Below are 576,716 nucleotides of genomic sequence, written 5' to 3'. Positions count from 1 at the left end.
ATGCTGTAATCCCAAAGCTATAACCATCTTAACACCCCATAATAAAGATATATTAGAGTGCTTATGCCAAGAATTGAAACTGGCAGGTCACATAAATCAGTAGAAAGACGGAACTGACAAGAACAGCTTCATCCATGAAGAACATGACATGTAGTTCTGCATGAAGCATTTCATTGTGGGAACCCTCTACAGTATCCCACAATAGCTGCTAGCACACTAGTAGGGCCTTGTGTGTAATATCATCTTAATTGTGGTTTTAGCTCGTATTCCTTCTTTAATGGCATTGACCAATGACTTTAAGTGTAGATCTGCTACTTAGCACAATAAATCTAATCAGTCTGTGTGTGGTCTACACTTTAATTACAGTCCTTAAATGAATTACTGTTCTGCTGCATAAACCAGATGTCCGACATAGGTCTCAGCAGAAATGGTTCATTTATGTTCATTCTTTGTAAAATTATGAAGGGTCTTTGCGGAACGAGCTTTCACTTTCCTGCTCTGATCATCACCGAGTTCATGGTCCTTAGAGAACAAGGCGTATTACACAATGAAGACACCAGGTCACGTACATTGACCAAAAAAAAAAAAAAAAAAAAAAAAATAAATAAATAAAACAAAAAATTACCCCCTTGGAATTTCTCATTTTTTACTGTAGAACATTGGATTTAAAGTTTACAACTATACCCTTTTATCTTTACATCAAAATGCCTTATGAAGGATGAGAGCTAGGGGCAAAGAAAAAATAAATCCTATTTTGTATTCATTTTTACTATTGGAAGAAAAGCTAAAAGCTGTATACTCATTATTTTAGGTTAATGGCCTACTCTAATCTTGACCATTTACAGCATATTCACAGACATGGGCTAAGAACACAATCTTAGGCCCCTTCACGTGTCCGCAATTCCGGTACTGATATCAGTTTTCATTCGTACCAGAGACACGGACATACGCAGACCCATTGACATAAATGTGTTTTTATCACGGACGCGTGACACACACACACACACACACACACGTCTGGTGTTTCTCTGGCACCACTGATGTCACACAGACCACACACTGATGTGATCCGTGTGACACATACCAGAAAAGGAAAAAAAAAAAAAAAAAATTTCTATACTTCCCTGACTTTACCGCTGATGGCATTTGCTTCCAGGCCTGCTCATTATGCTCATGAATATTCACTGCACCGTGGACCAGGAAGCAGCAGCAGCACCGGAAATAGACGAGTAAAAAGTTTGATTTGTATGCCATCAAGGATAGCAGACAGAACATGTGTGGAAAAGTCACGGCACACGAATAGCCATACGAACCTTCAACATATCCGTGAAAAAAGTACGTTATCATGGATGTGGAAAGGGGGGGTCCTATGTAAGGTCGTCTCTTCTAGGACCCACATCTATAGGATAGCCTGTGGTTAGGCTATAAATTCTGTGCAGGATTAATACATTGCTTTATTACAAGTAATATACAGCCCTATGAAAAGCTTTATTTCCAAGACCCACTTAGAGACATTCATACATCACTAAGTCTTTAAGATATTAACAGCTACAGCACTTCTTTACAGGCTATTTCACAGGACTTCTTTGGGGACCGCAAAATAAATTCATGAACCATAGATATTGCAACGCCAGATTAACAGACACTAAGGATTTAAAACAGATATCCGTGAGCAGTCATACCCATCAGTCTTAAAAACCTGGATAGCGCTCCAAGAAAAAAAAAAAAAAAAAAAAAAAAAGATTGAGACCTTTCAGGATTATTCAGATGTCAATCAGCTTTCGTTAGTGATAACCTCAGCAGAGCTACTGTATACAAAAGATCTATAGACCAGATCTACTCTTCATGGTTAAAAGGGAATCTCAGAAGGTTTTTGGTATGTAATCTGAGGTAGAGGTTAAAGGTGGTGTCACACAAAGCGACGACAACAACGACGTCGCTGCTACGTTACCATTTTCTGGGACGTTGCAGCGACGTCCTGTCGCTGTGTGTGACATCCCGCAACGAGCTGGCCCCTGCTGTGAGGTCGTTGCTCGTTGCTGAATGTTGTGCTTCATTTTTTCGTCGTCGCTCTCCCGCTGTGAAGCACACATCACTGTGTGTGACAGCGAGAGAGCGACGAAATGAAGCGAGCAGGGGCCGGCGTCTGGCAGCTGCGGAAAGCTGTAACCAAGGTAAACATCGGGTAACCAAGGGAAAACCTTTCCCTGGTTACCCGATATTTACCTTCGTTACCAGCCTCCACCGCTCTTGCTGCTAGTGCCGGCTCCTGCTCTGTGCACATGTAGCTGCAGTACACATCGGGTTAATTAGCCCGATGTGTACTGTAGCTAGGAGAGCAAGGAGCCAGCGCTAAGCAGTGTGCGCAGCTCCCTGCACTGGGACATGTAGCTGCAGTACACATCGAGTTAATTAACCCGATGTGTACTGTAGCTAGGAGAGCAAGGAGCCAGCGCTAAGCAGTGTGCGCGGCTCTCTGCACTGTGACATGTAGCTGCAGTACACATCGGGTTAATTAACCCGATGTGTACTGTAGCTAGGAGAGTAGGGAGCCAGCGCTAAGCAGTGTGCGCGGCTCTCTGCACATGTAGCGACGTTATGATCTCTGCTGCGTCGCGGTGTTTGACAGCTAAGCAGCGATCATAACAGCGACTTACAAGGTCGCTGTTACGTCACAGAAAATGGTGACGTAACAGCGACGTCGTTGTCGCTGTCGTTTAGTGTGACCCCAGCTTAAAACACAGAATTCAACAATGTGTCACATGTCAAGCTGTGTGCCGTTTATGTAAGCTGGAGGCTTTATCACCTGGTAATCATTGCTCCCTCCTTTGATTAGCAGCTCACTGTCTAAAGACCGTGTACATACAGAACCTGGTTTGGGAGGGGTCAGCTTTCACAGCTCTGCTGCATTGCTAAGTCTAAAGACTGTCAGAACTGCTGCACGCAGTAAGCTAAGTTAATCATCGCTAGATTCAGTATCTGTCTGCATAATGCTGCTCTGGCGAAGTAGCAAATCCTTCTGACAGATTCCTTTTAATCCATAATAGAGACATAACCAAATTGGATCTTAATCCTGTGCAATAAACATTTTATGCATTAATTTTTCACCCCAGACTTATTTATTCATCAGTATTGACTTACAGCTTGCCAAACCAAAAAGGTTCAGTTAGAGGGAACGCTACCTAAATTATTAAATATCTTAATTCTATAATTTTCTAATTACATTCCATAAGCAATTATAGAAAACGTCATCTTTCCTGAGCAGCTGCTACTCAGTTCAGCAGAGAATTTCTGGGCAGTCAGAATAGTGTCAATCATAATGCAATGAAAACTGCAAGATTTCAGGAGTGTATGCTAACAGATTATGACACTGAACACAAAACTGAATTCACACAGTGTACTAGTCCTTTCTTAGCACAATTGCGAGCTTTGGTTTGACTAAGCAAAACATAAAGTAAAAAAAAAAAAAAAAATGAAAACAATGGCATGGTGTGAGCCCAGCATTACAGAAAAGAAGCCAATTTTCAATTTTCTCAAGAGACAATTTTGTGATAACCTCTCCAGTTGAAGTTGAGTTGTGGTTTTACAGACTACTACATCTTAAGTTCTTATCAGCATTTTCCTTTCCAATTATACTAGCACATTTACCCCCCATCCCCTCTACATAGAGCATTTTATAAAAAAAATAAAAAAATAAAAATTGGGTCGTAAGGATAGGATTAAGACAACTAAAAAATGGTTCAATTTTTTTTGATGAGTTAACCCACACACAAACCAATCCCCCACCCTCCAGTGACCAGCAGGTAGCACTTGAGTAACCGCAGAATGGAAAAGGACATTATAGCTTTTTTTTTTTTTTTTTTAACGTTTCAAAGAAATATGGAAGTGGAAAAAAAAAAAAATTAAAAAATGATGTCAACGGCAAAAGCTGCTTAGCCCAGTGATAGGCTGCAGCGGTCAGATGGGGTGAAGTCAATACGGCAACTTGTCAATTAAGGATATGTTCACATGCCAAGAAAACATCCAATATAACGTATCCAGCTGCAATCCATCAGCAAAAGAAAAAAACATAAAAAAAAAATTTTGCAATATCTTTTTTTCCCCCAACCTTTAGGCTACGTGCCCACGGGACAAAGTGCCTGTGGATATATCTGCAGGTTTCCTGCAGCTGATCCCTGGAATCCGCAGCTATCCAGTGCTGCTGTATTTCAGCTAAATGTCTGCGATAAACCTGCGGACATTCGTGCGACTTACCTGTGGAATTCCCGGTCTATCTCCATAGTGGAGATGTGGGATTTCCGCAGGAATAATTGACATTAAGTTACGTGCGGCTGCGGGACATCCACCGCAGCATATTCCGCAGCCACACATACCATACCGCAGCAATGATACAGCACTCTCCAAATCCCATAGGATAACATGGGAAGTCTCTCTACTTGCTTAAACCTGCGGATTTATATGGAAAATCCAGATAAATCCACGGGTTTTCCGTGGCAAAATCCGCAGGTACATAGCCTTACACTGGATTCTATAGAAAACAGATTTGTTGACAGATTGCTATTTAGCGTTCAGTTTCTTCCATTTTTACATAGTTACATAGTTACTTAGGTTGAAAAAAGACCTAGGTCCATCTAGTTCAACCTTCCTCCACCAGTTCTACATTTGGTCACTAAGTCATTTATAAACAACAATGTTTTGTGTACTGAGGAAATCATCCAGCCCTTTTTTAAAAGCTGTTATAGTATCTGCCATTACTACCTCTTGTGGTAGGGCATTCAACAGTCTGACTGCTCTAACTGTAAAGAACCCTTTCCTATTTAGGTGTCGGAATCGCTTTTCTTCCACTCGCAGTGAATGACCCCTGGTCCTTAGTATTGTCTTTGGAAGAAATAAGTCATGTGCCAGTCCTTTATATTGACCACACATGTATTTATACATATAAATGAGATCTCCTCTGAGACGTCTTTTTTCTAAGCTAAACATATCTAACTTTTTCAACCTGCCATCATATGGGAGGCCTTCCATTCCTTGTAATAGTCTAGTTGCCCGCCTTTGAACTGACTAACTTCTGAACGTCCTTTTTAAAATGTGGAGCCCAAAACTGGATCCCGTATTCCAGATGTGGCCTTACAAGTGATTTATAGAGGGGTAACAATACGTTGGGATCACAGGATCTAATCTCTCTTTTTATACACCCTAAAATCTTGTTTGCTTTAGCAGCTGCTGCTTGACATTGAGTGCTGCTGCTCAGCTTATTTGTAATGAGAATACCCAAGTCCTTCTCCTGTTCTGTAGTCCCGAGTTTACTTCCATTTAATGTATACGCAGATATAGGATTACTCTGTCCTAGGTGCATTACTTTACATTTATCAACATTAAATCTCATTTGCCAAGTATCTGCCCATTCTGACATCTTATCCAGATCTTTTTGTAATATTGTACTATCCAGGTCAGTTTTTAATATCCTACATAGTTTGGTGTCATCAGCAAAGACTGACACTGTACTATCAATCCCATCCACAAGGTCATTAATAAAGAGAGTAAAAAGAATCGGTCCAAGCACAGATCCCTGTGGCACCCCACTGCTGACTATAGCCCATTTAGAGAATGTACCATTTATGACTACCCTTTGTTTCCTATCTTTTAGCCAATTCCTTACCCAGTTGCATATTGTGTCCCCTAGTCCTTGCTTCTGGAGCTTTAGTATAAGGCTATTATGTGGTACAGTATCAAATGCCTTTGCAAAGTCCAAATAAATCACATCAGCTGCATTACCAATATCCAGGTTTGAACTTACCCCCTCATAGAACCCCAACAGGTTGGTTAGACACGACTTATCTTTCATGAATCCATGCTGTCTGTCAGTTATCATATTATTTTCTGCAATATATTTTTGCATGTCATCCCTTAAAATGCCCTCAAAAACTTTGCATACTACTGATGTCAGGCTTACTGGACGGTAGTTGCCTGGATCTACCCTCTTACCTTTCTTAAATATCGGTACCACATCAGCAACCCTCCAATCCTGAGGCACCAACCCTGTTACAAGTGAGTCTAAAAAGATGAGATACAGCGGTCTGTCGATTACGGAGCTCAATTCCCTCAATATTCGTGGATGAATGCCATCTGGCCCTGGGGATTTGTCAATGTTTAATTTACTCAGACGTAGGCGTACTTCATCTTGTGTTAAATTAATTATATCGGGTGGTGAACATTGATTTTTCACTTGTTGAATGATCCCTGGTACAGTCAGTTCCTTGGTGAATACAGATGAGAAATGCCTATTTAATATCTCAGTCTTTTGTTTGTCCTCTATAACTAACTTGTTATTATATTTTAAGGGTCCGATACTATCCTTTGTTTTCCTTTTGGCATTAATGTATTTATAAAAGATTTTGGGATTTATTTTAATGTCATTGGCGATTTTTGTTTCAGTAGCTAGTTTTGCTTGTTTGATTTCTTTTTTGCATTGCCTATTGATATCTTTATACTCCTGCAATGCTATTTCTGTATTCTCAGCCTTCAAGATTTTAAACGCCCTTTGTTTTTGTTTTATTATACGTTGTACAGTCTTATTTATCCATAGTGGTTTCTTTTTATTCCTGGACATTTTATTAACAGAGGGTATACGTTTTTTACAGGACTCTAGTAGTATATCCTTAAACTTACCCCATTTATGTTCGGTATCCCCAGTTACCATGACTCTGTCCCAATCTACACATTTAAGCTCTTCCCTTAATTTGTTGAAATCAGCTTTCCTAAAATTCCAGGTTTTAGCATTCCCCCTTTGAAATGTTCTATTGAATATTATGTCGAAGCTTACCATATTATGATCGCTGGTGCCCAAGTGCTCCCGGACCTGTAGATCTGAAATTGTATCCGGTCTATTTGACAGGACCAGATCTAGCAAATTATCTCCCCTGGTCGGTTCACCTACCATCTGAGAGAGGAAATGGTCTTGAATAGTAGATAAGAACTTACAGCTTTTAGCAGAACCAGAAGATTCTATGTCCCACTGAATGTCTGGATAGTTGAAATCCCCCATAATAAGAACCCGATTATTATTATTAGCTGCCTTTTCAATTTGTTCCAGCATTTCACCCTCTATTTGTTCAGGTATGTTAGGAGGCTTATAGCAAACTCCAATTAGCATTTTTCCATTATTCCCCTCCCCATTTACATTTACCCATACTGACTCTACATTGTTGCTGTTCCCCTCAATGTCATCATACAACCAGGGCTGTGGAGTCGGTAAGCCAAACCTTCGACTCCGACTCCTCAAATTCTCTTGCTCCGACTCCGACTCCTCAAATTCTCTTGCTCCGACTCCGACTCCTCAAATATTGCTTAGTTAGGTGAAAAATTTATTGTAGTACATGAATATGTGTATGTGAACATCAGACATTTAATAATTTTTATGATACGATAATCAAGATATTTGGATAGAACATAAAATATATTTATTGGAATACAACTTTAGAACACAAAAAACTGTAATAAATTGTAAATATGTAATACACTATGTAATATACAGTAGATTACATATATATCTTGTGTGTGTATATACACTGTGTGTATATATATATATATATATATATATATATATATATATATATATATATATATATATATATATATATATATATATATATATATTACATATTTACAATTTATTAGTTTGTGTTCTAAAGTTGTATTCCAATAAATATTTTATGTTCTATCCAAATATCTTGATTATTGTATCATAAAAACAATTAAATGTCTGATGTTCACATTGTACTACAATAAATTTTTCACTTAAATATAAGCATTATACTAAATGTTATTATTTAGTAAAATATTCAGCACATTCTGCATTGCACTCCTGTCCCCAATTTATTATATATTTTAAGAGTCGGAGTCGGTGCATTTTATACCGACTCCGACTCCACCAAAATGAGCTCCGACTCCGACTCCGACTCCACGACTCCGACTCCGACTCCACAGCCCTGCATACAACACAGGTTTTAGGTTAGATTTGATAAATATACACACCCCACCACCTTTTTGGCCTTTCCTGTCCTTCCTAAATGTACTATACCCCGGTATGTTTGTCACCCAGTCATGGCTTTCATCCAGCCAGGTTTCCGTAATGCCCACCACATCATAATCCATGGTTGACATAAGAGTCTCCAATTCATTCATTTTGTTTGCAAGACGGATTTTTAACGGATGTTCTTTGCTTACTTCAGTTTCAAAGAGAAATAGCAATATGTTAATGGATTCATTTTCCATAGATGTTTGGAAAAAAAACTATTTTTTTTCCAAACTTCCAAAAAAAGTTGTGTTAGCACTTTTTTTGCCAACAGAATGCGGCTATATCTGTTCTAATGGCAGTTACTGGACATGTGAACTGAGCCTTAAGACCCTGTCACACACAAATCTTTGGCAGATCTGTGGTTGCAGTGACATTGTGGACAATCAGTGGCAGGTTTGTGGCTGTGTACAAATGGAACAATATGTCCATGATTTCACTACAACCACAGATCTGCCAAAGATTTATCTCTGTGTGTGACGGGGCCTTTACTCCAGAGAAGCAGTGGAGGACGGGGAGGCAAGTTTAGCAGAGTTGACCATTTTGCTCAGCAGAGAGGGCAGAGCAGACTCAGGCTGGAAACACATTTATGCGTGTAAAATCGGTCCGAGTTGCATGATATAAAGTCGGACAATTTTAGTTCGCGTTGAGATCAGTGTGCAATGCAACTGCACTGCGATCCTGGGATTTTTCTCATGATTGCATTCCGTGTGCAATGCGTGTTGGATGCGTATGGGATCTGTTTTTACTATGTCATCTGCCTTTCAGCTCAGCTACATGGCCGCTGACAGCAGACAGACTGAGCCATGTAGCTGAATGGCCGCTGACAGCAGACAGCCATGTAGCTGAATGGCCGCTGACAGCAGACAGAGAGCCGCGCGATCAGAATGAAGTCTGATGAACTTCACCCGACTTCATTGTCATCCTGCGGCTCTGTGTGTGGCATGGCCAGATTTTCGGTCACCGGTGAAAGTCTCACCGGTGACCGCAAATCCCCTGAGTGACCACAGTGGGCCGCGCTATCAGCGGTGCCGTCACTGAGATTACCCGCGGCCACAGCAGAAGTCCTCCCGCTGAGATCTGTGGCCGCGGGTAACCTGAGTGACATCATCGCTGATGGCGCGACTCACTTCAGTCGCTGCGGGGAGCTCAGAGCGGTCGTGGTCGCTCTGTCAGCTTCCGATGTAGCAGAGCTGAAAGCGTCGTGGGACCGCTGTGGATTATGTCGAACCTGGAGGGGCATTTTGCTGACTTTATTAAAATGGTGAAAGGAGGTTGCTGTTTGGGGGGGGGGGGGGGGGGGGGGAGGGGCCTTGAAGACATGGACAGAGAGAGAGACCGACTGACAGATTGACTGACATTGTGTGAGACCTCACTTATTTCCAGTGTTTTCTGAAACATGCGATAAATGTATTTAGAGAAACGAATGTCGCTAGAAATAAAAAAAAAAAAAAAATATATATATATATATACATATATATATATATACATATATACATATATACATATATACATATATACATATATACATATATACATATATATATATATAAATAATAGATGGGAGCTGCCTCATTGATTAACATGTGTCCGAGTGCAATGCGAGATAATCGCAAGTGAGAAGCCGGCCTTACACCGTAAAGATCCACACAGGTCACTCAATACTTCTGAAGTCCTGGTGATGGGAATGTCTTCATCCCACCACTACCAGATACCTAGCAATATAGCACTGACTGCCAGGCAAGTCATAACACCAGCACTGGAATAGTGGAGTCAAGTCTGCTCAGGAACACATCAAAAATTCTGCATTGTCCAAATGTTGGGAAACTGGGGGGGGGGGGGCGGGGGGTGTTCTCTTTTCTCCTACAGAACACATCCCATTAGGATGGTCAATCATTTTAGAGACTGTTGGTGCCCACTATCTATAGGGGTCATGGATATTGAGACACGCCTTTGTAGCACTGATGCTGGTAGTGAAAGGGTCAGATCAACATCTGTATCTCACCACCTCTGGGGATAAGCTCACAGGAGGAGCCAGGTGCTGACCCTTTTACTGCAATCAGCTGTACTCCACATGAGTAACTATGTTCTGATATTAGTGCAGCTGAAGGTAGGAAAATAGACCAGGGAAAGGCAACATTTGGAGCCATGCGGTTTACAGAAAAAAAAAGCCAAATTCTCTTATAAAAGTGGTTCGCAAAGCTTCAGAACTTTCCAGGTTGGCCAAAGAAAAAAAATAAAGAAAGAAATGCATAGCTGATGTGGCAAATCTATGCCATGTGAACCTTTGTATTATGTTCATAGTGCTTTCTGCATTCCCCTACAAGGAAAATTCAGTGTTAAACCAAAATACTGCATAAATTAACATTTGTTTCTATGCATTCAACTGAGTGGGTGAGTGACAACACTCAGCAATAACATTGAAAAAAAATAGTGTAGCAAAAGCTTCTCCAGAACCCTCAGTATAGTTGCCTAGCTGATATCGATAAGACACTACCACCAGATAATATTTTATTACACCTGAATAGCAGCGTTTCTCATGCAATGTGTCGCAACACAGCTTAAAATACTGGTGGGAGCGGAATGTAGGGTGCTAGGAGGACGGCCGCTCAGCACCTCCTGCAAAGTCACTACTGCCCTTAGGCCATGTGCCCACGGGAGAACGTACCTGCGGACTTTTCTGTAAGCTCACGCAGCAACTTCCCGGAATCCGCAGCTATCCACTGATGCGGTATTTCTACGGAATTGTTGTGGTAAACCTGCGGAATCAGTGCGGATATCCCAACCTGTGTCTCCATAGTGGAAAGGCAGGAATTCCGCATCAATAAATGACATGGTTACGTGCGGCTGCGGGAAATCTGCAGCATTTACCACAGCCGCAAAAATTTCAGCATTGATACAGCACCCCCCAAATCCCATAGGATCACATGGGGAGTGTCCGTACTTGCATAAACCTGCGGATTTATCTGGAAAATCTAGAAAATCTGCGTGTCTTCAGCTATGTGCGTACGTTGCGTATTTGCATGCAGTTACGCTGCGATGAATCTATGGAGATTGTGCAGGAGACGTGCGCATGTGGCGTATTAGAGTGCAGCGCTTCGGGTGCTGCCAGAAGCGCGCGTTCTAAGTAGTGACATGTCACTTCTTTCCTGCGCTCTGCATGCAGCCCCCGCTCTGTCTATGGGAGGGGCTGCACTCAGAGCGCATGAAATCGGCTTTTTTTTTTCATTACGGACTGTTTCTGCAGCGATGTGAAGCGCACGTGTGCTGTTCAAATCGCTGCAGAAATTTCTGCAGGGACAAATGCTACGTGCGCACATAGACTTCCACAGCAAAATACGCAAGTACATTCTCCCATGGGCACATAGCCTTAGGTATGTGCGCACGCTGCAGTTTTGTCTGCATACAAACTGCACCTTGTCAGAGCCTGGAAATGATAAAAGAAAAAAAAAAAAAAAAACAAAAAAAAAAAAACACGCTTGTAATGATGATGCATTTTTGGTGCGTTTGTCAATTCTGACTTCATGTGTTTATCAGTATAGAAAGTGTGACAAAACTGCAATAAAGAAGCAGGAATGAACATGTTGAATTTTTTGTCAGAAGTTTGTGAGAAACTGCAGACCGAAAAAAAAAAAAAAAAAAAAAATGCAATGTGAACACAGCAGATCTGATTTCTCAGACTTTGCTGGGAAGTCAAAAGTCAGAACTTGATGACAACAAAACTGCACCAAAATAAGGGAGAAAAAAAAAGGGACAAAAACTGCAGCGTGCGCATGTAGCCTTACATTTTCTGTAAAAAGCACTGGAGGCGCAATGATGTCAGGAGAGTGGGCATAACATGGCCATCTTGTAATATACAGTTATATTCAGGGGGACACAGTGGATATATTTACTATATATCATGACCTTGAATATGATTTATATACTCAGTGGTCACAATACTTGTTCAAAATTAAAAAAGGTGCCCCAACCAAGGTTAAACATTATTTCTCTCCCTCCCCAGGTCAAAGGAAAAAAAAAAAAAAAAAAAAAAAAGTTTGGAAATGCAGCTTTATAGATTGCAATTTTTCATGTCCCATTACATATCAGCAGTCAGTAGTGGCCATGCTTCCTCCCCACCCTGCATCAAAAAACAAAAACACCCCAAAACATCTTATAAAATCAGGTATTTTTCAATGTTGGCCTTCAAAACGAGTTGATGGGTCATTGCTAAAAAAAAACACCACAATGGTAACACATTTACTTTGGACTTACACAATTTTTTTTTTTAGAGCAAAACAGAGACAACCATATTTCATGTACAACATTCGCGATGTGACAAGTTTTCTTAGAAAGCCACGGGCTGTGCCAAACACAATGCGCAGCATGTGCCGTACGGATTCAGCTGGAGCAGCTTGTACCCAACATCCCGTCTCCTCGTAGGGGGATCTTTTTTGGGATCCTATTGATAAGTCAACCCAATGCATATTCGGTGATTCTATGTAGAAATTCAGGGAGTATATAGCAGGAATACCCCAAAAGAAAAAAAAAAATGAAGAAAAAAAAATAAATTTTAACACCTTGCAATCTTTATATCAGTTGAGGCATACACTTAACACCAGGCTTGTCAATCTTACTGAGGGGCACAAAACATTCCAACAGGTAAGCTACAACGTACCAGACTGATATGCAGAGCGATACCGGAAAATGCCAGCTGGCATCACACTAAAACAAGGAAGCTGACAGAGCCAGGTATGTAATGTGCACCTTGGTACCCAGGGCATAGCTTGATGCAGCAGAGTGGGCACCAGCATGTGTATCTGGCACACCACCTCCACAAAGCCCATGGACAGATACAAAAGTACCAGACTGTGATATGCAGACTGATATCTATACATGTAGCCACATTTTCAGAATTTGGTACTTTACCAAGCCAGAATAAGGACATAAAGCATCACTCTAAAACAAGGAAGCAGGCAGAGTCAGGTATGCAATGTGCACCTTGGTACCCAGGATGTAGGTGCAGAGGAGCAGGATGCAATGTGCACCTTGGTACCCATCATGTGGAGGAGCAGGCAGAGTCAGGTATGCAATGTGCACCTTGGTACCCTGGATGTAGGTGCAGAGGAGCAGGATGCAATGTGCACCTTGGTACCCATCATGTGGAGGAGCAGGCAGAGTCAGGTATGCAATGTGCACCTTGGTACCCTGGATGTAGGTGCAGAGGAGCAGGATGCAATGTGCACCTTGGTACCCATCATGTGGAGGAGCAGGCAGAGTCAGGTATGCAATGTGCACCTTGGTACCCTGGATGTAGGTGCAGAGGAGCAGGATGCAATGTGCACCTTGATACCCAGGGTGTAGTGGAGCAGGCAGAGTCAGATATGCAATGTGCACCTTGGTACCCAGGGTGTAGGAGCAGAGAAGCAGGATGCAATGTGCACCTTGGTACCCAGGGTGTAGGAGCAGAGAAGCAGGATGCAATGTGCACCTTGGTACCCAGGGTGTAGTAGCAGAGGAGCAGGCAGAGTCAGGTATGCAATGTGCACCTTGGTACCCAGGATGTAGTGGAGCTGGCAGAGACAGGTATGCAATGTGCACCTTGGTACCCAGGGTGTAGGAGCAGAGGAGCAGGATGCAGTGGAGCGGGCACCAGCATGTGCATCTGGCACACCCCCTCCACAAAGCCCATGCCTGAGAGAAGCCTCTTACTTTAATAAACTCATGGCAGCAGCTCCAGTGCCACTCTCCAGAGCCTCAGGTGTCCTGGCATCTTCTAAGGAGATGCTCACCCACCTATGTGCCTGGCATTAGAGGGCAGATGTGGCTTTCCCAGCGCACAGACATTAAACTTGGGCCTCTGTCACTTTTCTGCCAGCAGCAGCAGCTCCTCCCCGACTCCCAGAAAAGCTCCAGCTGCAGCCCCACAGCAGCTCGGTGCCTGGGCACTGCCAGCGCCCCCCGGCCAGGGCAGGAGGGATAGTGCTGCTGCTGTGACTTGCTCTTGTGCAGAGGAGATGGTAGGGTCTTACCTCCCCCTGCAGGGTCTGCACACAGGCTCCGTGTCTGGGACCAGCACTCTCCTCCTGCTCTGTCTGCAGCCAGGCTCACTCTGACAGCCGGAGAGAGGAGACAAGTTCTGGAGGGAGGTGTGAGGGGGGAAGGGAAATGCTTCCTGCCCAGCCCTGACTGGCTGATCCACAGCCTACACTGACACCTACTGGCTGGATGTGCAAATGCAGCGCTGCAATCCTTTCCACCAGGACGTGTGTACCCTTTGGAGGGAGGGATGGGGCAGTTTCTTTTTTATCCCAAATTATCCCTGATTTAATCTGCAATCATTACTGCGGGATTAATATGTGTTTTAGAGTTGAAGCAACTGTGAGGTCCAGAAATTAGCAACCACCAGCACTCCAACTATTGTGAAACTACAACTCCCAGCAATCCTTGACACCTGAATGGCCTTTCAGGAATGCTGGGAGTTGTAGTTTCAAAAAACACTGAAATACTAAAGGTTTCTGGCCAAAACTGATACACCGTGCTTTAACTAAAGGAAGACAGTAAGGGGCAGAATTTGGCCCAGGCATCCAAAGACTACATAGACCCCTTATGCCATGCACCACGTCATAGGCAATGTGTTACAGAAAAAGTAGAATCCAAATGGTCATGAAATGTGAAGCATGTGGACCCCAATGCAAAAGCTCCTACTATCACAGGTCTTTCATAGATCTTAGGTCATCGGTGTCTTAGATAAGGCTTCAGAGCTTGGATGTGACTGTAAGGGCAGAGTCACACTTGCGTACCACTTCTGATGTGAGAGCATCGGATGTGATATGCTAATGACCCTCAGCTCCTGCTCTGCTGCAAGCGTGGTCCGAGTGTCATGCAACTGTAATCCGTTCCTGAGATCAGATCACAGCTGTGGAGGAGAGGGATGGTTTCATCCCACCATCTCCTCCATTGTTAGCCTGTGAGTATATTGCACTGCACTTGGATGACATCCGAGTGCAGTCCGATGTTTCTCTCACACCCATAGACTTGTATGGGTACGAGTGGCACTGCTCTCGCAGACAATCGCTGCATGCTGTGTTTGTTTTCCTCAGTCCATTTAGGGCTGAGGAAAAACTCACAGATCTGAGGTATAGCATTGTCTTAAATGGGGCCGATTGGAATGCGAAATTTTCTTGTATTACACTCATGCGAGCCATACGCAGGTGTGACTCTCCCCTAAACTTTGTACTCCTATAGTTAGGCCCTTGGCTAGTGCTATTTAGCCATGACAAATTGTGTGAGTGTGGCGCCCCTGCGGCTTCAGGCACCACAGAGTACTGCACCTAACTCGAGGTTCAGTATTCATCTCGGATACGCAGGAGGTCGTCACCGGTAATCACCACCAAAAACACACTCAACCGACACATAACACGGGAGCTCTTCCACTGGGACTGGGCTAGGGTAGGTGCTGGGGTGGCCATCACGAGGTATGGGACCCCTTGCCCACTAGTTCAGGAACCCGGGAGGCGCACCAACAGGGGTAGTTAGAAGCCATCTCACACAATAGTCAGTCTGGTCCGGACGCAGCCAGCGCCAGGTCACACACAGAAGGAGATAAGCTTAGACACGGACGGTACGGGACCCGTGGTCTGGAGCTGGAAGCTCGACCCGGGGTTTTAGGAAAGAAGGGGGATCCCAGAGTTAGCGGGGAGTACAGAAGGCACCCGTGACACATTCCAGAGCGCAGGAGCTGGGGTGGAGGTAAACCGTCTAAAGGTGATGCACAGAAGGAAACACCAGCCTCGACCTCCGAAGTATCCGTGATTGGCTGAAGCCCATCACAGTGCAGCCTGGTACTCCAACGACGGTGTGCTTCCAGTGAGTAAGAACTTGAACTGAACCCCCTCTGTGTCGTCCTTCTGTACCGGCGCCGACGCCCCTGTGCTCTGGCGCCATAGACTATCACTACTCCCAACATCTCTGGGGCCTAGCTCGGTATTAGGCCAGAGTCACACTTGTGAGAGACTCGTGCAAGTCTTGCATCACATCACCCGACATGGCCTGCAGCTCTCCTGACAGGAGCATCTCAGCTGCATAGAAATACATGCAGCTGACTCGCTCCTGTCAGGAGAGTGTGTGGCCATGCCGGGTTATGCGATATGAGACTCGCGTGAGTCTCTCGCAAGTGTGACTCAAGCCTTAGTGTAGCATGTGTCCACCTCTGCCAAATAAAACAAACAAAATGTATCCACCATTACAAAATGAAACAAGCAAAGTAAATAAACAGTTAAAATGCATAGGATCTCAGTCAGTTGATGTATTGTGTCAAACAAAGTAAATAAACAGTAAAAATGCATAGGACCTCAGTCAGTCGGAAAACTACCAGAAATGGTGATTATATCAGCGGAATTTGCGCAGCTATTTCGTCTACGATGGCATTGAATGGTGCTTCGTTGTGTATCTTTTTCCACCAATATTCAGCCAAGTGACCAGGCAATAAATTCGGCGATGTCCCTTTCATTTTTCACAATATTTTGGTTGTAATATGACCCCAGTGACACTCGATCCTATGCGTGTTTGCACCTGTGATAGGGTCAATGAAATTTTGTTGATGATTCACCGTTTCGTGCATGTAACTGAAACCTTGCCATGTAGAAATGTTCCGATAAGCGGCCCATTTGTCTGATTTGATCAATGTGCCGGGTGCTATATGGCGTTGAATTATTGGTCGCAACATTTGTTCGTTCCGGCGAAGCACGTGGAACATACCTAAGTCTTGTTTCCCATCCGATTTTTTCCACACCATTCCGAAAATCCACGGACCAACGACCTCATTATCATAATTCTGTCGCGCTGGCGGCACACGATTTCCCTGCAGAAGACGTCCCCTGTTGTATTTTCTACGACCACGCATCAAACTTTCATCGTTCTGAACGATTTCTCCCAGACCTCCCATGGCTGGAGCATCATTTAGGAAACGTTGACATACTTCCCGGATATAATTTCACCAATCAACGTATGTCTGATTTTGCATTATCAACTCTAGTAGCAAATGTTTTGTTTATATCATGGACAGATCTTTCACCCAAAAATATATTACGGCTAACGCGGCCTTGACTGACACTTTTGTGTGAGATTTTTCGTCCACAGCTAACGTAGCAAAGAACGATCGCAACTCGTACCCCTGTGCGGCGCCACGTATTTCTCCTTGAAACTTTACTCTTTATTTACTTTGTTTGTTTCATTTTATAGAAGTGGACACAGTTTGTTTGTAGAGGTGGACACCATATTGTAGAGGTGGACACATGCTACACTAATACCGCCTAGCTCTGCTTGTGGAGAGCTGTAACAACCAAGCTGCGTCAACATCCGCCCCATCAAGGAACCCCTGCAGCGGCGGCTAATACTGGCCGCACACCACAGGTGGTGTCACAAATAACTATTCCCATCATCCCCATCCTTTATTGACACTTCCGGGGTTACAGTACCGGGCAAGACCACTGCGGAGACCCAGGAGAAGAACAGCGGCCCGGTGACGGTTAACCTACGACCCCGTGGGCACATCATGGGCAATGATCACTGTATCCCTGACAGATTAGGGCAAGCGAATTAGGCTCCATTGCCACCAGTAAATTACCATGACAAGCAAGTCGGATACAATCCCAAGGATTTCGATTTTTCACAACTTGCTTGTCGTACTTTCAGCACCTGAGACTTGCTTGTTTGGGTCGCAATCAAACCGCGTTCACTTGCTCTATCCTGTATTGTAGCAGTGGCATACAGTGATCTTTAGACACCATCTGTGTTGTCACAAATGTCGCCATGTAGCCGCCATGTACACAGATAGGGGGTTTCAGACCTGAGCCGTTACATCAGTCCCCTTGATTGATTTAATTGTTAATAGCAGCTGACTGTGCCCTGTGATACACACAAGCCGCAGAATACAAAGTTTAATGAAACCTTACTACTGCAAAAACACTTTTCAATAAAATAAATGTGGCGCCCCTGACCTGGTCAGGCACCACTGAGTACTGCACCCATGCTGGGGACAGTGCAACACAGGTAATCCAGAAGGCTGACCGAGGTGTGACTACACAGGCGCATAGTGATCAGGTCTCACACATGTACCTTTGAGAGGACCCCTGGGGATCCCAGGAGGGGGCGAAGCCTTCACCTCCACCCGAGGGGTGGAGGGGGCGAAGCCTCCATCTCCACTCAAGGGGTGTGGTAGAGAGCCTGGTTGCTAGGTGGCGTAGGCAGGCACAAAAGGGAAAAGAGGAAGGAGGAGGAGAAGAGCAGTCTGAAGCAGAGTGTGGAGGAGTGAGGAGCATGGAAGTGGAGCTCAGACAGGAGTAGCAGTGCAGGTCCCACGAGTGAGCCGGTTTAGTGTGCAGCTCAGGGAAAGCAGACGTGAGGAGCAGACCCTGGAGCTGTGGCAGTCTAACAGCGTCCGCGCAGTGACTACCGACGGGGGAGAACGGTCACCTAGTAGTGCTACCCGAAATCCACACACAGCTAAAGAGAGAGCAACGGAGTGGGAAGTAAGGAGACTGCCAGGGAGTTACCAGGCCCAAACGGGTAGCAGGTCCCAGTGCAGGGATAGATTCACCTTTCCTTTGCCAAACCTGCTTGAGGGGGCACTTCACACCCCCAAGACCACACTACAGAGTCCGCAGCCACGTAGCCACAGTTAGGGCCCATAGTTCACAGGAGGCAAGCTGCCGGAGTGTCCTGGTCCAGGCTACAAGCAAACGGGCCAAAACGAAGGGGAGAGAGGCACCAGCAACTTCCCTGGGTGACCCCCATAGGGACTAAAAGTCGGGGTTACCCCAAAACGTAAAGGGCTAAGGAAGGCGAGTCGGTAGCCACCCTCATCAGTCAGCCTGAAGGATACCTGGTTCCAGCCTGGTTCATCCCAGCTACGCCCGGGTTACTCACCCTGCCATCAACAGTGAGTAAAACCCCTGAAAGACATTCTGCTTGTGTTGAGTTATTCTGCGCCTTGTGGTTCCACACACCTACACAGGGCCCTGGGGCTTGCCTCACTCTCAGGAGGCTATTACAACTGACTGCACCCACCATCAGCCCCAGGCCTCCCTTAATCTGCAGTGGCGGTCTCCACTGACCGCAATTCTGAGAGTGGCGTCACGACAATCCAAAAAGAAGGTTTCCTACCTGTGACAGGATCCAGCTGCGTGGAGTCCCTGAAGGTAATGCACCGACACAACACTGGAGGGGCTTCACATCTGGCGTCACGAACAGGATAAGGACTAGACCTGTTCAGACAGGTGACCATGTGCCTGGGCGGTCCGCTTGAAAAATTGGAAGCGCCGCCATATTGCCACCATGAAAAGCGCGCTGAAAAACAACAGCAGCCCGCGCTGGGAGAAGTTACCGCCCACGAAGAGGTGTGGCTACCCAGAGATCCCCTGCAGAGTCCTGACCTCGCAAGTGATGAGAGCGGAGGCGTTCAGAGACGTCGGGACAGAAAGGGAGCCATAAGCCTGCTGCTGGGAGAGGAGTTGCAGAAAGTGAAGGAATTGGCACTTCGGCTGCAAGAAGAAGTCATAAGCCTGCTGCTGAGAGAAGACCTGGAAAGCAGCGACGACGCGGTGAAGATGGCGTCTGAAGATAGGAGCCCAGAGCCGGGTTCCGCTGCCTGGTGGGCCCGGGAGCTTGCCCAGTTCAGTGACCGGCTGGAGGCGAGACTCGTGCAACAGATCAGAGAGGGACGTGCGGAGCTTCTGGAGATGGCTGCGGCGGTTCAGGCCTACGAGGGGAGAGCCACGCGACGAGTGCCAGACCAAGCGACGACGACTCAGACCCCGATGGTGCCACCGATGGGTGAGTCCAGTGTTGCCCTTGCCAGCGCAAGTGCCCCGACCCCTGCTGCCACGCCCGCGGTCCCTGAAGAGGCACCCGGCGCGGCGACGCTGAGCCAGGCCGCAGCCACGCCAGGTGCGGCCCGCCAGGCCCAGGCCGCCGCAACGATGCCCTGCCCGGCCCGCAAAGATCCGGCTGCCACCGCAATCCTCCTCCACGCCGCAGGTGCGACGCTGACCCAGGCCGCCGCCATGCTAGGCCCGGCCCGCCAAGACCCCACCGCAGCAGCGACGCTCGTCCGCGCCGCAAGTGAGGTGCTGAACCAGGCCGCAGCCACGTCAGGTGCGGCCCGCCAAGCCCAGATCGCTGCGGCGACGCCCAGCTCAGCTCGCCAAGAACCGGCCACAGTAGCGATGCCCGCTAAGACTCCAGCTGCGACCCTGATTGAGACTGCAACAGCGACGCTGATCCAGGCCGCCGCTATGCCAGGCGCGGCCCGCCAAGACCAGGCCGCCGCCATGCAGGGCTCGGCCCACAAAGACAAGACTGTACAATCATTTACCCCGGCCTGCAAGGCCAGAGCAGACACCGCTCCCCAGTCCAAGGAAGTCCCTGCTAGGAAGTCCCTGCTGGGAGAGGACCCCGAATACTGGAAGCTGAAGGCTGACCTAGAGGCCCAGTTCCCACAGGAGATGGTGGACCGGTATCTGCTCCCTTCGCACACCCCCAGGAAGACTCCGGCAATATCCACGCCAAAAAGTCCACTGCCCTGGCCGGCTGATGAACACCCATCCCCAGCGCTGCCACAACAGGAGTGCTCAGAAGAACTAAGGGGGAGAGGAGGACAGAAGGCTGAGGAGCTGACCCCGGAGCCATCAGCAGTGGATCCATGCCCAGAGCCAGAGATGTTGCCATATTCCCGCTGGGATGAAGAGAGCCCGACACCCTCCGCTGAGGAAGATTTGTCCAGAAACCTCACCTGGGAGCCTGCAAGCAGTGAAGTAGCAACCCAGCAGAATCCAGCCCGCAAGACACGGCGCCGCAGCAGAACAAAATTTTCCCCTGCACAGCAATCTCTGAATAGGAAGGATGAAGTAACAGCCAGAGACTTGGAAGAGAAACGGTCTTTAAGAAGAGCCAAATCACAGGTCAGAGGCCCACTTTGTCGTGGAGTTGTGGAAGACTTCAGCTTGAAGAGTGGATATGGTTTCATAGTTGCACCTGGCATGAAAGAAGGTATCTTTGTAAACAGAAGGGACGTTAGAGCCCATTTGTCTAGAGGACATCCAGGAAGAAACTTACAGATGGGAGACTCAGTGGAATTCACCATGCACCAAGGAGAACGCGGATGGTACGCACTAGATGTTACACCATGTCCCAGAAGTCCCTACAGAAATCCCTACAGTAATCCTGTAAAAGAAACAGACACAGAAGAAGAGGAAAGAAAAGACAAAGAACCCATTGATGAGACCACAACAGATGATGACAGAGATGGAGAAAGCAACAGGTGCCGCAGCCCTACAGGCCCAAGCCCTGGTGGAATGGAGTAAAGAAAAGTAAGAAGTACAGCAAGTTAAAGTTTTGACAAGTTTTGCAACGTTAATGTTTAAGAAATGTGCCCACATGAACTAATGTGAGAAACCCATGAACCTTAAGGCTATGAACTGGCTATAGCCACAAACTCTCGCAGTGTAAATAGTTACCCCAGAGGTACCACCACCAGAGCCAGCCTGTTTAGGGGCTTGGCTCGCCTGCAACCAGGGAGCACGCCTGTTTATGGGGCCTGGCTCACCTGCAACCAGGGAGCACGCCTGTTTATGGGGCCTGGCTCTCCACCACAAAGAGGGTACCTGGTCAGCACCAACTGTGGAGGCCGCCTCTACATCCTGCCAGAAGAGGCTGAAGGCGCGGATCTACCAGGCCAGGTATACCCTGAAACCACCAGCCCATGAAAGCCGCCTCTACATCCTGCCAGAAGTGGCTAAAGGCGCGGCCAACGTGAGAGGGTTTAGGGTGGGTTAACGGACTTGTGGGTGGAGGGTGGTGATGTATGGTACCTGGTGGTTTTAAAATGTTTTACCATGTTTTATTGTTTTACGCATTTTAAAATGTTGTCTTGCAGCCCGAGGACGTGCTGGTGATAACTAAGGGGGAATGTGGCGCCCCTGACCTGGTCAGGCACCACTGAGTACTGCACCCATGCTGGGGACAGTGCAACACAGGTAATCCAGAAGGCTGACCGAGGTGTGACTACACAGGCGCATAGTGATCAGGTCTCACACATGTACCTTTGAGAGGACCCCTGGGGATCCCAGGAGGGGGCGAAGCCTTCACCTCCACCCGAGGGGTGGAGGGGGCGAAGCCTCCATCTCCACTCAAGGGGTGTGGTAGAGAGCCTGGTTGCTAGGTGGCGTAGGCAGGCACAAAAGGGAAAAGAGGAAGGAGAAGGAGAAGAGCAGTCTGAAGCAGAGTGTGGAGGAGTGAGGAGCATGGAAGTGGAGCTCAGACAGGAGTAGCAGTGCAGGTCCCACGAGTGAGCCGGTTTAGTGTGCAGCTCAGGGAAAGCAGACGTGAGGAGCAGACCCTGGAGCTGTGGCAGTCTAACAGCGTCCGCGCAGTGACTACCGACGGGGGAGAACGGTCACCTAGTAGTGCTACCCGAAATCCACACACAGCTAAAGAGAGAGCAACGGAGTGGGAAGTAAGGAGACTGCCAGGGAGTTACCAGGCCCAAACGGGTAGCAGGTCCCAGTGCAGGGATAGATTCACCTTTCCTTTGCCAAACCTGCTTGAGGGGGCACTTCACACCCCCAAGACCACACTACAGAGTCCGCAGCCACGTAGCCACAGTTAGGGCCCATAGTTCACAGGAGGCAAGCTGCCGGAGTGTCCTGGTCCAGGCTACAAGCAAACGGGCCAAAACGAAGGGGAGAGAGGCACCAGCAACTTCCCTGGGTGACCCCCATAGGGACTAAAAGTCGGGGTTACCCCAAAACGTAAAGGGCTAAGGAAGGCGAGTCGGTAGCCACCCTCATCAGTCAGCCTGAAGGATACCTGGTTCCAGCCTGGTTCATCCCAGCTACGCCCGGGTTACTCACCCTGCCATCAACAGTGAGTAAAACCCCTGAAAGACATTCTGCTTGTGTTGAGTTATTCTGCGCCTTGTGGTTCCACACACCTACACAGGGCCCTGGGGCTTGCCTCACTCTCAGGAGGCTATTACAACTGACTGCACCCACCATCAGCCCCAGGCGTCCCTTAATCTGCAGTGGCGGTCTCCACTGACCGCAATTCTGAGAGTGGCGTCACGACAATCCAAAAAGAAGGTTTCCTACCTGTGACAGGATCCAGCTGCGTGGAGTCCCTGAAGGTAATGCACCGACACAACACTGGAGGGGCTTCACATAAACAAAAGCATTTAAGTAAAGAAAAAAGAAAAAAAAAAGTTCCCCAAAGCTGTCCATAGCCTATAACGAACATGCAGCTTGGTGGCCTCTTCAGTCTCAAAATCAGTAGGGGCCATTAATGTTGTGGCCACGAAATATAAAATACAGATCACATGGATGAAATCCCAGTCTTCCACTATACTTTATTAGATTTATAGAATTAGTAGGTATTTTTTTATTCTCTTTCTAATGTATTGGCATCAATTGTCTCTTTAATGGCTTTCAGCATATTTACTGACATTCTGCAAACATCTCATTGACTTTGTTCTTTTGTGGCTGCCATGAAGACATTGGCACCTCTCCTGTGCTGGCAGCTCCTCTCCATAAAACCACATGTGATGTCAGTAAAAGCCTGTCATGAATCGGAGACTATTTCCTGGAATTCAATGATGTCTCATGTCGTTTGCAGCTCAATGAGTAAACCTCTGCCTGCACATTACAGTAATATTCCTAGTTATATATGTCTGGAAGAAGGGTGATTTTGCCAGCACTTCTGGTTAAAATGAGGCATAATTCACATTACTCTTTCTCTTACTGTGTTCTGTCAGCCATTAACCCTTCTTAGATATCTATCAGAGAACACAAATATACTCAGTAAATGGCTTTTAAAATTTGCAACTGGAGATGCAATATATAGATCCCCACACGGCAGTGAGGAGACTCCAGAAAAAGGTTTAAACTGGGTTCTGGCGCTGATTAGCCCTATCATTGCCCCATGTTTAAGGGTATGTGCGCACGTTGCTCTTTACCTGCTTTTTACCTGCTTTTTTGCTGCTTTTTCTTCTGCGCTGTTTAATGCCAAAATGGATGTGTTCTTCTATTCAAGCAAAGTCTATGGGAATTTGGGTTTCTTGTTCACACTATTGTTGTTCAAAATGCTGCCTTTTTGTGGCAGAACTTTGGACAAAAACTCAGCTTTTCAAAGAAGCAACATGTCAATTGTTTTTGCCATTTGGGTTTTGCACTGCAAAGCTGAGTTTTTGACCAAAGTTCTGCCACAAAAAGGCAGCATTTTGAACAACATAGTGTGAACAAGAAACCCAAATTCCCATAGACTTTGCTTGAATAGAAGAACACATCCATTTTGGCATTAAACAGCGCAGAAGAAAAAGCAGCAAAAAAGCAGGTAAAAAGCAGGTAAAAAGCAACGTGCGCACATACCCTAAAGCCGCCTTAACAGCTGCATGTGCTGCCATTATTTTAGTCCACACCCCTGACATGTTTTAGCTTAATTTTTTTTGTAAGGCCACGTTCACACGCTCAGTACTTTACATCAGTATTTGTAAGTCACAGCTAGGAGTGTAATAATCTGTGGAAAATTATAAGGATGGGTCGCACGATGATTCTCTCATGCGGAAGAATCGGATCGATTATGCAAATGACACTCCGATCAATCTCTGATCTGAGTTTGATCAGCGTCAGCTTAGTGTGAACTGATTCTGTGGCGCCCTGGAGGCTCCAGTCGCCACATAGGTACTGCACCTCAGCCAGAGTTGTGGTATTCCATCCTGAGTATGCAGGAGGTCATCATCGGTTCACACAAAAACACAACACTCTCACTCAGCAACACCTCATCAGACATGGTAAGGGCGTGATTATACCCGAAGCCAGACCGGGGGGTGGAGTCTTATGAGTGGGAATAGACAGAAAGTCGTGGAGTGTGGAGAGAGAAGGAAAGAGAAAGGAGCAGTGGAGGAGTGAAGACCTGTGGCCTGGAGCTGGTGCAGCTCGGCCCAGGCACAAGACAGAAGGGGTCCTAGAGACCACAGGAAGTGCGCCTTACTCCCGTGGCCTCGTTCCATATACAACCCTGGAGTGAAAGGACTTAGCCGCAACACAGGGACTGGTCCCTAAGCTAGAGAAGAAGAACCTACGTACTCCACTAGTAAAACCAGCGGCTGAGGTGACTGTGTTGCACCCACGAGGCAAGGGGATAAATATATTCGTCGTTGGGTCGGTGATGTCGGGTCAGGGGGATGTCACGGGTGGCCCTGCCCGCCTCCGTGGCCCCGAGATGTACAATAAAAGGGAGGATGATGGAATAGTAGTTTGTCTCGTGGCGCCACCTGTGGAACGCGGCCAAGGATTAGCGGCCCTTGCGGGTGATGTCCTCCGGGGCTGGTGGTGTCGCAGCAAGGATGGTTCTGCTCCCCATAGGTGGAGTGGGCCCAGAGGAGGATGATGAGGGACTGTAATGGCCGTTGGCGTCGATGTGCTGGACACAAGCGCCAGCAATAGGAGGCTGAGTCAGCTCCTGCGGTTCCAGGTCTTTTTACTCACAGTTCAAGTGCTGCCTTAGGGTACCGGTCTCTGCCGTGATGGGCCCCAGCCGATCTCGGATCCTTCGTAGGTCAGAACCAGTCCGGTAGTCTGTGGGCCCTCCCTTCTTGCGCTTTTAAAGATGAATCCCCGTGGCCTGAAGCTACTTGGGGACCCTGGTTCTTGTAGTTTTAACTCTCATCCCGTGTGCAGGTGACGCAGGTCCACGGTGGGTCTGACTTTTGATCACGACTCCGGACCCTATGTACCACTGTGCTCCGGGAACTTGTGGCGGCCAGAGGGACATACAATCCTCCTGTCCTGCAGATTCTGATGATACAACGTGAAGTCTGTTCCACCTTAGGGCTCTGCACCCTGCACTGTGCCGGTCCCGAGGGAGCAATGAAGCTCTCCTCTCAGCGACCGTATTGTCTTCTCTGTCCCACAAGAGCTACCAAATAACTCGTCTGCTCCTTTCCTCTCCTGCTGGAGAACTCCTCCCTGTTGTGTCAGCTCCTAACTCTCCCTGTTGGCTGCTTCTCCTCCGGTTCCCTGTCACTAGTGGCTGGCAGCCCCCCATGTTTCGTGACTACCTTAAGACCCGACCCTAGCCCTGTCCCCAATGGGGAGGGCAACCTAACTGTATGTAAGAATTTGTGTGTTGTGAAACCGGTACCGACCTCCTGTGGACCCAGGATGAGTATCGCACTTTAAGTGAGGTGCAGTACCCTGTGGCGACCGAAGCCTCAGGGGCGCCCCAACTGCAAGCACCAAAGCCACATCCGCACATGAATTCGCTGGAAGGTGACCCTAAAGGCCGAAGGGATAGAGCTTCACACCACCTAACAGGGTCCACAAGCACTGGCACAGGGTTTAGCGAGCGAGGGCACAAGGCAGGAGGGAGAAGCAAGCACAGGAAGACCACCAGGGAAGGTATGTGCCGCTCCAGCAGCGGATCGAACCGCTCGGATCCGTGGGCAATGTCCGTTCGTGGCTCGAGGGTCTCCGGACCCGGGGGCTCGGGGCCACTCTCTAAAGTGAAAGGGGATATTTACAGGGGAATGATAGTTTGTGACGCCACCCGTGGTGTGCGGTAATTGGGAGTACCGCCGCTGCTGTTGTTGGGAGTACCCGGGGTGATGGATTGGGGCAGCAAGGTGTTATTACCCTCCACGGGTAGGGGTAGGCCCCGGGGCTCTGGAAGCTTATACTGGGTGCCGTGACGGGGAGATCACTCATGTATTCACTCAGCAAATAAGCAGACGCTGATGTTGCGGGCGGGGGCTGCTGCCGCTTCTCTCGGGGGCCTGCTTGGATCTGGGTTCGCTGCTGCGGCTCGAGTGGTGACAGGACCCGGGCTCGCACGGCCGCCCGTCCTCACAACTGTCGGAAAGAGGGTATTTACAGGGGATTTTGTCTGTGATGCCACCCATGGGTTGTGGTGAGAGAGATGGTGACAGCGCCGCTGCCTGGTGATGGGATGTCTGGGGCTGATGGAGCGGGGCAGCGAGATGGGATCCCCTCCACGGGTAGGGGAGGTGTAGTCCCGGGGCCCTGTGTCGGTACACGGGAGTGATGGCTGCTGGAGGTGGCGCGCCGGGCTGGACCGGGGGACAATGGTGTACTCCAGTTCAGTAATTTCACACAACTCCAGTAGTAAACCAAGTTGCCAGTGGCCGGCTGCCTTAGTAGGGTGCATTCGGGTCCCGCACCCAGGTTGATGAACTGGTAATCCTTCCTCCTGCACTTTGTGTTTTTCTTAACTTCTGGACGACTTCGCATGGAACGGAGAAGTCCACTCCCGGTTCTGTGTGTGTTGGGAGCTGTGGCCCGCAAAAGCTGACCCTTGGGATTTCAGTGGGTTCTGACGGACACCCTATCCCCCGCGTTGGGCTTCCGTTTCGCTCTATCTGGGCAGTTAATGGGACAAAGTCTGGAACCTTGCCCCCGGCTGGTTAATTGAAGAGGGGCTTGCAATCTTCCTCGCTCTAGGGTCCAGGAACCTCGTCTGTGCATGGCCTCCGGACCGGATTCCCGCTGTAGGCACCGGCGGGCTACAACCCTGCCCGGTCCACTTTAGGTCTCCCGCGAACGGATCTCCGTCGCCTTTGGCTCTGTTCACTGTCTGCCACCTAGCCGGGTAGTCCAAGGGCAGTACCCTACTACCCCTAACTACACTGCACACTTCGCTCCTTTCACTTCAACTGTCAGGACTCAACTCCAACAAACTGACGTGTTCCCGCCCCTGACACCTCAGGACCCCTAGGTGGGCATTCTCATCCGCCTGATCCCGCCCACTGGTGTTGTCCTTATTATCATGAGGGGGTGACTAGGGTTTTAATGGCTGTGTGTTATGCCTAAGTGTGGGTTTTTGTGGTAACAAGGAGGATGTACAACTTTTGTGACTACCTGGTTTTGCCAGGGCGTCACACTGACAACCGGGTAAACCAAGTCTCTAGGTGCCACTGCCTTTCTCGGGGAGCTCATCCGGGTCCCGTCCCCTACAGTGCTGCCTGGTGTTCTGTGATCTGCCTCCTGGCACAAAGTTGAGATTTACTGAAGTGGCCCGGTAGTTTGGAACTTGCCGGGCCCCGCTCCCTACTGTGGCTAAGTGTGTGAGTCTGCTTTCAGGGCTCACGCTTGGGATCTTGTGGGCTGTGTATGTGGCAGGCCCTATTCCCCTAATTGCGCCAGTGCCTCGATTCTGGAGCTTGTCGGAACAGTCCATAAAGTCGACGCTCTCTGCAGGTTAATTGCCGGGTTGCCTGAAGCTTCTCCCCGACCTAGGGTCCATGTACCCCGCCGTGCCTTCGGTCCCGGACCAGAGATAGGACCAGGCTGCTGACCGTCCTCTTGACAGGTCCTAGGCACATCGCCTCAATCCCCTGCGACCGGGGGTCCGACTCCTCTAGGCCCAGACACCGCCTGCAACCTAGACAGCTACTATCGGGAGCCACCGCTCCCTCCTTCCTCCACTTCACTCCTCACTTCACTTCTCTTCAGTTCACTCTGCTGACCCTCCCTTCCTAACCCCTAGGTGGGTGTCCCTATTCCGCTCAAGCCGCTCACTGGTGAGTCTGGTGGGTGTGGTGCAGGGTGTTCATAGGATTTGATTTGCTGTTGGAGGCAGCACTGTAAGATGGGGACCCAGAACCATGAGGGATTTGAATACTGCACTAAGGGAAAAGACCGTGCAGTACCCTGTGATGACCTGATAGTCAAGGGGCGTCCCAGGTACACTTAAGAAAAGTGCACCGGACTCGACCTCTGAACTACCCGGGATTGCCTGGAGCCCATCACGGTGAAACCACAGCACTCCAAAGGCGGTCACTGGCATGTTGTGTTACCTTGAAACCTGCTACAGTGAGTAAAAACTTTGAGACTGCATCCCTGTGTCGCTCCACCTCCTAAAACTACTACCCCCATCCACCCTGGGGCCCAGCTCTACCTGTGGAGAGCTGCACCATCTAAGCTGTGTGACCATCTGCTCCAGAGGTCCCCATTCCGGAGCGGCGGCACCCAAACTTGCCGCATACCACAGGTGGCGTCATGAATAAACTGTCATCATCCCCTTCCTATTCCCTAAATGACACCGCTGGGGTCAAGGAACCGGGCCTCGCCACCGCGGCGCCCCAGGAACAAAACCGCTGCCTGGTAACGAGTCACCCCAGGCCCCGGGCGTGTCAATTCTCTCACCGATGAGGGTGAAGATGATCCCAATTTTTCCATCTTCTAAATACTGAGTTCTCGAAATTGAGTACATTTACATAGTTACATAGTTACTTAGGTTGAAAAAAGACCTAGGTCCATCTAGTTCAACCTTCCTCCACCAGTTCTACATTTAGTCAATAAGTCATTTATAACCAACAATGTTTTGTGTACTGAGGAAATCATCCTGCCCTTTCTTAAAAGCTGTTATAGTATCTGACATTACTACTTCTTGTGGTAGGGCATTCCATAGTCTGACTGCTCTAACTGTAAAGAACCCTTTCCTATTTAGCTGTCGGAATCGCTTTTCTTCCACTCGCAGTGAGTGCCCCCTGGTCCTTAGTATTGTCTTTAGAAGAAATAAGTCATGTGCTAGTCCTTTATATTGACCACACATGTATTTATACATATAAATGAGATCTCCTCTGAGATGTCTTTTTTCTAAGCTAAACATATCTAACTTTTTCAACCTGTCATCATATGTGAGGCCTTCCATTCCTTGTAGTAGTCTAGTTAGCCGCCTTTGAACTGACTCTAACTTCAGAATGACCTTTTTAAAATGTGGAGCCCAGAACTGGATCCCATATTCCAGATGTGGCCTTACAAGTGATTTATAGAGGGGTAACAATACGTTGGGATCACGGGATCTAATCTCTCTTTTTATACACCCTAGAATCTTGTTTGCTTTTGCAGCTGCTGCTTGACATTGTGTACTGCTGCTCAGCTTATTTGAAATGAGAATACCCATGTCCTTCCCCTGTTCTGTAATCCCGAGTTTACTTCCATTTAATGTATACGCAGTTATAGGGTTACTCCGTCCTAGGTGCATTACTTTACATTTATCAAAATTAAATCTCATTTGCCAAGTATCTGCCCATTCTGACATCTTATCCAGATCTTCTTGTAATATTGTACTATAAGGGTGGCTTTGCACGTTGCGACATCGCAAGCCGATGCTGCGATGTCGCACGCGATAGTCCCCGCCCCCGTCGCAGGTACGATATCGTGTGATAGCTGGCGTAGCGAACATTATCACTATGCCAGCTTCACATGCACTCACCTGCCCTGCGACCGTCGCTCTGGCCGGCGACCCGCCTCCTTCCTAAGGGTGCGGGTCGTGCGGCGTCATAGTGACATAGTGACTCCTTGAGGGTTTCTTGAGAGATGCTATATTGGAGTATCTCAAGAAAAATAACCTTATGACAGAGTATCAACATGGGTTTATGAGGGATCGATCCTGTCAAACTAATTTGATCAGCTTCTATGAAGAGGTAAGTTCAAGTCTGGACCAGGGAAATGCAGTGGATGTTGTGTATATGGACTTTTCAAAAGCTTTTGATACGGTGCCACACAAAAGGTTGGTACATAAAATGAGAATAATGGGGATAGGGGAAAATATGTGTAACTGGGTTAAAAACTGGCTAAGTGATAGGAAACAAAGGGTGGTTATTAATGGTACGTACTCGGACTGGGTCTCAGTTCATAGTGGGGTACCACAGGGGTCAGTATTGGGCCCACTTCTTTTCAACATATTTATAAATGACCTTGTTGGGGGCATGCGGAGTAGAATTTCAATATTTGCAGATGATACTAAACTCTGCAGGGTAATCAATACAGAGGAGGATAATTTTATATTACAGGGAGATTTATGTAAATTGGAGGATTGGGCTGAGAAGTGGCAATTGAAGTTTAATGTAGATAAATGTAAGGTCATGCACTTGGGTAGAGGAAATAACATTTATGATTATGTACTTAATCGTAGAACACTGGGTAAAACAGACACAGAAAAAGACTTGGGTGTATTGGTGGATGGTAAACTTCACTTTAGTGGACAGTGTCAGGCAGCTGCTGCCAGGGCTAATAAAATAATGGGATGTATTAAAAGAGGTATAAGTGTTCATGAAAAAAATATAGTTCTACCTCTGTACAAGTCACTAGTGCGACCACACTTAGAATACTGTGTACAATTCTGGTCACCGATATATAAGAAGGACATAGCTGAACTAGAGAGGGTGCAGAGAAGAGCCACCAAGATTATTAGAGGAATGGGTGGGCTGCAATACCAAGACAGGTTATTAAACTTGGGGTTATTTAGTTTGGAAAAACGAAGGCTTAGGGGGGATCTAATCACAATGTATAAATATATGAGGGGACAGTACAGAGACCTTTCCAAAGATCTTTTTACACCAAGGCCTGCGACTGGAACACGGGGGCATCCACTACGTCTTGAGGAAAGAAGGTTTAATCATAATCACAGACGAGGATTCTTTACTGTACGAGCAGTGAGACTATGGAACTCTCTGCCACATGATGTTGTAATGAGTGATTCACTACTAACATTTAAGCAGAGCCTGGACGCCTTTCTTGAAAAATGTAATATTACCAGTTATGTATATTAGATTTTATGACAGGGTATTGATCCAGGGAACTAGTCTGATTGCCGGATGTGGAGTCAGGAAGGAAATTTTTTCCCCATTGGAACTTGTTTGCCACATTGGGGTTTTTTTGCCTTCCTCTGGATCAACATGTTAGGCTACAGGTTGAACTAGATGGACTTAGAGTCTCCCTTCAACCTTAAAAACTATGATACTATGAAACTATGATACTATGACGTCACACGGCAGGCGGCCAATAGTGGCGGAGGGGCGGAGATGAGCAGGATGTAAACATCCCGCCCACCTCCTTCCTTCCGCATATCCTACGGAAGCCGCGGTGACACCGGTAGGAGATCTTCCTCGCTCCTGCGACTTCACACACAGCGATGTGTGCTGCCGCAGGAGTGAGGAACAACATCGCACCGTCGCGTCAGCGTAATTATGGATTACGCCGACGCTGCACCGATGATACGATTACGACGATTTTGCGCTCGTTAATCGTATCATCTAGGCTTTACACACTACGATGTCGCATGCGATGCCGGATGTGCGTCACTTTCAATTTGACCCCACCGACATCGCACCTGCGATGTCGTAGTGCGCAAAGCCCGCCTAAAGGTCAGTTTTTAATATCCTACATAGTCTTTGCTGATGACACCAAACTGACACTTTACTATCAATCCCATCCACAAGGTCATTAATAAATAGATTAAAAAGAATTGATCCTAGCACAGATCCCTGTGGCACCCCACTGCTGACTTTAGTCCATTTAGAGAATGTACCATTTATGACCACTCTTTGTTTCCTATCTTTTAGCCAATTCCTTACCCAGTTGCATATAGCTTCCCCTAGTCCTTGCTTCTGGAGCTTTAGTATAAGGCTATTATGTGGTACAGTATCAAATGATTTTGCAAAGTGCAAATAAATCACATCAGCTGCATTACCAATATCCATCCAGGTTTGCACTTACCCCCTCATAGAACCCCAACAGGTTGGTTAGACACGACTTATCTTTCATGAATCTATGCTGTCTGTCACTTATTATATTATGTTCTGCAATATATTTTTGCATGTCATCCCTTAAAATGCCCTCAAAAACTTTGCATACTACTGATTTCAGGCTTACTGGACGGTAGTTGCCTGGATCTACCCTCTTACCTTTCTTAAATATTGGTACCACATCAGCAATCCTCCAATACTGAGGCACCAACCCTGTTACAAGTGAGTCTAAAAAGATGAGATACAGTGGTCTGTCGATTACGAAGCTCAATTCCCTCAATATTCGTGGATGAATGCCATCTGGCCCTGGTGATTTGTCAATGTTTAATTTACTCAGACGTAGGTGTACTTCTTCTTGTGTTAAATTAATTATATCGGGTGGTGAACATTGATTTTTCACTTGTTGAATTATCCCTGGTACAGTCAGTTCCTTGGTGAACACAGATGAGAAATGCCTATTTAATATCTCAGTCTTTTGTTTGTCCTTTATAACTAACTTGTTATTATATTTGAAAGGGGCCAATACTATCCTTTGTTTTCCTTTTGGCATTAATGTATTTATAAAAGATTTTGGGATTTATTTTAATGTCATTGGCGATTTTTGTTTCAGTAGCTAGTTTTGCTTGTTTGATTTCTGTTTTGCATTTCCTATTGATATCTTTATACTTCTGAAATGCTATTTCTGTATTTTCAGCCTTTCAGATTTTAAACGCCCTTTGTTTTTGTTTTATTGTACTCTGTACAGTCTTATTTATCCATAATGGTTTCTTTTTATTCCTGGACATTTTATTACCAGAGGATATAAGTTTTTTTTACAGGACTCTAGCAGTATATCCTTAAACTTTCCCTATTTATGTTCAGTATCCCCAGTTACCATGACTTTGTCCCAATCTACACATTTAAGCTCTTCCCTTAATTTGTTGAAATCAGCTTTCCTAAAATTCCAGGTTTTAGCATTTCCCCTTTGAAATGTTCTATTGAATATTACTTTGAAGCTTACCATATTATGATCGCTGGTGCCCAAGTGCTCACGGACCTGTAGATCTGAAATTATATCCAAGCTATTTGACAGGACCAGATCTAGCAAATTATCTCCCCTTGTCCGTTCATCTACCATCTGAGAGAGGAAATTGTCTTGAATAGTAGATAAGAATTTACAGCTTTTAGCACAACCAGAAGATTCTATCTCCCACTGAATGTCTGGATAGTTGAAATCCCCCATAATAAGACAACTATTATTATTATTAGCTGCCTTTTCAATTTGTTCCAGCAATTCACCCTCTATTTGTTCAGGTATGTTAGGAGGCTCATAGCAAACTCCAATTAGCATTTTTACATTATTCCCCTCCCCATGTAAATTTACCCATACATTTAACCATACTGACTCTACATTGTTGCAGTTCCCATGTCATCATTCAACACAGGTTTTAGGTTAGATTTGATAAATATACATGCCCCACCACCTTTTTTGTCTTTCCTGTCCCTCCTAAATGTACTATAACTATATGTATATACTGTATGTTTGTCACCCAGTCATGGCTTTCATCCAGCCAGGTTTCCGTAATGCCCACCACATCATAATCCATGGTTGACATAAGAGTCTCCAATTCATTCATTTTCTTTGCAAGACTTCTTGCATTTGCCAGTAGACATTTAATACCATTAATACCTTTATTACTCCTAGCCTCCCTACATTCCTTGCATGTCCCATCCCCCCCTAATCCTTCATTGACCCCTACCGTCTCACTGTCTCTATGTGCTCTATCTATCCCCTTTTTTGCTCCACTACCCTCCCTCCCCTTAGATCCTAGTTTAAAAGCTCCTCCATCCATCTGAGCATTTTTTCCCCCAGCACAGCTGCACCTTCCCCATCGAGGTGCAGCCCGTCCCTACCGTAGAGCCTGTAGCCGACTGAGAAGTCGGCCCACTTCTCCATGAACCCGAACCCTTCCTTCCTGCACCAATTTCTAAGCCACGTATGTATCTCCCTAAGCTCCCGCTGTCTTTCTAGTGACGCTCGTAGCACCGGTAGTATTTCTGAAAACACCACCTTGGAGGTCCTCGACTTCAGCTTCTCTCCTAGTTCCCTGTAATCATTTTTAAGGACCTTCCACCTGTCTCTAATTTTGTCATTAGTACCAATGTGCACCATGACCGCTGGGTTTTCCCCAACCCCACCCAGAAATCTGTCTATCCGATCCGCAATATGCCGAACCCGAGCACCCGGCTGTTGTGAATGTTAGTTATGTTTTGGCTGCTGGGAGGCTCCCTCTGGTGGCCAGGAATGGTTTGGACTTGGACCAGGTGTGTTGTGCAGTGGGTGTTTCCTTTGCTAACTCTCTGCTTATTTAAATCCTGGTCTGATTGCAGGCTGTTGCCGGATGTCAGTTGTTCTTTGTATCTCCAGCCTGCTTAATCCTGCTCTACACCACATCTTCCCCAGATAAGTGCTTGCTCTTTATTTATTGTCTGGTTCTTTTGTTTATCTGGGTTTGTCATTTGCTGTGGTTGGTTTCAGTTTATTTGCTTGAAGGGATTTTCCCCCTTAGTGGATTGTTGAGGAACTCCCTGCAGTTCTGTGTGGAGTATAGCTCCTTTTGGTCCATGTGTTTGTGGCTTGTTGACTTTCTATGATTCTTGTTTTCTGTTCATTGGTATGACAAGGGCACCTGGTATAGGACGGAGTTCAGATCGTGCGATCTTAGGGCCTTTTTGTACTATCAGGAAGTTGGTATTTTGCAGGGTTTTTCTCTGGCCACCATCAGTCCCTTTCCTGTCCTTTCCTATTTTAGTCAGCGGGGGCCTCACCTTTTGCTAATCCTGTCATCTACCTGTGTATTGTGTTTTTACTATATCACCGTAGTCTTTGAATGTGGGGGGGGCTAGCTATTCTTGTCTATTTTCTGAGGCAGAGAGTTATTCATCTTTCCTACCTTTAGGATAGTTAGTTCTCCGGCTGGGTTCGCGGTGCACAGGATGTTAGTTCACCCCTCGGCTACTTCTAGTTGTGATGGTTAGTAAGGGGATGGCGGCCAGATTAGTTGCCAATGCACTTGTCACCTTTTGCCAATGATTTGTGGTGGTCTTCCATGGTTCCGAATCATAACAGTACATCCGGCCAACAAATTTAAAGGGTACTCTTAAGAAATAAAAAAAAAAAAAAAAAGCTGCTGAGAAAACATTTTTTTTTTTTGTATTTTTCCTCTTCTTTTTTGGGTTTTGTGGAAGATTTCTTTTTCTAGCATGGATGAATTGGGTGAGCGTGTTGCTCATCTTGATGCTAAGGTTCGTCGTATAGAGTCTTATCTTGCACAGACTCCCATTTCAGAGCCTAAGATTCCTGCTCCTGAATTTTTTTCGGGAGATAGGTCAAGATTTTTGAGCTTCAAAAATAATTGTAAATTATTTTTTGACCTGCGCCCTAAGTCCTCAGGGAATCCTGTACAGCAGGTTAAGATTGTCATCTCCTTGCTGCGTGGTGACCCTCAGGACTGGGCCTTCTCTTTAGCGTCTGATGATCCGATTCTCAGTGATGTGGACTCCTTTTTTCACGCCTTGGGTTTATTATATGACGAGCCCAATATTGTGGACCAAGCAGAAAAGGTCTTGTTGTCCTTAACTCAGGGTTTGGATTCTGCAGAAACGTTTTGTCAGAAATTTCGAAAGTGGGCGGTCCTTACCAAATGGAATGATGATGCACTTGCGGCTCTTTTTCGGAAGGGTATTGCTGATGCTGTGAAGGATGTAATGGTAGGATTTCCCGTCCCTTCTGGTCTTGATGCCTCTATGACCTTGGCCATTCAGATTGATAGGCGTTTACGTGAGCTCAGGAAGATACCTGCTGGTTTTGTGCCTGCGGAACAGCCTTTGGAGCCTATGGAGTATGATAGGGTCCTTTCTAATGCTAGTCGGCAGGGGTTCAGACGGAAGAATAGACTGTGCTTCTATTGTGGAGACGCTTCTCATAACATCTCTGTCTGCCCTAAACGTGAAAGGAGATTGGCTACTTCTGTTACTGTGGGTTCTTTGCAACCAAAGTTTATTTTGTCTGTCACATTGATTTGCTCATTGTCTTCCTTTTCTGCATTTGCCTTTGTGGACTCAGGGGCAGCGCTCAATTTGATGGATTTTGGGTTTGCTAGGGATTGTGGTTTTCCCATGGTTCTTTTGCAAACTCCTATTCCTTTAAGGGGCATTGATGCTACCCCTTTGGCAGAACATAAACCACAATTTTGGACCCAGGTGCCTATGAGATTTGCACCAGCGCATCAGGAAACTTGTACATTTTTAGTATTGCATAATCTACAGGATACCTTGGTACTGGGATTTCCGTGGTTGCAGACCCATAATCCGGTTCTTGACTGGAGATCCTTGTCGGTAGCTAGTTGGGGTTGTCAAGGTGTGCATCAGGACCTTTCCGTGTCCTTCACGTCTGCTCAGGCAGTTGATGTTCCGGCCTTCCTGTCTGATTTCCGTGATGTATTTAATGACCAGGAATCTGATTCTCTGCCCCCACACCGGGACTGTGACTGTGCCATTGAGTTGGTGCCCGGTTGTAAATTTCCCAAGGGGCGAATTTTCAACTTGTCTGTGCCCGAACATGATGCCATGCAGTCATACATCAGGGAATCATTGGAGAAGGGGCACATTCGGCCCTCATCTTCTCCTTTGGGTGCCGGCTTCTTCTTTGTTGCTAAGAAAGATGGTTCGTTGAGGCCTTGTATTGATTATCGTCTTCTTAATAAAATTACGGTCAAATATCAGTACCCTTTGCCTCTGATGTCTGATCTGTTCTCTAGAGTGAAGAGTGCCAAATGGTTTACGAAACTGGATCTCAAGGGTGCATATAATCTCATCCGTATTAAGGAGGGTGATGAATGGAAGATGGCTTTTAATACTCCTGAGGGGCATTTTGAGTACCTAGTGATGCCTTTTGGGCTCACTAATGCACCCTCCGTCTTCCAGGCCTTCATGAATGATATTTTTCGGGACCTTATTGGTAAATTTTTGATTGTGTATTTGGATGACATCTTGATTCTTTCTGATGATTGGGACTCTCATGTTGGGCAAGTACGGGATGTTTTTCAGATACTTAAGGATAATGCACTGTACGTTAAGGGGTCAAAGTGCCTCTTTGGGGTGAAAAGGATTTCCTTTTTGGGCTTCATCCTGTCTCCCTCTGCTATCGAAATGGACCCGGTTAAGGTTCAGGCTATTTACGACTGGGTGCAACCGACTTCTCTAAAATCCCTGCAGCGGTTTTTGGGGTTTGCTAATTTTTACCGTAAATTTATAGCCAATTTTTCTGCCATTGTCAAACCTCTGACAGATTTGACAAAGAGGAGAGCTGATGCTGAGCATTGGACCCCTGAGGCTATTGTGGCCTTCCAGGAGCTTAAAAGGCGATTCACTTCTGCCCCAGTTCTGCAGCAGCCTGATGTGTCTCGCCCATTTCAAGTTGAGATCGATGCCTCGGAGATCGGAGCAGGTACTGTTCTGTCTCAACGAGACGCTACTTCGGGTAAACTTAAGCCCTGTGCCTTTTTCTCTCGGAAGTTTGCTCCTTCTGAACGGAATTATGATGTGGGGAACTGGGAATTATTGGCTATGAAGTGGGCATTTGAAGAGTGGAGGCATTGGTTGGAAGGGGCTAGGCATCAAGTTGTGGTGCTTACGGACCACAAGAATCTCATCTATCTGGAATCAGCCAAGAGGTTGAATCCTCGGCAGGCCAGGTGGGCTTTGTTTTTTACCCGGTTTAATTTTGTGGTCTCTTTTTTGCCGGGCACCAAGAATGTTAAGGCCGATGCCCTTTCCAGGAGTTTCTGTGCTGACTCTTTGGAGGTTGTCGAACCATCTACTATCCTAAATGATGGTGTAGTTTTCTCGGCTATTTCGCCTGATCTGCAGTTGGCACTGGCGGAATTTCAGGGGGATAAACCTGAGAGATGTCCTACAGGGAAACTGTTTGTCCCAGACCAATGGAGAGACCGAGTTGTCTCTGAGGTTCCTTGCTTTGTTTTGGTGGGTCATCCTGGCATTTTTGGTACTCGAGGTCTTGTGAGACGCTCTTTTTGGTGGTCTTCCCTGTCCCGAGATGTCCGTCGTTTTGTGCAGTCGTGTGGAGTTTGTTCTAGGTCCAAGCCCTGTTGTTCACGTTCTAGTGGGCTATTACTGCCTTTGCCTGTACCTAAGAAACCTTGGACACACATCTCTATGGATTTTATTTCAGAGCTTCCCGTCTCTCAGAAAATGACTGTGATTTGGGTGATCTGTGACAGATTCTCCAAGATGGTCCACTTGGTTCCCCTATCTAAGTTGCCGTCTTCATCACAGTTGGTGCCTTTGTTTTTCCAACATGTTGTTCGTTTGCATGGTATTCCCGAAAACATTGTTTCTGACAGAGGGGTGCAGTTTGTATCCAGGTGTTGGAGGATTTTTTGCTCCAAATTGGGTGTTCAGCTGTCTTTCTCCTCGGCGTTTCATCCTCAGACCAACGGTCAGACTGAAAGGGCTAATCAGACCCTGGAGACCTATTTACGGTGTTTTGTTTCTGCGGATCAGGATGATTGGGTTTCATTTTTGCCTTTGGCTGAATTTGCCCTTAACAATAGAGCTAGCTCTACCACGTTGGTGTCCCCCTTTTTCTGAAATTTTGGGTATCACCCTAGGTTCCTCTCAGGGCAGATTGAGGAGTCTGACTGTCCGGGGGTGGATTCGGTGGTCAACAGAATGCAGCAGATTTGGGGGCAGGTAGTGGATAAATTGTTTCAGTCCCAAGAAACTGCCCAAAAGTTTTCCAACCGGCGTCGGACTGTTGGTCCCCAGTTTAAAGTAGGGGACATGGTGTGGTTGTCCTCTAAACATATTCCTATGAGAGTTCCGTCTCCTAAATTTAAGCCCAGATTTATTGGACCTTATAAGATTTCGGAGATTATTAACCCTGTATCTTTACGTTTGATTCTGCCTGCGTCCTTTAAGATTCACAATGTCTTCCATAAGTCCTTGTTGAAGAAACATGTGGAGCCAGCAGTTCCTGCAGCAGCGCCTCCTGACCCTGTTTTGGTACAAGGGGATCTGGAGTATGAGGTTGAAAAAATTCTGGATTCCCGTTGCAGTAGGTGTCAGCTTCAGTACCTTGTGAAATGGAAGGGTTATGGGCAGGAGGATAACTCTTGGGTTCTGGCTTCTGACATTCATGCGGACAGGTTGGTTCGCATCATGCTCATCCCGAGTGACCCGATGGCGTGGGTGAGGGTTCGGTGACCCCTCCTCAAGGGGGGGGGGTACTGTTGTGAATGTTAGTTATGTTTTGGCTGCTGGGAGGCTCCCTCTGGTGGCCAGAAATGGTTTGGACTTGGACCAGGTGTGTTGTGCAGTGGGTGTTTCCTTTGCTAACTCTCTGCTTATTTAAATCCTGGTCTGATTGCAGGCTGTTGCCGGATGTCAGTTGTTCTTTGTATCTCCAGCCTGCTTAATCCTGCTCTACACACATCTTCCCCAGATAAGTGCTTGCTCTTTATTTATTGTCTGGTTCTTTTGTTTATCTGGGTTTGTCATTTGCTGTGGTTGGTTTCAGTTTATTTGCTTGCAGGGATTTTCCCCCTTAGTGGATTGTTGAGGAACTCCCTGCAGTTCTGTGTGGAGTATAGCTCCTTTGTGTCCATGTGTTTGTGGCTTGTTGACTTTGTTATGATTCTTGTTTTCTGTTCATTGGTATGACAAGGGCACCTGTATAGGATGGAGTTCAGATCGTGCGATCTGAGGGCCTTTTTGTACTATCAGGAAGTTGGTATTTTGCAGGGTTTTTCTCTGGCCACCATCAGTCCCTTTCCTGTCCTTTCCTATTTTAGTCAGCGGGGGCCTCACCTTTTGCTAATCCTCTCATCTACCTGTGTATTGTGTTTTTCCTATATCACCGCAGTCTTTGAATGTGGGGGGCTAGCTATTCTTGTCTATTTTCTGAGGCAGAGAGTTATTCATCTTTCCTACCTTTAGGGTAGTTAGTTCTCCGGCTGGGTTCGCGGTGTACAGGATGTTAGTTCACCCCTCGGCTACTTTTAGTTGTGATGGTTAGTAAGGGGATGGCGGCCAGATTAGTTGCCAATGCTCTTGTCACCTTTTGCCAATGATTTGTGGTGGTCTTCCATGGTTCCGGATCATAACACCCGGCAGACAACACACTGTTCGGCATTCACGGTCTCAGCGACGGAAGACCCTGTCTGTTCACTTAATTATAGAGTCCCCTACCACCAACATCTTTCTGGGCTTTGCTGCACTCCTATTTCCCTCCTTCCTACAGCAGTCATTTTCCTGGTTGCTAGGAGCAACATCCTGCTGTATTGACCTAGTCCTGGCCCTTCATTCCTAATATCAGCCATACAGGCATATTTACTACGTTGTGCAAGGTCAGGACTAGGCTTCCTGACACTTTTCCCCCTACCTCTTCTTCTAACTGTTACCAAGCTACCTACGTCTGGGTCCTGTTCTTCCCCACCTCCTCCCTCCTCCATATCACTGGCCCCAGCCAGAGAAAGCTCAGTGAGCTCTAAACTCCTCTCCAGGTTTGCAATGCCCCTGAGTGTTGCAAGCTGCTTATTTAGATCAGTTACCTTGGCATCCAAATACGCAACATGCTTGCATCGAGTGCAGACATATTCACCCTCGAACGGCTGCTCAAGGCATGCATACATCTGACAAGATACTCACCTGGTAGCATTGTCCATGGAACACCTATTAAATGGGGATAAACAGTAAAGTAGAAAAACAAAGAAAGAAAAAAAAACAATGGGAAACGTATAAGGATAAATTCAAACTATGTTCTTGTGTCAAACTTGTCAAACTATGAAATTGTGTTTAAACTATGCCGCACTTATCTGCAATCCCCGCACTTTGCTGCAGCACCTCGCATAGATGTTATCCGAATGCAGTCCGATGATTTTGATGCACCCATAGACTTGAATGGGTGCACACCGCTGCAAATCATATGTTGTGCTTCTTTTCTCATGCCGAATCGGCATAAGAAAAAAAATGCTAAATGGCACTGACCCATAGAATAACATTGGTCTGAGCGCTATCTGATAAAACATCGGATAGCACTTGGCCGAGTTATACAGGGGTGTGAGTGAGCCCTAATAGAAACACATGCACTATTTTTGCATTTTCCACCCACTCCTGGTTTTGGCTTACAAATAGGCCACATGCACACTGAGTATTTGGGCAGTTTTTTACCTCAGTATTTGAAAGCCAAACCCAGGAGTGGATAAAAGATTCAGAAATGGTGCCTGTGTTTTTACCATACATTTCTTCTGATACTGGTTTTGGCTTACAAATACTGAGATAAAAAACTCAAAGTGTGTGACGCACCCCAGGGCCTTGGGGTACTCGGTTCCGGGCCTTGTATCACGGGGTTGTATCACGGGTGGCCGGTGCCCGGTTGCCCCAAAGTGGTGGTCACTTAAAAAAGGGGGTTATAAAGGGAAAAATATAAATAAAATGTTTTTCGTGACGCCACTTGCGGTATGCGGCTATATGGGGGGAGCCGCCGCTGCAAAGTCTCTCACTGCTGGGGCTGGTGGTATTGAGCAGCTTGGATGTTATGGCTCTCCGCAAGTAGAGCTATGCCCCAGGGGAGGATGAGAGTGGTTGTAGTATGGTGATGCAGAGGTGTCGGAAGAATTCAGACAGCACAGGGGCTGCGGTTTAACTTGTGCTTTACTCACTGGTTTGCAGTAGCTGCAACCTGGCTAGTGCTGGTCTCTACCAATCTGGGCCTCAGGTTGATCCCAGTGGCGGTGTGGTGACCTGGTGAGCTATACTTCCATGCACCCATCTGCAGTTGGTGGGTCCCAAGGGCCTGAAGCGTTTTGGGGTCCTCTCCTGTCGTCACAGTCCTGGCCCGTATGGAAGGCAGCTTGAACCTCTCTTGAGTCGGACCTCTGTCCCCGTTCCCGGGTTTCCTCTTTGCTGCTGTGTCCCAGACACAACGTTGGTAATTCCAACGTTGATTCCCTCACCGGGCAGATTTATCAAGTGAGCTTGAAGCGTCTTCCTGAACTAGGGCTCTGCACCCCACCAGTGCTCGTTCCAGTGAATACTCACACCGTACTCTCCCTGGCAACCGTACTCCTTTAGCCAAATAAGTCACTTTACACTCTCTGTCTGAGCGTCAACTTCTGACTGATCGTGTGACTGACTGAATGTCTGTCTGACAAGATGTCCGTCTCCTGTCCACTACACTGACAAGCCCCTCCACCTCCCAGGTGTCTAACTAGTGGATTGGATAAGTCCCGAACAATAGGTGGCCATCCATCAGATCCATCTCTAGCCTGTTACCCAGTCTGGAAAAAAGGGCATGGATGTGTGTGTTTGAATGGTATTTACCGGCACTGGTCTTCCAGGAATCCCGGGGTTAGATGCAGTACCCTGTGGCACCTGATGCCTCAGGGGCGTCATATGTGCACGTGACCATACTGAGGTAAAAAACCCTAATCATATATTGGGGGTATGAATGTGGCCTAAACATAGACTTAAGGCCCCATTACACGTGTCGATTTATCTGACGATATGTCGTCGGGGTCACAGATTCCGTCACGCACATCCGGCATCGTTTGCGACGTCGTTGCGTGTGACACCTACGAGCGACTCTGAACGATCGCAAATAGGATAAAAATCGTGGATCGTTGACACGTCGTTCATTTTTAAAAAATTGTTAGTTTTGGTGAAGCAGCTGACATAGTGCTCCGTTTGACACCCTGCCAACATCGAACAACATTCAAACGACTGCCTGGGTCCAACAATATATCATTGATCGCTGATGCTGTGATTTTGAGATCATTACATTTGACAGCAAATAAACGACCTATGTGCGATACCGGCAAATCTTTAATATGATCTGGGTGTGTCACGTCGCACATGTGATCGCACGATAAATCGACGAGTGTAAAGCGGCCTTTAGGCCACGTGCACATGTCGATTATTTGGTGAGTTTTTTACCTCAGTATTTGTAAGACAAAACCAGGAGTGGGACAATCAGAGGAAAAGTATAACAGAAACACATGCTCCGCTTCTGTATTTTTATTTTACCCACTCCTGGTTTTGGCTTATAAATACTGAGGTTAAAAACTCACCAAATATTCAACGTGTGTACGTGGCTTTAGAGTTGCAATAAAAATTATTCAACCGCCCATTGTTAATTAGGTTTATTAGCAAAATTTACTAACTTTTTACGTGTGTTTTTGTTCCAGATTTTTCCCCATTCATTAGTATGAGTAAAAGATGCTGCAAAAATGCTGATAGAATTGACATGCTGCAGATCTGAATCTGCTGCAAATTTGCAAGGAAAAAATAGACATTGTGCACATGAGATTTCACTCCCTTTGCTTGTACTGTAAAATGCTGTGTATTTTCCCGTAATAAGAACCCAATGTGTGCACATAGCCTTAAAGTTAATTAAGTGGTAAGTCACAGAGACTGGCTAATTTATATTTATTGGTAGGTAGGAATTATAATGAACCACGTAATGATATTTCACATATATTTCCATCATATTTCGTGGCTGTGTGATCCCGCATCTTTCTCTGCACATGTCAGCTGATTTAATCAGGCGACATGGGCCTTTAACACCCATGAGAAGATCGGAGATCGGCCGGAGGCTGTTAACCAGTTAAATCTCGTTGGCATGTGTGGCGCCCCTGAGGCTTCAGTCGCCACAGAGGTACTGCATCTCAGCCAAAGGTGTGGTGCCCCATCCCTGGGTAAGGAAGAGGTCATCCACCGGTGTACACACAAACTCACAACACCCTCAATTAGCAGCTCCCTACCAGGTCAGGGTTAGGGCTTGGTGCCACTAAGCTATGTATAGCTAGCCACTGGTGGTGGTACCTCACTCCCCCTAATCCGACCCAGCCTGGGGGTGGAGTCTAGTTAGTCGGAGCAGCCTGTAGTAAGTGAGGGAGAGTCAGAAAGTAGCAGTGGAGGAGTGAAGACCCGTGGTCTGGAGCTGGTGCAGCTCGACCCAGGTACAAGAGAGAAGGGGTCCTAGAGCCCACTGGAAGTGCGCCATACACCCTTGGTCTTGTTCCACATATGACATATCAGAGTGGAGGGACTTGGCCACAGATGGGGATCCAGTCCCTAGACTAGAGAAGAAGAACCAACGTGCTCATCTAGTAAGGCTAAGGATACAGCTAGTACCAAAGCCAACTCTGCACACGAATCCGCTGGAAGGTGACCATAGAGGGCCAAGGGACAGAGTTTCTAGCCACCCTGTAGGGTCCGTGGACACCGGCTCAGGGCACTGTATGCATAGGCGCAGGACAGGCAGGTGAGAACACAGCGCAGGAAGACGACCAGGGAAGGAACAGAAGAAGGGTGCACCGGTCTTGACCTCCGAACTACCTGGGATAGACTGGAGCCCATCTCAGTGAAACCCAGCACTCCAAAGGCGGTCACTGACTAGTCGTGTTACCTTGGAACCTGCTACAGTGAGTAAAACCCTTGAGACTGCATCTCTGTCGCTACGTTATTTGCTTGCGCCTCCAGCCCTGCACCCCCACCATCACCGACTAATTCTCTCATCGGCCCTGGGGCCCAGCTCTACCTGTGGAGAGCTATACCAACTCAGCTGCATCACCATCTGTCCCAGAAGTACCATCCCGCAGAATCGGTTATCTCTGGCTGACTACCACAAGTGGTGCCACAAATAACTATCAAAATTCCTTGTTAATTTCCCCTTTTCATAACGACACCACCGGGGTCACGGAACCAGGCCTTGCCGCTGTGACATCCCTCCCCCCAGATAAGGACCGGCCTGGTAACGAGTGCCCCACGGCCCCGGTGTGGGCGTGTCATATGCCTGTGACAGCCAGGGGTCGGCTGTGACAGCCAGGGGTCGGCTGTGAATGCAGGTGACGAGTCAGTATTTATATGAGATTGTGATTTCTGCTATACAGAACAGTTCTGATGTAGTGTTCTGTACAGCACAAGTAATCCAATGATCGCAGCTTCACGTCCCCTAGTGAAAACAGTAAAAAGTAAAAAAGAAAAAAAGGTTTGAAATATGAAAAATAAATAAAATCAACCCCCTTTTGCCAGGTCTGTCTGTTTCCCAAGTCTGTCTTTTTCTTCATCTCTCTCTTTCCCTGTCTCTCTCTCTCTTTCCCCGTCTGCCTGTCTGTCTCTTTGCCTATCTGTCTCTTTGCCTATCTGTCTCTTTGCCGTCTGTCTCTTTGCCCGTCTGTCTCTTTGCCCGTCTGTCTCTTTGCACGTCTGTCTCTTTCCCAGGTCTGTCTCTTTCCCAGGTCTGTCTCTTTCCCAGGTCTGTCTCTTTTCCATGTCTGTCTCTTTTCCAGGTCTATCTCTTTTCTAAGTCTGTCTCTTTCCCCATTTGTCTTTGTTTGTCTCTTTTTCTGCCCATCTCTTTCCCTGTCTGCCTGTCTCTGTCTGTCTCTATCTCTGTGTCTCTTTCCAGGTCTGTCTCTTTACAGGTCTGTCTCTTTCCCTGTCTCTGTCTGTCTCTTTCCCTGTCTGCATGTCTCTGTCTGTCTCTTTGCCCATCTGTCTCTGTCTATCTCTGTCTGTCTCTCTATCTGTTACTGTCTATCTCTCTCCTTCCCTGTCTGTCTGTGCCTGTCTCTTTCCCTGTGTGTGTGTCTGTCTGTCTCTTTCAGTCTGTCTCTATCCGTCTCCTTACCGATATCATATTACCTTACACATAAACTTCTTATACTATGAATGTCTTTCATTCCTATACCAACCAATCAGAGCTGCTAATAATAACCTGTGGCTTCCAGCTCCATTGACTCTAATGGAGGCAGGATTTTTGGAGAGTAACTGTAAAGGACGGGGTTAATATTTCCGGTCAAAACATAGTCTATGACGTTCCCTAAGTCACATGAGGCGTCTGTGCAAAATTTCGTGATTGTAAATGTGATGGTGTAGATTCCTTTAGCAGACACACACACACACACACACACACACACACACACACACACACACACACACACACACACACACACACACACACTCTCTCATCTTTATATATTAGATTAATCTGATCAGTAAGCAGAGTAAAGAAAAAAATAACAAAAAAACACAAGAATTACTTTTTTTTGTGCAGCCGCAACATTGCAATAAAATACAATAAGAGTTGAACAAAACATCGCATCTATCAGTAAAAATGACAGCTCACAGTGCAAAAAAATAAGCCCCAGATCCTCAAAAATAAAAGCAAAGCAGGTCTTGGAAAATGGTGCCAAAAGTGATTTTGTTTTGTTTTTTTTTATAAAATTCAGATTTTTTTTCACTATTTAAATAAAAAAAAATAAAAATACATATTTGGTATCTACAAGAATCATATTGCCAGGTCAGTTTTACCATATAGTTAACATCGTAAAAACAAAGAAACAAATACATTGTGAAATGGCACTTTTTTTGCAATTTCACCGCACTTGTAATTTTTTATCCTGTTTTCTTGTAGATTAGGTCTCCTTCACACATCCATGTCTCCATGTGATGTCCTTTTTCGCAAGTACTGGAGACACATAGACCCATTAAAATCAATGGGTTTGGTCACACACCCATGTTTTCACACTGAACATGTGTCCGTGTGGCGCACACGCATGTCCGTGTGCTCCACACAGCAACATGTCAATTTTCTGCCGACAGCACAGGTGTCACACGGACCACACACTAATGTGATATCACTGTGAGACGTACCAGAGAAAACAAAGTTCACATAAAAATAAAGAATTTTTATACCTGCCTGTCTCCATGCTCATTGCATATTCACTGCGCTCAGCGTGCAGACAGCAAGGCCAGTTAAGTATGTTAAGGCAGTTCGTCTGCTATCTGGATGTGTGGTGCCCCTGACCTGGTCAGGCACCGCTGAGTACTGCACTCATGCTGGGTCAGCACAAACAGGTAATTCCAAAGGCTGACTAGGGTGTGGACACACAGACACGTAGTAACCAGAACACGCACACAACTTAGAGGGGACCCGTGGGCGGACCGAGGGAGGGGGACGTGGCCCTTGCATCTCAGCTAGTGGTGGGTAGTGGGACTGGAGACGAGGAGTTGTGCAGTGGCAGTCAAAGGAGTAGGAGTGGAGTAGCCGCGTCTGAGGTGTAGAGCAGAAGAGCAGGACACAGTCAGACCCTGCACCTGTAGTGGCTGCTGGCGGGGGAGAGCGGCAACACATTGGTGCTGCCTGAATACCACCTAGTGAAGAGGTGGCTGAGTAAGAAGACTACCGGTAAGCCAGGCCCGCACGGGGACACAGGTCACCAGAGCAGGAACCCATCTACTCGGCCTGCTAAACCTGCTGGTGAGGGTGCTGGATGTACCTCACCGAACCACACAGAGTCCGCAGCATCAACAGCAACGAGGAGGCCCATAAGTAAAAGAAGGCAAGCAGCCAGCATTACTTGGTCAACGCTGTCAGCAAACGGGCCAGAAAGGGGAGAACGGCAGTTGCGACTTCCCTGGGTGATTCCCGCAGTACTACAAGTCAGGGGTCACCCCAAACAAGAAGGGCTAGGAAGGCGAGTCAGCAGTCACCCCTATATCAGCCGGAGGGATACCTGGTTCCACCTGGTTCATCATAGCATCGCTCGGGTTGTCTCATGTTACCATCAGAAAAGTGAGTAAAAACCCTGAAAGACATTGCTGCCTGTGTGTGAGTTTTTCTGCGACCTGTGGTACTACACACTTACACTGGGCCCTAGGGCCAGCCTCACTCTCGGGAGGCCACAACAACTGACTGCATCTACTATCAGCCCCAGTCGCTCCTTAAACTGCAGTAGCGGTCACCCCCTGACCGCAATTACCAAGAGTGGTGTCACGATTCCCATTGAAGTTAACCTGACCTGCCTGTTGTCGGAAGAATCCCAGCACGTGAAGTCCCTGGAGACCCTGAGGCGACCTGAAGGTGAGCGGGGCTTCACAGATGTCACACGGATAGCACAGGGATAGCCCATGTTGGACACATATACATACCTTCACCAGGGACCGTGCAAAACATTTGTGTTTTGTATGGATGTGTGAAGGAGGCCTTAGGCGGGCTTTGCACACTACGACATCGCAGGTGCGATGTTGGTGGGGTCAAATTGAAAGTGACGCACATCCAGCGTCGCAGGCGATATTGTAGTGTGTAAATCCTAGATCATACAATTAGCGAGCGCAAACGTGTCATAATCGTATAATCAGTGTAGCGTCGGCGAATTCCATAATTACGCTGACGCGACGGTCCGATGTTGTTCCTCGCTCCTGCGGCAGCACACTGTGTGTGAAGTCGCAGGATCGAGGAACATCTCCTACCTGCGTCACCGCGGCTCCCGTCGGCTATGCATAAGGAAGGAGGTGGGCGGGATGTTTACATCCCGCTCATCTCCGCCCCTCCGCTCCTATTGACCGCCTGCCGTGTGACATCGCAGTGACGCCGCACGACCCAATGCCTTAATAAGGAGGTGGGTCGCCGGCCAGAGCGACGTCGCAGGTCAGGTGAGTGCATGTGAAGCTGCCGTAGCGATAATGTTCGCTACGGCAGCTAGCACAATGATATCGCAGCTGCGACGGGGGCGGGGACTATCGCGCTCGGCATCGCAGCATCGGCTTGCGATGTCGCAGCGTGCAAAGTACCCCTTACAGTCATATGAAAAAGTTTGGGCACCCCTATTAATGTTAACCTTTTTTCTTTATAACAATTTGGGTTTTTGCAACAGCTATTTCAGTTTCATATATCTAATAACTGATGGACTGAGTAATATTTCTGGATTGAAATGAGGTTTATTGTACTAACAGAAAATGTGCAATCCGCATTTAAACAAAATTTGACCGCTGCAAAAGTGTGGGCACCTCAACATAAAAGTGACATTAATATTTTGTAGATCCTTCTTTTGCAAAAATAACAGCCTCTAGTCACTTCCTGTAGCTTTTAATGAGTTCCTGGATCCTGGATGAAGGTATATTTGACCATTCCTGTTTACAAAACAATTCCAGTTCAGTTAAGTTTGATGGTCGCCGAGCATGGACAGCCCGCTTCAAATCATCCCACAGATGTTCAATGATATTCAGGTCTGGGGACTGGGATGGCCATTCCAGAACATTGCAATTGTTCCTCTGCATGAATGCCTGAGTAGATTTGGAGCGGTGTTTTGGATTATTGTCTTGCTGAAATATCCATCCCCTGCGTAACTTCAACTTCGTCACTGATTCTTGCACATTTCCAAGATTCCCGGTGCCAGCATTGGCCACACAGCCCCAAAGCATGATGGAACCTCCACCAAATTTTACTGTGGGTAGCAAGTGCTTTTCTTGGAATGCCGTGTTTTTTTGCCTCCATTCATAATGCCTTTTTGTATGACCAAACAACTCAATCTTTGTTTCATCAGTCCAGAGGACCTTCTTCCAAAATGTAACTGGCTTGTCCAAATGTGCTTTTGCATACCTCAGGCGACTCTGTTTGTGGTGTGCTTGCAGAAACGGCTTCTTTCGCATCACTCTCCCATACAGCTTCTCCTTGTGCAACGTGCGCTGTATTGTTGACCAATGCACATTGACATCATCTGCAGCAAGATGATGCTGCAGGTCTTTGGAGGTGGTCTGTGGATTGTCCATGACTGTTCTCACCATTCTTCTTCTCTGCCTTTCTGATATTTTTCTTGGCCTGCCACTTCTGGGCTTAACAAGAACTGTACCTGTGTTCTTACATTTCCTTACTATGTTCCTCACAGTGGAAACTGACAGTTTAAATCTTTGAGACAATTTTTTGTATCCTTCCCCTGAACAACTATGGTGAATAATCTTTGTTTTCAGATCATTTGAGAGTTGTTTTGAGGAGCCCATGATGCCACTCTTCATAGGAGATTCAAATAGGAGAACAACTTGCAAGTGGCCACCTTAAATACCTTTTCTCATGATTAGATACACCTGCCTATGAAGTTCAAAGCTCAATGAGGTTACAAAACTAATTTATTTTTTTAGTAAGTCAGGAAAAAGTAGTTAGGAGTGTTCAAATCAAGAAATTGATAAGGGTGCCCATACTTTTGCACTGGTCAAATTTTGTTTAAATGCGGATTGCACATTTTCTGTTAGTACAATAAACCTCATTTCAATCCAGAAATATTACTCAGTCCATCAGTTATTAGATATATGAAACTGAAATAGCTGTTGCAAAAACCTAAATTGTTATAAAGAAAAAAGGTTAACATTAATAGGGGTGTCCAAACTTTTTCATATGACTGTATATCGTCAAATAAATGGTGTCATTCAAATCAGTCAACTCATATAACTCGTCCTGCAAAAAATAAGCACTGCACAACTCATAGCATTTCATAGATACATTCACATATCTATAAGAATCACGGATCTGAGAATGAGATCTGTGAGACTCAGAGCAGCACACCAACACTCCACATGGATATAAGATTGTAGCCTTATTATGTATAGTGTGTCGCCCTGGGCAAGCCAGGGGACACAGGTCACACACCACCACACCCTACATCCCAGGTAGGAACATCTAAGCTAGCCAAAAATCCTTGTTGCCTTCCTCCAGAGGCTGATGATGCACACCAGGGGGTGGGCCAGGCGGTTGGCTCCGCCCATCGAGGAGTTCACAGCTCTGGAGGCGGGAGAAACCAGGCAGTCTAGTCAGGGAGGAGGAAGTGGAAGGAGTGGAGGAGTAGCCTAGACAGGGCTAAAGTAAACAGCTAAGTGAAAGCGAAGGAAGAAAAGTAGTAAAGGAGGAAAGCAAGTGAGGTGACAGGAAAGAAAGGAAGCCTGAAGGGTCCAGCTGTGTGTAGGGCCAGGTCAGCAAGGTCAGCAACGGCGGTGACTGTCTGGAGGGGGACCGTTTGGAAGTTCCTGGAAGGACCCCGTTGGCTGTGTGCCCGGCGGTCTGGAGCAGTGTTCCGAAGGACAGTCAGCACCAGGGCAGGGGCCTCTCGGACCCCGGCAAGGCTTGGAGTCGCCATAATTTGCCGAATCCGTCAGTGAAGGGGACGTAGATCCCCCAACAACCAAGTCCCGATTGAAGGCAACAGCCCAGCCAGTGTAAAAAAAGAAAAAAAGGGAAAAAAAGGGGAACCAGCACGATCTGAAATTGGCATGCATCATATAAAAAGTGAAAATTCACAAATTTATTCCAACTGTACTATAATAAAAAAATGAGATTTTTAGCAAATAATTGATCAATTTTACTTTAATTTAACTTTATCTAGGAGGCCGCATGGCGCATGAAATACAGAATGTAGAGTAGGACCCCCCTATTGAGATTTGCCGTGACGTTGGCAGGGGTGGCTCAAAAAATTGATCAATTATTTGCTAAAAATCTCTTTTTTTATTGTAGTACAGTTGGAATAAATCTGTGAATTATCACTTTTTATATGATGCATGCCAATTTCAGATCGTGCTGGCTCCCCTCTCTCAGCCCAGCTGACAAGGGCACCTGTATAGGACGGAGTTCAGATCGTGCGATCTGAGGGCCTTTTTGTACTATCAGGAAGTTGGTATTTTGCAGGGTTTTTCTCTGGCCACCATCAGTCCCTTTCCTGTCCTTTCCTATTTTAGTCAGCGGGGGCCTCACCTTTTGCTAATCCTCTCATCTACCTGTGTATTGTGTTTTTCCTATATCACCGCAGTCTTTGAATGTGGGGGGCTAGCTATTCTTGTCTATTTTCTGAGGCAGAGAGTTATTCATCTTTCCTACCTTTAGGGTAGTTAGTTCTCCGGCTGGGTTCGCGGTGTACAGGATGTTAGTTCACCCCTCGGCTACTTTTAGTTGTGATGGTTAGTAAGGGGATGGCGGCCAGATTAGTTGCCAATGCTCTTGTCACCTTTTGCCAATGATTTGTGGTGGTCTTCCATGGTTCCGGATCATAACACCCGGCAGACAACACACTGTTCGGCATTCACGGTCTCAGCGACGGAAGACCCTGTCTGTTCACTTAATTATAGAGTCCCCTACCACCAACATCTTTCTGGGCTTTGCTGCACTCCTATTTCCCTCCTTCCTACAGCAGTCATTTTCCTGGTTGCTAGGAGCAACATCCTGCTGTATTGACCTAGTCCTGGCCCTTCATTCCTAATATCAGCTATACAGGCATATTTACTACGTTGTGCAAGGTCAGGACTAGGCTTCCTGACACTTTTCCCCCTACCTCTTCTTCTAACTGTTACCAAGCTACCTACGTCTGGGTCCTGTTCTTCCCCACCTCCTCCCTCCTCCATATCACTGGCCCCAGCCAGAGAAAGCTCAGTGAGCTCTAAACTCCTCTCCAGGTTTGCAATGCCCCTGAGTGTTGCAAGCTGCTTATTTAGATCAGTTACCTTGGCATCCAAATACGCAACATGCTTGCATCGAGTGCAGACATATTCACCCTCGAACGGCTGCTCAAGGCATGCATACATCTGACAAGATACTCACCTGGTAGCATTGTCCATGGAACACCTATTAAATGGGGATAAACAGTAAAGTAGAAAAACAAAGAAAGAAAAAAAAACAATGGGAAACGTATAAGGATAAATTCAAACTATGTTCTTGTGTCAAACTTGTCAAACTATGAAATTGTGTTTAAACTATGCCGCACTTATCTGCAATCCCCGCACTTTGCTGCAGCACCTCGCATAGATGTTATCCGAATGCAGTCCGATGATTTTGATGCACCCATAGACTTGAATGGGTGCACACCGCTGCAAATCATATGTTGTGCTTCTTTTCTCATGCCGAATCGGCATAAGAAAAAAAATGCTAAATGGCACTGACCCATAGAATAACATTGGTCTGAGCGCTATCTGATAAAACATCGGATAGCACTTGGCCGAGTTATACAGGGGTGTGAGTGAGCCCTAATAGAAACACATGCACTATTTTTGCATTTTCCACCCACTCCTGGTTTTGGCTTACAAATAGGCCACATGCACACTGAGTATTTGGGCAGTTTTTTACCTCAGTATTTGAAAGCCAAACCCAGGAGTGGATAAAAGATTCAGAAATGGTGCCTGTGTTTTTACCATACATTTCTTCTGATACTGGTTTTGGCTTACAAATACTGAGATAAAAAACTCAAAGTGTGTGACGCACCCCAGGGCCTTGGGTACTCGGTTCCGGGCCTTGTATCACGGGGTTGTATCACGGGTGGCCGGTGCCCGGTTGCCCCAAAGTGGTGGTCACTTAAAAAAGGGGGTTATAAAGGGAAAAATATAAATAAAATGTTTTTCGTGACGCCACTTGCGGTATGCGGCTATATGGGGGGAGCCGCCGCTGCAAAGTCTCTCACTGCTGGGGCTGGTGTATTGAGCAGCTTGGATGTTATGGCTCTCCGCAAGTAGAGCTATGCCCCAGGGGAGGATGAGAGTGGTTGTAGTATGGTGATGCAGAGGTGTCGGAAGAATTCAGACAGCACAGGGGCTGCGGTTTAACTTGTGCTTTACTCACTGGTTTGCAGTAGCTGCAACCTGGCTAGTGCTGGTCTCTACCAATCTGGGCCTCAGGTTGATCCCAGTGGCGGTGTGGTGACCTGGTGAGCTATACTTCCATGCACCCATCTGCAGTTGGTGGGTCCCAAGGGCCTGAAGCGTTTTGGGGTCCTCTCCTGTCGTCACAGTCCTGGCCCGTATGGAAGGCAGCTTGAACCTCTCTTGAGTCGGACCTCTGTCCCCGTTCCCGGGTTTCCTCTTTGCTGCTGTGTCCCAGACACAACGTTGGTAATTCCAACGTTGATTCCCTCACCGGGCAGATTTATCAAGTGAGCTTGAAGCGTCTTCCTGAACTAGGGCTCTGCACCCCACCAGTGCTCGTTCCAGTGAATACTCACACCATACTCTCCCTGGCAACCGTACTCCTTTAGCCAAATAAGTCACTTTACACTCTCTGTCTGAGCGTCAACTTCTGACTGATCGTGTGACTGACTGAATGTCTGTCTGACAAGATGTCCGTCTCCTGTCCACTACACTGACAAGCCCCTCCACCTCCCAGGTGTCTAACTAGTGGATTGGATAAGTCCCGAACAATAGGTGGCCATCCATCAGATCCATCTCTAGCCTGTTACCCAGTCTGGAAAAAAGGGCATGGATGTGTGTGTTTGAATGGTATTTACCGGCACTGGTCTTCCAGGAATCCCGGGGTTAGATGCAGTACCCTGTGGCACCTGATGCCTCAGGGGCGTCATATGTGCACGTGACCATACTGAGGTAAAAAACCCTAATCATATATTGGGGGTATGAACGTGGCCTAAACATAGACTTAAGGCCCCATTACACGTGTCGATTTATCTGACGATATGTCGTCGGGGTCACAGATTCCGTGACGCACATCCGGCATCGTTTGCGACGTCGTTGCGTGTGACACCTACGAGCGACTCTGAACGATCGCAAATAGGATAAAAATCGTGGATCGTTGACACGTCGTTCATTTTTAAAAAATTGTTAGTTTTGGTGAAGCAGCTGACATAGTGCTCCGTTTGACACCCTGCCAACATCGAACAACATTCAAACGACTGCCTGGGTCCAACAATATATCATTGATCGCTGATGCTGTGATTTTGAGATCATTACATTTGACAGCAAATAAACGACCTATGTGCGATACCGGCAAATCTTTAATATGATCTGGGTGTGTCACGTCGCACATGTAATCGCACGATAAATCGACGAGTGTAAAGCGGCCTTTAGGCCACGTGCACATGTCGATTATTTGGTGAGTTTTTTACCTCAGTATTTGTAAGACAAAACCAGGAGTGGGACAATCAGAGGAAAAGTACAATAGAAACACATGCTCCGCTTCTGTATTTTTATTTTACCCACTCCTGGTTTTGGCTTATAAATACTGAGGTTAAAAACTCACCAAATATTCAACGTGTGTACGTGGCTTTAGAGTTGCAATAAAAATTATTCAACCGCCCATTGTTAATTAGGTTTATTAGCAAAATTTACTAACTTTTTACGTGTGTTTTTGTTCCAGATTTTTCCCCATTCATTAGTATGAGTAAAAGATGCTGCAAAAATGCTGATAGAATTGACATGCTGCAGATCTGAATCTGCTGCAAATTTGCAAGGAAAAAATAGACATTGTGCACATGAGATTTCACTCCCTTTGCTTGTACTGTAAAATGCTGTGTATTTTCCCGTAATAAGAACCCAATGTGTGCACATAGCCTTAAAGTTAATTAAGTGGTAAGTCACAGAGACTGGCTAATTTATATTTATTGGTAGGTAGGAATTATAATGAACCACGTAATGATATTTCACATATATTTCCATCATATTTCGTGGCTGTGTGATCCCGCATCTTTCTCTGCACATGTCAGCTGATTTAATCAGGCGACATGGGCCTTTAACACCCATGAGAAGATCGGAGATCGGCCGGAGGCTGTTAACCAGTTAAATCTCGTTGGCATGTGTGGCGCCCCTGAGGCTTCAGTCGCCACAGAGGTACTGCATCTCAGCCAAAGGTGTGGTGCCCCATCCCTGGGTAAGGAAGAGGTCATCCACCGGTGTACACACAAACTCACAACACCCTCAATTAGCAGCTCCCTACCAGGTCAGGGTTAGGGCTTGGTGCCACTAAGCTATGTATAGCTAGCCACTGGTGGTGGTACCTCACTCCCCCTAATCCGACCCAGCCTGGGGGTGGAGTCTAGTTAGTCGGAGCAGCCTGTAGTAAGTGAGGGAGAGTCAGAAAGTAGCAGTGGAGGAGTGAAGACCCGTGGTCTGGAGCTGGTGCAGCTCGACCCAGGTACAAGAGAGAAGGGGTCCTAGAGCCCACTGGAAGTGCGCCATACACCCTTGGTCTTGTTCCACATATGACATATCAGAGTGGAGGGACTTGGCCACAGATGGGGATCCAGTCCCTAGACTAGAGAAGAAGAACCAACGTGCTCATCTAGTAAGGCTAAGGATACAGCTAGTACCAAAGCCAACTCTGCACACGAATCCGCTGGAAGGTGACCATAGAGGGCCAAGGGACAGAGTTTCTAGCCACCCTGTAGGGTCCGTGGACACCGGCTCAGGGCACTGTATGCATAGGCGCAGGACAGGCAGGTGAGAACACAGCGCAGGAAGACGACCAGGGAAGGAACAGAAGAAGGGTGCACCGGTCTTGACCTCCGAACTACCTGGGATAGACTGGAGCCCATCTCAGTGAAACCCAGCACTCCAAAGGCGGTCACTGACTAGTCGTGTTACCTTGGAACCTGCTACAGTGAGTAAAACCCTTGAGACTGCATCTCTGTCGCTACGTTATTTGCTTGCGCCTCCAGCCCTGCACCCCCACCATCACCGACTAATTCTCTCATCGGCCCTGGGGCCCAGCTCTACCTGTGGAGAGCTATACCAACTCAGCTGCATCACCATCTGTCCCAGAAGTACCATCCCGCAGAATCGGTTATCTCTGGCTGACTACCACAAGTGGTGCCACAAATAACTATCAAAATTCCTTGTTAATTTCCCCTTTTCATAACGACACCACCGGGGTCACGGAACCAGGCCTTGCCGCTGTGACATCCCTCCCCCCAGATAAGGACCGGCCTGGTAACGAGTGCCCCACGGCCCCGGTGTGGGCGTGTCATATGCCTGTGACAGCCAGGGGTCGGCTGTGACAGCCAGGGGTCGGCTGTGAATGCAGGTGACGAGTCAGTATTTATATGAGATTGTGATTTCTGCTATACAGAACAGTTCTGATGTAGTGTTCTGTACAGCACAAGTAATCCAATGATCGCAGCTTCACGTCCCCTAGTGACAACAGTAAAAAGTAAAAAAGAAAAAAAGGTTTGAAATATGAAAAATAAATAAAATCAACCCCCTTTTGCCAGGTCTGTCTGTTTCCCAAGTCTGTCTTTTTCCTCATCTCTCTCTTTCCCTGTCTCTCTCTCTCTTTCCCCGTCTGCCTGTCTGTCTCTTTGCCTATCTGTCTCTTTGCCTATCTGTCTCTTTGCCGTCTGTCTCTTTGCCCGTCTGTCTCTTTGCCCGTCTGTCTCTTTGCACGTCTGTCTCTTTCCCAGGTCTGTCTCTTTCCCAGGTCTGTCTCTTTCCCAGGTCTGTCTCTTTTCCATGTCTGTCTCTTTTCCAGGTCTATCTCTTTTCTAAGTCTGTCTCTTTCCCCATTTGTCTTTGTTTGTCTCTTTTTCTGCCCATCTCTTTCCCTGTCTGCCTGTCTCTGTCTGTCTCTATCTCTGTGTCTCTTTCCAGGTCTGTCTCTTTACAGGTCTGTCTCTTTCCCTGTCTCTGTCTGTCTCTTTCCCTGTCTGCATGTCTCTGTCTGTCTCTTTGCCCATCTGTCTCTGTCTATCTCTGTCTGTCTCTCTATCTGTTACTGTCTATCTCTCTCCTTCCCTGTCTGTCTGTGCCTGTCTCTTTACCTGTGTGTGTGTCTGTCTGTCTCTTTCAGTCTGTCTCTATCCGTCTCCTTACCGATATCATATTACCTTACACATAAACTTCTTATACTATGAATGTCTTTCATTCCTATACCAACCAATCAGAGCTGCTAATAATAACCTGTGGCTTCCAGCTCCATTGACTCTAATGGAGGCAGGATTTTTGGAGAGTAACTGTAAAGGACGGGGTTAATATTTCCGGTCAAAACATAGTCTATGACGTTCCCTAAGTCACATGAGGCGTCTGTGCAAAATTTCGTGATTGTAAATGTGATGGTGTAGATTCCTTTAGCAGACACACACACACACACACACACACACTCTCTCATCTTTATATATTAGATTAATCTGATCAGTAAGCAGAGTAAAGAAAAAAATAACAAAAAAACACAAGAATTACTTTTTTTTGTGCAGCCGCAACATTGCAATAAAATACAATAAGAGTTGAACAAAACATCGCATCTATCAGTAAAAATGACAGCTCACAGTGCAAAAAAATAAGCCCCAGATCCTCAAAAATAAAAGCAAAGCAGGTCTTGGAAAATGGTGCCAAAAGTGATTTTGTTTTGTTTTTTTTTATAAAATTCAGATTTTTTTTCACTATTTAAATAAAAAAAAATAAAAATACATATTTGGTATCTACAAGAATCATATTGCCAGGTCAGTTTTACCATATAGTTAACATCGTAAAAACAAAGAAACAAATACATTGTGAAATGGCACTTTTTTTGCAATTTCACCGCACTTGTAATTTTTTATCCTGTTTTCTTGTAGATTAGGTCTCCTTCACACATCCATGTCTCCATGTGATGTCCTTTTTCGCAAGTACTGGAGACACATAGACCCATTAAAATCAATGGGTTTGGTCACACACCCATGTTTTCACACTGAACATGTGTCCGTGTGGCGCACACGCATGTCCGTGTGCTCCACACAGCAACATGTCAATTTTCTGCCGACAGCACAGGTGTCACACGGACCACACACTAATGTGATATCACTGTGAGACGTACCAGAGAAAACAAAGTTCACATAAAAATAAAGAATTTTTATACCTGCCTGTCTCCATGCTCATTGCATATTCACTGCGCTCAGCGTGCAGACAGCAAGGCCAGTTAAGTATGTTAAGGCAGTTCGTCTGCTATCTGGATGTGTGGTGCCCCTGACCTGGTCAGGCACCGCTGAGTACTGCACTCATGCTGGGTCAGCACAAACAGGTAATTCCAAAGGCTGACTAGGGTGTGGACACACAGACACGTAGTAACCAGAACACGCACACAACTTAGAGGGGACCCGTGGGCGGACCGAGGGAAGGGGACGTGGCCCTTGCATCTCAGCTAGTGGTGGGTAGTGGGACTGGAGACGAGGAGTTGTGCAGTGGCAGTCAAAGGAGTAGGAGTGGAGTAGCCGCGTCTGAGGTGTAGAGCAGAAGAGCAGGACACAGTCAGACCCTGCACCTGTAGTGGCTGCTGGCGGGGGAGAGCGGCAACACATTGGTGCTGCCTGAATACCACCTAGTGAAGAGGTGGCTGAGTAAGAAGACTACCGGTAAGCCAGGCCCGCACGGGGACACAGGTCACCAGAGCAGGAACCCATCTACTCGGCCTGCTAAACCTGCTGGTGAGGGTGCTGGATGTACCTCACCGAACCACACAGAGTCCGCAGCATCAACAGCAACGAGGAGGCCCATAAGTAAAAGAAGGCAAGCAGCCAGCATTACTTGGTCCACGCTGTCAGCAAACGGGCCAGAAAGGGGAGAACGGCAGTTGCGACTTCCCTGGGTGATTCCCGCAGTACTACAAGTCAGGGGTCACCCCAAACAAGAAGGGCTAGGAAGGCGAGTCAGCAGTCACCCCTATATCAGCCGGAGGGATACCTGGTTCCACCTGGTTCATCATAGCATCGCTCGGGTTGTCTCATGTTACCATCAGAAAAGTGAGTAAAAACCCTGAAAGACATTGCTGCCTGTGTGTGAGTTTTTCTGCGACCTGTGGTACTACACACTTACACTGGGCCCTAGGGCCAGCCTCACTCTCGGGAGGCCACAACAACTGACTGCATCTACTATCAGCCCCAGTCGCTCCTTAAACTGCAGTAGCGGTCACCCCCTGACCGCAATTACCAAGAGTGGTGTCACGATTCCCATTGAAGTTAACCTGACCTGCCTGTTGTCGGAAGAATCCCAGCACGTGAAGTCCCTGGAGACCCTGAGGCGACCTGAAGGTGAGCGGGGCTTCACAGATGTCACACGGATAGCACAGGGATAGCCCATGTTGGACACATATACATACCTTCACCAGGGACCGTGCAAAACATTTGTGTTTTGTATGGATGTGTGAAGGAGGCCTTAGGCGGGCTTTGCACACTACGACATCGCAGGTGCGATGTTGGTGGGGTCAAATTGAAAGTGACGCACATCCAGCGTCGCAGGCGATATTGTAGTGTGTAAATCCTAGATCATACAATTAGCGAGCGCAAACGTGTCATAATCGTATAATCAGTGTAGCGTCGGCGAATTCCATAATTACGCTGACGCGACGGTCCGATGTTGTTCCTCGCTCCTGCGGCAGCACACTGTGTGTGAAGTCGCAGGATCGAGGAACATCTCCTACCTGCGTCACCGCGGCTCCCGTCGGCTATGCATAAGGAAGGAGGTGGGCGGGATGTTTACATCCCGCTCATCTCCGCCCCTCCGCTCCTATTGACCGCCTGCCGTGTGACATCGCAGTGACGCCGCACGACCCAATGCCTTAATAAGGAGGTGGGTCGCCGGCCAGAGCGACGTCGCAGGTCAGGTGAGTGCATGTGAAGCTGCCGTAGCGATAATGTTCGCTACGGCAGCTAGCACAATGATATCGCAGCTGCGACGGGGGCGGGGACTATCGCGCTCGGCATCGCAGCATCGGCTTGCGATGTCGCAGCGTGCAAAGTACCCCTTACAGTCATATGAAAAAGTTTGGGCACCCCTATTAATGTTAACCTTTTTTCTTTATAACAATTTGGGTTTTTGCAACAGCTATTTCAGTTTCATATATCTAATAACTGATGGACTGAGTAATATTTCTGGATTGAAATGAGGTTTATTGTACTAACAGAAAATGTGCAATCCGCATTTAAACAAAATTTGACCGCTGCAAAAGTGTGGGCACCTCAACATAAAAGTGACATTAATATTTTGTAGATCCTTCTTTTGCAAAAATAACAGCCTCTAGTCACTTCCTGTAGCTTTTAATGAGTTCCTGGATCCTGGATGAAGGTATATTTGACCATTCCTGTTTACAAAACAATTCCAGTTCAGTTAAGTTTGATGGTCGCCGAGCATGGACAGCCCGCTTCAAATCATCCCACAGATGTTCAATGATATTCAGGTCTGGGGACTGGGATGGCCATTCCAGAACATTGCAATTGTTCCTCTGCATGAATGCCTGAGTAGATTTGGAGCGGTGTTTTGGATTATTGTCTTGCTGAAATATCCATCCCCTGCGTAACTTCAACTTCGTCACTGATTCTTGCACATTTCCAAGATTCCCGGTGCCAGCATTGGCCACACAGCCCCAAAGCATGATGGAACCTCCACCAAATTTTACTGTGGGTAGCAAGTGCTTTTCTTGGAATGCCGTGTTTTTTTGCCTCCATTCATAATGCCTTTTTGTATGACCAAACAACTCAATCTTTGTTTCATCAGTCCAGAGGACCTTCTTCCAAAATGTAACTGGCTTGTCCAAATGTGCTTTTGCATACCTCAGGCGACTCTGTTTGTGGTGTGCTTGCAGAAACGGCTTCTTTCGCATCACTCTCCCATACAGCTTCTCCTTGTGCAACGTGCGCTGTATTGTTGACCAATGCACATTGACATCATCTGCAGCAAGATGATGCTGCAGGTCTTTGGAGGTGGTCTGTGGATTGTCCATGACTGTTCTCACCATTCTTCTTCTCTGCCTTTCTGATATTTTTCTTGGCCTGCCACTTCTGGGCTTAACAAGAACTGTACCTGTGTTCTTACATTTCCTTACTATGTTCCTCACAGTGGAAACTGACAGTTTAAATCTTTGAGACAATTTTTTGTATCCTTCCCCTGAACAACTATGGTGAATAATCTTTGTTTTCAGATCATTTGAGAGTTGTTTTGAGGAGCCCATGATGCCACTCTTCATAGGAGATTCAAATAGGAGAACAACTTGCAAGTGGCCACCTTAAATACCTTTTCTCATGATTAGATACACCTGCCTATGAAGTTCAAAGCTCAATGAGGTTACAAAACTAATTTATTTTTTTAGTAAGTCAGGAAAAAGTAGTTAGGAGTGTTCAAATCAAGAAATTGATAAGGGTGCCCATACTTTTGCACTGGTCAAATTTTGTTTAAATGCGGATTGCACATTTTCTGTTAGTACAATAAACCTCATTTCAATCCAGAAATATTACTCAGTCCATCAGTTATTAGATATATGAAACTGAAATAGCTGTTGCAAAAACCTAAATTGTTATAAAGAAAAAAGGTTAACATTAATAGGGGTGTCCAAACTTTTTCATATGACTGTATATCGTCAAATAAATGGTGTCATTCAAATCAGTCAACTCATATAACTCGTCCTGCAAAAAATAAGCACTGCACAACTCATAGAATTTCATAGATACATTCACATATCTATAAGAATCACGGATCTGAGAATGAGATCTGTGAGACTCAGAGCAGCACACCAACACTCCACATGGATATAAGATTGTAGCCTTATTATGTATAGTGTGTCGCCCTGGGCAAGCCAGGGGACACAGGTCACACACCACCACACCCTACATCCCAGGTAGGAACATCTAAGCTAGCCAAAAATCCTTGTTGCCTTCCTCCAGAGGCTGATGATGCACACCAGGGGGTGGGCCAGGCGGTTGGCTCCGCCCATCGAGGAGTTCACAGCTCTGGAGGCGGGAGAAACCAGGCAGTCTAGTCAGGGAGGAGGAAGTGGAAGGAGTGGAGGAGTAGCCTAGACAGGGCTAAAGTAAACAGCTAAGTGAAAGCGAAGGAAGAAAAGTAGTAAAGGAGGAAAGCAAGTGAGGTGACAGGAAAGAAAGGAAGCCTGAAGGGTCCAGCTGTGTGTAGGGCCAGGTCAGCAAGGTCAGCAACGGCGGTGACTGTCTGGAGGGGGACCGTTTGGAAGTTCCTGGAAGGACCCCGTTGGCTGTGTGCCCGGCGGTCTGGAGCAGTGTTCCGAAGGACAGTCAGCACCAGGGCAGGGGCCTCTCGGACCCCGGCAAGGCTTGGAGTCGCCATAATTTGCCGAATCCGTCAGTGAAGGGGACGTAGATCCCCCAACAACCAAGTCCCGATTGAAGGCAACAGCCCAGCCAGTGTAAAAAAAGAAAAAAAGGGAAAAAAAGGGGAACCAGCACGATCTGAAATTGGCATGCATCATATAAAAAGTGAAAATTCACAAATTTATTCCAACTGTACTATAATAAAAAAATGAGATTTTTAGCAAATAATTGATCAATTTTACTTTAATTTAACTTTATCTAGGAGGCCGCATGGCACATGAAATACAGAATGTAGAGTAGGACCCCCCTATTGAGATTTGCCGTGACGTTGGCAGGGGTGGCTCAAAAAATTGATCAATTATTTGCTAAAAATCTCTTTTTTTATTGTAGTACAGTTGGAATAAATCTGTGAATTATCACTTTTTATATGATGCATGCCAATTTCAGATCGTGCTGGCTCCCCTCTCTCAGCCCAGCCAGTGTAGAAGAGACACCGCCACCGCCAAGGCACCCGTTTCTTAGGGCCAGCGCCTGCGGGCAAAGAGTAGAGCTCCCCCGGTCCAGCTTGAAGCCGGGGAGCGGGTTACCGGTGGGGACCCATCGCAACCAACAAGTACAACAAGGTGCAAGGAAGAGGGACATCACCGTCACCTACCGGCAGAGCAAGTGCAGCCGTCCGTGGGACCGTCTTACCAGCCGTTTGGTTTACCGTAAAAACTGTGTCCACGTCTCAGGCTGAGTGAGTACCACAGTACCGCAAGGCACAGCGCTGCCCCCGCTTCCCTGCGCCCACCAGGCCCTGCACCTCCCTCACCATCACCGGGCCCCGGGATCACCAACCCCTACCCACGGAGGGGCAACACAACACCTAGCTGCTCCGCATCACCATCCCCGGGAGCCCCATATAGAGCAGCAGTGGTGAAATTACCACAACCGTGGGTGGCGTCACGGACAATAAACAATCTCCCCAACCAAAATCCCCTTTTCACTCACGGGCGAGGAGTGCCGCTCGAAAAGCCCCCGGGATCCGGCTCACCGCTCGAGCCACCACTGAGCAGAAGCCGCCGGACCCGAGCAGAAGGGGTGAGCGTAGTGTGCTGACACCCTCCTCCCCGCCCGCGACAACTTGGCGTCACGAACAGGATCTTACCGCTCTGCCGTCTGGTAGAGGTGCGCCTTGTTACCGCCGGAGGTATCCGGCAGAAAAATTTCAGAAGCCGCCATCTTTGGCGCGAAAAGTTCCCGCTCGAGCGTCTTCTCGAGCAGTAGAGGCGCGAAGGCCAAAACCCCGCCCCGAGAGAGGAGGGGCCGGAAAGAGCTAAGGGGGACGCGATGGCGGCTGGACGCATGTAGCTGCAGCTATAAAAGCAGGGACGCCAGGACTCTGCGAATATACCGTTCCTGGAAGTAGAGAAGAAGCCATCATGTGGATGCCGTCCCGCGACACCGTAGCCCCCGCGCCTGGAACCGCGGCGTGGGTGGAAATCCGAACCGCGCAGCTCTACCAACGGCTGCAGGTCAGGATGCAGCTCCTCATGGAGGAGTGGGAGGCCGACATGGCGGACGTTATAGCCACCGTGCGGAGACGCGAGGAGGAAGAGGAGAAAGGGAGGGTGAGTGACCCACGTCCCGATGCCCTTGAAGGGCCGGTCATCGCGGCTGTGGTGCCCGGTCCAAGCCCTCTCCCCTCGCTGCCTCCCTCGCCACCCGTCCCGGAGGCCGTGACCCCGCCACTAGGCCTGCTACCACCGCAACCGGTAGCAGTACCCAGCGTCCCCGCCCAGGCGGGCCGACCTGTAGTCGGGGCCTGCGGCACACCGGAGGTGTTACCGTGGAAGACTCCGAAAGTGGAACCGGAGGCATCCCCCGAAAAATCCCCCGAGCCGGAGCCGATGACCCGCTCCGAGCCGAAGGCCCAGCAGCGGAAAGCCCCTATGCCCATCCCCCACACCTCGGCTGAGGTAGCGCCGGGTTGTTGTTGCAAGGCAGCGCCCAAGGCCAAGACACCGCGGGACATGCCGCCCAGAGTCCTGACAGTGGGCAACGTCCAGGATGTCCCGCAGGGCCCGACCCGTGCGCCGGCGCTGGCGGCAGCGCCGTATTGGGATAGGGAGCCGGTACCGCTGGGCCTGGAGATCGCCGAGAGGGAGCGGAAGAAGGCCGAGCTGGTGGCCCGAGCTATCCGGGAAAAGGAAAATCTCCGCCAGGCCACGTTCCGTGTTCGGGGCCCGTTGTACGTGGGGCAGGTGAGGCGGTTTGATGTCCGCCGGGGCTATGGGTTCATCTACGAACCGGGCCTGGAGGCCGAAGTGTTTGTAGCCCGGGGGGATGTGAATGCCCACCTGCCCGAAGAGCATCCCGGCCGCAATCTGATGCCGGGTGACATCGTGCAATACACCCGGTTCTTTGGGGAGCGGGGGTGGTTCGCGCTGGACGCTAAACTAAAGGGCAGCCCAGAGGCCCGAGCGAGCGCTGCGCCCCCTCCATTGGAAGGAGCACTGGAGCCTGAAGGCCTGGAGTAGGGCAGCGGATGCCCGCTGCACCGTCCCCGTTGGGACCACCACTGTTGTTGTTGAAAATTTTGAAAAAGAATGATAAGAAACAAATGATTACCGAAGTTTCACCTGATTTACCGTGATTTGCAACCGGCTGGAGCCGGCACCGTTGTCCCCGTAGGGACCGTTTAAAAGTTGTTTTGCATGGGAACTATCCATGGACAAGCCCGTAAACTTGCAGGGCAACCACAAACGTTAAGTGGCTTGTAAATAAGTTGTTTACCGTTACCGTTTTCCGCAATGTCGCCTCCGGAGAGGCAGGTTGGAGGGAGGGCCCTGAGCAGAACAGGCTAGGGCCCAGCCACCAAAGGAACCGGTGGCTACCCTCTGGAGGGAAGGACAGATCCCGCTCGGGTACCGTGTGCTGGACTGTGGGTCAAGGGGTGCTGCCTGGGTTTTAGGGGCAGCATCAGGGCCAGGTTGCTTGGGTGGGAGAGAGCGGAAACCGTAACCGTTAACCGTTATGCAACGTTAAAAGAAATGTGCCTCCCGTCTTGGGAAGAGTTATTATTAAAAATGTAAATATGTTATATTATTATGTTATCTTTTACAGAAAAATAAACCCGGTGTTGGACGGCAGCCCGCGGACGGTCTGCATTTTGCTAAGGGGGAATATGTCGCCCTGGGCAAGCCAGGGGACACAGGTCACACACCACCACACCCTACATCCCAGGTAGGAACATCTAAGCTAACCAAAAATCCTTGTTGCCTTCCTCCAGAGGCTGATGATGCACACCAGGGGGTGGGCCAGGTGGTTGGCTCCGCCCACCGAGGAGTTCACAGCTCTGGAGGCGGGAGAAACCAGGCAGTCTAGTCAGGGAGGAGGAAGTGGAAGGAGTGGAGGAGTAGCCTAGACAGGGCTAAAGTAAACAGCTAAGTGAAAGCGAAGGAAGAAAAGTAGTAAAGGAGGAAAGCAAGTGAGGTGACAGGAAAGAAAGGAAGCCTGAAGGGTCCAGCTGTGTGTAGGGCCAGGTCAGCAAGGTCAGCAACGGCGGTGACTGTCTGGAGGGGGACCGGTTGGAAGTTCCTGGAAGGACCCCGTTGGCTGTGTGCCCGGCGGTCTGGAGCAGTGTCCGGAAGGACAGTCAGCACCAGGGCAGGGGCCTCTCGGACCCCGGCAAGGCTTGGAGTCGCCATAATTTGCCGAATCCGTCAGTGAAGGGGACGTAGATCCCCCAACAACCAAGTCCCGATTGAAGGCAACAGCCCAGCCAGTGTAGAAGAGACACCGCCACCGCCAAGGCACCCGTTTCTTAGGGCCAGCGCCTGCGGGCAAAGAGTAGAGCTCCCCCGGTCCAGCTTGAAGCCGGGGAGCGGGTTACCGGTGGGGACCCATCGCAACCAACAAGTACAACAAGGTGCAAGGAAGAGGGACATCACCGTCACCTACCGGGAGAGCAAGTGCAGCCGTCCGTGGGACCGTCTTACCAGCCGTTTGGTTTACCGTAAAAACTGTGTCCACGTCTCAGGCTGAGTGAGTACCACAGTACCGCAAGGCACAGCGCTGCCCCCGCGTCCCTGCGCCCACCAGGCCCTGCACCTCCCTCACCATCACCGGGCCCCGAGATCACCAACCCCTACCCACGGAGGGGCAACACAACACCTGGCTGCTCCGCATCACCATCCCCGGGAGCCCCGTATAGAGCAGCGGTGGTGAAATCACCACAACCGTGGGTGGCGTCACGGACAATAAACAATCTCCCCAACCAAAATCCCCTTTTCACTCACGGGCGAGGAGTGCCGCTCGAAAAGCCCCCGGGATCCGGCTCACCGCTCGAGCCACCACTGAGCAGAAGCCGCCGGACCCGAGCAGAAGGGGTGAGCGTAGTGTGCTGACACCCTCCTCCCCGCCCGCGACAACTGCGCCGTCCATTAGTACTTCGTGTACTCACTATGTAAAGCGTCATCCTTGATTTCATAGTTTCCTTTTGTTATTACGTATAACACTGCCGCTTATTAGCATTCATTTTTGTTATGTATGATGTCATCCCTTAATATTTAGCATCCTTTCTTGTTATGTATAGCATTGTCCCTTAGGCCTCATTCACACTTCAGTATTTTTGCATGTGTTTGTATGCCAAAGCAAGGAATGCAACTGTTAAGGCCACTTTAAACGCTGCGATATCGGTACCGATATCGCCAGCATGCGTACCCGCCCCCATCAGTTGTGCGACATGGGAAATCGCTGCCCGTGGCGCACAACATCGCTTAGACCCGTCACACTACTTACCTGCCCTGCGACATCGCTGTGACCGGCGAACAGCCTCCTTTCTAAGGGAGCGGTTCGTTCAGTGTCACAGTGACGTCACAGCTGCGTCACTGAACCGCCGCCTAATAGAAGCGGAGGGGCGGAGATGAGTGGCCGGAACATGCTGCCCACCTCCTTCCTTCCTCATTGCGGGCGGGAGGCAGGTAAGGAGAGGTTCCTCGTTCCTGCAGTGTCACACATAGCGATGTGTGCTGCCGCAGGAATGAGGAACAACTTCGTTACTGCTGCAGCAACGATATTAGAGAATGGACCCCCATGTCACGATGAGCGATTTCGCACGTTTTTGCAACGATGCAAAATCGCTTATAGGTGTCACACACAACGGCATCGCTAAAGCGACCGGATGTGCGTCACAAATTCCGTGACCCCAACGAGATCGCTTGAACAATGTCGCAGTGTGTAAAGCGGCCTTTAGGCTATTTACCCACGTTGCGTCGAGGTAGTTGCAATTCTAAATGCACCCTTTGGCAGAAATGGTATTTGCCAAAGTTTCTTTTTTACCGCGTTTTGGCCGCGTTTTTACTGCGATTTATAGGCTTTTTCATTGCTTAAAGTCAGATGCATTTTGATGACAAATACACTACTAAATAAAGTTTTAACATTCAAGCACTATGAAAAAATGGAAAAAAAAGATAACATATCAAGATTAAAATCATAAACAAAATAGCTGATTTTATTAAAATGATAAATGTTTGTTAATATTTATGTATAAAATAACGTTAAATTAATGTTTTTCTTAATTTTGATTGTCGGACTATGTGTGTGTGTAAAGGGACATATCATGCCTTTAATATAATGTCAAAAACGCAGGCAATTAAATTGTCAAAAACGCTTGTTTTCTGCATCAAAAAAGGATGTAAAACACTAGGATTTTGATGTAGAATGCGTTTTGCATCTTCTCATTGACTCTAATGTTATCAAAATGCAGCTCACATGGCAAAAACAATTGACATGTTGCTTCTTTAAACGCTGAGATTTTGCCCAAAAATTTGCAAATTAAAAGCAGCGTTTTGAACAGCATGGTAGGTGTCAGGGCCGGGAAGACTGGTAGGCCCAGGAGGTGGATCCACTGGACCATGCACCCCACCGGAGGGCAGGGTACACGGCAGCCGGAGCACTGGCGTGGCAGGGACAAGTATAAGCAGGTCACCAGAGTCACAGAGTTCTTTAGGACAGTACAGCAAACAGACACAGGTACCAGGGAGCAAGGACAAGAAGTCAGCAGGCCACGGTACCAGGGGACCTGAGCATCTAGCTCATAAGACTATGCTACAAGACACGTTGATCAGGCCCCGCCCATATGGCGAGACCAGTCTTATATACCCAGCACAGCCTCATGTCATTTCCTGCTGCAGGTATACTGGGCCTATAAGACCAGGAGAGTGGGCGCGGACCGGTCCTATACAGAACCATGTGGCTAAGACTCAGAGTCAGACTCCTGAGACCAGGAACAGGACTCAGGGGAACAAGAGCGGGAGCGGCAGCCATGACTGGTGGACACGTGGACTGGATCAGTGGGTAAGGAGTGGTGCTGGGACACGGGGAGCGTGACAGTAGGCACAAGAAATCCCTATTTCTCATAGACTTTGCTTGGAAATCAAAATGCATGCATTTTGGCATGAAAACGCTGCGGAAACGCATGTAAAAACGCAACGTGGGCACATAGCCTTACGATCGGATGCCGGTCGTGGTGGATATAACGATACGGTGGTGCTATGGAAGAACCCAATCACACAAAGATGATAAACCAACTGTTTTCTTTATTTTCTTTCCACACACCAGCGGTGGTTACCGTGTGCTTTCCTGTTCTTCTGACACCCGACACTGGCGCGCTGTGGACCCCTTCACCTCCTGGCGATTTTTCGTTTTTCCCTTTTTCCCTCCCCTTCTTCCAAGAGCTATAACAGATCTGTCGCGGGTGGAGTAGGGGACGCTGCGCTCTCCCACTGCTCGGGTCCGGCTGCCGCTGCTGCTGCGGCCGCTGCTGCTCGGTGGCTCGAGCGATGGGCCGGATCCCGGGGACTTGAGCGGTGCTCCTCGCCCGTGAGTGAAAAGGGGGTTAGATTTGGGGATTTATTGTCCGTGACGCCACCCACGGTTGTGGTGATTTTTGGTAACACCACCGCTGCTCTGTATGGGGATCACGGGAGCGGTGACAGGGAGCAGCAGAGTTGTTAGTTCTCCCCTCCGTGGGTAGGGGTTGGTTGTCCCGGGGCCCAGTGATGGGGTGGAGGATGAGGGATGGCAGGCCAGGTGCAGGGCCTGGTGAGGTGCAGGGTCGCGGGGGGGACAGCGCTGTGCTTCACCGCACGGTGGTACTCACTTAGCCTGAGACGGTGACACAGTTCTCGGTAAAACACACGGCTGGAAAGACGGTTCCCATGGACAGCTGCTGTTGCTTTTCCCCGGTAGTTAACGGTGACTGTCTCTTTTCCTGCACCTAAGTTCAGTGTTGGTAGCGTTGGATTCCCACCGGTTACCCACTCCCCGACTTGGATATGGGCTGGAGGAGCCCCTCTTTGCCCGCAGGCGCTGGCCCTTAGAAACTGGTGCCTTGGTGGTGGCTGTGTCTCTCTCATACGGTTGGACTGTTGCCTTCAATCGGGACTTAGTTGTTTGGAGACCTGGAAGTCCCCTTCACTGACGGATTTGGCAAATTCACGGCGACTCCTAGCCTTGCCAAGATCCGAAAGGCCCCTGCCAATGGTTCTGGCTTTTCCTTGTGTACCGGTCCGGTACCGCCGGGCCACCACCCGTCCGCGGTCCTCACGGTAACTCCGATAGGCCACTCCTGCAGACTGTCACCGCCGTCTGCTAACCTTGCTGTCTTTGTCCGGGGCACACACCCGGACTCACTTCAGGCTCTCTTGCTGTCACTTTTCTCCTCACACTTCAACTACTCACCTGCACTCAAGCTCCGCCTGAGCTGAACTCTCCTCTTTCACTCTCCCTAACTGCCTGTGTTTTCCCTCCTCCAGGACTGTGAACTCCTTGGTGGGTGGAGACGAACCACCTGGCTCCACCCCCTGGTGTGGAGATCAGCCCCTGGGGAAGGCAACAAGGATTTCTGGTTTAGCTTTGATGTACCTAACCGGGGTGTAGGGTGTGGTGATGTCATTACCTGTGACCCCTGGCTTGTCCAGGGCGTCACATTCCCCCTTAGCAAAATGCAGACCGTCCGCGGGCTGCCCGTCCAACACCGGTTTTATTTTTCTGAAAAAAGATAAGAAAACACAATACAAGTAAAATAACGTTGCAAACGGTTAACGGTTACGACTTCCGCTCTCACCCACCCAAGTAACCTGGCCCTGATGCTGCCCCTAAGAAAACAGGCAGCACCCCTTGACCCCAGTCCTGCACCAAGTTACCCGAGCGGGATCTGTCCTTTCCAGGGGACCCACGTCCATGGGGAGCCCCTGGAACCCCCAGAGGGTAGCCACCGGTTCTGGTGGTGGCTGGGTCCAAGCCTGCTCCACTGCGGGCCCTCCCTCCAATCTGCCTCTCCGGAGGCGGTAACGGTGGAAGCTGCAACAATTTTTTTTATTTACATACCACAAGTTTGTGGTTGCCCTGCAAGTTCACGGGCTTGTCCGTAAGGAGTCCCTTACGCAACTTCAGACGGTCCCCACGGGGACTACGGTGCCGGCAACGGCCGGTTAAATCAAGCGGATAATCAGGTTAACTTCGGTTAATCACTTTCATTTTCATTTTTCAAAAACTTTCAAACTTTTAACACACACTGATGGTCCCAACGGGGACTGTGCAATGGTGCTCCGCTGCCTTACTCAGAGTCCTCGGCATCACTTTGGGAAAGGGGCGCGGCGCTCACATGGGCCTCCTGGCTGCCCCTCAGCTTTGCATCAAGCGCAAACCACCTCCTCTCCCCACAGTGCCGGGTGTACTGAACCAAGTCGCCCGGCATCAGGTTACGACCTGGGTGCTCTTCTGGGAGATGGGCATTCACATCCCGTCGGGCTATGAACACTTCGACCTCCAGGCCCGGTTCATAAATGAATCCATAGCCCCGGCGGACATCAAACCGCCTCACCTGCCCTTCATACAACGGGCCCCGGACATGGAAGGTCGCTTGCCTCAGGCTCTCCTTCTCCCGGATTGTACGGGCCACCATCTCTGCCTTCTTTCTTTCCCTCTCCTCAATTTCCGGGCCCAGCGGTACAGGCTCCCTGTCCCAGTACGGCGCTGCTGCGAGCTCTGGCGCACGGGTCGGGCCCCGCGAGACCTTTTGGACACTGCCCACTACTGGTGATCTGGGCTGCAGGTCCCGCGGTGACTTGGCTTGGACGCCGCCTTGCAGCGACAACCCGGCATAACCTCAGCCGAGGTGTGGGGGATGGGCACAGGGGCTTTCCGCTGCTAGGCCTTTTTCACGGAGCTGTCCACCGGCTCCGGCTCAGGGGATTTCTCGGGGGACGCCTCCGGTTCGGGCTTCGGGGCTTTCCACGGCAGCACCTCCGGTCGGCTACCGGCTCCGGCTGCAGGTCGGCCCGCCAGGGCGGGCATGCGGGGTATTGCTACCGGTGGGGGTGGCAGCGGGCCTAGTGGCGGGGTCACAGCTTCCGGGACGGGTGGCGAGGGAGGCACCAGGGTGAGAGTGTTTAGACCGGGTCCCGCAGCCGCGATGACCGGCCCTTCAAGGGCATCGGGGCGTGGGTCACTCACCCTCCCTTCCGCAGCTTCCTCCTCGCATCTCCGCACGGTCGCTATGACATCCGCCATGTCGGTCTCCCACTCCTCCATGAGGAGCTGCATTTTGACCTGAAGCCTCTGGTAGAGCTGCGCGGTCCAGATCTCCACCCACGCCGCGGTTCCCGGCGCGGGGGCTACGGTGCTTCGGGACGGCATCCACATGTTGCTGGCGGCCTCTCCCAGGAACAAGATGGCTGCAGAGTCCTGGCGTCCCTGCTTTTATAGCCGCGGCTACATGCGACCAGTCGCCATTTCGTCCCCCTTAGCCTCTTTCCGGCTCCTCCTCTATCGGGGCGGGGTTTTGACCTTCGCGCCTCCACTACTCGAGGAGACGCTCGAGCGGGAACTTTTCACGCCAAAGATGGCGGCTTCTGAAATTTTCTGGCCGGACACCTCCGGCGGTAACAAGGCGCACCTCTACCCAACGGCAGAGCGGTAAGATCCTGTTCGTGACGCCAAGTTGTCGCGGGCGGAGAAGGGGACGCTGCGCTCTCCCACTGCTCGGGTCCGGCTGCCGCTGCTGCTGCGGCCGCTGCTGCTCGGTGGCTCGAGCGATGGGCCGGATCCCGGGGACTCGAGCGGCGCTCCTCGCCCATGAGTGAAAAGGGGGTTAGTTTTGGGGATTTATTGTCCGTGACGCCACCCACGGTTGTGGTGATTTTTGGTAACACCACCGCTGCTCTGTATGGGGATCCCGGGAGCGGTGACATGGAGCAGCAGAGTTGTTAGTTCTCTCCTCCATGGGTAGGGGTTGGTTGTCCCGGGGCCCAGTGATGGGGTGGAGGATGAGGGATGGCAGGCCAGGTGCAGGGCCTGGTGAGGTGCAGGGTCGCGGGGGGGCAGCGCTGTGCCTCACGGCACGGTGGTACTCACTCAGCCTGAGACGGTAACACAGTTCTCGGTAAAACACACGGCTGGAAAGACGGTTCCCACGGACGGCTGCTGTTGCTTTTCCCCGGTAGTTAACGGTGACTGTCTCTTTTCCTGCACCTAAGTTCAGTGTTGGTAGCGTTGGATTCCCACCGGTTACCCGCTCCCCGACTTGGATATTGGCCGGAGGAGCCCCTCTTTGCCCGCAGGCGCTGGCCCTTAGAAACTGGTGCCTTGGCGGTGGCGGTGTCTCTCTCATACGGTCGGACTGTTGCCTTCAATCGGGACTTAGTTGTTTGGAGACCCGGAGGTCCCCTTCACTGACGGATTTGGCAAATTCACGGCGACTCCTAGCCTTGCCGGGATCCGAAAGGCCCCTGCCAATGGTGCTGGCTTCTCCTTGTGTACCGGTCCGGTACCGCCGGGCCACCACCCATCCGCGGTCCTCACGGTAAGTCCGATAGGCCACTCCTGCAGACGGTAACCGCCGTCTGCTAACCTTGCTGTCTTTGCCCGGGGCACACACCCGGACTCACTTCAGGCTCTCTTGCTGTCACTTTTCTCCTAACACTTCAACTACTCTCCTGCAATCAAGCTCCGCCTGAGCTGAACTCTCCTCTCTCACTCTCCCTAACTGCCTGTGTTTTCCCTCCTCCAGGACTGTGAACTTCTTGGTGGGTGGAGACGAACCACCTGGCTCCACCCCCTGGTGTGGAGATCAGCCCCTGGGGAAGGCAACAAGGATTTCTGGTTTAGCTTTGATGTACCTAACCGGGGTGTAGGGTGTGGTGATGTCATTACCTGTGACCCCTGGCTTGTCCAGGGCGTCACAGATCAGCAGACATGTACGGGGATTACCGCGAGCCTGCAAGGGGAGGCGACCTAGGACGTACATATACGTCCTCGGTCGTGAAGGGATTAACCCCTTCACGACCATGGACGGATCTTTCCATCATGGATCGTGTCCCGGTAAGCCCCGCCCCCTGCCGCGGGCAGGCAGCGTGGATCGGCACACATATCAGCTGTTTTCAACAGCTGATATGTGTGCCTACATGTTCCGAGTGGAATTCCACCCGGAACATTAACCCCTTAGATCTCGCTGCCAAAGTCTGTCAGCGAGATCTATATGTGCGCGCCCATGTTTTTTACTTACCGCCGCCCCCTCCGGACGTCACGTGAGTGATCACGTGACGTTCGGTGGTTGCCATCGTAGCACAGGGTCATGTAATGACGCCTGATGCTATGAAGTTTCACTTTCATTCTTCCTCGGCACGGAGCAGAGGAAAAAAGAAAGTGACTATTTCTGCTGTTCACAGCTATACCGCTGTAATCAGCAGATAGCGATCAGCAATCGGATTGCTGATCGCTATAGCCCCCTAGGGGGACTAGTAATATAAAACAAAAAAAGTAAAAAAAAAGTTTTAAAAAATTAAAAAAAAACAAAAAACCTAAAAGTTCAAATCACCCCCCTTTCCCCCCATTGAAAATTAAAGGGTTAAAAAAATAAATAAATATACACATATTTGGTATCGCCGCATTCAGAAATGCCCGATCTATCAAAATATAAAATCAATTAATCTGATTGGTAAACGGCGTAGTGGGAAAAAAATTCCAAACGCCAAAATTACGTTTTTTGGTCGCCGCAAGTTTTACGCAAAATGCAATAACAGGTGATCAAAATGTAGCATCTGCGCAAAAATGCTACCAATAGAAACATCAGCTCGAGACGCAAAAAATAAGCTGTCACTGAGCCATAGATCCCAAAAAATAAGAACGATACGTGTTTCGGAAAATGGCGCAAAATGTGCGCCACTTTTATTGGACAAACTTGTGAATTTTTTTTTAACCCCTTAGATACAAGTAAGTCTATACATGTTTGGTGTCTACAAACTCGCACCGACCTCAGGCATCATACCTACACATCAGTTTTACCATATAGTGAACACCGTGAATAAAACATCCCAAAAACTATTGTGCCATCACACTTTTTTTGCAATTTTTACAGACTTGGAATTTTTTTTGCTGCTTTCCAGTACACCATATGGTAAAACTTATGGTTTCATTTAAAAGTACAACTTGTCCCGCAAAAAACAAGCGCTCATATGGCAAGATTGATGGAAAAATAAAAAAGTTATGGCTCTCGGAAGAAGGGGAGCAAAAAACAAAAACGGAAAGTGCCCCGGGGCTGAAGGGGTTAAAAGAAAAAAGGGCTATTTACATTCTTACATGATTTATTTTTCTAAACATTTTTTTTAATTTCGCGTGTGTTGATACAAAAAAGTTTAGTGTTACAAAGGGACAAAAAGAGAATCACACATCATCTGTCTCCTGTATTTGTAACCTGTCACCTTCGCCCCCCCCCTCCCATCCCTCCCCTCTGCTCATTCACACTGAATTCAAGAGGGAGGAAAAATTTACAGGCTTCATCTCAGCCAGGACTGTAGTTGCAGCAACAATTTAGGTCTACTTTTAAGGCTTAGGTCACACAAGTGTATAAAAATAAATTGGTCCGATTTTCATCCAAAATAGTGGTACAATTTTTTTCTCACTTGTCAAACGTGAGCTGATCGTATTGTAATGTGATCACTGGTAAAATACAAGAGGGGAGATATGCATCAAAGAGGTTATTAGCCTCAGTGATGTGAACCTGGGTTTGTTCTCCAGTATACTAGGTACTGAGAAAGTTTAACGGCTATTAACAGGGCATGGTTTTTGTAACAGCTAAAGAGATGGGTGGGATAGCTGTTCACCATATCTCCACCTCAGGGTTTGGTCCGGGAGGTAAAAGTAAGGCTTTTGGACTCTCTCTTGGTTCTGTGCATGGAGGCAGCACAGATCTCCATAGCTGTACTCTGTTAGGCCCCCTTCACACGTGCGTGTAAATCACGTACGTGTTATGTGTACCGTATTTCATGTCTGTGTTGTGTTTTTAACGTCCGATTTTTGCCTCCGTGTGTGATGCATGTGTCATCCGTATGTCCGTATGAGATGTGCGTGTGTCCGTGTTTGTAGTCCGTATGTAATCCGTATGCCATCCGTTTTGCTACCGTGTTTCCCCGATAGTAAGACACCCCCGATAGTAAGACGTAGTGGGGGTTTTGAAGGGGTCGGCTAATGTAAGACGTACCCCGAAAGTAAGACGTGGTAAAAATTTATTTATTTATTTTTTTTCCTCTTTACAGTACAGTTACAGTGGCCGAGCGCTCAACTGAGCGCCCTAAAATGCCGGCGGCCGAGCGTTCAGCTGAGCACCCTGACATGCCGCCGGCATGTGACAGCTCTCAGCTGAGAGCCCTGACATGCCGGCGGCAAAGCGCTCAGCTGAGCGCCCTGACATGCCGGCGGCAAAGCGCTCAGCTGAGCGCCCTAACATGCCGGCGGCCGAGTACTCAGCTGAGCACCCTGACATGCCGCCGGCATGTGACAGCTCTCAGCTGAGAGCCCTGACATGCCGGCGGCAAAGCGCTCAGCTGAGCGCCCTGACATGCCGCCGGCAAAGCGCTCAGCTGAGCGCCCTAACATTCCGGCGGCCGAGCGCTCAGCTGAGCACCCTGACATGCCGCCGGCATGTGACAGCTCTCAGCTGAGAGCCCTGATATGCCGGCGGCAAAGCGCTCAGCTGAGCGCCCTGACATGCCGCCGGCAAAGCGCTCAGCTGAGCGCCCTAACATGCCGGCGGCCGAGCGCTCAGCTGAGCACCCTGACATGCCGCCGGCATGTGACAGCTCTCAGCTGAGAGCCCTGACATGCCGGCGGCAAAGCGTTCAGCTGAGCGCACTGACATGCCGCCGGCATGTGACAGCTCTCAGCTGAGAGCCCTGACATGCTGCTGGCAAAGCGCTCAGCTGAGAGCTGACACATGCCGGCGGTCTGGCGCTCAGCTGAACGCCCTGACATGCCGGCGGCTTAGCGCTCAGCTGAGAGCTGACACATGCCGGCGGTCGGGCGCTCAGCTGAGCGCTTGGCTACCAAGAAATGTTGAAATGTTGCAGTAATGTTGTCCGTGGTCCATCAGGACCATGGACAACATACAAAATCACACAGCCTCAGTGCCCTCATGTGCAGCCGCTGGTGGTTAAGTTTCCTTACATTGCATGGAGACTTGCTGCGATTGCTGTGGGATTTTTTCCAATATAAGACATACCCCGAAAGTAAGACATAGTGGCACTTTTGGGGGTAAAAAGAAAGTAAGACACTGTCTTACTTTCGGGGAAACACGGTAGTACGTGTAGCTGGAAAAAGTCATGTAATGAATGGGATAATATGTTGCTGGTGTGTTCAATTCACTCACCCTCACTGTGTCCTGCCAGATAAATGCGATTTCCTAGGGACCTTTTCTAATCACATGCACCTGTTCCAAAATGATACAATCATTGCCATATTTGCAAAAAAACAGACACGGACCATACAGAGATGCATCCGTGTCATGTACATGTGCTCACGGAACCATTGAGTTTAATGGTTGCGTGTGTGCGTGTTCCGTGAGAAAAACGGACATGCTTCCGTATTTAACGCACAAACAAACGTATCACGCACACGGACACACGCTCCGTATGGAAAAACTAACGTGTCACTCACTACATTGACTAACATTGGAGTACGTGTGCCCGTGTATCCAGTACATGCAGGAACGGACCTAACATGTACCGGAGGCACGTGCGTGTGAAGGGGCCTTAAATAGTGGAAGGAACCCACAGGTATATTGATGGTGCTTATGCTCTTCTATTTTCCTTGTACCAGAAAGGTTTTTCTTGTTTGTTTGTTTTTTTTTCTACTGGTTATGAAGTTTAATAAACTAATTGAAAATTTAAACATGACGCGTTCCTGTGACTGCCTCGAACGGCCACTGAGTGAATTGATCTACCCCAGTATGCGATTTGGGTTTTTTTTCTCAATAACTATTAATAATTTACAGGACCATTTAGGTTCCTATTCTACAGAATTGTAATGTATCTGTAAAAAGACGCTATGCTGTGGCTCTGTATGGCGTTCGATTTTAGTTTTTTCATGCTTGCCTCAGATTTCATAGTGAAATCGTAGTACACTGTGACATTTTTTTACAGACAGATTCTGCCAGTGAAAAAATCCGTCGTCGGCACTGCCCAATTGAATAATATCGGTCTGAGTGATATCCGATAAAAAATTGGAGAGCATTTGTCTGATTTATATGGTAGTGTGAGCAAGCCCCAAGCCTATGTACACACTTTGTGTTTTTGCTGCGTTTTTTTGCATGTTTTTTTTTCATTGTTTTTTTTTGCAAATACATGCCAATAGAAAACTGCTTTTTACACTATCATCAAAACCTACAAAATTACAGAAACCAATATTTGTAATCCAAAAGCAGGAGTGGGTAAGACATGCAGAAGTGATGCACGTACTTCTATTATACTTTTCCTCGATTGTTCCAGTCCTGATTTTGGCTTGCAAATACTGCTGTAAAATACTGGCTAAATACTGAACGTGTGAATGTGGCCTTACTCTCAATATCTCTAGCTGGGTATCGATTGAAATCTAAAATTTAAAATGAACCCTGAATCGCTGCTGTAGCTGCCATCCAGACTGCTATATGGCCATTTGTAATGGTGTGTTACGCTCTCCATAGCTCAGTAATCCGGGGTTGTCATGGTGACGACCCAGGGTTGCCATGTGATCGTATTGCAGGGACTCATCGTCAGGGAGAGGTAAGCGATTGCATTGATCACAGAATTAAGGGGGTTAAACTGCTTGGATCGGTGCAGGTGTGACGCCCTGGTCTAGCCAGGTAGTCACAGATAGACCCTCGCACTACACCTGTCCCCCAAAAAGGTGTTATCAGCCAACCATTAAAACCTAGTCACCTCTCTCAGTGCTTGATGGACACACCAGGGGGCGGAGCCAGGTGGTTGTCCACGCCCACCAAGGAGTTCAGAGGGCCTGAGGCAGGAAACACAGTCAGTCAGTGAGTAGTTGCCAGTAGTGAGAGGAGTCTGACAGGTGCCGGGGTTGGAGCCTGGGCACCTTTGGCTAGGAGGCAAACGGTGGCCTTAGCCTGCAGGAGCCGGGAAGATGGCTTGGGGGAACTATGGTGGACCGGGACAGGGTAGTGGCCCGCCGGTACCGACCCAGGGAACCGACTCGGAAACTGGAGCACACAGGGGGTACTCAGACCCTGAAACGAGGTCCAGAATACACTGGACTGAGTTAATTAACTGATTGCGGTCTGGACTATAGGTCCTTTCCCACCCAAGTCCCGACTGAAGACAACAGCCCAACGAGGGGGATAGAAAGCCACCGCACAGGCAGAGAGATCCCACGGGCCAGCCTCTGCGGGCAAAAGGGCTCTCCCGAAATCCATAAAGCCGGGGAGCGGACTCCCGTCGCTGAAGCGCAGGCAGCCCAAGTACACAACACGGTGCAGAAGAAAGGCCAAGACCACCGAACTGGGTGGGGGACCAGAAGCAGCCAGCTGCGGGCACCGACCACCATCAACTTGGTTTACCAGAGACTTGTGTGTGTCAATAACAGTGAGCACAACAGTGCCATCCGGCCGCGCACCAACCTGCACCGCCCAGCTATCCCCAACAAGCCTCGGGGCCACCATCCCTGCCCATGGAGGGGTTAAGAACTTGCTGCATAACATCTCCCCCGGGTGCCTCGTAACTGCAGCGGTGGTGTCTACCTTCACCACATCCCATGGGTGGCGTCACAAACTCAAGCGCGGCTCCGGCAGTGCACCTACCTAACCCCCACCAAAAGCGTTAGCATCCCCTTTCAGAGCGAAGTGACCCCGGGTCCGGAGGCGCTCGAGCCACCCACCAACGAGCCTGGATCTGAGCGGCTCGGCTGCAGCCAAGCGCAGGGCGGGACACAGGCACTGCTCAGAGCAGTGAGAGCCGGGTCTCAGCTCTAAGATCAGCCGGAGACCGGGTGGCAAGTGAGGGAAAACAGCGCTTGAGCCCCTGCAATCGCCATAATTTAAAAAAAGCACAAAAAAGCAGGAAAAAATGCATGTGAAAAAAAGCACAAACGCAATAAAAAATACACATTTTTTCAACTGCTTTTTTCCTGCCAAAACATGCTTTTTATGGGCAGAAAAGGGCTACAGAAGGAGGACGAAGATGGCCGAAAGAGGCGGCGCCAGCATTGGACAAAGGAGACCCCCATATGGGCCAATTCCACTGCAGCACGACCGTTAGGTGAGTATTATAAAGTGTTTTTTATGTTCTACACAGCGTCCTGGGCTCTTATATACAGCATGTTAGAATGCTATATATAAGCGCCCGGTAGTGGTGGCCGCAGCTTATAGGCCGAAAAAGTGGAGACAGGTTCCCTTTAATGAGTGAACTCGGCAGCAGTATGACAGTCATGAGGAAACTTGGAAAGTATAATTGTCCCGATTTAATCCACATTTTGCTTCCTTTTGCAGCTCCCTAGCCCTTACTAACACAATTTTATAAATAACACTTAAAGGAGTTATCCAGCTTATTTTACTTATTTTTTGTTATTTCATTATTGGGCTACATTGGGGCAGGTAAGTAGATAGTAACTACCTCTCTGCCCTGCTGTCAGCCTCTGTCTCCCGGCTCAGAGTGGTCATGTGACTTCTCCTGCCGTGATTTTGCTGCTTCCTGTGATGATACGTTAACAGGGGCTGGACCTTGTTGACGGGCATCACAGCTGACGTCATGTTGCTGCCCTGCAGCCGACCAGGTACAGTGCGATGAGCCCCCGCTTCTCATCCTTGCCCGCCCCTTCCCCACATTCCATACTCTCTCCTGCTACCTGTGCGCTGCTATCTGTGCCATGTTTGTGCCCGGGTCCTGGACAAACAGGGTTGCCCTCTCTGTCTAGGACACCGTCTGCTTGCCACAGCTCATTGTGATGTATGGGGCCCAGGTAACTGTGTCCCCCCTCCCCCATGCGCTGTCTCTCTTCTTACACTGTGATGAATGCAGCCAGGAGCAGAGAGCAGGGATGTCACCTGACACCAGCAAACAACAGCACTGAGCTCTGCATCACCTAGCTGTAAGCAGGCTGCACTCCTCACAGCAAGGAGGAGAAGATAAAGCATGGGTGAGAGAGGGGGGGGCAGAGAAGAAAGTGTACCGCCCTCTGTATTAGCGGCCGAGCCACTCGGATCCGGAACCACAGTGGCTCGAGGGGTCTCCGGACCCAGGGGTTCATGCGGACACTCGAGGTTGAAAAAGGGAGTATGTACAGGGGAGTTAGAAGTTTGTGACGCCACCCACCATGCGTGGTAAGGTGAGATACTACCGCTGCTGTTAGGGAAAGGGGGAGCCCGGTGGCGATGGTGTGGCAGCAAGGTGTTTAACCCCTCCGTGGGTAGGGGGTTTGTGCCCCTTAAACTTTTAAACTTGCAGGTTCCGGTCCCCTTTCTAGTGCTGGTTACCGCCTGGGCACACTCTTGCAAAGTGCCCTGGTAAAACACAGCGACGGCATATAGGCACCACTTCCATTGCATCCACTGAGATCTCCTCATCTGCAGTGGACTTTGCTTCCATTTCAATGATCTCTAATGCCAACTGTGCCCATGATGATAGGGTCATCCTGCGGCCGTTCCCTCCATAGCGTGGCACCCACGCAGCTTCTGGGGTACTGGAACCCGAATCCCCTTCCTCCATCGCCTCCGCTTGCGATTCAACGGCAACCGGGTCAATTTGGTCGGATGTTTCAGACTGGTCATCTTCTTCAAAAGTTGCGGGCTCCACTGCTGGTGGTGCGGGCATTGCCTCAGGGTCAGTCGCGGCGGAGGGTGGAGGCGACGGTGACTGAGTGCTGGCTTGGAGCGGGGGCGGCTCGGATTCACTTATCCCCTCCTCCCGTGGAACTTCGGTGTCACTGGCTTGCACTGCCACGGCCATCCTCCGCGTTTCCATTTGCGGAGCTGCTCTGGGTATCTCGGTTGAACAGCTGCGCCTCTCCGCCATCTTGACACTGCGTCTTCCAGGAATGTTGTCGCAGAGTCCTGGCATCCCTGCTCCACTTCCGCTGTGGTTACATTCCAGCGTCTGGTGCCGACATCATCACGCGCCCCCTTGGTCTTTTCTCAGCACCCTTTCGCGCGCTGTGGCCCTCTGGGAACTTCCGGTTCCGGCCTCACATGCAAGACGAAGGGCAGGCTTAGGCTTCGCGTGCTTTCTCAGGGAAGACAGCGTTTTGGCGCGAAAAGATGGCAGACAATGGCGGAATTGGCTGGAAAAGGACTCTTGACTCGCGGTTTTCCATTTTCAAGGTGCACGTCACCCAGGTAAGTGGGTCCTGCTCGTATCCTGTTCGTGACGCCAGGTGTTTCGAGATGTACCGCCCCCATGCCAGCGGCCGAGCCGCTCGGATCCAAAACCAAAATGGCTCAAGGGGTCTCCGGACCCGGGGGTTCGTGTGGACACTCGAGGTTGAAAAGGGGAGTATGTACAGGGGTGTTAGAAGTTCGTGACGCCACCCACGGTGTGTAGTAAGGTGAGATACCACCGCTGCTGTTGGGGAATGGGGGCGATGGTGCGGCAGCAAGGTGTTGAACCCCTCAATGGGTAGGGGGTTTGTTCCCCTTGATACGATCCCCTGTGACCGGGGTTCCAGCTCCTACCAGGCCCAGACCAATGGCTGCCACCTAGTACTCAAGGAGCCCTGCTTCTCACCGGTGACCTCTCTCTCTAAGAGAGTCACCACTCTAGCTCATACTCCTTCCACTCCTTTTTCGGTTCTCCTTCACTTTCTCACGTTCTTCTACCAACCCCCCTAAGTGGGCGGCCCTATTCCCTTCAGGCCCCTGAATGGTGTGTCTGGTGGGTATGGTGTAAAGTGTTTCTAGGATTTTGACTGGCTAATCTCTTAGCAACACCAAAGGACCAGGACCCGTAACCAAGGAGGATTGAATACTGTGCAGAAGGGCAGATTGCACAATACCCTGTGACGATCTGATAAGCCAGGCCGTCACAAGAGTGCAGGGGGAGAAAGAGTGCACAGGTGAGAGACAGAGCGGGGGGAGGGGCGGTGGCAGAGAAGAGAGTGCAGAGGGGGAGAAGATAGTGTGTGTCGTCCAGGGTTATGGGGTACTCGGTCTCGGGCGGTGTATATCTGGAGAATGTCACTTTGGGGGCCGTTGCTTGGTTCCGTGCCCTGGGCCCTTTTTGCAAAGGGGAAATATTTACGGGGGAATAGAATAGTGTTCCACGTGACACCACATGCGGTATTGTGGCTATGTGGATGGAGCCGCCACTGCACAATGTCCACTACTTGGGCTGGTGTTAATGGCAGCCTGGATGGTAGGCCCTCCGCAAGCAGGGCCAGACCCCAGAGGGTAGGTGAAATGACGGGTGTCGGAAGAAGGTAGTCCACACAAGGGGTTCATTGCAACTGGTTCTTTACTCACTTTTTCTGGTGGTAACTGGTTATCCGAAGCTGGCTGGTTTCACCTTCAGGTCTCTTTCGTCCCAGTGCCAGTTTAGTAATCTGGTGCCTTCTTCCCCTGCAACTGTCTCTGGTGGGTCCCCGTGGTGTAGAGCAACTGGGGGTCCCCGTCCGGTGGTTTTCCACTGCAGTCTGTATGACAGTAGCGTGAACCCTGTGGGGTTGTAGTCTCTGGTCCTGCCCCTGGTTCTCCCTTTGCTACTGAGTCTTGGATTTTTAAAGTCAGCGAGGTCCTTGATGGTCCCCTTGCTGTGCAGGTGTTGACAGGCCTAACTGGAGCTTTTGCCTGTCCTAGGGTTCTGTACCCCATTGGTTCATAGTTCCGGGAGTACTCCACTATACTCCACCGGCAACTACGCTCCTGTGCACCAGGCTACTGTTCACTCCTAGTCAGTGTGTCTCCTAACTTCCTCTGTCACTGTTAGACTCCTATTGTCTTCCTCACTGTCCACAGTCTGCCCCTCCCACCTGGTCAACTAGTGGACTGGACTGGCTCTACCTCAAGGTGGCCATCCATTGGTCCGACCCTAGCCTTGTACCATTCTATGGGGGATTGTTGGGGAAAAACTGGGATTTTCTGGAGTGTTTGTGTGTTACCGGCACTGGTCTTAGGGGGCACTAGAGCAGGGGTGGGGAACCTTTTTTCAGCCGGGGGCAATCTGAAAATTTCTACCAACCTTCGGGGGTCGCACAGAATTATCAATGTGAAAATGACCCGGCTATATTTGGTCAAACAATTAACTCATCCCTGCTGTGGTGAACGGAGTGGCTTCTCTTTGGTGCGGCTGTGATGTTTGATGAGCTGCTTTTTCAGGTTTGTCTCAGTCTGGAACGCAGTCAACGCTTTGTGATAAGATTGGTAAATCATATACATGACATAACAGACGCTGTATATACATCACAGGAGACACTGGGGTCACATACATCACTGGAGGGGCTGGGGGCATGTACATCACATAGGAGACGCTGGGACTGCTGTATATATGTGACGCCCTGGCCTATCAGCTTGTCACAGGGTATTGTGCAATCTGCCCTTCTGTACAATATCCATCTCCTCCTTGGTTACGGGTCCCTGACCTTTGGTGTTGTCAAGAACAAGCTAATCAAAATCTTAGAAACACTTTGCACCACACCCACCAGACACACCAGTGGCTAGCCTGAAGGGAATAGGGGTGACCACTTGGGGGGTTGGTTGAAGGGGAGGTCAGGAGTGTCAGGAGACAGTGAGTTGAGAAGTGACTCTCGTGATGAGAGGTCTGGAGCTGGGATCCTTGAGTCTACTAGGTGGCCGACGTTAGTCTGGGCCTGGTAGGAGCTGGACCCTGGTGGCAGGGGATCGTGACAAGGGGCACGGACTATCGAGGAGGACAACCAGCGACCTTGTGCCATCATCGGGCAGGGGCCAGGGCACGACGAGGTATGTGGACCCTTGGTCAGGAAGAAGCTTCAGGCATCCTGACAATTTACCCGATGAGGACGGAGTCTTCAAGATCCGTTCTCCACCCACTCCAAAATCGGGGTACTAGTGCAACGAGGGGGATAGGACTTTCCCACTACATAGTCCAGAAAATCCCAAGCATGAACCCTGAGAGCAAGCTCACCCAGTTAGCCATACTGGTGAGCGGGACCCGACTAGTTTTATGCTAAAGGTACCAGTTAGAAGAAAAGGTGCCGAGGAAAAGGTCACAGACTAACAGGCAACACCAACGGGCACGGGATCCAAGCGTGCTCCCTCCAGGCGGCAGCGGTGTCAAGAACTTTGGTTTAACGCAGTTGTCGGTGTCAGCGTTATTGGACTGAGTGAGTACCCAGTGACACCTACTGTCCCAACAGCACCTCCCCGTCACCATCACTGAGTCTCGGGGCATTCCCCCTACCCGTGGAGGGATTAAACACCTGGCTGCCCACACCATCGCCACTGGGTACTCCCAATCACAGCGGTGGTACTCCATCTTACCACGCACCACGGGTGGCGTCACAAACTTTCCACATCATCCCCTGTAAATACCCCCCCTTATTCCGAGTGGCCGTGCGACCCCGTCCCTCGGGTCCGGAGACTCCTCGAGCCACCGGATCTGGATCCGAGCAGCCTGGCTGCTGACGCGGGGGCGGCACATATACAATCATATGAAAATGTTTGGGCACTCCTATTAATGTTAACCTTTTTTCTTTATAACAATTTGGGTTTTTGCAACAGCTATTTCAGTTTCATATATCTAATAACTGATGGACTCAGTAATATTTCTGGATTGAAATGAGGTTTATTGAACTAACAGAAAATGTGCAATTCACATTTAAACAAAATTTGACCGGTGCAAAAGTATGGGCACCCTTTATCAATTTCTTGATTTGAACACTCCTAACTACTTTTTACTGACTTACTAAAGCACTAAATTGGTTTTGTAACCTCATTGATCTTTGAACTTCATAGGCAGGTGTATCCAATCATGAAAAAAGGTATTTAAGGTGGCCCTTGCAAGTTGTTCTCCTATTTGAATCTCCTATGAAGAGTGGCATCATGGGCTCCTCAAAACAACTCTCAAATGATCTGAAAACAAAGATTATTCAACATAGTTGTTCAGGGGAAGGATACAAAATGTTGTCTCAGAGATTTCAACTGTCAGTTTCCACTGTGAGGAACATAGTAAGGAAATGGAAGAACACAGGTACAGTTCTTGTTAAGCCCAGAAGTGGCAGGCCAAGAAAAATATCAGAAAGGCAGAGAAGAAGAATGGTGAGAACAGTCAAGGACAATCCACAGACCACCTCCAAAGACCTGCAGCTTCATCTTGCTGCAGATGGTATCAATGTGCATCGGTCAACAATACAGCGCACGTTGCACAAGGAGAAGCTGTATAGGAGAGTGATGCGAAAGGAGACGTTTCTGCAAGCACGCCACAAACAGTCGCCTGAGGTATGCAAAAGCACATTTGGACAAGCCAGTTACATTTTGGAAGAAGGTCCTGTGGACTGATTAAACAAAGATTGAGTTATTTGGTCATACAAAAAGGTGTTATGCATGGAGGCAAAAAAACACGGCATTCCAAGAAAAGCACTTGCTACCCACAGTAAAATTTGGTGGAGGTTCCATCATGCTTTGGGGCTGTGTGGCCAATGCCGACACCGGGAATCTTGTTAAAGTTGAGGGTCGCATGGATTCAACTCAGTATCAGCAGATTCTTGACAATAATGTGCAAGAATCAGTGACGAAGTTGAAGTTATGCAGGGGATGGATATTTCAGCAAGACAATGATCCAAAACACCGCTCCAAATCTACTCAGGCATTCATGCAGAGGAACAATTGCAATGCTCTGGAATGGCCATCCCAGTCCCCAGACCTGAATATCATTGAAAATCTGTGGGATGATTTGAACGTGCTGTCCATGCTCGGCGACCATCAAACTTAACTGAACTGGAATTGTTTTGTAAACAGGAATGGTCAAATATACCTTCATCCAGGATCCAGGAACTCATTAAAAGCTACAGGAAGCGACTAGAGGCTGTTATTTTTGGAAAAGGAAGATCTACAAAATATTAATGACACTTTTATGTTGAGGTGCCCATACTTTTGCACCGGTCAAATTTTGTTTAAATGCGGATTGAACATTTTCTGTTAGTACCATAAACCTCATTTCAATCCAGAAATACTACTGAGTCCATTAGTTATTAGATATATGAAACTGAAATAGCTGTTGCAAAAACCCAAATTGTTATAAAGAAAAAAGGTTAACATTAATAGGGGTGCCCAAACTTTTTCATATGACTGAACATCACATAGGAGACGTTGGGACTGCTGTATATACATCACAGGAGGACACTGGGAGGACATACATTACACAAGGGGCTGGGGACATGTGTGCCGCCCCTGCAGCGGTCGAACCGCTCGGATCCGGGGGTAATTACTCGTGGCTTGAGGGTCTCCGGATCCGGGGGCTAATGGCCACACTCAAATGAAGAAGATGCTATTTACAGGGGAGGTATAGTTTGTGACGCCACCCATGGTGTACGGTAACAGAGAGTACCGCCGCTGCTGATGGGAGTACCGGGGTTGATGGAATGGGGACGGCTAGATGACGTTTTCCCTCCACGGGCAGGGACGGCTCCGGGACTCTTGATGGTGGGGTGCAGGGGAGCGCAGGCTGGCTGAAAGCAGGGGATGACCAGGTACTCACTCAGGCCGGTTATCGTGGTGCTGGATGATGTTTTGTAAAGTCATTACACACACATGCTGCAGGTGAACCAAAAGTCCCAGTGCACCACTGCTGCTTGGGAAGGAGAGCACGTGCAGGTATCCGCTCCCAATAGTATTGCTTTTGCTGTGCCCCAATTTTGTCCGACCTCTCGGGAGCTTCAACTCCTCAGCCCCTCACACTATGAGGGCCACTACTTTCACTTTTCCAACAGCATTGGTGGGCACACAGCACCAAGGTTTGCACGCAACTCTGGGGTGAGGGGGACACAAAGCACTGGAAGGGCCACACAGCAGCAGAGGGCGGGCGCTGGACACATAGCAGCGCCGGACTAACAGCACCGGAGAGCAGACGTCAGACACACCACTCCTGAGAGCAGAGGGGCGGGTACAACGCTCCAGATGGAAGAGGGGCGGGCACACCGCTCCTGGGGGCAGAGGGGCGGGCACACACTACTAGAAGCTGTGAACCTGCTGTGGGACGGAAGCGCAGAGCGCTAAACCCGCCCTTAAAGTAAGGCCTCAGGACGCTGACACTGGCCACAAGCACGGCATGTGGGGATTTAAAGAACCAGCAGCCCGCAAAACCACGGTGGCGGCTCGAGCACTGCCGCCCCCGGGAATGTGCCCAGAGGCCACAGAAAAGGACATGGTGGGCCGCATGCGGCCCGCGGGCCGGAGGTTCCCACCCCTGCCCTAGAGGGTAGGCCCTGCATCCTCGTGAGGATGAAGAACCTTGTATCTCCCTGATGGCTTCATGGGCGCTTCAAATGCACGGGTGAGAGACAGAGTGGGGGAGGAGAGTGCTGGGGGGGCAGAGGAGATAGCGTGCATGAGGGGGGATTATATAACTCTAGGTGTGTTTGGGTGGGTGGGTGGGTGGGTGTGAGTATATGAGTATGTGTGTATATATATCCTATAGACTCACATTAGTGGCTATATATAATTTTCATTACATAGTATTCATTTATCTATCAGGTGCTGGGGCAGAATACTGACAGGAAATGTGTGTGCAGAGGGTGGGTCTGGACTGTGAGGCTGTGCGGTGCCAGCTCTGACTGTGAGGTTTGGCACAGGAAGATGTCATGTTTGGTTGAACTGCAGGTAAATAAAGAGCTGCAGAGAATAAAGTAATAATTCAAGAGGATTAAAAGTTAGAAAACAACAAAAAAAATTAGGGGTGTTTTATATGACAATACAGCACATATTAGCTTAAAAATGTTTTGGTAGTTTATGTCGGACAACTTTAAGTTTTGGTCCCTTAGACTTTTATGGAGTTCGACGTCTGGGGACAAGTTCAGGTCAAGTCCGGTCCTAAACCGGATTTTATTGGTTTTTAAGTCCAGTCAGACCCGCCAAACATCTGCGGGTTTGGCCATCTCTATTCTCTACCCGTGTGTTTAGCTATCACAGTACCGTGTCTCTCTGAGTAGCACCTGGTGACTACCTAATAGCACAAGCCTAGCCTTACCATTAGAGGCTCCAGTGAAGACAAGGTATTTGCCTTTCTCTGCCCCTCCAGGGTGACCCGGTGCTGTGGCACAGTATGTCCACACCCACCAGCGTAACAGCCATTTATTTCCCTTGGTGGCAACTATATGATACTGGTCATTAAAGTTGAGTTTGCTGTCCATCCAAACATCTTCTGTGTTAGTTTGAACCAGTGTTTACATACTTTGCTTCCCTGACTCAAGTGCATGACCTTACTTGAACTTTAAAAGAACAATCTAGTAGTTTTGCTTTATTTTCTTGTGTGCCCACTATCATGTACAGTTAGGTCCAGAAATATTTGGACAGTGACACAAGTTTTGTTATTTTAGCTGTTTACAAAAACATGTTCAGAAATACAATTATATATATAATATGGGCTGAAAGTGCACACTCCCAGCTGCAATATGAGAGTTTTCACATCCAAATCGGAGAAAGGGTTTAGGAATCATAGCTCTGTAATGCATAGCCTCCTCTTTTTCAAGGGACCAAAAGTAATTGGACATGGGACTCTAAGGGCTGCAATTAACTCTGAAGGCGTCTCCCTCGTTAACCTGTAATCAATGAAGTAGTTAAAAGGTCTGGGGTTGATTACAGTTGTGTGGTTTTGCATTTGGAAGCTGTTGCTGTGACCAGACAACATGCGGTCTAAGGAACTCTCAATTGAGGTGAAGCAGAACATCCTGAGGCTGAAAAAAAAGAAAAAATCCATCAGAGAGATAGCAGACATGCTTGGAGTAGCAAAATCAACAGTCGGGTACATTCTGAGAAAAAAGGAATTGACTGGTGAGCTTGGGAACTCAAAAAGGCCTTGGCGTCCACAGATGACAACAGTGGTGGATGATCGCCGCATACTTTCTTTGGTGAAGAAGAACCCGTTCACAACATCAACTGAAGTCCAGAACACTCTCAGTGAAGTAGGTGTATCTGTCTCTAAGTCAACAGTAAAGAGAAGACTCCATGAAAGTAAATACAAAGGGTTCACATCTAGATGCAAACCATTCATCAATTCCAAAAATAGACAGGCCAGAGTTAAATTTGCTGAAAAACACCTCATGAAGCCAGCTCAGTTCTGGAAAAGTATTCTATGGACAGATGAGACAAAGATCAACCTGTACCAGAATGATTGGAAGAAAAAAGTTTGGAGAAGAAAGGGAACGGCACATGATCCAAGGCACACCACATCCTCTGTAAAACATGGTGGAGGCAACGTGATGGCATGGGCATGCATGGCTTTCAATGGCACTGGGTCACTTGTGTTTATTGATGACATAACAGCAGACAAGAGTAGCCGGATGAATTCTGAAGTGTACCGGGATATACTTTCAGCCCAGATTCAGCCAAATGCCGCAAAGTTGATCGGACGGCGCTTCATAGTACAGATGGACAATGACCCCAAGCATACAGCCAAAGCTACCCAGGAGTTCATGAGTGCAAAAAAGTGGAACATTCTGCAATGGCCAAGTCAATCACCAGATCTTAACCCAATTGAGCATGCATTTCACTTGCTCAAATCCAGACTTAAGACGGAAAGACCCACAAACAAGCAAGACCTGAAGGCTGCGGCTGTAAAGGCCTGGCAAAGCATTAAGAAGGAGGAAACCCAGCGTTTGGTGATGTCTGGGTTCCAGACTTAAGGCAGTGATTGCCTCCAAAGGATTCGCAACAAAATATTGAAAATAAAAATATTTTGTTTGGGTTTGGTTTATTTGTCCAATTACTTTTGACCTCCTAAAATGTGGAGTGTTTGTAAAGAAATGTGTACAATTCCTACAATTTCTATCAGATATTTTTGTTCAAACCTTCAAATTAAACGTTACAATCTGCACTTGAATTCTGTTGTAGAGGTTTCATTTCAAATCCAATGTGGTGGCATGCAGAGCCCAACTCGCGAAAATTGTGTCACTGTCCAAATATTTCTGGACCTAACTGTATGTACAATTAGGGTAGTAACAAACTCACCAGCCGAGGGTACCTGATGGCTCACTGTATGGAGGGGTTTGTAATCACAACTTAAGAGTACACTCACACTAGCATATAACTCGGACTAGTGCAATGCAAGAAAATAGGAATTACTACCTACCGGTAATGATGTTTCCAGGATCCATCATGACAGCACCACAGGAGTTGCTTCCTCCGCCCTCTACAGGGACAGGAACACAAGAGGTTAAAAACCTCTCCCCCTCCCAACCTCTCCAGTGGCTTTTCAAGTACCACACCAGGATGGGTATAACACCAAGTTTATTTATGCTTAAGCTACATACAATGTAAATGACACGCAGTAGAAACAAAGGGAGGGAAATAAGGGTGCTGTCATGATAGATCCTGGAAACATCATTACCGGTAGGTAGTAATTCGTATTTTCCTGGACCACATGACAGCACCACAGGAGAATACCAAATTAATTCATCCTTAGGGGGGGGACTACTGCCTGGAGCACCTTCCTACCGAATGAGGTCTGGTGGGAGGACAGAATATCCAACTTGTAGTGTCTACAAAAAGTGTTGGGACCTGACCAAGTGGCAGTTTTGCAAATCTGGTCTAAAGAAACTCCCGCTCTTTCTGCCCATGTGGTAGATATTGATCTAGTGGAGTGGGCTCTAAGGTGATCTGGCGGGGTCTTACCCGCCAATTGATAGGTTGAGGATATTGTGGCCCGAACCCATCGAGACAGGACGGCCTTAGATGCCGATTTGCCTCGACATTTTCCCCTAAACTGAAGGAATAAGGTGGAGTCCAATCTCCAGTTCCGGGTGGCCTCCAAATAGCTCAGTACTGTCCGCCTCACATCCAAGGAATGCAGCCGCTGTTCCTTCTGGTTCGTGTAGTTGTGGCAAAAGGATGGCAAAACAACTTCTTGTTCTAGGGTAGCAGAGGAGACCACCTTGGGGCGAAATGTCGGATCAAGTTTCAGCACAATCCTGTCATCCAGGACCTGAAGATACGGCTCCTACAGAAATTGTTGCTACATGTGAAGCAGACAAGGGGAGCGCCAATAAGGGGCTAGCATCCAATGTGAAGGGGCTCACACGGTAGGTTGGGGTACAAGATGATTGCAATAAGACACTGTCATATATGGTCATATCACCATGCCGCTTTAGGTATTCCCCTGGTGCTCTCACCTTTATCCTAGTGCTTTTAGTACCACTGAGGTCATCCTGGCAATCTTTTTACCATACCACATATGATCAATAATTCTAGTACATATATGACAGTGTCTTATTGCAATCATCTTGTACCCCAACCTACCGTGTGAGCCCCTTCACATTGTATGCTAGCCCCTTATTGGCGCTCCCCTTGTCTGCTTCACATGTAGCAACAATTTCTTCCTACCGGAGTAATCCTTAAGCTCACTCTTCTAAATTTTCCCTCCTGTTTTCAGGTCCTGATGCACCTATAAGATCTCTTATCACAACCATTTACCTCGGTACTCTTGGCCCCTGGTGAAGGCTCCTGTGTGAGCCGCAACGTTGGGCGGGCAGTACATTATTTTTGGTGAAAAATAAAGAAACCTTGTTCAAGCATATCATACCTGGACTTGTCCTAATTTTTTCATACACTGTGTGCCGGGACTACCTCCTTGATTAACTACTTTTTTTCTCCCGAGCACCAGGATTATAGCAGCTGAGCACAACTTATCCTCCCCTGTGTATGTCAAGAATGGCACAATAGGGGACCAGGATGGGACATTGCTATAAGAAGAGGACCAGTAAAGGGGACATTACCTCAAAAAGAGGCCCTGTATGAGCACATTACTAAAAGAAGACAAGGATGGGGCACATTACTACAGGATGGGCACATTAGTACAGGAAGGGCACATTACCACAGGATGGGCACATTACTACAGGAAGGGCATATTACTACAGGATGTGTACATTACTACAGGATGGGCACATTACTACAGGATGGACACATTACTACAGGATGGGCACAAAGATGGGCACATTAATACAGGATGTGGACAAGGATGGGCACATTACTACAGAATGGGCATAATGATGGGCATAATACTACACATGGGGATAAGGATGGGCACACTACTACAGGATAGGGACAAGTATGGGCACATTATTACACGATGGGGACCAGGAGGGGCACATAACTACAGAAAGGGGACAAATATGGGCACATTACTACAGGATGGAGACAAGGATGGGAACATTACTACAGAATGGGCACAAATATGTGCACATTACTACAGGATGGGGACAAGGATGGGCACATTACTACAGGATAAGCACATTTCTACAAGAAGGGGACAACGATGGGCACATTTCTACAGGATAGGGACAAGGATGGGCATATTACTACAGGATGGGGACCAGGATGGTGCACATTTCTATATCAAGGGGAGCAGGATGGGGGACATTACGAAAGGATCAGAACCTGGATGGGAACATTACTACAAGAGGTTGACCAAAATTACTATATGGTGCTAATTGTAAAACTATATTACTTACAAAAAGTGAATAAAATGTAAAAAGAAATCTAAATAAAGCATGATTTTTTTTACCATCAAACAAGTTTTTGTTTTTTTTATATACAGTATACTGTGTGTGTGTGTGTGTATATATATATATATATATATATATATATATATATATATATATATTGTAGCGGGGTGGGGGTCCCCCAGGACTACAAAGACGCAGTGACTCAAATAGTCCATTCCCAACAGCTTTATTGTCCTCACTGTACAGGTAAAGCCACCCGGAACACAGCCGGGGTATGCACCGTCCATATGGGTCCCCGTCACACAGGCACCCCTTGCCGTAGGAGACGGTCTTACGATGCCCCGTTCGGCTGTTCCAGGAGGGTCCACAGACTTTTATAATTGCTCCACGCAGGCCTGGAGCTTTTCCAGCCTTCCTGCACTGCAGCTTACAGAGCAGACTCTATTACCCGTTCATAGTGGAAGTTCAACCACTTCCTTACTCTCTGGCACCTGGTAGCAGACACCTCTAGCTGAGGTTCCTTCTCGGCCCCAGGGCCCTCTGCAGACCACTGGGTCTGTGTCTCCTCCAGGGGAGGTTCGGCCCTACAGCCCTGGTCTGGCTGCACTCACCTCAGTCTTGACTCAGACTTAATATCGGAGCCCTGTGCTCAGCCTCCACACAGGTTGCTCCATCCAGAGCTCTCGGCTCTGCTCTCACTCTATCCCAGCACACACGCTGGAAGTCTAGAGCTAGTCTAACTAGACTGCCCTAGACACACCCCCCCAGGTTCTGAGACTGGATTGCTTTAACCCCTCGAGCCACACCCACAGGTGGAGGTCTGTGAATCTTGGCCCTGCACAGCACCTTGGGATTATTAAAGGGAACCTGACCCCTTATGTGCAGCAAGAATCTTTTGTGGACTACAAGTCCCATAGCAACCTCTTCCGTTTAGATACCGCAGGTACCTTCTCCACTGTGACATATAGCGACCATTTACCACATTGGTGGTCGCTACCTCACAATATATATATATATATAATATATATATATATATTATACTGTATATAAACAAAAAAGTGCACATTTGTTATAATAAACAAGAGAAAAATGTTCAAAAAAAGAAAATGTATAGAGAAAAAAAAATATGGTACCAGTAAAAATATCACCTTGTCCTGAAAAGAATGCGGCCCCCCGATTTATTTTTTTCTATGTGCGGCAGATATATTTTATACACTTGGGTGAGGGTGCCCTAACAGTGTAAGGCCCGTTTCACACATCAGTGAAAAACACAGACGTTTTTCACTGGCGTGTAAAACACGCACATGTCCCTGTGTGTGCCGAAAATCACGGCACACGTGGGTTGTCTAAGTGCAATCCGGGCTCCGTTCTCCGTGGCCCGTGATTGCACTTATAGATTCACTCACCTGCGCCCGCTCCCGCTGTCCATGGTGCTGATCGCTCCCGCGACGAAGCATCCGGCCGGCGGTGACCCCTGCAGGAGCTACTTCCGGGCCGGCTGTGTCGCGCATCATGAATATGCGCGACAGTAATCAGCCGGCTTAGAAGGAGCAAGCTGCACGGGCTGCAGAAGACATCGCTGGACGCCGGGTGAGTTAAAATGTTTATTTTAAATGCACGTTTTTTTCTGGCACTTGTTTCACGGACCACACCACTGCGTGGTCCGTGGAACATCAGTGATGCCAGAAAAAAATGGACATGTCTCCATGCAGCAATCACGCACACGCGGGTACGCTGCACGGAGACACGTGCAGTGAAAAATCACTGACGTGTGAGCAGACCCATTCATTATAATGGGTCTGCGTATGTCAGTGATTCTGGTACGTTAAAAAAAAAAAGCACAAACGTACCAGAATCACTGACATGTGAAAGGGGCCTAAGGAAGTATAAGGAAAAGGGAAAACAAATTGAACTCACAACTTTAGATTGACTGCAATTAAAGATGATAGTTAAAATCCTAATAAACGGTATACAAACTATGAAATTCCTGTTTCTCTCAACCATAGGAAGACTCTTCTTTTGAACTTTATTTTATAATACTGCATCAATTGTATTTACATTAAAAAATTGGAAATAGTCAGATTTCGTTATGTGTACTAAATGGCATTTTCAAATAGCCCTTATAACCAAAATTACTGAGCTCAGATTACAATAATAACTAAGTTGTCTGATAGTTGAAAGATACTAAATGTCTGCTAGTCCAAACAAAGCCCGTAGAATTGATAAGTATTGAACATAACTATGTGTATGAATGGGGGAACAGCATGAAATAACCAGAGTGATATGAAAACAATAAAACTAAGTTTTTGTACAGCGTGTCTATCTGCTGATGGGTATGAAAGACAAGTGCAGTGTTTGGGGATGAGCAGGTTGTTATCTGATCGTTCCTTCTATTTCAGCAAATGGACAAAAATTCAAATAAAGCAAGTTGGCAAACAGTCTTATTAAGGCACTGTTCACACTGCGCTTCTGTTGAGTTATGTGGTTGCGCCTCAATACTCCTAAGGCCCTGTGCGCACGCTGCGGATTTTACTGCGAAATTGCCGCTTTCGCTGAAGGAATGCTGCAGGAAAAGTTTAGAACATTTCTGCAGTCCTTCTCCAGCAAAACCTATGGGGATAAAAAAAAATGCTATGTGCACACTGCGTTTTTTTGTCCCTGCGAATTTCCGCTGTGGAATTAATGTGTATGTCATTTCTTTTCCACAAGTACCTGCGGTTTTGGCATTAATTATTGGTTCAAAACCACAGGGACCAACCTGCGGAAAAACCGCACCCAAACCGCAGCAATTCCGCACATAAACCGCAACAAACTGCAGCAAATCTGCATGCAGATGTCGGGTGTGGTTTTTTTGCGTGTTTTTGCCGCGGGTGCGGAATTCTTTCAGAGGGTCCAGAATTTTCTTAAGAAAATTCCACTTTCTAGTGCGCACAGGGCCTAAAGCAGGATTTAGACGAACCCTCTACGGGCCATAGAATGCAATCTACAGTTCTGTGCCCATCTGAAAAGGCAGACACTTTCACAAAAACAATACACCAATGGAGTTCACTTGAACTCTGTTCCTATTATTACCCTCCATGGCCCCATCAGAGATTCATCTGAATCATGTTTTTAGGGGGATTCAGTCAGAACTGCTAAACAAGGGGCCCAAGAGGTAAGGTGGCCACGTATGATGACCTACTGGATTGCAAAAAGGCCCATACCCATATACCATATGTCTTTTCCGCCAAGGGCTAAACACACTGGAGAAATTCAATATGAACAGAGTTTAATAAATTTCCTTCTCTTTTTGAAGAAGCACTGCTCTGTAAATAAGCTGTAGACAAAAAAAGTTAGAATTTTTTCATGCAGACTAATTGCAGAAATTCTTTATTCTCCCCTGATTCCACTGATTTTTTTTGTAGGATAGGTTGTATCTTTAAATTTCACCAATTTGGAGTTCTTATTATTTATTGAACATTTTTCATAATTTTAGGCAAAATAAGAAAATTCAAGTACGGTAAATACAACTCAAACTTTTTCCAGAAATCATTAAAAACACAGAAACACCAAACGTATAATTTTGATATTTTAATATTTTGCATGTTACAAAAAAATATATTTGCCCCTTACAGCATAGCAATGAAATGGGGATTTTTCAGTCCTGCAAGTGATAGAAAAGGTGAGACTTTTAATCAGGCCTAAAACACACTTCCGCAAAAAAAAGGTCCATATGACACGGTCCGTTTTTCGGGTACGCGTTCCATTTTTTTGGGGCGTTTCTCCGGTACGTATGGCATCCGTGTGATGGCGTAAGCGAGCCGTGTGTACGTGTAAAATGTCCGTGTTTGTGTGTAAAATGCCCGTGTATGTGTACGTGGAATGTCCGTGTGGAATGTCCATTTGTGTGTTGCACAATGTCGTTGATACATGTCGGCTGACAGCAGACAGAGTTGCGCGATGAGAATGAACTGGGGTGAACTTCACCCGACTTCATTGTCATGCCGCGGCTCTGTCTGTGTGCCGTGTACTGATTAGCGGTCACCTGTGAAGGATTCACCAGTGACCGCTAATCCCCCAAGTGACTGAAGTTAGTAGCCCTCTCTCATACTTACCGCTCCCAGATCACCTGCGCAGCGAGGAACAGCTGTGCAGAGAATACGCGGCAACAATTACTTTGAATATGCCAGCCGCTCATTAATCAATCTCGTATTCCCTGCTTTCCCCGCCCACCGGCGCCTATGATTGGTTGCAGTCACACGCCCCCCATGCTGAGTGACAGCTGTCTCACTGCACCCGTGCGGTCCCCCCCTATTTTAATACCAGCCAGATAAAGCCATACGGCTGAAGGCTGGTATTCTCAGGATGGGGAGCTCCACGTTATGGGGAGCCCCCCAGCCTAACAATATCAGTCAGCAGCCGCCCAGAATTGCCGCATACATTATATGCGACAGTTCTGGGACTGTACCCGGCTCTTCCCGATTTGCCCTGGTGCGTTGGCAAATCGCGGTAATAAGGAGTTATTGGCAGCCCATAGCTGCCAATAAGTCCTAGATTAATCATGTCAGGCGTCTCCCCGAGATTCCTTCCATGATTAATCTGTAAATTACAGTAAATAAACACACACACCCGAAAAAATCCTTTATTAGAAATAAAAAACACAAACATATACCCTGGTTTACCACTTCAATAAGCCCGAAAAAGCCCTCCATGTCCGGCGTAATCCAGGATGATCCAGCGTCGCTTCCAGCTCTGCTGCATGGAGGTGACCAGAGCTGCAGAGGACACCGCCACTCCTGTCAGCTCCACGCAGCTAATGAAGGCAATAGCGCGATCAGCTGTATTCAGCGTTGGCCGCGAGTAACCTCAGTGACAGCTCAGCTGATCGCGCTATTGCCTTCATTAGCTGCGTGGAGGTGACAGGAGCGGCGGTGTCTGCTGCAGCTCCATTCACCTCCATGCAGCAGAGCTGGATGTGACGCTGGAGGTCCGTGGATTACGCCGGACATGGAGGGCTTTTCCGGGCTTATTAAAGTGGTAAACCAGGGTATATGTTTGTGTTTTTTATTTCTAATAAAGGATTTTTTCGGGTGTGTGTGTTTATTTACTGTAATTTCCAGATTAATCATGGAAGGAATCTCGGGGAGACGTCTGACATCATTAATCTAGGACTTATTGGCAGCTATGGGCTGCCAATAACTCCTTATTACCCCGATTTGCCAACGCACCAGAGCAAATTGGGAAGAGCCAGGTACAGTCCCAGAACTGTCGCATATAATGTATGCGGCAATTCTGGGCGGCTGCTGACTGATATTGTTAGGCTGGGGGGCTCCCCATAACGTGGAGCTCCCCATCCTGAGAATACCAGCCTTCAGCCGTATGGCTTTATCTGGCTGGTATTAAAATAGGAGGGGGACCGCACGGGTGCAGTGAGACAGCTGTCACTCAGCATGGGGGGCGTGTCTGACTGCAACCAATCATAGGCGCCGGTGGGCGGGGAAAGCAGGGAATACGAGATTGATTAATGAGCGGCCGGCATATTCAAAGTAATTGTTGCCGCGTATTCTCTGCACAGCTGTTCCTCGCCGCGCTGGTGATCGGGGAGCGGTATGAGCCGGGGGAAGAAAAAAACCGAGCGCCAATGTAAGTATGACTGAGAACAGCAGAAAAAAAGGTAAGTATACTGAATTTAATGAAAAAAAAAAAAAGATCGCTAGTGTAAAAACGCACACGCACGAAACGTGCTGAACACGGACATACTCCGTGTGCGGTACGTGCAGGCATGGACCCATAGACTAAAGCGGGTCCGTGCCTGCGTGCTGCCGGCCAAAAACGGACATGTTGTCCGTGTAGAAAAGCGCACATACGTACTTACCTCACGGACACACGTTCTGTGCGATTTTACGTGTGTGTGCCATCTACCATTGACTAACATGGGTCTCCGTGTGTACGTGTCTCCGGTACGTGCAAATACGTACCGCACACGTACAAATTAAACTGATGTGTGTTGCGGGTCTCAAGCATAGTCCTATATAAGACCCCAAAGCTCCAGCCACTTTGTCTTTTTTTCTGTACTTCCTTAGGCTGCTTTCACACATCCGTTTTTTCCTGTGTGGCACAATCCGGCACTTTGCAGAAAAAACGCAACCGGTTTTTTTTGCCGCCGGTTGTGTTTTTTTTGCATAGACTTACATTAGTGCCGTATTGTGCCGCATGGGCTTGGTGTTCCGTCCGTTTTTTGCCGCATGCGGCAGATTTAGCCGATGCGGCGGCCGGATGGAAGGTTGCCTGGCACGTTTTTTTGTCCGGCAAAAAAAAACCGCATTGCGGCACATCCAGCCGATGCGGCGCGATTTGCAATGGATGCCTATGGACGCCGCATGCGGCGTCCTGCGGCAAACACCGAATCCGGCCACCACATGCGTTTTTTTCCACTGCGCATGCTCAGTAGCCTTCCGCAAGCGTCAAAAACCGGACGGGCCGCATGTCAAAAACTTATGCAAAGCATGTAGTTTTGTCGCCGCATCCGTTGCATAGGTTTTAGAGCCGGATTGGCCGGCTCTGCTAAAACCGGAGGTGTGAAAGCAGCCTTATTGGTCGCATTGGGTGCTCTATAGCATTCTGACTTTATTTCAATGTGACTCTAACCTTTTCAACCCTGGGCAATTTTTCTATTTTGTATTTTCGTTTTTTTTCCAAGAGCCACATTTAACTTATTTTTTCTTGCCATATAGCTGTATGATGGCTTGGTTTTGGCGGGACTAGTTGAACTGTCATATATGCGATAGCACACTGAGATTAACCCCTTCAGCCCCCGAGCACTTTCCATTTTTGCGTTTTTGTTTTTTGCTCCCCTTCTCCTGAGAGTCGTAACTTGCCGTAACTTATGAGGGCTTGTTTTTTGCAGGACGAGTTGTACTTTTAAATGAAAACATAAGTTTTACCATATAGTGTACTGGAAAACGGCAAAAAAATTCCAAGTGCGGAAAAATTGCAAAAAAAGTGTGATCGTACAATAGTTTTTGGGATATTTTATTCACCGTGTTCACTATATGGTAAAACTGATGGATGTATGTGATGCCTCAGTTCAGTGCGAGTTTGTAGACACCAAACATGAATAGGTTTACTTGTATTTAAGGGGTTAAAAAAAATTCACAAGCTTGTCCAAAAAAAGTGGCGCACGTTTTGCGCCATTTTCCAAAACCCATAGCGTTCTCATTTTGCAGGATCTATGGCTCAGTGACAGCTTATTTTTTGAGTCTCGACCTGATGTTTTTAACGGTACCATTTTGTGCAGATGCTACTTTTTGATCGCCAGTTATTGCATTTTGCGGCGACCAAAAAACGTAATTTTGGCGTTTGGAATTTTTTTACTGCTACGCCGTTTACTGATCAGATTAATTGATTTTATATTTTGATAGATCGGGCATTTCTGAACCCGGCGATACCAAATATGTGTATATTTTTTATTTTTTTAACCCTTTAATTTTCAATGGGGCGAAAGGGCGGTGACTTGAATTTTTAGGTTTTTTTATTTTTTTTTAAATTTTTTCTTTGTTTTCGTTTAATATTTCTTTATTATTTCAAACGTTTTCATATAACAGAAGATAAGAAATGTATAAGGGTCTTTCATGTTACCCAATGTTACAGCATATGAAGATTATAAAATAACCTATGTCTTTAAGTCTCGTAAAACGTATGGTACTATGAAATGTATCGCAAATCATGTGGAAGGTAAAATCTGTATAACCTCCTATAGAACATCTTAATTTTAACATGTAATAATCTTCTATCTTTATATTTATTCCGTGTAAAGTGTTAAAGGCAACTTCCTTCTGTATAGTCTGGTTCAATAGGTATGAAAACATGACCCTATGTATATCAATTAGGTGAGAAAGAGATATAGAGAGAGGGAGAGAAAGATAGGTAGAGAAAAAGGGAAGGAGGGGAAGACATGAGGAAATGGGGGGGAGGAGGAGAAGGTCTGTATTGTGATGCCGCCCAACTTCTGTGTCCGGGAGCCCATCCCGGCTTCTTGAATATTTATTGTGATAGAGCGCCTGTGAGTAACCAGGTTTGAAATTGCTGTGTTTCTCTATACTGAAGCCACGGGTACCAAACCGAGAAACACAAGGAGTCTTTCCCTTCGTCAAACGCTCTCAACTCCTCCAGACGCCGCAGGCCATCCATAGCCTCTACCCAGTCTGCTCTCCTCAATGTACAGGGGGATCTCCAATGCCTCGGTATGATTTGCCTCATTGAAATCATAAAGTACGAGAGCAAGCCTTTCTTCGCCTTGGAGACTGCCCCTGTATACATTGATAAGAGGGCCACTTCCGGTGAGGGTGTCACTTCCGTGTGATGTAAATGGTTATAGAGAGCAAAGACATCTTTCCAAAGACCCTGTATCCCTGGGCAGGTCCACCAGATATGTAGCATTGTGCCCACTGAGGTCTTGCACCTCCAACAGGCGTCAGATACCTCTGGGAACATTTTATGTAGTCTGGCGGGTGTCCTATACCACCGTGAGAGGATTTTATAATTGAGTTCCTGCATTCTACAAGAAATGGTGGATTTATGTGTTAGGTTAAATGACTTACACCATTGTGCCTTGGGAAAAGTCTGGCACAATTCTGTTTGCCAATGTCTAACGTAGTCAGGCAAGTCGTCTCCTCCATCCCCCTCGGGCACTGCTATGTTGTAGATTATTGAGACTATGTGAGGGGGTGTTTCTCTAAGGAAGCATAGTTTTTCAAATGGAGTCAGATCCTTATGTATCTCAGATCCCGGAGCCAGAGAATCTATGAAACTACGTAGTTGTAGATATTGGAACCAGTAGCCTGGTTCCCGTGGCCGGTCTCCAAGCAGGGATATCAGTGGTTTGCATCCCTGTTGGGTAATTACGTCTTTAACTCGTGGAATCCTTCCCATTGGCGTTGAAATCAGTCTGGGATGAGGTTCGTGAAACCAGCATTGAAACGCGGGGTTGCCCACCAGAGGCGTCATAGGACCCGGTTCTCCTGTCAATCTATATCGTCTATTGGCTGTCCTCCACGCTGTAGCCAGGGACAAGAGGATCGGGGAAACTCCCAGGGTCCCAAGGTTAGTTCTAGATGACAACCAGAAGATTCCGTGTGCCATATTCGGGCATAGGTCACATTCAATCTCCACCCACAATTTTCTGTCTTTACTGTGCAGGAGATCCAATATGCAACCACCCACCGCTGCTGCGTGATAAGCTTTAAGATCCGGGAGCCCCGCCCCTCCGTCCCAGCGAGATTTAATCAGCATTGAGTATTTCAGTCGGGGTTTGGTGCCACGCCATATAAAATTGCTGATCATCTTCTTTAACTTGAGGAAGACATTTTCTCCTAGGTTCAGTGGGATAGTTTGAAACACGTATAGTATTTTAGGTAGGACATCCATTTTAATTGTATTGACCCTGCCGAACCAGGAAATGGGGAGGTTATGCCATGCTATGAGGTCTTTGTGGATATTTTTTAAAAGGTCTGGGAAATTGTAATTATATAGATCTTGGTGGTTGGGAGAAACCCTGATCCCCAGATATTTAATGTAATTGCTGGCCCACTTAAAGGGGAAGGCGGGTTTGAGAGTATTCTCTTCTATGGATGGTAGCGATACATTTAAGAGCTCTGTTTTTTGTAGGTTTACTTTAAAATTGGAGAGTCTGCCAAAGATCTCAAACTCCTGCAGTATGTTGGGCAAACTAGTCTTCGGCTGTGTCACATATATCAAGAGATCGTCCGCAAATAGTGCTAATTTATGAGATGTTTGTCCTATCTGTATCCCTTTTATCGAAGGGTTTTCCCTGAGTGCATTTGCTAGGGATTCCATTACCAGGATGTATAGGTATGGCGATAGGGGGCATCCCTGTCTGGTACCGTTTCTAATATTAAATGGAGCTGACAGGCGTCCGTTCACGCCCACTTGTGCCATTGGTTCGTGATATAATGCTTTTATCCATTGTAGTAAGCGTGAACGGACGCCGATTGCCTGCATCGTGGCTTCTAAAAAAAACCAATGGACTCTGTCAAATGCCTTTTCAGCATCTACTGTCAAGAGGCACATTGGGATTTGACGCTGACGTGTCTGGGCCACTAGGGACAGGGTTCTAATAGTGTTGTCCCGTGCCTCCCTCCCTGGGACAAATCCCACCTGGTCTTTGTGGATTAGTTTGGGTATGAGGGGGCCTAGTCTCAGGGCTATCATTTTAGAGTACAATTTAATATCCACATTTATTAGTGAGATAGGTCTGTAATTAGAGCAGGTCAGTGGGTCCCTGCCAGGCTTGGGGATTACAGTTATTCGGGCTTGGAGTGTCTGTTTAGGGAACTGGCATGTGTTGGCTATGGAATTGAAGGCTTTCAGCATTATAGGGCTGCAGGCCCCTCCACATATTTTGTAAAACCGGGGGGTGAACCCATCAGGACCAGGGCTTTTACCCACTTTAAGGGTTTTAATGGCATCGCTTAGCTCTGTGTCTGAGAAATCCTCGTCTATGTCTTCAGCTACCGCATCTTCAAGGGGGTCTGGGGCATATTTGTTTAAGTATTCCCAAATGTCGCGATGTCTCGCATCAGGTGATGGGGTATGTGGGGATGGGATGTTATAAAGTTTTGTATAGTAGTTTCTGAATTCTTCTAATATGTCAGGGGTGGAATGTATGGGTACCTGTCTGTGAGTTTAACGCTAATATTGGGGTTTGTGCCTGTCTGGGGTGAAGGGTCCTGGCTAACAATCGTCCACTTTTATCTCCAAACTCAAAGATATTCCTACGAAATTTATCTCTGATACACAGTGATTTTCGGTCAAGGATAGATAATATTTGGTGGCGGATAGTAGAAATTTCCGTTTTAATGGTGTCACTGGATTTGGTTTTGTTTATCGTTTCTTTATGGCCTAGTTGTGCTAACAGTTCTTTTAGTTCCCTTGCACTTTCTTTTTTAATTCTGGATCCATGGGATATGCAGACCCCCCTGATCATACATTTCAACGCTTCCCATTTGACTGGGGCAGGTGTGGGATCTGCCATATGATCTATTTTGAAGTTTGCAATGGTTTTATGAATATCCTCCAGGCATTGCTCATTCTTGAGCAGGTTGTCGTTCAGTCTCCATGTGTGTCCCACCCCCCCCATATCTCTCACCCCAATTTCCCCATATACTGGTGCGTGGTCCGACCAGAGAAAAACATCCATTGAACAACCCGGGGATTTGTCTAGCAGGTCGTGGGATATGAAAATGTGGTCTAGTCTGGTGTAGCTATTATGAACTGTGGAATGAAAACTGTAGTCTCTGACTCCGGGATGTAAGACCCTCCAAAGATCGACTAGTTTAAGGGATGTTAGTTCTCGTTTTAATCTGCGTATTGCCGAGGAAGGGATTGCAGACCTACCAGAGGACGAATCCATGGCTGGATCCAGCACAAGGTTGAAGTCTCCTCCCAAGATGATACAGGTGCCACCCGCAAACTCTGCCAGCTTCTCCAGAGTCTCCACTCCAAAGGATACCTGGTCCTGATTTGGGAAATAGATGTTAGCGATTGTATAAGTATTATTCAGGAAAGATATTTTAAGAAATAGCCAGCGTCCCTCCGGGCTAGTGAGCGTGTCGAGAACTGTTGGCTGGAATGTCTTGTGAAAAGCAATGGAAACCCCACATGCCTTCTTGTTGGGGTGTGGGCCATGGAACCATGTCGGGTAATTCTTGGTTTTACAGTTGGGAGTGTTGGAGGCTATGAAGTGTGTCTCTTGAAATAGGGCTATTTTAACTCCCTTTCTGTGCAGGCGATATAGGATCTGACTTCTCTTTTCGGGTTTATTTAAGCCTTTAGTATTGTAAGTGCAAAAGGTGAGGTGCGACATCACAGAAAAGGGTAGGCAGGGTATAGGGAAAACCAAGGGGAGAAGAGAAAGAGCAGAGATAAGATAGTGGTGAAAGGTAAAATTAGATAAGCTAAGTAGGACTAGGGTGCCTACTGATCTTAGGTATCTACTGGTAGACTATTGTCTAATGTGGCACTCTGCCACATCCCTAATAGAGGTGCGGGAAAGCCTACGGTCTTTCAGGAACTCCCCTCTGCGGCGAACGCCCACAAGTAATATGAATAACAATCAACGTATACAGTCTAGTAGTGATTAATCACTTTTCCATTCCCCTCCCCCACACCCCCAATTACTTGGTGTGTTTTGGGTATGGATCGCACATCGGCAGGAGAACACGAGGCTATCAACTCAATATAAAATGCCATTAAACCAGAGCTCAGTATCAGATCCAGATGTAAAGAATGAAAGGGGGAGCAACAGATTGAGTGAGACAATACAAAAAAAAAAATATGAAGTGGTGTAGGGCAAAGGACCAGGGGGGAGGACGTGGGGAGAAGTGGGAGGACTGAGTGTAGGAGGCGTATGGAGGGGTGTATGTAGAGAGCATGTCTAAGAGGGGAGGAGAGGAAGGGGGTAGAAATTAGTGTAGGGCATGTGTCCTTTGTAAGTATGTGTGCTGGGGAGGGAAGATGGGTTGAGTAGAGTTAGTTTGTAGGAAGTAGTGCGCTCATAGAAGGTGTGTGAAGAGGAAGACGCAAGGTGGGAATGATACGAAGGAAGAGGTATAAGGGGAGGGGAGAGGGGGCGAGTGGAGGGGAGTAGGGAGAGAGAGAAGGAAAGAGAAGAAAAGAAGAAAAAAAAAAAAAAAGGGGGGGACTAGGAAAGTAAGCATGAGGAGAGAAGATACTGATACATAACGCTCTATGAACAGGTAAGCAGTCCAATACAATCAATTTATATCTCGCCTCCTGGTTTTCCAAGAAGTTTTTGTCCTTTTCTTTGGATGGTCAGCGATATTCAGCGGTGTATATCACGGGGGGATCCTCCACCCCTTCTCTTCTGGACTTGTCGCCAGTGCTCTCTTGGTGGTAAGGGTGCAGGACCTCCCGGGGTTGGCCAATCTGGCAGGCTGATCATAGGCAGTTCAAAAGTCCCTAGGAAGTTGGGGAGGTCTCCCAAGGACCGGAAGACCGCCGACTTCCCATTTTTCTTTGCTGTGAGTTGGAACGGATATCCCCAGCGATATGGAACATCCTTATCTTTGAGGGATTGGAGTAGTGGTCTTAAGGCCTTGCGTAGTTGCAGTGTCCTCCGTGCTAGGTCTGGTAGGACAATCAGAGGTGTCCCTTTGTATGTACCCGCTCCTTTCTCTCTGCATCTTTGTAGTATGGCCTCCTTTTCTTTATAGAAGTGGACCCGACATATCACATCTCTTGGTCTGGCCGGATCAGGAGATTTGGGGCCTAGGGATCTGTGGATGCGGTCCAGTTCTATGCGTTGTTCTGGGTCACGTTGGAGGAGACGGGTAAAGAATTTTTGTGCCCATTCATCCAGCTGTGGTGGTGCCACTGCTTCTGTGAGGCCTCTAATCCTTAAGTTATTACGGCGATGTCTGTTTTCAATATCGTCTAAGTGGGTCAGAATGTCCTGTATCTGGGCTGTGTGCTCTGATAGGACTTGTTGATGTGATTCTATATGGGAAAATACCTGTTCCTGCACCTCTTCTGTAGCTGCTACACGCTGGCCAATTTGTTTGATCTCTGACTGTATAGCAGCCATGTCTTGCTTATGGGATTCCCTCAATTTCCCCAGCAAAGAGTCCATTTCCTGCCTGGTTGGAATTGATCTGATATGTACTTTCCAATCCCAATCTTCTTCTTGCTCCTGTGTCTGGTCTGATTTATTCTTCTCTCCCTTGTTTCTGCGGGTGGAGGTGGGGGATCTTTGTTCTTTAGGTGATGTGTGCTGTTGTTGTGGTATTACAGGCTCCTCTCCGGGTGTCACAGATCTGCTTCCCATGGCTGCTGGGGTCTGCTGTATCACAGAGCTGGGGCCCTGCTCTGCCTGCAGTTCATCTGGCAGTCGCTTTTGTGGCTGGGACAGGGGGTTTTCAACACTCCCTTCTGTAGTGTCCTGCTGTGCCTTATCTATGTTTATAGCTGAGCTGGCTGCTGTTATGTGAGGAGACAGTGAGGTCGCTCCACTGCATGTTTGCTGAGCCTTACCTCCTGCCTCAGTGTCTGCCAGCGCCATGTTGGAGAGAGCAGAGGTATCAGGCTGGGAGGCTGAGGTCCCGAAAAAGCGGGTGATATCTGTACCTTCCCCCTCTGGAGTCTGTACACTCGTCGCCCGTCCTTTCCTGCGTGCCATTACTGATCCTGGACCCGGTGAGTGCCTTTGAAGTGTGAGAATTCACCACTGGTGTGTGGGAGCTCCTTCTTACAGCATCTCAGTGTGCCATCGGCTAGCTCCGCCCCCTAAATTTTTTCTTTGTTTTAATGTTTTATTTATTGATACAATTTTAGCATAACATATTCAACAATACATACAATCAAGTTTAAGATCAATTCGAATAATCGAATAACATTTGGCTCATCTCACTATAATGGAGTCCCATCGATACAAATACACTTGGCGCTGAACATAGTGTTAAAACATTCAATAGGTCGGTGGGTTAATCAGAGCAACATCATTAACTTGTTTTCTAAATTGTAATGTATCTATTTTATAAAATGAATACAAAAGAAATTGTGAGGTAAGGGTTGATGGCTGAGATCAAAGAAAGCAACTATTTAACTCAGGAGATTCAGCCCTTAGAAAAAATAAAATTAGTGAATCAAGGAATTAGGGCTGCTTCTCACTTGCAAATTTCTCGCAGTAGAGCAATGCGAGAAAATCTCGCATTGGAATCGGACACATGTTAGTGAATGATTCAGCTCTCATCTGCGATTTTTTTCTCAGTCCAAATCGGACTGAGAAAAAAATCGCAGCATGCTGCTTTTTTGCGAGTTTCTACTGCGAGTCTCACCAATGCAAGTCTATGGGAGCGTGTAAAAAATCGCATGTCACGGGACGGCACTCACACCATCCTAGTGACATCCGATTTTCTAAATACATTTCTCGCATGTTTCCTAAAACACTGGAAACGAGCGATGTCTCACAATGTCTGTCAATCACTATTCTCTGTCAGTCGGTCTCTCCCTCTAGGTCTCTATTCTCTCTCTGTCGGTCGGTCACTATCTCTGTCCCTCTCTCACAGTCTGTTGGTCATTTTCCCCTCCTCTCTCATACTCACACACATGAAAAAATCATTTATTAGAAATAAAAAACACAAACAAATTCCCTCATTACCAATTTAATAAGCCCCAAAAAGCCCTCCATGTCCGGTGTAATCCACGGACCTCCAGCGTCGTTTCCAGCTTTGCTGCATGGAGGTGACCGGAGCTGCAGCAGACACCGCCGCTCCTGTCACCTCCACGTAGCAACTGAGGTGAGTAGCGCGATCTGCTGAGGTGTCACTGAGGTTAATCGCGGCCACCGCTGGATCCAGTGGCGGCCACCGGGTAACCTCAGTGACAGCTCAACTGATCGCGCTACTCACCTCAGTTGCTGCGTGGAGGTGACAGGAGCGGCGGTGTCTGCTGTAGCTCCTGTCACCTTCATGCTGGAAGCGATGCTGGAGGTCCGTGGATTACGCCGGATATGGAGGGCTTTTTGGGGCTTATTAAATTGGTAATGAGGGAATTTGTTTGTGTTTTTTATTTCTAATAAATTATTTTTTCATGTGTGTGTGTGTGTGTTTATTTACTGTAACTTACAGATTAATCATGGAGGGTGTTTCATAGACGCCTGACATGATTAATCTAGGATTTAGTGGCAGCTATGGGCTGCCATTAACTCCTTATTACCCCGATTTGCCAACGCACCAGGGCAAATCGGGAAGAGCCAGGTACAGTCCCAGAACTGTCGCATATAATGTATGCGGCAATTCTGGGCGGCTGCTGACTGATATTGTTAGGCTGGGGGGCTCCCCATAACGTGGAGCTCCCCATCCTGAGAATACCAGCCTTCAGCCGTATGGCTTTATCTTGCTGGTATTAAAATTGGGGGGGACCGCACGCCATTTTTTTAAATTATTTATTTATTTATTTCACTGCACAGTATAGACCCGCCCACCGGCTGCTGTGATTGGGTGCAGTGAGACACCTGTCACTCAGCGTGGAGACGTGTCTCACTGCATCCAATCATAGGCGCCTGTGGGCGGGGAAAGCAGGAAATACGAAATTGTTTAATGAGCGGCCGGCTTTTTCACAATAGTAAAAGCCGCCGCAGCAGTGAGAAAGCCGTGCAGCGCCGCGCCGGGGATCGGGGAACGGTGAGTATATGAGAGAGGACTGCTAACTTCAGTCACTCCGGGGATTAGCGGTCACCGGTGAGTTTTTCACAGGTGACCGCTAATCAGGACGCGACACAGACATAGCCGCAGCATGACAATGAAGTCGGGTGAAGTTCACCCGAGTTCATTCTGATTGTGCGGCTCTGTCTGTGTCTGCTGTCATCTGCCATTAAGCTCTGCTGCATGGCTGTCTGTGTCTGCTGTCAGCGGCCATGTAGCAGCGCTGCATGGCAGATGACATAGTAAAAAATACGCATTACACACGCATTACACACGCATTACACACGCTAGTAAAATCATTAATTTATTCAGAAAAAGCAGCGCACTTGCGTTGCACTCGGACCTAACGTGAACTAAAATCAGCCGAGTTTTTTTCAGCCCAGTGGGACCGATTTTACTCGCATAGATGTGTTTCCAGCCTTAGATAGAAAGTAGGAGAAGAAAGAAGAGGATAGAGGGTTGGGAGTGGGTGGTCTGGGATCCATTCATCTGATTTTTTTAATTTTTTTTTAACTTTTTTTTTAACTTTTTTTTTTATTTTACTAGTCCCCCTAGGGGGCTATAGCGATCAGCAATCCGATCGCTCTGCCCTATCTGCAGATCTCAGCTACAGAGCTGAGAACTGTAGATTTGGTGCTTTACTTTCAATGCCGGCTGTATTCCGGCATTGAGAGGAAGTGACTTATGTTAGCTACAGGCGTCATCACATGACCCTGTGCTACCATGGCAACCACTGAAAGTCACGTGATCACTCACGTGACTTCTGGTGGGGGGGTGGCGGTAAGTAAAAATCAAGACCGCGCGTATATACATCTCACTGCCAGACTTTGGCAGCGAGATGTAAGGGGTTAATGTTACGGGTGGAATGCAAATCCACTCGTAACATGCAGGCACACATGTCAGCTGTTGAAAACAGCTGATATGTGCGCCGATCGCCGCATCCTGCCCACGGCAGGGGGCGGGGCTTAGCGGCACATGCTTTATGATGGAAAGATCTGTCAAAGGTCGTTAAGGGTTTAAAGGAAAGTGTAATCAAAAAAATAAACTTCAATAACTGAAAAACTGTAAAGTATTAATGGCTTCATGTTTTGTTTAAATCTTATTATTTGTTTTAAATTCAGCAAAATATAAAAAAAAAAAATTAAAAGTTTGATATTTTCCACTCTTGAACACTAGGGGGAGCAGCTGCTGAAATCCTAGTGTGCAACTAGTCTGGATTAGGGATGGGCGAACCCGAACTGTAAAGTTCGGGGTCTGTACTGAACACATGGTGTTCGTGCACACGGTCCAAAACACGAGCTTTCTGGGACGTTCGTGTTACAGTTTGTGTTACAGTTCGGGTCCAGGGGCTGTTAAAAAAAAATGCATATTATTAAAAAAAACATTATTATCATACTTACAGGTCCCACGACGCGTCCTGCGGACTCCCAGCGCTTCTGCTTCCGTGTCTGTCCGATCATTGCTGTTCTCCCCGGTTACAACCTCTGGCTAAAAGGACCTGCCGTGACCGTGATGTCATACCCATGTGACCAGTCACATGTGAATGTTGTATTACCTCATTGGCTACAGACTGGTCACGTGAGTATGACGTCATCAAAGGTCCTGGTGCCCCGTGATGCAAGTGTCATTGCATCACGGTGCACAATCTCCCAACTGCAGCGGGTCAGCTGCATGTATTTCCATGCAGCTGAGGCGCTCCTGTCCTGAGAGTGGGGTGGTGCAATGCGAGATGCAAGTGAAATCATCCCCTCACTGTCAGCCTCTGCTTCATCGCTCTGTCCAGAGCAATGTAGCCGACCTGACGTGGATCTCTGTGCTTCTCACTATGTATAGACACTGTCTGTGCACAGTGATGAAGCTTAGTTGACATTGCGCTTTGCTTCTCACTGTGTATAGACTGTATCTGTGCGCAGTGATGAAGCAGAGTTGACATTGCTCTTTGTTTCTCACATATATAGACACTGTCTGTGCACAGTGATGAAGCAGAGTTGACATTGCGCTTTGCTTCTCACTGTGTATAGACTGTGTCTGTGCACAGTGATGAAGCTGACATTGCTGTCCCTGTGGATTACGTTGGACTAAGGATTTTTTTATAATAAAGATGGAGTTTCTAAATGTTTTTTTGGTTATATTTCTAATAAAAAAAAATTCTCTGTGTTGTGTTTTTTTTATTGTTTCCTAGAAATTCATGATTGCCATGTCTAATTTGGCGTCACACCATGCATTTCGGGCTTAGTACCATCTGAGAATACAAAGCTGGTATTAACCCCTTTATTACCCAGCGAGCCACCGCCTTCATGGCTGCTGGACGAGCCTGGTAAAGCACCTGGAAATGGCGCTAAGAAACAATGCGCCATTTCCAGGGGAGGCTGCGGGCTGACGAGAATGCCAGCCCCCAGCTGCCTGGCTTTACCTAACTGGCGATCAAAATACAGTGGGAGCCCAAGCATTTTTTTTTTAAATTATTTTTTAAAATAAAAAAAAATGAATGGGCTTCCCTGTATTTTGATTGCCAGCCAAGGTAAATCAGGCAGATGGGGGTGGCAGCCTATAGCCGTCTGCTTTATCTGTGCTGAGAATCAAAAATACCGTGGAGCAATACGGTACGTCATTTTTTTTAATTTATTTTTACAGTACTGTGATGTCAGGCAATCAAAATACAGGGAAGGCCATTTTTTTTTAGTTATTTAAATAAATAATTAAAAAAAATGCGTGGGCTCCTACTGCATTTTCTATTGCTAGCTAAGGCTGCTAACCCCCACTGCTTGGTGTTACCTTCACTGGCAATGGAAAATACAGGGAAGCCCTTTTTTTTTCTTTTAATTTTTTTGTCAAAAAACAAAAAAAAATGACGTGGGCTTCGTCATATTTTTGTATGCTAGCCAGGTACAGCAGGCAGGTACGGGCTGCCCCCAACCCCCAGATGCCTATTTGTCCCCGTCTGGCAACCAAAAACTTAGGGAAGCCCCTTTTTTAATTATTTCATGAATTTCATGAAATAATTAAAAAAAAAAACGACATGGGCTTCGCCCCAGTTTTGTGTCCTGCCAGGTACAACTAGGCAGCTGGGGATTGGAATCCCCAGCGCAGGTTGGCCCAAGCTTTCTGCCCCCCCTGCTGCAAATTGCAGTTCGCAGCCACCCCAGAAAATGGCACGTTCATAGAAGCGCCATCTTCTGGTGCTATATCCATCTCTTCCAGCGGCCCTGGTGCCGAGTGACACGCTGGGTAATAAGGGGTTAATACCAGCTTTGTTTTACTAGCTAGTATTAAGGCAGAGATTCTTAATGTCAGGCAAGTTTGACCCGGCTATTAAGTGTTACATCTCGTGGCTCTCCTCTTGCAAGGAATGAGGTGGTCCCCCATTCCTTGTCTGCCGCGAGCCTTCCTGCTCAGCAGCGCCAAAGGCCTGGGAGACTGCAGGAGTTTCCTCCTCCTAGATGCAGCAGAAGGGTGACACCTAGTGGTTTACTCCTTGTAAGGAATGGAGTGGTCTCCCATCCCTTGCCTGCCACGTGTCCTCCTGCTAAGCATCGCAGAGGGTCGGAGTGGTTGCACAGTGTGCAAAGGATAGATGCTCAGGGAAGCAGCAAGACTTCCCTTAGCTCTGCACATTGTGAAACCGAAGATCCCGCCTTTATGACCCAGAGGCAGGAGGTTGAGCATGTGCCCCACGTGACATCTTCTGATTCGCTCACTGGTATCACACGGCCAGATAACGAGGCCGGTGATGTGCTGAATCCTGACTGGCCGGGCCAGGACGTCACAGATCATGATTGGGTCACATCCGTCTCACGCCCGCCCTTGGCTGGAGCTACATCTCCTTAAAAACCCCTCCTGCCATCATGGCGGCGCGCGACCGTCCTTCTATGTTTGGATGTCTGGCAGCGTGCTGCCACGCCACTGTACAGACATTGTATTTTGCAGGTCTCGCCCCTGCCTTGCTGCTCCGGCAGTATTCCGTTTAACAGGCTGTGTTCCTGTCCCAGGTGAGCTCCTTGAATCTCTGTCGGACTCACCTGGTTTCTGAAGCACACGTGCGTGGGCACCTCTGTGCTACCCTCGTGCCATATTCCTGTGACTCCCGCTGGCACACGTGCGTATGCACCTCTGTGCGTCCCCGTGCAACAGGTACACCGAGTTGTGAGCCCCGTGCCATACAACCCTCACGGGTTAGGGCGGACAGGTGTACGCAGATCGTCTGTGACATTCCAGACGATCGCTAGCAGCAACCCGCTCACTCTTCTCCCACCATAGCAGCGGTCCCTTACACCGCACAGTGGACCTTGACCGGCGGAAGCTGTCCATATACCATCTTGGCACGCTTCCCCGGGTCCCCCTCGTAACAATTAAGAATCTCCAATAAAGGGTTAAAAAAAGACACCACACAGAGAAAAAATACTTTATTATAAATAAATACACAGACACACTCAGGGACTCCATGTTTATTACTCCCTCTTACCCCTCCAGGATCCTAGTCTACTGTTTTCTTTCTCCTTCAACCCATGCAGCTCTGCTAAATCGGACAGCACAGGGGAGGGAGTAACAAATAAACGGTCAAATTAGGAGCGCTAGACAGCAGAAATCACAGTGATTCCTGCTGCCTAGCGCTCCTATTTTGACCGTTTCTTTGTTACTCCCACTCATCTTATCCCGTTGAGGGATTTGCGGCAGGAGCAGCTCTCTTGGGAGCAGTGAATCCCCTTTAATCCCCTCTAATCACTAGCAGCTCCTCTCTCCCTGGCTGTTGCATTACCAGGCTGTCCCTACTGCGGAGACCTGTGTTCATACACACTGGGGCACCCGCGGTCACGTGATCTTTTCGGAAGGTGTCAGTTCACGCTACTCCCTGTGATCCCACACAGCTCCAGGATCCAGCGGAACTCCATTCACCTCTGACCGCATTAACCGGGGTTGTGCAGGGATGCGCAACCCTCAAAGGTAAGCAGCCTCAGGACGTTACTTAATCCCCCTTACCACCGGGTATCACCCAGCGCGTCTCCCCTCTTATTTTTCTTGCAGACAGCACAGGGGAGGAAGACGCTTCTCCTCCCCCGTGCTGTATAATCACTCAATGAGTGAGCAGAAGCTGTGGGTTGGTAAGCGGTGACATAACCGCTGCCACCATTGCCATAGTAACTTGACGGGCTGGTTACTATAGCAACGGTGATCTCCGATCACCTGATTCCCGGTGCCACTATTCATCACCAACTGTGGCAGCCAATCCCTGCATGTGGGCTGACTCTGTAAAGAGCACCAACATGCAGAAACCGGGAGCCGAGCATGTGCCCAGCATCTCGCCGGTACACGGTACTCGCCGAGTATACCGCGTACTGAGATACTTGGGCGAGCATCGCATACCGGTGAAATGCACTGACAGGACCTAACATGACGTCATAGCCATGTGACCAGTCTGTTGCCAATGAGATAATACAACATTCACACGTGACTGGTCACATGCTATGACGTCATGGAAGGTCCTTTGGTTACCGGGTGGCACAGCGATGATCGTACTTGGAAGGAGAAGCAGCTGGAGACAGAGTCTGCAGGACGCATCGCGAGACCTGTAAGTATATTGACAATGTTTATTATTAACTGTATTCTTTATTTTACAGCCCCCCCGCACCATCACATAACTGTAAATTCCAAGTTCGGGGTTCGGACGCAAGTTCACATTATATCAGAACCCGAACGCTAACTTTACAAAATGTTCGGGCGGGTTCGCGCATCCCTAGTCTGGATTACAACTGCAGTAAAAGTGGATAGAGTCTGCTCTCGCGTGTGATGTCACGCCTCGCCTCCACTTCAGGGTGTTTCCAAAAGGATAAGGGAGGATGAAGTTTAGGATCACAGTGTGGACCCATTTTTGTTGGTGACTGCAAAGGGATCCTAATATGTCGAAAGTGTCACCAAGGATAGCTGACATAGTGCTCCACTCTATATTGTGCCCCACTGTATACTCTGCCCCCATATTCATGTGCCCCCATATTTCTGTGCCGCCATGTACTGTGCTCTGAGCGCTGACTGGAGGAACTACCAAGACACCAGGCTGACAAGAGAAGCAGAGGTCTGAGGTGACATGTGGAGAGGAAGGGTGATCTGCAGCCTGAGCCTGGCACTGCACAACAGATGTCACGCCACGATCACCGCTCACAGCTGCATGCATTCACCTCAGACCTCTGCCCCCGGCAGCTTCTCCTGTCAGCCTGGTGTCTTGGCTGTTCCTCCTGTCAGCGATCAGAGCACAAAGCAGTGAGAAGGAGCTGCCGGGAGAGGAGGCCCAAGGCGAGCACACGCAGTGGGAGCAGAGGCCCGAGGCGAGCACAAGCGCAGGGGGGTGCAGTGATCACACCAGCATCAGCCATAGATCACCGCCACCATGCTCAGCGGGTCAGTAGAGCACGCAGCCACACAGTAAATGCTGTGGACTCCACAGAAATGGCAGCGGTCTCCTCCCATGTACAGGTCACAGCAGGAAGCAGACACAGTGCAGGAGATAAGGTCGGAGAGCGACTACTATCTCTTATCACATATTTGAGGTGAGTAACTTTCATTACACATTTCATTTTTTTTCATTTCATTTTTTGCTCTCTGAGCTGATGTTTTTACGGAGTTCATTTTGTTGTAGATAGGAAACTTTAGTCGCCTCTTATTGTGTTTTATTGCAATGTTGGTGCATTCAAAAAAGTAATTCTGGTGTTTTGATTTTTTTTTATCATTACGCCATTTACTGATCAAATTCATTTATTTTATATTTTGCCAAAAATCGTGAAGGGGATCAACGGTATATACAGACGACAATTTTTTCAGATGGATGAACCCACTGAGTTTGACAAAAAGGAAGATGTTTCAGAAGATGCCAACATTTTTTTTTTCCTCGTGCATCTTTTTCAGTCTTTGCTTTGCTTTTTTAGGTTTCTTGAGCACTTTTTTGACCGCTGGCGTTTTCTTTTAACCTTTTTTTCAGTATTTTGGGGGGACATTTTCTGGTCTGTTTTCAACTCCATGAAAAGATTATAAACCTGCTAGTGGTTTTTTTCAAGCAAAAATGCTGTCAAAACACTCTTAGGGCTCGTGCGCACACTGCGTCCTGACCAGTGCAGAAAAAAGCGCACCCGCTGGCAGACTTGACACTGCATTTTGACAAAAAGAATGCATCCAAAACGCATGTATTTTGGATGCATTTTGCATGCATTTGACATGAGTTTTGGATGCATTTTTGGCAGTGCGGCCCCCGACAATTCAGAGCTGCTACATGCCCGCTGACAGCAGACACAGACAGAGTTGGGCGATGAGAATGAACTCGGATAAACTTCACCCGACTTCATTGTCATCCCGCGGCTCTGTCTGTATGTCGCGTCCTGATTTGCGGTCTCCCGTGAAGAACTCACCAATGACCAGAAATCCCCTGAGTGACTGAAGTGAGCAGCGTGATCAGCGGGGACGTCACTCAGGTTACTCGCAGCCACAGCTGGAGTCCTCCACCTGATAGTGGTGGCCGCGGATAACCTGAGTGACACCATTGCTGATCGCGTGGCTCACTTCAGTTGCTGCGTGGAGCTGACAGAGAGAGGTCGTGGTCTGTGACCGCTCGCGATCAGCTTCATGTAGCAGAGCTGAAAGCGTCATGGGACCTCATGTGGATTACGTCGGACTTGGATGGGTATTTGGGGTTTAATAAAGTGGTGAAAGAGGGTGTTTTTTTGTCTTTAATTCCAAATAAAGGATTTTTTGGATGTGTGTGTTTATTTTCTTTAACTTACAGGTTAATCATGGAAGGTATCTCAGTGAGACGCCTGCCATTATTAATCTAGGACTTAGTGGCAGCTATGGGCTGCTGCTATTAACTCCTTATTACCCCGATTGCCACCGCACCAGGGCAATTCAGGATGAGCCGGGTAGAGTCCCGGGACTGTCGCATCTAATGGATGCGGCAATTCCGGGCAGCTGCTGCTGGCTGATATTGTTAGGCTGGGGGGCTCCTCATATCATGGAGCTCCCCATCCTGAGAATATCAGCCTTCAGCCGTGTGGCTTTACCCTGGCTTCGGAGGGACCTCACGTTGTTTTTTTAAAATAATTTTTTTACTACACAATATAGACACGCCCACTGGCGGCTGTGGTTGGTTGCAGTGAGACAGCTGTCACTCAGCGTGGGGGCATGTCTGACTGCAATCAATCATAGGCGCCGGTGGGCGGGAGAAGCAGGGAATATGAGATGGAATAATGAGCGGCCGGCATATTCAAAAGAGGAGAAGCCGTGTGACACCTGTGCAGTACTGCGCCGGGGATCGGAGATTGGTGAGTATGAGAGAGGGGGTGGGAGGGAGAGACCGACATCGACAGAGAGAGAGAGATCGACAGACCTGTGTTTGTTATGTCAAAAAAAGATGCGGATCGCAACAAAAATGCAGTGCAAATGCACTGCTTAGCATTTTGGTAGCGTTTTTCGAAACTCATTGATTTCAATGGGTGTAGAACGCTGCCAAAACGGACAAAAGAATTGACATGCTGCTTTTTTAAATGCAGAGATTTTGTAAAAAAAACCCCGCAACGTGCGCATGAGCCCTTATAGTCATGTATTTTTAAGTTAGCACCTAATTCACACACATAGGTGTTCCAGTCAGTCTTTTTTCTGATTGACATACACAAGTTCAGTCTGCTAAAGTAGAGTAGAGCCTAGTCTTCCATCACCCAGCTCCCCCCACAACTTTATGGATAATTGCTTAACTCCTTCACTCCCCATATTCGTTCACTTGCTCGTTCTTGTCAATTCCACCTCAAAGACATCTCTAGAATTCGACCTTTTCTTACCGTTGATGCTGCAAAAACTCTTACTGTCGCTCTCATTGATTCTCGCCTGGATTATTGTAATTCTTTACTAATTGGTCTCCCTGTTACTAAACTCTCCCCTCTCCAATCCATTCTAAATGCCGCAGTCAAATAATTTTCCTCTGCAACCGTTTCACTGATGCCTCTGCTCTTTGCCAGTCATTGCACTGGTTGCCCATCCGCTACAGAATCCAACATAAACGTATCACTTTCACTCACAATGCTCTCCACGGTTCTGCACCACCCTACATCTCCTCCCTCATCTCTGTCTATCACCCCACCCATGCCCTCCGCTCTGCTAATGACCTAAGACTGACATCCTCAACAATTCGAACCTCCCACTCCTGTCTTCAAGATTACTCACGAGCTGCGCCTATGCTCTGCAACACACTACCAAGAGCAATCCCATTAATTCCCAACATCAGCACCTTTAAGCGGGCCCTTAAAACGCATTTCTTTAGACTAGCCTATCACCTCACTGCCCTGATCTAATCTAGTCCCTTTCTGTCCTTCATAAAAAATTTACTTCCAATTTTTGTCCCCTATACCTGTATAAATTCTGGCCGATGATGGGTTAATGCAGCTGGTTTTAAATACCCTATTAAATCGATGCCTGGACCATATATAACAAGCTCTTCTCCCCCCCATTCACCTTTTGTTCCTCCCCTATTTCCTCATAGACTGTAAGCTTACGAGCAGAGCCCTCACTCCTCCTGGTATCTTAATTTTGTTATTTTGTATTGTCTCATATTGTCTGTTCATGTCCCCCCTGAATTGTAAAGCGCTGCGGAATATGTTGGCGCTATAGAAATAAAACTTATTATTATTACAGTTATTATTATTAATGCTTTGTAGGAAGATCGATGGTCTTCTCTGCCATTATTTTGATTGTACCAATCCATTGAGTTGCTAGTCTTCCTCTCTCCTCGTTCCTTCTATTCTTCCAACCATTATGTTCTTCTCTTCTGTTGAGGTGTTGATATCAGAGATGGCTGGGTTTGTTTTTTTTGAGGCTTTGGGCCTGGAGTCTAATATGGGAAAAACTGTCTTCAAATTGCTGTACATTGTCCTCAGTCGCTTGTTCTCTTTCTTCCTTTCCTTTTTTTTCTTTCCTTTTCTTTCTTTGAACAATACTTCTCTCACTACTTCATACAGTATATCAAGGTAAATTTTACTACTCATGATCGACATAGAGAAGACTCAGTTACGAGAAAGTCTATCCTACAATCAGCAGTGCTTGCGGTCAGTGGCTGGAACATCCAGAGCCTGAGCACCTCGGTCAGGCAGATGACCCTGACTTTATGCAAAGACTTTATACGAGGACTGAGGTATGTGGACATTTGATTCCTCCTGGAGGCATTGACCGCGACTGGGGACGGGTCCCTGATGCCCATCGGATGCAGAGAGGTCTTTGTCCCTGTCCTGAGGAGTGGAGTGATGGCATCAGGAGAAATGTTGGTCCGCTGTAGAGAGGAGCATATACTGCTCACCATGAGTAAGGAGTCCTGGGGCTTAGAGGATCCACTTCACCTGGAGTGTATGTAATTGTGAGGCCCCTGGACTATTAGGTCATCACAGGGTACTGCAGGCTCTTTCCCCTTAGTGCGCGGCTTAAGAGGAATAGGGTCGTCCACCGAGGGGTTAGGAAGGGGAGGTGAGGAGTGTCAGTGAACAAAGAGTAACAGAGAGTAACAGGGAGTGAAGTGGACGAGGCAGGGAGTGAAGTGGACGAGGCAGGGAGTGGTGGCTCCCAGGGGTAGCTGTCTGGGTTGCGGACGGTGGTCTGGATCTGGAAGAGTCGGACCCCCGGTCGCAGGGGATTGAGGCAAGGTGCCTGCACCTGTTAAAGAGAGCGGTCGGCAGCCTGGTCCTCTCGCCGGTCTGGGATCGAGGGCACGGCGGGGTGCACGACCCCTTGGTCGGGGAGAGGCTTCGGACGATCCGGCAATTAACCTGCGTAGAGCGGAGCCTTAGTGGACTGTTCCCACTGGCTCCAGAATCGGGGCACTGGCGAGACGAGGGGGATAGGGCCTTTCTTGCAGGCAGCCCGCTGGGGTCCCGGGCGTGGCCTCTAGGAGCGGGGTCCCGCACTTGGCCGTGGTGGGGAGCGGGGCCTGGCGGGTTCCGGACTACCGGGCCACTACGGTGAATTTAAACTTTGTGCCAGGAGGCAGGTCACGGACCATCGGGCAGCGCTGCAGGGGATGGGGCCAGGACGGGCTCCCCTTGAACGGCAGTGGCACCCGGAGAATGGCTTGCCCGGTTGCCAGCGTCTGCTTACTGGGTGAGTACATGAGTGATCTCCCCGTCACGGCACCCCGTATCATCTTCCAGAGTCCTGGGGTATACCCCTACCAGTGGAGGGTAACGACACCTTACTGCCCATTCAATCACCCCGGGTACTCCCAACGGCAGCGGCGGTGCTCCCAGTTATCGCACACCACGGGTGGCTTCACAAACTATAACTCCCCTGCAAATGTTCCCCTTTTACTTTAGAGTGTGGCCCCTGAGCCCCCGGGTCCAGAGACCCTCGGGCCACGAACGGACACTGCCCACGGATCCGATTGGTTCGATCCGCTGCTTGGGCGGCACACCCTCTAAAAACTTGGCATCACAAACTATAACCCCCCCCTGTAAATATTCCCCTTTTACTTTAGAGTGTGGCCCCTGAGCCCCCGGGTCCGGAAACCCTCGAGCCATGAACAGACACTGCCCACGGATCCGAGCGGTTCGATCCGCTGCTGGGGCGGCACATAATCGGTTGTGGATATGTTTGTAGTGATGAAAGCATGATTTTGCCATGTTTTTTTTCTTTTTTATTTATTGGTATCCGCTACTGAACCCTGAACCATCAGATGGGTAAAAACATTCCTTTTTTTTACGAATTTTAATATTGCTACTACTGAGATACTTGTAAGTCATTATTATTGGGTATAGTATATTTGTATTATATAGTTGGTATTATTTTGCTGGTATTATTTGAGCACTGTATGCATTATTTGGTTTGTAATACTTGGGCACAGTATATTGGTATTATTTGGGGACTGTATAATAGTATTAATTGGGCATTCTATGTTGGTAGTTGTATTCAGGGGTGGACATATCATTGGTGCCGAAGAGGTTGGGGGCCCATTACCCCCTCCAAAGCAGGTGGAATTGTGCATTTTAATGAGATTTTGTGCTGCAAAATGCCCATATTTTATTCTTACACAGGGGCCCTTTTCTGCCTGTGTCTGTATTGTTGGTATTATATGGACACTGTACATTACTATTTGGTTTGTAATATTTGGGCACGGTACATTATTATTTGGTTGATTGTGCTATATTTTAGGATAATTTTGTGTCCATTGTTCTGCAGTGTGCAGCAACGTGGACAAACATATTGCTACAATATACGATCAATGATCAGTGGAAGCGTGACACCATGCGGTTGTGTGCTTCATACACAACCGCATGTAGCCACATGGTGTCGCGCTTCCACTGCAAATAAATGAACTGTACTGCATCTGTGCTGGATTCCGTTTCCATCAAAATTACGTAAATGTGAAACCAGCCTTAAGGGGGAATGGCAGTCTAAGTAGGGCTTTGGACAAATTGATGTGATTTTTTTTTTTGACACATACAGGTGCATCTCAATAAATTAGAATATAATAAAAAAGTTAATTTATTTCAGTAATTCAATACAAAAAGGGAAATTCATATATTATATATAGTCGATACACACAGAGTGATCTATTTCAGGTGTTTATTTCTGTTAATGTTAATGATTATGGCTTACAGCCAATGAAAACCCAAAAGTCATTATCTCTGGAGTCAGTGCAATCAAGAGCCACCACACACAGACGTACAGTGCTGGCCAAAAGTATTGGCACCCCTGCAATTCTATCAGATAATACTCAGTTTCTACTTGAAAATGATTGCAATCACAAATTCTTTGGTATTATTATCTTTATTTTGCTTGCAATGAAAAAACACAAAAGAGAATGAAACAAAAATCAAATCATTGATCATTTCACACAAAACTCCAAAAATGGGCCAGACAAAAGTATTGGCACCCTTAAGCAGGCTTTACACGCTACGATATATATAATGAAATGTCGGCGGGGTCACGTCGTAAGTGACGCACATCCAGCATCAATAGTGATATCGTAGCGTGTGACAGCTATGAACGAGTAGAAATACTCACCTTCTCGTTCATCGTTGACACGTCGCTCATTTTCTATAAATCGAACGTCCAGTTGTTCATTGTTCCCGAGGCAGCACACATCGCTCCGTGTGACACCCCGAGAACGATGAACTGCAGCTTACCTGCGGCCGCCGCCAATGCGGAAGGAAGGAGGTGGGTGGGATGTTTACGTCCCGCTCATCTCCACCCCTCCGCTTCTATTGGCCGGCCGCTGTGTGACGTCACTGTGACGCCGAGTGTCCCTCCCCCTTCAGTAAGTGGATGTTCGCCGCCCACAGCAAGGTCGTTTGGAAGGTAAGTGCGTGTGACGTTGGGTTACAGCATTGTGCGACACGGGCAACAAATTGCCCGTGCCGCACAAACGATGGGGGTGGCTGCGATCGCACGATGAATTGTAACGTGTAAAGCAGGCTTTAGCCTAATACTTGGTTGCACATCCTTTAACCAAAATAACTGCGAACAACCGCTTCCGGTAACCATCAATGAGTATCTTACAATGCTCTGCTGGAATTTTAGACCATTCTTTTTTGGTAACCTGCTCCAGGTCCCTGAGATTTGAAGGGTGCCTTCTCTAAACTGCCATTTTGAGATCTCTCCACAGGTGTTCTATGGGATTCAGGTCTGGACTCATTGCTGGCCACTTTAGTAGTCTCCAGTGCTTTCTATCAAACCATTTTCTAGTGCTTTTTGAAGTGTATTTTGGGTCATTGTCCTGCTGGAAGACCCATGACCTCTGAGGAAGACCCAGCTTTCTCACACTAGGCCCTACATTATGCTGCAAAATTTGTTGGTAGTCTTCAGACTTCATAATGCCATGCACACGGTCAAGCAGTCCAGTGCCAGAGGCAGCAAAGCAACCCCAATACATCAGGGAACCTCCGCCATGTTTGACTGTAGGGACCGTGTTCTTTTCTTTGAATGCCTCTTTTTTTTTCTCCTGTAAACTCTATGTTGATGGCTTTTCCCAAAAAGCTCTACTTTTGTCTCATCTGACCAGAGAACATTCTTCCAAAACCTTTTAGGCTTTCTCAGGTATGTTTTGGCAAACTGCAGCCTGGCTTTTTTATGTCTCGGGGTAAGAAGTGGGGTCTTCCTGGGTATCCTACCATACAGTCCCTTTTCATTCAGACCCCGACGGATCTCCCTTGTTGCGCTAATGCCCCGGTTTTGGAGTGGGTTGGAATGGATCGTGCAGGCACCGTTCTCCTCAAGTGAATTGTGGCGTTGCTGAAGCTACTCCCCGACCTAGGGTCCATGTACCCCGTCATGCCTTTGACCCAGATCGGTGATAGGGCCAGGCTGCCGGCCGTCCTCCTCGACAAGCCCGAGCACCTTGCCACGATCCCATGCGACCGGGGGTCCGACTCCTTCTAGGCCCAGACCACCGTCTGAAACCTAGGCCGTTACTTTGGGAGTCCCACTCCCTACCTCCTCTGAGCTCCTCTCAGCTCGAGGGCTACTCTCCTTCTTCTTTTCCACTCACTGACTCTCCTCAACTCTACTCAACTGACTACACTTCCTCACCTCCCCTCCCCAACCCCCCAGGTGGGCGACTCTATTCCTGTAAAGCCGTCCACTGGTGTGTTAGGTGGGTGTGGTGCAGGGTGTCTCTAGGGTTTTGATTCGCTGATGGAGGCAACACCACTTAAGTAGGGACCCAGAACCAAGAGGGATGCGGAATACTACATGGGAGGGCAGTTTGTGCAGTACCCTGTGACGACCTGATAGTCCAGGGGCGTCACAGATGCTTGATATGCTCATCTGAACTAGCCCTACACGTCCTTTTATTTGGGCAATAACAATTATTCGTGTATGGGGCCCCCAAGGTTGCCCTAACAACAGCAATGGAAAGGTCTGCTAGCCGGGGCTGTCAGCATTAAATCATCAACCCCCATCAATATGCCAGGGCTGCCACTAGAAGCCCCAAACTTTACCTACAACAAGCCCCAATTGTGGACAGGATTAGAGTTTTCTCTGATCACAAGGAGAATAGAGAATGTGAGGGAGCATGCGCCGCCCTCGCATAGAGCATACGACGGTCCGATGAAGGAAGACAGCATGTTCACAAAGATGGCACCGGAGATAGTGCTATGCGCAGGCGCCGACTCGATCCAAGTGAACAGTGTTCTGCAATACTTAGAAATGATACTGCTCAGACGTCTGAATTAACGTATATGATGGCAACTAGGGGAGGAAGGCCAGGCAGGCAGACAGGGCCAGGAATTAATAGCAAAATCCGACGTACACATTCCCGCCCCTGTTGCACCTGTCAATCAGATAGCAGTGTATTGCTGGAACCTTACTTGCACATATTTCTGAAATAAAACATCCAATCTCTGAACTGAAGATATAGTTACATTCAGCATCATAGTGCCAGTATAGCACTGGCTTTACTTTATGGAAATCCTGCTGGTTGGTTTCCTTTAACTTTATTTGTCCAGTAAAAGTAATGCTTCTTACAGCTGTGTCATAAACATATAAAGTTATGCAATAGCAAGGGAAAAAACCCCCAAAACATTCTTTATTATCATTCTTCACTCTTCAAGCTATGTCACTGCCATGTAATTTTAGGCTGTTTGGATAACAAAATTTTAGTATTGTGAAAATATACGTACATGTTATAGAAGATGGCGATTGGTTTTCTTTTGCATGTTGCTGATTTGGTCTCTTTGGAATTCCAGAATTATCTTGGGGCCTCTTAAGAGGGGAGGAGAAGCTTGTCAATCAAACATTCGCTCAATCTCTAGCACACCACGTTCTTGTTTAAATGGCCAATGCAGAGAGGAAAGGGAATAAAGGAGGATTAGACTGTGCAAAATCCTGTCCAGCACATAGGGATATTGCACAAAGGGCAGACGCTAGGGAGAATTTGATTCTTCACAATTCTTAGTGCACATGTCAATTACACTACTAATAAATCTAAATATTATTGTGTTTTAACCTCTTCATCTAGATTAAAGGGCTTCCCATGATTGTAACGGACCTATATAGAAGATGCCAATGTATTTCTGCTACACAAAGACACAGTCAGCAGTTTAATGAGTCTGGAGATGCAGACTTCAATGATGAAATGTTTGTTTTGCTGGGAGTCCCATACGTGCTGAGCTGTGTACGTCAATGTGAGATACTGCGCAATGGAATTCTGATTCACAACACTTGTGGGGATCCTTGCCTTTGATTTACTGATGCGAGTTTTCTTCACCAATAGCTATCAATCTATATTTCACTGTGATGCAAGACCAGCAGTTTGTCAGAAGTCTCCAATCGGCCTTGTATTTTTATAGTTTTAATTACACAATATTGTTAATTATATTGAATATATCAATTGGCTAAATACTGCAAAGTTCATTCATATAAAAGTTAGTGATATTCATCAATAACAGTAAAGTTTGACATTGAGAAAGTTTATGATTATTTCATAAAGGAAAATGAGAAAAAAAAACTTTACAAACCTCAAAACCCTAAATCACTGGAGGAAACTGTCACAGGCCATGTGCGCACGCTGCAGATTTACCGCGGATTTTACTGCGGATTTGCTGCAGAAAATGTGTCTAAGGCTATGTGAGCACATTGCGTTCTATTATGCAGCGTAAAATAGTCACTGCATGTGCGTCTCAGAACGCAGCCGAAAAGCTGCGTTCTGAGACACTTTCGGCAGAACGCAACATGCGCACATTCATGCATAATTCATGCGTTCTGGATGCTTGCTCTGCCATGGGAAAAGCATCCACAGCGCACATTTTTGACAGTGCGGTCCCACTTGGCTCTGCTGCATCCCCATAGACTTGCAGCAGAGCCGACTGGGACCGGAATGTCAAAAAGAGCACATGGCTGGCTGCGGGAGAATCCCGCAGCAAAACATGCAGCTGTCAAATTCCGCCTAGTGCGCACAGGATTTTTTTTGCCCATAGGTTTTGCTGGTGATTCACTGCAGAGATGTTATGAACATTTTCTGCAGCGAAACATGCAGCAAAACCGCAAGAAATCCACGGCAAAATCCGGTAAGTGCGCACATAGCCTTAACCCTAAATGATGGAGCCAATTTTGACCTCAATGAACAGGCCAAATTTTACAAATCTGACCAGTGTCACTATATATGAGGCTATAACTCTGAAACGCTTCAATGAATCTCGGTAATTCTAAGAATGTTTTTTCATGACACACAAGGTGGCCATAAAATAACCTAAGATGTTTGGAGCTGTGCGCAGACTGACCCAGTGGACAGAATTGACTGAAAATTGGTTTGTTTGCCTATCAAGGCATGGGGAAACAGAAGGCATCTTAAAAAATTTTTTATACCAAAACTCCCCACCAGGGGAAAAAGTGGCATTGCAAAATTTTCAGTTTCTCTGATTTTTCTCTTAATAGGTATACTAGCTGTACTACCCGGCTTCGCCCGGGTTAATAACTGCTGTTAACAAAATAGAATGTATTAACAAAAATGTATTCTGCACACAAAAACCACAAAACAAATAGATATAAATGTAATTATAATGTCTGTCTCCCCCTCTGTATATATCTCTCTGTCTCTCTCTCTCTCTATCTCTTTCCCTGTCTGTCTCTTTCCCTGTCTGTTTCTGACTGTCTCTGTCTCCATCTGTCTCAATCTGTCTCAATCTCTTTCCCTGTCTGTCTATCTATCTCTGTCTCTTACCCTGTCTGTCTCTTTCCCTCTCTTACCCTGTCTGTCTGTTTCCCTGTGTCTGTCTCTGTCTCTTTGTCTGTGTCTGTCTCTTTACCTGTCTCTCTCTTTCCCTCTCTTTCCCTGTCTGTCTCTTTCCCTATCAGTCTGTCTCTTTGTCTGTCTCTTTGCGTCTGTCTCTTACCCTGTCTATGCCTGTTTCTTACCCTGTCTGGGTCTGCCTCTTTCCCTGTCTGAGTCTGTCTCTTTCCCTGGCTGCATTGTGACACGCCAACATTCCATTTAAGGGCGTGGCTGCGCATTCTTCTGAAGTTCTGGCTGCACTGTGGCTCCCAGCTCCATTCGCTTTAATGGAGGGAGTTTTTTTGGTGAATAACTGTAAAGCGCAGGGTTAAAATTTCCCCTCAAAACATAGCCTATGACGCTCTCGGGGTCCAGAAGTGTGAGTGTGCAAAATTTTGTGGCTGTATCTGCAACGGTGCAGATGCCAATCCCGGACACACACACACACACACACACACACACACACACACACATTCAACTTTATATATTAGATTTTGAGTAAACTGTAAATTGTTGTTTTATTCTATAAACTACTGACACGCCCCACCAGGGCCGTAGGGCACTCAGAACCGGGATGGCTCTGTTGGGATGGATGTCACAGCGGCAGGTCCTGACTCCGTGGCCCTGGCAGTGCCTTTTGTAAATGAGGTGGGGGATATTTACAAGGGATAATGAATTGTGACACCACCTGTGGTCTTCGGCCAGGTATGGCCGACACTGCTTAGACGGGGCTGCTGGGGCAGATGGTGACTCAGCTGAGATGGTACAGCTCCCCACAGGTGCAGCTCGGACCCCAGGGCAACCGTAGGCAATTGTTAGCCAGTGAAGTGTTGGGATAGGGCAGGGCTGGCGGCACAGGTAATGAGTCCAGGGACACAGCGAGATGCAGTCACAAGTTCTTTACTCACAGTTGTCAGTTTCAGATTATCATGGCTGGTCAAATGCTGCCCTTGGAGTGTTGAGTTCGGCGGTGATGGACTCCAGTCGATCCCTAGGTAATTCAGAGGCACAAGACCGGTTTACCTTTCTGTGTTCCTTTCCTGGTGGTCTTCCTACGCTGGCTTCACCCTCCTGCCCTGCGTCTCACACACAGTGCCCTGAGCCAGTGTCCGCGGACCCTATTTTGGGAGGCTCTTCTGCCTAATCCCTCGGCCCTCTGTGGTCACCTTTTCATTGGATTTGCATGTGGTTGTGGTTTCGGCACTGGAAGTTACCTCAACCTCCGGTTTTTCTAGTTGAGTCTTGTAGTTCTCCACTAGTCTAGGGGACGGTTCCCTTTGCGGCCAAGTCCAGATGTGGATGCAAGTCCATGGTGGATCACTCACTTCCTGTGACTCTAGGACCCCTTCCTCCTTTCTTTCTTCCCTGTCCTAGGACAAGCTCCTCTTGCTCCTGTCCTCATGACCTCTCCCCTCCACTTCCTCCATCGTTCTCCTCCTAACTCCAACTGTCTAGCTTCACTTTCCTTCTCCACACTCCGTTCTAAGTGTCCACCCACTAACTAACCCCACCTCCAGACTGCCTCCGGGACTGTGCTCTCGCTAAGGAACAATCTCGCCCTAACCAAGGCCTGATGGAGTGTAGCTATACTAAGTGTGTGTGTGTGTACTGCGATCTGTGTGCTCCTTCTTACCAGGAATGGGATATCACAACTCTGCCTGAGGTGCAGTACCTCTGTGGCGACTAGACCCTCAGGGGCACCACACTGCTATTTTCAGAAAATAAATACAAAATGTATTACTTGGAAATTTTCGAGACATGTCAGTAGTTTATAGAATAAAAGAATAAGGTACAGTTTACAAAAAAATATACCTACATAGAGAAAAATCAGAAAAACTGACAATTTTGCAGTGGTCTCTTAATTTTTGCCAGAGCTGTACACACACACACACACACACACATATATGTGTATATATATATATATATATATATATATATATATATATATATATATATATATATATATATATAGCTGAATGTGTGTGTGTGTGTGTGTGTGTATGTCCGGGATTGGCAACTGCACCGTCGCAGTTACAGCCACAAAATTTTGCACACTCACACTTCTGGACCCCAAGAGCGTCATAGGCTATGTTTTGAGGGGAAATTTTAACCCTGCGCTTTACAGTTATTCACCAAAAAACCTGCCTCCATTAAAGCGAATGGAGCTGGGAGCCACAGTGCAGCCAGAACTTCAGAAGAATGCGCAGCCACGCCCTTAAATGGAATGTTGGCGTGTCACAATGCAGCCAGGGAAAGAGACAGACACAGACAGGGAAAGAGGCAGAAACAGACAGGGTAAGAAACAGACATAGACAGGGTAAGAGACAGACACAAAGAGACAGACACAGACAAAGAGACAGACATAGGGAAACAGACAGGGAAAGAGAGGGAAAGAGAGAGACATGTTAAGAGACAGAGACAGACAGGTAAAGAGACAGACACAGACAAAGAGACAGACACAGGGAAACAGACAGACAGGTAGAGAGAGGGAAAGTGACAGACAGGGTAAGAGACAGACAAGGACAGGTAAAGAGACAGAGGGAAAGAGGGAAAGAGAGGGAAAGAGACAGACAGGGAAAGAGAGGGAAAGAGACAGACAGGGAAAGAGACAGACAGGGAAAGTGACAGAGATAGATAGACAGACAGGGAAAGAGATAGATAGACAGACAGGGAAAGAGATTGAGACAGACAGGGAAAGAGACAGACAGACAAAGAGATAGAGAGAGAGACAGACAGATATATACAGAGGGGGAGACAGACATTATAATTACATTTATATCTATTTGTTTTGTCGTTTTTGTGTGCAGAATACATTTTTGCTAATACATTCTATTTTGTTAACAGCAGTTATTAACCCGGGCGAAGTCGGGCAGTACAGCTAGTATATATATATATATATATATATATATATATATATATATATATATATATATAAAAAGTACACAATATATAGCTGTATAAAAAGAAATCATTAAAAAAAAATGACGTAGCGCTTGAATGACCAAGAATAAAAGCTCTACTACAGAGGATAAACTCAAGGAATTCACCAGGAGGGACCAGCTGGACAACACCTGAACATTAAGGGGTGGTGTCTCACAAATAACCCTGAGAACCAGATAGGACAAATGGTGGATGAGATGGAGAAAGAGTAGGAAGACCTAACAAAGCGCCAGGTCTCAAAGAAGTTGCTACAGGCCATTTCAGTTTGTAACCACTTTCTGACAGAGAAAATTAAGGCGGTACTGTCGGACATGGGACTTTTACATCAAGAAATGCATTCTTCAAGGTGCCGTTTCTCTGAAGTGGAATCCAGAGAATCCTATTTAGATAACAAACTTTCCCCTATGGCTACCAAAGTAAACAAGGTGTCTGGACCAGCTGATGCATGGCTTAAAAAAAAATAGATGATCTTGAAAACCAACTTCGCCATAATAATATTAGTGTTATACAGTAGGCCTACCTGAAAGAGCTGAAGGTCGACACTCTGAACAATTTATTAAGACATGGCTTAAATCTATTTTGGGAGATGAATACTCCACAATGTTCCTGAAAGAGATGGCCCATAGAATCCCAGCTAAACACCCATCTCAAGGAGCCCCTCCTAGGCCATTCCTAGTGCAGCTTTTGAATTGCAAGGACAGAGATGTCGCATTGTGCCTGGCCAGGCAAAGAAGCCCTCTCAAGTAGTGATGGGCGATCCCAAACTGTAAAGATCGGGGATTGTACTGATCAGATAGTGATCGTGTACACGATCCCGATCACGACCTTTTCTGGGAAGCTCGTGTTACAGATCGGGTCCAGGGACTGTAAAAAAAAAAGCACATTATTAAAAAACATTATGATCATACTTACAGGTTCCGCGTGACGCGTCCTGCAGACTCTGGCTCCCAGCTGCTTCTGCTTCCGTGTCCGATCATTGCTGTGCCCCCCAGTAAGCACCACTGCCTAAAGGACCATGCAGGACATCATAGCCATGTGACCAGTCTGGTGTGAGTGTTGTACAGACATTATCTTACAGACTGGTCACATGACTATGACGTAATCGAAGGTCCTGTTAACTGAACTTTGACTGTCACTGTGTGTATTTCCATGCAGCTGAGGCGCTCCTGTCCTGAGAGCATCAGCCCGTGCGGGGTGATGCAATGAGAGACACAAGTGCAATCATACCCTCACTATCAGCCTGCTTCTCACTCTGTACAGAGCGATGCAGCAGAGCTGACAATGATCTCTCTGCTTCTCTCTCTGTAGGGCTGCTTGTCTTTACAGAGTGATGAAGCAGAGCTGACATGGCTCTCCCTGTGGACTACGTCAGACAAAGGCGTTTTTTATAATAAAGATGGAGTCTCTAAATGTTTTGTTTTATTTCTGATGAAAAAATTCTCTGTGTTCTGGTTTTTTTTTTACTGTTTACCAGAAATTCATGGTTGCCATGTCTAATTTGGCGTGACACCATGAATTTTGGGGGCTTAGTACCATCTGAGAATACAAAGCTGGTATTAACTCCCCCACTGCCACCAGGGCCACTGGACAGGTTTTTGATTCTCAGCGCAGATAAAGTTGACGACAATGGGCTGCCACCCCCATCTGCCTGGCTTTACCTTGGCTGGCAATCAACATACAGGAAGCCCATTAAGTTGTTTTTTTTAAATATTTAAAAAATAATAAAAAATAAAATGCATGGGTTCCCGTAGTAAAACCAGGCAGCTGGGGGCTGGGATTCTCAGAAGCCCACAGTTGCCCCTGGAAATGGCACATTGTTTCTTAGCGTCATTTCCTGGCTCACCCAGCGGCCCTGATGGCGGTGGCACGCTGGGTAATAAAGGGGTAATACCAGCTTTGTATTCTTAGATGGTACTAAGCCCGAAATTCATGGTGTCACGCCAAATTAGACATGGCCACCATGAATTTCTAGTAAACAGTAAAAAAAAAACACAACACAGAGAAGAAATTTTTTTATTAGAAATAAAACAAAAAAAACATTTAGAGACTCCATCTTTATTATAAAAAAATCCTTACTTCGACATAGTCCACAGGGACAGTAATGTCAGCTTCATCACTCTGTACAGACAGCGTCTATACAGAGTGAGAAGCAGAGAGAGCCATGTCAGCTCTGCTACATTGATCTGTACAGAACAAGAAGCAGGCTGACCATGAGGGGATGATTCCACTTGCGTCTCACATCGGTATCAGCCAGTACAGCCTGACGCTCTCTGGACAGGAGCGCCTCAGCTGCATGGAAATACATGCAGCCAACCGCTCCTGTCAGGAGAGTATGCAGCCGTATCCGGGGATGCCGATGTGACACTCGCACAGTGACAGTCAAAGTTCAGTTAACAGAATCTTCGATGATGTCATAGTCATGTGACCAGTCTGTAAGCCAATGTCAGTACAATATTCACACCAGACTGGTCACATGGAGATGACATCATGAAAGGTCCTTTAGGCAGTGCGGGTTACCGGGTGGCACAGCAATGATCGGACGCGGAAGCAGAAGTGGCCGGGAGACAGAGTCTGCAGGACGCGTCCTGGGACCTGTAAGTATAAGGACAATGTTTATTATTAACTATATTCTTTATTTTACAGCCCTCCGCCCCATCCCATAACTGTAAAGCTCGAGTTCGGTGATCGGACGCAAGTTCGTGTTATCTCGATGTTTACAAAACGATTGAGCGAAGCTCCCGATCCCAAACATCGGGGGGATCGCCCGTCACTAATTATAATCTATCGGCCGCTAGATGGCGCAGACTGCTGCGCTGCTCTGGCTCTGCTACATCGCCGGCAGCCCCACTAACATACATTCAACATTAAATACATTTATATCGCAATACTATACAATAGGGGAAACACTGCTTAGTAGGAGTGGGAGCAAATTCACCACCCACCCATAACTTTACTGTCTAACATTTTTAATTAAAGAGAACCTGTCAGGTAATTTATGTGTTCTAACCTTGTAGCAGTTTTTGTTTGGAAGCTTGCCGGGTGTGATTCTTTTTAGCCTGCTGCCATTGTTCCCTACCTTCACCATCCGTTGCAGAGCAGCTGCATGCAGGACATGAAAACCATCACTGAAAGTTGCATTGCAACTTCACAAGAAGGACATTTAAGGACAGTGGTATTGTGGTGCCCCTGAGTGTTAGGTGCCACAGGGTAAGACATCTAACCCTGGATTCCTGGAAGACCAGTGCAAGTAAAACACCACAAACACACACATCCACACCCTTTTCCCCAGACTGGGTAACAGGCTAGAGACGGATCTGATTGATGGCCACCTATTGGTCGGGACTCATTCAATTCACTAGTCAGAAACATGGGAGGAGGAGTGATGGAAGAAGGACATTTAGTCAGATAGAATTCAGTTAGACGTGAAGTCAGTAGGACGATAAGTCAGAAGTCAGTACACAGACGGAGAGTGTAAAGTGGCTGATGTAGTTAAAGGAGTACAGTTGCCTGGGAGACTACGGTGTGAGTACTCACTGGACTGAGCACCGGCGGAGTGCAGAGCCCTAGTTCAGGAGGACGCTACAAGTTCACCTGATAAAATCTGCCCGGTGACGGGACCATCAAGGACCTCACCGACATTAGTGTCCGGGGCACAGCAGCATAGAGGGAACCTGGGAACAGGGACAGAGGTTTGACCCAAGAGAGGTTCAAGCTGCCTGCCACGGGCCAAGACAGTGATAACAGGAGGGGACCCCCAAAACGCTCCAGGCCATGGGGAACCACCAACTACAGACGTGTGGAAGGAAGTAAAGCTCACCAGCTTACTATACTGGCACTGGAACAAAGGGAATACCAGATTGGTAGAGACCAGCACCAGCCGGGTTGCAGCTACTCTAAACCAGTGAGTAAAGCACAAGTTAAACCGCAGCCCCTGTGTTGTCTGAGTTCTTCTTATACGTCTGCAGCACCACACTACAACCACTATCATCCTCTCCTGGGGCCTAGCTCTACTTGCAGAGAGCCGTAATATCCAAGCTGCCCAATACCATCAGACCCAGCAGTCAGAGACTTTGCAGCGGCAGGTTTATCCATATAGCCGCATACCGCAAGTGGCATCAGAAAAAACACTTTATTTTTATTTTTCCCTTGTACAAAAATCCCTTTTTAAGCGACCTCCAGGGTCACGGAACCGGGCAACGGACACCCGTGAAACGTCCCAGGGAAACAAGCACCCCCAAGCCCTGTGGTGCATCAATATTTTCAACATGAGGGATTTGGGCCAAAGACTCAGAAAGAAATTGAGTCACAAGAAATTTACCAGGAAATTCAGGGTTTGGATTGTTATGATGATGTTGCAGAAGATGATGACATGACTGTCATTGAATAGATCTTGCTTTGAGTTCATGAATATTGGGATAGGTAAATGTTCCATAGATTGTTGTACATGGAAATAATGGTAGTAACAAGAAATTCTTGATAGGATTCACAGTTTGTCTGTTTATGTTGGATTGTGATGACAACTATTATACAGTATGTAATTAATGTTCATTTTTTTTGTTCAATAGTAAATGTGAATTCTTCTTCATGGAAAAATAAGACATCCCCTGAAATTAAGGCTTAGCACAAATTGCACACACTGTCTTATTTTTGATGAAACAGGGAAGTAAATATGGCCTGACAGCATAATTCTCTAGGTAAGAACAATTATAGAGGTACGAAACTGTGACGCCCTGGGCTAGCCAGGTAGTCACAGATAGCGCCCCGCACAACACCTGTCCCCTAATAAGGTGTCACCAGCCAACCAGTAAAACCCTAGTCACCCCTCTCAGGGCTTAATGTTCACATCAGGGGCGGAGCCAGGCGGTTGACATGCCCCCCGAGTAGTTCAGAGAGCCCGAAGCGAGAAAAACGTTAGTTCAGATTTAGGAGGTGTAGTGAGTGGAGAGCAGGCCTGTGCCCAGGTCTGCAGAAATCTGACAGGTGCCGGGGTTGGAGCCCAGGCACCTTTGGCTAGGAGGCAAGCGGTGGCCTCAGCCTGCAGGAGCCGGGAAGACGGCTCGGTGGAACCGTGGTGGACCGGGACAGGGTAGTGGCCCGCCGGTACCGACCTGGGGAACCGACTCGGAAACCAGAGCACAAAGGGGGGTACTCAGACCCTGAAAAGAGGTCCAAAAGCCACTGGACCGACTTAATTAACTGATTGCGGTCTGGACTATAGGTCCTTTCCCACCCAAAGTGGCGACTGAAGACAACAGCCCAACGAGGGGGATAGAAAGCCACCGCACAGGCAGAGAGATCCCACGGGCCAGCGTCTGGGGGGCAAAAGGGCTCTTCCGACATCCACAAAGCCGGGGAGCGGACTCCCGTCGCTGAAGCGCAGGCAGTCCACAGATACACAACACGGTGCAGGAAAAAGGCAGAGACCACCAACCGGGTGGGGGACCTGATGCAGCCGGCTACGGGCACCGACCACCATCAACTTGTTTTACCAGAGACTTGTGTGTGTTACTAATCTTGAGTACAACAGTGCCCTCCGGCCGCGCACCTCCCTGCACCGCCCAACCAAACAACACCCAATGGGTCCTGGGGCCATCATCCCTGCCCACAGAGGGCTTAAAATCTTGCTGCGCAACATCTCCCCCGGGTGCCCAGTAAACGCAGCGGTGGTGTCCACCCGTGGGTGGCGTCACAAACTCAAACACAGCTCCAGCCGTACACCTACGTCCCCCTAAAGCGCCAGCCCCCCTTTCAGATCGGAATGGACCACGGGGCCCCTGGGTCCGGAGACGCTCGAGCCATCACTCGGCGAGTCCGGAGCCGAGCGGCTCGGTTGCCGCCGAGCACGGGGCGGTACAAAACTAGCACACATACACTTTCTTTTTACGTAATAAAAAAATGTGAAAAAAAAAAGAATTCTGGATTGTGTTGCCATTTACCGAGACCTGTGATATACTGTATATATATTTTTTTTGTCTATGGAGCTATGTGAGGGCTCTTTTTTTTTTACTTTGCGCAGCAAGCTGATGGTTTTATTGACATTAATTTCTCAGAAATGAGCTCCTCCAAAGCCTCAGAAACCAGATCATCAAGGGGGGCACAGAGGTTTATTAATCTTTTCCTCCAGATTGGCGGGGGCAAGCTCTGCAAATTGACCCTTGATATTGTATAGATTGTCATAGCATGACCAAAAGACCTCAAGGATCTCCACTCGATTTTTTTTTTTTTTTTTCAGTAAATAATTTTATTAAGTTTAAGGCAAAGTGAACAAAGTATCGCTCATACCACATATAAGATGTAAATGTACATCGGTTAAAGTTAATTCAAACATGTGGATCAGGCAAATAACACTGTATTGTGAATACTTTTACCAAGATAGGAATGGTAAGAAAAGAAAACAGAAAAAACAGAGAAAGCAAATCAATTCAGATTATACCGTGTCATGGTAAGACTTCTCAAAACAGTATTATGGAAACTATTTTAACTATAAATGTGTCGCCCTGGGCAAGCCAGGGGACACAGGTCACACACCACCACACCCTACATCCCAGCTAGGAACACCACAGCTAACCAAAAATCCTTGTTGCCTTCCTCCAGAGGCTGATGATTCACACCAGGGGGTGGGCCAGGCGGTTGGCTCCGCCCACCGAGGAGGACACAGCTCTGGAGGCGGGAAAAACCAGGCAGTTCAGCTCAGGGGGAGCTTGAGTGAGAAGTTAAGGGGAGGAGTAAACAAGTAGTGAAAGTAGAAAAGTGGTAAAGGAGGAAAGCAAGAGTGGTGACAGAGAGAAAAGCCTGAAGTAGTCCAGCTGTGTGCAGGACAGGTCAGCAAGGTCAGCAACGGCGGTGACTGTCTGGAGGGGGACCGTTTGGAAGTTCCTGGAAGGACCCCGGAGGCTGTGTGCCCGGCGGTCTGGAGCAGTGTTCCGAAGGACAGTCAGCACCAGGGCAGGGGCCTCTCGGACCCCGGCAAGGCTAGGAGTCGCCATAATTTGCCAAATCCGTCAGTGACGGGGACGTAGATCCCCCAACAACCAAGTCCCGATTGAAGGCAACAGCCCAACCAGAGTAGAAGAGACACCGCCACCGCCAAGGCACCAGTTTCTTAGGGCCAGCGCCTGCGGGCAAAGAGTAGAGCTCCTCCGGTCCAGCTTGCAGCCGGGGAGCGGGTTACCGGTGGGGACCCATCGCAACCAACAAGTACACAAAGGTGCAAGGAAGAGGGACATCACCGTCACCTACTGGGAGAGCAAGTGCAGCCGTCTGTGGGACCGTCTAGCCAGCCGTTTGGTTTACCGTAAAAACTGTGTCAACGTCTCAGGCTGAGTGAGTACCACAGTGCCGCAAGGCACAGCGCTGCCCCCGCGTCCCTGCGCCCACCAGGCCCTGCACCTCCCTCACCATCACCGGGCCCCGGGATCACCAACCCCTACCCACGGAGGGGCAACGCAACACCTGGCTGCTCCGCATCACCATCCCCGGGACCCCCATATTGAGCAGCGGTGGTGAAATCACCACAACCGTGGGTGGCGTCACGGACAATAAATACTTCCCACACCCAACAAACCCCTTTCACTCACGGGCGAGGAGTGCCGCTCGAGAAACCCCCGGGATCCGGCCCACCGCTCGAGCCACCACTGAGCAGCAGCCGCCGGACCCGAGCAGAAGGGGTGAGCGTAGTGTGCTGACACCCTCCTCCCCGCCCGCGACAACTTGGCGTCACGAACAGGATCTTACCGCTCTGCCGTCTGGTAGAGGTGCGCCTTGTTACCGCCAGAGGTATCCGGCAGAAAAATTTCAGAAGCCGCCATCTTTGGCGCGAAAAGTTCCCGCTCGAGCATCTTCTCGAGTAGTAGAGGCGCGAAGGCCAAAACCCCGCCCCGAGAGAGGAGGGGCCGAAAGGAGCTAAGGGGGATGCGATGGCGGCTGGACGCATGTAGCCGCGGCTATAGAAGCAGGGACGCCAGGACCCTGCGGCTATTGACTGGTTCCTGGAAGGGGCTGCTGCTAAAGATGCTGAGTCTGACCAACAACACCCTGGTCCCCACGCCTGGCCCCGCAGCGTGGGTGGAAGTCCGGACCTTCCAGCTAAGCAGCCGTCTGCAGGTCCGCATGCAGCTCCTCCTGGAGGAGTGGGAGGCCGACATGGCGGAAGTGGTGGCGGCCAGACAGAGACGCGAGGTGGAGGGAGTCTTGGAAGGGAGGGTAAGTGACCCACGCCCCTGTGCCCCTAGTGGGTCGGTCATCGCGGCTGAGGGACCCGGTCCATACCCGCTCGCCCTGCTACCTTCCCCGCTACCCGTGTTGGCTGCTGCTGCCCCGCCACTAGGCCCGCTACCATCACCACCGGTAGCGGTACCCTGCCAATCCGCCCCGGCGGACAGACCTGCAGCAGAAGATCGTGACCACCCTGATCCGCTTCAATGGAATAAGCCGAAGGCTGAAGCCGTCAGCAAAGATGCACCGGAGGCACGGCGGGGATGCAGCTGCCAGGAGGCAGAGCAGGCCATGTCACAGCGGGGTCCCTCATTACTGAAGGTGCCGGTCGTAGCCGACGCGGTGGGACTCTGGCTGGGCCCGTCCCCCGCACACGCTGAACCGGAGCAAACAGAAAGTGCTCCCGGCTGGGAACGACGGCAACAGCAGCTGCGCAGGGAGATTGACGCCCGAGAGAGGTGTAGAGCGGATGTGCATGCCCGCATGAATATGGAGGAAGATGACCCGCAGCTAGCTACCCTCGGGGTCCACGGCGGTGCACCATGTGAAGGTGGCACTAGAGCCCCGCGATTGAGGATGGACTGCTAAGCCGGCGGTCCTCCGCCTAAAAGTTGTCCCCGTTGGGACCAGAAGTCAGTGTGTTTGTTTGAAAGTTAAAAAGTTTGAAAGAATGATGAAAAATGATTACCGAACAGTAACCTGATTTGCTTTGTGATTGCAACCGGCCGGAGCCGGCACCGTTGTCCCCGTGGGGACCGTTTAAAAGTTTTGCATGGAGGACTATCCATGGACAAGCCCGTGAACTTGCAGGGCAACCACAAACGTTAGTGGCTTGTAAATATGTTGTTTACCGTTACCGTTTTCCGCAATGCCGCCTCCGGAGAGGCAGGTTGGAGGGAGGGGCCTGAGCAGAGCAGGCTGGGGCCCAGCCACCAAAGGAACCGGTGGCTACCCTCTGGAGGGGAAGGACAGATCCCGCTCGGGTACCGTGTGCTGGACTGTGGGTCAAGGGGTGCTGCCTGGGTTTTAGGGGCAGCATCAGGGCCAGGTTGCTTGGGTGGGAGAGAGCGGAAAACCGTAACCGTAAACCGTTATGCAACGTTTAAGAAATGTGCCTCCCGTAAGGGAAGAGTTATTAAAAATGTACATATGTTATTATTTCACCATGTTATCTTTTTCAGAAAAATAAAACCGGTGTTGGACGGCAGCCCGCGGACGGTCTGCATTTTGCTAAGGGGGAATGTGTCGCCCTGGGCAAGCCAGGGGACACAGGTCACACACCACCACACCCTACATCCCAGCTAGGAACACCACAGCTAACCAAAAATCCTTGTTGCCTTCCTCCAGAGGCTGATGATTCACACCAGGGGGTGGGCCAGGCGGTTGGCTTCGCCCACCGAGGAGGACACAGCTCTGGAGGCGGGAAAAACCAGGCAGTTCAGCTCAGGGGGAGCTTGAGTGAGGAGTTAAGTGGAGGAGTAAACAAGTAGTGAAAGTAGAAAAGTGGTAAAGGAGGAAAGCAAGAGTGGTGACAGAGAGAAAAGCCTGAAGTAGTCCAGCTGCGTGCAGGACAGGTCAGCAAGGTCAGCAACGGCGGTGACTGTCTGGAGGGGGACCGTTTGGAAGTTCCTGGAAGGACCCCGGAGGCTGTGTGCCCGGCGGTCTGGAGCAGTGTTCCGAAGGACAGTCAGCACCAGGGCAGGGGCCTCTCGGACCCCGGCAAGGCTTGGAGTCGCCATAATTTGCCAAATCCGTCAGTGACGGGGACGTAGATCCCCCAACAACCAAGTCCCGATTGAAGGCAACAGCCCAACCAGAGTAGAAGAGACACCGCCACCGCCAAGGCACCAGTTTCTTAGGGCCAGCGCCTGCGGGTAAAGAGTAGAGCTCCTCCGGTCCAGCTTGAAGCCGGGGAGCGGGTTACCGGTGGGGACCCATCGCAACCAACAAGTACACAAAGGTGCAAGGAAGAGGGACATCACCGTCACCTACTGGGAGAGCAAGTGCAGCCGTCCGTGGGACCGTCTATCCAGCCGTTTGGTTTACCGTAAAAACTGTGTCAACGTCTCAGGCTGAGTGAGTACCACAGTGCCGCAAGGCACAGCGCTGCCCCCGCGTCCCTGCGCCCACCAGGCCCTGCACCTCCCTCACCATCACCGGGCCCCGGGATCACCAACCCCTACCCACGGAGGGGCAACGCAACACCTGGCTGCTCCGCATCACCATCCCCGGGACCCCCATATTGAGCAGCGGTGGTGAAATCACCACAACCGTGGGTGGCGTCACGGACAATAAATACTTCCCACACCCAACAAACCCCTTTCACTCACGGGCGAGGAGTGCCGCTCGAGAAACCCCCGGGATCCGGCCCACCGCTCGAGCCACCACTGAGCAGCAGCCGCCGGACCTGAGCAGAAGGGGTGAGCGTAGTGTGCTGACACCCTCCTCCCCGCCCGCGACATAAAGACTGAGTGAAGATCAGAAAGAGAGAAGAAGGAAGAAAGAGATAGGTATAGGAAAGAGAAGAGGGTATGGGGGGGGGGAATAGATAGATAGATAGGAGTAAGTCGGGCATCCAGAGAGCTCATACGCACAAATATACGAATCTTCGTAAAGATTACAAATATCAGTTAAAGGAACCTGGGGGATAAACGACCACAGTATAGCCCCTTATCTGTGCCAAGACGAATATTCCGGAGTCTCTCGGAAAATGAGCCAGGAAGTCCACGTGCCAGCATGTGCATCCCATTTGTCATTTGTCACTATCATCTGCCATCAGGGATTCCATACGCTCCAATCTATTTATCTCCTCCAAAAATTCCCTCATAGAGGGGTGGTAGTTGTCTTCCAATGTCTTGGAATAATCATACGAGCAGCGATGAGAAAAAACGCAAGATACCTCTTTTGGTCACAGAGAGAGATCCAAGAATTAGGGACAGTAAGGCTATTTGAGGAGTGGGGATTACTCGAATACCCGATAGTTGAAAGTACACTTCAAAGATTGAATCCCAGAATGACCTTATCAAGGAGCAATCCCACCATATATGTTTCATAGTACCAATTTCGACTCCGCATCTCCAGCAGGTATCTGGTACTGTGGGGAAGATCTTATGCAGTACGTCAGGGCATCTGTACCAGCGTGTAAGAATTTTAAAATTTTTCTCCTGTGCACTGCAAGAAATGGACATTTTATGAGAGAGTGTAAAGATTTTGAGATGATCTTGTTCCGACAACGTAATCTGGAGCTCTCTTTGCCAGGCCTCCAGATACGTTGGGGTCCCTTTATACTGGGCTGTACATAAGAGGTTGTAGATCAATGCGATGGCATGCTGCGGCTCGGCTTTTAATGAAATTAGGGTCTCAAAGTGTGTAGGTTTGGATAATAGAGCGTTTCCTGGGAATTTCTTTTTTAGAAATGTGGTCAATTGAGTATATTCCAGCCAGGATAATCTCCTCTCCGGGCATGACTCCTGCAAAGCCCCAAAAGACGCCGTTCCAGATAATTTCTTAGCCACCTGTCCCAGTGTAGCTCCGTCTGCGGAGTCCCAACATAAGAAGGTAGATCTCTTCAACGCAGGGGGAAAGTCTAAATTATTAAAAAGTGGGCTCATACTCCCCGGTCTGTGGGATAAGTTTAATGTCTCCAGATGTCTGTCCCAGAAAAGCATGAGCGCCTGAGTCAGAGGTTGAAACCCCGAGACCGCCGGTCTCTGTTGAAGGGGGGCCCATAGAAGCTGTGCCAAAGGGAACGGGGAGAGATGTGACTCAACGCCCACCCATTGTTTATTGAGATCGTTAAATCTCCAATCTAAGACCCTCGTGAGGAGGACACTCTGGTAATATTTTTCGAAGTCAGGTAAACCAGCGCCTCCCCTGGATTTGTGTCTCACCAGTGTGGCGTATCGAATCCGCGGTCTCCCCGTCCCCCAGACAAATCTGCTACACGCCCTCTGGAGCTGTCTAAAATACTGTTTAGCAACTTTTACCGGGACTGTTTGGAATAAATAAAGGAACCTTGGGAGTATGTCCATCTTGAGGGCATTGATCCGGCCAAACCAGGAAAGTCGGCCCCGGTTATATCTATTAAGATCTGCAAGAGTTCTAGTAAGCAGTTGGGAGTAATTAGCCTTAAACAACTCATCCGGATTGGCCGAAACAAATATTCCAAGATACTTGATAGATTGGGTCTCCCACTTAAATGGGAAGGCGGATTTTAGTCTATTGACTTGTGTGGTAGGAAGAGTAATATTAAGGGCCTCTGTCTTTGAGTAGTTTACTTTGAAGTTAGAAACCATGCCAAAGCATTGAAATTCCTGGATGAGAACTGGAAAGGCGATTTCCGGGTTTGTTACATATAGAAGGAGGTCATCAGCGTATAAGGCAAGTTTATAATATTTCTGACCTATATCAAAGCCCTTTATATCGGGGGAGTTTCGAAGGGATATAGCCAAATGCTCCATGGCTATCACATATAGAAGGGGTGAAAGAGGGCACCCCTGTCTAGTGCCATTAGATATTTGCAGGGGAGAAGATAGAGTATTATTGGCTCGAACTCGTGCCGAGGGCTTATGATACAGGGCAAAGATTCTCTCCAACATAGTTTGACCGATTCCCAGCTGTCTGAGGGATGAGTGTAGGAAGGTCCAGTTAAGACGATCGAATGCCTTCTCGGCATCGATCAATAGCAGGCAGGCTGGAGTACCTTTTCTGTACATGTGGGAGGTCAAAAGTAGAGTTTTAATAGTGTGATCGCGCGCCTCTCTACCCCGGACAAACCCTGTTTGGTCAGTATGGATTGAGGCAGGCAACAGCGGGGACAACCGGTTAGCTATTAGTTTGGCGAAGATCTTGACATCTACCCCTATAAGAGAGATAGGGCAGTAGTTGGAGCATAGCGATGGGTCCTTCCCAGGCTTGGGAATCACCGTTATGGTAGCCGCAAGAGTTTGCGCGGCAAAGGGGCAAGCTGAGGATATAGCGTTAAAGGTCCTGGTCAGGAAGGGCGTCAGTTCCAAGGCGAATTGCTTATAGAAATTGGCCAGGAAGCCATCCGGACCAGGACTCCTACCATTGGCTAGACCCCTAATAACCTCAGTGACCTCCTGTTCGCTAAAAGGGTCATCTAGCATGAGAGAGTCCACATGGTTCAGTGGGGGGAGAGGGGTACCATCGACATACTCATCCACTTTCGCTTGGAAATTTGTTGGGGACATGTCCGCCACTGGGCCGCCTAGGTTGTACAACCCGTCATAATAGTCTTGGAATACATCTGCAATTTCATGAGGTTTATATGCTGAATGGCCAGATGGTGATTTAATGGTGGGGATAAATGTAGAGGGCAGGCGAGGATTAAGAAACCTAGCCAGAGCTCTGCCTGGCTTGTTAGAGAATTTGTACATAAATCTCCTACCTCTGTCTCGGTGACGGGCAGACGCTGCATCCAAGAGGGACTCCAGATCTAGTCTAGCCTTGAGCAAGTCTGTTAAAATCTGAGGGTCATGGGTCCGTTTATGGGCCTGTTCTAGGTGATGGATGGAAGTCAGTAAGCTATCTATTTTGCAAGCTCTATCCCTCTTAAGTCTGGTTCCCTGTTGAATAAAAGTCCCCCGGATCATCCCCTTCAGGGCCTCCCATTGTAGCGGTAAGGGTGTTGGGTCATTGGCGTGAAATTCGAAGAAGTCCGTGATGGTCTTCCTGATGGCTGACTGACATGTCTGATCTTTTAATAAGTGCGGGTTCAATGACCATACCCACTCCCCAGGGCGCAAGTCAGTCAAGAGGAAAGAAAGTGACACCGAAGCATGATCGGACCACACCATAGGGTCTATAGACAGGCCGGGTCATGTGAGAGTAGGTGGTGGCTAATGAAAAAAAGGTCTATTCTACTGTACATATCATGGACAGGAGAATAGAAAGTGTAGTCCCGTGTTTTAGGGTGTAGGGTACGCCAGATGTCAATAAGCCTCAAGTCCAGTAATTTACTCCTAAGACCCCGCAGTTTTACTGCAGGAACAGAGGACCTACCCGAGGAGGAGTCAACAGCTCGATCAAGGATAAGATTGAAATCTCCTCCAAGAATCAAGGAGCCTTCAGCGAAGTCAGAGAGGGTGTTCAGGTACTTTTGGCAAGTCCTGGCCGGGTCCTGGTTGGGGAGATAGAAATTGGCAATGGTAAATAATTTGGTACAGATCTTAAGTTTGATAAAAATAAATCGCCCCTCTGGGTCGGACTTAACTGCTAAGACCTGGGCTGGGAGAGATTTATGTAGAGCGATGCTAACTCCCTTGGATTTTGCAACTGAATTGGTACTATGAAACCAGGAAGTATAATATCTATGCTTAAATGTGGGAGTGTGGTCCGTTTTAAAATGAGTCTCCTGAAGCAATAGAATATGGATTCTTTTTTTATGCACGTTATAGAGGATCTTGGATCTCTTCTCTGGTACATTAAATCCTCTAACATTTAACGAGCATAGGTTGAGGTTCGCCATCTTAGAAGCCCTATCTTCTGGGCACCCGAGAGAAGAGTAGGGAGAAGGGGAGGGAGAAGAAAGAAATTGAGATTAAAGGAAAGGGAGGAGAGAAAGTAGTAGAATGGAGAGAGAAACCAGAATAATAAAGACAAGTATCAAAACCTGTCTTTAGTAAAGGCCCCGTCACACTAAGCAACATCGCTAGCAACATCGCTGGTAACGAACAACTTTTGTGACGTTGCTAGCGATGTTGCTGTGTGTGACATCCAGCAACAACCTGGCCCCTGCTGTGAGGTCGTTGGTTGTTGCTGAATGTCCTGGGCCATTTTTTAGTTGTTGCTCTCCCGCTGTGAAGCACAGATCACTGTGTGTGACAGCGAGACAGCAACAACTAATGTGCAGGCAGCAGGAGCCGGCTTCTGCTGAGGCTGGTAACTAATGTAAACATCGGGTAACCAAGAAGCCCTGTCCTTGGTTACCCGATATTTACCTTTGATACCAGCCTCCTCCACTCTCACTGTCAGTGCCGGCTCCTGCTCTGTGCACATGTAGCTGCAGCACACATCAGGTAATTAACCCGATGTGTGCTGTAACTAGGAGAGCAAGGAGCCAGCACTAAGCAGTGTGCGCTGCTCCCTGCTCTGTGCACATTTAGCTGCAGGACACATCAGGCAATTAACCCGATGTGTGCTGTAACTAGGAGAGCAAGGAGCCAGCGCTCAGTGTGCGCTGCTCCCTGCTCTGTGCACATTTAGCTGCAGCACACATCGGGTTAATTAACCTGATGTGTGCTGTAACTAGGAGACTGGGGGCTGGTTGCTGGTGAGCTCACCAGCAACTCGTGTAGCCACGCTCCAGCGATCCCTGCCAGGTCAGGTTGCTGGTGGGATCGCTGGAGCGTCGCAGTGTGACAGCTCACCAGCAACCTCCTAGCAACTTACCAGCGATCCCTATCGTTGTTGGGATCGCTGGTAAGTTGCTTAGTGTGACTGGACCTTTAGCCTCCTGAGTCCTAGCTCAGAAGGCAATTAAACTGAGAAAATACTCGTAACTAGTGTTCTAGGAACACACCCTAATGTGGGAGGTGACTGAAAACTATGTCGCCTGAAGGACGGCTGCTACACCACCTAACTAGTTAATACCAAAAAGGGGTAGAAGAAAAGGAAGCCACAGGTGGTCAGTCACCCGACCAAAATGAAAGTAACATATATAACAGCTAACAGCTCAAGTTCAATATAATTAATCACAGCAACAAGGTGAGGAATGCAGCAAGAGAGATAAACTCTCGTCTCCTGGCTCACAACTCGTGAGGCTTTTAGGAGAAGCATAGATACCCATGGGGGTTCAGGCGTCCCAAGTCAGCATTGGAGCATGCTGGGAGGGGAGGCAGAGAATCCCAACATTATTAGAATTAGTGATGCCCAGGGGAGGGGAAAAAAAAACAAAACAGACGGACAAAGGGCAATATTGGTAAGGCATCAGAGTAGGCCGTAACAGCCCTCATTCCTCCTTCAAACTACATGTATAACCCAGTAGTCCCGAGAGTTCAGGTCTCCGCCGATGAGGATCTCGGCGACTTCTGGGATCTTGGTCGCTGAGTACAGTGTTGATCAGGTGGGAAGGGACCTCCATTCTCTGGGGTGGAGGTGTAGTATACGGCCAGTCCAGTAATTTTATCCCAGGGAGATCCAGAGCCAAAAGAAAATCTGGCAGGTCAGCCGGAGACCTCAAGATGATCAGGTTGGGACCTTTCCTGACTTGTAGTTGAAAAGGATAGCCCCAGGAATAAGCAATATTGTTGTTACGTAGAACCTCCAGTAGGGGTCTCAGGGCTCTCCTTTTTGCAAGTGTTGATCGGGAAAGATCCGCTAGAAGTTGTATGGGAGTTCCTTTAAAATCCAGGGTACCTTTATCTCTTGCTTTTCTCATAATATTCTCCTTGACCTGGAAGAAGTGTACCCTGCAAATAATGTCCCTTGGCCTCTCTGGGTCCGGGTTTCTAGGCCCCAGTGCACGGTGTGCTCTGTCCATCTCAATGCGTGTTTCAAGGGGACGTTCCAACAAGGAGTTAAACATCCTCTGCAGTGTAGAGGTCAGATCCTGAGGCCCGACTGACTCCAGCAAACCACGAATGCGCACATTATTTCGCCTGTTGCGGTTTTCAGCATCTTCAATCATGTCAAACAAGAGGTGGATCTGTTGAGCCTGCTGATCTATAAGCTGTTGTTGTGAACTTTGCTGAGAGTATAAATCCTGGGTGGACGATTCAAGGGCCCGCACGGAGTTAGTTAGTGATGATATATCCTCCTTCAAGGAGCAAATTTCAGTTTTACACACAGCCTCCAGGCGGGCAATGTATCCCTCCATATCCATTTTGGTTGGCATAGCATTGATTTGAAGCCTTAAAGCTGACATTTCTGAGCCTTGGTCTTCCCCATAGTGTTGCAAGGGAGTAGCTGTGTTCTCCCCTCCATGGCAGGGGAGGGCGAGCAAGCTCTGCTCCATAGCCTCTCCTGAGCCAGCTGCTGGGGTATTTGAGTGCTGTGGGGCAGGGGACGACCGCAGGGTACCTGGTGAGTTGGAGCAGCCAGGAAGAGAGGCAGGAGATCCTCTGCTCTGTGAAGCCCCAGGGGGAGAAGCACGCCCTGCAGCCAACTTCCCACTGCTCACCCCTCCCCTATCAGTCACCACAGGCCGGTCTCCAGTGTTTTCCCCAGGAGCCATCCATCCAGGAGCCTGCGATGCCGGGTCAGTCTGCAGCCCCTCTCCGGGTTGCTGTGCAGAGTGGGCGGGGGAAGCAGGACAACGCTCAGGCTGTGACAGCCGGGTCGCAGCAGCACGTGTCCCGGTCGCCATTACAGGCCTGAGAGGACGCTGGGCCTCAGTCAGGTATGGCAATACCTTGCCCCCCACGGCTGGGAGTCCCTCTCTCAGGCGTCTGTGACCGGAGACCTGCTTTCCCTCTCATCTGAGCTCGGTGTTTGCTCTTGATAGCTGGTGGGTGGTGGTGTTTGCAGCCGTTACTGAGGAGCTCCTACAGTGTGTGTCTTGCCGGCTCCATGTCCAGGCCACGCCCCCCTCTCCACTCGATTTTGAGTATTCCTATCCCCACATGTTTTGATGTATGGAATATAAGAAATGGCAGCTCTGGGATATATCATGCGTGCCAAGGGACGCCCACATATGTCTGCCGCTTCATAATAAAAACGTTTCATTCACTCCCTTTGACAAAGATTCTTCCGGTCCAATAGGTCTCCGAGTGCTGTCCGTTTGTTTACAACTTCAGCTAGAACAGTGGGGGCGAGTGTCTGTTTGTGTTTAGTTTCCAATAGGTAAATCTGCTGCAACAAACTATCCACCTCCTCTACTCTTTCTTTTTCTTAAGCCTAGAGCCGTGTTTAATCAGCACTCCCCTTAGAACACACTTCAGAGTTTACCACTGGACCAGCAGTGATGTTGGGTCTGAGCTGTGCACCAAAATAAAGGATTCGATGGAGTATTGTAACTCCCTAAGGCACACATTGTCTTTAAGAAGGTTATTAGTCAACCTCCATGTCCAGGGTCATTGGGCGATGGGGGGAATCTGTAAGGAGAGGAAACCAAAATTATTTATATTTGCCAAATGCCAGAATAATGAAAGAGAGAGAGTTTTAAGGCATTTTATTACTTTCTGCAAAGTCAAAAGTTTACATCCATTTCATTAGTATTAGGTAGGATTGCCCTTAAACTGTATGACTTGGGTCAAATATTTTGGATCGCCTTCCTCGGCAGCACGGTGGCTCAGTGGTTAGCACTGCAGTCTTGCAGCACTGGGGTTCTGGGTTCAAATCCCACCAAGGACAACATCTGCAAAGATGTTCTCCCTGTGTTTGCGTGGGTTTCCTCCCACACGCCAAAGACATACTGATAGGGAATTTAGATTGTGAGCCCCAATGGGGACAGTGTTCCTGATGTATGTAAAGCGCTGCGGAATATGTTAGCGCTATATAAAAATAAAGATTTATTATTATTTATTCCACAAGCTTCTCACAATAGTTGGTAGGAATTTGGGCCCATTCCTCCTGACAGAACTGATGTAACTGAGCCATGCTTGCTCACACCTGCCTTTTCAGTTTTGCCCATACATTTTCAATGAGATTGAGATAAGGGTTTTATGATGGCCACTCTAAAGGTGGCTTTACACACTGCAACATCGCAAACGACATCGCTATAACATCACCGGTTTTGTGACGTTATAGCGACCTCCCCAGCGACATTGCAGTGTGTGAAACACATCAGCGACCTGGCCCCTGCTGTGAAGTTGTGATCGCTACAAATCGTTCAGGACCATTCTTTGGTCCTTTGTTTCCCGCTGTGCAGCAAAGTTTTAGTGTGTAAAGGGGACTTTACAGCGACTTCGTTAGCGACTTCCCTTTGAAAAAGCTGCTTTACAACGTCCCCAATGACTAGCCAGGTCGTTCTGCAGGTCCGGATCGCTGTTGCGTCGTTGGCCAGGTTTGCCTGTTTGACAGCTCACCAGAGACTTTGTAGCGATCCCGGCCAGGTTGGGATCGCTGGTGGGATCGCTAGAAAGTTTCAGTGTGTAAAGGGGCCTTAAAGGCCCAGTCACACTAAACAACTTACCAGCGATCCCAACAACGATACAACCTGATAGGGATCGCTGGTAAGTTGCTAGGAGGTCGCTGGTGAGATGTCACACTAAGCGACGCTCCAGCGATCCCACCAGCAACCTGACCTGGCAGGGATCGCTGGAACGTCGCTACATGTGGAAGCATGCTGCACTTGGTAACTAAGGTAAATATCGGGTAACCAACCCGATATTTACCTTGGTTACCAGCGCACACCGCTTAGCGCTGGCTCCCTGCACACCTAGCCACAGTACACATCGGGTTAATTACCCGATGTGTACTCTGCTATGTGTGCAGGCAGCAGGGAGCCGGCTTCTGTGGACGCTGGTAACCACGGTAAACATCGGGTAACCAAGAAGACCTTCCCTTGGTTACCCGATATTTACCTTCGTTACCAGCGTCCGCCGCTCTCACACTGCCAGTGCCGGCTCCCTGTTCCCTGCACTCCTAGCCACAGTACACATCGGGTTAATTACCCGATGTGTACTCCAGCTACGTGTGCAGAGAGCCGGGAGCCGGCACTGACAGCTGAGAGCGGCAGACGCTGGTATTGATCAAGAAAAGTAGTAGATTTAATATTATAATGACTCTGAATTAATCTATCACGTAGATTTGTTGACCTCCTAAAGGTGATACTTGGTCTAGCATCAAGATATTTGGAAAAAACTGGGTCTGAAGTGAGTATTGGCCAAAATCTCTCGAGACAAGAATACAAATAAGAGTATTGTGAATTAAATTTAGTAATAAATCTTACTTGATTGGTTGTAGTTTTTTTAGGTTCTGAATTGTATAGTAGATTCTGTCTAGAGGTATGTTTTGCTCTATTGAAAGCCTTTTTTACCGATCTACGACTATAGCCTCTCTCAAAGAACCTATCACTAAGTTCAGCAGCCCGTTTTTCATAGTCAGAGTCATTGGAACAAATCCTGCGTAATCGCAGAAATTGTCCTGTGGGAATAGCTCTAATCAAGGCCGGGGGGTGGGAAGAACTGGCATGAAGAAGTGAGTTAGTTGCTGTAGTTTTACGAAAGAGATCAGTGTGAAGGTAATTTGACTCATCCCGTTTCACCACAACATCCAAAAAATCAACAGAACTTTTATCAGCTCGGTAGGTTAAGTGAATATTATATTCATTTTTGTTTAGAATATCCATAAATTGATATAATTCATCCTCAGTGTCCTGCCAGATCATGAAGATGTCATCAATGTACCGCGTCCAGAAAAGGACGCGGTCCATTGATGGCTCATGATCTGACAGGAAGAGGTCCCTCTCCCACAGACCCAGGAACAAATTAGCATACAGTTAGGTCCAGAAATATTTGGACAGTGACACAAGTTTTGTTATTTTAGCTGTTTACAAAAACATGTTCAGAAATACAATTATATATATAATATGGGCTGAAAGTGCACACTCCCAGCTGCAATATGAGAGTTTTCACATCCAAATTGGAGAAAGGGTTTAGGAATCATAGCTCTGTAATGCATAGCCTCCTCTTTTTCAAGGGACCAAAAGTAATTGGACAAGGGACTCTAAGGGCTGCAATTAACTCTGAAGGCGTCTCCCTCGTTAACCTGTAATCAATGAAGTAGTTAAAAGGTCTGGGGTTGATTACAGGTGTGTGGTTTTGCATTTGGAAGCTGTTGCTGTGACCAGACAACATGCGGTCTAAGGAACTCTCAATTGAGGTGAAGCAGAACATCCTGAGGCTGAAAAAAAAGAAAAAATCCATCAGAGAGATAGCAGACATGCTTGGAGTAGCAAAATCAACAGTCGGGTACATTCTGAGAAAAAAGGAATTGACTGGTGAGCTTGGGAACTCAAAAAGGCCTGGGCGTCCACGGATGACAACAGTGGTGGATGATCGCCGCATACTTTCTTTGGTGAAGAAGAACCCGTTCACAACATCAACTGAAGTCCAGAACACTCTCAGTGAAGTAGGTGTATCAGTCTCTAAGTCAACAGAAAAGAGAAGACTCCATGAAAGTAAATACAAAGGGTTCACATCTAGATGCAAACCATTCATCAATTCCAAAAATAGACAGGCCAGAGTTAAATTTGCTGAAAAACACCTCATGAAGCCAGCTCAGTTCTGGAAAAGTATTCTATGGACAGATGAGACAAAGATCAACCTGTACCAGAATGATGGGAAGAAAAAAGTTTGGAGAAGAAAGGGAACGGCACATGATCCAAGGCACACCACATCCTCTGTAAAACATGGTGGAGGCAACGTGATGGCATGGGCATGCATGGCTTTCAATGGCACTGGATCACTTGTGTTTATTGATGACATAACAGCAGACAAGAGTAGCCGGATGAATTCTGAAGTGTACCGGGATATACTTTCAGCCCAGATTCAGCCAAATGCCGCAAAGTTGATCGGACGGCGCTTCATAGTACAGATGGACAATGACCACAAGCATACAGCCAAAGCTACCGAGGAGTTCATGAGTGCAAAAAAGTGGAACGTTCTGCAATGGCCAAGTCAATCACCAGATCTTAACCCAATTGAGCATGCATTTCACTTGCTCAAATCCAGACTTAAGACGGAAAGACCCACAAACAAGCAAGACCTGAAGGCTGCGGCTGTAAAGGCCTGGCAAAGCATTAAGAAGGAGGAAACCCAGCGTTTGGCGATGTCCATGGGTTCCAGACTTAAGGCAGTGATTGCCTCCAAAGGATTCGCAACAAAATATTGAAAATAAAAAAAATTTGTTTGGGTTTGGTTTATTTGTCCAATTACTTTTGACCTCCTAAAATGTGGAGTGTTTGTAAAGAAATGTGTACAATTCCTACAATTTCTATCAGATATTTTTGTTCAAACCTTCAAATTAAACGTTACAATCTGCACTTGAATTCTGTTGTCGAGATTTCATTTCAAATCCAATGTGGTGGCATGCAGAGCCCAACTCGCGAAAATTGTGTCACTGTCCAAATATTTCTGGACCTAACTGTACGTTTATCATCAGGATATCCACCTGATGAAGATATTGTGTATATCAAAACGCGTTGTGGCTGATAGAAAACAATAAATTCTAAAAAAAATTAATCTAATACTGTGGCCTCCTTAGCGCTCTATCAGACCGTGCTTCTATATTTTACTGATTATCCATTTGATTGATCCATTTCAAGCTTTAAGTTCCTAGCTGATGACTTAAGATATATCATACAAAATCTCATAATATTCTTATGTCACTATATTGAAATACCAAAACAAAAATTTCTCTGATATAATCAAGGAAACCATGACAACTTTTTCACCATTATTAAAATGTATTTTTTATTGTTTAACTGCAACATATAAAGAAATAAACACAAAGCATTAGCTTTTTCTAAACAAATTATTCAAGATGCTCATGGGGTATTTCTCCATGCAAATGTGAGGTAGCTGGAATGTGTGAAATTATTGCACTGTCCCTTTAACACCATAGACATCCGATATTCTACTTCAAGCATTCACTATATGGCCAAAAAATAGATTTATTGAATTGCTTCATTCAAGCAAAGTGCATATTTTATTAATAACTAGCTGTACTACCCGGCTTCGCCCGGGTTAATAACTGCTGTTAACAAAATAGAATGTATTAACAAACATGTATTCTGCACACAAAAACCACAAAACAAATAGATATAAATGTAATTAAAATGTCTGTCTCCCCCTCTGTATATATCTCTCTGTCTCTCTCTCTATCTCTTTGTCTGTCTGTCTCTTTCCCTGTCTGTCTCTGACTGTCTCTGTCTCTTACTCCGTCTGTCTCAATCTCTTTCCCTGTCTGTCTCTCTCTCTGTCTCTTTCCCTCTCTTTCCCTGTCTGTCTATTTCCCTGTGTCTGTCTCTTTGTCTGTCTCTTTACCTGTCTTTGTCTGTCTCTTACCCTGTCTGTCCCTTTCCCTCTCTTTCCCTGTCTGTTTCCCTATGTCTGTCTCTTTGTGTCTGTCTCTTACCCTGTCTATGTCTGTTTCTTACCCTGTCTGTGTCTGCCTCTTTCCCTGTCTGTGTCTGTCTCTTTCCCTGGCTGCATTGTGACACACCAACATTCCATTTAAGGGCGTGGCTGTGCATTCTTCTGAAGTTCTAGCTGCACTGTGGCTCCCAGCTCCATTCGCTTTAATGGAGGCAGGTTTTTTGGTGAATAACTGTAAAGCGCGAGGTTAAAATTTCCCCTCAAAACATAGCCTATGACTCTCTCGGGGTCCAGAAGTGTGAGTGTGCAAAATTTTGTGGCTGTAGCTGCGATGGTGCAGATGCCAATCCCGGACATATACACACACACACACAAACACACACACATACACACACACACACACACACATACATACACACACACATTCAGCTTTATATATTAGATAGTATATTTATTAATGACAGTATATTACAACATAGCAAATGGACTAAGTGCATATTTTAATAACAAGAGTAGATTTGTAAGTGACAGAGCATTACATCCACCCAAATAGCCAGTTTAAAAATGTGGCCAGTTTAAAAGTGGCCGCCACAAGTCAGCTGATGGTGGGTAATGTGATTAAAGGGTACTTTACATGCTGCGACATCGCTAGTGATCTCATTAGCGATGTGAAATTCTAGATCACAAGTGCGATCTTTCGAGATCGCACATGCGTAAAATGATCTATGTGCGATCTCGAAAGATCGCACTTGCGATCTAGAATTTCACATCGCTAATGAGATTGCTAGAGATGTCGCAGCATGTAAAGTACCCTTTAGAGGGCAGTTCTGAGCTATACCGCTGTGCTCATGTGCCCGCCACAACTCCACTAGTGCCGGGTCACGTGATTGAGGTACGGTTCCAAAACAGTGGCGATGTGCTCATTTGATGGGCCTCCATTCAACATGACCCACAGCTCGAATCCTAGGACAAGTCGAAAATTGGTATCTACTTAAATGGTTACTTACCTGTTGAGAATAATTTGGAGAAATCTTCACCATAATCTGCAAAAAAAAAAGCAATGTGGGCATGGCACTTCAGAAATCTCAGACTGTGCTGGCATCAGGATAGGCATGCAGATTATGGGGCAGATTTCTCAAAAAACACATCAAAATCTGCATAAAAAAACATGTGAATATAGCCCTAGACTATTATGAGGCTCAGTGTCTAGTGTGAGAATTGTAAGATTTAAGGGTTACTTTTATATTAACCTTTTCACGACCGTGGGACATAATGGTACATCCTATTTTAACGTGACAAGGGAAGTACCGTCACATCCCAAAAATCGTGGGGGCACAGGGGTCTGTGCATCTGCGATTATGGCCCGTGACATGGCTTACCCGACAGCTGAGCCTCTGCCCCTACAGCCAGAAACAGTGCGTGCGCCGTCCCTGGCTGTTTAACCCCCTTATTGCTGCAATCAATACCAATCACAATACTTAGGGGATTTGGAGAAGGCCCAATCGTTGTCATGTGCAGTGCAGACAGCTGAGATGTCCTGTAGTGATCAAGCACCCATAAAGGGACTAAGTAAAAAAAAAAGTTGTAAAAGTATTAAAAAAACACCACAAAATAAAGAACAAAAATATATATAAAAAATATTCCAATAACTAGTTATATGTGTGTACAAAAATAAAATAAAACAAAACAGTACCCATATTTAGTATTGCTGCGTCCGTAACAACCCGAGCTATAAAACTGTCACACTATTTAACTCCTACAGTGAGCATGGTAAAAAAAAAAATAAAAAAAAAATAGCAAAAACGTTGTCGTTTCAAAATACAGCTGACAAAAAAGTAGAATATAACGTTATCAAAAAGTCATATATAAAAAATGGTAACGCTGTAAATGTCATTTTGTCCCACAAAAAACAAGCTACCATACAGCTTCGTCAGGCAAAAAATAAAAAAAGTTATAGCTCTAATAGTGCAGAATGCTTCTTGTTTCTGCCTCACAACAAGTGGAATAAAAAGTGATCAGAAATTATGTGATCAAAAATGGTACCAATAAAAACTCCAACTCATCCCTCAAAAAAAACAAACCCTCACATGACTCTTTCAGCAGAAAAGTAAAAAAACGATATCCTTCAAAATGCTGTGAAGCAAAAAACCTTTATTTTATAAAAAGCGTTTTTTAGTGTGATAATCACCAAACCTACAAAACTATATAAACCTGGTATCACTGTAATCATACTGACCAGAATAATAAAACCGTCTAATCACCTATACTGCAAGGTGAATGGCATAAAGAATAAATAAATGAAGCCAATTCTTCATCTGCTATTGATTTGTTCATTCTGTCTCTAAAAGATTGCGGTACAGCACGGCTCACATTTATCCTGCGCTCTACTCTGAGTGCTTGCACCGATCAAGAATAGCAGCATATTGGATGCAGCGTCTTTTCGCTGCATCCGAACCGCAGCATTGTGCAGTACAAGCATAGTGGATGGATTGTTAGAAATCCCATGCCCACTGTGCTTCTTTTATCCTCAGCATAAACTGACATGTAGCGCGGCTTCCCTAGATATGCAGCATGTCAATTTATGCAATGGAGATGCAAGTGTCCTCAGCTGGGAAAACAGATTCTGTTGCCTCATTAGTGAATAGATTCGTTGTGGGTTTCACCTGAATCACGAATTTCGGAGATGTATTTGAAAAATCTGATGTAAGTGCATAGCATAGAGCACAAGATAAATGTGAATAGATCCAAAATGTTCTGTACCAAAATTGTCACCAAATAGCCTTCAGATCAACCTACAAAAACACAAGTCCCCACTCAGGTCCGTCATCGGCTAACGGAATTATAGGGCGCTTCCACGTTACTAGTAGCAAAAAAGCTCTCGAAAAACACTATGGCTCACCCCCTCAAAAAAAGAAATTCAGCAAAATCTGTGCCTCCAATCCAACTGCCCCCCCTCTCTTCTGAGCCCCAGAATGTGCCTAAACCACAGTTAGCGTCTACATGTTTGGCAGTGTTGTAGTGAGGAGAGCCCACTTAAATGTACGGGCTGCAGGCTTACAGAAGCACGAGCTGGGCACAATGTATGGGAACTACAATGTACTGGGCACAAGGGCTTATTTTCAATTTTTAATTCTGCAACATTCACTGTGTTTGACACCATGGGTGTTTTCCAGAGACTAAATAATCACTACACCCGTAGATGAATTCCCAAAGGGGTATAATTTCCAAAATTTGGTCACTCGAGGGGGAGTTCATCGATTCTGGCATTAGGGGCTCGGAAGATGGAGTCCGCAAACTATTTTGGGAAAATCTGTGCTCCAAATATCAAATGGCGCTCCTTCCCTTCCAAGCATTGTGGTGCGGCCAAAAAGTACTGTACGGTCACATGTGGAGTATTGCCATGTACAGGAGAAACTGTGTAGTACATTATTGGGCCCTTTTTTACCTATCCCATTTGTGAAAATTGGAAATTTGGGGTTAAACTAACATTTTTATGATAAAGGCTACTTTACACACTGCGATATCGGTCCCGATATCGCTAGTGTGGGTACCCGCCCCCATCTGTTGCGCGACACGGGCATATCGCTGCCCGTGCCGCACAACATCGCCCACAGCCGTCACACATACCTGTCCGGCGACGTCGCTGTGACCGGCGAACCGCCTCCTTTCTAAGGGGGCGGTCCGTGCGGCGTCACAGCGACGTCACTGAAACGTCACTGAACCGCCGCCCAATAGCAGCGGAGGGGCGGAGATGAGCGGGACGTAACATCCCGCCCACCTCCTTCCTTCCGCATAGCGGCCGGGAGGCAAGGGGAGCTTCCTCGTTCCTGCGGCGTCACACGCAGCGATGTGTGCTGCCGCAGGAGCGACGAACAACCTCGTTACTGCTGCAGTAACGAGATTTGAGAATGGACCCCCGTGTCGCCGATTAGCGATTTTGCACGTTTTTGCAACGATGCAAAATCGCTTATCGATGTCACACGCAACGGCATCGCTAATGCGGCCGGATGTGCGTCACGAATTCCGTGACCCCAACGACTCCGTGATATCGTAGCGTGTAAAGCCCGCTTAAGAATGTAATTATTTTTTGTTCACCGCCCAATAGTATAAAATTGTGTGACACAACTGTAATGTCAATATGCTCACTCCACTTCTGGACGAATTCATTGAGGGGTGTAGTTTGTAAAATGGGGACACTTGTGGGGTTTTTTGCTGTTCTGGCACCTCAGGGGCTCTACCAAAGTAACATGGCGTGCCCACACCATTCTAACTAAATCTGCACTCCAATATGGCGCTCCTTCCCTTCTTCATTTTGTACTGTGCCTCAAAAGTAGTTTTCAACCACATATGGGGTATTGTCTTGCTCAGGAGAACTTGCACAACAAATTGTATAGTTCATTATCTCGTTACCCTAGTGAATTTGAAAAAATTGGTGTTAACGCAACATTTTGTGGTTAAAAGTGTATTTTTTTCTTTTCACAGCTCAACGTTATAAAATTCTGTGAAGCCCCCAACTATCTAGATAAATTTCTTGATGGTTCTAGTTTCCAAAATTGGGTCACTTGTGAGTGAGCTCCACTATTTAGGCACCAAACAAGACATGGCGTCCGCTAATGATTCCAGCTAATTTTGCTTTCAAAAATTAAAAAAATTCACTCCTTCCCTTCTGAGCCCTGCTGTGTGCCCAAACAATTGATTTCCACCACATATGAGATATCTGCATACTCAGGAGAAATTGCACAATAAATGTAATGCTGCATTTTTTCCTGATACCATTGTGGAAAAAAAAGCTACTTGGTTAAAGCAACATTTTGTGGTAAAAAAAATATATATATTTTCACAGGTCAAAGTTATAAACTTCTGTGAAGCCCCCGGGGGCTCAACAGGCCAACCAAAGATCTAGAGAAAATCCTAGAGGTGCCTAGTTTTGAAAATGGGGTCACTTGTGGGAGAGATCTATTGTTTAGGCACCTCAGGGAGACTCCAAATGCGGCATGGTGTCCGCTAATGATTACAGTTAATTTTGCTTTCAAAAATTCGAATGGCGCTCCTTTCCCTCTGAGCTCTGCCGTGCGCCCAAACAATTGATTTCCACCACATATGAGGTATCGGGTTACTCAGGATAAATTGCACAATAAATGTTATGGTCAATTTTTCCCGATTCCCTTGTGAATATGCAAAATGCTAATGTAACATTTTTGTGTAAAAAAAAAATATTTTTATTTTTTCCTTCCACATTGCTTTCATTCCTGTGAAGAACCTAAACGGTTAATAAACTTTTTGGATCTGGTTTGAGCAGTGGGAGGTGTGTAGTTTTCAAAATGGTGTCACTTTTGGATATTTTCTGTCACCTAGGCCTCTCAAAGTCACTTCAAATGTGATGTGGTTCCTAAAAAAAAAATGGTTTTGTAAATTTTGTTGGAAAAATGAGAAATTGCTGATAAACTTTGAACCCTTCTAACTTCCTAACAAAGAAAAATGTTTTAAAAATTATGTTGATCTAAAGTAGACAAGTGGGAAATGTTATTTATTAACTATGAGTGCCCCCTTGTCCTTAGTATTGTCATTGGAAGAAATAAGTCATGTGCCAATCCTTTGTATTGACCACACATGTATTTGTGACGCCCTGGACTATCAGGTCGTCATAGGGTATTGTGAAATCTGCCCTTCTGAGCAATATCCACCTCCTCCTTGGTTATGGGTCCTCAACTACATGGTGTGGCCTACATCAGCTAATTAAAGTCCTAAGTACACTCTGCACCACACCCACCAGACACACCAGTGGATGGCCTGAGTGGAATAGGGTCGCCCACTTGAGGGGTTGGTAAGGGGAGGTTAGGAGTGTCAGGAGTCAGTCAGAGAAAGAGAGAGTCAAGTGTAGGAGGTGATGGAGAGAGGAGGTCAGGAGCCGGGGTCCTTGGAAGCAGCTAGGTAGCAGAAGGTGGTCTGGGCCTAGTTGGAGCTGGACCCCCAGTCGCAGGGGATCGTGAAAAGGGGCACGGAACTGTCGAGGAGGACAGCTGGCTGCCTCGTACCATCACCGGGCTGGGACCAGGGAGTAGCTTCAGGCAACCTGACAATTTACCTAATGAGAACGGAGCCTTCAAGATCTGCTCTCCACCCACTTCAGAATCGGGGTACTAGCGGAACGAGGGGGATAGGACTTTCCACAAAAACGGTACAGAAAATCCCAAGTGTGAACCCCGAGAGCAAACTCCCACAGTTAGCCATACTGGGGAGCGGGACCCGACTAGTTCCATACTACGGGACCAACTGACAAGTGAACTTAGTGCCAGGAGGAAGGTCACGGATCACCAGGCAACATCAGTGGGGACAGGACTCGAACTAGCTCCCCTCAGTGGCAGCGGTGTCTAGAATTTTGGTTTATCCAGTTGTTGGTGTCAGCTTTATGGACTTAGTGAGTACGCAAGTGACCCCTTCACTCCCAACGGCACTCTCCAAACACCATCACCGAGTCCCGGGGCATCCCCCCTACCCGTGAAGGGTTCCAACACCTAGCTGCCTCACTCCATCGCCCCCGGGTACTCCCAACTGCAGCGGTGGTACTCCATATTACCACACACCGTGGGTGGCGTCACGAACTCTAAATATATAGTCCCCTGTAAATACCCCCTTCATTTGAGTGGCCGCACGACCCCCGGGTCCGGACGCCCCTCGAGCCACCGCGGATCCAGATCCAAGCAGCCCGGCTGCTGACATATTTATGAATGAGATAACCTTCAAAAGGAACCTCAAGACCCACCTTTTCCGATAAGCCTACAACCTGCATTAACCCTCAGTCTACTATACCACTCTGCAAAGAGCTCTGCCCCTATCTACTGTGTCCTCACCCATTCCCTGTAGTCTGTGAGCCCTCGAGGGTAGGGTCCTCTCTCCTCCTGTAGCAGTCTGTTTTGTATTGTTCATGATTATTGTACTTGTTTTTATATATACCCTTTTCACTTGTAAAGCGCCATGGACTAAATGGCGCTATAATAAACTTTGAACCCTTCTAACTTCCTAACAAAAAAATTTGTTTCAAAAATTGCACTGATGTAAAGTAGAAAAATAGCAACAAAAAGAGGAATAAATTTCCTCCAAAAATTAAGCATTACTTACAGCAAAGATAGGGCTACAGTTGTACATTGCCTAGTACTCTAGCAGGATACAGCTAAGCCCCCACTAAGTGGAGGCATCACAGGTGCAGTAGGAGTAAATCACACACACTTCCAAAAAAATGGAGGGGGCGATTGCTGGATGATAAAACTGCACACTGATGCCTTGCATAGATCGCTGTTCACACATGCAGATGCACAGTCACAAGTCCACAGCCTATTACGTGATGCCTATACTATTAGATCAGGCGGGCTGCCAAGCCGTACTCAATCTGTGCAACATACAGGGACAGGAACTCAAGCAAGGCCTAACAGAAAGGGGCCTGGCTGTATCCTGTACAAAAAAATATGCGGTTTTAGTTGTTCGTATTATGGCCAGAATACGGAAGCCTACAACCCTCGTCACGAGAACCTCATGCTTGTAGGTCCCTACACTAAATATATAAATAGCAAAAAAAAATCAGTGTGCAGTTTTATCATCCAGCAATCGCCCCCTGGGCGATGGACAACTGTAGCCCTATCTTTGCTGTAAGTGATTTAAAGTAGAGATGTGGGAATGTCATTAAGTACCGTAACTATTTTGTGTGATATAACTCTCGGATTTATGTGCATAAAATTTCATAGTTTGAAAATTGCTAAATTTTCATCAAATTTCCGAAATTTTCGCAAATAAACGCAAAAAAAATCCTAAATTTACAACTATAATTAAGTACAATATGTCACAAAAAACAGTGTCAGAATAACCAGCCATCCGTTGGATAAGCCAGGATCCGTTGAAGCAGCGTTCCAGAGTTATAACCTGTCAAAGTGACACTGGTCAGAATTGTAAAAAATTGTCTAGTCAATAGGGTGTTTTCAGGCCCGGGGGTAAAGGAGTTAATACTTAACCCTTTTGCCACCAAGACTGTTTTTATCTTCATGACCGGTCCAATTTTTTAAATTCTGACCAGTGTCAATTTATGAGGTTATAACTCTGGAACGATTCAATTGTTTCCAGTGATTCTGCGATTGTTTACTTGTGACACGTTGTACTTTATGATAGTGGTATATATAAGACAACATTTTTTTATTGTATTTGTAACGATATTGTATATTTGTTAAAAATTTTGCAATTTTCAAACTTAATTTTTTTACCCCTGAAAGAGAACATGACACCAGATTTGCTCCTTATAAACTGTGGCCACCAGCACTAAGCTCTTATACGCAGCATTCTAAAATGCTGTATATGTATGCCCAGGCCGCTCTGTATAACATAAAAAAACAGCTTTTATTATACTCTTCTTAAGAGCGATCAGATATGATGGGTGTTGCTGATCTCAGTCCGGCGCCTACTCTCTTCCTTCCATTGCCATCCTCCTTCCCAGCTCCATGTGGATGACGCGTCTTATGTCATTCACACAGAAGCCTCCATTGCGCTCCTGTGCATATGCACTTCTCTCTGCTCTGCTGACGGCAGAACAAAGTACTGTAATGAGCAAGAGCAGGGAATGGTCAAAAACTGCTTGCGCATGAGCAGTGCAATACTTTGTTCGTGCGCAGAAGCGCAATGAAAGCCTCTGTGTGGATGACATAGGACGTATCCTATAATGCTGTATGTAAGAGCGTACTGGTGGCAGCCGCAGCTCATAGAGTTCAAATCTGGTGACAGGTTCCCTTTAAACCAGAGAGATATGATATCACACAGAATAAGGAACAAATTATTTTTACCACATGTCTACTTTACATCAGCACCATTTTTGAAACATATTTTAATTGTTAGGAAGTTAGAAGGGTTAAAAAATTATCAATTTCTAATTTTTCCAACAAAATTTACAAAACCAATTTTTTTAGGGAACCCCATCACTTTTCAAATGACTTTGTGGGTGCATATATGACAGAACATACCCAAAAGTGACACCATTTTAAAAACTGCACCCCTTAAAGTGCTAAAAAAACAAAACAGTATAATTTTATTGACTCTATTAGGTGCATCACTGGAATTAAAGTATCTGGAAGGAAAAGATGAAAAAAACATTTTCCTTGCTTGAGCTTCAATTTTTTTCTTTTTACAAAGGATCACCGGAGAAAATACACCACAAAATCTGTTGTGCAATTTCTCCTGAGTACAGGGATAACCCATGTGTGGTGGAAAACTACTGTTTTGGCGCACAACAGGACTTGTAAGAGAAGGAGGAATTTGGAGGAATAGACTACTGCAGGCGCCATGTTGCATATGAAGAGCCGCTATGGTGCCAAAACAGCAGAAACCATCCATATGTGACTCCATTTTGGAAAGTACACCTGTTGAGGAATTCATCTAGGGGTGTAAGGAGCATTTTAAATTCCCAGATGATTCACAGAATTGTGTAACATTGGGCTGCAGGAATTAAAAATTATATTTTTTCCACTAAAATGTTTTAGCCCCTTTTTTAATTTTTAAAAGGGCTATTAGGAGGAAACGGACCACATAATTTGTTACACAATTTCTCGGTTTTGACACTACAGTTGTGCCACATAATTTTATACCATTCTGTGGTGAAGAGCTAATAATTGCACTTATCACTAAAAATCTGTTTTACCCCCAGATTTCTTATTTTAACAAGGGGAAATGGCTAATAAATGCCTGTGGATGCTAACTGTGGATTAGGCACATTGTGGGGCACAGAAGGGAGGGTGGCATTTGAATTTTGGAGAGCAAATTTCACAACATTTCTTTTGCTGGGAGCCATGTCGCTATTCCAGAGCCTTTGTGCTAACAGTAACTTGGACAGCCCTATATTTCTATTTCTGTTAACACGTGACAGACCCAAATGGGGACTTGTTTTTTTGTGGGTTGAGTTAAAGTTTCTATTGGTGGCATTTTGGGGTACAGAACATTTTGGATGAGTTCACATGTATCCGGTGCTGAACACTTACATCGGAGTTTTCATCTAAATATCTGAAAAACATGATTGAGATGAAGCCCCCGATGGATCCATTCACTAATGACATGTCACACAGTGTTCAGCTATAATCTCACCGAGTGTCATGGCAACTTCTAACCCTGTTTCCACTACAGAGTCTGACACACACTATGGTTTCCCTAGTGCTTTTGAGTTGCACAGTCAGACTCGGGCGTCGACCAGTTGTGTGCTTACTAGAGCGAACCTGAGGTTCGAGGTTCGGGTTCAAAAACCGACTTCCAAAAAAACAAAGTTTGGGTTTGGAAGTTTGAGTGAGTTATGAGTGCAAAACAGTCAAGCGAGTAGCGCTGTGCTTGGGTATGACTGATGCTCAGCCCTGTGCAAGCCACATGCAGTGTTTGATCATCTTGCACTGGGGGTAAAATCAGCATGACCTTATGTATTGTGCACACACAAAATTTTTATTTAAAAAAAAACCCCAAAAACTCTGCTGACCCTCCCCTGGAAGTGTTCCGCTTATGGCTGCCTGCATGAGGGCACAGGCACAAACTGACCAATTACTGACTTCCATTGAGGTTCAGGTCAAGTCAGGGTCACAAACTGAACCTTATCTAAGGTTTGAATGTGCCCTGTGAACCTCACCTCCAAAGGTTCGCTCATCTCTAGTGCCTACTAGTGATGAGTCTAGCAGGAGTTCATTTCTGTGGATATGCTCACAGGTTACAGGAGACATATCACAGCCTCCTCTGCCTTTTAAAAAATGGTGGAGCCTATTTCTCCAGGCCGATTATAGCGTCATTGGTGATACCGGTCTTTGTGCTGTGGTAATCTTGTTCTGGTGATTGCTTGTGTGTTATTTGGTGTGTTTGGTATGGAAATATCCTCGTTGTGCATTTATTTCCTCCCTGATTCTTTGAGTTTGAGTTTTATTTTTTTCATATTTGTGTGGGATAAACCACTCCTGTCCTGGCCCTCCCCAGGGGTGGTGGAGAGGGGTATAGACCAGGGCTATTCAGGAACTAGGGTTAGTAAGGTGGCCCAAACATCAACATTAGATGTACCTTTGGGAACAGGGACAGCTAGGGCCACCCTAGTCATAGGGCTAGTGCAGGTGCCCCTGTTTCAAGCTACCTCATCAAACCCCGTGACATTATAATCGGCTCATTTAAATATCTCTATTGACCACGTACCTTCCCTTGCCTGGTAGTTGCAGGCGCTTTCACTCCAGGTGGCGGCATTAAAAGGGGCGGATCAGCAACAGGCTGAGTCTTCTACCTTGGCGCAGTCCGGGTGGATTGTCGGATCACCTGAACTTAAACTGCCACTCCCTGTTCAGTTTGCTAAGGAGTGCAGCCGCTATATTACCTTCCGGGAAGTATGTCAGTTATATTTTTGCCTTTGTCATCTTTCGTCCGGGAGTGAGGAACAAAGCGTGGGTATTGTAGTTTCACTTCTTAGTGGTGACCTACAAGCTTGGGCATTTTCTTTGCCTCCTGATTCCCTTGTATTTGGGTCTGTGGATGAATTTTTTTCTGCTCTTGGTCTCATATACAAAGATCCTGATAATGTGCCATTGGCCAAGTCTAAGATCAGTTCCCTTCAACAGGGGAGTCAACTGGCTATTCAGGAGAGCTAGGGTTAGGAAGGTAGCCTAAAAATCATCACCATTAGATGTATCTTTGGGAAAAGAGACAACTAGAGCCATCCTAGCCCTAGGACCAGTGTAGGTGTCCCTGTTCCAAGTTACTGTCACGCTATGTATAGTGAAGTACCCAGCATGTGGCAAAAGGGAAGAGACGCTGTGTCTATGGAAGGGGGAGATGGTGACCCCTGATGAAGCCTATAGCTGGGCCCTGGGTTCCCTCACCACCCTAGATAGGTTCTGCACCTATGCGCCGAGCTGGATACCTGACCCTAGGCTGACCCTATTCTGGGCAGTAGGTAGGGAGCGGATGCGATGAATGCTTAGTCAACCCCACTAAGCTATAAAGAAGAGACAGGGATCACAAACAAGGGAAACAACAACTTATCTCCAGATGCCTCAGGAAGAGGACCTGCAAACAACAACCAGGTTACACCAGAAGAATGCAAGCCAACTGCTTGCGTTGAAGACTTGTTAAGGATAGAGGACTTATCACCAGCACTGAGTATGGGGAAAATAGAGTGAGGTGGGAGAGTCTGTCCATAGGACAACAATCAGTCATACACTGCACAAATCTGGCTTTTATGGAAGAGTGGCAAGAAGAAAGCCATTTCTCAAAGATATCCATAAAAAGTGTTGTTTAAAGTTTGCCACAAGCCACCTGGGAGACACACCAATCATGTAACAAGAAAGTGCTCTGGTCAGATAAAACCAAAATCAAACTTTTTGGGCACAATGCCAAACGATATGATTGGCGTAAAAGCAACACCGCTCATCACCCTGAACACACCATCCCCACTGTCAAACATGGTGGTGGCAGCATCAGGGTTTGGGCCTGCTTTTCTTCAGCAAGGACAGGGAAAATGGTTAAAATTGATGCGAAGATGGATGGAGCCAAATACAGGACCATTCTTGAAGAAAACCTGTTGGAGTCTGCAAAAAACCTGAGACTGGGACAGAGATTTGTCTTCAAAGAAGACAATGATCCAAAACATAAAGCAAAATCTACAATGGAATGGTTCACAAATAAACGTATCCAGGTGTTAGAACGACCAAGTCAAAGTCCAGACCTGAATCCAATCGAGAATCTGTGGAAAGAGCTGAAAACTGCTGTTCACAAATGCTCTCCATCCAACCTCACTCAGCTCCAGCTGTTTGCAAAGGAAGAATGGGCAAGATTTTCAGTATCTCAATGTGCAAAACTGATAGACACATACCCCAAGCGACTTGCAGCTGTAATCGCAGCAAAAGGTGGCACTACAAAGTATTAACTTAAAGGGGCCAAATAATATTGCACGCCCCACTTTTCAGTTTATTATTTTTTACAAAAGTTTAAATTAAGCAATAAATTTTGTTCAACTTCACAATTATGTCCCACTTGTTGATTCTTCACCATAAAATTAAAATTTTTTATCTTTATATTTGAAGCCTGAAATATGGGGAAAGGTTGAAAAATTCAAAGGCGCCGAATACTTTCGCAAGGCACTGTATGTGTGGTCATAAAGGGCATAGAAAATTAGTTGAGCATGACCCTGCTTGATAGAAAATCTGCAATAGGCATCCTTTATAGTGCGGAAATTGGAATAACTTCTACTAAAGTGTACAGGTAGATAAATTGTGTATAAGGAGTTTAAAGGAGTTTGCCACTACTAATATGACCCCCTTTCATTTGTCCTAACTATTCCTAATAAACACTTTCCCAATATACTCCTGCTTTCTACCCTGCCCCTGTAAACCTGTCTCTCTGCTGTGCGTATATAACTTTTTTTGTAAAAAAGAAAGTTTTCTTCGTGTGTGATAGCAGCCAAACATAAAAAAACCCCTTACTGTATATAAATATGGTATAGCTGTAATCGCACCAACCTAAAGGACAAAGCCGTCTAACCACTTATACCACACGGTAAACAGAGTAAAAAAAAGAAAAAAACAATTATTGAAACACTGTTATTTTGTTAATTTTTCAGCCCAAAGATCACATTTATCTTGCCCTCTACGCTGAGCACTTACACCAGGGTTGGCGTATAAATTTCTGAATTACATGATTCGGACAGAACACCTGACAGAAAATTCCCTATAATGAGGCAGAGGTAGTAAAATAAGCAATACATTTTGTTCAACTTCACAATTGTGTCCCACTTGTTATTGATTCTTCACCATAACATTAAAATTTTTATCTTTATGTTTGAAGCCTGAAATGTGGGAAAAGGTTGAAAAATTCAAGGGGGCCGAATACTTTCGCAAAGCACTGTAAATAAGAGCAAACAAGGACAGCATCACAAATGTATCCTACGTGTTGCATAGACAGAAAATTGAAATGCAGGAGATCATCTTTTGTCTGGGAGATTGAGACGCTTCAGCTAAATGTAAACTAACTTGTTATCATATGACAGTTTTAATTGTATTCAGTTTGTGCAGCTAAAATCCATTTTTTTAACCATCATGTGGACACAAGCTTACCCTAACATGCTGGTGTGCCGCCCCCGTGTCAGCAGCCGAGCTGCTCGGATCCGCGGTGGCTCGAGGGGCGTCCGGAACCGGAGGTCTCGCGGCCACTCGAATGAAGGGGGGTATTTACAGGAGTTGGTTAGTATATTGAGAGTTCGTGACGCCACCCGTGGTGTGTGGTAAGGTGGAGTACCACCGCTGCAGCTGGGGAGTACCCGGTGGCGATGTAGCGGGCAGCCAGGTGTTTAACCCCTCCCCGGGTAGGGGGAATGCCCCGGGACTCAGTGATGGGGACAGGGATGTGCCATTGGGGAGGTAAGGGTCACTTGCGTACTCACTCAGTCCCATAACGCTGACACCGACAACTTTAGTAAACCAAAGTTCTAAACACCGCTGCCGCTGGGGGGAAGCACGTTTGGGTCCTATTTCTGTTGGTGTTGCCTGTTGATCTGTGACCTTTACCTTGGCACCTTGTTTCCTTCTAGTTGGTCCCTGTAGCTTGAAACTAGTCGGGTCCCGCTCCCCAGTGTGGCTGAGGGAGCTTGCTCTCAGGGTTCACGCTTGGGATTTCTTGGACCATATTTGTGGAAAGTCCTATCCCTCTCGTTGCACTAGTACCCCAATTTTGGAGTGGGTGGAGAGCTGATCTTGAAGGCTCCGTTCTCGTCGGGTGAATTGTCAGGTTGCCTGAAGCTACTCCCTGACCTACGGTCCACGTACCCCGTCGTGCCCTGGTCCCAGCTCAGTGATGGTACAAGGCCGCTGGCTGTCCTCCACGACAATACCATGCCCCTTGTCACTATCCCCTGCGACCGGGGGTCCAGCTCCTACCAGGCTAAGACCAACATCTGCTACCTAGTAGTTCCAAGGAGCCCAGCTCCTAACCTCTTCTCACTTTCACCTCCAACACTCCACTCTCCCTTTCTCTGACTGACTCCTGACACTCCTGACCTCCCCTTAACCAACCCCCCAAGTGGGCGACCCTATTCCACTCAGGCCATCCACTGGTGTGTCTGGTGGGTGTGGTGCAGAGTGTTCCTAGGATTTTGATTAGCTTGTTTTGGCAACACCAATGGTTAGGGACCCGTAACCTGTCAAAGTTTTATTGACTTCTGATTAGGGTCTGGTCCAGGGCTGTGACCAGTCCCTAATCAGAGGGCAATAAAACTTTCACACTGAACTGCTGCAATATTTATGGCCACAACAGTTTGTCCTCTTGCCATAGTGATAGTTCTGCTTCACATAACTTGTTTTATTTACTGTCCCATTATATGTCCTGTTGTGTACAAATATGTGACTCTTCAGATTTTGTGTTATATTGAGCCTGAAGAAGAGACCTGAGTAGTCTCGAAAGCTTGCTATTATTACCATCTTTTCAGTTAGCCATTAAAAGGTATCAACCACTGAGAACTTCAGTTCTTTTAAACATTTTTTTATCTCTGCTGGCTAACAGAGTACAAAGATATATTTTACCTCGTAAAACTGGTAATTTTCACTCTTTCATTCAGACCTGGTTGATTAGGTGCTTAGCTTCTAACATTTTCTATATGAAAAATAACAAACTTAGAAAAACAATAAACGAAGGCACAGATACCTAACACTTTCTATTTAAACATTAAACTACTGGTCATTAGCACTCTTCTCTATACCTTCGCGGGGCCTGACCAAAGTTAGCACGGGTTGACCTTCTCAACTCTGGACCCTCATTCCCCTCTGGTGGCATGGAAATACTATCTACAGGTTCCTTGCCCTCAGTGTTGGGTGTAGCTGGTAGAACCCTACGTGTACGTGGCAAGGGTACAGGTGCTACTCTAGGTGCTGGAGTGGGTGCAGTGTCAGTAAGCCTTTCCTGTTCTGGTTCTTCCACGGGTTATGGGAATGTTAACAAAGGGACTATTACTGCTCCATTCTGCATAGGCCAATCTTCCGGAAAGTCACCTAGGATAGTACGGAATTATTCTCTTCTTTCCTTCTACCACTGGAGGCTGGGGCTGAGGTTCATCTTCCACCCTTAAGGGTCCTGGGCACTTCCTCAAATGGTCTCTGGATACCGTAGCCGTGATCCTTCCTTGACCCTTGCTAATCAGGCAGGTCTTCTGGTTATCAAAGTTGGTTAGCTGTACCACCTATGGCTCCTTTTCCCACTGAACATCTATTTTGTGCAGCTTTCTCTTCCTTTTGAGTACAATCTCGCCGGGGGCGAAGGGGGTTGCTTTTGCTTGCTTGTTAAAGTTTCTTTCTTGCCAATCCCGTGTTTGATTCAAACTCTCTTCCACGCACTTCTGGATCTGTTTGTACTGGATCTGGTGACACGAGTCCCAATCCGATCTGGGCACGAAGGTTTCGGGCAACTCAACCTCCATCTCCAAGTCCACAGGAAGTCTTCCAGGCCTATCTCTCATCAGATAAGCTGGAGTACACTTGGTGGATCCCACCGGGATGTTGTTATAGATGTCCACAAGGTCTGGCAGTTTTTCAGGCCACTGGATCCGCTCCTCAATAGGAAGGGTTTTCAACAGATTGATCACTTGGTGATTCATCTTCTCACACATCCCATTCGTCTGCGCATGATAGAGTGTGGTGCGTATCATTTTGCACCCGTACAGACTGCAGAACTCCTGAAAGATTTCAGCTTCAAATGCAGGGCCTTGATCTGTAAGGACCCAATCGGGGTACCCATGCAGCCTACAGAAGTGTGGCTGGAACGCCTTTGCCACGGTGCTAGCAGTCAGATCTTTGACGGGTACCACCACAAAGAACCGTGAGTAATGGTCGACCATCGTGAGTGCATATGTATACCCACTCCTGTTGGGGGTCAATTTAACATGGTACAGAGCCACAATCTCCAGGGGCTGCGCGGTGACAATCAGCTGGAGTGGTGCTCGCTGACTGGTGCCATCCTGCCTTCTCAAGGCGCAAGGTCCGCGATTCTTACACCACACTTCTAAGGAATCCCTCATTCCTATCCAGTAGAAGCGACTTCTCAGCAGCATCTCTAGCTTCTTCCAACCAAAGTGCCCGGCTCCATCATGGTACGTCTCCAGCACTACCGGGACATACGCCCGAGGTATCACAATCTGGCAGATCCTCTCATGGGTCTTGGGGTTGGTCAAGCTCCTACATAGCTTGCCTTGATGAAGATAAAGCCGACTCCGGTCTTGCCACAATTTTCTGGCTTCCTCGGGGGTGCCTGGTTCAAGACGGGCATCAGCTCTGGCCAACAATGCCTTGACTAATCTGATCGCAGGGTCCTTATCCTGGGCTTCCTGCCAGTCATGGTGAGGCAACGGGTCACAGGTCATTTCCTGCTGATGGGTACATGGTCGAGGCCGCTCCACAGGAGTGTGTTGATGGAACGCAGGCAATTAAGTCTCTTCCAGGTCATCTTCATCCCTCTCATCATCGAACAGATGGGGGTCCTGGACTATGCATCAGCGTTGGTGTTCTTGCGACCAGCCCTGTACTTTATAACAAAATCATAATTTGCTAACCTTGTGACCCAGATCTGTTCCAAGGCTCCCAGCTTTGCCGTATCCAGATGAGTCAACGGATTATTGTCCGTGTATACAGTAAACTTGGCAGCAGCAAGGTAGTGCTTGAACCTTTCAGTCACGGCCCATACGAGTGCCAGGAACTCCAGCTTGAAAGTGCTCTCCATGGGCCTCAGCTTCCGACTAGCGTAGGCTATCACCTTCTCCTTGCCCTTCTGCACCTGGGACAGGACAGCTCCAAGCCCCACGTTACTGGCATCCGAATACAGTATAAATGGGAGAATGTAGTCGAGATATGCCAGGATTTCGTCCCCGGTTAGGACAGACTTTATCCACTCATAGGAATCTTCTTCCTTACCCCACCGGAGCGGAGGTCCTGAGGACTTGCCATGCGCAGGTTAACCCACCAGAAGATCCTGTAAGGGGGCCGCCATCTGTGTGTACCCCTTGACGAACCTTCGGTAGTATCCCATCAGGTCCAGGAACTGCCGCACTTCCCTGATGGTGGTGGGCCGTGGACAGTTCTTTATAGCTGTGATTTTCTCAAGGTCCGGTGCCACACCTTCGGCACTAACCACATGCCCCAAGTACTGTACTTTTGGCTTCAGAAGGTGGCACTTGGACGGCTTGAGCTTCATCCCGTATTTGGACAGGGCGTCCAACACCTCTGCCAGGTGTTCAAGATGTGCCTCATACGTCTTGGAGTAGACGATGACGTCATCCAGGTATAGCAAGACCATTTCGAAGTTGCAGTGACCCAAGCAGCACTCCATCAGCCTGTGGAATGTCCACAGTGTGTTGCACATCCCGAATGGCATACTGTTGAATTCACACGGTCCCATCGGGATGGCGAATGCAGTTTTATCCCAGTCTTCCTCGGCAACAGCCACCTGCCAGTATTGGTGAGATCAAGAGTAGAAAAGTAAGTAGCAGACTTCAGGGCAGCTAACGACTCCTCAATACGGGGCAAGGGGTAGGTGTCCTTGTGTGTGATTTTATTAATTTGTCGGTAGTCTACACACATTCTCATGGTGCCATCTTTTTTTCTCACAAGTATCAGCGGAGCGGCCCAGGGACTGCAACTGTCACGGATTACTCCCGCTTCCTTCATGCTTCAGAGCATATCTTTGTAATCACAAGAAAAGCGCTTTACCAAAGGCACTCACTCCAAATTTAAAGTAATATAATACGATTCTTTATTTATGTATCAAAAAGTTTAAAACCACACATACAAAATACAACACAGTGCAGACATATTAAAAAACACCAAGGATAATGGTAATGAAACCCAATCCAAAAAATCTTCTCCAAGAAATATATATTGTACCAGAATCACCATAGATAGTTCAAAATGCAAGACAATACAGATAAAGAGTCAGAAAAATAACCATCTTATAAATAGGTATATACTGAGACAGACATTCTATCTTTCAAGCAGCATTATGACCAAATGGTCAAAACAGCAGCTGCAATGCCTCATAGGCAAAGAGTTCCTATCATGGTGATTCCCTATCTAAAAATGGAAGTGGAGAACCTGGCCCAACGCGTGTCGCTATCTTAGCTTCATCAGGGGCAGTGGGTATCACCACTTCCATTTTTAGATAGGGAATCACCATGATAGGAAATTTGGAGTGAGTGCCTTTGGTCAAGCGCTTTTCTTGTGATTACTATGGTTGGTTTTGCTTGACAGGTGCACCCCCTTATTCCTGATAAATTTACCATATAAATTATGGCTGTGCACTTCTAATTGTTTTTTCTTGTCAGAGCATATCTTTGGCACATTGGTAATGGGCAGGTGGTATAGGCCTATACCTCTCCTTGATAGGTGGATGAGTGCCTGTGGGTATGTGATGTTGTACCCTTTTTATCCGCCTAAAATCCAATGGGCGTTTACTGAAAACCTGCTCATACTCCTGGACAACCCTGTACACCCCTTGTTTATGATGTGCAGGTGTGAAGTCGGTGCCCATGTGTAATTCCTGACACCACTTCTCTACCGGTCCCTGAGGGCTGTCACCGGGGAGCTGACCAGGCTTGTCTGAGGAACCCGCTGAATGGATGTCATCTGCATTGACTACGAACAGCTTGACTATGGTGGCATATCAGGGTAGTGTGACTTCTTCCCCAGAATTCAACACTTGCATGGGCACTCTCCCCTTCTGGACGTCAACTACCCCCTTGGCCTTAAACACTGTGGGCCAATGCTCTGAGGGCAGGGGTTCTACCACTGCCTGGTAATCCCGTCCACGGGAGCCTACAGCTGCCCTGCACCATATCATTTCACTTCGTTGGGGCACTATAAGAGGGGCCACATCCATCACCCGTACACCACCTATCTCACCTCCAGAGAGGTTTATCTGTTGCCGCTGCAGGAGGGCTCGGATCTCACGTTGCTGGACACTCTGCCGCCCTGCTCCTGCAGTCTCAGAAGCTGTTGAAGTAAAAACAATACTTCTCCCATACAATTTTTGAATGACATTCGTGCCTAAAATGATCTTACGGTTCCGATCACTAGGGTCATTCTGTACCACTATGAGGCCTTGCCTCGTCAATTCCACCCGGCCCACCTTAATGGTCACCTCCTTGATCCCGATTTGAGTTACTGGTAGCCCATTGACGGCGTAGATGGTAATGCTGTCATCTGGTGGGGTAAGTTCTTCGTCAAGCCAAAACGTTTTATACAGTAGATAAGGAATAGTTGTTACCTGGGAGCCGGTATCAAGGAGTGCAGAGGTCGGGATCCCATCCAGGGTGATGGAAACGATGGGTCGTCCCCTACATACCACTCTTGCCAGTCTGTTGGGCCTTGGGAATTTATTCCTGGGGATTGGCCCTTGGTCCCAGGGGTTGCCCGTTTAAATGACAGCTTCGTGCGTAGTTATATAGAAGAAAATGGCACTTCCTTCATATAGATTTAAAGGATGTTGGGGTGCACTTCAGGTTCCAAGGCCATATAAACAAGAAGTAACAAGGCACTCCCAGAGTACGATGAAAGTTATATTTATTAATGTGCGTGACAGAGAATGTTTTCGGCCCAAATTGGACCTTCCTCAGTAGCACTAAATATAAGAATAATACATATTGAGGATTTGGAAAGTAGTTATACCTGTCACCCCTCAGGCCTGTTTGTTTCACTGTATAGAAGCCCCTACGGAAACTGACAGAGCAAGTGCTCACATTCCAGGTGTAATACACATAGTATTGCTTGCAGTCAAGAAATGCCTACTTAGGAGTTGGCTGATAAGACAGACACCGAGAAATACAGAAATAGTTGATACCCTAAAAACAATAATGATGTACGACAAACTGGATTCGGAGAACCATAAGGAGAAGTCCACTAAAAGTTTCTTAAAAAAGTGGAGAACATTTATTGAGCAAAGCTTCACACAAACGGAAATCACCCAGTTAATTAAAGCATTTGAACACACGTCTTGGTATTGTGTGGAAGACATTGCAGGGACACTGAAGGTAGGGAGCATCCAAAGGACCAATTGAATTGAACAAATAAGTTAGTTTGTTAAGTTAAAGATAATTATTGTTAAGATAATTCTATGGAGATGAAATTGTTGTGACAATGAAAAAGAAAATGATGTAACAGAAGCATTGTATGATCCGGAGAAATTTTATGGAATGTAACAACATGTTCTCTTGTTGATGATATGTGCTTGCTGACATCAAATAAAATATGTTTAAAAAAAATAATATAAGAATAAGGTACAAAAATAAATAAAATGCATATAACACAGAGGATAAACAAAAAAATGCTTGAGGAATAAAGATTTCATATATGTAACAATTGTACATTATACATAATATTCAAATTCATATTGTTTGGAAAAATGAGAATACAATTGGAAATATAGATTTCATACATGTAGCAATATCATATATGTAACAATTGTACATTATTTGCAATATTCAATTCATATTGACTCAAGGAAAAAAAAAATTTCAAATAAAATACATGAAAATGAAAAGGAAAAGAGGACAAAGGAAAAGAAAAGGAAAAAGAAGAATCGTAGGAAATGATGGTTTGTACAAGATTTGTGTGTGTGAAAGAAAGAGAAAAAGAGAAAAAAGGAAAAAAAAGGGGGAAAAAGGGGGGGGGGAATGGAAAAAAAGGTGCTACGCGATGTCCATGTTGGTAAATGGGAATGATTAAATGGAGATTAGTCCAATAGATATCATGTGCTTGTAGACATCAAGGATGTAGGATGTGATAATGTGGTTGAATGGAGTATTGCAGAGTGAGGTAAGTATTATGTGAATGTAGGTGCAATATATAGAAATGTTATAGGAAAATATGTGTTGTGTGAATGAATGTGAAGGACTTGATCAAAGGATAGTGTGTAGAAGTGTTGAAAAGGGAGAGAGAGGGATATAATGAAAAGTCTATAGAAGTGTGAATTGAGAAAGAGAGAAACGTGAAAAGAGTAAAAGGCTAAGAGGAAAAGAGATCAATAAAACAAGACATGATTCGAGTAGGTGAAGATGCCAGTGTGCTTACCATTTGTGAGGAGAAACGCTGTATGGGCTACAGGCGCGGAATCCACCGCTGCATTGGGGCTGCCATGACCGCGGCCGGAGAGGCCGAACTAAATAGGGGTGGTAATTGATCTGGGCGGTGCTTTGTATTAACGTGGGACCGCGCGTGCGCAGTAGATACGGTATGCTGAGTGAATTCATTGAACAGCGCATGCGTGCAGTCATTCATGAGGTTGACGCTTGTAAGTGCCTGGAACAGATCTAGAGCTGCGCATGCATTAGGAAATAGACGGTGGAGGTGAACTATGTAGGCACAGAGCATGCGTGGAACTCTCAATTCTGGCTGATGCTGTTAACCAGGGGTGGATCTGCTGTGCTGATTGTGCGCACAGTGCTTCATATAGTTGGGGGTAGATGCCTGGGAAGGTGCTGGACTGCGCCTGTGTTAGTGTATCATAGTGAGCATTTTAAGGGCACTGTATGCGGGTTCTCCGTGCTGGCAGGAAAGGCTGGTATAATTAAGACACTGTGATGGTGATCATAGAAGAGCAATAGGAGAGCGACAGGGGCCACAGGATGAGATCAATATTTTTTCTAAAAGAAAGAAGAATGAGTTAGAAGATGATCATACAAAATTAATTCCAAATGACATAAACATTAACTGTATAGAGATTCACAGGAAGGATTGGAGTTCGTACTCCCGATTTAAACCTCTAGGGGGGCTAGGGTGCTGAGTTCGTGAATCCAATAGGCTTCTCTTTTTTTGAGAAATTTAATCATATCGCCACCTCTCCTGGGGGTGTCTATATGATCAATGACTTGGAACTTAAGTTGTGAAATAGTATGTCTGGCAATTTTGAAATGATGAGGAATAGGTAAAAGAAGATTTTCGCATCTAATGGTGGATTTGTGTTTCGATATGCGATCCCCTATATGTTTGGTGGTTTCACCCACATATAGGAGGCCACATGGGCACTTAATAATATAGACTACGTTAGTCGATTTACATGTGTAGAAATTGCGTATGGGATATTTCGTACCTTTGTGTGGGTTGTAGAAGCTGTCACCCTTTTGAACGTTATTGCACTGAGGGCAGCAGAGGCAAGGAAAAGTGCCAAATCTAGGTGTGCCTAGAAATCTTTGCTGAGGTACGTATACATTTTGGACTATATAACATATGTATTTTGCAGTAAAGCTTATGGTGTCATACCTTGAGAGATACATATAGCTGACCCTTGATTGTATATATAGACTGCCCTGCAATAGTTGGTTGCACTATATTGGCTATATATATATATAAAATCAAAACCCCTCATTTAATGCATATGAATGGTTGCAACTATTGATTTTAGGTTATGCATTCATGTATTCTATATGGACCACATCTTCAAAACATTTATGTATTGTTCTATAATCATATTGATATATGTACCTCTACGATGTATTTAATTATCTTTGTGGATACAGCTTCACTTATCTATCCGGGGGTCGCTCTGAGACCATGCGCTGTGCAGTTCCCGTGGGTGAAGCGCCATCAGAGCGAGTTACAGGGGGGCGGGACCTCGGTCCGATCTCCATGGACACTCTACGTCACAGGGATGCATACCGCGTGACACGCGATCATGTGACCTGATGACATGCTCACAGTGCGACTCACCCACTGGACGCACATCATGATGCTCAATGCGCCCGATACCGGCATTGTGTTACCAGCTGTTATGGATTCCACACACTATATTAAGGCTCACACTACATTCCCATTATGCCTCCTGACGAAACCGGAAGCGGTGAAACGCGCGTCGAGGTGGGAGTGGCTGTCTGAGTAGGTGCTGATCGCTATACACATGGCTGCAGGTAAAATTTATTATTAAAGTTTCTGGTTCATATTGCTGGCATGTCATAAATTAGGTAATTGTGGGATTGTCTGCTGCATGGGTGTATACTGCCACTACAATTTATTTGGCATACAAATACATGCACAAGTGCTGGTATTTCCCAGTACCCTGCTGGCAGCTGCGCCCTAGCAGCATATATATCCCTCACTTGTGATCACAGCCCATATGCTCTATGAACTAGATACATGTATAAATCATACATAGCTATATCCGCCTTAATATTTGTGATTGTAGATCGTACTGATCTCAGACAGCTACTCTAAGTAGTGTGATTTTTTCCCCCCAATTACTCACTGGTGTTGCCTATATTTAAAGTATTTTTAACACTTTGTATGTGTTTTTTGTAACACTCAATAAATTTTGCATGATTAAATCAATATCTGCTCTGTGTACCTGAAACTGTTTTCTATAGGATCTCCCATTCCCAGGGACACGGTTTTTTCTAATATTTGAGGCTAATTATAGGTTATATTTCACAACTTAACTTCCAAGTCATTGATCATATAGACACCCCCAGGAGAGGTGGCGATATGATTAAATTTCTCAAAAAAAGAGAAGCCTATTGGATTCACAAACTCAGCACCCTAGCCCCTAGAGGTTTAAATCGGGAGTACGAACTCCAATCCTTCCTGTGAATCTCTATACAGTTAATGTTTATGTCATTTGGAATTAATTTTGTATGATCATCTTCTAACTCATTCTTCTTTCTTTTAGAAAAAATATTGATCTCATCCTGTGGCCCCTGTCGCTCTCCTATTGCTCTTCTATGATCACCATCACAGTGTCTTAATTATACAGCCGTTCCTGCCAGCACGGAGAACCCGCATACAGTGCCCTTAAAATGCTCACTATGATTCACTAACACAGGCGCAGTCCAGCACCTTCCCAGGCATCTACCCCCAACTATATGAAGCACTGTGCGCACAATCAGCACAGCGGATCCACCCGTGGTTAACAGCATCAGCCAGAATTGAGAGTTCCACACATGCTCTGTGCCTACATAGTTCACCTCCACCGTCTATTTCCTAACGCATGCGCAGCTCTAGATCTGTTCCAGGGACTTACAAGCGTCAACCTCATGAATGACTGCTCGCATGCGCTGTTCAATGAATTCACTCAGCATACCGTCTCTATTGCGCACGCACGGTCCCACGTTAATACAAAGCACCGCCCAGATCAATTACCACCCCTATTTAGTTCAGCGTCTCCGGCCGCTGTCATAGCAGCCCCCATGAAGCGGTGGATTCCGCGCCTGTAGCCCATACAGCGTTTCTCCTCACAAATGGTAAGCACACTGGCATCTTCACCTACTCGAATCATGTCTTGTTTTATTGATCTCTTTTCCTCTTAGCCTTTTACTCTTTTCACGTTTCTCTCTTTCTCAATTCACACTTCTAAAGACTTTTCATTATATCCCTCTCTCCCTTTTCAACACTTCTACACACTATCCTTTGATCAAGTCCTTCACATTCATTCACACAACACATATTTTCCTATAACATTTCTATATATTGCACCTACATTCACACAATACTTACCTCACTCTGCAATATTCCATTCAACCACATTATCACATCCTACATCCTTGATGTCTACAAGCACATGATATCTATTGGACTAATCTCCATTTAATCATTCCCATTTACCAACATGGACATCGCGTAGCACATTTTTCCCCTGCCCCCCTTTTTTTTCCCCTTTTTTTTCTTTCCTTTTTTCTCTTTTTCTCTTTCTTACACACACACAAATCTTGTACAAACCATCATTTCCCTCATTTCTACGATTCTTCTTTTTCCTTTTCTTTTCCTTTGTCCTATTTTCCTTTTCATTTTCATGTATTTTATTTGAAATTTTTTTTTTCCTTGAGTCAATATGAATTGAATATTGTAAATAATGTACAATTGTTACATATATGATATTGCTACATGTATGAAATCTATATTCCCAATTGTATTCTCATTTTTCCAAACAATATGAATTTGAATATTATGTATAATGTACAATTGTTACATATATGAAATCTTTATTCCTCAAGCCTTTTTTGTTTATCCTCTGTGTTATATGCATTTTATTTATTTTTGTACCTTATTCTTATATTTAGTGCTACTGAGGAAGGTCCAATTTGGGCCGAAAACATTCTCTGTCACGCACATTAATAAATATAACTTTCATCGTACTCTGGGAGTGCCTTGTTACTTCTTGTTAGCTCTGTGCGTAGTGGCTGGTCTTGTTACACTTATAACAAACTGGTGGTCCATACCGGTCACTGTTCCATCCTTTATATGCCGGGGTCCTCTTCCTCATCCAGGGGACGTGTTCCGGGCAGTCGGCCAGCTGGATCTCTCTCAATGGGACGGTCTTTGACTTCAGCTGTATCACCTCCAGAATCCTTGCGACGTCGTTACTCAGTTGCTGTACTTGGGCAGACAAATCACTTGTTTCGCTCCCGGGTGTCATTAGAGGAGCCGGCTCTGGAAGTGCCAAGGCAGGGGGCTTCACCTGTAGCGGGGATGTGCCAGCTTGCCAGGATCGGAGTGGAGAGTCAGGAGCCTCCGAGGGCTGCAGGGCTTTGATGGCCCGCTCCTTTAGGGTAGCAAAGTCCAAAGCAGGATGTTCCAGGGCCCACAGCCGGAGCTGCTTGTGTTCCTCCACTGACCCAAAGCCTTGCAGGAACTGCTCCACCAGCATCTTGTTTCCCTCTAGCTCTCCAATATCATTGGTCAGTCTCAGGGTTTGCAGCGCCACTTGAAACTTTAAGGCGTAATCCCTTTACAACTGTAGTAGTTTACAACTGTAGAACCTCATCCTCAGCTCAGCTTCAGTGTGGATCTTAAATGCAGCTCCCAATCTCTTAAAGGGAACCAATCATCAGGATTTTCGTGTATAAGCTGCAGCCAGTGCAGTACTGGCACTATCATGCACAGTGTGTACATACCATCAGGGGGCAGCTCGGGTGTTTAGGCAGTGAAATTCATCTTTATAAAGTTTGAAATTTCGTGCACTTTTTGATTGACGTGTGCACCTTTCTGTTAATGTCCGGGCGTGTTATGCAGGAGTTCCCCGCCCCCCCACCAGCCTGTTCCTCCCTCTCTCCTGATGTCCGGGCGGGTTATGCACGTGTTCCCCGCCCCCCCGCGCCGCCTGTTCCTCCCTCCCTCCCTCTGGCTGTATGTAAATATCTAATCTTCAGAAACATGGCGCCGGAGTGGGCCTCTGCGCATAGCGCTTATCTCCGGCGCCATGTTTCTGAACCCCTATCACACAGCTTGGTGTTAGAGGGCGGCGCATGCGCCCTCGCTCCTTCAGATCCCGTTGTGACCGCAGGAGCGAGCGCGATCACAACAGGACTGCAGAACAGGTGATCGGAGGACGCGATTACCTGCTGCTCCTGTATCGTGCCGCCCCAGGACATCGGGCCAACACACCAGCCGGTGGGACATCGCTGTGGCGCCGCCCTCTCAGACACCAAGTTGTGTAATGCGGGGGCTTCAGAAACATGGCGCCGGAGATAAGCGCTATGCGCAGAGGCCCACTCCGGCGCCATGTTTCTGAAGATTAGATATTTACATACAGCCAGAGGGAGGGAGGGAGGAACAGGTGGCGCGGGGGGGCGGGGAACACGTGCATAACCCGCCCGGACATCAGGAGAGAGGGAGGAACAGGCTGGTGGGGGGGCGAGGAACTCTTGCATAACCCGCCCGGACATTATCTGCAGAGGTGCACACGTCAATCAAAAAGTGCACGAAATTTCAAACTTTATAAAGATGAATTTCACTGCCTAAACACCCGAGCTACCCCCTGATGGTATGTACACACTGTGCATGATAGTGCCAGTACTGCACTGGCTGCAGCTTATACACGAAAATCCTGATGATTGCTTCCCTTTAAAGATGGCGGGTACCGAGACCCGATCCTCCTCAGTCCATGTCTCAACTTTCAATTCGGCAGTGCCAGTCAGCTGTCCCAGTACCACGGATGCCCGCTGCCTTCAGGTCAAGGCATACATATCGAGAAGTTACATATCTTCCTCCTGAACCCCTGCAGCGCATCTGGTCGGCCATCATACTGTGTGAGCCAGGCAGCGACCGGCTCGTAGGGCAGGGTTATCGCCATTATTGGTGCAACCGCTGAGGGTCCTGGTGCAACCGCTCCTGAAGCCGGAGCAGCGTCCACCGCACCATCGTTACCCTGGTCGGTTGGAGGCAGCGCCACCACACTTCCATCGTCTGGCGCCGATATTCTCGCACGCCCCCTCGGTTTTCACTCAGCACTCCTGTCGATGCTGTGGCCCTCTGGGAACTTCAAGTTCCGGCCTCACACGCAGGACTAAGGGGGGTGCTTATGCTTCGCGCGCTTTCACGGGGAAGATGGCGTTTTTGGTGCTAAAATTTGCCGGAAGACGGCGGAATTGGCGGTAACGGGACCTTGACTCGCTGCTTTCGGTCTTCAAGGCGCACGTCACCCAGGTAAGTTGGTCCTGCTCATATCCTGTTTGTGACGCCAGGTTTTTCGAGGTGTGCCGCCCCCGTGTCAGCAGCCGAGCTGCTCGGATCCGGATCCGCGGTGGCTCGAGGGGCGTCCGGACTTACTACCGCAGCAAAAAATAGCGACGGATTCCGGGGAACAGCTGCGGGAAACTTGCGGCCGTATCTGCGGATATATGCGCAGGTACAAACTCCCATGGGCACATAGCCTTATAGTCAAAAAATACAGTACTCTCTTTCACGAATAGCAAACCAATGAAAGGGTATGTTCACACTGAGCTTTTTGAAAAATTCAAAAATTATAAGATTTTCAAGCAGAAACCAGTTCAGGAAATTCACTTTTTCTGTTTTTTTACAGTTTTCTTTTCTGGATCTAGTTTTGAAGAGTTTTGGAAGCATTTTTTTTCTTCCTGAAGCATTTTTTGCAGTCTTTCGATTAGATGATGAATAATGGAGAGGTTTCCTTCGGGATCTACTTAAAAAAAGTGTCATGTATTTTTTGCTTCAGTCATGTGAACGGCAAAGTGGATTTCCTATAGAAATGAAGTGAAAGTCTTTGAAGAGGATTTTGTAGTGTAGTGTTCCCCAACTTCAGTCTTAAAGAACTACAAACAGATCATTTTATCATCAGTTCCTTAGGTGAAAATTCACTCATCTGTGCAATACTAGGGAAATAATGAAAACATGCACTGTTGGTGGCTCTTGAGGATTGGATTTGGGGGGGGGGGCAATGTTGTAGCGGATCTGTTTCTAAAAACACCTCCAAAACTCTGTGTAAATAATCCCTAATGTTACATTCCCTAAGGGTATTTTGACACTAATTTTTTTTCACGTGGTAAAAGCATGAGTTTTCCAAGCAAAAACCATTTAAAGCAAACTCTCCTGTTTTGGGGGGTAGGGTAGAGTGTTGGACAAGCTGTTATTTGCCTGAATCAGTTTTGAAGTGTTTTGGATTGATTGGACAGGGCCATGTTAGGAAAGGTTTCTTTCAGGATCATTTTCAACAACTGATATGCACTTTCTTTTCTTCACCAGAATTTTTTAGAAAATCTATTAAACAATAAATAATAATAAAAAAACCTTCATATGAACAGTAAAATTAATTTCTCATAGAAATGAATTGGAGACGTTTTTGAGAAGGATTTTAGAGATGATTTGCTCCTAAAGTCTCAAAAATTCCAGTGTGAACACACGTATAATGGGGAGAAACAGAAACATACTACTGATGTAGCAAGTAATAAATGAGTGTTCTGTGCCGCTCACATTTACAGTGGGAGGTGAGCAGGGCCAGTGATTTCACAACTACATACATTTGCCGAGATGGGTGACCATCGGCAGGTATCCTGTAACTGTCCTTTCTTAATTAATAGCATCCTAGTCCAATAGATCTGCTTTAACCTACTCACACTTTAGTGGTCTAAGAATTTTATAATATAATTGTCACGAACAGCTGGGGGCGTTCACGCAGACGTTCACCTGCTGTCCATCAACCCGAGACAAAATTGCACCTCCCAGCCCCACCCTGATGTCTCTAATACCTTGGAGCCACGCAATATGACCTCATCACTTCTGCCAACATATGACGTTCTGCGCCCCCCCAAGGGGTACGTGAGGTCTACTTTGCGCAGTGTTCCAGTGACAACCCCTGTCCACACGGGCACAGGAAGGCATGTGGAGGGAGACAGAGTGGGCTGGGCACAACTTCTGGTGCAACACCCCACTCGCTCACAACCCTGAAAGGCAAACAGACCCTTTTTACTAGTCCCAGTATCTTGACTTCAGGGAACCTCAGTGAACTCAGTGACCTCACCTCAGGTGAAGTCACTGAATTTAATGAAGTCACCTGAGGTCAAGTGACCTGCGGTCACAGCTGAAGCACCGTGGGAAGTTCCATCTGTGCCCACAACTTAACTTGTGTGACGTCACCGCTGATCGCTGCTCAGTATCTTCCTGAAGTCCACATAGGGCAGTCATGTACCATAATTGTGTACTGTGCCTTCAGTAATATAGCAGAGCTGGAATTGTCGTGGGACCTCGTGTGGATTATGTCGTGTTTTGGCAGTTAATAAAGTGGAAAAAAGAGGGTGTTTTTTTGTCTTTTATTACAAATAAAGGATTTTTTCGGTGTTGGTGTTTATTTCTTTTCACTTACAGATTAGTAATAGTGGGGTCTCAGACACCTCCCATTACTATTCTAGGGCTTAGTGGCAGCTGTGAGCTGTTATTAACCCCTTATTACCCGATTGCCACCGCACCAGGGCAATTCTTGGGCAACTGCAGACTGCTATTTTCAGGCTGGGCGGCAATAACCATGGGTCTCCCCAGCCTAAGAAAACCAGCCCCCAGCTGTCGGGCTTCATAATTGCTAGGTATCAAAATGGGGGAACCGCACAGAGTTTTTAATTTTTTTTTATTTCAATAATGATAATTAAAAAAGCAAGCGTTTAAATTATTTTGATACACAGCCAAGATAAGTGAATGACTGGGGGCTGCGGCCTGTAGCCGTATGCTTTATCTGTGCTGGGTATCATAATATAGGGGGACCCTACTCCAATTTATTTTTTTATTCATTTATTTTTACTGTACAATATAGACCCACAGACAGGGTCTGTGATTGGAAGCGTCAGACACGCTGTCACTCAGTGTGGGGGCACATCTGACTTCAACCAACCAGACACCGGTGGGCTGGGAAACCAGTGCATATTCAATGAAGGTAATGAGCGCCCCCGGAAGTGAATGAGCGGCCACGGGAGCAGTTACAGCTGCACCTCTGACTCGTTAAGTAAAGCCCACTTGCTTTATTATTTTTCTCTTTACTCTTCCTTTATTTTTTTTGCATTTCCCAAGTGCTGGATCTAGATCATTAGCCGAAATTTCCGGAGAATTTCGGGCCTGGGTCCGGAACTCAGATATGTTTGAAACCACGTGGATCCAGACTTTTCCAGTCCGGGTCCACCCACCACTACTCTTCTGTCATCAAACTTGAAGTACAAGCTTAGAATTTAAACTGTTCACATCTAACAATAACAATAAAACTATAAAACCCCTTGCTGCCCACTGTAGCCTACATCTTCAAACTATAAGTAGGCTTTAAAGGGAACCTGTCACCAGGTTTTTGCCACATAATCTGAGAGCAGCATAATGTAAGGGCAGAGATCCTGATTCCAGCGATGTGTCACTTACTGGGCTACTTAGTGGAGTTTTGATAAAATCACTGTTTAATCAGTAGTAGATTATCATTAGAGAACTACTTGGCATGTTGCCAGGTAGTCCAGCATATTCATGAGCTCTGTATAACTGCTAGATCTGCAACAAAGAAAACATTGATTTTATCAAAATGACAGCAAACAGCTCCGTAAGTGACACATTGCTGGAATAGGATCTCTGTCTTTACATTATGTTACTCTCAGATGGGGAAACAAAAACCTGGTGACAGATTCCCTTTAATTGGTAGTATAAATTATACCTCAATTATGAAAGACCGTTGGTGCAGATGAGTTCCATATGCCCCATACCTTATCGAATTTCTCAAGACTTCCTATATTATGGTACACTATTTTCTCATATGTGATTATTATGTTTACGTAATCAACCCAGGCCCTTAATGTTGGAGCGTTACCCATCCATCTTGTGGCCATCAATTCCCCAATCGAAGAGGTACATTAAATAGAAAAGAGACTTTCTGGATATACAAATTGAACACTTAGAGACCTTTGGGTCTCAACAAAGTGACTGATTAATTTTATTAATTTATTCTTAAACATTTTATTGCCAGAATTATCACATCATTATTTTTCAAATTTACTATATAATTATGTATACCTATGACTTCTTATTATATCTATGGTTGGTATTGTATTTATGCTTAATATTCCTATGGTATTATATGCATCTAATTTATTCATCAGATGGTTAATTTTTAATTTTATTTTTAAATTTATATTTTTATCTAATACCGAGGTGTATTGTTTTTAATGATATATGCTAATATTATATGTATATGTTTTGATATTTCTATTGTAATCTCCTCTTGGTGAAAGCCTACTTAATATTTGTAGGGCTTTATTCACTCAGGTGTTTTTTTTTAGATTATACCTTCCCTTGCTGACAGTAGCTGGATCTTTTGAAAATTCGTTCTCTCTTCATTCTTCCTTTTTTTCTAATTGTCTTCTCGGCGCACTATTCATAGCATGTAATCCAGTGTACTTGGGTTACCTCTGGAGCATGCGTGTTGTTTGTTTCCCCACATTATTTAACTACTATACTTCTCCCTGGCATGCAAATGCACTGGGGTTTTTTCTCACGGTCTGGACTCATTTCACTCCTGACCGCAGATGCATTGGTTCCTTCCTTTTCACTTGAACGCTGATTAGTTTTCCTCTTACTGTAATTTCAATATCACACAGACTTTTGTTAACTTTTCTACTATATATCAACACTTCTTCATGTAGATCGTAAATGCATATAAGAAAATTCTAATTCTAAGTCACGATTAGTATTTTAGGAAGCTTCACTTCATGGTGGCGTATGTATGTTGCATACTGACAGTTGTCACTTGTTGGTCTGCTCTGGCTCCTTCATTTTCAATGTTCGTTTACCACATATCACCGATAAATGAACGTATAATTATACTCTATTACAGAGGTCTAAAACATTCGGGCCGCATGCGGCCCCTGAGGCTGCTGGTTGCGGCCCGAGTGCCCGCAGACCCCGTGATGATCGCGCTATTATGCAGGGGGCCAGCAGGGCTTTACTATAGTTGATGCGTTTGCGGCACAGCGCGCACTAGGATCTCTCTGCACTATACCAATGTCAAGCAGGTAACATCGCTGTATGAAGTCACCTGCTTGCCTGTGATTGGCAGACAGCTCCTAGCGCGCTGTGCCGCAAATGAATCAACTGTAGTAAAGCCCTGCCAGCCCCCTGCATAGTAACGCAATCGTCACGGGGTCTACAGGCCACAACAAGCAGTTAAGAGAAAACAGAGGGAACGGAGGAAAGGTGAGAAGAATCTGTGTTTTTGTGTGTGTCAAGAACGGCATAATAGGTAAATAGGATGAGGAGTGGAGACATTATTACTTGGGCACAATGCTACAAGGATGGGCACAATGCTACAAGGATGGGCACAATGCTACAAGGATGGGTACAATGCTACAAGGATGGGCACAATGCTGCAGGATGGGCACAATGCTACAAGGATGGGCACAATGCTACAGGATGGGCACAATGCTACAAGGATGGGCACAATGCAATTGGGCACAAGAATGGTGGACATTACTACAGGGGACAAGGATGGGCACAATGCTACAAGGATGGGCACAATGCTACAAGGATGGGCACAATGCTACTGGGCAGAAGGATGGTGGACATTACTACAGGGGACAAGAATGGGCACAATGCTACAAGGATGGGCACAATACTACAAGGATGGGCACAATGCTACAAGGATGAGCACAATACTACAAGGATGGGTACAATGCTACAAGGATGGGCACAATACTACAAGGATGGGCACAATGCTACAAGGATGGGAACAATGTTACAAGGATTGACACAATGCTACAAGGATGCGCACAATGCTACTGGGCAGAAGGATGGTGGACATTACTACAGGTGACAAGAATGGGCACAATGCTACAAGGATGGACACAATACTACAAGAATGGGCACAATGCTACAAGGATGGGTACAATGCTGGTGGGCACAAGGATGGGTACATTACTACTGGGTACAAGGATGGGTACATTACTACTGGGCACAAGGATGGGTACATTACTACTGGGCACAAGAAAGAGATAAAAAATGTTTTTATCATTAAAAATGCTTTTTTACATAAAAACAAAAAAGTGAAGGTTATTTTAATAAACAAGCAAAAAATGTTCACAAAAAGTGATCCAAAGGTGTATAGAAGAAAATTCATGGAATCACTAAAATGTCACTTGGCCCTGCAAAGAATGTGGCCCCCCAAATATTTTTTTTTCTATGTGCGGCCCATACACCCAGCCTAGTTTGAGACCCCTGCTCTATTTAGATTGGTTTTGCACACTCAATGTGTTCACAATTGACATATGTTTCCAGAAAATTAATAACTAATTTTGTTTATTAGAGTTCATTCCTGCTGGGAGGTCCTATTGATGAAGCGGTAGCGAAACACGTCTAGATGCAGGGTGGTGTGTCTGTGTGGGGTCTGAGTAGGCACCCGGGTGGGTCATTGCACCTTTACTGTTTGCCCAAGATTAACTCCCTACTTACCATGGAGTCTTCACTCCTGTAATATTTATCAGTGGTGTCAGTGACACATAGAGGTCTAGTGGTTTGTTTAATTCCTTTGCTGTTGTCTCATGTAATTGTATTCTCTTAAGATGTATTATTATCAATTGAAACAGTAGAGATCACATAGGTATGACTGTGTTTGATGTACTCGGTTTAAACATACTGTTGGCACTAACAGAATTCTGACTGAATATCATGATGTCTTTTGGCTGATTATTATTATTTCCATATACTGTTGGTGCCTACCCGTATATAGACGTTTATTGCTGGTACTCCTTTACACATATGCACTGACCTGTTTACATCATTTTTGAGATCTCAGAAGTTGTTTTGTCTATAATTGTGGATTTAATCATCTGACTACCTTGGTCTGACCCTATTTAACACACTGCACTGTTTTTTAATTTGTTTTTATATGCATGTTGCACTTTATGCTACACCTGTTTGTGTCCCTTGAAATTGTATAAAATATTTTTTTTTAATTTATATAAAGAAAGATTTTGTTCTGTGTCTATTTGAGATATAACTATTTAATAATTGATTATGGAGGTCTTTTGTAGGCTGTTGTATCCAAAATGCTAACTCTTCATACATATCTTGAAAATATGGACCAGGGTATTCATGTTTATTTGACCTATGTGTCACAGCCTGCTCCCCTGTGTCACAGCCTGCACCCATTTGTCACAACCTTCAACCCTGTCACAGCCTGCACCCCTCTGTCACAGTTTGCACCCCTGTCACAATCTGTACCCGTCTGTCACAGCCTGCACCCATGATTTACGAAACTACAGATAAAAGCGCAGAATAGGGTCTTACCAGACAAAATGAGCGAAAAAGTATAGATGAATAAGCTCACCTATTAGGGTTTGGGCAGTCATAACTAGAGTTGAGCGCGGTTCTCGGTTCGAGGTCCTCCAGTTCGCGGCTCGAGTGATTTTGGGGGCTGTTCTAGATCGAACTAGAACTCGAGCTTTTTGCTAAAGCTCGATAGTTCTAGATACGTTTGAGAACAGTTCTAGCAGCAAAAAGACAAGCTAATTACTAGCTGGCTTTCCGCTGTAATAGTGTAAGTCACTCTGTGACTCACACTATTATGAAATTTTAGCGTATAGTATGCGGGAACAGCGCATTCAGATCATTGCTGTTTGGATAATGGCTATCGCCATTTTTTTTTTTTTTCCTTGTCTTCCTTCCCTAAGCGCGTGCGTGTAGTGGGGCGGGCCAGCATGTCAGCCAATCCCAGACACACACACAGCTAAGTGGACTTTTAGCCAGAGAAGCAACGGCATGTGTGATAGGATGTCCATGTCACATGTCCATGCATTATAAAAACGGACATTTTCCTCCAGCACGCCATTATCTGCCTTCTGCGTCTTGGTGTCAGTCACCGCTGGCGCAGCTCCTATCTCCGATACTGCTGTGTACGCTCTATACACAGCGCTATACAGAATAGGGATAGAAGTTTCTATTAGTCCTTGTAAGGGCTAATACCGGCAGGGTCAGAGCCATAGGTCACAGTCAGGTCCGTGAAAACAGATTTTAACAGCTACACAAGATGACAGCGTCTGTGTAGCTAAGGTCAGGGATTTCCTCGCTGCATTTCCCCATTAGGAGGGATAGAAAGGGAGGCTTCCTTTCCTCTACCCAGACCCACAACCCTGCCACTGTACCCTCCTGCCCTTTGCACACTCAAACTCATTGTTACTAAGCCATTATACTAGCAAACACTGAGGAAACTTAGTGGTATCCTAAAAGTGGCTGTTGGACTTCCATTAGTGTCCCACTGGTGCAAATCTATGTGCAGCACCTCTGCATTGCACACTCAAACTCATTGTTACTAAGCCATTATACTAGCAAACACTGAGTAAACTTAGTGGCGTCCTAAAAGTGGCTGTTGGACTTCCATTAGTGTCCCACTGGTGCAAATCTATGTGCAGCACCTCTGCATTGCACACTCAAACTCATTGTTACTAAGCCATTATACTAGCAAACACCGAGGAAACTTAGTGGCATCCTAAAAGTGGCTGTTGGACTTCCATTAGTGTCCCACTGGTGCAAACCTATGTGCAGCACCTCTGCATTGCACACTCAAACTCATTGTTACTAAGCTATTATACTAGCAAACACTGAGTAAACTTAGTAGCATCCTAAAAGTGGCTGTTGGACTTCCATTAATGTCCCACTGGTGCAAAGCTATTTGCAGCACCACTGCATTGCACACTCAAACTCATTGTTACTAAGCCATTATACTAGCAAACACTGAGTAAACTTAGTGGCATCCTAAAAGTGGCTGTTGGACTTCCATTAGTGTCCCACTGGTGCAAATCTATGTGCAGCACCACTGCATTGCACACTCAAACTCATTGTTACTAAGCCATTATACTAGCAAACACTGAGTAAACTTAGTGGCATCCTAAAAGTGGCTGTTGGACTTCCATTAGTGTCCCACTGGTGCAAATCTATGTGCAGCACCACTGCATTGCACACTCAAACTCATTGTTACTAAGCCATTATACTAGCAAACACTGAATAAACTTAGTGGCATCCTAAAAGTGGCTGTTGGACTTCCATTAGTGTCCCACTGGTGCAAACCTATGTGCAGCACCTCTGCATTGCACACTCAAACTCATTGTTACTAAACCATTATACTAGCAAACACTGAGTAAACGTAGTGGCATCCTAAAAGTGGCTGTTGGACTTCCATTAGTGTCCCACTGGTGCAAATCTATGTGCAGCACCTCTGCATTGCACACTCAAACTCATTGTTACTAAACCATTATACTAGCAAACACTGAGTAAACTTAGTGGCATCCTAAAAGTGGCTGTTGGACTTCCATTAGCGTCCCACTGGTGCAAAGCTATTTGCAGCACCACTGCATTGCACACTCAAACTCATTGTTACTAAGCCATTATACTAGCAAACACTGAGGAAACTTAGTGGCATCCTAAAAGTGGCTGTTGGACTTCCATTAGTGTCCCACTGGTGCAAAGCTATTTGCAGCACCACTGCATTGCACACTCAAACTCATTGTTACTAAGCCATTATACTAGCAAACACTGAGGAAACTTAGTGGCATCCTAAAAGTGGCTGTTGGACTTCCATTAGTGTCCCACTGGTGCAAAGCTATTTGCAGCACCACTGCATTGCACACTCAAACTCATTGTTACTAAGCCATTATACTAGCAAACACTGAGGAAACTTAGTGGCATCCTAAAAGTGGCTGTTGGACTTCCATTAGTGTCCCACTGGTGCAAAGCTATTTCTAGCACCTCTGCATGACACCCTCCTGCTCTGTGTTTAATAAGCTATAATAATAGCAAAAAATGCTGCCATTTAGTGGCATACAAGAAGTGGCTGTTGTACTCCATTAGTGTCCCACTGGTGCCAAGCTAAGCACCTCTGCATGACACCCTCCTGCTCTGTTTTTAATAAGCTATAATAATAGCAAAAAATGCTGCCATTTAGTGGCATACAAGAAGTGGCAGTTGGACTTCCATTAGTGCCCCACTGGTGACAAGCTATTTCTAGCACCTCTGCATGACACCCTCCTGCTCTGTTTTTAATAAGCTATAATAATAGCAAAAAATGCTGCCATTTAGTGGCATACAAGAAGTGGCTGTTGGACTTCCATTAGTGCCCCACTGGTGCCAAGCTATTTCTAGCACCTCTGCATGACACCCTACTGCTCTGTTTTTAATAAGCTATAATAATAGCAAAAAAATGCTGCCATTTAGTGGCATACAAGAAGTGGCTGTTGTACTCCATTAGTGTCCCACTGGTGCCAAGCTATTTCTAGCATCTCTGCATGACACCCTCCTGCTCTGTTTTTAATAAGCTATAATAATAGCAAAAAATGCTGCCATTTAGTGGCATACAAGAAGTGGCTGTTGGACTTCCATTAGTGTCCCACTATTGCAAATCTATTTCCAGCACCTCTGCATTGCACACTCAGACTCATTGTTACTAAGCCATTATACTAGCAAACACTGAGTAAACTTAGTGGCATCCTAAAAGTGGCTGTTGGACTTCCATTAGTGTCCCACTGGTGCAAACCTATGTGCAGCACCTCTGCATTGCACACTCAAACTCATTGTTACTAAGCCATTATACTAGCAAACACTCAGTAAACTTAGTGGCATCCTAAAAGTGGCTGTTGGACTTCCATTAGTGTCCCACTGGTGCAAACCTATGTGCAGCACCTCTGCATTGCACACTCAAACTGATTGTTACTAAGCCATTATACTAGCAAACACTGAGGAAACTTAGTGGCATCCTAAAAGTGGCTGTTGGACTTCATTATTGTCCCACTGGTGAAAAGCTATTTGCAGCACCTCTGCATGACACCCTCTAGTCAGTTGGGTTGACTAGAGGGTCAACCCATACATGCTATGAATAGTGCGCCGAGAAGGACTCTAGTCAGTTGGGTTGATAAATGATTGTTTAACTTTACCAAAACAAACAATAAGAACCATGCATACAATTTAAATAATTGAACAATCTATTCTGTTGCCTACTACCTGCTAATCCCTCTGCGTAGCAGTAATTGTGTGTTTGTGCGTGTGTGTGTGTGTGTGTGTGTGTGTGTGTGCGAACACGACTTACCAGTGGCGCATCACAAGAGCTTCCCAGTTATCTACCTAAACATAGACAAAACACATTACCCCCCCTGAAAACCCTTGTTAGCTGAAGCCTCACAGATAAGGCAGATGATAACAGTGTGAATGCAAACCACACAGCTCTGCAACACAGTCATGGAAATCTTGAAAATCAACAGTCAATGCAAACATGTGTCGCTGTCACTCTATGATTTAAACTGTACGTGACAATTTGACAGTGCAGAGGCAGCAAGTCTTATTGTCTATAAATAGTCGGCCTACCCAGAACAGATATGTGTTTTGCTAATAAAACAAAGTGTTGCGTGCCCGCATTATTGTCTGGGCACAGCCTACCGTACCCGGGTACTGTGATGTCCAGTTGCCAGAAATACAGACTTTACGCTCCTCTCACGGTAAGCAGTATAGACAGCACCGTAAGAATGTTGGTCTGTGGAACTGTCGTTACGGAACTCCTCACCAAACTCCAAAATGACTCCCCTCACAATTGAACGAACTGTTTCCGCGGTGGCTCCTTGCTGTAACACACACCTTTAGCTTTTCCTTCTGTTCATAGACAGCATCTCCAAGTCCACACCCGAAGAGCAATTTCTCCTCCACGTCTAAGTGTGGAGAGGCAGCTAGAGCGCATGTGTGTGCCGATTTACCCCAGCCGCAGCCTAACTACAGTGTTTCACCGAGTGAGTATGCTCAGCATGACTGTGCCATTCCTGAGGCTAAGTCTTCATTTCGGGATACAGCGCATGCTCCCACACTCTTTGCACAGGTACTTGCACTCCGTGCCGGGTCTAAGTCCTGTTTTGTGCCTAGACACCATACTAAAGCTGATAGTCTTTTTTCAGAGACTGTATTTCATGCTACTGAGCATGCTCAGGCACTTACTGCATCAGAGACTAGGTCCGGTAATGAACTCTTTGGCCCTGCCCCTGATGTGGGGGGCCCATATAGACCACAGGGCATCAGGTGTCCTGACGATGTGGCCAGGCCACTCCCAAATGGCTTGCAGAGGCCCGCCCCTATGACTTGTCACCTCATTATTGATGGTCAGACGATGACTGGTGAGGTGTTTGTGTCGTGGCAGCCATGAGGTCATTATTGAAGTTGTGGTTCCAAATAGGACGCTAGTTATGCCACTCATGACGTGTCACTCTGCTTTTGTCTCCAGGAGGTGCATTGTGGTCCACCCTGGTTTTGGGCGGACCCAGGTTATAAAACGGGCTGGAGCCAAAAAGGAGGTGCGCAGTCTTCTATTATGCTCCGAAAGAGCACACCTCCATGTGTTGAACCCATTGCGGCTTTAGGCCAGAGGTAGGCAGGGATAGGGCGTCGATGCAGGCCGCCACCACAGTTGGTAACGCAGAACGGTTAAGACCAGCTCCTGTCCTACCAATTCTGCTTGTGCAGCCCAGTGGCATTAACAGGCCTGCTGCTGCTGATGCGCCTGATGTCCACAGGTGTGGCCCCAATGCACACGGTCAGCGTACTCAATGGCCCCTGTGATGTTAACAGCGAGTTCCTGGGCTGGGTGGGCGTGTGGACCCTGTGACGCTAACAGGGCTCCCAGTCTCCAGATCCGAGTGGCGTCTAACTCGGTACAGGCTACTATTAGTTTCATAGCCACACAGCTCTGTATCCTCCACCTAACCTTCCAGTTGCCAACCTCTCCTTTTCCATCTGGGAGCACGGTGGACACTGACTGCTGATGGGGATATATACCTTTCTCTTTCTTTTCGTTATATAGCGGTAACATAGTATATACCACCTTATCCAAATCTGCCAGTCCCACCGTAACAGATGGTGTTTCTTCAGCAAATGTTACTTTTGCTTAACCACCAAACCCACAGACAAAAACTTTTTCCCCTTTCCAACACACCTGTTCCCCTTTCCACCAGCATCTGTCCTTTTTCAACTCATTTTGTATATGACCAAAAGTGCAACTCTGCATGGACACCGTACTCAATGCCATCTCAGCACAGCAGCCAGCCCTCGGTCCCTCAGATGTGGACAAGTAAAAGACCATTTCCTCCTATCCATGACAAAGCGTTGAGATTCACTCTGTGCAGCACTGGTGTTTAGTGGAAAAGCAGATCTAAGATTGCGTACCACCTTCTGCAGATACTCCTGCATACGTGCGTCCCTTTCTATGGCAGGAATTATTTCACCAAATTTTGTCTTGTACCGGGGATCTAACAGTGTGGCAACCCAGTAGTTAGTATTACTTCGAATTCGTACAATCCGAGGGTCATGTTGTAGGTAGTGCAGCAAGAAGGCGCTCATGTGTCTTGTGCATCCAGGAGGACCAAGTCCTTGGTGTGTTGGTGGCAGAGAGGTGAGAATCGTGCCTCCTTCCTCTGCCCTCTCCCCCCAACCTCGCACAACCGAAATGTGAGCAAGCTCTCACTCATCTGCTGAGTCTTCCATGCCCATCGCCAGTTCGTCCTCCATTTCTTCATGGGCTCCTGCACCTTCCTCAACACTTTTTGCTGATACTATGCGCCCTTGTTAATCCCTCTCCCCCATCATGACTGCCGCCTAGGTGCCGCTGACCATCTGGACCTCGTAGATCTTGTTATCCCTTCCGCATATGACTCCTCCTGTACTTCCTCCCCTTCCTCTTGTCCCAACACCTGACTCCGAATAATGCTTACAGTGTGCTCCATCATGTAGATGACCAGAATTGTCACGCTGAGAATGGCATTGCCAGTGCTAAACATCTTCTTCGACATTTGTAAACTGTGTAGAAGGGTGCATAGGTCCTTGATCTGACACCACTCCAGCAGCGTGATCTGCACCACCTCTGGATCAAGTTAGGCCAGGCTATATGTCATAACGTATTGCAGCAGGGTTCGGCGGTGCTGCCACAAACGCTGCAACATGTGCAGATTCAAATTTCTGCGTGTAGGCACATCACATTTCAGGCGTTTAACCACCAGACCTAAAGACTTCTGGAGCGACGAAAGTTGTTGAGCTGCTGTGTGCGAATGATGGAAGTGAGCACATAGCGAGCGTACCTGCTGCACAAGGCCATGTAGGCCGGGATGGTGTTTTAAAAATTGCTGTAGAATTAGATTCAACACGTGAGCCACACAAGGCACGTGTAAAGTATAGAAGCACGGTCTGATATCCACCCGATGAAGATATTGTGTATATCGAAACGCGTTGTGGCTGATAGAAAACAATAAATTCTAAAAAAATTAATCTAATACTGTGGCCTCCTTAGCGCTCTATCAGACCGTGCTTCTATACTTTACTGCTGATCTTCCCCTCTGTGGGTTCACGGCAAGAGCTGCTTGATACGGAGGTCAGATTACCAGAGACGCCCAGTGATCTGTCATGTGACCAGCTCTTCAGGAATTTGCTTCCCTGGATGGACATCGTGGGCTAAAAGGTTAGAAGAGATCTGACACCACACTCAAGTCTTATACCGTGGTTGTGCGAGGGCTGCACAACCTCATCAGGTGAGCAGATTCTTTTTCTCCTCCTCACCGCTATCTCCCAGACCCTTCACATGCGCTCCCTTGTTTAATTTTTTATCCAGACACAAGGCACGTGTGTCACATTGTCACGGCGAAGGGCCGCACCCATGTTTGCATCATTGTCACACCCGGACTTCCCTGGCTGCTGGTTGAGTGGAGACAACCATTGATGAAACTTGGTCTCCAGAGCTAACCGTCCACAACTTCTCAGCGGTGTGACTCACATTTCCCATACATTTCAAAGTAAACATTTGACCGCATGATGGCATTGAGCTCTGCTGCCAGCATAGTAAGGAGGTGTGTGGTTTTCCTTGTGCGCAGTTACAAGGAAGGGTGCCCTGACCACACAGGGTTTGGGCCGAGGTGAAGGACTCACACGAGGTTGAGGAGGCAGAAGCAGTGTATTAACTTTTACATACAGAGGAAGGATTTATACAACTCGTGGGGACAGCAAGACTTGTACAGCAGACCTTTCTCCATCTCTCCCCATAGTAACCCATTGCCCAGTCAGCGAAATGTAACGCCCCTGTCCATGCTTACTGGGCCAAGTATCTGTGGTGAAATGCACCCTGTCACACAGTTTCTCAAAGAAGCGGTGATGTTTGGTGCGACATGCTGGTGTAGCGCGTGCACACCTTTGTTGGAGAAGAAGTGGCGCCTGGGCATCGGCTCTTGGGGCACTGCGATGGGCATAAGGTCTCGAAAATCCTCGGTTAAAAAGGTTGGAAAGGAAGCATTTTGGTAGCCAACAGTTTCCAGATGCTGAAAGTCAAGCTCTAAGCCATGTCATGCCCTTCTAAAAGCATGTAAAACACAGCAAGGGGACTCCAACCACAGTCTCCCTCGTTTCCACTAATTGGGCCACACACACCCCACTTGACTGGCATCAGTTGACCCCATTTTCAAGATGAAAAAGATCCTTTGCATGAAGCACTCTCAAAAATATGCGTGCCTTTCACCTCCCCTGGCTGAGCCAGGGGAAGAAAAGTCCTCTGAGAGCCATGACTTGTTCATCTTGGTTCTTTTTTCAAAAGCGAGGGGACTCCAACCACAGTCTCCTTCGTTTCCACTAATTGGGCCACATACACCCCACTTAACTGGCATCAGTTGACCCCCATTTTCAAGATGAAAAAGATGCTTTGCATGAAGCACTCTCAAAAATACGCGTGCCTTTCACCTCCCCTGGATGACCAGGGGAAGAAAAGTCCTCTGAGAGCCATGACTTGTTCCTCTTGGTTCTTTTTTCAAAAGCGAGGGCACTCCAACCACAGTCTCCCTCGTTTACACTAATTGGGCCACACACACAACAATTGACTGGCATCAGTTGACCCCATTTTCAAGATGAAAAAGAAGGATTTTTGTGTACTCACCGTAAAATCTCTTTCTCTGAGTCTTCATTGGGGGACACAGGACCATGGGTTATGCTGCTGTCACTAGGAGGCTGACACTAAGTAAACAGAAAAAGTTAGCTCCTCCCCAGCAGTATAACCCCTGAGCCGGAGGCGGGCTCAATCAGTTTAGTGCACAAGCAGTAGGAGGAGAACCAAACAATCCTGGACAAAACAAGGTAAAAACTATGACCATTAGTCGTGTGACCAGTGGCCTGGGAATATGGCCACTGGAGTAACAGGCAGGTAATATATAACAAAAAACACAAGCAGGGTGGGTGCTGTGTCCCCCAATGAAGACTCAGAGAAAGAGATTTTACGGTGAGTACACAAAAATCCTTCTTTCTCTATCGTTTCATTGGGGGACACAGGACCATGGGACGTCCAAAAGCAGTCCCTGGGTGGGAAGAGAACCATCACCGGAGATAGGAAGTAGCCCCTTCCCCCTGTCAGGCTTGACTCAGACCTACAAGCATCTACCTTGATACAGGTGTGCCACTGCCGCCCGCAAACCTTATGGCAAGACTGGGCTCTGCCGAAGCTTGGGTGTGACCCTGGTAGAAACTAGTAAAGGTATGCCGACTAGATCAGGTGGCGGCCCAGGGGACCTGGTCGGTCAACGTCTGAAGTCCAATCGTCCAAGGGGTACCCCTTGCTCGGTAGACCGCGGCGGAAGTCCGTCCTTCATTCGATAGTCTAAACATATGGAGGAATGGATCCATGTGAAATTCTGGCCCTTGGCGCCGGCATGCGCCTCTTGGGAACGGGTGGAAGGATGGACTGACTGTCGGTGTAACCGAAAAGTGGTGTCCTACAGACATAAAAGACTGAGGGCTCGTACCAGCTCTGGAACGAACTAGGCCCCTGTGAGGTAAATCCGGAGATATGACGATAAATCATGACATTCAAGTCATGTCAGGAAGCCCTCTCCTGGTGTCACTACCCCCTTCCCTTCACACAACTGGTTTAGCAACAAATCCATGGCCATGTCCTGTGATATGGAAATTAGGTGGCTTTAGGACAATGGACACAGGATGACTCCCTGCCGTCACCCTGTAGTAGGAGCTGCTAGCTAGTTAGCAAGGCTATGGAAATAGCCAGACAGAACGACTCCAGTAAAAAATGGTTCATATCTCGCAAGCCATATTTCCGATAAATATGGCAACCATAAAAATGGTGTCTCCGCATGTGGACGATGCCGGCACCCCCTTTTTATGGGAACAGGACATTGGGAAATGCCCCAGGCGTGATATCAGCCAATGGGGAACTGGCAGACAGGTCATGAGTCCCCTCGTTCTGTAGCTAAATTCATAACTGTCACAATGAGAGCGTTGGCGTCTGCCTACGACGCTCCCAGGCAAAGTTATGGCCAAAATCCCCTTTGCTGGATAATTCTGATCCATGCAGGGGGAGTGGCAGTGCTTCCCTGTGAGGTCACTAAGGTAGGAGGGGACCTGGATCTGCCCAGGTTGATAACCCTACTTCGGCCATTTTCCAGCGTTCTTCTGCTCGGGGGCCTGGTTGGGAAAGACCTGTGAGGAAGAATCCTAGAAACCTGGTCTACAGCGCCCCCCTGTGGCCAGACACACAAGGTAACTGATTGAATTGCATATCTGTTTGTAAACCATGCTTTATCTGTAACTGTACTCTGACATATGTATATTCTGTAGATTCCCTATTGTATATATTGTAGTTCTAGTGTGCTTTAGGCGATTAAATTATATAATTAATCTTGGGCTGTTCTGTTATCTCGATCTTGAATCCCACGTCTGTGTGTTCGGCTAATAGTTACCGTAAATCGGTTGGTGGCAGCGAGTTGTGCCAAGGATTATTGTGGGGAGGCCAGTGAGATTCGGGGAGAGTTTATATATTCCGCCCGCGGAGGTCGGGGGAATATATACCTTACTCTCACCGGGGACCCTTCAATAATCGGCATAAGTAGTATAGCGGCCTCCTTGCTTATTGTCGGGCAATTCCATAATTGGCCTGACTATAAGAGGGGCGCTAGAGAGCGCGTCACGTGCTCTGTCTGTCGGTCGGGAGGTATAAAGTAGGGGTGACCCCCACTTGTTACCCCCCGATTGTGACGTACTGGTAGCCAGCGCGGGGGATTTCTGAGTGACCCCCCGGTGGTTTGTGACATATTGGTGGCAAGCGGTGGGATCGAGATAATAGTGTGTGTGAGTGTGAGACCCATACTCCCAGACACTAAAGACTGCCTGCAGCAGCTGTGGCTGCTGGGGTCTTCAGACTAGCTCAACACTAGAGTGTCAGAGTGCAGATACTGTAAGGTGTGCGGAGGCATCAGGTGTCAGTTCTGTGTCAGTGACCAAAAGTCTGCAAGAATGGCTGATGGCACCAGGAGCAGAGCTATGCAACTGGCCAATGCTAAGGCAGGAGCCGAAGAGAGGGAGGACGGTGCTGTGGACAGCAATGAGGAGGTTGCCCACGAGTCCTCCAGGAGCTCGACGCCAGAAAACAGCTCTGCAGAGGACATTGCACAACCGGGCACTGCTGGACAAGATGAGGAGCAGCTCGCCCAAGGGTCCTCAACGAGCCAGATGCCAGCCCTCCGCTCTGCAATGGACAGTGAATCACCAGGCTCCGCAGCGGGCCGCAGATCACCACGTGCCATTCCACCGAGCCTGGGAGGCTCGGATAGCCTTCTTCAAATGGCTATGGCCCTACGCCAGGCTGGAGACTGGGAGGGCTACAAGGAACTCATGGCCGAGCGTGAGCGGCAAGCAGCGCGTGAAGAGCGCCAGGCAGAGCGTAACTACCAGCTGCAGCTAGCTCAGCTCCGGCCCTCATCAGCCACCCGTGACCTTCCAGACACCAAACTTCCAAAGGTCCGTGTTGAGGACTTCCCAGTGCTGGAGAAGGATGGAGACTTGGACTCTTTCTTGACTGCTTTTGAACGGACTTGCTTGCAGCATCATCTGAACAAGGACCAGTGGGCCAAATACCTGACCCCCCGTTTAAGGGGTAAGGCCCTGGATATCCTTGGGGACTTGCCTGCTGAGGCGGATCAGGGCTACGACACCATCAAGCGGGCCCTGATCCAACAGTACAACCTCACCCCGGAGTCCTACCGCAAGAAGTTCCGGACGCTGCAGAAGGGACCAAAGGACTCCTGGGCTGACCACCGGCGGGCACTTGCCCGAGCTGCCGACCACTGGACCCAAGGCCTGCAGCTTTCCACCGGACCGGAGATCCTGGACTTGTTCATCACGGAGCAACTCTTGTGGAACTGCCCTGAGGATCTCCGCCAGTTCATCCGAGACCAGAAGCCAAAGGGATCCACGGCTACAGCTGCCCTGGCAGATGACTACACCAACAATCGGGCTCCTGAAGCCAGGAGAGCAGCCACCAGCAGCACCTGGAGAGGGGGTAAGATGAACTCTGCGACTGCCCCACCTGCCCCTAGACTGCAGGGGGTGTCCCCCTCAACTCCCCTCTCCAGGCCCGTGGCAGAACCAAGACGGTGCCACCAGTGCAACCTACCTGGACACTTCAAGGCCATGTGCCCTCAGCGTCCCAAGGCCCCGGCTCCGTCCCCGTCCCAAGGGCCGCCCAAGGTGTATTGTGTGGGTGCGGGTGGTGGTAGGTCCCTGGACAGCTTCCAACCTGTCACCGTCGGCCGGTCTGTGACCATAGGACTGCGAGACAGCGCCTCGGAGGTGACTCTGGTGCGGCCTGAGATGGTGTCCCCCCAAGACTTGATCCCTGGAAAAACCCTCGCTGTCTCCGGGATTGGAGGCACTGACCCGGCGCTGCCTGTTGCTGACATTTATGTGGACTGGGGCGCAGGGCGAGGGGTGAGGGAGGTGGGGGTAACTGATCGGATCCCTGCAAACGTGCTACTTGGGACAGATTTGGGGCAGATAACCTCCCAGTTTGGGCCCCAACCAAGGGCTGAACCTTCAGCCCGTACTGACATGACTCCTGACAATGTTAATGTGTTATCTATGAATGATGTAAGGGAGGAGGGAGTGAACTCTGATATTTCTGCTTGCATAGACACCATAGACACACACACAGCTGCAGCTGTGACAGGGGAGGGGGTCAGAGAAAGGTGTGACAATGCCTCTACAAGTAACCAGCCTGTGAGCTGGGATCTGTTGCCCTCTGCAGGGATAAGCAGAGAGCAGGGTGCTGCAGGGGGAGGACCAGTGTGTGGGGTGGGGGCTACCACAGCAAATGTGGGGTCCCCAGAGATTTCACAGCGGGGTTCTGTTGCTGCAGGAGGGGAACAGGCAGGTGAGATTGGGGCCGGTCCAGGAGCGGAAGTGCTCCCAGGTAAGATCTCGGTGCATCGTTCCCCCACAACCGGGGTGTCAGGAAGCCAGGTAGGTCTGCCTGAACCGGCGACTTGGTCAGGAACGGAGGAGGAGCAGGCACGACCCACGGTCGCAGCGGCTGTGGCCGCTGTCACCCGCAGTGGGAGTGCTGGAAGCCAAGGGGCCTCCCGGAGGTCCGATAGCTCTTCCCCTTCTGACCAAGTGGCAGCCGAGTCAGGTGGAGGCCAGGACACAGGTCCCGGGGTACTGACTGAAGATGTGACAGTCTCGTCGATTCTGGCCACATCTAGTCAGGGGTTTCAGGCAGCGTTAGAAGCTGACGACAGCCTGAAAGCTCTTAAGGAGCAGGCGGCACAGCCTCCCTCGGACTCGGACCCGGAGCGAGTGGTCTGGGACCAAGGACGGCTGTACCGGGCCACGGTCCAGCAGGGTTCACCGGAGGCGTGGCCCAGGGACCGACAGTTGGTGGTACCCTATCCGTTCCGGACGGAGTTGTTGCGGATCGCACATGAGATTCCGATGGCCGGACACCTAGGGATCGCTAAGACCAAGGCCAGGTTAAACCAGCATTTCTACTGGCCAAAAATGGGGGCCGATGTGGCTGCCTACTGCCGTTCGTGTGAAACCTGTCAGAGAGTGGGGAAGGCGGGGCCACGCCCCAAAGCCCCACTGGTATCTCTGCCAATCATCGATGAGCCTTTCAGGAGGGTGGCTGTGGATCTGGTCGGCCCGCTGGCCATCCCCAGCAGCTCCGGGAAACGCTTCATACTGACGGTAGTGGACTATGCCACCCGGTACCCAGAAGCAGTGGCCTTGTCGTCCATTCGGGCTGACAAGGTGGCCACCGCATTGCTGGAGATTTTCTCCCGAGTGGGTTTTCCCCAGGAAATGCTCACCGACCGGGGGACCCAATTCATGTCCCAGCTGATGGAGACCCTCTGTAAGCAAGTCCAGGTGCGACATCTGGTGGCCAGCCCGTACCATCCACAGACTAATGGCCTGTGCGAGCGGTTCAATGGCACCTTAAAGCAGATGCTTAAGATGTTGGTCGACTCCCATGGGCGTGACTGGGAGCGGTATCTCCCACACCTGTTATTTGCTTACCGGGAGGTTCCACAGGCCTCAACAGGATTCTCACCGTTTGAGCTCCTGTACGGGCGACGTGTGCGGGGCCCCCTGGCTCTGGTGAAAGAGGCTTGGGAAGGGGATTTGGCCACCCCTGGAGTGTCGGTTATCGAGTATGTCATGCGCTTCCGGGACAAAATGCAGGCCTTGACGCAACTGGTACACGACAATATGGCTCAAGCCCAGGCCGATCAGAAGCGTTGGTACGACCAGAACGCTTGTGAGAGGACCTACCAAGTGGGTCAAAAGGTGTGGGTACTGGTCCCCGTACCACAGGACAAGCTTCAGGCAGCCTGGGAAGGCCCATACCTCGTGTACCAGCAGCTCAACCCTGTGACGTACCTGGTCACCCTGGACCCTGCCCGTGGAAGGCGGAAGCCCTTCCATGTGAACATGATGAAGGCACATCATGAGCGGGAGGCATGTGCACTCCCTGTGTGCAACCTGCCCGAGGAGGGAGAAGCGGAAACCCTCTTGGATATGCTAGCCCAGGTTAGGGCAGGCGGATCCATTGAGGATGTGGAGGTTGGCCACCAGCTCTTGGAGGACCAACGGTCCCAGCTGTGGGCCACCCTACACCCCTTCCGGGGGTTGTTTACCAACCAGCCCGGAAGGACTGACTTGGCTGTCCATCACGTGGACACTGGGGATCATCCCCCGATCCGGCGTTCAGCATATCGGGTCTCCCTGGAGGTGCAGCAACACATGCGCCAGGAGATTGACGAGATGCTGAACCTGGGGGTGATCCAGGCATCCAACAGCGCTTGGGCCTCGCCTGTAGTCCTCGTCCCTAAGAAGGACCGAACCACTCGGTTCTGCGTGGACTACAGGGGGCTCAATGCTGTCACGGTCGCCGATGCGTACCCAATGCCACGCATCGATGACCTGCTCGATCAGTTGGCCGGGGCTCAGTACCTGACCATCATGGACCTGAGCCGGGGATATTGGCAGATCCCCCTGACTCGCAAGGCCAGGGAACGCTCTGCCTTTATTACCCCATTTGGACTGTACGAGTCCACGGTGATGCCATTCGGGATGAGGAATGCCCCTGCCACTTTCCAGCGGATGGTCAACACCCTGCTCAAGGGACTTGAAGGGTACGCGGCCGCGTACCTGGATGACATTGCCGTCTTCAGTCCCACCTGGGAGGACCACCTAGAGCATCTAGCACAGGTGCTCAGGCGGATCCACCGGGCAGGTTTGACCATCAAGCCGGGAAAGTGTCAGCTGGCCATGAGCGAGGTCCAGTACCTCGGTCACCGGGTAGGTGGGGGAACGCTGAAGCCCGAGCCTGAGAAAGTGGAGGCCATCGCATCCTGGCCCACCCCCAGGACCAAGAAGCAGGTGATGTCCTTCTTGGGGACCGCTGGGTACTATAGGAGGTTTGTTCCATGCTATAGTAGCCTGGCAAAGCCCTTGACGGACCTCACCAAGAAGAAGCTGCCCTCTGCAGTCGATTGGACAATGGACTGCGAGACAGCCTTCCGGGCCCTAAAGGACGCCCTGTCCAGCCCGCCCGTGCTACAGGCAGCCGACTTCACGCGGCCGTTTGTAGTACAGACCGACGCCAGTGACTTCGGCCTCGGTGCGGTGCTCAGCCAGGTGGACTCTGCGAGCCAAGAGCACCCAGCCTTGTACCTGAGCAGGAAGCTGTTACCAAGGGAAGTGGCCTATTCTACAATGGAGAAGGAGTGCCTGGCCATAGTGTGGGCCCTGCAGCGTCTGCAACCCTATCTATACGGGCGCCACTTCATCGTGGAGACGGACCACAATCCCCTCAGCTGGTTGCACACCGTCTCTGGGACGAATGGGCGATTGTTGCGATGGAGCCTTGCGCTCCAGCAATACAACTTCACCATTCGCCACAAAAGGGGCCGTGACCACGGTAACGCAGACGGGCTGTCCCGACAAGGAGAGGTCGCGGACGGGCGCACGGGGGAACACCGGAGTGTGCTGCCCCCTAGCGCCCTCAAAAGGGGGGAGGTGTGAGGTAAATCCGGAGATATGACGATAAATCATGACATTCAAGTCATGTCAGGAAGCCCTCTCCTGGTGTCACTACCCCCTTCCCTTCACACAACTGGTTTAGCAACAAATCCATGGCCATGTCCTGTGATATGGAAATTAGGTGGCTTTAGGACAATGGACACAGGATGACTCCCTGCCGTCACCCTGTAGTAGGAGCTGCTAGCTAGTTAGCAAGGCTATGGAAATAGCCAGACAGAACGACTCCAGTAAAAAATGGTTCATATCTCGCAAGCCATATTTCCGATAAATATGGCAACCATAAAAATGGTGTCTCCGCATGTGGACGATGCCGGCACCCCCTTTTTATGGGAACAGGACATTGGGAAATGCCCCAGGCGTGATATCAGCCAATGGGGAACTGGCAGACAGGTCATGAGTCCCCTCGTTCTGTAGCTAAATTCATAACTGTCACAATGAGAGCGTTGGCGTCTGCCTACGACGCTCCCAGGCAAAGTTATGGCCAAAATCCCCTTTGCTGGATAATTCTGATCCATGCAGGGGGAGTGGCAGTGCTTCCCTGTGAGGTCACTAAGGTAGGAGGGGACCTGGATCTGCCCAGGTTGATAACCCTACTTCGGCCATTTTCCAGCGTTCTTCTGCTCGGGGGCCTGGTTGGGAAAGACCTGTGAGGAAGAATCCTAGAAACCTGGTCTACAGCGCCCCCCTGTGGCCAGACACACAAGGTAACTGATTGAATTGCATATCTGTTTGTAAACCATGCTTTATCTGTAACTGTACTCTGACATATGTATATTCTGTAGATTCCCTATTGTATATATTGTAGTTCTAGTGTGCTTTAGGCGATTAAATTATATAATTAATCTTGGGCTGTTCTGTTATCTCGATCTTGAATCCCACGTCTGTGTGTTCGGCTAATAGTTACCGTAAATCGGTTGGTGGCAGCGAGTTGTGCCAAGGATTATTGTGGGGAGGCCAGTGAGATTCGGGGAGAGTTTATATATTCCGCCCGCGGAGGTCGGGGGAATATATACCTTACTCTCACCGGGGACCCTTCAATAATCGGCATAAGTAGTATAGCGGCCTCCTTGCTTATTGTCGGGCAATTCCATAATTGGCCTGACTATAAGAGGGGCGCTAGAGAGCGCGTCACGTGCTCTGTCTGTCGGTCGGGAGGTATAAAGTAGGGGTGACCCCCACTTGTTACCCCCCGATTGTGACGTACTGGTAGCCAGCGCGGGGGATTTCTGAGTGACCCCCCGGTGGTTTGTGACAGCCCCCTTTCAGGCTGAGAGAGGAGACTAGAACCGAACACCGAAACCTAAACTCCTCTTCTGGAAGGAACAGCGAGCTGCCTTGGACAGAAACGAAGGGTTCTGGCCGGAGCCCCCCCTTGACCTGCTAGAAGAGCCGGAAAAGGGAAGAGGGCTGTCCGCCCTGATGCCGTCTGTAACCAAAAGATGGCCACGAGGAGCCCACCTATCAAAACAGGTGGGAGCAGGGAAAAAGGGGTACCTTGAAGCGAACCCATCACTGGATAAAGGTCCCACGTTTCTAGTGAACGAAGATACCGCCGAGCCAGATGGCCGCTTCTCTGAGTGAAGGCCGTGATCGAAGGACGGGAAGTGAGAGGACTCCGAAAACCCGAAACAAATCGAGCAGACACCTGGTCGATACAGGGACGCACGAGAGGGCCGCATCCAGATCTGACTGGAAGAATGCCAGCAAGAAGGAGGGGAGGGAGAGAGAGGAGAAGGGAAGATGTGCTCCTCAGACCACCGGGGGAGCTCTTTACGAGTGGAAATAAATTCTCGAGGAAACTGGATTCCCAGCCCTCATCATTGTCTGCAATCTTCTTGTCAACAGACCTGACCGAGCCAGCACCCGGGATCCACTGGTGAGGCCGTTGAACTTGGGACTTCTGAGTCTTGGTAGAAGAGAGGGGCCCCGACACGGAAGAACTGGGCGGTCTGGAAGGAGCCACGGGGCATCTGCGAGGAGTTGAGTAAGTTATGTGAACTATGCTCGCCTGGGCCACTTCAGAGCCATCTTCTGCCTTGGTCCATCTTGAGAACCCTCGAGATCATGGGAAGCCGCAGGAAGATGCACGAGAGCCTGAACAGGCTTCACGACCGGTCGAGGGCGTCGTCACCTAGTCCAGAGCAGGTGGCACCCTCGATGCACCATTGACTTGAAAGTTGGATCGGAAGACTTGAAAGTTGGATCGGAAGACCAATAGGTCCACGATTGGAGATCTTCCTTCGCTGGAGATCTGGCTGGTGACTTCCCTGTTGAGGAGCCATTTGCCTAAGCGAGGTCCTTCTTGCTGTGAAAATCGGCCATCGAAACGTCCACGCTAGGGATGTGGTGCCGAGATTAGCAAGTGAAGAGACCCGTCCCAGAGCAAGATCTACTAGGCCTCTTCCCTTGCCATGACACTCCCTGCGTCTCCCTGGAGGATGATGCACGTCACCGCTGTGGCATGGTCCGACTGGAACCTGAATGGGCCACCCCGACCCAGAGAAGAAATTGAAAACCGGGCTAACCGGAGGGCTCTGATTTCCGGAATGTTGAAGAGGAGAGAATGCCCTAGGGGTGTCCCTCGGGACCGTGCCGAGGAATGGTGGAGTAGGATACCCTAGCATGGGAGACTGGTGATGGTTGATAACATCCACCGGAGGAGGAAAGGGGAGCTTCCCAAGGGACGGTTGTGAAAACTGGTCCGCTAGGAGGGGATTGGCGGGTCACCCGCGAAGACGGAACCTTCCTGACTCCGTTCTTCAGTGTGGTCCGCTGGAGAGTCAAGGATGAAATCTGGTAAGTGCACCGCCGCTATTACCGCCACAGACTGCCGAGGACTCGCATAGCAAAAACTGATGGAAAAACGGGCGCGGATGGCAAAGGGTACGCGGGACTCTGTGCCAGGAAGAAAACTACTCCTGCGTGAGGAGTAGCTACCCTTGGACGGGCTCGAATACCGTGCCTAAGGGATGATCTACCGGGTCGGGGTCTGAGAGGACTCCCTCCGGTAGCTCAGCTACCCTAGTAGCGAAAAAGTGATGATGACGGTCTAAACCTCAAGGCGAGGGCCCTTGAAGGGAGAACTCTGGTCCTCCAGGTCGTTTCTGGGCGGAGTAAACCTAGCAGCCCTGTAGAGTAGGATGCGCAGGGATAGTGATCCCTGCAAGCGCTCTTAAAAAAAACTGGAACAGTTCACTGTCACGCGAGGCGGAGGGACTGTTGGAGGGATAGAGGCGCCCTGACGGGTGCGGCGTGAACGGACTGGGACCTAGCGGTGAGGGGATGATCCTGATGCGTCTGGGCCGATGCCGGGAAAGAGATGTACTCTTCCCTTACGTAGCCTAGGGGAGAGATATACTCTACCCTGACGTAGCCTAGGGGAGCAACTGGATCCACCCCTCTCCGAAGGGGCGGTCACCTAAAGTCAGAAGGGAAGTCAGCGACTCCTTAGATGTCGATTCCACGTTCCTAATCCTGAGTCCGAGGTCTCGACGGGTGTACACAGTGATGCTAGAGGCTCAGGCCGAGCAGCAGTCAGACACCAGGTCTGTGAAGAGAGGGTACTCACCGAAGATGATAAGCAGTCCAGGGTCGGCATAGGTGGAACGTGTTCCGCCGCGTAGGGTGTCCGCGGAGTCCCTGCGGAGCGTCACGTTAGGGACGAGAAGCCAGAAGCAACACAGGCGGGTCGATTACAGGGTAGCGTGCCCCTTCCTTTCGGAGCCCCCTTCGAGAAGGGGTAATGACAAATAAAGGGACTTACCACTGGTAAACGTCGTGTCCTGGAAATATCCATGTTCACGTAGTCAGCACGGCGAACTCTGGATGTCCCCTGTAAACCGCAGGGGCCCGCCACATTCGTCTCTCCAAAGTGGCATGCCCCCTCTCTCCGGAGCCCTTTGGGGGAATGATAATGACAATAACACGACTTACCGCTGGTAAACGGCGTGTCTGGTTGTTGTTTGTGATCAATCAGCGACTCCAGTGTAGCATGCCCATTCTCTCCGAAACCACTTTGGAGAAAGGAATAATGATAATGACAAGACTTACCGCTGGTAAACGTCGTATCTGGTTGTTGTCAGTGATCACGCGGTAACTCGGCGAACTCTGGATGTCCCCTGATACATCAAGGGTCCGCTCCAAATGTCTTAAAGGAGACCTACGTGCACGGAGAGAAGAGGGCTGTCCGTAGCCTTACGGCTTGACTCACCATTTCTAGCAGGCTATTCGTCATGCGTCAAAACATCCAGGTCCTGCTCGGAGTCCAGCAGAGGTGGAACGCCTGGGCCATCACCCGAGAGGTCGAAAGGCTACCGGAAGAAAGGCAGTCTGGACCTGGGGATTAAGGTGAAACCTGGGGGGCCGCAGAAGACGAGACCTTGCAGGTCCGCTTCCGGCAGAGGAAAATGTCCCTGGTATGGGACTCACCTCCCCGAGGGGATTGCGCCAGTCCTGTGGATGATCTGACAGAGCGTTGGCCAGGGACGCAGCGCCTGCGCACCAACCCGAGGAACGCCAGCGAGGGGATTTATGGCCAGAGACAGGCGCTAACCATCCGGCAGGGGGTGCAGTGCCAGTGGTTGCGGTAGTTGTAAAACACCTAAAATACAATACTTTATTATTAATAAGTTAAAAATGGGGGAAACCCCAACATTCCATTCACAAGATTACAAAGTGCACAAATGAAAAAAGCAAAAAAGCAAAGGAGGGGCCTGGCCCTTAGGTAGCCCTCAATCTCCCCCTACCTTGCTGCGGAGGTCGGCACCCTAAGGCCTACGCAGTTTGGCGCCCCCGCTCACCGAAGACTTTCCCTCCGGGCCCTAATCTGGCCCTAACGGTCCGGGAGGTGAAAATCTACTAGCGGAAAGAATTTTTTTCAAATTGAACCAACAATAGATTTAAAAGATGTAGATCAAATACACTATGACCAATATAATAAAGCTGGAAACATAGTAGGGTACAATCACCCAATGAGGAATCACCCGTCAAAGCCTGATGATTCCAACCAGAAACACCCGACGCGTTTCCCCTCATATATTTGAGGTTCTTCAGGGGTAAATACAGTAGTAGTTAGTTCAAAAGACATATAGATATACACAGTGCTGGTGGTCCCAAACAGTACTGCAAGTGAGTAGACCCCCACTATCCCCCACACACGGGTAACAAGTCCCAACAGAACTCCGTGTTACACTCAACACCCAAAATGGTCCCCGGGACTAGACTCCCACAGGGTAACCAGCTTCAGTCAGGGTGTATTATAAAGTTAGGGGGCAGATCCCGTTTGTTCAAAATAGCGGGTATTGACTACTTATCTTAAACCGCAGTGCTCAGCGATAAAGGGACATGCTTCACCGGACTCCCTGGATGTGGCGTGAGTCAAGACCCCACTACAGCAAGATATACGCTCCTTAGTTCACCATCCTCCCATCTAGAGGTGGCCAAAGTGTTTGCATGCAGAGTACAGGGGCAAGGAAGTGCCCACGCACGTAACAGCCCATTTATGAACAGGTTCCAAATAATCTCACCTGTGATGAAGTACGATTAACCCCAAGCAGTCCGTTCCTGAAAGAATCCACGTGTGCTTGCATCGTACGCGTGTCTAATCACACACTTCCGCCTCACCGGGTATCTCCATCACGTGACCGGGGATTCCCCGATGACGAGGGCCGCACGCACACTCAGTGGGCGGTGACGCGGTCCGCACCTGCGCACTGTGTGCGTCCCAAGCTTGGACGCAAACAGGAAGGTACTCGCAGGGAGGCGGACCCGGCCCGCGTCACGTGTCTCGGGCTGCCCCGATCACATGATCCATTTTTGGATGTTCTCAGCCTGTACCTATTTTTACCATCTGTTTGAGTGGCTGGATGATTCTCCAGTTGATACATATTCTTTGATTTTGGCCCTATGTCCACATATATTGAAGTGTAAATCATTGGCTCCATCTCCCTGCATTTTTGAAGAAGGGGGAGGGGGGCATGTCCGAACGCTGTGCACTGTTTCCGCCTCTCAGTAAATCTCCCCTCAGTGTGTTTAGGCTGGGTATGCGCATAACGCGCGGGCGCAGCCAGCATCATTGGGAAATACGGCTCATGTGATCGGGGCAGCCCGAGACACGTGACGCGGGCCGGGTCCGCCTCCCTGCGAGTACCTTCCTGTTTGCGTCCAAGCTTGGGACGCACACAGTGCGCAGGTGCGGACCGCGTCACCGCCCACTGAGTGTGCGTGCGGCCCTCGTCATCGGGGAATCCCCGGTCACGTGATAGAGATACCCGGTGAGGCGGAAGTGTGTGATTAGACACGCGTACGATGCAAGCACACGTGGATTCTTTCAGGAACGGACTGCTTGGGGTTAATCGTACTTCATCACAGGTGAGATTATTTGGAACCTGTTCATAAATGGGCTGTTACGTGCGTGGGCACTTCCTTGCCCCTGTACTCTGCATGCAAACACTTTGGCCACCTCTAGATGGGAGGATGGTGAACTAAGGAGCGTATATCTTGCTGTAGTGGGGTCTTGACTCACGCCACATCCAGGGAGTCCGGTGAAGCATGTCCCTTTATCGCTGAGCACTGCGGTTTAAGATAAGTAGTCAATACCCGCTATTTTGAACAAACGGGATCTGCCCCCTAACTTTATAATACACCCTGACTGAAGCTGGTTACCCTGTGGGAGTCTAGTCCCGGGGACCATTTTGGGTGTTGAGTGTAACACGGAGTTCTGTTGGGACTTGTTACCCGTGTGTGGGGGATAGTGGGGGTCTACTCACTTGCAGTACTGTTTGGGACCACCAGCATTGTGTATATCTATATGTCTTTTGAACTAACTACTACGGTATTTACCCCTGAAGAACCTCAAATATATGAGGAAACGCGTTGGGTGTTTCTGGTTGGAATCATCAGGCTTTGACGGGTGATTCCTCATTGGGTGATTGTACCCTACTATGTTTCCAGTTTTATTATATTGGTCATAGTGTATTTGATCTACATCTTTTAAATCTATTGTTGGTTCAATTTGAAAAAAAATTCTTTCCGCTAGTAGATTTTCACCTCCCGGACCGTCAGGGCCAGATTAGGGCCCGGAGGGAAAGTCTTCGGTGAGCGGGGGCGCCAAACTGCGTAGGCCTTAGGGTGCCGACCTCCGCAGCAAGGTAGGGGGAGATTGAGGGCTACCTAAGGGCCAGGCCCCTCCTTTGCTTTTTTGCTTTTTTCATTTGTGCACTTTGTAATCTTGTGAATGGAATGTTGGGGTTTCCCCCATTTTTAACTTATTAATAATAAAGTATTGTATTTTAGAAGTTTTTTCTTAGCTTTATACCGTTGCACTTCTAAGTTATTCCTTTGAGTAATATAGTTGTAAAACACCCATCTGACATCATTTGGGGTAAGACACAATTGAGGGAAACGTAGACCTGAGCTTACTGGTCCAAAATAACAAATATCTCAAGCTGAGACCTGTAGGAGTTAATAAACTCAATCTACATATATTGTAATAACTGAACCCATGATAAATAAAAACCCACTATCGTTAAATGATTGTGGCTATTTTGGGTCTATTTTTCCTGATAAGGGTTGCTGCAGCCTCAGCAATCCGCAGACCAGGAGTCTGCCATAATTCCTTTTTTTTTTTTATCTAAAATGGACGCTGAGGGGGCTGGAGGCGGACCGAAGAGAGCGGGAAAAACTATCCACCACCCCCCTAGTGATGCCTGGGGCAGAGCGGAGGGCGGAGACGGAGAGGCCGGCGGCCAATAGCGCTGCGCGGGAGGCGGGCCTGGGACGCCGAAGACAGGGCCGAAGCCGGGGACTAAATTTTGAAGCTGCCGCCGCGGGCAGAGGCAGCGCCGGCGGACCCACCCACAAAGCGGCGGCGCAGCAGCGATGTGGATCCACCCGACCTCGGATGTCGGCAGGGAGCTCCGCGGACGTGGCCGGGGTGCCAGGCGACTAGGCCCAGACCGGGGCCTAAATTTTTGCAGGCGCCCGAGGGGGAGAAGGTAGGAGAGGGTGTCCTACCTGATCCGTGGCGCGCTGTCCAGTGTGCAGGGGTGAGACTCTGCACATGTTCCTGTGTGCTCCGCTCACCGAAGGGATGGCTGCGGACACCAGGAAGCAGGCTGAAGAAGGCAGGGAGGTGGACGCCGGTGGGGGGTGGAAGCCCCTCTGTAACTGTAGCAGCGCTGCGGGCCCCATTCTAAGATCCAGACGCGCTGCGGCAGGTCCAGTCCCTATTGCCGAGCCCCTTGCGCCCTTTGGGGTGGTACCGCAGGGTGGATAGGGGGTGCCCAGGAAGGTTCTGCCCAACGCGAACAAACCCGGGAGTGGTACCGCGGGCATGGACGGGGGAGAGGGCCCGAAAACTCAAACCTCTGCGACCCTGGGGAGTGGTACCCACATGGGCTGCGAAAGGCTGAGGTAGAGAAGTAACGATACCTGCAGAAACAGAGAAATACCACAGATGAGAGTCGCCGAGAAAAAAATGAAAAAAATACGCAAAAAATCAAGTGGCTGAAGGGGGCCCAGTCGGCCCACATCAGCCTCCTACGACACTAAGCAAAAAACTGATTGAGCCCGCCTCCGGCTCAGGGGTTATACTGCTGGGGAGGAGCTAACTTTTTCTGTTTACTTAGTGCCAGCCTCCTAGTGACAGCAGCATAACCCATGGTCCTGTGTCCCCCAATGAAACGATAGAGAAAGATCCTTTGCATGAAGCACTCTCAAAAATACACGTGCCTTTCGCCTCCCCTGGCTGAGCCAGGGGAAGAAAAGTCCTCTGAGAGCCATGACTTGTTCATCTTGGTGAATGTTAGTCTGTCCACATTGTCAGTGGACAGATGCGTGTGCTTAGCTGTCAGCACACCCCCAGCAGCACTGAGGACACGTTCCGAGAAAACGCTGGCTGCGGGACACAACAAGATCCCCAAGGCGTAAGTGGTGAGCTCAGGCAATTTATCCAGATTGGAAGCCTAAAATGAGCAGGGCTCAAGTTGCACAGTAATGGCATCGACGTTCCCTTGCATATACTCATATCTGTGTCTACTCCTCTTTTTCCTTGTCCAGATCCTTTGTTTTCGCATGAGTATATGTCCTTGTCACTTTCCCATGTGTTTGTGTTGTGAGTTGTTTGTCACCTTTTGGACACCTTTGAGGGTGTTTTCTAGGTGTTTTTATGTGTTTGTGATTGCCTGCCATTGTTTCCTATGCAGTTCGAGTGGTTCGTCGAACGTTCGCCGAACCGAACTCGAACGGGACCTCCGTTCGACGAACCGAACTCGAGCCGAACCGCGACCGGTTCGCTCATCTCTAGTCATAACTCCTAATCACGCTTTAGAAATGGCAGCTGCCGCAGCCCCAGGTATGTGTTGATCTATGCCAGAGTAGAAAAATGGTTGTATTTCACACTGTCATCAGAAAGTCCAGATGTTGATTAATTTTAATTTCTTTTATTCAGGTCAATGCGTTTGAGAGAACTCAGTCTCCATCAGAACATTCAAGAAAAAATCAACAGTCAGAGGAGAACTATATATATATTGTGATAACACGTTAAGGGATCGCCTTTGCTGGGTTCAAAGGGCACGTATTTACCTCAGGCAGACAGCCGAATTCAAGGTGTAACTGACGCTTGGTCAGGTTTATTGCAGTGAAGCATAAACAAAAGAAAAGCACCAACACAATAAATCCTTGCCTGTCCGGCGCTAACTATACAGGATAATATCCTAACTACCAACTGGAGGGCTTTTCCCTTCCAGCTAAACCATACACACATCAGGCACTGCTCCTCACAAGTGTCTCCTACACAGACAGGCTTACTGTGTTGCCCAGATGGAGACCCTCCCCCAACTTCTCAGACTCCTTTTACATCAGTCCTTCACCTCCCATTAATCCATTAGCAGCCAGGTGATCCTGACCAGGCTAAGTCACATAGGACCGATACCGGGTGAGATATACCTGCCCTCATCCACTAATCCCACATGAGTCTCACATATCTCCCCCCCTCTGCTCAGACCACCTCGGCTGAGCAACGGCACCCACAAAACAGTGCACACGAGACAGGGCATCAGCATTCCCCATCTGCACCCCAGGGCGGTATTCCACTGTAAAACGGTAGGCCTGAAGTGCAAGGAACTACCGGGTCACTCGGCCATTCCGTTCCCTATTCAAGTGCATCCACTTGAGAGGGGAATGGTCAGTGATCAGCCGGAACTTCCTTCCAACCAAGTAATATTTGAGGGACTCCAGAGCCCACTTAATGGCTAAGCATTCCTTTTCCACTACCGCATATTTCTGTTCATGCTTATTCAGTTTCCGACTAAGATAAAAGGACCGGGTGTTCCTCTCCGTCCTTCAGTTGCGACAATACGGCCCCTATACCGGCGTCAGAAGCGTCCGTTTGGACCACAAACTCGCTGCGAAAGTCAGGAGTCACTAGCACAGGTTGAGAGCAAAGAGCTAGTTTCAAGTTATGGAAGGCTTCTTCGGCTGCCGCGGTCCATTTGATTATGACCGAGTCTTTCCTTTTGGTAAGATCGGTCAGGGGAACAGCGGTGGCCGCACAATTGGGAATGAACCGTCGGTAATAGACGGCTATTCCCAAAAAAGCTCTCACCTGCTTCTTGTTGACTGGTTGTGGCCAGCTCTGAATGGCTTGTATCTTGTCAATCTGGGGCTTAACGATTCCCCTCCCAATTACGTATCCCAAATACCGGGCTTCTTCCAGCCCGATATGACATTTCTTGGGGTTTACTATTAGACCCGCCTCCCGCAGGTCCTCAATCACGGCCTGTAGTTTCTGGAGGTGTGTCTCCCAGTCCAGGCTGTATATGACTATGTCATCCAAATACGCAGAAGCATACTGCCTATGGGGCCTCAGGACTCGGTCCATCAACCCTTGAAAGGTTGCCGGTGCCCCGTGAAGTCCAAACGGCATATACACATACTGGTATAAACCGTCCGGCGTAGAAAAAGCAGTTTTTTCTTTAGCGGCCTCCGTTAGCGGGATCTGCTAACTTCGTTAAGTCTAGGGTTGTGATATACCGGGCTTTTCCAAGCCGATCTATTAATTCGTCGACCCGCGGCATAGGGTAGGCATCAAATTTGGAGACCGCATTTAGTCTCCTGAAGTCATTGCAGAATCGAATGGAGCCGTCTGGTTTCGGTATTAACACAATTGGACTCGACCAGGCACTATGCGATTCCTCGATTACACCTAACTCTAACATGGTCTTCACTTCTCGGGAGACAGCTTCCCGCCGAGCTTCCGGTATTCTGTAGGGCTTTACCTGAACTGTTACCCCGGGCTCTGTTATGATATCATGTTTAATGAGAGGGGTCTGCCCGGGCTTCTTTGAGAAAAACTCGTGATTGCTGATTACAAACTGCTTGACATCTGTCTTTTGCCGCTCCGACAGCGTCTCCGCAATTCCAACCTCCGGTATGGTCTGCGTGCAGACCGGAAGGGCCAGACCTGCTGACAGAGCTGGACGGTCCTTCCAGGGTTTTATCAGATTCACGTGATAAATCTGTTCAGGCTTCCTTTTACCAGCCTGGTACACTTTGTAGTTTACCTCACCCACCCGTTCCATAATTTCAAAGGGGCTTTGCCACTTTGCCAGGAATTTGCTCTCTGCCGTGGGGACCAGTATCAACACCCTATCTCCAGGTGCAAAAGTACGGATCTTGGCCCCCCTATCATAAATCCTTTTCTGTGCACCTTGAGCCTGTATCATATGCTCTTTAACGATGGGCATCACCGCGGCAATACGGTCCTGCATTTGGGTTACATGGTCTATTACACTTTTGAACGGGGTGACCTGTCCCTCCCAGGTTTCTTTAGCGATATCTAACAGTCCACGGGGACGTCGGGCGTACAGAAGCTCGAAAGGAGAGAACCCGGTGGAAGACTGGGGCACTTCCCGGATGGCAAAAAGCAAATACGGGAGTAAGTAGTCCCAGTTCTTCCCGTCCTTGTCTATCGCCTTACGGAGGATCTGTTTCAAGGTTTTGTTAAACCGTTCGACCAGTCCGTCCGTTTGAGGGTGATACACGGAGGTGCGTAACTGTGCTATTTGTAACAGCCTGCAGAGCTCTTTCATTGGACATAAAGGGGGTCCCTTGGTCTGTGAGTATTTGTTTTGGGACACCGACCCGACTAAACAGATGGACCAGCTCCTTGGCAATGGTCTTGGTGGCCGTGTTACGCAAAGGGATAGCCACGGGGTAACGTGTGGCATAATCCACGATGACAAGGATGTGCTGGTGTCCTCGTGCAGACTTGGGGAGGGGTCCCACTAGATACATCCCAATCCTCTCAAATGGGATCTCGATGATGGGCACAGGTACTAAGGGGTTAGAGAAATGGGGCCTAGGTGCAGAGATTTGGCAGTCGGGACAAGACTCGCAATAGGTGCGAATATCGTGATGCATGCCGGGCCAAACAAAACAGTGTAATATCCTTTCAGTGTTTTTTTGGACCCCCAGGTGACTTCCCATCACGTGTCCGTGTGCCAGGTCCAGCACTCTCCGCCTGTAGGGTTTCGGCACAACCAATCGTTGCACTGTGTCGTCCCCCTTCTTCTCTATCTGATAGAGAAAGTCATTCTCCAGGGCCATGTAGGGGTAAGCCAGCCTAGTACCTGCATCCACCTGCACCCCGTTTATCATTTTAACATTTTTTATAGCCCGAGACAGGGTAGGATCTCTCATTTGCTCACTTTGGAAGTCATCTTTCTGGACTTCCGAATTCAGCCAACCAGAAGGTTGACAGCCGCCCACGTCTACCTCTGCCCTGGGTTCATCGGTATCGCCCGCCAGAACTGAAAATGGGAACTCGAGGTTGGTCTCAGAGAATTCCATCTCTGACTCCTCTTGTGTGGCATCCTCTAGTGGCTCCGGGTCCACACAAGGTGTGGGAGAAGGACCATCTGTTTGGCTACCCTGTGGTACTAATTGGTTCTCCCACAACTGCCAGAAGTGGGGAAAATCCCTGCCCAAAATGATATCATGCAATAATGCTGGTACTAGTCCCACCTTATGATGCACAGACCCATAGGGCGTAGTAATGCAGGAGACCGTTGTGAGGTACGAGCAGGTGTCTCCATGCACACATGTCACAGAAAATTTATCTGACGGTCCCATCGGGACTGCTACCAGACTGGCCTTTACCAGAGTCACCACACTTCCTGAGTCTAATAGTTCAACAACAGTATTGCCATCAATGGACACTTCACACAGGTGTTTTTTCATATCGCCTTGACATGCCGCAATACACACTACCGGTGCAACCATAGCCATGCGTTTTTCAAAGTCTGTGACATCGCACTGCATCAGTTCTGCAGTTACTGGACAGTTTGCAGCAATGTGGCCTACCTCCTGGTAGCGGAAACACCTCACGGGCCCCTTGCTAAGACCATAGTTTGGCAGCTTAGGCCTCACAGGGCCTGCAGTTCTATTTTCCTCCTCCACTGCCTTAGTACTTTTTCCTCCTCCTCCCCTAGACCCTGGAACAGTCTTACCAGATCCTCGTCGAGAAGGGGATGAGGGAGGATGTGTAGCATCGTCCATAAGTCCTTCTGTCAAAGAATAACGCTCCACTAGATCCACTAGCTGATCTGCTGTCGTGGGGTTTCCATGGCTCACCCATTTTCTCAGAGCTGGCGGTAGAGCCCTTAGGTATTTATCAAGGACGATTCTTTGTACCATCTCTGGCGCCGTCAAAACCTCGGGCTGTAGCCATTTCTTGGTCAAGTGAATGAGGTCAAACATCTGTGACCGCGGTGGTTTATCGGGCTGATAGGTCCATTGATGAACTCTCTGTGCTCGCACGGCCGTCGTCACTCCCAGCCGGGCCAGGATCTCGGCTTTTAGTTTATCAAAGTCGTGCGCGGCTTCAGGCTCAAGATCAAAGTAGGCTTTTTGGGCCTCACCTGCCAGAAACGGTGCAAGCAAGTCGGCCCATCGCTCCTTTGGCCACTTTTCCCGCTCCGCCGTCCGTTCAAAGGTGGTTAGGTAAGCTTCAACATCATCCTCTGTGGTTAGTTTCTGCCAATACCGATTCACATGAATCACCCTCTGGTCAGCCTCCGCATTATTCTCAGGTACGGTCGCCAGATGCTGCGCCACCTGCTGCAAAAGTTGGCGGTCTCTAACCGTCGATTCCACCAGTTCCTTCAACTGTACCGACATCAAGCGATTAGCCTCTTGCTGCACAGCTGCGGATTTTACCAGCGCTTTCACCACGTCATCCATTATGATGCGCTTTAAAGTGCTGCCCGCGTTCTCCACCACAATGTGATAACACGTTAAGGGATCGCCTTTGCTGGGTTCAAAGGGCACGTATTTACCTCAGGCAGACAGCCGAATTCAAGGTGTAACTGACGCTTGGTCAGGTTTACTGCAGTGAAGCATAAACAAAAGAAAAACACCAACAAAATAAATCCTTGCCTGTCCGGCACTAACTATACAGGATAATATCCTAACTACCAACTGGAGGGCTTTTCCCTTCCAGCTAAACCATACACACATCAGGCACCACTCCTCACAAGTGTCTCCTACACAGACAGGTTTTGGCTAGGTTCGCACACTGCGTCTTTTTGACGCTGTGTTTTTGTGCGTTTTTGGATGCGTTTTGCTGCGTTTTTGATCTCTGCGTTTTGCTGCGTTTTTCAAATGCATTGCATGGGCGGAAAACGCAGAAAAACGCAGGAAAGAACTGACATGTCTATTTTTTTTTTTTTAACTCAAAAACGCAGGTAAAAAAAACAGATGTGTGCGGACAGCAAAAATGAAAACTCAGACTTTGCTGGGGAAGCAAAGTCCTGCAGTTTTGAGGCCAAAAACGCACCCGAAAATCGCGCAAAAACGCCGCGAAAAACGCACTGTGCGCACATAGCCTTACTGTGTTGCCCAGATGGAGACCCTCCCCCAACTTCTCAGACTCCTTTTACATCAGTCCTTCACCTCCCATTAATCCATTAGCAGCCAGGTGATCCTGACCAGGCTAAGTCACATAGGACCGATACCGGGGTGAGATATACCTGCCCTCATCCACTAATCCCACATGAGTCTCACAATATATATATATATATATATATATATATATATATATAACAGTACAGACTAAAGGCCCCGTCACACACAGAGATAAATCTTTGGCAGATCTGTGGTTGCAGTGAAATCATGGACATATTGTTCCATTTGTACACAGCCACAAACCTGGCACTGATTGTCCACAATTTCACTGCAACCACAGATCTGCCGCAGATTTATCTCTGTGTGTGACAGGGCCTTAAAGGTTTGGACACACCTTCTCATTCAAAGAGTTTTCTTTATTTTCAAGACTCTGAAAATTGTAGATTCACACTGAAGGCATCAAAACTATGAATTAACACATATGGAATGAAATACTTAACAAAAAAAGTGTGAAACAACTGAAAATATCTTATACTAGAAGGTGGCCCGATTCGAACGCATCGGGTATTCTAGAATTTATTGTGTAGTTAATGTATGTTGTTGTTTGCAGTTGCCAAGTGTTTGTGTAGGGCGCTGTAAATGTTCTGGGTGTTGTCTGGGTGTGGGGGGATGTGAGAGCGGTGTTTGTGTGTTGCGTTGTGTGTGTTGCGTTGTTTGTGGAGCGCTGTATGTCTGCAGTGTTGTCTGTGTGTGGTGCTGTGTGTGTTGCGCGGTTTGTGTGGGTGTGGGGTGCGTGTGTGTGTTTTGGGGGGAGGTATGTTTTGTGCAATGTGTGTGTGTTGCGCAGTATGTGCGTATATTTGTGTATGCTGCGGTGTTGGGTGTTGTGTGTGTGCGGCATTGTCTGTGTGTGTGGGTGTCTGTGTAGGGCGGTGTTTGTGGTTCCCAGTGTGTGTGGTGTGTTGTGCGGTGTGCGTGTGGCGGTGTGTGTGTGTGTTTTGGGGGGAGGTGTGCACCCCCATCGTGCTCCATCCCCCATGCTGCGCACCCCCATCGTGCTCCATCCTCCATGCTGCGCACCCCCCATCGTGCTCCATCCCCCATGCTGCGCACCTCCCATCGTGCTCCATCCCCCATGCTGCGCACCCCCCATCGTGCTCCATCCCCCATGCTGCGCACCCCCATCAAGCTCCATCCCCCATGCTGCGCACCCCCCATCGTGCTCCATCCCCCATGCTGCGCACCCCCATCGTGCTCCATCCCCCATCGTGCTCCATCCCCCATGCTGCGCACACCCCATCGTACTCCATCCCCCATGCTGCGCACCCCCCATCGTGCTCCATCCCCCATGCTATAATAGTCCTCCTATTATACTCAGAGAGGAGTATAATAGGAGAATTATAATAAGAGGAGTAGTCCTGGGGAAAGAGGAGTATAATGGGAGGAGTAGTCCTGGTGAAAGAGGAGTATAATGGGAGGAGTAGTCCTGGGGAAAGAGGAGTATAATGGGAGGAGTAGTCCTGGGGAAAGAGGAGTAAAATGGGAGGAGTAGTCCTGGGGGGAGGTGTATAGGTGCCCAACGTGTGCCGAGGTGGGGCCAAGCGGGTAACGCGTGCCGAAGGCGGGGCCGAGCGGGCCGCCGGGGGCGGGGCCGAGCGGGCCAACGTGTGCTGATGGTGGGACCGAGCAGGCCAACGTGTGCCGGGGGCGAGGCCAAGCGGGCCGCCGGGGGCAGGCCGAGCATGCCGACGTGTGCCGGGGGCGGGGCCAAGTGTGCCGACATGTGCAGGGGGCGGGGTCGAGCGGGCAAACGTGTGCAGGGGGCGGGGCTGAGCGGGCGAGGCGTCAGCGTATGCCGGCTCCCTGCACATGTGTACCGGGAGCCGGTGTACGCTGGTAACCATGATACACATTGGGTAACTAAGGGAAGTGCTTCCTAAAGTTACCCGATGTGTATCATAGTTACCAGTGTACACCGGCTCCGTCACGATCCCAGCATGGCAAGGTTATGTCTGGGCTGGGTTGCCGGTGTGGACTCCTGGGAGTGCACTGCAGCAGTCACCTGGGAGTCGGGCCAATCCATTCGGGGGGCGGGGCCAGGCAGAGCCCAGCGGCCAATCCGACGGTTGTCACTGTAATGACACTGTCACTGTAACGACACAATTTTGGAGCAAGACAGACAGACAGACAGACAGAATAAGACAATTATATATATAGATTTTCGGTTCTTCAAAGTAGCCCCCTTTTGCTTTGATTACTGCTTTGCACACTCTTCGCATTCTCTTGATGAGCTTCAAGAGGTAGTCACCGGAAATGGTTTTCACTTCCCAGTTGTGCCCTGTCAGGTTTAATAAGTGGGATTTCTTGCCTTATAAACGGGGTTGGGACCATCAGTTGTGTTGTGCAGAGGTCTGGTGGTTACACAGCTGATAGTCCTACTAAATAGACTGTTAGATACGTTTTTCTTTTCTTGCCATAATACAAATTCTAAGTAAAGAAAAAGGAGTGGCCATCATTACTTAAAGAAATGAAGGTCAGTCAGTCCGAAAAATTGGGAAAACTTTGAAAGTGTCCCCAAGTGCAGTGTCAAAAACCATCAAACGCTACAAAGAAACTGGCTCACATGAGGACCGCCCCAGGAAAGGAAGACAAAGAGTCACCTCTGCTGTGGAAGTTAAGTTTATCCGAGTCACCAGCCTCAGAAATCGCAGGTTAACATCAGCTAAGATTAGAGACCAGGTCATTGCCACACAGAGTTCTAGCAGCAGACACATCTCTAGAACAACTGTTAAGAGGAGACTTTTTGCAGCAGGCCTTCATGGTAAAATAGCTGCTAGGAAACCACTGCTAAGGACAGGCAACAAGCAGAAGAGACTTGTTTGGGCTAAAGAACACAAGGAATGGACGTTAGACCAGTGGAAATCTGTGCTTTGGTCTGAGGATTCCAAATTTGAGATCCAACTACCGTGTCTTTGTGCGACGCAGAAAAGGTGAATGGTTGGACTCTACATGCTTGGTTCCCACCGTGAAGCATGGAGGAGGAGGTGTGATGGTGTGGGGGGGCTTTGCTGGTGATACTGGTGGGGATTTATTCAAATTGAAGGCATACTGAACCAGCATGGCTACCACAGCATCTTGCAGCGGCATGCTATTCCATCTGGTTTGTATTTAGTTGGACCATCATTTATTTTTCAACAGGACAATGACCCCCAAACACACCTCCAGGCTGTTTAAGGGCTATTTGACTAAAAAGGAGAGTGATGGGGTGCTACGCTAGATGACCTGGCCTCCACAGTCACCAGACCTGAACACAATCGAGATGGTTTGGGGTAAGCTGGACTGCAGTGTGAAGGCAAAAGGGCCAACAAGTGCTAAACATCTCTGGGAACTCCTTCAAGACTGTAGGAAGACCATTTCCGGACCATAACCTAGAATATAAGACATATTTTCAGTTGTTTCATACTTTTTTGTTAATTATTTCATTCCACATGTGTTAATTCATAGTTTTGATGCCTTGAATGTGATTGTACAATTTTCAGAGTCATGAAATATATATATATATATACACACACACACACACACACACACACACACACAAGTATGTCTGAGCCCGCCTACTGTATATCAAAAAAAGGCAGGCAATTACCCGACTTTGTAAAGGAGAAAGAAACATTGCTACATATAAAAAAACACATAATCAGATCCTAAATAATACATAATATTCAAATATCATAACTATTCCAGAATAAGAAATGAAAAAAAAGGGAAGAAGAAAAAAAGAAGAAAAAGGAAAAAAGAAGAAAGGCGGATTTGAAGTCTATAGGCTGCCGGGAGTCAAATGAAATGGAGCGGCAGGAATATATCGATGACGCTAAGGAGAGAATCGGGATGAAAAAGGAAGAATAAGTCGATGTTGTGATGTTAATGGTGTTTGAAACAGGAGTGAGATAATTAAACAATAAAACCATTGAACAGAAGTTATATGGTGGAAGAAAGAGAAAAAAATGATAATTAAAAAATGAATTAAAAAAATAATAAATATTGTTTTAATCAAAAAGGAGAAAGATGAATAACAAAGTAGTGTGTGTTATCGTATTTAAATATGCAGTGCTGTAAACCTAATACAGAAACCTCATATACCGCTAATGTCAGATGTGGTATGTAAAGCGCATGCTTCAGACACTGTGTTCAAGCAGGGGGTATATTGGGGAAAATGGCTTTAGTAGCATAAAGCTAGTGGGTGCGACTAAAAAATCATTAAGAAAATAAATCACCAAAAAATATTTATCTAAACATGTATAAAGTGTGTGAGCAAATTATTTGAATTAATTATAAGAAATATAGAGTTGGAACCCGCGAATACTGTAATGAAGTACACCAATGTGTTTAGCAATTTGTTTAACCTATGGAACTGCAAGACACACTTGCGTGAAAGGAGAAAAAAGATGTGGAGGAGCATAATTCCTATACTGCAAGAGCAAAAAGAAAAAAAAAGAGAAAAAAAAGTCCATTATTGGCATAATATACAAAGAATTATATAAAGACATGTTTCACTACACATGCGCAGGGGTCAAGATAGTTCAGACAGTGGGAAAAAGTCTCACCATGCCTGCGCAAGTGTTAGAGAAGTTCAAAAGGGGTGAAATGAATCACAAAAAAAGCCCTCTTGTACGCACATAGTGCTCTAATCTGCTCTTACTTGAGCACCATCCTCCCTGATCAGATTAGGCGTGGTGAGACTTCTGGGGATATGGAGACTGTTGCAGTGTTATAATTGAGAGTAGTGATGGGCGATCTTCCCGATGGTCGGGATCGGGAGCCTCGCCCGATCGTTTTGTAAAGATCGAGATCAGGATCGAGATAACGTGAACTTGCGTTCGATCACCGAACTCGGGCTTTACAGTTATTGGATGGGGCGGGGGGGGGGCTGTAAAATAAAGAATATAGTTAATAATAGAGGTAAGATAAACCTGGCTCACTCTTTAAGTGGGTGCACGGAGAAAAACGAATCGTCAAATAAAGTACAAAAAGCTCCGGCACACTCCAAGAATAAGAGAAAAAATCGTGTTTTTTGAAATATATTTTATTTAACTTGTGTATAGAAAAGTCCAACGTTTCAACCTTAGTTTAGGTTTTTTTCAAGGACATTCTAAAACACAGTCACTAATTGAAGTTTTTGCTAGGCAACGGAGGTTGCATCAAACTACAGGCAGCATATGAGGTGGTATACCTTGCAATACTGTATGTTGGAAAAAAGGACAAAAAGGTCCAAGGAAGGAATAAATTGGCTCTTTTTCTATCTTATATCAAGATTGGAGGATGAAAAATCCAGCAAAGGGAAAGTAGGTGAGAGCGCTATGTATGCTTACTGAACCACTCCCCAGGCTCATAAAAAAGTTTCAGTTAGATCAAAGTGGGATGAAAGCGCTATGTCTGCAGAGAATTTATATAGGACAATGCAAGAGTGCAACTACATGTTCCACCTTATATCAGGGTTTAAGATGAAAAATCCAGCAAAGGGAAAGTAAGTAAGAGCGCTATGTATGCTTACTAAACCACTCCCCAGGCTCTTCAAGAGTTTTAGTTAGATCAAAGTGGGATGAAAAGTACTCTGGCTGCAGGGAATTTAAATAGAACAATGCAAGAGTGCAACTACATGTTCCACCTTCAGTGGTGATTCAGGGTGTGACATCACCACTCTAACTAAAACTCTTGAAGAGCCTGGGGAGTGGTTTAGTAAGCATACATAGCGCTCTTACTTACTTTCCCTTTGCTGGATTTTTCATCTTAAACCCTGATATAAGGTGGAACATGTAGTTGCACTCTTGCATTGTCCTATATAAATTCTCTGCAGACATAGCGTTTTCATCCCACTTTGATCTAACTGAAACTTTTTTATGAGCCTGGGGAGTGGTTCAGTAAGCATACATAGCGCTCTCACCTACTTTCCCTTTGCTGGATTTTTCATCCTCCAATCTTGATATAAGATAGAAAAAGAGCCAATTTATTCCTTCCTTGGACCTTTTTGTCCTTTTTTCCAACATACAGTATTGCAAGGTATACCACCTCATATGCTGCCTGTAGTTTGATGCAACCTCCGTTGCCTAGCAAAAACTTCAATTAGTGACTGTGTTTTAGAATGTCCTTGATAAAAACCTAAACTAAGGTTGAAACGTTGGACTTTTCTATACACAAGTTAAATAAAATATATTTCAAAAAACACGATTTTTTCTCTTATTCTTGGAGTGTGCCGGAGCTTTTTGTACTATAGTTAATAATAGACATTTTCATTATACTTACAGGCCCCGTGACGAATCCTGCAGACTCTGTCTCCCAGCTGCTTCTGCTTCCGGGTCCAATCATTGCTGTGCCCCCGGGTTACAAGGACCTTCTGTGATGTCATAGCTATGTGACCAGTCTGGTGTGAATGTTGTACAGACATTGGCTTACAGACTGGTCACATGGCTATGACGTCATCGAAGGTCCTGTTAACTGAATCATTCCCTCACTGTCAGCCTGCTTCTCGCTCTGTACAGAGTGATGAAGCAGAGATGACATTGCTCTACCTGTGGACTACATCAGACTATGGAGTTTTACATAATAAAGATGGAGTCTCCAAATGTTTCTTTTGTTTTATTTCTAATAAAAAAAAAAATTCTATGTGTTGTCGATTTTTTACTCTTTATTAGAAATTCATGGTGGCTATATCTAATTTGACATGACACCATGAATTTCGGGCTGAGTACCATCTAAGAATACAAAGCTGATATTAACCCCTTTATTACCCAGTGTGCTATTGCCACCACGGCCTCTGGACGAGCCGGGTATAGCGCCTGGAAATGGCGCTAAGAAACAATGCGCTATTTCCAGGGGCGGCTGTAGGCTGCCGAGAATCCCATCCCTCAGCAGCTTTATTGTACCTTATTCACCTACAAGAACCATTCAGGAATCCAACACATATTCTCCATAAGTGAAAAAATATTTTTTTATTATTATTTTTTTGACTTAGCACATAGCATTATCATATAAATACAAAATAGGACAACAAGTTGGTGTAACAAGGGGGAAAAAAGGATAGTATAGCCGCACAAATAAAAAGGAACGATCACCGTCCAGTTGGTAACCAGCTATATATATGCTCCATCATGACTCAGGTATTATGTTCCCAAAAAAAGGGGAGAATTTTACAATGGAGTTGAAGTCAGATGATAGGCATTCATGTGTTTATCTGCGACCAGAGGTGGGTATGCAATAGAGTTCATGCATCCTCAAGACAAGAACATGAAATGTGAAATGGTACTGTGTAAACCCCAGATCACAGACTCACAAACGAATGCCTTTTAACACATTGTATCCAACACTTAGGAAATCTCCATACTCTCCACAATAAACCAGTTTCTATTCAGTAATTACCCAAAGTCATTGTTGCAAATAGCAAGATTGGTCACCTGTGGCGCCCCTGACCTGGTCAGGCACCACTGAGTACTGCACCCATGCTGGGGACAGTACAAAACAGGTAATCCAGAAGGCTGACCGAGGTGTGACTACACAGGCGCATAGTGATCAGGTCTCACACATTTACCTTTGAGAGGACCCCTGGGGATCCCAGGAGGGGGCGAAGCCTCCATCTCCACTCGAGGGGTGTGGTAGAGAGCCTGGTTGCTAGGTGACGTAGGCAAGAACAGGAGAGGAGGGAAGAGTGAGCCGAGGACAGTTGAGTGGTGAAGTTCAGGGAGGGCAGAAGCAGACCCTGTAGCTCTACACAATTCTGACAACGTACGCGCAGTGACTACCGACGGGGGAGAACGGTCACCTGGTAGTGCTGCCCGAAATCCACACACGGCTAAAGAGAGAGCAACGGAGTGGAAAGTAAGGAGACTGTCAGGGAGATACCAGGCCCAAACGGGTAACAGGTCCCAGTGCAGGGACAGATCCACCTGTCCTTTGCCAAACCTGCATGAGGGGGCACTTTACACCCCCAAGACAACACCACAGAGTCCGCAGCCACGTAGCCAAAGTGAGGGCCCATAGCTCACAGGAGGCAAGCAGCCGGAGTGACCTGGTCCAGGCTACAAGCAAACGGGCCAAAAAGAAGGGGAGAGAGGCACCAGCAACTTCCCTGGGCGACCCCAGCAGGGCTTCAAGCAGGGGTTACCCCAAAACACAACGGGCTAAGGAAGGCGAGTTGGTAGCCACCCTCATAAGTCAGCCTGAAGGACACCTGGTTCCAGCCTGGTTCATCCCAGTTACGCCCGGGTTACTCACCCTGCCACCATCAGTGAGTAAAATCCCTGAAAGACATCCTGCTTGTGCGTGTGAGTCATTCTGCGACTTGTAGTTCCACACACCTACACGGGACCCTGGGGCATGCCTCACTCTCAGGAGGCAATTACAACTGACTGCACCTACTATCAGCCCCAGGCACCCCTAACCTGCAGTGGCGGTCCCCACTGACCGCAATTCTGAGAGTGGCGTCACGACAATCAAAATAGAGGATTTCCTACCTGTGACAAGATCCAGCCGCGTGGAGTCCCTGAAGGTAATGCACCGCTGCACCGACACCGAGCCTCGGGGCCCCACACTTCTGGCGTCACGAACAGGATAAGGACTAGACCTGTTCAGACAGGTGACCATGTGCCTGGGCGGTCCGCTTGGAAAATTGGAAGCGCCGCCATATTGCCACCATGAAAAGCGCGCTGAAAAACAACAGCAGCCCGCGCTGGGAGAAGTTACCGCCCACGAAGAGGTGTGGCTACCCAGAGATCCCCTGAAGGGTCCTGGCCTCGCAAGTGATGAGAGCGGAGGCGGAGGCGTTCAGAGACGTCGGAAAAGAAAGGGAGCCAGAAGCCTGCTACTAGAAGAAGGAGACGCAGAGGAAATGGCGTCTGAACGCAGAGACCCAGAGCCAGGCTCCGCTGCCTGGTGGTATCGGGAACTTGCCCAGTTTTGCGACCAACTGGAGGCCAGGGTCGTATGGCAGATTAGCGAGGGACGCACGGAGCTTCTGGAGATGGCTGCAGCGGTTCAGGCCTATGAGAGGGGAACCGCACGACGAGTGCCAGACCGAGCGGCGACGACTCAGACCCCGATGATGTTACCGATGGGTGAGTCCTGTGTTGCCCCTGTCAGCGCGAGTGCCCCGACCCCTGCTGCCATGCCCGCGGTCCCTGGAGAGATGCCCGGCGCGGCGACGCTGAATCAGGCCGCAGCCACGCCAGGTGCGGCCCGCCGAGCCCAGGCCGCTGCAACGATGCCCAGCCCGGCCCGCAAAGATCCGGCTGCCACCGCGACCCTCCGCCACGCCGCAGGTGCGGCCCGCCAAGGACCGGCTGCAGCTGTGACGCCAATTCAGGCCGCAGAAGCGCCCAGCCCGGCCCGCACAGATCCCGTCGCAGCTGCGACGCCAATCCAGGCCGCCGCAGCGATGCCCTGCTCGGCCCGCCAAGACCAGGTCGCTGCCATGCCAGGCTCGGCCCGCCAAGACAAGACTGTACAATTATTTACCCCGGCCTGCCAGGTCAGAGCAGACACCGCTCCCCAGCCCAAGGAAGTCCCTGCTAGGAAGTCCCTGCTGGGGGAGGACCCCGAATACTGGAAGCTGAAGGCTGATCTAGAGGCCCACTTCCCAAAGGAGATGGTGGACCGGTATCTGCTCCCTCCGCATACTCACAGGAAGACTCCTGCAACATTCATGCCAAAGAGTCCCCCGCCCTGGCCTGCTGATGAACATCCATCCCTAGCGCTGCCACAAGAGAAGTGCCCAGAAGAACTAAGGGGGAGGGGAGGCCAGGAAGCTGAGAAGCTGACCCCAGAGCCATCAGCAGTGGATGCAGCACCAGTCCAAGAGCCAGAGATGCTGCCGTACTCCCGCTGGGATGAAGAGAGCCCGACATCCTCCGCTGAGGAAGATTTGTCCAGATACCTCACCTGGGAGCCTGCAAGCGGTGAGGTGGCAGCCAGGCAGGACCCAGCCCGCAGGACACGGCGCCGCAGCAGGACAAGGGATCCACCTGCACAGCAGTCTCCCGAGGAGAAGGACGAGGTCACGGCCAGAGACTTAGAGGAAAAGCGGTCCTTGAGAAGGGCCAAATCGCAGGTCAGAGGCCCACTTTGTCGAGGAGTTGTAGAAGACTTCAGTCTAAGGTCTGGATATGGCTTTATAGTAGCACCTGGTGTAAAAGAGGGCATATTTGTGAACAGAAGGGATGTTAGAGCACATTTACCTAGAGGACATCCAGGAAGAAACCTACAGATAGGAGACCCAGTAGAATTTACAAAGCACCAAGGAGAACGCGGATGGTACGCACTAGATGTCACACCCTGCCCCAGAAATCCCTACAGTAAACCTGCTATCTCAACAACAGAAGATGAGGATACAGAAAAAGAAACAGACGACAGAAACATAGAGAATGTCAGGTGCCAAAGCCCAATAGGCAAGAGCCCTGGTAAACAAAAGTAAAGTTAAATATGAAAGTACAGCAAGTTAAAGTTTGAAGTTTGCAACGTTATAGAAAAGTTTAAGCACGTGCCCACATGAACTTGTGTGAGAAACCCTTTTGCACTTTAACCCATGAACCTTAAGGCTATGAACTGGCTATAGCCACAAACTCTCGCAGTGTTTATAGTTACCCCAGAGGTACAACCACTACCAGGGAGCACGCCTGTTTATGGGGCCTGGCTCTCCACCACAAAGAGGGCACCTGGTCGGCACCAACTGTGGAGGCCGCCTCTACATCCTGCCAGAAGTGGCTGAAGGCGCGGCTCCACCAGGCCAGGTATACCCTGAAACCACCAGACCATGAAAGCCGCCTCTACATCCTGCCAGAAGTGGCTGAAGGCGCGGCCAACGGGAGAGGCAGATGGGAAGAAAGGTCTGGGGAAGCTGATGGCCCAGACCTGGTTACCAAAAGAAACCGGTGACCTGCCGCCTGAGAGGGTTTAGGGTGGGTTAACGGACTTGTGGGTGGAGGGTGGTGATGTATGGTACCTGATGGTTTCAAAACGTTTTACCATGTTTTACTGTTTTACGCATTTTAAAATGTTGTCTTGCAGCCCGAGGACGTGCTGGTGATAACTAAGGGGGAATGTGGCGCCCCTGACCTGGTCAGGCACCACTGAGTACTGCACCCATGCTGGGGACAGTACAAAACAGGTAATCCAGAAGGCTGACCGAGGTGTGACTACACAGGCGCATAGTGATCAGGTCTCACACATTTACCTTTGAGAGGACCCCTGGGGATCCCAGGAGGGGGCGAAGCCTCCATCTCCACTCGAGGGGTGTGGTAGAGAGCCTGGTTGCTAGGTGACGTAGGCAAAAACAGGAGAGGAGGGAAGAGTGAGCCGAGGACAGTTGAGTGGTGAAGTTCAGGGAGGGCAGAAGCAGACCCTGTAGCTCTGCACAATTCTGACAACGTACGCGCAGTGACTACCGACGGGGGAGAACGGTCACCTGGTAGTGCTGCCCGAAATCCACACACGGCTAAAGAGAGAGCAACGGAGTGGAAAGTAAGGAGACTGTCAGGGAGATACCAGGCCCAAACGGGTAACAGGTCCCAGTGCAGGGACAGATCCACCTGTCCTTTGCCAAACCTGCATGAGGGGGCACTTTACACCCCCAAGACAACACCACAGAGTCCGCAGCCACGTAGCCAAAGTGAGGGCCCATAGCTCACAGGAGGCAAGCAGCCAGAGTGACCTGGTCCAGGCTACAAGCAAACGGGCCAAAAAGAAGGGGAGAGAGGCACCAGCAACTTCCCTGGGCGACCCCAGCAGGGCTTCAAGCAGGGGTTACCCCAAAACACAACGGGCTAAGAAAGGCGAGTTGGTAGCCACCCTCATAAGTCAGCCTGAAGGACACCTGGTTCCAGCCTGGTTCATCCCAGTTACGCCCGGGTTACTCACCCTGCCACCATCAGTGAGTAAAATCCCTGAAAGACATCCTGCTTGTGCGTGTGAGTCATTCTGCGACTTGTAGTTCCACACACCTACACGGGACCCTGGGGCATGCCTCACTCTCAGGAGGCAATTACAACTGACTGCACCTACTATCAGCCCCAGGCACCCCTAACCTGCAGTGGCGGTCCCCACTGACCGCAATTCTGAGAGTGGCGTCACGACAATCAAAATAGAGGATTTCCTACCTGTGACAAGATCCAGCCGCGTGGAGTCCCTGAAGGTAATGCACCGCTGCACCGACACCGAGCCTCGGGGCCCCACACACCCAGTGGACGGGGGTCGCAGCCAAGAACCTCTACGCGCGTTTCACCGCTCTGGTTTCATCAGGAGGCATGATGTTGTTGTACCTGACTGTCGTTCAAAATATGGCGGGAGCCCACACATTTTCTTTATTATTTTTTTAAATAATGAAAAAAAAATGGGCTTCCCTGTATTTTGATTGCCAGCCAAGGTAAAGCCAGGCAGATGGGGGTGGCAGCCCACTGTCGTCAGCTTTATCTGCGCTGAGAATCAAAAACCTGTCCAGTGGCCTGGTGGCAGTGGGGGGTTTAATACCAGCTTTGTATTCTCAGATGGTACTAAGCCCCCAAAATTCATGGTGTCACGCCAAATTAGACATGGCAACCATGAATTTCTGGTAAACAGTAAAAAAAAAAAACAGAACACAGAGAATTTTTTTTATCAGAAATAAAACAAAACAAAACATTTAGAGACTCCATCTTTATTATAAAAAACGCCTTTGTCTGACGTAGTCCACAGGGAGAGCCATGTCAGCTCTGCTTCATCACTCTGTAAAGACAAGTGGCCCTACAGAGAGAGAAGCAGAGAGATCATTGTCAGCTCTGCTGCATCCCTTTGTACAGAGTGAGAAGCAGGCTGATAGTGAGGGTATGATTGCACTTGTGTCTCTCATTGCATCACCCCGCACGGGCTGATGCTTGCTCTCAGGACAGGAGCGCCTCAGCTGCATGGAAATACATGCAGCTGACTTGCTCCTGTCAGGAGATTGTGCGCCTTGATGCGATGCTACACAGTGACAAAGTTCAGTTAACAGGACCTTCGATTACGTCACAGTCATGTGACCAGTCTGTAAGATAATGTCTGTACAACACACACCAGACTGGTCACATGGCTATGATGTCCGGCATGGTCCTTCAGGCAGTGGTGCTTACTGGGGGGCACAGCAATGATCGGACGCGGAAGCAGAAGTAGCTGGGAGCCAGAGTCTGCAGGACGCGTCACGCGGAACCTGTAAGTATGATCATAATGCTTTTTAATAATGTGCTTTTTTTTTTACAGCCCCTGGACCCGATCTGTAACACGAGCTTCCCAGGAAAGGTCGTGATCGGGATCGTGTACACGATCACTATGTGATCAGTACAATCCCCGATCTTTACAGTTTGGGATCGCCCATCACTACTTGAGAGGGCTTCTTTGCCTGGCCAGGCAAAATGCGACATCTCTGTCCTTGCAATTCAAAAGCTGCACTAGGAATGGCCTAGGAGGGGCTCCTTGAGATGGGTGTTTAGCTGGGATTCTATGGGCCATCTCTTTCAGGAACATTGTGGAGTATTTATCTCCCAAAATAGATTTAAGCCATGTCTTAATAAATTGTTCAGAGTGTCGACCTTCAGCTCTTTCAGGTAGGCCTACTGTATAACACTAATATTATTATGGCGAAGTTGGTTTTCAAGATCATCTATTTTTTTTTAAGCCATGCATCAGCTGGTCCAGCCACCTTGTTTACTTTGGTAGCCATAGGGGAAAGTTTGTAATCTAAATAGGATTCTCTGGATTCCACTTCAGAGAAACGGAACCTTGAAGCCTGCATATCTTGATGTAAAAGTCCCATGTCCGACAGTACCGCCTTAAGTTTCTCTGTCAGAAAGTGGTTACAAACTTAAATGGCCTGTAGCAACTTCTTTGAGACCTGGCGCTTTGTTAGGTCTTCCTACCCTTTCTCCATCTCATCCTCCATTTGTCCTATCTGGTTCTCAGGGTTATTTGTGAGACACCACCCCTTAATGTTCAGGTGTTGTCCAGCTGGTCCCTCCTGGTGAATTCCTTGAGTTTATCCTCTGTAGTAGAGCTTTTATTTTTGGTCATTCAAGCAGATACATAAGTGTAACTTGTAGGAGAATATATGGTAGAGTCCTTCCAGACTACACCACTCCAAAGTGTTTCTTCTACTGTCTACGTAGGGTTTGTGGCTAAGGTGTGTGTACTTCAGCACTCCAAGTGTGAAAAAGATGATTGCTTTGGTGTATTAGGCGCAATTGCTCAGAGTCAATGTCCCTGTGTCCAGAAAATGGCGTCTGTTCATTTAGAGGGATGGGCCTCCAGAGTTCCAAACTCCTTCACCCATGGCTACTACCCTTTAAAAGTGTCAGAGAGACCCACTTTTGGTCCATAAAGCAGTGTCACTTGACCCTGTCTGCTTATTATACAGAGGACTCACGTTTCAGGAAGTAGAAAGACAGTGGCTTCAGCTAAAGCAATGATGGCACTATGGCCCAGCGGCAGCCTCTCAACCCAGCTGGTCTTCAACCAGGGTTAATGGATACACCGATGCCTGCACTTTATTTTGAGGCCACCTCCAGGTCATGTGGGTGTAATTAGCCAGGAGACAGTAGCTTGGAGGAGGCTTACCAGTAATCCCCTCTGCAACAAACACTCCTTTTCTCCCCTCCACTCCGGAACGAGGCACTAATAAGGCGGCAGTGTTCTCTCCTACACGGGTCGAAAGTGATTTCTTCAGTGTCTAATGGGTCAGTGCCTGAAAATTGATGACCCGCGATCACCCAACTGTGTCCACCTTTCTTTAAGGAGTGTTTTGGTCCACAGGAGGTCAGGAAAGGGATAAAACCCTTAGGATTCAGGATAGCAGGAGCTTCACTTCAACATATCTGCTCAGTGCATGAGCAAAACCACACCCCATCGTTTTACATTCTTAACACATTTTTAGCTAGCAGATTAAAACTTGTGAAAGACATTAAATCCATTGCTATGACTTAAAAAAATAAAAAACTGAGCTAACAGCTCAATTCCTAGGTTAACAAGAGTCAAAAAGTATAGTAGTAAAAAAAATAACAAACTTCCACAGAATGAAATATAACTATCAACCCTTTTGCCAACAATGCATGTAAGGATGTAAGGTGAACAAATCCTTACAAGATGCGTGATCACTTTAGAAGGATGAAAACAGATTCCATCAAGCCTGTATAGAGGTCTTTACTCATTGCTGACGTTAAAGTTTATATATTTTCTAAAACCTTTATCTCTTTCTGTTTTGTAATCTTCATGAAACAGTTTAATGTGTATGTCATACAAACAAATGTAAAGTAGATTACAAGAAAGCCCTGTCAGGTATCAATGATTCAGATTGAGGTCCACACTCTGATGGAATGACTCATGCAGTGCAGCGGCTGTATCCTACTGAATGATAATGAGTGTAACTTCCCCAATGCATACAAATCTCATGCCGTGTAGCCTGATCCGTGACTAATTCCACCCCTGTCCTTTGACCCTCCAATACCATCCCGAGATCATGACTTACATATTAAAATCCATTCAAAAGACATTTGCAATTATTATGTAAATTAGAAAAAGTCTTCTACATTCCATAAATTATATGTTAGCTTTTGTGTTCTACCACATTGCACAATAAGGGTTCATCTACCAGTTCTCTAATAGACTAAAAGTCGTTTATGCTCAGAGAAATCTAAATGGCTTTAACATACGAAAATAAAAAAAAACAAAAACCTCAACAAGCTTCATTTGCTATCACATTAAGAATATAAAGAGGAATAAGACAACTAGGCGCAAAGGTTATAGGTTCAACAAAAATGATAAAAATTGCAAAGTGCTTGTAAAAATGTACTTGTTATTAAAAACTGAGAAGAGAGATTTTTAATTTTATTGTTTTATTCTTGTCTAGTTTACCAGCCACCGCTGCCATATACATATCAGCGGTGGCTGGTTTCCTAAGCAAGAGCACATGGTTTACAACTTTATTTTTCCCCATAGAGCTTGAAAGCGCTCCTCTAAAACTGGCCCATTTCAGTGCCTCTACTAGCAGCATCAGAAAGAACACAGTTCAGGACAACAGCGTCAGGATGCTTCTAACTCGAACAGTCAATCATGAGCACACTGCTCACTTGCACCCTGCCATTACCCCACGACAAGCAGGAAGGCTCGGGAACAGTGAATTTCTGAAGATTGTTTGAAGAAAACTCTTTTTATATAGAAAAGTAAATTATCCTTAAAAGGAAGGCGTTAGTTGTGAAGATCATTAACTTTATAGCATAATCAGATGAGGGGTACTTCACAAAAAAACAAAAAAACAAATAGCACCTGTTTTGAAAAAGTGTATTCCTGACCATCCTGCCATCACGTTCTGAAAAGCGAGATCCCTTAGAGACAAGTTGGTACATAGCCATTTTAGGGAAAATAGACCAACATGGCTGAGGAGTAGTATCAAAGGATGTTTCAGGTGCCAAGACTGTGTGAATTGCCAATTTATTGAGGAGGGTAAGGAATTCAGTAATTCCATGAATAACAGGAATTTTGAGATCAGATCCTATATAACATGTAAAACGAAAGGTGTAATATTTAGGGTAATGTGTTGTTGTGGCAAACAATGTGTAGGAAAAATCATCAGAGAACTGAGAAGGAGAGTAGGAGAACACAAGAATGACATTAGGAAAAATAATGATACACCTGTAGCCAGGCATGTGAATAGTTATCATGAGGGTAATGAAAATTGTATCAAGAGCATGGGTATTGACCACATTAGACCCCCTTTAAGGGGGGGAAACTGGGATAAACTAATTTTACAAAAGGAGTGTTTTTGGATTTATAACCTAAACAGTCTGGTACCGACTGGCCTGAATGAACACCTCTCTTTCACCCCTTTTTTAGATGCACCTTAGTTTGTAAAGTGTTTCTAGGAGGGACAGCCGACGTTGAGTGGGGGGCTTAGGAAGTACTAGGTTAGGTTTCAGGTTAGTGGGCACTTGGTGTTTTTCATCTCTTTCCTGACCAATGATCCTAGGAGAGTTAATATACTTGCTCTTTTTTCATAATGTGGCTGACTTCTTTTTCCTTAATGTGGCTGACCTTTTTCTGAATATGGCTGACTTTTGGTAGCTAGTCCAGGGGTAATTATGCTTATTTGTTATGGCTCTGACTTGCCACCCATTCTGCTCATGACTGATATATAGAAAAAAAAAAGAGGCAAAAAAGGGAGCCAGCACAATCTGAAATTGGCATGCATCATATAAAAGGGGCAAATTCACAGATTCATTCCAACTGTACTACAATAAAAAATGAGATTTCTAGCAAATAATTGATCAGTTCTTTGAGCCACCCTTGCCAACGTCATGGCAAATCTCAATAGGGGGGTCCTATACTATATTATTTATTTCATGTGCCATGCGGCCTCCTAGATGAAGTTAAAAGCAGAACCATAATGGAGCACACATACCTGTAACCTATATATAACTGCTTCTATGTTACAAAAGAGGCAATTATGGATAGAGGCCAGCCCAGGTCCCAGCATGTGGAGCAAGCTCTACACATACCAGGACTATATCAGAACTGACCTAGTGCCAGACAGCAACTATTGATAAAGGCAGACCAGATCCAAGTATGGTGCTTAATTAGCATTGCCTGTGGAAAGGGGTGAGGCAACTGAATGTGAACAGCTACCAACAGGAGGAATACATTGCAAACCAAAATCAGGCGTGCATAGCATGGTGGTGGTTGGCCACCAGAAAATTGTAGCATAACTACAGTCATAACAGAGAAAAAAAGGGAGCCAGCACGATCTGAAATACATAATATAGTGTAGGACCCCCCTATTGAGATTTGCCGTGACGTTGGCAGGGGTGGCTCAAAGAATTGATCAATTATTTGCTAAAAATCTCAATTTATATTATAGTACAGTTGGAATAAATCTGTGAATTTGCACTTTTTATATGATGTATGCCATTTTCAGATAGTGCTGGCTCCCCTCTCTCCATGACTGATATATGTACTGACTTTTATGCATGAATCCTTCTTCTATGGTTCCTTAAAATCAGAGTTATGGTCATTATTTTGCTCATGCCTGTGTGTATATTTCTGCTACCATTCATTTGTTGAGGAAGATTTTTCTATCAGGGTGGTTACCTCTATGGCATGGCTGCCTTATGAGTGCATGTTTATGAAGAGATAGGCCCGCTATGGTGTAGGCTTCGTTATATACCGGTCACTAGAGGTTTTATACCCTGATGCTATTATTAGCCCTGTAGCGCTATAACGCTATCAAAACTTTTGAAAATGGGGATGTACCTTGTTTAAAATCCCTAGTTCTTAGCTTGCATTCCAGACACCTGTGATGATGCAGGCGGCACATCTTGGATGACACGGCCGCCGTCACTATGGTGACGCGATTACGTCCGGTACTGAGAAGGCTGGGAAAAAGCGTCATCAGCATAAGTGGACTGACTGCGCATGCGCGTATGGTATAAATGGGCGCTGTTTTGAAGCTGATAGCGCGGCACAATCTGTTTGGCGTCCGTCTATGCTGGACATCTTTGGTAAGTGGGCTTTTCTTCATCACCTACGTTTTTGGTGTGTGAGATTGTGTAATCTGACTCTGGGTTTAATTCATTATTGTTTTGTTACAGTCCGTTTGGGGCAATCTATTTTTGGATGGCCAGTTTTTGAGACTGACGGGATGCAGATCATCTTTTATGAAGACTCCCCTGATGATTAATATATGAAACGCGTTGGGGGGATGCGATTTCTACAGTTATATTGGATCTTGAGCTATTCTTTGGTATTGATTATGTCCACTTGATGGTCACCATTATAGAGCTCTTGACCTGCATGGTTTAGATATGCCCACAGAGTCACAGTAAGATCATTCCTTTTCTTTTTAAAGCGGGATCCATTATTATTACTGAAGGGTGGTATCCTGGGTGTTTGAAAAGGTCTGGTCTAAACTGCTACAGAGTCCCATTACTTTGAACCCATACACCACTTATCAGGGCGGTTCCTTCTTTTGGGTGTTGTGGGGTCCTGTAAACCACTTTGTTTAAATTCTGTCTCAGTGTGTTTATTATGGGATGTTTTGGTTTGATGTGCCTGATGTACCAGATAGGCCCATTTTGAGCTTGGAGGCCTATTGGTTCATTTTTAGTTTTTATTTCACGATTAATTAATTAATACACACTTAATTAAGTTATGTTTTAGGTCTTTTTGTCCTTTTCTGTGAAGTACCCCTTGTTGCTATTTGATTATTATTCCTTGTAGGGGTGTTTGAGGTATTATTGCTATATTGACATAATCAGATGAGGCATAACCTCTAAAAACAATTTTGAAATGTTTGCCCTGTATGCAAGTTGCATTACAGAGTCATCTGAGCAGAGCTGCAATGCAGAAGCCAGGCATTCCAATTCTTAAACACTTCCATTCTGGCTTGATTGACTGGCACTCGACTTTGCTCTGACATTTCCTGCTAGTGCCTTGCTTATTAAAGTGTGAAGACCCTAAAGGCACAAAATTAGCAGACGGTTATGAGGAAAACTAAACAATAAAGCCCTCTTGGTCCACGAATATATGGACAGCCATATTAGCAGGTTACATTTAAAAAGTAAAAGATCATGATACATTTCCTTTTTTTTTTTTTTTTTTTTCAAAACAATTTTTATTGATTTTACAAATTCTATACAATATTGTATCAAAAGTAGTATGATTTGCGAAAGACAAGAATTCAACTGTCAATATGTACCAAAGAAAAGGGTAGAACCCCCTATCTATCTCAAATCACATTTCAGACTACATTGACATATAATAAATCAGAGTTAGAAAATCCGAACGTAACATACATGAAATAAACCCTTGAGCCCCTGTGCCATTCTTTAATATTTCTAATGTCGATGCCGTCCCTTGATTATGCCATACCATCTCACCTTTGTCCTTCACCTGGGTCCCCGCTAAGTAATCCTCAACTTTCCCAAGCTATCCTGGATTTCATTTAGAAGGTACCACTCCGTATGCCTGAAAGGTGTCACTAAATGGTTTATGTCTTCCTGTTTGAAATAACCTTCTATAAAAGCTTTACACCTCCCAAAAAACTTGGCTGTCATATTATCCTTGTCCCTTTCTGCTTCTAATTTCTCCAGCCTCAAAAGATTATGTAGTTCACCGATGACTTCCCCAGTGGATGGAGCCTCCTCCTGTATCCAGTGTCTTAGGATGCACCTTTTAGCTATCATGGCTATGTCATGTATGATTGCAAATGCCTTTTTGTCCTGAGTGTTCAGTCCCCCTCTGACTCCACCCTCAAAAAAGTGGAAAATCCACACCATTAACTCTTGTTTGCAGGAAATTCTCCATGTTGTCTGAACTAATGCTCTGACTTGATTCCAAAACCTCTTTATCGTCCTGCATTCCCACAAACCATGCAGCATGTCTGTTTTTTCTTTGTGGCACTTAGGACATTGTGCCTCTCTGCCCGGTATGTTGAAGCCCAAAACAGCCCTGTCTAATATCCTAAATTGGGTGTCTCTCCAGCTCTCGTTGGTGACTTGTTTCCTCATCTGAACCCATCCTTTCAGTATGACCTCCACCACTTCTTGCCCTTTCAGTTGTTTTTCCCACGCTAGAAGTGTACGACTATCTTCCCTGGATATTAGCACACCTCTAAATGTTCGGTATATTCGAGAAACATTTACATTTGCTACACTACATCCCATAAGCTTGTCAATCATACTCTTGTTCAGTTCCCTTCCAATCTCACCAAGCTCTCTCATTATTCCATGCTTCAATTGTTCGTACTGAATGATGTGGAAGCCGTTGAGGTTGTATTTATCAAGCACTTCCGGACCTGTCAGCCACCTTCTCGCTTCCACATTCATAACATCTATCATTCTCCTAATGCCCTTCTCTTTCCATCTGATGAATAGTTTATTCTCTCGTCCCTGGGGGACGTTTGGTGATGCCCAAGGATTTAGGTATTTTGATACCTTCCATGAAAGTCCCAATTTCCGTCTAACCAATCTCCAGGCCAACATGGTGTCTCGGAGTATGACCGAGTTTCTTATATGACCTTCAACCTTGGACAGTGGGGAATGTAGAATGGACGTCAGGTCCCATGGTTCTACATACTTGAGTTCCGTTCCATAATCTGAGTGCCTGCTCGTTCCTCTCAGCCAGTCAATCACATGTCTCATGATGCACACAATGTTATACCCTCTGACATCCGGGAAATTTATCCCTCCCTCCTCCACTGACTTCATCAGCGTGCGCAGCTTTATTCTGGGTTTCCTTCCCCTCCAAACAAAATCTGCATACGCTGAATTAAGTCTGTTGACGTCCTTTAGTGTTATCAATAGAGGGATCGTTTGGAAGGGGTACAGCAGCCTAGGAAAGCTCATCATTTTTATGAGGTGGCATCTTGCCAATAGTGGCAGGGGTAGTCCCTTCCAGCCCTTCAATTGATTAATGATTTTTCTGATCAGTGGACCATAATTCAATTTATATATTATATAATTGATTCCACCATCCTCCCTATATACACTCCCAGGTACTTTACTGATGATTGCGCTATAGGGATCCCATTTACATGACCCTCACTTGGGTTTCCCCCAGTTGGCCCTTGACCTCCGCTCAGAAATAATAGCTCACATTTCTTTTTGTTTAACTTAAAGCCTGAAAAGGCACCAAATTTTTCAATCATGTCAAGTGTCCAGGGCAGGTCCGCACCAGGGTCCCCCATATATAAAATCATGTCATCGGCGAAAAGCTCTAACTTCATCTCTACTCCCCTTATGTTGATCCCTTTGAAACTATTGTGACCCTGCAGCACTCTTGATAGGGGTTCAATTGCCAAGTTAAATAGTAAGGGGATAGCAGGCATCCCTGTCTCGTCCCTTTCATCAGGGGGAACACATCAGACAAAAAGCCCGGGGTGTGAATCCTTGCTCCCGAGTTGGCATATAAACTGTTAATGTGGAGTCTCATCCTACCTAAGATCCCTGTGGCCTCCATCACCTTGTCCAACCAGCTCCAGTTAACATTATCGAACGCTTTCTCAGCATCGAGTGTGACTAATGCAGGACTTGCCCTTCCCTCCGTACGCCCAATCTAATCGCATCAACCACTAAAATCATCTTCCTAATGTTGGTCACTGCATTTCTCCCTTTTATAAACCCTACCTGGTGTTCTGAAATTAACCTAGGTAAGACTGTGGCCAATCTATCAGCCATAATTTTAGACATTATTTTTAAGTCCTGGTTGATGAGCGAAATGGGTCTATAGCTCGAGGGATCGACCAGGTCTTTGGTTCCCTTAGGTATTAATTTAATGTATGCTATATTGGCATTTTTAGGGATTTCTGTTCCTCCCAGAATCGCATTAAAGACTGAAGTTAAATCCAGTGAAATCTGATCCTTGAGGGCTTTATAGAATTCGCTATTGAAACCATCGGACCCTGGTGCCTTGTTAGTACTAAGTTCCCCAATTGTTTTTGAAACCTCCTCCTCTGTAATGTCTGCGTTTAAGGCTTCCAGTTCCTCCTCTGTTAAGCTAGGTAATTGGGCTTGTCGTAACCACTCCGACTCGTCAGGCATGTCGTTATGTCCTGGCCCGTACAACTTTCTGTAATATTCTCCCAGCACCTTATTAATTTCCTTGGGATCCGAAGTCACCCCCCCACCTTTTGTTTTCAATGTAGAGATTACCGTCATTTTTCTGTTACCCCTTGCTAAATTTGCCAACATCCTCCCCGCCTTATTACCAAATCTATGAAGATCCGCCTCTTTATGTGACCAAAATGGTTGTTACTTTTTTTTTTGCCCACTCGTCAAAATCTCTCTTGGCTGCCAACCACCTGTCTTTTGCCATGCTAGACCTGTCTGCCAGATAATTAGTATACGCTAGTCGCACTGCCTCGCTGTGGAAGTTGTAGTTCACATTCATCTTCCGTTTGACCATGGCCGCATACCCCACCAAGCGCCCTCTCAAGACCGCTTTCGCAGTTTCCCAAAATAATACCGGGGTCACCCTGTGGTCCTTGTTATCCTCTGAGAACTCCTCCCACCATTCTTTTATTATCTTGTGAAAATTGTCCTGTCTAAGGAGAAACGACGGGAATCTCCAAATAATGTCTGATCCTCTATTGAATTTCTCTCTAAGGTCCACTCTCACCGGGCTATGATCTGAGATCACCATACTCTCAATCGTGCAGTTTTGCACACCATTCGCAAGTTCCATAGACAACCAAATCTGGTCTATACGAGACCAACTGTTGTGTGGGTGAGAGAAGTGTGTATACTCTCTATCATGTGGGTGATTTAGTCTCCAGATGTCTTTTAAGCCTACATCCTCCAGTGAGACATCTCTGTGGACTGAACCTTTATCCCCGGATCCTGAGTCACCCTCTCCCTTGCTTCTATCCTCCGCCGAGTCTGGCACTGGATTGAAGTCCCCCGCCACTATGATGTTAGGTTCCTTGTCTGAGAGGATTATGGCTTTTATGGTGTCATGAAACTGATTCTGCTTCGAGTTTTGACCATAGATATTATATATGCTGAGTGTTCCCGCTGGGCTATTGATTATTAAATGTTGCCATCTTCCCTGGTCATCCGCTTCCTGAGCCACTACTTCATGTCTAAGCTGTTTATTTATCAAAATCATTGTGCCCGCCTTCCTTCCTTGTGCCGCTGCCCCATATACTGAACCCATCCAATATTTTTTCATGCGAAAGAAATCTTCCCTCCATAAGTGGGTTTCTTGTAGTAGAGCAATATCTGTTTTTAATCTTTTCAAATGTCTTAGTATCATTGCTCGTTTGTTAGGTGATCTTAGGCCCTTAACATTCCACGTTGTTAGTTGCACCATATTTGTCTACATAATTTGCTCTTGTCAATACCGCCCTTCAGGTCCCAGACTGTAGGAGAGACACGACTATCATCATTGCGTTCACATGTGATTCCGCCAGAATGGCATTTCTTTTCCCCAACTTGTATGTAAACTCTTAAACAACATATGTAAAATATAAATCCTACAACAATAGAACAAGTTATCCCTTTGAAGGGACTTTCGGCACTTTTTGCCATGCTAGTGACTTCCCTTCTTCCTGGCCAAAATATGAATCTCCCTAGTCACCCCCTTGATAAACAAGTTCTATGCTCTATACCCCGAGTAAAACACAACGGCCTTAAGTATTATGCAAGGATTAAAACATTATGTTATAAGTAGTAGGACCTTAAAGAGAGTTCATCTACTGGATTAGTCCTGGTTTTGTGGGACCTTCCTGCCAACCTGGTCGGATCCACTGTATTTGAATCTGTAAAGCAAACCACAGAGAGAGAAGAAGAAAAGAGCAGAGAAAAAGAGAGAGAAGAGCAGAGAGAGAGAGAAGAACACAGCAGAGAAGCGAGAGAGAGAGAAAGAGAGCAGAGAAAAGAAGAGAGAGACGAAGAGCAGAGCCGAGAAGAGGGAAAGAGAAGGAGAGCAGGGAAGAGCAGAAAAGAGAGAGAGGGAGAGAAGAGAAACATCGAGGAGAGAAGAGAGAGGAGAGAAGAGAGAGGAGAGAAGGGAGAACACACCAGAGAGAACACAGAAGAGAGAAGGGAGAAGGTAGAGGAGAGAAGGGAGAAGGTAGAAGGTAGAAGGGAGAAGAGGAAGAAGAAAAGAAGGATTTTTGTGTACTCACCGTAAAATCTCTTTCTCTGAGTCTTCATTGGGGGACACAGGACCATGGGTGTATGCTGCTGTGACTAGGAGGCTGACACTAAGTGAACATAAAAAGAGTTAGCTCCTCCCTGGCAGTGTACACCCCGAGCCGGAGGCGGAACTATGCCAGTTTAGTGCAAAAGCAGTAGTAGGAAAGACCTGAACAACCATAACTAAACAATGTAATACAAGAGAAAAATGTGTGGTGAAAAACACAGTGCCTTATGGGCACGTATATATATAATAGCCGGATGGAAACAAAGGTGACCCGCAAACAACATCGAGAAACATCCGGTAAATGAAGACCTCACAATCCAAACAGGGTGGGTGCTGTGTCCCTCAATGAAGACTCAGAGAAAGAGATTTTACGGTGAGTACACAAATATCCTTCTTTCTCTATCGCTTTCATTGGGGGACACATGACCATGGGACGTCCAAAAGCAGTCCCTGGGTGGGTACATAAGCCGTCCTACAGATCCAAAACAAACACACAAATTCTGTAGGAAAGCTCTGTACAAATGTTTACTACCTTTTTAGAGGTGTGCGACGGCCGTCTGCAACACCTTTCTCCCAAGGCAGGCATCTGCTGATGCCTGGGTGTGGACCTTGTAAAACCTGGTGAAGGTATGAAGACTGGACTACGTTGCGGCTTTGCAGACTTGCTCGGCTGAAGCCTGGTGCCTGATTGCCCAAGACGCCCCAACTGCACGGGTGGAATGGGCTCTTACTCCCCTCGGAGGGGACTTGTCCCTGATTCAGTAGGACTCAGAAATATCTGACCTGATCCATCTGGCAATGGTAGCCTTGGACGCCGGCATGCCCTTCTTGGAACCAGAAGGCAGGACGAACAGGTTGTCTGATTTGTGGAAAGGCGCAGTTCTCGAGACGTAAGTCCTGAGCACTCGTACTAAGTCCAGAGTGTGTAGTGACCTTTCCAAGGAGCGAGTGGGTGCCGGACAAAAAGATGGAAGCACGATCTCCTCATTCAGGTGAAAAGGAGACACCACCTTCGGCAGGAACTCCGGAGACGGGTGCAGGACAACCTTGTCCTGGTGAAAAACAAGAAAAGGTGAACGGCACGAAAGAGCTGCCAGTTCAGAAGTTCTCCTGATTGAAGTGACCGCCACCAAAAAGACCACTTTCCAGGATAAGTGTGAGAAGGAAGATTCTTTGAGTGGTTCAAATGGAGCCAGTTGGAGGGATCCTAAAACCAGATTAAGATCCCATGGTTCTAGCGGAGCCCGATAGGGCGGATTCAGATGAGCGACTCCTTGGATGAACGTCTTGACCTGCGGACGTGATGCTAGATTTCTTTGGAAAAGAACAGACAAAGCCGAAACCTGCCCCTTGATGGTTGCCAGCGAGAGACCCGCTTGCAACCCTGCCTGAAGGAATGCTAGAAGCGTCGGTAGTGACAGAACTAGCGGGGAGAGATTGTTGTTGACCTCGCACCACTGAAAAAAGGCCTTCCAGGTGCGGTAGTAGATCTTTGAAGATGAAGGCTTTCAAGCCCTAATCATAGTCTGAATCACTCCTGGAGCAAATCCTGACTGGGCTAACAGCCAGGATTCAAGAGCCATGCCGTCAAATTGAGAACCCCTGAATTTTGATGGAAGAGCGGACCCTGAGACAGCAGGTCCGGCCGATCTGGAAGCCGCCATGGGGTGTCTGCGACGAGCTGTGCGAGTTCTGCGAACCATGCTCGCCTGGGCCATTCTGGGGCGATGAGAATCACCGGAATGCCCTCTGCCTTGATTTTCTTCAGGACTCTTGGGATCAGTGGCAGCGGCGGAAAGATGAATGGTAGTCTGAACTGATTCCACGGAAGAATGAGGGCGTCGACTCCTAGCGCCTGCTGGTCGTGGTAGCGGGATATGAACTGTGGGACTTGATTGTTGAACCGCGAGGCCATCAGGTCCACATACAGAGTCCCTCACCTGTGGCAAATCTGCTCGAAAATCTCTCTGTTGAGAGACCATTCGCCCGACGCCAGACCCGGTCTGCTGAGGTAGTCGGCCGCCCAGTTTTCCACGCCGGGGATATGTACCGCGGAGATCCTGGCGTGGTGAGACTCTGTCCACTGTATGACCCTCTTCACCTCTCTCATCGCCATGATGCTCCTCGTGCCGCCCTGATGATTGATGTATGCCACCGCCGTGGCGTTGTCCGATTGCATCCTGATTGCAGACCTCTGGAGAAGGCGCTGAAAGGCTTGCAGGGCTCGTAGGACTGCTCTGATCTCCAGAACATTGATCGGAAGCCGGCTTTCCTGGTAGGACCACTGACCGTGAGCCGTGTGCTGATGGAAGACCGCTCCCCAGCCAGGAAGGCTGGCATCGGTGGTGACTGTCTTCCAGTGCGCCAGTAAGAACGTTTCTTTGACGAGATTCTGGCTGTTGGTCCACCAGCGCAGCGAGTGGCGGACTTCTGGGGACAAATGTATCTTGCGATCCAAGGTGAATAGAGACTTGTCCCAATTGTGCAGCAGAGATAGCTGAAGGGGGCGAAGGTGGAAGCGGGCAAACGGAACCGCCTCTATTGCCGCCACCATTCTGCCGAGGGCCCTCATACCAAATCGTATGGACACCGCTCTGGAGTGGTGGAGGGTCTGGACGTCCCTCCGGAGGGAGACAATCTTTTCCTGTGGAAGGAACACGCGTCCTTGGATGGTATTGAACTCCATGGCTAGGAAGGCAATCCGGCGAGCCGGGGTCAACGAGGACTTCTTCCGATTGATGAGCCAACCGAGATGGGATAGTGTCGATGGTGACTTGGATACTTAGACGACAGTCGTTGAAAGAGGACCCTTTGATCAGTAAGTCGTCCAGGTATGGAATTACCAAAACACCTCTGGAGTGTAGGATCGACATGGCAGCAGCCATGACTTTCGTGAACACTCGAGGCGCATACGCAAGACCAAACGGTAGGGCAGTGAACTGATAATGATCGTGTGCTACGGCAAAGCGTAGGAATTTTTGGTGCTGGTGTGCAATCGGGATATGCGGATATGCGTCCTGTATGTCCAGAGAGGCGAGGAATTCGCCGACCTCCATGGAGGCAATCACCGATCGGAGGGACTCCATGCGAAATCTTCGGGTTCTGACGTACCTGTTGAGGATCTTGAGGTCGAGAACAGGGCGCACAGTGCCATCCTTCTTGGGGACAACGAAGAGGTTGGAGTAGACTCCCCTGAACCGTTCCAAATCTGGAACCGGAATCACGACCCCTGAGCGGTACAGAGATTCGATGGCGTGAAAAAAGGGGCGAGCTCGCGCGTCCGACTCGGGAGGATGGGAAAGAAAAAAGCGACTTGGAGGAATTGACGTAAATTCTATCTTGTAACCCGAGACTAGGATTTCTCTGACCCAAGCGTCTGTGATCAAGGGGAGCCAGACGTGTTGGAAAAGAGAAAGGCGCCCCCCCACCTGGTCTGCGCTGACGCGCGAAGACCACGAGTCATTTGGAGCAGTATCGCTGAGATCTAGATGCTGGTTTGGCAGGCTGGCATGGTCTGGAACGCCAGGAGGGATTTGTTTTGAAAGACGGGTTCTTCCTGCTTCTCTGCGGGGATCTGATCCTCCTAGGCTGTGTCGGGGAACTGAAGCTGCGAAAAGGGCAAAAACCTGGAGGTGCTCTTTCCTCCCGTAGCCTCGGTGATAATCTGATCGAGCCTGTCCCCAAACAGTCGGCCTCCTGCAAACGGGAGGGCGGTAGGGATTTCTTTGAAGCCGCGTCTGCATTCCAGGCTCTGAGCCAGACCGCCCGGCGGATTGCCACCGTGTTGCTGGCCGCTTGTGCTGCGCAATTGGCTGTAGACAGAGATGCGTTAATGACGTACTCAACCGCCAGGGCAATCTGTGCCGCCATGTTGACGAGCTCGGGATCGCCAGACTGCGAGCAAAGCCCTCTGCGGAGGGTGTCGGCCCAGGTCACCATGGCCTTAGCTATCCAGACGGCGGCGAAGGCCGGAGACAGGGCCGCGCCTGCCGCCTCAAAAGCCGAACGGGCGAATCTCTCGATGTTCCGGTCCGTGGCATCACGGAGCGATGTTCCCTGCGGCAGAGATAGAACTGTATGCGAGGCCAGGCGGGAGACCGGAGGGTCGACCACCGGTGAGCCTGCCCATTCCTTCCTGAGATCCTCGGGCAAGGGATAGTGTAAATCAATCGACTTACCGTTGTTGAATGTCCTGTCCGGTTGCTGTCTGTGCTTGCGTAAGATCTCAACGAACTCCGGATGATCACAGAAATACCTGTGAACACGCTTAAGTCGTTTGAAAGATACCTGTGAGCTCTGGGTGGTTGCAGAATCCGGCTGTAGCTTCAGCGTCGTATTCACCGCGTCGACCAGGCTGTCCACCATACGCCTGACATCGGCTGCCTGATCCGAGTCCAGAAGGGAGGCTGCATCCGACTCTTCCCCTGAATCATCAGACGGTCTCGGAGACGAGTCGTACTCGGGCCTTGGAGGCGAGAGGGACCTCTGGGAGGAATTGGAAGACGAGACCGTGCGGGTCCGCTTCCGCGCTCCAGTAGTCGGGTCTGGGTCAGACCGACTGTTGTCCTGCGACGGCTGGACCTGCGGGGCCTGGATGAGCGTAGGGAGCGACTGCAAAGCCTGCGCGATGGTCAGAGACGCCCTTGACAGGGAATCCACCGACTGGGAGAGAGAAGTCAGCCACTCCGGGGGAGGGAGCGCATTGGGGCTCGGTGCGTCCTGTACTGCTGCAGTAGCAAGTGGGATGGGGGTGCCGGCGGCCTCTGGGGCAATCTGCGTGAGCTGTGGGTCAGGGACGCAAGCTGCGCAGAGGGGGGTAGCCTGGCCTTGGGAGAATTTTTCGTTGCAGGACGAGCACGCAAAATGCATTATGAAGGGGACCTGTTTGGATCGGGAAGACTTAGAGTTAGGCATGGCTGCTCAGGAGGCTCCTACTAGAGACACTAGGGAGGAGACAGGAGATAGGAAGGAAAAAGTGAGGAGAAAAAAGTGTAAGAAAAGTTGCTGGTCCTAATCAGGAACAGCACTCACCCAGGCCTGTGTCCTCCCCGGGTCAGCAGGAGGCTCAGAGTAGCTGGGGGCAGCCACCGGAAAATAGATGCTGCTGCTCAGTGGCCTGCCTGTGCTGAGGTGGGCCGTTTGTAAGAAAACGCGGGCTTTTCCCCCTTTTTTCTTTAGGAAAGATGCGCGCGCGCAAACGGGGGGCGGAGCGCTCCGGCCCAAGGTAGGCCCGAAGCCGGGGACTAAATTAGTGAGCGGCGGCCGCCGGGAGCGCAGCGCTGCGCGCGGAGCAGATCTTACCTGCGTCCCTGCACGGCGACCAGATCCACGGGTCCCATCCTGGCTGCTGCGGCCCCCGGTGAGTGCAGGCTGCTGCTGGCAAGTGCCAGGGGAGGGCTGCTGGGGGGCTGTGGGGGAGACTGCAGAGCGCTCCTGCGCTGCAGTGTCAGATCCTCTGCCTGGGTCCAGTGAATCAGGGAAGAACGCTGGGGGAGGCCTGGTGCTGTGAGCGCTCCTTCGCTTGTGATCCTGATCATCCAGTGAAGAGCTTCCTCGCCGTCTCCACCCGAAACACCCCTTGGGACGGTACCATAGGGGTCGACGGGGAGTGAGCCCATAAACAATAAACGTGTGGGACCCCAAGCAGCCCCTGGAGTGGTACCATGGGGCAGGAAGGGGATAGGGGCTGGCGTCTCGAGCCTCAAGGAACCCTGGGGACGATACCCCGTAGAGAAAGAGCAGACGAGGGTACTCTCTGATGCAGGGTCTTTAACCCTGCAGAAGAGATAAAAAAACGTAAAAAAGATGAGAATGCTGAGCGGCTCCGTATAGGATGAAAAAAACGGAAAAAAGGAATAGCCTAGGCTGAGGTTGGCCCACAGAGATATGGGCCCACATCAGCCTCCTACGACACTAAGCAAAGAACTGGCATAGTTCCGCCTCCGGCTCGGGGTGTACACTGCCAGGGAGGAGCTAACTCTTTTTATGTTCACTTAGTGTCAGCCTCCTAGTCACAGCAGCATACACCCATGGTCCTGTGTCCCCCAATGAAAGCGATAGAGAAAAGGGGGGGGCTTCTCTTCCCCCCCTCCCCTTACCACCGAGAGTAGGTAACTCGATTAGTTCCCCCTCTGTCTCCTTCACGCTGGCTCATCCCTCTCGGCTTGGCCACCTTCATTAATCAAGGGGAGCAGATAAGGACCAGTAGAGGTCAATTCAAGAGTCATCATGTGTCTCGGTGGCTCTCAAGAACGCTGCTCCTTAGAGCCCGTCCCAGGGCTAGGCTGTTTGACTGGGCTGCGACTTCCTTCTCCGCTGGTCTCGGGTTGTGTTTGCCTGCAGTGTTGACCACCCTCTCCTCCTGAGCCTGTAGGGGAACCTTTTCTGTAGTTTCCTCCTCCATTAGATCTCCTCTCCTGTCCCTCCGTCCGACTCCCGTTATGTTCTGGCATGAGGATATTTTCCGCTTCTTTGTGGTCTTTGTAGTATGAGAACGAACCATTGGAGTTCCTGACCTTTAATATTGCCGGGTAAAGTAGTTGGCATTTTACTCTTTTGTTGTACAGAAATGTGCACAGTTTGCTGAATTCCTTCCTCCGTTTAGATACATCAACAGAGTAGTCTCCAAAGATCAGCAGTCTATTTCCTTGGTATTGTAAAGGCCGTTTTCGTTCTCTAAAAGCTTTCAGAATTTTTTCTTTGTGCTTGTAGTCGAGGTATTTGACTATCACCTGTCTGGCTCTTGGTGGGGGTTTATTGCTTGAATTTTGTCCTTCTCCTTTGTTCGCCTCTTGCTGTCTCAATGGTCCCACTCTGTGGGCCCTTTCCACTCTAAATTTCGCTTTTATACCCAACGCCTGTGGTAGTTCTGCCTCACAAATGCTGTCTAGCTGTCCCAGTGTTACCAATTCTGGCAGCCCCACAATGCGAAGATTGTTTCGTCTCGACCTGTTTTCTAGGTCCTTTGCCTTGTCTTTCAGGTATTCATTAGATTTTACAAGAGTTGCTATCTGTTCTTGCATGGTCAAGATTGCCTCCTCAGAACTAGAGATTCTCTGCTCGGTTTCTGTAAGTCTATTTGAATGATTAGTCAATTGTTTCTGCATGGCGGCTAGTGAAGTTTGTACGGCTGCCTCAATGGCTATTTTTATTTCTTTAGACAGATGAGATGCCACTTCTATTGCCAATTTTTTATAATCCACATGGAACTCTTGTAATTGCTTATTTTGGCCAACAGGTGGTGCTGTTTTCTTAGATCTTCTTGTTTGTGTTGAGCCTCTGCCTCCCTCTGGTGTCTTATAGAATTGAGATGGCAGTGGATCTTGCTGCTTTTTGCCTCCTTTACAAGGGGTGCCAGAGATTGAGCTCCTCCTGTGGCGAGGTTGTCCCCCTCTGTTCTCTCTGCTCCGCTGGTTTACATTTTCCTCCAGCCCTCCTGTTCCTCCATATCCCCCCTCCATATCGCCAGCGTCTTCCTCTCTCATCTCTCCCTCCACATCCCCCTCGTCCTCCCACTGTGAGCTGCGCTCCTTTGACCCCTGCATCCACCTGTCTCCAGCTCCGCATTCCTCTGACTCCTCAGCCGTGTCCTCCGTTACTCTCCCGCTCCGACACAGCTCCATCGCGTCTCTCCCCTGCACCACTGGCTCCGCCCCCGGCAGGCTCGCCGGCGCCATATTCATCTCCTCCACTCCTCTCGTGTCTGCAGCGTCGCCGCCCTTCCCGGGCCCCTCACCGCCGCTGGCGCTCCGCAGAAGGTACCGGTCCATTGCTGCCAACCTCCGCTTCCCAGCTGGGTCACTCTCGTCCCGATCTCTGGTGCGGGGGGGGCTTCTGTCAGACTGGTTTTTCCAGGGGGTGGCGGGAGCTTCTCCTCTATGCCTTCACCTCAGCCAGGACCGGATCCGGAAGTCCGATACATTTCCTTTTGTATTGGACAAGAAACTTGTGAAATGTTCCCATGAGGTATTGAACCCTTTTGACTAAAGCGGGCTTTACATGCTTCGATATTTAACGATATGTCGGGGGGGTCACGTCGTAAGTGACGCACATCCGGCATCGTTAGTGATATCATAGCGTGTGACATCTATGAACGAGCAGAAATACTCACCTTCTCGTTCATCGTTGACACGTCGCTCATTTTCTAAAAATCGAACGTCCAGTTGTTCATTGTTCCCGGGGCAGCACACATCGCTCCATGTGAAACCCCAGGAATGATGAACACAGCTTACCTGCATCCTGCCGGCAATGCGGAAGGAAGGAAGGAGGTGGGCGGGATGTTTACGTCCCGCTCATCTCCGCCCCTCCGCTTATATTGGGTGGCCGCTGTGTGACGTCACTGTGACGCCGAACATCCCTCCCCCTTCAAGAAGTGGATGTTCGCCGCCCACAGCGAGGTCGTTTGGAAGGTATGTGTGACAGGGGGTTACAGCATTGTGCGGCACGGGCAAGAGATTGCCTGTGCCGCACAAACGATGGGGGCGGGTGGGATCGCACGAGAAATTGACACATGTAAAGCAGCCTTAACACGTTGCAAAATCTGAGACCCAAGAGCAACAGAGCCGCTACATATTTTAGTTATATAGGTTGAAAAAACCCTAGGTTCATCAAGTTCAACCTTCCTCCACCAATTATACGTTTTTATCACTAAATAATCTATAACCGACAATGTTATGTGTACTGAGGAAATCATCACTCCCTTTTTTAACCCCTTAATGACCTTGGACGTACCTATACGTTCTAGAAGGGAAGCAGTTACCGTAATAAGACGTATATGTGTTGGACTTCCTGGCAATCGCTCGGCGCATTGGTGCTGTGCACTGCGCGATCGCTTTCCTAACGATTGAGCCCCAACTCTCACAGGTAGGGACTGTCCCGGTGCCATCCCTGGATGTTTAACCCCCTACCTGCTGCAATCGATATCTATTGTGGAACTTTAGAGATTGGAAGAGGTATCACGCTCCCTCCCCCCTCCTGTAGGTGCCTTCACGATGTAATCGCGAGGGCCCAATTGTTGCCATGATGACCCAAGATCATCATAATGACCTCCAGGTCAATAGACTACGGGAAGCCTCAGGGATCATGCCTGCAGCATGATCACTGAAGCTTCTGACAGTGCAGCTCTGACAGCTGCACTATACTGCAATGATCAATTGCTGCAGTAGTGCAGCTGCGATCACAGCAATGTAAGCTAATGTCCCATATAGGGACTAAATAAAATAGTTAAAAAAAATATAGAAAGAAACATTGAAAAATATTTTAAACAAAACAGAAAAAACAAAAAAGTTTTCCAATAAATAGTTACATTTGTGTAAAAAAAAAGTGCACGTATTTGGTATCGCCCACTTCTGTAACATAACAATCTGATCTATAAAACTTTCACACTAGTTAACCCCTTCAGTGAACACTGTAAAAAAATAAATAAATGTAGCAAAACCTGTCTTTTCATCACACAACTGACAAAAAAGTGGAATAAAACAAGATGAAAAAGTCATATGAATAAAAATAGTACCGCTGAAAACAACATCTTGTTCTACACAGAGTAAGTTGCCATGCAGCTCCATAAGCGGAAAAAAAAAAAGCTATCGGTCTCAGAATACAGCAATGCAAAAACTGTTTGTTTTCTATAAAATTTGTTTTTATGGTATAAAAGCAGTAAAACGTAAAAAAAATAAAACTAAGGCATTGCTGTCATTGTAATGACCCAAAGAATAAAGCTGTCATCACTTTTACGACATGGTGAACTGCTTAAAAAAATGGAAAAGAAAGCAATTCCTGAATTGCTGTTTCTTCTTGATTCTGCCGCAGAAAAAGCGGAATAGAAAGCAATAAAAAAAAAAAAAATATTATGTGGCCGAAAATACCAATAAAAACTCCAACTCATCCCAAAAAAACAAGCACTCACATGACTATGTCGGCAGAAAAATAAAAAATTATAGCCTTCAGAATTCAATGATGAAAAAAAACTTTATTTTGTAAAAAAGGGTTTTCACTGTGATAGTCGCCAAACCTAAAAAAAACCCTATATAAATCTGGAGGGGCTGGGGGCATACAGTTAGGTCCAGAAATATTTGGACAGTGACACAATTTTCGCGAGTTGGGCTCTGCATGCCACCACATTGGATTTGAAATGAAACCTCTACAACAGAATTCAAGTGCAGATTGTAACGTTTAATTTGAAGGTTTGAACAAAAATATCTGATAGAAATTGTAGGAATTGTACACATTTCTTTCCAAACACTCCACATTTTAGGAGGTCAAAAGTAATTGGACAAATAAACCAAACCCAAACAAAATATTTTTATTTTCAATATTTTGTTGCGAATCCTTTGGAGGCAATCACTGCCTTAAGTCTGGAACCCATGGACATCACCAAACGCTGGGTTTCCTCCTTCTTAATGCTTTGCCAGGCCTTTACAGCCGCAGCCTTCAGGTCTTGCTTGTTTGTGGGTCTTTCCGTCTTAAGTCTAGATTTGAGCAAGTAAATGCATGCGCAATTGGGTTAAGATCTGGTGATTGACTTGGCCATTGCAGAATGTTCCACTTTTTTGCACTCATGAACTCCTGGGTAGCTTTGGCTGTATGCTTGGGGTCATTGTCCATCTGTACTATGAAGCGCCGTCCGATCAACTTTGCGGCATTTGGCTGAATCTGGGCTGAAAGTATATCCCTGTACACTTCAGAATTCATCCGGCTACTCTTGTCTGCTGTTATGTCATCAATAAACACAAGTGACCCAGTGCCATTGAAAGCCATGCATGCCCATGCCATCACGTTGCCTCCACCATGTTTTACAGAGGATGTGGTGTGCCTTGGATCATGTGCCGTTCCCTTTCTTCTCCAAACTTTTTTCTTCCCATCATTCTGGTACAGGTTGATCTTTGTCTCATCTGTCCATAGAATACTTTTCCAGAACTGAGCTGGCTTCATGAGGTGTTTTTCAGCAAATTTAACTCTGGCCTGTCTATTTTTGGAATTGATGAATGGTTTGCATCTAGATGTGAACCCTTTGTATTTACTTTCATGGAGTCTTCTCCTTACTGTTGACTTAGAGACAGATACACCTACTTCACTGAGAGTGTTCTGGACTTCAGTTGATGTTGTGAACGGGTTCTTCTTCACCAAAGAAAGTATACGGCAATCATCCACCACTGTTGTCATCCGTGGACGCCCAGGCCTTTTTGAGTTCCCAAGCTCACCAGTCAATTCCTTTTTTCTCAGAATGTACCCGACTGTTGATTTTGCTACTCCAAGCATGTCTGCTATCTCTCTGATGGATTTTTTCTTTTTTTTCAGCCTTAGGATGTTCTGCTTCACCTCAATTGAGAGTTCCTTAGACAGCATGTTGTCTGGTCACAGCAACAGCTTCCAAATGTAAAACCACACACCTGTAATCAACCCCAGACCTTTTAACTACTTCATTGATTACAGGTTAACGAGGGAGACGCCTTCAGAGTTAATTGCAGCCCTTAGAGTCCCTTGTCCAATTACTTTTGGTCCCTTGAAAAAGAGGAGGCTCTGCATTACAGAGCTATGATTCCTAAACCCTTTCTCCGATTTGGATGTGAAAACTCTCATATTGCAGCTGGGAGTGTGCACTTTCAGCCCATATTATATATATAATTGTATTTCTGAACATGTTTTTGTAAACAGCTAAAATAACAAAACTTGTGTCACTGTCCAAATATTTCTGGACCTAACTGTATATACATCGCAGGAGGGTCTGGGAACATAATACATCACAGGAGGGTCTGGGGCATATATATATCTCAGGAGAGTCTGGGGGCATATATACATTGCAGGATGGTCTGGGGGCATATATGCATCGCAGGAGGGACTAGGTACATATAAATATCGCAAGAGGGACTGGGGACATATACACATTGCAGGAGGGGCCGGGGAAATGTATACATCGCAGGAGGGGCTGGAGACATATATACATCACAGGAGAGGCTGTGGGCATATACACATCACAGGACAGGTTGGGGCTCGGACATCACTGGGGTGCACAGACAGCACTGCTGGGCACGAACAGGACTTGCAGTTGCATGGACAGGACTATAGAGGGGCACGAACAGGACTGGGGGACACGAACAGGACTGAGGGGGCACAGATAGCACTGTGTTGTGAATCTCATCTGAGTGGGTGCTGGTGTGGAGCTCCCTCTGGTGGCCAGGAATGGTAATGAAGCAGAGGCTGAATCTGTGACCCAAACAGGTGTTGGAGTTAATTGGGAATTCAGGAAATCCTATTGCAAATCAGCCTAGTGTATTTAGGAGAGCATTTTCTGCCTGGCGGCTGCCAGTAATATGCTTCCTGCCTGCTTCTGAAGATGTCTGGGAGTTTTCCCTTCAGTTTCTCCCATTTCTTCTGTGCCTGAAGCTACTCCAGGTAAGTTGCTAGTTTCTATGCTAAATTGCACTTAATGTTGATTCAGCTTATTCCATTTGGTTCTTTGTTTGGTTTCTTGTATGTGAGAATCTGTCTTTCTGCTTCTGTAAGCAGGGCAGTTCCTCCGGCAAGAAAGGGTCCCTGCTCCCTGTTCATGTTTGGATTATTTTCACTTGAATATTATTTGTTCTGTGAGTTTGTCCCTTCCCATTATATCTGCAGTTCTGTCTGAGTGTCTGGCACAAGAGTACCTGATCTAGTGAGGAAGAGACTGTGTGGTCTCAGTATTTTTTTTCTTATGAGGAGTTTGGTGTTTATTGCAGGGTTTTTTGCTGGCCGCAATCAGTTATCTATCCTGTCCTGTCGTATCTAGTAAGTCAGGCCTCACCTTTGCTAATCTTTATTTTCTGTGTATTGTGATTTCTTACATAACCGTTGTTGCATGTTGGGAGCTTGCTATTTCTTTGCGGACTGCTCCGAGGCTAGTTAGGATTCCTAATTTATATCTTTGAGGTGTAGCAGGTTTCTCAGGTAGTGCCGAGGTGTCTAGGTGTGTTAGGAACATCCACTGCTACTTCTAGTGTGGTCTGAGAGATAGGGGATTGTGGTCAGCTCAGTTTCCAACTACTCTTGTGGTTTTGTTTTCTCCTAATTAATGTGATTTTTTGTGATTGTCCACGGTTACCAGATCATAACAGCACAGGGGGGATGGCACATAGCACTGGGGGAAGGAACATAGCACTGGTGGGCATTCACAGTACTAGGGGGTACACCCACACTGGATGTTGGGCTCATAGCAGCGGAAGGCAGGATGTTCACAGTACCGCGGGAGGCAGGAGGTTCACAGCACGGCGGGAAGCAGGAGGCGCACAGCACAGTGGGAGACACAAGGCTCACAGCACCGCGGGAGGCAGGAGGCTCACAGCACTGCAGGAGGCAGGAGGCTCACAGCACCGCTGGAGGCAGAAATCTCACAGCAAAGCGGAAGGCAGGAGCCACACAGCATGGCGGGAGGCAGGGGTCACAGCACAGTGGGAAGCAGGAGGCACACAGCACCGTGAGAAGCATACAAAAGGCTGGTAAAACCTGATGCTCCTCTTCTTCTGTGGGATGGGAGCGCAGCGCACTCACGCTTACCCCGCCCACAAAGTACATCCTCAGCACGTTGGCACAGGCCTGCAGGCTGAGGACCTAATAGTATGTGAACCACACATTGTGATTTAAAGGGCTGGCAGACAAGACCGCAGCTGCCGCCCGAGTACTGCGGTCCCCTCGAATTAATGTGCCATGGGGCCGCATAAAAAGTCATCAGGGGCCCCATACAGCCCGCAGGCCGGAGGTTCCCCATCCCTGACCTAAAGGGTTAAGAAACTTTTTGGGTGTGATTTTGAGTACTTCAAGGGGTGCAGTTTTTAGAATGGTGTCACTTTTGGATATTTTCTGTCATGTAAGCCTCTCAAAGTCACTTCAAATATGATGGGGTCCCTAAAAAATGTTTTTGTAAATTTTGTTGGAAAAACTAGAAATTGCTGATAACCTTTGAACCCTTCTAACTTCATAACAAAAAAAATGTTTTAAAAATTGTGCTGATGTAAAGCAGTCAAGTGGGAAATGATATTTATTAATGAGTGCCCCCTTGTCTTTAGTATTGTCATTGGAAAAAATAAGTCATGTGCCAGTCCTTTGTATTGACCACACATGTATTTATATATATATATATGAATAAAATAACCTTCAAAAGGAACCTGAAGACCCACCTTTTCCGATAAACTGACAACCTGCAATAACCCTCAGTCTATTATACCACTGCGCAAAGAGCTATGCCCCTATCTACTGTATCCTCATCCATCCCCTGTAGTCTGTGAGCCCTCGAGGGTAAGGTCCTCTCACTTCCTGTACCAGTCTGTTTTGTATTGTTCATGATTATTGTACTTGTTTTTTTATGTATAACCTTTTCACTTGTAAAGCGCCATTGACTAAATGGAGCTATAACAATAAATAATAATATCCTCTGAGACGTCTTGTTCTAAGCTTATCATTCCTTGCAATAACCTAGTTGCTCTCATTTGAACTGACTCTCAATTCTGAATGTCCTTTTTAAAATGTGGAGCCCAAAACTGGATTCCATATTGTAGATGTGGCCTTATAAGTGATTTATAGAGGGGTAACAATAAGTTGGGATCAAGGGATCTACTCTCTTTTTTATACACCCTAAAATCTTGTTTACTTTTGCAGCTGCTGCTTGATATTGAGTACTGCTGTTCAGCTTACTTGTAAGGCTATGCTCACACAGTGCATTTTTGGTGCATTCTTGTGGCACTTGTTAACCACTAAAATAGCGCTGTCAAAATGTGACAGCGTGATTTAAATGCCCGCAAAGGGGAACACGCCTTTACCGCCGCCATCTGCCATCGGAGGCCCTGTGACGTGATCATGGGGAGCAGATGGTTGCCATGGTAGCACAGGGTCATGTAATGACTTTTGTCGCTATCATAACATAGCTCCTGCTACAGCAAAGCGTCAGCTGTAACAAGAACGCAGCATTTCTGCTGATCAGGCGGACTAATAAAAAAAATAGTAAAAAAAAAAAAAGAAAACACCCTAAAAGTTCAAAGCATGCCCCATTTGCCCCATTGAAAATGAAAGAGTTATAAAAATAAAAAAATACACATATTTGGTATTGCTGCGTTGAAAAATGCCCTATCAGAATATAATATCAATCGGTAAACGGTGTAGCGCCAAAAAAACTCTAAAAGCCAAAATTACGTTTTTTGGTTGCTTCAAACTTTGCAGAAATAGCAAGTTACCAGAGATACAAAGTATTGTCATATGGCAGATAGCTGGATCATGAAAAATACATCAAAGGAAGAAAAAGTCCTAAAAATTAACTTTTAAGAAATATGGGTTAAAAAGTAAGAAGCTAGTTTCACCAATGTAAAAACGTGAGGATAAAACAAAGATGAGCTAGGTCAACAATGCCAGTACTCAAAGCAGGGCATACAGACAAAACCCGGCACATATCCACCCTTTATCAAAGAAGGGTAAATTCCAGTACCATACCTTATAACTCTACACAGGCCCCCTATATATATACCGGGGGTAGGGAGGTATCTGGTATAAAGAAAAAAATTCCAAATTCAAAGTGCCACTTGGAAATGCATACCATCAATCATGAATCCTAAAACGCGTCGGAGTATGTGTTCTGTCCGCCTGTTCTTTTAAGGCTGTCTATGGGATTTAAGGGGCTGGCTGACAGCCACCCATCGAGCCTGGACCTATTAAAATAAGCCCTGAAAGTCCGCCTACAGATCTGGTAAGACCGTTCCTTTTATTAGGATTTATGATTGATGGTATGCATTTCCAGGTGGTACTTTGAATTTGGAATTTTTTTCTTTATACCAGATACCTCCCTACCCCGGTATATATATATAGGGGGCCTGTGTAGAGTTATAAGGTATGGTACTATAATTTACCCTTTTCTGATAAAGGGTGGATATGTGCTGGGTTTTGTCTGTATGCCCTGCTTTGAGTACTGGTATTGTTGACCTAGTTCATCTTTGTTTTATCCCCACATTTTTACATTGGTGAAACTAGCTTCTCACTTCTTAACCCATATTTATTAAAAGTTAAATTTTTAGGACTTTTTCTTCCTTTGATGTATTTTTCATGATCCAGCTATCTGCCCTATTGTTTCAAACTTTGTGCAAAATGCAATAACCGGCCAATAACAGGCGATCAAAACATAGCAACTGCACAAAAATTATACCATTAAAAACGTCAGCTTGAGACGCACAAAATAAGCCATCATTGAGCTCCATATCCTAAAAAATGAAAACACTACAGGTTGCGGAAAATCGCACAAAAAGTGTGCCACTTTTTTGGACAAATTCTAAAAATTTACAGCAGATAAAGTAAACCTATAAATGTTTGGTATCAACAAACTCGTACTGATCTGAGGCATCACACTGACACATTAGTTTTACCATATAGTGAACAAGGTGAATAAAATACCCCCAAAACTATCGTGCAATTGCTTTTCTTTTGCAAGTTTTGTGCACTTGGATTTTTTTTGCTGTTTTGCAATACACTATATAGTAAAATTCATGATTTTGTTTAGAAATACAATTCGTTCTGCAAAGAACAGGTTCTCATATAGCATGATTGATGGAAAAATAAAAAAAATTACGGCTCTCGGAAGAAGGGGAGCAAAAAACAAAAACGAAAAATGGAAAATCGCCCGATGGTGAAGGGGTTTAGGAGCCATCCTTTGTTTTCTTTTTGACATTGTTGTATTTATAACATTTTTGGGGATTTATGTTAATGTTGTTGATGATTTGTGTTTCAGCAGCTAATTTTGCTAGCTTGATTTTTTTTTTTACATTTCCTAGTGAGAGCTTTATGCTCCTGAAATGCTATGAGTATTTCTGTATTTTCAGCCTTTTGAAAGTCCTTTGTTTTGCTTTGTTTTATTATACTTTGTACTGTCTTATTTATCCATAGTGTTTTCTTTTTCTTCCTGGATATTTTATTACCAGAGAACATATATTTTCCACAGGGTTCTAGTAGTATATCCTTAAACTTGTCCCATTTATGTTCAGTATCTCCAATCATGATGGTCCCAATCTATAAGATTAATCTCTTCCTTTAATTTGTTGAAATAAGTTTTTCTAACATTCCAGGTTTTTGCATTTTCCCTTTGAAATGTATTACTGAATATTACATTGAAACTTACCATATTATTTATGGTGGCTGCTGACAATGTGCTCTTGTCGATCTGAAATTGTATTTGGTCTATTTGACAGGACAAGATGAAGCAAATTATCTCCCCTGGTTGGTTCATCTACCAAATGAGAGAGGTCATTGTCTTGAATTGTGGATAAGAACTTTTAGAACAAGTAAAAGATTCTATGTCCCATTTAATGTATAGTTGAAATCCCCCATAATAAGGGCCCGATTATTATTTCCTACCCATATAATTTGTTGCAGCATTTCATCCTCTACTTGTTCAGCTATATTAGGCATATAGCAAACTCCAATTAGAAGCTTTCCATTATTGCACATTTACCCACACTGACTCTACATTGTCGCAGCTCCCCCAATGTCTTCATTGAGCAAAGGTCTTAAGTTAGATTTAACAAATATACATATCACTCCACCCTTTTTTTTTATCTTTCCAGGCCTTTCTAAATGTGGTGTAACCCTCTACATTTGTCATCCACTCATCGCTCTCATCAAGCCAGGTTTCCGTAATGTCCACCACACCATAATCCGTGGCTGACATAAGAGTCTACAATTCAGTAATTTTGTTTGCAAGACATCTTGAATTTGCCAGCAGAAATTCAATTCAATTAACACATTTATTACTCCTTGCCTCCCTACTATTCTTGCATGCGCCAGCCCCCCTAAATCCTCATTGACCATACTATCTTACTCTCTGTCTACTCTATTTATGCCCTTTTTTTGCACAACTACCCTCCCTCCACCAGATCCTAGTTTAAAAGCTCTTCCATCTGTCTGACCATTTTTCCCCCAGGACAGTTGTACCCTCCACATTGAGGTGCAGCCTGCCCCTACTGTAGAACCTGTAGCAGACAGAGATGTCGGCCCAGTTCTCCATGAACCTAAACCCTTCCTATCTGCACCAATTTCGAAGCCATGTATTTATCTCTCTAAGCTTTCAATGTATTTCTAGTGATTCTTGAGGCACCTTTAGTATTTCTGAAAATACCACCTTGGAGGTCCTGGACTTTAGCTTCTCTCCAAGTTCCGTGCAATTGGAAGGATTTTCTACCTCCCTCTAACTTGGTAATTGGTACCAATATGCACAATGACTGCTGGGTTTTCCCCGCCCCACCCACCAATCTGTCTATCTAATTTACAATATGCCGAGCCCAAGCACCAGGCAGACAACACACTGTTTGGCATTCTCGGTCTGTGGAAGATGACCCTGTCTGTCCACCTAATTATAGAGTCCCCTACCACCAACATCTGTCTGGCCTTTGCTGAACTCCTATTTCACTCCTTCCTACAGCAGTCATTTTCCTGGATGCTAGGAGCAACATCCTCCTATAGTGATCCTAATCATGGGCTTGCATCCCTACTATTAGCAAATCAGGCATATATATTAGGGGGAAAAGTGTCAGGGAGCCTAGTCCTGAACTGGCACAACCTATCAGTTCTTCTAACTGTTACCCAACTGAAATTCATCTCCAGGTTTGCAATGCCCCCGAGTCTTGCAAGCTGCATATTTAGATCAGTTACCTGGGCTTCCAAATATGTAACACACTGACATCGAGCACATATATATATATATTCACCCTCGAACGGCTGTTCAAGGCATGCATACATCACACAAGATGCACACCTGGTAGCATTGTGCATGGAGCACATATTAAATGGGGATAAATAGTACAGATAAAAGCAGAAAAACAATGGAGAACCAGTAAGGAAAACACCAAACTTTGTGTTAAACTATGATATTGTGTTTAACTATGCACTTAACTGCAACATTTGGACTTTAAATGTAACCTGTCAGGTCCCCAGTGCACCCATAACCACTAGCATTTCTGGGTGCATATCTATATTCCCTGCCTAACAGTCCCTGCAACTAGAATTACACAATCAAATCTGTAGAAAAAGTATTTCTAAAGATCGTTTATGAGGTGCTAATGAGGGCTGTTACTAGTCGCAGGGATGTTAGTTCCCTGGCTAGTCGGCCCAGTTACCATGTTATCATGCCCCTGTGGGCATAACATGCTTTACAATGCCCAATGTCATGGCAGCATGGCTTTGTACCAATCAGTTTTTAGCTTGTTTGATGCCGAGTCCATGCATTCCGGCTTCAAAGACGCTCACTGACCATGATTGGAAATCGTCCACACTTCTGGTCATGTGCCCTACTCTCTCTGAAGCCGGTATATGTACACCTGGCTTCTGAGTAGTGCGCATGGGTGTAAGCGCGGACGACTACCGATCATGGGAAGTGAGCGCCTTTGAAGCCGGGTACCTATACACTTGGCGTCAAAGAAGCTTAACACTGACGGGTGCAAAGCATCGCACATGCATGGCTTTGTATTATGCTGCCATGAAACTGGGCATTGTAAAGCATGTTATCACGCCCACAGGGGTATAACATTTTAAGTAGGCCAACAAGCCAGGGAACTAACACCCCTGCGACGAGACACAGTCCTCATTAGAATCTCATAACCAATCTTTAGAAATACTTTTACTAAAGATCTGTTTATGTATGCTACTAGATACAGGGACGGTTAGGCAGGGATTCTAGATATGCACCCAGGACTGATAATGGTTCTGGATGCACAAGGGACTTGCTAGGTTCCCTTTAATGCAGCACGCGCCTGCTTAGCAGACCTCACTTGGTGTGGCTGAGATTTGTAGTTCTCTAAAAAGCAAGTCAGTTCTCCAGTATTTTGGGGCCTTTAAAGTTACAAGTCTCTTGTTTACATTCTAGTGTTGTCCTTTTCACTATTGTTAACGGCTGAACTTTTCAATCTCATTTATCAAGACTTGTGTTTTGAGAAGATACTTTGCTTCCGGAATTTGTTTGTTCTCATTTTACACAATTCTGATTGTTTAAATCCCAAATAAGATTGTTCAGTATGAACATATTCTATGCATGCCAAAATGGTAAATGATGGTAAGAAAAATATGTCAGAAGAGGAGAAACAGCTACAAGAGTTCAGTTCTTTTCGACATTTAACACTTACTGTAATAATCCCCCAAAACACTTATTTAAAGCAGATTAGTCACATATTTATAAAATTGTATTAAATGCTAAAGGAAATTAGTTAAGTCTCTCTTGCATTGCACTGATCGTTTTTTCAATTAAAAAAAAAAAGCATCAAAGTTGGTATATTTCTAAGAACAGTGCCAATTTTATCCTTTTGCTTTGCCTACTATTGCAACTTAATACTATTCAAATGTATTGGGACACGTCCTATTTCCAGGAATATGTCTCCAGAAGTACCTGAAAGCAGGCTGCTCTTAAAGGATAATTAGTAAGGGATCACAGAGGCACTGTTGTCCAGAAGTGACTGGACAATTTACAGGAATCACCTGCAAACGCTGCACTGGCCCAGTACTACATTGGATTAACTGGCCAGAAGGATGAAAACCATTTAAGCAGCAGTATCTATACATCCTTTTTCAGTGACCCGTTTTAACTGAACCTGACAGCGGACACATGCTGCACAATCCACATACAACATCCATCACACATTGGCTCTGTGATCCCAATCAGGCATGTTTGACCCTAAAATGCTGAAGCATTTCAGAAAAGAACATTTTAGAAGCCATGCTGGTGACTGGTCAGACAGGTGGGTCCCTGGCAGCTTCCCCCCACAGATTGGCCACTGTGCATTTAGCTGTCAGGTTCACCTCAAAAGGCCACGTCTCACTAAGCGACATCGCTGCTGAGTCATGGTTCTTGTGACGCAACAGCGATCTTGCTAGCGATGTCGCTGTGTGTGACATCCAGCAACGACCTGGCCCCTGCTGTGAGGTTGCCGGTCGTTGCTGAATGTCCTGGACCATTTTTTGGTCGTTGCTCTCCCGCTGTGAAGCACACATCGCTGTGTTTGACAGTAAGAGAGCAACGATCTGAATGTGCAGTGAGGGAGCAGGGAGCCGGCTTCTGCAGACGTTGGTATCCAAGGTACACATCGGGTAACCAAGCAAAGCGCTTTGCTTGGTAACCCGATACTTACCTTGGTTACCAGCGTCCGCAGCTTCTAGAAGTCGGCTCCCTGCACACGTAGCCAAGGTACACATCGCGTAACTATAAGCAAAGCGCTTTGCTTAGTAACCCGATGTGTACTATGGTTACCAAGCACAGGGTCGTTACACGGGTCGCTAGTGGCTGATCTCTGATCGCTGTGGAGATCTGCCTGATTGACAGCTCACCAGCGACCATGTAGCGACGCTCCAGAGTTCCCTGCCAGGTCAGATCGCTGGTGGGATCGCTGGAGCGTCGCTAAGTGTGACGGTACCTAAACTCTTAAAGGGTATCTATCACCATGTTTTTTCTACGACATCTTAGGGCCCATATTAGTGGGGGACAGCTTCTAGACTTGGGTGCTGCCCTTGTCAGGGCGGAATAACTACATGGGGCATGACAGGGGACAGTTTATTGGAGTTTTCCCATAAGTTGCCAGCAATCTTCCGGCCCTTCGTATATTCTATTGGATTGTTATAAGTCCACTCATGGAGAACAATTGGATGAGATCTAATACAATCAATGCCTATTTATTGCACTTTGATTTTTGAGCACTGTGCTTTATATCTTGTATTTTGGCCTAATTTTAGTTTTGATACATTAAAAGTTAAATTTTAGTCTATTGCTATGTATTACATTATACCATCTTAGAGCAGCATAATGTAGACAGAGACCCTGATTCCAGTGGTGTGTCACTTACTGAATGTTTTGCTATCATTTTGATAAAATCACTGTATTTTTTGCTGCAGATCTAGCAGTTATTTCAATGTAGAGCAGGGTTATAATGAGCTCATGCATTTGCTGGACTACCTGGCACGTAGTCCTCTAATGGTAATCTCCTGCTCATTAAAGGGAACCTGTCAGGTGTAATATGTACCCAGAACCACAAGCAGTTATGGGTGCATATTTCTAATCCCTGCCTAACGGTCCATGTAACTAGTCGCAAGGGCGTTAGTTGCTGTGCTCATTCCACCCTCTTAGCATGTCAGCACGCCTACAGGGGCGTGCTAACATGCTGTTCAACGCAGCATCACTAGTGGTGACGCATGTACCTGTGTCCACTGTCACCGCTTATCCGAAGTCCCGGCACTTCCGGTCACGCGCACTAGACCTCTCTGAAGCCTGGAGTTGTACACCCGGCTTCATACTGCGCATGACCGGAAGTGCCTGGCATTCAGATCAGCAGTGACAGCGGACAAAGATACGCGTGTCACCGCTGGTGATGCTGCATTGAATAGCATTGGTGATGCTGCATTGAATTGCATGTTAGTACACCCCTGTGGGCATGCTAACATGCTAAAAGGGAAGAATGAGCGCAGGAACTAATGCCCTTGCGACTAGTCCCTGCGCTCATCAGCATGTCATATAAGATTTTTAGAAATACTTTTCTGAAGATCTCTATCTATGCTACTAGATACAGGGACAGTTAGAAAGGGATTAGCAATATGCACCCAGAACTGATCATGGTTCTGAGTGCATATTGCACCTGACAGGTTCCCTTTAAAACAGTGATTTTAAAAAAACTACACTATGCAACCGAGTAGGTGACAATTGCTGGAATCGGTCTCTTTTCCTTCATCATGCTGTTTCAGATTAGGTGGCAAAAACCTGGTGAGAGAGTCCCTTTAAAATCAGAATAGCTTAGGTTGTTTTGTTTCTTTTTACATACTAATTCTAAAAATGCATGAAATGAACAAAAGACACAAGGGTGTTGTGAATGTCAGTTATGCTTTGGCTGCTGGGAGGTTCCCTCTTGTGGCCAGGAATGGTTTGGACATAGACCAGGTGTGTTGAGCAATGGGCGTTTCCATTGCTAACTCTCTGCTTATTTAAATCCTGGTCTGATAGCAGGCTATGCCGGATGTCAGTTGTTATTTGTTCACCAGCCTGCTTCATTCTGCTCCACACCACATCTACCCCAGATAAGTGCTTTGCTCTGTTTTGGCGGGTCATCCTGGCATTTTTGGTACTCGGGATCTTGTGAGACGCTCTTTTTGGTGGCCTTCCCTGTCCTGGGATGTCAGTCGTTGTGCAGTTGTGTGGAGTTTGTTCTAGGTCCAAGCCCTGTTGTTCACGTTCTAGTGGGCTATTATTGCCTTTGCTGGTACCTAAGAAACCTTGGACGCACAGCTCTATGGATTTTATTTTAGAGCTTCCCGTCTCTCAGAAAATGACTGATTTGGGTGATCTGTGATAGATTCTCTAAGATGGTTCCCCTATCTAAGTTGCCGTCTTCATCAGAGTTGGTGCCTTTGTTTTTCCAACATGTTGTTCGTTTGCATGGTATTCCCGAAAACATTGTTTCTGACAGAGGGGTGCAGTTTGTATCCAGGTTTTGGAGGATTTTTTGCTCCAAATTGGGTGTTCAGCTGTCTTTCTCCTCGGCGTTTCATCCTCAGACCAACGGTCAGACTGAAAGGGCTAACCAGACCCTGGAGACCTATTTACGGTGTTTTGTTTCTGCGGATCAGGATGACTGGGTTTCGTTTTTGCCTTTGGCTGAATTTGCCCTTAGCAACAGAGCTAGCTCTACCACATTGGTGTCCCCCTTTTTCTGCAATTTTGGGTATCACCCCAGGTTTCTCTCGGGGCAGCTTGAGGCGTCTGACTGTCCAGGGGTGGATTCGGTGGTCAACAGAATGCAGCAGATTTGGGGGCAGGTAGTGGATAAATTGTTTCAGTCCCAAGAAACTGCCCAAAAGTTTGCCAACCGGCGTCGGACTGTTGGTCCCCAGTTTAAGTGGGGGATATGGTGTGGTTGTCCTCTAAAAAATATTCTTATGAGAGTTCCATCTCTTAAATTTAAGCCCAGATTTATTGGACCTTATTAGATTTCGGAGATTATCAACCCGGTATCTTTCCGTTTGTGAATCTTAAATGACACAGGCAGAGTCAATGTCTTCCATAAGTCCTTGTTGAAGAAACATGTGGAGCCAACAGTTCCTGCAGCAGGGCCTCCTGACCCTGTTTTGGTACAAGGGAATCTGGAGTATGAGGTTGAAAAAATTCTGGATTCCCGTTGCAGTAGGCGTCAGCTTCAGTACCTTGTGAAATGGAAGGGTTATGGGCAGGAGGATAACTCTTGGGTTGTGGCTTCTGACATTCATGCGGACAGGTTGGTTCGCGCCTTCCATCATGCATATCCTGAGCGCCCCGGTGGAGTTGGTAAGGGTTCGGTGACCCCTCCTCAAGGGGGGGTACTGTTGTGAATGTCAGTTATGCTTTGGCTGCTAGAAGGCTCCCTCTTGTGGCCAGAAATGGTTTGGACATAGACCAGGTGTGTTGAGCAATGGGCGTTTCCATTGCTAACTCTCTGCTTATTTAAATCCTGGTCTGATAGCAGGCTATGCAGGATGTCAGTTGTTCTTTGTTCACCAGCCTGCTTCATTCTGCTCCACACCACATCTACCCCAGATAAGTGCTGTGCTCTTTATTTGTGGTTTGGTTCTTTTACTCTTATCTGAGTTTGTCATTTGCTGTTGTTGTTTTCAGTTTATTTGCATGCAGGGACGTTCCCTCTCAGTTGCTTAGCTGGGAAACTCCCTGCAGTTTTGTTTGGAGTATAGCTCCTATAAGTCCATGTGTTTGTGGCTTTTTGAATTTGTAAGGATTCTTGTTTTCTGCTCATTGGTATGACAAGAGCGCCTGGTATAGGACGGAGTGCAGATCGTGCGATCTGAGGGCCTTTTTGTACTATCAGGAATTTGGAATTTTGCAGGGTTTTTCTCTAGCCACCATCAGCCCCTTTCCTGTCCTTTCCTATTTTAGTCAGTGGGGGCCTCACCTTTTGCTAATCCTATCATCTGTGTATTGTGTTTTCCTATATCACCGCAGTCTTTGAATGTGGGGGGCTTGCTATTCTTTGTCTATTTTCTGAGACAGAGAGTTATTCATCTTTCCTTCCTTTAGGATAGCTAGTTTTCCGTCTGGGTTCGCAGTGCACAGGATGTTAGTTCACCCCTCGGCTACTTCTAGTGTTGATGGTTAGTAAGGGGATGGCAGCCAGATTAGTTGCCAATGCTCGTCACCTTTTACCAATGAGTTATGGTGGTCTGCCATGGTTCCGGATCATAACACAAGGGCTTGTTTAAATGAAAAGTAATAAAAAAACATGACATTTGTGGTGTTTTTAGAAGCTAAAAAAAACTGCTGCCAAAAGACCTGTGTGTGAATAATACCTAAAAGAGGTTTAGTGTCATAATTCTGTTCAGCCTGATGCTCCATAAATATAAATACTGCTAATGACAAATACATTGTTTTATTGTCCATTATTCCCTGCAAACAAAAGGACATTGCCAATAACTAGGCTCAATCAGTTTTAAATTAAGAGGTACTTGTGTGGTCTGAAGAGTGATCACATATAAACTTCTAAAGGTACCGTCACACATAACGAGATCGCTAGCGAGATCGCTGCCGAGTCACGGTTTCTGTGACGGAGTAGCGATCCCGTTAGCAATCTCGTTATGTGTGACATCTACCAGTGATCAGGCCCCTGCTGTGAGATCGCTAGTCGTTGCAGAATGGTCCAGGCCATTTTCTTCAAAGGCGATGTCCTGCTGGGCAGGATACATCGCTGTATTTGGCACTGTCAGGGTCACAGTGACTGTTGAGATTGTTATACAGGTCGCTACTGCGACCTGTATCATTGCCGCATCGTTGGTAAGGTCTGACTGTGTGACATCTCACCAGCGACCTCCCAGCAACTTACCAGCGATCCCTATCAGGTCGCATCGTTTTCGGGATCGCCGGTAAGTCGTTGTGTGTGACTGGGCCTTTAATGTGCAATTCATGCATTGGCACAAAACACCTACAAAATTATGGAGCTGCTCGCTAATTTTCTTTTTTTTATTTAATATACAGTTAGGTCCAGAAATATTTGGACAGTGACACAGTTTTCGCGAGTTGGGCTCTGCATGCCACCACATTGGATTTGAAATGAAACCTCTACAACAGAATTCAAGTGCAGATTGTAACGTTTAATTTGAAGGTTTGAACAAAAATATCTGATAGAAATTGTAGGAATTGTACACATTTCTTTACAAACACTCCACATTTTAGGAGGTCAAAAGTAATTGGACAAATAAACCAAACCCAAAAAAAAATTTTTTATTTTCAATATTTTGTTGCGAATCCTTTGGAGGCAATCACTGCCTTAAGTCTGGAACCCATGGACATCACCAAACGCTGGGTTTCCTCCTTCTTAATGCTTTGCCAGGCCTTTACAGCCGCAGCCTTCAGGTCTTGCTTGTTTGTGGGTCTTTCCGTCTTAAGTCTGGATTTGAGCAAGTGAAATGCATGCTCAATTGGGTTAAGATCTGGTGATTGACTTGGCCATTGCAGAATGTTCCACTTTTTTGCACTCATGAACTCCTGGGTAGCTTTGGCTGTATGCTTGGGGTCATTGTCCATCTGTACTATGAAGCGCCGTCCGATCAACTTTGCGGCATTTGGCTGAATCTGGGCTGAAAGTATATCCCGGTACACTTCAGAATTCATCCGGCTACTATTGTCTGCTGTTATGTCATCAATAAACACAAGTGACCCAGTGCCATTGAAAGCCATGCATGACCATGCCATCACATTGCCTCCACCATGTTTTACAGAGGATATGGTGTGCCTTGGATCATGTGCCGTTCCCTTTCTTCTCCAAACTTTTTTCTTCCCATCATTCTGGTACAGGTTGATCTTGGTCTCATCTGTCCATAGAATACTTTTCCAGAACTGAGCTGGCTTCATGAGGTGTTTTTCAGCAAATTTAACTCTGGCCTGTCTATTTTTGGAATTGATGAATGGTTTGCATCTAGATGTGAACCCTTTGTATTTACTTTCATGGAGTCTTCTCTTTACTGTTGACTTAGAGACAGATACACCTACTTCACTGAGAGTGTTCTGGACTTCAGTTGATGTTGTGAACGGGTTCTTCTTCACCAAAGAAAGTATGCGGCGATCATCCACCACTGTTGTCATCCGTGGACGCCCAGGCCTTTTTGAGTTCCCAAGCTCACCAGTCAATTCCTTTTTTCTCAGAATGTACCCGACTGTTGATTTTGCTACTCCAAGCATGTCTGCTATCTCTCTGATGGATTTTTTCTATTTTTTCAGCCTCAGGATGTTCTGCTTCACCTCAATTGAGAGTTCCTTAGACCGCATGTTGTCTGGTCACAGCAACAGCTTCCAAATGCAAAACCACACACCTGTAATCAACCCCAGACCTTTTAACTACTTCATTGATTACAGGTTAACGAGGGAGACGCCTTCAGAGTTAATTTCAGCCCTTAGAGTCCCTTGTCCAATTACTTTTGGTCCCTTGAAAAAGAGGAGGCTATGCATTACAGAGCTATGATTCCTAAACCCTTTCTCCGATTTGGATGTGAAAACTCTCATATTGCAGCTGGGAGTGTGCACTTTCAGCCCATATTATATATAATTGTATTTCTGAACATGTTTTTGTAAACAGCTAAAATAACAAAACTTGTGTCACTGTCCAAATATTTCTGGACCTAACTGTAAACTCCCTTCTAAATACTTAACAACTCTATGCATGTATCAGCTTTGTTTTATGTTGAAATAAAATTAAGGCCTTGCATTGAAGGTTTTATGTGCCGCTCATTGAAATAAGCTTGTTTTTTGGCAGACAGGGCATAAATTAGGCGTTCCAAAAGAAAAAACACACAAAGATCCCTTTTTCCAAAATAGCAAATGTTCTAACATTAAAATATTAGCTGTCACTTATTTAATAGACATGGGCAAAAAAGAAAGTTTCGTTAACATGGATTGTCCTGACTACATTTGTGAAGCGCATTCACAGCCCTTTATGTTCACGTAATCTCTAGGATTGTGATGTTGACACCTCAACAATGCCACTCGACTGACGTACCTGACAGCTCCTACTAGTGACACAGCTCTCACAATAAGGAACAAACTTTTGTAGGATGAGTATTACCTACCACCAGGCCTAAAAATATACCAAAGCTACTAGAAAGGTAAAAAGGAGCATGGCATATTCTTTTCATCATCCATCCCGACCCCTGCTGCGCTACGTTGTATTACGATGTCTGAGTAGGATAAGTATCGCTGAGTAAACCAAATGTGTACATAGCCACCTAATTAACTCATTGTCCACAAGAAACAAAGCATTTCACTTACTTTTTTATTTTTTTTTATCCTGGATTAAAATGTATATTTTGCAGCTGAAGAGGCTGACTATTAATAGCTGTTCTAAATCTTATATACTAATATTAATACTAATTAATAGAAACCATTTCAAATACAATTAGTTTTCCAAACCAATCATCCTAGATTAGGTCTGTCTAGTAGGGCTCACACAGTCAAATTGCAGTTCTTTTAGAGGGATTTTCGACTACTATGATATCGATGACCTACAGTATATCCCATAAGTGAGTACAACCCTCATTTTTGAAAATATTTTATTATATATTTTCATGAAACAACTCTGAAGATAGGACACTATGATACAATGTAAAAGTAGTCAGTGTACAGCTTGTATAACAGTGTAAATTTGGTGTGCCCTCTAAATAACAACACAGCCACCAGGAACAAATGTGACTACACTCCAAAGTGAATATGGCCAAATTGCGCCCAAAGTGTCAATATTTTGTGTGGCCAGCATTATTTTCAAGAACTACCTTAACAATCTTGGGCATGGAGTTCACTAGAGCTTTACAGGAGCCACAGGAATCCTCTTCCATGATGACATCACAAAGCTGGTAGACATTAGAGACCTTGCGCTCCTCTAACTTTAAATTGAGGATGCTCAATAGAGTTTAGGTGTAGCACTTTTACCCTCTTTTGCAAGGCAGTGGTCATCTTGCAAGTGGTTTGGGTAGTTCTGTTGGAATACTGCCCTGCAGCCCAGTTTCTAAAGATAGGGGATCATGCTCTGCTTCAGTAGGTCATAGTGCATGTGGGCATTCATGGTTCCCTCAATGAGCTGTAGCTCCCCACAGCCGGCAGCACTAATGCAGCGACCAAACATGACACTCCCACCACCATGCTTGACTGAAGGCAGGATACACTTGTTTTTGTACTCCTCACCTGGTTGCAACCACACATGCCATCAAACCATAGGACATGGTTCCAGTAATCCATTTCCTCATATGTCTAGTTTGAAAAGACAATCTCTGGATAGAACACTGAGCACGTACACTCAACTTTTTTGGTCGACCATGTCGAGGCCTGTTCTAAGTGGAACCTGTTTTGTTAGACTGCTGTATGGTCTTGGGCATCATGCTGCAGCTCAGTCTCTTATAGCCTAGCCCATCTTTATGTAGAGCAACATTTTGTTGTCAGATTTTCAGAGAATGTTTTGCCATGAGGTGCCATGTTTAACTTCCAGTAACCGGAATAAGATTGTGTGAGCGATGACACCAAATTTAACATACTTCTTCCCCATTCACACCTGAGACCTTGTAACACTTTTGAGTCATGAAAACAGGGGAGGGGAAAATGGCTAGTAGTGCACAATTTGGCCATTTTCGCTTAGGGGTGTATTCACTTTTGCTGCCAACGGCTTAGATGTTAATGGCTGTGTGTTTAGTTATTTAGAGAGCACACCAAGTTTACACAGTTATACAAGCTTTACACTATTTTACATTGTATCAACGTGCCATATCTTCACTGTTATCCAATGAAAAGATAAAATATTTACAAAAATGTGAGAGGTGTACTCACTTTTGTGATGTACTGTATCTTTCAAAAGTTCTGCAGTATCCAGCAGTGGCCAGTAAACAGTGAAACAGAGAGGCGTGTACTACTAATCAATATATGCATTGATTATATACAGCCACAGCCAGATATCATAGCAGCTGATTGGTGGGGGTACTGGACCCCCACAGCAACCTGATATGGAAGTTCTAGGTTTGTCAACCTGATTGACCATATCTGAAAGGAAATGGTCTCCCAATCCCCCAATATCATGGCTCCTCTTTTCTCCTGTACGTCACTAAGTTCACTTTCTGCCTTTGAACCACTCACAGAATAAGGGGTTACCTGCCTCCTTGCTTCTTTTTGCCTTACTACCTGAAACAGTGACCCTATTCCGGCTCACCTTCCTCAGGCCCTCTCCCCGGCTGTCACTACCTAAGAAATATTTAATCTCATTCTTCCTGTATCTTTCTCTTCTCCTTCAAACATGCCATCATTAACCCATTTAAAAAAAATACATTCCTTGACCAAAACTGCACTGTCAACTACAGACCTGTCTCTAATCTCCCCTTCATCTCTAAACTTCTGGACTGTTTAGTCTAGGACTGTCTAATACCCTACCTTGAGATAACTCTTCTTGACCCTTTACAATCTGGTTTCTGCTCTTGCCACATTACTGAAGCTGCCCTTATTAAAAAGTCTCTAATGATCTACTGGCCACTATTCTATTCAGATTCTCCTAGAAGTCGCTGCAGCATTTGGCACTTTGGACCACCAACTCCTCCTCACTACGCTCCACTCTATCAGTCTCAAGGAAACCGTTCTCTCTTGGTGCTCATCCTCTCTGACCAATCCTTCAGATTATATGCTGGCATCAGGGTTCAGCCTCTTCCCTCTTCTCTCCTCCATGTACACCATCCCTATTAGAAAAACCATCAGCAGATTTTGTTTCCGGTACCGTATCTATGTTGTGACACCCAGTAAAACAATTAATCTCCTGACATCTCCCCCGTATTACTACAAATTCCTGCAATTGTCTGTCTTGTCTCTAATACCATTAATTGAATTTGTAATTGAATCTGTCAACAACTAAACTCCTTGTGTTTCCCCCCTCTAGTAACCTTCTTAAAACTGAAATTGGCATCTCTGTGTGTGGTTCTACCATAACTTGAAAGCAGCACACTTGATGTCTTGACTACTCCTTATGTCCGATCAAATTCTTGCTTATGTCATCTGCACCTCAAAAACATCTCTAGAATTCAACCTTCTCTTACCTTGGACTCTGCAAAAACTCTTACTGCTGCTCTTATTCATTCTCTCCTGAATTACTGCAACGCTCTACTAAATCAATCTCAGTCTTACTAACCTCTCCTTTCTCGAATCTATCAAGAGTGCCTCACACAAACATTTCTGTCCTACTACTACATTGATGCCAACACCATGTGCCAGTCTTTGCACTGGTTGTCCATTCGCTACATAATCCAATATAAAATAATCAATCACTCTTACCCACAATGCTCTCCATAGTTATGCACCACACTACATCTCCGTCCTCATCTCTGTCTACTACTCTACCTGTCCTCTTTGTTCTGCTAATCACCTAAAACTAACATCCTCTATAATCTGAAACTCCCACTTCCGTCTTGAGGACTTCTCTCGTGCTGCAAGAGCTTTATGGTCTATTACTAAACCTCACTAGTCCAACTAACTATGCCTGTTCTCTCTTCCACACACTCGGTAGCACTTTGTACTTGTATTTCTACTGTTACTGGCTGGTGACTGGTTCATACAGCGCTTTTTGAATACTCCTATTTACCTTACATGACAAGCATTATTTATATATCTTTTGTGTCACCCCCATCTCCTCAAACTATAAGCTTAAAATCAGGGTCGTCACATCTCTTGGCATGTGTGGAACTACGTTTTACTCTGTAAGTAATGTATTATATTGTTAGTCCGCCTGAACTGTGGAATGTGTAGGCACTATATAAATAAAAATTATAAATCAACTACCATCCAGTGTGTGTTCAGCTCCTCTTAAGCACTGTGCCAGCACTATATATGCTGTTATTTCCTTTTTCCTAAAGCTTCTGTCACTGTCCAGCAGCTTGCTAGCTCCAGATTGAAATTCCAGCTCTATTATACCTTTCTGGAGTTAGACAATAGCTTAAAGGGGTGGTCCAAAGTCAAACAATTTCATTCTAAATCCCTACCGTTTCCTACCTACACTAACTGCTATTCTTTTTCCTATTTCCTGTGTATGGACGCTTCATTTGAGAATCCCAGTGCATGTTGGGAAACTGAAACGAAGAGTCATCAAAGAGGCTGCATTCACTGCCACTGCTCCTGACCCCTCCCTAAAATAGTCATCTGTAACTCTCGTTTTACAGGTTGTGCTTGTTCTAGCTGTGTCAATCCCCATGAGCTGTGCACTGTACACATCTGCAGTGACAGATTCCGCTCTGGATTTGGCTCAAGTCAGTAATAGCTGGCAATAGAACAGAATACCCGGCATGCAGGAACCAGTGACATCACTAGTGGATGTGGCACTTGTCTCCTGCATGCTTGGCGTTCTGACACTGCTTTGTTGCTGGCTGAATATTACTGTTCTTAGCCGACAACAGAACAGACACTGTCACAGTGCACATTGCACAGTGTGCAGCTCAAAGGGTGGGACACAACAAGGACGTGCACAGCGCCTGAATATAGAGTCAGTGATGAAGCTTTGTTTAAGGGAGGCGGCAGAGGCAGTGATTCCAGCCTCTGCCCCTTCTTTGATGCTTCGTATGAGTATCTATAGCTCAGCAGTATGGGTATACATAAGGAAAAATTATCTTATAGAAAAGACTCCTAAAACCTAAATTTTACTAATAATAGAATCTAAAAGACCATCGGTCACATAAAAAAAACCACACATAAAAAACCCCCAAATACATGGGTATTGGGTCACAAAGCTCAATCTCATGTGAGGCACATACTATAACACTAATTCCCAGAGGCCACTATTCAATTTTTTATATATATTTGTAGCACTCTTATTTATTTTTTCCTAGGTGCCTCCTACGGGGAACGGGGAACCACCCCTCCGGAGAGAACTAGGATTCTCTTTTGAGGACAAAGTGAGAACACAAGCAATATCACTTTTTAGAAATGGAGTGAGAAAACAAACAATATCACTTCTAAACAGCAGACATCATTGCTACATACCATCATCTGCTTTAATGATATAGAGCGATCTCACCCAAATGTAGACTCATCCACTGATTCCCAGTATAGAACCATCACATCAAGGTCGACCTTCAAATAAACCAGTCACCACCTGTATGTCATTCCCAGAAATCAGTTTGATGTTTAGCTCAAGGCCTCCCCTTGTCAACACTTTTTACAGATCCATTACTTTACTCCCTTACTCCCGACGCGTTTCGTATTTCCTTACTCATCAAGGGAGTTTTGGTAATAACCTTTGCTGTTTACATACAGCCTTAGATATTCTGCATAAAGTCTTGGGCGCTCCTGTCTCACATATTTATTTGTATTCTGTGTCTCTGTCCCTGCTTTGATGCTTCGCTTGAGTATTTCAGCATGCACTCGGATTCTCAATCAAAGTGTCATCACACAGGAAATGGGGGGGGAAAAAAATTAGATACTGTAGTTCGAGAAAGGTAGGAATTTTGAATACAAGTATATTACAAAATAGTTTAGATTACGGCATTTAATAGAAAGGGATTTAGTTTGACTTCGAACCACTCCTTTAACCCCTTTATGACCAAGGATGTAACTACGTCTGGTTGTACCGCAGTAATCACCACCAGCTGCTGTGGTAATCCCTGCACATGTCTACTGATTTGAACAGCAGACATGTGGAGCTAGGAGGCATGGGTGACAGCACGAATTAAACGGCCGTGCTGGGGATCGCACAGTTCTCAGTTGCCATCGGAGGCCCCGTGATGCGATCAGCCGGTAGTTGCCATGGTTGTCTCCTGTCGCTATTATGACATAGTTCCTGTAAGAGCCAACAGAGTGGTGGCGCTTAAAGGAACAGTGCATTTTTGCTCTTTAGAGTTGTGCAGCTCTGATCAAAAGAAATGCACAAGCGATCATACTGCTGATCCATAAAGTCCCCTAGGTGGACTAGTAAAATAAAAATTTTAAAAAAGTAGCAAATAAAGGATTTTGAAAATATGAATAAAAAAAAACACAAACTAAAAGTTAAAATCACCCCCTCATCCTCATTCGCCCAAACAGAAATAAAAGTTAAAAAGATAAATTAAAAAAAATACATACATTTGGTATCGCTGCGTTCAGAAATGCCGGATCAAAATATAAAAATCAATTAATGTGATCAGTACACTGTCAAATCTTCAAAATGCAATAACAGGCGATCAAAACGTAGCTTCCGCACAAAAATGGTATAGTTAAAAACATCTGCTCAAGACGCAAAAGAAGGGAATTTTGTTTACTTACCGTAAATTCCTTTTCTTCTAGCTCCTATTGGGAGACCCAGACAATTGGGTGTATAGCTACTGCCTCCGGAGGCCACACAAAGTATTACACTTTAAAAAGTGTAACCCCTTCCCTCTGCCTATACACCCTCCCGTGCATCACGGGCCCATCAGTTTTGGTGCCAAAGCAGGAAGGAGGAACTTATAAATTGGTCTAAGGTAAATTCAATCCGAAGGATGTTCGGAGAACTGAAACCATGAACCAAAAGAACCCTTCAACATGAACAACATGTGTACACAAAAGAACAGCCCGAAGGGAACAGGGGCGGGTGCTGGGTCTCCCAATAGGAGCTAGATGAAAAGGAATTTACGGTAAGTAAACAAAATTCCCTTCTTCTTTGTCGCTCCATTGGGAGACCCAGACAATTGGGACGTCCAAAAGCAGTCCCTGGGTGGGTAAAAGAATACCTCGATAAAAAGAGCCGAAAAAAACAGCCCTCTCTTACAGGTGAGCAACCGCCTCCTGAAGAACTCGCCTACCTAGGCTGGCATCTGCCACAGCATAGGCATGAACCTGAGTAGTGTTTCGTGAAAATGTGCAGACTCGACCAGGTAGTGCTGACACACCTGCTGAGCCGTAGCCTGGTGACGCAATGTCCAGGATGCCTCTGCGGCTCTGGTAGCATGGGCTTTCAGCTCTAAAGGAATCGGAAGCCCAGAAGAACGGTAGGCTTCAAGGGTCAGTTCCTTGATCCACCGAGCCAAGGTTGACTTGGAAGCCTGCGACCCCTTACGCTGGCCAGTGACCAGGACAAAGAGCGCATCCGAACGGCGCGGGGGCGCAGTGTGAGAAAAGAAGAGCCGGAGTGCTCTCCCGAGATCTAACAAGTGCAATCCTTTTCACAATTGTGAACTGGATGAGAGCCAAAGGAAGGTAAGGAGATATCCTGATTGAGAAGAAAAAGAGGATACCACCTTAAGTAGGAATTCCGGGACCGGACGCAGAAACACTTCATCCTGGCGAAACACCAGGAAGGGGGCTTGCATGACAGCGCTGCTAGCTCAGACACTCTCTGAAGTGATGTGCCTGCCACTAGGAAGACCACCTTCTGCGAAAGGCGTGATAGAGATAACTCTGAGAACGCCAAGAGCCAGACTCAATGGCCACCCAGTCAGGTAGAAGACCGCAGAATTCAGATGGAAAATGGCCCTTGAGACCGCAAGTCTGGTCGGTCCGGGAGTGCCCACGGTCGACCCACCGTGAGGTGCCACAGATCCAGGTATCACGACCTCCTCGGCCAGTCTGGAGCGACGAGGATGGTGCTGCGGCAGTCGGACCCGATCTTGAGTAACACTCTGGGCAGCAGCGCCAGAGGAGGAATACATAAGGTAGTCGAAATTGCGACCAGACCTGAACTGATGCGTCCGCCGCCAGCGCTCTGTGCTGGTGGTTGATGTACGCGACCGCCGTGGCGTCGTCCGACTGTATCCGAATCTGCCTGCCGTCCAGCCACCGCTGGAACGACTTTAGGGCTAGCTACACTGCCCTTATCTCCAGGACATTGATCTGAAGGGAGGACTTTGTCAGAGTCCAGGTTCCCTGAGCCCTGTGGTGGAGGAAGACCGCTGTCCACCCTGACAAACTCTCGTCCGTCGTGACCATAGCCCAGGATGGGAGCAGGAAGGACTTTTCTTTCGACCAAGAAGTGGGAAGAAGCAACCACTGAGGAGAGGTTTTGTCTGCTAGTGAAAGAGAGACGTTCCTGTCTAGGGACGTCGACCTCCTGTCCCATTTGCGGAGAATGTGCCATTGGAGTGGACGCAGATGAAACTGCGCAAGGGGAACTGCCTCCATTGCAGCCACCATCTTCCCTAGGAAGCGCGTGAGGCGCCTCAAGGGGTGAGACTGGGCCCGAAGGAGAAAGTGCACCCCTGTCTGCAGCGAACGCTGTTTGTCCAGCGGTAGCTTCACTATCTCTGAGAGAGAATGAACTCCATCCCGAGGTAAGTCAGTGATTGGGTCGGTGTCAATTTTTACTTTGGGAAATTGATGATCCACCCGAACCTCTGGAGAGTCTCCAAAACAATGTTCAGGCTGTGTTGGCATGCCACCCGGGAGGGTGCCTTGACTTAGGAGATCGTCTAAGTAAGGGATCACCAAGTGTCCCTGAGAGTGTAGGCCCATCGCCACTGATGCCATGACCTTGGTGAAGACCCGTGGGACTGTCTCCAGGCCGAAAGGCAGAGTCACGAGCTGAAAGTGTTCGACCCGGATGGCGACACACCGGGAGCGTTGATGCACTGGTGTAATCGGCACATGGAGATAAGCCTCCCTGATGTCGATTGATGCTAGGAAGACTCCCTGGGACATCGAAGCGATGACTGAGCGGAGAGATTCCATCCGAAACCGTCTGGTTCTCACGTGTCTGTTGAGCAGAATGAGGCCCGGAAACGGACCGGAATGATCCGTCCTTTTTTGGTACCCCGAACAAGTTGGAGTGAAGACCGCGACCACGTTCTTGAAGCGGAACGGGGATCACAACTCCATCTGCAGAAACGAGTCGGAGGACGAGAGCTGAGCTCTATCCTGTGACCGTGAGACGGAATGTCTCTCACCCATCGGTTTTTCATCCAATTGCTCGCCAAACAAACGGTCGCCAGAAAATGGCAAACCGGTTAAGAACTTCTTGGAAGCAGAGTCTGCCTTCCATTCGCGTAGCCACATGGCCCTGCGGACTGCCACCGAATTGGCGGATGCTACCGCTGTACGGCTCGCAGAGTCCAGGACGGTGTTCATGGCGTAGGACGAAAAAGCCGACGCCTGAGAAGTCAAAGACAAAACCTGCGGAGCAGAGGTACGTGCGACCGCATTAGTCTCAGACAGACAAGCTGAGATAGCTTGGAGTGCCCGCTCGACTGCGAAGGCCGGAGCAAAAGACGCGCCTATGGCTTCATAGATGGATTTCATCATGAGCTCTATTTGCCTGTCAGTGGCATCCTTGAGCGATGAACCATCTGCCACTAATACTACGGATCTAGCCGCCAGTCTGGAGACTGGAGAATCCACCTTGGGACACTGAGCCCAACCCTTAACTACGTCAGGGGGGAAAGGGTAACGTGTGTCATTAAGGCGCTTAGTAAAGCGCTTGTCCGGAAATGCTCTGTGCTTCTGGACAGCATCTCTGAAGTTAGAGTGATCGAAAAACGCACTCCGGGTACGTTTGGGAAACCTACACTGGTGTTTCTCCTACTGTGAAGCCGACTCCTCTATAGGTGGAGTTGGGGGAGAAGGACTAGCACCTGGTTGATGGACGTTATAAGGTCATTTACTATGGCGTCCCCTTCAGGTGTATCCAGATTGAGAGCAACGTCAGGATCAGAGCCCTGAGCTGCGACCTCCGCTTCATCCTCCAGAGGGTCCTCATGCTGAGACCCCGAACCGCGTGATGCAGCCGGGGAAGGTTCCCAGCAAGCCCGCTTAGCCTGTCTGAGGCTGCGGTCCGTGTCGGAGTTCTCACCGTGGGATCTGGGTGCCACCCCAGGAGCGCTTTGCTGTACCGACCGAGAGGGGCCTGGGGACGATGAACTCACAGTGCCCTGGCCCTGTGGTACCGGTCTGGACTGCCAAGCTTCTAGTATCTTAGCAGACCATCTGTCCATAGACTGAGCCATGGAATGTGAAGCGACTCAGAGTTTCTCAGTCAAAATTGTAAACTCTGTCCCTTCCATCTGTGCAGTGGAAACCGGCAGTACCACCTGAGCCGAGGGTCCCACCAGTGCCGGAGGTTCCGGCTGAGTGAGTGTCACAGGGGCCTAGCATTGTCACAGTGAGGGTAGGTGAAACCTGCAGGTAACATAGCCGCACAAGAGGTACAGGTTGAAAATAAGCCTGTGGCACCCTTGCTTTCTGCGGACGACATGCTGGTGTCTCCTCTTAGAGATATAGCCAAAAGCAAATAATGCTGCCGAATAGAGAAAATGTATACTATATATATTATATATATATATATATATATATATATATATATATATATATATATACACACACACACACACACACACACACACACACACACACACACACACACTACGGCACCCAAGGGGGTGCAGCACCTGACAACTGGTGTGGCTTACCAACCGCCCCAAGCGTGGTGTGTCCACCAGATTCCCTGCCTGGGACTCCCAGAGCTGCAGAGCTCATTCTGAAATCCTCCACCGGCAGAAGTGACTGACTGGCAGGCCCGGGGGCGGGAGTACCTGTACTAGGCCGCAAAAGCCGGGGACTAAAGTTAAAAGCGCGACCGGCCAACAGGCGCGGTCGGCGCGGTAGTCCCGGCTCACAAACCACACAGCAGCCGCTGCGGCGCCTGTAACACAGGCGCTGCATGCACCGTCCCTAAGGGGACACAGAGTACCTCATGGATGCAGGGCTCTGTCCCTGATGATATCCAGCCTCCTGTCCGTCAGATTCCCCCAGGGGCTGCGGAGGGAGCCCGGTCCCAGTGACCGGCGACCGGTTAGGATCCCACTTCTCCCAGAACTGCGAAGCCCGTTCTGAAATCCCCCACCGGCAGAAATGATTATAACAATGGCTGCCAGCGTTCTGAAGGGAGGATGGAGCCGTGGGCGTGCCTAATAAAGTGCGGGAAACTGGTGCCCCACAGTGCTCAGTGAGGGGGGAGGAGGATACCAAGTATGCTCCAGCCCTCACTGCCGACGTCTAGTCGGCCGTCCCGCCCTTACCCCTGACTGGCAGGCCCGGGGGCGGGAGTATATGGTACTAGGCCGCAAAAGCCGGGGACTAAAGTTAAAAACGCGGCCGGCAAACAGGCGCGGTAGTCCCGGTCTCACAAACCACACAGGGGCCGCTGCGGCGTCTGTAACACAGGCGCTGCATGTACCGTCCCTAAGGGGACACAGAGTACCTTATGGATGCAGGGCCCTGTCCCTGATGATATCCAGTCTCCTCTCCGTCAGATTCCCCCAGGGGCTGCGGATGGAGCCCGGTCCCAGTGCCTGGATGACCGGTTAGGACCCCACTTCTCCCAGAGCCCCTAAGGGATGGGGAAGGAAAACGGCATGTGGGCTCCAGCCTCTGTACCCGCAATGGGTACCTCAACCTTAACAGCACCGCTGACTCAGTGGGGTGAGAAGGGAGCATGCCGGGGGCCCTGTGGGGGGCCCTCTTTTCTTCCATCCGATACAATCAGCAGCTGCTGCTGACTAAAATGTGGATCTTGTGTGCATGTGTGCCTCCTTCAACACAAAGCAAAAAACTGATGGGCCCGTGATGCACGGGAGGGTGTATAGGCAGAGGGGAGGGGTTACACTTTTTAAAGTGTAATACTTTGTGTGGCCTCCGGAGGCAGTAGCTATACACCCAATTGTCTGGGTCTCCCAATGGAGCGACAAAGAAAATAAGCCACCACTGAGTGCCACATCCTGAAAAATAAGAACGCTACGGGTCTCAGAAATGACACCAAAAGCGTACATTTTTTGGGACAAACTTCTGAATTTTTTTTTCACCCCTTAAATAAAAGTACTGATGTTTGATATCGATGAACTCGTACTGAAGTGCACCAATCTTACTGACATCAATTTTACCATATAGTGAATAAAATATCCCAAAAACAAATCGTGCAATTGCACTTTTCTTGGCAATTTCACTGCACTTGGAATTTTTTCCCCCGGTTTCCAGTACACTATATAGTAAAACTAATAATTTCAATCAAAAGTACAAATAGTCCCACAAAAAATAAACCCTCATATGCCAATATTGATAGAAAATAAAAACGTTACGGCTCACTGAAGGAGAGCAAAAAACAAAAATAAAAACGGAAAATCGCCCGTGGGTGAAGGGGTTAAGCAGAGACAAATGACTCATCTTCACTTCCTGTATTCAGTCTCCAAGTTTTTCCCATTATAGATGCATTACACTTTATTTACACATACAGTGGACAGCAGGTTAGACACAATGAACGCCTAATGGTACACACTTTGGAGTGATTTTTGAGCTAGAATCATCATTTTGTGGAAATAATGTACTTAGCAGTTTTGATTAAGTCATTGAATTGGTAGTCAAATGTGCCTCAGGATTTTGCAACCACTGTGTCCATGTAAACAGGAAAAATGAAAATATGTGATATAGAAAAGACGCAATCAGTTTATTTCATGAAAATAAATAAATATAGAAATACACCATATTTGAAACAAAGAAAAACTAACTTTTTTTTTTCCTTTACAAGCAATTGAGATCATTTTCGCATTGAAATGTTTCATACAGAAAAATATTTTGAGCCATTAACACATTCAAGAAATTATAATGTTTTTCCTTTTCTGAATAGGATATTTATACATTTCAAGGTGCAAATTCTGGGAAGAAAAAGATGTAAAAGAAATTTTCATTGCGCAATTCAACAGGTACAAAAATAATTTAGCTACTCATCCACAATAAGGAATCACTGTGAAGAACGACAATTCACACGTTGTTTTGGTGATGTACAAACAGCAGTACAAGAATATTTGTTACTTAACAGTATCAGTTATTTAAGCAAAATAAAGGTTTAAAATGTGACAAATGAAAAGTAAACACAGCAATACCAGTCATCAACCAACACCATGAACATCCGTACAGAAAATGTATAATTAGTGTGCAGCACTTTGACATCATACATGTTACATAGCAGCATTTTAGTGTTACACACCATAGACCATCCATGTTTTACGTAGTTAGCGTTTCACCAACAAGTTGAATAGAGATATCTCCGGCGTCTGTCTGAACAACAAGTTGGCCTTCGAATTTGCCAACGACTGTAGGCTTGAATTTCACTGGCAGGTTGATATAATGGTGAGCTCTATAAAAATTAATGAATAGGTTAAATGCAAAATCCAGTTTTATTTTAATATAATGTACCTTATCCTGAACAGATATTTACAAAATAATAAAACTTTGCTGCAGTCATCCAAAAATACATTTCACTTCAATACTATCTGGCAGTAGACTATTCCCACATCATTTGGCTGCATATATAATTTTATAGAAAACTGCAAAATAGCGCGGCACGTTCTACTATATAATACTGTATACTGCACTTCTTGTCAGAAAAGCTTTACGCTGCTACTACTAACCCAACATAGTACAAATATTTGCCCTTAGATTAAAAGCAGACTGGCATCAGATTCACCTTATGGAGAATGTGACATATTGACCTTCATTTATGTGGTTTATTAAAGTATCTGCGGGTTTCTCATGATCATACCTTGATGGGAAACCCTTGATGGGAAACCTAAAATTAATGAATATGCTTATCTGATGGGATTTTCAGTATATACAAAATACAACTTAATTGATAAACACCTACCCAGGCTAGAGAGCAATGTGTATATATTTACAGCGTTCTGTATGAGAGTGTTTATTAAATGTGACAGCAATTAATCATTGTAGACCATTTTTCATTTAAGGCCCCCATATGCAGACTAGAATAACATCGGCTGAACCCGCCAATATTGACAGGCTCGACCAATGTGTATATGGGGCGCTGGCCGACTGATGGTCGGGAGGGATGACGATTGCGCATGGCGGATTTTGGACTGACAGTCACACTACTGTCCAGAAAGTAAGCCACAGACTACCATATGGTGGCTTTCTCACAGATAACACAGGAGCGTTTAGCAGAACGAGCACTCCTGTGTATGGAAGTCAGCTGAGGTGGCAAAGTTTATTCCTATATTAAAACAGTTAAACTTAAGTAAATAAACACATCCAGAGATTACAATCTTGTCATTTTGACTGAAAAATGTTAACATTGTTTTCGGGGGTAATTTGATGTGTTTGCAATTTAAAAGAAAGTTATCAAGTATATAATTATGTAATAAATCCAGACAGGACACAGTTCTTTTTTTGTCATCTGTTTTCATTTTAGTAGTTTAGCTTTTTTTAATTCTATTTAGCATCTAGAGATATACTTTACAGTACACATGGACTATTTATCGGCAGCTATAGACAGGCTCTAACTCAGACTTCTGGACAGCTTTCTAGACATGCTCTGGAACACATGCCAAAAAGTGTGCTCCTTATTGGTCATTGTAATCCTGCCGGTAATAACAATCATTATAATAATAGACTTTGTGGCCAGGGTGAAAACTAGAAGATTTTTTTTTTTTTCTAAACTTCTTTTTATTCAGTGCATACATATATCTGAGAGAACAATAGCACAAAAAAATGTACACAGTAATAGAATAATATAGACACAAGCAGTCCCCTCCCCTCTCTGCGTGCGCCTTCTAATTTATTGGCTAATGTTGTGGAATTGAGTTGTGTCCACTTATAGTTTCTAACAGGTACCACGAAGTGTGTTCGAACTGGAATCTAAGAACTAGAAGATTTTGATTATTTATTTTATTTTTTTTTAGAACACAAAAAAATAATTAAGAATATTTACATTATTTAACAAATAGGTCATTTTTATTACATATTCCCCTTAGGAGTGTTAGTAATATGCAATTCTACATGCCTACAATCACCAAAAATCATCACCACCAATAGGATCGGCCATGTTGGGACAACTTCTTTTAAAAATTATTTTTTTCCTGTAATAAAGAAGGGAATTTTGTTTACTTACCGTAAATTCCTTTTCTTCTAGCTCCAATTGGGAGACCCAGACAATTGGGTGTATAGGCTATGCCTCCGGAGGCCGCACAAAGTATTACACTAAAAGTGTAAAGCCCCTCCCCTTCTGCCTATACACCCCCCGTGCTCCCACGGGCTCCTCAGTTTTGGTGCAAAAGCAAGAAGGAGGAAAAAAATTATAAACTGGTTTAAAGTAAATTCAATCCGAAGGAATATCGGAGAACTGAAACCATTCAACATGAACAACATGTGTACACAAAAAAACAGGGGCGGGTGCTGGGTCTCCCAATTGGAGCTAGAAGAAAAGGAATTTACGGTAAGTAAACAAAATTCCCTTCTTCTTTGTCGCTCCATTGGGAGACCCAGACAATTGGGACGTCCAAAAGCAGTCCCTGGGTGGGTAAAATAATACCTCGTAATAGAGCCGTAAAAACGGCCCCTTCCTACAGGTGGGCAACCGCCGCCTGAAGGACTCGTCTACCTAGGGCTGGCATCCGCCGAAGCATAGGTATGCACCTGATAGTGTTTCGTGAAAGTGTGCAGGCTCGACCAGGTAGCCGCCTGACACACCTGCTGAGCCGTAGCCTGGTGCCTCAAAGCCCAGGACGCGCCCACGGCTCTGGTAGAATGGGCCTTCAGCCCTGAGGGAACCGGAAGGCCAGCAGAACGGTAAGCTTCAAGAATTGGCTCCTTGATCCACCGAGCCAGGGTTGATTTGGAAGCCTGTGACCCTTTACGCTGGCCAGCGACAAGGACAAAAAGTGCATCCGAGCGGCGCAGGGGCGCCGTACGAGAAATGTAGAGTCTGAGTGCTCTCACCAGATCTAACAAGTGCAAATCCTTTTCACATTGGTGAACTGGATGAGGACAAAAAGAGGGTAAGGAGATATCCTGATTGAGATGAAAGGGGGATACCACCTTAGGGAGAAATTCCGGAACCGGACGCAGAACCACCTTGTCCTGGTGAAACACCAGGAAAGGGGCTTTGCACGACAACGCTGCTAGCTCAGACACTCTCCGAAGAGAAGTGACTGCTACTAGGAAAACCACTTTCTGCGAAAGGCGTGAGAGAGAAATATCCCTCATTGGCTCGAATGGTGGTTTCTGAAGAACCATCAGCACCCTGTTCAGATCCCAGGGTTCTAACGGCCGCTTGTAAGGAGGAACGATGTGACAAACCCCCTGCAGGAACGTGCGTACCTGTGGAAGTCTGGCTAGGCGCTTCTGGAAAAACACAGAGAGCGCTGAGACTTGTCCCTTAAGGGAGCCAAGCGACAAACCCTTTTCCAGTCCAGATTGAAGGAAGGACAGAAAAGTGGGCAAGGCAAAAGGCCAGGGAGAAAAACCCTGAGCAGAGCACCACGACAGGAAAATTTTCCACGTCCTGTGGTAGATCTTGGCGGACGTTGGTTTCCTAGCCTGTCTCATAGTGGCAATGACCTCTTGAGATAATCCTGAAGACGCTAGGATCCAGGACTCAATGGCCACACAGTCAGGTTCAGGGCCGCAGAATTCAGATGGAAAAACGGCCCTTGAGACAGCAAGTCTGGTCGGTCTGGTAGTGCCCACGGTTGGCCGACCGTGAGATGCCACAGATCCGGGTACCACGACCTCCTCGGCCAGTCTGGAGCGACGAGGATGACGCGGCGGCAGTCGGCCCTGATCTTGCGTAACACTCTGGGCAACAGCGCCAGCGGAGGAAACACATAAGGGAGCTGAAACTGCGACCAATCCTGAACTAAGGCGTCTGCCGCCATAGCTCTGGGATCTTGAGACCGTGCCATGAACGTCGGTACCTTGTTGTTGTGCCGGGACGCCATGAGGTCGACGTCCGGCACCCCCCAGCGGCAACAGATCTCCTGAAACACGTCCGGGTGAAGGGACCATTCCCCTGCGTCCATGCCCTGGCGACTGAGATAATCTGCTTCCCAGTTTTCCACGCCTGGGATGTGAACTGCAGAGATGGTGGAGGCCGTGGCTTCCACCCACATCAAAATTCGCCGGACTTCCTGGAAGGCTTGCCGACTGCGTGTGCCGCCTTGGTGGTTGATGTATGCCACCGCTGTGGAATTGTCCGACTGAATTCGGATCTGCTTGCCTTCCAGCCACTGCTGGAACGCTTTCAGGGCAAGATACACTGCCCGTATTTCCAGAACATTGATCTGAAGTGAGGACTCTTGCTGGGTCCACGTACCCTGAGCCCTGTGGTGGAGAAAAACCGCTCCCCACCCTGACAGACTCGCGTCCGTCGTGACCACCTCCCATGATGGGGGTAGGAAGGATTTCCCCTTCGATAATGAAGTGGGAAGAAGCCACCACCGAAGGGAAGCTTTGGTCGCCTGAGAGAGGGAGACGTTCCTGTCGAGGGACGTCGGCTTCCTGTCCCATTTGCGTAGGATGTCCCATTGAAGAGGACGCAGGTGGAACTGCGCGAAAGGGACTGCCTCCATTGCTGCCACCATCTTCCCCAGGAAGTGCATGAGGCGCCTCAAGGGGTGTGCCTGACCTTGAAGGAGAGATTGCACCCCTTTCTGTAGTGAACGCTGCTTGATCAGCGGAAGCTTCACTATCGCTGAGAGGGTATGAAACTCCATGCCAAGATATGTCAGCGATTGGGCCGGTGTCAGATTTGACTTTGGAAAATTGATGATCCACCCGAAACTCTGGAGAGTCTCCAGGGTAGCGTCGAGGCTGTGTTGGCATGCCTCTTGAGAGGGTGCCTTGATCAGCAGATCGTCCAAGTAAGGGATCACCGAGTGACCCCGAGAGTGGAGGACCGCTACAACAGTAGCCATAACCTTGGTGAAAACCCGTGGGGCTGTTGCCAGGCCGAACGGCAGTGCCACGAACTGCAGGTGTTCGTCTCCTATGGCGAAGCGCAAGAAGCGCTGGTGCTCTGGAGCAATCGGTACGTGGAGATAAGCATCTTTGATATCGATCGATACAAGGAAATCTCCTTGGGACATTGAGGCGATGACGGAGCGGAGGGATTCCATCCGGAACCGCCTGGTCTTTACGTGTTTGTTGAGCAGTTTCAGGTCCAGGACAGGACGGAAAGACCCGTCCTTCTTTGGGACCACACACAGGTTGGAGTAAAAACCGTGACCCTGTTGCTGAAGAGGAACAGGGACCACCACTCCTTCTGCCTTCAGAGTGCCCAGCGCCTGCAAAAGAGCCTCGGCTCGCTCGGGAGGCGGGGATGACCTGAAGAATCGAGTCGGGGGACGAGAGGTGAACTCTATCTTGTAACCGTGAGACAGAATGTCTCTCACCCAACGGTCTTTTACCCGTGGCAGCCAGGTGTCGCAAAAGCGGGAGAGCCTGCCACCGACCGAGGATGCGGATTGAGGAGGCCGAAAGTCATGAGGAAGCCGCTTTGGTAGCGGCACCTCCGGTGGTCTTTTTAGGACGTGACTTAGACCGCCATGAATCAGAGTTCCTTTGATCTTTCTGAGGCCTTTTGGACGAGGAGAATTGGGACCTGCCCGCGCCCCGAAAGGACCGAAACCTCGACTGCCCCCTCCTCTGTTGGGGTATGTTCGGTTTGGGCTGGGGTAAGGATGTATCCTTTCCCTTGGATTGTTTGATGATTTCATCCAAACGCTCGCCAAACAATCGGTCGCCAGAAATTGGCAAACTGGTTAAGCGCTTTTTGGAAGCAGAATCTGCCTTCCATTCCCGTAGCCACAAGGCCCTGCGGAGTACCACCGAATTGGCGGATGCAACCGCCGTACGGCTCGCAGAGTCCAGGACAGCATTAATAGCGTAAGACGCAAATGCCGACGTCTGAGAGGTTATGGACGCCACCTGCGGCGCGGACGTGCGTGTGGCTGCGTCAATTTGCGCTTGACCTGCTGAGATAGCTTGTAGCGCCCATACGACTGCGAATGCTGGGGCAAAAGAAGCGCCGATAGCTTCATAGATGGATTTCAACCAGAGCTCCATCTGCCTGTCAGTGGCATCTTTGAGTGAAGCCCCATCTTCCACTGCAAGTATGGATCTAGCCGCCAGTCTGGAGATTGGAGGATCCACCTTGGGACACTGAGTCCAACCTTTGACCACGTCAGGGGGAAAGGGATAACGTGTATCCTTAAGGCGCTTAGAAAAACGCTTATCTGGACAAGCATGGTGATTCTGGACTGCCTCTCTGAAATCAGAGTGGTCCAGAAACATACTCGGTGTACGCTTGGGAAACCTGAAACGGAATTTCTCCTGCTGAGAAGCTGACTCCTCCACCGGAGGAGCTGAGGGAGAAATATCCAACATTTGATTGATGGACGCAATAAGATCGTTCACTATGGCGTCCCCGTCAGGAGTATCAAGATTGAGAGCGGCCTCAGGATCAGAATCCTGATCAGCTGTCTCCGCTTCATCAACCAGAGATTCCCCCCGCTGAGACCCTGAACAATATGATGATGTCGAGGGAATTTCCCAGCGAGCTCGCTTAGTCGGTCTGGGGCTGGGGTCTGTGTCAGAGCCCTCAGCCTGGGATCTATGAGACACCCCGGGGGGACATTGTTGGTCCAACTGAGGGGGGCCAGGGAGCAATGATTCAACAGTGTCCCTGTGCTGAGATACCGGTCTGGACTGCAAGGCTTCTAGTATCTTAGCCATAGTCTCAGAGAGTTTATCCGTAAAGACTGCAAACTCCGACCCCGTCACCTGGACAGTGTCAGCAGGTGGTTCCCCCTGGGCCCCCCTTAGCAGAGGCTCCGGCTGAGTAAGTGCCGCAGGGGCCGAGCAGTGCACACAATGAGGGTCAGTGGAACCTGCCGGTAGCGGTGTCGTACATGCGGCGCAGGCAGCATAGTAAGCCTGTGTTTTGGCACCCCTGCCTTTTGTGGGCGCCATGCTATTGTCTTCCCTGAGCAACACAATAGGGTATATAGCCAGAAATCAACTGTGCACCATACAGTGTAAAGTATATACCATAAACATATAATTTATAATTACACTTCTGCACAATGGGGCTAGCACCACAGGTGCTGCTTACCACCCGCTTAAAGCGGTTGTGAGGCCACCAGAATCCCTGCCTGGGTCTCCCAGAATTTGTCCCCCTCTGCAGCGTCCGAGGAGCTGACAGGAATGGCTGCTGGCGTCCTGAGGAGAGGAGGGAGCCGTGGGCGTGACCCAGAAAGTGCGGGAACTGTTGCCCCACTGTGCACAGTGAGGCGGGTGGAGTATGCAAAGCATGCTCCAGCCCTCATTGCTGCTCGTCCTGTACAGCGTCCCGCCCTTCCCCTGCCTGTCAGGGCTGGGGGCGGGAGGAAAAGAGACTAGGCCGCAAAAGCCGGGGACTCGAGTAATAAGCGCGGCCGCCGTATAAGCGCGGCCGGCGCGGAAGTCCCCGGCGCACTACAAGTCCCAGCCGCGCCGCAGTGTTAACCATGGCAGCGGCGGTCAGCGCGGTAGTCCCCATACACAAACACACTCAGCGACGCTGCAGTGTGTAATGGCACATTTAACCCGGTCAGCGCCGCGGTCCCCGGTGCACTAGCACACCCAGCAATGCTGGAGTGTTGCTGTGCGCGGTCCCCACGGGGACACAGAGTACCTCCAAGTAGCAGGGCCATGTCCCTGAATGATACTCGGCTCCTATCCAGCAGAGTCCTCGGGAGCTGTGGATGGAGCACGGCCTCAGTGCCTGGAGACCGATTAGGATCCCACTTCACCCAGAGCCCCAAGGGGAATGGGGAAGGAAAAACAGCATGTGGGCTCCAGCCTCCGTACCCGCAATGGATACCTCAACCTTAACAACACCGCCGACAAGAGTGGGGTGAGAAGGGAGCATGCTGGGGGCCCTATATGGGCCCACTTTTCTTCCATCCGACATAGTCAGCAGCTGCTGCTGACTAATCTGTGGAGCTGTGCGTGCATGACTGCCTCCTTCGCACAAAGCAAAAAAACTGAGGAGCCCGTGGGAGCACGGGGGGTGTATAGGCAGAAGGGGAGGGGCTTTACACTTTTAGTGTATTACTTTGTGCGGCCTCCGGAGGCATAGCCTATACACCCAATTGTCTGGGTCTCCCAATGGAGCGACAAAGAAGTAAAAGTTTAAACACCAGATGCAGGTAAAAGGTCTCAGTCCTATGATCAATTTTCTCAGTGATATCACGATCAGATCATGTAGTAACGCAAACTACATTTTCCTTACTAAATGACATAAGTAGTAGACCTCAAACACTGGCTGGATTACCATTATCTGGAGATAAACAAAAAATATATATATTTGAGTCTCTGGAGGGAGCAAATAATTTTGAGTAAAGGTCCCGGTCATGTCTGATCCCTATAAACAATTACATTTGTTAGGGTCACACTTAGTGTAAGAACAAACTGACTTACCGAAGGGAATACTTTGAATGCTTCATGTGAAACGGCTCTTTTGGACTTACAAATCTCAGCTGGAAGTTAATACAAGATGTTTTTCTTTTAAAACACACGCCCATGCTGATTATTATTCTTAGTAAATATTTCATGCAGTTTCATGCAGAATAAAGTCACATTATTGCCCTATCAATTGTACAGATTTCACTGAATGTGTATATCTCCTAATGCTGAGAAAAATGTCAGAAATAAAACTGTTTGCAGGTGTACACAATTCAGGAACATCTAGAACATGCACAAGCACTAAATATATTGGGTGATATTTTCTCAGACTTGTTTTACACATTGTGTTTCGCTGTCTGGTAATGACACAGATCTGCCTTTATTCTCCTGAATCAAGCTCAACAGCTTCATAGCCAGAAAAGTCTATATTAGGGATGGGGGACATACTGTATATAGCAGGAAGGGGCAAAGGCAAACATTACTACATAACCAAGTAAGAAGAGGGGTTGTGTTTGACAGAGGCTTGTCTTCATGGCTCTACAGGGACATACATCTTACCATCATGCTGGGGGGAGTGAGGGGGGGGGACACATACAGGTATGAGCAGTGTCGTAACTGGAGTACCAGTGCCCATAGGGCTCCAGTTACGACACTGCTCATAGTCATACATGGTGCTGTCGCATGGATGAGTATCATGAGCTTATGGTCCATACTCTGACAGTGGAATACAATATGTGACAAGTCTTTTAGAGGCCTAATTTATCAATAAAAGCTTAAATGAATTGTTTAGAAAGAACAGTCACCTGTAAAGATGGTTTGTTTGTGTTGTGTCAAGTGGTGGGATTTTCTTGTAATAAAAATTGTTTTTCAATGAAGTTGAGAAATAAAATAGAATTCTAAAGGAAGTAGTAAGCCAAAAATTGGGAAATTCTATTTGTAGATCTGAAATGGCTGTCCGTGGCTGCTGAATTAATGTAGATTTTATAAAAAGGATTTATATAATTTTGGTTAATAGGTCTAATAGAAGTAACAGTACAACACTTACTGAATATGTTGTGAAAGAATTGTTTCTTAAATTTACTTTCAGTGTGCTGGATTCCCCAACAAGTGTAGATGGAAAAGTATACATCTCCTCTGAGGCAAAAACTCCCCGAAGTGCTTCATCTTGCCTATATACCAAAGAAAAGGGCTTATGAGCGTATGTGATAATGTGTAAGCATCTTACTGAAAATCGCCACTTGTAACCAGCAACAAAATAGAATTCAAATTGTTTTATTATCCATGGGTGCTGTGCTGCTGTGATCCTCCAGTGTGCACAGAGCACAGGAATGCATGGAGCTGCTTAATGGATGAATGGTTGAAAGACAGATTATTTACAAAACAGGTTAAAGTCTAGTTTTATACCAGAACATGTACAATAGTAACTAATACAGAAATATTACAACACTTTCAATAACCAGAGACATTTCTACATACAGCGGTTTTAGAGTAGATGCCTCGGAGCCTGATCTCTTTCTTGGCTTCACTTGGTCTTCGGTCTTCGCTAATGTTTCAGTTGATATTTTTTCCCACTCACTTTGATTTTTGATGCCCTTAGAGGAAAAATACAGAAAACATTATTACAGGGTTTGCATGTGTTCATAAAAATGCAAGGTGCTATATCTAATAATTTACCTTTTAATATTGCACTTTCTATCAAATACTTTCTTTTATTTAATATAAAAGTTGGCACTTGTGTTACTTTACTTTTTTTTTGCCCTTCTTGTGACGGATCGGGATTTTTTTTTACTGTTTTTGCACTATGTTACAATATTTTCCCTTTTATCTCTGTTTCAGTTATAGGAAGGGTTGGCTGCATGATCTTCACTTAGCATTATTTGGGCAAGCAAGGCAGAAATCACAGATTGCCCAAAATTTTTGTTGACATCTTTCTTGCTTCTTTACACAGGCCTCATGCCCTAATCTAAGTAAATGCTTAGTATACAACTAGAACCCTTCATGAAAATTTTGAGCTCAAAACCCTTAAACTGCTCCTGAATACTTATTTTGCATTGGTACATCTACATTCTACTTTAGTCTGTACATGGATAACCAAAATGCAAAAGAGGTAGCCGATAAAATGTATTAAATTTTATTGAGATAAATTAAAAATATTAAAACAAGGTGAACAACAAGTGGCTGATATGAACCAGTAAAAACAGCAGGAAGGAGGGTTGACAATAAATAAGGGATGGTTGTAAATAGTATCTGTTGCCCAACTCACATGCTACCAAAGATCAAATAGAGCTATTCAATGTTAATTACAAGTGTACATCAGAAGCTCTAGTATAAAGGGAGTAGGGCATGACAATACAATGTAATCACATTACAACCACATAATATACATCATATTATGGGAAATAAACAACCCAAATCTATTGCTTAACTTACCCAGTGGCATCTCCTCCTGCTGGCGTCCGTCCCTACACGTGTTTCAGCATAAGAAGCCTTCGTCTTAGTCTGTACATACATATTTAAAAATCTCCCTTGCATTTGTAGTATTAGTGTATTTTGCGGCTTTCAACTAATTTCATAGTAAGGCATAGCACCACCCCATTCCCCCAGCTCCACCCATTTTGGAGCAGCTTAACCTTTGTCAGGCTGCATAATTTGGCAAAATTTCTCGACCCCTTATCTCGGAAGGGGGTGGAGATATTTTATTGAAATTTGGCCAATATATTCTGGACCAAAACTGCTGAGATGTGACGATATTTCAGCCCTCTACGACTTTTTGAAAAAAAAAAATTATTGCAATTTAAAAAGGGAAGTTACAATTGTACCTATTCAGCCGGACAAAGGTTAAAAATGTTGGAAAACAAAAAAAAAAACAGGGAAAAAAAAACAACACAACTTTTTACACAAAAAATGTGCAGTTTTGCAAAGCGTTTTCTGATGAACATACTTTGGTGAATCGCCCCATAGTCACACCTTTGCATGCTGAATGTAGTTGCATGAATAACTAAGGTATGTAGGAACTAAGGAAAGCAGCTGCATTGGCAGTTTGGAAGAAGGGGTGCACACCTATGGACTTGATTCAACAGTCACTAACAATCAAACACTGGAGCCAAAACGTTGCATGGGTTAATAAAAGGTTAATGTCACTGGATAAGCTACATCACTTTATACTTATCAGTTACACAAATATGTGTCTTGAGCTTCCATACATGTCTCTGGTTTCTAGCAATTTAGTGGACTTACTAGAATAAAATTAGCAATTTTACTACAAAATCAGTATATAAACTGATTTAATAGTAAGATCACAAAGATATCACATGTAAACATAATTGCCGTGTTATGTGCATGTGATCTGGTCTGAGACTGTCTTTCACACACATTGACTTTCCTAGATTTCTCACCCCTCAGGTGTACCTGCTGAGCATTATAGAAGAACTGGTAACAGGTACATCTACTAAGCAACACTTTTCCATATATTTTTTTGTGCACGAAAAGTGGTAATTATGTCATAGAAGTCGAATCTGACACTCCATTTTCACACCGGCTTGATCTTGTTAAAAAATATGCACTCATATAAAATTCTATACAATGATCAAGAAAGGTATGCACACATTCTAGAAAGTTGGGTCTATATGGGTTGAAGGGGTTTCAGAGAATGAGATACCATATTTTTCGGATTATAGGACACACTTTTCCTCCCAAATATTTGGGAGGAAAATGAGGGGTGCGAATTATAATGCAAATGTATCGTACCGGGAGGTGGAGAATGGGCGCTGTGCTGGCTGCGGTGAAGGCTATGTCAAGCAGGGCGGTGCGGCAGGTGAGATGATCGGTCGGCGGTGCAGGCTTAAAATAATGGCGTCCGGCGAGTGTGCCAATGGACCTCTCGGCTCAAGATCTCATCTGCGCATGCGCAGCCTCTGGCCCGCTGATCTCCAAGCAGCAGACTTAAGGAAAATGGTGCCCGGAGGTGGTGCTTGCGCAGATGAGATTTTGGCTTGCAATTGAGCTGAGAGCTCAGTCTGCGCATGAGCCGACACCGGGCACTATTTCTTTTAAGCCCACACCGACGATAGAGCATCTATGACACCCGCTGCACTACCATGCTCCACACAGCCAACATAGCCCCCACTGCGCCTGCAGTATCGCCCTACTCTAGCACTGTCCCGGTCTCCTGTGACACAGCTCCGCCACAGCTGCTGCCCCCCTCTGATAAGACACCACTGGGGTATAAGACAGATGCCTTTTTTTACCTTTTTTTAATCTCTACATTTGAGGTGGTTTTATAATCCTGCGCGTCTTATAAAATGAAAAATACGGCACTTGGTAAAACTCAAGCTCCAGTCCAACCTAGTCACGTGTCAGTATGGGCTGCAGCCTGCATTATACCAGGAACGCTATTTTATCTGATTTTCAGAGAACCCCTTAAGAACAGCTGAAATGGTGGTTTCTAAATCACTTTGCAGAGGGATAGTGGAATTCTTCATTTAGAGTAAGCCTGTTATCTACAGTATGTTATCTGGATTTCTGAGCTGGGAGGTGGGGTAATATCTACATGTGACTGGGTGCGTATACCTATATCACAACTATAACAATGTTCTCATTATATTACGTCCATGATGGGGTACTTGTACCAGGTGGAAATGTACCGCTTTTTGTAATTCTATTCTCTTTCCCCTGCGAACACACGGCTTTGTATAGACTTCTGATACGCTAAACGTACTAGAAAGACCGACAGAATGTCCAGTTTTGTTTGTTAGCATCTCATTTTTGCATTTCTTTTTATGCATTCAGAAAGCTACATGACCCTTTAGGCTGCACAGAATTTTCTGTATATAATATTTTAGGCTGCTTATCTTTTTTTTTTTTTTTTCGGATGATGACAAAAAATGATGAGCAGTTTCTAACCCTGGTGCTCAAAAAGGCTCAGTTATCCTACAGCAAGAGAGTGTGATGGATTTGCAGATGTATAATGCACAGATGAGCTTACTTCTCCGCAGAGCTGGAACCTCACTTTATGCTTCAAATGTGGCTCGGAAACTGGATGGCATTCAAGATCCCAAGACTGAGTATAATCACCTTTGTCTCTAGGGAAAAAAGTAACTGGAACCTGAAGAAGTAAAAACGCAAAACTAATTTATATATTTAAACGTTTAAATAAAAAAGCAATGCCATATTATATTCTACCTTAAAAGGGTGTTTACGGTTAAGGGTATGTTCACACAGCAGTGATTTTTTGCAATTTCTCCAAAAAAAAATGAAAGTCTCTTGCAAATTGTTTTGGAGTTGCCCAAAATTAAAAAAAGCTTTGGGTGAGACATCTCCACTTTAATCAAATTACACACACTAATATAAATCTTACTCCATAACTAGCAATTGTATCCTTGGATAAGGAACATCTGGATACAAATTTCAAGCCACTTATAATCCATATTTTTTTAAATAACAAAAAACCTCACAGCAGCATATTGGAAAAAAAAATATCAATTCCAACTATCTCTCAAGTCATTTACAACATTTATTTGCATAATGACTTTAAAAACTACCATGCTATATATAATAACATGTTTCCTACATATTTTAGAAGATGGAATCCTACCTTGGCTTACCAGTCTTCATAATATTGATTACATTTGGATCTATATACTTCCAAGCTAAACTGACATTTCATTGTATTTAAAATTTCTTAATTTTAATCTTTTTTTTAAGTATTACTTTACTCTAACCATCTTCATGTCACTTAGCTGTTTGCCATTATAGATCACTAATCTTTTAGTAATTAACACTTAAAACACGTTAAAACTTAAAACTAATTAATATTAAATAGTTAGATTTTTTCTTTGTCTGTATGTTTGCACCTATTGTAGATGTTCTCCTTTGGTCCTTTGTTTTTTCCCTTGTACGTTTTTTCACTTCCCCAATAAAAATGCTTTCCTGTTCCCCTTTCCATACTTCCCTATTTATAACAGTTTTATTCTTGTTAATAATCATACTTCAATATCCTGTTTCATGTACATGTTTTTGTTTGATAATTTGAGAAAAATTAATAAAAATGATTGGAAAACAGAAAACGCAACAAAAAAAAACCCGCAACAAACAATAAAAAAAGCACTGTGTGAATGAAATTTTAGAAATCTCATTCATTTTTCTACTACTGTACAATGTTGCGTTTCCCCCCCTATAAAAACATATATGGAAAAACACAACATGTGAACAATCTTTAAGTGTTGTACTTTTAGATTTCCATGAGCTCCAAGGACTCCAGACACACGAGAGCATCTAAAAGCTGCATAAGTTGCACGAAAGACATCTCCACTTTGATCAATGGCCTAAAGAAAGAATAGAGAAAACAAAACTTAGCATAAAATGTAAAAAAAAAAAAACAAAAAAACAGTATTCAAAAACTTAAAACAAAAATTCAATGACATTTGTGACCACTAAGACAAGATTTACATAGTGCAGTTATTTAACGCATGTTTTGTTGGTGAAAACAAAAAAAAAAGACAAAAGGAAATCTATTTACTTGGACACACACTTTTTAAAAGCGACGATGTGAATTCCAGCCCACTGTGAACACTAATTGTATTGCTGCTTAGCCCCACTCAAAGGATGGGAAGCTGCAAAACAAGTCATGAACCATGAACAGCCTAATTTTCGATGATTCCTTAAAGGGAACCTGTCACATGAAAAAATGCTATTCACCTGCAGATCTGGGATTAATCTGCAGGTTAATAGCATTCTGAACCTGCCCAGTGGCTGCTCTTACAGTTCCGCTGCTGGGTCGAAATTAACTTTATGCCTCCCGGCAGTGATCGGCTTCAAGTCATTGGGGGTGGAGCCAGCGCGGGCTCGGTCACCACTCAGCATATAGTGAGTGGCGGCTCTAAGAGCATCCAAACACGGACTGAAAGCCTGAGCTGGTATCTGCAGGATAATAGCATTTTTTTCACGTGACAGGTTCCGTTTAACATCTTAACTAGATCTAGTGTAGATCGATTTGATTGATCTGTGTCATTGAACATGATAGTAATCTGTGACCTCCTGACAACATCCATGGCGGTCAGCAAATCAAAAGTAAAGCCATGGATGCAGGAAAGTGAGTGGCTTTTCAAAGTAACAATTGAGTGGCTACAGATTACCAAAGCGGCTGATGGACTGGATACTGAAAATCAATTTGTGCCATCTCAAATCCTAACCTATTATTACATCAGGGCTCTGAAGTATTATATTTCCTTTAATCTTTTGCACTACTTTCTCATGAGAAATCATAGGCAAACTCAATTGTAATGTGTGAAACCTTTTTTCAACTGCTTGGATACCTGCAAATATAAAATATGCATAATATATATTTTATTTTTTCTAGATGCAATGTATCTGCAATTTTGCATCAGACAAAAATGCAAGTGATATTGCAGTGCACTTTAACATGGTGCCGACCCTTAAAACAGTTTTACGGGGGGAGGGGGGGGAACAAAAACAAACATACCTTAACATAAGGAGGTGCAAAAGATGAAAGAAGCCATTTAATATCTTCATCACTTGGATTTTCAATATTCAAGAAAGTCTCTAATAAGTTAGAACAACAAAGAGCTTAAATAAAACAACAATAGTACAAACCACAACTATTAACTAAGGTTCTATAGAGGTAGAGTCATGAATGCTACAGTTTATCCTGTAATTTATGAATAGAAGTTTATGGTGTGCACACAGCCAAAGAAGAAGGGAATTTTGTTTACTTACCGTAAATTCCTTTTCTTCTAGCTCCTATTGGGAGACCCAGACAATTGGGTGTATAGCCTCTGCCTCCGGAGGCCACACAAAGCACTACACTTTAAAAAGTGTAACCCCTCCCCTCTGCCTATACACCCTCCCGTGCATCACGGGCTCCTCAGTTTTGGTGCAAAAGCAGGAAGGAGGAAAGTCATAAATTGGTCTAAGGTAAATTCAATCCGAAGGATGTTCGGAGAACTGAAACCATGAACCAAAAGAACAATTCAACATGAACAACATGTGTACACAAAAGAACAACAGCCCGAAGGGAACAGGGGCGGGTGCTGGGTCTCCCAATAGGAGCTAGAAGAAAAGGAATTTACGGTAAGTAAACAAAATTCCCTTCTTCTTTGTCGCTCCATTGGGAGACCCAGACAATTGGGACGTCCAAAAGCAGTCCCTGGGTGTGTAAAAGAATACCCCAATAAAAAGAGCAGACAACGGCTCCCTCTTACAGGTGGGCAACCGCCGCCTGAAGGACTCGCCTACCTAGGCTGGCATCTGCCGAAGCATAGGTATGCACCTGATAGTGTTTCGTGAAAGTGTGCAGGCTCGACCAGGTAGCCGCCTGACACACCTGCTGAGCCGTAGCCTGGTGCCGCAATGCCCAGGATGCACCCACGGCTCTGGTAGAATGGGCTTTTAGCCCTGAAGGAATCGGAAGCCCAGAAGAATGGTAGGCTTCAAGAATCGGTTCATTGATCCACCGAGCCAAGGTTGACTTGGAAGCCTGCGACCCCTTACGCTGGCCAGCGACAAGGACAAAGAGCGCATCAGAACGGCGCAGGGGCGCCGTGCGAGAAATGTAGAGCCGGAGTGCTCTCACTAGATCTAACAAGTGCAAATCCTTTTCACATTGGTGAACTGGATGAGGGCAAAATGAAGGTAAGGAGATATCCTGATTGAGATGAAAAGGGGATACCACCTTAGGGAGAAATTCCGGGACCGGACGCAGAACCACCTTATCCTGGTGAAAAACCAGGAAGGGGGCTTTGCATGACAGCGCTGCCAACTCCGACACTCTACGGAGTGATGTAACTGCCACTAGAAATGCCACCTTCTGCGAAAGACGTGATAGAGAGACATCCCGCAGTGGCTCGAAAGGTGGCTTCTGAAGAGCCTTTAGCACTCTGTTAAGATCCCATGGTTCCAGCGGCCTCTTGTAAGGTGGGACTATGTGGCAAACTCCCTGCAGGAACGTGCGGACCTGCGGAAGCCTGGCTAGACGCTTTTGAAAAAACACGGAAAGCGCCGATACTTGTCCCTTGAGAGAACCGAGAGACAAACCCTTGTCCATTCCTGATTGAAGGAAGGAAAGAAAAGTGGGCAATGCAAACGGCCAGGGGGTAAACCCCTGATCAGAGCACCAGGATAAGAAGATCCTCCAAGTCCTGTGATAGATCTTGGCTGACGTTGGTTTCCTGGCCTGTCTCATAGTGGCAATGACATCTTGAGATAACCCTGAGGACGCTAGGAGCCAGGACTCAATGGCCACACAGTCAGGTTGAGGGCCGCAGAATTCAGATGGAAAAATGGCCCTTGAGACAGCAAGTCTGGGCGGTCTGGGAGTGCCCACGGTTGACCCACCGTGAGGTGCCACAGATCCGGGTACCACGACCTCCTCGGCCAGTCTGGAGCGACGAGGATGGAGCGGCGGCAGTCGGACCTGATCTTGCGTAACACTCTGGGCAGCCTCGCCAGAGGAGGAAACACATAAGGTAGTCGAAACTGCGACCAATCCTGAACTAATGCGTCCGCCGCCAGAGCTCTGTGATCTTGAGACCGTGCCATGAATGCCGGGACTTTGTTGTTGTGCCGAGACGCCATGAGGTCGACGTCCGGCGTCCCCCAGCGGCAACAGATCTCTTGAAACACGTCCGGGTGAAGAGACCATTCCCCTGCGTCCATGCCCTGGCGACTGAGAAAGTCTGCTCCCCAGTTTTCTACGCCCGGGATGTGAACTGCGGAGATGGTGGAGGCTGTGGTCTCCGCCCACAGCAGAATCCGCCGGACTTCTTGGAAGGCTTGACGGCTGCGCGTGCCGCCCTGGTGGTTGATGTACGCGACCGCCGTGGCGTTGTCCGACTGTATGCGGATCTGCCTGCCCTCCAGCCACCGATGGAACGCCTTTAGGGCTAGGTACACACTGCCCTTATCTCCAGAACATTGATCTGAAGGGAGGACTCTGTCGGAGTCCAGGTTCCCTGAGCCCTGTGGTGGAGAAAAACCGCTCCCCATCCTGACAGACTCGCGTCCGTCGTGACCACAGCCCAGGATGGGGGCAGGAAGGATTTCCCCTTTGACAGAGAAGTGGGAAGAAGCCACCACTGAAGAGAGGTTTTGGCTGCCAGAGAAAGGGAGACGTTCCTGTCTAGGGACGTCGACCTCCTGTCCCATTTGCGGAGAATGTCCCATTGGAGTGGACGCAGATGAAACTGCGCAAAAGGGACTGCCTCCATCGCTGCCACCATCTTCCCCAGGAAGTGCATGAGGCGCCTCAAGGGGTGTGACTGGGCCCGAAGGAGAGAGTGCACTCCAGCTTGCAGCGAACGCTGTTTGTCCAGCGGAAGCTTGACCATCGCTGAGAGAGTATGAAACTCCATCCCGAGGTAAGTCAGTGATTGGGCCGGAGTCAATTTTGACTTTGGGAAATTGACGATCCACCCGAACCTCTGGAGAGTCTCCAGAGCAACGGTCAGGCTGTGTTGACATGCCACCCGGGAGGGTGCCTTGACCAGGAGATCGTCTAAGTTAGGGATCACCGAGTGGCCCTGAGAGTGCAGGACTGCCACAACGGAAGCAAAGACCTTGGTGAAGACCCGTGGGGCTGTCGCCAGGCCGAAAGGCAGTGCCACAAACTGAAGGTGCTCGTCCCCAATGGCGAAATGCAGGAAGCGTTGATGCTCTGGTGCGATCGGCACATGGAGATAGGCATCCCTGATGTCTATTGATGCTAGGAAGTCTCCTTGGGACATCGAAGCGATGACAGAGCGGAGGGATTCCATGCGAAACCGTCTGGATCTCACATGTCTGTTGAGCAATTTGAGGTCCAAAACGGGACGGAATGATCCGTCCTTTTTTGGCACCACGAACAGGTTGGAGTAAAAACCGCGACCACGTTCTTGAAGGGGAACGGTGATCACAACCCCTTTCGTCTTCAGAGTGTCCACCGCCTGAGCAAGTGCATCGGCTCGCTTGGGGGGCGGAGATGTTCTGAAGAAACGAGTCGGAGGACGAGAGCAGAACTCTATCCTGTAACCGTGAGACAATGTCTCTCACCCATCGGTCTTGGACATGTGGCCACCAGGCGTCGCCAAAGCGGGAGAGCCTGCCACCGACCGAGGATGCGGTTTGTGGAGGCTGAAAGTCATGAGGAGGCCGCCTTGGAGACGGTGCCTCCGGCGGTCTTTGGAGGACGTGACTTAGACCTCCATGCAGAAGAGTTCCTCTGGCTCTTCTGCGGCCTGTTGGACGAGGATGATTGGGATCTGGCTGAGGGCCGAAAGGACCGAAACCTCGCCTGAATTTTCCGTTGCTGAGGTCTTTTTGGCTTGGATTGGGGTAAGGACGAGTCCTTTCCCTTAGATTGCTTAATAATTTCATCCAATTGCTCGCCAAACAATCGGTCGCCAGAAAAAGGCAAACCGGTCAAGAACTTCTTGGAAGCAGAGACTGCCTTCCATTCGCGTAGCCACGTGGCCCTGCGGACTGCCACCGAATTAGCGGATGCTACCGCTGTACGGCTAGCAGAGTCCAGGACGGCGTTCATGGCGTAGGACGAAAAAGCCGACGCCTGAGAAGTCAAAGACGCTACTTGCGGAGCAGAGGTACGTGTGACTGTATTAATCTCAGACAGACAAGCTGAGATAGCTTGGAGTGAGCACACGGCTGCAAAGGCCGGGGCGAAAGACGCGCCTGTGGCTTCAAAGATGGATTTCATTAGGAGCTCTATCTGCCTGTCAGTGGCATCCTTGAGCGATGAACCGTCAGCCACTGCTACTACGGATCTAGCCGCCAGTCTAGAGACTGGAGGATCCACCTTGGGACATTGAGCCCAACCCTTGACTACGTCAGAGGGGAAGGGGTAACGTGTGTCATTAAGGCGCTTAGAAAAGCGCTTGTCCGGAAAAGCTCTGTGCTTCTGGACAGCATCTCTGAAGTTAGAGTGATCGAAAAAAGCACTCAGTGTACGTTTGGGAAACCTAAACTGGTGTTTCTCCTGCTGTGAGGCCGACTCCTCCACAGGTAGAGGCGGGGGAGATAGATCTAGCACCTGGTTGATGGACGCTATAAGGTCATTTACTATGGCGTACCCTTCAGGTGTATCAAGATTGAGAGCAACGTCAGGGTCAGAGCCCTGGGCTGCGACCTCTGCCTCATCCTCCAGAGAGTCCTCAAGCTGAGACCCCGAACAGCGTGATGAAGTCGGGGAAGATTCCCAGCGAGCCCGCTTAGCCGGTCTGGGACTGCGGTCCGTGCCGGAGTCCTCCTCGTGAGACCTAGGGGCCACCCCTGGAGCATGCTGCGGCGCAGACCGAGAGGGGCCTGGTGGCGATGATCCCGCAGTGCCCGGGGCCTGTGTAAGGGCCGGTCTGGACTGCAAGGCTTCTAGTATCTTAGCAGACCATTTGTCCATAGACTGAGCCATGGATTGTGAAAGTGACTCAGAGAGTTTCTCAGCTAAAACTGCAAACTCTGTCCCTGCCGCCTAGACAGGGGAGGCCGGCGGTTCTACCTGGGCCGAGGGTCCCACCAGTGCCCGAGGCTCCGGCTAAGCGAGTGCCACAGGGCCCGAGCATTGCTCACAGTGAGGGTAGGTGGAACCTGCAGGTAGCATAGCCGCACAAGAGGTACAGGTTGCAAAATAACCCTGTGCCTTGGTACCATTGCTCCTTGTGACCGACATGCTGTTCTCTCCTAGGAGAGTAATCACTGAGGGTATATAGCCAAGGGCTAAACACTGCGGCCGAACGTAGAAAATGTATACAAATATAATATATATATATATATACAGTTCGGCACCCTAGGGGGACCAGCACCAAGTGACCGGTGTGGCTTACCGACCGCCCAGAGCGGTGTGTGTCCACCAGATTCCCTGCCTTGGGTCTCCCAGAGCTGCAGCCAGAAGTCCTCCACCGGCAGAATGTGTTTAAAACATGGCTGCCGGCGTTCTAAGGGGAGGAGGGAGCCGTGGGCGTGATCCATAAAGTGCGGGAATCTGGTGCCCCAGAGTGATGAGTGAGGGGGGAGGAGGACACAAGTATGCTCCAGCCCTCACAGTCGACGTCAAGCCGACCGTCCCGCCCTTACCCCTGACTGGCAGGCCCGGGGGCGGGAGTTTAATGCACTAGGCCGCAAAAGCCGGGGACTAAATTTAATACCGCGGCCGGCAAGCAGGCGCGGTCGGCGCGGTAGTCCCGGTCGTCACACCAAAACAGCAGCCGCTGCAGCGTCTGAGACCAAGTGCTCCATGCACCGTCCCCAAGGGGACACAGAGTACCTTTATGATGCAGGGCCTGTCCCTGATGATACTCAGTCTCCTGTCCGTCAGAATCCCACAGGGGCTGCGGAGGGAGCCCGGTCCCAGTGCCTGGATGACCGGTTAGGATCCCAATTCTCCCAGAGCCTCTAAGGGATAGGGAAGGAAAACGGCATGTGGCTCCAGCCTTTGTACCCGCAATGGGTACCTCAACCTTAACAGCACCGCCGACTTAGTGGGGTGAGAAGGGAGCATGCCGGGGGCCCTGGGGCCCTCTTTTCTTCCATCCGATATAATCAGCAGCTGCTGCTGACTAAAATGTGGAGCTTGAGTGAATGTGTGCCTCCTTCAACACAAAGCAAAAAACTGAGGAGCCCGTGATGCACGGGAGGGTGTATAGGCAGAGGGGAGGGGTTACACTTTTTAAAGTGTAGTGCTTTGTGTGGCCTCCGGAGGCAGAGGCTATACACCCAATTGTCTGGGTCTCCCAATGGCGCGACAAAGAAAAGGGATTTTAGAGGTGCTAGTGAGGGGACCAGGGTCCAAACTACAAGTCAAAACAACAAACACTGCACTCTTTTTTTGTATAAAAAGTGAAAAATAAGACAGAGTTGAGTTTTTCTTTGCAAAAGAACTTGTATATTTATTAATAAGGTGACAGAGAAGACATGGGATGTTTCGGCCTTGCAAGGCCTTTTTCACGCCAAGTCACTGGAAAAAGTGAAAAAAACCAACAATCAATATTTTACAATATAATACATACATATTTACATGGAATATTACATTATAAACATAATTTTCAGGGATATCCACAAAAATAAATGTAGTCAGATGAACTAACGCAACAGTACAGCTTGGTTATAACAAAAATAATAATTTATCGTATTTTTCGCTTTATAAGACGCACCGGATTATAAGACGCACCCCCAAATTTGGTGAAGGAATAGAGTTTTTTTTTTAATAAATGGGGTCTGTCTTATAATGCCAGTGTCCGTCTAACAAATCATATAGAGTATATGTCCCTCATAGCCCCCCCCATCCTAAAATTAGCCCCCTTAATCTGGATATGGCCACCTTATATTGAATATAGCCCCCTTGTGCTGGCACACGTCTCCTGTGGCTGGCACACACGCAGCCCCCTGTGGGTGGCACACACAGCCCCATGCTGCTGCCTTTAGTAAAATAAACTCTTTCCTTACCTTCTCCAGCACTGTGCTCCCTCGTGTACCCCTCCTCGGGGTTCAGCCCCGGCCTCCTGCATTTCCTGGTTCTCCAGCACTGTGCTCCCTCGTGTACCCCTCCTCCGGGTTGAGCTCCGGCCTCCTGCATTTCCTGGTTCTCCAGCACTGTGCTCCCTCGTGTACCCCTCCTCCAGGTTGAGCTCCAGCCTCCTGCATTTCCTGCTTCTCCAGCACTGTGCTCCCTAGTGTACCCCTCCTTGGGGTTGAGCTCCGGCCTCCTGCATTTCCTGGTTCTCCAGCACTGTGCTCCCTCGTGTACCCCTCCTCGGGGTTGAGCTCCGGCCTCCTGCATTTCCGGTTTCACGGTGCCGGTCATGTGATAGGCACAGCAGTGTGACATCTCTGCGTGCCTGATCACAGCAGCAGGAGGGAGACCGGGCAGACACGCTGGAGGAGGTGAGTAAAGAGTTTATTATTTTACTATGGGCAGCAGCATGGGGGCCATAGCTAACACAGGGGGGGCATGTGTGATCAAAGGGGAGCACAGGCACATATAATATGCGCAGCTCCCCCAGCCCATCGCCGCAGTGCAGTTTCAGCACCACAGTGGTGGACAGCGGCTGTGCATATTATATGAGTGGGTGCAGGAGATCAAACGCTGCCGCCCGCAGCTTCACAAGCCTCTACCAGCCTCCACCAGCCCCCCCCAGCACCGCTCCAGAGCGGCCCCCACCTCCCCTGGACCCTGCAGTATATTATCCGTATATTCGGTTTATAAGAATCACCCCCTACTGTCCCCCAAAATTTGGGGGAACAAAAGTGCATCTTATAAAGCGAAAAATACGGTATGTACTATGACAAATCTGCAGCAACGTATTTTTTTTATAACTGAATGTTTTATTGCATTTTTTTAAACAGACACGGAAAAAGTACATGAATGCATAGATATGTCTCACAAGCATATGAGCAATAACTGTAAACTGAGAATCAGTATACATATCATACTGTCACTAATACAATAAAAACAGGGAATGTGACAAGACAAACAAAATAATACTAGACAAGGAGATATAAGGAGGGGGGGGATGAAGTGGTGAGGGTGGATATATCAGGCTTCCATCAAAACCATACCTTACTATTATTCTTTATTGGCGCAATAGGTGTCCCAAAGTGACCAAACGCTCTCAACATGATCTACAGTGTTATTTGACAGGGCAGATAGATACTCCATCCTTCTCACATCTTGGATCCGAGAATGGAGATCTGTAAGTGAGGGTGGATGGGCCGATCTCCAGTTACGGGCAATCAGACTTTTAGCTGCAGTAGTTCTATGTAACAATAACCGCTTCACTCTTTTCCCCAGCTGAGCAAGTGGTATATTTAATATATAGAATTTAGGATCCAGGGGAACCCGAAGGCCAGTTACTTTATATATAAGGGATTGCACCAACCTCCAGAAGCACTGGATAATGGGGCATACCCAGAATATGTGTGGTATGTCTCCTCCTGTAGCTCCACACCTCCAACAATTGTCAGGTATAGCTGGGTTTAGTTTATGTAGTAGTGATGGGGTGTGATACCAATACATGAGTAATTTATACTGATTTTCCTTATAGACATAGCATGAAGATGTCTTAGAGGCAGTATCCCAGATCCGTTTAGACATACCCAAGGGAATGGTCTCACCAAGGAAATCTTCCCATTTCCTCATATATTTATGATTTGGCTTGTCTTCTGGGCAGAGGTAATTAAAATACGGTATATATCTGAGATGAGGCCTTTAGTAGAGACCCCAGCTCTGCATAATCTCTCAAAAAGTGTAGGGATAGAGACTTCTAAGAAGGTAAAAAGGGAGTGCATCAGGTGTCTAATTTGTAAATACCGATATTGGGAATTGCCAGGGAGATTAAATTTAGCAGATATGGTGGCGTAGGGGAGAAGGACTCTGGAACGTGCGTCTACCATGTCAGCAAAGCAAAAGAGTTTCCTGTCAAACCATGTTTTAGTCGCTGTACCCTGCATACTGTCTGGCATTCTGGGATTAAAAAGAAAAGAAGTCAATGGAGAGTGTTCAGATTTAAGTGGAAACTTTTTGACACAACAGTCCCATATCCTCTTCGTGAAGGCTATAGGGCCCAGAGTATGTGGGTCAGGCTTGTTTGATGAGGTGCCCCAGAGGTAGGAATTGGGGTGTATTGGGGCAAGCCATAACTTCTCTATTTCCTTTCATCTAGAGAAGGCACTGCGATTAGACCATGCAGGGATGTGGCGTAGATGTACTGCCCAATAGTACCTAGTAATATCAGGGACACCTAGGCCTCCTCTCAGTTTACTGTCAAACAAAGTCGTTTTCTTAATTCTATGTCTCTTGTGGGCCCAAACAAATTGAAGTATAATAGACTGAATGCTGCGCAACTCTTTGTATGGTACACACACCGGAAGGGTCTCAAATAGGTAAAGTAGCTTCGGCAGGACAGACATTTTGACTGCAGAGATTCTTCCAGAGACAATGGGAGCTTGTTCCAATTGAGCAGGAGCCTTTTTATCTCAGTAAATAAACTAGGATAGTTCTGCTGGTATAATAGCTTATACTTTGATGTTAGTTGTATCCCCAGGTATGTCAAGGATATATTTTTACATTTATAATTGTAGTTTTCCTGTAAGGAGGAAACTCACCCCTGTGGAATATTAATAGGAAGGGCTTCAGTTTTGCTCTGGTTGACCTTATACCCTGACAGCCTTCCAAATTGAAGTAATAGGGAATGCAAATTTGGGAGGGTGGTATGTGGTTGGGACAAAATCAATAGGACATCATCCGCATATAAGGATAGCTTAAACTCCTTGTTTCTCACCATTACTCCACGTATATTAGGGTCAATGCGAATAGCAGCAGCCAATGGCTCAATGCACATAAGAAAGAGCAGGGGGGACAAAGGGCATCCCTGACGAGTGCCATTGTGTATCTGAAAGGGTTGAGAAGCGGCATAAGGAAGTTTGACCGATGCTGAGGGGCATGAATATAAACTTTTCAGGGCAGTGATAAATGCACCTGAGATTCCAAAATGATGCAATGTTTCAAACATGAATGGCCACCCCAGGCGGTCAAACGCCTTCTCCGCATCCAAACTAAGAAGGAGTGCTTCACTCTCTAACTTATTAACAACTTCTACTAAGTCAATAATCTTCCTTGTGTTGTCCCTCCCTTGCCTACAGGGGACAAAACCCACCTGGTCTTTGTGTATTAGGTGTGGGAGCAGGACCGAAAGACGTAGAGCCAGTAGTTTAGTAAAGATTTGCAAATCAGCATTAAGGAGTGCTATGGGCCTATAATTGGCACATTCCATAGCATCCTTCCCCGGTTTGGGTATAAGCGTAATATATGAATGTAACATACTTGTGGGTATAGGGGAGCCAGTGAGGAAGCTATTAAATAATTTAACTAAATAGGGGGTGAGTCGATCCGCAAATGCCTTGTAGTAAAAATATGTCAGACCATCTGGACCCGGTGATTTTCCATTAGGAAGTAATTTAAGCACCTCTTCTACCTCTTCACACGTGATTTCTTTATTCAGTGTATTTACAGCACTCTGAGTAAGAGTAGGCAACTTACACTGCTCAAGAAAGGAGTGGATTAGCTTCCTCTGCTTTCCTGGGTCTGTAGGAAGAGAGCTAGGCAAAGAATACAGTCTTGATAGATAATCCTGAAAGATCTTTGCAACTTTAGTGGGGTCATAGAAAATATTCCCCCCAGAATCTCTTAAGGCATAAACGGATGAGTTCCCCCTATCCTCTCTAAGTTGGCGAGCCAAGAGGGAGTGAGATTTATTTCCTTTGTCATAGTATTTATGCCTGCTATAAAGTAGTAATTTTTCTGTTATATTGACCTCTAGGTCCTTCAGTTGGGCACGAGTCTTTACTATACCTCTAAGGGTACGTATTGATGGGTTAAGGGTCATTCTATTTTCTAAGTCTCTGAGACTTCTGAGGAGCTGATCTCTCTAATAAAGTCTGTCTTTTTTGATACTGGAGCTTAATACTATGCATTACCCTCTAAAAATGGCCTTATGGGCTTCCCAAACCGTAGAAAACTTAGGCACTGTCCCCTTGTTGTTCTTGAAGTATTCTATCAGTCCTGCTTCCAGTTTGTCTCTGTAGGGAGTTCTATTGTGCGTGGTGTTGTCTGATCTAGGGTGAGAGTCATTGGCGCGTGGTCTGACCAAGTTATTGCACCAATATCCACATTGCTCGTCAATCTAAGGGCTTGAATGTTGCCAAAGAAGAAGTCGATCCTGGTGTGTGTACCATGAGGGGGAGAGTAGAAGGTAAAGGTTTTTTCTGAGGGATGTTTAACTCTCCACAAATCAAATAAGGCAAACCTGCGGATCAGTCTTCGAAAGGCGGCAGTCAATTTATGCTGAGAAGGGCTCGACAATTGATTGTTAATGGTCAACTTGTCTAAAGAGTCAGAGAAAATAGTGTTAAAATCTCCACCCACAATCCACGCTGAGGAGGGAAGGTGTGTGAGTTTGAGGAATACCCGGTTCAAAAAGAGGATCTGAGAGGTATTAGGGGTGTAAATATTACACAAAATGATCGGAAGATCCTTATATGTCCCTTGTAGGATAAGGTACCTACCCTGTGGGTCTGCCAAGGAGGTCGTAACTTGAATGGGACAGGTCCTTGATATCAAAATCGCCACACCGGCTTTTTTCCTTTCCTGTGAAGCTAAAAAATCATAGGGTACAGATGTTTAGCAAAATTGCAGTTCCCATTGAGGTTCAAGTGCGTTTCTTGCAAGAAAACCACATCAGCTCGCTGGGTCTGCATCTCACCAATCGCCATACGCCTCTTAATGTTTGAGTTTAAACCCTTAACATTTAACGTTAAAAGTTTAACCATATTTTAAGTTGTAGTAGTATAATGCAAAATTAGCATTACATACGAAGGCTAACCGGGTATTGCCCATCTCACAACTGCCTAAAGGCCCACGATGGATGGCTCTCAATGGGGTACAGAGGATTCCCTCACCACAATTAGGGTAGACACATAAGGAATGGGAAAAGACAATGACAAAACACATAACATATAGAGCATAACATTTACATGTCACAAATGTTACCGGAGAGGAGTGAAGCCATGAGCAAAACCCTTTACCTCCGCCACCGTCCTCTCCGGCCAGGGTCAAAGAAGAAAAAATTGGCATAACTTAAAAAACTTTACCAATATCTAAACCCTAACCTCCTTTACCAACTCTTCCGTAGGAGGAACCAGGGTAACTCTAACCCTTGAAGGGGGTTTGTAGCTATGGACACTCTGCTATCGCAGTCAGTATCGGAAGCTAGATTCAAAACATCTATAAGAGAGGAGTATTCAATTCTCACCGCCCTAGTAGCAAACCAATGCAAATTTTATGAGGAGTCATAACCAGATATATTAATATCAAAAAAAGAAAAAAAAAAAAAAGTAAAACAGCTACTTATGAAAGAAAGGACCAACGAAAGTCCCTGTAATAAACAAGGGAGGGCATGAAGCCAACCCCCCCCATTACACCCAAAGGGAGCTGCAGCTTGAAACCAGAGATTCAAACAAGGGGCTCCAGTTCCAGAAGAGAAAAAAAATAAATAAAAATTGTTATCTCAGGTTGGAGCTGGTCGTGCCTTAGGCCGTGATGAGGGAGATTCCACCCTAGAGTCCACTTGCTGCCAGACTGGACAGGGTGGATTGGATGGCATCTCTAATTCCCAGTCTACCAGGGTGGGTGGAGGGATTCCCAGGTCAGTGCAGAAGGCCGGGAGGTCCCGAGTTGAGCGTAGCACAGCCGTATGACCATCTTTTGAGGCTATGAGGGCAAATGGGAACCCCCAGCGATGTCGGATGCCCTTATCTTTTAAGGATGCAAGTAGTGGCTGCAGGTGTCTCCTTTTCTGTAGGGTGATCCAAGATAGATCAGGAAATAATTGGATCCGAGTCCCTTGATATTCAATTCTCTCTGAGGTACGGGCTTTAGCCATAATGGACTCTTTTAGTTGGAAGTCGTGGACGCAGCAGATAATGTCACGATATTGATTTTGAGGCCCCCTGGGGCGTAATGCTCTATGCGCTGTCCAATTTTATCCTTTGAGTTGTAGGACGCTCCAGCACAGTGTTAAATATAGTTTCAAGTATGGCATGGACATCCTCCTTACCCGTGGTCTCAGGGACACTTCTCACTCGGATATTATTACGGCGTCCTCGGTTATCCAGATGTTTGTTAGTTTCACTCAGAGCCTGAGCATAGGAAGTCATGTTTTTCTGTAATTTGATAATGTACTGTCTAGTGGCATTGTGTTCCCTTTCCACTGAGTCCACTATCTGCCAGTAGCCCAACATCTTGACGGATTGAGTTAATTTCTGACTTAGAGTTTTCTTTCACCTCTGAGATCAGGGATTTGAAGTCTTCCTTGGTAGGAAGGAGATCCAGATACTTTTTAAATCTTCTATGGTCAAAATGGTGTTCCATATCTCCCAACTCAGTCTCTGATGGGGAGTCACGTGACCCTCCCCGTCCTCCTGCTGAGACACCAGAGCAGACAGTGAAGGCGTAGTGTCTAGGTCCATATCCAATGGATCCGACCACGCACTTTTATTTTTCGCCTGGCTGCCCTTAAGGGTTGATTGTTTTTGTGCCTTAGGTGGCATAGGATCTCTCACAGCACAGTTTTTCTTAGTAAGAAACTTGTCCAATGGAGTCACAAACGGCTATCCCCTTCTTAATCTGATTTACCACCCTGGTCCACTTCTCCTCCTCAGCCCAGCCAGATCGTTACTCAGTCAGTGCAGTGTATTATGTCTCTTTTCAGTATTCCTTATGTATAGGAGACTATTAAAGTTGTAGCTGTCCACTTATATCCTCTATTCGGGCGGTAGAATGAGCCTCCCCTCTACTCAGACATTATACAGGGTTACATTACTCCTTCACAGCTCCATCATGCAGTGTTTTCTTTGCAGCAAGTCAGTGTCACAGTGACCACCAGGTGGCAATAGGGTAATGTGCAGGGAGCCAAGGAATGTCCACTAGGTGTCAGTGCAGACCTTTTTTCAGCCGAGCACTTAGAGAAAAGCTTTATCCAGTAGGTGGCAGTGCAGAGCTCTGTAAAAGCTTTCCTGTTTTTTTAAGGCAACTGCAGCACAATTTCCCGCCCTCTTCTTCTTCAGCTCTCAAAGCCTGCAAAATGGCGTCGCCCACATGGAGCCCTGGTGTCCCGAGGGGGGCGCAATCACAGCTGCTGCACCTCTGGGGTACAACCACTCCGTCACTTGGAAATGCCTCCTTCTCCTCAGGGACACTATCTCTCCTGTTTCTGAACTGGGACAGCACTGAAGGTGAGACTCAGGCCTGCACTCTGACTATGTGGAGGAGCTATCAATCTGCAGCAACGTATTAGAATACCTCCACGGAAGAATTTTTTCAGAGGAATATTTTTGAAGGAAGAAGAAAAGAAGTTGAGGATGAAATCCACCAAGAAAGTTTCTTATAGAAAATCACTGGAGGAGAGTTCTGTTAACAAATCATATGCATGTGAGTAGTCTGTATATACAATATATGCAATAAGGAGCTGAGTGGGGAGATAATGGGATACCTGGTTTGTATGTTTCACTTTCACTTCCGGGTCTGCAGCATTAAATAGCCTGTGGACGCCGAGAAACGCCACACACAGCCATAACCTGGGAAGGTGGCGTACAAATAAAGAACAAACCATCCATTCTCGTGCCCCCACTACCAACCTCCACTATATTGAATATACTTCTTCAATTTTGCCTTTTAGAAGAAATTCCACTCCACCAATGTAAACGAACTCTAAATCACTGTGATCCAGGTAATATTTATTAACCACTCAAATCTACCATATATAGACTGCATAGAATCTAATAGTGGATAGAGGGACCTGTACAGCCATATGTTTTCATACCCTGACCCCTGACTCACGATTTTGCTAGTGTGATCTTTTGCAATTATATGCTACGTCTATGTGGTACTGAACAGTCCTAAGTCTTACCTGATATAGCTGAGTACTATTGCAGATTGCAGAACTTATATCCTTTTATACGAATCTTGTTTCAGATGGAGGTACCCTTCATTATATTATAGCAGCATTATTTCCTCATGGTGATAATAATCTGAAGCAATTACTAGGTATTGAAATATACGTCACAATATGTTGAAATATTACTACATAGAAACATTCTATTTTAATTCTAACCCCTCTATTTATAAAGGTATAATTAACCACGGAAACTCTCCAATCAGGACGAGAGACCACATAGCTCACTACCCCCACATCAAAGGACGTGGTAATATCAAAGAAAAACCTGTGAAACATACAAACCAAGTATCCCATTATCTCCCCACTCAGCTCCTTATTACATATATTGTATATACAAACTACTCACATGCATATGATTTGTTAACAGAAATCGCCTCCAGTGATTTTCTATAAGAAACTTTCTTGGTGGATTTCTTCCTCAACTTCTTTTCTTCTTCCTTCAAAAATATTCCTCTGAAAAAATTCTTCCGTGGAGGTATGTTAATATGTTGCTGTAGATTTGTCATAGTACATAAATTATTTTTGTTGTAACCAAGCTGTACTGTTGCGTTAGTTCATCTGACTACATTTATCTTTGTGGATATCCCTGAAAATTATGTATATAATGTAATATTCCATGTAAATATGTATTTATGTATTATATTGTAAAATTGTTATTTTTTTCACTTTTTCCAGTGACTTGGCGTGAAAAAGGCCTTACAAGGCCGAAACGTCCCATGTCTTTTCTGTCACCTTATTAATAAATATACAAGTTCTTTTGCAAAGAAAAACTCAACTCTGTCTTATTTTTCACTTTTTATACAAAAAAAAAAAGAGAGTGCAGTGTTTGACCTATCCTGTAATTTAGGGAGAATGTTTTAGTCTCTACTTGGATCTAAGTTATGAAAATTGAGGTTACCTGAACTGGCACCTGCATTAGTTCTAGGAAACACCACAGTCCGATTCTTTATTTCTACTTTAGAGGAGGGAGATTTGGAGGCGTATTTCATTACTTGACTTGGCACTTCAAGATGAGGGGAGAGCATAGACAATGACTTTGGTACTCCATTTGCAGACACAACTGGGATTGCCTCACTTATTACCTGAACTTTAACAATCTGCAGAATAAAGAATTTAATAAAAAATAGGACTGACCATATACTAAAGAAAACAACAGCTCAGACAGTAAGACCGCATAGTTGCTTCAATTACTTTAAAAACTAACCTCCCACAAATAGGAAAATATGTTAATATCACCAACAATATCCATATATAAAATATACCTTTTGCCCAATGTCACTATGGATATAAATCTGGCCACTCCATGGAAGCATGCTCTGCTTTGTGGACATCAAAGGATTTGGACTCACTAAAATAATTGCATGGCTCCTATAAAAAGTAAATGTATTAGTTCACCCTAGTACAGGCTCCTGAAATCCAACTATAAGAGTGTGACTTACTGAGGCTGGACACTTCCGTGCTGGGGTTTGATAGTAAGACAGTGAGCAGGCCAAGATAGATCAAATTGCAATGATTTTGGAGAATTGTTCATAATTTGGATATGGCCTGTTGCTGGCAAGCCACCTAAAAGAGAGGAGTCTTATTAAAATAAAAATATCAATAATAATTTGTAGATTGCCATTTCATTTAGGAAGCTATGTCAGTGAGGTGGAAGCACATGTTTGGTAAACTTTTAGCCAAGAACCCAAACATATATAACAGGTAAATCAACTCTGCGCCAACCAATATAAAAGATCAAATTCAAGTGCTCTATTCAAGAGCAAACAAAAAGTACAGACTGGCAAAGCTCGTGGAAGACCAATGGAGGAGAAAAAAAAAAAAAGTTAACATAAAACTATCTGATATTGTTATTATAGTGTGGATGTGTCCGTTACAATTTGGGACTTTAGCAATAAAGTAATATTACGGTTTGATGTTCTACCTTTACTTTATTTGAAAGCTTCTTAAAACAAAAGATGAACATATGATTGCCTCCTATATCTGACAATTTTATTCATTTATAACCCATTTAACTTTTGCTGAACATTAAAGGAAATCTGTCACCAGGTTTTTGCTACCCCATCTGAGGGCAGCATAATGCAGAAACAGAGACCCGGATTCCAGTGATGTAGAGAAATAGATATAAAAATGGCGATATCAGGCGTTGCAGGTCTGATGAAGGAGACGAACCGTCCCAGAAACGTGTTGTATTAATAAAAAGTAAGATATTACAGTGTCTTCCCTCATTGATCTGCAGCGCCTGATATCGCCGTTTTTATATCTATTTCTTTACATGTTATTTCCCCTCTGCGGGTTGCGACTGGGGCAGCAGCGATCAATCAGAAATCCTCCACTGAGGCTAGGAACAGCCGGAGGGAACATGGAATCACTCACTGACAGCTCCAGGGGCGACTATGTATCCTCCTGCTTACTTCGCTCTGGTCTCTGCTTGTGAGGTCTGAGGTGGATTCGCCTGCTAGCGTTGCATCCTCGTGCTGGTTTCTCTCTGATAAGCTTTGGTCTGTTCTATTAACTGACAGTGATTTGCTTAAGGCTCTTACTCCACATCCAGCCATTACATGGCGGAGATCGTGTACTCTTAAGGACTTACTGACTGAAAGCCACTATGTCCCTCCGCGTGGTAAGTTCATTTTTGACAGTCGGGGTCCCCCTTGGGGCTGCTCCCCCTGTGGTACATGTTCTGCCTGTCCTTTTGTTACCAAGAAATTGGAGTTCACAAGTTCACGGGGTGATAAGATTTTCAAAATTGTCCACTATCTCTTGTGGAACTGAGGCGGTGATTTACCATCTCACATGCCCCTGTGGCCTTATCTACATTGGCATAACGACATGCACTTTGCGTGTTCGTACACAGGAGCATATGCGGGACATTAAAATGTGGCTAAATAATTTGAGCCAGAAAAACTGATAACCATTCCTAAACATTTTTTCAATTTTCACGCAAGTAATCCTCAGGGCCTGTGCGCACATGGGATTGACCGCATGTACATGGACATCAGGGGTGGTGATGTGAAGCGTAAACTTTTGCAGAAGAAGATTAGGTGGAAGACTATTTTGGAGACAGTCGCCCCATTGGGTCTTAATGAGGCAGTCAGCTTTAAGTCTTTTTTGTAACTCTGAGTGAATTTTAGGGTGGGTCTTTTTTTGTTGCATTGATTCTGGTTTTAATTCACTTTCTTTTTCTGTTATCTTAGGAGCCTTGCGATATTTCCCTTTATTTGCATCTGTGGTGTACCATCATCTCGGATCCCATGTGATCTGAGGCGATTGTTCATAAGCTACAAATGGGGAAGCTACATCATGGGGACCCTTCACCATTTGGACTTCTTATCGACATGGATCTCTACATATGATCAATATGTATTATCGTGATTGTTCAGTATATGATGTCCGAAGACATTGAGTACCATATGCTTCATATAAGATATCTTGTCTGATAATACAGGCCTGCTGATATGCATATTGGTCTGCAACTGCTTTCTCTAATCCTGTCCCCACTGTAATGTTCCCCTTACTATTTGACATTTTTATGGACAATGATGTCCATTTTTCTATATTCATTGATTTTGGTTTTTTTTTCAAATAGGCAATTGACCTTTTTTCCCCTTTCATGCTGATATTAGACATCTGGGTGATAATTTTTCCCCCAGCATGTACCTATCCACCTGGAAGATATCTCTTTGCTATCCCCGATTGACTTTTTCCTACGCTCACGCTGTATTAGTACATTACCATAGAGAGGAGTGGGCGTATACGATTAGGACTTCTCCTTTTTCTATGACGTACAAGCCCCGATCCTTTGGATGGTACATCCATTTATCCAGCACAGACGTGCCAAGGTGATCTGCTGTCTGTCCCCCCTCCCCCTGGCCTGGACTTGGGCGCGCTCCCAGGGTGAATGTGCGGATGAAATCTTTCCTCCTTGCATTCATGCCTGGTGGGCTCGGCGTCTCCCGCCGTAGGGGGCGTGGCATCATGATGTTGCGCGTGCCGATTTGCTAAATGGCTCCCTCACCTCTAAATATATTTTCTGCACTTAGCACTCTAAGTCACGCCTCCTGATGAAGCCTTCCGGTGAAACGTGCGTCGAGGCCTCGCCCCACGCCTGGTATGCCTGATTTTTCCCTGCTCTGAACATGTCGCAAGGTATTGTATCTTTGGTCGTTCTAGCTGCCCTTTTATGAGGAGACACAGATTTCCCTCTGCTGTCATTCATTACTCTCTCTGCGGCAGCTTGGTTTACTGCAGGACTTTAACACATGTACACATACTTTGTCAGCAGGTGTCACTGCCATCTTGTGGCCATTCCAGGAATTTCTTGTGGGTTATGTTTCTGAGCAAGGGCTTTTCTATCTTTCCCTGCTACCACTGTGCACTTGTATTATCACCTTTTGTACCAATGAATTATATTTTTGTATTTGACTATACATTCCTGGTGGTCCTTTCTTTTCAGTGTACCCCTGACTTTTGATTCTATATAACATCATCACAGGGGTCACAACTTTTAGGTTTTATATTTGTTTCTCTCTGGGTCTGCATGTGAGATTTGAGGCAGGCAGCACCCATCCAGGAAGTGAGTGAGCCCATTCATCATTCTGAGGTCACTGTCGTGCATGCATGCTGTATGCAGTGTTTTTCCTTCTGCACAACCTCCTCAGGTACGCACATTATTTACTTCCCCTGTTCCATTTCGGACCAGGTTTCTACACAGGAGCACACCTTGTCTATTCTAGTTTTTCAGGATTTCAGTGATGTGTCACTTACTTAGCTGTTTGCTGTCAGTTTGATAAAATCAATGTTTTCTCTGATGCAGATCTAGCAGTTATACAGAGCTCATTAATATGCTGGACTACCTGCAGAACACCAATTAGTCCTGTAATGATAATCTACTGCTGATTAATCAGTGATTTTATCAAAGCTACACTAAACAACCCAGTAAGTGATCTATGGCTGGAATCAGGGTCTCTGCCCCTACGTTTTGCTGCTCTCAGATTAGGTGGCAAAAACCTGGTGACCGATTCCCTTTAACACTCTTACATTTCTGTTACCATAAAGTTTTTCATTTGAACAGTCAAATTTTAGTCTGGGCAAAATAAAATATTCGCAAGAGGTTTGGAGTAGTGATAAATTGTGGTGAGTGAACACTACCATGCTCTGATGTTTAGTACTTGTTAAAAGTAGAGCGGGGGGAAGTGACGTTGGACGCCGCGCCATGAACTTCTGGTTTGGGGTCACGGACGCCAGGGCCGACATTACCGCTCTGGTGAGTACTATAAAAACCTGGCACATACACCCCACATTCACCCTCACGAAGAAGCCCCTGGCGAAACACGTGTTAGGGTATTCTATATTTTCTTCCTTGCTCTTAGCGCCTTTATCTTGCAGCCTGACACTGGTCTGTATGGCTGCGTCTGTATCCCCTTGCCTCTCCATGCCTCTTTCTGTTATCCTGGGACCTTGGACCTATGCACTAATTGTTTGCCTCCTCTGTTAGTATTTGCTGCTATTTGGTACTCTGGGTCAGTGCAATAATCATTGTTTTTCTGCTGCTATTCAGGTATTTTGGGTCAGTGCAATAAGTATTGGGCTATACTTTATATACACCAATTCAAAAATCTTTTTGACATTTTCTGCCCATTCTGTTGCTATTTAATTATCATTATATTGGGGTCTGTGCAATTAATATTGGGCAACCTTATTTTTACCAACTTTTGGTTCTTTATCTAGTGATTTCATTATTTTATTTTACTTGGTTATCCCCTGTGCTATACAAGTATTCCACAAGATCTGTATTAAATATATGACATGCCTTTTTTCTTTATTTTAAAACAGACATCAAAATCTCCTGACCACACATGAGAAAAGCTATATTTTTCAATAATATGATATTCATACAGGTACATACAGTACTAAATCACAATTCACACCATAAGACATACTTAATATCATCTGAACTGGTAAGGTAGCACGAAGAAAAAATTGTGAGGCCATAAGCCACAATACAACTATGAAGGGGGGGGGGGAAACAACTCCTAAAACTCAATTCAATCCTAGGAAAAATGGAGTCATACATCAGCCAACTGTAACAAACAATAAAGTTTATTGAAAAATCACAAAAATAGCAAGAGACCTACCTAAAAGGTAAAATCAGAGGTGAAGACTCATGCATAAAAGACAGATAGTGCAGGAATAAAATGTTATGGTTTACAGCTCCTATACAGATACAATGCTAGTAACTACAATAGGCAGTAATGAATACTTATTATTATAGTATAACTACAAAAAAAAGTGTCCCCTAAACCATTTACAAAACCAAATAAAATACAGGAAGAAAGATCACATACCAGCAGCAGGCGCTCTCAATATTAAGGCCTCCGGCTGGACACTCCATGGACGCTGATCAAGAATGCTCTTTTGGGACGAGACATTATTATTTGGCAAAATAGGTCCTTGTGGGCCTCTGACTGGTAACACATCCAGTGACGCATTGCTAAAGCTTCGCTCTTTATTTCCTAAGGGGCTATGTATGAATCAAATGGGGGGAAAGGAGGGGAAAGAAAAAAAAAGTCAGAAATATTTTGCAGTAAATCCTTGCAAGTGCACATTTTTAGTATTTGCAGCAGAATTTTCTGCACCAAACTGTAGGTAGGAAAAACGCTGCATATAATATATGCGCTTGTGACACTTCCTTTTGCTGGAACAGTAAAAAGCAGCATTTTTTTAGCCATGAAAACACATGAGAAAAATGCAGCAAAACCGCAATGTGTGAACAAGCAGTTAGCAAAAGTAAAAGACAGACAAGACACACAAGACGGACCGGGAAAACAAAAACAAAAAAAAAAGGAGACAATGAGCACATTATCAACAGTCTCAGTGAGACATCAGAAATATTTGAGGTAAGACTGCAACAATGGAAACTATTTGTAAGTTCCATACATAGTGTGTTGTGTTTTTTTACATTATATGTATGACTCCAAACTATATTATATGAATGGAACTAATAATTAAAGGAAACTTATCAGCCATTTTTACCTCCTTAATCAATTTATGTGAGTGTCAGGCCCTTTTATATAAGTCAGTCAATCCCTTTATGACCCCAAATCATTGTTCCTGCGGTGAGAAATCGCATTTTGAGGTTGTGTTGGGAAGTGATGATGCACTACTAGCTTCTCATCCTCACACTGTATTTCCTACCCAGCAGCACCCTCCCCTGGCTGACTGACAGGTCAATGCCCATATACCAGAGGAAGCGACCAGGAAAGAGTGCTGAAATACAGCATCAGGCTAAGAAACTTGAAAGACATCGTCATGCCACAGTGCACTACTAGACAGAACTTTAAAATGTTATTTCTCAGTGTGGAGCATGGCTTTGGGGTCCTAAAAGAATCGATTGGCTTTTATTTTAAAGGGCTACAGAGTAATAAATAATTTTGCACGGGGATTAAAGTTTCTGATAGGTTCCCTTTAAGCAGCAATTTTAATGGAGGTGGTCGATCTCCAGGTTTATCCTTGCACAAGAAACTTAATTCTGGCATTCTATATGGTACGTCAGATTGATATTATGTAGTTATGGTTTCTGTTGAAGTCAGAGTTGTTAATGACCAAAATTACAAAACTAATTTTAGGCATTACCTGGCGGATTTACTGTTTCGACAAGGCGGCAAAGATGCTCCATTATTCACTTCTGAGGCACTTCCAAAAACAGAGAGTGTAACCTTATGCATATTGTTAAAGAAAACCTGGACATCATTTGGTCTTTGTGGCAAATCACACACTGAAAAAAGAAAAGCAAGAATCTGATTTAACATTTTGTAGCTGATCAGGCAGAATTACGCCTAAAAATGTACACTTTAGAGTTGAAATTAAAGGAGTTGCCTAAGAGGAGACGCGATAGGACAAAGAGTTGACCCCTAGTGATCAGGCTGTGCTCTCTGCACGCCTTTATCCAGTGATTGTTTGGCTGGTCACGCTGGAATCAGAGGTCGAGCACACAGCAATAAGATATTTATTGCATATCCTTGAAGCACATCAAGCTCTCCAGAAACATCCCATGTGGGTTTACCTGGGCCACTGTGTAGGTGGTAAAGCACAAATATGCTTCTTATATTCAACAAGGAGGTCAAATACTGTTATGTGAAGACTGGTACAGAAAATACAACACATTATGACAGATGCAGCCATGAAGCTACAAACGATGGAATGCAATCTCACCTATACAATGTGATGGTGGGGGGAAAAAAATGGAAAACTGGTAATATAAAATCCAAATTGTTTTCTTGGTTTTGTATGTCAAAATCATGATTCATAAAATACAGAGGTGCAGATTTTAATACATAAAAAAAAAACTGTGGCAGGTTCCTTTTGTGCAGCAGACATGTGAATTACCTTCAGACACAAGGTGCTCACTGCGAAACTCTTCATCAAAGCTTATATTTCTGAACCTTGTATTCTCAGTAATGGTTTTCTGTGCAGATTCAGGCTTGTAGAGCAGTGCTCTGTTATGAAACAAAAACTATTGTTAAAAAGTAGGGGGAATCTTACCAGTATTACCACTATTTATTTATTCTTGATTATGTAGCGCTCTCATATTCCACGTCTCATTTGGCTAAGTTCTCATGATGTGCATTTGATAAGTTTTGGTGAGTCGGGGCGTGGCCTGAGCAGCATGTGAGGAAGACCTGTGTAGAGACAGCTCCTGCAAAAAACTCCTGTATAATCCTGTCCAGCTGGGGTTAAAGTTTGTTTTACTGCTTTCCTGGAGTGGTGACCTCTCCTAGACTGAGGGGGCTTCAAAGACCTGAGTGATATGACCAGAACTCGGGCTGATAAGAAGCGCGGGACACAGGCCACACTCATGGACGCTGGAGCTTCATGTGGGGGCAGGGCGTCTGATGCAATAGCTCGCCTCAGCAAGTTTGCACGAGATCAGCCTGAGATACCTGGAGCTGTTAAGCAGTGTGCCCTCAGCGTGGAGGAGATCCCAGGACAAGAACTGATGGAGGAGGAAGAGCAGCAGGGAGCTGTGAGTATGTTGGCTGCTGCCAATAATGTGGAGCAGGGGGACAACCTTAGAGCTACAGATGAAAACACAGATCCTGGGAGAGCAGAGCCCACCCTCAGTGATGTGCTTGCAGCAGTAAATACCTGCAACAATATGCTAGCCACTTTGAACATACAGATGGGAGGAATTAAAATGGACATTTCATCTATCAGGCACGAGTTGCAGGGGGTCAATGTACGGGTGGGGGCCCTGGAAGACCGGGTCAGTGCCACAGAGGATAAGCTTCCCCCTCTGACTCGGGACCTTGGCAGAGCAATCCACAATATCTCATTGCTTAGGGCTAAGGTGGACGATCTAGAAAACAGATCCCGCAGAAGCAATCTCCGACTGGTCGGGGTCCCAGAAAAGGCAGAAGGCAATAATCCAGTAGCTTTTTTTGAAATGTGGCTCCCCAAGACTTTGGGTATGGATCTGTTTTCTCCTTTCTTCACTATTGAGCGGGCACATAGGGTCCCCACTAGACCCCCACCACCAGGGGCACCCCCTCGTCCTATCCTCCTCAAGCTACTGCACTTCAGGGACAGGGACACTGCGCTCCGCAGAGCCCGGGAGATTAAGGATCTGGCTATTGACGGCCATAAGGTCTCACTGTACCCGGATTTTTCCACTGAAATCCAGCAGAGGAGAGCGCAATTTATTGATGTCAAAAAACGCCTGAGGCAGCTGCAGATCTCTTACTCAATGCTATACCCTACCAGGCTGCGAGTGGTGGCGGATGGTGGGACAAAGTTTTTTGACACTCCAAAGGATGCAGCCGCATGGCTCGATACCAATGAAAAAGGACTGCGCAGAAATCACCGCTGAGGATTATTGCGGATTCCTTGCTGTTGGACTTGCTGAGGTGAACGTGCTATGTTTCCCAGCTGGAACACTTATGGACGGTTGGCAGGAGCCACCCAGATAGGTTACTATGCAGTTGATGACTGTTCAGGAATTTAAACCGTTATGTGCTCTTAGGGTTATGTTTAGCCCCACTTCCCTCTGTTTGAGAGGAATGTCCTGGTTCACTGTGTATGTTTTTATGTTGTTTGACCTTTTCGTTTTATGCACCTGTTTAGTCTATGCTCATCTATGGGAACTGCTGCAGATGGGTCCGGAGGTCCCCGCTTGCTGCCCCCTGCTGTTACATATGTGTACTCACCCTTATGGCGAAGGAGGTTAATATAGTGGCCTGGAATGTGCGAGGATTGGGTGAAGCCACTAAAAGATGTGCAGTTTTTCTGTTTCTACAGCAGCTTAAGCCAGACATAATATTCTTATCAGAAACGCACTTGGTGAAGGAGCGGCTCCACTTGCTCCACAAAAAATGGATAGCCCATGAGTATCACTCTGTATATACCACACATTCCAGGGGGGTGAGTGTCCTGATACACAGGACAGTGCCGTTTGAGTGTCTTAAAGCTTCTGTGGATCAGGAGGGTAGATTTGTATGTCTTTACTGTGTCCTTCATAATGTGCGCTGTGTTCTAGTTGCAATTTATATTCCGCCGCCATACACAGGGGAACCATTGAAACGTATTCTCAATTTTGTTGCTTCCCTCCCTGAGGTCCCCACCCTATTAGTAGGAGACTATAATAATTACTTGCACCCGTATTGGGATAAGTTACATACAGGGAATATCTCAGTGGGGGCGGCAGCTACATCCCTTGCCAGACTGATGGAGGAGGTGGGATATGTAGATATTTGGCGTATTAGAAACCCGCAGGTCCGGCAGTACTCATGCTATTCTAGTTCTCATCATTCACTGTCCCGGATTGACCTCGCCATTGGAAATGCTCAGCTGCTGCCTTGTGTAGCTTCAGTCACGTACCTGGCCAGGGGGGTGTCTGACCACTCCCCACTACAGGTCCGTCTAAGGCTTGGGGACCCGGACCGGCTGGCGGGGATACCTTGGCGGCTCAACCCTTTTTGGATACAACTGATAGGGGGCACTCTGACTGACACTATACGGGAATATTTTGTGACAAATGACGGTACGGCATCTAAACATATAGTGTGGGACGCAATGAAGGCGTATGTTCGTGGGACATATATTAGGGAAATTTGCACCCGAAAGGCGAAAACAAGAGAGCGCACTAAGTATCTGACGGACACTTTAGGTGATGCAGAACGACTTCTTATATCTAACCCTACAGATGATGCCAAGCGGGACTTAGAGAGGGCGCAGAGAGCTCTGAGAGACCATATGACTTCCTTGGCCACTAACAAACGCTTTTTCCTTAAGCAGCGGTACTTTACGGAGGGGGAGAGTGTGGGACATCTCTTGGCTACAATTGCTAGGGCGCAGGAGGGATTGACCTATATCACCAAATTGAAACTTGACACTGGAGAGGAGGTGAGGGACAGCGGGAGGATTGTGGAGGTCATGCAACAGTATTACACCCAATTATACTCCTCTAAATCGCATTATGGGGATGAGGAACTGCGGGACTTTGTGGAGGAGATCACTCTCCCCAGTCTGTCAGATAGTGAGAGAGATTCCCTGAATAGAGATATAGACCTGGAGGAGCTGGAGGAGGCGCTCGGTCAAATCCAAAATGAAAAGGCCCCAGGTGCGGACGGACTCCCGGGTGAATTCTACAAATTATATACCCATCTGCTGCTGCCAAGACTCTTGGATGTGTTCAGAGATGCTGAGGAGAAGGGATCCCTCCCTGCATCCATGAGGGAGGCTATTATTGTTCTGATTTTAAAACCCGGGAAAGATCCGACCGCGCCTGACTCCTATCGCCCAATCTCGCTGCTTACATTAGATATTAAATTAATCGCTAAAATTCTAGCTAACAGGTTGTCCCGGGTGATCACGTCAGTGATCCACGAGGATCAGACTGGATTCATCCCCAATAAATCTACTTCCATTAATTTGCGACGTTTATTCCTGGGGATACAGCTAAGTTCTGAGGGGAGAAACAAGGAGAGAGCAGTCCTGTCATTAGATGCAGCCAAAGCCTTTGACAGTATTGAATGGAATTTCCTATGGGTAGTTTTGGAGAAATTGGGTCTTGGCTCCAGATTTATTGGCTGGGTCAAATTGTTATATGCCTCTCCGCGGGCCAGGATTCGAGTTAATCGTTGTACCTCCTCGTCTTTTAATTTGGCCAGGGGCACGAGACAGGGCTGTCCTCTCTCTCCATTACTATTTGCAGCGGCAATTGAACCATTGGCGGCTATGCTTCGTGCATCCGCTGGCGTAAAGGGGTTTGAGATAGGCGGTCTGGAGCATAAGGTTTCCCTCTATGCGGACGATTTGTTGCTGTATCTCAGGGAGGTGGGGACATCGGTGGGCCCAGCAATAAATATTATTATAGAATTTGGTAGGCGCTCGGGACTCCTAATAAACTGGAAGAAATCGGCCCTGCTCCCTATAGATCCACTCCCATCTAATTTTAGTACTCTGGGGCTGCCAATTCCGACGGTGGATAAATTTAAATACCTGGGGATTGTGGTTAGTGCCCGACCGCGTGATTACTACTCTCAAAATCTGGAACCAGTGTTGGCTCAGTTTAGGAACAAGATAGATGCCTGGTGTCGACTCCCACTGTCCCTTATTGGCCGTGCTAATCTACTAAAAATGGTACTGATGCCCAAACTTCTGTATCTTCTCCACAACGCCCCAATATGGATCCACTGGAAATTTTTCCGTAAAATCAACACTTTGTTTCGGGAACTCTTGTGGCAAAAGCAGCAGGCTAGAATCCGCCTTGAGACCCTGCAGAGAGGGAAGGAGGATGGGGGTCTGGCAGTCCCCAACCCGTGGGTTTATTATGTTGCGGCACAGATGCAGCACTTCAGGGGGTGGGGAAAGGATGAGGCATATGACGCTGGGGGCAAATTGGTGAGGGGCCTTGCAGAATGGGGACACCCAGTGGCTTTTTTGGATGCAGGATACTCACCCAGAGGAGGAACATTATATCCAACATTATCATTGATGTACAAGGTGTGGGATAGAGGGAAGCAGTTGCTGGGAATATCAGGAATGACTGAGTACTGGCCCTTATGGCATAATCGTGGACTGGCGGAGCTGCAGAGACTCCCGGGTTGGAGAATGTGGGTGAGCAGGGGGGTGCATCAGGTGTCTCAGATTCTTCAGAATAATATACTTAAAAGATTTGACCAGCTTCAAGCTGAGTTTGGGATACCGCACAGTTCCTTTTACCAATACCTGCAGCTCCGTCATGCCTATGAGACACAGACACGTCGTATGGACATTAGGATAGAGCGGAATCACACTCTTACTGAATTGTTGACATCTGATCGCTCCTATGGTATTATTTCTAGGTTGTATACAGTGATGTTATCTAGACACCTCGACAAATTCCCTTTGCAGGCTAGAGAGAAGTGGGAGAGGGACCTAGGCCCTATGACAGAGGAACAGTGGGGTGAGGTCCTGTCTCAGACTCCAAGCCTTGCTGTATCTGAAGGCCAACGACTGTCGCAGCTATTCCTGTTACATAGAGTATATAGGACACCTAGTCTATTGCATAAGATGGGAGTTAGGATGGATGATCTGTGTCCTAGGTGCGGACAGGAAGGTGCGAATCTGACGCATATGATGTGGTCCTGTGGGAACATTGAAGATTACTGGAGGGCAGTACTAGATTTGGTTAGACAAGTTTTCAATATCCGTCTACAGCCAAGACCTATTATATGTATCCTGGGTCTACTGGAGGGGGGGGTGGACTTGAGTTCGCCGGTAATGGTCGGTATTACACGTCTCTTGTACCAGGCTAGGAAACTGTTGGCCTACCACTGGTTGGACCCAGCGCCTCCGGTCATCGGGGATTTTAGGGAAAGAGTAAACGCTATACTTCGACTGGAGAGAGGAGTATACCTTAAAAGAAATGCATTGAAAAAGTTCTATAAGATCTGGGGGGCATGGTTGGATACCCCAGGCCTTCCCTCCTCGGCGTTACTGCAGGACAGTGCGAGCGACCAGGTCCTTCTCCTTCTGACCGGTTAACAAATTTCCTCAAATAGGGTGATATGCGTACTGCTGGAAGGTGTGTGCATGTATATGTGTGTGCATGTATATGTGTGTGCATGTATATGTGTGTGCGTGCGTGCGTGCGTGCGTGTATGTATATGTGTATATATATATAATGTCATAATGATGCTGGGTAAGCTATACTATGGAGAATATATTGGGAAATAATATGCACTTTGAGACCCATATTGAAATGAGACGTGGACTGCGGGTGCATTGTTTATTATGTTATTTGTGTGGTTTTTCTTATTGACTAAAGGTTTTTTTCCCTTTCTGTGATATTTCTATGGAGGGAATTATTTTATGTGTTGTATAATTTTGATGTTAAATAAAAATGAACCTGATTTAAAAAAAAAAAAGTTTTGGTGAGTCAAAAATGCAGGGCCTAACATTGGGTGAACACGATCACAACACACTGTGTCCTTGACACAGAGTGTCCACTTAGTGTTCTCCACAGCATTTCGCAGCAGCCCGTGCCCATGATCAGGGTTCAGGGCACTGCAAACTTTGTCTGTGTTCTCCCTGTGGAATATATGCAGCATAAATTGATGTGCTTTGGCTTGGAAAGCCGCACCACATTATGCTGCGGAGAAAAGAAGCACAGTGGGCACGGGATTTCTTTATTCCTATCCGCTGTGCTTCTACTGTACAACCCAGCATTTTGGACACAGCGAAAACACACTGCATCCAAAATACTATTATTGATAGTGGGCACGCACCCTTACAATTCCAGCAAAATGGATGGGTTTTACAGAAATCTGCTCGTTCTGCTTCTATTTTACACTGGGTATACTCACCTACAGTACATGTTTCAAATAAAACAAATCAATTACTTTTGCGGATACGCAGAGTTTTCTTTGAATATTTTCCCCATAGATTTCCATTAGATGCGAAAAGTCTTCAGGGAAAAGAAGGGAATTTTGTTTACTTACCGTAAATTCCTTTTCTTCTAGCTCCTATTGGGAGACCCAGACAATTGGGTGTATAGCTTCTGCCTCCGGAGGCCACACAAAGTATTACACTTTAAAAAGTGTAACCCCTCCCCTCTGCCTATACACCCCCCCGTGCATCACGGGCTCCTCAGTTTTGGTGCAAAAGCAGGAAGGAGGAAACTTATAAATTGGTCTAAGGTAAATTCAATCCGAAGGATGTTCGGAGAACTGAAAACCATGAACCAAAAGAACAATTCAACATGAACAACATGTGTACACAAAAGAACAAACAGCCCGAAGGGAACAGGGGCGGGTGCTGGGTCTACCAATAGGAGCTAGAAGAAAAGGAATTTACGGTAAGTAAACAAAATTCCCTTCTTCTTTGTCGCTCCATTGGGAGACCCAGACAATTGGGACGTCCAAAAGCAGTCCCTGGGTGGGTAAAAGAATACCCCGATAAAAAGAGCCGACAACGGCCCTCCTCTTACAGGTGGGCAACCGCCGCCTGAAGGACCTGCCTACCTAGACTGGCATCCGCCGAAGCATAGGTATGCACCTGATAGTGTTTCGTGAAAGTGTGCAGACTAGACCAGGTAGCTGCCTGACACACCTGCTGAGCCGTCGCCCGGTGCCGCAATGCCCAGGACGCACCCACGGCTCTGGTAGAATGGGCTTTCAGCCCTGAAGGAATCGGAAGCCCAGAAGAACGGTAGGCTTCAAAAATCGGTTCCTTGATCCACCGAGCCAAGGTTGACTTGGAAGCCTGCGACCCCTTACGCTGGCCAGCGACAAGGACAAAGACTGCATCAGAACGGCGCAGTGGCGCCATGCGAGACACGTAGATCCGGAGTGCTCTCACTAGATCTAACAAATGCAAATCCTTTTCACATTGGTGAATTGGATGAGGGCAAAACGAAGGTAAGGAGATATCCTGATTGAGATGAAAAGGGGACACCACCTTCGGGAGAAAGTCCGGGACCGGACGCAGAACCACCTTATCCTGGTGAAATACCAGGAAGGGGGCTTTGCATGACAGCGCTGCAAGCTCTGACACTCTTCGGAGTGACGTAACTGCCACTAGAAATGCCACCTTCTGCGAAAGACGTGATAGAGAGACATCCCGCAGCGGCTCAAAAGGTGGTTTCTGAAGAGCCCGTAGAACCCTGTTAAGATCCCAGGGTTCCAGCCGCCGCTTGTAAGGTGGGACTATGTGGCAAACTCCCTGCAGGAACGTGCGGACCTGCGGAAGCCTGGCTAGACGCTTTTGAAAAAACACGGAAAGCGCCGATACTTGTCCCTTGAGGGAGCCGAGAGACAAACCCTTGTCCATTCCGGATTGAAGGAAGGAAAGAAACGTGGGTAAGGCAAACGGCCAGGGGGTAAACCCCTTATCAGAGCACCAGGCTAAGAAGATCCTCCAAGCCCTGTGATAGATCTTGGCTGACGTTGGTTTCCTGGCCTGTCTCATAGTGGCAATGACCTCTTGAGATAACCCTGAGGACGCTAGGAGCCAGGACTCAATGGCCACACAGTCAGGTTGAGGGCCGCAGAATTCAGATGGAAAAATGGCCCTTGAGACAGCAAGTCTGGTCGGTCTGGGAGCGCCCACGGTTGACCCACCGTGAGGTGCCACAGGTCCGGGTACCACGACCTCCTCGGCCAGTCTGGAGCGACGAGGATGGCGCGGCGGCAGTCTGACCTGATCTTGCGCAACACTCTGGGCATCATTGCCAGAGGAGGGAATACATAAGGCAGTCGAAACTGCGACCAATCCTGAACTAAGGCGTCCGCCGCCAGAGCTCTGTGATCCTGAGACCGTGCCATGAATGCCGGGACTTTGTTGTTGTGCCAAGACGCCATGAGATCGACGTCCGGCGTTCCCCAGCGGCAACAGATCTCTTGAAACACGTCCGGGTGAAGAGACCATTCCCCTGCGTCCATGCCCTGGCGACTGAGACAGTCTGCTTCCCAGTTTTCTACGCCCGGGATGTGAACCGCGGAGATGGTGGAGGCTGTGGCCTCCGCCCACAGCAGAATCCGCCGAACTTCTTGGAAGGCTTGACGACTGCGAGTGCCGCCCTGGTGGTTGATGTACGCGACCGCCGTGGCGTTGTCCGACTGTATGCGGATCTGCCTGCCCTCCAGCCACCGATGGAACGCTTTTAGGGCTAGATACACTGCCCTTATCTCCAGAACATTGATCTGAAGGGAGGACTCCGTCGGAGTCCAGGTTCCCTGAGCCTTGTGGTGGAGAAAAACCGCTCCCCACCCTGACAGACTCGCGTCCGTCGTGACCACAGCCCAGGATGGGGGCAGGAAAGATTTTCCCTTCGACAGAGAAGTGGGAAGAAGCCACCACTGAAGAGAGGTCTTGGCTGCCAGAGAAAGAGAGACGTTCCTGTCTAAGGACGTCGACCTCTTGTCCCATTTGCGGAGAATGTCCCATTGGAGTGAACGCAGATGAAACTGCGCAAAGGGAACTGCCTCCATTGCTGCCACCATCTTCCCCAGGAAGTGCATGAGGCGCCTCAAGGGGTGTGACTGGGCCCGAAGGAGAGATTGCACCCCTGTTTGCAGCTGTTTGTCCAGCGGTAGCTTGACTATCGCTGAGAGAGTATGAAACTCCATCCCGAGGTAAGTCAGTGATTGGGTCGGAGTCAATTTTGACTTTGGGAAATTGATGATCCACCCGAACCTCTGGAGAGTCTCCAGAGCCACGGTCAGACTGAGTTGACTTGCCACCCGGGAGGGTGCCTTGACTAGGAGATCGTCTAAGTACGGGATCACCGAGTGGCCCTGAGAGTGTAGGACTGCCACAACGGATGCCATGACCTTGGTGAAGACCCGTGGGGCTGTCGCCAGGCCGAAAGGCAGTGCCACGAACTGAAGGTGTTCGTCCCCGATGGCGAAACGCAGGAAGCGTTGATGCTCTGGAGCGATCGGCACATGGAGATAGGCATCCCTGATGTCGATTGATGCTAGGAAGTCCCCTTGGGACATCGAAGCGATGACAGAGCGGAGGGATTCCATGCGAAACCGCCTGGTTCTCACATGTCTGTTGAGCAATTTGAGGTCCAAAACGGGACGGAATGAACCGTCCTTTTTTGGTACCACGAACAGGTTGGAGTAAAAACCGCGACCCCGTTCCTGAAGGGGAACGGGGATCACAACTCCTTCTGTCTACAGAGTGGCCACCGCCTGAAAAAGTGCCACGGTTCGCTCGGGGGGCGGAGATGTTCTGAAAAAATGAGTCGGGGGACGAGAGCTGAACTCTATCCAGTAACCGTGAGACAGAATGTCCCTCACCCATCGGTCTTGGACATGTGGCCATCAGGCGTCGCAAAAGCGGGAGAGCCTGCCACCGACCGAGGATGCGGTTTGGGGAGGCCGAAAGTCATGAGGAGGCCGCCTTGGAGACGGTGCCTCCGGCGGTCTTTGGAGGACGTGACTTAGACCGCCATGCAGAAGAGTTTCTCTGGCTCTTCAGTGGCCTGTTGGACGAGGATTGGGATCTGGCTGAGGGCCGAAAGGACCGAAACCTCGCTTGAATTTTTCGTTGCTGAGGTCTCTTTGGTTTGGGCTGGGGTAAGGACGAGTCCTTTCCCTTGGATTGCTTAATAATTTCATCCAATTGTTCGCCAAACAATCGGTCGCCAGAAAAAGGCAAACCGGTCAAGAACTTCTTGGAAGCAGAGTCTGCCTTCCATTCGCGTAGCCACATGGCCCTGCGGACTGCCACCGAATTGGCGGATGCTACCGCTGTACGGCTAGCCGAGTCCAGGACAGCATTCATGGCGTAGGATGAAAATACCGACGCCTGAGAAGTCAAAGACGCTACTTGCGGAGCCGAGGTACGGGTGACCGCATTAATCTCAGACAGACAAGCTGAGATAGCCTGGAGTGCCCACACTGCTGCAAAGGCTGGGGCAAAGGACGCGCCTATGGCTTCATAGATGGATTTCATTAGGAGCGCTATCTGCCTGTCCGTGGCATCCTTGAGCGTTGAACCGTCAGCCACTGCCACTACGGATCTAGCCGCCAGTCTAGAGACTGGAGGATCCACCTTGGGACATTGAGCCCAACCCTTAACTACGTCAGAGGGGAAGGGGTAACGTGTGTCATTAAGGCGTTTAGTAAAGCGCTTGTCCGGGAAAGCCCTGTGCTTCTGGACAGCATCTCTGAAGTTCGAGTGATCAAAGAAAGCACTCCGAGTACGTTTGGGAAACCTAAACTGGTGCTTCTCCTGCTGTGCGGCCGACTCCTCTATAGGTGGAGTTGGGGGAGAAAGATCTAGCACCTGGTTGATGGACGCTATAAAAGGTCATTTACTATGGCGTCCCCTTCAGGTGTATCAAGATTGAGAGCAACGTCAGGGTCAGAGTCCTGGGCTGCGACCTCCACCTCATCCTCTAGAGAGTCCTCAAGCTGAGACCCCGAACAGCGTGATGAAGTCAGGGAAGATTCTAATCGAGCCCGCTTAGCCGGTCTGGGACTGCAGTCCGTGCCGGAGTCCTCCACGTAATAATTAGAGGCCACCCCAGGCGCACGCTTCGTCGCAGACCGAGAGGGGCCTGGGGGCGATCCCGCAGTGCCCGGGGCCTGTGTAAGGGTCGGTCTGGACTGCAAGGCTTCTAGTATCTTAGCAGACCATTTGTCCATAGACTGAGCCATGGATTGTGACAGTGACTCAGAGAGTTTCTCAGCTAAAACTGCAAACTCTGTCCCTGCCACCTGGACAGGGGAAACCGGCGGTTCTACCTGGGCCGAGGGTCCCACCAGTGCCCCAGGCTCCGGCTGAGCGAGTGCCACAGGGCCCGAGCATTGCTCACAGTGAGGGTAGGTGGAACCTGCAGGTAGCATAGCCGCACAAGAGGTACAGGTTGCAAAATAGCCCTGTGTCTTGGCACCCTTGCTCCCTGTGAACGACATGCTGTTGTCTCCCAGGAGAGTGATCACTGAGGGATATATAGCCACAAGCTAACAGTACAGCCGAACCGAGAAAATGTATACAAATATACAATATATATATATACAGTTCGGCACTCTATGGGGCCCAGCACCGGGTGACCGGTGTGGCTTACCGACCGCTCAAGCGGTGTGTGGCCCCCAGATTCCCTGCCTCGGGTCTCCCAGAGATGCAGCCAGAAGTCCTCCACCGGCAGAATGTGCTTAAAACATGGCTGTCGGCGTTCACAGGGGAGGAGGGAGCCGTGGGCGTAACTATAAAAGTGCGGGAATCTGGCCCCAGAGTGATTAGTGAGGGGGCGGAGGACAGCTACGTGTGCTCCAGCCCTCACTGTCGGCGTCAGCCCGACCGTCCCGCCCTTACCCCTGACTGGCAGGCCCGGGGGCGGGAGTTTAATGCACTAGGCTGCAAAAGCCGGGGACTAAAGTTAAAACCGCGGCCGGCAAGCAGGCGCGGTCGGCGCGGTAGTCCCGGTCTCATACCAACACCGCAGTCGCTGCAGCGTCTGAGGCCAAGGTGCTCCATGCACCGTCCCCAAGGGGACACAGAGTACCTGTAGATGCAGGGCCCTGTCCCTGATGATACTCAGTCTCCTGTCCGTCAGAATCCCACAGGGGCTGCGGAGGGAGCCCGGTCCCAGTGCCTGGATGACCGGATAGGATCCCACTTCTCCCAGAGCCCCTAAGGGATGGGGAAGGAAAACGGCATGTGGCTCCAGCCTGTGTACCCGCAATGGGTACCTCAACCTTAACAACACCGCCGACTTAGTGGGGTGAGAAGGGAGCATGCCGGGAGCCCTGTTAGAGGCCCTCTTTTCTTCCATCCGATATAATCAGCAGCTGCTGCTGACTAAAATGGGAGCATGAGTGAATGTGTGCCTCCTTCAACACAAAGCATAAAACTGAGGAGCCCGTGATGCACGGGGGGGTGTATAGGCAGAGGGGAGGGGTTACACTTTTTAAAGTGTAATACTTTGTGTGGCCTCCGGAGGCAGAAGCTATACACCCAATTGTCTGGGTCTCCCAATGGAGCGACAAAGAAAAACATTTTTAGTGCATTTCCACAGAAGAAACATCAAAAACGCATGTATTCCGCACCTAAGAATGTCAAAACCAAATACCAGGAAGTTTAAAAATCAAAAGCAGCTCTTTTTAAAGCATGGCCCATCAAACAGAGACAAAGAATGCAATAAACACTCATTAAAAAAATGTGCATAAAACAAAGAAAAAAAAGCAAGTAACCTAATTTACATAATAGGATCAGAAATAGTGCAGGAATTCTGCAACATGAAAAACATGCCAAAAGCTTATCATGGGAATGTAACATACAGAGATGATCACTGTCTCCATTATTAGGACCAGATCAGCAATTGAGCAACTCCTGTCATCATATTAGAAAACCGCAAATGAAATTCAAACAAAGACTTCAATATCTTCCTCCCAAAGTGCTCAAGAGAGGAGAACAATTGTTAAATGTACAGATTTGAAAGGTGAATTATGAAAAGACATGTGCAATGATAGGTTAGACAGATTACAATAAGCAGTCCAGAAAAATCAGGTCATTTGTTCCTCTAAACATGCAACTCCTACATTTTACTGAATGTCTCAGTGATTGTTATAACGCTTCATAACTTTTATCGCTTATCTCAAAGAATATACTAGTTTTTAGATGCTACTAAATGAGGCAAGAAATGAGTAGATAGGATATCTAGAGAACATCCACATCTATACCATAAAAAAAAAAAAAACAAAAAAAAACCAAAAACCCACATATAACAAGAGCAAGCTTGAGAAAGAGGTCCACCCCAAAAATGTTGCAGGTGTCTACATGCCAATCAGCCTCTAGGATGTCTCCATAAATTCAACTTTGTATATGCAGCTTGCTTGTCTGCTTCCATGGAATTGTTATTACATGTTCACATGGACCTGTATAGATATTGTATGAAGAATGTCAAATCTATTGGATATTTGTGGTATATTTTCAATGTCTTTTTATCCATGGGGTGTTTTATCTATTCGTTACATATGATATTTATGTGCATGTACACATGTGAAGATTTAATATACGCAACATGCAAAAAGTCAAAAGGTTTTGGCTTTGTTCTCTGCGACTTTTACTATATACACGACTACAGGTTTTCTTCTACTGTGGATAAGTCACACTTCTGTACCCTAGAAATGAGTACTCTAACAAAGCTTAATGGCAATCAAGCACATTACTACAGGTAAGGCAGCTAAAAATCCCTGTCAGTCAACCATCACCAGGAGAAGCTGCAAGTTGGCTGCACACTTCAAATGGATTGAAGACCATAGGAAAAGGAATCCTCCCTTCAGACAACTGCTCTAATAAAATACACCTGATGTAGAATGAATTGCATTTTCATATGGGGGTGCATGTTTATTTGCACCAGAACATCTCACATGAGATAACAGTAGAAATATTTCTTCGTCGCTCTATTGGGAGACCCAGACGATTGGGTGTATAGCACTGCCTCCGGAGGCCACACAAAGCAATTACACTAAAAAGTGTAAGGCCCCTCCCCTTCTGGCTATACACCCCCAGTGGGATCACTGGCTCACCAGTTTTCTGCTTTGTGCGAAGGAGGTCAGACATCCACGCATAGCTCCACTGTTTGTAGTCAGCAGTAGCTGCTGGCTATATCGGATGGAAGAAAAGAGGGCCCATGTGGGGCCCCCAGCATGCTCCCTTCTCACCCGCGGTTGGTGCTTGTAAGGTTGAGGTACCTATTGCTGGTACAGAGGCTGGAGCCCACATGCTGTTTTCCTTCCACATCCCCTGGAGGGCTCTGTGGAAGTGGGATCTTGCCGGCCCCCAAGCCCTGGGGCCGGGCTCCATCCACAGACCCATAGAACCTGCTGGATTTGGAGCGGGAGTGCCGTTCAGGGACAAGGCCCTGCAACTTTCAGGTACTCTGTGTCCCCGGCAGGCACGGACACTCTCAGGCTTGCTGAGCGTTATAGTGCGCCGGGGACAGTAGCGCTGTGCGCCGGGGTTAGGTCACTGCAGCTTTGCTGAGTGACGTTTCATGTTGGGAACTACTGCGCCGACCGCTCCTGGAGCGGCGACGCAGCTGCGACTTGTAGTGCGCCGGGGACTTGGCGCCGACCGCGCTTTTACGGTGGCGGCGCTTCTAACTTTAGCCCCCGGCTTCTGCGGCCTAGTGCCGCTTCGTTCCCGCCCCCACCCTGTCAATCAGGGTAGGGGAGAGACGCTGCTCAATTAACAGCGCCGAGGGCTGGAGCTTTATTTACATGCTCCAGCCCTCTCACTAGGCACAGGGGGAAGCAGACTTCCCGCTCTTCGTCGGTGTACGCCCAGGGCCCGCCCCCCCTCTCCACAAGGACGCCGGCAGCCATTACACATGCGGCTGGCTGGGGAAAGGCAGCAGGCTCTGGGAGACCCAGACTAGAGGGATTTCTGGCGTCCACACACCGCTCCTAAGCGGGTGGTAAGCAGCACAGTAGTGCTGGCCCCTCTAGTGCCTCAGTGTTATATTAGTGTACTTTTTTCTTGGTACCATATATATATATATATATTTATATAGTGCACTGTAAGGTCGCTTCTTGGCTGAACACCCTGTACTGCTCTGAGGAGGCAGCAACATGTCATCCGCAAAACGCAAGGGTGCCAAGGCACAGGCTGTGTACACTGTTTGTACTGCATGTGGGGCTGATCTACCGGCAGGCTCCAAAGACTCACATTGTATGCAATGTTCAGTCCCAGTGGCACTCCGTCAGCCAGAGCCTAATGTGGTGGTAGCCCAGGCAGAGACGCCTGTGAACCCTGCCCCGGTGACGGGGACAGACTTTGCAGTTTTTGCTGACAAAATGTCTGTGACTATGTTAAAAATACTGGAGACCTTGCAGTCCAGGCCAGTTACTCAGACCATGGACACTGCTGTGTCTATGCTCTCCGGTCCCCCTCAGTTGGAACTAATCCGTACTTCAAGGGGGTCTCAAGCATCACAGGCTGAAGTCTCTGACTCAGATGACAGTCCCAGGCAGCCTAAGCGAGCTCGCTGGGAAAGACCCTCCACGTCTTCACACTGTTCAGGGTCTCAGCGACAAGAGTCTCTCTGTGATGAGACTGAGGACGGTGACCAGGATTCTAATCCTGAGGCCCCTCTCAATCTGGATGCCCCTGATGGTGACGCCATGGTTAATGACCTTATATCGGCAATTAATAGGCTGTTGGATATTTCTCCCCCAGCCCCTTCTGCAGAGGAGGCAGCTGCACAGCAGGAGAAGTTCCATTTCCTATATCCCAAGCGTAAATTAAGTGCTTTTTTGGACCACTCTGACTTCAGAGAATCGATCCAGAAACACGACGCTCATCCAGACAAGCGTTTCTCTAAACGTTCTAAGGATACCCGTTATCCTTTTCCCTCTGAGGTGGCCAAACGCTGGACCCAGTGTCCAAAGGTGAATTTCCAAGCTTGCGGCTAGATCCATAGTCGCAGTAGAGGATGGCGCTTCACTTAAAGATGCCAACGACAGACAGATGGACCTTTGGTTGAAATCTGTCTATGAATCTATCGGCGCGTCGTTTGCTCCAGCATTCGCGGCCGTGTGGGCACTCCAAGCTATTTCAGCTGGTTTAGCACAGGTGGATGCTTTCATACATCCAGCAGTGCCGCAAGTGGCGTCCCTAACTTCGCAAATGTCTGCGTTTGCGACCTATGCTATCAATGCTGTCCTAGAATCTACGAGCCGTACCGCTATGGCGTCCGCCAATTCTGTGGTTTTGCGCAGAGCCTTGTGGTTAAAGGACTGGAAAGCAGATGCTGGTTCCAAAAAATGCTTAACCAGCTTGCCATTATCTAGAGACAGACTGTTTGGTGAGCCATTGGCTGAAATCATAAAACAGTCCAAGGGTAAGGACTCTTCCTTACCACAGCCCAGAGCAAGTAAACCTCAACAGAAAAAGTGGCAGTCGAGGTTTCGGTCCTTTCGAGGCTCGGGCAAGGCCCAATTCTCCTCGTCCAAAAGGACTCAGAAAGAACAAGGGAGCTCAGATTCCTGGCGGGCTCACTCACGCCCCAGGAAAACAAATGGAGGAACCGCTTCCAAAGCGGCTACCTCATGACTTTCGGCCTCCTCCCTCCGCATCCTCGGTCGGTGGCAGGCTCTCCCGCTTTTGCGACATTTGGCTGTCACAGGTCAAAGACCGGTGGGTAACAGACATTCTGTCTCGCGGGTACAGAATCGAGTTCAGTTCTCGGCCTCCACTTCGGTTCTTCAGAACCTCCCCACACCCCAACCGAGCAGATGCCCTGCTGCAGGCGGTGGACTCTCTAAGAGCAGAAGGAGTCGTGATCCCTGTCCCCCCTCACGAACGGGGGCGAGGATTTTACTCCAATCTCTTTGTGGTTCCAAAAAAGGACGGCTCCTTCCGTCCTGTTCTGGACCTAAAACTGCTCAACAAGCATGTGAACGCCAGGCGGTTCCGGATGGAATCCCTCCGCTCAGTCATTGCCTCAATGTCTCAAGGAGATTTCCTAGCATCAATAGACATCAAAGATGCCTATCTCCACGTGCCGATTGCTACAGAGCACCAATGCTTTCTACGCTTCGTGATAGGAGACGACCATCTTCAGTTCGTAGCTCTGCCATTTGGTCTGGCGACAGCCCCTCGGGTGTTCACCAAGATCATGGCGGCAGTGGTAGCAGTCTTGCACTCTCACGGACACTCTGTGATCCCTTACTTGGACGATCTACTGGTCAAGGCACCCTCTCAAGAGGCATGCCAACTCAGCCTGAATGTTGCACTGGAGACTCTCCAGGCGTTCGGGTGGATCATCAACTTCCCAAAGTCAAATCTGTCACCGACCCAATCACTAACGTATCTTGGCATGGAGTTTCATACTCTATCAGCGATAGTGAAGCTTCCGCTGGACAAGCAGCGGTCTCTACAGACTGGGGTGCAGGCTCTCCTTCAAAGTCAGCCGCACTCCTTAAGACGCCTCATGCACTTCCTCGGGAAGATGGTGGCGGCAATAGAGGCGGTTCCGTTTGCGCAGTTTCATCTGCGTCCACTTCAATGGGACATTCTCCGCCAATGGGACGGGAAGTCAACATCCCTGGACAGGAAAGTCTCCCTTTCCCAGACGGCCAAAGACTCTCTGCAGTGGTGGCTTCTTCCCACCTCATTATCACAGGGAAGATCCTTCCTGCCACCGTCTTGGGCGGTGGTCACGACAGATGCGAGTCTGTCAGGGTGGGGAGCAGTCTTTCTCCACCACAGGGCTCAGGGTACGTGGTCTCAGCAGGAGTCCACCCTTCAGATCAATGTTCTGGAAATCAGAGCAGTGTATCTTGACCTACTAGCCTTCCAGCAGTGGCTGGAAGGAAGGCAGATCCGAATTCAGTCGGACAACTCCACAGCGGTGGCATACATCAACCACCAAGGGGGGACACGCAGTCGGCAAGCCTTCCAGGAAGTCCGGCGGATTCTGATGTGGGTGGAAGCCACGGCCTCCACCATATCCGCGGTTCACATCCCCGGCGTAGAAAACTGGGAAGCAGACTTCCTCAGTCGCCAGGGCATGGACGCAGGGGAATGGTCCCTTCACCCAGACGTGTTTCAGGAAATCTGTCGCCGCTGGGGGGTGCCGGACGTCGACCTAATGGCGTCACGGCACAACAACAAGGTCCCAACCTTCATGGCACGGTCTCGCGATCAAAGAGCGCTGGCGGCAGACGCCCTAGTGCAAGATTGGTCGCAGTTCCGGCTCCCTTATGTGTTTCCACCTCTGGCACTCTTGCCCAGAGTGCTACGCAAGATCAGATCCGATTGCAGCCGCGTCATACTTGTCGCCCCAGACTGGCCGAGGAGGGCGTGGTATCCGGATCTGTGGCAGCTCACGGTCGGCCAACCGTGGGCACTCCCACACCGACCAGACTTACTGTCCCAAGGGCCGTTTTTCCATCGGAATTCTGCGGCCCTGAACCTGACTGTGTGGCCATTGAGTCCTGGATCCTAACGTCTTCAGGATTGTCCCAAGGTGTCGTTGCCACCATGAGACAGGCTAGGAAGCCCACGTCCGCTAAGATCTACCACAGAACGTGGAGGATATTTTTATCCTGGTGCTCTGCTCAGGGAGTGTCTCCCTGGCCATTTGCATTGCCTACCTTTCTTTCTTTCCTGCAATCTGGGTTAGAAAAAGGTTTGTCGCTCGGCTCCCTTAAAGGTCAGGTCTCGGCGCTATCCGTCTTTTTTCAGAAGCGTTTGGCACGCCTTCCTAAGGTGCGCACGTTCCTACAGGGGGTTTGCCATATCGTACCCCCGTACAAGCGGCCGTTAGATCCATGGGATCTGAACAGGGTACTAGTTGCCCTCCAGAAGCCGCCCTTCGAGCCTCTGAAGGAGGTTTCACTTTCTAGGCTATCACAGAAAGTGGCTTTTCTGGTAGCGATCACATCTCTTCGGAGAGTGTCTGAGCTGGCAGCACTATCATCCAAGGCTCCCTTCCTGGTCTTCCACCAGGACAAGGTTGTGCTGCGTCCTATTCAGGAGTTTCTCCCGAAGGTGGTATCCTCTTTTCATCTTAATCAGGATATCTCTTTGCCTTCGTTTTGTCCTCATGCAGTTCATCGGTATGAGAAGGATTTACATTTGTTAGATCTGGTGAGAGCACTCAGAATCTACATTTCCCGCACGGCGCCCTTGCGCCGTTCGGATGCACTCTTTGTCCTTGTCGCTGGTAAGCGCAAAGGGTCGCAGGCTTCTAAAGCCACCCTGGCTCGATGGATCAAAGAACCAATTCTTGAAGCCTACCGTTCTGCTGGGCTTCCAGTTCCATCAGGGCTGAAGGCCCATTCTACCAGAGCCGTGGGTGCATCCTGGGCATTACGACACCAGGCTACGGCTCAACAGGTGTGCCAGGCAGCTACCTGGTCGAGTCTGCACACTTTCACCAAACATTATCAGGTGCATACCTATGCTTCGGCGGACGCCAGCCTAGGTAGAAGAGTCCTGCAGGCGGCAGTTGCCTCCCCGTAGGGGAGGGCTGTCTTGCAGCTCTAACATGAGGTATTTCTTTACCCACCCAGGGACAGCTTTTGGACGTCCCAATCGTCTGGGTCTCCCAATAGAGCGACGAAGAAGAAGGGAATTTTGTTACTTACCGTAAATTCCTTTTCTTCTAGCTCTTATTGGGAGACCCAGCACCCGCCCTGTTGTCCTTCGGGATTGTTGGTTTGTTTGCGGGTACACATGTTGTTCATGTTGAACGGTTTTCAGTTCTCCGATGTTACTCGGAGAGAATTTGTTTAAACCAGTTATTGGCTTTCCTCCTTCTTGCTTTTGCACTAAAACTGGTGAGCCAGTGATCCCACTGGGGGTGTATAGCCAGAAGGGGAGGGGCCTTACACTTTTTAGTGTAATTGCTTTGTGTGGCCTCCGGAGGCAGTGCTATACACCCAATCGTCTGGGTCTCCCAATAAGAGCTAGAAGAAAAGGAATTTACGGTAAGTAACAAAATTCCCTTCTTATGTGCTGTCCCTGTAACAATTTTTATAACGGGGCTCAGGTACATATTACATTTTGGTTTGTTTTTAATGCCTTGCACACCACACAAAAACTCATTACCTGCGAAACTGCTGCCTGGAAACTTCATCACCACAGAAAAAACAGACTGTGAATAACAGTGATGTGCTGGATTGAAAACATTCCTCCAGTCCTGCGCCATTGTAGGATATTGTAACCATCTATGATGAAAAATGAACATCTGAAAACACAATCTCTTAAATATGTATTCTTTTTGAAGTAGCTTTGCATAACACAAATAACATTCCATCAATAGTCAAAACGTGGAAGCCAAAAAGAACCTACCTCCTGGGTGCCTTCTTTCAACACGAACTTTTCGGGAGTGACTGAACAACAGCCGGCTTCCATTATGAGACCTTTCTGTACACTGGCAAAACATACAGCCTTAACATATGCAGCTCTGGAGCCGGTGTTCCTGACTGAGACGGTACCCCTGCTCACACAGTCAGCCATCACTCCACTTAGTGTTGTCATATAGCTGTCCGCCAGCTTTTTAATTCCTTCAAGTATTACATTACTTGTCCCGCCATAACCAGACAGGGGTATCTAAGGGAGCAGGAAATTACATTTAACAAAAGAAATTAGTTATGGCTTCAAAACAACCTGCCTACCTCTATATAAAAAAAAAAAAAGAAAAAAATAACACCAACACTTACAGTAAATTTAATCCCTGGCTGTGAAGGTTTGATCCCAGATTGCTTGATCTCCAGTTTGGCTAACATACAACCTACACGTGTAGGGGAGAACATCAGCTGAACACAAGAATCTTCTTTAGGGTGGATTGTAAGCTCACGATTGTTAGTTAAACGTTCTTCTGGACCAAATGAACTTTGTAACTGCAGAATACAAACCAAAAATTGTTTTTGCCTTTAAAAACTAGTTTAAAAAAAACAAAAAAAAAAAAACAACTAGTGGTCTACTTCTTTGGGATAGTTTTATGACATTATGTTTCAGATCTAAACAAAATTAAACGTTTGCCAGGAGTTGTGGCCAGCAATAATATTGAAGGTATCATTTTTTTTTTGTACAACCACCCTCTCCCCCATAAAACAAAAACAGAATTCTAAACTGTTGCTATGACTCTGGATGTGAGTGAAGAACAAAGATGGAAATGCCTTTAAGAGGTTATCCACTACCCAAATCTCATTACTGTTTTTGCAATAAATGCCTAGGAATAATGATTCTCAAACATTTTCTGCCAATTCTTTTGTATTATGCACATTTTACTTCTTCATCCATGGCATCAGCTCTGCTGTCACAAACATCATTTCCTTTTCCTTTGCAGAACCTTTTGCTCCCTTAGGACTATATTTTCCATCAGATCTTGTGAGCACAGGGCCAGTAATTTCGCTTAAACCCCTCCCATACTTCCCCCAGCTTCAGCGTAGCGTCCCATCTAGGACACTGCTTCCAGCAATGACCAATGCAGTGCACAGAATGCACAGAGCACCAACCCTGGAAATAAATTTTATCCCCTGCTCTTCATGAACTAATCATGTCCTCTGTAACAGGATGGATGTGTATTTTACATAAATATTATATATACACATGTGTGATACAGACAGAGCCAAGAAGTTAGGGAGAAATTGACACGACATCACAGGTAACCAAAGAATTCTTAGCCAGAGACCATGTGACCAGGAGAAAAATTTGGGAAAGCAAGCTATTTACAAAAGCTTATCTATGGCAGTTAAACCCCCATCACATTTAGCGACTTACCAGCGATCCCGAAAACGATGTGACCTGATAAGGATCGCTGGTAAGTCGCTGGGAGGTCGCTGGTGAGATGTCACACAGTCAGATCTTGCCAACGACTCAGTAACGATACAGGTCGCAGTAGCGACCTGTATAACGATACAGATCTCTGCTGTCATTGGGACCCTGTCACACAGTGTCAAACATAGCGATGAGCCTTTGAAGAAAATGGTCCAGGACATTCAGCAACGACCGGCGACCTCACAGCAGGGCCCAGGTCGTTGCTGGATGTCACACACAGCGTCATCGCTAGCAAGATCACTGTTGCGTCACCAAAACCGTGACTCAGCAGCGATGTCGCTAGCGGCGTCGTTTAGCAAGACGTGGCCTTTAGTTGAAATGAAAGGGTCTCAAAGAAGTCGCAAACTACTTAAAAAAGTGTTGTGAAGATAGTTCTAGGAACAGCAAGAAAGGCCTATGTAGGCAGCAGCCTAATGTCCGTTTGAAAATTGTACTGGTAATTGTCGGTACATCTGCAATTTTCTGAAAACCGCCACATAGCAGATCACTCTGCTTAATATCCTAAGTGATTACACAATATGTTAAATGATTGAGGAAATAAAAATTGTGAGTATAACACTTGGGACTCCATTCCAGAGTGGATAGAACCAACCATGCTTTGCAAGCAGTCTTATTACAACCATGTACACGAGTCTGCAGCTTTCTTTGCTTTGCTTCCATTCCTTGTCATTTTAGAATCCCTGTTAGGTTTTCCATCCACGGACAATTATAAAAGGGGTTAAAATCTGCACATATGAAATATTTTGGATATATTTCAGCAAACTATCACTAGTAGTGTAGACAATCCTATGCTTTTTGATGTGTGCACTACAAAATCGCCTACCTGGATTTATTAGCTCAAGAGAGAGGAGTCACTCAGGAGCCTAACTACTAAACCTGTATGAGAGCAACTTAGAATACCTGAAAGCAGTCTTGATCTTGACCCCTTATTAAAAGGCGCAGATGCTGGCTTGAACTTGATGACGTGTTTCTTAACGTTAGTTTCTGCTGTCTGAAAAATAACAGATGAAACTTCCTTAAAAATAATTTGGGAAATTGGTTTCCTTTATGTTTTATTATAAACTTTAAAAGTATGGTAAGAACAATGGGGAAACCAATTAAGCTTTTGACCAGCTTTTGCTTTTTACTCAAGTCACTGGAGTAAGATGCGCCCAATTTAACATTTTAAGAGGTATCTAAAACATGCTCTCGCATCTCCTGCTGTGCCCAATAACCAAATATATGCCAACCATCAGCTGTCATAGGCATGCACCATCAATCATGCCATTTTCTGGAGTAAAGTCTAAATTATTTAGGCTGACAAGCAAGACACCAACACTTCATCTACATTTTTAAAAATTGTGCCATGAGCTTTGTAAAAAGAAAAAAAGTTGCAAATCAGCACAAATATAGTGCGCATCATAATTTGTGACTTTTACACCACAAAACCGGTATAAGTGGATATTTCCCCAATTATACCGGTCAAGGGACAAAATATTTTAAAGCTGATCATTCTAAGCATAATTAAGGCAAAGCAGTTGTGTCACACCAACCTTCACAACACAAAACTTCTTAAGATGAAGATAATTGCAATTTTTAGCGAAGGCTGTTTATAGCCTACTATGAGCTGCTGTCTCAGCCAGCAAAAGTGGCGTACTGGACCAATTAATAGAAAACTTACATGGCTCTTCCAAGGGCAACTCCTCCCCAGGACATGAACTGCTTATTGGAAAGAATAGGTGGTACATCTGAATTATTAAGTGCTAGATTTGCTGAATTCTTGGGTACCGTTAGTTCACCTTCTCCAATCAATGTGACTTCATACTGGGGACCTGAAGGCTGCACAATTATTTTCAAAGAACTGTGAAAAAAGAATTAAACAAGGCATTATATATCTTTATTAATCACAGGCTCAAGCTTCATAGTGGAATATAGCATGTATACCTCGGAGTAGATTTAGAAGACTGTGGAGTGAACTTAACAGCAATTTCTTGTTCTTCTTCAGAGGAAAGAAATAGTTCTTCTGGCTCCACAGTGAAAATGCCATCAACATTTGTACACTGTAAGGGAGGAAACGAACATAAATCCTCTACAAATACCAATTGTTGCTGATGACATTTCTATCAGAGGCCACGAGGCCAGGTTCACAGGTAACGCTCATTCAGCTATGGAAAGATTTCCTTAATTTGCTCTATATCTACGGCAGGTTAGAAGCTTTCTCTCATCATGAGTGTTTTACAAAGCAGATTCTTTGTTCTCTTTCAGGATGCAACTATAAATAAGGATTCAGGATGAACAATTTACATTTTTTACTATAGGTTAGAAGTAACAGGCAAAAAGGGAATTTTGTTTACTTACCGTAAATTCCTTTTCTTCTAGCTCCTATTGGGAGACCCAGACAATTGGGTGTATAGCTTCTGCCTCTGGAGGCCACACAAAGTATTACACTTTAAAAAGTGTAACCCCTCCCCTCTGCCTATACACCCTCCCGTGGACCACGGGCTCCTCAGTTTTGGTGCAAAAGCAGGAAGGAGAAAACTTATAAATTGGTCTAGGGTAAATTCAATCCGAAGGATGTTCGGAGAACTGAAGACCATGAACCAAAAGAACAATTCAACATCAACAATATGTGTACACAAAAAAACAACCAGCCCAAAGGGAACAGGGGCGGGTGCTGGGTCTCCCAATAGGAGCTAGAAGAAAAGGAATTTACGGTAAGTAAACAAAATTCCCTTTTTCTTTGTCGCTCCATTGGGAGACCCAGACAATTGGGACGTCCAAGAGCAGTCCCTGGGTGGGTAAAAGAATACCTGGATAAAAAGCCAAAAACGGCCCCCTCTTACAGGTGGGCAACCGCCGCCTGAAGGACTCGCCTACCTAGACTGGCGTCTGCCGAAGCATAGGCATGCACTTGATAGTGTTTCGTGAAAGTGTGCAGACTAGACCACGTAGCTGCCTGACACACCTGCTGAGCCGTCGCCCGGTGCCGCAATGCCCAGGACGCACCTACGGCTCTGGTAGAATGGGTTTTCAGCCCTGAAGGGAGCGGAAGCGCAGAAGAACGGTAGGCCTCGAGAATCGGTTCCTTGATCCACCGAGCCAAGGTTGACTTGGAGGCCTGAGAGCCCTTACGCTGGCCAGCGACAAGGACAAAGAGCGCGTCTGAACGGCGCAGGGGCGCGGTGCGAGACACGTAGAACCGGAGTGCTCTCACTAGATCCAAAGAGTGCAAATCCTTTTCACACTGGTGAATTGGATTAGGGCAAAAGGAAGGCAAGGAGATATCCTGATTGAGATGAAAAGGGGATACCACCTTAGGGAGAAATTCCGGGACAGGACGCAGAACCACCTTATCCTGGTGGAAAACCAGGAAGGGGGCTTTGCATGACAGCGCTGCAAGCTCAGACACTCTCCGAAGTGATGTGACTGCCACCAGGAAGGCCACCTTCTGCGAAAGACGGGAGAGAGAGATATCCCGCAGCGGCTCAAAAGGCGGCTTTTGAAGAGCCGTCAGAACCCTGCTAAGATCCCAAGGTTCCAACGGACGTTTGTAAGGTGGGACCATGTGGCAGACCCCCTGCAGGAACGTGCGGACCTGCGGAAGTCTGGCTAGTCGCGTTTGAAAAAACACGGAGAGCGCCGACACTTGGCCCTTGAGAGAGCCGAGGGACAAACCCTTGTCCATTCCAGATTGTAGGAATGAAAGGAATGTGGGTAAGGCAAACGGCCATGGAGGAAAACCGTTATCCGCGCACCAGGATAGGAAGATATGTCAAGACCTGTAATAGATCTTGGCGGACGTTGGCTTCCTGGCTTTTCTCATGGTGGCAATGACATCCTGAGATAACCTGACTGTGTGGCCATTGAGTCCTGGCTCCTAGCGTCTTCAGGGTTGAGGGCCACAGAATTCAGATGGAAAAACGGGCCTTGTGACAGCAAGTCTGGGCGGTCTGGAAGTGCCCACGGTTGACCCACCGTGAGATGCCACAGATCCGGATACCACGACCGCCTCGGCCAGTCTGCAGCGACGAGGATGGCGCGACGGCAGTCTGACCTGATCTTGCGAAGTACCCTGGGCAGCATCGCCAGAGGGGGAAACACATAAGGCAGTCGAAACTGCGACCAATCCTGGACTAAAGCGTCCGCTGCCAGAGCTCTGTGATCCTGTGCCTCCTTCCACACAAAGCATAAAACTGAGGAGCCCGTGGTCCACGGGAGGGTGTATAGGCAGAGGGGAGGGGTTACACTTTTTAAAGTGTAATACTTTGTGTGGCCTCCAGAGGCAGAAGCTATACACCCAATTGTCTGGGTCTCCCAATGGAGCGACAAAGAAATAGTTGATAAATACCTGCCTGCTATGTCTGGCGATTCTGTGGCTTCCACTGACATTACAGTGACAGAAGTTGCTGCTCCGCTCTAGTGACTGCGGATGTCATGCTGATTGACAGCCGGCTCCCCGCTGCCTAACTGTAGGAAGTCAGCTGTCAATTAGCTTGATGTCAGCAGTTACGCCCCTAAGACTGCGCAGCTCAGAAGAGGAAGAGGTGCTTTGTTGACGTGAAGAAGCAGAATGATCTCGGAGGAGTGGTCTGCGACTGTTATAAGCAGTCACCAAATAGAACAGGCAGGTAGTCAGCAACTGAGTTAAAATAAATAAATTTTCTTTGTTTATTTAAGAAAAAATTAACCCCTTTTGTTTTGTAGGGGGGAGGGGGTTAAGGGTTAGGCCCACCCCTACATTCGTACCCGGCACACCACGGTCCTGTGTATTATCTGCAAATGCCTTGTTTTGTGATTTTGCCACCAAATGGCAGTGTTGCTCTGTAAAGGCCCTGGAACCTGGCTAGGCAGGAGGAGGAGGATAGCGACAGATATATAGGGGAGAGTTCAGGAAGGGAGGAGAGCAGAAGAGGGACTGGAAAGATGGAAAGTTAGGATGTCTCGGAATAGAGATCCGAACCCTAAGGGTTACCCCTGCGGCTGCGACGAGAAGGTTCCTGAACAAATAGTTGAATCGCATCTCCCACGGAAAGGAGTTTAATCTGGCAGTCGAGGGCTTAGCATCAGTGCCTGCTGTTGGAAAATGGAGGAACCCTCACCCCCTGGAAAAGGTCAGTGTGCCCCTGGTTGGTAATGGGGGTATGTCTGGATGGCCTGTCACTTAGGGGAGATATCTGCATGGAAGCGGACCCCGGGTGACCAAGGAGAGGAGTGACGTAAAGAAAGGGGCCTTAGACTGTAGACGGTGCCCAGGTGCCAGAGGACCAATGGCTGCAACTGTGACGTGTGGATGGAAGAAGATGTACCGGGAATTCCAGGAATAAAGTTGAACTGTTTTTATGAAAAAGACTGAGCCTGAAGTTCATTGCCTGATGAGAGAATGAATGTGCGATGCCTGAGTCTGTAATAGAGTCCTTCCAGTATGTGGTGCAGCGACGGGTAGGTGAGGTGTTAACAGCAGATTGTGCTGTGATCAGTAGTGTAGCTAGCGGGGGGGCACAGGAGGCGGTTGCCCCGGGCCCAGAGGGGGCCCACTAGGAGCTTACGACCTGTGAGTGCTGCAGGGGAAGAGCAGAAATTCTTGCCCGAGTGACGAAAATACATGCTAGTGGTGCTGTCAGGACCTGTGATGATGTAGTGCCCATGTGACCGAGTGGGCAGAGCCACAGTTGCCAGTCAGAAACCAAACATCAAGAGATACTGATTTCTGAAGGAGATGGAAACTTGTAATGAGGTAAGATGGGTGTGCAGGGTGAGTGGCATATGAGGGCTGCAGATTGTGACAAAATAGTATGAAGGGGTGCAGGGTGTTTGAGAGAGGGGTAAGTTGGGGTACAGACTGTGACACATAGGGATGCAGGCAGGGCCGGCTACAGGTTTTTGTGGGCCCCAAGTGAAGGAGTCTCAGAAGGCCCCATCCTCACGTAGACACACACATACAGACATATGTACATATACATACGTATTTTTCGGATTATAAGACGCACTTTTCCTAAAAAAAAATTTGGGAGGAAAATGAGGGGTTCATCTTAAAATCCGAATGTAGCTGGTGGAGAAGAGTCAAAGAAGGCAGGGGCAATGCTATGCAGTGTGCTGCTCTGTGCGTCAGGAGTGCGACTCTGCTCTGTACAAGGCTGTTCTGCTCGCCGCAGCTCTGCTCTGTGCGGGGCTCGGCTCTGTGTGGCTAGCTCTGCATTGTGCAACTCGCTCTGCTATACAGCGCGGCTCTGCACTGTGCGCTGCTGTCCTGCTCGCCGCGGCTCTGCTCTGTGTGGGGCTGCTCTGTACTGGCCATTCTAAAGATGTTGGCGGTGAGGGCTTCTTCAAATAATGGCGCCTAGAATCAGCTCATGCGCAGATGGAGCTCAAGCTCTCATCTGCACATGCGCGGACTCTGGTCGCCATTATTTGAAGAAGCCCTCACAACCGACATCTTCAGAATGCCTTACCGCCCCCCACACAGAGCAGCCCCCCACACAGAGCAGCCCCCCACACAGAGCAGCCCCCCCACACAGAGCAGCCCCCCCACACAGAGCAGCCCCCCCACACAGAGCAGCCCCCCCACACAGAGCAGCCCCCCCACACAGAGCAGCGCCTGCAGTGAGTATCTGGGTCCCCCTCTGTACCACTCACAGCATCGTCATACTCCAGTACCGCCCCTTCCTTCTGTAACCTCTGCTCCTCTGCCAGTCCCCCTTCCTTGGTAAGGACCCCATATTTTTTTTTTCCACTCCAAATTTGGGGAGCATCTGATAACATGAAAAATACGGTATTTAAAAAGAGAAATTAAGAAAAATACAGGTAAACAGACATAAATCTAGACACAGTCATATACACAGACATACATAGATACACACAGACACATTACAGATATTAATTTTGTGAAGCCGGCAGAAGCCTCCTCCCCTCCCCCGCTTGTCTCCATCCAGCTCCTCCTGGGCATGTGTCTGTGTTGCACAGAGAGATGGTCGTCAATAACAGACATGGCCGCGCACAGTGCACACAGACTGCTGTATATACATCACACGAAGGGCTAGGACTACAGAATATACATCACAGGAGTGGCTGGAGGATAAAGTATATAAATGACAGGACGGGCTGTGGGCATATACATTACTGGGGAGCATACATCTTACTCAGGTGCATACAACGCCGGGGGGCATACACATTACTGGGGTGGGTGGCATACGGCTCTGAGGTGGTGGCAGTGCATATGGCTCTGAGGGGCCAGTTTATTCGGCTCTGGGGTGGCAGCACGTACGGGTCTGGCGGTCCCATACAGCTCAAGAAGGGACACCTACTGCCATGAGGGGGCACATACAGCTCAGGAGGGGACCCCATACAGATCGGGGGTGAAACATACAGCTCAGGTGGAGGGGGGGGGGCAATACAGTATGGGAGGACATATGCTGTGCTTAGTGTACTGAGGGACGATGGCTGGAGCTGCGCTACATCTCCTCTTCATATGTGAGACTGGAGCACACCGCGCGGTAGCTCCGCCCACAGATGAACTTCAATGCAGGAGGTGCACAGAGCATTCAACAGTGAATGATGTGTGCCAGTGTGGATTAAAGGGTTGGCAACTGCACTATCCAGGATGCAGGATAGTGCGGCTGCCAACCCAAGCACTACAGTCCCTGGAACTCAGACTAGTGTCCACGGGACTGAAGACGGTGAGTGGACCCCCCAGCTGTCCAGGGCTCCAGCATTTGATCAGGTCTGCCAGATGCTGACGCCGGTCATGGATGCAGGGTGTGTGGAATATGGGGGTTCAGGGTGTTTGAGAGAGATGTAAGTTGGCATACAGGCTGTGTGAGATACATGGATATGGGGTGCACAGTCTGTGGGATATGGGGATGCAGTGTGTGTGATATGGGGGTACAGACTGGGGTGAAGGGTTTGTGGCATATGGGTTGCAGGCTGTGTGGGATATTTGGGTGCAGGTTGTGTGATATAGAGCACCACAAAGGAGGTAAAGATGAGGGACAAGGTAAGTGCTCCACCATGGAGCTGTAGATGGGAGGAACTTTTACTGGAAAGTGTGGGAGGGGGAATAGGAGCATTCACTCAGTATACAGAGTGACAGCACATTATGGGAGGCAGTAAGGACAATGTTTGAGCACAGTATGAGAGGAGCAGTAAACGAGGGACAGTGTGAGGGCACAGTATGAGAGGAGCAGTATACGAGGGACAGTGTGAGGGTACAGTATGAGAGGAGCAGTATACGAGGAACAGTGTGAGGGTACAGTATGAGAGGAGCAGTATATGAGGGACAATGTGAGGGTACAGTATGAGAGGAGCAGTATGTGAGGGACAATGTGAGGGTACAGTATGAGAGGAGCAGTATAAGAGGGACAGTGTGAGGGCATAGTATATGAGGGACAATGTGAGGGTACAGTATGAGAGGAGCAGTATGTGAGGGACAATGTGAGGGTACAGTATGGGGGGAGCAGTATACGAGGGACAATGTGAGGGTACAGTATGGGGGGAGCAGTATAAGAGGGACAGTGTGAGGGCACAGTATGAGAGAAGCAGTATGAGAGAAGCAGTATACGAGGGACAGTGTGAGGGCACAGTATGAGAGGAGCAGTATACGAGGGACAGTGTGAGGGCACAGTATGAGAGGAGCAGTATATGAGGGACAGTGTGAGGGCACAGTATGAGGGGAGCAGTATACGAGGGACAGTGTGAGGGCACAGTATGAGGGGAGCAGTATGAGAGAAGCAGTATACGAGGGACAGTGTGAGGGCACAGTATGAGAGGAGCAGTATACGAGAGACAGTGTGAGGGCACAGTATGAGGGGAGCAGTATACGAGGGACAGTGTGAGGGCACAGTATGAGGGAAGGAGTATATGAGGGACAATGTGAGGGTACAGTATGAGAGGAGCAGTATGTGAGGGACAATGTGAGGGTACAGTATGAGAGGAGCAGTATGTGAGGGACAATGTGAGGGTACGGTATGAGAGGAGTAGTATACGAGGGACAATGTGAGGGTACAGTATGGGGGGAGCAGTATACGAGGGACAATGTGAGGGCACAGTATGAGGGTAGCAGTATATGAGGGACAGTGTGAGGGCACATTGTGAAGGCTGTACGGTGTGAAAAGACAGCAGAGTATGGAGAGGGAGTAGTGTGGAGAGGGGCATGGAAGGTATGGACAATGTGGAGAACATTGTTCACATCACACGTACATTATTTTTCATGGAAAGCATATAGGACATGGTTCATGAGGGGGGGATAGTTTTATAAATACTTTTCATAAAGAAATACAGTGTGGCGGCCATAATTCATGGTGGCGGGATGGTGCAGTGGTTGTAGTATATGAGAGGCACAATGTAGAGGCCATGTATCATTAGGGGGACAGTGTAAGTGTCACTTTTTGGTCAGGGAGTAAAGTGGGGGAAATATTTTGTCAGGTGCACAGTATAATGGTTATTTAGTGCACAGCATGTGCAGATATTTTTTATTTAGATATAATAATGACACTCATATTTTTAGGGCATCGTGTTGGGATATGTTGTGGAAAATCAGAGGAAATGGAAGTCTGTGGAAAGAAGCTGTGTACGTCCAAAGTCATCATGTCGTCTGGATCAGATGAAGAAGAATGGGGTGAGACAAAGCAAATCAGAGGAGAAGTCGTCAATACGGTACCTGGATATAAAGGGAGCATTTACACTGGACAATCCCTGCATTTAAAAAGAATCTGTCACCAGGTTTTGCTCCTCGCCCCTCTGAGACCAGCATAATGTATTGACTGAGACCCTGATTCCAGTGATGTGTCACTTACTGAGCTGTTTGCTGTCATTTTGATAAAAACAATGTTTTCTCTGCTGCAGATCTAGCAGTTATACAGAAGTCTTGAATATGCTGGACAACCTGCAGCATGCCAAGTAGTCCTGTAATGATAATGTACTGCAGATTAATCAGTAATTTTATCAAAACTACACTGAGCAGGTCAGTAAGTGACACATCGCTGGAATCAGGATCTCTGCCCCTATGTTATGCTAGTCTCAGATTAGAGGACAAAAACCTGGTGACAGATTCCCTTTAAATGATAGTCAACCATTTGGTTATATAAAGCCGATCGGCGGCTAATGGCCTGTGACTGCAGACTTGTGAATCCTCATAGCATGCACACAGTGCGCTGTCAGGGTTTTCCAGTGCCAGTGGTGAGAGCGGCCGTCATGTGACCACAAGAGTGCGATTGGCATACTTCTGGCCACATCTGCATGAGGTTTTAGTCTGACTTATTGGTAGGGTACGTTATCAATTTAAGTGCTTAGAACAGCATGAACACCAGCTACGGCCCTGCCGCTGCACTTAACCGTACCAGTCTGCGCATGTACGCTGCAATTTATTTTTTTTCCTCAGACCACTCGGTCTAAGGACAAAATCGTACATGTGCACTGCCTAATTGGATAACATTGGTCCGAACGCGATCCAATATTTTGTTGGATCACACTTGAACCAAAAATACAATTGTCTACACAAGCTATTAGGCTGCAACACCATAGTTGTAAATCTTGTTACCTGGTTAGGGGCCCACTCAGAAGTTTCGCCCCCTCTGAGCCGAACCCTTAGCTACGCCTCTGGCTGTGACCTGTTGTTCCCCCACCTGCACTCACGACTACAATCACTGCCTGCCTCATGCCCTCCACCACACTTTAATGATATATTATTCTGTAATATTATAGTCATATTTATAGGATGGAAAAAATCCCAACCCAATTCAAATATTGAAAAGGAACATACCTTTATTATCAAGTAAGTGGCAATATTTCCTGCATTTTTAAGAGGAAGTTGTTGCTTTGTTGATGAACCCACTTTGCATCTTAAGTGAATGGTCTAAGGAGAAAAAAAAAAAAGGAAAACTAAATAAAACACACACACACACACACACACACACACACACACACAAATAGATTGTCTATGTAAGCAAACCACCACCACAACGTCTACCATAGAAACTGACCTGTAAGTCTTTAGGAGCGTGTATCCTTGCACAGCCAACTCTTGCATGTAATGGGATACTCTTCAACAGGCAAGCAGGACCTGGGCTGTCAACTTCAATATCTATCCTCGCGATAAATTTTTCAGGTGGTCCCAGTGAACTTACTATTGTGAAAGTGTAACATTAGGTTGGTGAATGAGAAAAGGTTCTTAGACGCCTAAAACTGTTCCATAAAAGGCAGATTCATAAAGCGCAAGGGCATGAAAATAAATATTCAACTAGACTACTATCAGTTATTTTCAGCAAGCATTTCTCCAGGGCTCCCTGGTAATACATTACATAAGCATATGGGGGGGGGAATTAAAAAAAAAATTACAAATAATACAGTACTTGGGAAACTTCAAGAGTTACTGTACAATATAATATTAAATAGTGTCTTTGTACCTGCAGAGTTATATGTCTGTGGTGCGTGGAACACAACCCATATCTCAAATATCTCTGGTTCCTGAAATAAATAAATATAAAATCGCTATCATGAAATAGAATGTTTAAATAAAAATATATAAATAAATAGGTCTAGTCACCTTCAATGAGAAGGTTAAAGGCAATGGTTAAGTGAAAAAAACGCTATTAACCTCCGGATATATGATTAATCTGCAGGTTGAGTTCTGAACCTGTCCAGTGCCTGCATTTAGCCAGCTGTCAGTCAGTGACTGGAGCGCAGTTACAGCCATTGCTCCATATGCACTGAGCGGTGACTGAACCCATGCCGGCGCCACCCCAATGACTGGAAAATGAACGCTGCCAGGAGAAATAAAGTTCATTTACACTCGGTAGCGGGGGTATAAGTGCAGGCGTTGGACCAATACAGGACATTATTAACCAGCAGATTAGAAGTGTTGTCCAGTCTAAAGTTGTAAGTCTGCAGTCACTCTGTAACGGCAGGTTAATGAATTCTCTCAGTGCACATAGTGTGGACTGTGGAGATTCGCTGGTCTCTGAGCAGGGAACGGCAGTCACGTGAACGCAATAGTGTGATATTCATGTTCCCGGCCAAAATCTGACTAGAGGACGCAGCCTCACTTCATACAAATTTATTGAGCAAGGCCAATCCCACTAGCCAGACGCGCCCACCCCATGCACTTGTATTAAGCGAGGCTGCGTATACTAGTCGGGTTCTGGCCAGGAACATATCGAACAATTGTGGTCACGTGACTGCCGTTCCCAGCTCAGAAACTGGCAAATCCATGCAGTGCATAGTGCAAGTGCTGGAAGGATTCATATCACTTTAGACTAGACAACCCTATGTCTGTTGTTCATTTTTTATTTTATTTTATTTTCACATGACAGGTTACCTTTAAAAAGAAATTGCAGATAAGAAAAAAACAATGTTAAAAGGCCCAAGAAAGATTTGCAGATTTAATGATATAGTTAGAAAAAGCTAATCAAATGCCATCTTGCATATTTCCATGCCTTAAAGCCTTTTTACACACTGCAACATCGCAAATGACATCGCTGTAACGTCACCGGTTTTGTGACGTAATAGCGACCTCCCCAGCGACATTGCAGTGTGTGAAACACATCAGCGACCTGGCCCCTGCTGTGAAGTTGCTGATCACTACACATCTCTCAGGACCATTCTTTGGTCCCTTGTTTCCCGCTGTGCAGCATGATCGCTAGAAAGTCTGTGTGTAAAGGGGCCTTTACAGCGACTTCGTTAGCGACTTCCCTTTCAAAAAGCTGCTTTACAACGTCCCCAATGACTAGCTAGGTCGTTCTGCAGGTCCGTATCACTGTTGCGTCGTTTTCCAGGTATGCCTGTTTGACAGCTCACCAGCGACTCACTAGAGACTTTGTAGCGATCCCGGCCAGGTTGGGATCGCTGGTGGGATCGCTAGAAAGTCTCAGTGTGTAAAGGGGCCTTAAGGCAGTCATTTCTCCTGGTATGAGATTTTATCTTACATAGTGTACAGATTATTACCAAGGAGATTAACAACCAGAACCTGGCCATGCTACATTCCAGGGGAGGAGTGAATGTCCAAGATCCCAGCCATTGCTCTCCAGCACACCGACATCTATACAGCAGGTAGCTGCTCACCTCCCTCCCAGTCAGCTCCTGACCTAGCACCTATAATACCTATATAATCACAGGCTCCTGGAGTTCACCATTTTTGTTCCTGAGCACTTCTCCTAATCACCGCTATTATTTCCATGAGCGGTGTTATTGTTAAAAAGTCCTGTTATCGCTACAAAAGATAGTGATAAAAGTGTATACTGTACAGTGGCGGGAGGAGATGCCCATCTCCCCCAGGAAGTGAAGAGATTGAAAAGCTGTGCTCTGCTCAATACAACTTCAGAATACCGCTATACCTCTCACCATGTGGGCACATAAGGCTACTTAACCCCTTAACGACCGCCGATACGCCTTTTAACGGCGGTAAATAAGGGTACTTTTTCCGATCCGCCGCTTTTTAACGGCGGTCGGAAAAAAGGGTCTAGCGCCCCCCAGAGTCAGAAAATTTCCGGGGTCTCAGCTGCCGGGGGTAGCTGAGACCCTGGAGATCATGATTCGGGCCGGTTTTTCCGGTCCCCGCTCACCTGATGACCGGTATACACCGTATACCGATCATCAAGTTATAGTAAATGACCGCGCCGGTAAAAAATGATTTATCTCCCATCTGGCATGATCAAACATGCCAGATGGGAGATAAATCTTTTTCCCGGTTCCCTCCGGTCCCCCGGTGTCCCCAAAGTGCCCCCCCCGACCCCCAACCCCCTCCCGAAAATCCAAGATGGCCGCGCGCACCGGCGATCACAGCAGCGCGCCGGCCGCATTTCCACTGTTCCTATGGTTTCTGTCGTATGTGCCATAACACATACGACAGAAACCTGCTCCCTAGGCCCTGCCGGGTCCCCCCCTACCCCACCCCCTGGTGTTCCCCGGTGTCCCCCGGTGTCATACATACCTGTCGCAGCTCTGATCCCCCGCGGCCCCCTCCTCCGGCTCCTTCTCAGCAGACTCCGGTCACATGAGCAGAGCGCAGCTGTCAGCTTCCTGTGTTCAGGACGCTGGCTGCTCGCACTCTGCAGCTGTGACCCAGGGAGGGTGGGTGCAGATTCTTTGCACCCACTCTCCTCAAATGGAGGGTCTGCCCTCCTAGAAAATGGGGGATACGTTCCCTGAACGTGTCCCCCATATTCTAGAAGGTCCAGAGTCGACGTGGGACGTCCAAATGGATTATTGTGGATTTTTTTTTTTTCTTTTCAATAAATTGGTTAATCAGGGAATGTTTTGGGGAGTGTTTTTTCAAATAAATTTTTTTTTGTTGTCAATTTTTTTTTTATTACTGTCAATTAGTTATGTCGGGTATCTGATAGACGCCGTGACATAACTAATTGCTGGGCTTGATGCCAGGTGACATTACACACCTGGTATCAACCCCATTCATTACCCCGTTAGCCAACGCACCAGGGCACGGGATGAGCTTGGGCGAAGCGCCAGAATTGGCGCATCTAATGGATGCGCCACTTCTGGGGCGGCTGCGGCCTGCTATTTTTAGGCTGGGAAGAGTCCAATAACCGTGGCTCTTCCCATCCTGAGAATACCAGACCCCAGCTGTCAGCTTCACCTTGGCTGGTGATCTAATTTGGGGGGACCCCACGTTTGACCCCACGTTTGTTTGTTTTTTTTTAATTATTTATTTATAAATAATTAAAAAAAAAAAAACAGCTTGGGGAGCCCTCCAAATTGATCACCAGACAAGATGAAGCTGTCAGCTGTGGTTTGCAGGCTACAGCTGTCTGTTTTACCCTAGCTGGCTATCAAAAATAGGGGGGACCCCACGTCATTTATTTTAATTCTTTTTTTTTTTTTTGGGCTAAATACAAGGCTAGGCATCCTTTAGTGTCACATGAAAGGCACTAAAGGGCGCCAGCTTAGAATATGCAGGGGGTGGGACGTTATATATGTTTGACATCTATCCATTCATCCATTGTAGCATTTTACGCTGTGTGCCCACAATCAGGGTTTGCAACGTTTTGGGCGCAGAGTGTTTTCCCTGCGTCCATAACGCTGCGTTGTGCAGTAGAAGCACAGTGGCAGGATTTTTAGAAATCCCGTGCCCACTGTGTTTCTTTTCTCCGCAGCATAAATCGACCTGTGGCGCAGCTTCCCGAGCCTCAGCATGTCAATTTATGCTGCGGAGATGAGTGTTCTTTGCAGGTAGAATAGAACTAAAGTCCACAGCAGCCTGAACCCAAATCGTGGGCATGGGCAGCTGCGTTCTCCCGTGGACAACACTCACATTTCTGCAGGAGGCTGACACTGGGTACTAGACGCCGTGTCGCTGGATCATGGCCACATAGCCTAAAGGCTACTTTACACGCTGCGATATCGGTCCCGATATCGCTAGCGTGGGTACCCGCCCCCATCTGTTGTGCGACACGGGCAAATCGCTGCCCGTGCCGCACAACATTGCGCAGACCCGTCACACATACTTACCTGCCCGGCGACGTCGCTGTGACCGGCGAACCGCCTCCTTTCTAAGGGGGCGGTCCGTCTGGCGTCACAGTGACGTCACTGAGCGGCCGCCCAATAGAAGCGGAGGGGCGGAGATGAGTGGCCGGAACATCCCGCCCACCTCCTTCCTTCCTCATAGCGGCCGGGAGGCAGGTAAGGAGAGGTTCCTCGTTCCTGCGGCGTCACACATAGCGATGTGTGCTGCCGCAGGAGCGACGAACTACATTGTTACTGCTGCAACGATGCAAAATCGCTCATCGGTGTCACGCGCAGCAACATCGCTAATGCGGCCGGATGTGCGTCACCAATTCCGTGACCCTAACGACTCCGCATTAGCGATGTCGCAGCGTGTAAAGCCCCCTTAACAGTGAGAAATTTGTTGCTACAGCAACAGTTTTGTGAAGTACCTGTGGATTCAAAATGTTTACTATACTCCTGAATAAAATCCTTGAGGGGTCCAGTTTCCAAAATGAGGTCACTTGTGGGGGGTTTCTGATGTATAGGTGCCCAAGGGGCCCTGCTAATGTGACATGGTGCGCGCAATTTACTTCAACTTTTCCAAAATTCAAATGGTGCTCCTTCCATTCCAAGCCCTCCCATTTATCCAAACAAAGGTTTTTGGCCACATGTGGGGTATCCCTGCGCTCATAAGAAATTAGATAACAACCTGTGGGGTACACGTTTTGTTGTTGCCTCTTGAAAAAGTGAAAAATGTGTCGCTAAATCAACATTTTTGTGAAAAAAATGAAAATTTCAATATGGCAACCTAAGCTTATCAAATTCTGTGAAGTATTCGTGGATTCAAAATGCTCAATATACACCTAGATTAAAGCCTTGAGGGGTCTTATTTCCAGAATGGGGTCACTTGTGGTGGACCTCCACTGCTTAGGCACCTCAGGGGCTCTCCTAATGCAACATGGCGTCCGCTATTGATTGCAGCCAATTTTGCAGTCAAATTGCACTCCTTCTCTTCTGAGCCCTGTAGTGTGCCCAAACAGTTGATTTCCACCACATACAAGATATCAACAAACTCAGGAGAAATTGCGCAATAAATTTCATGGTGATTTTTTTCCTGTTACCCTTGTGAAAAAAAAGCTACCTGGTTGAAGTAACAATTTTGTGGTAAAATTTTATTTTTTTATTTTCATGGCTCAACGTTATAAACTTCTGTAAAGCACCTGGAGGTTCAGGGTACTCACCAAACATCAAGATAAATTCCTTGAGGGGCCTAGTTTCCAATATGGGGTCACTTGTGGTGTTTTTTTGCTGTTTACGTACCTTAGGGGTCCTCCAAATGCGACATGGTGCCCGCAATCTTTTTCAGCCAAATTTCCTTTCCAAAATTCAAATATTGCTCCTTCCGTTCCAAGCCCTCCCATTTCTCCAAACAAAGGTTTCAGACCACAAGTGAGGTATCACCGCGCTCATAAAAAAGTGGGTAACAAACATTGGGGTCAAATTTTTGGAATTACCTCTTGAAAAAGTGAAAAAATTGATGCTAAAAGCAACATTTTTGAGAAAAAAATGAAAATTTTCAATGTGACAACGTAACGTTATCAAAATCTGTGAAGTACCTGTGGGTCCAAAATGCTCAGTATACCCCTCGATAGAAGCCTTAAGGGGTCTAGTTTCCAAAATGGTGTCACTTGTAAGGGGTTTCTGCTGTTTAGGTACCTTAGCGGACATGTAAATGCAACATGGTGCCCGCAATCTATTTCAGCCAAATTTGCTTTCCAAAATTCAAATATTGCTCCTTCTGTTCCGAGCCCTCCCATTTGTCCAAACAAAGGTTTCTGACCACATGTGGGGTATTGGCGCGTTCATAAGAAAATGGGTAACAAGTTTTGGGGTTCATTTTGTTGTGTTATTTCTTCTAAAAGTGAATAAATTTGGGGTAGAGCAACATTTTAGGTAAAATTTTATTTTTTGCTTTTTTTCATTCCACTTTGCTTTAGTTCCTGTGAAGCACCTGAAGGGTTAATAAACTTCTTGGATGTGGTTTTGAGTACTTTGAGGGGTTCTGTTTTGAGAATGGTGTCACTTTTAGGTATTTTCTGTCACTTAGGCCTCTCAAAGTCACTTCAAATGTGATGTGGTCCCTAAAAAAATGGTTTTGTGAATTTTGTTGAAAAAATGGGAAATTGCTGATGAACTTTGACCCCTTCTAACTTCCTAACCCCAAAACATTTTGTTTCAGAAATTGCGCTAATGTAAAGTAGACAAGTGGGAAATGTTATTTATTAACTGTTTTGTGTGACATAACTCTCTGGGTTAAGGGCATAAAAATTAAAAGTTTGAAAATTGCAAAATTTTCAAAATTTTCATCAAATTTCCGTTTTTTTCACAAATAAAAGCAAAAAATATTGTTCTAAATTTATAACTATCATGAAGTACAATATGTCACGAAAAAACAATGTCAGAATCACCGGGATCCGTTGAAGCGTTCCAGAGTTATGACCTCATAAAGTGACACTGGTCAGAATTGCAAAAAATGGCCTGGTCATTAAGTACAAAACTGGCTTCGTCCTAAAGGGGTTAACATAGGGAGGGTGGGGGGGGGGGGTGAACCCATAGCCCAATGCCAGACTGTGATAATGTAAGTATAGCTTACTTGAAGAGCAGTGAAACAGAGCAAACAGTATGAAACCGCAGCACTCCGTAATATGAAATGACCAGAATATACCAGGACCCCCATACTATACTGTACAACTTTTCACATCCAGTGTCAGACTTCATAGAAATCAACTAAAAGGATTTGCTCCTTCAAGTCAGATGAGATGCTGTTAGTGGCAAACTGATGAGTCAAACAGTCACCATGATACCCGAGTGCAATTCTATACCTTCTGCCACTAAATACATATGAAAAAGATATACAGTATATCACAAAAGTGAGTACACCGCTCCTTTTTATTTTTTAAATATATCTTTTCATGGGACAACAATGAAGATAGGACACTTTGATGCAAAGTAGTCAGTGTACAGCTTGTATAACAGTGTAAATTTGGTGTGCGCTCTAAATAACTCAACACACAGCCATTAAATCACTGGCAAGAAAAGTGAGTACACCCCTAAATGAAAATGGCCAAATTATCCATTTTCCCTCCCAGGTGTCAAATAACTCATTAGTGTTACAAGGTCTCAGGTGTGAATGGGGAGCAAGTGTAATAAATTTGGTGTTCTCTCTCACACACTCTCTCATACTGGTCACTGGAAGTTCAACATGGCACATAGCAAAGAATTCTCTGAGGATCTGAAAAAAAGAATTGTTGCTCTACATAGAGATGGCCTAGGCTATAAGATGATTGAAAACACCCCGAAATTGAGCTGCAGCATGGTGGCATGGTATGGTGACGACCATACAGTGGTTTAACAAGACTGGTTCCACTCAGGACAGGCCTCTCCATGGTCGACCAAAGAAGTTAAGTGCACGTGCTCCGTGTCATATCCAGAGGTTGTCGTTTCACAATAGACATAGGATTGCTGTCAGCATTGCTGCAGAGGTTACAAGAGTGCAAGGTCAGTCTGTCAGTGCTCAGACCATACGTCGCACACTACATCTAATTGGTCGGATAGACGGTCATCCCAGAAGGAAACCTCTTCTACTAAACATGATGCACAAGAAAGCCCACAGTTTTCTGAAAGCAAGCAGACTAAGAACATGAATTCCAGTGACTCCTGTGAAGCTCTAGTGTACTCCATTGCCCAAGAGAGTTAAGTCAGTGCAAGGATGGTTGACCTTAGGGAGACAAGAAAGCCTGCGGAGACACCATCATGTGTTTCTCAATGCAGTGATTCTAGAGCAACGCCCCCTGTTTCCTGCAAGCGTTGAAAAACATGTGATGGTGTCTCCGCAGGCTTTCTTGTTTTGAATATTTCCCAGGGGGCATTGCTTTAGAATCAGTGCGTTGAGAAACACGTGATGGTGTCTCCATGGTGTTGGATGTTGATCTCTCTAAGGTCAACCATCCTTGCTTATGTAGTCTTCTACTAGGCAATGCTCCCACTAGCCAGTTTCCTACTCCACACTGATGAGGGGCAAATACCCCGAAACAGCTGTCTGTGGATGGATACCATGTTTGGCATAGGTGGTCTCCTTGACTGGAGACTGCCCTTCCCGTGGTTGTTCCTTCACTGTGAAAGACCTGGCTAGTTTCCTGCCAGCGTTGAGAAACATGTGATGGTGTCTCCGCATGCTTTCTTGTCTTGAAAATAATGGTGGCCACACAAAATGTTGACACTATGGGCACAATTTGGCAGTTTTCACGTAGGGGTGTACTCCATTTTCTTGTCAATGGTTTAGACATTAATGGCTCTGTGTTGAGTTATTTCGAGGGCACATCACATTTACACTATTATACAATGACTACTTTACATTGTATCAAAAGTGTCATATCTTCAGTGTTTTCAGGTGAAAAGAAATAATATGTACAAAAATGTGAGGGGTGTACTTACTTTTGTGATATACTTTATATACAAGACAGATAGATAGACAGATAGATGTGAATGCCATGTATTTCATTCAAATACATTTTTACCTGGTTGTCATAGGCCGCATACATAACGTGACTTATGACCGAGGGGGAAGACATCTTTGAAATAGCCTCAGAATGCACGGCAAATTCTTTTACTGCAGGATTTTTTGAAAAGGTGAAACAACGCCATGCGGTGGCATTCTGGCAAGAGAAGAATAACAGTGTATTATTTATTATGTTTATTCTGTCCTGGTCTAAACAAGGTAATGAAGTTGTATGACCTTTAAAACAATAAAAAAAATAAAAAACACCCCCTCAAAAAAAAAAAAAAAAAAAAAAAAACATTATCGACAGGTTCAGTCTGGCATTATAGTTCAAGTCAAAGACGTTTTGGGCTGGATAGAAATGTCTGCATGTTTTTATCTGTTTATAATTGCCATTGTGTTTTTATTCTGGATACAGTCTTAGAGGGGTGGGATGACTTCGCCAACAGAACAACTTATTCATTGCTTCTAAAAACCTATATGCAGCCTGCTCTAATTCAAGCCAACCACATTTTACCAACTGCAGTAAATCTCCATGAACTAGTTTATTAGGCTATGTGCGCACTTACCGGATTTTTCGCGGATTTTGCCGCGGATTTGCTGCATGTTTCGCTGCAGAAAATGTTCATAACATCTCTGCAGTGAATCACCAGCAAATCCTATGGAGAAAAAAAATCCTGTGCGCACTGGGCGGAATTTGACAGCTGCATGTTTTGCTGCGGGAATCCCGCAGCAAAAACAATTGTATGTCACTTCTTTTCCGCACATCGCTGCGGGATTTCACTCCATTGACTCAATGTTAATCATGAAATCCCGCAGGGAATAACGCAGGCAGCAAATTCTGTGCGGTTCACTGCGTTTTCCTGCGTTATTCCCTGCGGTATTTTGCGGTTTACCTCCGGTAATGTGCATCACTTGCTTGCGGTTTTGCAGGGAAGTGATGTCATTACAGGAACAGGAAGTCGTGCAGAGTAAACACACACACATCAGACACAGAACACATCACAGACATAGAACACATAGACACAGACACATAGAACACACATAGAAAGAAAACGGAAATATAGAAAAAAAAGAACGTGGGCTCCGCTGCATATTTACCGTCCAGCCGAGGTAAGCACACAGCGGCGGCCCGGTATCCTCAGGCTGGGGAGGGAGAGGGGCAGGGGTAATGTTTCCCGCCTCACTCCCCCTCCGGCAGCCGAGAATATCAGCCGCAGCTGCCCCGGCACTGTCGCATGCATTATGCGGCAATACCGGAGTGTCCTCGGCTCTTCTTGCCACCGTGTAGCAGTGGTGACAAGGTAATACAAGGGGTTAATGGTGATGGGGGACCACCGCCATTAACCCCAGGCTTGATCATGGCAGCGTCTATGTGACAGCTGACATGATCAACCCGTAAGTAAAGTGAAAAAAACACAGACACCGAAAAATCCTTTATTTTAAATAAAACCAACAAGCCTCGTTCACCATTTTATTAACCCCTCCCGCACCAAAGCTCCGGCGTAATCCACCGCTCTGACATCCACAGCTCCGGCTCCGACGTCCTGCACTGCTTCCATCCAGCCGCGACTGTCACAGACAGGCTGAATGCAGCAGACAGCAGAGGTAATTATCGGTCATTTCCCACGGCCGGTAATGTGAACTCACTGCCGACCGTGGGAAATGTAGCGATCTGTCATCTATCTATCTATCTATCCCTCTGTCTGTCTATCTATTTATCTATCTATCCCTCTATCTATTCTTCTGTCTATCTACTATCAGAATTAAATGTATTTTTTTTTTTTTTTTTTTTTCTTCAATGTGCTTTATTGCATTGAATGCAATAAAGCACATCCCAACCCGCACGCGGCAAAACCGCGGCAATACCGCGAACAATACCGCGGTAAAGCCGCGGCAAACCGCGGCAAACCGCATGCGGTTTTCGGGTGCGGTTTCCCGCGGTTTTTTACCGCGGGTGCGGTAATCTTTGAGAGGAAGCGGAATTTTCTCAAGAAAATTCCATTTCCCAGTGCGCACAGAGCCTTAGGGAGACTTTCACTACTATAAGCATGTATAAGCCACAAAAGTGGAAAGGGTGATAATATTGGAATTATCACAAAATGTCTGTATAATCCTATACAAGGAGACTCCACTACTACTAATAATGACATCAATGGAATCTGTCTCTGCACTTATCCACACTTTATGCTACTCTCACAATAAATAGTTAAAACCTGCTGATCTTTTTTGTTTGTTTTTTTTCGAATATTAGCAATTTTATTTTTATAGATTTTGTGTAAAGTTGTGGAAAACCAAGTTTGAGTAGCAAAATTAATGCCTGATACTTACAGCACTAATAATAAGCCTGATCGGTACAGTAGCATGTGTCTTATTCATCAACCTAAGAGGAAGAGTTTTCCAAGTTCCAGACGACAGATCACCAAAATCTAAATATTCGGTTTTTCCCATGTCAACCTGTACAAGATACAACTCACTTATGTTAATTATTATATTATTCTTCAGCTATTGAAATACTTACTAAAAAAAAGGGGGGGATAAAACAACTTTCAATCTCCACAATTTATAAACAACCCCACGGCTGAAGTACCACGAAGAGTGCACTGCCGTATTTCAACTCCTATAGGATCAAACAGTCCATAAGGATATGAATAATACATACAAAAACACAATTAGCTCCAGTCTCCCTATACAAATTAGCTTATGTTTGGAGCAAAAAGCAACCACCTCTCACTAGATGGCGCATAGTTAGTATACGATATAGTCTCTCAATGGAATACAGTCTTCACACGTTTTGTTATCTCTCAAATACGATCGACAACTCAGGAGAAATCTCCTATAAATGTCCTTTCATTTGACACTTTCATAAAGTTATTACCTTTGAGACTAATGAAACCCCCTAAAATAAGAATACCTTAAAAAAGATTTCTTAAAATCAAGAATATGCGTGCAAAATCTACTGTTAGTCTCTTTATCCCAAATTCCCCAACAGTAGTCATACAGGTGAACAGATGATAGCCCTATACAAAATGGATTTCAGGTCTTCTAATCCGCTAATAAATTTAGTCTGCTTCTATAAATAGACAGCCCTATAACTGAGTTCACCTCTACTTGGCTATTAATATATTAGTATTCATTGAGGATTCTGGTATAGTGCTCCATTAGTAGTGAGTATTTCTGGTATATTGCTCTAATAATATTTAGTATATCTACAGCAATTCAATCCTCTTCAACAGATTACTGCATGTACTACTGTACTGTACCTGATCTCTTACTGCAAAAATTACACCCTAAAATCAGTCTGTATAAGTGTTCAATCAATCCCCTTTCATGGACACATACTTTCAATTACCATAGATATGATGTGGCACTAACAACTCACATCCTGTTGTCCATAAAAGGGCCGATATAACTAATGTAGTACAGACTTCCCTCTATACATCATCTACCTAATTAGCCTATAATTCATAGCTGTGGACTAGTGACCATTATGTATGTGCAGATCACACACGTGAGTTATTGTCTGTCACCCACTTCTCCCAATTTGACTCCCCACATTCAAAAATGCAGGACACTGAGGGTGCACCCTGCCTGCACTCACATATGTCCCCTACAGAGGGGAAAAAGGATAATAGGAATGTATGTAGCAGAACACATTAATCCTCCGCTATACTTCATTTTAGGCCATGTGCACACATTCAGTATTTCAGTTTTTTATCTCAGTATTTGTAAGCATAAAATGAAACAAACAATCAAAAAAAAGGAACAAATAGTAGAAAATTAACACTGGCACCACTACTGCATTTTTTGACCCACTTTTGGTAAATACTGCCTAGATACTGACTGTTAACGTTGCCTTAAGGAGAGCTCAGTTTTAATTTGCCATGAAAACCAAAATGTGCCGACTCCTCATGCGATGTATGAATGGCATACGACACCTCCAAAAGGGGAGCAAAAAAGGCTGATTTATGTGGGCAAATACGTGAGTGTGTACATGGCAGGGCTGACCGAATTACCAGATAGACAGATTTACATACCTCAATTGAGGGATATTCGGACACCGCAGTGAGGAGCACTTTGGAAGCCATGGTCTCCGCTCTGACAATTGTCTCTGCATCGGCAGACACAGGCCATGATGATAAACTGAGCACACACTGGAAAAGCCCTGCCCTCTGAGGTAACAGAAGAATTTTTACATCTTCAGAAGCCCGAGGACCAATTATGGTTTTGTTCTTAAAAATTAGGCACTGGTGGACTCCCACATCAATCTAGGGGAAAAAAGAAAAGAAAAAAAAAGTTAAATGTTGATGTAAATATTCCCTTCTTGACAGCTATGCCTTTTACAGAGTAGCTGCAGTTTTAGCAAATGCCGCTAGTGCTGCTGCATGATTAGGACCCTGTGTGACCAGAAGCAATATTCATGGCCAGTGAAAAGCATTAACTATCCACACCTAAAAGATGTCATACATAAAAAGGGTAAATCCACTTGTTGAACATTTGATGTTGATTTTCGGCAGCAAAATGAATGTGTTTACCGTGAATTTCACCCTATGCATTGCTACAGATTTTAAAGTTGGCCCCGCTCCTCAATTTACACCTGGAAAGTTTCTGCAATGTGAAGATGATATTTTAGCAAACACCAGATATGTGATTTTCCTGAGGAAGGAGAGCGTTCTCTCTGAAACGCATAGAAATCACTATTGACCTACTCCTGGATGTTTCTCTGACTACGGCAGCCATACCCATTCTTATTCTCCTGGTGTTTGCTGTTAATATTTGTGGGGCTGCTGCAGCCGTCATTTTGGTCATTTCCAGTTGGTTGTGACTCACACAACCTGCCAAGGTGACCATTTCTAACATTTTTTTTAAATCATCTTTTTCGGATAAAACCCCAGTTTGCGCTTTTTCTCCACCAGCTCACTGCATCTCTAGATGGTATTTTAAACATATGTACTTAGCTGGAAATATATTATGTTGTGACAATCATCCATATACGCGCTGTGTATTTAGCCTAAAGGGTGCTTTACACGCTGCGACATCGCTACCGATATACGTCGGGGTCACGTCGTTAGTGACGCACATCCGACGCCGGTAGTGACATTGCAGCGTGTGACACCAAGGCGCTAAGATCAACGATCGCAAAATCGTTCAAAAACGGTGATCGTTGACACGTCGCTCCTTTCCTTAATATTGCTGCTGCCACAGGTACGATGTTGTTAGTCATTCCTGCGGCATCACACATCGCTGTGTGTGACACCGCAGGAATGATGAACATCTCCTTACCTGCGTCCACCGGCAATGCGGAAGGAAGCAGGTGAGTGGGATGTTACGTCCCGCTCATCTCCACCCCTCCGCTTCTATTGGCCGGCCGCTTAGTGACGCCGCAGTGACATCGCTATGATGCCGAACGCCCTCGCCCTTTGAAGGAGGGATTGTTCGGCGGTCACAGCGATGTCGCTGACAAGGTATGTGCGTGTGACGCTGCCGTAGTGATAATGTTTGCTACGGCAGCGAGCACCAAATATAGCACGAACGACGGGGGCGGGTGCTATCGCGCTCGACATTGCTAGGAATCGCTAGCGATGTTGCGTGTAAAGCACCCTTAAGGCTTGCTCCAGGCCTCAGAACAATTATTAGCCCCTGTATAAATGAATACTCACAAGCTTTTGATTTTCTCTCTATACACATGACACTGTACAAGTAAATTAAAGGGTTTGTTCCATCTACATCAGGAGGGTACCGCTCCCCCCCCAGTGCCCTGGTTATAATGGGCACTCAGTCTGGATCATGAGCCAACATCATGCAAGCCCAAAAATCCTCAGCTTGTAAGCAGTATGTATGTTTAGCCACAGCTACTGGGCAAACAACAGTTATATAAAAAATATATATATTTAGCGACAAAAGCACAACATTCCAATAAGTTACAAAAGGTGCTTGATTTTATAAGCTCTTAGCAAGTTTATGCATCTCAGAAGATGGGAATAACCCTTAATCATGTCAGAATACCATGTGTACACACACAAAATGGTTAGCAAAACGTTTATTCGCTGAAAGTCGTTCCCACTGACTCCACCATATTTGGATAATGCAAAGGACACAACTGGACATAAGTAAATGCAACATGTCCAAAGACTTTTTACCAAATTTTGCCTCAAGGAACCCCATCCATATTCGATCATTGAACAAAGAGTGTTAGATTTTTTCCTCATTTACTTAGTGGATCAGTACAGGAGACTACCATTTTTACAAAGTAAAAGGCAATTTACCATTCACTACTGCTTTGATTTAGCAATCAAGCAAGTCTCTATGGAAAACTTTGCAAGCACAAAAGCACATACAAATCTACTCACTTTTTCGCCATTAACTGCAATACTGATTATACCAATATTAACTTGCATCCATCTTTCATTGGGATTGAAGATGTTCAGAGATGCTTGAGAAGCAATGCCAACACAACAGGTATTAGGGAACGTCACCTCTTCAGGAGCCAGAACTTGTCCTTGTACAGAAAATTAAAATGTAATTGTCACACATTATTATATTTCTAACATTACTATTACATAACCATTAAACAGTAATATACTTACCAAAACCAGATGGTATTCTAGCAGCCCATTGAGAGAGTCCCACAGGCCCAGTGTGGGAGTCTAACGAATGCATGTGATGGCTACTGCTTTGACTTCCTGATGTGTGAGTACCCATTGGTAGGGTGGAAAGAATACCAGGAGCAACATTTACAGTCAATGGAACACTAGTCAATGGGTTGTGGATATTTTGACCTTGAAGAACACACCCAGGATAGCCTAAATGGCTTCCAACAGTGAAGTGGGGAACAGGAGCAATTCCTGCCAGATAATGTGCAAATGGAGTGGTGGAAAGAGAAGGTGCATTAAGAATTCTTGGATCAGACGGCAAATTCTGCAGCTCACTGGCAGGCAAAACTGGTTTTAAGCCTTGAGCAAAAACACGTGGATTATTGCTAGGGATATTTTTCCCTGTGTTATAGTTATCTGGCAAAGCAGACTGCAGCATATCTCCAGCAGAAAGTCCTTGAGTTGATTTTGAAGTATATTGTTGCCAAACAGAAGCGCTATCTGATTGGATTTCATAGCGCTTGTCACCCAATAAATCAGAGCCAAGTGCCATGTCCTTATAATTCATAGCTAGGAGTCCTGGTTCAGTCCTCTTTTCATCTGCCTTTGATGTAATTTCAGATTGTGATCCACTACTACAAGCTGAGAGCGAGCGGAATCCAACTGGACTCTTCCTCACTTGTGGGATTTCAGGGTATGGCCAGGGCAAAGCATTGTTTTGGATCATCTGTACTTCTGGGGGTGTAGGACTTGCTCTGACTATAGTGGTACTTAGCTCTATGGTGTTATTCTAGAAAATAAAAATAAAAAAAAAAAAATAAGTATAAGAAACATGGGCTTACATCATCATACATTTTAGATAAGCTCAAAAGTCTGATTACCAAAGACTAAGATATATCAAGTGCACAGGTAATCTTCACTGAGAACTTGTTTGATATTTTAGAGGAAGATGGGGGATAGTGACAAAAAAAAAAAAATCTTTAAAAACAAAAATAAAAAGTTACAATAATGAATTGAAAATTAGTTGAAATTAGAGTAAATGGTTACTTATATCTGAATGTTAGGCATAAACATATTTGTCGGGCCATCACTATATAGAACTTGTATTCATCTTTTCAAGGTTCACCTTTAAAAAGGCTATTAATCTACCCAAAAGGTTTTCAAGAAAGTGTTGCTCCTAGAATAAATGTGCTCTGACAGAGCTAGTTTACATTTTTATTTTTTTATTTTTTGGGGGCTGCTACGGTAGTTTTAGAGTATCCTGCTTTATTGTTTCTATCATTTTTCCAAATGAAGTCAGAAATACTGAAAACTACAAGACATCGTCTCACCTTTTTGTGATCAGGACTGGGAATAGTAGTATCCTGTAATGTATTCTCTGAGGCTGAAACATACGTCAGTCTGCTCAGGCTGGGACTACCACGGGATGATTCAGGGGACAAACCAGCATTTGCGCATCTCTGAGGGGACCCTTGTGGAGAAGGTATAGATCTAGCCAGAAATAAAAGAAAAGTGATTTATAAAGAAAAACATGGCAACTAATGGGTCATAATAGCAGAAATAGAGAAGTCGGTTGCACTTAAAATATGCAATATTTTCTTATGGATTCAAGTCCATAAAAGCAACAAAAAAAAACAAAAAACAACAACAACAGGTGTGGGGAGTTTATCGAGACACATTACAAGCAACGTCAGTTTCACAGCAATCAACATTTCTACATGAAAAAGATCATGCAACACAAACGGCACTCACTTACAATGCGGTGTCAGTAAACTCCCCATGATCATTTTTATGGATTTAATCTTAGAAGAAAGTATAACATACAGTAAGAGCGAGAGAAGTCTGCCATAAGTGGCCATTCAAGGTAGATTTTCTCCTGTGTTGCCAATGCACTAACCACAAAATCTTTAAATGTGAACAAGGTTAACCTGTTGCCAAAAACAAAACCTGTAACAAATACAAGTAAATACCCTTTCTCGGAAAGCTGTAGAGAATCCTGGCTTGGAGAGGAATGAATCAAAGGGGAAGTAGACGGTCTAAAACTGTAATGTTCCTCTTCTGCTGTGTGCACACCGTAATCTGGAAAATATTTGTATCACACAGGAAAATATTAGCTCTCTTGTCGAATACACCATCATACAAAACTGTGTTAGTTTAAAAAGTAACTAAATTCTGAAGTATTATATTTGTCTCTACTTGCATTAGGTAGATAAGATTCCTTTGAAAGGCCGTATATAGCTAAAATCCTTTTACATAACCATTTTTCATCAGACACGCGCCGCCATCTTGCGGATTGCATGGCTTCTCACTGATACATCTGCATTACTCATGCTTCTAATACGCAGGCATAATAACTGAAGACTGGCAGCACCCTGATGTCGGGGCCATAGATTTACTTTGAGTTTTCACTGTTGCTTGACTTAACCTGTCACACTGCTATCTACCCTAATCGGCATATGAAGTAAAACTATGGCCTCACAGCAACGCAAATTATCCCTCATTTCAAGGCACTGATCGTTCGTTATTGCTCGGATCTAAACAGTGACCTCTTCCAATATTTTGCGACCTCAAATTGTTTAGGGAGACAGATCAGCGTCTCTATTGTGGAGTGATGTAGCAACGCTGGACATGTCTGGAACTTCTGGCCCAGATGCCTGGTGGCGACTTTTAACAGAAAGCTGGCATTTTGCATAGCATGTGCTCCCCTTTTCTTGGTATGCAAATTATTTTACCTAATGATTTTTAATTATATTTAGATTGTATATTTTTCCCTTTATTATACAATAAAAAGAAGAGGGGTGATTTTTACAGATAAGTACTCTAACAAAGCTGGCATTTTATAAATCAACTATGGGTTTCACGTAAGTTATCAAAAATGTTAAAAAGTGTAAGCCCTACTTGGTCTCAAGTTTTACACAATGCCAGACAAGTTTTCTACATTCGTTAGCATTTTGAGAGGCAGCAAAAGGAGAGGATAACAACTTCAGGTACAGGACACTACTTCTGTTCACATTACATCTACATGAGCATGTTAAAGTGGCCTCAATTTTTCCAGTCTGTTCGTTTAGGTTATAGTTTATGATCAGCCCAAATGGGTATTACCAGAGATGTACTTCTTCCCCTGCATGAGATTGACCAATCATATAACCAGGAGGTCTCATGCTAGGAAATAAACAAAAATGCCCCCACAATAGTTCAAAGCAGATTTTCTCCTGTGTGAGACATGTAATGACAGCCTGATTTCCTCACTGGTATCACTGCTAAGCAAATACAAATGGGGAGAGGGTGGCGGAACAACAGCAATTACAAACACACTTCAGCTTTTATCTCAGTGCAGTCCGTGTGGGGCAACAGCAATACAGCAGAGATGAGCTTTGTCTTATTACAAACACTTCTGCAGCTCTCCTTTTACAGCTCTGCAGTATCACCTACACACACACACACACACACACACACACACACACACACACACACACACACACACACACACACACTGACTGCCTTGAGATGAAAGCTAAAAGAACTGTTTGTAATCGCACACGCCTCTGCTCTACTCTGGCCATTTATACTACATACAGCTCTGCAGTGAAAGTAGACTGTCATTACATGGCTCACACAGAAGAAAGCCTTATCTAAGCTGTTGTAAGAGCACTTTCTTTTTTTTTTTTTATTGAAAAATGATATACAGGAAGAAAATTCACAGCCGTCAAAGACAAATCTCTTACATCACCAAGTTGGGCATGTCAAATGATAATCTAAACTTTACAAGCGAATATCTCCATAAAAGGATAGGAGAAATTAAAAAATAAAAACTACATTTTATGCAGCATAGCAACTACTATTCCATAATGTGGTCAATAAAGCTAATGAAAGATCCTATTTAAAGAGTATTTTTATATATTTAAAAAAAACAAAAACACCCCCACTCTCCTCGTGAATATAGTGTATTCATAGACTACCGCCCAACTGCACATTCCCTTTGAACTTTTTGATCTTGGGATTTTAGTCACTTTTATATTTGCCATATATTCAATATAGCTTTTAGTGCAGATATTTTCTCAGTCTTCATTATTTTTTCATTTTAAACGATAACGCGGATATGTTTTTATAATATCCAGATGTTTCTGGACAATTTATCAATTGAAAACTTCTACAGTGGCGCAAAAAAACCCAAACACATTTGAGTTTTGACACAAAATTGACAAAAAAAAACCCAAAACAACTTCAAAACACAAAATAATGAATTGGGACCTTTGTGCTCAGTTTATGTTTCTAGAGCAGCAAGAAGCCAAAAAAAACCCCCCCACAAAACACATTTCTGTGATGTTTTGGCAACTAGGAGTCTGAACCTATAGCAATAAGGTGCTGTCCTTCCATAGAGTAGAATGTTAACGTATCAACTTTTAAATGCTCAAGCATATTTTATTTCAGATATTTACAGCAAGAACTGATGTAGGATTCCTACCACTCTCATAAAGCAATGCAACAGAGAGGACTGCATTAAGAAGCTTATCTAGGCTGCATGGGTTGTTGCCTGGTTCTAAAGGGTGCTTTACACGCTGTGACAACGCTAACGATATATCGTCGGGGTCACGTCGTTAGTGACGCACATCCAGCGGCCTTAGCGACATCACAGCGTGTAACACCAAGGAGCGACGATCAACGATCGCAAAAACGCCAAAAATCGTTGATACGTCGCTCCTTTTCATAATATCGTTGCTGCTGCAGGTACAATGTTGTTCGTCGTTCCTGCTTCATCACACATCGCTGTGTGTGACACCGCAGGAATGACGAACATCTCCTTACCTGCGTCCACCGGCAATGAGGAAGGAAGGAGGTGGGCGGCGGCATGTTCCGGCCGCTCATTTCCGCCCCTCCTCTGCTATTGCATGGCTGCCGTGTGACATCGCTGTGACGCCGCACGAACCGCCCTCTTAGAAAGGAGGCGGATCGTCAGCCAGAGCGACGTCGCAGGGAAGGTAAGTCCGTGTGACGGGTGTTAGCGATGTTGTGCGCCACGGGCAGAGATTTGCCCGTGACGCACAACCGACGGGGGCGGGTACGCTCGCTAGTGATATCGGTACCGATATCGCAGCGTATAAAGTACCCTTAAGAGCAGCAAGTAAAACTAAAAAATACAGCTCTGAATCAAAGTAACATACAGTAAAGGGTTCTATTTAGGACTTGCACAAGAATTGAATTTACATGAGTAACGTTTTAGGCAGTAATGGTATATCTAAAAATAAATTGCAACGTTCAAAAATCATGTACTTTAAAACGCAGTATTAGTAATGAGCTTTTAGTGATGCAAATTAATGTATTAAAATGTCTAGCATAGAATGGATAAGTACACTTGGATGCTGATCTGAAAACTAGCATAAAAGTGGGGTTGTTATTGGTGATTTACCTGACACCTTCTGATGGATTCCACTAGAAGGCGGCTGGAAACTAACATGCTTCTGAGAGAGCTCCTCATGTATATTACCGGACTCCTTTACACAAGGTGCAAACTTTGGGTCGTTTGGTAAGGGAGAAATTTTCTTAGTATTACTTGGAAAACAAGATTTTAAAGAATTATTCTCTTTGAGGCCACGTTTGTCATCTAATAGTTGACCGCCTCGCTTTGCATCATCGTCTGAAGTGTCTGACTTTAGTGAAGAAATAGTTGAAGTTCTTTTTATTTTATCTTCCTTACTTAGGTTACTGATAGAATTCCTGAAAGCTCCGGGTATTGTTTCAGATATTTCTGATAAATGCCCGTTCTTGGACAGGAGATTACTTAATGAAGCGTCCTGCTGTAAGGATGTATCATTACAGACGTCGCAGGTAGACCGCAATTTATCACAACCAATGTGAACATCCTTTGGGCTCTCTGATATTCGTAACTCTTTCTTTTGGATATCTGTGATGTTGGCTAGTTCTGCACCAGAATCTTGCAAAGGATGCTTAGACCCTAAAGACATGTTCCAGGTAAAATCCTTCATGGAGTGCAGAAAGCTTTCAATGTCAGTGTCTTGGGTACAGTTAACTGTAGCTTTAAGATATCTTTCCATATCAAAATTTCCTGGAGAACTCTGTTGTGCAGATGAATTTAACCCTTCGCTTGATTGCTGATGTTCGTAAGGCTCTTGCAGTAATTTGTTTTTATTTGACAATTCCATGATCATTGCTGCCAGTTCAGAAGGGTTGGCACTGCAAGATGCATTTGCTAAGGCAGATGCTATAGTGCTTATATTCAGTAACGTGATTTCAGCTGTTTGGTCAGGCTTTTGTGAGGAGTTGGTAACATTGCCAAAATTGCAGTCCTACAAAAGAAAAAACAGCGGTATGAGAGATTAATATGCAATCGTTACATAATTGTCACACAGCGCTCCTTTAATTCTATGAAATCCAAAAGAGAATTTTGTTTACTTACCGTAAATTCTTTTTCTTATAGTTCCGTATTGGGAGACCCAGACCATGAGACCCAGACCATGGGTGTTTACCTTCTGCCTCCGGAGGACACACAAAGTACTACACTTAAAAGTGTAGCTCCTCCCTCTGAGCTTATACACCCCCTGGTGAGCCAGTCCCAGCCAGTTTAGTGCAAAAGCTGAAGGAGAATAGCCACCCACAAGTAGAACAGAGCAAGAGCCGGAACAACCGGAGACTCTGTGCACGACAACAGCCGGTGATAACACGCGGAACAAGAAATTGCCAACAGGCAACAGAGAGGGTGATGGGTCTCCCAATACGGAACTATAAGAAAAAGAATTTACGGTAAGTAAACAAAGGCCCTTGCGCCGACCTGTGGTTAGCACAAAAGAGAGGTGCACCGCCTAAGCGCAGCGGTGCGAGACACATAGATCCGGAGAGCACGCACCAGATCCAGAGTATGCAGCGCTTTTTCAGAGCGATGAACAAGAGCCGGACAGAAGGAAGGTAGGGTAATGTCCTGGTTAAGGTGGAAAGGAGAGACCACCTTAGGAAGAAAGTCCGGAGTCGGACGGAGAACCACCTTGTCTTGATGAAAAACTAAAAAAGGTGACTCCGAAGAGAGCGCAGCCAAATCAGAGACTCTCCTGAGGGAAGTTATGGCCACCAGAAAGGCCACTTTCTGAGAAAGACGATACAAAGAAACCTCCCTAAGAGGCTCAAAAGGGGGTTTCTGCAAAACCGTGAGAACCAAGTTAAGGTCCCAGGGATCCAAGAGCCGCCGGTAAGGCGGAATGATGTGAGACGCGCTTTGCATGAAGGTGCGGACCTGAGCCAGCCGAGCGAGACGCCGCTGGAACAGTACTGACAGAGCTGAGACTTGTCCCTTGAGAGAGTTGAGGGACAGTCCTAGCTGCAGACCGGACTGTAGAAAAGACAGAAGGGTCGGCAAGGAGAATGGCCAAGGAGGATGGTCAGTAGAGCGACACCAGGACAGGAAAATTTTCCAAGTCCTGTGATAGATCTTAGCGGAGGAAGACTTACGGGCCCGAGTCATCGTGGAGATGACCTCAGGAGGGATACCAGAAGCCGTCAAGATCCAGGACTCAAGAGCCACGCCGTCAATTTGAGGGCCGCAGAATTCAGGCGGAAAAACGGACCTTGTGAGAGCAGGTCTGGACGGTCCGGGAGATGCCACGGCATCTCTACGGACAGATGGAGCAGGTCTGGATACCAAGCTCGCCTGGGCCAGTCCGGTGCAATGAGGATGACTCGACAGCCCTCCAATCTGATCTTGCGCAGAACTCTGGGCAAGAGAGCTAGAGGGGGAAACACGTAGGACAGACGAAACTGGGACCAGTCTTGAACCAGTGCGTCCGTGGCGAATGCCTGAGGGTCGTGGGAGCGAGCCATGTAAACGGGAACCTTGTTGTTGTGACGGGATGCCATTAGGTCCACGTCCGGAGTGCCCCATTTGCGGCAGATTGACTGAAACACTGCCAGGTGCAGTGACCACTCGCCACCGTCCACGGTTTGACGGCTGAGATAATCTGCCTCCCAGTTTTCCACGCCTGGGATGTGGACTGCGGATATGGTGGACTTGGAGTCCTCCGTCCATTGAAGGATGCGTTGTACCTCCAACATTGCCAGGCGGCTGCGTGTCCCGCCTTGGTGATTGATGTAGGCAACCGCTGTCGCGTTGTCTGACTGGACTCGAATGTGCCTGCCCGCCAACAGGTGGTGAAAAGCTAGGAGAGCTAGAAGCACGGCTCTGGTTTCCAGCACATTGATTGAAAGGGCTGACTCGGACGGAGTCCAAGTGCCCTGCGCTCTGTGGTGGAGATATACCGCTCCCCAGCCGGATATAGACTGGCATCCGTGGTGAGAATCACCCAGGACGGGGCCAGGAAGCAGCGCCCCTGGGACAGGGAGAGAGGCCGAACCCACCACTGAAGAGAGCTCCTGGCTCCCACTTCAAGCCAGAGCCCAGGAGGGATGGTGAAGGAGCACGGCATGTAAGGCTCCAGCCTAGGAAATCAACCTTACAACACCGCCGACACAGTGGGGTGAGAAGGGACATGCCGGGGGTCCAGACGTGGACCCGCACTTCTTCAATCTCGTTCCAAAAGGAAAAAATCATATGAGAATGCATGTGTGGATATATGCCTCCTGAAAGCAAAGCGATAAACTGGCTAGATCTGGTTCTCCAGGGGGTGTATAAGCTCAGAGGGAGGAGCTACACTTTTGAGTGTAGTACTTTGTGTGTCCTCCGGAGGCAGAAGCTAAACACCCATGGTCTGGGTCTCATGGTCTGGGTCTCCCAAAGGAACGATAAAGAAATTATCTTTTGGCCTAAAAGACCTCCGTGTAGTAACAAAAACAAACATTTTCTTTAAAAAATGTTTGTCTTAACTGGAAAACTTAACTCTTAAAAGGGAATCTGTCACCAGGTTTTTGTTCCCCCCATCTGAGAGCAGCATAACGTAGAGACAGAGACCCTGACTGCAGTTATGTGTCACTTGGTAGGCTGCTTGGCGTCATTTTGATAAAAATCAATGTTTTCTCTGCTGCAGATCTAGCAGTTATTTGAATGTGGAGCTCTATAGCCCTGTCCACACCACTGATTGGCATCTTTCTGTGTACAGTGTAACCAGTGGTAGTGGGAGGTTACACAGAGCTCGTGAATATACTTGACTACCTTAGCAGCATACCAAGTAGTCATCTAATGATAAAAATCACAGTTTAATCAGCAGGAGGTTATCAAAACTACACTAAGCAGCCGAGTAAGCGATACAGCTCTGCAATCAGGATCTCTGCCCCTACATTATGCTGCTCTCTGATTAGGTGGCAAAACCATAGTGACAGATTCCCTTTAACTGTCAGATGAATAGACGTTTACGCATTTATTGCACTTGGACAAATTGGTGGTACATCACCTTCACTAAAATGAATAGGTAACCCTACAACATACATTTGTGGCAGGTCCAGAGCAGAAGATGAGCTGATCTTTGTAAAGGTTTTTATTTTTTAAAAACACAAGAAAGGTGTCAGATGCTTCAATATGTGAGGTAGGGGAAGGTGCATTTTCGTCAACACTTTTAAAGGGAACCTGTTAGATCATTAAAAGGGAATTTATTTATCAGAAGGTGTTTGCTACCTCATCTGACAGCAACATAATGTAGACAAGATTCTGAATCCAATGGTGTATCACAGAGTACTGGCTGAAGCCTTTCTGAAACAATCAAAGAATTTAGCTTCAGGAACGCAGCACAGCTGTCGCGCCCATGGCAGACTATTGAAAGATAGTCCATGCACAAAGAGGAGTTAGTCACAGCAGGCGGGGTGTCCTATTGCTGTGCACATGAGTTTCTATTCCTGTAATTGTGATCACAGGGTAATAAATCCTTTAGGTTACATAAACAATAGCACACACAAAAAAACAAAAACAAAACACCAGTAACAAAAAACAACTGTGCTTTTCTTAACTTACAGCATGCTGTCAACAGCTTACATAGCAAAAAGCTGGTGACAGATTCCCTTTAAAGCCACACAAATTACCCCCAGTACAATTTAGAGCACGAGTCCAGCTTCCCAGTTACCTATCCACACCCGGGCCAGTACTGGAGAATAAAATTTTTATGCCATATTCCACATATACAGATGTACCTCAATAGTAGAGGGGCTTGGTTGAGGGGGGGGGGAAGAGACATCATGGAGAGAAGTCTAAACACATCAAATGCATGTCAGAACAGAAGATGCACCGTGTCAAGAGGGCATCAATCTTGCATGGAGTGTGGGGGGGGGGAAAGAAGATATTAAAAAAAAAGTATTCTTCGGATGATAATAATAGCCATTACTTGAGGCATCAGAGGAATTATCCAGAAGCTGAATTCACATTCTAAAATTATTCTCCGACAGATATTGAGGATTCTGAGATCCAACAGGTTCCCTTTATGTATCTTGAGTAATATAAGATCAGGGACATTACCGGAGCATTATTAGGAGATCAGTGGTCTGGTTCAGTTATTCATACGGAAAATCCCTCAAGATATAATGGTCAAGTTGAGCAAAAAAGATAGCCCTTTTTTTATAGCGCCGTCTACTTACCAGTAAAGAAAACAAATGGCGTATTTTACATAGAATAAATCACATATTACTCCTAATAGTCAAATCTGGTAATGTATAAGAATACTGGGCTGCAGGACACATTCAACATATTTTACAATGCTACACAGCAAACATAAGTTTTGTGACTCAGCTATACCTCTGTTTTGTCCTTGTACTCTTTATTAGCATGCGTCACTGTATCCAGCTTACGCTCTGGTACTCTTATATCAAATGTTGTTGACGATAGCTTTTGATCATCTGGCAAACATCCAAGATCATCTAAGTAAAAAATAAATGTGAAGCAGCTTTTGAGTGAAGTTCAAGCAAAATAAAACAATAAAGAAACATCTAAAAACAACAGAGCTAACATCAATAGGAAAAAAAGACGTACTGAAAAATAACTAAGACGCTGTAGACCTAGACCTGGTAGGCCACAATACCTTTAGGTCATGTAGCCCTTGTCTTTTTAAAAAGCATGGAACACTCCATTGGTATAGTAACATTCTCAGCTTACGCTTCCAAACATTAACCCCTATATCTTACACAGCCTAATTTTTTTGGTGTTTGTTTTCCATTTTTTTCCTCTTCCTTTTTAAATAACCATAACATTTATTTTTGCACTGACAGACATTTAAGGGCTTGTTTATTTATGGGATAAGATGTTGTTTGGAATAACACAGTTCATATTTCCATATAGAGTATGGGAAAATAGCCAAAAAATGTAAAAAGTGTAGTGAAATGGTGAACAAAAAATAAATGCAATTCCGAGGTTATATAAACAATCACATAAAAGGAGAAAAGTAGATGCAGCATAAACAGATCATGAATGCAAAGCTTCCCAGGAAAAGATCAGTCCTCCTAATGTAAAAGATGGAAGCAGCACTCCACAGGTAAGAGGAGTTGAAAATAGGTGAATTCTATTTGCCTGTAACTAGTGATGGACGAACCTGAACTGTAAAGTTCAGAATTCGTACTGAACACAGTGCTCGTGCACACGATCCAGAACACGAGCTTTCCTGGGAAGCTCGTGTTACAGTTCGGGTCCAGGGGCTGTAAAAACATTTCTAACAAAAAAAAACAACACATTATTAAAATACATTCTGATTATACTTACAGGTCTCTCGACCGCTTCTGCATCCGATCATTTCTGTGCCCCGGGGTTACAGGACCTTCCATGACATCATAGCCATGTGACCAGTCTGGTGTGAATGTTGTACAGACATTGGCTTACAGACTGGTTACATGGCTATGACATCGTTGAAGCTCCTGTTAACTTCTGGGGGTATTCATTGCACTGCTTATCACTCAGCAATCTTCGGCTGTTTTCGGCAATGTTCTCGGTGACGTCAGGGTTCACCCGAGTCCATGGCTAATGAACTCGGGTGAACTTTGACTGTCACTGTGCGAGTGTCGCATCGCATCAGTGTCGGTACAGCGCACACTCTAATCACAGAAACGAATTGGCTGCATTTATTTACATGCAGCCAAGCCACCCCTGTTCGGGTGATGCAATGCAAGATGAAAGTGGAACCATAACCTCAGTGTAGTCCTGCTTCTCGCTCTGTACAGAGTCATGAAGCAGAGCTGACAATGCTCTCTCTGCTTCTCACTCTGTATAGACGCAGTCTGTACAAAGAGATGAAGCAGAGCTGAGAATGCTCTACCTGTGGACTACGTCGGACTAAGGGGTTTTTTTTTATAATAAAGATGGAGTCTCTAAATTTGTTTAGTTTTATTTCTAATAAAAAAATGTTTTCTAAGTGTTGTGTTTTGTTTATAATTTTATGGTTTACTATAAATTCTTGGTGGCCATGTCTAATTTGGCGTGACCCCATGAACTTCGGGCTTAGTACCAGCTGAGAATACAAAGCTGGTATTAACCCCTTTATTAGCCAGCGCGCTACCGCCATCAGGGCCACTGGATGAGCCGGGTAAAGCACCTGGAAATGGCACTAAGAAACAATGCGCCATTTCCAGGGGCAGCTGCGGTTTTTAGCGTGGGGGGCCCAGAACGCTTGGGCCTTACCACGCTGAGAGTCCCAGCCTCCAGCTGCCTGGCTTTACCTGACTGGCGATCAAAATACGGCGGGAGCTCAAGCTTTATTTTTTTTTTAATTATTTTTTTTAAATAATTAAAAAAAAAAATTAATGGGCTTCCTGTATTTTGATTGCCAGTCAAGGTAAAGCCTGGCAGATGGGGGTGGCAGCCCGTAACCGTCCGCTTTATCTACGCTGAGAATCAAAAATACCGCTTAGCGCTACGTCATTTTTTTTTTAATTATTTATTTTTACACTACATGTGTGAGGGACCCAACAGTCAATCACAGACGCTGTTACGCAGAATGGGTGTCTGTAATTAGCTGTTGGGAGTAACCTGGAATCTGCCCATACATTCTAGATGCTATAATGTATGTAAAGGTTTCAGGTTACTACAGCATCCAATTACAGACGCCCACTCTGTAACAGCGTCTATGATTATCTGTTATTTTAACAGTAGAATAAAACAACACAGAGAAAAAATATTTTATTAGAAATAAAACAAAAGACATTTAGGACTCAATCTTTATTACTCAAAATAAAACCCTCCGACATAGTCCAAAGGCAGGCGAGCATCTTCAGCTCTGCTACATCTTACTTACAGAACCTTCTGTGACATCATAGCCATGTGACCATTCTGTAACCCAATCTCTGCACAACATTCACACCAGAGTGGTCACATGGCTATGACATCACGGAAGGTCTTGTAACCCGGAGGCACAGCAATGATCGGACACGGAAGCAGAAGTGGCCGGGTGACAGCGGCTGAGCAGGTTCACAGGACGCGTCGCGAGACCTGTAAGTATAATGACAATGCTTATTATTAACTATATTCTTTATTTTACAGGCCCCCGCCCCAAGTCCAAGTTCGGTGTTCGGACGCAAGATTGCATTATTTCAGAACCCGAACTAGAACTTTACAAAACGTTCGGGCGAGGCTCCCGAACATCGGGGGGTTCGCCCAACACTACATGTAACAGCAACGTTTCAGTCCATGTGTTGACCTTTCTCAAATAAAAGCACAAGTAAATATATAGTGATTCATATAGATACAACAATTTGCCTGGGTAATTAAAGGGGTTATTCACATTAAATATGCAGTAGGTGTACTAAATATATTAATACATACCTCCAATTAGAAATGTAGTATAGTTTTCCTGACTAGCTATATTGCTTACCTCATGTGCAAGGCATTACAGTAGCTTAGGTATCCATGATTATGGCCACTAGCAACTATCACTATGAGTGGTCGTAACAATCGATACTGCGCAGTAGTATGTTGAAATGTACAGGTATCTAAGCACTAAGCATGTTTATGACTAATGGTTTTCATTCACGGTTATAAAAATATGGTTATTTATTGTGGATATGTGCACTAATATAACGTTTGCATAGGAGATTAAAGTATCTATTTAACCCCTTCACCCCCGGCCACTAAAATACCCTAATGACCGGGCCATTTTTTGCAATTCTGACCAGTGTCACTTTGACAGGTTATAACTCTGGAACGCTTCAACGGATCCTGGCGATTCTAAGATTGTTTTCTCGTGACATATTGTACTTCATGTCAGTGGTAAATTTAGGCCAATATTTTTTGCGTTTATTTGTGAAAATTTAGGAAATTTTGAGAAAATTTTGAAAATTTCGCAATTTTAAAACTTTGAAAATGTATGCCCATAAATCTGAGAGATATGTCACACAAAATAGTTACTAAATAAAATTTCCCACTGCCTAAACAATGGAGCTCCCCCACAAGTGACCCCATTTTGGAAACTAGAGCCCTCAAATAATTTTTCTAGATGTTTGCTGAGCACTTTGAACCTCTGGAGGCTTTACAGAAGTTTATAACGTTGAGCCGTGAAAAGAAGTTTTTTTTATTTTACCACAAAACTGTTGCTTCAACTAGGTAGCTTTTTTTTTCACAAGGTATCAGGAAAAAATGCACCATAAAATGTATTGTGCATTTTCTCCTGAGTACGCAGATACCTCATATGTGGTGGAAATCAAATGTTTGGACACACGGCAGGGCTCGGAAGGCAAGGAGCGCCATTTGAATTTTTGAACGCAAAATTAGCTGCACTCATTAGTGCACGCCATGTCGGGTTTGAAGACCCCCTGAGGTGCCTAAACAATGGAGCTCCCCCACAAGTGACCCCATTTTGGAAACTAGAGCCCTCAAATAATTTTTCTAGATGTTTGGTGAGCACTTTGAAAACCTGGGGGCTTCACAGAAGTTTATAACGTTGAGCCGTGAAAAGAAAAAAAAAAAATTTTTTTACCACAAAACTGTTGCTTCAACTAGGTAGCTTTTTTCACAAAGGTATCAGGAAAACATTCACCATGAAATTTATAGTGCATTTTTTCCTGAGTAAGACAATACCTCATATGTGGTGGAAACTAATTGTTTGGGCGCATGGCGGGGCTCAGAAGACAAGGAGCGCCATTTGACAGCAAAATTGGTTGGCATCATTAGCTGACGTAATGTTGCATTTGGAGACCCCCTGAGGTGCCTAAACAATGGAGCTCCCCCACAAATGACACCATTTTGGAAACTAGACCCCCTCAAGGAATTTATCTAGATGTTTAGCGAGCCCTAACGGCTCCACAGAAGTTGATAATGTTGAGCCATAAATACAATTTTTTTTTTTTTTCACCACAAAACTGTTACTTGAACCAAATAGCTTTTTTTTCACAAGGGTATAAGGAAAAAATTCACCATAAAACGTATTGTGCAATTTCTCCTGAGTACGGAGATACCTCATATGTGGTGGAAAGTAATTGTTTGGGGGCACGGCGGGGCTCCGAAGAGAAGGAGCACTATTTGACAGCAAAATTGGTTGGAATCATTAGCGGACACCATGTCACGTTTGGAGACCCCCTATGGTGCCTAAACAGTGGAGCTCCCCCACAAATTACCCCATTTTGGAACTAGACCCCTCAAGGAATTTATCTAGATGTTTGGTGAGCCCTTGTACCCCCAGGGGCTCCCCAGAAGTTGATAACGTTGAACCGTGAAAATTATTATTTTTTTTTTTTAACCACAAAATGTTTGCATCAACCAGGTAGCTTTTTTTTTTTTACAACGGTATCAGGAAAAACTGCACCATAAAACATATAGTGCAATTTTTCCTGAGTACGCAGATACCTCATATGTGGTGGAAATAAATTGTTTGGGCGCATGGCGGGGCTCAGAAGAGAAGGAACGCCATTTGACTTTTCAGACGCACAGACGCGGTGCCCTGATCGGCCGCTGCAGGACGCACGGTCGGATGAGATACAAAAAACGTTGGGGATACGGAAAAAAGTCATGCCAAAAATTGAGCAGGGATACCGATCCGTTATGTGCATCCCTGATCAGCGTTTGGCGGGACGCACGGACAGATGCGATACAAGAAGCGTCGGGCATACGGGAAAAAAAAAAGTCCCGCCGAAAACTGACCACGGATGCAGATCCGTTATCTGCATCCCTGATCAGCGCTCGGCAGGACGCACGGACGGATGGAGGTGTAAAAATGGACAGAAAGATAAAAAAAAAAGTTATACTCACAGTACCCAGGAGGATTAGCAGGAGGATTACTGACCAGAAGAACTGCAGGAGGACAGGAGGAACAGAAGGCAGCCAAATTGACAGGTTTACACGAGCAGCAGGCAGGACGTTGGACAGATCAGCAGAAGGACCCAGCGATGGAGGCAGATGTGATCGGGCAGTGAAAACCTCGGATGACCCGATGAAGGCAGGTAGGGGACGTCAGGGGTGGGGGAGCAGAAGGGGGAGGGGGGAAAGCAGAGGGGGGCAGTAGAGGGGGGGGGAGCAGAGGGGTGGTGAGAGCAGAGGCAGAAGGAAGGAAGCAGAATAGAGATCACAGAGGAGGCAGGCAGATCGCGTGGGGAGCAGATTGGGATGTCAGGGGGCAGATCGGGGGGGGCATGGGCAGGGGCCATCACGGGAGCGCGCACGGGCTGCAAGGGGAGCGCGCACGGGCTGCAAGGGGAGCGCGCACGGGCTGCAAGGGGAGCGCGCACGGGCTGCAAGGGGAGCGCGCACGGGCTGCAAGGGAAGCGCGCACGGGCTGCAAGGGAAGCGCGCACGGGCTGCAAGGGAAGCGCGCACGGGCTGCAAGGGAAGCGCGCACGGGCTGCAAGGGAAGCGCGCACGGGCTGCAAGGGGAACGGGATACTTACCATTGGAGCAGGAGCAGAAGCGGTAACATCAGCGGCGGCAGCAGCAGCAGCGGTGGCGTGGTACCACAAGTACCAGCCAGTCCACGCTGCAGACATGTTGGGGGAGGCTCCCCAGACCAGCACAGGCCTGGGGAGGGCGGCCACCTGCAGATCAGACCGCCCCACTGCACACTGATTGGAGCGATTGGAGCGATCGTGCTATGACGCGCAATCAGTGCTGCAGGGGCTGGGGGCGACATGTTTGAGGTCCAGCTATGATATGCTGCAGCTGCTACAGTACATCATAGCCGGATCTAACAGTATCGCACTAATTCAGGCATTATTTTTGCCGAAATCAGTGCGAAAGATGTGGTTGGCGGTTCAGATTTGAACAGCCAATCACATAGATAGTCGGGGTCGGGGTCAAGCAAAGGTCCCCCTGCTGTAAGAAACAGCAGGGGACATAATTTGAAAGCCGTTGCTATGGCCACGGCAATCAAATGAAGTTTAGGCCGTAAAATTACGTCCCTGGTCGTTAAGTCACGTTAAAATAGGACGTAATTTTACTGCCCGCGGTCGTGAAGGGGTTAAAGCAATTTATATGCACTTGTACTTTACTTAAGAAAGGTCCACACAGACTGAAACATTGCTATTATGGGAGAATAAAATTAACCTTTTTTTCCCCCAACTCTGCTTACCTGTGGCGTGCTGCTTCCATTTCTTTTTGCTATAAATCATAGAGTTATAGTTAAATGTAGCAAAATCAAAATGTGGTATAAGGTGCCTTGTCTTGTAAAACGCATGTTTCGCCTGCAGCTTTCATGAGGGAACCATGAAATCGCACCTTTTTTTTCATGAAAGCTGCGGGGAACAAACATCAATTGTAGGGTTTTTACTTATGTCACACCATCTTTATTAATGCTTTGCTACATTGTCCATGTTTATATTAGCCAATGTCCTCTTTTGATGCCAGCAACTGACATAGGAGTGTAAGAGCCAGGCAGCGCATAACGTCACAACCATGCAACCCCAATGCCACACGCCTCCTGCCTATACCTCTGGGACCCCGTCCCCATTCCTTATGCGCTTCAGACATCTTCTTTATTCCTCTACCTGTCTTCCAGGCCTTCCTGGCTTTTGCAAAGTACCTTTGAAAAGTAAACGCCCTACTTATCGTACAGTCCTCAGACGTCCAATTCGTCTCTTCTACCATTCTATTAAACGCAAGACCTTGACAAAGGCCTAAAATAGGCCGAAACGTTGGCTTTGCTTTAATTGGTAGTGGTGCTTCTCTTTTCTTTTTGCAAATAATCTACTAATAAAAAAAACACATTTTGCATCACCTGTGTTTCCAACTGAGTGCTTGGGATTTATCATACTATTCATAGTCTTTTTCCCTTAAGCACCCTCCCTTTACAGGCAGTAGAGCCCAGCTTTACCCTTATAATTCCGATAACCATGCAACCCCAGTCACAAACGCACTTAAGGAAGGAGCAGGATGAAGCTACAGACAGGACGCACTTGACTCCTAGCGAAACACATGTATGTTGGTGGGCTGGGGGAAAACCTTCTGGTCTGGAGGTCCGTTTTGGCAGCTAGTATTTGCTTTTGCACTTTATGGTGGGTATATGTCCTATTAAGGATATTTGCCACACGTGATGACCTCTCTATGCACTTGGCTGAAGATGATTGATCATTTGCAGGTCACTCTATATGGGATATCTGGGGAATATGCTGACCTTTTAATACATCTAGCATTCTGCCTTAGAGGATTGAATATGTGAAGGTCACGGTTTATGGGAAAATTACTTTTGGTTTGCATAATTCCTTTTTGTAATCCTTTGCGTTAGGAATCAGATTTTTAAATTATAATTTTCCCATTAATATTTTTCCATGGGTTGTCTCCTGTATGCACTTGCCACGTTATTAAATTTATGAGAGATTCCATTATATGAAGTCATGCATTGTGACATGACTATACTCTCCATATAGATTTTTTCATATCCTTGCATTTGTGGGTTGTGTGCGCCGGTGTCTCCTTTTTGTAGGTTTCAATTCCTTTTATGTGTGTGTTGACCAACCCCCCCCCCCCCTTTTTTTTTTTGCTGAATAAAATATGTTTACATATTTGAACTCCTTTTTCTCCTGTTTTCAGGAAATGTAATTAATACTTCATGCAAAAGTCTTTGTTGGTGATGACAGCTTCAAGATGCCTTCTGTATGGATAGACTAGTCGCATGTATTGCTCAGGTGTGATTTTGGCCCATTCTTCCACACATTCTTCAAATCATGAAGGTTCTTCATGAACTCTGGGCTTTAGTTCCTCCATAAATGTTAAACTGGATTCAGGTCAGGTGATTGGCTGGACCACTCTAGCAGCTTTATTTTCCCTTTCTCTGAAGCCAATTGGGAGTTCCTTTGGCTGTGTGTTTGGGGTCATGGTCTTGCTAAAATGCCAACACTGGTTTCATTTACATCATCCTGGTAGATGGCAGCAGATTTTTATCAAGAATGTCTCAGTACATTTGTCCATTTATCCTTCCTGTAATTATATGATGTTTGCCAGTGCCACATGATAAAAAAAAAAAAATCAGCAGCACATAGTGCTGTTGCCACCTTGAAACTTTAGTGCTGTTATGGTGGTTTTGGGTTGATGTGCAGTGTATTTTGGTGTGTATTGGGAAATCCAAAAGGTTCAACTTTGGCTACATCTAACCAGACTGCATTCTCTCAGTATTTCACAGGCTGTCTAAATGTTGTTGAGCGACATGTTGCGATTTTGCCTGACGGCTGCCCGTATGATTAGCCCACGATTTTGGAAACAGACTAGATGCCCTACGGTGCTGGATTGACAAACCTCCAGAGAATGGAGGAGCTGACAGCAGAACTAAATGGGAACACAGACAAATTTACTACAGTTTGGGGACCATGGATTATGTTCATGGAGTCCCCAGAGTTTGTGGAGAGTTTGGCGAGCTTTTTGAACTGAGAAACGGTAAGGAGTCTCATTCCTCCCCCCCCCTTTTTTCTTTTCTTTTCTTGCTTCCCCCCCCCCTCTCCCCCCTTCTCTCTAATTTCTTCTTCTTTATGCTTGCATCTTTCCTCTTCTTTCTTTTTTTTCTGAACATTAATCTGCATTTTTCTAGTTTCATTTTTTATATGAAAAAATTTATCACTAATTCATAAGACAATAGACATACAAGGAGAAGGAGTATATTAGGATACGGGAAGTCAAAAGAAGTGGAAATTTTGACCTATAATTTATAAGTGGTTGTATGGTAATAGCACAAAGATAATTTGAAGAATTCCAAGAAATGTAATAATGTAATAATTTCTGGATGTTATCCCGGCATTGAGAAAATTATGTTTATGTATTGTAATTGCACAAATGATATGTTTGTATATTGACAACAGTTTCATCAATAAAACAGATTTGAAATAAATGTTGAGCGAACTTTAAACGCACTTAAAACATGCTGTATGTACAGCAGTGCAGTCTTGCATGGTGAGTGTGCATACAGGATATGGAAGTGGAGTGCATTATCTATTGTTTTCTTTGAAACAATTGTACCTGCTGATTCCAGGTCTTTTATAAGCTTTCCACAGAAAGAACAGATTTATGGTGAAATAATGTTCTTTCTACTTTCAGAGTATGGCCCAAATAATGCTTACTGGACCCTTCAGTAGTTTAGATATTCTTCTGTAACCAATGCCATCAGTATGATATGCAACAATAAGGTTGGAAAGTTCTTAACACAGCTCACTGCTTTTATCATCAAGAGAGGTTTCTTGTGTGGCACCTTGGTAATGAGACATCAGTTGAACCAGGTGATATTTTTTCCACTAAGTGGCAGGATTACTTTTTAATTAGTGATAGATTTCAGCTGACTTTACATGGCTTGCTGCACCTCTCCTTGTGTTCAATTCTTTTTCTCGGTGTCATTTCTCATTATCACACAGCACTAAATTCATTAACACATATGATTTGATTTCTTTGCCTGTGTGGATTGGATGGGTTGTTACCAACATCAAATGAGAAATTCATGCCAATTTAACATGCTGTATATACATACACAGACAGACATATTTACACACATACAATGTGAATGAATTTACAGCAGAATTCCTAGTGCATCCTTAGGATAAGTATAAATAAGCACTAAGCATAGGGAAAAAGGAGCAAGATACAACAAATAAAGACAAACCTGGAGTTAAGGTGTTATCGCAAAACTTTATGGTATCATCATGTTCAGAATTTTCAGAGACATCTGAATTTCTCAACAGTACAATAGGTTCTTGCTTCTCTGGAGAAATTATATGATAGCCAAAAGAAGGCTGTGAAAGGAAACAAAAATTTCAATTTTAACATCGGCTTTAAATATATCCATGTGCATAGTTACCAATCATTTTGCTCATCATTTCATATGGAGAAATATTTATTTTTCTTCAACCAGACAGAAACATCATGGTGTAGTATAGTGCCATTTGCTGTTAGAAATACAGTAAGAGGTGATGTGCAAATTAGTGTGTGTGTGTATATATATATATATATATATATATATATATATATATATATATATATATATATATATATATATATATATATATATATATATATATATATATATATATATATATATATATAATTGCCTTATTCTGTCTGTCTGTCTGTCATGCTCCAAAATTGTGTCCTTACGGTGACACAAAGCTGATTGGCCGCTGGGCTCGCCATGGCCCCGCCCCCCCCCACGGATTGGCCGCTCGCCCAGGCTGCGCCCCCACACGGATTGGCCAGCCGCTCGCCCAGGCTCCGCCCCCCCCACAGATTGGCCTCTCGCCCCGGCACCCTGCAGGCATTGGCAATTCGGCCACGCCCCGCCCCCCTCACGCAATGCACGCTAGCTCTGGCCCCGCCCCCCTCCCCCCCCGCGCATTCCCCGAACTGACACGGCTGTCACGGAGGTGAGTACTGTACTCCCCCCCCCCCCCCCGCGCATTCCCCGAACTGACACGGCTGTCACGGAGGTGAGTACTGTACTCCCCCCCCCCCCCCCCGCGCATTCCCCGAACTGACACGGCTGTCACGGAGGTGAGTACTGTACTCCCCCCCCCCCCCCCGCGCATTCCCCAAACTGACACGGCTGTCACGGAGGTGAGTATTGTCTTCCCCCCCCCCCCTTGCCCCCCGCTCACACGGGAGTGGTGTGGATACGTTGGTAACCATGCTAGCATAGTTACCAGCTGGTTACTAGCGCATCAAGGTCCTGCAGCGGCGGAAGATCCACACGCACACACATAACAGCACACACACACACACACACACACACACATCAGATCACACTCACTCTCACACACACCTCACACACACCTCACATACACATCACATCGCATCCACACACTCACAGCATCCGGCGATATCCCTTGCTTCTCGGCCTCGATACTGTGCTGTTGTGACCTTCCAGGACCTGACGGAGGATCACATGGCCAGAAGCATGTGGTATCTCCGGATGTTGTGAGTGTGAGCGCGTATGTGCGATATCGTCAGTGTCTGTGTGTGTGAGTGTATGCGATCGGGTGTGTGTGAGTGTATGCGATCGGGTGTGTGTGAGTGTATGCGATCGGGTGTGTGTGAGTGTCGGCAGAGGAGCACGGCGTGCTGGAGGAGGCTGGGAGCAGAGAGGCTGATCTTGGGGAAGGCTGGGAGGGGGCTGGAGGAGGCTGGGAGCAGAGAGGCTGATCTTGGGGAAGGCTGGGAGGGGGAGACTGATGCTGGGGGACTGGGAGGGGAAGGCTGATGCTGAAGGAGGCTGGGAGGGGGAGGCTGGGAGGAAGGAGGCTGGGAGGAGAGAGGCTGATCCTGGGGAAGGCTGGGAAGGGGAGGCTGATGCTGAGGGAGGCTGGAAGGAGAGAGGCTGATGCTGCGGGAGGCTGGAAGGAGAGAGGCTGAGGCTGGGAGGAGAGAGGCTGATGCTGGGGAAGGCTGATGCTGAGGGAGGCTGGGAGGGGAAAGCTGATGCTGGGGAAGGCTGGGAGGACGGAGGCTGGGAGAGGGAGGCTGATGCTGGGGGAGGCTGGAAGGAGAGAGGCTGATGCTGGGGGAGGCTGGAAGAAGAGACGCTGATGCTGGGGGAGGCTGATGCTGGGGGAGGCAGGGAGGAGAGAGGCTGATGCTGGGGACAGAGAGGAGAGGCTGATGCTGGGAGGAGAGAGGTTGATGCTGGGAGGAGAGACGCTGATGCTGGGAGGAGAGAGGCTGATGCTGGGGGAGGCTGGGAGGGGGAGGCTGATGCTGGGGGAGGGAAGGACAGAGGCTGATGCTGGGGGAGGCTGGAAGGAGAGAGGCTGAGGCTGGGAGGAGAGAGGCTGATGCTGAGGGAGGCTGGGAGGGGAAAGCTGATGCTCGGGAAGGCTGGGAGGAGAGAGGCTGATCCTGGGGAAGGCTGGGAGAGGGAGGCTGATGCTGGGGGAGGCTGAGGCTGGGAGGAGAGAGGCTGATGCTGGGGACAGAGAGGCTGATGCTGGGAGGAGAGAGGCTGATGCTGGGAGGAGAGAGGCTGATGCTGGGAGGAGAGAGGCTGATGCTGGTGCAGCATGGGGGATGGTGCACGATGGGGGGTGCGCAGCATGGGGGATGGAGCACGATGAGGAGTGCGCAGCATGGGGGATGGAGCACGTTTGGGAGTGCGCAGCATGGCGGATGGACCACGTTTGGGAGTGTGCAGCATGGCGGATGGAGCATGTTTGGGAGTGCGCAGCATGGCGGATGGAGCACGTTTGGGAGTGCGCAGCATGGCGGATGGAGCACGTTTGGGAGTGCGCAGCATGGCGGATGGAGCACGATGGGGGGTGCGCAGCATGGCGGATGGAGCACGATGGGGGGTGCTCACCTCCCCCAACACACACCACACACACTGGGAACCACAAACACCGCCCTACACAGACACCCACACACACAGACAACGCTGCACACACACACACACAACACCCAACACACAAACACCGCGGCATACATAAATATATGCACATATCATGCAACACACACATTGCACAAAACACACCTCCCCCCAAAACACACCACATCCACACAAACCGCGCAACACACACACACACACAACGCTACAGACACACAGCGCTCAACAAACAACGCAACACACGCAACACACACACAACACCGCTCTCACCCCCCGCCACACCCAGACAACACCCAGAACATGTACAGCTCCTACACAAACACTTGGTAACTACACACAACAACATCTATATATATATACAGATATATATAACAAAAATCATACATTAACTACACAATACGTAAATTCTAGAATACCCGATGCGTAGAATCGGGCCACCTTCTAGTATATATATATATATATATATACACACACACACACACACACACACACACACACACACACACATACATATATACACATACATACATACGTACATACATACATACATACATACATACATACACACACATACACACACACACACACAGTGTAAAAAAAAGTGTTTGCCGCCTTAGTGATTTCTTATTCTTTTGCGTGTTTGTCCAACTTAAGTATTTCAGATAACCAAATAAATTTAAAAATATCAGATAACGATAAACACAAGAAAACACAAAGTGCAGTTTATAAATGAAGGTCTTTATTATTAAGGGAAAAATAAATACAAACCTACAGGGCCCTGTGTGAAAAAGTGATTGCTACCACCCATAAAACAAATGACTGATTTATCACATCTTTGGGAGGCGTAGTTAAATTTCCCTAGATACACCCAGGCCTGATTACTGCCCCACCTGTTCTCAAATCAAGAAATCACTTATATAGGACATGCCTGACAAAGTGAAATAGACCAAAAGATCCTTAAAAGCAAGACATGCAGTGATCCAAAGAAATTCAGGAACAAATGAGAAAAAGTAATGGAGATCTACGAGTCTGGAAAACGTTGTAAAGCCATTTCTAAAGCTTTGGGACACCAGCGAACCACAATGAGCAATTATCCACAAATGGAGAAAACATGGAACGGTGGTGAACCTTCTCAGGAGTTGTTGGATTACCGAACTTACCCCAAGAGAGCAACAATGACTAAAAGAAGTCACAAAGCACCCCCCACACAACATCCAAAGAACTGGAGGCCTTTCTTGTCTCAGTTAAGGTCAGTGTTCATGACTCCACCATAAGAAAGAAATTGGACAAAAATGGCCAGCATGGCAAAGTTCAAAGATGAAAACAACTGCTGAGCAAAAAAAAAAACAAAGACTTCTCTGTTTTGCCAGAAAATATCTTGACGATTCCCAAGACTTTCGGAAGAATACTCTGTGGACTGACGAGACATAAGCTTAACGTTTTGGAAAGTGTATGTCCCATTACATCTTGCATAGAAGTAAGACAGCATTTTAGAAAATTAACATCATACCAACAGTAAAATATGGTGGTAGTGTGATGGTCTGGGGCAATTTTGCTGCTTCAGGACCAGGAATACTTGCTGTGGTAAATGGAACCAGGAATTCTGCTGTCTAAGAAAAAATCCTGAAGGAGAGATGTTGGACCATCTGTTTGTGACCTCAAGCAGAAGCGCACTTGGGTTATGCAGCAGGACAATGATCCAAAACACACCAGCAAGTTCACCTCTATATAGCTTAAGAAAAACAAAATTAAAACTTTGCAGTGCCCCTGTCAAAGCCCAGAGTTTAATCCGACTGAGATGCTGTGGCATCACCTTAAGAAGGCGGTTCATGCTCCGAAACCCTTCAATGTGTCTGAAATATAACAATTCTGAATGGATGAGTGGGCCAAGATTCTTCAAGAACATTGTATATGAATGATTGCCAGATATCACAAACGCTTCATTGCAGTTGTAGATGCTAAGGGTGGCTCAAGCAGTTATTGGGTTTAGGGGGCAATTACTTTTTTACACAGGGCGCTGAAGGTTTGAATTTGTTTCCATTAATAATAAAGACCATCATTTATAATCTGCATTTTAAGTTTAATTGTTTCATCTTTGTCTAATATTTAAAGTTGTTTGATGACCTGAAATATTTAAGTGTGACAAACATACAAAAGAAATCAGGAAGGGGGCAATCACTTTTTCACACCATTGTATATATTCTGAATACATGTTGTAAAGTTGAGAGAAAAGTCTCCAGTTTTACAGGTATATTGTTTAATTTAATAACATTGCCATGTTTTAACATTTTATGTTTGAGTAATGCTATTTAAAATTGACCCAATATTTAAAGTGTGCACAGTTTTCTTGTCCTGATGACTCCTGTAGTTGGTTGGATAATAAATTGCTATCACTTGCTCATAACCATTTACTTCACCTTCTTAGAAGCGCTAACTGACATTGTATTTTGCAGTAAAGACAGAGTCCCAAAAAAGAAACATATCACCATCTACAGGATACATGATAAATCGCTGGGAGTTGAGACACCAAACTGATCCTAAGAACAGGGAAAACAGTCTCCAGTATGAATGAAGAATTAAATCAAGCCATAGACCTACACGCTTACTCTTCCTCTAGAGCTCCCAGCTAATGAAAATTAAATAGAGCTATCGTCCCATATGGTCAAAAACAATTCATTTAAAATGTGAGGGTTATGGCAGAAAGACCTCTATCATATCTATCATCAACATTAGATATAATTACTAATGCACATAGCAAAGCCCATATTGTTCCTTGGCACGCACCCACATGATGTGCTTGGGGTGCCAAACGTACGAAAGGTATAAGTACCAAGAAATGCTTCTAGTGGAGCATGGTATACTTGTACGGAATTAGGGTGCTTTTCAATCTGCGATTTTCTTGTGCGAGTGTGATCCAATGCAAAATCGGATTGCACTCACACAAGTTTTAATCAATGAGACAGTTTCCTCTGTCCTGATTTTTCTCCATACAAATCGGGCTCTCTGTGCAATCGCAGCATGCTGCGTTTTGCACCGAGTCTCAGCTCTCGCACTCCCATGCAAGCCTATGGGAGCAAGAAAAAAAATAAATAAATCTCACTACAGATCGCATATGCATGTCATACAGATGGTATACGCATGTCACACGGATCTTTGGTGTTAAAAATCTACAGACTTGCATAGCACTCACATGTCATACGAATGCTAGGTGAGAAAAAAAAATGCACACTATACACATGACAGTCACCCCACTTTACTGGGCTAGTATCGCGGTGATTAGTTAATCGCAGATGGAAAAGCGCCCTTAGGCCCCCTTCACACGTCAATGATTCTGGTAGGTTTGTGATTTTTTTTTTATACGTACCAGAATCACAGACATACGCAGATCCATTATAATCAATGGGTCTGCTCACACATCAGTAATTTTTCACTGAACGTGTCTCCGTGCAGCGTACACCTGTGCCCGTGATTCTGCACGGAGACCAGTCAGTTTTTTTCTGGCATCACTGATGACCCACGGACCACACTATGGTGTGATCAGTGTGTGATCCGTGAAACACGTACCAGAAAATCACGGACATATTAAATTTTTTCAACTTACCTTGCCTGCGATTCGCTCTGCAGCCTCCGCTCTCGGCAGCTCCTGCCTGGCTCATGAATATTCATGAGAGCAGGAATAGCCGACCAGGAAGTAGCTGCAGAGAGCTGTGGGCGGACGCTGCAGAGCCAAGGAATTCAGCACCATGGATAGCAGGAGTGAAGGCAGGTGAGGAATGTCCATATGCAATCACGGATCACGGATTGCACATGGACAAACCACGTGTGCCGTGAATCACGGAACAAGGAGGGACATGTGCGTGTTTTACACGTCAGTGAGGAACGTCAGTTTTTTTCACTGACGTGTGAAACGGGCCTTAGACAGACAATCTCTGTATATGATACAATAAACTTGATCCCGAGGGAAATTATGCATAAACTGGTACATTACAAGGCCCAACAAGTACAAGGGTCCTAAAAAAAATGATTGGGATCGATAGTGTAATTCAAGAGTTAGTTTAAAAAGGTGAGAAACTAGATTATTACATATGATTGAAAGTCTGTCCTATAATGACAGGTTAGAAACGTTTGGATTGTTCAGCTTAGAAAAAAAATAACATTTCAGAGGCAATCTCATTTATATGTTTAAATACATATGTGGTCAATACAAAAGACTGAGACATGATTTATTTCTTCTAAAGTACTTACAAAGGCAAGGGGACAATCACTATGTGTGGAGGCAAGACGATTTCGGCAACTAAACAGGAAAGGGTTCTTTAGAAATACAGCAGTCAGACTGTGGAATGCCTAACACAACAGGTAGTAATGGCATATACCATAACAGCATTTAAATAAACAACTGGTTGCCACAAGAACACACACAGAGGAGCAGAGATTTTACTGGTTTTCAAGTGGATATCAAGACATACTAGCTAATAGAACCCTCATTTGGATAACTATATAGACACTTTCAGACATTTGGTAAAATCCACTATCCTGGACACACACAGGAGGCAACCATCCAACATCAGCGCCCACGAGAGAAGGGCCATAAAATCTTTGAAAACCAACAAAGAAATAATCATTAAACCTGCAGACAAGGTCGGTGCAATAGTCATGATGAACAAATCAGACTACATGAAGGAAGCACACAGACAACTGATGGACACACGCTACTATAAAAAAAATTGGAGTCTGACCCTACACATGACTATTACAAGGAACTTAACAAGTTGGCCTCTTGTCTGCCTGACATATCCTTAAGAACTGATGAACTGATACCGTTGAGTCCAAGAATAGGCACATTCTACATGCTTCCCAAAATTCACAAATCTGGAAATCCAGGAAGACCCATCATTTCATGTGTGGGCACCCTCACTGAACAAGTCTCTGGATGGGTAGAAGGTATCCTTAAACCCTTGGTAAGGGATACAACCAACTACATCCAGGGCACTACTGACCTATTGAAAAAAACTGTCAGCAAGAGGTCCTCTACCGGAGGGAACCATCCGTGCTATCATGGATGTGGAATCTTTATACTCAAATATTCCACACCAGGATGGATTAAATGCTTGCAAAGTTTTCCTGAAAAATACTGGAATTGATGCAGATTCTCTGGTGAAACTTACAAAATTCATCCTCACCCATAATTACTTTGCATTTGACTAACATATCTACAGGAGACTGGGACTGCAATGGGAAGCAAAATGGCACCACAATATGCAAATCTTTTCATGGCCAAGCTTGAGAGTGAGTTTTTATCATCTTGTCCTATCAGGCCTCTGGCCTACTACCGTTACATTGATGATATTTTAATCATCTGGACAGAGTCTGAGGAACAGCTGAAGACCTTGCATGAACACTTTAATCAGTTTCATCCCACCATCAACCTAAGGCCTAAGCCACACAACGAGAAAATCGGTGCGAGTGGAGTGCGATTAAACATCGCATTCCCCTCGGACCAATTCTATAGCCTGTGTGTCAGCGCACATGAGCGATTATTTTCTCAGCCCTAATCGGACCGAGAAAACAATCGCAGCATGCTGAGACTTGAGACTGTAATGTGAGACTCTTTTCTCTCGCACCCATTCAAGTGAATGGGGCGAGAGAAAAATCGCACTGCACTCGCAGTACACCGGTGTACTGCCAGTGCAGTGCGAGAATGGCAATAGCCGACTACGGAGGAGAGAGGGAGAGAAATCCCTCCCTCCCCTCCTGAGAGCCACCCCTCCCCCCCGCAGCTGAGGTCTGCTCACATGATCGGAGCTCAGATGCAGGCACACTCGTATGACACTCTGCTCCTGCTGTGCTGCCAGCGCGAGCCGAGACTCATGCGAGCATCGCAGTAGTGCCCCGTGTGGCCCCAGCCTAACACTCAAGTACTCCTGCACTAAAATCAACTTTTTGGACACCATCATTAAACTACGAAACAATGAAATAGAGATATCCCTGTATAAGAAGCCAATTGACCATCCAACATACCTGAAATGGGACAGTTTTCATCCAAAACACATAAAAAAACTCTATAGTGTACAGTCAGGCCATCAGGTACAATCGGATATGTTCCAACACTACAGATATAGACAAATCACTTTGAGTGCCTCAGAAAGACCTTTTTGAATCAAGGCTACCACCCAATAACAATTGAAAACCAGATTGCAAGACCTACCAGAATATCAAGAAACCATCTCCTACATTATAAAACTAAAAGAAGAAAAAAAAACGGGTACCTCTTGTAATCACCTACAATCCAAATCTGGAGTTGTTAGAGGAGCTGCACGGAAACTACAACCATTACTTATTGCAACCTGACCGGATTGGTGGCATAAAATTTGATTACCTATTCAGTGTTATTTGTATTATTATGTTACACATACGGACTTTTATATGATGCGTTTTAATTTCCCTCTGCGGACGGCTGGGCGACTGTGCTGTGTGGGCTGTGAGAGCGGGACATCCGGTTGCATACACCCGGCGGTGTCAGATATTGAGCCGCGCATGCGTTAAGTGACGTCTGGGTAAGGAATTTTTCCGGCGCATGCGCAGACACTGAATGACTACCGCCGGGTGAAATGCTATTTACTTCCCGGTCCCTCTGACGGTGCACGCGCAATAGACGGCCGGCTCAGCTGTGCGCGGCGTGAATTATGTATATAAAGATGGACATACTGGGTTTATTCAGACAACGTGTGGTGGCCCTTGAAAAAGGATCACGAAACGCACGTCGGGCCTGGACCGAGGACTACTGTATCCTGCTTATTGTTTCAAGGAGTATGTAATGTAATTACTATGTGTACCTGAACACAAACATCCCTGATTGTCCACCAAGGTTGGCATTATATTGTGTGCACTACGGGATGACATCGGTCACAATGAATAAGGACTCTTTGACCATAAGCAGGATTTTATTAGGATATCAGGCCTGTGGGAGGAAGGATAGGGGTTTTTTTTACCCATCCTGTTCTTATTTGTTCTCCCTCAGACTATGACAGATAGTTGATTTTGATTTAGTCACTCGGTCCCCACCTTGATGAGATTTACTTCCTCCTTGACATGGTCTCTTTTCTATTGTGTATAATTTTCATACTGTGCTATAGAGTGTTTTTTACTCTGATATATGCAATTTATAATGGTTTTTATCCTGCCTTCCCCTATTTGTTCCATGAATATTGTGTTCATAACCATTATCGCAAAAAGATGCCCGATTAAAATCTATCTTTCCAGACCCCCCACTTCTGTGTTTTAGGCAGCCCCCGAATCTAAGAAGCATCATTGTCAGAAGCTCCCTATCCTCTCCAACAACAGGAACAATTCCCTGCAACCAGAAAAAATGGAAGACCTGTCCATTTATTTTGACAGCGGATAAGATAATAATTCCCAGATCACTTCAGGACTACAAGATCCCAGGTACCTTCAGCTGCACCACAACTAATGTGGTGTACTTAATTATATGTACCAAATGTCCAACTGGGGTCTGTATGTAGGGGAGACAGGACAACAGCTCAGGACAAGGATGAATTCTCACTGCCACACAATTAGAGAAAAAAAGGATGGATCTACCTGTTGCCAAACATTTTTGTAACCCAGACCACAGCATCATGGACATGAAATTGCTGGTATTGAAAGGAAATTTCAAGTCCCAAAGAGACAGGCGAGTCTGGGAATAGAAACTTATGATGACCTTTGACACATTCAGAGCAGGAATGAATGTGTCACATGGATTTATGTCTCTTTATATCAATTAAGAAATGTGCTCCTCAGAGTATCTGGGGGCATCACAGCCCGGACTATACCCCAATCAGAGGACAATAAAACTTTCACACTGCTTATCTATGAACTACAGCAATATTTATGGCCACAACAGTTTGCCCCCTTGCCATAGTGATAGTTCTGCTTCACGTCACTTGTCTTCTTTACTGCTCCTTTCTATGTCCTGTTGTGTATAAACATGTGACTCTTTAGATTTTATGTTATACTGAGCCTGATGAAGAGACCTGAGTAGTCTCGAAAGTTTGCTATTACCATCTTTTCAGTTAGCCATTAAAAGGTATCAACCACTGAGGACTCAGTTCTTTTAAACAAACTTTTTTTTAGCTAATAGAAGTCAATTATACATACCCGTTTGACATCAGTCCCTCCACCTAGACATCCCATGGCCTCTGATCTTTGGCCAAAGAATTCCCCTAAAGAAAGGCGCAAGTAGCTTGCCTCTTCCTGGGCCAAGTCTGAAATCGGAGATGCGTTCATTAAGACATGACCACTGACTGGAAGCTTCCATGATGTATCCCCCATGTTAACAGAGCAATTTTCTAAATCCATTTTCTCATCCTGTAGAAAGAAGCATGTCAACCTGTCAATTTTAACTTTAAGAATATATAAAAATAACATAGCAAAAAAACAAACAAAAAAAACCCCCAAATACAAGTTAAATTTGTTATCGGTTGTGAACTGTCCACCGGATCTGGGGGGGACCACAAACAAACACACAATAGATGGGATGCTAAACATGCAGGAAGGACAGCCCAAAATGTACAGGGCCAAAATTGTGAGGGCGGAAGTCTAAATAAACTCTTTCAATCCTTAGACAGTGTAAACAGACAGGTTGATTAATCTGGCACATCTTTACACAATCTATCGGTTGTTACATTAACAGAAAACTTAATCCAAATTTTGCCTCTTTTATAATCCAAAGAAGTGTGGGCTGGACTGTTGGGACTCCGACCGAACGGATAACCTGCAGAGCCACATTTTATCTTAGGCAGTCAAATAGACAATGAATGAAGCACTGATGCACATATTAACCCTCCATTCCATACAATGGAATGGGGTTCAGCAGAGCTCTGTCAGAATTTGTGGGGGCCCCAGTGGCTATATGCCCAGTTAACACTAAGTTGTCCTCTTTCCTTTGGATAACTATAGAGCACCACAACACATCACATTTTTAAATGAATAAAAAGAAAAACCATTAGCTACATAATCTGAACATTAATCAAAGCTGGCTGTCATTTTATCATTTTAAACCACAGTAAAGCGCAAATAAAATAAAAATATATTTAGAAATGTGTTCTGCATGTAGACAGACCCCTTATTTCAACAGTAAAATCAATGAATTTAACTGGGGGGGGGGGGAAAAGAAAAAAAAAAAACAACATTAGAGGGTCATTTTGGAAAGTCTTATTGGTTTCTCCTCATCACCATGCACCATGCAGCTAGAGCAATTTTTCTTCTTTCTCCACTTTGCAGCTAAAAGTCACTTTCCCTAATTTACATTCAAAAACGAAAAAGACAAAAACAGAACTGCTTTCTATAGTTGAATGGGGTTTCAAGCTAATGCTTTCTAGTGAAAAACCTAATGGAAAATACATTTTACAAAAATTAAGCAATTATTAAAAAATATATAAATTAAATAAAGTTTTAAAAACATTTAAGAACTACCTCTCTCACACACAACTCATGAATATATTTTAGATTCTACGGATGGGCAGTTTCTCCCAACAGAAATATGAGTTGTTGCCTATAGTAAATTATAAGGTTTAGTTTCCATGAGACCATTTTCTCTATACAGTAGAGACTATCAGACATGCACACCATACCACATGGAACAATTTTTTTTCCGGTTCTGGATAGGGTATTTCTCTTTTTTTTTGTTTAAATGTATTTATTTTTTGCATTTTAAATTTTTCTTCCCGTTTTTGCAAGAATAAAAAAAAAAAAAAAGAGTTTTACTCTTAAATTAATTAATCTTAGCATGTAATGTACTGGAAAATAAGAAAATTAAATTTAAGAGAGGAGAATGTTGTGGGAAAAAAAAAAAAAAAAAAAAAAAAAGGTTCTGCAAATGTTTTTTGTGTTTTGTTTAACGGTGTTCATTGAGCAGTAAAATTTACCTGGCAATACAATTCTCCAGGTAAGCAAAAAAGAGAATTTCGTTTACTTACCGTAAATTCTTTTTCTTATAGTTCCGACATGGGAGACCCAGACCGTGGGTGTATAGCTTCTGCCTCCGGAGGACACACAAAGTACTACACTCAAACGTGTAGCTCCTCCCTCCGGGCTATATACACCCCCTGGATGACAATCTAACCAGTTCAGTGCAAAAGCTGAAGGAGGACATCCACCCATAAGTAGAGAGAGAGTAAAACTCGGAAAAAACGGAACTCTGTCTACAACAACAGCCGGTGAAAACACACGGAACAACAACTGCCAACAGGCAACAGGGAGGGTGCTGGGTCTCCCATGTCGGAACTATAAGAAAAAGAATTTACGGTAAGTAAACAAAATTCTCTTTTTCTTCATCGTTCCTTATGGGAGACCCAGACCATGGGACGTCTCAAAGCAGTCCATGGGTGGGAAATAAACCAAACTGAGAAGTAGGCAAAACCTAACTTCACAAATGGGCGACAGCCGCCTGAAGGATGCGTCTGCCCAAGCTCGCATCTGCCGAAGCATGAGCATGCACTTGGTAGTGCTTCGAAAAAGTGTGCAGACTGGACCAAGTGGCAGCCTGACAAACCTGCTGAGCCGTAGCCTGGTGCCTGAAAGCCCAGGAGGCACCGACAGCTCTGGTCGAGTGCGCCTTAATCCCTGGCGGTGGGGGCACCTGAGAACACTGGTAGGCATCGGCGATAGCCGACCTAATCCAACGAGCTAGGGTCGGTTTAGAAGCAGAGACACCCTTGCGCTGACCCGTGGTTAGCACAAAAAGTGAGGTGCACCGCCTAAAAACGGCGGTGCGTGACACATAGATTCGGAGCGCCCGCACCAAATCCAAGGAATGCAACGCCTTCTCAAAGCGATGCACAGGGGCCGGACAAAGGGAAGGCAATGAAATGTCCTGGTTAAGGTGGAAAGAAGACACCACCTTAGGGAGAAAATCCGGAGTCGGACGAAGAACCACCTTGTCTTGGTGAAACACCAAAAAGGGTGACTCCGAAGAGAGCGCAGCCAAATCAGAAACTCTCCTGAGAGAAGTTATGGCTACTAGAAAAACGACTTTCTGTGAAAGTCTGAACAAAGGAACCTCCCTGAGATGCTCAAAGGGGGGTTTCTGTAAGGCCGTGAGGACCAGATTAAGGTCCCAGGGATCCAAGGGCCGCCGGTAAGGAGGAATGATGTGAGATGCGCCCTGCATGAAGGTGCGCACCTGAGCCAGTCGGGCGATACGCCGCTGGAATAATACCGACAAAGCCGACACCTGTCCCTTGAGGGAATTGAGGGACAGTCCTAGCTGTAGACCGGACTGTACAAAAGACAGGATGGTCGGCAAGGAGAACGGCCAAGGAGCATGGTCGGAAGAGCGACACCAGGACAGGAAAATCCTCCAAGTCCTGTGGTAAATCTTGGCCGAAGAAGACTTCCGAGCCTGAGTCATAGTGGAGATGACCTCGGAAGGAATGCCTGAAGCCGTCAGGATCCAGGACTCAAGAGCCACGCCGTCAATCTGAGAGCCGCAGAATTCTGGCGGAAAAACGGACCTTGAGAGAGAAGGTCTGGGCGGTCCGGGAGATGCCACGGCACCTCTACGGACAGACGGAGCAGGTCTGGGTACCAAGCTCGCCTGGGCCAGTCCGGAGCAATGATTATGACTCGACGGCCCTCCATTCTGATCTTGCGCAGAACTCTGGGCAAGAGAGCTGGAGGGGGAAACACATAGGCCAGACGGACCTGGGACCAATTCTGAACCAGCGCGTCCGCTGCGAAGGCCTGAGGATCGTGGGAGCGAGCCACGTAAACCGGAACCTTGTTGTTGTGCCGGGATGCCATTAGATCCACTTCCGGAGTGCCCCACTTGCGGCAGATTGACCTGAACACTGCCGGATGCAGGGCCCACTCGCCGCTGTCCACGGTTTGACGGCTGAGATAAGCGGCCTCCCAGTTTTCTACGCCTGGGATGTGGACTGCTGATATGGTGGACTTGGAGTCCTCCGTCCACTGGAGGATTCGTTGAACCTCCAACATCGCCTGGCGGCTGCGAGTCCCGCCCTGGTGATTGATGTAGGCAACCGCTGTCGCGTTGTCCGACTGAACTCGAATGTGCCTGCCCGCCAACAGGTGGTGAAAGGCTAGGAGAGCTAGAAACACAGCTCTGATTTCCAGCACATTAATCGAGAGGGCTGATTCGGACGGAGTCCAAGTGCCCTGTGCTCGGTGATGGAGAAATACTGCTCCCCAACCGGAGAGGCTGGCATCCGTGGTGAGAATCACCCAGGACGGAGTCAGGAAGGAGCGTCCCTGTGACAGAGAGAGGGGCCGAAGCCACCACTGAAGAGAGCTCCTGGTCTGTGGCGACAGAGCCACCAGCCTGTGCAAGGAAGAGGTCCGCTTGTCCCAACAGCGGAGAATGTCCAGCTGCAGGGGACGCAGATGGAACTGGGCAAAGGGAACCGCTTCCATTGACGCCACCATCTGACCCAGCACCTGCATAAGGTGCCTGATGGAATGACGGCGGTGCCTCAGCAGAGCGCGAACCGCCAGATGAAGGGACTGCTGTTTGACTAAGGGCAACTTCACAAGTGCCGGCAGAGTCTCGAATTGCATCCCTAGGTACAGAAGTCCCTGGGTCGGGGTCAGAGTGGACTTGGGCAGGTTGACAAGCCACCCGAACTGAACGAGCATGGCGAGAGTGAGCGAGACACTCCGCTGGCAGTCTGCACTGGATGAGGCCTTGACTAGAAGGTCGTCCAGGTAGGGGATCACTGCCAACCCCTGGAGGTGCAAGACCGCAACCACTGCTGCCATGACCTTGGTGAAAACACGAGGGGCCGTGGCTAACCCGAAGGGGAGAGCCACGAATTGGAAATGTTCCTCTCCGACTGCAAAGCGTAGCCAACGCTGGTGTGAAACCGCAATAGGCACATGCAGATAGGCATCTCTGATGTCTATGGATGCTAGAAAATCTCCTTGGGTCATTGAGGCAATGACCGATCTCAGAGATTCCATGCGAAAGCGCAGCACCTGAACATGCTTGTTGAGAAGCTTGAGATCCAGGATGGGCCGGAAGGAACCGTCCTTCTTGGGGACTAGAAAGAGGTTTGAGTAGAAACCTCTGAACCGTTCCCGGACGGGAACCGGAACAATTACACCGTTGGCCTGCAGGGATGCCACGGCCTGAGAGAAGGCGGCGGCTTTGGAGCAGGGGGGGGTGGACAGAAAAAATCTGTTTGGCGGGCTGGAAGAAAATTCTATCCTGTAGCCGTGGGAGATGATATCCCGCACCCACTGATCGGAGACGTGTTGAAACCACACGTCGCCAAAGTGGGAGAGCCTGCCACCGACCAAGGACGTTGCTGGCGCAGCCAGATAGTCAAGAGGGGGCTGCCTTAGTGGCAGCGGCTCCTCCGGGCTTCTGAGGACGCGGCCTCGCGCGCCAGTTGGGTTTACGATCCTTGGCTGCGGTAGTGGACGAGGCTGAGGGCTTAGAGGATGACCAGTTAGAGGAACGAAAGGAACGAAACCTCGATTGGTTCCTGCCCTGGACAGGTTTCCTGGTTTTGGTTTGTGGCAAGGAAGTACTCTTCCCGCCAGTAGCTTCCTTAATAATTTCATCCAGTTGTTCACCAAACAGCCGGGACCCTGAAAAAGGGAGCCCCGCAAGGTACTTCTTAGAAGAAGCGTCTGCTTTCCACTCTCGAAGCCACAAGATCCTGCGGATCGCGAGAGAGTTAGCGGAGGCCACCGCGGTGCGGTGAGAAGCCTCCAGAATGGCAGACATGGCGTAGGATGAAAAAGCCGAAGCTTGGGAAGTTAAGGCATCCATCTCAGGTATAGAGTCCCTGGCGAGGGAATGTATCTCCGCCAGAGAGGCAGAGACTGCCTTAAGAGCCCACACTGCCGCAAAAGACGGGGAGAACGAGGCTCCTGCCGCCTCATATACAGACTTGGCCAGAAGGTCAACCTGGCGGTCAGTGGGATCCTTAAGAGAGGTGCCATCGGCCACAGCTACGACTGTCCGGGCTGAGATTCTAGACACCGGAGGGTCTACCTTTGGGGACTGAGCCCACTCCTTAACCACCTCTGGTGGAAAGGGAAAACGGTCATCAGAACTACGCTTCGGAAAGCGTTTGTCAGGACAGCCCCTGGGCTTGGTGACAGTGGCCTGAAAACTGGAGTGGTTAAAAAACGTACTCCTAGCTTTCTTAGGTGAGGCAAACTGGTGTATTTCTACCAGAGAGGCTTGTTCCTCTGACACTGGTGGATTGAGGTTTAGTACGGAGTTAATGGACGCAATCAAGTCACTAACATCCGCATCACCCTCAGACAAGTCCATGGGGTACATAGAGGTAGCGTCTGAGCCCACAGTAAAAGCATCCTCCTTGCCCTGCACCTCGGTTCGTGAATCAGAGCCGTGGGACGAGGAAGGAGAAGGGTCCCTGCGTCTCCGTTTAGGAGGACGGGGTCCTAGAACATGCTCTGAGAGCTCTGCAGAGCTCGGAGCAACAGAGGCGCCCTGAGAAGGGGGCTGATGCATGGTCAGCAAAGTCCGGGACAGCTGTCCCATGGAGTCGGCAAAAGACTGGGAAATAGCTCTGGAAAAAGATGCTACCCAAGCCGGGGGATCAGCCACCTGGGCTGGAGCGGCCGGAGGAGCCCCTGAGGAGGCTCCAGGCTGAGACACAACCATATTAGAGCAGGCATCACAATGTGGGTATGTGCTTGGCTCTGGCAGAATGAGCTTACATGCAGTGCATATAGCGTACAGCTTTGCATCCTTGCTCCTAGTGAGAGACATGCTGCTGAGGTGGAAGCTCTGCAGTAAGAATACACTCCTATAGAATGTCCCCTGAGAGTGTATAATAAAGCCCACAACCAGAGGTTGTGGCTTACCAGACCGCTCTCTGTGTGCCCTCCGGATTCCACAGCTCGGACCCCCAGTGAAGCGTCAGCCTTCCTAGAATGCAGCAGCTGCAGCAGCCAGCGCCGATCAGTGAGAACGCTGAGAAAATGGCGCTGGAAGGAGGAGGAGGGGCGGGGACTAGCCCAAGAGCGGGAAACCGGAGGGCCAAGGAGAGATACAGGGGAGGGAAACATCTCCTCAGAGAGGAGTGTCCTCCCCACTGCTGGACGGCCGGTGGGCGGCGCCACACTGTTCCCCTGTGTGAATGACATGCAGGGGAAGCTGAAACCGAAACTAGGCCCAAACTGAAGCCGGGGCCTAGATTTTAACATGCGGCCGACGAGCAGGCACCCTCGGCGCGGTTCTCAGGAAAAACCCCGAGAACCGGCCGGAATTTACAGTAAAGTCAAAAGACACACTCCCCTCTTAATAAAAGTACCCGGGACCCCTGAGAAACGTCTCAATACTTAGCTTTTGAGACGCAGGGCCAGTCCCTGAGGTGAGGGTTAAACGCTCCGTCCAGCAGGAACCTGACAGGGCTGCGGATGGAGACCGGTCTCCTGCAAGCAGAGAGGACCGTGACGGCTCCCACTTCAAACCAGAGCCTCTCAGAGGATGTTGAAGGAGCGCGGCATGTGAAGGCTCCAGCCTTATAAAGTCAACCTTAACAGCACCGCCGACACAGTGGGGTGAGAAGGGACATGCCGGGAGTCCAGACTGGACCCGCTTTTCTTCCATATCTTTAAAATCAAAATCTTAAAAATGAAAAAAATCAGAGAATGCATGTGTGTGTGTGACCTCCTGAAACACAAAGCATTGAACTGGTTAGATTGTCATCCAGGGGGTGTATATAGCCCGGAGGGAGGAGCTACACGTTTGAGTGTAGTACTTTGTGTGTCCTCCGGAGGCAGAAGCTATACACCCATGGTCTGGGTCTCCCATAAGGAACGATGAAGAAATAATGGCAATACCAAGCATAGATATTTATTTATGTGGTAAAAAAAAAAAAAATAAACAATAGATAGTATTAAACTGTGTTGCCATTTTCAGGACTTGGTAGGTTTTCATTTTTCAGTCAATGGAGCTAGGTGATGGCTAGTATATTTGCGTTGTAAGCACAGAATTTTTATTGGTAACATTTTGAGATTAGATATGACATTTTCATAACTTTGTATTGCATTTTTCAGAGGTGTTGCTTCAGCCGAAAAAAAATAAAATTAGAAAAATCAGATAAAAATTGTATTTTTATGGACACAGCGGTACCACGTGTAGTTTTATTTCTTTAAAAGGTATCTGTCACCAGGTTTTTGCCACCTAATCGGAGATCAGAATAATGTAGGGGCAGAGACTCTGATTCCAGAAGTGTGTCATTTACTTTGCTGTTTAGTGTAGTTTTGATATAATCCCTGTTTAATCAGCAAGAGTTTATCATTAGAGGACTACTTGGTGTGCTACCAGGTAGTCCAGCATATTCATGATCTCTGTATAACTGCTAGATCTACAACAGAGAAAAGATTGATTTTATCAAAATGACAGCAAACAGCTCACTAAGTGACACTGTTGGAATCAGGATCGCTGCCCCAACCTCATGCTGCTCTCAGAAAAAAACCTGGTGACAGATTCCCTTTAAGGAAAGAAAAGGGTAGTGATTGAAACAGTTTTTCTTCTTTTCTATATTTTTAAACATTTCACCCGCATCAAATTTTATATAGTCTCCTTAGTGACTTGATACTGCAATTTCCAGATACTTGTACTACATACTGTACTTAAAGTACCAGAATGTTGGAGTATATAGCAAAAATCATGGTCTCCCATGAACACAACCATAGGTTAGCCTTTGACAGAGAACTGCAATGGCATTCAAGGTCTTTAAATATACCCCTGCGCTTTTACAGCAACTCATCTGCTCCCTACCATCTCATTGCAGGGGGTGATGGGCGTGTGGAACTATGGACTCCCCTGTGCCATGCATTGTAAATAATGCCATCACATTGACAGCAGCATTTAAGTCATTAACAACAGCGGGAAGAGCTCAGCTTCACATGTGCCTATTAGAGGCAGATGACAGCTGAATAATAAGAGTTATCTACCATTAAATATGTTGGCTCAACTTCTGAGCCTGCATCAAAGACAGGGATCTGAAATAGGATGTACAAATATGTTGGAAAGTGTTAATTATAAATAATTTCTACTAAAAAAAAAAAGTTTTCTAAATGGAATAGACGGTTTAGTTCTTGATAGAAGCATATGCTCTTGCCCATGAGTTTCAGTCCTCAGTGTGGGAGCCAGTATTACAGAATCACATTAAATTATCTTTGGCTACTGCACTGGAGATGAAAATCTGTAAAAAAGCAACTAGAAAACTGCCATTCACAGCAAAATAGTCAATGCAGGTGATTTACTAAACAATTACTGTACATACATATACACAATCGTTTAACAATATAATTGAAAGGATCTTAAGATTGTCTAATATGTTATATAACCATGATCATTAGAAACGTATTTTACCTGGATAAATTTATTTTCCTTCTCAAATTCTTCCTGGTCTTCATCAAGCATAGCCAAAACATCACCTGTGAAAACAAAGAGACAGACCGTCACTTCTCAAGTCTAATGCGGGCTTTACACGATATGACCGATCATGCGATGCATCGTTGGGGTCACGGTTTTCGTGACGCACATCCGGCATCGTACACAATGTCGTCTCGTGTGACACCTCCTAGCGACGCAGTATCGCTCACAAATCGTGAGTCGTGTACTCGTCGCTAGGTTTCATAAAATTGTTTAATTAAAATGGCGCCGGTTGTTCATAGTTTCCGCGGCATCACACGTTGCTCCGTGTGACTCCACGGGAACGATGAACACCGCTTACCTGCGTCCCGTGGCACCCGACGGCTATGTTGAAGGAAGGAGGTAGGCGGGATGTTTACATCCCGCTCACCTCCGCCCCTCCGCTTCTATTAGCCGGCTGCCGTGTGACGTCGCTGTGACGCCGAATGTCCCTCCCACTTCCGGAAGTGGACGTTCGTCGCCCACAGCGAGATCGTCCAGAAGGTAAGTGCGTGTGACGGGGGTTAAACGAGTTTGTGCGCCACAGGTAGCGATTTTCCCGTGACGCAAGAACGACGGGGGAGGGTACGATCGCTCGTGCTATCGCACGATAGATCGACTCGTGTAAAGCAGGCATAACTTCTGACATGCAAATGTATATTTTAAACCTTAAAGTAAAAAACAAACTGTGGCAGAACCACATGGTGGTAATTGATCGCCTATATTCACAGAGATGTTTAAAATCGATGATGCCACATAAGGCCATAACAAGGGAGGCTAAAAGTGAGGCGAAAGGAAAGTTAGTAAGAAAGTGGACCAACCTGTGACCTCAAATCATGATCCACATTGGACTTGCACATCACAAATCAAAAACATGTTAAACCCATCGAATAATGCTTTAATTAAAAACTTACTTCCAATAATAAAATCTTCATCTTTCAAGTCATTTGCTGATCCAGACAAACTTGCTTCTTTATCAAATGGCTTATAATAAGCAAGATCGGTAACCCACTTGCCTTCTTCATTTTGGTAAACAACACTATGCGACTGATTTCCTGTAAAAAGAGAAGGAAAAAAAAAAAACTATGAAAAATAAATATACAAAAAGTAGTGATCAACAATGATTTATTGCTTCTAATGAAGAACGTATACAATGCTTAACTTCCCATTTGGTGACCCTGAAGGGAAATTGAGCAATTGTCAGTTTCATCCACAGGTGATCACAGTTTTATTGTATAATGTTGGATTGAACATGAACATGACTAGAAGAGAGATTTTTACCCAATTGACATTGTACTACCGGTATATATATATGCTTGTAATCTAGACATGCAAACTAATGAGCAGCATGCCGAGATCAGATGATTATATTAGTGTTGTTTTTGGAGATTCAAAACTAAAATAGATTTGCACAGACAACGGAAAATGAAGTGCAATAATACAGTTTACTGGAATAATAAAGAACAGAAACCATGTATTCTACACAACCACCATATTTATCCCCCCAGCTCTCTCTCAATATATGGCCCAGACTGACAAGTGCAGACCAACCTGTAATTTTATTTGGACTGCACTGCTCTTTGCCATATGCGCACGTCTGCGTATTGCATGCATTTACGCTGCGTCTAGCACTGCAGCATTAACGCATGCGTTCTACGTCCCCAGCATAGTCTATGTAACTTGTGGATATTCCATGCGCACGTTGCGTTTTAGAATGCAGCGATTTGCATGCTGAAATTTGTGGCAGAATCGCTGCATTCTAAAAAGCAACCTGTCACTTCTTTAATGCGTTCTGGATGCTTTTCCCACTGTCTATGGCTTAGCAAGCATCCAGAGCGCATGAATTCTGCATCTATTCTGCACTCAAAATACTTTCAAAACGCAGCTTTTTGGCTGCATTTTGAAACGCACATGCAGTGACAAAACGCTGTGGAAGATATGTCACGCAGAACGCAGACGTGCGCACATGGCCTTTGTCTAATCTCAATTGTTAAACTGCATCCTAGCCTCCGATGTCTTTGGAATAAATAAGGGTCTGTGTAGCACTCATGTCCTATAGTAGTAATTAGTTAGGAGTGTGGTCTAATGATTATCTCTACAGACTTCCTTGTTTGTGAAACTGCTATGAGTTAAAATTTAAGGGTATCATTAAACCAACAAAATGACCCCTTTAAAATAGAAGTACAGTCTGTGCACACATGGATCATTTGAACAGTTAAATATATATTTACTAAAATTCCTATATAATAATTTCAGAATACCAAAAACGAAAAACAAAAAAAAACTAAACTTTATTATAAGCAAAAGACTAAAAGTGCAAGCAAATACAGAAATCCTCAAAAAAATAAAATAAAAATTAAACACTCCCCAGCGGGTTGTCCGTATTTATATAAAGTGAACTGAACAGAGTATACAGAATAAAATAATGAATAGATAATCACACCATTTATTTTGAGAACTACCGTATTTTTCGCTTTATAAGACGCACTTTTGTTCCCCCAAATTTTGGGGGAAAGTAGGGGGTGCGTCTTATAACCTGAATATACGGGGGAGGGGTATATATATATGTACACTGCAGGGTCCAGGGGAGGTGGGGGCAGCAGCTCTGGAGTGCAGGGGAACGCTGTGGGCTGCAGCCTTTGATCTCCTGCTCCCGCTCATATAATATGCACAGCCGATGTCCATCTCCGGTGGTGCTGAAATCGCACCGCAGTGACGGGCTGGGGGAGTGGTGCATATTATATGTCCCTGCGCTCCCCTGTGATGGCACATGCCCCCCCCCCGTGTTAGATTTGGCCCCCAGGCTGCTGCTCATTCTAAAATAAAGAAGCTTTACTTACCCCCTCCAGCGTTTCTCCCCGTGTCCCTGCTTCCACTGTGATCAGGCAGAGATCTCAGTCTGCTGTGCCGATCACATGACCGCACTGAGAACCAGGAAGTGGAGGAAAAGAAGCACGGAGGGAGACAGGAGGGAGATCAGCGCTGGAGGAGGTAAGGAAAGAGGGTTTTATTTTACTATGGGCAGCAGCCTGGGGGCGATATCTAACACAGGGGGACTTGTGCGATCTATATAGGGGCCATGGGCAGCACTATGGGGGCGATATCTAACACAGGGGGACTTGTGCGATCTATAGGGGCCATGGGCAGCATTATGGGGGCGATATCTAACATAGGGGGACTTGTGCGATCTATATAGGGGCCATGGGCAGCACCATGGGGGCGATATCTAACACAGGGGGACTTGTGCGATCTATAGGGGCCATGGGCAGCAGCATGGGGGCGTTATCTAACACAGGGGAAAGTGTGAAATCCATAGGGGACCATAGGCAGCACAGGGAAATGTATGCAATCCATAGGGGGCCATAGGCAGAACAGGGGAACGTGTGCCATCACAAGGGGGCTATATTCAATATAAGGGGGCCATATCCAGAGTAAGGGGGCTAATTTTAGGATGGGGGGCTATGAGGGACATATACCCTATATGATTTGTTAGAGGGACACTGGCATTATAAGATGGACCCCATTTAACATTAAAAAAAAAAATTCTCTTTTCCTTCACCAAATTTGGGGGTGCGTCTTATAATCAGGTGCGTCTTATAAAGCGAAAAATACGGTATTTAGGCATTGAAAGCACGGGGCAAGTGTAAATCTGCAATCCAAAATCTATCCTAAATGCATGCTCCCTAGTTAAAAGATTTGCAAGAACAAATTAAAAAGAGAATGTCAGCGGGTTTTTGCTACCTCATCGGAGAGCAGCATGAAATAGTGACCGTGACAAACAGCTCTCTGCCTATACGTGCTCGCAGGGGCGTACATAGAAATCATGGGGCCCCATAGCAAAAGTCTGAATGGGGCCCCCCCACCGATAAAAAAAACCCAAACAAAATTTTATCATAATAATCATTATACAAGTTACTGCGGGTGGGTTATAGTCAGAAATAACACATACTACTACATAGTGTTCCTGAACAACACCCACCATATAAAGGCCAATAATACATTGCAAAATAACGCCTCCATTCCATGACCAAATATCACCACATAGAGTCTGAATATAACCACCGTCCTGTTACTGAGCAAAGGCCACTGCATCAAGACCAGTGGGTTCACACTGCAAATCCCCAAAGAATCTGCAACATGTGAACTTGGCCTAAAGTAGGGATGTCCATCTTCGTGCCACTCAGCCCACACAATACAGATTTTCACATCCGTCTCCCCCATTTAATGGTAATGATTATGACCCTCTTCATAGCCTTTGGCTCTATAGTAAAACTCTGCAAAGTGCAAGGATAATACACACACACACACACACACACACACACACAGTGATGGCACAGCACAGGGGCAACACACACAGTGATGGCACAGCACAGGTGATGGCACAGCAGCACAGGGGCAGCACACACACAGTGATGGCACAGCAGCACAGGGGTAACACACACACGGTGATGGCACAGCAGCACAGGGGCAACACACACACACACACACACACACACACACACACACACACAGTGATGGCACAGCAGCACAGGGGCAACACACACACACAGTGATGGCACAGCAGCACAGGGGCAACACACACACACACAGTGATGGCACAGCAGCACAGGGGCAACACACACACAGTGATGGCACAGCAGCACAGGGGCAAGACACACACAGTGATGGCACAGCAGCACAGGGGCAACACACACACAGTGATGGCACAGCAGCAACACACACACAAAGATGGCACAGCAGCACAGGGGCAACTCACACACACAGTGATGGCACAGCACAGGGGCAGCACACACACAGTATTGGCACAGGGGCAACACACACAGAGTGATGGCACAGCACAGAGCAGTTTTTCTGTAGTGTTACCGACATTTGTACATTATAATACTCACCTGCTCCTGTGCTGTGAGAGATGATGATAGTGGCTCAAGCCTCCCTGCTGCACTTCCTGTGAGTCTTCCTGGCTGATCCTCCTGTCCTCTGCTTTTTCTTTCTATTCCTTCTTTTCTCCACTTCTCACTGTTTTTCTGCTCTCTGTTTGCTTTTCTCTCTTTTCTGTGGTCTCTATTCCTTCTTCACTCCTTCACTGTTTTCCTTTTAATCATTTCATTCTCCCACAGCTGTACTGAACAAGCCCCGCCCCCTCTCCCGATTGGCTGTTCTCCTCCTGGCATCTCTCACTAGAAGAAGCTGCTGCCTGGCCACTCCCTCCTCTTCAGCACAGTGTGCAGTGTGGGCGAGTCTGCATCTCTGCGTTGGCCAGTCTGCAGCTATACAAACAATGCCGGCTCCCAGCAGCGTTAATCAGCTGCTTGGTGAGGTGACGGCCCCGGGGGCATGATGCATGAACGTGAAAACATACACACCACGGGCAGCCGCCCCGGGCCCCTCCAGCCAGGGCTGCCACCAGGAATTTCAGGGCCCCATACTGCCAAAATTTTCGGGCCCCCTTCAGACTCCACCACAGCTCCGCCTCTACTCCTCAAACCTTCGGCAATAGAAAAAAGTTGTTTCCAGCATCACGTCCAAGAAAAGGTTAATAACCAATTTTATTCCATAAGGTTAAAACCAACACTAGATTGTTTTATAGTTCGTGGACGTCCATCCAATGTCTGACGCGTTTCACACCTAAAAGAGGTGCTTAGTCTTAGACATATCCGGCTAGATTTGCACAAGTTATGGAATAAAATTGATTTTTAATCTTATTTCTTGAATGTGATGCTGGAAACAACTTTCTTCTATTGCCGGACTTTGCCTCTATGAACACGGAGCTGACCCCCCTGCACCATCCTCCATAGAGAGGACCCAGGTGATGCATTTACCGGGGAACAGAGATCCTCCTGTGCATACTGACCTCCAACCTTCCACAGTCCACCATCACTGGAAAATCTCCAATTCTGCAGACAGTCCTCACCAATCACACATTTACCGCCAGCCGTTATTTTGACAGCCCGAAAAAATCTGCATGCACCGTTTTTTGGGTCATTAAAATGACGAAAACCAGACAGAATCGTCAGCCATATGCGTATATCTAATACATAAGGTGTGTGTGTGTGTGTATTATATATACATATATACACACACACACACACACACACACACACACACACACACACTGTATGTGTGTCCGCTATAGGAATCCGCACAGTCTCATTTACAATCACGATATTTTGCACAGACACCCCATGTGACTCAGGCAATATCAGACTATTTTTTGAGGGGAAAATTTAACCCCGCGCATTACAGTTACTCTCCAAAAAAATTCATTACATTAAACTCAATGGAGCTGGGAGGTAAGGTCATTAATAGGAGCTGTGATAGGTTATTATTGGCAAAGGACATTGCTAGTGTAAGAAGCTTATGTGTGAGGTAATAAGATATCGGTGGAGAGACGGACAGACAGGAAATGAGATAGACAGAGTCAGAGACGGAATGAGAGAGTCAGACAGGGAATGAGACAGATAGGAATAACGTTTGGAACACCATTCTAAGTCCGAACTGGGTGCAAAAACCTAAAAAAAAAAAAAAAATCACTATGGGGAGATAAGGTATGCACACCAGTGACTATGTAAGAGGAATACATGAAATAGCAGAAACTGCTGTGTGAATACGGACTTGAAAAATCCAATAGCTATATGCAAGAGTGAATATGTGAAAAATGGAATCTGCATTACTGCCATGAACATATGAATCAAGAGAAATTTATTCAGTAGCTAAATTTCTCTTGATTCATATGTTCATGGCAGTAATGCAGATTCCATTTTTCACATATTCACTCTTGCATATAGCTATTGGATTTTTCAAGTCCGTATTCACACAGCAGTTTCTGCTATTTCATGTATTCCTCTTACATAGTCACTGGTGTGCATACCTTATCTCCCCATAGTGATTTTTTTTTTTTTTTTAGGTTTTTGCACCCAGTTCGGACTTAGAATGGTGTTCCAAACGTTATTCCTAAGTCCGAACTGGGTGCAAAAACCTAAAAAAAAAAAAAAAATCACTATGGGGAGATAAGGTATGCACACCAGTGACTATGTAAGAGGAATACATGAAATAGCAGAAACTGCTGTGTGAATACGGACTTGAAAAATCCAATAGCTATATGCAAGAGTGAATATGTGAAAAATGGAATCTGCATTACTGCCATGAACATATGAATCAAGAGAAATTTAGCTACTGAATAAATTTCTCTTGATTCATATGTTCATGGCAGTAATGCAGATTCCATTTTTCACATATTCACTCTTGCATATAGCTATTGGATTTTTCAAGTCAGTATTCACACAGCAGTTTCTGCTATTTCATGTATTCCCCTTACATAGTCACTGGTGTGCATACCTTATCTCCCCATAGGGAATGAGACAGAGACAGACAGGGAATGAGAGAGAGACAGACAGACAGGGAATGAGAGAGAGACAGACAGACAGGGAATGAGAGAGAGACAGACAGACAGGGAATGAGAGAGAGAGAGAGACAGACAGGGAATGAGAGAGAGAGAGAGACAGACAGGGAATGAGAGAGAGAGAGACAGACAGGGAATGAGAGAGAGAGAGACAGACAGGGAATGAGAGAGAGACAGACAGGGAATGAGAGAGAGACAGACAGGGAATGAGAGAGAGACAGACAGGGAATGAGAGAGAGACAGACAGGGAATGAGAGAGAGACAGACAGGGAATGAGAGAGAGACAGACAGGGAATGAGAGAGAGACAGACAGGGAATGAGAGAGAGACAGACAGGGAATGAGAGAGAGACAGACAGGGAATGAGAGAGAGACAGGGAAAGAGACATTCTGGCAGGGAAAGAGACAAAGAGACATCCAGACAGACTGCATGCACAGTTACACACTATACATTACCTCATCTTGTGGTTCCTGATCGTTGGAGAGCAGGAGAGAAACCACTGAGAGCTACACGGAGGCTGCAGCAGCTGAACAACATGACCTGCATGTTCACTGGTCATGTGATCAGGCACCTGATTAGTGATCTGACAGGTCCTTCACCGCAGCCTCCATAGTACATTTCCTGTCCTGCAGCCATCACATACATCAGTGCAGAGTAGGAGAGAGGGCAACTCTCTATGAGCGACTCGGACCCCCTCATTGCCCTGATGGCGGCCCCGCCCCCTGGGGCCCGGTGAGCTGAGGGATGAAAGGGGAGGGGCCTGGGCTGTCAGCTGCGGGCCCCCCCCCTCCTGCCTCCAGCTTACGGCCCCATAGCAGTGGCGTGGTCTGCCTCTATTGACGGTACGCCACTGCGTGTTTGTAGGCTGTGTCCCGTCAGTCAGTATCAGTGGGCGGGGAGAAGCCGCCATGGACAGACATGTAAAAGTGCACAGAACGGCTCAGTCCCCCTGGTAGCTATTAAAAATCATGTTTTTTTGTGAAACTTTGCAGTGTTTCAGAGTGAAACATACCTGGCAGTGATCATACAGCCAGTGGTTTGAGACATGATGCCAAGGTTTGGCCAGCATATATCAGCTGACCGGTTCCCTTTATGAAAAGTGTCAGTGGTCTGATTTTTTTTTTTTTTTATTTTTAGACTTCATTCAGACTGTGAAAGTGTTAAACAGCCCTAAACTCATTTTCTCTCCCATCGAGTTCTTTGTGCACTTTCTGCTCCTTCAAAAAGCCAGCTCCACTGAAAATTTGATGGAGTCTTTAACTCCAATTTTTATTATTATAATTTTTTCAGCTTTTTATTGTGCTCTGATTATTTTCTAATTTACGCATACTGAGTTCAGAGCACCTTCAATGAGTTAAAATAGAACACTGGAATAATGAAGATTTTGTACATAGAGCTGGACAAAATATGTATATCTGAAAGAATATGCTGGGGCTATTTTGGAGAATTAACCCTTAAGGACCAGGCAATTTGTTTTTCTTCTTGCACTTCGAAAACTTATAAAGTTATTTTTCTTTTAACGCAGCTCTAATTGTTTTGAGATTTCAAGTCACTATTCAAGTGCAGAGAAAGAAAAATAAAATTTCAAATTCCACTACTGTTTTTTGGGGGCTTGGTTTTTTTTGTGTACAATATGAGGTAAAAGTGATGTGATGGAAAATAATTCTATGTTATTAGGAGATTATGGCAACGCATAGCGTTCTGTTTACGTTTTCCAATATAGTCCAATAAGGCTCATCTGGATCCTCATCATCCTCATAGGGGTCTCATAGGGACTTCAGTTCGTCATTGTAACTGACTTGAGTGCAGAAATGGTCACATTTGATGGTGTCTGGCATGTTGGAGGTGCTCTCTTCGCTGATGCATCCTACTATTCGCTGCACAGAGCAAATGGCACACTGCGTGTATGGCATTGTGTTGGCGAGTGGTTTGCGGATGTCAACACTATGAATCCAGTGGGCATTGGTAGTGATCGGGTGATGGTACAGGCAGGCATATATGTTATGTGCGTTTTATTGATATGCCATTTTGAATATACAGAAATGCAGTGACGAGAATCTGAGGCCCACTGTTGTGTCATTCATCCACGACCATCATCTCACGTTGAAGCTTGATAATGCACAGTCTGCAGGGATCTGTACACAATTCCTGGAAGCTAAAAAAATCTCAGTTCTTGCATGGCCAGCATACTTCCCATATAGGTCAGCCATTGAACATGATTGGGATGTTCTGAATCTGCGTATATGACAGCGTTCAAGATTCTGACAATATCCAACAACTTTGCAGACATTGAAAAGGCGTGGACAAACAATCCACAGGCCACATTCAACAACCTGATCAACTCTATGCAAAGATGTGTTGCACTGCATGAGGCAAATGGTGGTCACACCAGATACTGACTGGTTTTCTGACTCCACCTTGCACCGCAAATACTGTAAAACTGCACACTTTAGAGTAGCTTTATATTGTGGCCAGCCTAAGGCACAATTGTACAATAATCATGCTGTCTATGCAGCATCATGTGTTTTAGAAACTACTTATGACTTGTCTAACAGGAGTGTGTGGCATTGCAGGAAAGTGGTCATGTGGTCATATGTGCAACTAAGAGGTGGTGTAAATTTCTACTAGAAAAATGTATCAACCAGCCTGAACCACACATTGCCAAATCCGACATTTTAAAGTTTGGCTAATCTAAGTTTACACTAAGAATTAGCCAACATTGATAAATACATCCCATTGTGTATGGGCAGCCCACGTCTTTTCAACCAAAAGCTAAAGTGATTTATAAAGTCATTAGAAGTTCATACACTACAGAGAGCTCTGGATTAGGTGGCACGGTGGCTCAGTGGTTAGCACTGGAGTCTTGCAGTGCTGGGGTCCTGAGTTCAAATCCCACCAAGGACAAAATCTGCAAGGAGTTTGTATGTTCTCCCTGTGTTTGTGTGGGTTTCCACCGAGTTCCCCGTTTTCCTGCCACACTCCAAAGACATACTGATAGGGACTCTAGATTGTGACCCCAATGGGGAAAGTGTTACCAATGTATGTAAAGCGCTGTAGAATTAACAGCGCTCTATAAATGAATAAATATTATTATTATTATTACAGAAGGCAAATTTCAAATACTAATATATACCTAAAACAAAAGAACTCAATAGCTCCAATCCAAGACTACAAAATAAAACAGTTTAAAAAAAAAATAAAATTGTAGGTCAGCATTCTAGAGAATGAGAAAGAACATACATACCTTTATCGGCATTAGTATGCTGTAAGCTCCAATGAGAGGACTGTGTTTCATCACACTGCCAGATATCCTGAGTAGTGCCCATCTGGTTGGAACAAGTAGGTGTTAAGTATGTATCTGCTAATCGACTGGCATTTCCTTTGCCAGCTGTATCTAAGCTCGCAGCATCCACAAACCCAGATGTTTGGTTTGTACCATTTGAAGCTCTACCATCTTGGAAATATAGGGAATTCAGTTTCTGTGTAGTATTTTCAAGTAATGAATTCAGATTGTATGAGCTCTAAAAAGAAAAAAAGCTTTTTTAAGAATAAAATGAAAAACATTTGTAAATTAAAAGTATATCATTTATACGAGATTCCCAGTTTAATTTTGTAACAAACTCTGCAAGGAGAAACTGTGGCTTGAGTTCTAGGCTTTTTCTCTCACTGACCACTGGATATACATGTATCAGACTGGATGCTAAAAATGCAGGATTTAAACTCCTAACATATCTGTCCTCTAATATTATTTGCTAAATTGGAAGGAAAATCTGACAACATGCAACCCTCCGCTTGGGATCAAGACCTTATTAATACATTTAATACGTTTGGAAAGTGTTTCAGTCAGATTTTTTTTTTTTTTTTTTTTTTTTTTATAAATAGTGATTAAGAAAACCCCTGATTGAACCATGGGTACTAGGACACGACCAGCATTCAAATAAACATCTGAAAAGATGGGATGTGAGAAAAAAACAAAAACAAATGCAGCCCATTTCAACTCTGATTGCGCTATACCAGCCTACCGCTCAATCAGAGATTCGGCAGAATAGGTTTAAGTTATTCAGACACAAACTTTGATCGAACTGCAGAAACGCAGTGAATAGGGCCTAAGAAATTTACAATAACCGCAAATTCAGATAATATATAACATTTTTTTTTTTTTTTATTTTTTTTTTTTTTTTTTCCAAAACGTTTTTTATTGATTTTTCAAATTTGTAAAAACATGACAAGTATCATTGCAAAAGAAGAACATTCGTCTGACAAAATGTGACATAGAGGTGGGTGATACCCCAATTTGGAGTTCCATGTTGCTGTTCGATTTAAGATAGTATACAGTAACATTAAACCAAAACATAGGTAATGAAATATAATATAACATATGCAATACAATTCGTTAAATCTCTGTGTCGTCCCTGAATGATTTCAATTTTGCTAGCGTGTCTTGGTATTCCCAACCGTCTCGTCTCCCCCTCCCGCCAGAGCCCCCTCCTAGGTGATTCTCAGTTTACCCAGGCTGTCCTGGATATCGCTCAGGATATACCACTCCGAGTGAACAAAAGGTGCCATCAGGTTAATTATTTCTCCCTGTGTGAATTGGCTTTCAATAAAATGTCTCCATCTCACAAAAAACTTGGCTGTCAACCCATCTTTATCCCTCTCCGCTTCTAGTTTTTCCCACTTCAGAAGGTTGTGTAGTTCGCCCACAACCTCCTTTATGGATGGGCCCTCCCTTTGAATCCAGTGTTTTAAGATGCAACGCTTAGCTATCATGGCTATGTCATGCGTTATTGCGTATTTCCTCTTTTCCTGCGTGCTCGGTCCTCCTCCTACTCCTCCCTCAAAGGAGTGGAAAATCCACACCATTAAGTCTAGTTTGCTGAAAATTCCCCATGTTGACTGGGCAAATAGTCTGACTTGGTTCCAGAACCTAGCGATTGTCTCACATTCCCATAGCCCATGCAGCATATCCGTTTTTTCTTTTTGACACTTAGGACACCACCTATCCCTACCTGGTATGTTGAAACCTATAATGGCCCTATGTAGAATTCTGAATTGAGTGTCTCTCCATCTCTCATTGGTAATGTGTTTCCGCACTTGTACCCATCCTCTCAGTATATCATCCACCACTTCTTCCCTTCCCAATTGTTTCCCCCACGCTTTTAAAGTCCGACTATCCTCCCGAGAGATAAGCACCCCCCTTAGCGATCGATAAATTTTAGAGACATTTATACTTGTTACATCACATTCCAGTAACTCATCAATCGAACTTCTGTTCAGCTCTCTTCCAACCACACCCAGGTCTCCTATTATTCCATGTTTCAATTGTTCATACTGGATGACATGTGAGCTATTAAGGTTGTACTTATCCAGCACTTCCCGACCTGTCATCCACCTCCTGTCCTCCACATTCATAACATCTATCATTCTCCTGACTCCCCTCTCTTTCCATCTAGTAAATAGCTTGTTTTCTCGTCCCAGGGGAAAATTTGGGAATGCCCAGGGGTTCAAGTACTTGGACACTTTCCATGAGAGCCCCAGTTTTTTCCTTACCGACTTCCATGTTAGCATGGTGTCTCGGAATATAATTGAGTTCCTTATGTGCCCTTCAACCCTGGATAGTGGGGAGTGCAGAATGGACGTCAGATCCCACGGTGACGCATATTTAGTTTCCATCGCATGATCTGAGTGCCTACTCGTTCCTCTCACCCAATCAATTACATGCCTCATGATACATACAAGATTATACCCTTGGACATCTGGAAAGTTTAGACCTCCCTCCTCTGCTGACTTCATCAGCGTACGCAGCTTTATTCTGGGTTTCCTTCCCCTCCACAGAAATTCTGTATACGCGGAGTTGAGCTTATTCACATCCTTTAGTTTTAGCAATAGCGGGATTGTCTGGAAGGGATACAGCAGCCTAGGAAAGCTCATCATTTTTATCAGGTGACATCTTGCCAGTAATGGAAGTGGCAGACCTTTCCATCCCTTTAATTGAACTATAATTTTCCTGATTAGCGGTCCATAATTCAAGTTATAGATTGTTTCCACCGATCTTCCTATATGCACTCCCAGGTATTTAATTGAAGATTGTGCTATAGGAATTCCACATAGACAGCCATCCCTTATTTGTCCCCCCATTGTCCCATGATGCCCCTTTAGGAACATGATCTCGCATTTTTTTTTGTTCAGTTTGAAACCGGAGAATGAGCCAAATTTTTCAATCAAGGCAAGAGTCTGTGGCAAATCCGCACCGGGGTCCCCCATATAAAGTATGATGTCATCAGCAAAAAGCGCTGTCTTTACTTCTGAACCCCTTATCTTGATTCCTTTAAAGCTATTTTGTCTTTGTAGTATTCTTGACAACGGCTCGATTGCCAGGTTGAATAAAAGAGGAGATAATGGGCAGCCCTGTCTTGTTCCCTTCATCAAAGGGAACACGTCTGATAGAAAGCCCGGAGTGTGAACCCTAGCTCCCGAGTTGGCATAAAGGTTTCTAATGTAAAGTCTCATCTTGCCTACAATCCCTATGGCCTCCATTACCCTGTCTAACCACCCCCAATTTACATTATCAAACGCTTTTTCTGCGTCAAGTGTAACTAGGGCAGGTCTAGCCCCTCCCTCAGTGAGACCCAGTCTAACCGCGTCTACCACTAGAATTGTCTTTCGGATATTGGTAACGGCATTTCTCCCCTTAATAAACCCCACCTGGTGATTCGTAATGATCCTAGGTAAGATCTCGGCCAGTCTATTAGCCATGATCTTGGACATAATTTTTAAATCCTGATTTATGAGCGATATAGGTCTATAACTAGAGGGATCATCCAGGTCCTTGGTTCCCTTGGGGAGTAATTTAATATATGCTATGTTGGAATTTTTGGGTATTTCCGCCCCTCCCAGGAAAGCATTAAAGACTGAGGTTAGATCCGGCGAGATCAGATCCTTCAGAGCCTTATAGAATTCACTATTAATATATAACATTTTACAACAAAGTCATGGTGGTAGGATCAGGATCAATCTACAAGGGGCCTAAATAAAATGGGAGTGTTACATGGGTGCAAGCAATATGTAGTACTGGACAGTTGTCTGTCCTATACAGTCCAGTTTCCAGTCCCACAAGGACAGTGCTTGTGGAGTCAAGCACAACCTTACATGCGTGTAGAGGACTTGCATATAAAAGGTACATGTTTGGCTGGGAAAACACCTCGGTTACATACCGGTAGCCGTTTTTTCCAGAACCCATGACAGCACCACGTGAGAGAGAGGGATCCGCTCAGCGAGGACAGGAAACCATTCTGAAATAAAAGGGCGGTACCTCTCCCCTTCGTCAGTTGATTACCGAGAATTGAGAGGCCCTCCAACAAACATTAGAACTTAACTCTAACACCAACTATAACACACACATGCACACCCAGAATAGTGCACACTAAGGATGAAAAGGGAGGGATTATATGGGTGCTGTCATGGGTTCTGGAAAAACCGGCTACCGGTAAGTAACCGAGGTGTTTTCCCCTCACCCATGACAGCACCACGTGAGAAATTTCCAGAGAATAACGTATTAGGGAGGGACCAACGTCTCAAGCACCCTTCTACAAAACGAGAGATCAACCGAGGAGGATAGATCCAATCGATAGTGACGGAAGAAAAAGGAGAATGTGAAGACCAGGTAGCGGTCCTACAAATCCGGTCAATAGATACCTGAGTCTTCTCAGCCCCGGAGGGCGACACCGCACCGGTGGAATGGGCCCTTAAGCCCTCAGGGAAGGCAGCCCCACTAGATGAGTAGGCTAAGCAATGGCCTCCCTAATCCATCTAGAGAGATAGTGCAGTTTCACACCCAGAGACATTTTCTACTACAGACAGGGCTATGAAAAAGGACTGTTTTCCCCACACTATGTGTCACTGAGATGTAGAGAAGCAGGGCCCTATGAACCTCCAACGTATGAATCTGTTTTACCCCGGTATTTGTAGGATGGCTGCAAAAGGAGGGAGGATTATACCCTGCGTGCTATGGAATCGAGAGGCGAACATTGGGAGAAAGGGTCCTATTAACACCTGACCCGGCCTATCGTTGAACAACTGAGCGTAGGGCTGTACTACCGATAAGGCGCGTAAGCACTAATTCTGCGAGGGAACGCCAAGGCCCAGAGCAAAATAGTTTCCAATGTCAGCAACGTCAGGGAGTTTTTTTTTTGTTGGTTTTTTTTTTGGCAGGAGGTTCAAAGGGAGGACTCGTGAGGGCGTCCAACCCTAATTTGATCCCCCGGTGGAACTTTCAGGCATGAACTCACAAACCCAATAACCTTGAACCCACCAGTTTGCTGCCAGTTTTCCAATGGATAAGGTTCCTAGGGCAGAACAGGAACCCCTAGAATGTACACTGAGAATCCTAGAGCAACCCCGTCTGCAAGAATGCCAATGTGCATGGAATAGGAAAACATACCCAAGGGACCATTTGCAAAGAAGGGGAACTTTTGCCACCCTCTCCCATAGAGTGCAGTGTTAACCAGTTTATGGCTCTGCAGCAAGGAAGAAACAGAGTCCGAGGAGAACCCTTGTGCATCAGCAACAACCTCTCAAGTTCTAAGCTGTGAAATGAAAAAACCCTTTTCCTGCACGAGGAACACAGGTTACTGCACTAACAGGTCCGGAATCCCCAGCAGAACCCCAGGATCCGGGACAGACATTGTCCTCAGGAGAGAGAGCCATGGCCCCTTGGGCCAGAAGGGGGCGAGGGGAAGGAACCTCGCCCGACCTTCCCCGAGCTCTTGGAGAACCATCGAGAGCATGACAACAGGGGGAAGGGCAAAGGCTATTCCGAAGGTCCATGGAATGGAAGTGCATTCACCGTAAGGGCCGGACTGCTGGGATCATGGAACAAGAGGTCTATATGCCAGTTTAGCCTGGAGGAAACAGGTCCCTCCGTGGTATTCTCCACAGAGCCACTACCGTTGAAAAGATCCGCGGATTCAGGGATCATTCCCCTTGCCGCGGCTATTGGCGCCTGAGGTAAGCTGCCAACTACAGGAATGGCCCATCGGGATTCAAACCCACAAGCTCACACATCCAAGGCCACAAGCTTACCACGAGACCATGGAACGAATATTGGCATTTAGAATCCTGTGAAGTGTAGAGCCGAGGGGGATTCTGCCCCGCCCAGTAAAGACCATAAAATGCCAGAATGGGGGTTGAGGAATCGTGCCAACCCCCCCCCCCCCCAGCGTTTCAGGAAGGAGACGGTAGATTGAGTGACTGACAGCAACCAAACGAGCTGACCCTGGAGGGGGGGGGGGCAAAGGGAATTTAGTGCTCGTTCTTCAGACCCTAGCATCAGGAGGTGTGAGGGCTGTGCTGCTTCCTGCGCTGACCACCAGCCCAGGGATATCTGCACCTGGAGGAGAGCATCCCCAGCCGTACCGGCTGGCATCAGCAGTGACCACCTTCAGATACCGAGGTAGCCAGGATCCCCACAGACAGATTGCCTATGGACGTCCACCAAAGCAGGGAAGTCTTGACTGGCAAGGAGAGAATGACGTCCCCTTCGAAATATCTTTCTAAGGGTTTTCCTTTTCCTTTTCGTTTTTTTTTTTTTTTTTGTTTGGCAGACAGGATTTGCTATAGGAGAGCCCTGGAGTGGAACAGGCCCCATGGAGCTGCCGGTAAGCACAATATCATAGTGCCCCGCAGGGATACAGTGTGTCTCAGAGACATGATGGCATGGCAGAGTGTCCCCAGGGCCTATTCTGACACCTTGTGTATCTACTCTGCTGGAACAAAAAAAAGAGAATTTTGTTTACTTACCGTAAATTCTTTTTCTTATAGTTCCGTATTGGGAGACCCAGATATTGGGTGTATAGCTTCTGCCTCCGGAGGACACACAAAGTACTACACTAAAAAGTGTAGCTCCTCCCTCTGAGCATATACACCCCCTGGATAACCAAATCTAGCCAGTTTAGTGCAAAAGCTGAAGGAGAATAGCCACCCACAAGTAAAGACAGAGTAAGAACCGGAACAACCGGAGCCTCTGTCTACAACAACAGCCGGTGATAACACGCGGAACAAGAAACTGCCAACAGGCAACAGGGAGGGTGCTGGGTCTCCCAATACGGAACTATAAGAAAAAGAATTTACGGTAAGTAAACAAAATTCTCTTTTTCTTTATCGTTCCTATGGGAGACCCAGACATTGGGACGTCTCAAAGCAGTCCATGGGTGGGAATAAACAGAAAACTGAGAAGTAGGCGGAGCCTAACTTCACAAATGGGCGACAGCTGCCTGAAGGATGCGTCTGCCCAAGCTCGCATCTGCCGAAGCATGAGCATGCACTTGGTAGTGCTTTGAAAAGGTATGCAGGCTAGTCCAAGTGGCAGCCTGACAGACCTGCTGAGCCGTAGCCTGGTGCCTGAAAGCCCAAGAGGCACCGACAGCTCTGGTCGAGTGTGCCTTGATCCCCGGCGGGGGAGGCACCTGAGTACACTGGTAGGCATCGGATATGGCCGACCTAATCCAACGAGCTAAGGTCGGCTTAGAAGCCAAGAGGCCCTTACGCCGACCTGTGGTTAGCACAAAAAGAGAGGTGCACCGCCTAAGAACAGCGGTGCGAGACACATAGATCCGGAGCGCCCGCACCAGATCCAGAGTATGCAACGCTTTTTCAAAGCGATGAACAGGAGCCGGACAAAAGGAAGGCAGGGAAATGTCCTGGTTAAGGTGGAAAGGAGAAACCACCTTAGGGAGAAAATCCGGAGTCGGACGGAGAACCACCTTGTCTTGATGAAAAACCAAAAAAGGTGACTCCGAAGAGAGCACAGCCAAATCAGAGACTCTCCTGAGGGAAGTTATGGCCACTAGAAAGACCACTTTCTGTGAAAGACGAAACAAAAAAAACTCCCTAAGAGGCTCAAAGGGGGGTTTCTGCAAGGCCGTGAGGACCAGATTGAGGTCCCAGGGATCCAAGGGCCGCCGGTAAGGCGGAATGATGTGAGACGCGCCCTGCATGAAGGTGCGCACCTGAGCCAGCCGGGCGATATGCCGCTGGAACAGCACAGACAGAGCCGAGACTTGTCCCTTGAGGGAATTGAGGGATAGTCCTAGCTGCAGACCGGACTGTAGAAAGGACAGAAGGGTCGGCAAGGAAAAAGGCCAAGGAGCATGGCCGGAAGAGCGACACCAGGACAGGAAAATTCTCCAGGTCTTGTGATAGATTTTGGCCGAGGAAGACTTCCGAGCCCGAGTCATAGTGGAGATGACTTCAGGAGGAATACCAGAAGCCGTCAAGATCCAGGACTCAAGAGCCACGCCGTCAACCTGAGGGCCGCAGAATTCTGGCGGAAAAACGGACCTTCTGAGAGAAGGTCTGGACGGTCCGGAAGATGCCACAGCACCTCTACGGACAGATGGAGCAGGTCTGGGTACCAAGCTCGCCTGGGCCAGTCCGGTGCAATGAGGATGACCCGACGGCCCTCCATTCTGATCTTGCGCAGAACTCTGGGCAAGAGAGCTAGAGGGGGAAACACGTAGGACAGACGAAACTGGGACCAATCTTGAACCAGAGCGTCCGCTGCGAAGGCCTGAGGATCGTGGGAGCGAGCCACGTAAACCGGAACCTTGTTGTTGTGCCGGGATGACATTAGATCCACTTCCGGAGTGCCCCACTTGCGGCAGATTGACTGAAACACTGCAGGATGCAGGGACCACTCGCCACTGTCCACGGTTTGACGGCTGAGATAATCTGCTTCCCAGTTTTACACGCCTGGGATGTGGACTGCGGATATGGTGGACTTGGAGTCCTCCGTCCATTGAAGGATGCGTTGAACCTCCAACATTGCCAGGCGGCTGCGTGTCCCGCCTTGGTGATTGATGTAGGCAACCGCTGTCGCGTTGTCTGACTGGACTCGGATGTGCTTGCCCGCCAAAAGGTGGTGAAAGGCTAGGAGAGCCAGAAGCACAGCTCTGGTTTCCAGCACATTGATCGAGAGGGCTGACCCGGACGGAGTCCAAGTGCCCTGTGCTCGGTGGTGGAGACATACCGCTCCCCAGCCGGATAGACTGGCATCCGTGGCGAGGATCACCCAGGACGGGGCCAGGAAGGAGCGTCCCTGAGACAGAGAGAGGGGCCGAAGCCACCACTGAAGGGAGCCCCTGGTCTGTGGCGACAGAGCAACTAGCCTGTGCAAGGAGGAAGTCCGCTTGTCCCAACAGCGGAGAATGTCCAGCTGCAGAGGACGCAGATGGAACTGGGCAAAGGGAACAGCCTCCATTGACGCCACCATCTGACCCAGCACCTGCATCAGGTGCCTGATGGAATGACAGCGGGGCCTCAGCAGAGAGCGCACCGCCAGATGGAGGGACTGCTGTTTGACTAAGGGCAGCTTCACAAGTGCCGGCAGAGTCTCGAACTGCATCCCTAGGTACGTGAGCCTCTGGGTCGGAGTCAGAGTGGATTTGGGCAGATTGACAAGCCACCCGAATTGGGTTAGAGTGGCGAGAGTGAGCGAAACACTCCGCTGACAGTCTGCGCTGGATGAAGCCTTGACTAGAAGGTCGTCCAGGTAAGGAATCACTGCCAACCCCTGGAGGTGCAGAACCGCAACCACTGCTGCCATGACCTTGGTGAATACTCAAGGGGCCGTGGCTAACCCGAAGGGGAGAGCCACGAATTGGAAATGTTCCTCTCCGATTGCAAAACGTAGCCAACGCTGGTGTGAAACTGCAATTGGCACATGCAGATAGGCATCTCTGATGTTGATGGACGCCAGGAAATCCCCTTGGGTCATTGAGGCAATGACTGATCGCAGAGACTCCATGCGAAAATGCCGCACCTGAACATGCTTGTTGAGAAGCTTGAGATCCAGGATGGGCCGGAAGGAACCGTCCTTTTTGGGGACTAGGAAGAGATTTGAGTAGAAACCTCTGAACCGTTCCCGGGCAGGAACCGGTAAAATTACTCCGTTGGCCTGCAAGGATGCCACGGCCTGAGAGAAGGCGGCGGCCTTGGAGCAGGGGGGAGTTGACAGAAAAAATCTGTTTGGCGGGCTGGAAGAGAATTCTATCCTGTAGCCGTGGGAGATGATATCCCGCACCCACTGATCGGAGACATGTTGAAACCACACGTCGCCAAAGTGGGAGAGCCTGCCACTGACCAAGGACGTTGCTGGCGCGGCCAGATAGTCAAGAGGAGGCTGCCTTAGTGGCAGCAGCTCCTGCGGTCTTTTGTGGACTCACCTTTGTGCGCCAGTTGGGTTTTTGGTCCTTGGCTGAGTTAGTGGACGAGGCCGAGGGCTTAGAGGATGACCAGTTGGAGGAACGAAAGGAACGAAACCTCGACTGGTTCCTACCCTGGGCAGGTTTCCTGGTTTTAGTTTGTGGCATGGAAGTACTCTTCCCGCCAGTAGCTTCCTTAATAATTTCATCCAGTTGTTCACCGAATAGCCTGGATCCAGCAAAAGGGAGCCCAGCAAGGTACTTCTTTGAAGAAGCATCTGTTTTCCACTCTCGAAGCCACAAGATCCTGCGGATAGCGAGGGAATTAGCCGAAGCCACCGCAGTGCGGTGAGAAGCCTCCAGCATGGCAGACATGGCATAGGATGAAAAAGCTGAAGCTTGGGAAGTTAAGGCAACCATTTCGGGCATACATTCCCTGGTGAGGGAATGCATCTCCTCTAGAGAAGCAGAGATGGCCTTGAGAGCCCACACTGCTTCAAAAGATGGGGAGAACGAGGCCCCAGCCGCCTCATATACAGATTTGTCCAGAAGGTCAACCTGGCAGTCAGTGGAATCCTTAAGAGAGGTGCCATCAGCCACTGATACAACGGTCCGGGCTGAGAGTCTAGACACCGGAGGGTCTACCTTTGGTGAATGAGCCCACTCCTTGACCACCTAAGGTGGAAAGGGAAAACGGTCATCAGAACCACGCTTTGGGAAGCGTTTGTCAGGACAGGCCCTAGGCTTGGTCACAGTGGCCTGAAAACTGGAGTGGTTAAAGAACACACTCCTTGTCCTCTTAGGCAAGGTAAACTGGTGCTTTTCTGCCAGAGAGGGTTGCTCCTCTGATACTGGCGGGATTGAGGTCCAGTACAGAATTAATGGACGCAATCAAATCACTAACATCTGCGTCACATTCGGACAGATCAATGGGGCACATGGAGGTAGCATCCGAGCCCCCAGTAAAGGCATCCTCCTCGTCCTGCGAGTCAGCTCGTGAATCAGAGCCGCGGGACGAGGAAGGAGAGGGGACCCTGCGTCTCCTTTTAGGAGGACGGGGTCTGGGACCAGATGAAGAATCCTCAGTGAGCTCTGTTGAGAGAGCCCTAGCAGCAGAGGCGCCCTGAGAAGGGGGCTGATGCATGTTCAGCAAAGTCCGGGACAGCTGTCCCATGGAGTCGGCAAAAGACTGGGAGATTGATCTAGAGAAGGATTCTACCCAAGCCGGGGGTTCAGCCACCGGAGCCGGAGCAGCCGGAGGGACCACTGTGGGTGCGATTCCAGGCTGAGGCATTGTCAGGTTAGAGCAGGCATCACAATGTGGATATGTGCTCAGTTCAGGCAGCACGAGCTTACATGCAGTGCATATTGAGTACAGCCTTGCAGCCTCGCTCCTCGTGTGAGACATGCTGCTGAAGTGGGGGCTCTGAGCCAGAATGACCCCCAGAGAGTATATAAGAAGGTCCACAACCGGAGGTTGTGGCTTACCAGACCGTTTGTGTGCCCTCCAGATCCCACAGCCCGGACCCCCAAGCAGCTTAGCAGGGATGCTGCAGCCAGCGCTGATCCAGAGAAAAACGCTGAGAAAATGGCGCCGGAGCGAGGAGAGGGGGCGGGACCTGCTCTGAGAGCGGGATCTGGAGGGCCAAGGAGATTTACAGGGGAGGGGACATGTACTCAGAGAGGAGTGTCCCTCCCCTGTGCCGAACGGCCGCTGGGCGGAGCCGCACTGTCCCTCTGCATGATTGACACGCAAGGGCAGTGAAATCGAAAGTAGGCCTCCGGCGAAGCCGGGGCCTAAATTTAAGCGATGCGGCCGGCGCGCAGGCACCATCGGCGCGGTTCTCAGGCGACAGCCAGAGAACCGGCCGGAAATGTCACAAAAGTTACACAGCACACTCTCCCACCATAATAAAGTACCGGGACCCCCCGAATATAAACGTCTCAGGTACTTAGCTTGCTGAGACGCAGGGTTCCAAGTCCCTGGGGATGAGTGCTCCGTCCAGCAGGATCCTGAAGGGCTGCGGATGGAGACCGCTCTCCTGCAAAGCAAGGAGAACCGTGCTGGCTCCCACTTCAAGCCAGAGCCAGAGGGATGGTGAAGGAGCGCAGCATGTAAGGCTCCAGCCTTGTAAATCAACCTTAACAGCACCGCCGACACAGTGGGGTGAGAAGGGACATGCCGGGAGTCCAGGCTTGGACCCGCTTTTCTTCAAAAAACTTTCCAAAAATGAAAAATCAGATGAGAATGCATGTGTGGATGTATGCCTCCTGAACACAGAGCAATGAACTGGCTAGATTTGGTTATCCAGGGGGTGTATATGCTCAGAGGGAGGAGCTACACTTTTTAGTGTAGTACTTTGTGTGTCCTCCGGAGGCAGAAGCTATACACCCATGGTCTGGGTCTCCCATAAGAACGATAAAGAAAGGGATAACCTTTGGAAGGGCTGCTTGGCGTCGGATACGTTCTCCAACGCATCTTCCAGCTGTTTACCAAAAGGAGCAGATCGACATACGGCCCTGAACATAATTTATGCTTGGTTTGCAGGCATATGGGACAGCCCTTCAACCATAATGCCATTCCGGCCAGAGTAGACAATCCTGCACAACGGGCTCCCAGCCTGATAGCATTGGCTGACGACTCTGCAAGAAAGACGCTGCTCCCTTCAGCAGTGGTAAGTTTAGAAAAAGATATACTCCCGAGGAGGTGTATCCTTCAGCTGATCTACAATAGTTTGTAGCCAGATCCTGAAAATCACGGGCCGTGCAGGGATTTGGCAATAGCCGGCTTCAGAATTCCTGCTGATGTTTCCCACAAGTGCGTGCATACAGGAGCGTGCACATGGGACCTGGATAGTGAGTGCCGTAACTGACAGAAACAAGCCCCCACTGTTAGTGACAGCTGTTAAGACAGAGCTGTCACCGTGTACATGTCAATCTGTAGGCATGGACCCCAACTTATGCTGTATGTCATAGGGGTGTTGTTGCCAACCGCGGAGGCTGTCGCTGCTGAATTGTCACAAAGGAAGGGGCTGCTACCAACCATATAGCAATACATTGTGAGGATTAGCTCAGGTAGGCATTGGCAAGGTCACAGGATGACACAGTATCTTCATAAAAAATTCCAGCCGGTTATGAAAAACTTGTCATAAACGGCAAACATTAAACATAACAGGCCTCTCCTGGCTTACAGCAAAAACATACCACAACCACATACCGTGGGCTTCCAGTCCGATACGGTCTCTATTGGAAGTATGGCACCTGTACACACTGGCTCCTGCCAGGGAACAACACTTGCTGTGGCTCCTTCCAAGAACCCAGAGACACTCTGCAGACTCCTGTCTATCTCTCCACTCCAGGAGAGCTTTGGTCCAGTAGCCACAGCACTAACCAACCTGGCTTGCACACTACTTCCAGCCTAAACCCAGACTGAATTCCAGAGCCCCGTGTTCAGCCTCCACACAGGCTGATACATCCAGATCTCCCTGCTCTGCTCTCACACTCTCCAGAACACACACTGAGTCTCCTAATCAGACTGGACACACCCACAGGTGGAGGTCTGATTCTCCACACCTGCACAGCACACTGGGCTTATTAAAGGGAACCTGGCCCTTTATATGCAGAAAGAAGCCTTTGTGGAACTACAAGTCCCATAGCAACCTCTTCAGTTTAATATCGCAGCGACCTTCTCCACTGCGACATATAGCGACCATTTACCATATTGGTTGCCGCCACCTCACAACATATGCACATTTGTAACTCGCATGCAGCAATCCATAGATCGAAGCAGAGACATTGCCATCTATGCCCCACACAAGGGGTCTCCGACACTCGGCCCGCAGGCCATATCAGCTCTCTGCACAGGGAACACTCCATATGGAGTTTAGGAGCCACCTAATGATGCAGATGACATTCACGAAGATCACTCACCCACCACAGGAGATCAAGGGTACCGGTCCTGGAGGCTTTGTCGGAACACCCACAGGTCCCGCAGAAGTCGTGGAGCCACAAGAGGATTTGCCCTTCTGGCTATCGAGGCCGGGCAGGTCTGTTTCACTTAGAACGGGGACTGTGCATACGGCTATGCTGCCGGCGCTCCAGAGAGTGCTGCTGCCTTTCTGAAGCCATCCTGGGATGTAGGCACGAGCACCCGTGCTGCTCCTCCATCTTCAGGTCCCATAAAGGTGCCCCCCCCCCCGTTTCAATGCGCCCAGCAGTGTCCAGACGGTGGGCATCTGCCCTGAAACACCGCCGCTGCTGCTGCATGGGCGCCGCCATCCTCTTCAGTAGACGTCACGCAAGCACGCCTCCTGTACCCTGCATGCCTTGCGCGCGTCCCAGAGTGCGCCACATTCGGAAGTCCTAGGCAGCAGGGGAGCGCAAGGGGGGGTGGGGGGAGCGGCGGTCCGGAACCCCTGAGGGGCCCTGCCGCACACCCCCGCACGAACACCAGGTTCCCCAAGGGCTGGTGGACGGCGCTTCCAGCCCCGAAGAACGGCGCCGCAGGACTCACCCTGCTTTTCCGGACACTGGACGGGGCTCGGTAAATACAGCTTCTGTACTTCAAACTTCTTACTTCAACCGCCGTATTCCAGAACAAGGTCTCCCATCAAGGACAGGAAACCAACTGACTAAGGGGAGAGGTACCGCCCTTTTATTTCAGAATGGTTTCCTGTCCTCGCTGGGCGGATTCCTCTCTCATGTGGTGCTGTCATGGGTGAGGGGAAAATATTTAGATTGACACAAATAAACAAATATTGGGGTCATTTATGGCCATATTGTTATTTAAGGACGTGCATCAATAAGCTGTGAAGTGTAAGGCACGCTCAAAAGAATAAGAAAAAGGATCCTGGTGTATCCAAATATGTATGGACATCAGGTCGATTCTGCAAAATAGCTACTAATGTAGTATCCAAGTAAAAAAGTATACAATGTGCTCCAGTTTGTAAAAAAAACACAAAAAAAAACAAACATCGAATAGCCACAAAATCCATCAGACGTTGAATATAGATAAAACTACAGCGCATGGCTGAATTGGTCTTGGCTATGACTCTGCTGTAGTCTAAAAGGAGATGTAGAGGCGTGCTTTATTTAATTGAGAAAACTCCATGTTCTCCAAATTTGGAATTTAACATGATAATATTATGTCAAAGAGCTATGCTCCAGCACTAACATTTCACCCACAGCAAATCAGGACATATTTCATATACCTTTGGCAGTGACAAAAATAAAAAATAAAACAAATTAGACAGCGCTAGAAGGAAAAAAAAGTAGATTTTGGGTACTCACCATCATAAGATATTTCTCTGAGCCATCATTGGGGATCACAGGAAATCAAAGGTGTATGCTACTGTCACTAGGAGGCAGACACTAGGCAAGAAATAAAATTTAGCTCCTCAGTAGAATACACCCCACAGCCGGAGACAAGCCAATCACCTAGTGTGAAAGCAGTAGGAGGTAGGAGAAGCAACTTGAAATAAAATATAGACTAGCCCAAGAAAGGTATCTAAAAGGGGTGTGCTGTGTTCCCCAACGAAGGCTCCAAGAAAGGTTTTATGGCACGTACCCAAAATTTTCTTTTCTCTATTGCTTCATTGGGGGACACAGGAAACCATGGGATGTCTGTGAAGATGTAATTTACCCTCTCACTGTATATGCTGTACAGATTCCTATTTCAAGCTGGGTTCATTGTCTTATTTGAACTACTTCTGTGTACATTTCTATTGTTGTAGGTAATCACCCCCTAAAATGCAAGGTTATATCCTCTTGAGGCACTTCCATCCCTGGGAGTAGGGGGAGGTGGGCCTAGAGTCCAACTAGTGTAAACTCTGCCTACCTGGGAGATTCAGGCAGAGTGAGCTGAAACTTGAAGGGAGCAGGAGCTCCAGCCTGTGTGGCTGTGGACACGGACGGAGCTAGGCCTGTGTGGCGGCCCGTGGGATTGTGTGGAACTCTTTGGACTACTGTAAGGACGATTGCTTTGTAATCCGGTCCGAGGATTGTCGGGAAGGGCCCCCGAATCTGTTTTACGTGGACTTATCGTGTGCTGTTCCAGTGTTCTTGTGAATAAACCTGTTGGATCGTTCCTCGGCCTGTTGTCTCTCCTTGCTCTGCTGTACACCCCGTCACAAACTGGTTGGCAGCGCTGGGATCAGAGCAGAAGGAATGGAGGACAATGGCTCAACATCAGGAACCAGCACTGCAGAGTACAAGACCTGGACTTTGGGGAGCCTGCAATCAAAGGCCCGTGAAGTAGGAGTTCGTTTCAAAGGACTCTCCAAGGAGCAGCTGATTGAGGCGCTAGAAGGAGTCTGCTCGCAAAATGACGTGGAGGAAGGATCCTCACAGCAAAGGGAGGAAAGACGGGAGCTGGAGGTGAATACCCAAAAAAGTCAATGGGTTGTGTGGTACAAGGAAAAGATGGCACTGCTTGGAGATGAGGCCACCATAGAAGATAAGAGGGAGGCCATGCGTGGAGCTGAAGAGAAGGAGCGCAGGATGGAGGAGATGGCATTGCTGGATAAGCAGCTCGCTGTGGAAGCCGCGAGAGGTTCCAGACAGACTGTAACCCCAGCACCCATCATGAGGGAACTTCCCAGGGTGTCCCGCAAAGACTTTAAGCCGTTTAATGAGGCTGCAGGCGACATTGAGGGCTTCTTCCAGGACTTTGAGCATCAGTGTCGATTAATGGAAGTCCCGGACAGGGAGCGTGTCCGGCATCTGGTTGGGCTCCTAGAGGGGGGAGCTGCTGAAGCCTATAGAGCTATGGACCCTCGGTGGAACTGTGAGTATGCGGATATTAAACAGACTATTCTAGAACATTATGCTGTGACCCCAGACACTTACAGGACTCAGTTCCGTGCTTTAGCCTGTGATGGGGAAGTGTCTTTTAAGATATATGCTCATAGACGCAAACAAATATGTAATCGCTGGCTGGAGGCAGAGGAGGCCTTATCTTGGGAGACCTTCCTGCAGGTCATCCTAAAAGAACAATTCTTTGCCCAGTGCCCCGCTGAGATCCGGGAATGGGTGCGTGAGAGAAAACCAGCGACAGTGGAGGAAGCTGCTGCTCTAGCTGATGAGGTGCTCACTATCAAGCCTCAGTGGAGGGTTTTGTTGGAGGATGGAGAGACGCCTAACAGCTCAACAACACCGGATGCCCCCAGTTATTCTGTCCCCATTGTTCCACGTTCCTCTAAGCCACCACATGTTGATACCCGTGTTAATGTGCCTCCAGTTGCTTCTACTGCACTTTCTGGAATACGCCGGGGAGAGGAAGTAACAGAGCGCAGGTGTTATGTTTGTAGGCATCCCGGGCATTTGCAGGCCTCATGCCCAGCCAGCCCATGGAGGAATCATCCTCAAACCCCTACAGCACCTTCAGGTGGGAGCCGGCCTCCAAGTTCCCCTACCCCTTACCCAAGAGGACGCCTTGGATGGAGGGAGACCCAGCTCAGATGCTATCAATGTGGACAGCCAGGGCATCGGCAAGTCTCCTGCCCAGCTGTTCAAATGAGGACTGATCCTGCGCCCAATCGGATTGTTAATTATTTACAGCCCAGTGCCATGGAGGAAGATGTGGCACCGTTATGTGAGGACTGGCCTAGTGACTCAGCCCCCCATGTTGCACCACCAGGAGTTTACGGGGTGCGACCCGCAGTTATGACGACTTCTGCTCATCGAGGTAAGCACTTGCAGGAGGTTGTGCTGGATGGACAGAGACTTGTTGGATTTTGTGACTCGGGTGCTTTCCTCACACTGGCTGATCCCCGAGTGGTTCGGCCTGAGGCAATCCATAGAGGACCTGGGATTGTCATTGAACTGGCTGGTGGACAATGGAGGACTATTCCCACAGCCACTGTGGATCTGAGCTTTGGTTTTGGGGTCAGGCGATGTGTGGTTGGGGTGATGGGTGGTCTGCCTGCAGCTGTTCTCCTGGGCAATGATGTGGGAGAGCTACGATGCCAATTCGTGGCTGCATGAAGCCACATGTAAGTAACGCTCTGCCTGTGTGTACTTAACCAGTGACCTGTAGAGGTCCCTAGTACGTACACAAGTTGGGAGGGGGAGGGATTGTGAAGATGTAATTTACCCTCTCACTGTATATGCTGTACAGATTCCTATTTCAAGCTGGGTTCATTGTCTTATTTGAACTACTTCTGTGTACATTTCTATTGTTGTAGGTAATCACCCCCTAAAATGCAAGGTTATATCCTCTTGAGGCACTTCCATCCCTGGGAGTAGGGGGAGGTGGGCCTAGAGTCCAACTAGTGTAAACTCTGCCTACCTGGGAGATTCAGGCAGAGTGAGCTGAAACTTGAAGGGAGCAGGAGCTCCAGCCTGTGTGGCTGTGGACACGGACGGAGCTAGGCCTGTGTGGCGGCCCGTGGGATTGTGTGGAACTCTTTGGACTACTGTAAGGACGATTGCTTTGTAATCCGGTCCGAGGATTGTCGGGAAGGGCCCCCGAATCTGTTTTACGTGGACTTATCGTGTGCTGTTCCAGTGTTCTTGTGAATAAACCTGTTGGATCGTTCCTCGGCCTGTTGTCTCTCCTTGCTCTGCTGTACACCCCGTCACAATGTCACAAAGAAGTTTCCAAGGGTGGGAAGAGAAAGGATTATCGTAGAAAAATAAAAAACAAAAACGGTAGAGCAGATGTGAGATTCTCAGTTCAAAAGGCAGCCATAGTTCTTTGCAAAACCTTTCTGCATAGGCTCAAAACGGCCAAGGAAAGAGGCAGAACGGTAAGAAAAGGTGTGTACTCTGTAGCACCTGGAAGCGCAAGTACAGATAATAAGGAAGGAGCCTATTGAGCTGCCAAATAGAGATCTGATGACTAATGGACCTGTAGGCCCAAGACACAAGGGGAGAGAGCCAGGACTTCAGTGAGTATGCCCTGTCCCTTGTGAAAAAGGAGTCCAGAATGTCAGAGTGGCTCCAGATCTGAGAATAAGGAATCTGAGTGTCTATGGAAACTGTCCTAGACAAATAGGGGCACTGAAATTCACTTTGACAAGGTACAAGATAACTAGAGACCGGTCCGGAGGACGAGAAGAGAACAGCGCAAGAGAGAAGAGCGGAAAGGTCAGGAAGGAAGGACAACAAGATAGGGCAGCTAGTTTTGAAATTCAACCATGGAAGTGATCGTTGTCAAAAAAGCTTTCCAGAGAGCAAGAAAAAGATGACTTGAATGGATTCATGGATTCAAAAGGGGGAGCAGTAGAGAGAGTTTAACATCATATTAAGTCCCAAAAATCCACGGAAGGCCGCTAGAGGGTTTTCAAGTGTGCCCACCTCACAGAAAATCTAGATCTGTGAAAGGATAAATAGATTCCTTGAGAAGAATTAAAGAGCAGAAACATGACCTAAAGAGAGCAGAAGAATAGACTTAAGGCTCAACGGCAAGAAAGCCAGAAGTGAAGGAAGAAAAACATAGAAATTCCCTGAGGTGTCTGCAAGAAAGAAGACTGCGTCTGTAAGTGTAGGCTACTTATGTAGAACCAGAACTTTAATCACTTCAGAACTAGAGGGAGATGGAAGATAAGGAGAGAATCGTAGTCCAGGAGATCTCCAAAGCGCCAAGCACTAAGGATCACAGGACCTGAAAAAAAAACTGATTGACACTAAAACGCACTTTCGATGCCATCATATCAATGTCAGGGGGTGAGGGGGAGCTCCGATGCGAACGAATATGGCCAAGAACCTGATGAAGCAACCACTTCTCCTGTGGAAGGTAAATGGCAGGTTAGAAAGTTGCCGGTCCAGATCTTTTCTCCAGGGATGTGAAGTGCTGAAAACATCGCACTAATTGTTTAGTTCGTGACCAATCAGGATAGGGTTCCAACTTGTTGATTGATGAATTGCACGCATTGTCAACAGATGTGGAGGGCAGGTTAAAAGAAGGTCCTACCAAAGGAGGAGCAGTAAATGAACGGCTCTGCACCAGATGGAGGAGGACAAGGGTTGCAGAGTCTACTAGCAAATCTTAACTGTGAGGCACCGGAGTAAAGTTCTCCAACTGGTGTCCATAAACACGATCTTTCAAAAGATTGGAAAAGTCTCTTGCAAGGACGAGAGAAGAACACCGCCACCAGACCAAGATTACGCACCTGGGGAGAGGCTTTATACAAAGGAAGACACTTGGATTAGTGGAACATGGAATTAAAGTGACTAAGGAGAGGAGAAGCCAACCTTTCTACATGATAACTAAATGCTGGGTTCGGATAAGAGACAACTTCGACCTATAAAAAGGTTGATCTCGAACGAGAAGAGTGCTTTAAGAGGAATGGAAAACTCTTGGAGTGTGTAGAAGAGTGAGTGAGCCTTGAACGAAACAAGATTTTGAAAGAAAGACTAAAATCCCTCTGGTGAAAAAAAAAAAAAAAAAAAAAAAAAGGGCTATGCCGCTGACATGATCTTTTTAAGGAGAACAACTGCCCCATGCTCTTGAATCAATTATTAGTGACATCTGCGGTGGATCTAGTCAGTCATGTTCCCAGAGAGGAAAACGTTCTGAAAAGGAGAAGGCCAAAAATCCTCTGCATGCAGAACCACTATCTTGACATGAGTCACCACGATGTTGCTGAAAACTGCTGCTCGCTGTAAGCAGAAAACACAGGTTTACTTACTCATATGGTTAATTTGCTCTGCGAGGTCCGACAGCTGAACGAAGGAACCCCGGAAGGCTGCCTGGTGCAACTAACTGGGCAGACGGCAATAGCCTTGTCAACTCAAACAGCAGCGAAATCTAAGTACATGGATTGCCTCTGTGAATCCATTGGGCACTCTAAGACATGGATTTTAGTTGTCATGGCTGACTGGGTGAAACAGCGCTGATCATGAGAGTCGTGATCAGGTCACCAGAAAGGAGAAACCAAAAAAATACGGCTAGGAATACTGAAAAAGAAAAATTCTTACAAAAGAAGAGGACCCGTTTTTGTAAAGTTCAGGAACCAGGTACAGTGCTGAAGAGGCTCCCGAACCTTGTCTGTAAAAAAAATTGTTTAAAAGAACTGAGAGTCCTCAGTGGTTGATACCTTTTAATGGCTAACTGAAAAGATGGTAATAATTGCAAGCTTTCGAGACTACTCAGGTCTCTTCATCAGGCATGGTATAACACAAAATCTGAAGAGTCACATATTTATACACAACAGGACATAGAAAAGTGCAGTAAAAAAAAAAAAAAAACAAAAAAAAAAAACAAGTTATATAAAACAGAACTATCACTATGGCAGGGGGCAAAGAGACCTGAGTAGTCTCGAAAGCTTGCAATTATTACCATCTTTTCAGTTAGCCATTAAAAGGTATCAACCACTGAGGACTCTCAGTTCTTTTAAACAATTTGTTTTATCTCTACTGGCTAACACGGTACAAAGATATATTTTACTTGTATCAAAATGGAGGATACCAGAATGTACCGCATCTTTATGGAACTCAAAGGACAATAAAACTTTCACACTGAACTGCAGCAAAATTTATGGCCACAACAGTTTGCCCCCTGCCATAGTGATAGTTCTGTTTTATATAACTTGTTTTTTTTTTTGTTTTTTTTTTTTTTTTTACTGCACTTTTCTATGTCCTGTTGTGTATAAATATGTGACCCATCCGAGCGTGTCACAGCCCGGACCAGACCCTTATCAAAGGACAATAAAACTTTCACACTGAACTGCAGCAAAATTTATGGCCACAACAGTTTGCCCCCTGCCATAGTGATAGTTCTGTTTTATATAACTTGTTTTTTTTTTTGTTTTTTTTTTTTTTTTTTTACTGCACTTTTCTATGTCCTGTTGTGTATAAATATGTGACTCTTCAGATTTTGTGTTATACCATGCCTGATGAAGAGACCTGAGTAGTCTCGAAAGCTTGCAATTATTACCATCTTTTCAGTTAGCCATTAAAAGGTATCAACCACTGAGGACTCTCAGTTCTTTTAAACAATTTTTTTTATCTCTACTGGCTAACACGGTTCAAAGATATATTTTACTTGAACCTTGTCTGTGGCATGCGAAGAACATGCTGTCAACCACTATCCGTAAAAAACAAGAGTTAAGCACTAACAACACTAACAACAGTTAATGACCACGGCCACTATGATGGCACTGTGCTGGTTGGACTACCTACCTATGTAGACCAGATCAGCCCCGTGGTTTGTTGTAAATGGTGAATCTGACTCACTAGATAGGGGACAGGACACTTAGGGTACCTTCACACTTTAGCGATGCAGCAACGATCCGACCAGCGATCTGACCTGGTCAGGATCGCTGCTGCATCGCTACATGGTCGCTGGTGAGCTGTCAAACAGGCAGATCTCACCAGCGACCAGTGACCAGCGCCCAGCCAGCAGCGACGTGCAAGCGACGCTGCGCTTGCACGGAGCCGGCGTCTGGAAGCTGCGGACACTGGTAAGTAAGGTAAACATCGGGTATGGTTACCCGATGTTTACCTTAGTTACCAGCCCACACCGCTTAACCTAGCGTGTGCAGGGAGCAGGAGCCGGCACTGGCAGCGTGAGAGCTGCGGCGGCTGGTAACGAAGGTAAATATCGGGTAACCACCTTGGTTACCCGATGTTTACCTTGGTTACAGCTTACCGCAGGCTGTCAGACGCCGGCTCCTGCTCCCTGCACATTCAGGATTGTTGCTCTCTCGCTGTCACACACAGCGATGTGTGCTTATCAGCGGGAGAGCAACAATAAAAAAACGAACCAGGGCTGTGTGTAACGAGCAGCGATCTCACAGCAGGGGCCAGATCGCTGCTCAGTGTCACACACAGCGAGATCGCTAATGAGGTCACAAAAAACGTGACTCAGCAGCGATCTCAGTAGCGATCTCGCTGTGTGTGAAGCACCCCTTAGACTGCTGCAGCAATCAGCAATGTGTAACATTGTAGATGTTGTGTTTGACTCACTAGATAATGGACAGAGCACTTTGACTGCTGCTGCAATCAGTCATGTGGTACAATGTAGATGGTGGGTCTGACTCACTGGATAGTGGACAGAACACGAGGACCGCTGCTGCGATCAGGATCAATGTGGCAAGTGGACAGAGTGCCAGGTGGTTGTCCGCTTATGCAAACGCTCCATAAACGCAATTGAGGTCTGATTGTCATTGTTTGAACAGATCTCAGACCTGAGTAGCAAACCGAGTGGGAAGGGACATACACCAGTAAGTGGCTGCAAGGGCTCCCGAGTGAGGGGGAAGGGAGAGGGGAAGTCTAGGAGCAAAGAACATATAGGACAGACCCGAACCAACTAGTGTGAGTCATCCTCCCAGGGAGGGAAAGTAAAGCATGCTCAAATTGTGGGCAGTGGGGGGCTCTTGGAGAAAATAGCATAATGAACTGCAGAAACAGAAAGGAAACAAGGAACCAGAAGGAAACAAACAAAAAAAAAAACAAAAAAAAAAAAAAGCTGGGGAATAGACAAGTTGTCCACAGGTAAAAGCTTATGTTCTGTAGCTTGTGCATCAAAGCTGCCGAGACTGGTACTAAGATTCATGGTTGCAGGTTAAGGATGCACTCCTCTACAGGCCCAAAGTAGGTGCATATGTGCAAAGATTGTCGCCTTTGATTCAGAGATGTGGTGCAGAATATGCTTAAATCTTTCCTGCATTAGGATGTGTGAAGAAAGCCACGCACCTTGGAGGGTAACTAGCTGCTAATCTGCTGCCATATAGGGAATAATATGCCAGTGAACAGGAACAAATAGGAGGCAGCAGCGAAACTAAAATGCGCACGCAGAGTTTCCGCTCGGCTATCAGACGAGCGGCCTGATGGGCTGAGAGCAGTGGACAATAGGCGCATGTGAGCCAGCGCATGTGATTGACTGGGCCGCTAGGGGTGTGGTCTGGCTGTAGGAGTAGGCCCGGTGAAAGTCTGGGACTAAATTTAGGAGTGTGACCGCCAGGGGCCGTGAAGGTAGCAGCCTAAAAAGATGAAAACTAAACCTAGCAAGGCTATTGGGAAACCCTGCTGGGGACTCAAGGGGCAGGGCCAATAAAGTGTGCAGAGAAAACCCATGCAATGAAAGAGACGGGAAGGGGGCATGGCATAACAGTGTGATAGGCTGTAGGGAAGACTGGGCCTAAACTTTGATCCAAGGCCGAGGAGGGAAATCGGAGCAGCGCAGTAGGGATGGCGGGCATGGAAAAAAAACATGCACTAACAGGAAAATGAAGGCTTCCACTGCCTGCGGGAGCTCGAGGGAGAGGGGAAAAACTTAGGAAGGAGATGTGGTTACTCTTAGGGCGGCTTTGCATGTTGCGTCATCGCACGTGTGATGTCGGTGGGGTCAAAACGAAAGTGACGCACATCCGGCGTCACTTTCGACATCGTACTGTGTAAATGCTGGATGATACGATGAACGAGCGCAAAAGCGTCGTTATCGTATCGTCGTTGCATTCACCGACTTTTCCATAATGCCGGTGCCGCGACAGGTACGATGTTGTTCCTCGTTCCTGCGGCAGCACACATCGCTGTGTATGAAGCCGCAGGAGCAAGGAACATCTCCTTACCTGCCGCCGGCGGCTATGCGAAGGACGGAGGGGGCGGGATGTTCACATCCTGCTCATCTCCGCCCCTCCGCCGCTATTGGCCGCCTGCCGTGTGATGTCGCTATGACGCCGCACGACCCGCCCCCTTAGGAAGGAGGCGGGTCGCCGGCCAGAGCGACGGTTGCAGGGCAGGTGAGTGCATGTGAAGCTGGCGTAGCGATAATTTTCGCTTTGCCAGCTATCACACGATATCGTACCTGCGACGGGAGCGGGGACTATCGCGTGCAACATCGCAGCATCGGCTTGCGATGTCGCAACGTGCAAAGCCCGCCTTAGAGCTGAGGAAGAAGACTCTGCAATCTCAAGGTCTCTAACCTGTGAGAAAAGCAGAAGAGCACATGAAGATTCCCGACAAAGAAAGGGTGGCTAATCTTCACATGTAGTGTAGACAGCCATCAAAAACCTGTCGAAGGGCTTCCTGGGATAGCGGACCATCTGCTCCAGGCACCATCTCGCTATGATGGATGACGTGCGGGAGGGACAAGGGCAAGGACCATCCAATCTACCTGGTCACCTAAATGCTCTTCATGCATTAGAGTCCCATCCTGCAGACCATAGAGGGTATGGTGTGATGAGTAGCACACTGTTCTCTCAGTCTCTAGGTAGGATAACGAAGATAATGATGATTACACTCAGTTTCCCTCACAAGCTGAAGCTTAAAAACAAAGATTAATAAAAAACAAGATTGTAGGTAGACACAGGGCTGAAGCAGCTCAGAGTTTTCCTCCTACTGACATTAAGCTGAAACCGACTGGCTTGAATCTGAGGAGGAGCTGACTTTCTTGCCTAGTCAGACTCCTAGTGGCAGCAGCATACACCCATAGTGTCCTGGTCTCCCAGTGAAGCGATACAAATTTACAAAGTACCAAGCAATATAGCAATAAAATACTTACATGTCTATCCCGGTAACACTGCTGACTGTTTTCAACTTCAGAAGACATTGCTTTGATTTCCTTTGCGCTTCCGCCATTTCCAACTGGGGCCATCCTATCACCAGATGCCTAAAAAGGAAGTATTTACATAATGGTCTCCATTTACTAAGGTTGATGCACCTGTTTCTGACGTGCAGCGTGTTAAGATGGAGGTACAACGTTTTTACTAATTCAATCAAGCCAAAAACAATGATTGGGTGTGACTTATGTTTTATTCAACATGAAAGAGGGCATGGCTAATCGCGACACTTTATTTTCACAAATAAAAGCGAACCTGTCAGGTCTCCTATACCAGACAACTCAGCAGCATTTATAGCTGTATGACCAAATTCCCTGCCTAACCAGCCCTGTATAACGCTATTCACGAACATGAAAGTCTAAAAAGAAAAAAAAAACCTGACTCAAAAATCTTGCTGTCCATCAGCTTTGACTAGTTGTAGTAGTCACCACCAGCTAATGGAAAACTCACACGTACGCAACTCATTTCAGTCGCGTCAGTGCACCTCAGAAACAGGGTGGACTCTTCCAAGCTTCATTAGGTGCACTGCGCATGATGGAAGTTCAGAAGATGGCTCATGTACACGTCTTTTGAACTTCCGGTCATGCAAAGTGCACCTAATAAAGCTAGGAAGCTTACATCCAGCTTTACAGATACACTGATGCGTCCAAAGTAAGCCGCGCACATGTGAGAGATTTCCAGAAGCTGGCTAGTGGAAAACACAGGGGTGTGATATCATGGAAAGGCGGCCGACTAATATGGGAAACTAACGCCCCTGTAACTAGTCAAGGCACTATTTATCATTGGGAAAGCAAGGTTTATAAGTAGCTTTTTTTTTTTTTTTTTTTTTTTAAAACATTTGTATTAGTGAATAACATTATACAGGTGGAAAGCTTCAAGAGGAAACAAGACCCACCTCTTCCAACAAGCCTACAACCTACAATAACCCTCAGTCCAGTAGACCACTGCGCAACCAGCCCTATCCTTACCTATTGTACCATCACCCATTCCCTATAGACTGTGAGCCCTCACGGGCAGGGTCCTCTCTCCTCCTATACCAGTCTGTTATGTACTGTTAATGATTGTTGTACGTATACATCTTTCACTGTAAAGTGCCATGGAATAAATGGCACTATAAAAAATAAAATAAAAATAATAATAATACAGGGATGGTTAGGCAGGGAATTTGGGCATACAGCCATGAATGCTCCTGGGTTGGTGGGCATATGGGACCTGATAGTTTAATTACTTTAAATCATCAGGTAACCTATGTTTTCGACAAATAAAAAAAGTTTTGCATGTAGAAAAATGTGACAGATCTTGATATTCAGATGACTTGAACAAGACTATGCTCTCTCTAACCAATGGACTGCATTAATAAATGAAGAGCACTATTCAAATATTTTAGTTATATTATTTACCTGCTTTATAAATACTGCACTTTCTGCCCCAGTTATATTCCTAGTCGGCATGTCTTTTATCCGCAATTCACATGCCAGTGACGCTGAAGTCTCAACATTTTTTGCACCAGCCACCATTTCACTGCAACCGTCTCCATTTTTAACACCTGAAAAAAGTTAACACTCACTTAACACTGTACACACGGTTGTCACCTAAACAGTCAACAATTTTACAGTTTTACTCAGCATCCCTGGGTCCAGTGCTATTTTTCTGCTCCCTTTATCTGTTTATCGATGAGATGTCAGCACTGAGGACAACAAGAGATTCTGGGAGCAGCAGCTGAGACTTAGCGCTGGACAAGAGGAATGTCAGTTAAGATCATTTTGGTTTTGGGAGCATGCAGGAGGGCAATGTTTTGTTTGGGGGGAAAACTGGAAATCGCCTTTTAACCCCTTCAGCCCCCAGCCTGTTTTCACCTTAAAGACCCGGCCATTTTTTACATTTCTGACCAGCGTCACTTTGACAGGTTATAACTCTGGAACACTTCAACAGATCCTGGCGATTCTGAGATTGTTTATTCGTGACATATTGTACTTCATGTCAATGGTAAATTTAGGCCGATATTTTTTTGCGTTTATTTGTGAAAATTTAGGAAATTTGGCGAAAATTTTGAAAATTTCGCAATTTTCAAAATTTTAATTTTTATGCCCATAAATCTGTGAGATATGTCACACAAAATAGTTACTATATAACATTTCCCACTTGTCTACTTTATACCAGCGCAATTTTCAAAACAAATTTTTTTTTCCGTTCGGAAGTTAGAAGGGTTCAAAGTTAATCAGCAATTTTTCATTTTTCCAACAAAATTTACAAAAAAATTTTTTTAGGTACCACATCATATTTGGAGTGACTTTGAGAGGCCTAGGTGACAGAAAATACCCAAAAGTGACCCCATTCTAAAATCTGCACCCCTCACCCTGCTCAAAACCACATCCAAGAAGTTTATTAACCCTTTAGGAGCTTTACAGCAACCAAAGCAATGTGGAAGGAAAAAATGAAAATTTAACTTTTTTACACAAAAATGTTACTTTAGCCATAAAATTTAGCATTTTCACAAGGCAAAAATGCACCATAAAATTAATTGTGCAATTTCTCCTGAGTACACCGATATCTCATATGTGGGGGAAATCAATTGTTTGGGCGCACGGCAAGGCTCGGAAGAGAAGGAGCATCATTTGAATTTTTGAAAGCAAAATTGTCTGGAATAATTAGCAGATGCGATGTTACGTTTGGAGACCCCCTGAGGTGGCTAAACAATGGAGCTCCCCCACAAGTGACCCCATTTTGGAAACTAGACCCCTCATTGAATTTATCTAGATGTTTATTGAGCACTTTGAACCTCTAGGGGCTTCACAAAAGTTAATAACTTTGAGCCGTGAAAATAAAAAAAAAAAAAAAAAATAATTACCACGAAATTGTTACTTCAACCAGGTAGCTTTTTTTTCACAAGGGTATCAGGAAAAATTGCAACGTAAAATGTATTGTGCATTTTCTCCTGAGTACACATGTACCTCATATGTGGTGGAAATCAAATGTTTGGGCACACAGCAGGGCTCGGAAGGCAAGGAGCGACATTTGACTTTTCAAACGCAAAATTGTCTGGAATCGTTAGTGGATGCCATGTTGTGTTTGGAGACCCCCTGAGGTGCCTAAACAATGGAGCTCCCCCACAAGTGACCCCATTTTGGAAACTAGACCCCTCATTGAATTTATCTAGATGTTTACTGAACACTTTGAACCCCTGGAGGCTTCACAAAAGTTTAGAATGTTCAGCCGTGAAATATAAATATATATTATATTATATTATTATATATATATATATATATATATATATATATATATATATATATATATATATATATATATATATATATATATATATATATATATATATATATATATATATATAAATATATATTTTACCATAAAATTGTTATTTCAACCAGGTAGCTTTTTTTTCCACAAGGGTATCAGGAAAAAATGCACCATAAAATGTATTGTGCAATTTCTCCTGAGTACACAGATACCTCATATGTGGTGGAAAGTAATTGTCTGGGCACACGGCGGGGCTCAGAAGAGAAGGAGCGCCATTTCACAGCAAAATTGGTTGGAATTATTAGCGTACGCCATGTTGCGTATGGAGACCCCCTGAGGTGCCTAAACAATGGAGCTCCCCCACAAGTGACCTCATTTTGGAAACTAGACCCCCATGGCATAAATCTACATGGGTAATGAGCACTTTGAACCCTCAGGTGCTTCATACATTGAGGCATAAAAACAAAAAAGTACTTTTTGTTTTTCACAAAAATGTTATTTTAGGCTCAATTGTTTAATTTTTACAGGGGTATCAGGATAAAATGGACCGCAAAATTTGTTGGGCAATTTGTTCTGAGTACGCTGATACCTCATATGTGGCAGAAAACCACTGTTTGGGCGCACAGCAGAGCTCCAGAGGGAAGGAGCGTCATTTGACTTTTTAAATGGAAAATTAGCTGGAATCGTTAGCCGCACCATGTTGCGTTTGGAGATCCCCTTGATGTGCCCAAACAGTGGAGCTCCCCCACATGTGACCCCATGTTGTTGGAAACTAGACTCCCCCCATACAGAGAAATATTAGTTTGGCAAAATAAAAAATACAGACGTCAGAAAAAAAAAGAAAATATACATTATATAGAGATATATATATATATATATATATATATATATATATATATATATATATATATATATATATATATATATATATATATATATATATATATATATATTATATATATATATATATACATACACACACACACACACACATATACAGTTAGGTCCAGAAATATTTGGACAGTGACACAATTTTCGCAAGTTGGGCTCTGCATGCCACCATATTGGATTTGAAATGAAACCTCTACAACAGAATTCAAGTGCAGATTGTAACGGTTAATTTGAAGGTTTGAACAAAAATATCTGATAGAAATTGTAGGAATTGTACACATTTCTTTACAAACACTCCACATTTTAGGAGGTCAAAAGTAATTGGACAAATAAACCAAACCCAAACAAAATATTTTTATTTTCAATATTTTGTTGCGAATCCTTTGGAGGCAATCGCTGCCTTAAGTCTGGAACCCATGGACATCACCAAACGCTGGGTTTCCTCCTTCTTAATGCTTTGCCAGGCCTTTACAGCCGCAGCTTTCATGTCTTGCTTGTTTGTGGGTCTTTCCGTCTTAAGTCTGGATTTGAGCAAGTGAAATGCATGCTCAATTGGGTTAAGATCTGGTGATTGACTTGGCCATTGCAGAATGTTCCACTTTTTTGCACTCATGAACTCCTGGGTAGCTTTGGCTGTATGCTTGGGGTCATTGTCCATCTGTACTATGAAGCGCCGTCCGATCAACTTTGCGGCATTTGGCTGAATCTGGGCTGAAAGTATATCCCGGTACACTTCAGAATTCATCCGGCTACTCTTGTCTGCTGTTATGTCATCAATAAACACAAGTGACCCAGTGCCATTGAAAGCCATGCATGCCCATGCCATCACGTTGCCTCCACCATGTTTTACAGAGGATGTGGTGTGCCTTGGATCATGTGCTGTTCCCTTTCTTCTCCAAACTTTTTTCTTCCCATCATTCTGGTACAGGTTGATCTTGGTCTCATCTGTCCATAGAATACTTTTCCAGAACTGAGCTGGCTTCATGAGGTGTTTTTCAGCAAATTTAACTCTGGCCTGTCTATTTTTGGAATTGATGAATGGTTTGCATCTAGATGTGAACCCTTTGTATTTACTTTCATGGAGTCTTCTCTTTACTGTTGACTTAGAGACAGATACACCTACTTCACTGAGAGTGTTCTGGACTTCAGTTGATGTTGTGAACGGGTTCTTCTTCACCAAAGAAAGTATGCGCCGATCATCCACCACTGTTGTCATCCGTGGACGCCCAGGCCTTTTTGAGTTCCCAAGCTCACCAGTCAATTCCTTTTTTCTCAGAATGTACCCGACTGTTGATTTTGCTACTCCAAGCATGTCTGCTATCTCTCTGATGGATTTTTTCTTTTTTTTCAGCCTCAGGATGTTCTGCTTCACCTCAATTGAGAGTTCCTTAGACCGCATGTTGTCTGGTCACAGCAACAGCTTCCAAATGCAAAACCACACACCTGTAATCAACCCCAGACCTTTTAACTACTTCATTGATTACAGGTTAACGAGGGAGACGCCTTCAGAGTTAATTGCAGCCCTTAGAGTCCCTTGTCCAATTACTTTTGGTCCCTTGAAAAAGGGGAGGCTATGCATTACAGAGCTATGATTCCTAAACCCTTTCTCCGATTTGAATGTGAAAACTCATATTGCAGCTGGGAGTGTGCACTTTCAGTCCATATTATATATATAATTGTATTTCTGAACATGTTTTTGTAAACAGCTAAAATAACAAAACTTGTGTCACTGTCCAAATATTTCTGGACCTGACTGTATATAAGCGCCTGCAACTGACACTAAGGCAAGTGCCACACGTGAGAGCAATGCACAAATCTCGCATCGCATCACCCGGCACAGCCGCACACTCCTGTCTGGAAGAGAGCGACCGTGCCGGATGATGCGATATGAGACTCGTGCATCGCTCTCATGTGTGGCACTGGGCTGACCCTTACAATATTCAGTAAAAAAATACTGTAGTTGACGATTACTACAGTATAATTTACTGGCCCTACACTAAGTTTATTTGTATTTCTTTCTTAGTTTACATAAAAAAAAATTAGGACGAACGCACGAATGTGCTGCAAAAAGGGGGGGGACTAGGTGGGATGGAAAAAAAGATGGATGGAGGATAGAAGAGGGCGCAACGGATGCAGGAGCAGCGGAGGATGGGAGAGGGGGCGCGGCGGAGGATGGGAGAGGGCGCGGCGGATGGATGGGAAAAGGCGTGGCGGATGGAGGAGCGGCAAGGATGGGTGAGGGCACAACGGATGCAGGAGCGGCGGAGGAAGGGGGGGGGGGGCGAGGGGGAAGGGTGGAAGGGGAGTGGGAGGTGAGATTGGGGATAGCTACCTTACAGAATGGATCTAGGCAGCAGGATTGCAGCAGATCCGGGAGGGAGGAAGGGGGCAGAGGATTAAGGGGATGGGAGAGAGCAGGCAGCAGATCAGGGAGGGGGCAGAGGCTGATGGGGGAGTGAGGTGGCAGATGCAGGGGCGCAGAGGCTGATGGGGGAGTGAGGTGGCAGATGCAGGGGCGCAGAGGCTGATGGGGGGAGTGCGGCGGCAGATGCAGGGGCGGTGGAGCGGCAGATGGGGAGAGTGCGGCGGCAGATGGGGAGAGTGCGGCGGCTGATGGGGAGAGTGCGGCGGCTGATGGGGAGAGTGCGGCGGCTGATGGGGAGAGTGCGGCGGCTGATGGGGAGAGTGCGGCGGCTGATGGGGAGAGTGCGGCGGCTGATGGGGAGAGTGCGGCGGCTGATGGGGAGAGTGCGGCGGCTGATGGGGAGAGTGCGGCGGCTGATGGGGAGAGTGCGGCGGCTGATGGGGAGAGTGCGGCGGCAGATGCAGGGGCAGTGGAGCGGCTGATGGGGAGAGTGCAGTGGCTGATGGGGAGAGTGCAGTGGCAGATGCAGGGGCGGTGGAGCGGCTGATGGGGAGAGTGCAGCGGCTGATGGGGAGAGTGCAGCGGCAGATGCAGGGGCGGTGGAGCGGCTGATGAGGATAGTGCGGCGGCTGATGCAGGGGCGGTGGAGCGGCTGATGGGGAGAGTGCAGCGGCTGATGGGGAGAGTGCAGCGGCAGATGCAGGGGCGATGGAGCGGCTGATTGTGAGAGTGCGGCGGCTGATGGGGAGAGTGCAATGGCGGTGGAGTGGCTGATGGGGAGAGTGCAGTGGCTGATGGGGAGAGTGCAGCGGCTGATGCAGGGGCGGTGGAGCGGCAGATACAAGCAGGCAGCAGAAAGAAAGCAGCGGCGTCAGATGCAGGGGGGGGGCGCAGCGTGAGGAGAGCAGCGGCGTCAGATGCCCCCATGCATCTGACACCGCTGCTCTCCTCCCGCTGGGCCACCCCCTGCATCTGACGCCGCTGCTCTCCTCCCGCTGTGCCACCCCCTGCATCTGACGCCGCTGCTCTCTTACTGCTGAGTAGCGGCGTAACATGCAGGGGCGCAGCGGGAAAGTAGCTGCGTCACATGCAGGAGTGCAGCGGGAGAGCAGGGGCGAAGCACATGGAGCAGGGCAGCGGTGGATCGGGGGCTGTCACTCACAGATGGGCGCCCGCAGGGATCGCTCTCCTCAGATTCCACGGAGGGAGAAGCTAAGGAGAGCGATCTCCTACAGCAAGCTCACCCGGTCCCAGATGCACGTTGCTGCTTGGAGAGATCGGTCACAAGGCCGATCTCTCCAATCAATCAGAGCTGGGGGCGGGTGCAGTAAAGCTCACTGAGCTCCAGCCAATGGCTAGTGCTGCAGCTGCACTGACATAGCTGGATTTCAATGCTTCAGCCATTTTTAATGGCTGAAACATAACACTGGCTGTGATTAGCTGAGCGGCGTTCGTCAGCCAATCACAGCCTCCGTAGGTCCGGGAAGGAGACATTACCCCTCCTGAGGTCAGGTACAACTCCTCTCCTTCCCGAATCTACAGTTTTTTAAAACTGATCGCGGTGCCCGGTGCTCTGGTGCCGCGATTCCGCCATGATGGATGTATCCGTCATGGGTCTTTAAGTACCAGGGCACCATGACGGCTAGATACGTCAAAGGTCGTGAAGGGGTTAAATATACAATTAAAATAAGAATAAAAAAAATTAAATGCGGTTCTCCCATTCTCTATGAACAAAACAAACACTATACCAAAAATATTAAAAAAACATTAAATTCATGTACCCCAAAATATTGCCATCACAAAGTACATTTTGTTAGTGGAAAAGAAGCCCTCACAAGGCTATACCACAGTATGGAGCAATGGAGAAAAAAAAATAAAAAAATAAAATAAAATAAAATAAAAATCATGAGTTCTTGATCACTTTCTGCTGCAGCTATATATTTTTGCTTTTTTCTTCCCTTTTTCCAAGTGCCATAACTTTTTATTTTACATATGACATAGCAATGAGGGCTTTTTTATGTGGCCTGTAGTTTTTAATTTATTGTACTGTACAATATACCGGGAAATGGGAAAAATAAGATTTCCAGTGTCATGAAACCACAAAATTCTGCCAATGTTTTTTGGAGACTTGTTTTTAACACTATTGTGTAGTAAACGTAAACTGGGCAACATCCTTATTCAGATCAGTACCTCTACAGGTTTTTGGTGTATTTTTTATGTTTTAGTGGTGAAAGGTTTTGCAAAATATATATTGGTTTGAGTCGTCATTTTCTGAGAATAATTTATTTTTATGTTAATTAAACAAGTGTGAAGCATAAACTTTTTTTATATATATTTTCATAGATTGGGCTTTAAGGATGTAGTGATACTGACTTTAAAATAGCTTTTTTTTAATGGGGAAAAGAAAGGGCGATTCAAGTTTTAATGTTTCTTTAGTTCAGGCTAAATATATAAAACAAATTATAAATGTTAACACAATTTCCCATAGGGGACTTGAACCTATGATTGCCTGATCACTTGCTCAATATATTGCAGTACAGAAGGGCATAAAGAAAATCATGGCTTTAAAGGTTCTCTGCTGTCATAGCAGCCCATTGGTACCCTGCTAGTACATAATATTGTCAGCCGAATATAAGGTATTAACAGAAGGAAGTACTGCATAATGGAAGATGTTGGCTGTGTAATACATTATGCATCTGCCGGGCATGGGGCCACCCCATAATCCTGTACCTAAGATGCGCCATATTATAATTGATGGCGTAAGGAAAGGGTCAGGATGCTTTCATATTGCGTTTTGTCCCCCATTCAGTGGTGTCGTCATGGCTTACGTCCGAACCCCCTACAAAATGGGTTTCGGACTTAGGCGCTGACGGGTTAACAACTATAATGGTACAGACAGAGTACCCGTGTTCTCAGAGAACACTTGAGTTTGTCTGCACCATTATAGTCATTGGCCCCGTCGGCACATATCTCCGAATCCAGTTTTATGGGGAGTTCGGACATAAGCCACGACGGGACCACTGAACCAGGGACAAAGCGCAATGTGAAAGCACTCTGTTTATTTTCAGAAAATAATTGGGCAAAGAAAGGTCATGGTTTATATAAGCTGTAATTAGTGGTTCATGCCTATTCCACGTAAACACACCCTACCCACTGCAGCCAGTCACTTTCCTTAAAGGAGAAGAGGCGAAGGCAGTACTGGTAGGGAATGTCATTCATCCGTTAATATATATATATATTTTTTTTAAACCATTACTTACCCTTGCTGTATTTTTTTGAAAACCAACAATGCCTTTAGGCCACTAAAACAGTCGCATCATTAAAATGTGTTATTCAAGATTTATTTTTTCTACTATGGAGAGAAGCACGTACCGGCAAGTAGTTAATTCCCTGTCTATTCTGCTGCACACAGATTTCTCTATCTCAAAGCAGTCTCAGAACAGCTCTTGGCAGAGCATCTCAAACAGTTTGTGATGACAAATTGACAGCAGTTTTTTTCGTTTTCATTCCGTCCACGTGGCATCACTGTGGACTTCATGCTGATTGACTGCCGGCTGCTATCTTCTGAACATGTGCTCAGTTAGTGCAATTTGCAATGCACGAGCTGGAACTTCAGCAGTGCAAACAACTCTGCAAGTAAGGCTATGTGCCCACGTGTGCGCTCTGCACCGCAGCGTACAATGTCCACTTCAGAGCGCAGCTGAAAAGCTCCGTTCTGAAGCACCTGCTGCCTGCAGAATTCGTGTGCTCTGAATGCTGCCTCTCCCTATAGACAGCATGCAAAGTGCACGAAAGAAGTGACATGTCACTTCTTAGAACGCAGCAATTTGGCAGCAGCCGAATCACTGCGTTCTAATACGCCACATGGGCATGGGTTAGGCACAATCTTCATAGATTGTGGTGGCGACGCAGGATGCATGCAGTTACGCTGCGGTGCAGATCACAGCGTAACTGCATGAAAATACGCCACGTGTGTACATAAGCCTAATGCTGATTTCCAGCATCTACGCTGGGTATCTGTGTCACTAAAAGATTTCGCTCATTACACTACTCCTGCAATGAAAGTCACACTAGGTCAGAGTTCGTGAGCAAGGACCTGGCTGTCTAACATGACGCCAGCAATTAGGCTTGTGCACACGTTGCGTTTTTTCATTCGTTTAGCTGCGTATTACACTGCAGCGTAATTGCATGCGTCCTGAGTCCCCAGCACAATCTATGAAGATTGTGCAAATTCCATCCGCACGTTGCATTTTAGAACGCAGCGTTTCAACTGCTGCCAAAAAAAACTCTGCATTCTAAAAAGCAACATGTCACTTCTTTTGTGCGTTCTGGATGCTTTTGCCACTCTATGGCAGAGCAAGCATCCAAAACGCATGAATTCTGCAAGAATTCAGCATGGCACAATGCTTTCAAAACGCAGTTTTTCGGCTGCGTTATGAAACGCACATGTAGTGACTTAAACGCTGCAGAATAGAACGCAACATGTGCACATACCCTAAAGCCTTCTAGATATACAGCGGCAGAGAATTATTCTGTCAATGGAAAGTTACAGGAAGTGGGATAATCACTGCCAGGAAAGGTTCTGCGACTGCTCTGAGGCAGGAAAAATGGAAACATGGCAGAACAGGCAAGTAGTTAGCAATAATTGCTCAGCCCCATAGTAGGGGAACAAAAAGACTAAAATAATCCCGTTTAAGTGGTTAATAGAGTCATGTATAGTATGTACATAAAACATTGCCAGACCTACCAACAGAAAACGCTGCAGGTGAACACATCCCATTACCCTCTGCAGACTGTCTGCAAGCTGAAACATCAAAAGGAACCATTTGCATTTCATTTGAAGATTCCTCCTCCGAGCTGCCACCTTCCAAGCCTGGGCGAAAACTAAATCTTTGCTGTCCATCAGTCTAAAGAAAATAATAAAAAAATATTGATATGAAGATTATTATTGAAAGTCAAGGCTACCCCATCAGAAGCGCTCTCACAGAGGAGATATTGTGGTGCCAATTGCGGAAATGGTTCATACTGGCTAGAAAAAGATCTTAGAACATATTGTGCTGCACGGTAATAATAATAATTTAAAAAAAAAAAAAACCGTTTGGGAGCCACTCATATTTTTATACACAGCCAAGATAAAGCAAACAGATGGAGGCTGCAGTCCCCAGCTGTCTAATTCATCTGCGCTTGGTATCAAAATATGGGGGATCCAACGACATTTTTTCCAATTTTTTTATTTACTTTTACAAATCACTTCAGGGACCTAGACAGATAGTGTGAGGGTAACCAATCACAAACACCAGCACAGAGGGTGGGCGGGGGAAAGCAGAAATATTCACAAAGTTTAATAAGTGGACCCGGAAACAGTGCGACAGCCAAGTGGAAACTAAGTATAATTGTCCTGCTTTAATTGCCATTTTGCTTCCCTTTGCAGCACCCTACCTCTCGATTCAGGCGGCCGAACGCGAACAGTAACACAGACTTCTCTGAAGCCTATGTTCTGGGTCCACGCGAAGAAACTAGTTTGGGTTTGCCCATCGCTACTCACCAGTCTAAAACCCCTGGTAAAAATTATGGAATCACCTTGCTCTGAGGATGTTCATTCAGTTGTTTACTTTTGTTTAAAAAAAAAAAAATTAGATCACAGACATGGCACAAAACTAAAGTAATTTCAAATGTTAACTTTCTGGCTTTAAGAAACACTAAAAAAAACATGAAAAACAATGTGCTAGCCACTAATGGTTGCTTTTCAAAATCAAACAGGGGAAAAAAATTATGGAATCACTCAATTATGAGGAAAAAGTTATGGATCACCATGTAAATTTTCATTACCAAAACTAACACCTGCATCAAATAAGATCTGCTCGTTAGTCTGCATCTAAAAAGGAGTGATCACACCTTGGAGAGCTGTTGTACCAAATGGACTGACATGAATCATGGCTCCAACATGAGAAAAAGGGAATTTTGTTTACTTACCGTAATTTCCTTTTCTTGTAGCTCCTATTGGGAGACCCAGACAATTGGGTGTATAGCTTCTGCCTCTGGAGGCCACACAAAGTATTACACTTTAAAAAGTGTAACCCCTCCCCTCTGCCTATACACCCTCCCGTGGACCACGGGCTCCTCAGTTTTGGTGCAAAAGCAGGAAGGAGAAAACATATAAATTGGTCTAGGGTAAATTCAATCCGAAGGATGTTCGGAGAACTGAAGACCAAGAACCAAAAGAACAATTCAACATCAACAACATGTGTACACAAAAGAACAACCAGCCCAAAAGGGCACAGGGGTGGGTGCTGGGTCTCCCAATAGGAGCTAGAAGAAAAGGAATTTACGGTAAGTAAGCAAAATTCCCTTTTTCTTTGTCGCTCCATTGGGAGACCCAGACAATTGGGACGTCCAAGAGCAGTCCCTGGGTGGGTAAAAGAATACCTCAATAAAAAGAGCCGAAAACGGCCCCCTCTTACAGGTGGGCAACCGCCGCCTGAAGGACTCGCCTACCTAGACTGGCATCTGCCGAAGCATAGGTATGCACTTGATAGTGCTTCGTGAAAGTGTGCAGACTAGACCACGTAGCTGCCTGACACACCTGCTGAGCCGTCGCCCGGTGCCGCAATGCCCAGGACGCACCTACGGCTCTGGTAGAATGGGCTTTCAGCCCTGAAAGGAGCGGGAGCCCAGAAGAACGGTAGGCCTCGAGAATCGGTTCCTTGATCCACCGAGCCAAGGTTGACCTGGAGGCCTGAGAGCCCTTACGCTGGCCAGCGACAAGGACAAAGAGCGCATCTGAACGGCGCAGGGGCGCCGTGCGAGACATGTAGAACCGGAGTGCTCTCACTAGATCCAAAGAGTGCAAATCCTTTTCACACTGGTGAATTGGATTAGGGCAAAAGGAAGGCAAGGAGATATCCTGATTTAGATGAAAAGGGGATACCACCTTAGGGAGAAATTCCGGGACAGGACGCAGAACCACCTTATCCTGGTGAAAAACCAGGAAGGGGGCTTTGCATGACAGCGCTGCAAGCTCAGACACTCTCCGAAGTGATGTGACTGCCACCAGGAAGGCCACCTTCTGCGAAAGACGGGAGAGAGAGACATCCCGCAGCGGCTCAAAAGGCGGCTTTTGAAGAGCCGTCAGGACCCTGTTAAGATCCCAAGGTTCCAACGGACGTTTGTAAGGTGGGACCATGTGGCAGACCCCCTGCAGGAACGTGCGGACCTGCGGAAGCCTGGCTAGACGCTTTTGAAAAAATACGGAGAGCGCCGATACTTGGCCCTTGAGAGAGCCGAGGGACAAATCCTTGTCCATTCCAGATTGTAGGAATGAAAGGAATGTGGGTAAGGCAAACGGCCATGGAGGAAAACCGTAATCAGCGCACCAGGATAGGAAGATTTGCCAAGACCTGTAATAGATCTTGGCGGACGTTGGCTTCCTGGCTTATCTCATGGTGGCAATGACATCCTGAGATAACCCTGAAGACGCTAGGAGCCAGGACTCAATGGCCACACAGTCAGGTTGAGGGCCACAGAATTCAGATGGAAAAACGGGCCTTGTGACAGCAAGTCTGGGCGGTCTGGAAGCGCCCACGGTTGACCCACCGTGAGATGCCACAGATCCGGATACCACGACCGCCTCGGCCAGTCTGGAGCGACGAGAATGGCGCGACGGCAGTCGGACCTGATCTTGCGTAGTACCCTGGGCAGCATCGCCAGAGGGGGAAACACATAAGGCAGTCGAAACTGCGACCAATCCTGGACTAAAGCATCCGCTGCCAGAGCTCTGTGATACTGAGACCGTGCCATGAAGGCCGGTACCTTGTTGTTGTGTCGTGACGCCATGAGATCGACGTCCGGCGTTCCCCAGCGGCGACAGATCTCTCGAAACACGTCTGGGTGCAGAGACCATTCCCCCGCGTCCATGCCCTGACGACTGAGAAAATCTGCTTCCCAGTTTTCTACGCCCGGGATGTGAACTGCGGAGATGGTGGAGCCTGTGGCTTCCACCCACTGCAGAATCCGCCTGACTTCCTGGAAGGCTAGACGACTGCGAGTGCCGCCTTGGTGGTTGATGTAGGCGACGGCAGTGGCGTTGTCCGACTGGATTCGGATCTGCCTGCCCTCCAGCCACCGATGGAAAGCCAATAGGGCTAGATATACTGCCCTTATCTCCAGGATATTGATCTGAAGGGACGATTCTATCGGAGTCCATGTTCCTTGAGCCCTGTGGTGGAGAAAAACCGCTCCCCAACCTGACAGGCTCGCGTCCGTGGTGACCACGGCCCAGGTTGGAGGTAGGAAGGATTTTCCCCGAGACAGAGATGTGGGTAGGAGCCACCACTGAAGTGATGTTTTGGTTGCAAAGGAAAGAGAGATGTTCTTGTCGAGGGAAGCCGCACTCTTGTCCCATTTGCGAAGAATGTCCCATTGGAGTGGCCGTAGATGGAACTGCGCGAACGGCACTGCCTCCATAGCTGCAACCATCTTCCCCAGGAAGTGCATGAGGCGCCGTAAGGGGTGTGACTGACTCCGAAGAAGTGATTGCACCCCCGCCTGCAGAGAAAGCCGTTTGTCGCGCGGCAGCTTGACTAACGCTTGCTGGGTATGAAACTCCATCCCGAGGTAAGTCAGTGATTGGGTCGGCGTCAACTTGGATTTCGGGAAATTGATGATCCACCTGAACTGCTGGAGAGTCGCCAGAGTGACGGTAAGACTTTGTTGACATGCCACCCGAGAAGGGGCCCTGACTAGGAGATCGTCCAAGTAGGGGATCACGGAGTGGCCCTGAGAGTGCAGGACCGCCACGACGGATGCCATGACTTTGGTGAAAACCCGTGGGGCTGTCGCCAGGCCGAAGGGCAATGCGACGAACTGGAGGTGTTCGTCCCCTATGGCGAACCGCAGGAAACGTTGATGTTCGGGTGCAATCGGCACATGGAGATAAGCATCCTTGATGTCGATTGATGCTAGGAAGTCTCCTTGTGACATTGAAGCGATGACTGAGCGGAGAGATTCCATCCGAAACCGTCTGGTTCTCACATGCCTGTTGAGCAGCTTGAGGTCCAGAACGGGACGGAATGACCCGTCCTTTTTTGGCACCACGAACAAGTTGGAGTAAAATCCGCGACCACGTTCCTGAAAGGGGACGGGAATCACAACTCCTTTCATCTTCAGAGCGTCCACTGCCTGAAAAAGTGCGTCGGCCTGTGTAGGGGGTGGGGAGGTTCTGAAGAAACGAGCCGCAGGACGAGAGCTGAACTCTATCCTGTAACCATGAGACAGAATGTCTCTCACCCAACGGTCTTGAACGTGTGGCCACCAGGCGTCGCCAAAGCGGGAGAGCCTGCCACCGACCGAGGATGTGGGTAGGTGAGACCGAGAGTCATGAGGAGGCCGTCTTGGAGGCAGTGCCTCCTGCGGCCTTTTGGGGCGTGACTTGGACCGCCACGCATAGGAGTTCCTCTGGCCTTTCTCCGGCCGGTTGGACGAAGAGGTTTGGGGCTTGGCGGAGGGACAAAAGGACCGAAACCTCGATTGGATCTTTCTCTGCTGAGGTCTCTTAGGTTTGGACTGTGGTAAGGAGGAGTCCTTTCCCGAGGATTCCTTAATAATCTCATCCAGCCGTTCGCCAAACAAACGTTCGCCAGTAAAAGGCAAACCAGTTAAGAACCTTTTGGAAGCAGAGTCTGCTTTCCATTCGCGCAGCCACATGGCCCTGCGGACAGCCACGGAGTTAGCGGATGCCACGGTCGTACGGCTAGCGGAGTCCAGGACGGCGTTCATGGCGTAGGACGAAAATGCTGATGCCTGAGAGGTCAAGGAAGAAACATGCGGAGCAGAATTCCGCATGACAGCATTAATCTCAGACAGACATGCAGAGATTGCTTGGAGAGCCCACACGGCCGCAAAGGCCGGGGCGAAAGATGCGCCCGTGGCCTCATAAATAGACTTCACCAAGAGCTCTATCTGTCTGTCAGTGGCATCCTTCAGGGATGAGCCATCGGCAACAGACACAAGGACCTAGCAGCCAATCTAGAGACTGGCGGATCCACCTTGGGTGAGTGAGCCCAGCCCTTAACGACTTCAGGTGGAAAGGGATAACGTGTGTCAGAGTGCCTTTTAGCAAAGCGCTTGTCCGGGACCGCTCTGGGCTTCTGGACAGCGTCCCTGAAGTTAGAGTGATCAAAAAACGTATTGCGCGTACGTTTGGGGAATCGAAATTGGTGTTTCTCCTGCTGAGAAGCCGACTCCTCTAAAGGTGGAGGCGGGGGAGAGAGATCCAACACCTGGTTGATGGACGAGATAAGATCATTTACCAAGGCGTCCCCCTCAGGGGTATCAAGGTTAAGGGCGAAGTCAGGGTCAGAGCCCTGAGCTCCCACGTCCGCCTCGTCATCCTGAGAGTCCTCAAGCTGAGATCCAGAGCAGCGTGAGGAGGCCGGGGAAGAGTCCCAGCGAGGCCGCTTAGCCGGTCTGGGACTGTGATCCGGGCAGGAGTCCTCCGCCTGGGACCTAGGGTCTATCCTGGGAGCGCGCTGCGGCGTGGACCGAGAAGGCCCTGGAGGAGACAAACTAACAGGGGCCGGGGCCTGTGAAGAGCCCGGTCTGGACTGCAATGCCTCAAGGAGCTTAGATGACCATTTGTCCATAGACTGTGCAATGGATTGAGAAAGTGACAGAGAGTTTCTCAGCGAGAGGCCAATGACGGTGACTCTGTCCCTGTAGCCTGCTCAGGGGGATCTACATGAGCCGAGGGGCCCACAAGTGCCCTAGGCTCCGGCTGAGCAAGCGTGGCAGGAGTCGAGCATTGATCACAGTGAGGATAGGTGGATCCCGCAGGCAACATAGCCCCACAAGAGGTACAGGCTGCGAAAAAAACCTGTGTCTTAAGGGCTTTGCTCCTTGTGGACGACATGCTGCAAGCAATAAGTGTCCCTTAGGAGAGCGACCACAGAGGGTATATAGGAAAAGGCTCTACAGCTGTTCCGAATATATATATATATATATCACGGCACCCTAGGGGAACCAGCACCGGTGACCGGTGTAGCTTACCAACCGCTGGTGTCCTCCAGATTCCCTGTCGTGGGTCCGCCCTTACCCCGACAGGCAGGCCCGGGGGCGGGATTTTTCACGACTAGGCCGCGATGAAGCCGGGGACTAAATTTAAGGCCGTGCCCGTCAAGCAGGCACGGTCGGCGCGGAAGTCCGTTGAAGAAACAATGGACGGCGCTACTGGGGGGAAAGGCGACCTCTCTCCCCGTACCGTCCCCATCTGGGGACACAGAGTACCTTCAAGGTTGCAGGGCCTGGTCCCTGGGGATGAAAACGCTGCGGTCCAGCAGGTTCCACCAGGGGCTGCGGATGGAGCACGGTCTCAGCAGGTGAATGACCGGTGAAGCTCCCACTTCTCCCAGAGCCGCATAAGGGATGGTGAAGGAGACGGCATGTGGCTCCAGCCTTTGTACCCGCCATGGGTACCTCAACCTTAACAACACCGCCGACATAGTGGGGTGAGAAGGGAGCATGCCAGGGACCCCATAGGGGACCTCTTTTCTTCCATCCGTCATACTATGTATGAGAAATCATTTATTTTTTTTTTTTCTATGAGTGGATGTGTGACTCCTTCCACACAAAGCATAAAACTGAGGAGCCCGTGGTCCACGGGAGGGTGTATAGGCAGAGGGGAGGGGTTACACTTTTTAAAGTGTAATACTTTGTGTGGCCTCCAGAGGCAGAAGCTATACACCCAATTGTCTGGGTCTCCCAATGGAGCGACAAAGAAATGTCAATTAAAACAAAGAAGAGGATTATCAAACTCTTAAAAGAGGGTAAATCATCACGCAATGTTGCAAAAGATGTTGGTTGTTCACAGTCAGGGCTCCCTCACACTTGCGCTATTTTGACGCAAACGGAATCCGTCACTAATGTAGTACAGTTCATTTATTTACAGTGGAAGCGCGACATGTGGACACAAGCGGGTACTGCATGACACACGCGCCATAGTAACGCGCTTCCACTGTAAATAAATGAATTGTACTACATTAGTGACTGATTCTGTTTGCGTCAAAATAGCGCAAGTGTGAAACTAGCCTCAGCTGTGTCTAAAATCTGGGCCAAATATAAACAACATGGAAAACTGTTAAAGGCAAACATACTGGTAGACCAAGGAAGACATCAAAAGACAAAGACAGGAGTGTCTTTGTGGTAAGGCGGGAGACCGGGGGGTTGACCGAGGGCAGATCGGCCCAGCCCTTTGGGGCAGGTGAGGCAAAAGGGTACCGAGACTCCATGAGTTTTCGGTTACCGAAGCGTCTGTCAGGCTTCTCCCTTTGCGTTGTGAGGATATCCTGAAACTCTGGGTGATCAGCGAAAACCTTTTGGGGTTTCCTTGCCCTCTTAAAGGAGGCCACATGGTCAGTGGTAGTGGATGGGGGATCCTCCACATGCAGTTTGATCATCTGGGGGTGATGAAATCCAGGAATCATCCTGGTACAAACAGCATTCTCCCTCCTCCAGCTCTTCAGAACCCGTGGAGCGTGTGGGAGAGCCTGCCCTGTGTGCTCCCGAGGGAGAGCCCGCTGGAGACACCCGGCCGTGTGCCCTTTTCCTGATCCCTGCAACCGGTGAAGCATGTGCCCGGATTACCTCAGAAGGATTCTCCATAGGGGTATCCTCAGACTGCGTTCCGTCCAGGGACCCAGAAGGGTGTGGAGGACGACATTGTATAGCCAGAACCAGGTTCTGTGACAGTTTTTCCATGGATTGGGACAGAAACTGTGCCCATTCCGGTGGGCTGGGGGCCCTAGGTTCTGGGCTGCCGGTTGCGGCGGTGGTGGCAGGGGGGTCTTGGGGGGCTTCTGATAGTAATCCTCCCTATCTCTACAGTCAGCACACAGCTTGTTGGTGGTGGTTATCAGCCTGCTTTTGCTGGAGCAAATAAACAGAGCAGATAATACACAGCATGAGTCCCTGAGCCCTGCGTCCTCCCCCCTGCCACCGGGAAGTTATCTGCAAGACTTTCTGCAAACAGCAGAACTTCCCCCCCAGCCAGCAAGCTAGAGAAAGTTAACACTGTGTGTGTGCAGGATCCTTGCTCCTTGCACATAAATACTGTAAATGGCCTGGGAGCCTTCTGCAGCGTCCTTTCTCCCTTTGTCTGGGAAACCAGTCAGGGGGGATCTCACCTTAAAACACTGCTTTCTAGGCAGTGAAAATAGCAGAGCCAGCTTGCTGTGTCGGTGTCATATTCAACTCAGAGCCTGCAGAGAGGGGCTGAGGAATCAGTGCCATCTTCATCTCAGAGCCTGCGGAGAGGGGCTGAGGAATCAGTGCAGTCTTCATCTCAGAGCCTGCAGAGAGGGGCTGAGGAATTGGGCTATAGGGCACAGGCCTCTACCCTGGGCTATGGAAAATCGGTGTCTGTGGAACCCGTCGTCAAGCCCAGGATCCAGCATCGCGGGAAAGGGTACGTGTAGGCAACGCTTCACGTTCCCGCTCGTTGATGGTAGTGGGAGATCGGTCCCAAAAGGAAACCGTCGCCCTCAAAAAATAACAAACCTTGAAAGGAAGTGCCTCCTACAGACACTAAGCTAAAACTGAGCTTGCCTGGCCCGGCCAGGGGGTGTATACTGCAGAGGAGGAGCTATGCTTTTGCATCTACTTAGTGTCCTCCTATGGATAGGCAGCATAACACCCATGGTCCATGGTCCTGTGTCCCCCAATGAGGCGTCAGAGAAAAAAAAAAAAATAGGATACCAATGGCATACATACATTTCCCAAGAAATGATCTCTTTCTATATTTTGCTGTGAATCTCTGTCCAGCTGAAACGCTACGTCTTCGTCGTCACTAGCTGGAGTTGAATCCATGCCTGTGGCAGCCAGGCGTATATGAGGCATCTGAAAGAGATCCTGAAAAGTTTAAAAACAATACAAGAGACACTATAAATCCATGACATAGCACACAAAAATAGAAGAAAAGATGCTGAAACCATATTTACCTCATAGTCTTCATTCTGTTTTGTGTGTTCAGGTTCCAGACCTTTTTCAGCACCTGGGAAACTTTGTCTTGTCTGATTAACAGAAGGGAAAAAAAAATGTATATATTGTTACTATAGGAAGAAAAATGAAAGCATGCTTAGCACTACAAATAGAAATGTACAAAATATTACAGGTTGAATCAAAACTATTCAATCCCAATTACGTTAATTGCCAAAATTTACAAACTTTCTTCTGTTTGCAATAGAGCAAACAAGAACAATTTAAATACCGTAACAAAAGTAATACAAGTGTTTTGGGTTTTTTTTTTAAATTCAGTCCAAAATGACATTTAATGACTACTGCAGTCTCAGAATTATCTACTCTCTTCATGACAAGTGTTTTTAAAACGTAAAGTTCTGACTGTTGTGACTTGCTGCAAACATGATGCATAGCCGCACATATTGAAGATGAAAAAAAATTCAGCACCAGCGTATAAAATTTAGAAATTAGTATAGAATTAAAAGGCCCATAATAAAAATATACTAGGGCATGTACAGTTCAAAGAAAAGTCAACACGTTTCAAGGAAGAAAAAAAAAAAAAAAAACGTAATCGTGCCCAACGCTTGAAACGCGTTTACGTTTCTTTGCTCTGTACATGCCGTAATATATTTTTATTATGGGCTTTTTAATTTTATACTAATAAATTTCTAAATTTGGTATGCTGGTGCTGGATTTTATTCATCTTTAACTTTGGGAGCCGAATCAGGTTATCCGTGCACCACTACTCCTAACATTTCCTCCAGTGATCTGTTTCTTCTCCTTTACATATAGCCGCACACTACTGTGGTGCCCCTGAGTGTCAGGTGCCACAGGGTACTGCATCTAACCCCGGGATTCCTGAAAGACCAGTGCCGGTAAATAACGTTCAAACACACACATCCACGCCCTTCTTCCCAGACTGGGTAACAGTCTAATGGATGGCCACCTATTGGTCGGGACTTATCCAATCCACTAGTCAGACACCTGGGAGGAGGAGGAGGGGTTAGTCAGTGGGTTGACTGGAGACCGACATCTTGTCATACAGTAGTAGTCAGAAGCCGTTCAGTCAGTAAGACATTAAGTCAAAAGTCAATGCACAGACAGAAAGTGTAAAGTGACTGACTTGGCTAAAGGAGTACGGTTGCCAGGGAGAGTACGGTGTGAGTACTCACTGGACCGAGCACCGGTGGGGTGCAGAGCCCTAGTTCAGGAGGACGCTTCAAGCTCACCTGATAAATCTACCCGTTGAGGGAATCATCACGGTTCCTCACCAACTTTCGTGTGCGGGGCACAGCAGCAAAGAGGGAACCAGGGAACGGGGACAGAGGTCCGACCCAAGAGAGGTTCAAGCTGCCTCCCATACGGGCCAAGACTGACAACAGGAGGGGACCCCAAAACGCTCCAGGCCACAGTGATCCACCAACTACAGATGGGTGAAGGAAGTACAGGTCACCAGGTCACCACACAGACACTGGGAACAAGGGAATACCAGATCACCGAGGCCCAGATTGGTAGAGATCAGCACCAGCCGGGTTGCAGCTACTCCAAACTAGTGAGTAAAGCACAAGTTAAACCGCAGCCCCGGGGTTGTCATAATTCTTTCTACACCTCTGCATCACCATAATACAACCACGATCATCCTCGCCTGGGGCCTAGCTCTACTTGTGGAGAGCCAAAGCACCCAAGCTGCTTAATACTACCAGCCCCAACAGTGAGACTTTGGAGCGGCGGCTTTCCCCCCATTGCCGCATACCGCAAGTGGCGTCACGAAAAATTTTATTTTTCCCTTTTTATAATCCCCCTTTTAAGCGACCCCCGGGGTCACGGAAGCGGGCAATGGCCACCTGTGATACGTCTCTGTTATTCAAGGCTCGGGACAGAGTACCCCAAAGCTCTGAGGAATCCTAATCCATTCCACATGGGCAATAGCCTCCACTTCAAAAATATTGTCCTATTTACAACTTGCAGAAGATGGTTGAAGCATGAAAAGATTTTCAATGGCATTCAAATGAGATGAATGTGATGACCACTGCAGAGTTTTCCAAAATTTTTTTAAACCAAACCTTGAAGGATGGAAGGGGGGGGGGACTACAGGAGGCCCATTATTGCTGCATGCTTCACTCCAAGTGTAAGAGAGAGAGAGACATGCCTCCTTTTCTGTCCTTTTCTTATTAAATGAAAAATAAAAAGTTAAATCTCAGAAGATTACATAGGTACAGATGGTTGACCTCGGGGAGATCAACATCCAACACCGCGGAGACACCATCACATGTTTCTCAATGCAGTGACACTAGAACAAGGCCCCCTGGGAGATAGGCAAAACAAGAATGCCGCGGAGACAACCACCACATGTTTCTCAACGCTGGCAAGAAACTAGCCAGGTCTTTCACCGGGAAGGAACAACCACGGGAAGGGCAGTCTCCAGTCAAGGAAACCGCCTATACCAAAACATGGTATCCATCCATCTGTCGTCACTGCCACCGGAGAATCCTAAAAGTGTGCAGAGCATGAGTTGTAAGAATTAAGAAGGCTACAGTCCTGAATAGATTCACTGCAGACTTTCATCTCAAACCTGGACAACCCCTTGAATTATAAAATTAAGCAGTCTAGTATCGTCAGTTCTAACAGCGTGTAATATACACACTGTAAGAATTCAGCTCTGTTCACTGGTTCCAGCAGTCACCACATGACTGCTCCACTCATGTGATTTTCATACTTGCATCTGACAATTCGCTTTTCTTCCTATATTTCTCATTGAACATTGAGAGAATTATTAAGGGCAGCTCGGAACACGTCTGTCTTGAGCCCACCAAAGAAAGTTTCTTGGGGCCCACTATGTAGCTATTTAGAAATAAATACAAGTTTATCAATTGTGTAGTAAAACGTGCTAATAGCCGGGTATAACACAAGGTACCTTAGTATACTTCTTAAAGCCCATCTCCAAAATAAAATCAGTTACTTAGAGTAGTTAGGTAATGGTAGGGAATTTGTAATACAAGTATTTTAGAATATTGCTTATATTACGGCACTACATAGATAGGGCTTTAGATAGAGAGATGATAATTGCTTACCGATAATTGGATTTTCCCGAACCATGACAGCATTACATATGGGAATTAACATGGTGCTGTCATGGTGCAGGGAAAAGATAATTGCTTAATGGTTAATGGTAATTGGAACCCTGATAGCACTGTGCTAATTCCCATGAGTGATGCTGTTATGGTGTAGGGAAAATGTACTTTGGCTTTGGATCGCCATTTAAGAAGCACTATTACTATGTGGAGAGCCCTAAAAGGGCTCTAATTTATATCCGGACTTAACCGCTATAATTTCCACTAACAAAACAATAATTGCCTAAACACGGCTCAGGTGGGACGACACTATCGTGACCCTATTACGTCACCCAAGCCCTGCAGTTAATCAACAAACATTTCCCTCTCACTTCCTTCTAATGAAGCTGACACCAGGAAGAAGTGACCGCTGCAACGTCCTCCGAATCTCAATTACGTCAGAAGAAAGTAGCCTATGATTGGCTGCAGAACTCGTGACAAAGTAGCGCAAGCCCTGGGAAAGCGGGTAGCGTCATTTTTGCAGCTGCACCAGGAAGGGTGTATAGGCTGTTATTTTATAAGAGGAAATATAGCAATTTAAACACGTGGTTGTCCGAGTATTGGATCACCCCTTTAACTCCTTAGTGATGGAGCTAATTTTAACCTTAATGACCAGACCAAATTTTGCAATTCTGACCAGTATCACTTCATGACGTTATAGCTCTGGAACGCTTCAACGGATCACACAGTGATTCTGGGATTGTTTTTTCGTTACATATTGGACTTCAAGTTAGTACCAAATTTTGGACAATATTTTTTGCGTTTACTTATGAAAAAAATTGAATTTTGACAAATTTTGAAAATTTATCAATTTTTAACTTTTGAATTTTTATACCGTTAAACCAGAGAGTTCTGTGACACAAAATAGTTAAAAAAAACATTTCCCACATGCAGGGCCGTATTTGGGGTTTTTGCTGCCCTAGGCACACTGTCAGTGGTGGCACCCCCTTCTGATCAGTCAGATTACGGGTATGTGCACACAGCTTTTTTTTTTTTTTTCCCCCAGACAGATCTGCCCTATAACCCGCCCAAAAAACCCAAACTCTAAATATTAAAGAAATGAACTCATACACTGCAATGTAAAACGACTTGCTGTCCATATGTTCAGTCTCTGGAGTTTTTTTTTAAGCGCGTCAGGTTTCCTCAGACATGAAGCGGCTGACAGTGACCGGTCCATTATATGGCGCCTGCTGCTTGGATGCCGCTTACTAGTTGTGACCGGCCATTATATGGCGGCTTCTGCTTGGATGCCGCTTACTAGTTCATTTAAAAAATAAGTAAAATCCAGTAGCTAAAAGATGTTGGAAAAAACAACCAAGAAGCCACAGCAAAAAAAAATATTTACTTCAGGATAAAGTGATGACTGTCCTGAAGTGTTTTCAGTCTGAATAATTCCGGGGGTTCACAGACATCTAAAAGACGTGTGCACATTCCCTGATAGAGCCCATAGCCTTCAGATAGTAGTTAAGACCTCCATACACATTAACCTAAAGTGGTCTAAACCCGCCAATATCGACAGGTTCTGCTGATCGCCCAATGTGAACAGGGGCTCTCAATTCTGATTGTCAGGGGAATAAGGATCCAGCATGTCCAATTACGGAGTGTAGATCCTATTATCCTCTAAATGATAAGCTGCTGTCGGAGATGTCCAGCAGCGGCTCTAATAAAGAACACAGAAACAATTGGCAGAATGAGTGCTCCTGTATATGGGAGAGCCGAGCAAGATAGCTGCCGGCCTAAAAATCAGACTATAGTGTATGGGGGCTTTAGTCTATTACTTATTCGGCTGACAGACATGCAGATAGCTGTATTTTTAGTCCAGCACGCTGACCCTATGTTTTAGGATCAAGACTGATAAGGTAAAGATTACAACAGCCACATGACTATCACCAGAACCACCATCAGTACAGTAATACATAACTAAAACCACACTAAATACAAGAATACGTAACCAAAACCACAGTTAGTACAGTAATACATCAACAGAACTACTGTCAATGCAGTAATATCACCAAAACCACCCTAAATACAATAATACATCACCAAACCCACCCTGAAGACAATACATCGCCAAAACCACCATCAGTACATGAATACATTGCCAACTTCACACAGCAATCAAGTGCAGTGTCAGGTTAAACCCATATACATCTATGTATTGCATTAACGTACAACTCCCAGTATGTCCTTAACAATGGTAAGGAGATGCTGGTAGTTGTTACCAGCCATCATTAGACTGTGGACCATATCAGAACCACAATACTGATTAGTCCCAGGCAGTAGACTTAACTTTTGGACGAGATCTTATAGGTTTAGGTCCATTAATTCTGAGGAGATTAGTAGGGCAGAGGTGGGCTCAGTAGGGAGAAGGGGCATCATGGGGTGGGACTTGAGACCCCCACCAATTGCTCAAAAGACCTCTTAAGTGCACAGCTCAGGAGACAGGACTATGAAATTTTACTCCCGGAATCCATTCTGTCTGCATGTTCTGGTTCTGGGAAACACTCAGGGCCACGGTAGTCGGACCCCCAGCGATTGGAAAGTTATTCCCCATCCCAAGGATAGGGGGTAAGTTCCCAATGTGAGAAAACCCCTTTAAAGCAGCATTCACACTGCAGCCAAAGATGGGAAACTGATTTATCTAAACAGTGTCCATCACCCGATGCACGAGCAAAAAACTTTCATTCGTCAGGTGAGATGATTTTTAAGCTGACTGAAAGGGAATCTGTCACCCTAAAATGACACCTAGACCGCAGAAATATTTATATGGGGGACATGATCTGTGGAGAAATAAACCCACCCATATAGTTCAGCTTAAAAGGAACTGGTCACAACCTTTAATATTAAACTGCTCCATTGTCTTGTTAGTCAGAAAATGTGCATCACTTACGTTGCGTCACTAACAAGACATTGGGGGCAGTTTAAAATTGAAAAAGGGTGTAACAGGTTCCCTATAATGTTCACTGAAAAAGCCACATTTTATATGAAAATGAGGACATTTCTGCGCGGCCTAAGCCTGGGTGCACCGATACCACCGAATATAGGAAAATACTAGCCAGGCCTTTGTCTTGATTAATAGTGATCCATTGGTGAGAGTGAGCACCGTAACACCAAATCTCCTGTCTGCACCGCACCCAAACACCAAATCTCCTGTCTGCACCGCACCCAACACTGCGGCACACTCCAAGCGTCAGTGCGGGTGTGCACACAACACAGGAGGAGCAACCAGGTGTCAGAACGTACCTGCATCACACTGCAGGCGCACCCACGCGGACACTGCAGTCACACTGCAGGCGCACCCACGCGGACACTGCAGTCACACTGCAGGCGCACCCACGCGGACACTGCAGTCACACTGCAGGCGCACCCACGCGGACACTGCAGTCACACTGCAGGCGCACCCACGCGGACACTGCAGTCACACTGCAGGCGCACCCACGCGGACACTGCAGTCACACTGCAGGCGCACCCACGCGGACACTGCAGTCACACTGCAGGCGCACCCACGCGGACACTGCAGTCACACTGCAGGCGCACCCACGCGGACACTGCAGTCACACTGCAGGCGCACCCACGCGGACACTGCAGTCACATTGCGTGCGCACCCACACTGACACTTGGAGTGCTACTCTGCTCCTCCAGTGTCAGGACACGTGCAGAAATGCTAAGTGATTTTAGACAGCACTGACTCACCTAAGGACGAGGGACTGTCTTTAATATGCAAATAGGACGGTGCACATCTGCACCAAGACATCGGCCGCACCAGGGGGGACAGAACAGTTTGCATATATATAATAAAATATTAAGTAGTGATGAGCGAGCATGCTTGTCACTACTCGGTACTCGCACGAGTATCGCTGTACTCGGGCTGCTCGGCGGGGACCGAGTAATCTCGCGATACTCGTGCTGTACTCGTGGTCTTCATTTCTGCATGTTGGCGCTCTTTTGAGAGCCAGCCCTCATGCAGGGATTGGCTGGCAGACCACTGCAATGCCACAGCCCTGTTAGTTGTGGAATTGCAGTGATTGGCCGGCCTGAACAGCGTGACCGAGCCTTTATATCGGCCGGCGCGCTGTGCTCTGCTCACAGCTATCCAGACTGTCAGTGCAGGGAGAGTGTCGCTGATTCAGGGAAAGCTTTGCGGCCCTTTATAGCTTTTTCAGTTGCAGGGCTGCAAACAGTGTGACCAAAAGTCCTTCTCAGGACTATTCTAGTTGTATACAGGCAGGCAGGGTATAGCCAGGTCGGAGTACAGTAGCAGAGTCCTTCTCAGGACTACTGTTGCTATATACAGGCAGGGTATAGCCAGGTCTGAATACAGGCTAGTGACCAAAAGAGTCCTTGTCAGGACTATTGTACCAGTATACAGGCAGGCAGGCAGGCAGGGTAGTGGTGACCGTATACCAGCCTTCATCATATCTGGGGCTGGTGTACACAGTGTAAAACAGTCCAGATAGTGTCTGACTTGTCTGTAATTGTCGCTCCCCAAAAAAACCTGTTAGGTTCTTATTGCGTCCGTGCTTGGTTTTTAAAACCGCACATGTGTGCCTGTTGGTGGCAGCGTACAGGTGCACTTGTGTGCAATTTCCAGAAACTTTAATATAACGCACAAGTAGTGAATATACACGTCAGCAGTGCACAGCATTGCAAAATGCGCAAGGGCATTGGCAAGGAACAAGGAAGTGGACGTGATGGTGGTGCAGGCAGAGGCCGAGGTCGTGGGCAAGCTCTAATTTCGCCACAACAAAGGGCCACATCTAGTCGCTCGCACGTCCTGTCCCAAATTCTTGGGGACCGCAGCAGTACACCGCTCTTGAACCAAGACCAGTGTCAACAGGTTGTTAGTTGGATAGCAGATAATGCTTCCAGTCAGATTGGCACCACCACAAACACTCTGTCTTCCACACGGTCAAGTGTCAGTAGCCGTGATACTGCACCGCACATTTCTGAACCTGATCCTCCTTCCTACCACCAGGCTGAGTACACGTCCTCCTCGGACATTAATGATCCCACACTTGGACACTCGGAAGAGCTGTTCACGTTTCCATTCACACATTCTGGCCTCTCGCCAGCTCATATTGAAGTGGGTCATGAGGAGATCGTCTGTACAGATGGCCAAATATTTGAGCAGCCACGTTCTCACGAAGTTGGCAACGTGTCTCAACAAGTGGTGGACGATGATGAGACACAATTGTCAGGAAGTCAGGAGGAGGAGCAGGGTGCGGAAGAGGAAGACGACGTGGTGGATGATCCAGTAACTGACCCAACCTGGCAGGAGGATATGCAGAGCGAGGACAGCAGTGCACAGGGGGAGGGAGGCGTAGCATCACAACAGGCAGTAAGAAGCAGGGTGGTGGCCCCAGGCAGAAGTCAGGTAACCGTTCCCCGGAACAACACGACGACACAAGGTGCCTGTACAAATGTTAGGTCTTCCCGAGTCTGGCAGTTTTTTAAGTTGGATCCAGATGATTCAAAAAAGGCCATTTGCAACACCTGCCGTGCCAGCATCAGCAGGGGTACCAAAACTAGCAGCCTGACCACCACCAGCATGATCAGGCACATGTCAGCCAAGCACCCGACTTTGTGGGAAGTACAACAGAGTCGAGGAGCAGTGCTTGCTGATGTCACTGCTACGTCTTCGCTGGTTGTGCATGCGAGCCAATCCCCTGTCCATGCTGCCTGCGAACAAGCCTCCTCCACTCCTGCACCTGCAGTTGCCTACGCAGAAAGAACACCATCATCAAGCACGTCCTTGTCCCAGCGCAGCGTTCAGTTATCCATTCAGCAAACCTTTGAACGCAGGCGCAAATACACTGCCAACACCCCACATGCCACAGTTCTAAATGCTAACATTTCGCGACTGCTTGCGCTGGAAATGTTGCCTTTTAGGCTGGTGGAGACAGAAGCATTCCGTGACCTGATGGCGGCAGCTGTCCCACGTTACTCGGTCCCCAGCCGCCACTATTTCTCCCGGTGTGCCGTCCCCGCGTTGCATAACCACGTGTCACAAAACATCACACGTGCCCTGAACAACGCTGTTTCACCCAAGGTCCACCTAACCACAGACACGTGGACAAGTGCTTGTGGGCAAGGCCGCTACATCTCGTTGACGGCACACTGGGTTAATATTGTGGAAGCTGGGACCCAGTCTGAGCGAGGGACGGAACACGTCCTTCCCACACCAAGGTTTGCAGGCCCTACCTCAGTCAGTGTTTCACCCACACTCTACAGCTCTGGAATGTCATGCTCTTCAGCCTCCTCCTCCTCCTGCGCATCCTCATCCACTGTGCCCTCCACACCAGTCACAAGCTGGAAGCACTGCAGCACTGCCTCGGCGAAGCGGCAACAGGCTGTGCTGAAGCTAATCTGCATAGGTGACAAACCCCACAATGCAGAAGAGCTGTGGACAGCTCTGAAACAGCAGGCAGATCACTGGCTCACACCTCTGAACCTAAAGCCAGGAAAGGTCGTGTGTGACAATGGCCGGAACCTGGTGGCGGCTTTGAGGCGAGGCCAGCTGACACATGTTCCATGCGTGGCCCATGTGCTCAACCTCGTGGTTCAGCGGTTTATAAAGTCATACCCAGAGCTGTCTGATCTGCTGGTAAAAGTTCGCCGCCTGTCTGCACATTTTCGAAAGTCACCTACTGCTTCAGCCGGCCTTGCCGGCTTTCAGCGCCGTTTGCATCTTCCGGCTCACAGACTGGTGTGTGATGTCCCCACGCGTTGGAATTCAACTCTGCACATGTTGGTCAGGATATGTGAGCAGAAGAGGGCAGTTGTTGAGTACCTGCATCACCTAAGCCGTCGGGAAATGGGTCAAACTCCACACATAACACCTGAGGAGTGGAGATGGATGTCAGACCTATGTACCATCCTCCAAAACTTTGAGGACTCCACCAAGATGGTGAGTGGTGATGACGCCATTATTAGCGTCACCATACCGCTACTCTGCCTTCTAAAACGGTCTCTGCTGAAAAACAAACATGATGCATTGCAGGCGGAGCGCGATGAGTTGCAGCAAGAAACAGTAGTGGGTGTGGGTGATAACACACAGCCCAGCCTCGTCTCATCACAACGTGCAGTGGAGGACTATGACGAGGAGGAGGATGAAGACATGGAGCAACTCTCCGGCCAAATTGAGGATATGACATGCACACCAGTCATATCCTCGGTTCAGCGTGGCTGGCCAGAGGACAGGGTAGATGAGGAGGAGGAGGAGGAGGAGGAGGAGGAGGACAGCGTGTTCAGTCATCTTGTTGGTCAGGCTACTGAAGTCCTGGCTGTTAAGAGTCTGGCGCACATGGCTGACTTTATGGTAAGCTGCCTGTCTCGTGACCCTCGCGTTAAGAACATCTTGGCCGACAATCATTACTGGTTGGTAACACTGTTAGACCCACGCTACAAGGAGAACTTTTTGTCTCTTATTCCCGTGGAGGAGAGGTCAACCAAAATGCAGCAGTTCCGGAAGGCCATACTCACGGAAGTAGGCAAAGCATTCCCCTCACAAAACGCTAGCGGCATAGGTCAGGAATCAGTGGACAACCGAGGCGTACAGCCGAGAGAGGCACAAGTCCAATCCGCCAGAGGTAGGGGAACAGTCTTTAAGATGTGGGACAGTTTTCTCAGCCCCTCACGTACCACAGCCCCTGAGGTGCGGGGTAGTGCCACAAGAAATCCTAAGTTTGCCCAGATGCTGAAGGAGTACCTTGCAGATCGAACAACTGTACTCCGACATTCCTCTGTGCCTTACAATTATTGGGTATCCAAGCTGGACACGTGGCATGAATTGGCTCTCAACGCCTTGGAAGTCCTGGCCTGCCCTGCTGCTAGCGTTTTGTCAGAGCGTGTTTTTAGTGCCGCAGGTGGAATCATTACAGATAAACGCACCCGCCTGTCAACTGAAAATGCTGACAGGCTGACTCTGATCAAGATGAACAAGGGTTGGATTGGACCAGACTTCACCACACCACCAGCAAATGAGAGCGGAATTTAAAGTTTGCCATGTACCTCCACTCACCCATGGGTACACACTTCTGGACTTTGGATAATCGCTGGACTGCTCCTCCTTCTCCTCATGCGCCACCATGATGATGACCGTTACAAATTGCAATACTTAGGCCTTTGTTTCAGGTATACCCCCAGTGGTAAATTTTTTCGCCCATTCTTTGCAGAATGGACATTACAACGACAGGAGACCCGCTCCTTTGCAATGGGAACAATGTTTTGAGGCCCTCATGCACGTCTCTACCCAGGGACAACGTGGAGCCTCCCAATTTTTGGCTGCCCTGCCTAAGGGCTATACTATAATACACCCACTTCCTTAAAATGGACACTTAATGTTTTGAGGCCCTCATGCACGTCTCTACCCAGGGACAACGTGGAGCCTCCCAATTTTTGGCTGCCCTGCCTAAGGGCTATACTATAATACACCCACTTCCTTAAAATGGACACTTAATGTTTTGAGGCCCTCATGCACGTCTCTACCCAGGGACAACGTGGAGCCTCCCAATTTTTGGCTGCCCTGGCAAAGGGCTATACTGAAATAGACCCACTTCCTTACAATGGGCACTTCAGGTTTACAGGCCATCATGCACGTCTCTATCCAGGGACAATGTGGAGCCTCCCAATTTGTGGCTGCCCTGGCAAAGGGCTATACTGAAATAGACCCACTTCCTTACAATGGGCACTTCAGGTTTACAGGCCATCATGCACGTCTCTATCCAGGGACAATGTGGAGCCTCCCAATTTTTGGCTGCCCTGGCAAAGGGCTATACTGAAATAGACCCACTTCCTTACAATGGGCACTTCAGGTTTACAGGCCATCATGCACGTCTGTATGCAGGGGCATTGGTGAACCTCACAATTTTGGACTGCCCTGGCAAAGGAAAATACTACAAAGACTCACTTCCTCAAAATGGGCACATTAGACTCAAGAGGCCTTCATGTACGTCTCTTCTCAGGGACATCGGAGTGCCACACAATGTTTTCACGTAAAATCTTTCATGTATTAATCTCAAAAAGTAACATACACCAGCTCTATCTCACTATAGGGTATGTGCCCTTAACATTTCTGCCATGAAAAATCATTTTGGGGTCATTTTGGAAGGTTTTCTGGTGAGTCCGTAAAAATGGCGTGAAACGCGGACAAAATTGTTCACAGCTGTGACTTTTGAGTGATAAATGCTTCAAGGGGTCTTCCCCATGCTGTTGCCATGTCATTTGAGCACTCTTCTGAGACTTTTGTGCCATTTTTAGGGTTTCTCCATGCTGCCGGGGGGGTCATTTCACAAAAATACTCGGGTCTCCCATAGGATAACATTGGGCTCGTTGCTCGGCCCGAGTACACGAGTATCTTGGGAGGCTCGGCCCGAGCTTCGAGCACCCGAGCTTTTTAGTACTCGCTCATCACTAATATAAAGTTAAAACTGTACATGCCAGAGCGACGTCCCCTGTATAAATGTGTCTGCAGATTAATTGGCATTTTGGGAGTAAAAGTAAAATGTCATCGCTCTTAGCAACACATTGTCCTGCGTCTCCCAAGACTTCCCTCTTATTTGGTCTGCTGCAGCAAACACTGCAATGGTGCCCGTATAGGGAATCTGTCACCAGGTTTTGCTCCCCCATCTGAGAGCAGCATAATGTAGAGACAGAGCCCCTGATTCCAGCAATGTGTCACTTACTGAGCTGTTTGCTGTCATTTTCTCTGCTGCAGATCTCGCAGTTATACAGAGCTCATGAATATGCTGGACTACCTGCAGCACACCAAGTAGTCCTGTAATGATAACTACTGCTGATTAAACAATGATGTTATCAAAACTACACTAAGCAGCCCAGTAAGTGACAACACTGGAATCAGGATCTCTGCCCCTACATTATGCTGCTCTCAAATTAGGTGGCAAAAACCTGGTGACAGACTCATAATTCTCACTAAAGAGTAACCACCCTAAGTAAGCCCAAGGCTGTGCCTAAGAATAAATAATTGACCATCACTGAGCTCACAGCACAAAGAATGACCACACACCGTGTCACTTACAGTAGTATACAGCCTCCACATTCTCTCCTATAACATTTCCACTACACTGCCCCCTCAAATGAAAACCCCCACTGTCCTCCCCACTTAATTATACCCTCCAGACCTTCCTCACTTATGAACTATGACCTCCACTGTCCCCACCTCTCCATGCAGCCCCCACTTCACTGTCCCCCTCATGATGTCCCCACTCTATAATGAGCCTTATGCTTCGCATTCTGTATACCAAGCCCTTCCAGGCTCCTAACTGAGCGCTCCCCATGCTGCCCCTTCTCCATATCAAGCCCACCATGGTTCCCCTTCCATACAGAGTACCCCCCATGCTTTCCCATTCTCCATACCATGCCTCCCCCCGTGCTACCCCATTCTCCATACCATGCCTCTCATTCTCCATACTGTAACTCCCATTCGCTATACTGTCCACCACCCTCCCTCATTTTCCCTCCCCCCCCCCCCATTTTCCCATTCTGCTCCATCCCCCATGCTGCGCCCCCACATCCTCCATGTTGCGCCGCCACATCATGCTTCATCCCCCCATCCTCCATGTTGCGCCCCCACATCATGCTTCATCCCCCCCATCCTCCATGTTGCGCCCCCACATCATGCTTCATCCCCCCATCCTCCATGTTGCGCCCCCACATCATGCTTCATCCCCCCCATCCTCCATGTTGCGCCCCCACATCATGCTTCATCCCCCCCATCCTCCATGTTGCGCCCCCACATCATGCTGCATCCCCCCCCATCCTCCATGTTGTGCCCCCACATCATGCGGCATCCCCCCCAGCCTCCATGTTGCGCCCCCACATCATGCTGCATCCCCCCATCCTCCATGTTGCGCCCCCACATCATGCTTGTTCCCCCCCCCATCCTCCATGTTGCGCCCCCATATCATGTTCCATCCCCCCATCCTCCATGTTGCGCCCCCATATCATGTTCCATCCCCCCATCCTCCATGTTGCTCCCCCATATCATGATCCATCCCCCCATCCTCCATGTTGCGCCCCCATATCATGTTCCATCCCCCCATCCTCCATGTTGCGCCCCCATATCATGTTCCATCCCCCCATCCTCCATGTTGCGCCCCCATATCATGTTCCATCCCCCCATCCTCCATGTTGCGCCCCCACATCCTCCGGCATCCCCCCTCCCCCCCCGGGTTGCTTGTTCGGCGCTGTCTTCGGCTGTAAAGCGCTTACCTGCTCCAGGCGGCATCTCCGGCGGCTGCACCTCCCGTTCTCCGCGGTGGTGGTGGCAGGATCATCATCTCATCTTCCTCGGCGGCGGCTCCATTTCCCGTCCTCCTCTGCGCGGCGCTGCCTCACGCTGCTGTGACCTCTGCACAGTGAGCGCACGGCAGCACGTCGGGGCGGGGAGCTGATTACAGCTCCTCTGACCCCGGAAGTGCCGGCACGCTCACAGTTTCATTTATAGTCGCGTGTTATAGATGCGACTATAAATGACTGCGGCGCCCCCTCCCTCCTCCAAAAAGGCGCCGGATTTAATAAAGAGTTTGGAGGAGGGAGGAAGATTTTAAAAAAAAAAAAATATTTTTTTTTTTTTTTAAATTTTGGTTTGGGCGCCGCCCCCCTGGAAGGCGCCGCCCCAGGCACGTGCCCTCAAGTGCCTAATGGCAAATACGGCCCTGCCCACATGTCTACTTTACATCAGCGCAATTTTGGAAACAACATTTTGTGGGGTTAGGAAGTTATAAGAGTTCAAAGTTCATCAGCAATTTCTCATTTTTACATCAAAATTCACAAAAACAATTTTTTAGGGACCACATCACATTTGAAGTGACTTTGAGGGGCCTAGGTGACAGAAAATACCCAAAAGTGACCCCATTCTAAAAACTGCACCCCTCAAAGTACTCAAAACCACATCCAAGAAGTTTATTAACCCTTCAGGTGCTTCAGATGAACTAAAGCAATGTGGAATGAAAAAAAAGCAAAAAATAAAAATTTTACCTAAAAATGTTGCTCTATCCCAAATTTATTCACTTTTAGAAGAAATAACACAACAAAATGGACCCCAAAACTTGTTACCCACTTTTTTATGAACGCGCCAATACCCCACATGTGGTCAGAAACCTTTGCTTGGACAAATGGGAGGGCTTGGAATAGAAGGAGCAATATTTGAATTTTGGAAAGCAAATTTGGCTGAAATAGATTGTGGGCACCATGTTGCATTTACAGGTCCGCTAAGGTACCTAAACAGAAGAAACCGCTCACAAGTGATGCCATTTTGGAAACTAGACCCCTCAAGGCTTCTATCTTCTATCTAGGGGTATAGTGAGCATTTTGGACCCACAGGTACTTCACAGATTTTGCTAACGTTACGTTGTCATATTGAAAATTTTCATTTTTTTCTCAAAAATGTTGCTTTAGCATCAATTTTTTCACTTTTTCAAGAGGTAATTCCAAAAATGTGACCCCAACGTTTGTTACCCACTTTCTTATGAGCGCAGTGATACCTCAAGTGGTCTGAAACCTTTGTTTGGACAAATGGGAGGGCTTGGAATGGAAGGAGCAATATTTGAATTTTAGAAAGGAAATTTGTCTGAAAAAGATTGCGGGCACCATGTCGCATTTGGAGGGCGCCTAAGGTACGTAAACAGCAGAAACTCCCCCACAAGTGACCCCATATTGGAAACTAGGCCCCACAAGGAATTTATCTAGATGTTTGGTGAGTACCCTGAACCCCCAGGTGCTTCACAGAAGTTTAGAACGTTGAGCCATGAAAATAAAAAAATAAAATTTTACCACAAAAAATTGTTACTTCAACCAGATAGCTTTTTTTTTTTACAAGAGTAAAATGAAAAAATGCAGCATAAAATGTATTTTGCAATTTCTCCCGAGTATGCTGATACGTTACGTGTGGTGGAAATCAACTGTTTGGGTGCACAGCAGGGCTCGGAAGGGAAAAAGTGCCATTTTACTGCACAATTGGCTGGAATCATTAGCGAACGCTATGTCGCATTTGGAAAGCCCCTAAAGTGCCTAATCAGTGGATGTCCCCCACAAGTGACACCATTCTGGAAACAAGACACCTCAAGGATTTTATCTAGGTGTATAGTGAGCATTTTGAATCCACGAGTACTTCACAGAATTTGATAAGCTTAGGTTGCCATATTGAAAATTTTCATTTTTTTTCACAATAAATGTTTCTTTAGCATCAAATTTCTCACTTTTTCAAGAGGCAACAACAAAAAGTGGACCCCACAGGTTGTTATCCAATTTCCTATGAGCGCAGGGATACCCCACATGTGGCCAAAAACCTTTGTTTGGATAAATGGGAGGGCTTGGAATGGAAGGAAATTTCTCACTTTTAGGCTATGTGGCCATGATCCAGCGACACGGCATCTAATACACAGTGTCAGCCTTCCTGCAGAGATATGAGTGTTGACCATGGGAGAATGCAGCTGCCCATGCCCACGATTTGGGTTGATTCTGCTGTGGACTTTAGTTCTATTCTACCTGCAGAGAACACTCTTGTTTCCGCAACATAAATTGACATGCTGAAGCTCGGGAAGGTGCACCACAGGTCAGTGTATGCTGCGGAGAGAAGCAGCACAGTGGGCTTGGGATTTCTAAAAATCCTTCCACTGTGCTTGTACTGCACAACGCAGCGTTATGGATGCATGGAAAACACTCTGCGCCCAAAACGCTGCAAAGCCCGATTGTGGGCAGACAGCATAAAATACTACAATGGATGAATGGATAGATGTCAAACATATATATAACATCCCACCCCCCTGCATATTCTAAGCTGGGCTAGGGTGCCTAGCCTTGTATTTAGCCCAAAAAAAAAAAAAATTAAAACAAACGACGTGGGGTCCCCCCTATTTTTGTAGCCAGCTAGGGTAAAGCAGACAGCTGTAGCCTGCAAACCACAGCTGACAGCTTCACCTTAGCTGGTGATCAATTTGGAGGGCTCCCCAAGCTGTTTTTTTTTTTTAATTATTTATAAATAAATAATTGAAAAAAAAAAATGGGGTCCCCCCAAATTAGATCACCAGCCAAGGTGAAGCTGACAGCTGGGGTCTGGTATTCTCAGGGTGGCAAGAGCCATGGTTATTGGACTTTTCCCAGCCTAAAAATAGCAGGCCGCAGCCGCCCCAGAAGTGGTGCATCTATCAGATGCGCCAATCCTGGTGCTTCACCCAAACTCATCCCTTTGCCCTGGTGCGGTGGCAAACGGGGTAATAAATGGGGTTGATACCAGATGTGTAATGTCACCTGGCATCAAGCCCAGCAGTTAGTGATGTCATGGCGTCTATCTGATACCAGACATAAATAACTGACAGTAATTAAAAAAAAAAAAAAAAAATTGAAAAAAAACTCCAAAACATTCCCTCTTTCACCAATTTATTGGAAAAAAAAATAAAAAATAAAATCGGGTCTGCTGTAATCCATTTTGGAAGTCCCACAACGATTCTGGACCTTCCAGACCAGTGTTTCTCAACTCCAGTCCTCAAGACCCACCAACAGATCATGTTTTCAGGTTTTCCTCAATCAGGTTTTCAGGATTTCCTTAACATTGCACAGGTGATGGAATTATTCCCTGTCTAACATTGAGGAAAACCTAAAAACATGATCTGTTGGTGGGTCTTGAGGACTGGAGTTGAGAAACACTGTTCTAGACTATGAAGATCACGCTCAGGGAACGTATCCCCCATTTTCTAGGCGTGCAGACCCTCCATGTGAGGAGTGTGGGTACAATGACACTGCACCCACACTCCCCGGGTCACAGCAGCAGAGTGCGAGCAGCAGCCAGAGTTTCTGAAAGCAGGAAGCTGGCCGTCAGCTGCTCTGTACACATGTAACGAGCGCTACAGAAGAAGAGGAGGGACCATGGTGATTGCCGAGACTAAGGTACCGGGGAACACTGGGGGGTTATAGGGGGTGACCTGGCAGGGCCTGGGGAGGAGTTTGTCGCATGTGTCATGGCACATGCAACAGAAATCAGAGGATGAGGTTAAATGTGGCCGGCGCGCTAATGTGCACGCCGCCATCTTAGTTTTTCGAGAGGGGGTTGGGGGTCGGGGGGGGGGCACTTTGGCGACACCAGGGGACCGGGGAGGAGATATATCTCCCTTCTGACATGTTTGATCATGCCAGGTGGGCGATAAATCATTTTTTACTGGCGCTGTCATTTACTATCACTTGATCATTGGTGTACTGTGTATACCGGTGATCACGTGACTGGGGACCGGAAAAACCAGCCCGAATCATGATCTCCAGGGTCTCAGCTACCCCAGGTAGCTGAAGCCCCGGAGATTTTGCAATGCTGCGGGGCGCTATTTACCTTTTTTAAAACGGCAGAAAGGAATAAGTACCCTTTTTTTACTGCAATCTTAAAACGTAAGGCGGTCGTAATGGGGTTAAAAGAAAAGTATATCTGTATGGAGGGCACAAAGGGGATACTGGCCATAATGCGCCTTTAAGGGCAGTACAGGAAATTACTGTTGTAAAGGGGCACTTAAATTTCATTAATATAGATGACGTTTTGAGTTAAACTGACCAGTAAGGTTAATAATATTTAAGATATATCGGAAATAAAAAAACAAGAAGTTTGCCTTACCAGGTAGGAAGATCCTCTTGGATTTTGAATTTCTTGTCCCTCAATAACTCCACGTTGAATTCCCGGTGGCAGCAGCCTTTGAAAGTAAGCCTCCAACTGGTCATCAGAAAACTCCTCATCATCCAACTCATCTGTTAAAACAGGTGATACATTTTCGATATATGAAAGAATAAAACCAAAAGGCACAACACAACATCAGTATGCGGTGTCAACATCTTATACCTAGGGAATAGTTCCCACCATCAGGACACTGATGAGTGTTGTAGGTGGTGACTGATATACAGCCATGTCACCTAGATGCTATTATGTGAGCTTAGGCAGCTGCTACAGACAAAGAAGCAAGCTCTGTTTAGGGGTGATATCCTGCAATGCACTTATGTGAATATACTGTACATGGGAACACGTTTTAGCTATGTCTTCTGATGTCTCCAGGTCTGGTAAATCAAATTGAGACAACAAATATTCACGTTTTTCACATAGAAGAATAACTATATGGATTAGGGCATAGGAAATTAAGATCTTTAGAAAATAAAACTTCAGTTTTCCACCACAATAATGTTAAAGGGAATCTTTCAGCAAGTTTTTACTATGTAAGCTGAGGACTGCATGCTGTAAGAGTTTTAAAAAACAAAAAGGAACAGTGGCTCTCTTATCAATGTCATAAGCTAAAGGATTTAATACCCTGTGACTAGTAAGTAACAAGCAGGCAAGTCTCCATGTCCCCACCCTCTGAAGGGATTGACACCTGTACAATCTCTATTGAGAGCCTGGTGGGGACGGGGACAGCTCTACCAGCTCTGCTGTGTTCCTAAACCTAAATTATTTGATCGATTTAGAATAGTTTCAGCAAGTAATCTATGTGATACACTATTGGATTCAGAATCTCCTTGCGTACATTAAATTGCTGCCAGATGAGGTAGCAAAAACCTGCTGACAGATTCCCTTTAAGAAATAGAGGCCAATACTTGGGTCGGGATATGAGTACAGGGGTCTCAAGTGCCTTACTTGAATAGGCTCTGGTTAAAGGGGTTCTCTGGTTTTGGAAAAACGCTGTTGTAGTTTTAACCCCTTCCCTACAAGGGATTTACATTGCTAGTTTTTTCATATTTTCTTTCATTTCCTCTAAGAGCCCTAGCTTTTTCCTCATTTTTTCTCCAAATGGAACCGTGAGGGTTTGTGTTTTTATGCTGGACAAGTTGTACTTATGAATGATACCATGCATTTTACCAGTGTACTGGAAAATATCAAAACAGATTCCAGGTGAGGCGAGATTGTGACACTCTCTCCCCCCCCCCCCCCCAACATTTCTATTTCATTTTGGTATAGAGCAGACATTTTCATTGCTTCTTACAACATTTGTTTCCACCCATTAGTTCCCTTGGGGGACTTAAATCTGCAATAGTCTGGTTACTTGTGCTATACACAGCAATTCCACATTATTTCCATTACACAGAATTTGTTGTGTATGGTTAAAACCACAGTCTCCTTTGAAGCCTGGTCACAGGTCACAAACTGCCAGAGACCAAATCGAAAAAACTCAAGAGCAAGTAGCAAAAGGTGAGCACATCACAAAGATAATAAATATAAAAAAACTGCACACTTATTGAATGTACATAGAAAAAAATACACCTAAACCAGTTAAAAACAATGGGAAGCTCCCTATGTTCATATACTACCCCACCACATAGATGTATAAATATACATACAGCGCGACAATACTATAATGGCACCCCTGCCTAATACAACTGCACACAGATGTGACATGAACAGGGGAAGTGGTCATTTCACAGCGACACAAGTAGGGTGGTTCCCCTCCCCACCACTTACTTCTCTCTAGCAGTTTGACCATTACACACCATTTTTTGCTCAGGTGTCTTTTCTACCTCATTGCATTTGCTTACCAGTGGCTTGTCCATGCTACACTCTTTCAGCAAGGATAAATATATATATAATAATCATAGATAGTGTGTGTATATATATATATATATATATACATATATATATATATATATATATATATATATATATATATATATATATATATATATTATATATATATATATATATATATATATATATATATATATATACACACACACACACACATTATCTATCATTATTATATAATATATATATATATATATATATATATATAATATAATTTTTATTATTCTATATATTCCATGTCCTTTACTAGTAAAATTTTATTTACCCTGTTGATATCACATCTGTCTGCAGTTGTATTAGGCAGGAGTGTCATTATAGTATTGTACTAATATACACATATACATATACATACACACATACATCTATGTGGTGGGGTGGGTTTATGAACATATGGGGTTTCTCAGTTTTTAATTGGTTTTAGGTATATGTTTTCTGTGTACATTCAAAAAAAAAAAAAAAAAAAGTGTGTGGTTTCTTATATTTATTATCTATTCCATTACCTTTTGCTGCTTCTTTGTGTTTTTTGGATTATTCTCTGGTACCAGCATTGAGCACCCAGTAATTATTAGTTGCTGTGCATCTCTGTTGCTTTAAAAACTGCAGGAGACCGACCGGAGCAACAATGAAAACAGATGAAGATGCCAGAAGGAGAGTATAAGACACGGGAGAGGCATCTTAGAAATACAGCACCACTCCAGCGCTGAAATAAAAACAACAAAATGCAGGAGTGGTGCTTTAAATATAAGCTTTTCCATTTGAGCCTATTGTAACATGGAGTTATAAAACCATAAAGAAATATCCATAGGTCCTCAATGCCAAGATCTGATTGCAGATTATTTTAACCTCATTTTTAATAGGGAGAACCTGTAACATATCTGCACTTGAGTGAACTTTCTCCTAACTGTCTTACCATGGTTAAATCCAAAAAGATAAATCTCCACATTGAGGCCAACAAAAAGAAGTTTAACCCCTTTAGGACGAAGCCAGTTTTGTACTTAATGACCAGGCCATTTTTTGCAATTTTGACCAGTGTCCATTTATAAGGCTATAACTCTGGAACGCTTCAATGGATCCCGGTGATTCTGAGATTGTTTTTTCGTGACATATTGGGCTTCATGTTAGAGGTAAATTTAGGATGATATTTTTTTTTTTTGTGAAAAAATATGAAATGTGACAAAAAAAATTAAAATTTTGCAATTTTCAAACTTTTAATTTTTATGCCCATAAACCAGAGAGTTATGTCACACAAAATAGTTAATAAACAACATTTCCCACATGTCTACTTTACATCATCACAATTTTTGAAACAAAATTTTTTGGGGTTAGGAAGTTATAAGGGGTCAAAGTTCATCAGCAATTTCCCATTTTTTCAAGAAAATTTACAAAACCATTTTTTTAGGGACCACATCACATTTGAAGTGACTGAGAGGCCTAGATGACAGAAAATACCCAAAAGTGACCCCATTCTAAAATCTGCACCCCTCAAGGTACTCAAAACCACATCAAAGAAGTTTATTAACCCTTCAGGTGCCTCACATGAACTAAAGTAATGTGGAATGAAAAAAAAAAAAAATAACATTTTACCCAAAAATGTTGCTTTAGCATCAATTTTCTCACTTTTTCAAGAGGTAGCTCCAAAAATTGGAGCTCACACTTTGTTACCCACTTTCTTATGAGCGCGCCGATACCCCACATGTGGCGAGAAACCTCTGTACGGGCACATGGTAGAGCTTGGAACGAAAGGAGCAATATTTGAATTTTTGAAAGCAAATTTGGCAGAAACAGATTGCGGGCACCATGTTACATTTACAGGTCCCCTAAGGTACCTAAACAGCAGAAACCCCCCTCAAGTGACTCCATTTTGGAAACTAGACCCCTTAAGGCTTCTATCTAGGGGTATAGTGAGCATTTTGGACTGACAGGTACTTCACAGAATTTGCTAACATTAGGTTGTCATATTGAAAATTTTCATTTTTTTAGCAAAAATGTTGCTTTAGCATCAATTTTCTCACTTTTTCAAGAGGTAGCTCCAAAAATTGGAGCTCACACTTTGTTACCCACTTTCTTATGAGCGCGCCGATACCCCACATGTGGCGAGAAACCTCTGTACGGGCACATGGTAGAGCTTGGAACGAAAGGAGCAATATTTGAATTTTTGAAAGCAAATTTGGCTGAATTTGGAATATATTCTCAAATTTGCAGAGCTTTTGGGTTTCAAGAACAGAAAAACCCCATAAATGTCTTTGTAAGTTATACCCTGTAATGTATTTGTTTACAGAGGTAGGGAGTAGTTTGACACCATTTTTTATGCAGCTGATGCCTATTATAGATGGTGCACCATTTGGTCTTCAGGGTAAAACTGATGGAATCCCAGAACCTATTCAAAGCTTACAGAGACATTGTGCTACCAAACAAGAAAATCCTTCCAGGAATTATTACTCACAAAGGGCGGCATGCCCCTAAAAACACATTTACTGGACTTGGTCTTGCTAACAAAACAGTTGTAGAAGGAAGAATAAACTTTATTGGACGGAAGGGCAAAATGTTCAAATGTGGAGGAGTTGGCAGCCACTATGTGGCAAACCTGAGTGTGCCAAAGATGACAGAACACCAGCAGGGCCGGAAGGACAGCTTTATCTTCCAAATAACTGGTCGTACAATGTCTTCTTAGCTCCATCAATCCCTATATGAGGGACAAATGTGCCAAGCGACATGGTACATCATAACAGGCTCCTGCCTGCCAAGGTAGGAACCGCTATGTGCACAAAACGACCAATCCGTTACAGAATTCTGAAAGTATTGTTCGATGCAGGTGGTTCGGCAAGAACCCTGCAGTAAAGCCCATAGTGTTTGAATATGGCACAGCATCATTGTTAGGGGATCCTCCAATAAAATGATCATGCCCATAATACCAAGATAAATGCAAAGAAAAGTTTTGTGTAGTAAGACCTAGTGGTAATATGAGTCAAACTAAAATAATTGGTAAAAAAAATGTTTGAGTAATGAAGTCCTGGAAAGTTGTCAAATGATGAGACTTTTCAAGAACCTTAGTGGGGTCCACACTCTGGAGTCTAAAGACGTGGGCATGTGGACTGGGTTTCGTCTGAATAATTGTTTGGTATGTGATGATAAAGTCCTGGAATTAATTGTGAAATGGGGTAAAATGTGTTTTACTGCTGAAAATTTTCTCTTTATTACTAGTCCAAGAAAAAAAAATTACTGAGAAATATAAAAGTAAAGTATTTTCAAAATTAAAAAAAAGCTGCTACCACACAGTTTGGTGTAATTTATTTATGCCAATTAATAATTGAGGGATGTGTGATAGGTTTCAAAACAGGGGGAGATGCAAAGGCCTGGTTGGGAGGGGCACATGGGGCAGAAGTACCGGGAATCGCTCCTTGTGCCGTGCTTTCTACAAACACGGCATCTTTTTTGGGGATACCTTTGGGTGGGAGTGGAAGGGATGGGGCGAATGAAATGACGCTCGGAAAGTCTCCGGACATCCTCTGACTCGAAGGCTTCCTCCTGTGCCTCCGAGTCAAAGAGGAGGCTCTCAATAATTTTCTCCTGGTATTGGAGGAAAGAGAGCGGTCCTTGAGATTTTCTATAGAGGATGAAGCTATTATAGGTAGCAACCTGTAGGAGATAGATTGCTACCTTTTTATACCAGGTTTTGGTTTTTCGCTTCACTAGATAAGGCTGAAGCACCTGGTCAGACAAATCTACACCTCCCATGAACTTATTGTAGTCTGCGACACAGAGCGGCTTCTGTTTGTCACTGGTGGCGCCCCTGTCCCTGACCGTCACAGTGGTGTCCGCATGCAATGTGGTCAGCATGAAAACATCCTTGCGGTCTCTCCATTTTATGGCAAGAAGATGGTCACTTGCCATTGAGGAAGACGCACCCTTCTCCACACGTTTAGACACCAACTGTGGGGGTAGACCAACTCTGTTTTTTCTGATTGTTCCACAGGCCCCTGTGTTTGCAGCGTGGAGGGATTTAGAAAGGGGGACACTGGTATAGTAATTATCAGTATACACGTGATAGCCTTTCTCAAGGAAGGGGGTCATTAGCTCCCAAACAATTTTGCCAGGGATGCCAATTGTCTGGGGGCAGTTTGGGGGGTTGATTTGGCGGTCCCTCCCTTCGTAAATGAGAAAGGCACACGTGTAACCGGTTGTGCTTTCGCACATTTTGTATAATTTTATACCATATTTGGCACGCTTGGAGGGGATAAATTGGCGGAAAGACAGACGGCCCTTATAGCTCATAAGGGACTCGTCTATAGAAACATTTTTGTCAGGGGTATACGAATTTAGGAAGGTAGTTTTTAGAAGGGATATTAGGGGTCTCAATTTATAAAGTCGGTCATAGTTTGGGTCATTTCTTTGGAGGGCTTGGGAATTATCGTTAAAGTGCAGGAATCGCAAAAGGGTCTCATATCGGGATCGGGTCATGATGGCTGCAAACACAGGGGTGCTGTGCACTGTTTTTGTTGCCCAGTACGAGCGGAGTGTAGATTTTTTCACTAACCCCATGTTAAAAGTTATGCCCAAAAATTTTTTAAGTTCGGGGACATTTGTGGGGATCCAGGAGCGGGAATGGATGGAGGTAGGATGTTGGGATATATATTGACGGGCATATAAATTGGTTTGGTGGACAAATAATTGGAGGACTTCTGGGGTAACATAAATTTGGAAAAAATCTAACGGGGTAAAATTTGTGACATTTACATTTATACCGGGGGTTGCTACAAACGGAGGAATTTGAGGGGAGAAGGACGGGTCAGGATACCATAGTGGCCGGGGAAGGGCACTACTTGGACCTGCCTCTGACGTTTCACCAGTGACGACCGACTCCGCTACCATCGGGCTGTCGGATCCCGAGGAGGAAGCCGAGTCGTCACCATCCGAAAATCGCTCGATTTCAGAGGCAGACTCTGTATCCGAGCCTGAACTGCCGGAGGCAAGAAGCATGTATGCCTGCTCGGCGGTAAATGTTCTCCGCGCCATTACAGTATTTTTCACTGCCTAGCAAAAAAAAGAAAAAAAAATACTACAAATTTTTTTTTTTTTTTTAAATTTTTTGAAAATTTTTTTTTAGATTTTTTTTAACCCTTACCCTGATCCTAACCCTGATCCTAACCCTGATCCTAACCCTGATCCTAACCCTGATCTAACCCTGATGCTAACCCTGATGCTAACCCTGATCTAACCCTGATATAAGAAAAAAAAAAATCTAAAATAAAAATTCTAACTAAGGGGGGATTCTGACGGAGGTGATGAGGATATTTGGGGGGGGGATATTTTGGGTGAGGATATTGGGGATGAGGATGACTGATTTATAATAAAAATTGGTGTTTTTTTTTCTGACAGAAACGGCAGCAAATGTAGTCTCTCTCTCTCTTCTCTCCCAGATCAACTACAAGGGAGAGAAGAGGGAGGCAGACCCAAATGCTGCCATTTCCAAAATATTTGGGGTATTTGATCACTGTGATAGGGTCTAACACAGTGTTCAAATGTCAGGAACCAATGAAATAAATTCCTGACGTTGCTAGGTGGAAGGAGGCAGACTTTAGCGGTCGAACTGCGCATGCGCCCGCCATTTTACACGGACACGAGAAGGAGGGGGGCCGGGGGAATGCCGTGGGAACTCGGTAACGAGACCCAGGTACCGGGGGGGGACCGAGAGGGACCGGACAAGGACCGTTCTCTCACATTTGACTGTTAGATCACGTCAAATGTGAGAGAAACCATTAAAATGCATTAAAAACCGGCATTTCATTTTGCAGGTACATGCTTGCCGTTATTCGGTTAATAACGGCGATCACCGTACCTTTAAATGAAAAAACCGGCCTGAACCGTAATCTCCAGGGTCTCAGCTACCCCCGGCAGCTGAGACCCCGGAAATTTTCCGACTCTGGGGGGCGCTAGACCCTTTTTTCCGACCGCCGTTAAAAAGCAGCGGATCGGAAAAAGTACCCGAATATGCCGCCGTTAAAAGGCGTATCGGCGGTCGTAAAGGGGTTAAACAGTGCTCTTATATACATAATATATCATTAGATATTGATCATAATAGATCATTAAGATCAAGGACTATATGAGAAGGGCAAATCGCATAAACATGTTAAGAGGAGGGGGAGAAAGAAGCGATCAGAAAAGCCCAAACATGCAAAAAAAAAAAAAAATCAGATTCATCAAAGTTGATTTGTCTGTCTGTCTGTCTGTCTGTCTGTCTAGGATTGGCATCTGCACCGTCGCAGCTACAGCCACAAAATTTTGCACACTCACACGTCTGGACCCCGAGAGCGTCATAGGCAATGTTGTGAGGCGAAATTTTAACCTCGCGCATTCCAATTTACCAATCAATTTTGCCCCTATCTACATAATGGGGAAAAAGTGAAACGAAACGTATATCCGCACCGTTGCACTCACAATCACGAAATTTTGCACAGACACCTCATGTGACCCAGGGAACGTCGTAGACTGTTTTTACAGGAAAATTTAACCCCGCGTTTTACAGTTATGCTCCAAAAACATGCCTTCATTAAAGTAAATGGAGCCTGGAACTACAGGTTATTTGTAGGAGCTGTGATTTGTTGCTATAGGAACAAAGGACATTCATAGTATAAGAAGCTTATATGTGAGGTAATAAGATGTCAGTGGGGAGACAGACCGGGAAAGAGACAGACCGGGAAAGAGACAGACCGGGAAAGAGACAGACCGGGAAAGAGACAGACCGGGAAAGAGACAGACCGGGAAAGAGACAGACCGGGAAAGAGACAGACCGGGAAAGAGACAGACCGGGCACATTACTTGGCCAATTTAGTTAAATCTGTGTGGAATGGGGGCGTGGCCAGCAGGCAGCATGAGCGGTCGCATCTGAGAGCAGCTCCGCAGTCCAACGCTGATATACTCTATTAATCCTGCCGAAATTGGTGCCTAAATACACCTCCGGATTACCTGTGGTGCGGTGATCATTCTGATCGGTAATAAGAGTAGAGGTCACAGTGCTGCGGCGGCTGAGAAGCTGAAGAAATTTGCCCGAGACTCCCAGCAAGATGGCGCCGGCAAACAGGCAGAGCGGGACGCCAGTGAGGCGGAGGAGGAGGAGAACATGGAGGCCGGATCCAAGGAATCGCAGGAGCTGACCTTGCAGCAAGTTACTACGCAAATACTTGCAGCGATCCAGGATTCAAAAGTGTCGCTGACGGGTAAAATCGAGAAGGTTAAGATCGATGTGGGTCTCCTCAGGCTGGATTTGCAAAATCTGAGAGAGCAGGTAAAGGAGACAGAGCAGCGGATCTTCACGCTGGAGGACGACGCAAGAGCGACGCCGGGCAGATTATCCTCTTTGGAAAGCGCGGCAAACAACTGGGCGCAGAGGGCTGATGATCTGGAAAATCGCCTGCGTCGCAACAATTTAAGAATCCTAGGGATGCCGGAGACAGCAGAAGGGAGCGACCCATGTAAGTTCATGGAAACATGGCTCTCCGAAACTTTCCCTGATGCGACGCTGTCAGCGGCCTTCGCCATAGAAAGAGCCCACCGGGTGCCGGCCAGACCTCCTCCCCCAGGAGCGCAGCCTAGACCCCTCCTGGCCCGACTGTTGAGCAGCAGGGATAGAGATGCGATCCTTGGTGCGGCGAGACGCAAGGGCCCGATCTTACACAACAACGCTCCCATATTGATCTTTCCTGACTTCTCTGCGTCTCTTCAGAAAACAAGGGCATCCTTCATCCAAGTGAAAAAACGCCTTAGAGAACACCAAATTGCTTACTCCATGATCTTCCCAGCCCGTCTTAAGAGTGGTTCATCAAGAGCGCTCCCTTTTCTTTACTTCTCCTGTGGAGGCGGATGATTGGATCAACACACTGAGGAGGAAGCGCTGATGCGTTACAGTTATGGGCGATGCCTGAAGGGTCGTTGTTGTGCTGGCGTCGCGGTTTTGATCCACTTATTTCCTATTCTCCGGAGTGAGGTCGGTAATGCGATTCTAATTCCTGGGACGTTGTGTCTGAAATCGCTGTTGCGATCGCTTTATGATCATCCTATGCAGGTATTCGGCGTCCCTTGTTACTGAAGGCGCGAAATATTCTTGTTTTCTTCACCTCTTCTGTCATGTGAGTGGAGCGGGGCTCGGGATCGCTGCTGCGTCCGCGCCCGGATCTCCTGGTTCCAGGTTGCTGAGAAGCTGATGAACTTATCAGGATGCGCTGGTGCGCTTGTGGCCCTCCGGAAGCTTGTGAGCTACTGGGTGCGATTATTATTGGCTTTCCATTGAGCCGGTTTCCAGGTCAGCCCCCCTCGGGTCTGGGTAGCTAGAGGTCGCGTCTTTGGATGTGACGTGGCCTGTGTTCACTGCGATCATTGCCAAGTCCAGTTAGTGCTCCAGATCACTCGGTCGCAGGTGCGTCGCTGGTGGGACCGGACTGAGGTGACATCAGGCGGGACCTGAGCCATGGTTTTTTGCCAAAAATCTCAAAAATTTTTATAATAATTACAGTTTGGAATGTTTAGTGCTGAAGTGCACATCTAGTGCTGGCTTTTTGTTTTTCTTCATTGAATTGGTCGGTGGCTGACCTCCACCTTGCTATGCACCCCAATTTGGGATGTATTCCATCTGTCTAGATTTTGGCGTTTGGTGACTGTTCACATTGTCATCAGGCCTTGTCCACAGGCTATTTACTTCATGCAGCATTTGCTTGGACCTGTCCCGCCCACAGCAATGACTCAGTCATGGGTACGGGATTGAGATAGACCAGGTGAGTGCTGCTAAGAGCAGTTCTACTATTCATATGTGAGGCCGTATGGCACATTTTATAAAAATAATTTAGTGTAGGACTACCTCAAATGAGATTTGCCGTGACGTGGCGAGGCAGCTCAAGAAATTGCAATTTTTTGCCAAAAATCTCAAAATTTTTTAGAATAAGTACAGTTTGGAATGTTTAGTGCTGAAGTGCACATCTAGTGCTGGCTTTTTGTTTTTCTTAATTCAATTTATTGGACTGCAGGAGAAGCTTAAGCCCTTGTTTGAGGACACCCCCCTACCAAGTACACCATCTAGCCACGTTGGTTCACCCTAGTCGTTGCTAGGGAAAATCTCTCCCGGTCGCACTACTGGACCAGTTTTTATCGGCTGTGTGAGTGCAGCCGATTGTTTGTATTTAAGGGTACGTTCACCCAAGTTCTACTGTAGGTTAAGTTTTTGACATTTTCCATTCAATTTAGCAAGTGGTATCTTTCAATGGCTTTAAGTTTGATGACATGGAATGTTAGGGGACTGGGCACATCCAGGAAAAGGGCGGCAGTATTCGCACATATCAAAAGATCCAAAGCTCAAATTGTATGTTTACAAGAGACCCATTTATTGTTGGAAACCACTAGAGTGCTTCAGAAGCCTTGGGTTCAATGGTCAGCTCACTCTGTTCATTCCTCATATTCTAGGGGAGTATCGGTACTAATCCACAAAGCACTGCGGTGGGACCCGGGTAAGATTATAAAGGATAATGATGGGAGGTATGTGTTTATCCAGGCTCATATCGATGGGGTAATGATAGTGATCCTAGCCATATACATCCCCCCTGCGATGGGAATCTCGATTCTGTATGAGGCGGCTAAGTTTGCCTCACAATTCCCACAAGCCTTGGTGCTCTGCATGGGGGACTTCAATTTGATTAATAACACAGGACTGGATAGATTCAACACCCGACAGGTCCCGATCTCCCCTACGATCTCCCCTACGATACAAACTAGACTGAGTGCATTCCTACAGGAGGTGGGATGGTGCGACATGTGGCGGTTTTTTAACCCAGTACTGAGAGAATATACATGTTATACTCCCGGGAAAAACTCACATCTCGAATTGATTACATCTGTGGAAACGAAAGAGTCTGTGCCCATATACAATCGGTATGTCACCTGCCCAGATCAGTATCAGATCACTCCCCGGTATTTGTAGGCATTCAATGGGAAGGATGTCAATCTCGTAAAGTGTCACGGAAGATTAACCCTTGGTGGCTTTCACTCTTTGGAACCAATGATAGGATTCCAGATCAGCTCAGGGCATATACTGAGACGAACTCCGTGGAAGAGAATCACTCGGCCTATTGGGACGCGCTTAAGGCGTATTTGAGGGGATGCTGTCACTCCTCTATCTCCTATCTCAAGAAACAGGCGGCCAGAGAGGAGGAGGAATTGGCCACTCAAAATAGAGTGCTCGAACATAAATTCACCTCGGACCCTTCTGAGGAAAACAGATCTCAATGGCTACAGGCTGGGAGGAAATATCTTTTGTACTTGCAAGATAAGGCTAAGAGACATGTCTTCTTCACGAACCAGAGATATTTCGAGCAAGGGAACCAATCTAGTAGTTTATTAGCATTCTTGGTGCACCAATCCAATAGTTCACCTGCGGTCCTTAAGATTAGAGACCCTAGCGGCGAATCAGTCACTTCCGTCAATGGTATTCTGGAGGTGTTTTAGGACTTCTATAGGAACCTATATGAATCCAGGCTGACCGTGTCAAGGGAGGAGATCGCTGATTATTTACGATATCTGGAGTTTCCCAGATTGACTTCGGCCCAGAGATCGGCCTTGGATGAGCCCATTAGTATGGAGGAGATGGTGGAGGCGATGGGAGCCCTCAATAGGGGTAGGACGTCTGGGCCAGACGGACTCCCGATTGAAATATTTGACAAATATCAGGGGGAGCTGGTTCCAGCCCTCCTGGAGACGGTTGAGGCTTCGTTCCGCAGGGGACGGTTGCCTGACTCTATGAGGCAACCATCGTTCTACTATTGAAACCAGATAAGGACCCATTGGATTGTGGCTCGTACAGACCGATCTCTTTGTTTAACTCTGACTATAAAATTCTTACTAAAATACTAGCAATCAGACTCAAAGTGATCTCCTCCATAATACATGAGGATCAGTCTGGATTCATTCCGGGTAGGAGTACCTCGGATAATCTGAGGAGGGCGCAGGTGGTCTTACAGATGGGCACCAAGTTAGAGGAGGATTGGGCTCTGGTCTCCCTGGATGCGGCCAAGGCCTTTGACTCTATAGAATGGCCATACCTGCTGGAGGTACTGCGGGCATTTGGTTTCGGCAACGAATTCATTAGATGGATTGAGATTATATATAAAGCTCCATCTGCTAACATTCAGGTGGGTGGCGGGGTGGCGGAAACTTTCCCTTTGGGGAGGAGAACCAGACAGGGATGTCCCCTATCCCCTCTCCTGTTCAGCCTTGCCATGGAACCGTTGGCGGTGCGCATTCGGGCGGACCCAATTTACCGGGGAGTGAGACACCGTAAGGGAGATGAACGCTTGTCTCTGTATGCAGACGACTTGCTATTGTTTGCATCTGATCCGGATTCCTCCATTCCTAGAGCCGTGGAACTAATTGACCGATTCGGGGAGTTCTCGGGTCTGTCAATAAACTGGTCAAAGTCGTACCTCCTCTTTCTGTCTCGGGACAGAGAGGAAATGGCGAACACCCGCATATGCAGGGTTCCAGTGGTGGATCATTTTAAATACCTTGGGATTATACTGGCGGGCATCCCTTCGGAGATGATGGCAAGAAATATTGCCCCCCTGTTATCATACCTCGGGGAGAAATTTAATAGATGGAGCCAACTCCCGCTCTCAGTGGCGGGAAGGATTAACCTCCTTAAAATGATAGTGCAACCAAAGTGTCTTTATATTACCCAGCATGTATTTGTACAGATTCCTCGCTCTTTCTTTCGGTCCCTGGAATCCTTAATGATCACCTTTGTCTGGGGCACATCCAGATCAAGGGTCCAATTGGCCAAATTACAGAGACCCAAAGACATGGGGGGTATGGCCCTTCCTGATCTTTATATATACACTACCTGGCCGGACAATTGAAATATCTGGGTCAATGGACACTTCCTGGGGTAAGGGGTTCTCCGGAGGGACTCTTGGCAGAGTTCACAGGTGTGGATCTCCTATGGCCACTATTGACAGATCACAAGAGGGCCCTTGAGGGTCGTGTCCTCCCGATACACAAACTAGGGGCCAGGATCTGGAAAGAGGCTAAAGCCACATTCGGATTTCATGATATACCAACCGAGACCCCATTATGGGATAACCTGGACCTTCCACACTTTTGTGGGTTGCCGGGGTTTGGTGAATGGAGGAATCGCAGAATAGTCTCCCTGGGATCACTTGTCCGGGATGGTGAACTCCGCCCCTTTGCACAACTGCGTACGGAATTCGATCTGCCGGAATCTCACGGGTTTCGGTATCTCCAGATCAGGCACGCCTTTCGGGCTCAGTTCTCTGGTCGTGGGGTTAGATTCTCTTCCTTTCCAGTCATCGGAATTATTAGATCGCAGGGCCCTGGCGGTCTTATTTCCAAACTATACTCCTCACTTATTCGGGCCAAAACCATGAACAGTCCTCTTTCTGTCCGGGAGAGGTGGAGTGCCAGGATCTCTGAAATTGATGATGTAGTGTGGGACGACATTGTCGAATCCCACACGTTGGTTTCTCCCGCAATTAATAGACTGATTCAGTTATTTATAATACACCAGAGTTATATCACTCCCCAGAGACTGAAAAAGATGAAAAAGGCGAATAATTTGGTGGGGGTGGGTTGTCCGAGATGCGGGAGAGACGGTGCAAATTTCTGGCACATGATATGGGACTGCCGGGTCATTCTCTCCTATTGGAGCGAGGTTGTAACGACTCTCTCCACCATACTTCAAAAAGCGGTTGCTATGAACCCAATCCTGTGTTTATTCGGGGTGATAGATGTACACTCCTGGTCCCAAGATGAGAATCTATTAATAAAAAAGGTCCTGTTTTTGGCCCGGAAGGGCATTATGCTAAATTGGATGAGCACTCACCCCCCAACTAGAGCCTCTTGGATTGCATTGGTAAATGCTATAATTCCGTCAGAACAATTTGTTTATAAGACGAGAGGTTCTTTACATAAATTTGACAAAATATGGGGTAGATGGTTGGGATCGCCCTTGACCGGAGGATCACCCGGTTCCCTGACTGATAACCTACAGTCGGTATTATCGCAGTAATAATCAATAATGCTCCAGTGAGGGGAAAGGAGAAACATGTGATCCATGAAATACTGTATCAGGGATATGACGAGGTCCCTGAAACCTGGGTTGCACATTCCTTGTTAACATGGGCTTTTTGCCCCAGTACGGATATGACTCGCGAGCTGACACCTTTGAAATGTTCACTGTACTAAGGCCATGCTGAAAGTAATAGACGTTGACTTGATTGTTGTTGCTTTATTACTCTATTAACCAATTTACATGTATTTTTACTGTACAAATTGCTGATTTATCCTTTAATGTAATGATTTACTTAACCTTCAATAAAACGAGTTTAAAAAAAAAAATCTGTGTGGAATATCTGTGGTGTTGAAATATATGTTGTGAAATGCTTCCATTAGCTTAGTTTTTAGCTTTTATATAATTATATTTCTATCTATTTGTTTTGTGGTTTTTGTGTGCACAATACATTTTTGTTAATACATTCTATTTTGTTAACAATAAACGATGAAGAAACCGAAACACGTGTCGGGTGTCACACACTACTAAAGGTAACCGCTCCTATGGGTTCATATATGTAATATTTGTTATGTATTTACATCCTGATTGTGCTTCTATTATAATGGGTCATATATAGAATTGTCTTTATTACAAATAGTGCTAAACATCTTGCTAAACCATAGGCATTGCAGTTTTAGTATCTCTTGTTGGTGCATCAAGAATGACCCCTAGTGATCTTTAATTATTTGTACTGTTAATGGTTCAGATTTACCACATCCTGTTGTCTGGCCAATATATGATTTTTGAACATATATTTATATATATTTATCTACGATACAGCTCCGTTAATTGTTTAATATTGATGCATGCAGAGTTGTCCCCATAAGTACTTGTGTATTTAACTATTAATATTTATTCTCAATAAAAATCAACTTAATTTGATTGTTTGGTTTTTTTTGCATTTTTGGGCTTTTTTGATCGTTCCTTTCTCACCCTCCTCTTAACATTGATACCAAGAACCTGAAAACATAATGGCTGGTTTGACACACATCATTAACGTGTTTTTAGATTTATGAATTTATTAATTTTGCATGTGTTTGGAAATTAAAAACAAAGTTGATAACATGCAAAGAACACAGAAAAAAATACTTTACCTGAAGAACTGACATCTAAGCTCGCAATAGATATTAATTTCTCATTTTCTAAGAAACTTGCTGTGGATGAACTTAGCTCTACAGCAGGCAAATTTTGCTCATCCCTCTCTGTACCTCGGAATAAACTTTCAGCACTGGAGACCTGAAAAGTAGAATAAACTAAGTTATTAGTAGCTATTATTATGGGGAATTGAAATTATGAGAGAAGAATTACTGCACTAACATCACCATTTACCTTAGCACAAGTGGTATATGCTATAAAAATACAAGCGTGCACACAAAGTAAAAAAATAAAATGGAAGAAAACCTACCCAGTCACTTTTGCTTTCAGAGCGAAAGTCATATACAAAATCTAAAATGGAAAAATATAAGAATGAGCAAAAGTTACAATTCAAGTTTCTAAAGTTTAATATTCTATGCTATCTAATGTGAAGAAGACTGAAAAGACAAAAAGGCGCTAATAGGGTACTAACATTAAGGAACATTTGATGTGACTATTTCACAACTGCATCAAGTGAGCACAACTGCAGCAGGGACCACGAGGAGGTTAGCGTCAAACTAGAAGTTGACTCCCGCGCTGTTGGCAGTAATGGTTAAATCGTGACTTTATTACGGGTTTCGGACATGTGTGATTTATCTGAGGAAGGAGATATAATCTCCGAAACGTGTAATAAAGTCACTATTTAACCATTACTGATGACCATCTTCTTACAACAGCGCGGGAGTTCACTTCTAGTTTGACCGTTTGATGCTTTCTAATGTGGCACACTAGGCTTTGGTTTAATCTGCTGCAATGTTTATTTAGATATTTTAAAAGTAAAATTTTAGGTACCATTTCTTTGAGGTGCATTCTCTTGCATTTTTTGTTCTGGAAATTCAGTTTTCTGCATTGGAGTTTTAACATTGCTGGCGTCAATAAACATATTCAAGTCTCCTCTACTGAAGAAAAAAAATAAAATATTAAATAAAATATTTTTAAAAGCACTGGCATAAATAGTTCTCAGCAGATTTACCAGCTCAACATCATTAATGGTTTTCACAATATCATAGGGTCCTGTCAGCTCAAACACTTGTATTCCTCACAAATAGTGATGGCCGGACTCTTGCGCTGATCTTGGCTGTCTATCAAAATAAGAGGAACCACATGGCGCAGATCAAAGTATTGTAATGTGCAGGCGCGAAGAAAGGTTAAAGACTGTCTGCACATGTGTTGTTCGCAGCTTATAATTCCCAAATCTGGTGACAGGTTCCTTTAGGCTACTTTCACACATCAGTTTTTTGCCATCAGGTTCAATCCGGAAAAAAACGGGTAAAACGGATCCGGTACCGCATCCGTTTTTTCCCCATAGACTTGCATTGTTACCGGATTGTACCGGATGGCTTTGCGTTGCATCCGTTTTTTTTCCGGATGCGGCAAAATTAGTTAAAGCGGCGGCCGGAGGCAACGTAGCTTGCAACGTTTTTTTGTCCGGCAAAAAAAACGCATCGCGCCGGATCCGGCGCAATACGGCGTGTTTTACAATAGAAGCCTATGGACGCCGGATCCGGCGTAATGCGGTAAAAAACGGATGCGGCCGCCGGATCCGTTTTTCTAAACTGAGCATGCTCCAATGTAATTAACAAAACGGATCCAGCCAAAAACCGGACGAAAAGGATGCAAAAACGGATGCAAACCGTATCCACCGGATCCGTTTAACGGATCCAGCATAACGGATCCGTTAAAAAAACGGATCCGGTGGATACGGTTTTCACTTTTTTTTCAGGATCCGTTGGATCAGGAAAAAAAAGGACTGTGCCTGAATACAGAAAACTGATGTGTGAAAGTAGCCTTAAGGAGTTTTTTTACTTCCGTATTTGTTAAAACCAGGGGTGCAACAGACAGAGGAAAAGTAAAATAGAAACACGGGCACCACGTCTGCATTTTTCACCCACTCCTGGTTTTGGTTTACCAATACTGAGATAAAATACTGATCAAATACTTCATGTGTGCACATGACCCTGGAGTTTGGAGGCGCGCTGCTGGTCCAAGTATACTTATGTTCAAATACCAACACCTGAACCCAACTGAATGGGATATAAACAGTGGATACAAAAAGGTGAGAATTTTGAAATCCTCTTCTGTGCAACTTTTTTTTTTGAGATATTGGACAACCCCACTAAGCTCCCTAATACTGCTCTATAGCAAATGAATGTCTTGGGACTTACAAATCATCCTTAAAGCTGAGGACAAATTTCTCATGTTCTTTTCCTCCGGAGTTACTCAAGCTAGAAGTGCAGCTGACTGGCAGCAACAATTTTTCATTTTCTAAATATGAAGCTTGAACATCCAAAGAGCTGTGAACAAAAACAACAACAAAAAAAAAGTGATAAAAGTAATTCAGCCCAATACATCTGGAAAGCATAAATACAATTATAACAATATAGAACAAAAAAAAAAAAAACTGAAAAATAGTCTACACTAATTTTTGAAAGTGGGAGAATACATACATACATACATACATACATACATGTAGGCATGGGAGAGGATTTAGGGCTCACTCACACTTGTGCTATTTTGACGCAAACGGAATCCTTCACTAATGTAGTACAGTTCATTTATTTACAGTGGAAGCGCGTTACTATGGCGCGTGTGTGTCATGCAGTACCCGCTTGTGTACACACGATGTCGCGCTTCCACTGTAAATAAATGAACTGTACTACATTAGTGACGGATTCCGTTTGCGTCAAAATAGCGCAAGTGTGAGTGAGCCCGTACATGAAATGGCCAGGCTGTTTTATTTAAATTCCATAAACCAGCTCAGGATTAACAAACCAAAACGGCCTTTTCTGCCACAAAGTGAAATGAAAGTTAATAGTCCATACTATAGTGTGGGTTCACCCGCTCAGGTTATTAACCAGTTCTCAGAAAAAGACGGATGGAGTTTCTAACTTTCTAATATATATAAGTGCATACTGAGCACGAAATATAGTACAGTGGAACCTTGGTGTGCAAGTATTTCACTAAATGAGCAAAGCTTGCTGTAAATTTGTAACTCCGTTCACGAGCAATCTTTGCTGTACGAGCAAATACTCACCGCACACACTTCCGGTTCCGTACTTTCACCGCGCACTCACCCGCTCTTGCAGTCCGCACAAACACACACAAACACACCCATATTATGCTCACCTTACCTCCTGTTTCCTCGCCAGCATCCTGGTTCTTGTAGTCTGCAGGTACAGTATGTGCATCCGGTAACCATTGCGACGATGGAGGAACTTCCGCTGTCAGCGCTTCTCAAAGGCAGTGCGCTGGCCAATCAGAGGCAAGCGGCTCCTGCTTATGACGTCTGCTGCTGACTCACACACTGGGGAAGCTCCGGCATCGGTCGCGATGGTTACTGGATACACATCTGCAGACTACAAGAACCAGGAGGCTGGCGTGGGAACGGACGATAAGGTGAGCATAATGTGTGTGTGTATGTGCATGTGTGGAATGGCACAATAGGGGACCAGGGTGGGACACTGCACAAGTTGTGGAACGAATTGACTGAGCTTGCATTATTTCCTATTGGAAATTTTGCTTTGTTAGACGAGTAACTTGATTTACAAGCACACTCCCAGAACGGATTGTTCTCTTAAACCAAGGTTACACTGTATCAAAAAAGACAGTTGCAATTGAACCATCTGTAATAAACAGTGATGTCAAAAACAGACACAAGGACCATGCATTAATGACATCAATATCATTCTTTCACTAGTGTGTTTAAACACAGATGTTTGAATGAGACCTAACATACATTTTTGTGGTAATGATTACAGTAAATGTATTCCATGAAATCCTTGGCGTTTCTATACATATGAATCCATATAGAGGTTCCTTATATGAACCCTGGTCATCTGCACTAGAAGAATTTAAAGGGAACCTGTCAGGTGCAATATGCACCCAGAACCACGAGCAATTCTGGGTGCATATTGCTAATCCCTGCCTAAATGTCCCTGTATACATTAACATAGATAAAGGGATCTTTAGAAAAAGTATTTCTAAAGATATTTTATCGTAAGCTAATGAGCAAGGGGACTTCGGCCCCATTAGCATGTTAGTACGCCCCTGTAGTTTTGCCCCGGAGTTTCGGTCATGCGCACTACTTCAGTGTGAAGCCTGAAGTACGGCACACCCGACTTCATAGTGCGCATGACCGAAACTCCGGGGTCATGCGCACTGAGCCGAAATCCAGCATCAGGTGGCAATGGCGGCAGAGGGGTGAGTGAAATCATCCTCTCTCTAACGTTGCACATTCATTAGCATGTTAGTACACCCGCAGGGGCGTGCTAACATGCTAATGGAGCCGACTAGCAATGGAAGCAACGCCATTGGGACTAGTCCCCTAGCTCATTAGCATACGATAAAAGATCTTTAGAAATACTTTCTCTAAAGATCCCTTTATCTATGCTAGTGTATACAGGGATGGTTAAACCGGGATTACCAATATGCACACAGAACGTTTCGTGATTCTAGGTGCATATTGGACCTAACAGGTTCCCTTTAACAACAGGGACCAAGATCAAGAGACCACTAATTTGATATTGATGACCTTTACGTAGATTATCAATATCAGATCAGTAGGGTTCAACGCCCGGTCTGATATTGATTATTTACGCTAAGGATAGGTCATCGAAACAGAAAACACTCATGCAATAGGAAAATGTGCAGCGGAATATCTGTGCCTGCCTCTAGTTCCTCCCTCATCCTGCGCCCTCCAGAGACCTTTCTAAGCAACAACTGGCATCTCCTTTCTCAAACGTCTGTGCTCACTGAAGACATTTTCACATTATCTGTGAATTCCTTAAATTAAAAGGGAATGGATCTATCCAGAAGAAGAAAAAAAAACCCCAACAATTTCTTTGATAAAATATATAACAAAAAAGCGTCTTACTTTTACATATATGATTGATGAATAACAAATAAAACAATGGTTACTATTTAAGGCCCTGTGCGTACATTGCATTTTTTGCCGCGAATCTTCCGCAGTTTTTGCTGTAGAAAAGGTGCGGTTTTTGTTTCTAACTTTGCTGCAGTCCTTCCCTAGCAAAATCTATGGGAAATCCCAAATGCTGTGAGCACACTGCGTTTATTTCCCCTATAGGTTTTGCTGCAGAATTTCTGCATATTTTCTGCAGCAAAAAGAAGTAGCATGTCACTTTCCTGCCGGTACCTGCGTTTTTGCCATAGATAATGGTAAAAAAACGCAGGGAACAACCAGCGGCAAAACCGCACCAAAGACTTTTCTTAAGAAACATGCATTTCCCAGTGTGCTCAGACACTAAAAGAGAATGCGTCAGCAGGACTTCACTAAACTATTTATATGAGAATGTAACGCTTTCAAAAGAGAACTCCAGCAATACCCTTTACATGGCCGGAACATCCATTGCAGACAAGTCCATGTTTGTACTTATATGCAAATGAGACTAAAGAACTATTTGCAGATCTGAAGTTTCGCTACACCAGCTCTATTCACCGCCCAAGCTCCACTTCCTCCTGCTTAACTGGCAGCCTCTATGCTGTGTGAATTCAGTCAAAGGATCTTTTCAGTGAAGCAAAATGACAGTACTGGACGGGGAACTTCAGATCTAAAGTCTAAGGGAAAAGTCACATGACCATATAACTCGGACAGAGATCACAATTGCAAGTTACATGGCCGTGTGCCTTTGCCGTAATTCATATAAATTCAATTACTAATTTTCAGATAATGGAGGAATGGACTTGTCATGTGAAGGTAATTGCTGTACTTGTCTGCATGCACACAAATAGTTGTGTTTGTTTTTTCCCCTTTGCGGTGTGGGGAATTAAATCCTGCTGACAGATTCCATTAACATTACACACGAACACAAATGGAAACACTTCCCATAAAGATTGTAAAAACTTCAAGTAAAAGGATAGCAGAATATGATATTAGTTATACATGTCAATATTACAAAGAAAAGATGTAGGGCTTACCGTTCAAAAGCAGCACGAGGTTTAGCACCAGTAGATGCAGCGACAGGTAATCCTAAATTAGAAGACAGTGTGCAGTTTTCAAAGACTTCACTGAGGTTGCTATTAATGGATTCTGCTAAAAAGCTTGGAAAACTTTCATCTTCAATCTTCCTGTAATGGTCAGTCATTGTAGGGTTCTCCGCTAGACAAAAAGCATAGAAATACATTAGCAAAACATAAATTGTCGCTATTATTGCAAGCACGTTAGAATGGCACATTATCACCGCAGTGATGTAAGCAGAAACTGGCCGGAAACGGAAAACATTGGCGTGAAAGACAGACAGACTTACGGCACATCACCACTAGTTACTTAACCCCTTAGTGACGGAGCTAATTTTCACCTTAATGACCAGACCAAATTTTGCAATTCTGACCAGTGTCACTTCATGAGGTTATAACTCTGGAACGCTTCAACGGATCCCGGTGATTCTGAGATTGTTTTTTCGTCACATATTGGACTTCATGTTAGTACCAAATTTAGGACAATATTTTTTGCGTTTATTGAAGAAAAAAATTGAATATTGGCAAAAATTTTGAAAATTTAGCAATTTTCAACTTTTGAATTTTTATACCGTTAAACCAGAGATTTCTGTGACACAAAATAGTTAATAAATAACATTTCCCACATGTCTACTTTACATCAGCACAATTTTGGAAACAAAATTTTTTTTTGTTAGGAAGTTAGAGGGGTTCAAAGTTTATCAGCGATTTCTCATTTTTACATCAAAATTTACAAAACCATTTTTTTAGGGACCACATCACATTTGAAGTGACTTCAATAGGCCTAGATGACAGAAAATACCCAAAAGTGACACCATTATAAAAACTGCACCCCCCAAAGTACTCAAAACCACATTCAAGAAGTTTATTAACCCTTCAGGTGCTTCACATGAACAAAAGCAATGTGGAATGAAAAAAAAGCAAAAATTAAATTTTACCTAAAAATGTTGCTCTAACCCAAATTTATTCACTTTTAGAAGAACTAACACACCAAAATGGACCCCAAAACTTGTTCCCCACTTTCTTATGAGTGCGCCGATACCCCACATGTGGTCAGAAACCTCTGTTTGGACAAATGGGAGGGCTCGGAACAGAAGGAGCAATATTTGAATTTTGGAAAGCAAATTTGGCTGAAATAGATTGCGAGCACCATGTTGCATTTACAGGTCCGCTAAGGTACCTAAACAGAAGAAACCCCTCACAAGTGACACCATTTTGGAAACTAGACCCCTCAAGGCTTCTATCTAGGGGTATAGTGAGCATTTTAGATCCACAGGTACTTCACAGATTTTGTTAACGTTACGTTGTCATATTGAAAATTTTAATAATTTTCTCAAAAATGTTGCTTTAGCATCAATTTTCTCACTTTTTCAAGAGGTAATTCCAAAAATTTGACCTCAAGGTTTGTTAACCACTTTTTTATGAGCGCGGTGATACGTCACATGTGGTCTGAAACCTTTGTTTGGACAAATGGGAGGGCTTGGAACGAAAGGAGCAATATTTGAATTTTGGAAAGGAAATTTGGCTGAAAAAGATTGCGGGCACCATGTCACATTTGGAGGACCCCTAAGGTACCTAAACAGCAGAAACCCCACACAAGTGACCCCATTTTGGAAACTAGGCCCCTCAAGGAATTTATCTAGATGTTTGGTGAGTACCCTGAACCCCCAGGTGCTTCACAGAATTTTATAACGTTGAGCCATGAAAAAAAAAAAAAAAATTTTACCACAAAATTGTTATTTCAACCATGTAGCTTTTTTTTTTACAAGAGTAAAAGGAAAAAATTCAGCATAACATTTATTGTGCAATTTCTCCTGAGTTTGGCGATACCTTATATGTGGTGGAAATCAACTGTTTGGGCGCATGGCAGGGCTCGGAAGGGAAGGAGTGCCATTTGACTGCAAAATTGGCTGGAATCAATAGCGGACGCCAGGTTGCATTTGGAGAGCCCCTGAGGTGCCTAAACAGTGGAGGTCCCCCACAAGTGACTCCATTCTGGAAACAAGACACCTCAAGGCTTTTATCTAGGTGTATAGTGAGCAGTATGAATCCACGAATACTTCACAGAATTTGATAAGCTTAGGTTGCCATATTGAAAATTTTCATTTTTTTCACAAAAATATTGCTTCAGCATCAAATTTCTCACTTTTTCAAGAGACAACAACAAACCGTGGACCCAACAGGTTGTTATCCAATGTCTTATGAGCACAGGGATACCCCACATGTGGCCAAAAACCTCTGTTTGGATAAATGGGAGGGCTTGGAATGGAAGGAGCACCATTTGAATTCTGGAAAAGTTGAAATAAATTGCGGGCACCATGTCACATTTGCAGGGCCCCTTGGGTACCTATACATTAGAAACCCCCACAAGTGACCCCATTTTGGAAACTGGATTTTATTCAGGAGTATAATAAGCATTTTGAATCCACAGGTACTTCACAAAAATGTTGCTGTAGCAACCAATGTCTCACTTTTAGGCTATGTGGCCATGATCCAGCGACACGGCGTCTAGTACACAGTGTCAGCCTCCTGCAGAGATGTGAGTGTTGTCCACGGGAGAACGCAGCTGCCCATGCCCACGATTTGGGTTCAGGCCGCTGTGGAGCTCTATGCTACCTGCAGAGAACACTCATCTCCGCAGCATAAATTGACATGCTGAGGCTCGGGAAGCTGCGCCACAGGTCAGTTTATGTGGCGGAGAAAAGAAGCACATTGGGCAAGCACATTGGGCATGGGATTTCTAAAAATCCTTCCACTGTGCTTCTACTGCACAATGCAGCGTTATGGACGCAGGGAAAACACTCTGCGCCCAAAACGCTGCAAGTCCCGATTGTGGGCGCACAGCCTAAAATGCTACAATGGATGAATGGATACATGTCAAACATATATAACGTCCCACCCCCTGCATATTCTAAGCTGGCGCCCTTTAGTGCCTTTCATGTGGCACTAAAGGGTGCCTAGCCTTGTATTTAGCCCCCCAAAAAAATAATAATTAAAATAAACGACGTGGGGTCCCCCCCATTTTTGATAGCCAGCTAGGGTAAAGCAGACAGCTGTAGCCTGCAAACCACAGCTGACAGCTTCACCTTGTCTGGTGATCAATTTGGAGGGCTCCCCAGGCGTTTTTTTTAAAAAAAAAAAAAAAACGTGGGGTCCCCCCCAAATTAGATCACCAGCCAAGGTGAAGCGGACAGCTGGGGTCTGGTATTCACAGGGTGGGAAGAGCCATGGTTATTGGACTCTTCCCAGCCTAAAAATAGCAGGCCGCAGCCGCCCCAGAAGTGGCGCATCCATTAGATGCGCCAATCCTGGCGCTTCGCCCCAGCTCATCCCGCGCCCTGGTGCGGTGGCAGACGGGGTAATATATGGGGTTGATACCAGCTGTAATGTCACCTGGCATCAAGCCCTGGGGTTAGTGATGTCACGGCATCTAAACAGATACCCGACATCACTAACCCAGTCAAGTAATAGACAAAAAAAAAAAGACAAAAAAAAAATTTATTTGAAAAAAAAACTCCCCGAAACATTCCTCTTTCCCCAATTTATTGAAAATAAAGAAATTACGGTCGCTGTAATCCGCGAGGTCCCACGCCGACTCTGGATCTTCTAGAATATGGGGGGCACGTTCAGGGAACGTATCCCCCATTTTCTGGAAGAGCAAGCTCTCCATGAGCAGTGTGGGTGCAGTAATCTGAGAATACTGCACTCACACTGCCCCGGTCCAACTTAGGGCAGAGTGACCTGCAGTAACCTCATTCCAGAATATGAGGGGCACGCTCACAGAACGTACCCCCCATTTTCTGGAACAGCAGTCTCTCCATGTGAGGACCACACTCCTCACATGGAGAGACTGCTGATTACTGCACTCACTCTCCCCCGGTCCACAGTGGAGCAGCCTGTGCATCAGCGACGTCAGCGTCCCTGCAAGACTGACGTCGCTGATGCACAGGCTGCTCCACTGTGGACCGGGGGAGGAATCCAGCTGACAGCCGCTGTCTGCGCATGCGCCGTCAGCATTCAAGAAGGAGGCGGCGTGATCGCGGGACGGATCACCAGACAGGTAATGTATGACCGGGGGCTCGGGGGCTGGGGGGGGTGATGGGGGGTGACCTAGTGGGACCTGGGGGGACCTGGGGACACCTTTCTGCCGCATGTAACGTGTCACATGCGGCAGAAAGAGCAGAATGAATGCGGGGGAGGGGGGGTGGCTCTGGAGACCCGGAGGGGGCTCCGGTGACCAGAGGGCTCCGGTGGACCGGAGGAGGGGTCAGGGGGAGGACATTTCCCTCCGATCTGAAATGTTTGATCATTTCAGATCGGAGGGAAATGAATGCAGAGCCGGCGGCGGCAGTTTTCAGCGCGCGTCGGCGCCATCTTGCACGCTCCGGAGGGGGGCTCTGAAGAACTGGAGGGGGCTCCAGGGACCAAAGAGCTCCGGTGTACCGGAGGAGAGGTCAGGAGGGGGACATTTCCCTCCGATCTGAAATGTTTGATCATTTCAGATCGGAGGGAAATGAATGCAGAGGCGGCGGCGGCGGGAGTTTTCAGCGCGCGTCGGCGCCATCTTGGATTTTCCGGAGGGGGGGGGGGGGGTTGGATGGATTTCTCCGGTACCGGGGGCTTTGGGGGCACTAAGGGCTCACATTTATTTCTCATCTGACATGTTTGATCACGTCAGATGAGAAATAAATAAATTTTACCAGCCATTTTTTTTTTTTTTTTATGTTGTCGCCGGTATACACCGTATCGCATTAACGGGGTGCATACAAAACACCCCGATTCATAATCTGGGGGGTCTCAGCTACCCCCGGTAGCTGAAACCCCCGAGATTTTTCGTCACTGGGGGGCGCTACAGGGTTTTTCCGGCCTGACGTCTCAAGACGTCGGAACAGAATAAGTACCCTGTTTTTCCGACGTCTTGAGACGTTAGGCCGTCGCTATGGGGTTAAAAGGGAACCTGTCACCATTTTTTTCCCTATTAAACCAAAAATATCACCTTCTGCAGCTCCTGGGCTGCATTCTAGGAAGGTGCACCTTGTTGCTGGCCCTCCTTGCAGACCCCTAAAAAAACTTTAGAAAATCTTATAGTTTCCTATGCAAATGAGTTTGGTTGGCCAGATGGGCGGGCCAACAAAGCATAAATAGCAAAATAGAAGGCACTCACCAGTTCTTGATCAAGAAAATTTCTTGTTTTATTCTAAAGGGGGCTTTACACGCTACAATATCGTTAATGTTTTATCGTCGGGGTCACGTTGTTAGTGACGCACATCCGGCGTCATTAACGATATCGCAGCGTGTGACACTGACCAGCGACCTTAAGCGACCTCAAAAGAAGGGAATTTTGTTTACTTACCGTAAATTCCTTTTCTTCTAGCTCTAATTGGGAGACCAAGACAATTGGTGTATAGGCTATGCCTCCGGAGGCAGCACAAAGTATTACACTCAAAAGTGTTAAGCCCCTCCCCTTCTGCCTATACACTCCCCGTGCTCCCACGGGCTGCTCAGTTTTGGTGCAAAAGCAAGAAGGAGGAAAAAGAATTATAAACTGGTTTAAAGTAACATCGATCCGAAGGAATATCGGAGAACTGAAACCATTCAACATGAATGACATGTGTACACAAAAAAACAGGGGCGGGTGCTGGGTCTCCCAATTAGAGCTAGAAGAAAAGGAATTTACGGTAAGTAAACAAAATTCCCTTCTTCTTTGTCGCTCTATTGGGAGACCCAGACAATTGGGATGTCCAAAAGCAATCCCTGGGTGGGTAAAATAATACCTCGTAAGAGAGCCGTAAAACGGCCTTTTCCTACAGGTGCGCAATCGCCGCCTGAAGGACTCGTCTACCTAGGCTGGCATCCGCCGAAGCATAGGTATGCAACTGATAGTGTTTCGTGAAAGTGTGCAGGCTCGACCAGGTAGCCGCCTGACACACCTGCTGAGCCGTATCCTGGTGTCTCAAAGCCCAGGACGCACCCACGGCTCTGGTAGAATGGACCTTCAGCCCTGAGGGAACCGGAAGCCCAGCCGAACGGTGGACTTCGAGAATTGGCTCCTTGATCCACCGAGCCAAGGTTGATTTGGAAGCCGGTGACCCTTTACGCTGGCCAGCGACAAGAACAAAGAGTGCATCCGAGCGGCGCAGGGGCGCCGTACGAGAAATGTAGAGTCTGAGTGCTCTCACCAGATCTAACAAGTGCAAATCCTGTTCACATTGGTGAACTGGATGAGGACAAAAAGAAGGTAAGGAGATATCCTGATTGAGATGAAAGGGGGATACCACCTTAGAGAGAAAGTCCGGAACCGGACGCAGAACCACCTTGTCCTGGTGAACAACCAGGAAAAGGGCTCTGCATGACAGCGCTGCTAGCTCGGACACTCTCCGAAGTGAAGTGACTGCTACTAGAAAAAAAACCACTTTCTGCGAAAGGCGTGAGAGAGAAATATCTCTCATTGTCTCGAATGGTGATTTCTAAAGAACCAGCAGCACCCTGTTCAGAATCCAGGGTTCTAACGTCAGCTTGTAAGAAGGAACGATGTGACAAACCCCCTGCAGGAACGTGCGTACCTGTGGAAGTCTGGCTAGGCGCTTCTGGAAAAAACACAGAGAGCGCTGAGACTTGTCCCTTAAGGGAGCTGAGCGACAAACCCTTTTCCAGTCCAGATTGAAGGAAGGACAGAAAAAATGGGCAAGGCAAAGTGCTAGGGAGAAGAACCCTGAGCAGAGCACCACGACAGGAAAATTTTCCACGTCCTGTGGTAGATCTTGGCGGACGTTGGTTTCCTAGCCTGTCTCATAGTGGCAATGACGTCTTGAGATAATCCTGAAGACGCTAGGATCCAGGACTCAATGGCCACACAGTCAGGTTGAGGGCCGCAGAATTCAGATGGAAAAAACGGCCCTTGAGATAACAAGTCTGGTCGGTCTGGTAGTGCCCACGGTTGGCCGACCGTGAGAAGCCACAGATCCGGGTACCACGACCTCCTCGGCCAGTCTGGAGCGACGAGGATGACGCGGCGGCAGTCGGTCCTGATCTTGCGTAACACACTGGGCAACAGTGCCAGCGGAGGAACACATAAGGGAGCTGAAACTGCGACCAATCCTGAACTAAGGCGTCTGCCGCCAGAGCTCTGGGATCTTGAGACCGTGCCATGAACGTCGGTACCTTGTGATTGTGCCGGGACGCCATGAAGTCGACGTCCGGCACCCCCCAGCGGCAACAGATCTCCTGAAATACGCCATACGCCCGTAGCCATAAGGCCCTGCGGAGTACCCCCGAATTGGCGGCCGCAACCGCCGTACAGCTCGCAGAGTCCAGGACAGCACTAATAGCGTTGCCGAGGTTTGGGAGGTAATGGATGCCACTTGTGGCGCGGACGTGCATGTGGCTGCTTCAATTTGCGCTTGACCTGCTGAGATAGCTTGTAGCGCCCATACGGCTGCGAATGCTGGGGCAAAAGAAGCGCCGGTCGCTTCATAGATGGATTTCAACCAGAGCTCCATCTGCCCGTCAGTGGCATCTTTGAGCGAGGCTCCATCTTCCACTGCAAGTAATGATCTAGCCCCCAGTCTGTGAGATTGGAGGGTCCACTCAGACACTGAGTCCGACCTTTAACCACGTCAGGTGGAAAAGGACAACGTGTATCCTTAAGGCGCTAAGAAAAAACGCTTATCTGGACAAGCATGGTGATTCTGGACTGCCTCTCTGGAATCAGAATGGTCTAGAAACATACTCGGTGTACGCTTGGGGAACCTGAAGCGGAATTACTCCTGCTGATAATCTGACTCCTCTGCCGGAGGAGCTGAGGGAGAAATATCCAGCATTTGATTGATGGACGCAATGAGATCGTTCACTATGGCGTCCCCGTCTGGAGTATTACGATTGAGAGCGCCCTCAGGATCAGAATCCTGATCAGCTGTCTCCGCATCATCAACCGGAGATTCCCCCCGCTGAGACCCTGAACAACATGATGTCGAGGGAAAATCTAAGCGAGCTCGCTTAGTCGGTCTGGGGCTGGGGTCTAAGTCAGAACCCTCAGCCTGGAAATTGTGTCCCGGGAGGACATTGTTGGTCCAATTGAGGGGGGCCAGGGAACAATGATTCAACAGAGTCCCTTTGCTGAGATACCGGCCTGGACTGCAAGGCTTATAGTATCTCAGCCATAGTCTCAGAGAGTTTTGCAAACTCCATCCCCGTCATTAAGGACCGTGTCAACAGGTGTCTCCCCCTGGGCCCCTCTTAGCAGATGCTCTGGCTGAAGAAGAGAGTCACAGGGGCCACACATTGCACACAATGAGGGTCAATGGGACCTGCCGGCAGCTGGGTCGTACAAGCGGCGCAGGCAGCATAATAAGCCTGTGTTTTGGCACCCCTGTCTTTGTGGGCGCCATGCTATTGTTTTCCCTGATTAACACAAAAGGGTAAATAGCCATAATGAACTGTGCTCATACAGTGTAAAGTATATAGTAATAACACAGAATGTATCAATACACTACAGCACCATGGGGCTAACACCACAGGTGCTGCTTACCAGCCGCCTAAGGCGGTTGTGAGGCCACCAGAGACCGTGTCTGGGTCTCCCAGGGTTAATCCCTCTCTGCAGCGTCGGAGGAGCTGACAGGAAATGGCTGCGGCGTCCTGCCGAGAGAAGGGAGCCGTGGGCATCTCACACAGTGCACAGTGAGGGGAGTGGAGTATGCAAAGCATGCTCCAGCCCTCATGCTGCTCGTTTGTCCCTCTCTTCCGTGCAGCGTCCCGCCCTTCCCCCTGCCTGTCAGGGCTGAGGGCGGGAAAAAGGAAGCTAGGCCGCAAGAAAGCCGGGGACTCGAGTATAAGCGTCGCCGCCGTAAAAGCGCGGCCGACGCCGAAGTCCCCGGCGAACTACAAGTCCCAGGCGCGCCGCAGTTTCACATGGCAGCGGCGGTTAGCGCGGTAGCCCCTACATATAAACACACTCAGCGACGCTGAGTGTGTAATGGCACATATAGACCCGGTCAGCGCCGCGGTCCCCGGTGCACTAGCACACCCAGCAAAGCTGAGGTGTTGCCGTGCACGGTCCCTACAGGGATACAGAGTACCTCCAAGATGCAGGGCCATGTCCCTGAACGGTACCCGGCTCCTATCCAGCATGGTCCTCAGGAGCTGTGGATGGAGCACGGTCTCCTGTGCCTGGAGACCGATAGGATCCCACTTCACCCAGAGCCCAGAGGGGGATGGGGAAGGAAAGCAGCATGTGGGCTCCAGCCTCCGTACCCGCAATGGATACCTCAACCTTAACAACACCGCCGACAAAAAGTGGGGTGAGAAGGGAGCATGCTGGGGGCCCTATATGGGCCCACTTTTCTTCCATCCGACCTGGTCAGCAGCTGCTGCTGACCAATCTGTGGAGCTGTGCTGTGCATGTCTGCCTCCTTCGCACAAAGCATAAAAACTGAGCAGCCCGTGGGAGCACGGGGAGTGTATAGGCAGAAGGGGAGGGGCTTAACACTTTTGAGTGTAATACTTTGTGCTGCCTCCGGAGGCATAGCCTATACACCAATTGTCTGGGTCTCCCAATAGAGCGACAAAGAAATGGTGAAAATCGTTCACCATGGAGAGGTCGTCCCAAACTCAAAAATCGGTAAGGGTTGTTTATCCAAGTGGTTCATCGCTCATGCGGCAGCACACATCGCTATGTGTGACACCGCAGGAGCGAGGAACGTCTCCTTACCTGCCGCCGGCCCCAATGAGGAAGGAAGGAGGTGAGCGGGATGTTACGTCCTGCTCATCTCCGCCAGTCCGCTTTGATTGGACGGCCGCTTAGTGACGTTGTGGTGACGTCGCTGTGATGCCGAACGTCCCTCCCCCTTGAAGGAGGGATTGTTCGGCAGTCACAGCGACGCCGCCGACCAGGTAAGTATGTGTGACGCTGCCGTAGCGATAATGTTCGCTACGGCAGCGATCACAAACAATCGCATCCGCGACGGGGGCGGGTACTTACACGCTCGCTATCGCTACAAATTGCTAGCGATATCGCTACCGTGCAAAGCCCCCTTTAAAGTAAAAAAGGCATATTAGGGAGAGGGGGAGAGAGACACGGACCACACACAGACAGCTGTTTCGCACCGGCAGCCGACGCTTTTACAAGTCTCAGTAGCTACGTCAGTTCCTTGCTCTTCTAAGGGAGTGGAATTACGAATGATGTGGTTACTTATTAAAAATCAAAATAGTTAACTAAAAATATTCAAACCAAAAAAGTGCAACATATAAAATATATAAAACTCAACAATTCATATACATAGCAGAAAATTACAAAAATACAAGCATGTCATTTTTGTCATTAAGTCTAAGAGGTCCCATGGCTTCACTTCTAATAATCCATCTGGATTCCTGTTGTAATAGTATTTGTGTATTACCACCTGCTGCCACGGGAACAACTTTTTCTAATCTAGCGAATTTTTATCACCTGCATGTGCTTCTTGTACATGCTTTATCAGTCTAGGCGCACCGATCCCCGTGATCGGAGAATTCAGGTGCTCCTTAAATATGATAAAGAAGGGAATTTTGTTTATTTAACGTAAATTCCTTTTCTTCTAGCTCCTATTGGGAGACCCAGACAATTGGGTGTATAGCTTCTGCCTCTGGAGGCCACACAAAGTATTACACTTTAAAAAGTGTAACCCCTCCCCTCTGCCTATACACCCTCCCGTGCATCACGGGCTCCTCAGTTTTGGTGCAAAAGCAGGAAGGAGAAAACTTATAAATTGGTCTAAGGTAAATTCAATCCGAAGGATGTTCGGAGAACTGAAGACCAAGAACCACAAGAACAATTCAACAACATGTGTACACAAAAGAACAACCAGCCCAAAGGGCACAGGGGTGGGTGCTGGGTCTCCCAATAGGAGCTAGAAGAAAAGGAATTTACGGTAAGTAAACAAAATTCCCTTCTTCTTTGTCGCTCCATTGGGAGACCCAGACAATTGGGACGTCCAAGAGCAGTCCCTGGGTGGGTAAAAGAATACCTCGATAAAAAGCCGAAAACGGCCCCCTCTTACAGGTGGGCAACCGCCGCCTGAAGAACTCGCCTACCTAGACTGGCGTCTGCCGAAACATAGGTATGCACTTGATAGTGCTTCATGAAAGTGTGCAGACTAGACCACGTAGCTGCCTGACACACCTGCTGAGCTGTCGCCCGGTGCCGCAATGCCCAGGACGCACCTACGGCTCTGGTAGAATGGGCTTTCAGCCCTGAAGGGAGCGGGAGCCCAGAAGAACGGTAGGCCTCAAGAATCGGTTCCTTGATCCACCGAGCCAAGGTTGACCTGGAGGCCTGAGAGCCCTTACGCTGGCCAGCGACAAGGACAAAGAGCGCATCTGAACGGCGCAGGGGCGCCGTGCGAGACACGTAGAACCGGAGTGCTCTCACTAGATCCAAAGTGTGCAAATCCTTTTCACACTGGTGAATTGGATTAGGGCAAAAGGAAGGCAAGGAGATATCCTGATTTAGATGAAAAGAGGATACCACCTTAGGGAGAAATTCCGGGACAGGACGCAGAACCACCTTATCCTGGTGAAAAACCAGGAAGGGGGCTTTGCATGACAGCGCTGCCAGCTCAGACACTCTCCGAAGTGATGTGACTGCCACCAGGAAGGCCACCTTCTGCAAAAGACGGGAGAGAGAGACATCCCGCAGCGGCTCAAAAGGCGGCTTTTGAAGAGCCGTCAGGACCTTGTTAAGATCCCAAGGTTCCAACGGACGTTTGTAAGGTGGGACCATGTGACAGACCCCCTGCAGGAACGTGCGGACCTGCGGAAGCCTGGCTAGACGCTTTTGAAAAAATACGGAGAGCGCCGATACTTGGCCCTTGAGAGAGCCGAGGGACAAACCCTTGTCCATTCCAGATTGTAGGAATGAAAGGAATGTGGGTAAGGCAAACGGCCATGGAGGAAAACCGTTATCAGCACACCAGGATAGGAAGATTTGCCAAGACCTATAATAGATCTTGGCGGACGTTGGCTTCCTGGCTTGTCTCATGGTGGCAATGACATCCTGAGATAACCCTGAAGACGCTAGGAGCCAGGACTCAATGGCCACACAGTCAGGTTGAGGGCCACAGAATTCAGATGGAAAAACGGGCCTTGTGACAGCAAGTCTGGGCGGTCTGGAAGTGCCCACGGTTGACCCACCGTGAGATGCCACAGATCCGGATACCACGACCGCCTCGGCCAGTCTGGAGCGACGAGAATGGCGCGACGGCAGTCGGACCTGATCTTGCGTAGTACCCTGGGCAGCATCGCCAGAGGGGGAAACACATAAGGCAGTCGAAACTGCGACCAATCCTGGACTAAAGCGTCCGCTGCCAGAGCTCTGTGATCCTGAGACCGTGCCATGAAGGCCGGGACCTTGTTGTTGTGTCGTGACGCCATGAGATCGACGTCCGGCGTTCCACAGCGGCGACAGATCTCTCGAAACACGTCTGGGTGCAGAGACCATTCCTCCCGCGTCCATGCCCTGCCGACTGAGAAAATCTGCTTCCCAGTTTTCTACGCCCGGGATGTGAACTGCGGAGATGGTGGAGCCTGTGGCTTCCACCCACTGCAGAATCCGCCTGACTTCCTGGAAGGCTTGACGACTGCGAGTGCCGCCTTGGTGGTTGATGTAGGCGACGGCAGTGGCGTTGTCCGACTGGATTCGGATCTGCCTGCCCTCCAGCCACCGATGGAAAGCCAATAGGGCTAGATATACTGCCCTTATCTCCAGGATATTGATCTGAAGGGACGATTCTATCGGAGTCCAGGTACCTTGAGCCCTGTGGTGGAGAAAAACCGCTCCCCAACCTGACAGGCTCGCGTCCGTGGTGACCACGGCCCAGGTTGGAGGTAGGAAGGATTTTCCCCGAGACAGAGATGTGGGTAGGAGCCACCACTGAAGTGATGTTTTGGTTGCAAGGGAAAGAGAGATGTTCTTGTCGAGGGAAGCCGAACTCTTGTCCCATTTGCGAAGAATGTCCCATTGGAGTGGCCGTAGATGGAATTGCGCGAACGGCACTGCCTCCATAGCTGCAACCATCTTCCCCAGGAAGTGCATGAGGCGCCGTAAGGGGTGTGACTGACTCCGAAGAAGTGATTGCACCCCCGCCTGCAGAGAAAGCTGTTTGTCGCGCGGCAGCTTGACTAACGCTTGCTTCGTATGAAACGCCATCCCGAGATAAGTAAGTGATTGGGTCGGCGTCAACTTGGATTTCGGGAAATTGATGATCCACCCGAACTGCTGGAGAGTCGCCAGAGTGACAGTAAGACTTTGTTGACACGCCACCCGAGAAGGGGCCCTGACTAGGAGATCGTCCAAGTAGGGGATCACCGAGTGGCCCTGAGAGTGCAGGACCGCCACGACAGATGCCATGACCTTGGTGAAAACCTGTGGGGCTGTCGCCAGGCCGAAGGGCAATGCGACGAACTGGAGGTGTTCGTCCCCTATGGCGAACCGCAGGAAACGTTGATGTTCGGGTGCGATCGGCACATGGAGATAAGCATCCTTGATGTCGATCGATGCTAGGAAGTCTCCTTGTGACATTGAAGCGATGACTGAGCGGAGAGATTCCATCCGAAACAGTCTGGTTCTCACATGTCTGTTGAGCAGCTTCAGGTCCAGAACGGGACGGAATGACCCGTCCTTTTTTGGCACCACGAACAAGTTGGAGTAAAATCCGCGACCACGTTCCTGAAATGGGACGGGAATCACAACTCCTTCCATCTTCAGAGCGTCCACTGAAGAAGTGCGTCGGCCTGTGCCGGGGGTGGGGAGGTTCTGAAGAAACGAGCCGCAGGACGAGAGCTGAACTCTATCCTGTAACCATGAGACAGAATGTCTCTCACCCAACGGTCTTGAACGTGTGGCCACCAGGCGTCGCCAAAGCGGGAGAGCCTGCCACCGACCAAGGATGTGGGTAGAGGAGGCCGAGAGTCATGAGGAGGCCGTCTTGGAGGCAGTGCCTCCTGCGGCCTTTTTGGGGCGTGACTTGGACCGCCACGCATAGGAGTTCCTCTGGCCTTTCTCCGGCCGGTTGGACGAAGAGGTTTGGGGCTTGGCGGAGGGACGAAAGGACCGAAACCTCGATTGGATCTTTCTCTGCTGAGGTCTCTTAGGTTTGGACTGTGGTAAGGAGGAGTCCATTCCCGAGGATTCCTTAATAATCTCATCCAGCCGTTCGCCAAATAAACGTTCGCCAGAAAAAGGCAAACCGGTTAAGAACCTTTTGGAAGCAGAATCTGCTTTCCATTCGCGCAGCCACATGGCCCTGCGGACAGCCACGGAGTTAGCGGATGCCACGGCCGTACGGCTAGCGGAGTCCAGGACGGCGTTCATGGCGTAGGACGAAAATGCTGATGCCTGAGAGGTCAAGGAAGAAACATGCGGAGCAGAATTCCGCGTGACAGCATTAATCTCAGACAGACATGCCGAGATTGCTTGGAGAGCCCACACGGCTGCAAAGGCCGGGGCGAAAGATGCGCCCGTGGCCTCATAAATAGACTTCACCAAGAGCTCTGTCTGTCAGTGGCATCCTTCAGGGATGAGGCATCAGCAACAGACACAACGGACCTAGCAGCCAATTTAGAGACTGGCGGATCCACCTTGGGTGAGTGAGCCCAGCCCTTAACGACTTCAGGTGGAAAGGGATAACGTGTGTCAGACTGCCTTTTAGCAAAGCGCTTATCCGGGACCGCTCTGGGCTTCTGGACAGCGTCCCTGAAGTTAGAGTGATCAAAAAACGTATTGCGCGTACGTTTGGGGAATCGAAATTGGTGTTTCTCCTGCTGAGAAGCCGACTCCTCTACCGGTGGAGGCGGGGGAGAGAGATCCAACACCTGGTTGATGGATGAGATAAGATCATTTACCAAGGCGTCCCCCTCAGGGGTATCAAGGTTGAGGGCGAAGTCAGGGTCAGAGCCCTGAGCTCCCACGTCCACCTCGTCATCCTGAGAGTCCTCAAGCTGAGATCCAGAGCAGCGAGAGGAGGCCGGGGAAGAGTCCCAGCGAGGCCGCTTAGCCGGTCTGGGACTGCGATCCGGGCAGGAGTCCTCCGTCTGGGACCTAGGGGCTATCCTGGGAGCGCGCTGCGGCGCGGACCGAGAAGGCCCGAGAGGAGACAAACTAACAGGGGCCGGGGCCTGTGAAGAGCCCGGTCTGGACTGCAATGCCTCAAGGAGCTTAGATGACCATTTGTCCATAGACTGTGCAATGGATTGAGAAAGTGACAGAGAGTTTCTCAGCGAGAGGCCAATGACGGTGACTCTGTCCCTGTCGCCTGCTCAGGGGGAGCAGGGGGATCTACATGAGCCGAGGGGCCCACGAGTGCCCTAGGCTCCGGCTGAGCAAGCGTGGCAGGAGTCGAGCATTGATCACAGTGAGGGTAGGTGGATCCCGCAGGCAACATAGCCCCACCAGAGGTACAGGCTGCGAAAAAAACCTGTGCCTTAGAGACTTTGCGCCTTGTGGACGACATGCTGTAAGCAATAAGTGTCCGTCAGGAGAGCGACCACAGAGGGTATATAGGAAATGGCTCTACAGCCGTTCCGAATATATATATATAATATATATAAATATATATATCTATATCACGGCACCCTAGGGGAACCAGCACCGGAGACCGGTGTGGCTTACCAACCGCTGGTGACCTCCAGATTCCCTGTCGTGGGTCCCCCGGAGCTGTAGAGCTGTGCAGCTGCAGCATACACCGGCAGAATGCCAAACATGGCCGCCGGAGCTCTCAAGGGGGGAGTGAAGCCATGGGCGGCGCCAGTAAAAGGCGGGAATCTGGAGGCCCCATAGTGTTCCATGAGAGGGGAGGGGAGATATGCAAAGATGCTCCAGCCCTCTGTCGGTAATCCCGCCCTTACCCCTGACAGGCAGGCCCGGGGGCGGGATTTTTCGCGACTAGGCCGCGATGAAGCCGGGGACTAAATTTAAGGCCGTGCCCGACAAGCAGGCACGGTCGGCGCGGAAGTCCGATGAAAAAACAACGGACGGCGCTACTGGGGGGAAAGGCGACCTCTCTCTCCGTACCGTCCCCACCTGGGGACACAGAGTACCTTCAAGGTTGCAGGGCCCGGTCCCTGGGGATGAAAACGCTCCGGTCCAGCAGGTTCCACCAGGGGCTGCGGATGGAGCACGGTCTCAGCAGGTGAATGACCGGTGAAGCTCCCACTTCTCCCAGAGCCGCATAAGGGATGGTGAAGGAGACGGCATGTGCCTCCAGCCTTTGTACCCGCCATGGGTACCTCAACCTTAACAACACCGCCGACATAGTGGGGTGAGAAGGGAGCATGCCGGGGACCCCATAGGGGACCTCTTTTCTTCCATCCGTCATACTATGTATGAGAAATCTTTTTTTTTTTTTTCTATGAGTGGATGTGTGCCTCCTTCCACACAAAGCATAAAACTGAGGAGCCCGTGGTCCACGGGAGGGTGTATAGGCAGAGGGGAGGGGTTACACTTTTTAAAGTGTAATACTTTGTGTGGCCTCCAGAGGCAGAAGCTATACACCCAATTGTCTGGGTCTCCAAATGGAGCGACAAAGAAAAAAGTGGTCTAATCGTTTTTCCAATGTAGAAACAACCACATGTACAGAAAATCACATAGACTACATAATCTGTCCTGCAGGATATGAATTGTTTTACCGTATGTGATATCCCACCTATTTTAATGGTTTTGCCTTGTAGATGTTGCTTACAAAATGAACATGTCCCATATTTATAATTACCGGTAACGATTGATTTTTGGAACCAATTCATTTTTGGAATAATCTTTTGTGGACTAGAATATCCCCCAAATTTTTACTACGTCTATACGTGGTAGACTGTTTTTTGCTACAAGATGCGGATCCCGATCTTCTTCAATCAGATTATTCATAATCGCCACACGTATATATTACATGTATGTATAACAAGTATGTATTATTTGTAATACAAAGAAAATATCCTGATAATTTAATAAAAGAAGCGTTTGACAGGGTTAAGAAAAATACATCAGAAAAAAAATATAAAAAACAGAAGTGAGAGGATCAAAAAAGACAACGCTTTAATGCGCAATCTGGAGGCAGTGGAGGTGGGAGACTTAGTAATATCGGACCATGCACCGGTGGTGATTGATTTGACGGATGCTTTCCCCAGAGGCTCAGACTATCTTTGGAGATATCCAACCTTCCTTTATGAAAACAAGGAGTTCACACATAGACTGAAAGAGTGGTGGTCCGAGTTTGTGGATCACAATAGACAACATCGAGATACTCCGATGCTATTGTGGGACACGGCAAAAGCGGTCCTAAGGGGCAAAATAATAGGTTATGTTTCCTCAATGAGGAAGAAAATTCAGACTAAATTTATTGAAACTTCCTTTAAGTTGAAACAGGCTTATACGTCCTTTCAGGAAAACCCAGACAAAGCCCATAGGGATGTTTGGTTGCTGGAGCAGGGGTCTTTCAACAGGTGGGCAGTAAGGAGGGAGCAAATATTTAAAACAGCCCAGGAGGCGACCCTTCATCGATTTGGGAATAAGGCGGGTAAACTGATGGCCAATCTGGTAAAAATTAGAGTGACTCTGCAAGGACCTATGCAAATGAGGGATCGCACAGGTGAGGTACACAATGATCCTGGGAGGATAATCGAAATATTGGGGGCATATTACAATAACTTATACACGGGGGACATACCAGTCACAATTCCAGATAACAATATTTTGACTAAAGTGACCCTTCCTGGGATCACAGAGGAACAACGTACTTTTTTGAACGCTAAAATTTCAGGGGAAGAGGTAGTTGGCACTCTCAAAAGTATGCAGAACAACAAAGCGCCAGGGCCAGACGGGTTCACGGCTGAATTTTACAAGACGATGGTAGATGAGACCTCTCCTATATTGTTAGAAATATACAACAAGGTCCTGGAAGGTGAAGCGTCTTTTCGCAATAGTAACCTAGCCTATATAAAATTAATTCCGAAACAGGGTAAAGATCCGCTATCCCCAGGCTCTTACCGGCCAATTTCACTCATTAATTTGGACATAAAGTTACACTCAAAAATAATGGGCTAATCGCTTGGCGGTAATCCTGCTCCATTTAATATCCCCAGCTCAAGCAGGTTTCATTAAAAATAGATCAGCGACGCAAAACATTCGTAAAGTCTTATTGGCCCTTGATAGGGTGAGCTCTAAGGATCTGGTCAATGAGACTCCAGCGTTATTAACAATAGATGCAGAGAAGGCCTTCGATAATGTGGAGTGGCCTTGGCTCTATAGAGTTTTGGACACAATGCTATTCTCGGGGTCTTTCTACAACGTGGTACGCGAGATTTATACAAATCCTAGAGCACAGGTTTATATTCCAGGTTTCCTCTCGACTCCCTTTCAGTTGCATGGGGGACTAGGCAGGGCTGTCCCCTTTCACCACTTCTCTTCAACCTGGCTTTGGAGCCCCTGGCGAGGCTGTTAACTGACCATCGCACTTTTCAAGGGATCCTCATAAATAAGATGCGAATACAGGCGACACTCTTTGCCGACGATGTACTGTTTCTCTCTGATCCTAAAACCCAGGTACCACTTATATTGGAAATATTGCGAGAATACGGGAGCTACTCAGGCTTTAAAATTAACCCAATTAAATGTGAATTGCTGTTCCTGGGCAATGGGAAGGCTCATTTGCAGGAAGGTGGCCAGTGTGAGCATATTTCTATAGCAAGATCATACATTACATATCTGGGCATTAGAATTGGTAAGGGGCCAACTTCTTTATATAACCTAAACTACCCAGCTCTTATAAATCAAATAGTTCAGGACCTCCAGAGATGGCAGGACCTCCCGTTGAACATCATGGGCAGAGCACAATTAATTAAGATGATGTCCATGTCTAAGTTGATGTATCATATCCAAACTCTACCTTTGCTCTTGAGACATAAGGATGTTGAACTTCTTAAAGGGAACCTGTCATCAGAAATTTAGCTATAAAGCTAAAAGTTTCCCCCTCTGCTGCACCTGGGCTGCATTCTAGGAAGCTTCCTATAGTTTTTGTGGCCCCTTTTATTCCAAAATAAATACTTTATAAACTTGTACCTTTTCTTATGCAAATTTCTTTAATCGTCCATGGGGCGGGCTGCCTGATGTACGTTGCTGTCCTCCTGCCGATTTACGCCGCCCCCGAACGCTGAATTTCAAACCTCAGGACGCCGCCCCTGGGCACCCGTGGTCCCGCGCTGCTACTGTACATGTGACCGCTGGTGACGCTTTGCGCGGGCACCGACTGCTCCATCCGCTCCTCCCATCTATTTCCTGCTGCTGAGCAGGATGGGAAGGAGGTGACGTCCGGTCATCTGGCCAGCGAGCAGAACGCTGGAGGAATAGGCGAAAGTGCGGTCACGAGGTTATGGGCGGCACTTGCTGATGACACTCACAGCGCCGCCCATAACCTCGTGCCCGCGCAAAGCGTCACTAGCGGTCACACGTGCACGCAGTGCACGGCACCGCTACAGTAGCACAGCGCATGCGCGGGACCACGGGCGCCCAGGGGCGGCGTCCTGAGGTTTGAAATTCAGCGTTCGGGGGCGGCGTAAATCGGCAGGAGGACAGCAACGTACATCAGGCAGCCCGCCCCCATGGAAGATTTAAGAAATTTGCATACGAAAAGGTACAAGTTTATAAAGTATTTATTTTGGAATAAAAGGGGCCACAAAAACTATAGGAAGCTTCCTAGAATGCAGCCCAGGAGCTGCAGAGGGGGAAACGTTTAGCTTTATAGCTAAATTTCTGATGACAGGTTCACTTTAATAGAAGTTTCTCAAGGTTTGTGTGGAGGGGGAAACGAGCTCGCATTGGTATAAGGAAGCTAACTGCATCAAAGGATGATGGGGGATTAAACCTACCAAATGTTAGGGGTTACAATCTGGCCTGTTTATCCAAGTATTGGATGGATTGGATTCATGGCTCACAGAAACACGTGTCCCTTGGAGTTGAGAGAGATTATGCGTTTCCATGAGATTTAAAGGCCCTTCTTCACACCAGTCAACCTAATCTAGCCCAAAAAATTAAGCATTCTTCTCTTTTTAAGGATACGATAGCAGCCTGGAGGCAAGTGAGGAAGCATTACAAGTTGTCATATAAAATTTCTAAATATCTACCCCTATGGGATAATCCAGGGTTCAGCCAGGGAATTAGCAATAAGCTATTTGAAGAATGGAGGCAGAAAGGTATACAGAGGGTCTCCCATCTTTTTCATCCTTCTGAGCCAAGATGGTTGGGGAGGGAAGAATTGGTAGGCAATTATGGGTTGAATCCTAACCAAATAATCCAGTATGATCAGGTGAAGCATAAGGTTATGGCTCAATTGCAAGACATATCGTCGGAGGTGTCACTAAATACATTTGACGGCCTGGTCAAGTTGGCACAAACGTCCTCGTCAATTTCATCTTTATATGGGGCAATGCGAGACCAGTTGACTGGCTATCAGCCAGAGAGTTTCTTTAAAGCCATGGGAAAAGCAACTAGGGGACCCCGACATTGGAACAAAGATCAGGGAGGGGTGGAGGGCCCTACGAAAGGCAATTCTGAATGAACAGTGGCGGGAGACTCAGTATAAAGTGATGCATCGGGCGATTTATGCATTCAATTTGCCCAGAAAGCTTGAGAATCCTGAAAGGATTACTCGTTATCCGAAATGCAATTTAGAAGCAATGGATCTCTACCATGGATTGTGGCTGTGTCCCCACCTTGAGCCACTGTGGGCCCAAGTATCAAAGTGTGTTGCTAAACTCTGGGACATCAAACTCCTTCTCTCCCCTACTCTGGTTCTGTTCCATGCTTGGGAGGGGGTGAGCGTCGAGGGGAGGAGGAGTAGACATCCCCCTTTACTTATACATGTAATCATACTTGCAACAAAGAGGATGATACTGAAATATTGGTTGGAGTCAAAAGTACCCTCGTTCGAAGAAGTAATAATCCATATAAAACGGCTGATGGAGTTAGAGAGCCTTAATGCTGGAAGGAAGTCGGGACGATTGGGCAGTCACTTCAAAAAGTGGAGGGAGGTGGGAGTTGAAGGTGACCAGGTGGGAGTGGGTTTGAGTAGTGGGGGGAGGAGGTTCAGGGGAGGGGGGGGGGGGAGGGGAGTAGGAGAGTTTCACAGGATGGTTGCAAATTCATTTAGAGAGTTAGTTATAAGGGTTTCCGTGAGGTATTAAAGATTCTGAGTCTTACTGTGAATACTGTGAACATTGATTAGATGTTGTACTGAATTGTAAATGTAATTGGAGCGATATACAATTTTCTTGTCATTTTGCTGATAATTTTGTTGATATTATTATTATTTGTTCTATGTAATGACTTGTTTGCTTTTGAAAATAAATAAAAATTATAATTTAAAAAAAAAAAAAAGACAACGCTTTAGATTTAAATTTCTAGTTCAGCCCCATGGATATATATATATATATATATATATTATATATATACGTATGGCGATTATGAATCACTGGCATCTGATTGAAGAAGATCGGGATCTGCATCTTGTAGCAAAAAACAAACAGTCTACCACGTATAGACGTAGTAAAAATTTGGGGGATATTCTAGTCCACAAAAGATTAATCTAAAAATGAATTGGTTCCAAAAATCAATCATTACCGGTAATTATAAATGCGGGACAGGTTCATTTTGTAAGCAACATCAACAAGGCAAAACCATTAAAATAGGTGGGATATCACATACGGTAAAACAATTCATATCCTGCAGGACAGATTATGTTGTCTATGTGATTTTCTGTACATGTGGTTGTTTCTACGTTGGAAAAACGATTAGACCACTTTTTATCAGATTTAGGGAGCACCTGAATTCGCTGATCACGGGGATCGGTGCGCCTAGACTGATAAAGCACGTACAAGAAGCACATGCAGGTGATAAAAATTCTTTAATGTTCGCTGGATTAGAAAAAGTTGTTCCCGTGGCAGCAGGTGGTAATACACATAAAATACTATTACAACAGGAATCCAGATGGATTATTAGAAGTGAAGCCATGGGACCGCTTGGACTTAATGACAAAAATGACATGCTTGTATTTTTGTAATTTTCTGCCATGTACATGAATTGTTGTAGAGTTTTATATATTGCACTATTTTGGTTTGAATATTTTTAGTTGATAACTATTTTGATTTTTAATAAGTAACCACATCATTCGTAATTCCACTCCCTTAGAAGAGCAAGGAACTGACGTAGCTACTAGAGACTTGTAAATGCGTCGGCTGCCAGTACGAAACAGCTGTCTGTGTGTGGTCCGTGTCTCTCTCCCCCTCTCCCTAATATGCCTTTTTTACTTGAAGAATAAAACAAGAATTTTTCTGCATAAAGAACTGGTGAGTGCCTTCTATTTTGTTATATATGCTTTGTTGGCAATGACAGAGGTGAACAATGTTCTGTAAATCTTCATAAGGTTGGCACACACTGTTGGTGGTATGTTGGCCCATTCCTCCATGCAGATCTCCTCTAGAGCAGTGATGTTTTGGGCTTGTCGCTGGGCAACACGGACTTTCAACTCCCTCCAGAGGTTTTCTCTGGGGTTGAGATCTGGAGACTGGCTAGGCCACTCCAGGACCTTCATATGCTTCTTACGAAGCCACTCCTTTGTTGCCCTGGAGGTGTGCTTGGGATCATTATCATGCTGAAAGACCCAGCCACGTTTCATCTTCAATGTTTTTGCTGATGGAAGGAGGTTTGCACTCAAAATCTCACGATAAATGGCCCCATTCATTCTTTCATGTACACGGATCAGTCATACTTTGCAGAGAACCAGCCCTAAAGCATGATGTTGACACCCCCATGCTTGACAGTGGGTATGGTGTTCTTTGGATGCAACTCAGCATTCTATCTCCTCCAGACACGACAAGTTATGTTTCTACCAAACAGTTCTACCTTGGTTTCTTCAGACGATATGACATTCTCCCAATAATACTCTTCTGGATAATCTAAATGCTCTCTAGCAAACTTCAGACGGGCCCGAACATGTACAGGCTTAAGCAGGGGAACACGTCTGGCACTGCAGGATCTGAGTCCCTGCGGCGTAGTGTGTTACTGATGGTAGCCTTTGTTACGGTGGTCCCAACTCTATGCAGGTCATTCACTAGGTCCCGCCATGTGGTTCTGGGATTTTTGCTAACCATTCTTGTGTTTATTTTCACCCCACAGGGTGAGATGTTGCATGGAGCCCCAGATTGAGGGAGATTATCAGTGGTCTTGTATGTCTTCCATTTTCTTATTATTGCTCCCACAGTTGATTTAATCACACCAAGCTGCTTGCCTATTGCAGATTCAGTCTTCCCAGTTTGGTGCAGGGCTACAATTTTGTTCTTTCTGGTATCCTTTGACAGTTCTTTGGTCTTCACCATAGTGGAGTTTGGAGTGTGACTGTTTGAACTTATCAGTATAAAAGATACCTGTCCACAACCTCAAACAGGTGCCATTACTACAGGTAATAAGTGGAGGAACGAGGAGCCTCAACACTAGAAGTCCCAGAGAGGGGTCATTTAACATTTCTACCTTTGGAACTCAGAGAGCTCGAAATTTCTGGGACTTCTAGTGTTAAAGAAGTTACAGGTCTGTGAGAGACAGAACTCGTGTATGTTTTTAGATGACTAAATACTTGTTTTCCACCATAATTTGCAAAAAAAAAAAAAAAAATGTTACCAAATCACAGACTCCTATTGTCTCTCATAGTTTTGGCCTACCTATGATGTCAATTATAGGTCTCGCTCATCTTTTTAAATGGGAGAACTTGCACAACTGGTCCATGACTAAATACTTTTTTTCCCCACTGTATATTATGCCTCCATATATTGTAGGTGCCACCATACATTGTGCCAAGCTTGTGCTTCTAGAGACATACTCCCTGTAAATTAAGGGGGCTTCCCCACTGCAATAATGCCACACGTGCTCGTTTACTGCAGTTTAGGCACAGGGGCATACCGGGAATTCACGTTTGTTTAGTTTATTCTTTGGGGGGGGGGGGGGGGGAGTGGATGGTTCACTGTGCAGTAAAAGTGACAAGATCAATTTATTCTTCGGGTCAGTGCGGTTACAGCGATACCAGACTTATCACATTTTTTTTTTATGCTTTGCTACTTTTACATACTAAAATCTATATTTCACAAAAATTAATTTGTTTTTGCATCACCATATTCTGAGAGCTATAACTTTATTTTATTTTTTCCAGAAAGAGCCATATTAGGGCTTGTTTTTTGTGGAACGGTTTGGCGTTTTAATTTCTACCATTTCTTTACATATGACTTTTTGATTGCATTTCATTCACTTTTGTGTTAGTATGATCAAAAAATATGCAATATTTGGTGGTTTGTTTTTTTTTTATGATATTCGCTACACGAATGACTTGGGTCATTCCGGATGCGGTGATACCAATTAGGTGTGTTTCTCTGTTTATTTTTGTTTGAGCACAAATGCAGCATTTTTAGTGGCGCAACGGGTTTTTGTGAGTTGTATGCACTTTTTTTGTTACATTTTATTGAACTTTTTTTTTTTCCACTTAGGCTAGAGGAAAGGGTGCTTTACACGCTGCGACATCGCTACCGATATATCGTCGGGGTCACGTCGTTAGTGACACATATCCGGCGCCGGTAGCGACATCGCAGCGTGTGACACCAAGGAGCGACGATCAACGATCGCAAAATCGTTAAAAAACGAGGATCGTTGACACGTCACTCCTTTCCTTAATACTGCTGCTGCCACAGGTACTATGTTGTTCGTCGCTCCTGCGGCACCACACATCGCTGTGTGTGACACCGCAGGAACGACGAACATCTCCTTACCGGCAATGCGGAAGGAAGGAGGTGGGCGGGATGTTACGTCCTGCTCATCTCCGCCGCTCAACTTCTATTGGCCGGCTGCTTAGTGACGCCGCTATGACGCTGAACGCACCTCCCCCTTGAAGGAGGGATTGTTCGGTGGTCACAGCGACGACGCTGTCAAGGTATGTGCGTGTGACGCTGCCGTAGCGATAATAATGTTCTCTACGGCAGCAATCACCAAATGCCGCACGAGCGACGGGTGCTATAGCGCACGACATCGCTAGCAACTGCTAGCGATGTCGCAGCGTGTAAAGTACCCTTAACACTTGTGCATGACTTGCACAAGTGCAAGATGAGAAAATCTCGCATTGGCCTCGAACCAATGTTAATCAATGAGGCAGCTCTGATCTGCTTTTTTTTCTCAGCTCCAATTGGACTGAGGAAAAAAATAAATCGCAGCATGCTGCAATTTCAATGGTATCTCGCGCAAGACTCCCAATGCCAGTCTATGGGTGCGAGAAACAAAAGCGGATGTCACATGGACAGCACATGGACCATCGTAGTCACATCCGTTTACATGGTTACAATTCTATCATGTAGCAGAGAACACTGTAAATGGTCCTGTAAATGAATAATAGCTGCTGAAAAAAAAAACGGATCGCACACGACAGCACACTGACACCACATGGATGACAAGTGAGAAGAAATTGTCCTACACTCCGGCATGAGAATCGGACAGATTTTTCATACGCAAGTGTGACTCCATCCAAAGTCCCACTGTGAGACATGAATAGTTTTCACTTTGATCACTGATCTCATGCACTGCTGTACTCGTGTACAGCAGAGTAGGAGACCTTACCTGTCAGTGATTTACTAACTGTGCCTGCAAGACTCTGCTCATAGCTGGATCTTACAGGCCACTGTACCCTGGGATGGTGGAAGGGGGGGGTCATAAGATGGATACCATGGCAACAATCAGCACAAGCGATTATCATGGCAGGGGTCCATTCCTGGCAAAGGGAGCCTTTTAAGCCTCCTTTAACCCCTTAGAAACCGCTGTATTTAAGGGGTTAATCGGCTGTGATTGGTTCCGAAACCGGTCTGCACCGATACTCGCATGTGTCAAATGTCATGTACAGCTGTCATTCTTGGGAATTTCACCTGTGGGAAGGCATTATTTCCTTAATACTACGCGTTATTAAAAGCGGCACTGAGGAATAAGGCTCCTGAACGACTATTGTTAAAAAGGTGTATCAGGTGTATTGTAAAAAAGGTTAGATCTTGCCTGGATACGAAGTCTCCTATTTATCATTTTATTATTACTGCACACTTGTAATGAATGGTACCTTCGTCCGAATATTGCCCTCTGTCTGTCTATCTATCATATTTGTGGGTACATACACAGAGTTGCCATGTGATATAATGGTCTGTCCTCATAAATTGTGTCTCTCTCCTCTGACTTATCAGTCACAATAATATACACAATTATTTAAAGTCCCAGCTACAGGTTTATTTCTTTTTCTATTAGAAAACAAACAGCACTTTATTCAACTTCCCCTGATCCAGCGTCATCTCTGCTTTCAGAGTCTGTTATCTGCGGACATCATGTCAAAAGCGCTGAAGTCAATCAGTAAACTCAGTATTACTACCTAACTAAACAAGGTTTAGAAGAGACCAGGGCAGGCAGCAGACACTAGAAGCAGGGAAGGAGAGCAATACTGAACTTGTTTTGTAAGTACTACAGCAGCTTATAGCCCAAAGACTTTAAGGCTATGTGTCCACGGGAGAATGTAGCTGCGGATTTTTCTGCATCAAAATCCGCAGCTTTCCAGCAAAATCCGCACCTTTTCAAAGGTGCGGATTTACCGCGGATTTGATGTGGATTTTGGTGCGGATTTTTTTTTTCCCCAATTTTAAAGTCAAAATCCGGATGAAAATCCGCAACAATAATTGACATGTTGCAGATTTTTCCGGATTAAAATCCGCACGAAATCCGCTGCGGAAAAATCCGCAGCGTGGGCACAGCATTTCCAAAATGCCATAGAAATGGCTGGGAAGTGCCTGAGCTGCAGATTTTCGGGAAATCCGCGGCTTTTCCACGAGAAATCCGCGGCAAAATCCGCGCATTTTCCGCAGCGTGGGCACATAGCCTAACAATTGACAATCTCTTTAAAAGGTAACCTGACAGATCCCCCATGCCCTCCCACCCACCAGCATTTATATATTACTAAATTCACAGCCTAATGAGCCCCTTATACTGCCTGACACCTAAACACATATTAAAAAGGTCTTTATAAAGTCTTTTTTCATATGTAACTTAGCCCTCTGACTAGTCCATGAGGCATTAGTTTTCCAGACTAGTCAGCCCTCTCAATATATTATGTCCCTGAGGGCATGATAACATGATTTGCAGAGAGCTGGTGTCATCGCCAGCTCTCTGTAAGGCTATGTGTCCACGGTAGAATGTACCTGCGGATTTTTCTGCCTGAAAATCCACGACTTTCGCGGCAAATCCGCACCCGCGGATTTGCCGCGGATTTTGATGCAGATTTTTTTTTTTTTTTCCCCCATTCAAAACCAAAAATCCGCACCAAATCTGCACCAAACAATTGACATGCTGCAGATTTTTCCGGATCAAAATCCGCGGCAAATCCGCAGCGGAAAAATCTGCAGCATGGACACAGCATTTCCAAAATGCCATTGAAATGGCTTGGAAGTGCCGCTGCTGCAGATTTTCGGGAAATCCGCGGCAAAATCCGTGCAAAATCCGCAGCGTGGGCACATAGCCTAAGGCTCCTTTCACACTGTATGACTAGTCGACTACGTTCGGGTGTCTGTCTGCAGAATACATATATGTGCAAAAATGGTACAAAACAGAGCACACGCTAATGTAGTGTGCTCCATTACAGTCAATAGCCCTGCCGGCGCATGCGTCCGAAATACGTTTTGCTTGGTAGGGGGAGGGGCGGTTCGGACGGATGCTCCAACGGGACCTGTGAACGCAAGGCAAAACGCAGTGTGTATGGAGCCTTAAGGGTAAGTTCACACAGTGCGTTTTTCGCGGCGTTTTTGCACAGTTTTCGGGTGGGTTTTTGCTCAGAAACTGCATGACTTAGCTTCCCCAGCAAAGTCTATGAGTTTTCATTTTTGCTGTCTGCACACAGCGTTTTTTTTCAGCTGCGTTTTTGTGGTGCCACAAAAATGCAGCATGTCAATTATTCCCGCGTTTTTCACTGCGCTTTTCATCCATTGAGTGCAATGGGATGTTGAAAGACGCAATGAGAAACGCAAATAGGTGCGTTTTGGTGCGTTTCTAAGACCAAAAACGCAGCTATAAACGCAGGAGGTGGGTAGTAAAGTGACATGTACAGGAAGAGGATTCCTTCTGTCAGTAAACACAGAAGCGTGAATCCTCCCGGTACCATTACCGCCGCTTCCACCTCCAGTCCTGTGCATGTCAGCTGCCGTGCGGCGTCATGTACGGGCAGGAGGTGGAATCGGCTGCGAAATCAAAAGTGAACAGTAGAAAAAAAAATGTCATACTCACCTGTCTGCAGACTCCCGGTGCCTTGCCCGCTCCCAGCTCCTCCTCCCGGTACCGCCGCTCCGGGTGTGTGCAGTCTCCCCGGGTACGTATGCCTGCAGGATGCAGGACCTGGCGATGGATCACCTGATGCAGTCACCTGACGCATCAGCTGATCGTAAGTCTCGGGGTGACGCCAGCGGCCGGACGGTTTAACCTATCAGCAGATGCGTCAGGAGACTTCATCCCTGATTACCGGCAGCTCCTGCAGCGATCGAACGGGATCAGACTCCGCTCCAGGAGCTGCCGGTAATATGCACATAAGTGAGTATTTTTTTTTATTTTTTTTTTTGCACCGATGCATCTGCTGATTGTATAAACGGCTTTTATACAATCAGCTGCTGTGTGATGTGATGTGATTCAGGCACTTGAACCTGACACATCATCTGATCGCTTTGCCTTCCAGCAAACCGATCAGATGATATTGGATCCGGACTGGAAGGCGCGGGACCCTTGACCCAGGATTACTGCGGAGGGGGTTCTTTATTTCAATAAAGATGGAGTCACTAATTGTGTTGTGTTTTATTTCTAATAAAAATATTTTTCTGTGTGTTGTGGTTTTTTTTTATCTTTACTAGAAATTCATGGTGGCCATGCCTAATATTGGCGTGACACCATGAATTTCGGGCTTAGGGCCAGCTGATAATATACAGCTAGCCCTAACCCCATTATTACCCAGTGAGCCACCTGGCATCAGGGCAGCTGGAAGAGTTGGATACAGCGCCCGAAGATGGCGCGTCTATGAAAGTGCCATTTTCTGGGGTGGCTGCGGACTGCAATTCGCAGCGGGGGTGCCCAGAAAGCATGGGTACCCTGCACTGTGGATTCCAATCCCCAGCTGCCTAGTTGTACCCGGCTGGACACAAAAATTAGGCGAAGCTCACGTCATTTTTTTTTTTAATTATTTCATGAAACAAAATAAAAGGGCTTCTCTATATTTGTGGTTCCCAGCCGGGTACAAATAGGCAGCTGAGGGTTGGGGGCAGCCCGTACCTGCCTGCTGTACCCGGCTAGCATACAAAAATAAGGCGAAGCCCACATCATTTTTTTTGTTTGGGGGGGGGGGGGTGTCAAAGAAATCCTGCATACAGTCATGGAAGGAGGATGCTGAGCCTTGTAGTTCGACAGCTGCTGTCTGCTCTCCTGCATACACTATTGGATGGAGGATGCTGAGCCTTGTGGTTCGACAGCTGCTGTCTGCTCTCCTGCATACACTATTGGATGAAGGATGTTGAGCCTTGTAATTCTGCTCCCCCTGACTCTCCCTCCAGCATACAGCCCTGGATGGAGCATGCTGAGCCTTGTAGTTCTGCAGCTGCTGTATATTCTCCTGCATACACTATTGGATGGAGCATGCTGAGCCTTGTAGTTCTGCAGCTGCTGTATGCTCTCCTGCATACACTATTGGATGGAGTATGCTGGGCCTTGTAGTTCTGCAGCTGTCTGCTCTCCTGCATACACTAGTGGAGAATGAAGAACATATTGAAGAAGGAAATGAAAGACCTTTTTTTTTTTGTTCACTGATAAAAAAAACGCATAAAGACGCAGTGAGCAAAAATGCAGCAAAATGCGCCAAATCGCGGCAAAAACACATGCGCTTTTGCAGCATTTTTTTGACGCAGGTGTGTTTTTGTGCGGTTTTTGCCGCAAAAAAACGCGTCAAAAAAAAAATCGCAGTGTGAACCTAGCCTTATTCTGTGCATACGTGTGTTTTTCTTCACTAAAATGCGTCCCAGCTTCAGTGAAGCATTGCGGTTGTCCAGAAGTGAAGCTACCGTCTTCTTTACGTCCAGACATGCGCAGTGCTTCTCTGAAGTTGGGCAGCGGCGCAATGACATTAGCAAAGCAAGCTATGAGCATGTGCAGGATTTAGAGAGCTGGCTATGACAGTAGCTCTCTGCAAATCATATAACGCCTACAGGGGTGTGATAACATGCGGAGAGGGACGACTAGTTTGGGGAACTAATGTCCCATATGAAAAAGGGCTTTATAAAGCCCTTTTTTCAATGTGTTTAGTTGTCAGGAAATAAGAGGGCTCGTTAGGCAGGGTAATTAGTAATATATAAATGCTGGTGGGTGGGAGAGCATGGGGGACTTTTCAGGGTCCCTTTAATTCCAGACAAACGTATAATGTATAATTGGATGTCAGTAGTGTACGGTTAGTGGTCACTGAGCAGCCGGAGGACTTAGCAGCACATGCGCAGAGCACACTGCAAGTCTTTGGGTGGTCGCCAGCTGCCTTCGGTGTACAGCACCGGGCTCTCCCCCCCCCGCCGCGGCGGAGGAGCAGCCCCCACTTGTAGAGTTGGAGCGCAGCGCACGGCCGCCGTACACGACGTAAGGACGCACGTCTCCACACCGCGCTACGTACAGACACTCCCCCCGCGTCCCCTGTCCAGACTCCTGACTAAAAAAAAAAAAAAAAAAAAAAGTTGTCAGCTCCGTGCTACCGCACACCCGGGCTCTGCGGCCCGCTCCGCTCACTCATATATACCTGGCTAGCAGCGCCGACTCCCCGGGAGAGCGCACCGGAAACGTGTAGCTCCCTCAGCACGCGGGAGAGCGAGCACAACACTCGCAGCTCTCCGGTCCTCCGCTGTAAGCGCTCAGCTGTGGAGGGCGGGGCTCCAGCAGGAGGCGGACCCAACCGTACAAAAATTGCAGCGCGCGTCACTCGGCAGTCACATACTGGCAGGGGGCGGAGTCTGAGGACAGCTGCGGGACTAGCGAAGGGGAGGGGCTAAAGCGGTCCTGCCGCCAAAAGAGATCTAGTCACATTGGCGCATGCGCAGTTCACTATATGTAACGGCCAGCGGGCTGTTTATCCTGTACCTGCAGCGCAGAATATAGCCTCCAGAGGGCGACATCACATATTCAGTCGCGGCCGAAAGTTGAGACTTGCACAAATTTTGCTTTTCATACACTGCTGCTTCAGTCTTTTTAGAACTTTTTGTCCGCTGTTTCTATGGTTACTGAAGTAGAATTATCAGCATTTCTTAACTTTTTTTACACTTTTATTAACAAATACATTATTTATGTAAAGGCTTAATATTTACAGTGTGGACCCTGATTATTCAAGACTTCTGGGTCAGATCCTGACTGATGAGAGCACATTCTTCCCCAATCACTTCTTGGAGATTATCACAGTTCTGTATTTTTCAGGATTGAGCCCAGGTTCTCAGTGGGATTGAGACTCTGTCCATGAAACGAGTGTGTTCCCGCGGTGTCGGTGCTCGTGCTCCCCAGGCTCACATGAGTATGTGACATTACACAGCCCTGCGGACACTCACTGCCGGCTTCTCTCTACAATCTTCCCTGAATCATCAAGAAAAAGTCAGAGCTGGAGCTTCAATACTTCTGAAGGCAGAGAGGAAAGCCGGCAGTGATTGAGTGCGGGGCTGTGTGATATCACAACCTGACGTGACCCCGGAGAGCGCGAGCACCGACACCGCAGGAACCATGCCAGAACAGGAGGTGAGTATAACCGTATGTCTTTCTGAATACTGTATATTTTCGCTGCACCAAAATGCAGCATTTTCCAGTACAAGTGTAAGGCTTGGTCATCCCGAACCTGTGTGTATGATGTATATGTAAAATGTGTTGTTAGGGTGAACTCTTAACCAGAGATCACTAGTTGCCTACTGCCTGGCCTAATTGGTGTGGATCAAGTGCATGCGTAAAGAAATCACGCCAGACACAGTCGGATGTGAAATCTCTTCTTGATCACAGTAAAGATGGCACCGAACAGAAGTCTACAGCCTCTGACATTATAGGCTAGGGGCGTACACAAGATCGGATATGCCTATTTAGTGGGACAGTTCATTGGCTAGCCAATGGGGAGATCCGTGTTGCTGTTGATGGGCGAGTCTGACTTCAGTGGATGAATCCATGGTGTCATCTGATCTGTGGGTTGGTCCTCTAGCTTGGCCAGTGGGTCTTTTCCTTATATCGTGGTCTTCTTACATCTGGACATTCCTTGTATTCCAGGCAAGGTGTGGAAAACAGGCAATGGCAGCCATCCTTAAATCTGTGTCATGTGTATGATCTGAGAACTGAATTATGTAAGGCAAATCGTCATATTTCCCACAATCCCCTGGCAAGAGGTTAATTAAGTATTTAATTCAATGGCTCTCCTCAACAGTGTAATATCTAAAGTCTGTTATGGTGTAATGTAATGTGTTGAAATGACCACTAGGTGGCAACAGTGTGTGGGCTGTTTCCCTGGTGGTCCCGAGCTAGAGGGAGACAGTGAGGGGGAGGAGTCTAATTTGAAAAAAAAAACAGAAATCAGTTGGTGAGGAGAGTCCCTGAGGAGGAGGAGGAGTACACTGCATAAGTGAGAGGTGTAGTGAAGAAAGAACCCAACAAGATTAATTTGGCGTGGCCTTTTAGGCCGAATCCGGTTATTTTTTGGACACAAAGAGCGGTCCGGAAAAGGGTGGCTATTACCTGGTGAGATCTTACAAATCCTATCAGTGATAAAAGCATACCTCCCAACCGTCCCGGACACAGCGGGACTATCACGTTTTGCATTGTTTGTCCCGTTCCCACGGGCGAGACGGCCGTCTCCCGGGCTCCGCCCACCCACTCTCTCCCCGCCTCCCTGCTTTTCCCTCCTTCCATCCTAACACGTGACGTGGCATAACAGAGAGGAGCGCGCTGCCCGAAACTAGTCTCTGTCTGCTCTGTGCTGCTGCTAAGGTACGTAAACTGAATCTCCCCAGCGCTGATTCCCCTCCCTCCCCCCTCCACCCCCGGCCGGAGCCTCTCTGTGCGGTCGGCCGGCCGCCTCTCTGTGTGGGCGGACGGCCGCCTGTCTCTGCGGGCGGACGGCCGCCTGTCTCTGCGGGCGGACGGCCGCCTGTCTCTGCGGGCGGACGGCCGCCTGTCTCTGCGGGCGGACGGACGGCCGACTGTCTGTGCGGGCGGACGGCCGACTGTCTGTGCGGGCAGCCAGCCATCTCACTGTGCGGGCGGCCGGCCGCCTCTCTGTGCGGGCGGCCGGCCGCCTCTCTGTGCGTGCGGCCGGCCGCCTCTCTGTGCGTGTGGCCGGCCGCCTCTGTTCGGGCGGACGGCCGCCTCTCTGTGCGTGCGGCCGGCCGCCTCTCTGTTCGGGCGGACGGCCGCCTCTCTGTGCGTGCGGACGGCCGCCTCTCTGTGCGTGCGGCCGGCCGCCTCTCTGTGCGGGCAGCCGGCCGCCTCTCTGTGCGGGCGGCCGGCCGCCTCTCTGTGCAGGCGCCCCCCGCCGCCTGTCTGTGCGGGCGCCCCCCGCCGCCTGTCTGTGCGGGCGCCCCTCGCCGCCTGTCTGTGCGGGCGCCCCCCGCCGCCTGTCTGTGCGAGCGCCTCCCGCCGTCTGTCTGTGCGGGCGCCCCCCGCCGCCTGTCTGTGCGGGCGGGCGGCCGCCTGTCTGTGAAGGCGGGCGGTCGGCCACCTGTCTATGAAGGCGGCCGGCCGCCTGTCTGTGAAGGCGACCGGCCGCCTCTCTGTTCGGGCCGCCTCTTTGTGCGGTCGGCCCGCGCCTCTCTGTGCGGCGGCCCGCCGCCTGTCTGTGCGGGCAGCCCGCCGCCTGTCTGTGAAGGCGGGCGGCCAGCCGCCTGTCTGTGAAGGCGACCGGCCGCCTCTCTGTTCGGGCCGCCTCTTTGTGCGGTCGGCCCGCGCCTCTCTGTGCGGCGGCCCGCCGCCTGTCTGTGCGGGCAGCCCGCCGCCTGTCTGTGAAGGCGGGCGGCCAGCCGCCTGTCTGTGAAGGCGACCGGCCGCCTCACTGTGCGGGCGACCGGCCGCCTCACTGTGGCTGCCTGCGTCTCCATGCTGGAGGCCCGCCGGCTGCCTGCGTCTCCGTGCTGGAAGCCCGCCGGCTGCCTGCATCTCCGTGCTTGGGGCCTGCCGGCTGCCTGCCTCTCCATGCTGGAGGCCCGCCGGCTGCCTGCGTGTCCATGCTGGAGGCCCGCCGGCTGCCTGCGTGTCCATGCTGGAGGCCCGCCGGCTGCCTGCGTGTCCGTGCTGGAGGCCCGCCGGCTGCCTGCGTGTCAGTGCTGGAGGCCCGCCGGCTGCCTGTGTGTCCATGCTGGAGACCCGCCGGCTGCCTGCGTGTCCATGCTGGAGGCCCGCCAGCTGCCTGCGTGTCCATGCTGGAGGCCCGCCGGCTGCCTGCGTGTCCATTCTGGAAGCCCGCCGGCTGCCTGCGTGTCCATGCTGGAGGCCCGCCGGCTGCCTGCGTGTCCATGCTGGAGGCCCGCCGGCTGCCTGCGTGTCCATGCTGGAGGCCCGCCGGCTGCCTGCGTGTCCATGCTGGAGGCCCGCCGGCTGCCTGCGTGTCCATGCTGGAGGCCCGCCGGCTGCCTGCGTGTCCATGCTGGAGGCCCGCCGGCTGCCTGCGTGTCCATGCTGGAGGCCCGCCGGCTGCCTGCGTGTCCATGCTGGAGGCCCGCCGGCTGCCTGCGTGTCCATGCTGAATGGGTGTGGATGGGGAGTGGATATGGGCGTGACTGTGAAATGGGTGTGGTTAGGGGGCGTGGCCTAAATATTTGCCGCGACGCGCTACGCGCGCCGCAAACTTTGTCCCTCTTTTCCTTCTTTAAAAGTTGGGAGGTATGTAAAAGAGTCAGTGACTGACTGAAAAGACAGTCGAGTCTACCGTGGCTAGTGTAATTGGGTACCCCAATGTGAGCCCGAATACCAGGCAAACAGTCAGCCGGAATACATGTGTAACAAAAATGAAATTTTGTGGAGAAGATAAACACATTCCCTATAACATTCAAGCAATTTGTCCACCTAAGGTGAGAAAAAGAAATGTACATAGGTTGACAAGTAAAGAAATTTGGTTAAAAGATCCTGTGAGTGTGTCAGTGTCTATGACACATAAAGAAAGGATGAGCGTGATGCTGTATTGTACTAAAGTGGTGGATGGGGTGCAGAGGAAGAGCAATGGGCTGTGCGGCAGCCGAACAGCAAACTCTGCCACGACTATAATATCCCCCGATCGCCCCATTAACACAAACACAGTGGATGGGATTAATAAAAATCTCCTACCACTGTGCTTTTTTTTACGCTGCGTAAACTCACCCATAGCACGTGTTCACAAACTGCAGAATGTCAATTTCTCTGGCGGGAACATTCAGTTTTCTGTGCGGAGTTTCCACACAGACTTGCATTAGATGTGGAAAATCCACAGGTAACATACCGTACTGTTATGTCCTGGTGGTGGATCCTCTGGGCCGTGCACCGGACTCCCCCAGTGAGGCAACCCGGAGCTAACCCCTGTACAGGGACTGTCCTGATCACCCCACCAGAGGACCTAGATGCACGGTAGCCGGGGCACTAGTGATGCAGGATCAGTGTCCTTCAGCAGACTGGTAGAAAGATGTCTGTGGGGCCACAGAGTTCCTGGAGGCAGTGCCGATGACGGAGATCAGGTTCTGGTGCCGGGTAGGAGCATCAGGCGGGATCTGGATCCTGCTGGATGTGAAGGCTGAGATCACCAGGTGAGGTTGGGGATCGGAGACGGGTTTCGGCTGAAGGAAGATGTTGGGATTCACAGCCGACAGTCACCGGAAGAGTTCCTGGGCAATCCGTAATTAGGACCGGGTTAAGGTGGCAGGACTGGCTCTGCAAAAGAGACAGGGTTAACAGGAGACAAGGTACGAGGGGACCTGAACACCTAGCTATAGTAACACGTTGAACAGGCACCGCCCACATGAAAAGGAAGGTCTAATATACCCTGAACCTGTAATGGCAATATCCTGTTTCTGGGACGCTGGCCCTTTAAGGAGAGGTCAGTGACCGCGCGCACGCCCTAATGCGCATGTGCGAGGCCCGTGTGCCGGAGACCAGAGCAGGAAGCGGTGCAGAGGATGCAGGAGGACCCGACGGTGTGTCCTGGGTCGCAGGGGAACGTTGGGAGCGGAGGACAGGAAGCACGGGGGGAGCAGAGGAGGAAGAGTGAGCCGTGTAGCCGTGGGCAGGAGGACCGGAGGCCTGAGCGGTGAGTGAGGAGCGGCGTCGGGACCCCGGGAGCGTGACACGTACATACATGCGTTTTTGGTGCATTTACGCTGTGGAAACGCTCCAAAAACACATGTAATCCACACCTGATGATGTCAATACCAGGAAGTTTGAAAAAAAACAAAACAGCTTTATTTAAAGGATCAGACACCAAACAGACAAAAAAGGCAGAGACAAAACCGCACTAAAGACTGCAAGCAAACGGAAATGGTGCAGAAATTCTGCAGCATCGAAAACTCAACTAATCCTGATTGTGGTAATACAGTCTGTGTTTTAATTTTAAAGAGAACCTGTCACCACTTTTTTGGCGTATAAGCTGCGGGCACCACCATCGGGGTCTTATATACAGCATTCTAACATGCTGTATATAAGAGCCCAGGCAGATGTGAGAACATAAAAAACACTTTATAATACTTACCTAACGGTCGTGCGGTTGGCCATATGGGCGTCTCCGTTCTCCGGTGCCGGCACCTCCTCTTTCGGCCATCTTTGTTTTCTTTCTGAAGCCCGGGTGCATGACGCGTCTACGTCATACACACTCGCCGGTCCTGCGCAGGCGTACTACAATACTTTGATCTGCGCCTGCTCAGGACCTGAATGCCGGCGAGTGTGTATGACGTCGGACGCGTCATGCACCGCGGCTAGAGAAGAACTCAGGGACTCTGCCAATGTGACATGGCAGCCGCAAGCCATTCCAACTAAATCTGAATTCAAATATGGCACTCCTTTTCTTCACTTTGCACTGTGCCTCAAAAGTATATTTCCATCACATATGGGGGATGACAAACTCATGTAAAATTGCACAACAAATTGTATGGTGCATTTTCTTCTCCTGTTACCCTGGTAAGAAAATTTTTTTTAAAAAAAACAACTTGGGGTTAAAGCAAAAATTTGGTGGTAAAAATGTATTTTTTTATTTTCACGGCTCAGCATCATAAAATTTTGTGGAGCACCTGGGGCTTCAATGTGCTCACCAAACATCTAGATACATTTCTTGACAAGTCTAGTTTTCAAAATGGGGTCAATTGTAGGGGAACTCCACTGTTTAGGGCTCTACAAACACGGCGTGGTATCTGCCATGCATTCCAGACAATTTTGCACTCTAAAGCCTGCTTTACATGCTGCAATGTATCTTGCAATGTGTCGGCGGGGTCACGTCGTAAGTGACGCACATCCGGCATTGTAAGTTACATTGCAGTGTATGACAGGTACGTGCGATTGCGATTGAACGTTAAAATGTTCATCGCATACACAGCGTACCTTTCTCTAGAATTGCACGTCAGATTGTTCATCGTACCCGGGGTAGCACACATCGCAGTGTGTGACACCCCAGGAATGATGAACAGATCTTACCAGTGTCCTGCGGCTCCCGGCCCACAATGCGGAAGGAAGGAGGTGGGCGGGATGTTACGACCCGCTCAGCTCCGCCCCTCCGCCTCTATTGGCTGGCTGCCGTGTGACGTCGATGTGACGCCGAACGTCCCTCCCACTCCAGGAAGTGGACGTTCGCCGCCCACATCGAGGTCGTATAGATGGGTAAGTACGTGTGAAGGGGGTTAATCGTTTGTGCAGCACGTTCAACAAATTGAACGTGCCACACATACGATGGGGGCGTTGCAAATCGCATACGATATCGTACGCGAAATTGCAACGTGTAAAGCAGGCTTTACATGCAAATGGCGCTCCTCATGCTTCAAAACAGTAGATTTTCACCACATGTGGGGTATTGGTGTAGTCAGGAAAAAGTTCACAAGGTGTATGGTGCAATTTCTCCTGTTACCCTTGTGAAAATGCAAAATTTGGGGCTAAAGTAACATTTTTTGGGGAAAAAGTAAAATTTTAATTTTGTGTTGTTGATGATACCGCATAAATTCCATATTTGTATTTCAATTGTTTTTTCTTCTTTTTATTATAGTTATATAGTGATCTTTTTTCTTTATGGGGGACTGGAGAATCTCTTGACCTCTACTTATCAACATGTCACGAAGCAATTAGTTTTCTTCTACTATAGCTGGATTTTTCTAGTTACATTTTTGTATTTTTCTTCATGTGATTCTTATATACAGTACAGACCTAAAGTTTGAACACACCTTCTCATTCAAAGAGTTTTCTTTTTTTTTTTTTTACTTTGTTTTATTAACAATTTCAAACATGATACAACTGACATTTGCCATATAAAGATAGCTCAGTATATAGATAGTAATATTTGAATATAACAATGAACAGTCATATAAAGTCCATAATATCTTTGGCACTTAAGATAGAACAATGTTATTATCCATACTTATCATTTGCATATATATCTAATTTTATATTGAGCATAAGAACAGCTCTAACTATTGTGGAGGTCACCTGAGCTGTAGTATGTTTGTTTAAACGTAATAAGAATATCTGTGTATATAAATAATGAAAATGTAGATGTAGTTGTATAATTATCTGTCTGTCTATGTAGCCATTGCACAGATCTATAGTATAATTCAAAGTTGTATAGTGATGAAGGAGTTAACCAAAGATCATGAAGCCAAAATGTGAAGCTACAAACTCTTATCAGTAATGTTCACACAAAAGGAATGTACGGGAGGGCAGGAGTGGGATGTGAGAAATCGGGGAGTGAAAGCACTCCTTGTTAGCTTCAAGGTTATTCATGCTTACGGTATAATTGGATCTATCTTATTAAACCAGTTCAGTTGGTGACGCTAGCTGAAAAGAGAGCATGTCTGTGTTCTTTGTCTTACATACATTGATATATATATTGGCACCGATACACAGCTAATATGGCATCGTCTCTGGATATCCCAAATGAGGACTCCATTAGCAGTCTTCAACGCAAATTCCTCCCTTGACAGTTTGGCCCACCAGCGTGGGGCTCTACGGACGCACTGCTGACCTGGAGATACCGATGGTTTGGACGTCGCGGACTGAGACCTCCCTCCGCTCCAAGTAGACTGATCATCTCCATCCCACGGTAGGTGTTACATACTGTGTATTCACTGCCGCTGTGGTTGGTTTGGAGAGGAGGGAGTGACAGGCTGTGTGTCCTTATCGATGTTAAAAGGTACCTGATTGTGACTCAGGGGTAGTGCCCGCTGGAGCTCAGAGCACGATCCCAGCCCTGAGGTGTGGATCGAGTGTCACACGGGATCCAGAGGATGATTGTTAGGGCAGGAAAGACGGTGGTGGCTGGATATAGCTAGTTAGACTGACCCGTTCTGTAATTAAAGACGCGGGGGGGTTCCCGTGACTGAAGATAGGGATTAGGACATTAAATTTGATACAGTTGACCAAGTCCGGAGGTCGGGACATTCTTGTATATGCATGTACATTTTTGTACGTCCTCCTCCTTTCATGAGACAGATCCTCAATGAAAGAAGATAGGGATTAGGACAATAAAAAATATTGGTGCAGCTGATCAAGTCCGGAGGGAATACATTTTGTACCCCTCATCCAAGCGCGGGATACCCTTATTACTATATAGCTGAGGAGTTGCCAGCTAGTATAGAGGTGGAGCCTTAAGTTCCGGCCGGGCTTTAACGTACGCCGCATAGTCATATTAGTGTGGTCCAGACACCACCAAGATAGCAAACATGTTTAGAACGGAGAAGACAAGGTTAAGAAAGCTGAGGATTCATAGAATGGATTTAGTAAGCATTCCTTAGGGAGGGGCACGTGCTGGAGACAGTTTAGCTCTGTGACATGCCCCGGAGATTTCCAGAGTATTATTTGTTGATTGATGCTGAATTGTTTAACAGAGTATTGCAGATACTGCTATCAGAAAGATATATTGAAGTCAAAGAAGAGGATGAGCGAGGAGATGTTGTGTTTTTCTATATGTTACCCGAGTCTGAGGACAGATCTGAGGGTCCTCCGACAGGTTGTTTTGCTGCTGCCCCACAACCTGATCCCCATTCTATTCCCCTGTCTCGGAAATATTCACAGATGCTACAGTCACTAGACAGCATCCCTTAACTCTTTCCACACCCATACCCCTTTTCCCTCCCATACCTGCAATGCCGTCTCTCCCCTCACTGGCCAGTCTGCCGTCACGCTCCCCAGTTACCAATCCCCTCCCCTTGGATCCCCCTTTTTCCTTTAGGACACATAGTGAGCCTTACCCCGAATCTAATGAGGGCTGTTCCCTGTAGATCCAGTAATGATCTACCTGAAGCCAGGTGTGCCTTTTCCCAGAGTATCACAGTATCCCTTTAAATCAGTCCCAGGAGATTTCCCAAGATACTGCCCACAGTCCGGCTGCACCCAGGAGTCTGCCCCAACCTTCCCTAGTGACACAGGGGGGAGCCCCGGACTGCTTGTTTTTGTTGCAGTGATTTCCAGTCCCAAGCTATCTATTTTAATGATGCTCTCGCACTCCTGCAGGGATGTGTGGGAGGGTATACAGTACGCTGCTAGTTATCACAAATTGTAAAAAAAGGGTAGTTTCAGCCTTTAGAAAGCTGTTTCTGTCTTGTGTACTAACAAGTGCTTTTTCCGGCTGGTGGAGTGGATTTTGTTTAATCCTTAGAGTTCAAAATTTCATAGGAGATTATCAATAGTATTCTGCTGCTATTTAAATAATTAAATTAATTTTGCAGGGAAAAGTATATTTTTTAAAATATACAAATTAGGTTTTTTTTTTTGTTTTTATGGTTATGTTTTTGTTTTGTATTATTTTTGCATACAAACTGCCAATATTGATTACTTTCCTTTTCTTTTGTAGATACAGAATATCTATGAACCCTGTTGTAAGGTTTCAAAATTTCCCAGTAGAGTATAAGTTATATTTATTAGTTGGTTAATCATATTGTTTACTGTTATGGATCTATATATTTTGCCAAAGTAGTATATACAGTTAGGTCCAGAAATATTTGGACAGTGACACAAGTTTTGTTATTTTAGCTGTTTACAAAAACATGTTCAGAAATACAATTATATATATAATATGGGCTGAAAGTGCACACTCCCGGCTGCAATATGAGAGTTTTCACATCCAAATCGGAGAAAGGGTTTAGTAATCATAGCACTGTAATGCATAGCCTCCTCTTTTTAAAGGGACCAAAAGTAATTGGACAAGGGACTCTAAGGGCTGCAATTAACTCTGAAGGCGGTTCCCTCGTTAACCTGTAATCAATGAAGTAGTTAAAAGGTCTGGGGTTGATTACAGGTGTGTGGTTTTGCATTTGGAAGCTGTTGCTGTGACCAGACAACATGCGGTCTAAGGAACTCTCAATTGAGGTGAAGCAGAACATCCTGAAGCTGAAAAAAAAGAAAAAATCCATCAGAGAGATAGCAGACATGCTTGGAGTAGCAAAATCAACAGTCGGGTACATTCTGAGAAAAAAGGAATTGACTGGTGAGGTTGGGAACTCAAAAAGGCCTAGGCGTCCACGGATGACAACAGTGGTGGATGATCGCCGCATACTTTCTTTGGTGAAGAAGAACCCGTTCACAACATCAACTGAAGTCCAGAACACTCTCAGTGAAGTAGGTGTATCTGTCTCTAAGTCAACAGTAAAGAGAAGACTCCATGAAAGTAAATACAAAGGGTTCACATCTAGATGCAAACCATTCATCAATTCCAAAAATAGACAGGCCAGAGTTAAATTTGCTGAAAAACACCTCATGAAGCCAGCTCAGTTCTGGAAAAGTATTCTATGGACAGATGAGACAAAGATCAACCTGTACCAGAATGATGGGAAGAAAAAAGTTTGGAGAAGAAAGGGAACGGCACATGATCCAAGGCACACCACATCCTCTGTAAAACATGGTGGAGGCAACGTGATGGCATGGGCATGCATGGCTTTCAATGGCACTGGGTCACTTGTGTTTATTGATGACATAACAGCAGACAAGAGTAGCCGGATGAATTCTGAAGTGTACCGGGATATACTTTCAGCCCAGATTCAGCCAAATGCCGCAAAGTTGATCGGACGGCGCTTCATAGTACAGATGGACAATGACCCCAAGCATACAGCCAAAGCTACCCAGGAGTTCATGAGTGCAAAAAAGTGGAACATTCTGCAATGGCCAAGTCAATCACCAGATCTTAACCCAATTGAGCATGCATTTCACTTGCTCAAATCCAGACTTAAGACGGAAAGACCCACAAACAAGCAAGACCTGAAGGCTGCGGCTGTAAAGGCCTGGCAAAGCATTAAGAAGGAGGAAACCCAGCGTTTGGTGATGTCCATGGGTTCCAGACTTAAGGCAGTGATTGCCTCCAAAAGATTCGCAACAAAATATTGACAATAAAAATATTTTGTTTGGGTTTGGTTTATTTGTCCAATTACTTTTGACCTCCTAAAATGTGGAGTGTTTGTAAAGAAATGTGTACAATTCCTACAATTTCTATCAGATATTTTTGTTCAAACCTTCAAATTAAACGTTACAATCTGCACTTGAATTCTGTTGTAGAGGTTTCATTTCAAATCCAATGTGGTGGCATGCAGAGCCCAACTCGCGAAAATTGTGTCACTGTCCAAATATTTCTGGCCCTAACTGTAAAAAGGGAGGAAGTAGATATCTATTGCATTTTTCCAGCAGCAGATATATTGGATAGGCTTTAAAGCAGGCTTTAAAGCTGGCCTTTCTTTTGCAACAGTTATGTCATGTTTATTGGATTATGAATTTAGGAATATATGTCTGTTATAGGAATGATCTAATCTATATTTCTTTTAGTCTTTGTTTTTATAGATGGAACCAGATGGTGGTCGATTCTGCACTAGATATGCTGCAGTTTACACAACATGAGGTAGTCTAAATTTAGGCCACTCCCTCCCCTCCTATCGGTACAGCAGGAAGTGACGTAAGTGCCTCTCTAGATGGGTGGAGGTAGGTAAGATAGTCAAAATGTATGTAGGATGTAGATATTTCCTGTTGTCAAATAAGCTAGGTATGCCGAAAATAAAGTCTAGATCTGAGCTGATGGAATCGGATGGAGATCCCCACACAGGTGCAGCTGACCAAGAAGCAGTGAACGGGCCTAGAGTTGAGGAGTCCTTTACCATGCATAAAGACCATGCCTCGGTGACACCGGTCACGTCAGTGACTTCTGTCACTCCTTGTGTTCTTAAATCCCTACAGGATTAAGTAAACCAATAAGGAGTGGAGTGCGAGACGCAGGGAGCCAGCTGACTGAGGAAGGTCTGTGGATGAAGGGCGGTAAGCTTTCTCTGCGATGAGATCTCTTCTTAATGATGGCCCAAGTAACATGGACTAACATCTGTGAAAGTTGGATATCCGTGTGCGCTTTGGTGACGCCAGGGTTCAGTACCCAGGTAGGCAAACTCACCCGGTCTTCTGAAGCACATTCTTAAAACAATGAGGAAAAACTGTAAAGAGTCCGTTGAAACACCCTGCACCTGCTCTACCCATTCTTAGAGACTGCAAACTGATTATAGATGTTTATCATGAGCACGTTGTATGCAAGTCTGTGCGTGTTGTGTAGATTTCTCTCCAGGTCTGGTCAGAGGCTTTCCAGTGCAGAAAACGATGTCATTGCTGAAAATCCACATAATGCAAGTGGTATGTAAAAAAACCAAACTGATAAGTTGTAAATTAGTGAGTGTTTTGTTTCTCTTTAGTGAGTGTTTTGTTTCTCTTTAGTGAGTGTTTTGTTTCTCTTTAGTAATAAACAGGTTCCAATGTAAAATGTTTTTTTTTTTTTTGGTCTAGCGCAAAGCACGTATAATTTTCATATGATTGACCAATTAGAGAAATAAACAAGTGTATTTTCTAATTCCAGATCCTAAATCAGAGTTAGTAGTATATAGTTTTCGGTCAGGAGACTGATTAATCCTAAAAGGACACAAATTTCGATAAAGCTCAACGGCAGGACAACACGGATTCACGCCCTGCATTGCAGAAGGGTCGATCCACCGGAGCTGCACTGAGCGTCTTGCCTATATTTATCCTTTACAAAAAAACCTGTACAGTCCCAAACCATCATTGCCGAAACAGTTAGAAGAGAGGACTTAGAGAACCTTGAGACATGGGAAAGTCCAACTACAAAGGGTGAGGACTCGCCTAGGGGTCCTTGGTCTCAAACCGGTGAAGAAATCCCATTCCCCTCTCCACCCATGCCTCAATGTTCAGTCAGGCAGGATTTCTCAACAGATCTTTCTTCCTCTTTTTCTAAGGGAACACAGTACCCTTAGTATTTAGAAATGGCAGAAGTAAGTCAAGGGGGGACTGTGAGGGTACGAATTGAGTAACCTTAAATACTTAATTCAGCCATTTCATAGACCCAAAAATGTGGTTTGGTTAATGTAATCTAACCATTTACAAATGTTTTTGTTTCCTACTAACTCATATGAATATATTCAGTGATTTTCCTTAATATAAAATGCTAGCTATGGATTCTCTCATCTCGGGAAAAGTTTTGGAAGAGCCTATCCCATCAGGCTGATGTCTCCCCGGCCTAGTCTGCTGAGCACTGGCAGTGACACACGAGTTAACATTATATTTCAAAAACCAATAGACCCGACACAACCGAAGCAGAAAGCAGCCGCTATTCTACCCATTATCCCAGAAGGTTTTTCCAAGTCTGTGCCATAAACTGTTCACATGAAGCCTCATCATGTTTTGTTGTTTTTTTTATCAAGAGCAGATTATCTAGGTTCACAAAGTGGCCCTAAGTGGACTAGCACTGACCAAGCATCCTCCTTTTTGTTTCATATCCGGAAAGAAGAACCATGGACAATTTGTAGCAAATGTCCTTTTGTTTTTTAATTATGTGGTAATTTTTAAATAAGGTCTAGATTCAATCTTTCTTAATCAGGATAATGTGCCCTAATAAGTGTAATAGCGCCAATTCTAATAGCCCCTATAAATCATAGAGTTATATTTAATAAATAAAAATAAGTACTTAAGGGGGGAGCTAAAGCCTATAGTGTTAAATTAAACAACAATCCCATAGAAAGCCCACATATACAGATATAGATATAATTAAAGTCCCAAATAATAAAATATATCTAAATGAGGAAAATTTTTAAATTTAAGGTTAATAATATTCACAGATATTTTATTAAGGGGGGACTGTGGAGGTCACCTGAGCTGTAGTATGTTTGTTTAAACGTAATAAGAATATCTGTGTATATACATAATGAAAATGTAGATGTAGTTGTATAATTATGTTTGTCTATGTAGCCATTGCACAGATCTATAGTATAATTCAAAGTTGTATAGTCATGAAGGAGTTAACCAAAGATCATGAAGCCAAAATGTGAAGCTACAAACTCTTATCAGTAATGTTCACACAAAAGGAATGTACTGGAATGCAGGAGTGGGATGTGAGAAATCGGGGAGTGAAAGCACTCCTTGTTAGCTTCAAGGTTATTCATGCTTACGGTATAATTGGATCTATCTTATTAAACCAGTTCAGTTGGTGACGCTAGCTGAAAAGAGAGCATGTCTGTGTTCTTTGTCTTACATACATTGATATATATGTTGGCACCGATACACAGCTAATATGGCATCGTCTCTGGATATCCCAAATGAGGACTCCATTAGCAGTCTTCAACGCAAATTCCTCCCTTGACACTATCAGCATGACCATATTTTGAAAACAAGATAGAAAAAGGAAGAGAAAAAGGAGAAAAGAAAGAACAACAACAACAGCCACATTGCATTATTATATCTCAATATACCATTGGACAGTGTTTCATATCCCAACATCTAGCGGGAACCACCATTATCCGCATAATCTCCCTCAAACCTCCGCAAGTGTGTCTGGAGAAGTAATCCACAAACCCCAGATTTTGTTAAATTTTCCTGGGCACCCCCTATTATAATATACCACCCGCTCATAGACTATGGTTGCATTGACTAGTTTAACCCAGGACCGCACAGTTGGATTCGAATCTCCCATCCACCTCAGAGCTATTAATTTCCTAGCCAGAAACAATGCCTCTCTGAGGAATATTGTCATGTAATGATCCCAGGACTCTTCCTCCACCACCCCGAACAGGCATATCAAAGGGTCACACAAAACAGGAATCGACAGAATCGATGTCAGCAGAGATGTCACTCCCCGCCAGTACGAAGATATATTAGGACAGCTCCAGATCATATGTATGAAATTTGCCCCTGAGAGATGACACCTCGGGCACTCCGATGTACGAGAACGGCCCATACTAAATAATCGAATTGGAGTAAGGTATCCCTGGTGGACAATGTAGCATTGAATCAACTTATTATTAACTGATGGGGATACCGCAGTCGGAGATTCCAATATCTCTTCCCATTCCTCTCCCTGTAGAGAGGGAATTAGAGATTTCCATCTATCCTTGGCTGGCAAGGGGTCCGACTCCACCCCCACCGACAACAGGTAAGTATATATAGCTGAGGCCTCGAGGTCCTTGTGATTTTAGAATACCTATCATAGGAAGTGATGATATCAATTTCCTCACTCCAATTTTCTGTATGTGGGATTGAATCGCTGTGCAAATCTGCAGGTATCAAAAAAACTGTGATCTTGGAACATTATATTCAATCTGGACTTGTTCAAAGGACTTGAAGGTTGTGGTTCCCGGGACAAAAAGATCACCTAATTCACTGATGCTGTGAGTGGCCCAGAATTGCGCCAAGGGGTGATCTCTCAGAGTATGGAAGTGGCTATTCCCCCATAATGGGAGTTCCGCTACCATCCCTTCGAAGTGTACCACCCTCTTGGCTTGTCGCCAGACTAATCTTGCCAACCTGAGGAAGGGTAATTGCCGTGGTGTTCTCAGTCCATCTGATTCCAGAAAACCCACTAAACAATCAGTCCCAGCCGCGTGTGCCAAGTGACTCTCAGAGTTTGGCAGCTAACATCCAGGCATCCAAGTCTCTAGTGCCCTAAGCTGTCCCGCGAGGTAGTAGAGGAAGAACTCCGGCAGAGCCATCCCTCCCAGTCTTTTGGATCTCTGTAAAATTGATAACCGAAGTTTGGGTCTGGATTTCCCCCATATGAAAGAAGTAGTAAGCGAGTTCAACATTGAGAAGAAGGATTTGGGTACTGATACTGCACTATGTTGTAGTGTATAACTAAGCTTTGGAAGTAATATCATTTTGATTAAATTTATTCTGCCAACCACTGACAGGGGTAGCTTGCTCCACAAGTTATATTTAAGTTTAACGTGCTCCAGAAGTGGTTTTATACTCGTCTGCAGGTCTAGTGTATGGTCTTTCTGTATGTGTATTCCCAGGTATTTAAAGCTAGTTACCACTTGCAAAGGTGACCTACCCTCCATTGAAATTCCAGACCCGTTCATTAATGGCATCAACGCAGACTTATCCCAGTTGATGCGTAGTCCCGAAAACTCCCCAAATTTGTCTATAGTGTCTATAACCACCGGTAGAGTCTCTTGCACTCGATCTAAGAAGACAACCATGTCATCCGCATACAATCCTATTTGATCTGTGCGGTCGGCTATAGTGATTCCAGTGATCTGTGGATGAGAGCGGATTCTAATTGCCAAAGCTTCAATAACTAGTGCAAACAATGCTGGAGACAGAGGGCAACCCTGTCTTGTGCCCCGGTTCAATGAGAAGGGTGTAGACATAGCACCATTGACTAGTATCCTGGCTGTCGGGGACCTATACAACATATGAATCCAGTTACTGAATTTAGGCCCAAAGGCGAATCTCTGAAGGCAGGCAAATAAAAATGGCCATTCTACCGAGTCAAATGCCTTGGCCACGTCCAGTGAGGCCAAGGCCCACTCGTTCTCCTGGACCAGTGTGCTATATTGCACTATGGACTGGACTGGTCTTATATTTATAGAGGTGTTTTCCCCAGGCATAAATCCGGTTTGATCTGGGTGAACTATACTCAATATGACTGAATTAAGCCTGGACACCAGTATTTTGGTAAAGATCTTGTAATCCACATTAACTAGGGATATAGGACGGTATGAACCGCAGTCTAGTGGGTCTTTACCCTCCTTCCTCAGCACGACTATATGTGCTTCGTATAAGGAGGCAGGTAGAGAGTCGCTGGCTGAAAAATGTGAGAAAACCTCTAAAAGAATCGGGGCCAATACGTCACAATATTTACTATAGAATTCTATGGGAAGGCCATCTGGACCCGGAGATTTCCCCCTAGCCATATCCGAGATGGCAGTAATCACTTCATCCAGTGTGATGTTCGCCTCCAGAGACTCCCGTTGTGATCCACTCAAAGTGGGAAACTCCAAATCCGACAAATATGTCACGCAACTTTGAACTCCATGAGGATTTCTAGAAGTGTATAGGGTTTTATAGTAAAGAGTTTTCTTTATTTTCAGGACTCTGAAAATTGTAGATTCACATTGAAGGCATCAAAACTATGAATGAAAACATGTGGAATTAAATACTTAAAGTGTGAAACAACTAAAAATATGTCTTATATTCTAGGTTCTTCAAAGTAGCCACCTTTTGCTTTGATTACTGCTTTGCACACTCTTGGCATTCTCTTGATGAGCTTCAAGAGGAAGTCACCGGAAATGGTCTTCCAACAGTCTTGAAGGAGTTCCCAGAGATGCTTAGCACTTGTTGGCCCTTTTGCCTTCACTCTGCGGTCCAGCTCACCCCAAACCTTCTCAATTGAGTTCAGGTCTAGTGACTGTGGAGACCAGAACACCTGGCGTAGCACCCCATCACTCTCCTTCTTAGTCAAATAGCCCTTACACAGCCTGGAGATGTGTTTGGGGTCATTGTCCTGTTGAAAAATAAATGATGGTCCAACTAAACACAAACTGGATGGAATAGCACGCCGCTGCAAGATGCTGTGGTAGGCATGTTGGTTCTGTATGTCTTCAATTTTGAATAAATCCCCAACAGTGTCACCAGCAAAGCACCCCCACACCATCACACCTCCTCCTCCATGCTTCACGGTAGGAACCAGCCATGTAGAGTCCATCCATTCACCTTTTCTACAAAGACACGGTGGTTGGTTCCAAAGATCTCAAATTTGGACTCATCAGACCAAAGCACAGATTTCCACTGGCCTAATTTCCATTCCTTGTGTTTTTTAGCCCAAACAAGTCTCTTCTGCTTGTTGTCTGTCCTTAGCAGAGGTTTCCTAGCAGCTATTTTACCATGAAGACCTGCTGCACAAAGTCTCCTCTTAACAGTTGTTCTAGAGATGAGAAGGTGTGTCCAAACTTTTGGTCTGTACTGTATATCCTAGCAAAAATTAAATTGAACTATGAAACGTATGTTATATATGTTTTTGAAGTAATTGAGGTTCTTCTCTTGTAATTTTTTGTAGTTGGCAATGGTGCAAAGTTTCCACTAATCATGGTTACTAACATGGTTATCCTGAGTGCCAGTGTGATCAGTGCGCATTCTCGTGCTTGGCACCATACACACCCCCCAGGGCGCGTCTAGTTGTATCATGTGATCCATCAGCCATAGACGTCATCGGCTGTCTTTGATCATGTGATATGTGATCGCGCTGAGAGAGTACTTTTTATTGTAATTGTAGCTATAGCAAGAGCATGTGTCATTATGGATCATATGTGTGCCCTGGTTTCCATGTTATAATGACGGGAATGGCTTGTGCGCATGACCGAATTCGGCGTCATTTGTCTTCCGTAACGTATCTATCAGTGTCACGTGACTCTCTGACTCACATGTAATATGAGCTGTGACGTCGCGTGCCACACGATTGCGCTTTTCCAGGAAGTAAATTTTCATTACAATGATTGCCGCACATGGACGCATGCGCCATATACGAGCCAATGTAACTATACATGATTAGTTGTTCACTTTGCACTGCCAGTATTCTCTGAGCTTAATGGTCACTAGGTATATTTAAACTGCGGTGTCTCCCACTCCCGAAACACGTGTTGGAGTGAGGAGCCACGGACAGGAATCACCACCCTAACATTAGGTAAATGTAAGGTCTATTACATGCTAGTGATTGCTTCTTTTGAAGGTGCGGTCTGCCCCATGCACTGTGATTACAGTGCAGGGTATCAGACATCTATGTGAGTAAAGGATAATTTATTGTCTTGATTCATCCCTCAATGATTATATCCTGATATCTAGTGCTATTTATTATTTGTTTGGTGCAATACTGCTTAATATAGGTATTTTAAATTATTCATTAACCAAACTACCTCATAATTTTTGTACTTCTTGTTATCGATGGATATAATTTATTGGGATGGGGCAATATTACAATAAATTTGATTATTTATGAAGCTCATGATCTAGTTCTAGCATCGATTTATTAATTTGGGTGGTGACCTCAGTATCCCATGTAGTATTTTGTTGTTTGGGACTTTTATATCTTTCTCTGTCTGTGACTCTGTACATAATATCTACTATTTAGCACCTTATGATGTTTTATTTATTAATTTTAATATTTATTAATAAAATAATTGCTTTAATTTTTTTGACACTGTCACTTCATTCATTAGCTGTTCACATATGGCTAATGTTGTTTGACAAAAAAAGATCTATTCAGTAAAAATTTTGTCATGGATTCATACATTTGTCTCATGTCTGTAAGGGAGATTTCTTGCATCCGACATACTTCCCAATAAGACATTGTCACGGCACTTATGTGAGGGCATGGGTGCTCAGTTAGGGTCCAAGTCCATATGAAGAAAAATAAGCACCAGGCACTCCAATTGATGTGAAAAAAGAATAAATATTATTGCAACTTCAAGCAGTTCAACGTTTCGGTCGCTGATTGGACCTTCTTCAAGAACCTGTCTTATGATGGTTCAAAAGCGAACAAAGGAAGTTCAAGTATGGATAAGAAACCAGGTTGGAAGTGGACCTGTTATAAAAAGGTTTTGAATGGAAATTCACCTATAGCAAACTGTGTGAATCAGCAACCAGTAATGATGAGGATTGCTCCAGAAAGGGCAGAAAAGAGATGTGCGGTATCCACTGCTTGTAATAAAGATAAGGTAATCTGGCTAACGTCACCGAATGGGCAAGAGTATAATATGCGGTATCCACCGCTTGCTGAGAGTGTGGTGACTAAGGTTGCCGTTACCAGGAAGAGAGATAGAAAAATCACATGGTATACACTGCTAGTCCGACATACTTCCCGGCCTAAATATGAAATACAGCATTGGTGGGTAACCTTTTTTCTGCCATGGGTCATTAGAACATTTATAACATTATATTGGTGCTGTACAAAATTATCACCTTAAAAATTATTCTGTTCTATTTGGTCATACATTTCATTAATTCAGCTGTCAAGTGATGGCTGTAACTGCTTTGTTTTGGTGACATGTGTGATAACTTATATTGATGATGTTGCTACTTGCAACTGTTTTTCCAGGTTTGCATTGGTCTGAAGCACAGTCGACTCTTTCCAGTAATAACTCACAGTGGGAAATTTATCACTGTCACGTGATGTTTATGGAACACATATAGTGGGAGGTCTGCAGTATAGGAGACACAGACTGCTGTATATACATCACATAGGATACATTGAGACTACTGTGTATATATACAGTTCTGGCAAAAATTAAGAGACCACTCCACAGTTTTATAAAAATCAGCTTCTCTACATGTCTGACAGCCGTTTCATTCCAGTATCAGTTGAATTCCAACCAGAGGACATCTCATTAATGTGCCTCTGATTAGGTGATCCCCAGTACCAAATCCTATATAATGAGGGAAAGTACAAAAAACACTGCTGTGGTCTTCACAATCCTCTTGCAATAGGACAAGCTTGGATGGCAAAACAAGTGCGAGTAATATCCCAAAAGTAATAGGAATGAATAATAACTTTTAACCATACCAATGGAGTTACAAGGAAAAGTCTTGAGTGAGGAAAAGAAGGGCTCAATTCTGGCTTTACTAGCAGAGGGATACAGTAAGCATCATGTTGCCTCCATCCTTAAAATTTCTAAGACAGCAATTCTTAAACTAAGGTTCCACTGTGTGTGTGTGTGTGTGTGTGTGTGTGTGTGTGTGTAAATATACTATTTATATATATATATACACATATACATATTATATATATATATACATACATACATACATATATGTGCACATACATTTCTTATCCTTTAATATCAATAATGTAACCCTGGAAGTTGGGCATCTTACATCCCCTGTATATGACTGTAATATTGCTATGAACCCTGTTGTGTGTCTATTGGGTTGCAGTAAGTAGATTCCAGCAGAGAGGAGTCATAGGTTGGCCATACTAAGACCAATTTACCAGTCTAGGAAAATTATAGCCATGCACTGGATAGATGATAAACCTCCCCACAATATCTGATTTTGTTCAGAGGGTGAATAATTTTTTTGAAATGAAGGGAGGTGTCTATCAAAAGAGAAATAACGCATGCAGGATTGAAGCCTTGTGAGTCTCGTGGCTGGATACCCCCAATTTGGCACCACTTTCACTTACATGGTGAAGACTACTGTTCGGCCTTTCATTATAGTCACTTTGGATCTGAGGGGGGGACTGGGACTATCTGAGGATCACTGATTAATAATGATTATAATGATGACCTTTTTTTATTTTTATACATCTTGGGACCCTATCTATGGACTGGCAGTATTAATGGGATCGATGTCACGGTTTACGTATATACTTTATGTATGCAATAGTGTTATATAGTTTGGTTGTATAATAACAAAAGCTTTTTAATAAAAATTACTTGATAAAAAAAATAATATATTCGCGCTTTCACAAACATAGTAATAAACAGTACAATATACTGAGACTGATTTGTGATTTATTCAGACATTTTTCTCCATATAAGAAACATACAGATTTCTGCTTTTCCCATCAGGTTGTGCAGTAGGTCTGGCACTAGAGTATGTCAGTCACATACAGAGATACTCACAATTTTATTGCTTCCTTTAATTGTTAGCTAAAAATATAACAACATGTAAAGAGGTGACACTTAAAATTAGATACGCATCATATGTAAAGGACTGGATAGACAAACTCGCCTTTCATATCCATCATCCCACTACAATACTGAATATTTATGATCTCCATTTACAATCCTTGCTGTTCAGGTAAAGGCGTGAGAGGTGGTGGATTGTATCGCCTGCGAGGTTGAGGACGCGTTGGGCTTGATGGGTCCGTCTCACATGGGTCCACTACCAGAGAAGGTGACGGCATAAAATGAGCATAACTGGACCATCTTGAGCCAACCTTTGTATTGTCCAGATTGGGAAAGAAATGCCTGAAAACATGAAAGAATAAAGCACCACAAGAAAAAAAAGAGAATGCGATTTAGAAAACGGACATACAGGGAGGTATTATAATAATAAGTCTGCTCTGTCATCATATTTCACTATGAAAATGTAACATATTTTTAAATTAATCTTTTGACACCTGATGAACTGGTGTACTTACTTTGAATGGCTGTATAGTCCTGAAATCAAAATAAGCATTTTACAAGTTCAGCCATAGAGCTCATGGGTCCAAGTGTATTCAGTCACCACCCTCCCAGCACGACTGACAGCTGCAGCTTGTACTGCGCAGTGGGAGATCAGCATGGAGGAGGGGCACTGAGAAGCTCTCACTAGGGTTAAGGGTGGGGAATGTAATTAAAACTTTTAAAGCTTCCCATCATCCTGCCATGGAATTTTATCTGTTTAAGTTAAGAGATCCATTTAATAATGTATGAAGTTTGCATTGTGAAAGCTGGTGACAGATTCCCTTTAAATACAACCATAAGCCAAACACAAAAATCATAACTACTACAACATTTAACAGTGTACTTCTACTGAGAAAAAAAAAGAAAGAAAAACATGTCAAAGTTTACCTCGTTTGCAAGCTAGGACCCCACTGATCTCTAGAAAGGAGGAGTTCATGAACCCATTCCATATCTCATGACCCTTCTGAAATGAGATCTCAGCAAGTAATGGTAAGTAAAATACAAAAGGGCTTTAGCAACCAGTGGAGGATCCAGCTCACTGACCTTTGTTGCTTCAAGACATACACAATCTGCTCTGCAGTAAAGCTGCTGAAGGTTATTGAAACCTGAGTGTGAGGATTGATTTGATCTCGTATTGACATTTTTATTGGAATATCTAATTTAAAAGGTTGGAAGAACATATGCAGTTTCCATTGCAGTCTGTTCCAACACCAGGAGTCAAAAAGAATGAGAAATAGAAAGGAAGCCTGTATACTTCTCCCTGCTGCCTCCACTTCTGCATCAAAAACTGCATGTTTAACTCCAACCTTAGGGCTCATGCGCACGTAACTGCTGAATATTCTGCAGCGATTTGACAGCACATGTGCACTTCAAATCGCTGCAGAAACACTGCATAATGGATGCAGTATTTTTGTAAAAAAAAAAAGCCGATTAAATGCGCTTAGACAGAGTGGGAGCTGCATCCAAACGCACAAATAATTGACATGCTGCTTTTATGAACGCACGAATTTGGGTCAAAATTTTAGCACCCAAATCGCTGCGTTCATAAAAGCAACGTGCGCATGTCTCATGCACAATCTACATAGATTGTGCAGGGGACACAGGACGCATGCATTTACTCTGCAGTGCAATACGCAGCGTAAATGCATGCAATTACGCAACATGCGCATGAGCCCTTAAAGGGACTATCAGCACAGAATGACTGTTCAAACCAAGTACAAGGGCTCATGCATCATGCAGGGCTAATCAACGAAATACAGTTTCCCACCTGCTGGTTTTCCATCTGGCCTTCCCTTTTCCTTTATTGATGGCTCTAGCTTTATAAAGCCAAAGCAGGAAGGAGACAGTGGCGTAGCAAAGGGGAGGGGCGGTCCGCCCCGGGCGGCACGTGTCAGGGGGGGCGACATTTTGGGGGTAAAAAAATGCCGCCTCCGTCATCACCACACACACGCAGGCACCACAGCCCCCCATCATCCCCGCACATACCCAGGCACTACTGCACCGATCATCACCGCACACACGCAGGCACCAGAGCCCTTATCACCGCACACACCCAGACACTACCGCCCCCATCATCACCGCACACACCTAGGCACTACCGCCCCCTTTATCACTGTACACACCCAGGCACAGTCGCTCCCATCATCACTGCACACACTGGCACTACCTCAGTGATGTCTCCGCTGACAGTGCGATTTACTACAGTTTCTGCGTGGAGCTCACAGGAGCTAAAAGCGTCGTGGGACCTCGTGTGGATTATGCTGGACCTGGAGGGGTATTTGCGGGTTAATAAAGTGGGGAAAGAGGGTGTTTTTTTGTCTTTTATTTCACATAAAGGATTTTTCCATTGTTTGTGTTTATTTACTTTCACTACAGATTAATCATGGGGGGTGTCTCATAGACGCCTGACATGATCAACCTAGGACTTGGTGGCAGCTATGAGCTGCCATTAACTCCTTATTACCCCGATTGCCACCGCACCAGGGCAATTTGGGATGAGCCAAGTAGAGTCCCGGGACTGTCGCATTTAATGGATGCGGCAATTCCGGGCAGCTGCTGGCTGATATTTTTAACCCCTTTACGACCGCCGATACGCCTTTTAACGGCGGCATATTAGGGTACTTTTTCCGATCCACCGCTTTTTAACGGCGGTCGGAAAAAAGGGTCTAGCGCCCCCCAGAGTCGGAAAATTTCCGGGGTCTCAGCTGCCGGGGGTAGCTGAGACCCTGGAGATCATGATTCTGGCCGGTTTTTCCGGTCCCCGCTCACTTGATGACCGGTATACACCATATACCGATGATCAGGTTACAGTAAATGACCGCGCCGGTAAAAAATGATTTATCTCCCATCTGGCATGATCAAACATGCCAGATGGGAGATAAATCTTTTTCCCGGTTCCCTCCGGTCCCCTCGGTATCCCCAAAGTGACCCCCCCGACCCCCAACCCCCTCACGAAAATCCAAGATGGCCGCGCGCACCGGCGATCACAGCAGCGCGCCGGACGCATTTCCCCCTTTCCTATGGTTTCTGTCGCATGTGCCATCACACATGCGACAGAAACCTGCTCCCCAGGCCCTGCCGGGTCCCCCCCTGTCCCCCCCTATCCACCCCGGTGTTCCCCGGTGTCATACATACCTGTCGGAGCCCTGATCCCCCGCGGCCCCCTCCTCCGGCTCCTTCACAGCAGACGCCGGTCACATGTGCAGAGCGCGGCTGTCAGCTTCCTGTGTTCAGGACGCTGGCTGCTGCTGCTGCTGCACGGAGTCTGCAGCTGTGACCCGGGGAGAGTGGGTGCAGATTCTTTGCACCCACTCTCCTGAAATGGAGGGTCTGCCCTCCTAGAAAATGGGGGATACGTTCCCTGAACGTGTCCCCCATATTCTAGAAGGTCCAGAGTCGACGTGGGACGTCCAAATGGATTACAGCGGATTTTTTTTTCTTTTCTTTTCAATAAATTGGTCAATCAGGGAATGTTTTGGGGAGTGTTTTTTCAAATAAATTTTTTTTTTTTGTCAATTTTTTTTTTATTACTGTCAATTAGTTATGTCGGGTATCTGATAGACGCTGTGACATAACTAATTGCTGGGCTTGATGCCAGGTAACATTACACACCTGGTATCAACCCCATTTATTACCCCGTTAGCCAACGCACCAGGGCGCGGGATGAGCTGGGGCGAAGCGCCAGAATTGGCGCATCTAATGGATGCGCCACTTCTGGGGCGGCTGCGGCCTGCTATTTTTAGGCTGGGAAGAGTCCAATAACCATGGCTCTTCCCATCCTGAGAATACCAGACCCCAGCTGTCAGCTTCACCTTGGCTGGTGATCTAATTTGGGGGGACCCCACGTTTGTTTTTTTTTTTTAATTATTTATAAATAATTAAAAAAAAAACAGCTTGGGGAGCCCTCCAAATTGATCACCAGTCAAGGTGAAGCTGTCAGCTGTGGTTTGCAGGCTACAGCTGTCTGCTTTACCCTAGCTGGCTATCAAAAATAGGGGGGACCCCACGTCATTTATTTTAATTATTTTTTTTTCTTTTTGGGCTAAATACAAGGCTAGGCACCCTTTAGTGCCACATGAAAGGCACTAAAGGGCGCCAGCTTAGAATATGCAGGGGGGTGGGACGTTATATATGTTTGACATCTATCATTTCATCCATTGTAGCATTTTAGGCTGTGTGCCCACAATCAGGGTTTGCAGCGTTATGGGCGCAGAGTGTTTTCCCTGCGTCCATAACGCTGCGTTGTGCAGTAGAAGCACAGTGGAAGGATTTTTAGAAATCCCGTGCCCACTGTGCTTCTTTTCTCCGCAGCATAAACCGACCTGTGGCGCAGCTTCCTGAGCCTCAGCATGTCAATTTATGCTGCGGAGATGAGTGTGCTCTGCAGGTAGCATAGAGCTCCACAGCAGCCTGAACCCAAATCGTGGGCATGGGCAGCTGCGTTCTCCCGTGGACAACACTCACATCTCTGCAGGAAGGCTGACACTGTGTACTGGACGCCGTGTCGCTGGATCATGGCCACATAGCCTAAAAGAGAGACATTTGTTGCTACAGCAACATTTTTGTGAAGTACCTGTGGATTCAAAATGCTTACTATACTTCTGAATAAAATCCTTGAGGGGTCCAGTTTCCAAAATGGAGTCACTTGTGGGGGGTTTCTAATGTATAGGTACCCAAGAGGCCCTGCTAATGTGACATGGTGCGCGCAATTTATTTCAACTTTTCCAAAATTCAAATGGTGCTCCTTCCATTCCAAGCCCTCCCATATATCCAAACAGAGGTTTTTGGCCACATATGGGGTATCCCTGCGCTCACAAGAAATTGGATAACAACCTGTGGGGTCCACGTTTTGTTGTTGCCTCTTGAAAAAGTGAGAAATGTGATGCTAAAGAAACATTTTTGTGAAAAAAATGAAAATTTTCAATATGGCAACCTAAGCTTATCAAATTCTGTGAAGTATTCGTGGATTCAAAATGCTCAATATACACTTAGATAAAAGCCTTGAGGTTTCTTGATTCCAGAATGGGGTCACTTGTGGGGGGCCTCCACTGTTTAGGCACTTTAGGGGCTTTCCAAATGCGACATAGCGTCCACTAATTATTCCAGCCAAATGTTCAGTCAAATTGCACTCCTTCCCTTCCAAGACCTGCCGTGTCCCCAAACAGTTGATTTCCACCACATATAAGATATCACCAAACTCAGGAGAAATTGCACAATACATTTCATGGTGATTTTTTTCCTGTTACCCTTGTGAAAAAAAAGCTACCTGGTTGAAGTAACAATTTTGTGGTCAAATTTTATTTTTTTATTTTCATGGCTCAACGTTATAAACTTCTGTGAAGCACCTGGGGGTTCAGGGTACTCACCAAACATCTAGATAAATTCTTTGAGAGGCCTAGTTTCCAATATGGGGTCACTTGTGGTGGTTTTTTGCTGTTTACGTACCTTAGGGGTCCTCCAAATGCGACATGGTGCCCGCAATCTTTTTCAGCCAAATTTCCTTTCCAAAATTCAAATATTGCTCCTTTCGTTCCAAGCCCTCCCATTTCTCCAAACAAAGGTTTCAGACCATATGTGAGGTATCACCGCGCTCATAAAAAAGTGGGTAACAAACATTTGGGTCAAATTTTTGGAATTACCTCTTGAAAAAGTGAGAGAATTGATGCTAAAGCAACATTTTTGAGAAAAAAATTACAATTTTCAATATGACAAAGTAACGTTATCAAAATCTGTGAAGTACCTGTGGGTCCAAAATGCTCAGTATACCCCTCGATAGAAGCCTTAAGGGGTCTAGTTTCCAAAATGGGGTCACTTGAGGGGGGTTCCTGCTGTTTAGGTACCTTAGGGGATCTGTAAAAGCAACATGGTGCCCGCAATCTGTTTCAGCCAACTTTGCTTTCCAAAATTCAAATATTGCTCCTTTCATTCCAAGCCCTCCCATTTACCCAAACAAAGGTTTCTGACCACATGTGGGGTATCGGCGCGCTCATAAGAAAGTGGGTAACAAAGTGTGAGGTCCAATTTTTGGTGTTACCTCTTGAAAAAGTAAGAAAATTAGTGCTAAAGTAACATTTTTAGGTAAAATGTTAATTTTTATTTTTTTTCATTCCATATTACTTTAGTTCCTGTGAAGCACCTGAAGGGTTAATAAACTTCTTGAATGTGGTTTTGAGTACCTTGAGGGGTGCAGGTTTTAGAATGGTGTCACTTTTGGGTATTTTCTGTCACCCAGGCCTCTCAAAGTCACATCAAATGGGATGTGGTCCCTAAAAAAATGGTTTTGTAAATTTTGTTGAAAAAATGGGAAATTGCTGATGAACTTTGAACCCTTCTAACTTCCTAACCCCAAAAAATTTTGTTTCAAAAATTGCGCTGATCTAAAGTAGACAAGTGGGAAATGTTATTTATTAACTATTTTGTGTGACATAACTCTCCGGTTTATGGGCATAAAAATTAAAAGTTTGAAACTTGCAAAATTTTTAATTTTTTTGTCAAATTTCAGATTTTTTCACAAATAAAATAAAAAAATATCATCCTAAATTTACCTCTAACATGAAGCCCAATATGTCACGAAAAAACAATCTCAGAATCACCGGGATCCATTGAAGCGTTCCAGAGTTATAACCTTATAAAGTGACACTGGTCAAAATTGCAAAAAATGGCCTGGGCATCAAGTACAAATCTGGCTTCGTCCTTAAGGGGTTAAACTGGGGGGCTCCCCATAACGTGGGGTTCCCCATCCTGGGAATACCAGCCTTCAGCCGTGTGGCTTTATTTTGGCTGGTATCAAAATTGGGGGGGGACCGCACGCTGTTGTTTTTAAATTATTTATTTATCTTTGTACTGCACGATAGACCCGCCCACTGGCGGCTGTGATTGGTTGCAGTAAGACAGCTGTCACTCAGTGTGGGGGCATGTCTGACTGCAACCAATGATAGGCACCGGTGGGCGGGGGAAGCAGGGAAAAGAGGAAAAGCCGCCAGAGCTCTGTGACAGCCGTGCAGCACCACGCCGACGATCGGTGAGTATGAGAGAAGGGGTGAGAGGGAGAGACCCACCGACAGAGAGATAGAGACTGTGAGAGAGACCCACCGACAGAGAGGGGGAGAGAGGGGGAGAGAGGGGGAGAGAGGGGGAGAGGGGGAGAGGGGGGAGGGAGAGAGGGAGAGAGGGAGAGAGGGAGAGAGGGAGAGAGGGAGAGAGGGAGAGAGGGAGAGAGGGAGAGAGGGAGAGAGGGGGAGAGGGGGAGAGGGGGAGAGGGGGAGAGAGGGGGAGAGAGGGGGAGAGAGGGGGAGAGAGGGGGAGAGAGGGGGAGAGAGTGGGGGGAGAGGGGGGAGAGAGGGGGAGAGAGGGGGAGAGAGGGGGAGAGAGGGGGAGAGAGGGGGAGAGAGGGGGAGAGAGGGGGAGAGAGGGGGAGAGAGGGAGAGAGAGAGAGAGACTGACCGACTGCAAAAATGCTGCAAAACAACGATGCGTTTGTTGTTTTCTTTTCTTTACTGTTTTACCGGCGACAGGCTATTGTGAACGATCAGCTGATCACTCTCAAAAGCTGGCCGATCAGCTGTTCGATCTCAAAAGCCGGCCGCCGGTGCGATCAGCTGATCGTTCACAAAAGCCGGCCGATCAGCTGATCGCTCTCAAAAGTCAGCTGATCCTTCGGCTGCATGCGCAGTGAAATAAAGGGATTCCGTCGCTCAGAAAACGCTACATGCTGCGTTCCCGCCGCCCGATGGTCAGTCGTTCCACGACTAATCAGTCATGCGGCGGATGCAACGCAGACACATTAGTCGCAATCCGTAGTCCATATAAGTCTATGGGAAACAGCACAAGCCGTTAACTACCGGAAGTGTGAAAGTACCCTTATCGGCCAATGGAGGGGACGGCAAATTTGAAGACCACCCCGGGCGGCAAAAGCAGTTGATACCCCAATAGAAGGGGATGAATGAAAAACAAGCAGATAGGAAGGTGTATTTAAGGGTATGTGCGCACGTTGCTTTTTACCTGCTTTTTTGCTGCTTTTTCTTCTGCGCTGTTTAATGCCAAAATAGATGTGTTCTTCTATTCAAGCAAAGTCTATGGGAATTTGGGTTTCTTGTTCACACTATGTTGTTCAAAATGCTGCCTTTTTGTGGCAGAACTTTGGTCAAAAACTCAGCTTTGCAGTGCAAAACCCAAATGGCAAAAACAATTGACATGTTCCTTCTTTGAAAAGCTGAGTTTTTGACCAAAGTTCTGCCACAAAAAGGCAGCATTCTGAACAACATAGTGTGAACAAGAAACCCAAATTCCCATAGACTTTGCTTGAATAGAAGAACACATCCATTTTGGCATTAAACAGCGCAGAAGAAAAAGCAGCAAAAAAGCAGGTAAAAAGCAGGTAAAAAGCAACGTGCGCACATACCCTAACTGATTAGCCCTGCCATGAAGCACTGAGCGCCTGTTCATTCTGTGCTGTCAGAGTCTCTTGCCGAGCTCAAATATCTGCTGACACAGATCGGTCACAGACCACTCCTGCCGGCTATTTAGCGGCTTCTCTTCCGCGCCGTTGACTAAGTTCAACTGCTGATGTCATCCTGACTGACACCCAGGTTCCCACCGTTTAACTGTGGGAAGCCAGCATCATGTCGGCAATCAGAACCCATGGACAGACCAGCACAGAAGAGGAAGAGCTCTTTTGTTGACATGGAGCAGCTGAATTGCTGGCAAGAGCGGTCAGTGACTGCTCTAAGCTGGCGCCAAATAAAACAGGTAGGTAGTACCTGTTAATTTTTAGGCCCATAAGAGGAAATAAAATAGTTCTGGCTAACTGCTTTAGGGTCTGTGTGCACTGAGAAAATGTGTTTAAGTAAAATACACACCCTCTGACACCTGCGTTCTGCACCTGCGGCAAAAAAACGCACCCAAAATTTGCATGCGGTTTTACCGCGTTTTTTTGCAATTTTTCTGCGGTTTGGTCCCTGTTATTTTTAACCATTATTTAATGGCAAAACCGCAGGTACCTGTGGAAAAGAAGTGACATGCGACTTCTTTTTGCTGCAGAAATTCTGCAGCAAAACCTGTAGGGGGGAAAAAAAAAAAAAAACGCAGAGTGCACACAGGGCTTTAAATACAATTATCACAGTTAGGCCTAAGACATATATGTCCCCCATGCAGCGGTGGACTCCGCGCCTACAGCTCACACCACGGTCCTCCTCACTTATGTGCTACTGAGGAAGGTCCAATTTGGATCGAAAACGTTTTGTTGTCAAGCACATTAATAAATTTACCATTCATCATATTTTGGGAGTGCCTTGTTACTTCTTGTTATTAGGCCTAAGACATATGGCATGAAAATCGGACCGAGTGGAGTGTGATATGGCATTCCACTTGGACCAATATTAGCCTATGTGTCAGCACCCATGAGTGATTGTTTTCTCGGTCTGATTGGGGCCGAGAAATAATCGCAGCATGCTGCGATTGTAATGTGAGACTTTCTCTTGCACCCTTTCAAGTCTATGGGGCGAGAGAAAGATTGTACTGCACTCGCGGTACACCGGTGTACCGCGAGTGCAGTGTGAGAATGGCAATAGCCGGCAACGGAGGAGAGAGATAAATCCCTCCCGCCCCTCCTCAGCACTGGCCCGCCCCTCCTCAGTGCTGGACTGCCCCCCGCAGCTGACGTCCGATCGCATGATCGGGCCTCAGTCGCAGTGACACTCGGCTCCTCGTGTGTGGACAGCGTGACCCGAGTGTCATGCGAGGGTCGCACTAGTGCCCCGTGTGGTCCCGGCCTTGAAAGAAACTAGCGTTTTCTCCCTGAATCAGATGGAGTTCATCACATCAACTAAAACAGAAATGCTTTACAGAAAAGGGGAATTTATCAGTTACGTATATAACAGAAAACCGCGCCGGTGGAGAGTATAGCTGCTATTATTTTAAGTGGGGGAAAACAAACCGAAGTTAATGAGAAGGTTGTTCAAGTAGTGGCCATCCCCCTTAAGTGAATATAAGTACAATTTTATGTAATCCAAACACTTGTGTATGGTAGGCCACAAGGTCTGCTTACATGTTTGCATTTGTGATCTCTCGAATCCCAGCACTTTTCCTGTATATCTACACCACAAAAGGGAGTACACCCCTCACATTTTTGTAAATATTTTATTATATTTTTCATGGGACAACACTGATGGGACCCTGACACAATGTAAAGTAGTCAGTGTACAGCTTGTATAAACAGTGTAAATTTGGTGTGGTCTCTGAATAATTAAACACACAATCATTATTGTCAAAATAAACATTACTCAAACATACGGAAATAAAAAACGGATACAACGCGTTTCGGCGGGAACAACCGCCTTCCTCAGGTATCTAAATAAAAATGCATCTCACTCTACTTTATGGATAAAAAAATAAATACAATTTACCTGGTATTCAAATAGGGGTGTGGATATAACCACAGCTGTATAATCAGTTTCTTAGTTCACTTCAACTCTAGTGGTTCATTAAAAACAAATCCACAAACAACAAATCCAAAATAGAAAAGACTATATAGAAGAAGCGCATAGGATCCTCTCAGATGCTAAATATTACTTAAGACTAGATAATGATTATTTGAAATCTGTTTTTCTGCTCTTTGTGGAACAGTGGTTATTTTGTATGTTCTCGTGTCGGTCTTTAAAATAAAGAATTTAAAAAAAAAAAAGACTAGATAATGATCCAACACAAATATATATAAAAGAATATAAATCACTTATCAATGAAGCTTTTATGGAAAATATTATAAAAAAAGAAAAACATTTTTTGATGATTCCTACACCAACAATGGCATTGTTTTACCATCTGCCAAAAGTACATAAAGATCCTGTTAACCCTCCAGGAAGACCAATAATATCTGGAATTGGCTCCTTAATTACAAATTTA

At 46.7% G+C, this 576,716-nt stretch overlaps 3 protein-coding genes across 8 annotated transcripts in view; all 3 read right to left on the bottom strand.

Moving 5' to 3' along the window:
- Nucleotides 1-14,169, bottom strand: part of LDLRAD4 (low density lipoprotein receptor class A domain containing 4) — a 345,350-nt gene extending 331,181 nt beyond the window's left edge. The window contains exon 1 of one of the 2 annotated variants that reach the window (XM_075314594.1): nucleotides 14,086-14,169. The gene's annotated coding sequence lies outside the window, so the exon portion shown is untranslated. The remainder of the gene's footprint in view (nucleotides 1-14,085) is intronic. The other variant, XM_075314597.1, reaches the window with a different exon arrangement.
- Nucleotides 14,170-285,886: 271,717 nt separating this feature from the next.
- CEP192 (centrosomal protein 192) lies at nucleotides 285,887-543,645 on the bottom strand. Of its 5 annotated transcripts, none has more exons than XM_075314589.1 (48): nucleotides 543,482-543,645; nucleotides 512,568-512,748; nucleotides 508,799-508,927; nucleotides 507,426-507,532; nucleotides 506,905-506,945; nucleotides 506,594-506,735; nucleotides 490,451-490,581; nucleotides 471,709-471,780; nucleotides 471,482-471,619; nucleotides 462,468-462,627; nucleotides 452,610-452,755; nucleotides 451,152-451,259; nucleotides 425,752-426,028; nucleotides 416,024-416,164; nucleotides 415,068-415,132; nucleotides 405,842-406,051; nucleotides 394,982-395,111; nucleotides 384,736-384,857; nucleotides 379,465-380,362; nucleotides 376,028-376,136; nucleotides 375,389-375,548; nucleotides 374,052-374,847; nucleotides 373,815-373,963; nucleotides 371,502-371,732; nucleotides 369,796-369,921; nucleotides 367,484-367,621; nucleotides 358,874-358,934; nucleotides 358,451-358,593; nucleotides 358,231-358,323; nucleotides 349,422-349,537; nucleotides 349,159-349,338; nucleotides 348,399-348,489; nucleotides 346,379-346,558; nucleotides 346,008-346,268; nucleotides 345,765-345,883; nucleotides 325,596-325,705; nucleotides 324,843-324,984; nucleotides 323,555-323,730; nucleotides 318,650-318,773; nucleotides 318,473-318,578; nucleotides 318,109-318,307; nucleotides 302,183-302,262; nucleotides 300,930-301,025; nucleotides 299,687-299,806; nucleotides 296,179-296,294; nucleotides 295,748-295,871; nucleotides 294,718-294,776; nucleotides 285,887-286,600 (listed from the first exon to the last, which is right to left on the bottom strand). In XM_075314589.1, exons 2-48 carry the CDS (start codon nucleotides 512,732-512,734, stop codon nucleotides 286,468-286,470), a joined length of 7,722 nt encoding a protein of 2,573 aa, XP_075170704.1. In that variant the 5' UTR covers nucleotides 512,735-512,748; nucleotides 543,482-543,645; the 3' UTR covers nucleotides 285,887-286,467. The 5 variants fall into 5 exon arrangements, with proteins under 5 accessions (XP_075170704.1, XP_075170706.1, XP_075170705.1 ...); XM_075314591.1 differs by having other exon boundaries at nucleotides 471,482-471,607; XM_075314590.1 differs by having other exon boundaries at nucleotides 507,426-507,529.
- A 21,999-nt stretch (nucleotides 543,646-565,644) lies between these two features.
- The window catches only part of SEH1L (SEH1 like nucleoporin), a 71,875-nt gene continuing 60,803 nt past the window's right edge, over nucleotides 565,645-576,716 (bottom strand). Inside the window, exon 9 of the mRNA XM_075314586.1 lies at nucleotides 565,645-566,120. Coding sequence (XP_075170701.1) covers nucleotides 565,931-566,120 — 190 coding nt within the window. The 3' untranslated portion in view covers nucleotides 565,645-565,930. The remainder of the gene's footprint in view (nucleotides 566,121-576,716) is intronic.

Source organism: Anomaloglossus baeobatrachus, chromosome 6 (assembly GCF_048569485.1).
Source record: "Anomaloglossus baeobatrachus isolate aAnoBae1 chromosome 6, aAnoBae1.hap1, whole genome shotgun sequence".
NCBI classification, from domain to species: domain Eukaryota; kingdom Metazoa; phylum Chordata; class Amphibia; order Anura; family Aromobatidae; genus Anomaloglossus; species Anomaloglossus baeobatrachus.
This window is presented reverse-complemented; position numbering and strand designations above follow the sequence as displayed.

Excerpts from the sequence above, each read along its gene's own strand:
- CEP192 (XM_075314589.1), bottom strand. The coding sequence starts at position 512,734 with ATGACTGACCATTACAGGAAGATTGAAGATGAAAGTTTTCCAAGCTTT. Across the intron at positions 471,781-490,450 it reads CAAGAGGATCTTCCTACCTG|ACAAGACAAAGTTTCCCAGG; the intron begins GTAAGGCAAACT and ends TCTGTTAATCAG. Across the intron at positions 395,112-405,841 it reads GAGGGACTGATGTCAAACGG|CCTTCTTTTGGCTATCATAT; the intron begins GTATGTATAATT and ends TTCCTTTCACAG.